The sequence below is a fragment of the Indicator indicator genome, chromosome 31 (assembly GCF_027791375.1).
Source record: "Indicator indicator isolate 239-I01 chromosome 31, UM_Iind_1.1, whole genome shotgun sequence".
In the NCBI taxonomy this organism is placed as follows: Eukaryota; Metazoa; Chordata; class Aves; order Piciformes; family Indicatoridae; genus Indicator; species Indicator indicator.
Window position 1 is genome coordinate 405,134 of NC_072040.1, and position 576,716 is coordinate 981,849.

Here is a 576,716-nt window from a genome sequence, read left to right on the forward strand (position 1 = left end):
AGAGGTCACTCCCAGCTACCCTTGCTTGCTGCTTGCTTTGTACTTCTGTGGGTAGCTCCATACCCATGGATTATATACGGAATGGTTTTGCCTTTGCTTGTCTCTTTGATCCTGTTCACCATTTAGCTGTGCAAGTGTGTCTGCTGTCACAGAGGAAAGAGGAATGCTGAGCTGCTGCTTAGGGCTGCAATGCTGCTTTAAAGTGTTCAGGAAACTAATAGCTGAGTATCACAGCCTTAATGTAAAAATAATAAAGGTTTAAAATACAATCATCTCATTTGATTTGTAGTAGAAATCACAACAGTTGCAGACTTTAGAAAGTCTGAGCTCATAGAAAGAATTATTTGTGTGCAGAGCACAGATAGTATGTCTGTTCCCATGCCCCTTGAAATAGAATTAATTTGTTTGTTTGTTTGGGTTTTGTTGTTGTGGTTTTGTGTTTGGTTTTTAATTTATTTTTTCATTGTCTTTGTTGGGAAACTTTTGAGCACTGAGCAACTTTATCAAGAAATAGGAGGAAATACCAATAATTCAGGAAAATCTTAACATGTAAAAGTTAGTATTAGATTCTGGTATTCTTTTTATTGCATAGTATTAAATTGTGGTATTCCTTTTGTTGCTATGTGTTCATGTCAGCTTTCAGACTTTGTGGTGCCTGCCTTGATCTGCTCTGCAGAAATCACAATAACTGCTTTTCTACTTTTCCCCTTAGAAAAGAGCTATCTCTTAATCTGTCCACATCTTGCTCAGTTGTTTATTTCTCTGAACTCTTATGTTTTGTAGATGCTTATCTCCAAAGTAGTTGGCTAAATGTGTGGTCGATTGTTTTCCAGGAGAGAAGACGTGGCCGTGGAAGATACGGAGGCAAGAAGTGTGGTCGAGGTCACAAAGGACAAAGGCAAAGAGGAAATCGCCCCCGGTTAGGCTTTGAGGGTGGTCAAACTCCATTTTACTTGGTCATACCAAAATACGGGTTTAATGAGGGACACAGGTAAGTTGTGTTGGCTTTACCCAGATATTAGCCATTGTCAGCTTTTTCTTGTTCTGTCTCCTGAAGCCAGAATCTAGTATGCCAAAACAGGCCTAGCTGAAAATAAGATATTCTTCCACATTGCTAGCTTCTTTACTAGCAGGATCTCCCATTTCTTGTGAGATTGGGTTTTTAATGAATTCACTGATAATCTGTTGGTTTACAGTTCTATTGATTTCCCCCCTTTTTTGCATAATTGGTCATACATGGCAGGCTACCCTTTGTCCTAGAGCTGAACACATTTCTCTTCTCAGACTCTTGGCCTGCCTGCACACAGATAACCTGGGAACAGTCCCATTAGCTCAAGTGATGGTGTTAGGCATGGAACTGCAATCCAGACAGTCCCTCTTCTCTGTCTGTCCTCTTTTTTGGCGTTATCTGTCCTGCTTTTGTTCTACCTAGTGTCTTAGCAAACTCCTTAAATATGCTGGATGAAGCCATTAAGTCATCCTTCACCTTAGGCATTCTGCCTTGTTTGACACTTCTGTCCTCTTTTCACATTGAGCTTCTTTGTGCCATGCCCGTCTTCCAGCTTCTTAATGTTTAAAATTACTCTTCTAGCATGTCTTTATGGCAGTGTTTCATTAATTTCCTTCATTTGCAATGCCAATTATTACTTTTGTTTTTTTTTTTTTAACTGTTTATTGCACCCATACACTGCTGTTACAAGCAGTAGTAACAACTACCACACTGAGTAAACAGTTCAAGAATGAAAAGACTAATCTGTATTGGTTTGAAAGCTCTTTGCTTTCTTGTCCCATGTGCTGGTGTAACTTCATCAAGTAGCTGTGCATTTCTACATTTCCATTCTTGATACAGGCAGCACAACTTACAGACCTGGCCTGGTTATTTAAGGTCTTCTCTGTGAGCATTGCTAGTTTTGAAGTGTGATTCAAACTCCACTCCAGGTATTGTCATTTCCTCCTGTTTAAGTTATTGTAAGAGCAACGACAAGCACTTCAGACAGCCGGAGACAGAGTGTAGATCTGCAGCCCTCCAAAGGAAATGCTGCAGACACAGCTTATATTAACAGTGGTCACAAGTTCAATCCAGGTTTCCGAAATGACAAGAAATTAACAGGGGCTTGCTGGCTTTAACCATGTCTGACAGCACATGGAAGCAAAAAGAGTACTTTGCAATTTCTTTTCAGTGTTTGCAGAATGTCTGTGCCAGGCTATTGCAGATGGTTTTTAGTGAACACTGTAAATGCACTTGGGAGGCACTATCATGGCAGAATAGGAGCCTGCTGAGCAATGTCTCTGCCTGTTTATCTTCACTTTGCTCTTCTTTCTGTCTGCTGTGGTCTCTGCCTGTCTCTACTTCATGAGCTTTTGCTCTATTAGGAGCTGTCTGAGCTTGCAAATTCTATTTCTTGTCTTTTTTTCACTTTTGCCAATAACAGAGATAAGCTGCTTCTCAGTTGTTCTGCACCAGTGGCATATTTTCAATATCACTGCTCAGACTGAGGGTATGAGAAAGTTTTGAACATCTGCACTAGTGGGATGCAGTGGGCATAGGCACTGTGATGGGGAAACTGTCATAAAACACAAAAGTAGATTCTGCTGAAGGTGATGGCTATTGACAAAATATTCCAACTTCCTTTGGACATATTGGTTAATATTTTCAGTATTTCTCCTCCTTGGTGTTTTGAGGAAGATTCCGTTTAATACTGAGGAGTTAGGTACAGTAATAATGAACCAAAAATCATGTTGGGTAGAGGCAGGCTTTGCAGGAGCAGGTATGGGGTTGGGCTGATAGTCTGACTAGAGTTGTATGAGAGGGTATATTTGGTTTTGACTGGTGAGGGTGGGGCTGAGGGGGAGTGTGTGTGTATCAGATTTTCTTGAGTGTGTTGCTGAATTCACTCCAAATCCAGTTATTTAGAATCTTGTTAGTTTACCAAGAAGTGTTGATACTTGAATTTCTTTATCTTTTGCTGCTTCCTTAAACCAGTCAGCAAGTAGCTAAATTATTCTAGAGTAAAGTGAGCTCAGCAACAGCAAAATTATTAATATTGTGTTGGGGGTGGCAGTGAGTGAGCAAATCTGAATTCATAATGAAGCCCTGGGCTGTAACTGGGGCTTGTATTTACATTTCTCACTGGTTTGTTTGTTTTGGTTTTCCTCCCCCAGCCGCAGATACCAGTACCAGCCCCTCAGTCTCCAGAGGCTGCAGTACCTGATTGATTTGGGTAGAGTTGACCCCACAGAGCCCATTGACTTAACACAGCTCGTCAATGGCAGAGGTGTCACAGTGCAGCCCCTCAAGAAGGATTATGGTGTCCAGTTGGTGGAGGAGGTATGTGTACAAGACACTGGAAAACCTTGGGGTTTCATTTTTTCCATAGCAGGCTGTCGGATTGTCCTTACATGTTTTGGAAGCATCTTTCCTCTGTAGTTTGCTGTGGAGTTTTTCTGGTAAGGAATCCACCAGAGGGCGCTGTGTGTTAAGGAAAAAACCCAGGCCGGGGTTTGTGAGACCTGAGAGGCAGCAGAAACGATAGTTCAGGAGCACATAAGAGGTCAAACGAGTATTTTACAAAAGAAAACTAGAGTGTACTGAAAGAAATGCATGAATATTTTTGGAAAGGCAAAGTTATTGTGGTTTTTTTTTTTTCATCCAACCCATGTGGCTGAAAGTGTTTTGGTTACCTGTCTTAGTGCAGGGACCAGACAAACCATGGTATTTTGCAGTAGTTAGTTTCATACAACTTTGCAAAGAAGAATAAATGCATATCCTAAAATGCTCATTTTAATGTTTCTCTAATGTGTTTAAATTTACAGGGTGCTGATATTTTTTCAGCAAAAGTCAATATTGAAGTGCAGAGGGCATCTGAATTAGCAATTGCAGCCATAGAAAAAAATGGAGGTGTTGTAACTACGTCGTTCTATGATCCAAGGAGTTTGGGTAAGAATTTGTTTTAATATCTACCCCTTTTCCTTTTTAATGTGCAAAGATTAAATGATCCAAATCAAAGTTTAAAACAATTCTTACTGAAAAATCATCCGCTTGTAAAAGCTTCAGCAGCACATTATTATACAGATGTGAACTGTAATGCAGCCTCAGTTTTGCTCTTTTTTTTTTTTAACTGTAACTAATGAGCCCTGCAAGTGTTTAGTAATCATTCACCAATCAGCCAGTAAAAGAAATCCAGAGGAACTAATCAAAGATTGTTGCTTTGAATTTTTGTCATCTTGGTGTTATTAAACATGTGAGAAAGGTAGAAAATGCAGGAGGAAAAAGAATCAGATTTAAACCCCACTGTGGATGTTTATATTTTTAATTTAAACTTCTTTTTCCATCGAAGTGAGGAAATAACTAAGTTACAGAAGCTCAGAATGGTTCCAGTCAAAATGGCTATTGTTTTCAGAACACTTTCACTGAAGAATGAGGCTTTGCTTTGCTTGAGGCTGCATCCTGCCTGATGTTCATTCAGGCAGTTTTTATTGACAATAATGGAGCTTTCATGCGTGAATGAGGCCGAGAACAAGAGGAATAGACATTTTATTGTGCAAAATATGTATCGTGCCAGGGTAACAAGTTGTTTTGTTGGTGGTGGGTTTTTTTTTTTTGTCAAACCCAGAAAATAGTCAAAAAGGATTTAAAGGATCTGCAATGTAATTTGCCAGATTTAGTAGAACTTGAGTCTCACAAATTATTAAATAAGTGCATCTGCCATTGATTTTTTTTTTTAATTTAAAATCCTTATAGAAACCCTGAATCTGACATTTGTTGGTACACTATATAAATAACCATGCAAATGCTTTGCTTCTAAGAGTCAGTCCTCGAAGTAAATGATGGCATATGGATGGTAGTGACTCATCCATAATATTAATTAAAGCAGTTGTTTTAAGTGAAATTAGTAAACCGCTGTCTCCTTCCGAAGAAGAATATTCTGGAGATTTCTTGTTTCACTTGATGCTTTTTAATGACAGTTTAATAGTTTATTTAGCACAAAATACTAAACAAGAAGGTGTTACTTAATGTCTTTATAAAAAGTGTGGTATCTATTTTTCTCTCTTGCTTGCCCACAGAGATTTTGTGTAAGCCAGTAGTATTTTTCCTGCGTGGCCAGCCCATTCCCAAGCGAATGCTTCCACCTGAAAACCTCGTCCGCTACTACACAGACGCCAGGAGTCGTGGGTACCTGGCAGATCCAGCTAAGGTTGCAGAAGCCAGGCTTGAGCTGGCCAAGAAGTATGGCTACACCTTACCAGACATCACTAAGGATGAACGCTTCAAAATGTTAAGCATGCGCAAGGATCCCAGACAGATCTTTTTTGGGCTTGCTCCAGGGTGGATCGTAAACCTGGCAGACAAAAAAGTTCTAAAGCCCACTGATGAGAGTCTGTTAGAATACTATAGCTCATGAATCCAGGACTGGAGACAACTGCAGGTGTACAGGAAACATCTGGGTAGGAAATAATGGATAGAGGTGGTGTTTGTTTTGTTTTAAGACTCTTGTACTAGACAAAACATAAACTTGTGTTTGTCATCTTCTGGTGTAGCTCTCAACTTTTTTATTGTCGTAATACAGTGTATGAAAAGTCATAATATTTGGGAGCAGTGTAGAGTCTGACACAAAGTTGGTGTTGGGAGACTTTCTCTTGCTATCAGTTGCCAGTTTCTTTTTTTTTTTTTCTCCAGACAAAATGTTTAGATGTTGCATTTATTTCAGAAGATGATTCCAGAGAGTCACTTGACCTAATAATTTGTTTATATTTACCCCCAGAAATATGGCTGTACAAAACTGATAGTAGTTTTGCAATCATCTCTTATCGTTATAATTTATGTTGTGGGAAATGGTATCTTGTTCTACCTTTCAGAGGTATTAATATTTATTTTTTTAATTGGGAACACTAAAAATAACCATAAATAAAGTACATAAGGAATTCATAATGTTTTTAATTCCATAGGACCATTTTGGTTTGCCATTGCCATCAATAGCACCAGAGCCTGGGAGGTCTTGATTTATGTCTTATTCCTTCAGGGAGAATTGAGGTGAACAGTTTAAAAGAACTTCCTATCTAAATTTCAAAGAAAATAAGAGGTAGCTATCTTTAAATCTATAGCTTATATCATCCAAACATAGTGTAAAGCTTGTCCAGACACAAATGCAATGTCACTAATAAGAATGCACAACAGAATCTAGGGTCAGTGAACACTAGTCAGTGACAGTAGGTGGTGAAGGGTAGGGATGTGATGGACAGAGTACACAACAAGGATTCAGTTTTCAGCTTGGTCACAGGTTGCATGTGTGACCATGGAGAAATACATTTGGATGTTGTGAGAAGTTAGGAACAGTCTGGTTTTGTGGAAAACAATGCTTTAATCCCATCAACTTGGTACAGTCTTGAAGAATAATTTCCAACAAATGTTTTTTTCATCAGTCTCTCCTGAGCACTGTTCCTGCTGTGCAAGAGTCATCCAGGTTTCATGTAGAACATTAGGATGGAGCATTTGGGATGGTGAACCAAGCAGTAAATTGAAAGAGAGGGAGAGGAGACTTAAGATAATCTATCGGAAGTTGCTCTGACTCCTCTGAAGTTAATGAGATGCTTCAGAATTAAATCTTTAATGGAAGCTGAATTTGGTTTTTAAATAGGCATAATTTGGTTACTAGAATGCAGGAAAAGGTGTAGAAGACCAGGCCAGAAGTCCTGTTCTCCTATTTTCATGTGCCTTTGGAAATGCTACTTGTAGTTTCCTGTAGCTGCCAAACCAGCTCCTAGGGAAAGCTCACTGAGTGCCAGAACGTCTCATTCCTCCTGTTTCATACCTATATTTCCCTGGTGTGCCACAAGAGTGCAATAAACCTCCAAAACTTTAAATATACCTTCTTTCAGAAACTAACAAGATGTTTGTCATCCAGCCCAGAGTTTTGCTTCATTCAACAAACGACCTTCTCAATGAATATGAACGTCTGTAATCACAAATAAAATAAATCAAGTCTTCTAAAAAATCTGAAAGCCAGAGATTAACCATGGAAAGTCACTCATTTTTGACAACTTGCTCTTCAGCTTCTATTGTTCATTGTTAATATGTTACATGCTATCAGTAATGGTCCTTCTCCTGACTTGTGATCTAAGTGTGGGTGAAACACAACAAAACACCAATATATAACTGGATTGTGAATAGCAGGAATTTGGTCTCAGTGGTGTGAACATTGATATTTTACAAGGTGCACAACACTTTTTTTTTTTTGGCACATTGAGAATAATACCATGTGCCAAAAAAAAAAAACATAGGTGGTGTTAAGTTGAACGTGAAATAAATAACTTTCTCACTTTAGATGTATCCTGTTCTGCATCCTGACGATTGTTGGTTTGGAACCTTAAATGACAAGCAATATTTTTTTATTTTAGTTTTTCTTTTTGTTATTACAATACTACTGCCTCCATTTGGGAAGGAGCTGGAGAGGGGGAAGAGTATTTATTGCCTTCCCTTATTTGTGCCATAATGTTTCTGTTTTTATGAATCAATTCACAATTGTACTTTGTGGAGGTGGTGGTACTCAACAGGAAAGCTACTTAACTGGAAGTGAAGAAGGAAGTTAGTCATATTAGTGAAGACCAGAAGACAAAAGTGTTTATGTATCATTGTGTGTTTTGGGGAGGAGAAGAGGGGGGAAGGCAACTTTTTTTCCACTCCTGCTGCTCTTTGTATGAAAATGAACAAATTTCTCTCAGCGATTTCTTTTTTTTTTCGGACTAAATCGACTTTGATATACACACGCCTGCACGCACTGCCTTCTGCCAGCTTCTAAATGGTTTTCAGGTGAAAGGGTTGCATGGATAAAATGATAACAGTGAAAGAAAGAATGAAAACAGGAAACAGATGTCTGGTGACGTTGAGGGGTTGGATAGCACTTATTCAGTGAACGACGTCTTAGTCACAAGGCAGCTGTATCCTGGCTCTGATCCTCTGCTACAAATACCTTGGAGCCAAAACAGCCACGTTCCACCAAATCCGGTCATTCTGCTTCAGAAAGGTGATCTTTTATCATCTTATAATTGGAGAGGGCAAAAAGGGCTGTAGGTGGCTTGATTTAAAATAAGCAATGCTTGTCCTTTTTTTTTTTTTTTTCTGTTTACAGTAGGTAGTATTTTATAAGGGCTGCTCTGGTTTTTATTTACTAGTGAAAAAAGTGGCAAGGCTATAGAGGATTTCCTGTTCGTTTTATCTCACCAGGAACACAAATCTCCTGGCAACTGACTGCAGAATTATCAACAGCACAAGTTAAGTTATTGACAGGGTTTCTAATAAATATGTAATAAACAGTCTCCTGTTGTTTATAGGAGGATCAGGCTCACTGATGTAGGAACCTAAGCCAGCCCTGGAATCTAAGGCCATTCTCTTTCCTTAGCAATATGCACCACGTTTTCATGTTCATCAGATAAATGATTGCCTTGGATATCCTGTTTTGATAGGGGTCTTTCATATGCAACAATGCATTACACAGCAAGAAGCACCCAGCCTGCTGGAACAGGAAAAGTGCTATCAAGTAGCTGAGGAAAAGAAATGTTCGTTGTGCCCTAAAGCACTGAAAACCATGTCAATTTTCATCAACAACATCATACTTGTGAGTGGTTCCTTGATAAAACCCACAGCATACATGAGATTGAAATCAAAATAAAGGCAACTGAATTGCTACTTTGTTACACCTTGATAATTAGAAATCACCTTTTTTTTTTTTTTTTTTTAAGGGGCTAAACTAAAAGCAGCCAGTTAGCATTCTACTTACAGGTTAAGTGAGTTAAAATACTAAGTGCTTTCACTTGTGTATGCAGCAAAGGTGCACTGCCTTTGCATTTTGTTATACCTCACATAGTATGGGTGTGTTTAATAACCAAAAGTTAACTGTGGCATTCACTGCTTAAAAAAAAGGAGGAATAAATGAATAAATCTGTGGCCCTGATCTGAATCTCTGCTGGCAGTGTGCCAATGTTGTTTTGACATACATACAGAATTGATGGTGGTGCTCCAGGAAGTCATATAAAAGTGATGAGTTATGAAGATAGTTTCCCATTGCTTTTTTTTTTTTGTTTGTTTTGTTTTCTTGCTAAAGTTCAGAATGCTCATGCAAAGCTAAATTTGCCCTGTTGAGCACTCACAGGTTCTGCAAAAATTCATCTCTTAATTGTTGGGCAAGTTCTGTATTTTAAATATCTAAATGTTCTATTTACATATATCTAAAGAAAGCTAAAAATGCAGCTAAAAAGTAAAGATGCTGTGTCTGTCCAAACTGCCCATTTCAATATTCCATTTAGTTTTTTAATTCCCTGGTCAGATAGGAGTAGTTTTAAGTAAATCACAGTCTCTGCTTGGGTTTATTCCTATGGTTTAGGCTGTGCAAAGATACAGTTACAGGTCCAGATGTGACAGAACTTTGTAAGCTCCTTCAGCTCAGGTGCTCATCTTGGTCTTTAATAGCAGAATATATGTCATTGTCTAAAGAATTACTGGTTTCTCAGTGGAAACAAACTACCCTCAGATCTATTCTTTCTCCTTTGGTTAATATTGCCTCTTGCATCTGCATCTTCCCAAGGTCTCTTCTCACTCCTCCTGTTAGTGGTGGGAACTAGAGGGCTCAATCATTCTCACAGAGTCATCCTGTCTGGCCCACTCTGGGTTTGAAAATCTGGTTGTTTTATGTGCCTCTGGAGCAGGAAAAGTGTTGATCATTCCTGCATCTGTTTATACGAGGGGGTTTTTCATGGCTTGAGTTTCCTGAACTGGTGTTGCTTTTGTTGTTAAAAATGTCAACAGCAATGTTGTTTACTTGTTAACCTTGTGGATTCCAAAACACAGGGCCACCAGGTTGGAGGGCCCTTTGAGCAATGGATTTGGAGTTTATTCTGAGTCAAGGAGGGCTTTTGAGAGGGTTGTCTGTGCACTGAACTCAGAATTACACACTGGAGACAGGGCTGCATGGATAGGCAATTTTACATTCATTCTATTAATGCCCAAATCAGTCTGTCCTTGTACTTTAGGCAACTCAACCTCTCTGAGATCCAATCTGTCCCCTGACAGGAGTGTCCTGTCTAAACATACAGGCAGGTTAGATTGAAGGTCTGCATTTGTTAATGTTTTTATTGTTAATCCTTGGGTAAGTAATGACAGCTCAAGGTTTGTGTACTTAGAGCAGGCTATGGGAAATAAATTATTGTGTAAATTTACAGTAAATTAGTTCTCTGATAGTTTGTGGTTTTTTTTTTTTCTGGTGATGCTGCGCTGGCAGAGGGGTTTGGACTAGATGATCTTTCAAGCTCCCCTCCAATCCCTAACATTCTGTGATGCTGCTTAGTTTGCCTCGCTCCTGAGGTGCCTTAAATTAAGAAAATTAATTAATTCTTAATATCTGCCCTGGGAGATGCTTTCTTTACTCTTTTGGATGTAGCTGTGGTTCAGAACTTCAACAGTTTGAATCCAAGTTCCCTACAGATTTAATATAGTTTGATCTTGTCTTCATTCCACAATGCAAGTCTGAATTTACATCACATGTAGCTAATTGTTTAAGCTCATAAATCAGTAGTAATCTGATTGATAGAGGCAGTGGAGCTTGGAGAATCCCTGCATTTATCCTGAAACCTTGCACTCTGGACTCTGCTGTGACAGCACTTTTATAGAACTGTAGAATTGTTTCAGTTGGAAAAGACCTCTAAGATCACCAAGTCCAACTGCCAGCCTAACACCACCATGGCCATTGATCCATGTCCTGAAATGCCATGTCCACAACTTTCTTGAACACCTCCAGGGACAGTGAACACATTTTATACCTCCAAGTTTAAGTGTCTGGAGCTCTATTTTCAGTGATCCAAGATGCTTTAAGTTAATGTCTGGAAGTTCTCCTTAGGGATACACGTATCACCAGTGTAGATTAGGAACTTCTGGAACTTGATATACTGGGTGATATTTGTCTTTGAAAATTAGCATGCTGGTGTAATAAAACAACCAGAGAGAATTTTGGTGCAACCAGAAATGCTGGCAGTCAGATAACCAGTGTTGTTTTACAGCTAAGAAAGACAGCAGCTCTTCCAGGATACAGAAATCAGTGCAATCCCCGTCGGAAGCTTCTGTTTCTTTTGAGTGGATGACTCCCAGTTCCCAGCCCTGCACTGGTATTGCCATTCAAAATTTACATGCCTACATCTGGCCCTTATGCAATATGTTGCAGTTGTTTGTGCTGACTCTGATGTGTTTCCTCTGCAACCCTAACCATAAACCTCCAGCTCCCTAACCCTAAACTTCAGCCTAACCCTCACCCTAACACTAACCCCTAACCTAACCCTAAACCCGCTAACCCCAAAAACTCCTAAATCCTAACCCTAGTCATAAATATTAATCCTAACTATCACCCCTACTCATACCCTTACCCCCTAACCATGCCAGCAAAGCATGGAAATTAAAATCACCTGAATTTTCAGAAGAGGAACATGGGGGAGGAGGATGGTGCCCCTCTGAGGTGTCTACTTCAGTAGGTGGTGCTTGTGATGGTTGGAGGTGACTGGTATTTAAACATAGGTATTGTCTCCCTGCTCTCTGATAACACACAGTCCAGTGTGTTTCTTGGGGTCTTCCCAAGAGCTGTGATGTGTTGTCTGTGTAAAAGACAGATTTAGGACTGATCCTTCTGCAGGTCTGGACTTGCTGTTTCTGCTGTTTTCAGTGATTTCTGGGTCCATGAAACCTCATAGGTGTGTTTGGTTTTTAGTGCCCAGGCAAGAATTTATCCCTTCTTTTTCTTTTTGGCAAGGCAATCACACTAATCACCCCAGCAGGCAGCCTGGGTACAGGCCATGTACTAAGCTTGAGACTGTTCCAGTCAAAATATTATTCTGCTGGGTTTATGTTGGACTTGGCTGGTGTGACCTTGCTGCCGCCCTGACTTCTAGGACTTGTGCAGTGTCTGGACTGATTGTGGCTTTGTTGTTGGGTTTTGTTGTTATTGTTGTTACTGGAAGGCTCCAACCCTTCCAGGTTCATCCTTCCAGACAGGTGTTTGCCGTGGTATGGTCACGAAATGAACTGCCATAGAGGATGGAAGTTGTACCTGGGTCTGTTTTTCTGCACTCCCTTGTACATATCTGAGGGAATCCAAGCACTGAGATGCTGTGATTTTCTTCATCTTTGTTGTGGAAAAGCTTACCTGCCCAGTAAGAGAACTCTAGAAGAAAAGGGAGGGTACAAAGCTATCAAGTCCTTTTTGTGCCCTTTGTGCAAAGTGCATGTTTTGCCAATTCCAGCTGTTGCTCTCTGCTGGGTGGCTTTGCTTGCAGCACATTAGCAAACTGCACTGGGAACAGAGCCATGGCACTGTAGTTGGCCCTAGCAAAAGGAAGGATAACCTGGGCAGGCTTGGGAACATGAGAATCAAGGTATGATGGTCTCCATCTGAAGAGCTTCCAAAATCAGAAGCATACAGGTGTTCCACAGACACTGCTGGAACTCTGCTGGATGTTGGCTTACTCTGTTTTTGCTGACTGCAGTGCTATGAACTGTTCAAGAAATTATTTAAAGAATATATTTTAGGATTTCTTTGTTGTCCTTAGCGTTTTCAGCCCTGCAGGGATCTTGTTTCCAAGCATTGTTCCTGTATCCAGCAAGCCTAGAAGCAAATTTAAGGAGTGAGAGCCAGCATTTTCATGAGATGGCATTATTCCAGGAACTGGTGCTTTGGAATAAACAGCAAATATTGTGAGGCTTGCAAAACAGTTACTGATTCATTGCTTATACCCTGCTGATTTATTCATTGTTTGAGATTATAACTGTCCTGCTGTCTCTGCAGCTCCCATCTCCTTGGCATGGAAGAAGCAGACCATTGTTTGCAGCACCCAAACCTGAGGGTAACCAATGTTATATTATCAGGTACATGAGCACCCCATCCACACAAACAGCAGCCTCCTTCTGCTCCTTTCCTCAAACTACAGGACTGCTGGGATCATTTGGAGTGCTGAGTCTCATCTGCTCACTGGGGTAAGGAGAAGGTCCAATGTCCTTCTGGTACAGGCAAGGCTGACACCTAGTGACCAGACACATTTATTCCTAAGGGAATTCCCTGAATTCTGCTTCAGTCTCTATTGGCTCTTTTATAAATCTAAAACCTCAAAGGGAGTAGTTCCTTCATTTCGCCATCTCTTCTGGCCTTTATTTTCCTTGTTTCTCGTGTACTCTTTCAAAGATAAAAGCTTATTCAAGCTTAATATTAGAGTCATGAAGGTTTTGCATGTGGTCTCCTGGGAGCTGTGCATTGCAGCTGCACTGAGCAGGCTCAGATGGCTGGTGGCAATCAATTGTAAGTTCAGAATATGGTCCCTTCGTGTTTTTCCTTAATCATATCATGGCTGACCTTGGTGTTTGGAATCTCTTTGATCATCCTGTTTTCAAGAATCCAAAATGAAACATTATGAGATTTTTGCAGAATTTTCTGTCTACTGATGTCTGCTTCCCAGGAATTGCACCTTACAATGAAGCTGCCACCTGGAAGGTGCTACTTGGTCTATCATCAGTCCAGGTCCTACTGGAGGTGCTTTGAGTTCTGTGCCTTAGTGAACTGCTTGTTAAGGAAGAGTAGAACTTAGCAAAGAGACTCCTCTAGAATGCTTCTGATTTTTCTTTGGTTATCTAGATTAACATTTTGAGAGTACAAAATCCTTCTGAGAATTGTGTGTGACCTCTGCCAGAAGGATTAGGTATGTAAATGGGGAGGAACAGCCACCTCAGTGTGAACCAAAGTAGTCTTCTCCTTGTAAGAAGAATCCTTGACTCCAAAAGTAGACCTCAGAGGCTCTTAGTGGTTCTCCACATTAACAGGTTCCACATGAAACCTTATTACTGAAGCCCTAAAGAAGCCTTCTTGGAGCAGTCCTTGGCATTGGAGGAGTTTCTTGCCTTTAAAGTATCATTTGTCATTGAAGTGTTTCTTAAAGTATTGGAAATGAATAGTTGATTCAGCATAACTGTTTGCTACTAGCACTGTGTTTGGCTACACAAAGAGTCAGAGCTCAATGTTTTTCTGTGGCTGAAAGGAAACTTTGATTCTTCCTGAATGAAAATAACTAGGAACTTGCAGAAGCCCTGTGTTGTTGAAAGGAAAAGGCAAGCTTTTTTCCTTCTGATAATCTTTTATATCTGACTCAGAACTTTATGCCTGCCTCTGGTTCTGTTATCTGTGGCATGTTTCTAATTAGCCTGTGATAAAAAAATAAAGGTTCTGTCTTTTACAATCCACTGATCTTTCTTCTGCTAACTGCCTCTGATAGGATGTGCCTCTGGAGAGAGGGTTAACAAATTCCTGAGGCAAAAATCTCTGTCCAAGGCAGCAGATTACAGTCCTGAGCAACACAAGCCTCCATCACTGCCATCACCTTTCCTTAAGTCTGGGATTCAGGTGCTCTGACATTGCCTACACAAAACATTTGGTTTTGTGCAGAGTAGTTCACATCATCCTGGCCTATTGTTTTCCATCACCTCAGCTTTCACGGTTTTGTTCCAGGACAGTGAGGGCACCACCAGTTTGACCACCCCTGCCTGACCCACTGTCCAGTGCCCTGTTTCTATCCCCAGGGAGGTGCCTGACTCCCAGGGCTGGGGCTGTCCTGGTGTCCCTCTGGTCGTGGGACAGGATGGACTGCCAGCCCCTGCCATGACAGTAGAAATCAGAATGAGCAGAACCATCATGCTGCCTCATCCTCTCCAGGGCTGTGACCTGCAAGGGGAGCAGCTTGCATGCTGAACTGCTTTGCAGCTGGGCTGGGAGCTGGCTTCTGGTCTAGCAAGGGGGCTTTGCAGGAGGTTTTCTCTCCTCGTACAGAGCTCATCTGCAAGGCTCCTGCTATCAGCTGCCACATGGTAATGTAGGAATAATGATATTCCCTTTCCTTGAATGATGGCAACCAGGCAGGACAATCACTGGCCTAATTGTGCCAGTGACCATCATACTAAAGAGACTGATCTCTTCAGGGTTTGGTGGTGACTTTTGTCAATTACTCAGACATAAAGAACAATGTTTTGTGTAAACTTATGCTGCACATGTGAACCATTTTCAAATTACCTCGAAGAATATCTCTTTCCTTCTTCACTATTGGTTTTCTTTGGGTGGGGAACCAACTCCTGACACCCACCTTTTAAGTATTTGCAAGTATTTATGAGATCCCCTCAGTCTTCTCTTCTCTAGGCTGAAAAGCTCCTAGTGAATGAGGTGGTTGATGTGTTTTTCCTTCTGACACTGAGCAACAAAATCCATCTCTCTGATTTAGAAGTGGCAAGAATAAAAACAAACAAACAAGGGGCAAGTGGAGACAGGCAAAAACATTGGAACAAAGCAGTGTGCAAAAATTCTACTTCCAGGACTGAGTTTGTGTATAATCCACCTGGAATAATGTTGCCTGTTGGAGTGGTGACCTGCAGAGGTGATGACTGCAGCATCATCCGTGGCTATCAGCAGGAAAATGCTTACAGTAAGAAGTACATCCATCATTTCCACCACCTTTCAAGCAATCAGAATTAAGGCTGAAGTGTGTGGGAGGTAGATTTTTTTGCCCAAATTAACACATAAAGCCTTGGGAAAACGGACAGCAGTGCAGTGGTGGCCACTGGGGGGAGATCTTACCCCGGGGACACTTAACTGGTCCCAAGCAGCTGGTCCAGCGGGATGGTCCATTTCTGGGTCAGGCACTGAGATTTCAAGTCTCTAATTTAGGAGTAGAAGTCCCGGGGGTGTTCTGAAGCAGGGAGCTTGCTGCTCACAGAGATGGGAAACGTCTTCAGACAGCTTTTCATAATGAATTGCTCATGGAAGCTTTTAACACTTTCAGCCATGCGTGGAGATTAATGAGGCAACAGCTCTGGGGGGCAGGAAAGGAGAGTCCTGAGAGATAATGGTTGGTAAATGGGGAAGGCTCTACTCTATTACCTTTACATTTCCTGGTGTTAACATCTGCAATCTTTGAGGATATCTGTAAGCCAGAAATGGCAAGATGACTACTCTCATTACTCTGAAATAATGAAGTGATGGGGAGCCCTTTAAGACTGTCAGGAAAAGAATTGCTCACAATGCAACAAGTAAAGGTTCTTCTTTTTCTTAAAGGATTTAAATGGTGATGGAAATAATTCATCAAGCATGATATGTTTGGAGAAGTTTTTAAGGGGTTCAGAATTATGTTGTCCTGTATCATGCAACAAACAGCCCCACTGAGCTACTTAGCAAGTTGTTTGGTGGGAGTGAATTTATTCCTCCAGAGCTCTGCTTACAAATTAAGAAGTGAATTAAGAAGTGAATGTATGCTGAGGTTTAGTCTTCCAGCTGGCAAAGCAGCACCAAACAGACAAATACTGGAACAAACAGCCTTGAGAAAACAGACTCAGTGTTTTCATGTTACTTTCTAGGACCAAAGTTCTAGAAATAAATATTTCTAGTTCTGTGGAAAACCTGCTTTGTGATACGCAGTCCATGGCTCTGTAAGTGTCCTACTGAAAGGGAAAAGGGTATCTATTCTCCTTTTCACCCTAAAAATCAAATAATTAACCACTCTGTGGACCCAAGCACAAGGGTCACCAAAAGTGAGAGCAGCGTATTTCTGCCGTATGGCTGTGTCCCTTCCTGGTTGTCAATAGGCAGTGTTAAGGTAGGACAGGAAGCAAACTATCTTGCTTTTACCATCTAATTCTTCTTCAGCTCACATTCAGGACAGATGTGAATGCATGGTGAGGGAGGATCTTTGGATATCCTAAACTGGGAGAATTTCTAGCATAGTATCTCAGCATAAGGGTATTAGAGAAGGACTGTCTTGGGTTTAGCTCTGCTGAGGACAAGATTCTGTGTTTTGGCAACCTAGTTGTTCTATAAACTCTTCTGCTTTCCTGAAATCCACCACTGGCAGTTACCATGTAGGATGGAAAATATGCTACTGACTTGGGGAAGTTTTCGATGTTCTTCCAGGAAGGGCTTCAAAACTGATTGCTCTCAACTCCTCTGGTTACATCCCTGAGGATATAAGATAAATGTGAAGGAGAAAAGCAGCCTAGGTAAGATCAGAAAACAGTCACCATTGTCATCCCCCCATGACTCAACACAATGCAAAGTGTCACATGTTAGAGACCTCTCAAAAGAGACCTTCCACCCACAACAAAACTAGACTGACTTTACCAAAAATGTTCAAAAGCAAAAGCCAGTTTGTTTGGCTTCAGTCCTTCTCCTTGCACACACTGAGTTGGACCAGGTGATCCCTGAGGTCCCTTCCAACCTGGCATTCTATGATTCTATGAGTGTGGTAGGTGCAAGGATCAAAAGTTTAGGATCATATAATCTAGAGTGCTTTTCTTTTTTCTTCTTCTTTTTTTTTTTTTTTTTTAATCAAAATAATTATTTGACAAAATCAATGGATTTAATTTTCTCCCAAGAGGTAATGCAGCCATAGAGTGGTGAGCCCAGCTCCAAGCCAAGATCTCTTTCCAATATATCCCCTAAGTTTAGCTTACATCTTCTGTGGAAGTTTTGTGGCTGAGTTCTGACAGTAGAAGCAAAGAATTGATATCTGTGTGTTTTCTCTCCTGCATGGCATCAAGAACAGACTCCTTCAAGTTTCTGTCATGTGTAAAGGCAAAACTCACTGCAACTGTTTGTGCCCCATGAATTGCAATGAGCTTCTGGAGACAAGAAGTCATCTTGGAGCATTCTGGAATAAGGTGAACTAAATTGCTCAAGAAGCCCCTTGAGCTGTATGCCTCTTAATTGAGAAACTCAGGTGCATAACTAAGATTGGATGATTTTATTTCTCATGGATGACAGCTCTTACACAACGCAGTCATGAGCAATATCAGCTAGAAAATGGTGTTCAGCACACTCAGAAGATCAGATTCTGCTCAGCTTAAATCCATCCTTACATACTAAAGCCAAAGAGCAAGGGTAGTGTCCACCTTGCAGGGGATTTTCCATTCCTATTTTTCTCAAACGTCTGTGAAAGAGGAGAAAGGGCTCCTGGCATGTGGAATGTATAAGCCACTTCTGCAACATAACAGAAATGGACAGCCACAGGAGGTGTAATGTGCTCTGCCTTTCTGTGATGAGTGATGTATGAGAGGTTTGTGGTAGTGTTCACTAAATGCAATTTATTTTGTTGGAAGGCAGAAGAGATTCCTGAAGTTTCTGTCATCTTCTGAGGTGACTAATAAAGGCCTTCCCAAGCTCTCCCACTACCTGATGAATTTTTTTATGGTTTTGAGGCCAAACTGTGGATCAGCATATGAGATATGGCTCAGGTTAAAAGAGGAGTTCCCAGTTATTGGTGAACCTGGTCCATGAACCAAGCTGAGATCTTTACTGTCCATTGCTCTGTTCAGTTGTGGCCAAGACAATAAGACCCTGATTGCTTCAGAGCTGTCTTCAGCATTTCCACAGGTTTTGTGATACTGCACAGGGGATGGAGGCTTACAACAAAAGCGCAAGGCCAGGTTCATCTACTTCTGAAATGAAACCTTCCTCTGTGCAGGCTCTTATAATATAAAGAAAATCCTTGCTGAGGCAATCTTCTACTTAGTTATTTCAGGATCACATGAACTGGCAGAGAATGTCCTGAGCTTTGTTCCTAGCTCCTAGTTTGACAAGCTGTCCAGAGTCAGAATAACCCTGGCCTCATACTTCTTCCTAGAGTCTCCTGCTGAGTGTAAAATATGGCTGTCTTGCAGTTTGAATAAGGCTTTTAATGTGCCATGGGATGTCACGGTCCACAGAGACGGAATACAGTGTTCTGCTTGCTGAGAAACAGAAAAAAAAGCTAACCAAACTGGTTCCTTCCTCCTGAGTACATAGTGACTGACTGCAAATCCAGTCACTGAGACTAAATAATATCAGCCTCAGTCACACACACACACAAAAGGGAAGTATTTGACAGATGGATTTAGTCTTCCCTCAGCACAAGCATCTGTTTGCCACTAAAAGTCTGCTGAGTGCACTGAAGCCTCATCTCCCAGATTAGCAGACTGTGGGGTAAAGGTGGATGTTGTTTCTTTGAATTCATTTCCCTCCAAGAGTTCAAAGCTCTGGTAGAAGTTATGTGTTCCAAAGGTTGTGCATGGCTGGGGGAGAAAGAGTTTATCTGAGAATATAAGGGGAAACAACTCTTGAAAGCACAACTCTTGAATCCCACTGCTATTGCCTGATGGAGCTGAAGTGTTGATGTCCTGGTCCTCTGACCCACAGGCACAGACTGCCCTGCTCAGCCTACTCTGGTCAGATTTCAGTGTCAGTGAATGTAGGAGCACTTCAGGAACAGCAAACAAGGAGTGCAGCACCAAACATCTCCAGTGTTGCTGGCTATTCCTACTGATTCCTTACCGCCTTTGTCTGCTTTCTTCTTCCTGATGCAGTGGTGTTAGTCACAGAGCAAGGTGAGGTGTGAGACAGGTGTGTTCTGGCCAGCCCTGAGGAAGACTCAGCTATGTAAATGGCCACTAGCTGATGATCAGATTTCAGAAGGAAAATAAATCAGCATTGCTTAGGGTTAAATTTTGTGCAGTGGACAGCAAACCTGCTCAAAAAGTGCATGGTAAAGGCCATGGCTGTAGGCTTTGCAGAGAATTGCTGGAGTTCATGGAGGAGTTAGTGAAATAGCTTAAAGATACCTCCTGGAAATCTTTGCCCTTTCTCACTGCCTCTACCAAGGACCCTGGCACAGCCCAGATTCAGAGGCTAATAGTACTTTTCAGCATTTTTTTACTTCCAAGCCAACACTGAGCTGTATCTTCTCTCAAACTTTACAGCATGCTATTTTTTTTAACCCAGTTGGACTCAACCAAGGCTAGTCTACATATTAATAGATGTATTTTCCACAGGAAATTAATGTATTGTTTCCCCCAAAGCCATTTCAGTCTGTAAACTGCTCTGCAGCCTGCCCAGTTGCACGTTATTTGAGGCAGCCAAGTGTATCTGGTGCCCTCCACAGTCCTCTTAGTAGTTCTAGCCAAGAGAATTGTGTCAGGCTGAGATTTACTGCTTGGATCCTCCAAGTACAGTCCCCTGCATAGAGATCTGAATATCCCTGAGGGCTTTTTGCCAAGGAAACCTGTGTGCAGAGAGAGTATGGTGTTCTCCTAATTGTTGTGTTGATTTTCTGACTGTATGTGTACCATGGTACCTACAGATGCCAGGATATATGGTATATAAGGACTGCATGTTTGTTGTTGTAGTTAGAGATCCAAGGATACAAGGTGTAAATGGGCTGTATGTGCATTGTGGTACCTATAGACACCAGTTTGTATGGTACATATGGACTGTGTGTGTGTTATGGTACCTGTAGATATCAGGATGTTCAGTCTTTGACTGTGGATTTGTATATTTTTAAGTCTTTGCAGCCAATGTTGTTGGGATTTTTTGACATCAGCCTGGGTAGTTTGGATTCTCCCTGTTCTCAGGAGACATTAATAAACTGGCAGTGGGGACACAGCTTCACTTTGAAGGCAGCAAATGCCTGCAGACAATCCCAGTCCCTTCCCTGAGCCACTCTCTGTGGAGATGACAAGTAGCTGGCGGCTGTCAGGTCTGTGTAGGAAATCTCTACAGCAGTGCTGAGAATGTTTATTGTAGGGAGAGAACTTTTGCCCTGTGAAGTCACCTCCTACTAGTCACCAGTAGGTTTCTGATATTCTATCACAGGAAATTCCTGGTGGACCACAAAAGCAATCCCCTGAGTCCAGCTGCTGAGGCGGGGGGGGGGAGGTTGGAGAAGTGGTGCACTGCACCGCCGGGTTGAGCCTCAGCCTCCAGTGTGGGGCAGAGCACCTGTGCCCTGCAAAATGCAAACTCTGTGCTCCTCAAACAATGTTAAAATGAACTATACAGTGGGGCAAAGGTCAAGTGAACCATTATTGTGCTGCATCTTATGCAAACAAAAAAAATGTATTAGAGGATGTGCTTTGTATTGTAACAAGGTACTGTAGGATTATATTTAGGCTTCATGTCTTTGAAGCCCTTGGTAACAAAACTGTATAATCACAGCTCTTGATGTTAATGAGGAAGTTATATTATAAGGTGCTCCATCTAACTGGGAACACTGTAGGAAGAATTACTAACCTTTCGGAGAGTATGTAAAAGCAGCTATCAACACCTCACATGCTAGATGTATCAGGTGAATAAATCCATGTTTCTGCAAAGGAGAAAGAAGGAAGATAGAGACTGGCAATTATTTCCTCACCTTTGAACACAAACCCCTTGCTTGTCAGGTGCCAGTTCTTTTTCTTGTATGCCTTGGAGGGTGCAGCCCTCATTAACTTTCCATTTTCCTCTGCTGCTCTGTCAGGGCTTCAAGTATTCAATCACAGTGTCTGTCTCAGAAAGAGAGTGGATGAACCTCTGTCTGTGTGAGTTAGTGAGTAATGGGAAGCAGCCTTGGAAAGAGTGAACACCATGTATGTGGTTGCATGTCCTTTAATTAAAAGGCATCAAGCTCCACCTTTCTCTCAAAGATAGGGAAGCAAAATGCTGAACCCTGCTAAAAACAGTTGCAGTGCTTCCAGAGAGCTGCTGTTGGTTTCCCACCAATGTCTGCTTTCACCTGTCTGCAACCTCTGGATGAGTAGGTCTTCTGAAAAAGTCTCTCTGGGGCTCATGGGATTTGGTGCCACACTCCTTGTCTGCTGCTCCTGAAGTGCTTCTCTGTTCACTGATCTTTGCATTACCACACCATTGCTGTCCAGCCTCATCAGAGCAATCTGTGCCACTGTGTGTAGGTGCAAGCAGCGAGGAGCCAGCACTTCAGGTGTCAGCTCCTGCTGAGCAATTAGGCTTTAAGATGCTGTGTTTTAGGGGAGTGGTAGTGGGGTTTTTTTGAGATAATGAGTGTGGCTATCTTGTCCTTTTTTAGCACAGGAAGTTTAAGGAGAGGAACATCGCTTGTGGCTGACCATGAGCGCTGTGATAACCTGCAGCAGCTGCAGCAGGTTCTTGCAATTCCAGAGCACACAGTCTCCAGACCTAGGAGGAAGGCATTATGAAAATGTTCTCCAAAGAGGCCTATGTGACTTAGAAGCATATGCAGCACTTTTAAGAAGTGATTTACTGAGAAGTGATGGGCTGGGTAGGGCCTGGAGAGAAGTTGGATGGGCAGTTTGCAATCTGTACCCCTTCTTTTAAAAGAAAGGAAAATGTGAGGCAATCGCAGCTGATTCAGCATCCGGCAGGCTCAGCCAAGTCATATTTTACCTCTTCCCTTCCCTCCCCTCACAAAACTTCCAGGAAAACCTGCAAAGAAAAGGCATATGTGGGTAGGAGGAGACCTGCTTTTAATTTCTGTACCTCCTATTCAACACAATGCCACACAATGCACAGGATGCGAATATCCCAAGGCACCTTACACAATACAAGTACAAAAGCACACACACATGCACCAGTGAAGGGGGAGCAGTGAGCATGGCAGGGTTCTACATCAAACTGCAGGTAGAGCTGTCTCTAAAATGCTTATGTAAAGGAAAATGCTTGTGGAAAAAAATCATCTTTAGCAAGGAGAAAGGTGAAGGCATTTTCAGCTGATCACAAGAATTTGATTTCCGTTTCATGGATTCATAGAATGGTTTAGGTTGGCAGGGAGCTAAATATCATCCAGTTCTAACACCCCTGCCATGGGCAGGGGCACCTTCTACTAGATCAGGTTGCACAAAGCCTCAACCAGCCTGGCCTTGAACACCCGCAGGGAGGGGACATCCACGACATCCCTAAGCAAGCTGCTCCAGTGTCTCACCACACTCACTCTAAAGAATTTCTTCCTAATATACAACCTAAATCTCCCCACCTCAAGCTTCAATCCACTCCCTCTCATCCTATCACTACAAGCCCTTGTAAACAAGTTCCTCCCCAGCTCTTCTGCAGCCCCTTCAGGTACTGGAAGGCCACTATAAGGTCTTCATGGAGCCTTCTTATCTCCAGGCCGCAACTCTGGGAGCCTGTCCCCACAGGGGAGGTTCTCCAGCCCTCTGATCATCTTCTTGGCCCTCCTCTGGACCCACTCCAGCAGTTCAATGTCCCTCTTATGCTGGGGGCACCAGAACTGCATGCAGTGCTCCAAGTATAATCTCACCAGAGCAGAGTAGAGGGAGAGAATAACTTCCCTCATCCTGCTGGTAACACAGCAGGATTTATCTGCTTTTCTCTATCATGTTGAAAGTAGTGGCCAGGTCTTCACTGTCAGCAGAGGAGGAGGTTGGTGCAATGTCTTCAGTGCAACGTCCACTGCTGCTTCTGTGATATCATCTACAGACAAACCTGGAGCCACAGCTGAGCTGTGTAATGCTCAGACGACAGCAAGCAGCAATCGCTGCTGTGGTTAGAAGCACATCGAGGCCATTCCTTGCTTCCCCTTCTTTTGGCTCTGAAGAGGAGAGTGTGTGCAGGAGCTACTCACTCCCATGCACCTGTCACCTCATCTGGATAAAAGATCATTCATGGGACAGGACCAAAACCTCTATTCTGATGAAGTGGTGCAAAGCCTTTAGAGAAACACCCAGCATTCAAGCTGAGTACATCAGAGCCTGATGAAAGTTTTCTCCAAGCCTCTTGCTGATGCATTGCTGCACATTTCCATTAGAAAGAGTGTTGGGGTTGAGGCAACTGGAGCCATGCCTGACCTGCTCCTGCTTGCAGGCTCATGCACAAGCTGCTGCTGAATGAGCTCACAAAATCTGCAGAAAACCCTGATGTAGCCTGGTGCAGAGGTTTGCAGCAAGAATGTGTTCCGTGGTTTTGAACAGAAAGAAAAGAAAAACACTTTAGATAAAAAGAGAGAGAAGGTATTTATGTGCTTGCTTTATTAAAAGGACCTCTTCATGCTGAGGGCTTCATACATAGATGGGAAACACTAGATGGGTTTTAGTCTGTTGACTGGAGCATCCAAACGTGAATATACAAAGGCAGAAAGGAGAAACTTCAGGATATTTAAGTAGGATTTAGCCATGGATGTGGCTGCTGGAGTAACTTTTACACATAACTTCTGTGTTTAAGTTATGTGTTGGTGAGTTTTTATTACATTTTATGGACAAATGTAATGAGGAACAGTTGATAGACAATTGATGGGCAGCTGATGGGCAGTAGATGGGCAGTTGGTGGATAGTTGATGGGAAGTTGCTGTCAGTATAATGTAATTATAATAGGCAAATAGAATTGTTTGCAACATCTTAGCTGCCTAATTCTGAACCTAAAACATGAGCAATACAAAATTCTCTCTTAATAGAGGTTTGGTTACTACATCAAATCCATGCTTGGTGTAATATTATGGTTGGACTCAATGATCTTAAAGTCTTTTCCAACCAGGGAATTCTATGACTCTATAGTGTTACTGCTAAATTCACTAGGAAGGAGGAAGAAGAGCACTAAAAATACCAGAGAATTATTATTATTAGTAGTAGTAGTAGTAGTATTGTTATTGTTATTGTTGTTATTGTTATTATTGTTATTATTATTAACAAAGCAGAGATTTTGTGTAATGGATCTTGAAATCCTGGGCAGTAGAACCAAATGGCCCAGACCCAGCAGCAACAGTCATGGCATGACACCCACACCTTCAGTGGGTTGTAGAGCTGCAGTTGCTATGCTACTTGAAGCTACAGGAAAGGTTTCTTCAAAGGACTTCTTACTATATAATAGTTTGGCACTACTCCTTACATTGCACTTGGCTTTTGGTTTTAGGATTTATTTTCTTAGAAAACAAGAGGAAGAAAAGAAGGAAGGAAGGAGGGAAGGAAGGGAGGAAGGGAGGGAGAAGGGAGGAAGGGAGGGAGGAAGGAAGGAAGGAAGGAAGGAAGGAAGGAAGGAAGGAAGAAAGGAAGGAAGGAAGGAAGGAAGGAAGGAAGGAAGGAAGGAAGGAAGGAAGGAAGGAAGGAAGGAAGGAAGGAAGGAAGGAAGGAAGGAAGGAAGGAAGGAAGGAAGGAAGGAAGGAAGGAAGGAAGGAAGGAAGGAAGGAAGGAAGGAAGGAAGGAAGGAAGGAAGGAAGGAAGGAAGGAAGGAAGGAAGGAAGGAAGGAAGGAAAGAAGGAAGGAAGGAAAGGAAAGAAGGAAGGAAGGAAGGAAAGGAATAAGGAAGGAAGGAATTTGGAAGGAAGGAAGGAATTTGGAAGGAAGGAAGGAAGGAAAAGGAAGGGAGGAAGGAAGGAAGGAAAAGGAAGGGAAGAAGGAAGGAAGGAAGGAAATGGAAGGGAAGGAGGGAGGGAGGAAGGGAGGAAAGGAGGGAGTTATTTAGGGGTTTTGGAAGGTATGTATAAAAGTGATTTTATACTAGAGAAGTACATGCTACTTGAAAATCTTTTTATCTTTTGTGTGTCTGTGCACTGTAACCAAAGTTTTGGAGAAATAAAGAACCCCCTCCTTCAGCAGGGTCCTGCCCACCTCCCCAACAAGATCCTCACCTACTGCTTGTGTCCTGTTCCCACACAGCTTTGCAGAACTTGGCCTTGGCTGGTGCCTCCTGATGCTGACCAGCTCAGGAAAAGGAGTCATTTCTTGCCTGGATGTTGGACTGTGAGGTGAAAGTGACCAACAGTGAATCAATAGGGTAGTTCCAGTAAGTGATTTCATTTTTCTTGTGCTTGAAACATTTCACTTGGCTGAAAGCCAGAGGTTTGCCTAGAAAGATGCTGAACACAAATGATCCCTGCTCTGAAAATCAGCCTGGACTGTGCACCAGTACCCTTCCAGCCTGCTGGAGTGTCTCTGAGTGGGCACTTGCAAATCTACCTTTGGATAGTAAAAGAGCCTCTAAAGCTTATCACACAGATGTTCTGCACATGGGGTGGGTTTGGTCTCTTCTCCCTAGTAGCAGCTGATAACAATGAAGGAAAATGGCCTGAAATTGTGCTAGGGGAGGCTTAGATTGGATGTTAGGAAAAACTTCTTTACCGAAAGGGCTGTCAGGCATTGGAACAGGCTGTTCAGGCAGAGTCACTGTCCCTGGAGGCATTCAAAAGCAACATGGACATGGCACTTTGGGACATAGATTAATGGCCATGGTGGTGCTGGGTTGACAGTTGGACTTGATGATCTTAGAGGTCCTGTTCAACCCAAATGATTTTATGATTCTATAGTTTTCTGGCAGAAGACAAAGCTCTTACCTGTGTGTGAGATATGTTGCTGTATTTTCAGTCATCCAGAATTCAAATTCCTGAGTGGACAAGTGCTTAGATGCAGAGTCAGTTTTTGGAGGGTCCTGGCTCTCAGGTGGAGATTGGGCAGAACCCTGCTTGGAAAGGTGGGATAAGAACACCAAAGTGTCTCTTAGCTGCAGGTGGTGAGCATGAGATACTCTGCTTTTAACTCAGCTTTTGGCCAGGAAGCTTCCAATGGACTTTCTCATATTTGTAGCATTAGAAAAACATCAGAGTGTTTATCTATGAGTTTTTGAACAAGACTTGCACATGATTGTCTGCTTTATGAAGTGACTCAGTGCAGCTGGAATGCCAGCTATGAGGAGAGGAATTCTTTACATCCCACCCAAGGGAGTAAGAGAGAGTGCATCCCACCCTGTGCACAGTCCAGCAGCGAGACAGTTTCCAGCTCTTGGACTTAAGAGGGTGACTTAAAAGTGAACTACAAAGGTGGGGGCAGCCTGGGTGTGTTTTGCTTTGACTGGGCTGTAGTGTACAAAGGACAGCAAGTTTTCCTCCTGATTTTTTTTCCCCGCTCTGCTTGTGTTTCTTTTGTTTGTTTGTTTTCTAATGTCAGGAATTTTGGGTTTGCTTGCCTCTGGAAGACTCTGTGACTAAGCTGAAATAATAATAGTACAGGAGTGAAATCTGAGAAACCAAATGGAAAAGATTTAGTGGTGGACAAGGAAGTGTGAAGTTAATAGAATCATAGAATTATAGAATCACAGAATCATAGAATGGTCTTGGTCAGAAGGGCCCTCCAGAGGTCCTCTAGTTCAACCCCCTTCAGTCAGCAGGGACACTTTCCACTAGACCAGGTTGCTCAAGGCCTCATCCAACCTGGCCACAAACACCTCCAACAACCTCTCTGGGCAACCTATGCCAGTGTCTCACCACCCTGACTGTAAAGAAGGTTGTCTGCTCTGTGTGCTGAAGAAAGTATCATGTCCCCGAATAATCCAAATTGTTACTCTGCCATAGCTCTTTAAATTCAGTTCAGTGCTTTATTTAGTTTGCAGCCATATGACCTCATGGCAAGATGGCAAGGTTGGGCCACCTGGGAAGTCATGGGTGCTCTGGGAAGTAGTGTTGATTTAGTGTGGTAGGTGGCAAGCTGCCCTCTGAGTCACCCTGAGAAGTCCTTCACCTCCTGCTGGAGGAGATGTGTCAGATGAGGCATAACACTGATCCTTGGAAACTCCAGGGTGTTTTGTTGCTGGAGACAGAACAATGTTCTACTTAAGGAATATTTACTGAATATTTCAGTGTTTCTCTTGATCTGTGGAGTCTACACCACCATGCTCCCCAATAGCTTCCCTGCTCTTGTGAAGGCTGAAGGAGTTCACCAATGCATAACACTCCTATGGGTGCATTTACTTGCAGTGTTTGAGGGTTTAGCACTATTCCAGTAAATATCATTGAAGTTGTGAAGATATACAGGGTAAAAAGTATTGTCTTCTTCTGGAGAGAAACATAACTGAGCCAGGTTTAACTAATATACCAATAAAATGTATACATTTGCTCTCTTTTAATCAAAACAGTACCCAAGGGCTCAGATTCTAAAATATGGCTCCTAACTGGGCTGCTGTGAACAAATGTCATTAGTAGGTAAAGAGGCTCCTTCCTGTGTGTATTCAGGAGTGAATGTATGCCAAAAATGTGAATGTCCACAGCATGTCTCAAAGTGACTGTCACAGCTAACCCCCAAGTTAGCTTTTGCAAATGCTGTGAATTTGGGGAAAGCATCTTTTGCCTGCTTTGCTTCCTTCTTTGTTTGCTTTGCTTGCAAGGATTTTGGTTTCTTGACATGCTCTACCAAGAGAAGGACATCTCTGGTCCAGCCCCAGCCCCATGGGCCTCCTCTAGCACTGCTCTCTCCTCTGTCCCCCATGGGCTGGCATGGTTGTGGTGGGGAAGGAGCAGGCAGGGAGGCATGAGCAGCCCAGAGAAGCAGCAGCCCTTATGGCCACCAAATCCTTCCTTTCTGCTAGCCAGAGCTGGGGAGATGAGAAGGGGGAGAAAGGATAGCTGGGGGAATGGCTGAAGTTATTTGGCCTCCTTGGCTCAGCTCCTTTTCCATTGCTGAGTTTATATGTGTTCTGGGGAAAGTTTGTGTGTGGTGGTAGGCACTGAAACATGGAGGGACTGGCTGCTGGAGCAGCCTCTGTAGGAGGAAGCAGTACTCTTTGCATGAGTCAACAGAGAAGAGGGGGAGGGTCCCAGCCTCTGCATCAGAGTGTGCATTATTCAGGGTGTTTCTGAAGTGCACACTTCCAAAAAGTGGCATATTAGAGCTCAAGAGCTAGAACAGAAATCAAAAATTAGATGTGAAATAAAGTCAAACAATGCACAGCAAAGGGGTTTGTGTTTTATTGAAGTTTTTGAAGGGCCATCAGTGAGTAAGGCAAGACATAGAACACCTGAAATGGTAGAAACTATGTGAACACGTGTTTGACACAGGTTCTTCTCTCTTTTATCTCAACTCTCTTTATCTGAGTTTGATGACTCCAGTGGAAATAGTTCTCTGGACATCAACCTAAAGCGGAAGAGAGCTGGTCCTGTTGCCTCTGTGCCAGAGACAGGAGCACAGCTTCTGAGCTGTAGCCTGGCAGTGGTATTGTGGATAACACACCTTTAACCTTACCTTCTCAGAAGGGGTTGGCATTATTCATTACTGCTTGTCTGGATCCAGTTGGAGTTCAGGGTGATAAATCTAGCTTATAAGGCACTTACAAAGATGGGTGTGGTGTGCTGATAGTATTCATGATTAAGTGCTTTCCTGTGTCAAATATAGCCCCTAATATACTACAAACAGGCAGTCGATTTTTATACAAACTGATCTGGCTGCTATCGGCCTCTGACATTTTATACTAATACTTAAAATAAATCTAGAAACAGGAAAGAAAGTACAGAATTATTGTTTTAAGCTGACTGTGAGGGCTTATCTTCAAAGTGGCAGAGTTTCTATTGTATTTAAATAAACTGGTCAGTATACTGGTGTAAAGGTTAGAAGGACGCCCGAAGCTGGAGCTGAGTTCCAGCTTCAGTTTTCACTTTTGATATAGAGCCTCTCAGATGCTTTTTGTTCCAACATGAAGACTTAAAAATACTTTTTTTTTTTTTTTTTGGTCTTTTTCCCAAGCTTGACAACTTTGGCTTAAAAGCTGCTCCTATTGAAATTGCTGTGAGTTTTGCCAGGCATTGCAAAAGGACTGGGATGTGGTAGCTGAACACTGGAGTCTGCTTAGGCAAGAGCTAGGGACATGTGGGCTAACATTAACAGTCTTTTCTTTCCATGTCTTATCACATATAACCTTTGCATGTCCTTTTTTGAGTTCCCTGTTTTAAAGGCCAAGAAAATTCTGAGTTGGGTCCCCTTGAAAATACAGAAGAGAATTTTCTGTCTGCAAGTGTTTACCTCAATACACCTCAGAGAGCAGGCATTTGGCTATGAGAAAATAGCATAAGGAGAAGTGAGGAATTGAACCCAAAATCAAGGTGAAAAAAAAGGAGCAGAAAATATGTTAATCAAGTTCATAAAATGGTTTTCTGCTGAAGAGAGGACACACTTCATAACCATGTTTGAGATTTGGACCAGCTTGAGGCTTCTTCCACTGCCAGTTAGGGCTCTTTGCATGAACCTACCTGAGACTCAGCTTGTCAGGCATCCATGCAATGCATGCCCATATTCACCCTGGGCATAGGCTTGGTTCCAGCTGTGGTGTCCTAAAAGGAAAGGCTGATCACACTTGCACTGTGGTATGGTATTGCAGCCTCAGGAAGAGATCTTTACTGTAAGGGTGACAGAGTGCTGGAGCAGGCTGTCCAGAGAAGTGGTGGAGTCTCCATCTCTGGAGATATTCAAAACCTGCCTTGATGTGTTCCTGTGTGACCACCTCTAGGTGAACCTGCCTTGGCAATGGGGGGGTTGGACTTGATCTCCAGAGGTCCCTCCCAACCCTGCCATTCTGTGATTTGTTACATATATGGCTCTTGATTTATCTTAAATAGAACAGTTTTTAGCTTAAAGAAAGAGAGTAGAATATTTCTAGTGCAAATCCATTAGTTCCTTCTTGCTGACTGGTGTTGTAACACAGGTTAGAAACAAGAATTTGTGTGTGATTGGTACATTTTACATGTGCAACATTTCTGTCATCAAAGCTACAGTTATTTTTCCCAAGAAATGAAAGTTGTATTGAAAAAAGCAATACAGTTTTTCAATACAAACTTTGTGTGGAAGTTTGGTGAGTTCCTTTTGGCAGGCTGGGTTTAACACACAGCGATGACAAGGGGTGAGGCAAAGCTGAAGGGAAAAATGCCTGACTGACAGCACTCCACCCAGATAAGGCCACTGCTTAGAGAACTTGGGAATGGCTCAATGCAAGAGCTGTGCCAGGAACACACGCTCCACTGCATCCAGAAGTGATTTTCAATCATCCAGCCCTTAAGAGGTCAGCAGTAGCAGCAGCCTGCTGCCTTGTTCTCTCCTCTCAACACAGGAAAGGCTCATGCCACTCCTGAATCTGATTTAGGTCCTTTTCCTTGCAACCTCTACCACATTTATAGAATTACAGAATAATTTAGTTTGGAAAGGACCCTGGAGGTCATCCAGTCCAACCCACTGCTCCAGGCAGGGTTAACTTAAAAGCCAAATGAAGGTTATTCATGGCCTTGTCTAGTCAAGTTTTGAAAGTATCTGAGGGTGGAATTTCCCCAACCTCTCTGGCTGGGTTTAACCACTCTTACCTGATTTTTTTTTTCATCTTGTACTTGCTGAGTGTTTCCCTTGATGCAGCTTGTGGCCACTGCCTCTTGTCCTTTGGCTGCACACCTCTGAGAGAAGTCTGACTTCATCTGGGCTGTAGGACTCCTTTAAGCAGGCAGTTGAAGATCACAATCAGATCACCCCTCACCACTACTTTGTTTTTCCCCAGACTAGGCAGACTCGATTTCCACAGCCCTCCTTGAATGTCACATCCCACAGCTTTGGTTGCCCTCCACTGGTCTTGGTCTACTCTGTTAGTGCCTTTTCCTGGGAAACCCAAAACTGGACATGACAAAGTACTCCAAAAGTGGCCCCGCAGGTGGGAACTGGAAGGGAACAGCCACTTCCCTCCAGCTGCTGGCTGCTCTCTTGCTAATGCAGCCTGCAGTGTGCTTAACTTTCACTGCCTCAAGGGCGCACTGCTGACTCATGTTCAACAACTTCTCCACCTGAGGACCTGCTCTGCAGAGCTGCTCCCTCCTCAGTCAGCCTCCAGCTTGCATTGTTGCAGGGGCTTCATCTGTTCCACGTGAAGAACCTCACATCTGTTCTGCTGGACGTTATGAAGTTTCTGTCATCCAGAAAGGATGTACAGTGGGTGTAACATCAGCACAGCCATCATCCCTTCCTCCAGAGGAAGGTCTTTTCTAACTGCCTTCCTGGCTGCCTTTCTGTCTTTTGCCAGAAGCCCATGGATAAGAAGCTAGCCTGCATCCCACAACTTTCGCCCTCTAACAGCTCTGCACTGCAGAATCTCTGTGCTTCATAATCAACCCAAACCATTCCATGATTCTGTGATTTATACAGCTGATGGAAGATCTTCCAGGCTTCTCCCTGGAGAACAGATAATGGTTTGCCTCAGCTGAGTACACAGACCATGGTCTCTGAAAAACTTAGTTTATGTCCTAAACTATTAAACAAATCTTGCATAATTTGTTGAAAAACTGAGCTTTTCACCTGAAATGTCTCTTCCTCTCTGTTCCCATTTAACTTGTGTATATTTTCCATGCAGTACCCTCAAAAATGTGTGGAGATGTTTGATTTTTCTTTTAGAAGACTGTTTAAAAGACTGTTGTGTCACTGCTGTATGATTAGTATCCTAATTAAGAAAGGACAGGTAGTCATAGCTGAATCTGTGAGACTTCTGCTGCTGAATTCAGCTGGGGCAGGTTCAGTGTCTAAATCATAACTGCAAGGTCAGTGAAGAGAGGTGAACAGAGATAAAATGGTTCCCTCCATCCTAATTATATCAGTGGTTGTGTGCTCTTCCTGCAGAATGGGAACACCTTAGAGCAGGAGATGACCATGGGAGGTGTGCCAAATCCTGGTGGCACTGTGAAGAGGAAATTAGGGAAAGCCTCAGGGTCTGACTCTTGGCAGGCCACCAGTGCCTTCAAATTTGGAGTAAAGTGAAAAATGTAGCTACTGATGGCAGTGAAGAGAAATCATGGCCAAAGACACTGAGGGGACAAGCTTCAAGGGTCAGACTTGGAGGTGACAGACTGATCTAATTTCTGGGATTTGACAAAAGCAGCACACCTGGATTAAAAAAAAAAAAAAAACAAAAGAAAACAACACAACAACAACCCTCCCCCCAAAAAAAAATCCAAACCAAACCAACAACAAAGTAAAGGAAAAGAAAGAAACTTATGTGAGGGAAAAAAGCTGAAAGTGTCTGAAGGGCTTTTGCCAGACAGCCTCAGCAGTGCAGTTCTCACTGTTCTGGATCACTTCTTTGCTGTTTATCTTGAGTAAAGCCCTTTGTAATTAAGTTAATACTGATTTAATCATGACAGTCATAGCTGGTAGATATCCAAGGCAATGATAACAAAAATTAAGCAGTGTACAGATTGCATCTATGACAAGAGATTGAAGAATAAAAGAATACTGCAGGGGCAAGGTTGTGTTGCAGCTTTCCTATTGTAACTGCTGCTAAAAACAAACCCAAAGCAAGCAGAAAGCTAGAGCTGCTTTTCCTGCAAGTATTCAGTCATGGTTTGTGTAATGAACTTGGGCTAGTTTGTTAACACAATCCCATGCAGTGGTGAGGATTTGACAGCCACATTATTAAGTCACAGCTTAGCTTGAAGGTGGTGGGAGACACACTTATTGTGTTTTGGGTCATTTGTGTTCATTAGCAAGCACAAAGTCATCAAGGCCATGTTTGCCTTCTGCTGAGTGAAGCTGTAGCTCTCTCACCTGGACTCAGCATCATTCAGATATGCAGCAAGGGTGTCCCATCTGACACCTCATCTCCCAGAGAGAATGAGTTGGGATCATGAGGCATTAGGCAGAGCTCCACCGTTTCTTCACGTTTTTAATTACCTGGCGAGCCCAACGGTAGCAGTGGATTGGAGGGGTCTTGGGGGCAGGTGGTGGAGCCACTACCTGCAGAGCCACCACAATACTTCATCAGGCTTAGGTCTCCATGCTTAGACTAGAGCTTGCTTAGATAAGGTGCCCAGTGCTAGCAGAGGAAAACCCTTTAGCATGATTCATGTGTTACCTGAAACAAAGCCACGGCACCGTTTCAGATTAGAAAATGTAATTACCCTGATCAGTTGTTTACAAAGAAATTGTTTGAAGCTTTCCAAAGACATTGTTTGCAGTCCAGGCAGTATCACTGCCATTGTGTGCTTTGTGTACTGGCCTGACAGATAATGATGGCAGCTCCCACAAAATGACCCTTCCTCAGAGCATCAAAGATTCAAAAGCGTTTGTAAGCCTGATGTAGAATCCCATGCAATATGTGAAATGTAACAGCCTTTAAATCCATGACTATTAAGCTCATCATATTTTAATTTGAAAATTGGACACTCAGCTTTCCCAGGATTTATAGCCTTGTCCTGCACACACTGAAGCCAATGGGAGTTTTGTCCTTGGCTTCATTGGAACAGGACTAGGGCACTGTGATGTAATGTTTGATCTCCAAGCAATGAATTCAAGAAATAACTAGATCTGAGTAGTTATCAAGATCACTTAGAGCTAATCAGATAAAATCCCTACAATTTTGAAAGAAATAAAGAGAGAGCCAGAAATTCAGGGCCACTGAATGTCATGGGAAGACATAGTGGAGAGCATTTCTGTGTTGACAAAGTTTAAATCACAGTCAGAGCCATTCTAAGCTAGCCCAAGCTGGAAAAACCTTGGCTGACTTGCAGAGCTGAGCAGCTCAGAAGGGCTTGCAGAACTGCAGCCCTGGGGTCAGATTAAGAGTCAGATCTCCCACCAGTTGTAATCTGGAAGTAGAATCTGGTCAGAAACATTTGAGTACTGGGGACTGCTGTGTTTGAACACAGACAAGTTCAGACTTTTGTTTTTTCTTTCACTCCAGTGCAAGGCTGCTGGGGGTGGAGAAAGGGGAAACTGGCAGTAGCTCTACTATACTGATTTTCAGGAATGCAACATTTCCCTGGAAGGGAAGAGCTTTGTGAATTAATTATCTTAACATGGTAACAAGAGCACTAGAAAAGGCAGGTGAAGAAATCATCCTTAACCTGGACTGTGCTTTAACATGTCTGATTTCACAGCTGATGTGCCCATGTTCTACACTAACTTCTAGTGCTTTACAGGTGTGCCTGGGGAACTTCTTTGTATCCTTATGTAGACAGACCTGGCTCCTCTTGTTCTCTAAAGATGCTTGAAAATAGTGAATCTAGCACATGATACCTCATTCACTAGTTACAGAGGTAATTCAGCTGTTACAGAGGAGCTTTCAGCATGGGTAGAATGTACAGGTTTTGATTAAAGGGATGCCTTCATTATGGAGGATATGCTGAGTGCAGCATACCCTGCTCACACAGCCAGCTGAGCTCAGTTAGATCCAACTGCCAGCCAGCTGATTTGCTATCCAGTGGCAAAACTGGCTTTAACAGTGGTGTGATGCTGGCACAAAGCTTGACCAGAAATTCACATTTGCACAATCTGGGATACAGACCTGAGAAGAACTATCCCTGGAGACAAGCTCAGGGAAACCTCTCTGTCTGACTTGCTGTTTGGCATCTATTAACTGTTACTTTCCAATGGCAAGGGAGGGACATCTATTGGAAAATGTCCCCTTTCTTTGCCAGCAAAAGGAGCAGTGAATTTAGTTTTCTCTAAACCCCACCACATTCCCTGTGCCTGTGCAGAGGTTTAGAAACCTGCCAGAGCCTGAAAGCATGCCCCTGACATCTCTAAGCAATGGTTTCAAAGATCTCCTCCCCCTTCACTCTGCCTTCCTCCTCCTCCAACCTGCCCCCAAGGAGTCCCTTCTTGCTGGAGGCTATGCTAGAAGGATCCTTGTTTTAATAAACCTTAATGGCTGAGTGAGCTGTTGACACCCCACACACCCCAGACCTGCCCTGTGATCATATCTCCCGTTGGAATGGCTGAGAATTAAACGTTTGCTGCAATTCATTACCCTGCTTTTCCAAATCCAGGGCTGGGTCTCACCTTCTCCGCAGCAGAGGTGTGGAGATCTCTCAGCTGGCCCTTCTGCACCACGCTGCTGCTCTGATGTGGATTCCCTCCTCAGTCTTCCACTCATTTTTGGTAATCAGATGACAGGGTTCTCACATCAGCTGGGTAAGGACGCGGTGGTGGTCTGCCGGCAGCAGGGCACGGAGCCACTTCCCACAGGCAGCACAGTGACCTGGAATCTCTCCTCCTGCAGAAGGCCATATCCTCCCTCCAGCTGCACCCACAGAGCATGGACATGTAGGTGCATGTTCATCCATGGCCTTCACAGTGCTATTTCTCCTGGTCTCCATCTGAAGCAGCCATTCAGGCAGAATCACTCCTGAAATCCAAGTTTCTTTTTTTTTTTTTCACTTGTGCAGTAGTTTTCCAAGATCCCAAAAAGGAGCTTGCTTTGGAATGGCACAGAATAAAATTCTTGAAGAACCAAACCCAGTGATTTCAGCTATTGCTCCCATTCCCAGAGTAGCATAGACACAGCCATAGACTCACATACAGGTGTGAGTGTAGCAAGAATATCCAAGTGTTTTCAGCCCTGGAAGACACTGGAAATGTGAAGGGGTCTGAAAAACTGGTATTTAATGCACTGATCTTTGGAGCCTTCACAATGAGGCATTGTTAGATGTAGGATCTGCTAAACAATGAGTTCTTGATAGGACATAATACCTATTCAGAAGCTCAGCTTTGCACACTTGCTCTTAAAACATCCTTAGCTCAACTTAAATTTACCTTTGTGGCACACAATGCACACGTGACAGACAGTTGCATTCATTCATCTCCTTTATTTAGGTCTCTGACAGGCTTACCTACTGTCTGCTGTAAAGCTGAGATTGGTATGGGTTCTTCAACCAGCGCTGTGGAGAGCTGCTGGCTTTTGAAATGGTCACTGTCAGATGTTTCAGGTGGCACTGAAATAATGTTAAGGTAGAGCTGAAACCTGTGAGCATAACCTGGTTTTACTTGGTTGCCATTTGTGCATACCTCGTATGCCCTGCTCGGGCAGTTTCTCCTTTTGAATAAGAAATGCAGTTTACAGCACATGCTGTACTTCTTCTATCAGCCATTACAGACCTGGAGGTACTGTTTGTTGTCAGCAATCAGGTGAGCACCTCCTATTACAGCAGGCTGCCAGCCAAGCTGGGAGGTCTGGAAAAGGTATGAGAACCCAGGACCCAGTATGCTGACTGTACGTGTTGTACCCTGCCAGCCAAGCAGAGGCTCTCCACAGAGAGCTCCAGCCTTTGGCATTCCTCTAGCAAGATGGCAAATGACAGGGACAAAAAATGGCAAAGGGTTTCACCAGAAACACTTTGTTCTGCTTTGGTTTCTTAACCTGGACCTGCCTTGTAAGCAAAATTGCTTTTGTAAGCTGGCCTGCTCTTCCAGATTTTGCCTGTGCCTCCTACAGGCACCTGAACCAAAGTGACCATTTGAAAAGTTGCAGCTTTTTAAAACCTCATACACTGAGAAATAGAAACCTTAGGGCTCCAAAACCTGTAGAAATGTTTCTATGTTTCTTCATCTGATTTTAGAAGATTTGTTACCTGTTTTCAAAATCTGAAAACAAGATTGAAAATGGTGGTGGTTTTAAAATCATAGAATTGCCTGGTTGGAAAAAACTTTGAGATCACTGAATCCAGCCATAACCTAATGCCTCCTTCTACACAACTGTTAGACCATGTCCTGAGCTCCTCATCCAAACAACTTTTAAACACCCTCAGGCATGGTGACTCTACCACTTTGCTGGGCAGCCTGTTACAGTGCTTGATGATGTGCTTAAGTTATAGATATTTATGGCAGTTTCTGGATGCTCTCAACTGGAAAAATATTTCCTAGCTAGAGGAAGTGGTGAGATGTTGCAGTTCCAAAGAGCAAATCCATAGTGTGGCCAGACAGTCCCTTGTACTAATTAAGGCTTTAATTAGAAGTAAACACTACTCAGCTCATCTGCTACAAATTCTTCCCAGGAGCTAGGAGGTTCAGGATTCAGATTTCTGTCTGCCACTGTGAAGTGCAATGTTAATGGGGGAAAGAGAGAAGAAAAGGGCTGGTAAAAGAACAAGTTCCTGCTTGTCCTTTAGACAAGCCTGTTCTTGCCAGCCTGAGCAGACCATTTGCACAGTGCTTGAAGCAGGAATGCCAGGCTAACCTTTAAAGGAGGAGAGCTTATGCAGGAGGAGAATGAATTTCCAGCGTGATTGGCCAAGTGATCATCAAGATGATCTAAAAGCAGTGATTTTGATCAAGTGCAAGTGTGAGGAGGAAGTAATGCATTTGCTTCTGTGCTCCATTTAACAGCGTGGATGGAAATTAACAGGAGAAGCAGTGGAATCTGCTGGAAGCAACTTTGTTACCTTTAAGCCATAAGAAAATGAAAATGAGAATCTTAGCTCAAACTCTGAGCAGCTTTCACTCACAGCTCTTAGTAGCCTGTTCATTGCTCACATTCACTGCTACTTCAGCTGCTGTGGTTGAGAGAGAAACTGGCCCAAGTTTTACAGCTGTTTCTAGTAGTCTGATAACTGCCACTTATCCCTCCCCTCCTACAGTGCTTTAAAATTACATTGGGGATTTACAGTTTTGATAGTGAAAAATATAGGCCAGCCTTTTAAATGGCCCATCCCTTTCTGTTACCTGGCACCCTGATTATCTGTAGTGGAAGAGGGTGAAAACTGTGTGCATGTAAATAAGGTGCTTGGGGAGGTGGCAGACCACGGGCTGTGGATTGGCACAGGCAGCCACCAAGGTGGGGAGCCAGCACGGGACACATTGACTCATGGGCTTTGCTTGGAAGGCTCAAAGTCCCACTGAAAAGGACTTGTTTCTCTTTGGTCTCTGGCCACCTCTTTTTCTAGGTCTAGGAAATCATTCTTGAAAATTAGGACATCTTTCCTGTGAAACACTCACCTGTCTCAAAGGTCATTCTTCATGATTTGCAGGAAGAACACAATTTCATCTAGCTAAGGATGAGACCAAATGTTAATGTCTGGTGATTTTTAGAGAAGAGGCTAAGTGCATCATCATTTGCCTTTTGATTGCTTTGTTTACATGGTGTTTCCAGGCCTGGTTTATGAAAGGTTGAGGGAGAGAGTCACCAAGGTCCTGAGCATGAATCTTAGCCAGCCTCTGTGCTGGGCTTTGCCAGCTCTGTTGTACCTCCTACCAGGGCTGCCTGGTACAACCACAACCATCTTTGCCTTCCAGTCTCCTGGTGCAAACAGGAAAAGAGGAGCCCAGGTCTCACCATACCCAGATAGTATAATGCTTTCATCCAGAACTGGATATTAAAGGTAACTGGAAAAAAAAAATCTGAATTACCCAAGCACAAGGCCACCTAAACAACAACCTGTCAGATACCTGTGTTGTAAAAGAATCACTTGGTAGGACTAAGGAACGTATTTCAGATGCTTCAGAACTCCCTGGTTTTCAGTTGTCATATCTGAAATGCAAGCATAAGTGGTTTGAATCATTTCTTCACCAAAACTGCAAAAGCAGATCTTTGGTTGAAAAATCTGACACAGCTGTATGGGAGCTGTTAGGGCTATTTAAATCTTGTGCACTGAAGGAAAGAAAATTGGCTGATTCTTGGCCATTGCATCCCCCACAATTCCATCTGAGTGCCTCACAGTCCTCTGTTAACTCTTTCTGTGTTGGAAAATCAAGTTAGTTCTTCTCCATAATTTCAGATATCTGTGTATGTGTAGCATAAGGAAACCTGCACAAGATCACAGAAGGGCTGTTGTGGTTCAGAAGCCCTTTGCTGCTGCCTCCAGCCTTTTCTGGGCTCTGCACACACTGTCTTCTGCTCCAGCTGGTTCCAGCCCCACTTTTTATAGCCCATTAAGCCCAGCCCTGTCAGTGCTGGTTGTTTCAACACCAGTCTGCATCTTATCCACTTCAGGCATCTCTCTTGGTGCCTGCCCTCATCATAGACCTCCAAGTGTTGTGAAACTGAGTGATAAAGTGATCTTTTCATCTCATGTTGTGCCCAGCTGGAACTCTAACTGCAGGGTGAGGTACAGCACAGCAAACTCATATTTTTGCCAGAGCTCAGCAAAAGACATTCACCCTTTTTTAGCTTAATCTTTGTCCTATGCTGTAGCTTTGCATGTCCAGTAATAAACTTAGTTCTGTCCTGGACACAAACTCCAAACCCAAGGGGAGATTGTAGTCTGGTTAAGTTGATAAGGATGATGGCAGGAGTTAGCAGAGCTGTATGCTTTCAGCTGTGCTTTTTGGTAGGGCTAGGAAGAAAGTTCAGTCTGACAGGTGAGAGTATTTTAAAGCACATTTTAAAATATCTTGAGTTCAAATTAGGGCTGGGTAAAGTTTCTCACAAGTAAGTATGGAAGGTGTGTGTTTGTGCTGGGTCCTGCTAGAGTCACAGCTCTTCTGGGCACTGTCAGAGGAAGATTTCTTTCTGTGGATAGAAATCCTTGGGCTACCACTAAATTATGCTTGAAATGTCTGCAAAAGGAGAATGAAGAATCAAGGTTGTTACTGGCTGCTGCATCATTGGTCTTGTTGGGGGAACTGGAGTGAATGACAGACCAAAGAATTTTGTGATAGCCAAGGGTTACGTGGGCTTTGGGTTGGGTTTGGGCTTAGGATGACTCCAACAGAGATAGCTTTATAGTGAGACAGATAAAGGACTCAGAGATGAAGTGAAGCCCAGAAGCATTAATGTATTTAAAGAACCAATAGGTGCTATTTTTATTTGTGCTGTAGGAAGGATTTCTGTGCTGCAGGGAGGCTACTGGGAGGGAGGGGGGAATTAGGGTAAGGATCCTGGACAGCCAGGGCTAGATGTATTTCTGAATCATTCAAATCATTGCAAGCATGTGGGCTTTTGCTGCTCATGAGGAAAGTCTTCTGATGAGCACTGGGGAAGGTACAAGTCACTGGGGTAAGGTTCAAGGTTAGTGAATGCCTAAACACAGCTTTCTTCTCCCTCCACTTGCCCCTGGACAGCAGCATATGAGCTTCCTGTTTGTGACTTTTCTAAAAATGAGCCCAAAGGGGGACAGTTCTGGTCTGAAGGGTCTCCAGGTTTGGAGAAGAGTAGAGTCTCTCTCAGAACTACATGACTCTGCTCCCCTGCACCTGGCATTTGGAAACCTTAAGTGTCGAGTGGGGAAAATACCTCCAAGTCCTTGCCCCTGTGTAAGCGCTTGGGCTTGATTTTTCAGCAGTAAGCGTTGCAGCAGAGCTGTAGCTGTTTTCCTGGTGCCTGCTTAAGCTGTGCTTATTTTGTTAGAAAACAGCTTAATTGCCCAGGGTGAAGAGTTAAAGTTTATTTTTATGCCACTCTGTTTTTAGCCGCAGATCGACAAAACCGACTAGTAGTGGAAGCCCCTTTGTATGAAACATCCCTTATCAGATTTGTCCCTCGAGCATTTTGAGTGCCAAGTGATCACTCCTAACAGGCTGGTTGACTGGCTGGACAGAGGAAACATCTTGAGAAGTTTGCTAAATGTGTTATGGCAGAGAAAGTGTACGGCGGAGCTTTTATCATCGTCGCAAGGGAGGCGGCGGGTTCAGCTCTGAAGTGCCGAGTTCCCTCAGCTCACCTGTTGGGCAGTGTGTTGTTCACAGCCTCTGATTGCCCAACTGTGGACACTTGGCTGCCATTTTTTTCAGAGACACTTACGCAGTGGCGTTGTGCAATGACGTCAATTCTCTTCCTGTCTGACCTAGAAGACCAGGGTGACTCAATGTTGGCCAGGCAGCCTGAAAGATTAAATCGAGGACACTAGCTTAATTGCTTTAACAGGCACTTTAAAGGATTTCCCAAGAATCAGAATCATGACAAATTGTAGCTTAGGGGATTTTAGTAATTCCTGAAACTGCAGCTAATGATGCAGCCCAAGACGTGCTCTGCGTTCCTGTTGATGCACTGTGGACTTCTTAAAAGAAAAGCAGCAGGGTGAAGACTGCTGTGCTACAAATATATTTGGAGCCTACCTCTGATGCACAGCTTTGTGAGATGAGCCCTATTAGCCCAGCTGGAATGCCTTAAGCCGAGTAAAGGTTGCAGGATGTGGCCAGAGTGGCAGGGGGGTTGGAACTAGATGATCCTTGAGGTCCCTTCTAACCCTGACAATTCTGTGATTTATAAAATATATTCAAAACTTTCTTGTATCTAGTTAAAGTAGCTTGTGAAAAACAAAAGGTAGTTAGCAGTGGTGAACGTTCAAACCTTTCAACTAAAACTAGCTGCAGATTTGATTTTCATCTCCACAACTCTGCCATGCAGTTTGGAGAAGCTGTATTTGCAGCTATCACTAGAGTGAGTGCCACCTCTCAATAAGCACAACAAAACAGGTTCTGATTCCAGCTGCTCCTGCAGAAATGTGAAGTAACACCACTGACTTTCACCCTAGTGCTCAAGCAATACTGTGGTGGGGTTTTAAAATGCATTTGCCTTTGCCTTTGCTAGGTCTGAGCAGAAATACCGTGGGATTTGTAGGTTGTTTTTCACATCAAGACGTTCTAAATTGATGTTAGGTCATCAAGAAATAGACTCAAATCTTTGCCTCTGTTACAGAGGTGTATCTCCAGAATAACTTCAGTACAGTTAGTGAATTTACTCTATATTTATATTGGTGGAAGCAAGGCAGATCATTAGCAACCTAGTTGTCATTATGGTTGGGAAGGAGAATCCATCACAAATTTGACATCTGTGGGACACTGGAACAGGTTGCCCATGCAGGTAGTTGGGGACCCATCCCTGGAGATACTCAAAGTGAGGTTTGACAGGGCTCTGGGCAACCTGAGCTAGTTGAGGATGCCCCTGCTTACTGCAGAAAGGGCTGGACTAGATGACCTCTGAAGATCCTTTCCAGCCCAGACCATTCTATGATTCCATGATGATCTGCCAGTTCTGCATGGGTTCTCACCACTTACACCTTGCTCCAGCTTACAGCATCAGATTTGCAGGAGGAAGAGCATCTGCTCTTGGAGAGCTGGAGAGAAAGAAAGCTGAGTAAGTCTGAGGAAATTTGGGGTACTTCTATGCAATGCTTAAGACTTGTCCATCACTTCAGAAAAGCTTTCTCTCTCCATCCTATAGCTCTCCTAACCACAGCTGAATATTCCTTCCTGTAGAGTGTAGAACTCTTGGGGGGAGAGAAAGCTAAGGTAATTTCTCTAAAACTGTTTCACTGAAGCAAATTAGGATTGAGAGTAATTAATGGTGATTAAAATGTTGTATTGCTTGTAAGAATACTGCAAGTAGTAAGTCCTCAAATCCAGAGAACTCAGGGTAAGAAGCATTGAAAGGAGATTCCATATGCTTGAGCTGAAGTACCAAGATTCAGATCCACAAGGGACAAAAAAAAAATATTTGGAAGTTTTTTTTTTTAGATTTTTGTGTTTAGGTTTAACTAAAAATGTGGAGACATTTGGCTTTTTATTTAACGCTAGGTATTATCTGTGCATGGCTTTAAAGCATGGCTCCCTCAGACACGTAGCAACAAACCAAAGCCAGGACACTGGGTGGGAATGCATGGCCATCAGCTCATGATGTGTCCATAAAAAGGCAGAGCAAAACCAGTAGTTTGGTATCACGACTTCACTCTGCCTTTTCCCCCTCCCTTTTGTTAAACTTGCTAATTTGAAAGGATGCAATATTGAATTTATGATAACCAGCCAGATACTGAAATGATTTGCAATGGTTATAAAACCTAGATATGCATATTTTAGCTTAGTATCAACCTACCTCTCAGAACTATCAGAAGAGGAGATACCTTTCACAATGTGAAAGCTTAAAAAGCAGCCCCCCCAGACCTGTAAAGAGAAGATCCTCTCTTCCCTGGGCTGAGACCCTCTGGCTTGACCAGGTCTTTTAAGAACATCCTCAAAAACCTTGGAGTACTATGACATACCCAACCTATTTACCTTTGATAAGAGCAACAAGAAATGCAAAGACAATTGTTTACTCGAGGGGAGAGGCAGAGCTGGATGATCTGAAGGGGTTTATAGCCAGCTGTGTGTATGGTGCATCCTGAATTCCACAGCAGCCTCATTTAGCAAGGCTGGAGATTGCTTCTTCCCCAGTTCTAAGAGCTTACTCTTGCTGCCCACAACTTCTTTCATCCAGAGCAGCTCCATTCAGTCCCTTCAGTAATATTTTTAGGAAGTATAGTACTAAACCAGTGTGGTTATCCATTATCCATTATTCATAGATTCATAGAATGGTTTGGGTTGGAAGAGACCTTAAAGTTCATCCAATTCCAACCCCCATGCCATGGGCAGGCATACCTTCCACTAGATCAGCTATTGCCCAAGGCCCTGTCCAACCTGGCTTCAAACACCTCCAGGGAGGGGGCATCCACAACCTTTCTGGGCAACCTGTGCCAGTGTCTCACCACCCTTGGACTTTTTATTGGCTTTTTAGTTAAATGACTTATTTTGAAAGAAATAAGTATGTGATGGTATAAAATCAGTGCCAAGCCTGGTGCATAAGCATTAGCCTGCTTATGTTCAAGGCAGAAAAAGTTTTCAAAGATACAGTCCTGAGACTCAAAAGAGTTGCCTTGGACTTGTGTGGGAACAGACGCAGAGGAAGAGAGCACTTTTGAACAGTTTAGTGACTTGGGAGCACACTAAAGTATAAAAAGTAGCTTTAAGGAAATAGCCATGTCCTGAAAGGCAGTCAGTATTTGTAAGTAAGATGAAAGAGTCACAAGGAGATGGCTGAGCACTAAGCAGTGAAGGTAACATGCACATGTCCTCTTGGGGGGAAACACCTTCTGCCTGAAAAGGTTTTTGCCTTTCTTTCTGACTTGTCGTACAGATGTGAGGTATTAACAGAGAGCAATTGAAAGGGGCTGAAATCAGGACTAAACTGATATATGGCTCCTCATGAAATATTCCTGGCTTCACAGCTATTGTGCTCTTTATCTGATTTCCCCAGCTATCTGATCACAGCTGTTTATTTCACTCTTGAATTATTGCTGAAGTCTGAGAGGGTGCTGCTTTAAACAATGGAGCTGGTCAGCAGTGTTAGCAATTCATTTCCATAGTATCTAGCCCTGCATGGGTCTGCAAAGTCTGGATCTGCCCTTGGAGCTCTCTCTCATACAACAGAGTTTCTGTAGATATGACCAGAACAGCTTGATGACAGCAAGGCACGTATTATAGTGGGCACTTGATAGCTCTTTGGCAAATACATTTGCTACTGGTGGTTGGTGACTGTTACATTTGAACTATAAGGCTGCTTGGGTCCCAAAGAATAAATCACAGTATCACAGTACATTGGAGGTTGGAAGGGACTTCCAACATCAGATTGCCTCATGTGGTTTTCTAGGCATTTTGTTGAAAAGCTGTCTCCTGGTTTAAGCATCAGGAAGATGACAGCAGGGAGCTCTTGTCTGAAGCATCCTTTGTTATCAAGTTGGCTTCCCTGACTCCATCTCCAAAGCCTGTATTTACTAGATGTGCTCTATTGCCATGGTGGAAGGGAGGAACAGAGCTCCCTTGTCTTGACTTTTCATAGGTAGGACTAAGCAATGTTGCTCTGACCTGGTTTAAATCCTGGACTGTCTGAAGGCTGGGAAATTATTTGGAACATGGCTGTATTTCCTCTTGCAACTTGTACCCTGTTACACCTGAATCAGGATAGAGCCTCCTAATTCACTATAGGGAATATGTCCATGCTGTAATTACAGGAGTGACAGCAAGACTGTTTCAGCTGCATGAGGCAGAATCATAGAATGGCTTGAGTTGGAAGGGACCCTGAAGATCATCTAGTTCCAACCTCCCTGCCATATGCAGGAACACCTCCTACTAGACCAGATTGCTCAGAGCCTGGTCTTTAACACCTTCAGGGATGAGGCGTCTACAGCTTCTCTGGGTAACCCATTCCAGTGTCTCACCACCCTCATAGTAAAGAACTTCTTCCTAATATCCAGTCTAGATCTGCCCTGCTCTTGTTTCACATACACTAGAAAGAAATTGTGCCACATGGTGAAGCAGTGACCCAGCCTTTGCTGTGAGCCATCCACCCTGAACCTGCATCCAGCCTGGGCTGAAACCCAGGCCACTGGGGTGGGACTGCCCTTGGCCTGACAGCTCAATATGTGCTGGTGCAATATGCTCATGTCTGATGGTGAGGCACCAGCACACCAAGGGCATGGAGAGCTGCATCTGCTTGGTTTGCCTGACTGCAGTATTATATGGCATGATGCTCAGGCTGTTTTTTGTTTTAAATCTTGGCAGGTCTGAAGAATATTGTCCATTCTGAAAAAAATACAGACACTACCAGCATGTGATCTGAGGCTTCAACCTGCTGCAGATGAGGCATCCAGCAGATAGTTCCAGGGGCATTCCAGGTTGCTCCCAGTGGTGATAGCTGAGCCAGGAGGTTCTGACTGCCATCAGTTCCCCAGTTTTCTGGTAGTTTGGAACCCTCAAAACATGTCTGTATATGTGCAGGGCTATGTGACACTGCAATTTTATACCTCATTTTATCAAAGGCCAGCCCACTGAGGCTTTCCTGAGGACTTCAAAGGCAGATGGGCCAAGGCAGTTGCTGGATACATGGTTGCTGCATACAGTGAAGCAAGTAGCAGTTGCAATCAACATCTGGAAACACACTACAGGAAAACTGTTGGCCTTAGGCTGCATTCCTGGGCCATAGAGCAAGCTCTCAAACTGCTGTCCCCAGCAAAGGGATGTGTGACACCAGCAGAAAGGTTAACTTTTGGGAGCAGCAAACAAGCTCCCAGAGGGAGGCGAGCTCTGCCAACAAGCTCAGCTCCCTGCCTGGGGTGCCTGGAGAGACCTACTGGGACCTCATCCATTTGTTGTTTTATCTCTGCTGATCTGACACCAGAGCAAGGCTGGGAGGTGCTGTTTCTCAGCTGTTCTTAGGGATTTTGACACCTGCTATAATTATCTGAGTGGTCATTTGTTGGGGGGAGCCTCAAATGCTGTGTCTTTGTGCATTATTCTGGCAGGCAGTTTCGGCTTCTTCCCTGGACACATCCAGGTCTAGTGAAACTAGAGGGGAATTTCCATGAATACCAATGAGGCTGCATCCCAGTTAAGCTGGGACTGGTGTTGATGCTCATTCTTTCTTGAGGAAGCTGTCAGTGATAATCAGTGCTGATCTGCAACCAGCTTCACACCCTACTTTGTGTCATGCCTGCACCTTCTCTGTTTTGGGACAAAAATAAGGCTTTAAATACTATCAGTAAAGGAGTTTAAACACAATTTACTTTTTAGATGGAGAGCTCTAAGTAGGTTTATAATAGCTTGATTTGAAAGTCTGATTCTTCAAAGAAGCCAAAATTCCATGAAGGAGATTTCAGATGTGCTTGAGCTAAACCAAACCAGGCAGCTCCTGGCTCCCGTTTGTGTAAATGCAGAATTATTTTATACACTGAAATCTCAGGGAGGTGGCCACACTGCCTATAAAATTACATCTTTGGGAATTACCAAGTAATATCACTTGTTTTCTACCCTGAACATTATACACTACAAATAGGAAATAAAGTATTATTATTGGCAGGTAGAGATGACAAACCTTGGGGTTCTTGCTTGTACACAAATTGTTTCCACATTTCATTAGCTTCTGGAGGTATTCTGCTTCTTTCCTCTCCTTGGGGACAAAAAGAGGAACTGGAGCACAGAGTGTAACCCTTTCCATGCCATCCTCTCCCTGGCTGTAGAAATCCTTTCAGAAATGTAAAGAACCAGCAGGACTGACCTGCTCGTTGCTTTTTCTTTATATTTGTGCAGGATTTAGGAAAACATCAGGCAGGATGGAGATAATTGCATGTGAATAATTACAAAGAATAGAAAGGGATAGGTGGGTAATTGCAGAGCTCCTCTTAGGGACAATATTACTTGTCATTATATTTGATTGACTGGCTTGCTTTGGGATAAACAGCCAAATGTGCCTTCCTAAACACTTTAAGTTACTTCCTAAGAAACATACATTTTGTTTAGGCATAATTAACCCTTCCTGAATGGAATAAAATGCTGGTAGGGGTAAAATCCTCAACTACATTAAGTCAATCACATACATTTTCAATCTGTCTGTTCTAGAAAGAGGCAAAAGTGAACTGGTTTATTATTCTGGTTTCACAGGAGTGTATCCATTTCCCTCTAGCTCAGTAATATCATTTGGTTTGTAATGATTCTTAAAATGGGCTACACCCCAGCTCTTGAATCTGAGCAGGCACAAAAGTTTGAGGAATCTGAACCCAGAAGGTAGATCTTTGGGACTGAAACAAAACCTGAACACTTCTCTGAACTTTAAAGAAATGTATTTTCAAGACCAGATATGACCCAAACACTGCAGTTCCAGCAGCAGTGGGTACAACATAACACCGAAGGGATATCAACCTTCCAAGGTGCTTATACTTGTTTTTCAGTCAATTCTCTGTTCTCTGCCTCTGAAAATGGTTAAAATCCTATACTAGACAATAGGAAGTACCTGCTCCCACAGGATGGTTTGCTTGGATTGCTAACAAGGGTGGACTGGCCTGTGCTTTAGTGCTGGGCTCCTGGCTCCATCCCTGCAGGAGTTTCCCAGGGGTTTTGGGCACCCCACATCTGAAGTCCTGGCAAGGCCCACATAAAACAGATTCGCTGTGAATCACAGAATCATAGAATGTTTGGGGTTAGAAAGGACCTTTGAAGGTCATTTATTCCAAACCTCTTGCAACGAGAAGGGACAAATGACATTACTCAGAAGAATATTCCAGCAGTAAAGCTCTTACCATGAGGAGGATATTTGAACAGTGGTGCCCTAAAGTGTGAAGACCTTAGTGTTTTCTTGATGCTAGAATTGTTGAGGTGGATATCCTCATCCCCATGAGTACCTAGCCCTTGCAAACCCTGGTCATAGGAAAAGACAGCACCTCAGACCTCTCGTTTACGATAACAACCAAACAAAGGTTAAAAAAAGACCTTGGAAAAAAAAAAAAACACCAAGGCAAAAATATCCTGCAGGGTAAATCTGTTGCCACGATAGAATTCCCACAGCCATTCCCTCAGCAGTAGTGACCAGTGAACACCAGTACACATCCCCAGTGCCTGGCAACACCACAGCCAGGGTACGTGTGTGTGAGCCTGCACCGCCCCACACCACTCCACCACTGTGCACGAAGATATTTTTTTCCCCCTTCAGGGTCATAAAGAGCAACTGTACAAAAGACTTTTCTTTTTTTTTAATAGAATATGTTCTTATCTTGCATAGAACATGGAACCACCCGACACTTGGACTGGTCTGTGGGCCCCACCCTTGCCCTTTTGTTTGGAGCCTGGGATCATACGATGGACTGGGTTAGTAACGTTGCTGTTTGCGTTCTTCAAACCTCAGCTACTTTGTTTCACGAGAGTACATCAGGCTGCTGTGGGCTGACTTGTGTCGTGGTGGGGAGTGTTAGTGGGTAGCAGGGAGTGTGGTCCAGCAAGGGGATGGAGGATGTGACACATCTGTCATGATCTGCTGATGTTTCCAGGCTTGGGGTTGGTGACAGCACAATCCTGGTGATTTAAAAATTAAAGGGCGAGAGGCTGAGCTCACAGTTGTAAAAATCAGGAGCAACTGCACTGCAATCAGTGGCTTCTGTGAAGGACAAAAGTCACATACCTGAAATCAGAATCATGCCTTTGAGCTCCTGGGTTTTCAGAGTCTAAATGTGTTACATTGAGATGGTTTATGGCATTTCAGCAGGCACCCAGGACACACAAAACAGCTGTCTTTGGCCTGCTTCTGATGCTTCCTAGTTTGATCCATTCACTTCACCAGACTGATGCTCAGTTTGCAATGGTGCCTTAAAGCGTTTCTGGTGCCCAAAGCCCAGCATTGAAGCTTTGACACAGACCCTGGAGGTTGTGTGTTATTGATCATGGTCTGGTATTTGCTACTAAGCACTTTTCCCCCAGGACAATGGACTACTAAATCAATATGAGCAGACTTGGTGCCAGACACATGGAGGCTGGTGGCAGGGTCTGCTGGAGCCAGTTGTCAAGGAGGAAGACCCAAGAGGAACCTTGTCTTCAGAGATATAAGCCAGTCTGTCACAGAGGACAAATGAGCCAACCCTGCCACCCTGCAGGAGAGAGCTGTGTCCTCTGGCACACACAGCAGAGGAAGGTCATGAGGTAAGTAATGGCCTTGCTAGGAAGGAAGGACTTTTGCCCAGCTCTGAGAGCAAGGTCCAGCATTATGCCTGACATTTCTGCATGAGGATGCAAAAGCTACAGCAGTTCCTCAGGTGTGTGGAGGAGTCCAGGTGAGGGCCATATTGCACAGGTGTCCTGGTTTGGCTGGGTCAGAAGCCCAGGCCAGCCACAGGCTACAGGCCATTGTTAGCTTCAAGTCATGCAACACAGCTGATGGGAGTTGACTACAGATGTATCCCAGCCCATGAGCATCACACCCACTATAAAGGAGTTTGCTGAGGTAAGGAGGGGTTTCTCCTGCTCCTCGCTCCTGAAGGTATGAGTATAAATTTATATACTTTATGTTTACATTAGTGTTAGGTTGGTTGTTTCATTAAATCCATTTCTACTTCAGCCTGTGGGTTCCTTTTCCTGATCCCTCTCCCTGGCTGGGGGGAGATGTTCTTGACTGATAAAGCAACTGCTGTAGTTTAGCTCCAGATATGGACCAAATGTAGGCAATGAGAAAACCAAGCTTTTGAGTTAGCACTGATGTTTGCTTTGGGCTAGCTTTGCTGCTTTGTGAGCTGCCTTCTCTGCTGTGGTTTCCATCCAAATCACATTTTACATGACATCACAGATGGGCATGAAAAGCTTCCTTATCTTCTCATATCCTTCTTTGGCCCCTCAGCCATGACATTGACCTGAGGATGTATGGGAGGGTGGTTTTACTAAGGTGGGATACCCAGAAACTGTTGGCCTGAGAGTGGATCAGGAGGCAAACAGTGGTTGATGGGGGGAGCCTGGAATCTCAGTCTCTTCACATCATGGAGTGGGACCATGGACCACCATGGAGTAGCCTTGGAAGAGTGTGTTTGGATTCAGGGTTCTGGAGAGTTCCCCTGGGTGCCTGCCTTGGGTTTGGTGAGAGCTTCTTCAAGTCAGGAAACCCACATGTATAGTATCCTACATTTCACAAAATCCTCAGCCAACTCTAGCAGTGGCACACAAAGAAAACCACTTGATATTGTTTTACCAGACACTGGAGTGTAGATGACATCAGACAACCCTGTGAAATCCTAAATCCTAGGCTTAATTTAGGCAAAATTATAGAAATTGATCAAGTTAGTTTAGAAAACAGCAAGATAAGGTACATTGAATGACCTGTTTGCCACGTCTGGTCCTACCATAAAAGGATTTGTAGAGTGAAATGAAATTATTTACTAGAAGGGTATAAACCTGTAACTGAAATATTGCTATGTCAGCCCTCTGGTTACCTGCTCCAGAGGGCATCTGGTCATCTTTTCAACATTTGTTGCAGTTGAGGCCAGGCTTGATTTCAGTCTGGCAGGATAGCCATGGTAACAGTGTGCTTCCAGGTATTCATCTGGGTGGGGTGAAGAGTTGGACACCTTCCAAAATTCTGCTTCATGCTTTATTAACACCCTGAAACCTGACTTGTAAGTGCTACAAAATGGGGGGGGAAATAAGAACTGGAAGGGGGGAGGGGAGAGAGAAAAGCTGCAGTATTTGAATCTTAACCACAGTGACCTCCTGAATGAGGTTTCTGTGTCTTCTGTAAAGCAGCCTGCAGATAATATTACAACTTAAAAAGTTTCCTGCAGTGTTTTTGAATATGGCTCACAGAAGAGGGTGTGATGCTTGCAGATTAAAGACTTTGGGAGGCTTCTGACATGAGTAAAATAGAAGATGATGGAACAAATGTAACTCTGAGAATACAGAGCCTGCCACACGTTGGAGTTAATGCACTTCAAGAAGTCACCATCCCTTAGCAGGAAGTTATTATCCTTCAGCTGAGGAACAGTGGCTGTGTGTGTTCTCCTCTATTGTGGTTATAAGGACAATGGGTTAGTTTAAATGCCCTTAGGGCATGCTGTTTGGATAACTTGCTTCTGAAGGAGGAAGCCCAAATTTTTGCCTCAGTTGTGCAAGGAAATCGAAGCTGTCATGAAGTTTCAGCAGGCCTTTTGTGAGAGGAGAAGCTTCTTTACAGTGAGGGTGACAGAGCACTGGAACAGGTTGCCCAGAGAGGTTGTGGAGTCTCCTTGTCTGGAGAGTTGCAAAACCCACCTGGATGCATTCCTATGGGGAGTACCCTGAGTGATCCTGCTTTGGCAGGGGGGTTGGACTGCATGATCTCTTGAGGTCCCTTACAAATTCTAATGTACTGTGATACCTTTTCTGGCTGTTCTCATCTGAGCACTATGCCCCAAATTCAAGGCTTTCAAGTACAGAGCTGTGAATTAACCTCAGAGGCACCCAGGCAGAATTTTTTTCTTTTAGTGGGACTTCTTAATCCTTGCCTGACCAACAGTTGTCTTCATAAGAACCTACCAAATATGTCAACAATATTCACTTTTGGACAGAATGAAAAAAAATTACCCTGAAAATGGCAAAGCCTTCAAACAAGCATATAAACCAGGGATTTAGAACAGAAAGGTTTGCAGCATCACCATTAACCATAACAGGCAGTGGAGCTGTTATATGAACTAACAATTTATTTTTTCACATTGAGTTTCTGCAAGTTTTAAAGGAGAGGTTTTCTTTATTTCTCATTAATTTATTTTCTTGGGACAAATCATATCCCAACTCCTTTGTTTGTCTGACCTATACAGTGATTTATTTTGGATTTTTTTATCTCTGAGTCATTTGTTGAATGGCATTTTAATATGAACTGCCCTGCTGGCTCTGTCCTCTGTAGGTGTGAAGGGATTAGAAATAAGGTCCTTATAGTGTAAAATATAAAAACCCAAAGCATGAGGCCTCCAAATAACTTACACCCATTTCTCCATCTAATGTGTATACTTCTGTTTGTATTGTCCACAGATAAATTATGAACATCTCACAGACTACAGCAGAGGAAGGTTAGAAATCTGTTTTCTAGGGTTCCTGCTGAGACCTGCAGAATAAAAGCTTTATGTGTAAAGCTATTTTTTGGGTAGACATGAGATCTTGTCTGCATACTTCTCAAGTTGTGGGATCTCTGGTCCTGATTTTGAGAAGAAATAAGACAGCAGATAATATTTTCAAGGCAGGGCTCTACAAATTTTTAAGGCCAATTCTGTGTACATGGGATGGAGTTTTAGAATTTGATCTTTCCATCTTCAAGTGAAGAGCTTGATGGTTGAGAAACACTTGTAGAAATCACCAGTTGGTGAGACTCACTTGTGTGACAGGCAAGACAAGTTTATTAGTCTTTAACAGATCACAAGATGAGTCAGAACTCAGGTTAGAAGGAGAGGGCTGAGGATACAGGTTTTGGGGGTTTTTTCGCTTTCCAATAACTCAAGTACAGGCTGTGATGTGTCTGCAGTTACTGCCATTCCTGGTGACTTCTCCATTGCTGCCTTCTTTCTGTTCTTGATGTGGCATTGAGTTTTGACTGAAAGGGATGTGCTGACCTCTGGAAAGAGCCCTTCTCCCATCCTGCCTTTAATCTCTTTCCCTTCCTTGCTGAGATGATGGAGGGTGAGGGTGGTCGTACTTCTCTCCTGTCTGCAGCTGGAGGAGCAGCAGCACGCTTCCAGTATCAGTCCCATACAAATCTTGTTATTTTTCCTGTCATGTTTGTTGGGGTACAGCTTTTCATTTATTTTCCTTGCAGAAAGGCAGGAAAGCCAAGCTGGAAAAAATACTGCTCACATGTCATCAGTAATGACTTGGCCCTTGTGCCAGGTGTTGGCTTGCTGACAGCTTCAAGGCGGGGAGTGGGTGAGACCCAGCTGCAGCCCAGAAGAAAGAAGGAAAGAGATCTTAATCTGACTTGGGCTTCACTTGCCCTCCCTTCTTTTCCCCTCCATCTTTCTCCTCCTTGGGGAGTCACAGCTATTACTTTGCACAATTACCTCTCCCATTCTTCACAGGACTGCCAATCCCTGGCCTGTGCAGCTTTCTGTCCACTTTCTTCCACTCAGTTCTGTGTAACTTCTAAGGAAACAACTTACCCTTAGGAGGGAAATGCCTTTTGGGAATAGAGACCTTCCCCCAACTCCAGGAAAAAAGATCAGTAGTTAAATTTGTAGAGCATGTGAGAGCAACAAGGCTCCCACTTCTGCAGATGGCTTTCAACATCTAGTTTTAAACCTGGGCTGATTTTTTTAATGTATTTTAGAATTTATTGGAGATCTTAAAAATCATTTAGGTCACTGCCTGTTAGGGATGAAGGGTGTTCAGACAGCTGGTCAGTGTGCCAACCTTGAATAAGAGATTGTATGCAGAAAGGAATATCTAATGTTGGTCAGAGGGAAGGTATAAGGCAACAAACAGGACTCTTCCATGCCTGACAGCATTGGGAGAAATGACTGAGCCAAGGTTTGCAAAGTGATTATGATGTGTGAAAAGAGGCTCAGAGCTGGCACAGGACAGGCCTGCAAACTGACCTTGTGCTGCTGGTTTGGGTAATTGGTGGTCCTCAACATATCAGGGTGTGAGGTTGTCAAGATTTTTCAATTAATACTATTTTTTTTTATGATGACCCTCATTTAGGCTTAAGCCAGAATCCTGGTGCCTTTAACTGTAGGATTGGGTAACTGCTGTGTTCTTTGCTATGGCTCTGAAGTTGTAACACTCTGGTGCTGAGAGCTGCATACAGAAGGTGAATATATAGGTGCTGGGGTAACCCTGCATGGGGTACAAACTGATGTCATGCCCATGTGAGTGGCACTATCTCTAACACAGCACTATACATAAGCACTATCAACTCTATCATCCAGCAAACCTATTCCAGACATCTGTGCAGTACACAGAGAAGCATTTTCCCTGTAGAATTCCTTTAACGACTGCAGGGAGAAATTTGTCCTCATCTTTCCCCTCCTTGCCTTGGTTGGCACAGCTGTGAAAAGAGATACTGAATGTCTGTTCCCATCCTCTTCCTCATCTTCACTCTAATCCTTCACTCAGACTTCTGCGTGGCAGAAATCTTCCCTCACTACCCAAAATTGGTGACAACCTCCTTGCTGGTTATTACAGAGCATGCTCTTGGAGAGGAAAGTAGAAGAAATCTGCCAGGAGCCTGCTTTTTAACACACTGACTTCATGTTCACTTCTTCAGTCAGCTGGATGACATCTTGCTGATTGGCCTCCTACAAATTAAGAAGCTATGTTCCAGCAGAGTCCTCTGAAATCTGTTCCTGCATTGACATTTTTCTCTTCACACAGAAGTTTGTCTGAAAGTCATGATTTATTGATGGAAGGTTTCTTGATGTTACTGTCTTCAATGTGAAAAAAGAATAGATTCTGTTTGGAGCCAAACTCTAAATAATTCAAGGGAATTTTCAAGGAGCTCTGAGAACACCTGAGAGCAGCCGTTCATTGATTTATGTGATGGAAATCAGAGCCTGTTTCTTTGTGGTATTTGCCAAAAACCCAACTCAGGCTGGGAAACCTTTTTCTCCCTGTTTACACCACAACAGAACTGTCTAGCACTTACCATCATGGATTTGGATTGGATTAATCAGCTCAAAGAACAAGAATGTGGTAGGAAGACCCTTTCCACTCTGTGCAAGCTCTGTCTAGACTCAGTAAAGAGGGGATCTGGGAACCAGCATGGTTAACCTGTGAATTCAGTCTGTACAGACATAATCAATAAAGTGAGGAGTTAGGTGCTTTGTTATTGATTGGCAGTGCTTTGCTTTAAGAATCCCACACTAACCAGTGATAAAACATGCTGCACTTTGTGCTTTTAAGATACACTTTTTAAAAACAAACTGATCAAATGTCTTTTTGTGGGTGGCTCGATCTTGATGTGCTCCTTGCAGTGCATTGCTTCAGCTCTGTATGGGGAAAAAAAAATATCACAAGGCTGAGTGAACATTAACATGGGAACAACCTTTAAGGCTTACAGAAAGGGAGGTGTAAATTTGCAGCTGGTGCTTAGCAGCAAGGGGGTTCCCAGCAAATCTCTGTTATCTCTGAAGCAAGTGATACAGCTGATAACGTACATGTGTTGCTATCAAACTGCTATCAGTCTCATGTCAGTACCTATCTGTCTCAGTATTTATAACCTGTTAACAACAGGGAAGTGATGTGCTCTAATGACCTGAGGACAGGACTAGGAGCCAAGAGGAAGTGGGGAAAGGAAGCTGCAGAGAAGAACAACTTCTCTGAACAGGATGTCTGGTCCTGCTGCAGCCCAAATTTTGTTGTATTTTCTTTTGGATTTCAGTACATCTTGGAGGGTCATTCTCCTGGTCCATTAGGCATGTTTACAAACTACAGAACTACATGGCTGACTGTGGTATTAATTGGTAAAAACTGCACTTTGGGTGGTGGATTCATCATGGTCACCTGGCATAATGCTGAGTGTAGTTACCTCCCATAGCAGAGCACTTGGGTCCAAAAGTCATTTTTGTTGCAACTCTTCAAAGTCCAGATTTAGAGAGAGCTTTCCAATGTGAATATGGAAACCTTCTGGTGTGCTTCAGGTTATCCTGAGCTAGGACCTTTGCAAATGAAAACTCCAATGTTTTCCACTTGTCTAACACTTTCAGGAAAGTGTCCTGAGGAGAGAAGACTGAGTCATATCCAAATTAGTAAAACCACCTCCTGGTTTCTCTCCAGGCTTCATTCAAAAAAAGTGGAAAGTCAGAAGCCATCTCCTTCATATGCATGGGGGAAAAGCTTATAGCTAGAGCAAGCTACAGGTAATGCAGAAGAGTGACCATTTAGCAAATATTTTGTTTTCTTGTACTGGATATGAAGTGATTGCTGCTCCTCTACCCAAGAGAGATTATGTCCACAGAGCAAAGAGGGCCTCTTGCAGAAGCAGAACAGCTAATTGAAGTCTTCAGGGCTCCTCTTGCCTCTTCTAGATGTGTCTCTTCCTGCTTCCCAACTTCCTTTAACAGTAATGCTGATGTTGCTTTATGTTTCAGAAGAGAAAAAACAATGCTTCTGAGAAATAGAGTTGGCTCTGTATGCCTGCACCTGATGTGAGAGATGCTACACTTTACTGCTGCTTGCTGATGGCAGCACTTACAAACATGCTATAGAAGTCATGGGATGTGTGGAAGATGATCCTAGCCCCACTTGATGCACACATTGCTCATAAACAGTGAACTGAACAGACAAAGCTGGAGAAAATCAAGTCCCTACTGAGGACAGTTATAATTGCATCCACTCTCAGCAGCAGGTGTCTGTGGGCTTTAAGTTCTTGCCAGGGTACAAATAGAAGAAATAGCCTCAGGAGAAAGAGTCGAGCAGTGAGGATGAGGCTGTGGTATGGAAGTGGGGCTGGGTTTGGCCATCTTAACATATGGGTTGAGTTTCTGTCCTCAGTATACACAGAACTTTAATGGAACTATGTGGTAACAAAGGTGCTTTGGCCAGAGTTTGTGTCAGGTAAGGGTGCAACTGGACAAATAGATGATGGAAGGTCACTCCTGCCTGCTAGGAAGAGCAGCATGGAATAAGGTGTGGATATGTTTGTGAGATAACAAGCAAGGAGTGCTCTGTGAAGGATGATTGATGTCCCACTGAAAACATTTGCAGTGATGTTCTTAACAGATGTGGGAAAATATGAATAATTTTCCTTAATTGTTCTTTAATTCCTGTTTTCTTTACAGTGCCAATAATTTCTTACCCTTCCTTGTCCTTGCATGATGTGAGATCCTCACATAAGAGATGCTTTGTGCTGCACCTCACTTTTATGCTGCAATACCTCTGTTGGTTAAGCTCTGGAATGTGTTGCTGGCAACTTGCCAGGACGAGGTAGAAGAAGGCAAAGAAACTTTCTGGAGGGGTGAGGGTTAGGAGAAGGATTGGAGCTGTCAAATATGGTCATGGAACACTCTTTGCTAAATTTTTTTTTGAGAGTTTGTCAACAAAATGGAGTTCCTAATTAAAGCAACCACTAAACCGTTTAACTTGCATAACTAGAACTGACTCAGGAGATTAGCCCAGGTCTTGCTGACCTGGCAGAGTGACAGGGCTAGTATTTTGTGTGGATGAAATGTTCAATAATTTCTCCAGAGCATTATGTGTAAATAAGCTTTTCTTTAACAGCAGGCATGCATGTCTTCTCCTTCCACCTTCCTGCTTGTTTTATCAGTCGGCAGATCTTGGCTGGACAATGTGAGAAATCATTACTTTCTCTTCATCTTTTTTTTCTTGCTACATGTCCAAAAATAAATCAGATGTTTAAACAAAAAAATATGATCATGTTTTTCTACAAGGGATGCAAACCATGCCATGTACCACCTGTAATTTAGAGGTCTAGGTGGAATGTTTCTGGTGTACGCACTGTGAGGAATTTGGCGTGCACTCGTTTTCAGAGGCAGGATTCTGAGTGGATCTATGACTGAATCCTATGTGACATATTTAAGATACATCTCAGTCCCTAATAGTTAGAATGAAATATCAGTGACCTTAAAATCTAGAAAGAAGCAGCAAAAAATAACATATGACCACCATGTTGATGCTGAGTTTGGCAACTCGGCTTTATCCTCTGTGGGTTCTGGGCTTGAATAGTACCAAGAGTTTACGTAGTATTTGGTGCCCAGTGACAGGATGAGAGGCAACAGGCACAAAGTTGAGTGTAGGAAGTTCCATCTAAACATGAGGAGGAACCTCTTTACATTGAGGGTGGTAGAGCAGTGGAACAGGCTTCCCAGAGAGGCTGTGGAGTCTCCATCTCTGGAGTCATTCAAAACTTGCCTGGGCACCACCCTGTGCAGCCTACTCTAGGTGAACCTGGGTTGGATTAGATGTTCTCCAGGAAGCAATTAATGATATTTTGGTTTGTTCACCCATAAGGTTTTTATGTTATCTTTCTAATGTGAATTCTTGGATACTTTCTGTTTCACAGAATAATTGAATGTGAGGTACTTCAGGTACCTCAAGCTAAACCTCAAGCCTTTAAGACTGATCTCACTGTGATAACAGAATCCCTTCTGGTGTTTAAGATCTTCCCTTGAGGGTAGTGTAGAAGGTGGCTGATGGATATCAAACTTTACCTGTATGTTTAAGACTCATGGTTTAAACTGAGAGGAAGGAAGATTCACTGGCTTAAGGATCTCCTATTCCAAACCCACAGCAGATACCACTGAGCACAGCTCTTGTCCTATTTTCTGCAGTTTACAGTAGTTGAAGGCCTTCAATACATTTGTCAGGTAGCACTGGGGTTATGTGGAGCTAGAAGGCAATAATTGCATAGCTCTTGCTCTCAGCTAGCCTAACCTACAGATCCAACAGATCATGCATTAGACTTCTATCAACATTGTCAGATCACATCTTAAGCTCGAGGCCCCTCAAATGGTCCTGTTTTCTGCAAACAAGGAAATGGGCTATCATCCCTGCCTTTCAATGCAGCATGTCCACTGTCCCCTTGGCAGGTAAATCTCATGAATGTGTTCACCAGGGGTGTGATGTTATTGTTCCTCATTCCTCTTGGAACAGCATGTGATCCTGAGTGAATCTGAGATACTTGGGAGCAGTACAATAAAGCCCCTGTTTGTTTGCTGCTGTACTGTCAGAGAGAATATTTTAGCACCTGATAGCACTGCATAGATTAGGCTAGAGAGGATGTCCCTTCAGAAGTAAGCCAATAGTCATCTGCATCTTTTCTATGGAGGGCTTCTTGTGCTCTGTACCTGATTCACTTCTAATCAAGAAGGCATTGTGTTGGTGCTGCAGGTATCACCAGGAAGGGAGGTGGGCTGTGGATTAGCTTTGCTTTCATCTCCTACATTTTCTTAAAGGACTACCAAGCTAAATTAGGGTGAGGATGTATTCTAAAGGCTTTGAAGTACTTGTTAGTAAACACGAGAGCAGACCCTCACTGGAAAGTGTTGAGACTCTTAATGAGTCTCCTTGAACTAAATCTATTTCTTCCTAACAACCAGCTATTTCTTAAGGTATGGCAAAAAGTAATTTCTTTCAACGACTGAAGCAGTATCAATGCTATGTATCAATGAGTGCTCTGAAATGTCACCTGGAAAGTGTTTTGTCAGCTGTGAAATGTATGTAGTGCCCTATTAAAAAATGAGACTGTAAATTTCTTTGGTTTATTTCTTAAGAACATAAATGTCCCTAACAACGTCTGTTCTAGGTCAGACCAAAGTCTGCTGAGCACAGTATCCCATTTCTGGCAGTGGCCAAGAGCAGATGCCTACAGGGAACTACAAGCACAGGGCAAGTGTATAATCTTATTTTTCTGAATGCTCTCCCAGCCTTCAAATGCCTGAAGCTCTGGGATTTCCTGAGCTAGGCATGGTTTCTCTGTAGCTAGTAACTCTTTATGGGTTTCCTTTCCTCTTGTTTTCTTGGATTCCCCTTGAACTTGTCTAAGTGGCTTCCACCCAAAGAAGCTTTGCAGTTTCAACACTTACAGAGTTTTTTTGGCTAAAAAGTGTGTCACATGACTTAATATAAAGCTATTAAATTTGTCTCATGGACTTATTGCTGTGATGACAGCATTGTCACTGCAAGTTACGCTGTAGAGAAATGTCTTTCCTTATGGTATTTAAAGCTGCTCATGCCATCTGTTCAACAGCAGGAAGAACACTTGCACTACTCAGTTTTAGTCATCTAATGAAGGTTTCTTACTTGCTGTCTGATCTCCCTAGCCTTGCTTTATATTCAGGAAGAGAGAATCTGATGCAGGATTTAAGTCAGTTGGAACTGTAATGCAGGGCTCTGAATTGTCCTTTGGAGCAGCCACTCTACTTCTGCAAAGGGAATTTGTGGCCAGTAGATGAAGGTCTTCAGGTTGTTTGGTGTAAATGCTTCCACACCTGACAAGATACCATGGCTTGACTCAAAATGAACTGGTTTCCAGCCACAAATGGAAAGACAATTTTAGACAAGCAGAAAAATTCCTGAAGGATCTGAACAGAAGCACCCCAAGATCAATATTATTGTGCTTGTCAAACAAAATGAAATTTCTGGAGACCTCAAGCGATCAAAAGCTTGTCTTGAACTGCTGTATTTAGAGCTATTACAAAATACAACACAAGGGAAAAGAAAAGCAAATAAAACACCCAAAAATCCAAACAAAAACAAACAAGAAAAACAATAACAAACCCCAGGAGCATTTTAGACTCGGGTGTTTTCCACTCTCTTCTCTAGAGCATTCACAAATTAAGGGAGTAAGAGGAAAATGTCAGAGAGGGTTGTTTGTTTTTCATTAGAACAACAAAAGCAATTGAAAGACCAGGCAATCTTTCAGACACAACTTCTAAGGCCTATATGTGCCTGAGATCTTCTTAGTTTTCTAGCTACATTAATTGGTCTGGTTATTAGCCTAGTTTTGTAGGAGCACTACTGTAGAACTCTGTAGGGAGTGATTCAGTTTGCCTTTCTCCAGCCCTTTTCTCTCTCTAACTTCTTTTCTACTTACCATGCTCTGGTTAGTGAAGCTCATTCTTTCCAGTACAGTGAACCAAAACATATCCCTAATGCCCAGCTTTTGTCCTGGGCTGGATGTGGAAAAAGGTCTTAAGATTGAGTTGTAAGGGGAAAAATTCCATTTTACCAGATTTATGAAGCTTAATACTCCTTCTATGGCCAAGGATAATTTGTGTCTCAGGCTGAGACTAAGGTAGGTGTCTAAACTAGGAGGGTGAATCTTCCTCTGCTCAAGGATCCTTGGAGTAGGTAACTCTCCTTAACTGACTACATTTTGAGATGAATCTCACCCTTTAAGAGCAGGCACCTCAGTGATCCTAGGGCTCTGTAGTGACCCTGTTTCCTTGTGGTTTATTTAAAAAATAATGAAGCAAAATGCCAGTCTTCTGCCCAAGCAGAATTAGGTCCCCAAGCCTGAACATTAAAGTTTTTATGGGAAGTGTTGAAATTTCATCCAGTAAGAAGACAAGTAATTTTTTTTTATTAGTTACCTGAATCTAGGAATACTTGACAGCTTCCTACTCCTTTTAGAGCATATTTGAGTGCAGTTTTATGATCAGAGATTGTATTAAAAAGACAAAGTACTTCAGTGCTGTTAAAACAGTGTCCTTTAGGGGCAGTCATATACCAGCTTGCTGGTTTAACAGAAATAACGCAAAATGTTTGCCTGTGTTAGCAAAGCTTCAGGAGAAAACAGCTGCACGGAACAGATGCCAACTAATCTTGCTCAAAACAGCGTGGTGCTTTTAATTGCTAATATTTTAGTTGTTAAAATTCTCTTCTTAATTCATCACTGATTAATGGAATTAAACATCTACACAGTAGGCAACCAGCCTTTATTCTTCATTTATTAAAGCCATACTTTTGAAATTAAAAGTGTGAGTTTGGTGACAAGATCATCTTTTACAAGTTGGTGCCTACTCTTCAGAGGTAGTGTCTGTGCACCTTTTGAAACAGAAGCAGCACCTGTATAGGTATTTTAAGCAGAATTTGAAACTTCAGGGTTTGAAAAAAGCAACTAATGTCATGGATCTAGTACTAAAAAAATATTTTCCATTTTCAATTCAACTTGGGGGAGAGTTTTTGCTGACATTTCTCCCTTAGTTGCTCATCCTCTTTGTCTAAATGCACTAATGATTTGAGTTCAGGGATGCTGAAGAGTGATCCTTTTTGTAGGACAGACTTGCTGATCTGGGATGTGTATTAACCCCAAACTTCAAAAGATAGGAACAGCTGGTGGTGATGGACAAAGGGTTAATTTAATGCCAAATGTCCAGTCACACTTGCATGCAAACTATTGTGTTTCTCTCAGCTTGGACAATGGAACATTTTTCTTCAGAAGACTTGAATTTCATTAATAACTTGTGATACATTTTGATAGTCACATTCATTTTTACTCAAAGGAAGCTGTACAGTGATCACTGCTGCTATCACCATTGACACAGGAAGAAGGACTCAGGAGGTTAAAGATATAATTTTGTATAAACACAGTGAGCTGGATTGGGCACTTTCTGAGCCCTTCAGTTTGAAAACTAAGTGCAGGACTCCATACTTGAGGTCAGACTTCTTGCCAAAGCATGAATGTCACCAGCTTTATGCTCTTTTGGAAGCATATGTTCATTTTCCTGTTATTTTGTGGCTGAATTGCCACCTGAGTCAGGAAAGAAATTATTTCTAGGATGGAAATACAGCTGAAGCTGTTGATAATCAAGATGTTCAGCTGTTTTACTGTGGCTGGCAGCCAAGGACAGAAAGACCTCTGCAGGGAAAAAAAAAGTTAGCAATTTACACAGAGATAAGAAAGAAGAAAGTTTCCAAAGACCTTATACAATGCTAAGATTTGGCTATTTCTACAGAATAGTGTCCAGAATTTTCTTCCATAGACTGCAAGGCTTTTTGTGAGGTGGAGACCATAATTGGTTTCTCTAGGAGATATTCATACAATCTACTTTCAGGCATCTGCCCTCTGAAGGGTTCTCAGTGTCTATCTATTGCATAGGCAGCCTAGGGATGCTGTCAAGAACAGAATTCAAGACCAGAAGTAGGCTCCATATATCAATCCCTGTAAACTGGGGCTGGCCAAATAGACCTTGCTAATAAAACATTTAAATAGCGTGAAACATACCTGGCTAGGAACAAAAATTTCTGACTTGGTTCAAGAGAGGAAGCTTGGACACTTATTCTTAATTTCACATTTTTCCCTGTTGCAACAATTTCATGCAGGAAAAACTAAGTCAAAACTAAAGCTTGGCTGGTTAAGACATTGACAGATATTCCACTGAATCAAGCTGAAGAGTTCATGGCTCTGTATTACCCATTCTGACTCTATGGCAAAGTTACCACTTCCCCAGTGTTAAATGGGATATACACGTGCATCATACCTATTTCACTGCAAAAATCAGCCAATTTTGTTTAAAACCCTGTTTTGCCAACAGTTTGGGCTGGATCTTCTCCTGAAATATCTGAGGCACTCACACATGTTTTATTTTACTGATCCTATGGCACTGCCACAAAGGCACAGTCAAACAGCAAATAATGTCTTGCATCAACAGTGAGGAAATCCTACCTGGGAGTGCTGTTAGGAGAGAAGAAATTAGACAGTCCTATATTTGTGCTTTTTACTGCATGTTCACAAAAGTCCTGATTTTCGGACATTTCAGCCCATAAGCAGGGCTTTAAAAATTAGGTACATTTTAGCAGAGAAAAAAATGGAGGAAGTCCCAGGGGAGGTTTCCCAACAACTACAGAGTCTGGAGCCCTCACCCCACTGCTTATAGCAGTGCCTGTTGCTGGTGTGTGAGTAGCTGCTGGTCTGTGCAGTCCATCACTGCAGCCTTTGCCACCCGTGAAGGACCTCACAGCTGCCTAAATAGTTCTGCTCTTAATGATCTGAAAGCCTCAGTTTTCACTTATCTTTTTAATACAGTGTTTGATTAAAATGTGCTCTTTAATGTGATTTTGAAAAAGGAAATGTTTTTTCTCCATCTGATTGCAAGCTCCTCTATAATGTTTCTATTCAATGCTTTCAAATGAATAAAAATGTGTTAGTAGGAGAAACCTTTATGTTTAATGGCAGGGGGTAAGAAAAGGAGAGGGTGGAAATCAATCTTTCCTGAAAGCATAATACAGCAATAAAGGATACCCACTCTAGAGCACTGCTGGCTGCTTTATGATTTTTTTTCTCAGTTCAAACAAAGCTGTATTCAAAACAAGGATAAACATATCAATGCTAATTTTATATAAGACTCTTCCTTGTATAGTAATTTCACCTATTCTATTCTCATAGCAAAGAGCAGGGTTTCTTTGATCTCTTCCTGCCATCTATGTTTTGCCGTTTAGGCTTCGACTTGCTGTCTTTTGTTCTGGTATATATTTGCTAAAAGTGATAGATCATACTGTTTATAATCTACATAGCTGTCTATATTTCTGCCAGATGTCAGCTACTGTTCTTTCCTGTGAAAGTTCTCAGGAATATATCACAGTAAATAACTCAGTACCAAACAACACCAAAGAGAAAAGGATGATGTCTTGGGTTCCCATGTGAAAATCTTGGTATGAATGGGGAATATTTCAGCTTTGCTCATTATTATTATGTACTAAGAAAATAATTAAAAAAAAAAAAGTGAATTCCACAGAGTAGGATTACTCCTAAGATGGTCACAGGGGTAGTTGTTATTTTTATGCTCAGGCTCATGAGATGTGATCCACATGCCTGGTTTTGCTGGCTGGAATGAGGGATGAGTGGCTTGGTTATTTACTTACCTATTGGCTTCAATGTCCCAGGAGGGTGTGAAAGACAGCTGCATTTCTCCAAGAGATTTCAGCTGCAGTCACCTGTCTTCTGCACTCATTATTACCCTACCCTGCAGTACCCAAATCTCTGGGTTTGCACTATCAAGCAAAGGCAATGCAGTGCACTTTTTGTTGGGTTGAGTCTAGAGGATGAATGGCAAAATGTTGTCTGTGACTTCATCAAAAGGATCACAAGAAATGTGCCCAACTCAACTGCCCTCTTACTTAACATTTGGTGCTGTTCACCACAGCATCATTCATTCTATTCTGATTTTTATTTTTAAAATACTAGGAAAAAATAATCCCTTTTTCTATTATGTGTCCAACAACCTTGCACTTCCCAGAATTGTCAGGGTTAGAAGGGACCCCCAGGATCATCTAGTTCCAAACCCCTGCCATGGGCAGGGACAGAATCAACCAGGTTGGCAAAAGACCCCTCTCAAGGTTGGAAAAGACTTCCCTCAAGCACTAAATTTCACTTGGTTTCAAACCATAAAGCAGTCTGATGACAAAAGCATTTAGGAAGGGGTTAAGGACATAGGAGGTGGTGTTATTGCCTCAGGGCATAGTGGGATGGAGAAATGCCTGGAGGAATTTTGTGGCTTCAGATCATTATCTTCGAAGTCTCCTGAAAGCTCCTTAAAATTCCAAACCAAATTCTGATGGCAAACAGCATAGTCACTAAATCTTTCACCATGCAGTTTTATACCCCTCATTCAGCCAACTCCAGTTTTCTAGCAGAAGGAAAGGGAGTTTCATCTTCTCCAGTAAACTAGAGTAGAAGCCACTCTAGGAGTGGAAGACCAGTCAGTGTGTTATACTTTCTGGACAGGCTGTGGCAGTCTGGTGGATTTACACCTGCAAAGGTTAGCACCTGCAGCAGGGCAGCAGAAGGGTTGTGTGCCACCTTCTTAGCCTTTTTAGTTTATAGTACAATACACAATGGTGTGCATCAGCATTCTCAGCTGCTCCAGCTAAGATGCTATAAATTGGAATTGCTACAGAGTGAGTACATGCTCTGGGGATAACAATCTCTGACAGAGAAGCAGGAGAGGCAAGCTGTTGTCGTACCTTAAATTGTCTCCACTGTATCCACTAGAGCAGCGTCTTTATCCACTGTATGCATCTGTACCCCCTTTGGCAGAGTCTGTAAGAGGGGAATGATAAAGTTTAACCCAGCTGTTCAGGGTTTTTTTTTTAAATTACATTTTCAGTTGAGATTTCTTCTGCTTCCAGAAGTGAATTAAGGCATATTTTTCAACCCATTTCTCTAGCAGCACACAAGAGAGAGCAGAAAAATATTTTTATCTGGTCTGATTAATGGTTCTTACAAAAGGAATCAAGTGGCTGTGATTTACAACATGGAAATCAACTTCTGTTTGACTTTTAGGAATAGGTAAGGATGAGAGCATCAGGCAAGAGCCCTGTCATTGGACTAAAGAATTTATGCAGTTAGACCTATTTCTGTTTACATTTATAAAGTATCCTCCAGGCAGTGTGATGGTGTTCCTTTTTTTTTTCTTTTTTTTTCTTTTCACAAGTTCAGCTCATTTGTCCTCCAGCTTTGTCACCTGAATTCCATGTCACTTTACCATTTTTAATCAGGTATTACAGCACATGTTCTAGAGCACCTGTTGCTGGATGTAGTCGTATGGAAAATGCCTCTCAACTGTCTGCTTGGACAGGAAAAAGGATGTGTTTGTGCACCATGATACTGAGAGCTGTCTGCTTAGCAAAGTGGATATTGCCTGGATTTGTACAGAATGTCTCTGACTCTAATCTAGTCTAGGACTCTGCTACCTGTACACAGAGAAGAGTGCTTGCAGAGCGCAGGTGAGCAGTCAGGTTTAATATAAGGAAAGAAAACTTAAAGGAAATTAAAGGCTAAATTTGATACCTTTGAACATATCACTACAAACAGTGTTGTTCTTTTCATGATGTATTAACATTAGCTTTCTGTATATGGAGAGAGCTGTATGCTGGCAGAGTTTTCTAAAAGCCTTGCTAGCTTTGACTTGGAGGATTTGTGGATAAAATTCCAATTCCTTTACTTTGGCCTGCTTTTAAGCTCTACTTCTGTGCTCAAGTTCAACTAAGTGTGAAAAAATTCATTCTGATCTTTAGGTGGACCCAAGCCCGTTTTGCATCAGTTCCGATTTAATACAAATCTGTAGATCGTGCCAGAAATTTAGTTTTGCTCAAAGCCTGATGTAAAATTGGACCAGATTTTGTCAGGCTCCACTAACTCTCCCCTTACACAAGTGCTACACAACATTGCACAAGTTTGCTCTGAAGGCCAGCAACAAAGAACTGCTTTTAGGCAAGTGTCATGCTATGAACCAAATTACACAGGATCACAGGGTGTCAGGGGTTGGAAGGGACCCAAAGAGATCATGGAGTCCAACCCCCCTGCCAGAACAGGCCCATACAATCTAGCTCAGGTCACAGAGGAAGGCATCCAGATGGGCCTTGAAAGTCTCCAGAGAAGGAGACTCCACAACCTCTCTGGGGAGCCTGTTCCAGTGTTCTGTGACCCTTACAGTAAAGAAGTTCTTCCTCATATTGAGGTGGAACCTCCTGTGCTGCAGCTTACATCCATTGCTCCTTGTCCTATCACAGGGAGCAAGTGAGCAGAGCCTGTCCTCTCCCTCCTGACACCCAGCCCTCAGATATTTATAAACATTTATTAAATCCCCTCTAAGTCTTCTCTTTTCCAGACTAAAAAGCCCCAGGTCCCTCAGACTCTCCTCCCCAGGCAGTGCTCCAGTCCCTTCAGCATCCTTATAGCCCTCTGCTGGACCCTCTCCAGCACATCCCTGTCCCTCCTAAACTGGGGAGCCCAAAACTGAGTGCAGTACTCAAGATGAGGTCTCACCAGGGCAGAGTAGAGGGGGAGGAGAACCTCCCTGAATCTGTTGGACACTCTCTTATTCTTCTGTTTCTTCTGTGCAAGCATAGTTAAGGCAATGGAATCACCTGCTTATAAAACACATAGAATTTAGCTCTAGGCATTCAGTCCCTGATGTTTAGCAGCTACAAGTAGTTCATAAGTTGAAGCTACCTCCCAGTCTGGTTCTTTTGCCCCAGTAGTACTTATTCAACCCAGGAGAGGTCTCACTGACCTTGTCAGCTCAGGTAAGTAATTTTTACCGAAGTGAACTTCTTTTCCGCTTTTTCCAGCAGGAATGAGCTTTGACTCTTAAAAGGGATGAAGTTGCAGAGTATTTGAGATGCATTTTCAGCTGTCTCAAGTACTGAACTTTTCTTTATATTCCTACTGAACTGGTCAGGACTTTTTCTGATTAAACATATTTCTGTGTTCTAACTGTGCATAGAAAGGCAGAGTGCTTCAGCCTGACAAAGGACTATGAAAAAAAAATATCTTCTGTGTTTTAACCAGGCATGTAGACAAACATATTCATGAGCATTAAATGAGATCTAGGACAAATCTTAGCACTGTCTGGTTCATCATCATGATTACTGGTCCTACTCTGGTTGTCCTTCCAGGTATCAACAATCCTGAGATGGTGTCTTTCAGCAACAGTTGTTTCTTAGAGAGAACATCTCAAAGCTACCAAGGTCACCTGGTTTCTTCCAGTTTTCTTTCCAACATAGGTGAGCAGCAGAGCAAGAACTTCAACCTCAGTAAGTGAATGACCAGCTGAGCAGACAAGAGTCTCTCCTGCTGCTTGTCTCTCATTTTCAAAGGGAATACATAAAATGTGAAACTGAAAGAAAATGTAAACCCCTTCATTTCAAGGGATGGGAAACCAGCCCAGTTTAGCTGGACTCTCTAACCAACTTTTAAAAGCTTTGGTGCTGTAAGACACAGCAACAACCCAGAGCTTCTCACTGCGTGTGATTCTCTCACAAACCAAGCTGTGCAAGAGCTTTCCTTTTCTCCTTATCTTGCTCTCTGACCTTGTTCCCATCAGGCAGCATATGGGAAGCAGGTGATGTTTGGAAATGTACCAGTGCAAACTAAACCACTCAGGTTCAGCTCTGGATCATGATGGGTCAAAACCAGCATTAAAGCCATTTCCTTTGGTGTGCCCAGGGTCAAGCTGAATTGCTGTAAACAAACAGTCTCCATCCAGAAGAAACGTTTATGTGCAATATTACTTTCCCTGTCGCCTTCCCCTCCTTCCTTCTTCCCCTGAGAAAGCTGCTAGAAGCAAAAGACAGAGCAAAGAAAGGATTTTGATTTCTGTTGCAGTAAGTTTGGAGGGATGGTGCCTGGGGTTTTGCTCTTGTAGCTGTTTATCTTTGGAAAATAGTGCAGTCGTTACATAGCCCAACTGCAAGAGGCTCTGCTGCTCCCTTTGCTGTTTGGTCCTCTCAGGCCTGATAATACTTCCTTCCTGACCTCTCATGGCTTCCTGCCTCTAGCCTTATCGCTGCAAAAAACTTGACACTGTCCTGGCTGTGCCACTTGGAATGCGTTTAAATGGGGTAAATGGAAATATCCTTACCTTTACATTTACAAACAACTCTCATCTGCAGATCACTCACTGATTTCCTTCTGATACTTTATTTTTTCCTTTTAAATATGGTGTTTGAAATAAATAAGGGTGGGTGGTGGGAAGGGGAAAGGAAAACTCTCCTGTTTCGTTTAGGTTCACTTGTCTGCAATCCGAGAATCCTTCTTTCAGGATGCTGAGATCAACACTGCAATAACATTATCAGCCCTGTGTCAGTTTAGATCAGTTGGGGAATACGTCTCCTTGAGCTAAACACTTTAAAAGGAGAGTAATGGAGAAGTTCAGCAGGTAAAAGAAATGAAGGTGATGTGTCAAAATCAGTGTAATTGTACTCCCAGTACAGCAGCCTGTTCCAGTGCTTCACCATCCTCATGGTGAAGAAGTTCATCCTAAGGCACAATCTAAATTCTGCCACTTCCAGTTTGAAGCCATTGCCCCTCACCCTTTACAAAGCCCTCCCTGCTATTGTGAAATGTCCCTCTCCAGCTCTCCTGTAGGTTTTCATTTGTCCAGTTAAAACTTAGCATCAACTTCTCTAACATCATCTAATGAAAGTGTAAATTTTAGGGGCATCTTAGAATGCATCAACATTATTTTGCATTTAAAAAATGACTGGGTTTACTTGGCTGTAGAAAAATTGATTGGTTTGGCATCACTCAGGGAAAAGAATCAGAAAACCAGCAGCCTGTTCTAATCCTTGAGCAACCTGGTCTAGCGGAAGGTGTCCCTGCCAATGCCAGGTGAGTTGGAATTAGATGTTCTTTAAGGTCCCTTCCAACCCAAACCATTCTATGAATTTATGTAAAAGTGTTTATATCACTCTGCTTTTTTTTTTTTTTGTTTCCCCATATCACTTCTTGATAGTTTAAGATAATAAATATCTCTAGGGAAGAATTGTGTTTTCCCACATTTGTAAAGGTGCTATGAGAATTGTGGGTAGTAGTCAAGCACAAGTATATTATGGTTGTAAGAGACAATCAGTGGATTTATTTCACAGCCTAAGCATGGGTGCAATCTACCAATGTCCATGATAAAGCAGCTTGAACTGGCACATCAACCTCCCTTCAGTTGGCAAAAGAAAGAATTCCTGAGGGGGAGTTCCCTGACCCAATCTTTCCTTAGTAGAAAAAGATAACAATAGTTCAGAGTCATAACCTCATGCAGTTTAGGCACAGCCTCCTTCCTGATTAGTCAGTTGGAATATTATAATCAATGATGTCATGGTAATGATGAGAGAAGAGCATCTCTGTCAAAATACCTAGATGAATGGTTAGTGCAGAGAATGGATTCTCTAAAATCAAACTCTTCTCTGAACAATGTTGATTCTCTTCAACCAATTTTGCAAACAAGCTACTGAGATCCTTACACAGCATGTGCCTCACATATCAAACAAAAATGGTATTGAGTGGCTTAAAACCTTCCATGTTCTGCAAAGTAAGCCTATCACTAAAATGTCAAAGCTTGAGGTTTTCCAGGAACTCTTGCAGCAGCTTGAGGGATAAGGTTAGGAAGAACAAGCACCATTTAAATGGAATCCCATTTATTTCCACACTTGGTGAGCATAATTCCTAAATGACCCTCATTAATGCCACACACACTGGCCAGAGTTTCTGGGATTAGATTTTGGGGGGGATAACCTGAATGTGTTGCAAGGTTTGACCTAAAAAAAGTTGAGGGAGACAATATGATAATCATGTAAAGCAGTCTAAAGAATAATATAAAAGAAAATGCATGTGCTGTCTGCTCAGACTGGGTGTTGAACACATCACTGTGTTCTCCTGTAGTTATTGTGACCTCTGCATCCCAAAGTTTGATACAGTGTGAGAAGAGAGATTGTGTGCTTGGTCCTCCTCATGGTTTGTGCTAGATGAACAGAGAGAAAGGGGTGAAAAAGTCTACCCATGTATTGGCCAAGGAAGGTGAACTTGCAATTGGGCAAATATATTGCTCTTACACACACACCAAAAAATAATCAACATAAGCTTAAATGAGTATTTGATGGCCTTTGTGTTTAGCATGTTATGCCCCTGAAAAAGGCAGCCATGGCTTTCAATGAACAGTATAAATGAGTCTCTTTGTTACAGGCAATTTTAATCAGTGAGAAGTCACCATACCCTTCAGAGATTATGCTGACAAATTGCAGTGAGATTCTCTGTTCTTATCCATCCAGCTGGTTATTCAGTACCTGTCACTGAAGTATCTGATACCTGCCTAGTCATTCCTGGTGTTTTTCATTATATTCTCATGAGGCAAGGAAACAATCTCCATTTTAGAGTAAACAGACCATGTTTCACTGACTTTCCGTTGGGGGTTAGTACAGTGAAGTGTTATTTTTTTGAGAAGGTAGTGTCATGAGAGATTGTGAACCCAAACCCAGGGTAGTTGTTAGTAGTTACTGAATTAGACTACACACCTTGTTATGTGGGACTGCTTTTAGAAAATCTTGATCCTGTTATAGCTGCTGAAGAACTCAATGTGACAAATTTATGCTTCAATGTATGCTAGAAAGGTATCTGCTAAAGGAGAGTCTTCTTTGTACAACCTTTCTTCCAAAGCAAGGCTAATGGTTATCATTAAATGACTGGGTTTGTGTACAAATATCTGTTAACTCATCAGACACAACAGAATGCCATAATACACAGCAATCATCACATCTGCAAAAGCTAGATAAGGCAAAAAAGATTTTGAACTGCTCTAAATAGAGCACTTAACGTGGCTGTACTGATTTAGGATAGTTTGTGACAGGGAACAGAACCAAAATTAGTGTGAACTTTTATCATGTCTTACGGTACTTCCCTCTAAACCCTTATAAGCAGTCTTACTCTGTGCCAGAATTCTTTGAGTTTATTAATATTCCCTACACATTGTGTTTGTTTCTGCTTGGGTTTTTTATTTTTTTTTAAGTTATTGCCAGATTATAGCCTGTCTGTGCCTGATAGTGGTTGTGTTTGTATATGAGCACAGGGTCATCTGATAACAAATTGTAGCGCTGTGCGATAAGCAGTGTTTAAAATGGGTACAAGCCAGAAACCTATGGCTCCCAGTATACTTTTAGAAAGTCCCATCAACAAAAGAAAGAGTTCAAGGTATTTCGGAAAAGGTCATTGATTACAACCAACTCCATGATCGTTCTGGATGTGTTCCTTCCTGCACAGACGTAATTACATTTGTTTTACAGTAGGACTTATTTTCAGCTTTGGGCAAGGACAATGGCTTTCGAGGCTGATTTTGACTCACTCGCACCAGTTTAAGCAAGCTGTTAACTCTGAGGCAGTGGAGGAGCAGTAATGGCTTTGGGATCTTGTCTGGATCTCTCAACTTTCAGGTTATAGCTGTTGCCTTGAGAGTTAGCTAAAGAGCAGCTGCCTTGCAGAACGCTGACCTTGGTTTCTTCCAGGAAGTTTATTATACTTGAGCATCATCCAACACAGGGACTTTTCCCTGTCTTTTACTGCAGGAGTTCATGCATCTGTGTCATTTCCCTGCTTCAGCTGAAGTACAACATTTTCTGTGGAAATCACTGCAGATGACATGCTATGTTTGAACCTCACTCACAAAGGAAGATGTTGCCATGGTGTTTCCTAGGTGTTGCAAGTTTATATGAAAGATAAATGTTTTTCTTAAGTGTTTTTTATCTTAAATGCATATTTATCTGTAAGGCAGTGGTCTTAGCAGGTAGTGGGGGCCTCAGGCTTGTAATAGTTTGGGTTACATTCTTGTTTGTGCTTATCCTGCTTTGGCAGGGGGGTTGGACTAGATGATCTCTCGAGATCCCTTTCAGCCCCTAACATTCTGTGATCTGTCATTTGCATGATAATGACTCTTGCACCTAGATATGAGTAGAAGTAGTTTCCAGTGTGAACCAGAGCAATATAAAGAATATTTCAGATGCTTTCAGAGCCTTTATGCTCACTATAAGCCTTCTTTACATTAGCTAAGTCTTCATCTACCCTGTTACCATGCCTGTTCATAGATTATGAAGATTGAAGCAAAGGATATTAATACTTCATTTGCCCTAATTCATCTTGATGGAAGGCCTCAGTTTTTTGTTTCTTCTTCTTTTTTAATCTTGTACATTAGAAGTCAATCTGTTTATTAGCAACTTCACTACTGCACCATTTGAAAGAAGATGTTGACCAATGTTTTCTATAGTCAGTGGGGAAATCCTGTCATGCTGTGGGAAGTTAGTTCACCCAGAATGAAGATATACAACAGAGTTCTTTGCTTTTCTTGTCTAACACTCTTCTGTAGTTCCCTGTTTGGAGATAGACCCTGTCCTGAGTGCCCTGCAGTGTGACAAAAGCTCCAATGATGTTTTTCACTGCTTCAGCTGAGTGATGACCAAAGGAATTGCCCAAATCAGAAGAAACAAAGGGAGCAAGACATATATGTTCCTACAACAACACAACTGGAAAGAGGATGGGAAGTGCCAGCAATGTCCTCAGGTGAGCAGACACAGCTTCTGATCTGAAGGGAATATTCTCCTCTCAAAACAACTAGGAAGACCAACACATATGGTGTAATTCAGGGACTCTTACAATCAAGGGAAGACTCACACTACCTCCAGGACAATAATAATGCACACTCTCATAATCTACTTCTAAAGCATTAAACCACTAGTACTGCACCTTTATTATTTCTTAACATAGAAGTCGTTCCTTTTGCTTGTATGTTTCAGTGTTTAAATTGCTGCATATCAGGACCAGTTGCTAAGAGTTTCCTCTGCAAAGTCTTTTTTTTTCTTCATTCCTTTCAAAATAACGTGCCATCCTTCCAACAAAAACACTGAGGGGAAATAGATGAGCGAGTACGTAATGACAGAACTAGCTCAGGCAGCAGGCTTCTGAAATGTGTTAAAATCCCAATCACAACATGCTTTTGCTCCTGCCAGTGGCTGCTGAATATCCTTGTCATTTATACTTCTCTTCTGGCCACTTCCCTTGGAATACTTGATATATAATTAGCTGCTTTTTTTTTTTTTTTGTAAACATAGTTTCCTATAAAACAGCTGCAGGCAATGTGCAGTTGTCCAAAAATAAGGGGATGCTTTACATGTAATATCCAAAAGGATTTGTGCTATGTTCAGCCTTTGTTAACTGAAAGCCAAGTGTGAAATAAAATAAACTTTATATCCCTTTTTTTTTTTTTAAATTGGGAAAATCTCAGGAATTTCTGTTGTTTTTCCCTTCCACTGAAATACTTATGACCAAAAAAAAAAAAAAAAAAGGGTGTTGGGTGCCAAATTTTTAAGTACCTATCTTAACATGTTTTTATTTTTTAATAAGCAAATTTAGGTAGAAGCTTCTAGCAAGATCTGTTTTGTATTCAAATAACACATTCAGAGGAATGTCAGTGAAAAAGAGGTCAAGTCCCAGATTTTAGCACAAAACTTGGGTACCTACAATCCTTCCTGTGTGTTACTGTTGACTGTACTTAGAATCAGAGAGCCATTAAGGTTAGAAAAGACCACTAGTCTGTCAACCCAACACTAGACACTGAGGTGTCTATACATCTCCAGGGATGGTGACTTCACCATTTTCTAGCAAAGAGATGATGAGGTCTGGTTTGTGATGGCTGAGATACCCAAGGTGAGGTCAGTTAGTGCTGCCTGCTTCCAGCTTGGGCTGTGTTTGAGAGCAGGTGGTAGGGCCCAATTGGGAGAGACCTGAAAGCACCTCAGCTGGCATGGCTGCTCCCTCCTTCCACCCTCTGCTGAAAGGCTTCTCTGAAAAGGTCTGTGTCAGAGGAAAAAGAAGCAAGGAAAGGGAAGAAGCGATGGGATGCTGTTGAGATGAGAGACCCAAGCCCTGCCCAGGAGGTGAAAGGAAACAGTGGTCCTCAGCGTCTCTGTGCTGCCAGGAAAGATTCAGAATGGAAGGCTTTTGCACAGTTATGATGCTTTCCTGATTTTGAACAGAGCTCTCCTGAGAAACATGAGACTGTAAGTCTGGTAAAGCCAGCAAGACCACCAGTTGTGTGGCTGGTGCTTGTGAAGAAGAGCAGGAGAAGGCTCTGGAGAAGCTTCCAGAAGGAGATGTGCCAGGAGGGTGAGTCTGACCAGCATGCTCAGCCGTGCCCCTTCCAGATCCCACAGAGAAAATGTGGATTTTAGGCAAGAGAGGATTTTGTCTCTTTTGTTGTAGCTGGGGAGAGAGGATTAGTAACTTCACTTTTATATGGCTGGACACAGGCTCTCTTTCCAAAGACACCATGAAATCCTCTCTCAGCAGCACATCCAGCTGCTCTCCATAGGTAACAAGATAGAAGTGAGGGCAAATCCACTAAAGCCAGCTCTTAGGCTGCAAAAAATTGGTGTTAAGCAGCTTCCATGTAATTTTGGGAATATAACTGTGGTGATACTAACCTTCTTGTGTAAACAGTGTGCCAGAAGCATCTGGGAAAGAGAGTGGTTATAGGATATGCTCTAGCAAGGAACATCTGATGATGATGTTTTAAATTCTGTGGTTAGATGTGAATTAGTGTCAGATCAACCTCTTTGTGGTGCAGATAAAAGACAACAAAGATGTTGGTACCTTTGTAGATGTTCCACTTCTGCTGTCAGGAAAACTTGAAAAACAGATTTTTAGAACAAAGGTAGTTCCATAGCCTAAATTTTCTCCTGGATTATAAATCTAGAAAGTGTGACACTCTGCTTTGAACACCTATAAAACACATTGTGGATTTTGCTGATTTGTTGGAGGTTTTTTAATTCAATGGATTTGTAAATAAAAATGCTCCTAAGTGATATCCAAATGACTTATTTTCATCCCTTCTTAGCACATAAATTAATAGAATGGCAAAACTGCCTGGGAAATTTTTTAGAAGGTGCAAATTCTGCAGGACCATCTGATTTCCCCCCCCCCCCCTCCTTCCACACTCCTCTGTCACCTTCTCCTGGCTGCTGCAAACTCCTTCCTCCTCTTGACTTTTGTGTTGTCTTTGTAGTTGACCCATAAAAATACTGAGCCAAGACAAACCTTCAGATTTCTTTCTTTTAAAAGCTGAAATTGTAATCCCTGGAACAGCTTTCACTTTCTCCAGACAGATATTGACACTCTTCACTTTTTCTTAATATACTTTTTTTTTTTCTGGGTAAGCTTTGAATAGTACCATTTGCATAGTTTTACAACTGGTTTGCAACACACATATATCTTTACTTTTAATGTATATCAAAGGGAGCTCTGTAAGGCTACAAGCTGATATGTTCCTTGAATTTCTTCTCGGAAAGGCTTTTATCTCTGTCATTTGTAGCACGTAGGCTTTGTAAATAAACTGGAGTTTTCACTTCCCTGCTTTGTTACTGAAAGCTATGATTTGGAACTGGAGCCATTCTGTCCCTCTGTAAAAAGACACTTGTTTATGTGTTGTCTAGAATATTGGGGCCTGCTTGCCAGAGGATGTACGGTAGATGTGTCATCTCAGCACAGCATATTTTGTCTGCCCTTGCCTTGTTTTAAACAGTTGGGTCGAGAAATATTTTTTTTCCCACAGCAGGTTTCTGCTAGTGGGGAAAAAAAAAAAAGATAGCATGACTTGATGCTGCTGTTCCAATCCACTACAATGAACTGTGGGGTTTCAGTTCTGGATGCTTTCCATAGAACTGATTGTCTTATTTGGCATTATGTCTTTCAAGAGTAAAGATATTATCTGACTGAAATTCCTACTTATAAAGTAGAAGCTGCAGCATCAAAAAGAAAAATCTGACTAGGAGTAGGCCTCTATCATTTCAGTGAGCAGCAGCTGATTGCTTCCCTGAGAGCCCAGACTGCTGACAGAAACTTGTGATCATTAGGTATAACCTGCCAAAAATGACTAAAGCAAGATCAGAGGACTCTACAAAGTAGAATCATAGAACCATTAAGATTGGAAAAAAAAAAAACTCTAGAAAGTAAATACAGTATTTTTAAGTCTGACTAAAGAGGTACAACCTGTGAAGCTATTTGTTTAACTGGGGTTTGCTGAGTTTTTAGAGTAATGCTTGGGATTTCATGGAATATGAACTCTAAGTCCAGGGAAATTTGAAATCTTTCAGGGAAATTTGACTTTCAGGGAAATTTGAAATCTTCAGTGCCTAGGATATGGCTGAAAATGGAAGGCAGGTTATGAAAGAACCTGGAGAGTTTTGAAGGTAAGATCACTCAAAGTCTCAAAAGTGAAATTCTTGTGTGGGTCCTCTTGGCAGTGTTGTTTGGGGCTCCAGAATTAGATTCTGACACCAGAGTACCTGCCAGTCAATGGCAGGGTATCTCTGAAGCCTTTCATGGAATCACCCAAGAACCTTTTTCTTCATGTAACACAGGAAGAGAAAACGTGGTTGTGTTGCTCTAGTTTTTGAATGTATGCTGCTCATGGGGTTTTAAAGATTGGAAAGGGCTTTGTATGACTAATTATAAGAAAAAAAATGTATCACAAAAAAAGTTCCTTCTCCTCACTTTTTTTATTAAACAGGAAACTAGAGTGATATGGACTTCTCCATGCTTGCTGCTCTGAAACTGGGAACCTTACAACCCCTTTTAGGAAGGGTTGTAGTCAAGATACTTTTCCAAATGGGCAGTTATTGAAAATTTGCTGCATTTTAGTTTTTTAAACTGCTATTCCTTCTGCATTTGGCTCAGGACCAAGCGTTTTCTAAATATTTTGAAAATTTTATAGAAGTTCTGCTTAATTTGAGAAGATTTTTCTTGCTCAAGGAAGTAAAATTAGTGTATGAGATGTTCCTAAGATCCTGGAATGTAGCTTTAAGAAATTACAGCAGCTACAAACCGTGAGCCAAATCTCTGCCTCACACAAAAAGTACCAGTGATAAATGAAGGTCTTACTGACCTAATAAAATGCTACAGATTGATATTCCTTTTGTTGAGCACCCTGTAATTTCATTAATTTTATTGACAGTAATTATAACAAGGTGAATTTATGGTAGCCATAAAGAAAAGTTAGTCAACCACATGAAAATGTCAGCATGCTCACTTTGCTATGAGCAGGCTGAGGATTTTGGGGTTTTTTTTTTGGTGGGGTGGTGGCTGCTGATCTGTTTTCATCTTCTTGCATTTGTGTTTGATAGCAGTTTAGAAAAGCTGGGGAATGGAGCTTTCAGGATCCCTCTCATGCTTCTGTCTGTAAAATTGAAAACAACTTCTTGTAGCCTTGTCACTTGGAACCTGTGGTCTTATTTTTTATCTTCAGACTGTTGAGGAAGTAGCTGATGGAGGTGTATGACTTGTTCACCTGGATGAAAAAGCTGAGAATGGAAGAACTAAGCTTTGAATGAGTATTTTTTTCAGTTGTTCTTTCTGTAGGTATTAAAGAATGTAATGAAACCATGCATTTTTTTGTTTTAAGCCAGGCAGGTTTCTGGTTCATTGATTTGTTGGAGCCTTGCCTGTGCTGAGAGTACAAGACCAGGCCTGCTTGTGTTAAATGTGTGCCAAAATGACTCTGCAAGCCTCTGCAAAAAATTAGCACAGGTTGCTACTGTTGGAGAACTGTACAAACAAAGGGGGTAATGCTACACTCCCCTTGCCTAGACAGGGCAGCACCTGCTGTAAAGAATAGCTGGGGATATGAAAACAGCATGCAGGGCCACGTGCCTGCTGCTTCAAAATGAGTATCTTCTCTACATAAACTCATGACATTCTTCCAGGCAGCCTCTCTTCACTGCTTCTGCAGTTTTAGGAAGTTCAATTAAATTAGTATTGTCATTAAGGAACAGGTTGTCTTTGATCAGGAGGTTTAGTTCTACATTGTAGAATCATAGAATTGTTTTGGTTGGAAAAGACCTCTAAGATCATCAAGTCCAACTGCAGCACACTTGGAGACTATGAAGATGTAAGCAGGAGAGAAAAGTGGCTTTGTACATGCATTTTTAAATTGTCTAGGAATCCTGAGATCCTTTGTTACTCCTAATGAAATGCTATCTCTACCTCATGCCTTGGAATTCAGACCTCATCTGTTTCTAGAGGAACAGCATCTTCTCTAGGACTGCTCAGTTCCAGGTAGCTGTCACAGAGACACAGACATGACCAAGTGCAATGCAGAACTGTAAATTTTTTCTTCTCTACCTTCATAATATAAACCACCTTTTTTTTTTTTTTTTTTTCTTCCCCCCACCTCCTCTCTTATGTGAGGTCAAAAAGGAGGGGATTCCAGGTCCAGGACTCCAGGATGGGTTTTGCTACTATTGTGACCTCAAGGCTCTGCCTCTTCTTAACTATCTTTGATCTTGTGCAGCTGTAAGATTGCTAATGCTTTGGGTCTATTTCTAAGGCATAAGGTGTTGAGTTCTGAACAAAGAAATTCAAAAACATCTGCATTTTCAATCTGGCCTGCAGTATCGAGGAAAAATTGCCTTGTAGGTCACATTTTTGAATGGGCAGAGAACCTGTAATTTTATTTTGCTGCTGGAATTTTCTTCTGGAATTTCCTTCTTGGATCACATCATAGTGATCATGCTGGCATGGATCAGACTTTGCAGTTTCTCAGGCTTCAGCCCAGGTGTCCATACCTGCCACTTTAAGATCTTCTTGATGTTTCCTTACTTAAATAGTTTGGATGGAAAATTTCCTCTGAGTTTCTGGCTCATGGTAGGGGGTTAAGTGGGGTTTTTGTTTTGGTGGGGTTTTTTTCTTCCTTTTCTTTTTTCTCTCCTTTTATTTTTCCCCCTTCTTTTCCCCCTTCTTTCTTTTCCCCCTTCTTTCTTTTCCCCCTTCTTTCTTTTCCCCCTTCTTTCTTTTCCCCCTTCTTTCTTTTCCCCCTTCTTTCTTTTCCCCCTTCTTTCTTTTCCCCCTTCTTTCTTTTCCCCCTTCTTTCTTTTCCCCCTTCTTTCTTTTCCCCCTTCTTTCTTTTCCCCCTTCTTTCTTTTCCCCCTTCTTTCTTTTCCCCCTTCTTTCTTTTCCCCCTTCTTTCTTTTCCCCCTTCTTTCTTTTCCCCCTTCTTTCTTTTCCCCCTTCTTTCTTTTCCCCCTTCTTTCTTTTCCCCCTTCTTTCTTTTCCCCCTTCTTTCTTTTCCCCCTTCTTTCTTTTCCCCCTTCTTTCTTTTCCCCCTTCTTTCTTTTCCCCCTTCTTTCTTTTCCCCCTTCTTTCTTTTCCCCCTTCTTTCTTTTCCCCCTTCTTTCTTTTCCCCCTTCTTTCTTTTCCCCCTTCTTTCTTTTCCCCCTTCTTTCTTTTCCCCCTTCTTTCTTTTCCCCCTTCTTTCTTTTCCCCCTTCTTTCTTTTCCCCCTTCTTTCTTTTCCCCCTTCTTTCTTTTCCCCCTTCTTTCTTTTCCCCCTTCTTTCTTTTCCCCCTTCTTTCTTTTCCCCCTTCTTTCTTTTCCCCCTTCTTTCTTTTCCCCCTTCTTTCTTTTCCCCCTTCTTTCTTTTCCCCCTTCTTTCTTTTCCCCCTTCTTTCTTTTCCCCCTTCTTTCTTTTCCCCCTTCTTTCTTTTCCCCCTTCTTTCTTTTCCCCCTTCTTTCTTTTCCCCCTTCTTTCTTTTCCCCCTTCTTTCTTTTCCCCCTTCTTTCTTTTCCCCCTTCTTTCTTTTCCCCCTTCTTTCTTTTCCCCCTTCTTTCTTTTCCCCCTTCTTTCTTTTCCCCCTTCTTTCTTTTCCCCCTTCTTTCTTTTCCCCCTTCTTTCTTTTCCCCCTTCTTTCTTTTCCCCCTTCTTTCTTTTCCCCCTTCTTTCTTTTCCCCCTTCTTTCTTTTCCCCCTTCTTTCTTTTCCCCCTTCTTTCTTTTCCCCCTTCTTTCTTTTCCCCCTTCTTTCTTTTCCCCCTTCTTTCTTTTCCCCCTTCTTTCTTTTCCCCCTTCTTTCTTTTCCCCCTTCTTTCTTTTCCCCCTTCTTTCTTTTCCCCCTTCTTTCTTTTCCCCCTTCTTTCTTTTCCCCCTTCTTTCTTTTCCCCCTTCTTTCTTTTCCCCCTTCTTTCTTTTCCCCCTTCTTTCTTTTCCCCCTTCTTTCTTTTCCCCCTTCTTTCTTTTCCCCCTTCTTTCTTTTCCCCCTTCTTTCTTTTCCCCCTTCTTTCTTTTCCCTTCCTCCCATCCTAACAGTCCACAAGAGGGCTTAATAGCTTGGGCTTTCTGCTGGTGTTGCTCAGACTACCAGCGGGCAGATGTGTAAGAGGCAGCAGTAGCGGAGAAATATCTGGAGCAGAGATCACTGCCGAAATGTGTAGGGATAGGTGAGGAGGTGACAGAAAGACCTGGAGGGTGGAGGAGCAGAAAGCAGCACTGACAAGAGGAGGGAAACCCAGGAGAACCTTGGAAACATGCAAAAAAACTCAAGATGCAGTTGTGATGCTGATGTCCAGCTGCCAAGAGTTTGAGAAATACTTTTTTAAATCACTTGATAAACTTTTTCTTGTTTGTGATCGCAAACGACACCAAAGCTTTGGCTCCCGTGTTTGCTCTCATCCCATTCTATCAAGTGCTCTGCAGAGCTTTTGCTCCTGATGGAGGGCCTTGTGATCTCTTTTAGCTGCAGGCCTGAATATTGATTTCTGCTCTGTTGCTTGCTACTTCCTGACAGTCTTGAAGCCACCAAGCACTGCAAGGCATTGATCACAAAATTCCTTGCCAACCACCTTGGTCTAAAACTATCACTCAGTCTGTCATACCTGAACCCTGTAATGCTCTGACTGAGACTTGTGTGGGTGAAAGGGCAGAGATGAAAGAATTCCAACCACATATTCTTGTAATCCTTCTTAAGCTCAAGATAAACATTTATTTTTACACCTGTTCGCTTATTTGCCATGGCTCCTTTTTATTCACTTTGTCCTTTCACCATTCCAGACCTCATCTGTTGGAAAGCTACCTGTTTTATCAAGGGTTTTTTTTTTTTGTTCGGTTTGGTTTTTTCTGCATATTTTGGCCAGCTGCTCTTAATACATTCTGTAGAACTTATAGAACAAAATCTGGTTCCCAAACCTGCCAAAAACTACAAGAGTTTCATTGAAGTTTCACAAACTTGGGCTGTCTTGGCACTCAAGGCTAGGTTGTGGGGTTTGTCAAACCATGAAAATCTCAATTTTAGGTCAATGAAATAGAGTGGGCAAGGAAATGGATATTTTCTGACTAACCTCTGATAGTTCAGTTTCCTTTAAATTTTACTTCAGATATAGACTACTGGTTTTCAAATACTGATGCTAAGATATTTAGCAGTGTAGATCCTTAGTGAAAAGTGAGTAGGTCAAAAAGAAACTGCAGTCCCAAGTGCTTTCTGCAGGAGGCTGCAGAAAGAGTAACAGTAAGGGTACTGCATTAAGTCTTAATTAGTCTTTGTTAAGGAATTTGCAAAGACCTGGGTTTAATTCTTTTTGGTCTCAGATTAGTTAGGTAGTTTACTTTTTCTTGTACAGAGCTACTTCCCCTCAGCAAAGTATTTCTCACTGTTTGAGTCATGTGTAATTTATTGAAACACAAGTTGTTCTGCAGGTGTTCAGAATGGATGGGAGACTGCAAGGCAGACCAGGAGCCTGAGCTCAGTCAGAAAAAAAATATTGCCACTATTGTTTAAATTGGATTCTTCCTGGACTGAAAAATAGGTGCACGTGGTAAAATGCTGTATTCAGGCATTTGACTAAATGTGACTGCATTTTAGTCCGGTCAGTGCCCAAGCTTATAGTGCCCCTTGCTGCCTAATTCCTCTGACTCCTATCACTAGTACATATGCAGCCCTCATGTTTACCCTTGGACTGCAGGCTGAATTTTAGAGCTGGCACATGGTTTTGAGGCCAAGAATTGCATAGATATACCTCATCTTCCATCATGTAAATTCTATTATGTCCACATAAATTGGTACAAGGGATCAGAAAGAAACAGAGAGGAGGATCAATTCCCCTAGGACCAGAGAGCCACCACTGTAGTCTCTGCTTTCACAATGCAGATCAAAGTGAGATAAAGCGTGTAGGTCACGGTCATGAGTTCCTGAGTGTGGGCTGTTGCGTGGAAGTTGATGTTCTCCACTAGCAGCCATCGTTTGTTTTTCACTGTTGACACAGAGCTGAGATGTTGTGTCTTATTACTAGCTCTACATGGAAAGTGCCACCACCTTACTCCATGCATGCAAATATTTACTGGATCTTTGGACAACCAGTTGGATCAGTCCAAAGGAGACTATCAGAGAGGTGCATAGAGCAGGCTTACTACCAGCTGCTGGCAGGTTTTCCATATTGTCACTGCATAGAAACAATAAGTGGGATGAGGAAGAGGTTAACCCATTGGGATATTCCTCTTACAACTTCTAGAGGAATCAAGAAAAACCTGTATACTTCTCTTTTTCTCAATTGTTCAAAAAATAAGCAATGACTTTTTTTTTTTTTTTTTTTTGGTATGAATTGAGCAATCACCTCCAAAGCTCAAACTTTTAAGATGTCTCAGGTTGTCGAGAATTACTCATCATTCTAATTTATTTATACTATTGATTCTAATAAATGTCTGACATGAAATGAAAGGCAAATATTGGTGTTGTCACTAATTAGCTGTAATTACTGTTCCATTTGCTGCCCCTCCCACAGAACACTTAAGGAGATCCTTAAATTCAGCATGATGAGCATTTATGTATGCATGAAAATGTATGTTTAGAAGGCATATGTGAGGTGCTCTTGGGAAAGCTGCCTGTACTCTAAAATTTTACTTCTCTGGAGCAAAGGCAACAGATAGTGGCTGTGCTTGATTATATTTATCTATTTATTTGGTTGGTTTTTTTTTTATACAGCTTTTTGTAAAGGGAATTTTTTAAATTCAGCTTTGAGTATCTTTGATTTCCTCTTGCTGAAACATGTAATTTAAAAACAACTTTTTCACTGGGATTTGGGGGGTTTGGTGGTGGTTTTTTTTTTTTTTTCAGCGTATCTGACACCACCGAAGCAAATGGTGGGTGGGAACACACTGATGCCACATCCTTGAACTCCTTTGTGTGTTAAGAACAATGTCTGGTTTAAACAGAACATACATCTTAACTAAACCTGGTGGAATTAAATGGGCTAAAAATTAAAAAAAGGTTGAAGAAGTTGCCTGCTGAACCACATCTGCATGATGGGTGGTGGTGACAGCGATTTGCCACTGTTTAAAAAAGTGAGAGGAATAAAATGTGCGTTTGGGGGGGGGGTGGGGAAGCAGCTATGACTTTCCCCAATAATCCTGTCATCAGCTCGTTTACTGCTTGTGCCTTTAAACAGTTCCCTGAGAGCTCAGCCTGAATACAACTACCAGAGCGGGGGGGGGAGAAAGAAAAAGAAAGAGGAAAAAAAAAAAAAAAGGCAGGTCCTCGTAAAGAAGAAGTCATAAAGTCTGGAGCCCTGGCCAGATTTCCTCTGAGAGCTGAGGTGTGGCCCGGGCTGTGCGCGGAGCGCCGAGGACTAGCCGCCCTCCCCGCAGCGCCCGGGCCCGGCCTGGCTGGGGGCCAGGCAGCCAGACGCCAGGCCCTGGGCTCCCAGCGCTGGGAGAGGTCGCTCGGCCTCCTCATACAATGGTATTATCTCAGGCCAACCACCGCTGCAGAAACTCTCGATGCTTCCTGTCCTCCCAGCGGCGCGCAGGCTGTCGGCCTTCCAACTGCTCGCTGACACACACTGGCAGCGCTCGGTCGCCGGGCTCGCTGTGTAAATGTCTAAGGCCACTTCTTTCCTGAGATTTACAGGCTCTGCGTGCAGCGACCTGCGGTATTTTTAGTCTCTTCTGTCATGATCGACAGGATCGTGAGTCACACGGGGAAAGAGAGTAAGCTTCTATTTCAGGTTCGAGAACACCAGCAGAGAGCCTTGTAGTAAACCGAGCGTAAATTCTGTGATCAGCTAGCGCTTCTTTGCAATAAATGTTGATTTTTGATTGAGTCTAAAAGGGAGCAAGATATTTAAAATCAATTCTTCTGCTCTTTGGCTTCAATTATTTATAGAAAGGGTTTGGGAACTTACAAAGAACCAGTTAATGTGAACTATCTCAGAGGTAGGAAAGGTAAAAGACGTAAAGCAATGTGTGCTTAAAAGAGCCCTGAGGACAAGCCTGATATGGCCTGTTACATGTGTTTCCAGTTTTTTGTCTTAAGGTAGAAACATAGAATCATAGAACATGAGGGATTGGAAGGGCCCTCTAGAGATTATCCAGTCCAACCCCCTGGCCAACAGAGGATTACCTAGGGCAGGTCCCACAAGAACCTATCCAGGCAGGTTTTGAAAGACTCCACAACCTCTCTGGGCAGCCTGCTCCAGTGCTCTGTCACCCTCACAGTAAAGAAGTTTGTCTTTATGTACCTGCTCATGTGCCTATTGGTGACAAGGGATATGATCTTAATTTCTGTGTATTGGGTATAAGCAAATATTTATAGCAAAGAATTTGTCCATACAAAAATTCCAGGTATTTCTAATTGGGTTCTGTAATGTGTGTAAAATAAGATTTGAGAGTTTGACTGGAAATAAGTTCATAAAGTCACATCCAGGGCTGCATCCAGCTCACCAGAAAACACACAGCATTTGTATGATTCTTTCCTTCTTTATGATTTATAAAGCTGTGCAATGTAAAGGATGCTCAGATGACAATCTTAATGCCACTGTGAAGTGGAGAAGTAGTTTGTGAACATAAGAGCTCTTACATTTTTGTTTCTGTACTTGTACTTTAACCCTGTGCTGGTTTAATGACTGTATGGCTATCTGTCTAAAAAGATAATCTCAGGCATGGATGAATATTTAGTGTGTTCACACATTTACAGGCTTCCTATCATAGCAGGGACCTCACAAGTTGGCCTGTTGGCTTGATGTGCATATATCTGTAATGCTCACATGCAGGAGTGGTGGCAGTGAAATAGCTTAGTGCTTTGCTGAAGCATGCAGACTGCCTGGTCTGCTCAGATGAGTGAAGAGCTCTGGCTCTCACTTTCTAGCTTCACTGTCAGAATGCAAGACAGAGCTTATCTCGTGGCAAGTCACAAGCATTTCTGAAGAAGCAAGTGAAACCTAGACCTTATGATATCATTTTGGTTGGTTGGTTTTTTCCTTCAATCTGAAGACTTTTATAACATTGTGAATGGTGCCACATCCAGCTGGCAGCCTGTCACTAGTGGTGTCCCCCAGGGATCAGTGCTGGGCCCCATCCTGTTCAATATCTTTATTGATGATCTGGATGAGGGGATTAAGTCCATCATCAGTAAATTTGCAGATGACACCAAGCTGGGAGCAGGTGTTGATCTGTTAGAAGGTAGAAGGGCTCTGCAGAGGGACCTTGACAGGCTGGACAGATGGGCAGAGTCCAACAGGATGGCATTCAACAAATCCAAGTGCCGGGTGCTGCACTTTGGCCACAACAACCCCATGCAGAGCTACAGGCTGGGGTCAGAGTGGCTGGAGAGCAGCCAGGCAGAAAGGGACCTGGGGGTACTGGTTGACAGGCACCTGAACATGAGCCAGCAGTGTGCCCAGGTGGCCAAGAGAGCCAATGGCATCCTGGCCTGCATCAGGAATAGTGTGGCCAGCAGGAGCAGGGAGGTCATTGTACCCTTGTACACAGCACTGGTTAGGCCACACCTTGAGTACTGTGTCCAGTTCTGGGCCCCTCAGTTTAGGAAAGATGTTGAATTGCTGGAGCATGTCCAGAGAAGGGCAACGAGGCTGGTGAGAGGCCTTGAGCACAAGCCCTCTGAGGAGAGGCTGAGGGAGCTGGGACTGTTTAGCCTGGAGAAGAGGAGGCTCATTGCTGTCTACAACTACCTGAAGGGAGGTTGTAGCCAGGAGGGGGTTGGTCTCTTCTCCCAGGCAACCAGCACCAGAACAAGAGGACACAGTCTCAAGCTGCGCCAGGGGAGGGTTAGGCTGGAGGTGAGGAGAGAGAGAGTGGTTGGCCATTGGAATGTGCTGCCCAGGGAGGTGGTGGAGTGACCATCCCTGGAGGTGTTCAAGAGGGGATTGGACGTGGCACTTGGTGCCATGGTTTAGATAGTCATGAGGTTTAGGGTGACAGGTTGGACTCGATGATCTTTGAGGTCTCTTCCAGCCTTCTTGATTCTATGATTCTATGATTTTGTTTCTAGAGGCAGAAGGATGGGAGAGATGGAAACATGGACTGCAGCCACCTCTCAGGCCTGTGTTCTGCCTTGCTTACAGCAGCAGCCAGCAAAGGAAAACAGTAGGTGTTTGATTCTGGAAACCATCTCTTTTGGAACAGGTGAACTATTGCACTCTGGCAGCATAAAGCTGCCCTTGTATCAGACAGTGGCTTCTTTTGTCCCTTTGTTTGCAAGTACCACATTTTAACCTTCAAAAAATTGAGCTCTCAGCCTTCTAAAGGAAGAATTTCATTTACTCATACAGCTTCGTGTTTATTGTGGGTCCCAACTGCTGTACTGACATTTTTGAGTTATTATATCTGCATATCACACACTTCAAAAACTGTAAAAGGGGTCAGACTTTGTATCCCATCTTCAAACTGTCCTTGGTACAAATGCACAGATTGTTGTGCTGTCCCATTTTCACAGAGACTTCCACAGATGTATTGAAATCGTTGCTCATTAGGACCAGGACTTCTGGTGTTAAAGGAAAAGCTTGTTATATTCTGCTAGAGTTAGAGACCTTCCCTTGGAATTCAATGTTTTTCCAATAATGATTTCTAATAATAATAATTTCTATTAATTTGTGTGATTATGAAAACCTTTAGAGACCTGAGCATTACTCACCTCCAAATTCAGGAAGGGAGGTGGGTGGATGTTACTATTTTTGGTCAGTTAAGGATTGAAAGGTTTTAAAAAGAAATTCCAGGATTTTCTGGTGGTTGTTGCTGGGTTTTAGGTGTTTGGGTTTTTAAAAAAATTTTCTAAGTATAATAATAAGACAAATGAATGTTTATACAGTGCTTGGGAGGTTTTGTACAGACAAACAGTTTAGGCTGGCAATTTTGTGGATGGTTTGGCATTCATAATGAAACCTCCAGTTTTGGTGTTCCCTCCCATACCTAGGTCAAGGACACTTGCAAAAGACAGTCTGCATCTGACTGATGAAGTCACTTTCAGATGGTTCCTGCTGCTTAACCAGTGTCTGTAGCATTAAGTTGTTATTACAAACACGTCACTAGAAATTAAGATAAGAAAGAATGAGGGGAAAAAGGGAAGAGGAAATGACTGAGCCCTCATATTTCTGAAAAAATGAAACAATTATCTTGAAGCTAGTTTAAAAGCCCTACTCCAAATCTATTTCTAGTGAAAATTTGAAGACAGTAGTGTCACATTATATGTGATTTTGGCCACTAGCTTTAAACAAACCCATTCCATACCTCCACCCTTTCCTCTTAAACATCCCTTCTTAAAATACACTTCTTACCAAAGGCTCATCATGTCCAGTTGCCATGAAGAGATCTGTTTGTCAGTTCAGTCATTGATCACCTAAATGCCATACAGGATCAATTTAAAAATAAACCAACCCAGCACTTAGACATTGGCTACAGTATTTAGTCATTTACAGTCAACATCCCAATAAAGCCCACTTTGTTTTGGGTAATAGTTCTTAAACATTTCTATCTATCCAATGGAAGTGTTTAGAACAATCAGTATTTTTGCTTTCTTACACCCAATAGTGACTTATTTACACTCTTTCTCTGTTTTGAATTTTGCAAGGAAAAAATTAAAAAGACAGTTTCAAACCATCACAATGTCTTTGTTCTTTGCTTCTGCATGTAGATACAATGTGGATTGCAAAATTATTCATAGTTAAAACTTAGGTGATGAGGGTTTGGGACCAACAGTCTTGTTTTCATATAGTAGAGCTTTATAAAGCACTAAATTGAAGTTAATTGAAATTATTTAACAGAATAGTAAAAACTTGTTTTAAAAATATATAAAAGCTTCAACTACAAATAGAGGTCTGTTGTGGGGTTTTTCTTACAAGTTCTGGAACTTGTGAGGCTTTTATGTTTTGAAACAAAGAGAATAATCCAAAGTTCAAAAGAATAAGTGTAAACCAGAGCTATTAATAGTAAGTTTATCTCTTCTTACATTTCAGCTTTAAATAAGAATGTAGTAATAGGAAGCAATGAAAAATCTAACCATCGTCTTTGAAGAGCTTGTAGAATTGAGGTGATGATGAGGCTCAGATAGAGAAGAGAATGCAGCACAAGAACGAGACAGAGATGGACAAATGCCAAAATAAAGAAGCCAGTAACATTATACAGAGATAATATATCTTCCTTTTTTTTTTTTTTTTCATAGGCTTACACTTATTCACCTTGGGATACTCCCAATTATTTTTAGGACCTTACTCATTTCCTAGATGACAGATTAGAGATGTTACGTTGTCAAGTTCTTGTGATTAATGAAAGAAAGTTATGGAAAACCCCTGTGTCCTTCTGCTTGCTTTAATATCCTAGAACATAACAGTGATGTCTTCAGATTTATAGTCTGAGGCCAAGAATTAGCCAGCATTGGATTAGAATTACACAGGTTTCTCCATCTGAGGGCTCATAGTCAAAGCATTAAAGGCCTTGTGTTTAAATACAACTTGGAGAAGCCCATGCAGATATTGTTTGCCATTCTTAGTAAGCAAGGAGAGTTCATCTTTCACCTTTAAACCAGAAATTGTAAGCAAAACAATGTCAGCCCTCATAATATGTTACTGTAACTGCATCTTTATCTTTCATGTTCTTGTTTACAGCTAGATATTAAAATGTAGTTTCACTTTGTGATCAGATTCTGATGTCAGCACCTCATTTCCTCCCCTGGAGCTAAATTAAGTTTAACAAAGGAATTAGAATCTCTTTGTTTGTATTTGGAATGCAGATTGCTGTAAAAATATGAATATCCAAAATCCAAATCCAAAAGTGAAGTAGCTTATTCTATGGATTAGATACTCAGCTGGATATAATGATTTCGGGAGGAGAGTAGTGCTCATTAAGGAATATCTACTGACAATACCAGTGCCTTCTCAAAACAAAATCTCATTCTGAAAACAAGGTTCACAGTTTAAGCTTTTCATATGGAACCTCAGATGCCTGCAGCATTGAGCTGTCTGGCCCATTTTAAGCAGTGTTCATGCAAGAAATTCAGCCAGCTCTTCAGAAGGGTTTTTCTCAGTGACCTACCCTGCAGAGGACAGACACTGTTAGTTTATGTGGTTTTCAAGGTGCTTGGCATTGCACAGAAACTTACAAAGCTGCAGCCCTGCTCACTTCAGATGTAACAAAACAGAAAGCAGTAAACAAAAGCTATTATGAGGAAGGAAAGACAGAGGATGTGCTTGTAAGGTGTAGTAATGCAGGAAAGCTTGACCTTGGCACTGAAGTGATCAAAATGCAAATCAAAACTCATATCTGCAGGAAGATAAACTCATTTTTAAGTTTAAAAGAATCTTAAGATTTAGATGAAGTCATAGTGAGTCTTCAGTTTGATTTTTTTTTTTAATTAAAATCCATATTTTTACTTTTAAATTATTTTTTTCTATGTAAAATGGCAGAAAAAGAAAAAAAGACAAAAGGTACTCAGCAAATGGAAGTTAGGTGTTGTTAGTGAAACAACAGTGTATAAAGGGGGAGAGAGAAATAGCAATATGGAATACAAGCAGGAAAAAGCAGCTCCTACTTCACCATCTCAATAGCCTGCTGTAATTTGTCACCTGAAACAGACAGAGTCATAGAATCATAGAATTATTTCAGTTGGAACAGACCTCTGAGGTCTGAGTCCAACTGTCATCTTACAGCATCTTTCTTCTCCAGAGTCAGGTTGCCATTGTGGGAGTTATTTTGTTTTCCTGGTGGAATTTCTTGTTCCTCAAGAGAGCGTTTGGTTGTCCCCTATGAATGGGGAGTTGAAACAGTAATTTGCCCACTCACTATTCCAAACCAAACAAATTTTTTCTTTTCAAAAGTGATGCAGATGAAAGATAATAATATTTTATTCTTTTAATTTTTATAAACTACTTTTCTTTCACATAAGACAGTGAAAAATGACAAATTAATTTTGCATTTTTCTACTCTACATTCCTGCCAAGACATTGCACAGAGTCAGAATGCTGCAGGCACTTCAGGAAAATGAGAGCTTTTTACTTATTCAGAAATGGTTTTTCTTGGGTTTGTGAAAACTCACTTTTACAGCACGTGCATTTCAGACTGGATTTATGGTCTGGTAAAGGTTAAGGAAAATACAGTTCCTAAAAGGATTATTTTTTTCCTTTTATGGATGAGCACCAAGCTTTAAGACATCAGTGTAAATAGAGTTTCCTGTTCCAGGGAAGTTTGGCTACTGCAGGAGCCCAAAGGTCCTTTGGGAAAAGCTTGATAGGAACTATGAGTTGAATGTGACCTGAGGCTCCAGGAACCAAAGAGCCAAAACTGAGGGAAACACATTTCACAGCCCTTTTGTGCAACCTCAAGTCCCAGAAGCACTTCTGGGAAAGTAAACCCTACATCATACACACAGTATTTATTGGTAAGGGAGAAGTCGTGCTACTGGCTTTCAGAAATCATTTTGTTATCTGTAGATCTGTGACTTCTTTCCTTGAAGCTTGCTGTGACTTTAAAAAATAAATAAATAAATCTGCAGCTTTGAGAAATGCTGAACAGTTCTCCACGGTTGGTAGGCACTATGTAGGATCCAGTCCAAAATGCACTTTTGCTTTCAACATTTTTAGGCATTTTCTGTAGAATGTCTATGTGAATTGCTGCATGAATTCTGTGCCATTAGAAAATATAATTTATCAGATCTGGGTGGTGATTCATTCAGAAATGAATGTTGGTTCTCTTCCTCCTGCCATTCAAAGCTGGGCAAAACTTGTGCATGAAAAGAAGAAAGGAGGAAAGCAAGCAGAGTGAGATGACACTGTGAAGCAAAGCAACCACCACACGTTTATGTTAATGAGTGATATCCTTCTGTGAATATCAGTTGACTGCATTTTTTTCTTCATCTGACCAAGTTTTGTTGTTCTTCTGCCACAGATTTTCCAATGTGACATGAAGTGAATCACCTAACCTCTACTCTATATCATTTTAAAAGGAGTAATAATGGTACATTTCTTTTTTTTTTTTTTCTTTTTTTTTTTCTTTTTTTTTTTTTTTGTTCTGGATGTGTTTTGATAATTAAAAGCCTTATGCCCTCTCTCTGAAGTTACTGCTGCAATGCAAGTAACTGGAATATTAAAATAACTTGGAATTTTTAAAGAACACTCAATTGTTTATTTAAATGTGTCCATTGGCTTTCACGTTTCCATTTGTTTTCACATAGCACTATCAAAAATAAGAGTTCAGAAAGGGTTAACAAGACTGAAAAACTTGAAGTAGATCGAAAAAAATACAGCAGACAGATTATGTTCATTGTAGGGACTGGAATGAAATAATTAATTCCTCCCTTTCTTCTTAACTGATCTTTGTGCTGCACAAAGTTGTCCTTTGGAAGTATGGAGAGTAAGTTTCATAACTAGAAATTGATTCTGTTAGATGAGCTCAGTTTGATAATGCTGGAATTGAACAAGTGTGCTTTAAACATTAACATTTTCCCTTGTTCTCCAAATTTCAGCTATGGTGGGCAGTTTGTCTATAAGGGTTATTCATGTGAAGCAAAATGTAGGGCGTGTGCCTTCTAAAGACCTCTGCAAGTCAACAAAGCTATAGATAGCACAGCCTGATGCAGTTACCAGCTGATATTTCGGCAAAGACACTCCAAACGAGAGAGGAAATTCCAAACTTCCTTATTATTCCAACATGCTGAGCTTGCTAGTCAATAAAAGTTTTCCAAGTTTGATTTAGCATATTGGTGGCATTTGGCTGGTTCTAGTGGCAGGTACGCTTTGTTTCTTACTCTTCATTAGCTATGAATTTTCATTAGTGCTGCTTTTGTGTATGGAATTTGGAGAACTCTACTTTCAGCACCTTGTTTTGTAGAAGAATATTGCCTGTAGAAAGAGGAAAGAAGCCTAAATATTGCACAGCCTTGGCTTTCTCTTTTCAAGCTTTGGTATCATTTGTGTTGTCACAAGTCAGTCAACTTCTGCATTGGAACAGGCTGCCCAGAGAGGTGGTGGAGTCACCATCCCTGGAGGTGTTCAAGAAACACATGGACATGGCATCTTAGGACATGATTTAATGGCCATGGTGGTCTTGTGTTAACCATTGGGCTTGATGACCTTAGAGGTGTTTTCCAACCAAAATAATTCTATGATTCTATGTAACTTCCAGCCAAGAAGGTACCATTTTCTGCAGGTTTGGGTTTTTTTTTTACTTTCTGCTTGGTAGCTCCATTTTTAAAAGTACCTTGCTTTTTGTAGGGCATGAAAATATTAACATCACCTCAAAATCACGTTAAGGAATTGAAATGACAGGGTTAGGAAATATGGGAAGACGTGGAATGGCAGTGAGAGAATTTCCCTTTCAAAAGTGCAGAGACAGTTTAATATTTCAGACACGAAAACATCCTCGAATTGTTGTGGTGGTAAAAATTAGAGGCTCTGTAAGTTAGCTGTTGGATTCTTTTGGTTGACTTATTGTGTGGAGTTACATATGACAGTTCATTTTCATTTCCTTTGATTTTATTCCTTCTCAGGCTTAAAAGCAAAGCATTCCTTTTCAGTTCTGTAAGGCAGATGAGCAGTTAGTACCTTTGTGGTGTGTTTTGCTGTTAGTGGTATCGGTGCTCCAAAATAAACAGCTAACTTCTGAAGCTGGAAGGTTTTCAGGATCCTCTGTGTGTTGCAGACCTGGATAAAAGGCTGTTTGGCTTAGCCTGCTTATCTTTTATACAGAGGGTCTGGTTGGAATTGCTATACAGAGTGGTTGCCAGGTATTTCTCAAGCAAGAATGTACATAGATCCTTCACAAACTCTTTGGATTAAAATTTAGTGATCTCTCTCCTGAAGAGCTTTGAAAGAATCAGAAACTCACACCCATGTCTAAAGTTTGTCATTTGGATGTGGGGGCTGGTTTAAAGGCTGGCTTTCATAACTACATATATGTGAGTACAATATTTATTGAAGCTGGGCTGAAAGACTTCTTTGAAGAGTCTTCGCTTGTCAAGTTCCATGTTACTTGCAGAAAATGTGCACTGCATAACTGTACCATTTCTACTTCAAAGGAAATGTCAATCAATTTTATTAACACTCACAGGAAAATAAATCCTGTGGATTTTTGCTGTTTCACTTTCACAGTGCTTTTCATAAGTCTGTTACCAAACATTCTACATTGTCTTTGGTCACAGACACAGCTTTGGGGCAGGGGTGTTTGAGCATGACAAATCACAGAATAAAACTATCTGGAACAGGCTGCCCAGAAAGTCTCTCTCTCTGGAGATATTCAAGACACACCTGGATGTGTTCCAGTGTGATCTGGTGTAGGTGATCCTGCTCTGGCCGGGGGGGTTGGACTGGATGATCTTTCAAGGTCCCTTCTGGCCCCTAACATTCTGTGATTCTATGATCTGTTATACTACTCCAGTCCACCCACCCCTTTCCCCCACAAGGTACTCCAAGTCCTACAACTTGAGAGGCCGCTGATTAATCATCTAAATCTCATCATCTAGGATACTCCAGAGCTTCCTTCAGTCCTCCACAGATGCTTCCTTATTTCCATACTGACATAAAACAAACAAAATCCGGGAATGTCCTGTTTAAGTATCAATTCCACATCTGTTTCAGTTACTGTGGTCTTTTACATATTCTTCCCAGTTAAACTCCTCACCAACTTGGTTCCAAACACCTGAGGGCAGCGTGCTGAAAGAGAATGAAACACAAAGTCATGGGATTGTGCTGAAAGCATATTTTTATGTGGGATTTGGCATGACTCTCTTCACCAAGTGGGAAAAGCAGTGCTTGATGTTGTGAATGTGCATACCTAAGTAGAGTAGTGAGTTATTACAACTGTGACTCTTACCAGAAACTTTTTGGTTTTTAAGACACCAGTTTTTGGGAGCATTTTTTGTATGCTTAGGGAGAGAAAAAAAATAACTAAAAGTCATTTTAGGGTTTTTTTAGGAGAGCTAGAAATTCTCATTAGAAAGTTCTGCATATCAAATCAAGTTGGTATCCTTTTTCAAACAACCAACAATATCCTGAATGCCAATAAATTCTACCATTGTATTTATTCCTATGCAGGCATCTTCTGAAAAATCTATGACTTTTGCTAATTTACAGTTACATCGTCACGGGCCACTTTTTTCTTTTTTTCTTTGACTCTTCTAATTATGGGAAGCATGAGAAAGCCGACCTTCCCTTTCCTCACCCTCTGCATTGTACATCAGAAGCCAGTATTCTTGTCTGCTAGAGTTCAGACAATGTCAAAGTGGAGGGAAAAAGAAAAAAAAAAAGCCAAGAAAAACAATAACTGAGGCTGTCTGCCCATCCTTCCACTGTGTGAACGAGAAGGGTGTGAGACTTTGCATTTTTCGTGGCACAGGATTGCACCAAACTTTAAGTTCAAAATGGTGTTTAGATACCTCAGTAAAGGGAGTTATTATGGGGGAAACTTTTAGGAGCACATCTCAGTTTTAGGTTACTGCACAAAGAAATGGTACCAATGAAATAAACCCTTTTGGTTCAAGTGAAGTTATGAATGCAATCTTGGCTTTAGCTGCTAGGCTGAGGCTCACAAGCACAGCTTTAGGTTTCTTCTTTAAAAGATTGGCAGATAAATCTGAACATGTTTTTTCATGCTGTGGATCTCTCATGAACTGAGTTTCTGCACTGTCATTTACTTTGATAAAGTTCTGTGTTTAATGTCTGTTGCTGTTGATCTTGGAAAGAGAGAGGCACTACTTGAATGAAAAAATGGTATTTCCCCAAATTCTTCATAAAATGACAAACAGGTTTCCTGTTGTTCTGCCATGTGATGATAATTGGGTCTTGGGGATGTGTGCCTGGCTCAGTGTGGTTTTATCTTGTCATGACTCTGCTGGAAACTTTCTTCACTGGCTTTAAAATGTGTGGCTAAAATGGTAGTTATACATTAAGGTATAAGGTAACTTCAAAGATTGCTTTAAGAAAGAAATACAGGTTTGAATTTTCTTTATCTTTGCCACAAAGTTTATTTGTTGATTCTAAGGAATTAAATTGATAAATGCAGTGCTCAGGTAGCACCCTGTGACATTTTAACCTGGGTTCAAAGCTTCTCTTGTAGTGCAGCTCCCTCAGAGAACCTTTGATGTTCTCACATTCATTCACTCCTCATCTGCTATTGTCTCAAGTATTTACCTTCTGGAGTTTATTTAGGAAAGGCATTCTAGGACGTAGCAGAGTATCTTAAACCAGACTCATGGTAAGATAGAGATGCTTACAGAGATATTAATCACCTAAGATCTATCATTACTTACATATAAATTGCAGGGTCAATATAATCATCTATGAATCTGGATTATTAAAAAGCAAGGAAGAAACTGTGTGCTTCCTTGAAAGACATCTCTGTCATTTTATGATGGTTTTCAAAGGGGAGTATTGATTTTAATTTTTATAACTGCAGCATATGAGTTAGAAAAGAATTCCTTGAAACTTCCTTGAAAAACAGGCTTTCAACACAGTTGCTTTTTGTAAACCTTCTTACTTTCAATATTAGTTTTTGACAGCTTTGTGTGAGCAATTAGGAATATCTGTACACAGTAGATTTGTTCTTGTCCTGTTCATGGGGAATACTAAATAGCTCATGAACCATTTGATATCCAAAATGACTGCAACACCTGCATCCTCTGTGTTGCAAGGCTGAGCTATGGGACCAATGTACTTTATGCATGAAGGTGAAAATTAAACTGTGAAGATTTAGCATAATCTGAGTACACAATGTGAAATCAGGATTGCGTGGTTAGAAATTGTTTTCAGTGGGAGCACTGCTAAGAGATTTGTTTGCATACTTCCTGTGTATAAGAGTTCTGTACTGAACTTTATGTCAAAAGTACTTTTTAAAATTCTGTGGAAAAAAAACCCCAAACACAATATTAAATTCAACTCAGTGAATTCACTGTTTTGTTTTAGGAATCTACAGAGGGGGGATTATTAGATACTGTTGAGGGCTGAATTTAACACAGGACGTGATTTGTCTTCTCTGCAGTTTATGAATAGCAATTCCTAAAGGAACAAAGCCATGCTATGAAACTGAAATGGTAAAACAAGGATTTAAGTATGGAATGGAGACAAATTAGCAAGTTCATTTTAGAGTTAAAGCTAAATATTAGAATAATTATTCATTAAATTTTAGAGAAGTAAGGACAGAAGGAGTTTTAGGGATTGGTTACTCTTGTCTCTTGCCCAGAGAGGTTGTGAAGTCTCCATTGATGGAGACATTCAACAATGATTTGGACATGGCCTTGGACTCTAGGTCTAGACCCTACTTGGACAGGAAGGTTGGACCAGATGCTCTCAAAATCCTGTCCAGCCTCAACCCTTCTGCAATTCAGTGACCGGATGCAAGATCAGTTTTAGATGTGCCATTCTCAACAAATGTTTGTCAGCCTGGTTTTAGTAGCCTTTTGCTGTCCTCCTGCAACTTTGGATTGGTTAGCTATAACACCTGTTTGTCCTGAGTTCCCAAAGGTCACACAACTGTTAGTAATACTAACATGCCCTTGTAAAGCATTTATTGGATGAAAAAATAGCATATAAATGCCCTTTGTGGTGAGATGTACACAAGATGGGTTTGGAAAGAGTATAAATTTTTTCTCTCAGAATGTCCTTTGTTGCAAGGTAAGAGCAGTGGGTAGAGATCTGTTAACTTTCAGTTCATCCTCTAGTCTTGCAGCCATGTGGGAGCTCTCAAGGAGTGCCATATCCCCTTAGTGTCTTGCTTTAGTTCTTGATACAACAGCTGTTCAAATTAATGCCCAGTTTAACTTGTGATAGAAGTATGAAGCTGTGGATACTTTTGTGCTTTTGGTGTGCTCAGTTATAGACTCTTCAGAATCTTCTTGGGTGACAGAACACTGGAACAGGCTGCCCAGAGGGGTTGTGAAGTCTCCCTCTCTGGAGATATTCAAGACCCAACTGGATGCGTTCCTGTGTGACCTGGTATAGGTGATCCTGCTCTGGCAGGGGAGTTGGACCGGATGAGCTTTCCAGGTCCCTTCCAGCCCCTAACATTCTGTGATTCTGCAACTGCTATTCTCAGCTTTTTCCTGGGCCACTCTTGTGTTTAGACATACAGTTACTTCATGGAACTGGGGTCTGGTCAGAGGTCCTCTTCTTAAACTTACCCCAGAAAGGCAGTAAAACACTTCAAATGGAAAACTTTGCTTCTTGTAAATAATTTGTTGCTATGGAATTTATAGAATTGATTCTAAATTTTTTGCTTCCTGGAAAATTATCTTAATTCTCTTAACCTTTTATCCAGCCCCTCTCAGATTCCAGTTGGTTAGCCATTTTGTAATTTTTTGTTTTAGCAGAGCAGAGGATAATAACTGGTTTTTGAAAGAATACTTTCCCTAGTGAACATACTGTGCTTGTACAGTAACCAGGATAGATTTATTGATTCTGGCTAGAAATATAAAACATAACCTTGAATGCTTTGTAATCTTCCTAGTGGTATGTCCAAATTACTTCTGCAGCCATGTACTGGCTTTAGTTCACATTATGATGTAATTTCTTCCTGTAAAAATGTATTTAACTCAGTTATTTACTAAAATATAGCACTGAAATTATGAAAAATCCTTGATTGACAATATTTGCTATCAAATTCTGTCATATGGATATGTCTTGCTACTCACCTCTGATTTCAGTATTGCAGGGTAGTTTTTATCCTACATTTCTATAAACAATGACCTTAAGGTATGGCTGTTTTGTGGGTTCACATTATATGTGAACCTATAAACTCTCCTGATGTGGGTAAAGAGGAATATCCATTTATAAATGCAGCTGATAGTCATAAATCTGTGTCCCTAATCCTTACAATAAAGGGAGGTGTGGGGGGGGGGTGTAATCCTGATTAAGCATACATCTTGGGCAACTCCATACTTCAGTACTGGGTGTTACTTACAGGTTTTATAAGTGGTTCCACTGCACCTCTCCAGTCACTCACTGCTGCAGCACTGTTAGTTTTTGGCTGTAATACTAGAAGGAGAATTAAGTGTCATACACCTCATCACTATGATTTTAATCCAATAAACCCAACATCTGCAAGTACACATGTAGTAAGCTGGGAAAGTACTTCTGTACTGTGGAAGTAATCTGCTTCTGGTTGGGACAGCATCTAGGCACACATCACAAACTACTAGTTTTCAAATACAGATTTCTTACATTTCTGTTGTACTGAAAATCACTAGCAGAGTTAGAAGTATCTTTCAGTACTTTGCATAAGAAAATGGTGATGTGTGTTTACTAACCACTTGCAGGTAACTGAGAAGCAGTGGTTGGTTTTGTTTAAGGAATTTCTGAAACATGAAATTTGCAATTTCAGGCTGAGTCAATAACATAAAAAGCTGTGGTTATAAACACATAAAATCAATAAGCAACCTGTCAAGTGTTCTGTAACTTAACTGTTTGGTGGAAAAAATACCTATTGAATACTTTACCATTTTGTGTGCCTAACAGCAAGAACTAAACATAACCCTGTATATGTCTGTCAGAGGGATTCCCCAGATTCCATACTCATGTCTGGATGTAGTTTAGTGACTGAATAACTTTATCTTATTGTTTCAATTTCAGATTAATTTGGTGCTCCTGTAAAGTGAAGGTAGGCTGGTGTCTAGCCAAGGCTGTGTTAAGGTTCAGGATCTAGTTAGGGAGAGTTGATGCACCAGTGAGTCCCCATTAACATGCAGCCCTTCAAAGATTATACAGCCAGCCTTAGTTCTCTAACCACACACCTAAATAAAAATGAGTGGCTGTAGTTCAGGATATTTCTGAAGCTACACACTGCAAAGAAAATCCTAATAATTAGGTTGAAAGCATTCCTACACCTATGTGGCTAATTATTATCAATTCTATATCACTTATGATATATATATGTGTATATATTATATATCACTTATAACCATTTATTATCACTTACCCAAATCAAGTCTTTCGTGCTTGGATTTTGCTATTGAATTAGTTTGACAAGTGGCAAAAAAAAAAGTGTGGCTGCACTGCTGCAAACCTGAAAAATAGAGATTTGAAACTCTGCCTCCCCGGCAAAACCTGATTGCACCAATAGATTTGCTTATGATAGAAAGTAGATAATCAATGAGACTTGATTTTTAATTATCAGTAGTTCAGGTCTGTGCTGTGGCATCTGCAGACTGCTGCCTAAGAGTGTCTGTGACAAGAAAAACGCTGAGGAAATATGTTAACTGGTAATTAAGAAACAAAAGTGTGAGGAACAAAGAAGAAACTAAAAGCAAAAGTAGCAACTTACTAATGTTGCATGGTATTGCAGGAAAGAAAGGACAGATAGCAGGAGGTATGCAACAAAAGGTAATCTTTTAGGGCCAGAAACAAATGCTTGCTGATGTAACTACATCTTCACTAGCAAGGCTTTCCTGTTTAGATAGGCAGCAGGGTAGTTCTACTGCTGAATGGATCTTGTGTTTAGCTGGCCCAAGATTTAAAAAAACAAAACAAAACCACACAACAGCAGCAAAACAACAAAAAACAACTTTTAGATCTCTGTTGGGTTCTGGAAGCTGCCAAGAAACCTCTGGGTTATGCCTTGTTCCACAGGTTGAATGTGCACACACAATCTGGCTCTGGAAGGAGCTGCAGGTCCTTCCTGAACAGGATGTAGTAGCTGGAAGTTCAGACTTTTTCTCTGTGCTTAGTTGCAATGTAAATTGGATTAGCAAAGTTTTACAGCTGTATTTTAAAGACTGAATAAGGATTGCTAATACACTGGAAGGCTTGTTCTTTCCCTTGAGGATAGGTCAAGTGAGAAGGGTCTTTCTTGGAAAAGTTCTTATTTTTCTGTTGACAAAGTTATATTTTCTTGCAAGAATCAAACTTATGTATTCAATGGCAATATATCACAAATAGAGTCTAACGGACAGTAATGAGAAGGCTACCTAGAACAACATGAAATGTTTACATCTGTCAGTGATTTGATGCAAATATGTGACAGATTCCCCTCATAAATGTCCATTGGAAAGGCAAATGTAGCATCTTCTTCGTTCAAGTCCCTTTAGCACTGCAGAAAGTGTTCATCAAGCAGCTACAAAATCCTCTCCGGCTCTGTGCTTTCCCGTTCCCGGGGTGTCTGTGTGGCTCCCTTGGCTGGCAGCCACTCCTCCCAGCAGCTGTAGAGTTTTTAGAGGGGTGGTTCTGAGGCCCCAGGCAGCGTGGCCGTGCTGCAGATGTTGGCTTTTGGGGAAAATGGGCTCCCTCTGGTGAGTGGTTGGGTGGTTGTAACTGAGCTGCCTGGGTGTTTTGGCTTGTCTTAATTTAGATTTCTTTTAAATGGACTATCACAACACTGGAGCACCCCCAGGCACTGGCGTATGTGTTGTTAGCAACTGTCAGCACTCCTTGTCTTTGTTTCCTGACGTGGCAGAGGGCTTGCAATAGTCAACCTGGCAATTCTTCACTAACTGGGAGGCAAGACTGCGATACAGACTGCTGGAAAGTGGTGCCTATGGAAAGTTTGGTATTTCATCTGTGTGAGATAATTTTGCTGTGCTTCATTTCCAGTTCTGGCCTTTGCCCATCACTCTTGTAGTTGGTTAATATTTATTAGGCATTTTTCAGTTCATCCTGTGCTGAGTGACTTCTGGCCTTCATTTTTTGTAGACCTGAACCAAAAAAGGATGAAACATGCTTTGATTTTGTAGCAAGTGTATCTCTGCACATGGCAACCCAGAAATTAAAGTTCTGTGGTTTTCCACCTTGCTCCACTGATTCAAACTTCCCCAGGCTTTAATGTTAGAGGGCTTTCAGCATGGTACATCTGGGTACTACTTAAACTGTCTCCTAAAGAAGGTTTGACTGAGTTTTTACAAGCTGAAAAATCATTAAATGTCATTGAAACAAAGTTTCTAAACTGGATATTCTCAAGACATCTACATCTAGAGCCCCATTAAACAAGCATTCTGTCTTAATGGAACAGGTGAATTGGAGATAGCTGGACAGAAATCATCTTACATCTTGCAGGTTGTTTGCAGTAGGAGTGAGGATCTCTAGTTCTCGATCTACCTACAGACTAAGTTTATTGAAACTCCTGGGTCAGGGGGGCCTGGGGGGGTTAAGTTTTCAGTTGTGTGATAACTGCTCTCTCATCCTTTCAAGTAAATACCCTTCAAAGGGTGTTGTGAAGATAAAAAGGTGATGTTAAGGGGACAAAGCAGGAGGAAAGGGGACTTTCAGTCTTAGATTTTCTTCAGACAGAAGTAGGCCATGCAAGGTGTGGCTGCTGAACCGCAGCTAGATAATTCTAAACATATCTCAAGCCCAAGAAATGATGACTGGATTAAAAAGCTCACTTTGTTCATCTGAGCTTGGAGGTTTCTACAGCTTAGTTGTCTTATTGTTTAGTTGTCAGCCATGTCAGGCATGATCCCAGGAGGGGCTATTCCATTCTCTCTCACAACTCAGTGGCAGCCAAAGGTGTTCAGAACATTTATTATTAATGGATTCTAGGCAGAAAAATTGTAGATTTCCTTGTTCCCTTTAAAGCAAGCTGAGGAATACAACTGGAAGTGCTGCAGGTTTGGGAAATAGTGTGAGAAACAGACTGACTGCCTTGGGTCTGGAATGTGTGCGGGTGTCTTCCTTTATCATCTAAAACTTTATGTGATGTTTCAATGGGATATAATAGGAATGCTAATTAATATGAAAATTATTACATAATATTATATTAAAATAATGATTATGAAAATCAAAAGTCAGTTTATGCATTAAGAGCGTTCAAGCAAAACAAGTATCAGAAAACTGAAGAGCTGCAGCTGTCAAGAGATGAAACCAAATTCATTTCCCAAACCTCCTAATTTTCTTTTTGTACTTTATTTGTCCAGATAAATGTCAGATGTCAGTAGTGTCCTTAATCACTGAATGGAATTGCAAAGATACAATGAAATCCAAAGCATTTCCACTTGGCAAATTTTACAATTCCAACCTTAAACCCTTTGATATTTTGATGTGCAAAAACATCTGTGTTCATCTCTCTTGCTTATGTAGAATGCCCTTTTCAGTCATACAGTAGAGCAGGTATTTCAAAACAACAAATTGTGTTTCTAGCTTGAGGGGGGAATTTATTTTAAAATACGTGTATCATATTGTCCCTCTTGGAAGAAGGTTTTATTCAGCTTTAGTGTGGTTAGGGGTTTAAATCCATTCTTAATTTCTCTCTGACCTTACCTGTTCATCACTGGTGATTCATCAGAGCTGCATATGGCAAGCTGTAGATATTTGGATGAAGTAACATTTCATAATTTTGTTGGCATCACTAACACCCCTCTGCTAAACTGCTAACACAGGGTTATTTCCACATTGTGAAATCTCAGATAATCTCTTATTGGCATGATGGATCAGCAGCTGCCAGCTCCAGGCCTTGGCTATTGTCTTATTTGTGTAATGTAACAATTTTATTCTGGCTAAAGGAAAAAAAAGTCACACTTCGAAATGCCTGTGAATATTGCTGCCTACTAAAAGCAATATAGAGGTTTATACTCCAAGGCTGCAGTAGCATTCTATATAGTAGCAACCTACCTTCTGGAGAGTATCTCATGGCATTTGTTCTTTTGCCCTTGTTAAGGAGCTGAGTGATGCCAATCAAGACATTTATTTCACTCCAGTGTAACTGGGATCAGCTTTTTAATCATACAGTTACATGACTTTGTAATGGTTGGACTCGATGACCTTAAAGGTCTTTTCCAACCAAAACGATTCTATGCTTCTGTGACTCTATGGCTTCTCCTTCACAAAGCCATCACTTCAGCATCCAGCCTGTCAGAATAAATCCTGCATTAGCACAAGTTTGCAGCAGCTCTGCTGACATCAACCAGCATAAACACAAACAGAGGCTAGGCCAAATTGTTTAGTTCACTTAAGATCCCTGATCTATTGGACTGGCTCCAGTATTGTATAAAGCTTCTGTTCTTCCTTTTTTTTTTTTTTTTTTTAATGCCTTGTATGTACTGAAGTATGAAAACTAACAGGATTTCTGTTCTTGGAAATTCAAGCTTAGGGGGGTATCTGCCTGGCCCCAGCTATTGCACTGCTTTGTGGTGCCCAAGGGCACCAAGACTGAAATGAAGCTGAGAACTCCTTCTGTAATCAGACTCCTGGGATTTCGTTTTACAGAGGGAAACGCAACAGGTCTGTGATCTTAGCCTTCTAAATCAATCTTTATATTAAAGGAGCAAATGAATATAGGAATACAAAGGGTGATGAGCCTTGGATCTAGAGGACAGTAGCAATTTGAGGACAGTGCAATTTCTAGGCTTCCTTTCCATCTCATTTAAACTCGGGATCATTTCCTATTGACTTTATTGGAATTTGTTTGGGTTTGTGTATTATCCCACTGGAAGAGACGTTACAAAAGTACCTGTTGCCTGTGTCAGTTAAACATTCCATTTCCCGTGGATTCCCATGCATGTGATTTATGCCTTCAGACAGGGAAGGCATTATAGCCACTCGACAGCCCAGCCCAAGCAGTCCGGGTTAACCCCTTCCTAGGAGAGGGCACAGCCGGGGCTCCCCCCCGCACCTTAGGACCTCCAGAGCGGGGAAGACAGCGGGAGCACCGGGAGAAGGAGCGAGGAGGTCTGCGGGAGGAGCAGGAAGCAGGGAGGCGACGGGATCGGGAGCTGAGCTGACCCTGCCCGGAGCGGGGGAACCCCACTCGTGTTCTCCGGGAGGCGAAAGCGCTCTTACCTCAGCGTGACAGTCATGTCAGGCATCCTTCAGTCCTAAAGTGCCGGGGTACCGTTGCTTAACAATCCCCTGAAAGCCGTCGCACACAGGCGCAGGCAGCGCCTTGTGCAGGATTCTGATGTCCCCCGGGCCGGTGCTGCCCCTTAGCCCGCTGCCGTCCCCTTAGCCCGCTGCCGTCCCCTTAGCCCGCTGCCGTCCCCTTAGCCCGCTGCCGTCCCCTTAGCCCGCTGCCGTCCCCTTAGCCCGCTGCCGTCCCCTTAGCCCGCTGCCGTCCCCTTAGCCCGCTGCCGTCCCCTTAGCCCGCTGCCGTCCCCGGGACGGGAGTTGGTGTTTCCACCACGGCAGCTCCGCTGTGGCTGCGCCCGCAGTGTTGAGCAGATTTTGTAAGGTTGTGTGCGTTTGCTGGAAAGCAATTTGTGGGTTAAACCGACACAGGCAAGGCAGTAACGCTTTAAGTGATGGTGACTATTATTTTTCTCTGGATATATGCGCTAAGGCTGTTAGATAGAGTTTCTGAAAGGGTTATTTTTCGAGGAGTTTTTAGTTGGGTTTTTTTCTCCTTTTTCCCCCCGTCATTCCTGAGCGGGGTTCCTGCGATTCACATACTTCCCTAACTCAAAGTCCCTGCAAGTCCTCATTTGGGGAGATTTCTTGCACCCGGCAGAGTTATCGGGCTGGGTTGTTTTCATTTAGTGGTTTAGAACTAGTCTAAAGAGGCAAAGTGTGCTGTCTTTAAGTACACGTTTGAAAAAAAAATAAATAAAAAATAGGGCTCTTGTCTTGAGAAACTGCTCGATTTGCAGGAAACCCTCCGGATGTTTGCTGCTTTTCATGTGGCATTTGTGGTCGGCTCTGATAACGCTGGGAGCACCACTTCCAACACCGCGTTCTGTAATGGACCTGAAATAGCAACACATTGCTGCCGGAGGATCCCCGCTCCGCGCCCCCGCGCTCGGCACCGTCGGGTTTAAAAGGTCAATAAATCACAAGGATGAACTCGCGGCGGCATTGTGAGGTTGGGAAAGTTAACGAATGACCCCAGGAGCCGTGCGACCACGGAGATTTCGGGAGTGTCAGGAGAAGCTCTTTCCTAAATCGCTTCAGTAAAGTGAGGTGTAAGCTGAGAGCGCGGCTTGAGTCAGTCAGGGTTGTTTGGGGTGTTTTAAATTTGCAACTCAAAAATACCTAAATTACCAAAACAGAGAGCAAGGGAAGGGGTGAAATAATCTATTTATGACGCCAGGGGCACTGAAAGGGTCACAAACGGCCAACATTTTCTGTACAAACCAGGGAGCTTTTACTTTCTCGGCTTAGATTCAAAACACACCTTTCTTCCTTTGATCCCAGATCAATGAGCTGGAGAAATAGTTTGCACAAATCTTCCCAACAAAGTCAGCGGCAGTTTGTTTAGTTTATTACCTCATGTTCATTCTATAGAAAAACATTTTCTTTTCTGATGGAAGTGACAGCCCCCCAGATCGCTGTAAAGTGTATTTGTCAGCTGATTTTTTTTCAGTACAAGCTCTTGAAAGGTTTGTTCCCTTGGGTCATGAAAATGTTTCTGCGAAACAGGGTAAAAAGGACAGTTTAGCGTTTTTAAAAAGGGTAATGCTCTATCCTACGCATTAACCCCTGGGCAGCCAGTTATGTCCGAGCCAGTAAATCGGTCTGAGCTGGGAACGGGCCCGAGAGTCAGTGGAGGTGGACCCGCTTCGTTCGGGAGCCCCTGGCTCCTGCCTCCGTTTCGTTTTGCTTGCAAGTCATCTTGCCCCTCAAGTGAGCGTTCTGCTCTCTGCAGGAGAAAACACACAAGTTTTCTTCCTGCCTGGGTTTGCTTCGGTTCTCCTAACTCAGAACGTTCCTCGGGTACCGGCCATGCTCCTGACCCGTCCTCGAGCAGCTGGCCTGGGTTGAAAGGGCTGAGCTGGTGAAGGGGATGTCACCGCCTCGGCCGTAAAACTAAAGTCCCTGTTACACCATCATTAGAAAGTTTTGTCCTAAGGTGTCGTCTCAAAGGCGCTGGACTGAAAACGATTTAAAAAGGATCATTTAGTTCCTAACGAGCATTCCTGGTTGTTATCGCCAGGTCTGTATCACGACGGCTTTTGCAAGCGGAGTGTGTCCCGATCGACACCTCTTACAATCAATTTTAAATGCATGATATTCTTGCAAGATTGTCGGTTTTCTATACTAATATGAGATCAGTTGACACAGACACATGGGCAGGAATATTGTTTTCACCTCCGGGGCCATCTGACAAAAGGAAGAACAGAGCCAGAGCTGTTCGAATCTGTGTAGGACCCTCTCTGTGTAGGACCAGTGCCTGGGTTTGAATGGGGGCGGGGGGGGGAAGGGGGAGAATCCGTTCTTCTTGCGTGGGTTTGGGCAGATACTAGCCGTTTGGCGATGGTTTCGGCTCCTCTCAACAGGGCTAAGTACTGTTAGATTGGATATATACCGCCTATTTCTGATCCCTAACGAACAGAGGGAAGCCGAACGGACAAATGCAGGAGCACCTCGGGAATTTCCCTCACGGGGTAGTCCCGGGCAGCTCCCACTCGCCAGCGCCTTTTGCTGCTTTTCAGAATACCCACTGTCTGTCAGGGGTCACGAAAAGGGTTTGACGTTGCACGACACAGGAAATTCAGTGTTAGAGTAAGTTAATGGTGAGGCTGGCTTCATTAATTTAATTTCGGCGAGAATTCTTACAACATGGGTTTATTTGACCCAAGTGGCTGCCCAAACAAAGGTGTCGCTAACCAAATAAACCGCTTTGATCTTCAGCTTAAAGCTCAGTGGCTCCTCAAATAAGCGTCGATGCATTTAATAGCACTGCACAACAAGGTAAATATTAAGCAAAGTACCCGTGAGAACTCCGTGTTATACTGGCGTTAGTATGCCAAAAAAATTAATAGAAGTGTTAGAGAGGAAGAACTTTATGCTTTATGCTGAAGTGACGGGCTTTTAACAGACCTTTTGGATTTAAACTTTATTTATTGAGGCAAATCAGAGAAATCCTGAACAGGGCCATGCAACAAGCCAGGTGTACCACAAAGCTCCATTTAAATCATATCTAAGGCAAATTATGTCACATGCAAGGAATACTTCGGAAAAAAAAATAATTTTATTAGGACACATGGAGAAGTGAGATTGGAAATATTTCATGGGTTTTAGTGTGGATTCAATATCCTAGTGCCTAGATGGAGTTTACACCTTTCTTGAGGTTACAGGGTAGCACAGGTTGAGGGAGCAGCACAGGTTATGTCTCAGCTCGTTCGTCTGAGTTGCGTCCTAAGTTACTGCCCAGAGAAGCAGTCCCGGTGTCTCCACGGGAGTTATGGACGATCTCGGTATGGCTGGGAAAAATCTGTCCCTTCCACCGCCTTCGTGTCCCTGCTGGCCGGAGTTGTCTCTTTCCGGCGGGGCCGGTGACGGACGGGTCTGATGACAGCCCGATAGCGCACGACCTCGGTAGGCCGAGGCTCTGCTGCCGCTGGGGGAGCCGGGCTGCAGTCCGAGGGCTGCAAACGAAAACGCCGTCGGTTCTCCCTGGAGCCCCAGCTCCGCGGTTCCACGGGGGCGGGGGCAGCTCTGCGCATACTGGGCCCCGTAACTGCTCAGGTGCCAGGCCGGGCTGTGCCGGGCCGGGCCGCGCCGGGAGGAGCGCGGGAGACCGCCCCACGCCCCAGCGGGAGCTGCTGCCGCCGCCGCCGTCCGGCACTGTGCCCGCCCCCGCGGCCCCATTGGCCAAGCCCCAGCTCAAATAGGGCCGCGAACCCACAGCAGGACCTAGGCGCCGAGGCCGTCCCGCTGCAGTGCTCGTCCAGGGCAGCAGCGGCGCGGTGTATCCCGTCCCGACATGAGCAGCCCCGATGCGGGCTACGCCAGCAGCGACGACCAGGCGCAGGGGCGGTGCTCGCTGCCCATCATGATGCCGGCCATGGACCCCTGCCCGTGGGCAGAGGCATTGAGCCCCTTGGGCGAGGCGAAGGCCAAGAGCGAATCGGCGCCGTCGGGCGGCCGAAGCAAAAGCGAAGCGCGAATCCGGCGGCCCATGAACGCCTTCATGGTGTGGGCGAAGGACGAGCGCAAGCGGCTGGCGCAGCAGAACCCGGACCTGCACAACGCCGAGCTCAGCAAGATGCTGGGTGAGCGCGAAGGCTGGCGGCGGGCGGGTGCGGGAGAGCAAGGAATCCGGGGGCGGTGTTAAGGTCGGGGCTGCGGGCGGGGGCCAAGGTCCCGATGTGCCCGGTGGTCCCTGAGAGCGGGTGAGAGCCGGGAGCCGGTCTACGGGGAGGTGGGGGGTTGGGCTGCGGCGGAGCGGTTGGGGCCGGGCGTGGGTGTGCGGCCGGTCTGACGGTGTTGTGGGCGCAGGTAAATCGTGGAAGGCGCTGTCGCTGGCGGAGAAGCGGCCGTTCGTGGAGGAGGCGGAGCGGCTGCGGGTGCAGCACATGCAGGACCACCCCAACTACAAGTACCGGCCGCGGCGGCGGAAGCAGGTGAAGCGCCTGAAGCGTGTGGAGAGCGGCTTCCTGCAGCACGGTCTGGCGGAGCCGGCGGGGCCCGGGCTGGCCAGCGAGGCCGGCGGCGGCGGCAGGATGTGCGTGGAGAGCCTGGGTTTGCCTTACGGCGATCAGAGCTACGCGGCGGCGGCGGCGGCGGCGTCGGCGCACTACCGGGACTGTCCGCCGCCGGGCGCCGGCTTCGACGGCTACGGGCTGCCGACACCGGACCCGTCGCCGCTGGACGCGGCGGAGAGCGAGGCGCCGTTCTTCGCGGCGGGGCTGCAGGAGGAGTGCGCGTTAGGGCCCTACGGCTACGCCTCGCATCCGGCGGCCGAGTACCCGCCGGCGGTGGCGGCCGAAAGCTCGGCGGGAGCCGCGCTGCGCCGGCACCTGCCACCCGGAGAGGCGCTGGGGCCAGGGCCCGGCTCACTTCAGGGGCTGCTGGGTTGCCCAACGCCGCTGCACGCCTACTACGGGCAGGCTTACCAGCCGCCTGGCCCGGGGCGCGGCCCGCCGCAGCCGCCGGGCCCGGTGGGTCAGCCGTCGCCGCCGCCGGAGCCGGGGTCGTGCCGGGAGCAGCTGGAGCACTTGCCACAGGAGGAGCTTCTAGGCGAGGTGGACCGCACCGAGTTCGAGCAGTACTTGCGCTTCGCCTGCAAGCCCGAACTGGGGCTGCCCTTCGCGGGTCACGACGGCGCGGGGCTGGCGGCTCCCGAGGGCGCGGGACCCGTCTCCTCGGCCGTGTCGGACGCCAGCAGCGCCGTCTACTACTGCGGCTACCCCGACGTGTGAGGGACTGGTTCGGGGACCTGCCACGGACTGGCGGGGAGCTGCCCGGCTCTGCTCCTATTTATGTAATTTATTGAAATTTTGAGAACTGACGGGTGTCTGCCACCTGCTCGAGGTTTAAGTGGGGACCTGCCCTCTTGCTGTCCTAGTGGTGCATGTCTTCCAATCGCTGTCTGACAGTGACACATAAAACTGTTCCTGCTGTGGAATCATGATGCTGGTTACAGATGTGGAATGCCATTCCTGAGATCTTGTTAGAGATCCCTATGCTTTTGTAACGTTCAGAGGTATGGGTTTTGTATGTTGGGTTTGTACAGAATAATTTTGCACTTTTACAAATAAAGAGGGAATAATAAAACTGGTCACTGATAGCTCTTCAAGGCGCTGATATTGTCCCTTGTTGTTGATTATTATTATTTTTAAAACTACTTTTCGTCATGTACCTTGCAATAAGCAGTAGGACCTGTCATCCTTTCTGTAGAATTCGTCTTTCATCTCTCTTACTCAAATGCTAAACAAATCTTCAAGCATTCACAGCCTCTCTATTCCATGCTCTTTAACTTTTTCGTTTACCTTCATAGTTGGATTCTTAGACCATTGATTAATATGACTGATTTTTTTTTTTTTTTAAATATAACTTATTTTATGTTTGAGTCTAGAAACACAATATCCAACCTCTTACCAACACTGGTTTTGGTGTAGTCATAAACGTACTGGATGCCATTAAAAACTGTACCTTGCTGGAATAGCCAGGTAAGCTCTGGTTAAAGCACCTACCTGGAGAGAATCTTTGGTATCCCAGTAGCTGCCCTCGCTGGCCTAGGGAAGGAGCGCAGTCGGGGCTATCAGACCTCCGCTGTGCAGAACGAGAGCAGTAAATCACGGGCCAAAGTAGGTGAAAAAATCCGACACGAGCCTCTGAAGGGGGAGGCCGGCCAGGAGCAGCCTCTCGGGCACCCAACAACAGATCCTGTCCGTTCCTAAAAGAATCCCCCCTGTTCTACATCTTGGCGACAAGAGATAGAAATGTCTTTGATGGACAAACACGCATCCTGCAGTTAAACTGATTGATAAATTAATTATGTTTATTGCCTAATTGTGAGATGGGAGGACAGTCATATGGGTCGTTTTCTTCCCAAGATAAAGCTGTGGAGGGGAGTCCTGGGGATGAGGGGAGAGGGGCTGAAGTGACAGACTTGCCACTGATAAACTTGTCTTCCATCGGGACGGGAAATTAAATTGGGTGCTTTCCAAATTACATTTAAAGAGGCACTGAAAGATAAAATAAGGCATACAGGCACAGAGGCAAACTGCCACATGAGTGCCCAGCACAGTCTCTCTGGTAAAAACTGACGAGCTAATTGCCTGTTGTTAGTAAGTCTTTAACGACAATGCATTCAAACCCTTAGCACTCTTTAAAATCCCCTCTGTTTCTTAATCTTCCCATTTTACTTTTCACAGTCTTCAGTTCTCAAAATTATGCCTAAAATATCCACCCCACCACTCTCTTCACACCTTTTCCACCTTTACACGGGGAAAATGAGGTATTACTGGATGAGGAATGACCCCAGAACAAGGACATTAGCTATCTCCCTGACATTTTAACTTGAATATATTTATTACGTGTTCCTAAGCACAGACACATAAACCTAGTAAAAAAACACCATTGAGGAATTATGGATTTGTATTGGTTGAGTTTTCCTGTACTACACAGTTTTGACCTACGGGATTAAATTGAACTCTTTTTGCCCTTTCCACACATGTTTGTAGCTTTCTGGAGGAAAATGGCTTTGTTTGGTTTTGGAAATAAATCATTATTATGCTTTTGATAAGTTGGGCCCTCATTTGTTGTCTTTTTGGGGTTTTATTTAGGTGTAGGTTCTACTCCCCTCTCTCTGCCACAATTTGTCAGAGAGACGAAAGCTGAAGTAAACTTGAAACTATAAGAGGGTTCAAAGGGAGGGTTTTAAACCTTCTGCTTAGTTTTATAATAATACTGGAAGTGATTGATAAGAAATCGTCTTAAATTAATATATAGGTTTGGAAAAAGAATTGGACAACATAACAGTCCTGGGTGTCAATCAGTGTGTGGTGATGATGATGTACAGGCAGATCCCCTTTGCACAGAGCTCTTGAAGAATCAGATCTAAGGAGCTTTGTTTTCCTGTGTGTAGCCAGGCATTACCTTTTTAAAAAATTATTTCTCAGTTCTCCTCAGTCCAAACCCTATTTTCCATCTTGACCTTCCAATTCTAAGTGATAGACTCCCAAAAGCAATATATATCCAGTTGAGAACACCAAACCTTCCTCACGGCCCACGAGTGCCTGTGGCAATCAGGAATTAAAAAAAGGCCCCAAAACTGGTTTTCTTTTTCGGATATTTTCCACTGCACAATTCTGGCGATCAGGTGGTGGGAGAAGGTGCTGCCTTTCCCGGGAGGCTCTGAAGAAGGCTGCAAGGATGCGCTGCAAAACGAGCCCCTTCACACTGCCATTGCCACACCCTTTCCACACTGCACCCGGGGCAATTCACTCCCTGGGAATAGCATCTGTGCTTCTCTTTGTGGGTCCGGTATACTCCAGAAAAGTAACCCCAAAAGTTAAGGTGGCACCTCTACAAGCCTCCTTATCCTTGCCAGAACAACCACTCTATTTAACAGCATTAGTAGGGCAGCACCTTCAGGCCCCTTCCCACAGGACAGTGCATCTCTGCATCTCTCGCAGACTACTGGTGCCCTAAACGTATTTAGCTCTTCTCTTTTTTTTGCCCCTCTCTTAGCAACTCATTGTGTTTCAAGAGGTCTGTAGTCAGACGTGATTGTTCCTAACACAACGTCCTTGAGCGGGTCTCACGCTGCCACCAGAGAAGGTTTTTCCTTTTTTTTTTTTTTCCCCGTTTAATTTTGTGTGTGCGCTCTCTATCCCTTAGGTATATCAGTAGAAGGTAAGTAGGGCTGATATAAGCAAAAGAGATTTCAGACAAAGGTGCTGATTTAAAACCAGTTCAAGTTTCGTCTGTGCAACGCAGGTGACAGGGAAAAGGCAGGAGGGGAAAATAAAACCAAACTCAGTAATGGAGAGTAGCTGGGACTGGGAATGTCAGGAAGCAGCCTCATGGTCTGAAAACGTTAACTCTGAGGATTTCTGTCCCATTCTGGCGGTCGCCTGCTTTTCAAACTAGGAATAGATTAATCTGTAGAAGACATAAAAAAGCAGAAACACTGCTTGAGGTTCTGGAGCATGTCCAAAGAAAGGCAACAGAGCCGGTGAAGGGTCTAGAGCACAAATCCTATGAGGAGTGGCTGAAGAGACTGGGGTTATTTAACATGGAGAAAAGGAGTTTCAGGGAAGACCTTCTCGCTCTCTACAACTCTCCGAAAAGAGGTTGGAATGAGGCAGAGGTTGGTCTCCCAAGGAACAGGTGATAAGACAAGAGGAAGCAGCTTCAAGCAGTGCCAGAGGAGGTTTAGGTTGGCTATTAGGAAAAATTTGTTGCCCAAAGGACTGTCAAGCCCTGGAACTGGCCGTCCAGGGCAGTGCTGGAGTCACTGTCCCTGGATGGGTTTAAAAGCCATATAGATGTGGTGTCGAGGGACATGTTTTAGGGGTGGAATTGGTAGTGCTTGGTTAACGGTTGGACTTGACCTCGAAGGTCTGTTTCAACCAAAATGGTTCTATGAAGCTATCCTATTCTTTCTGCTTAGCTTTAAACTAATTAAATGTCTGCAAGACCAGAGCTTTTCTTTGGAAAAATGAGGACAGTTTATTTTACCTTCTGTGTGTTCGAATGGAGGTTCTTTAAATATTGCAACTGTCCCTGCATCTATCAGAGTGTGTGGCTCAGTCAGGGCTTCTTCCAGGTCCCGACTCTTTGACGCTCTAAGTGTATGTATTTTACCCTGAATGATTTACTCGGGACCTCACAGGAGGTCCATGGCATAAAGTGATTGCAGCCAAGGTGTGAATCCTGTCCTGGTGTAAATGCTCTGTAATTCTTGTTCCATTGACAGATGAATGGTTTCTCTCTATCTCGGATACTGCTGAATTTATCCTCGGTTTTATTTATTGGGCTGGAAAAAAAACCTCAAAGTCTATAAAAAATTACAAAATAATAGAATGATTGGTATGGGGAATAAGGAGTTTCTATAGTGTCAAAAGTACTTTATGGACATGTTGGCACTTGTGTTGCAGAAGAGTAAGTTATTTGTGTTCTCTCCCTGCTTTGTGGGGGTGCGGGGTAGAGGATGGGGGTGCAGACCTACTGCTGCCTACACTGATAATATGGTCTCACTCTGGGTTCCGGCATCCCAGGGCTGAAGACTGGGTGGAACGACACTTCTGAAACTCCTCCAAAGCCATCTTTTTGGGAGCAATATGTGATTTTCCCCCCCCTCGTAATGCCCTTTCTTTGCCCTATTGAATCTCTGGTTTTGGGTTTCGGGAGTAACTGGTGCTCAAGGTTGCTGCTGATGGTGATGCTTCGTGGGACAAGCCCTCTAAACTCTCGCTGTCGCGTTTTGTCGTGTTGTGGATGAACTGCGTGACGCAACTACACCGCAATTAACTCCCCAGCAGTCCTCAGGCAGTTACGGCGGGTGCCCATTCCTGGGTTAACCGGGCCGGTACGGCGGGCTCAGCCTCCGGCTGGGGGGATCCCTGGGGCCACCCGCCGCTACTCGCCCGCCCTCGGCAGCCTGCTGGTGGCAGGACCTGCGGTGGCCCCTCGGTTCCCGCGCTAAACAGCACTGACGGAGGGTGAAGCGTCGGTCCCGACTGCACTGGAATACGGAGTACCGGGGGCGAAGCTGTGCCGTGGCTTAGGCAACTCCTACTCGGTCTCTGGAGTGAAAACAGGGAGATCCCCAGGGCAGGGAGATGTTGGGGTGCTCCTGGCCCCGCTCCCCTCCTGCCGAGGCATCATCGCCCAACCCCGCTTAGCCCCCGACACGGAAATTGTGGTTCCTTGGAGGGAAAAAAGGCGTTATCGATAACAGCCGGGGAAATCAATTAATGACGGCACGATTTAATCAGTGTTCTCCCCTTCCTCCAGTAACTGCACATCGGATTTCTTTAAGAAGCCGAGAATGCCGCATTTGTCAGGAGCACGCTCACAACAGTCGAACAGTAATAAAAACAATTCGCAAAATACCCTCAAAGGGCCTTTTAAATTGAATAACAGTGTTGTCTTCACAGTCCTTCTAAACATTCCGATGAGCGGAAGGTCGGCTCGATGTTGAACGCATCGTGATTTCATGAAATCAACTTGCTACAAACGTAGCTCACGGAGGGGAAAGGCAGGAGAGGATCCCACCGAGCAGCGACACCCAAACGGGAACAAATTTGTCCCTCTACCCGGAGCGAAGCCGCCACGGCCGGCGGCACGGATGCCCCGGAGCACCTCCGCGCCCTCACCGCGCGGCAGCGACTGTGAGGGGCAGTGAGAAATCGCCAGGTTAACGAGATGTCGGGGTGCTCCCGGATCCGCTTCCAGGAGAGCCTCGGCGAGGGCGCCCTCGACATGCTCAGGTGCCGGGCCGCGCCGGGAGGAGCCCCTGAGCCTGCCCCACGCCCCAGCGGGAGTCGCCGCCGCCGTCCGGCACTGCGCCCGCCCCCGCGGCCCCATTGGCCAAGCCCCAGCTCAAATAGGGCCATGCGGTTGCAAGCACCAGCAGGATTTGAGTGCCGAGATCGTACATCTGCTGCGCTCGTCCAGGGCAGCAGCGGCGCGGTGCGTCCCGTCCTGTCCCGACATGAGCAGCCCTGATGCGGGCTACGCCAGCAGCGACGACCAGGCGCAGGGCCGGTGCTCGCTGCCCATCATGATGCCGGCCATGGGCCCTTGCCCGTGGGCAGAGGCATTGAGCCCCTTGGGCGAGGCGAAGGCCAAGAGCGAATCGGCGCCGTCGGGGCCGTCGGGCGGCCGAAGCAAAAGCGAAGCGCGAATCCGGCGGCCCATGAACGCCTTCATGGTGTGGGCGAAGGACGAGCGCAAGCGGCTGGCGCAGCAGAACCCGGACCTGCACAACGCCGAGCTCAGCAAGATGCTGGGTAAGCGCGAAGGCTGGCGGCGGGCGGGTGCGGGAGAGCAAGGAATCCGGGGGCGGTGTTAAGGTCGGGGCTGCGGGCGGGGGCCAAGGTCCCGATGTGCCCGGTGGTCCCTGGGAGCGAGTGAGAGCCGGGAGCCGGTCTACGGGGAGGTGGGGGGTTGGGCTGCGGCGGAGCGGTTGGGGCCGGGCGTGGGTGTGCGGCCGGTCTGACGGTGTTGTGGGCGCAGGTAAATCGTGGAAGGCGCTGTCGCTGGCGGAGAAGCGGCCGTTCGTGGAGGAGGCGGAGCGGCTGCGGGTGCAGCACATGCAGGACCACCCCAACTACAAGTACCGGCCGCGGCGGCGGAAGCAGGTGAAGCGCCTGAAGCGTGTGGAGAGCGGCTTCCTGCAGCACGGTCTGGCGGAGCCGGCGGGGCCCGGGCTGGCCAGCGAGGCCGGCGGCGGCGGCAGGATGTGCGTGGAGAGCCTGGGTTTGCCTTACGGCGATCAGAGCTACGCGGCGGCGGCGGCGGCGGCGTCGGCGCACTACCGGGACTGTCCGCCGCCGGGCGCCGGCTTCGACGGCTACGGGCTGCCGACACCGGACCCGTCGCCGCTGGACGCGGCGGAGAGCGAGGCGCCGTTCTTCACGGCGGGGCTGCAGGAGGAGTGCGCGTTAGGGCCCTACGGCTACGCCTCGCATCCGGCGGCCGAGTACCCGCCGGCGGTGGCGGCCGAAAGCTCGGCGGGAGCCGCGCTGCGCCGGCACCTGCCACCCGGAGAGGCGCTGGGGCCAGGGCCCGGCTCACTTCAGGGGCTGCTGGGTTGCCCAACGCCGCTGCACGCCTACTACGGGCAGGCTTACCAGCCGCCTGGCCCGGGGCGCGGCCCGCCGCAGCCGCCGGGCCCGGTGGGTCAGCCGTCGCCGCCGCCGGAGCCGGGGTCGTGCCGGGAGCAGCTGGAGCACTTGCCACAGGAGGAGCTTCTAGGCGAGGTGGACCGCACCGAGTTCGAGCAGTACTTGCGCTTCGCCTGCAAGCCCGAACTGGGACTGCCCTTCGCGGGTCACGACGGCGCGGGGCTGGCGGCTCCCGAGGGCGCGGGACCCGTCTCCTCGGCCGTGTCGGACGCCAGCAGCGCCGTCTACTACTGCGGCTACCCCGACGTGTGAGGGACTGGTTCGGGGACCTGCCACGGACTGGCTGGGAGTTGCTCGGCCCCATTGCTATTTATGTAATTTATTGGAATCCTCTCGGGAGAGTTTTGCAGACCCCGCCTGGGCCTTAGACACACCACTGTCGTGCCGATAAAAAGCATGGTTCAAACTCTTTTTGGACTGCTGTGCCAGCTTTGTTACATCTTCTTTATGTCCATGCCGAAAATCGTTATTTATGTAACATCAGCACTGTTTCTTTTTTGCCCAGAAAATATTTTTAATAACTGTTTTTAACAGTATTTATCCTTTTTTTTTTTTTTTTGTACTACCCGGAAATAAATTTATGTACAGTTGTTTCTGTCAATTCTTCTTGGCCAATTGTCCTTTCAGGGAGGCAAATCTAAGGTTAAACCTGGCATGCTCTAAAGGGGAGTCAAGAGAGTGCTCTAAAATGCTCTCCAGGACCAAAGTAGTGTGGTCCCAGGTGTGGCTGTGTTCCTGTTACAGAGGTGAATGTCTGGACCTGTGCTGCTCTCTCCTTGAGCACAGAATGTGTGACTGTACTCAGCTCTGAGTTTTGCAGGTTTTCTTCCCATTTGTGTGTCCCAAGTGGCATTTTTAGTAGTCATTATGCACTGAGAAAAGCTTCCTTCCTGAACCTATAGTCTCTGTAACAAAAGACCAGGTAAGTTACAGGTACTACATTTAAATTGTGCCAGGAAGCCCACTGGATTTGATTACTTGTAGACATCAAGGTGGTTTTGCTTTGCAAAGTGAATTCTATTTGAACTAATTCATTCCCAAATAGTGGTTTTTTTTTTTTTAATTTTTACTTTCTCCCACTTGCTTTCCAGTAGGTTTACACAGTTTTGTAACGGATTTCAGGCTTGTGTTAGCAAGCAGCAAAAAAACCCCTACACAGCCCAAATGTTCATCTTGAATGCCTTCCATCACCTGCCAGTATCAGCTGTTAAAATAAGATTTTTTTTTTTTAAATCATGTTTAGCTGTACTGCTCTGACATTCTACCAGTGCAAGAGTATAACTGCATCTCATTCCCTTCATAACATTGTCAGGTAAGCATAAAGCTAACAACACTCATGCTGTCTCTTCTGTTTGTAAGACACTGGATAAGGGCAACCTACACTAGTAAAAAATTTCAAACATTTTGATTTGCAAATGGTGGTTCGAAAGTGTTACCAATAACACAAAAATGTTTACTAACACATGTAGTTTATGTTGCACTGGATTTAGTCTGTTCAGTGTGGATGATGAGATCCCACAGAAATTCCATTTATATAATCCATAATGACCATTTTCTCAACCGCTGTCTTGTGCACAGAGCCAGCTGCAGTTTTCCAACAGGTAATCTAGTTCAAGCACAGTTGGACAGAGAATATTTTAGTTATTAATTCAGGAAGTGTAATTTTATTTAAGTTAGAAGAAACTGTGATTATGTCCACTGACTTCAGTGACAATTTTAACTGCACCAAAAGATAGTGGAAAAAGATCTCTTGAAGTCATGGTTGCCTCCTATTGTAGTTTTCTTTTCTCCCTCAACTTTACAATGAGGCAAGTGAAGGCCAGTTTCTAACAGGGAGTTAAGTGCAAGGGAAATAAGACTGTAGCTATCCATGCCAGTGTTTTAAGAACATTATTAACATTCTTATTTTAAAGTGATATATTTGGGAAGAAAGATTGAACATGTTACAATTAGGCTGGTGAAAGTTTTTACCAGTGAAAGCTCTGCATCTTGAAGAGGTTGGATTAGTCCAGCTGTTGATCCCAGATGACCTACTGATGACCATCATGGTAGTTGCAATCTTCAGTTACCTCCTTCAGTTACCAGTTGCTAAAACAAGAAGAGATGCTCTTGCTCATTGCATTATACACATTATCATTAAAAAACAAAACAAACCCCAAAACCCAAACTCCAAAAAAAGTGGCAAAGACAAATATTAGATACTCTGAACATGTTTAGATATATTGACATAATAGGAGCTTTGTTTGTATGGCTTTTTTCTTCATCATAGATGTCCTAAGGCTAACTTTTCCTGTAATGCACTAGTAGTATAGCCACAGTGCCCATCTGAATTGTGTCATAAAACAATAATAAATCCTCCAGCAAAAGAAAAGTAGGGAAAGTAAATATATAGGAAATCCCAAAGTAAGGTTAAACAAAACTTCCAGAATGAAGTTCATCAGCTTCAATTAAACTTTAGTGAGTAATGTTATGATACAGGCATTATTTGTGAATAATAGACACAGCTTCTATGTCTCTCCACCCCAGACATGGTACATGAAGACTGAAACTGCTCCTTGATTACAACACTTCCAGCCTCTTTTCCTTCCAAGTTGAGTTGTCCTTGCTTTCAGATGCAGTTATGAGAGCTCTTCACTTCTGCACATCATCCCAGACTTGTTGCAAGACTTGGTGCAATGCAATCGATCCCAAAGGAAATGTTAGTGCATAGAACTTCTTAGTGTTTACAGAATGCAGCTCTCCAAAGTATTGTTAAATTGCCTTAACCTTGAGGCAGCTATTTTCCTGCCTCATTTGATCTGTCCTCTTGCTGTTCCCTTCTTCATTTGTGCTCTGCCTTCTAATGCTAATTTCCTCCTAGAACTTTGTCCGTCATCTGCATGTACCTGAGGAATGCCTCATCAAATGACAGCATTTACCCTCTCCAGCTATATGAACCTGTGTTTTGGCCTGCTATAAGGTGAAAAACAAGGAATAAACATTGTTTTTGAGATAATAGTATAGGACAAGAGAAAAAAAAAAAGATGCTGTGCAATAATTGGTTCAATTCCTTTTTCTTTCCTTTTCCTAGCTCCCCATTCTCTTTATCCTTTCCCGTGTTCCTCAGACTCTTCTGACTCTGCTGCTGTCCAAACTGTCCCCTTAATGAAATGCCTCTTTTCCCTCTCCTTCCACACTTAGTGCCTGCTGTTTGCCCATGACTTAGCACCATCCTTATGAGCTGTTTCTCCTGCTTTCCTGCATCCCATTTTATGGTCCAGTGCTCCTTACCATACTTTTTGGAGTTTATAGTTTCAATTTTAGAGTTTCAGCTGTAGAACTCTGGCAACTTTTCACAGAGGACAATCTTAGTCACATCTCTGGCAGTGAGACATTGCTTACCCCAGGCTAAATACTAAAACTGTACTGCAAAAGGCTTCTAGGATTGATTGAATATGACTGAAGGAACACATTTTCTCTGGTCTTATTTTCAGAAATATCTGACCAGTTTTAGCTGAAACTACTCTGTTAGAGCCATCTGGGATGAAAATAAGGTTTTAGAAACAAAGTTCTTGTTGAAAATGAAATTTTACCAGGTCCTCTGCATTTTTAATAAGCATCAGTTCAGACAAAATAAATTTCCATCCTTTCCCTTATCAGAGAGAAAACTCATTTCATGGAGTATTCTGTGGCATTATCAGGGGAATATAACTATTGTTCACATGGAGGGTGGCTGCTCCATTTGCCCATAGAGAATATATTTAGGTACCAGAAAGTCTTGGGTTCTTTCCAAGGCATTGTGGAATTACTTTATGGTGTCCGATTTACTTTAAAGCTTCTTGTTATTGCCTTTTAGAAACAAAATTTATCCTGCACACATCCTGTTTGAAACAAAAATTTGTCTCCTGTTGAACAAAGATAAAGCATATTCGGAATATGCTTTTGTGGCTGAAGGTTGTGTTGAGATTAACTGGGAAGGTGAACCAATATTTGTGAACTCATGGATCTGGGTTGATCGATATGATGCAAGTTCTGGTTTCAAGTACAGAGAATAGTGTGACTTACTGGAGAACAGCTAAAATGTAGTCAGGTGCAGTCTTGATTTGGTTTTTTTATGCTTTATTTTAATGGCAGGCATCACTTCTGTAAGTTACTGTGAGCTAGACTGCATGTGTTTCCTTCATGACATGAATATTCTTTCAGGGTAATGCTTGTGTAAAATCAACTGTGAAAACAGTGAATGGTTTCCATGAGCAAGGTGAGGCAGCTTTGGCATCAGATTAATTCAATATCTGTCAATTTTGCATATGTTTGAATTGGGTGGGATATCTGAAAGGATAATAATACAAAAACACTCAGTAGTATTGGTGTGAGAACCTTGATTCACAAAGTCCTAGGCTTGCTTTAAAAAGAATGGATTTAATTCACCATTGGCTTGGAATTACAGCTTAAACTATAGGTGGGGATTGGTCTCTTCTCCCAGGCAACCAGGAGCAGAACGAGGAGACACAGTCTCAGGTTGTGCCAGGGGAGGTATAGGCTGGATATTAGGAGGAAGTTCTTCACAGAGAGGGATTTGCCATTGGAATGTGCTGCCCAAGCAGGTGGTGGAGTCACCATCCCTGGAGATGTTCAAGAAAAGCCTGGATGAGGCACTTAGTGCCATGGTCTAGTTAATTGGATAGGGCTGGGTGATAGGTTGGACTGGATGATCTTGGAGGTCTCTTCCAACCTGGCTGATTCTATGATTCTATGATTAAACCTGTAGGGAGCTATTTAATGCACAGAAAGCTTGCTAGGATTTTTCAAGATAGAAGTGCTGTTGCTTTTGTTCTCAGGTGGGATTTCTTATGTTATTTCACTGCAAATAATCTTGGAAAGCAGAATGAGAAACTTGCATGCAAAACTGAAGCAAAAAAAAAAAAAAAAAAAAGAAAGTAAAAGACCTATTCTGCTATTCATGAATAACTCAGGGCAATATCTCAGGGATCAACCTGCTGGTTTACACCTACTTGTATATAGTCTGGAAGTCTCCACAGATGTGAAAAATAGCAAGGTTGTTATTTTGTTGCCATAAATTGAAGTGTCTGAACAATCATAGAATGTTGACCTTTAAAGGTTGTCTGTGCCAACTCCCCTGCAGCCAGCAAGGGCATCTTCAGCTAGAGCAGGTTGCTCAGAGCCTCAAACAGCCTGGCCTGGAATGTTTTCAGGGATGGGGCATCTACCATTCTTGCATTCTTAACAACCTCAATGCTTCTGCCAGTCAGGATGAGCTTCTTAGATTTGCTCTATATGTAAAATAATTCAGAATGACTACTTAGTCTATCAAAATATGTGTCCTGTTAGTGGTTCTAGTCACTATGGCCTTACTGCTGTGGAGAAGCTGCCTACAGCAGTAACACAGCATGTTCAGGCTTGTTCTGTTGCCTGACAACCTTGACATAATTGTGCTATTTCCTCTATTTGTGTAACAGTCCCTGGCTACAACACATATCCTTGGGCAAGAGTTTTCATTACACTCTTCCCAGATGGCCTTCATGTAATTTGCTGTGCATGCATGACCTGAGTAGTGCAGAGATAGCTGCACAAATCCTAGACCTTCATCAGGGCAGTTAGCTGCCCTTCATAATCCAGAACCAACTAGTTTGTTATACTTCAGTTTGGATTTATGTAGTATCATAGCTTTTCACTTTGTACATCACCATGAGACTGCTGCTAAGAATTTAATTTATATAGGAGAAATATTGGCTGCTTTCAGTCTCCTTTAGTTGTGATCTGCTGATGGCAAGCATGACTGATGGTGCATCTAAGGTTAGAATTTTCCTATTAGTGAAATATTAGAAATTTCCAGGATTCTTCCTTAACCTGCACTGTTCCTCACCTCTGCAACCTGACAACTAAGCAGTCTCTTCTTCCTTGGGGGGAGATTTGTCTTCTGTTGCTCTGTTTCCTTGCATCACTCACTTTTCCCATTCAATACCTTCAGAACATGTTGCCAGTTGCTCTTGGTAGTGACAAACCCCCTGCCTTTCATTTTGGTTTTTAACAGTCGTAACAACATCATTGCTCATCCCTAACAGTGGTGCTGCCGTTAGTGACATTCCTTTTTGAGTTAGATCTTGGAACACAATGATGAGCTGTAACCAGGGTAAATACTTTTCCATGATGTTGTTAGAGAACTTTTTAAACTTATCAGATCATTTTCTGTCGTCTTCTATTTTACTGAAGTTGGAGATCTGAAAGGAAAGCCAAGAGAGTTTTCATTAGGTTCTACCACATGTAAAATCATATTCTTGTTTCATAAAAGCTTAAACTCTTTCAAACAGTCCTTTCAGGCTTCTTTTTTTCATACTTTTGGACTAATCAAGAATGTTGCAACATTCATTTATCTTCATGGTTTAAAGAATCTTTACTTCTGTAAGTGAGAAAGTAACCAAAGATCTCAATCAAACCCAGCTAGGTGACAGTAAGGTTGCCTTTAACTTTATCTTCGCTGATGTAAATTCCATAAGGCCACAGCATAACCTTGAGTTTTGGACAAGTTTGTCACCAGTCTTGTGTGCTATGTTCACATTTACAGCCTGAGAAATAGTCTCAAGATTTCCAATGTATTCTTAATCATTGGATTTTTGTGAACCAAACAGCTTCCAAATAATGCTGTACTTGCCTGAACTCAAGGGACTGACACCATTTGAGGTGTTCTAGGGGTATTCAAGATGGCACAAGACTGGCAGACCTGTTGAACAGGACCTGTTGAAGACTTGCATCCTTGTGGAGCAGCACCTTGGTTGGGAGCAGGGTCTTGACTGGAGTGTGTGGTTGCTCATGCAGCATGAGTAGTTCCTTCTGGAGCTGAGTTTATCATAGACCTGAAGTGTTTAAGCTGACACCTGGGAGTCAATTTCAGTGTCTGAGCTAGATACCGCCCCCCTCCCCTTTCTGATGCTACCTCTTCAGCTGTCTCAAGTGTTCTGTGAAGTTACTCCAGTTTGTAGATTGTCTGGAAATACTCCAAGCTTCCCTTTGTGCCAAGTGATGAATAATGATAAGTGGTGTGACGTCTGCTATAAACAAACCACACTAACTTGACTTTTCATGCTTCCTAAATTAGAATTGCAGTAATATCCAGGAATTATAGATATTTTCCAATATCTGTAACCTCCATGAGTCCTCATGATTTACTTTTAAGCAAGAGAAACTAACTGATTTCCAAAGTTTACCTCTGTTATCCTTGATAACAGGAAGGCAAACAGTGTCAGTTTTAACTGAGTGTCGCGGCTTGGAAAGCTCATTTGTCAAACAAGTTTTCCCTTCTCTATCAACAAGAGCAAGGAGACTATCCTCTGAAGCATTGTGCTGTGTTTATGCTGTCTCAAATACAAAACTGTGAGGAAGGACAGCTAATGGAAAAAAATAACCATAGTCAAGAACTGAGGGTGAAAACAAGATTCAAGTGGGAACGTAATTATTTAGCTTTTTGTCTGCATTAGGCCTTTAAATCAAGAATTGTATATTGCTAGGTGTAGTAAATATTTCTGAAGTGATAGCTATGCAGTCTCCACATTTCTACAAATGATGTTGGAAGTGGTGCAAGGCAATGGTGGCAAACCTGAGAACTGAATACACTGAGAAATTGAGATGGCTTAGGCTAAGTTATTCAGTTTAGTTATATTAGAGGCAGAGACTGCCTTTGTTTAAGAAAAGCCTGGATGAGGCACTTAGTGCCATAGTGTAGGTGATTAGTTAGGGTTAGGTATCGTTTGGACTTGATGATCTTGGAGATCTCTTCCAAGGTTGATTCTGTGATTCTTGTCTGATACACTCTGTCTTATGCTAAGTTACTCAGTTTAGTTATATTAGAGGTAGAGACAATGACCTTTTCTGATACACTCTAGCCATGAATCATCATCACAGCTGTAGGTGAATGTCCAGGTAGCAGTCAGTGGAAATCAGATGGCTGTATAGGTCAGGTTGGCTGAGACCTTGACCATGCTGGATGAGGCCTTGCACAGCTGAGTCTAGTTGTGAGGTGCCTTCTGCCAAGGGCAGGGAGGTTGGAGTAGATGATCTCTAAAGTCTCTTCCAACCTAAGACATTCTATGATTCTGTTTTGTGACATGAGAAGACATGGAAAAGCTGGACCTGGACTGTGCAAACTCTTCCCAGCACCTCAAGGTAATTGTATTGCCCTGAACACTGCTAATCCTGAAAGCACACACACACACACCTGATAACCTACATGCACCTCAGACTGGGAGAGAGGATCTCATTTAATTGGTGAGAAAACAGAGGAAAATGTTATTGGTCTGCCCCAAGTTTTCACAACTAGAAGCTTTGCAGTTGTTGATTTTAACCTTTCACATGGCCAGGTTATTGTGTTATGCTCCTAGCTGCCAGCTCGACTTAAATACCTTGCAGCAGGGAGCAAATCTCTAAATCAAACATGTGGTTGATGCATATTAGAAAAAACCAACAGTGCCAGCAAGGATCTGACATGGCCACTTGTGATGGAATAGTGAAGTCTGCAGGTGACGTAAATCAGAAGCACATGGTCTTAAGAGCAGTACAGACATTTTAGACTGAATGAATGTTTTCATCATAAATGCATTTGCAGAGAAGGTCGTGATATCATGTAAAGATGACTTGATGTAGATTTCTTTGTTTGGAAACCTGACTTGATAATACTTGGCTCATTCTTTCACTGATAAAGTTATTTTCTGGGTGTGGTTTATTTTTCCTTGATAGTTTTATAATTTTCCTGAAGATATTTACTTTTTTTTTTTTTTGGTCATGATTCCTGAATAAGACTTCTTGATTATTCTTATTAGAAAGATTTGCTGAAAACTAACCTTCAAGTTAAACTTCATTAATAAAAAACCTGAAAATAAAGTTCCTATCAATTAAAAAACCCCTTAGCTGCCTTTGTGCCCTATGTGGAAGTTATTTTGTCTAATCTGATTAAAAATGAACTCTTGGTTTCTTGCAAGTAAAACATTTGATTAACAGACTAACAACTGCTAATCAGTTTTGAAATCTTTGGTCTGCATATGGCTGTTCTTGCATAGAATCATAGAATGCAGTCATAGAATGGTTTGGATTAGAAGGGTCTTTCAAAGCTCATCTAGTACAACCCCCACTCTAAGCAGGGACATCTTCAGTTAGAGCAGGTGGCTCAGAGCCCTGTCCAGCCTGACCTGGAATGTTTCCAGGGATGGGGCATCTCCCACCTCTTAGGGCAACTTGGGAGGGGGTTTCACTACCTTCAGTATAAAAATTTTCTTCCCTTTATCTAGTCTAAATCTCCCTCTTACTTTAAAACCATCACCCCTTGTCTTGCAACAACAGGCACTGCTAAAAAGATTGTCCCCATCTTTCTTATAGTTAAAAGGGGCACACAGACACACATGCAGTGTTACAATAGTTGATCTTGAAAAAGCTTTGTAATCCTCATGGGAGAGGAACACTGAATTCAACAGAACTGGTTTTGCATTTTGAGATGCAGTAAATGCCAATGCTGATCTTGTAGCACACACACACACTCCCCTTCATTTATTTTCTTTTATCCTCACAGCCAACTTTCAGTGATGTTTTCCATTTGGAGAGTGGCCACCTCTGGCTGCTGTTTATCCCAATGTGTACACCCATGGGTAGGCAGCTTCAGCCTCTAATCCAAACAGAAGTTTTCATTCAAACAAACCTGAGTCTGCTGATCCTATCTCAGCAGGTGTAAATTAAGGAACTTGTGGAGCTGATAATAGTTTAGGGGCTCACAAGCTCCACAGCTAAAATACTTAGCAAGATTGTACTTAGGGGATGGCTCTAATTAGCAAAGTCCATGCTAATCCAAAAGGGTGTAGCTGCTGACAAATTATATTTAATTGGTTTAAAAACATGTTTCAAGATAACATATAAATTAGGATGCCCCCAAACCAGCAAACAGAAACTCTAGAATCACTGCAGAACCTTTTAATTTGTAGAATTGTTACTTTCACCTTAAAGAAGAGGTGAAGAAATTTGTGTGCAAACTGAGAATAGGCCACTGTGAGGAAGGACAGTCACAACCCCAACTTGTTCAGCATTTATGGATCAGCTATCATGGTTCTGACAGTCCATAAAGTTTGTTTTCTGTCTCTGCCAGACACCCTATTCTTGTATTCAAAATCCTCCTGAGTTGAAAGCAGAAGTTAGCTTAGTGTTGAAAAACTAAGAGACATTTTCAGGCTGTTGCAGCATTTTTGTTAGAAAGAGATATAGAAAACATTTCATTTGCTGTTATTTAGCAGAAGGCCAAAAGGAAAAGTCAAATCATGGAGTCCTACAAATAGAAGATACTCTTGTGAGAACCAGCTGACATGTGGGATAGGGTAGAACAATGCACTGGGGAAAGTATTTTGTTGTTGTTGTTCCATTCTTTATCTCTTCCAGTACATGCAAATTTTGGGACTGTGGGGCTTAAACCATAAGACTGCTGAAGTTAGTATGAAGGGAGATTTGCATCACTTGCTGACTTTCTTTAAATATGTTATTTAAAAGCATGCTGAAAACAGAGGTATTTACAGGGCTAGGTGGGGAAGCCTGAACAAACCTGGGTTCTTCATTTCCTGGTGTAACTTCTCGGGAAAAGATCTGTGGGAAACAGGGATTTTTCTGCCCATTCTGAGGGGAAGAAGTATTTTGCAGGGAACTGTTTATGATCAATATTTGCCTACTCTGTTACAGAGCTGGGGGTTTTTGTTTGTTTGTTTGTTTTGTAGAATCAATAAATATGTCAGAGAAAGAAAATACCCAATTTACTTTATCACAAAATGCCAAAACCTCTTAGGTTTCAGGCTTCTCCTAGACCACCTGTCTTGATTTCCTACCCTTCTGGCCTCTGTCTGCCCTGTAGATGACAGATTAGCTGTGAACATCCTCTATAAAAGGAAATAGTGTTCTATAAAATTCACACCAGGGTTTCCAATTTAGTATCAGAGTCAGGACATCCTAAAATAAAACCTGTTTCAAAAATAGGTTGGGGAGGGGTGGGAGGGGGAGTGTGTGTGTCAGGGTTAAAAGCAAACAATCTCCTGATGTCAGTTTGTTCTGTGAGAAAACATGCATGGAAAAGGGGTTTAGTGTCTGGCTCAGGTGCAGTAGTTTTTTGCTGATGGGGAGCAAAGCAAAACAATAATAGCACGTTTTGTGAATCGAGTGTGATAAAGAAGAGTTCCTATAGAACAAAACAGGAAGTTTAAAAAAAGGCCAAACAATTGATCTTTAAGGACAGGAACGATCTTTTAATTTTAACCTTTTTGTCTTGGCTTTAATTTAGAGTTCAGAGGGTGATGTGAATCTTTGCCAGTAAATAGCTTCTTAGTGCATTCAGTGCACAGATGTTGATATGCTCGGAGATATGAAAATGTTTTAGATATTTTCTTTCTGCACATGAAATCCTGAGAGTTTTGGCTACCTAGGCTGTGTAAATCAGGATGTTTGTCTGCTTACTCTACTCATTATCTTCTCAACATTTTTTTTTGAGTCCTCCAGCAAACCCTTTACATTTTCCTGAGTTTTATTCTAAGACCTTTTTTCTTTCCCTTTGTTAAAATATGTGGAGATATTATTTTCCAGCTCTTGCTCATAGTTGAGGATGGTTTTGTTTTGAGAGTCTGAGCAAAACCAATCAGTTATCTTACTTGGTTAGTAGTCTTTGGTCAAAAATTGGACTGCACTGTATCTAGGCATTTGCATCTTGAATCCCTTTCTTTTTAGAAATGTTATTACTGTTCACCTGCTTTAATAAATTAAGCCAGCTGTATGCAATTGATAATTAAATATGATACAATCTGATACTGCTACTCTAATGGAAATTTTAAACTTGTGTCCTGTAGTGAAAATTATCCTAATACATAAGTGAATAAACACATGGTGCAACATATTAATGCTTTATGTAAGTGCACAGTTTTGTTACTACTTCAATATCCACAATAAGTTTGCAGTCTTAGATAGAATTTCTTCAATACTGGGGAAGAAAATATAGGCTGGGTTTCAGCTTGGGTTTGTTTCCCAAGTTTGGGTTTAACTTCCAGCCATTGGGCCTTTGCAACTAGCTTGAAAAAATCTTGTAGTGCCACTGCTCTCCACCTGGGTACTCAAAGAATGTGATCAAATCATTGTCTCAGCTTTTCTCTGTTAAGCTGAAAACGTTGAGTCTCTGGAGTCTGCCCCATCAAACCTCTGACTCATTCCTGTACTTGCCTTTGATATGGTTGTAGCTGATCAATGCTCTGTTTAACATTAATTTGAAAATGGGTTATGCTTTTCTAGAAAAGGTACAGAACCACCCAACACGGAGATAATGGAACTTCTGCGCTGCTGTTTTCTGCTCCTGCTTCACAGTCTTCTTTTTAAACATCCCAGGATCACAGCAGCACTTCTGGGCACATATTTCTCCAAAAATCCATCTGCATTTGATCATCCTTTTCAGTGCTTCTGATTATCAGAGCAGAAGTCATTGTCTTTTATCCTATGCATGACTTTACATTTGCTTATCTTAAAATGCATTGGGATTGCTTCTGTCCACCTTACCACGTGATGGTGATTGCTCAGTATCAGTGAACTCTACCCTTTCTGTTATTTACCTTTTCCCCAGCCTTCACATCTTTGTTTTCTTCCAGAAGCATTAAGCTGGAGGAGAGAACTGATCCTATGGAATCCCATTAAAAACAGAGCTTATGTGCAGATATGTTGTGGCTATGTTAGTCCAACATTGAGCAGGATCCTGCTTAGAAGCATGTGCCACTGCTGTCAGATGGGGATGACACAGCCAGCCTGGCCTCTGGCTGGCCAGCAAAGGGGTGGGTGGAGCAGGTATGAAAGGGCCTTCATCTGATGATCTGAATATGTTGCACTGACACTATCATCAGCTGGACTTGTAATGCCATCAAAAAATCCCTCAAACCAGTTGCCTTAATCTAGTGTAAAGACACAGAAGTTAACATGCAATTACCATGAGCCCTGCTGCAGGCACTGCTTGATTTTATCCAGGGCTTTTTAAGAGGTTGGCAGGCCCTATAGTGTTAAAGTTATCCCAAAGATACTTGTTTGTAGCGGCAGAGACTGTCTTGCTTGCAGTGTTCTGAACCTTCTGTGGCATTCTCTCACCCGAAAATTGTGAAGCATTCTTCAGAGTTCCTCTGTCACTTGGTGTCCTCATTCATGATCCCAATGTGTTGATCAAAAAATATCCAACTCCAGGAAGCTTTTTAGAGAAGCCTCCTTTGTTACCACTGAAGTAAAATGGAATTTCATCAGCCTTCTTGGATTATCCATGCAGAAAACAGGTTGGTGAACTCTCCACTGTATGTTTTTGCTGTGTCCAAATTATCACTGAAGGTTTATAGTAATATTACACTGCCTTTGATTTTTAAGTGAACTAAGAATATTATTATTTTCCATCACAGTTCTTTTACTGCTGTTTTTTTTCCCCTTGCCATTAGCTTTCTTTGTTTTTATTTTATTTAAAATTATTTGTTTATCAGATGGGGGCTTTTTGAGCAACTGGCTCATTTCCAAATTATTAAAACAGCTTATTGCAAGTAAGTTTCACCAAATTGTTTAGCTTTGTGAGACTGTCCCTTTAAAACAGCTGATGCACACATGCACCACTCCATGCATGGGCATGCACATGTGCACATACTTATGCAGATGACTGTTTTGTGGTGCTTTTGGCAACATAAGATCTGAGGTCTCCTAACAGCTTTGTCTACACCTTTTTTTTTCTTTTTTTTTTTTTTTTAATTTCTGAACATAAAACCTCAAACTTTTGATATCAAGACCTAGAAATGACACAGCCCATATGATGGCCCAGCTCTCATTATGAACACTGCCTGCTAATCCCATTTAACGTTTCTGAACACTCTTGTGAGATTTTTTTTTTTAACCCATCTTTTCCAGACTTTAGCTGCAATTGCACAACCTTTCCCCCTCTTGATGAGGTTATAGAGGGGGAGTGCATAACACCAGAGATCTGCAGCTCCTCCACGTACATCCTTGATTTGCTCAAGGCTTAGGCAGTGCCTCAGGGGAGAATGCTGCTGGGAGTCTCAAAGGAACCTAGGTGATAAAAAAACCTGGTTGGGCTTTGAAAGAACTAACTGAACTTTAGCAAAGATAGTGTTCCTGCTTCTTTCAGTCAGTAGAAAACACCCTGGAGTTTGGTACAGAGCTGTGCACTGCTGAAAGGCTTTTTCTTCTCTCCTTGAGATACAAGTTGAGCAACATGGAGTATTTCCCCAAACATCACCACTCCCTCACCCCCAAAGTCAGAGCAGTATCACTCAGCTCCCCAGGGAGCAACAGGGGAACAACATCCTTCAGTGCTTGCTCCAGCATCTGCTTGAGACATGGGCAATTTCTGGTTTAGGATCACAGAATAGAGGATATTCTGATTTAAGCCATCCACCCAAACTAGGCAAAGAGGGAAATCTCCCTACATGCTTGATTAAGGCAATTATCAACCCAGAGCAGCCCCAGAGACAAGACCTGCAATACTTCCATTTCAAATCATTCAGATCCTTTGTAGAACTCAAGAGACTTTGTAAGAACAGTTTATTAAAAAGAGGATTATTGGAAAAGCAGAACAGGTCCTCCTGGGCAACAAATACTTGACCTTTTTGTATCCTGTTAATCAGATGACTGCATTTTCACCTTTATTTATTTGCTTAGAACAAGGGAACCTTGATGTTGCTCTTTTTTTTTTTTTTTTTGGTCATTGTGTAGCTCACAGCTATTTGTTGCATCTGTTTCCTGTGAAGGAAGCTCCTTGCTGCCTTTCTCCAGCAGGTGGAAGACTTGCTGCAAGCATGTGCGGCTCAGCAGCCCCGGCGCAGATAGTCCCCGCTAAAAGAATCCAGGGGATTAAGCCATCGTGGTAAGCAAATGCTATTAAAAAGGCAGTTTTAAATTAATCTGTTCTTTGCAATGGCTTTGTTAATCAAGGACATAGAATGGTAGAGTGAAAACAAAGGCAATCTCTGCACTAAAATAAAATACTTAAACCTGAATTCAGAAACAGAACGTGGGAGATGCCACCAGGGTAAATCCCAAGGCTATAAATAGCTGTGCAAGCCCTGCTGGGTTTTGTTCTATATTTGTTCTGTCATCACAGCTGTAGAAACTCCCTGTGAGTTCAAGGAATGCACTTCCCCACAACACTGCAGTTGGGAGACCCAGAAAGACATTCTTAAAGTTCAGTGGGACATTAGTATTAACATTTTTCTTTTTCCCCCTCAGGAAAAGTATATTTGAAAAAGAAATAATTAAACTTTAAAATATTAGAGATACCTGTCCAGGGCAACTAACAAGGGAGAGACTGTCTAAAATCGCATAAAAGGTGCCTGGTTTTATGCAACTTAAAATCAAGAATCTATTTTTTTTTTTGGGGGTGCAGTCCTCTTTTGGCAGCAGGTTTCTCTTGCAGTTCTAGAAGTCTGTGCTGTATGAGCCTGCCTTAACTTTTCTGTTCTTTATACTTTCATTGTGGTGTTGCAGAACCTTCAGAGCATAATTAACACATTTATTTTTGGTAGTGTACTTTTACAGAACTGCTAGAAACAGTCTGTCTTGTGAAGCTGCCTACACTGCAGAGTGAGCCAGAAAACTTTTACAGTAAGCAAAACACAACTGCATGGTTTAACAGAATCTGTGGACAGATGAACTCTCATTGTAGTCAAATAGCTTCCCTTCTCATGATGTTCTGCCTTCATCTCTCTCATGTTTGAAATAGTCAGTGACAGGGATTTGAGATATAGCATCTGACAGGCGATGATGTTGCTGTGCCTGTCTACTTCAGTGCTGGCTTTCATGGGAATTGCACAGCCAAGACTATTATGCTGTTCATTCATTTTTAAGTAGATAAATAGTGCCACAGCTAGCTCAGTAGACTGAAGAGGTTGTTTAATTGCTTGTGAATGTCAGGGTGCTGCATGGGCTGGTGGGGGCATGTGAGATATATGGAGGTGTCCCCAGGCTGTTCCTATTCAACAGCTCTGGCCAGGAGCAGGACAGCCAGTGGTACTGTGGCAGCCCTGAGCATTGGACTTCATTGGGATAATATTAAAGGAGGAAAGGTCTGGATGCTGAGATTTCTGTAGCACAGCACAAGCACACGGCCCTGAAATGGAGCTGAGATTTATCCTGCATGCCAGCTACTCAAACTGTGAGATTCTGCCCTACTGTAGCTCTGGAACTCAGATATGTGAAACTGGCTAGAAGTTAGCTCAGTCGAGATTTACACTCCTCCTCCCACCCCCTGGAGAGTGCTCTGAAGGACCATTTCCATTACAGGACTCTAAGAACATTAAGGGATTTTTTTTTTTTTTTGCCTTTACAACATCATTATAGCTGGCATAAAAAGTAGAAGTGAGATCGATGTGCCTTGGTGCCACGGGAGATGAAAAGCTCTCTTCCACCTCCGGGTGGCACTGCTTAAAAACACTTCTGTTTGCTTAGGGCTCTATGTAGAAACTGTCCATCATGCCCTTTCCAGCTACAGCAGCTTGCATCATCGTGCATGACAGACAAACTGTTGTTGTCCTTACTGTGAGTAAGAAAAGCAGAGCCTCCTGAAAGCTTCTGATCACAAACCACAGCTACAGAGCTCCAGGAGTTTGTCAGTTTGTGCCCATTTCCCATATCCTACAATTTCAGCTTGCTGCTGTTCTGAAAACATCATTAGTATTCTGGTGTGGCAATTTTATGTTGGGGGGAATTTCAACCCACCACATCTGGTTATTTTTTTCTGACAGATTTTCCATGTTCTTCTTACCTGGTGATAAATGGGAGAGGGGAAAATCAGAATAGGGAACCCCACTTGGATCATTGCCCTGTACCAGAAAGATACTGTGATGTGTGTTCTTACCTGTAGCAAACACTATTCCCTTCCACCAGCACAAGTTCAAAGCTGCCATCCCCAAGCTTCTTTAAAATCACAATTCAGCATCTGAAAACCATGCCATTAAAAAGAAGAATTTCTGGTTTTAGTCACCATCCCTGGAGGTGTTCAAGAGGGGATTGGACGTGGCACTTGGTGCCATGGTTTAGATAGGCATGAGGTGTAGGGTGACAGGTTGGACTCGATGATCCTTGAGGTCTCTTCCAACCTTCTTGATTCTTGATTCTTGATTTGCATCTGGGCCATGAGTTGTCAGAGCACTTCCAGGTTAGTCTCTTTGGAACTCTCTGTGACTAAGATCAGTGGGATGTAGCTGTCCTTAAAGAGAGTCTCAAGACTCTCACTTATTGTCAGATTTTATGGAAGATACAACAAACTATGAAAGTCAGAAGAAAACAGAGGCAAGTGTTGTACACACTGTCTCCAATTACACCTTGCCTTCCATAATCCCATTTTAACAGCAAGTCCCAGAACAGTCTGGGACAGAGGCAGAGTGATGGTTACCCAGATTCTGCAATTGTTTACTTAGGTTGGGTAGATGCTACTTTATTAATGCATTTCAAATAGTTTGCTGCTGATCCATTAATGGAATGCAGAGGTAAGATGTAGGAAGAGATCTGAATAGGATCAGAGATATAGTGAAGGAAGGAGGAATCCTTGCTCTGTTTAAAAATCCATTCTTATAAGCAGAGCGTGGTAACTATCATCCTGCTTATTTATTTTAATGGTAGATCACTGTTAATTTTGGAACTCTTTAAAAAGAAAAATAATATAATTTTATCTTTCTGCTGCTCTGATTCCCCCCCCTACCCCACCCCCCTACCCTCCCCCCATCTTCTGGTGCTGGGAAGAAAACCTGAAGAGAATATTGACAAGAGAATTACAAATACTTCAGGAGTTGGCCAGGATTTGGTGGTTGGCTCTTCAAAACCAGTACCTGATTTCACACTGAAGTATGAATATATTATGTGGTGTATTTTAGTCACTCAATTATGGTCAGATTCACCAGAGCATTTCTCCATTTTCATGTAACTGCAGCAATTGAAATGAAGCAATATTCTAACCAGCAGTGCTCTCACTAAGGTTCTCAGTACCATCTTATTGCACCTGTCATGCAATTCAAAATGAGCAATATAACATAGCTTTTCATTACATGATTTGATAATTTACACTGCTTCTTTGGCCTAGGGGTAGGGTTTGGAACTGTTCCTAAATTCTCCTAAATCTAGTCTTGGATTTCCACAGTTCCTGAACCTCCAGCAAGTTGTATATTCTTGAAAGGGCAAAACCTGCTGTCTAATTAAAGCAAATAAATTGGTTAGGGAAATACAATGTTTCTTCCAGTCCCCCTATCCTCAAATACTTCACCTTTTTGGTGTGTTAATCTCTCTCTTTTCCACATTTGCTACATCTAATAGTTTCTCATGAAAGTTCTTCAAAGATTCATTAATGTCTGTGCAATTTTTTTTTCACCCTGTCTTTGCCAGTCTAGTTGATCCATCACATCAATAAGTAACATCAGATTCTGAGAGGCGCAATAAGATGCCCACAAGCTGTTATGTAGCAGGGGTGTAGAAGAAGATCTTAAACCATACTTTTAGAAGCCAACATCAAATATTTCTCTAGAGTGTTGACCTCTATTGCGAAAGAAAGTGTTTGCAGGAGGGAAAGTTTACAGAAGAGTCATGTTACAGGCTCAGTCATTTACACACTGCTCAGATTATCAACTGAAAGTATGATAAGGCATCAGTCAAGTCTGTTGCTTGAGTGTTCAATAACCTGTTTGCTGTTGCTATAGGTACTACTGAAAATGATACTGAAGTCACATCAACATTTGTTGTTTTCAGCTGGGGCGAGAGTGGTTGGAACACACTGCAGGGGCAATGTGTGAGCAGAAACAGGCAGGATCCGTCCCTTAAACACTGACTAGGTGACTTGGATTTTTCTCTCACATATTAGAGCACTTCAAAGACCTCACTGGCTATCAAGTTGTTTTCTAGAGGGTCAGGTAATACCTTTTCCACCTCTTTTCCCTGATAACTCTTTCTTTGGAGTAATGATGAGAATGAATTTCTACTCTGCTTACATTGCAGCATATTAGATTTGTGAGGGCATTATGGGGGAAGAGTTTGGGGCAAGATGTTTGTTTGTAAGGTTTTGACCAATGTTAAATTTGTTAATGTATTAATTGTTCTAACTGACATTCTCTGGCAGCCTTTGGAAAGATGTGTAGCAATATTTCTTAGATTTGGCCAGGAAGTTAATCACATTACCTCATACCTGGTTTTCTTATTGATTCATTTTATCTCCATGAGATTAGAGGCCTTGCAACTTTCTTTGGCTTCAGTGACAGCCTCTTTTTTTACAAAAAGAGAAGAGAATGTTTTTATTTAGATGCTTCACCTCAGGTACCTTTATTTGCTGAAACTTGTTTTCTTCTATACAAGCCTACAAAGTGCCAGGCTGGGCAATGTCCAAATGTGGAAGGCCTTTCCCTTCCTTCTAAAGTAGAGATACTTCTGTTTTGTTATCCCTATGTCCAGAGAAAAAAGACAAAAGAGAGTGATCACTGAACTCTTTTTTGGAAGCAGTAAATGAAAATAGAAACAAAAGTACAAATGACCTTAGCTTTTTGTATTGCCTTTGAGTGACAGACCTGACTTGACATTTGTTGAGAGTCAAGCTCCAATTTCTCTTTTATCAGCTAAGAAATTACTTGTGCCAAGTAGGGCAAAATCCAGCAGGAAAAGTCAAAAATCCCTCCAGAATAGAAGTAGTGAATGTCTTTTACTGGGATGTAGGACAGGATGGAGCTGCCTTATAAAAGAAGTGCACTCAGCAGTATATTCTTTTGGATTTTGCTCCAACTGTGTTTTGCGGGCAGATTTGGAGCTGACATAAGTCTCAAAGCTGAGGGTGTAAACACAGCAAGTTTGTGTTTGTCTTTAAAGACAAACCCAACCAAAAAAACCCATGAGATTCCCAAATACCTGACTTGGGACTGCAGATGTGGTGGCTATGTGGATTTAACTCTTACTGATATGTTCAAGAGGAAAATGTCTTCTACTTGTGTTGATTTGTGCCTAGGGAGGATTGCCAGTGCTAGGGGGAATGACATAGCTAAAGCCATTTATCAGGCATTGGCACAGGCTGTTCAGGGATGTGATGGAGTCACCATTCCTGGAGGTATTTAAAAGACGTGGATGTGGTGCTGAGGGACATGGTTTAATAGCTTAGCAGCAGTGGTGGGATTGTGAAATCTAGGTGAGTGTTTGGCTCTCAAAGCTCTCTTTCAACCTCAATGATTCTGTGATTCTACTGCTGAAGATATCTTGACTAACCTTACAGTAGTAAAACTCTCTCCACTTTTATTTTGCACAATGTAAACGTTATTTTGTTTGCACATCAGAACGCAAATGGATTGTCTGTACAGTTAGAAGCCTTTAAAATGTCTTAATGAGCCCCTCCTTGTTGATGTGAGTGTTCAAGGTGTTTAATGTTTGTGCCATGGCAATGGATGCTTTCTGTTCCTTTGTATGTGTTCTACTGCCTTGGTATCACTTGTGGCAGCTGCACAAATGAATAGTGTGCTTGGAAACTGTAAACTAAACACGGGCACACAATCAGTGCCATATAGCTTGTGATTGCATTTTGTATTCTGAAATGTGATCAAGACCACCTGGAATGACTTGCCAAGTCATAATTGCACAATATTCAGTGCCACAAATTGCTATCCATGAGATTTCACTTGAGTGATGAAAATAGCACAGAAAAAAGGTATTTGTTGTGTAAGGAACCAATTGTGTTGTAACAATAGAAGTACACCTGAAAAGAAATCATGCAAGAAATGCAGGGTTGGGCTCTGTGTTCTTCTTTTCATCATCAAATGCCTCAAATAAGTAAATAGTTGTAGAATTTCATTCTCTTCCCCAGAAACTGAAGGTGTGTACTGCAGCTTTATTGTGAACAATTAAATTACAGTGTTTATAAGACTTTTATCCTCCTAATTCCCTTCTCTGTTTGTCCTGCTCTGATAAATTATGCTAGCCATAATTCTCCAGATCTCATGACAATTAGTAAATTTAGTGATCAGGCATTCTTCTCTAGTCCATTTAATGTGTCCATTCTTCATTGTATTGGAGAGCAGTAGGTGGTCTGTGCAACCAGTCTAACTTGGGCTGTATTGTATTGGTTTTGTAGAGGGGAAGGAATGCTCAAAATGAATGAGAGAGAAAATGAAAATCAAGTAAATAAGTCAGTCAGGAATGATGTTGAGGATTATACCTCTTTATCATAACTAGGTCAGTGTAGTTTTCAGGCAGTAAATTTGAATGGACAAGATTGTTTTTACCCACAAAACATAAAACTGTGAAAATCTTTGCCATAACCTGTCATGGATGCTCAGAAGTATAAACAGACAAAGGAAGGAACAGAGAAAAGTTAATGAAGAATATATTCACCAGCAGCTCTTGAACTTGTGGTCTATAAGCAACATCAGATTCAGGATGTCACTTACTTGGCCATGGAATTTGGCAAGCTTGGTGAGCCAGAGGAAGGATCTGTAGATGGTCTTCTTGTTTAATGTCTTCCTACCCAAGACTCTGCTGTGGACATGGTGAGAGCTCCTGGCTAAACTGGTGTTTGGTCTGGCTTAGCCCTGGAGTTAAGTTCAGAGACTTTTGTTTTTTCTCCCCTTCTCCTTTCGAAGATGAAAACCTTGCTTTTTTCCATCCTGGTATACAGTAGGGTATTGTAAGCAGTGAAGATCCACCTCAGCCATGATATTTTATCCCACTGACTTATGGCAGCCTTTCTTTCACTCACCTCCCAGTTTTGTTGCTGACAGATGACCCAACAGGATTGTTTTATTCTATCCACATAACCAACCCCTATGCTGCTGAAGGGTGTCTGAAAACTGCATGTCAAGGTAGAGCTAAGAGATGCCTTCTGCCAGAAATTGTTAGGGTGAGCTCTTTGAAACATAACACTTCAGCAGCAGCCTTTCAGAATAACACTTCATGAGAGCAGCACTTTCTGCATAATTTCAGTGCTGTTTGTGCCTCATCTGCCCCTTCTCTGAAGCACACTCTGCTGTTCCTGTCATCCTTGCTCATTGTGATACATTTCTTCAGTAGATTGCAGGTACTTCTGTGTTGGACCTCACCTTTTTAAATGCCACAGGTGTCATGAGTATCTCTTGTGCTTAAATAACCACATAGTTATCAGGAGCATGAAAATTAATAGGAAACACTATCTGTAAAGACCCAAGACAATGAAAGGACATAAGAAAACATTTTCTTCCTACAGTTTCTTTGCTTACCACCTGCAGCTGCAAACAGCGTGCCTGTTATACAGATTTCCCCAGTGATTTACATTTGTCAAGCAGTAAAAGTGTTGTACTTTCCCTAGCTGTTGGAATATGCAGGCCCACTCATCTCAAAAATAGTTCAGCTTTGAGTCTGTCTCTTTTTTTTTTTTTTTTTTTGTTCCTGTGGCTGCTCTTGTCTTGCAGTGCAGTGCTCCTCTCAAGGAGAGAATGCTTTGGTCCCATTCTAAATCATGGTCTACTGTGCATCTTTTGTTAGTCTCTTCAGTCAGCAGATGTCCTTTTGTTCCATAGTGATCTAGGTCCCCAGATTCATAGAGAATATTTTGACCAAATCAGGACAAAACTTGTGTTTTGTTCTAGCAGAAGAGCCAGCATAATATGGGCACTTTAGTCTGGAATATATTTTGATCTCAGGAAGGTGCTGAGGGCTTTATTCAAACAATACACTTCAGTCTTCAGATCAGGTACCTAAATTAATTTTAAATCTCAACATATAGAAGAACAAAAAAGTTGAAGCAAAAGCTAAGAACTAAAAAAAAAAAAAAAAAAAGGGCAATGTGTTTTCTCATTCTAATCAGCTGAAGTTGCAGTTATTTTGTAACGCCCCAGATGGGATTTCCTAGTACATTGTAAACTTCTAGATAAAAGCATTTTATAGTTTTTGCACTGTTAAAGATATTGCACTTCTAGAGCACCACTCCAGGTATCACTTGAGCAAACAGAATGTAATTTTTGTTACCTGTGTTATTTTCTTCCACTTAACTTCACTTGTCTGGTTTAAGACACTTGCTTAATCAGTTTGTTGTTTATAGTCAGATCAGAAATCTAGATAGCTCTCCTTAGTTTTGTGGTTCTGAATGATATTGGCTCCATTTACCCTTTAGCTAATTTTGATTCTGAATTTTGAAAGTGGTTTTGAATTGCATTTGAATGAAAATCTGCAAGAAAGAAGTGGTGCAGGATTGTCAATTAATTTCTTAATGCTGCTAAATGTTTTACTTACAAATTTACTCTGCAATTAAAAAGCATGCAAATCCTGCTATGGATAAACAGGGTGGAAAGCAGGTTTTATAGGAAGCCTGAACAGAGTAACAGCTGGAACTACTTGGAGAGGAGAGAGAATTTTATAAGGCCACAGTTGAGAGCTGCTCCATTAGATAACTGGTGCTGTCTTACTCAGACGCGGCAAGTTCCAGGCTTTGCGATAATTGGGTTAGAAGTTACTGGAAAGTTTGTCTATGTAATTTTTTTTTTCCACCTACAATGACTGTTAGCAAATCTAATGTTCTGGGACATCTCCACAAGTGCACTTTTGTAGATATCCCAGAACATTAGATTTGCTTTATTACATCCTTTTCTTGATGAATGAGAAATGCAAAGAGTATTTCCAGCTTCACTTTTAGGTAGATGTATGGTTTTGCTTGGGGTAAGTCTTATGTACTGTTAGGCAGACTTCAGGCAAACCAAACTCTATTTTCTGGTCCAGGTTGTGACATTAAACTGTTGGCCTCTCTACCACAGCAAAATTTAAAGAAATAAGACTGTGACCATTTCATCAGATGGGAGGGTGCCTGCTGAGCCAGATGGCTTGCCCATGTCCAGATAAATCTGTCGCCAGGGTTTTTTTTTTTGAAGCAGCCTGACACAGAGCAGCTTGGATGATGCATACTCTTTGCTTCCCAATTGGTCTTTCCAAAACTAACAGAACCAAGATTTGAAAGTTTGTTAGCCTGTGAAAAGATGGTGTTGATAGGTAACTCCAGCAAGCAATGGGGAGGAAGAAACTCTCCTGCTCCCATTCCTAAGGCAGCTCTCACTGTCAGATGACTCTGACACCTTCACCCTCCTCTGATATATTTGCACCAGAAAAAGACATGAAAATGTGATTCCACCTCTAGACTACTACCTGGTAACAGGTGAACAAGTGAATGCCTTAAAGCAGAGCTCTCTGCTGTGCTGGTACAATTGCTTCAAATTTTCCCCCCTCCCAGGTACTTTTTGCAATAAAATCAGCTTGCCAAGAACTTTTCTGTATAGCCTAAGGTGGTGAATTCCCTGGGAACAAAGTTTACACTGCTGTAGTAGATAGATGTTTTGTATGTGAAACATTAAATTACAGATCTGAAGGTAGAAAGCAAAAAAAACCCCAAACCAAACAAACAAAACGAAAAAAACCAAAACAAAACAATTCCCAGTACAAGACAGACATGGATGTCCTCGAGTGAGTCCATCAAAGGGTCACTAAGATGATTAAGAGATTGGAGAATCCTGACTGAGAGAGCTGGAATGGTTTAGCCTTGATAAGAGAAAAGTCAGTCTGTATAAAATGTGAAATAAGTAAAGAGTTGCTTGCATCTACCTGCAGTTTAAGACTCCTGCCACCAGTCACTTCTGAAAACTGCCCTGCAGTTCTAGGTTTGTGTCACACAAATTAATTCTCTGGATGCTGACATTCCTTTACTGATTGAGTCAGAGGAAAAGCCACATGAAAAATGTTGGAGCCTGCAAGTGGATACACTGGGAAGTGATTTATTTCAGAAGGGTGGGAGCTAACCTTTTCCCAGTTTTTGTCTGGAGGCTGATGGGTTTGTTTCACAGATAAGGCTCTGGCACTGAAGGCAAACTGAAATGAAGCACTTGCTGCAGAAGGCTTATGGGTGGGGACATTATTAGTATTAGCACATGAGCAAATTTTGTCATCAGTTATAAATATCTTACTTGATGATTAATGATATCAATAAGATTATATAACATTTCCAAGGTATCCCTTTACAGCTGTTCTGCCAATCTGACATTAAAAATATAAGCAAATATAGACTGGCAAATGATGGTGAAATAAAACTTAGCAGTGTTTCTGAGGTGTGTCTTTGCTAGAGGTGAAGGCTGGGTTCTAAAACATTAATAACACCAATCTGTGTTGGCTGGCATGGGTTAGACTCCCAGTTACTACATTTTTATATGCTAGTTTCAGGTGCTAGGTAAAAGAGCCTTTACTTTTAAAGCTGTGATCATAATGCTGATTGTCTTGTTAAATTCTAAACATGACCTTTTCCCATCATGCAAGCATCTTTAAGATTGGACTTTATTTTCTCTCAAATGAGAGGGGTGGGAGGAAAGGAAGTTGGGAGCCTAGCAAGAAGAATAAGCTCTGATCAGTTTGAAATATTTCATGTAGAAGATATGATATGCTATTTTGGTTGTGATCTTTTCTTATTTTACCATTTAAAACATATGTGAAGTTGCTAACAGAAAAGAGTCCTCAAACCAAAGAACTGAAATTTCATATAGAAAATATCAGAGTAAGGGATTTGATGCCTTCTCTCTCTCTTTTTTTTTTCTTTGAGCATTTCAAGTCCTGAAATGCACTGAACAGTCCATTTCCTCCAAACAGTTTCACTTTAGACAACTTTGAGCTCCAATTATGTGCCCTAAGGTTATAAACCCTTGGTCACATTATTAGCCCCATTTACTTGAATGGGATTACTCAGCTAATGGATACAGTTTGCAGACTGGTTGTCTGAAATCCACCACTATCAAGGGAAATATTACTATGACTAGAGACTTACTATTATAAGAGTGAGGATATTAGCTTTGAATCCTTTGAAGATAACGAAGGTAAATAGTATTTTCAGCCTCATTTGTCTCTTACCCACATCTGCTGCTACCAGGCATTGTGTTTAAAAAAGGAATATTTGTGAGGCAGTAGTTCTCAGGAAATACCTCAGGTTTTGGCTAGATGAATTGCACAAGAGGGAGCTGCAGTTTCTGAATTCAGGGTTCTGTGTTTCTCCTGGAGAGCTGCACTTGATTAGCTTCAGCTAGGGGCCAAACACCCACCCAGTTGCTCACCCACTCCCCTCCTTAGGGGAGCAGGGGCAGAAAATTGGATGAGAAAGCTTGTGGGTTGAGACAGTCAGGGGAACTGCATTCCAATTAGTGTGGTGGGTAAAACAGCCCTGACTTGGGGATAATTAATTTAGTTTATGTCAATGAAAATAGATTCAAATAGCAAGAAACAAAGAAGAACACTAAACCTTTCCTCTCTCTCTTCCAAGCTCAGCTTGATTCCTTGCCTTCAGACTCCTCCACCCACTCCTTAAGCAGTGCAGCAAGGGATGGAGGGTGCAGTCAGTTCATAAGAGATCCTCTCAGCCTTTCCCTTCATCCTATACTTGTGGATCCTTCCACAAGCTGCAGTCCTACAGGAAAAAAAGCCTAAGCTCTGGTGTATTTAAAATTCATAAAGAGCACAACTGTATGGGGAAAGGGAAAATAGTGAAAACATTTTAAGCAGAATTATAGGAATTAAGGGCCAGAGAGCACTGAGAAGACTGGGGAATTTTTAAGATGGAACTGTGACTTCATTTGAAAAACTGGAGGGAAGATCTCCCTCCCTTCTCCCCCCACCCCCAAAGAACTATCAAAAAATTTCTCACTTGATCTTCAAAGCTTATAAATATCCATTCAAAAATATGCTGACCCTGCAGCCCCTCAATTTTCAGAAAGCATGCACTTAGCAAGAGGAATAAACCCTGGGATCTGGCTAGCATACAAATATACCATAGCTGCAGGTATTTCTGACTACTGCATGTAGTGTGCAGATCTGTGTGCAGGTATTTATGCTAAACCTACCTCTAGTTGTTCTTCTGAATAAGAAAGGGCTTAGGCACGTGTTTAATTAGCTAAATTTGCATAATGGCATCTTCATTCCCTTAATGTATGTTTTGTGGTGTTGCAGGATGATTGAAATTTACTTATTGCTGGAATATTCAGTCCATGTCTCAGTGAAAATTCTTCCCTCTTTCAAGGGATGTACTGCTCTCTCTGATTTGTTTGTTTATATGTTTATAAAAAGCATTTTCAAATATAAAAAGCAAAATAAAAACATTTATGATGCAGCAGGTTGTGAGAATGTGGGAGAGTGACTGAGTTATTTTAAAATCAGTTTACAGCTGATGGTTGGAAAGGCAATAAGGAGAAACTTCAGGTGATTATGAGATGGACTTTGTAGCTTAGCTGCTTTCACAAAAGTTTGGTCTGCCAAAGAAAGTGAGGAACCCACTGTTATCTGGATTCTCCAATTACTGTCTGGATTCTCCAATTACTGTCTGGATTCTCCAATTATTACTTGGATTCTCCTGTAGGGAATAATCGTGATGTGACCAAAAGGTCCATCAATCTCAGGAACAATGCTTTTCACTTCTAACTTGCAAGCATATGCTTCCCATTTTACGTTTTTTTTAATGCCATGATATATGTGTGTGTGTTTGTATATGTGGAGGGGGCTTGGGTATGGTTCTTGTTTCACACATTAGTTTGCTAAGCTGGTGGAAATGGTTCTCACAAATAAAACCCAGCAAATTTAGAATCAGTTCCTTTCTTAGAGTGCAAATATCTTGTGATTAATTAGCACTCCCTTGTCTTATCTTCTTGTCTCTGCAGCTATTTTAGGTTGCATCTTGATGGGGAGCTTTCTTTTCAGCTGCAAACAAATTTGTTGTTGTTTATTGTTGCTAAATCCTGGTGTGCTAGAAGTTGTTTCTCAATTTGAATTTTCATTTTGAGATAAGTCTGTCAAGCCTTGTAATTTGAAGAATACCAATGGCAATAAAAAAAAAAAAAAAGAAATAGCTAAATGAAAATTTGCTTTCTAGCCCTGAAATGGGGCCACTCAAAAGTTATTTTTCACCCTCATTCCCTGCAGTGTTTCTGAAGGGAGATAAAAGTTCAGGATTGGTATCCAGAACACATTCTGAACAAAGATTCTCACACTTTCTGTAGCTCAAAAAGGCAAGAGAGTAACTCAGTTCCACTTGAGGTTATATACCTTACGAGAGCCATGCCACGACTGCATGACTTCTGACATCATCATAAGTGGATGGACAACATGGCATAACATAGGCTGGGTTTTTCAAGGAGCAAGTTTAATTCCCCAAAGCAAAAATCAACCTAAAATAGCATTAAACCAATAAGACAGTCTAATTGCTTAGAGACAGTTTGCGTGACCAGATTACAGAGTGTCACTTCTTTTTAGGTCAGTCTCCCTAAGTAAACAGACATCTCAGCATCTGAGTGTCTCCCTGTGGCAGTCTGCTAAGAAAAACATGAGGAGAGCTACCCACCATCACTCCTTCCCCTTGCTGTTCCCTGTGCTTGGTTTGAAGTCCCAAAGATTGTTTAAGCTGCTGAGCTAGAGCAGTAGAGCCCAACCACCTGCCTGCTTGCTCCTTGTGATGGGTCTGGTGTTCTCTCACAGCTCTTGAGGGATTGCCACGGACTCACCTTGGCTGGTGCCCTTCTCAGGTGATTTTGCAAATGCTGCTTGGTTTCAGTAACATTCAAATAACTTTTTGCAAGTTGCTTTTTTGCCTAGGTGTACAAAGTGAAAGCCTTGAGGATTATGATCCCAAGTAGAGGTTGCTCCAGAGGGGGTTTTGTGGGGTATTTTTCTTTTTTGTTCTACTTTTCTGTTCTCTAAGGCCTGTGTCTGAAGACAGAGATGGTTGTGCTTGCAAAAAGAGAGAGCTGACTGCTGCTCTTCAGACTGTGTAACTACATAAATGCCTTTAGAGCCTCAGGGGAGCATGGGCAGCATTGATTGTATTAGCTTCTATAGCTTTGCCAACGCATACAGTCCTTTTTTTTAAAAAAAAAAAAAAAAAGATAAATGTAATAATTTATCTAGTCCCACATAACACAGCCTTAAAGTACTCTTCTTATTATTTTTACTGATAGAACTGCTTGAAGACTGCATTGATATTTTGCACCATTCATCCTGTGGTCATGTGTTTAACTCACTGACTTCCTACTTACAAATATTTTTTTTTAATTGCTCTTGGTAATTTAATTATAAGCTGATTAAAAATGAATAGCATCCACCCCCAAATATTTTTTATTAAACAAACCCAAACAAATCAGCTTGTTATCAAAAGTTTAATTAAAATGAAGTGGCATTGTGTTGCTGATGTGTAATTTTAAATTAATACTACTGTGTGTAGAAAAGTTTGGTGGCAACATCTGAAGCTTCATGTAGTGGAAAAGTTTGATAGATGGAAAATTGGTGGTGATAACACCTGATACGGTTTGATTATTTTTGACAGAGGTGGATATTGCCTTTCTGTTTCATGTCAAGCATATGTCCAAAACCCTATATCCATCCATTGTCACTTTAGTACTATTTGAGATTAGAAATGGGCATTATGCCAAAAGTACAATGCAGAATTAGATGCTGGATGTATCATGGGGAAAAAAATTCATATATCCAATTGGCTCAAAATTCAATATAAGTATAAAATTTTGCTAAATACCAGCCTGGCATGTGAGGGAGTTTAGAAGGATACATTTCCAAATCAGAGTCAACTGGAAGGGAAATAACAGATATGGGAATATAAAAATCAAGATCTTGGAAAATGACAGTTTAAGCCAAAAGATGTAAAAGCAGCTGAGGATATCTGAGCAGAGTTTGTGTATATGTGGCTGTGTGTATCTATATATACTTGGATATAAACTTGCATGTGCAGAAATGTCTACTTAGAGCATTTGTATGGAAGTGTAAGGAAGAATAAATGCAGAAGGGGGGAGATCAGGTATCCTAGAGGGCTACAGTAATAGAGGTGGTGACTGTCTTCAGATTTAAAACTCAGTGTGAAACTGCTGAGTCGATTTTAGGACCAAGCATTCAGCTGTGTTTTTCACACCTAGCACTGCAAGTGCAACAATCAGCTGTAACTCAGTAGTACCTGTGGACTTGCACCTCCAGTTAACACAACTGAGCAAGCTGGATTCATACTGGTGATTCAGGCACAGTGATACAACACTGGATGTGGTTGGTTGTTTCCTCCAGGCATCCTCAGGTTTAAGTTAGACATCTTGGCTCCTGAATCCTGGGCAGATGCAGTGCCTTCAGATTGGGGACCATAATTGATGCTGCTTCCACAGTATCCAAACCCAAGGTTAATGTCAGGTGTGTCTTGCTGTTGGGCATTTGTAGCTCTGAAGCCAGTTGTGCAATCAGAGGTACTCAGAGCAGTCTTCTCTGACAAAACCTAGGTGGGAGGAGCACTCAGCTAGTTCCCTGTCTGGAAGCTGAGACATATGGTCTTAAATCCTTGCTCTAAATCAGGCAGTGAACACCACTCTGGAGTGGTGAGTGAGCTCTTTAAGTACTAGCCAGAGGAATGGAGGACATCAACAGCTTGCTGCCTGGGCTGTAAGAGGGGATGGTCAGGTTTCTTCAGGCAAGATGGGTAGAGCAGTGAGGAGCTGTGTGTTGCACCAAAGCTAAGACATTAAGCAGCTTAGTGCTGTCAGAGCTGGAAGGGTTGTACACGTGCCCAGCAACCAAGCTGTGCTGCTAGCCATGGAGGAGCCTCATGAGCCTGGGTACCTCCAGGAGTTAGCAGCAGATCAGAGCATGTGTTTGAAGATGCAGGTTTTAATCGAAGACTTTTGTAGGAGGCAAAGACAGAGCTTTGTCCCTTCTTGGCCTCAGTTTATGAACTCACTCTGCCTACAAACAGCCTCTGGACTTCATCAAGGAAATAATATCAGGCTCCAGTGAAGAATCATATTGTGTCCTCCAAAAGATCTGTCCTTCACAGTCATTCATGATGCTGCATCTTCATGAGATGTCTTTAGCTTATGCTTCACAGTGTCTCTATGAAGTAGGAGAATTGACAAAATAATTGCACAGAATTTCAGGTAGATACATCAAGGAACATGGGGTTAAATTTCAAGATGAGCTGATAATAGTTTGGCTGGGGAACTCCTGTGCTACCTGCTTAATCCTTTTCTTTGATCATGCTCTTTTGGAGATACAGAGAAATATAGTTATCAATTAACAGGTTGGTAAGAAGTACAAGGAAGTTAAGAATACATAAAAAAAAAAAAAAAGAATGTGTGACAACCTGAGCTGTCTTAATGAATGAAATGTTCTGTAAAACATTAAGGTCCATGTAGAAGTTTTCTAACCAATGCAGGAAGAAGTCAGTCTTTAATAAGCTGGCAGCATCCATTATATCTGCAGAATGTTGTAATACATCTGTTTTCACTGTTAAAGTCAGTACAGGTGGCTGAATCATTAATTTCATGAAAGGACTGGGAGGGTCATGAAAGCAAATAGTCAGGGGAAAAAAGAAATTTTTGAAGTGTAGGAGAAGAAAGCTAGGGGTAGGGAAACTATCTAGTCACTTTTTCCAGATTACAGGATTCACGATGCTCTGTAAGCACTCACACATCGCTGCAGTGGATGAGGTAGATGTAACACGAAGTGTGGTCTAGGATGGCCTTTTTTGGGACGCCTATGCTCAGAAAAAAATGGAAGTATGGCTGAGCTTTCCCTTCAGCTAGCATATCTTAGGGAACAGAGGGGAGATGTAGGTGGGTAAATACCTACGGTACCTACCTGAGACAAGAAAATAAGGAAAACTGAGCTGAGAATGATTATTCATTTAACTCTGGGACAAGCTGTATGCTCCAGAATGAAATTCTAACCCACTTAAAGATGATAGGTCACTTTGTACCTCTGCCAGGCCAGAAAGTTCCCAGAAGAAGCTGTCTTCTGAACACAAACAGGCATTCAGATTGCAGTTAAAGTTTTAGTGGTGTTTAAAAACCAGAGCAGGTCAAACAGGAGTTTTGCAGCCCATCTAGGCATCCAGGCAGAGCTCTCCTAAAAGGAGGCAAAGCAGGGCTCTGGTTTTGCTTTGTTTTTCTCCCCAGGGGCATACTTTTTTCTTTTGTTCGCTTTCTGCATCCCCAGCTCTTGGTTATCAAATCTTGAGAATTTAATGAATAAAAGTCTGTGGGGGATTAACTTGATAAGAAGTTCATGTATATCAAACACTAAAATGCTGTTGTAATGCAAAGGCTCAAAATCTTATCACTAGTCACATATTAATAGTGGCACAATTTTGGAAGGTTTTACTGGAAAGGATGTAAACAGGCTGGGCACACCGAAGGGAACTTGACCCAGGCCCCTGCTTCTAATGTGATAATTTCCTTTTCAGCTTGATAGCAGTTTCCTAGCTCTATACCTTACTGAGCAGTCCAATTAGGAAAAAAAAAAAAAGCAGAGGCATAAGAGGTTGCAGGGACTTGGAAATATAAGGCACATTATCACTGTTTTCTTGGGGCATGAGGTCGAGAGTAATAGTTTAACTGGTGTAGCAGCTGCTTGTTTTAAAGTAGTGACTCACATTTGAATGATAAAAATACTCCTGTTAACTGCTGTTCCATATGGCTCCCACTTAAACAAAGGGTGTCCTTCAAGGGCCAAAGGATTGCCAGGCAGGGAGGGCCTCATCTCACTTGGTTCTGACCCTGCTCTGACTCAGGATAATGCTGCAGAAAGGGCTGCTTGTGTTTCTCAACCTGGGATGCTGGTTATCTGCTAAGGAAAAAAAAAGAAGACGACTATATCAGCAAACATGATAATGTGATCGCTAACTTTTTTTTTTTTCTTTCTTGGGCATTGGTTTCCTTTTCCTGGATGTGTTGCTGATCTTGGGAAACACTGAAGACATACAGAATAAGGTGAAAAATGTTGAGTTATATTTAGGTACTTGTAGCGTTTAGTCAGTTCAGTTATAAAAAGAAGTCCGTAGAAAAGGAGGAGTAACGACTCAAAATCAGAAAAAGTAGTGATAAAAATAGTCTTGAAAATTAGTTTGATGCTGTGCTTTTCTGGGCTGATAGAAAGAATTTTGGTGTCAGTTAGCAGCTTTCTCTTGACTTCAAAAACTTCCACCTGAGCTTTGGATTAGCCCAGGAATTGTGGACCAAGTCTTTGCATAGGATTCTTCGCCTTGACCTTTGGCTGTGAGGAGTGGTGCTGCAGGCTGACTGCAGGCACTGGACCTTTAACTGGCTCTCTCTATGCTGTCTTTCTAGAGGAAACCCTTTGTAAAGGGAAAACTGCCACAGATGCCCTTGGCCATTAGAGTAGATTCTCTGTACTTACCTGTCACTGTGCTCACAAAGAGCCAAACATAAGATTTCTCTTTTTTTCTGCCTTTCACTGAGAGAGACAAGAACTGAAGTTGGTGACTACCTCACAGTGATAGTTTCACTTATTGGCCAGTCAGTAACCCTCATAAAGAGCAGGACCAAAGAAGATATTGAGTACAAGTTAAACTACAGAATTGGAAGGGACTTGTGAAGATCATCTGGTCAGAAACTGAGACCTGAGGGTGTTCTGCAGATAAACAGGCACGTAATTTAAAAGTGAGAATGACAGCAAGCCAGGAAATTGTAATCCTGCTATGCAATTACAATGCTAATCACTGATCTGTTTTCTCATGTGGCCTGATTTTCCCTTCTTAAATTTTCTAGACTAATTTTCTATTTCCTAGTTTTTCTTTCATAATGATTTAGACAAAAAGAACTGCTCTCCAATTATTAAAGCTCAGTTCTTATCACACCAGTTTTAGTAGTTCCATGGATGTCAGTCAATCTGCCAATATCAATGCATGAAGTGTGGTTTTACATCATATTGATAGCTACAGAACTGACACTTTTTTGTGTGTGACTAGTTAGCTTTAAGTCTGAATTAACCAATTATTATTACCGACTCCCAGAATGGTAGTGGCTGGAACAGATCTCTGGAGATCATCCAGTCCAACCCCACTGCTAAAGCAGGGTCACCCACAGCAGGTTGCCCAGATTACAAAGTCCAGAGGGGCTTAGAATCTCTCCAGAGAAGGAGACTCTACAACCTCTCTGGGCAGCTATATTGATGCAACTATTGCTATCAAGTTGACAATTTCTTCTGTCTTTGCAGAATATATGGAGTTTTTTTTAGTATAAGAAGAAAAAGAGTGGAGCTTTCAAGTTACATGTCTGGGCAGAAGTTTTGTAAGCCTTTTGAATTCTTAGAGACTTAAGGAGCATCCATAGTGTCAAAAAGGTGACATTTATGTGTATTCTTCACCAGGTCCCAGAAGCATTATTTGTTTGGTCTCAAATTCTAGTGGCAGAACACACTGAGGGATTAGCTGGTTATTGAAAGTGGCTTTATATACACTGGAAAGCTAATGAGAGTAGCAATGATATTTTAAAATCCTGCACTTAAAAGAAAATCAACTTTATAAAAATCCCTGTATGAAAAGTTAAATTATAAGACATTAGAATAACACAGAACTTGCACTTGTTCATTTTCTGGTTGAGTAAACAACAGAATACTGCCTGGAATGTAAGCAGTACATTAGCTAAGATAATTTAATGCCTAAATATTTATGTTAATATAGCATTTAAGAAAGCAATGTTTAGAGCAAAATATCTGTGCTTAGGCATCTTATGAAGGGGGAGCTGAAGCAGTGTATTCAAACTACAAATGTTGAATTCTCTGTGAAGAAAAGCAGTTAAAAACTCATTATGGCACAGGGTGGTAGTATTCACTGAGCAGTGTTTTTGTTAGTGTTCTACACAGCTAGTTTGGAGAGTTTGCTGTAATCCTGCTTAAGCAAAGAAGCTCCAAATCAGATTATACATCTGGTAGCAATTAGATGGAACAGTTACTATCCAGGGACGTAGTATTTCCACTAGAAAAAGAAAACCCCTACATTCTGTAGTATAATTAAGCTTCAGTTAGACATAATCCTCCTGCCACTTCAAAAAATGTATTCACACACGTTCATAAGCATTCCATTGCCCTTTTCCCAACACAATGAATCCTCATGGATGATAGAACTGCTTCAGCCTGGTATGTTTTATTGAGTGTTGTAAAAGAAAGAGTGGAATTATTTTCATTGTGGTATCTGAATAGAGAAAATAGGGGAGAATCTTTAACATGAAGAGGATCATCTTGACAAAATGGTTGAACAAAAGCAAAGATTAATGCTAGGGCATAGTTAATAAGTAGTCTCAGAGGGTGAGCAGTAGAAGCTTCATTTTTAACATATTTAAAACGTATATCACTAAAGAATTTAGTCTGAAGCATAACCCTACACTGATGAGAAGACAAATTAGATGACCTGCTTTCCCCACTCACATTTTTATTTGATGTGCCTTTGCAAGTCTTTTGAGGAATCCAAGTAAACAGAAAACTATATAAGTGAAATATTTAAAATTTAAATAGAGATTAAAAATAATAGAAGAGGACATGGAATCATAGAATTGTTAGGGTTGGAAGGGACCTCAAGGATCATCCAGTTCCAACCCCACTGCCATGGGGGCCATGCTGAATGAAATGTTAGATGTTCTGCTCTGAACAATGGCTGCCTGAGGTGAACTTGGTCTGGTGATTAACATTAGCTGAGATTAAGCAAAAGGATTATGATGTTTTTTTTCTAGCTGAGCACACTCAGAATAAGACTGAGGATGTTCATTTCATATGGCATAGACCACCACACGTACAATTTATACAGCTCTGGAAACAAGCTAACTATTTTATTTACATAGGATGTGATGGTGGGTGAGTATGCTGAAATTCTATGCAGTGCTTACCAACTCTGTGGCATTAGACATATGCTTCTATATTTCAAAACAAAGTGCTCCACTTTGTCCTTATAAAATTCAGCAGCTTTGTGCATAAACTTTGAATGAGTGGTTTTGTTTGGGAAATGTGGGTGAAGGGATTGCAGTTCTGACTTCTGCTTGATTTTTCTGGCAGAATAAAATTCTTAACAGTGTAATTGCCAAAATCTCTTTACAGGCATCCTGGATCGTGTAATGTCAGCTATTTCTTAGGTTTAGAATAAGATCACTTAAGCATGAAAATCCAGGCTATTTTTAAGAGGAAACGCAACTCTTAAAATGTGATCACCTGTAGTATGAATTATCAAGTTTTACAGTGGTAATTATTCATTTGTTGAAATGTTTGCTCTTTGCAAGATGCAATTACAATCTAGCCTAAAGATGAATGAGCAATGTTCACTATTCAAAGGAATGCTAGAAAATATTGATACCTGGTGTGCTGTGAAACTATCAGTTCTTTTTCATACATGGTGTGCTATGCAACTATCAATTTCTTCCCAAAACTATCTATCATTTGTTTTGTGTTTTGCTAAAGAAAACTCTTTTTCCTACCTTTGTGAATTCAAATGATTTCCTGTTTATCGTGGAAAATGTCCTGTTTCTTTAGATGTGTGTTCTCAGTTTTGTATTTCATCACTTCCACAATGTCAAGACTCCATCTAATAATTATCTCCATGTAAAGTGTACTGCACTTCTCCCTGAAATATTGATGCTTGCATAACTGAATTCTTTACACAAGTACAAATATCCAGAAAACTGAAGGACCAGTTCAAAACCAATTATTATCAGTAGTGTGATGAGAAAATACACCTTTTTATCTCTTGTAAGAGTGAAAAATCATCCAGTCAGCTGAAATTCCACTCTGTTTTCATGAAGGGTTGAAGTTGTAATGCAGAACAGCTGAGGAGCTCTCTGTTCATTTCTGTCTCTGGCCATTACTGATGATGATTCCCCAGAGATCCTGGACAGGACTCTATTAGTGAGATGAAGTCTTCTTGGCCCTTTAAATGGGGCAACATGACATTCAGTTCACTCAGGAACCTTGTTGCTGTCATTGCTGTTTTCACTGGAGTAGAATATTTACTCTGCTAGGAGAGTAGGAAAGTTTGTGTTGCAGCCAGCAATAAAAATAGCCCCATGGATTTCCTCAAGGAATATCAGCATAAGCAGAACGACGCATGAAGCATAAAATGACTGGTTCAAATCTTGTCCCTAGTCTTAAATCATCTCAGTTTAGTAGTGGAATGAAAATGTAGGCAGCTAATGAACAGATGTGTCAAAAAAGATGAGCAAACATAGGTCTCAGTGATTTCAGTGGGAGTGGAGCTCCTCCCTACCATGGAGAGTAGGACAATTCAGTAGCCATCGTGGACTGGGTTGTATAAAGTTGCTGCAGCCAACCTTGAAAATGTCTTCCTGCATGTTCCTTAATTAAATACTTCATTTATTTATTTATTTGTGTTAATGGAATTGTGATTATCTAAATCAATCTTTGTATACATCATTCTGGTGCAGACCTGCTTGGTTATTTTTCAGTTTTAGCACTTAGAATGAGTACAATTTGCAGCATAAATAATGTATTAAGAGGAGAAATTTCTTCCTGTGCTGGGATCACTGTTCAAAATAACTAACATTGAAAATGTTGTTAACCCTTAGTGAAGGCAAACCACCCAATCTGAAAACAGTGCACTGTTGGAGATGCTGTAAGAACACAGATAACATCTTGTCAAGTCTGACTTTATTTGAATCTTGATTGTCTTGAAACACAGCAACATTTTGTCAATCAGTTTCATAACTGATGTGTGTGACAGTAAACCAGTCACAATACTGGTTTCTGTAGCTTCATGAAGAAAACTCTGTAGTAGCCAGCAGAGTTTGTTCCATCAATCAATATGGCAGCTCCATCAAGGTGACATGGTTGATGATTTACATCATTTTGGTGACAGACATGTTCCCTAAGATTTCTACACAGCTTTCCAATAAAGCTCTGCTAGAACTGTTTCCTTGAGGCTGATTAGCTACTAGCCATTTCTACCCTGTGTTCCAGTCAAAGCAAGCCAATGAGATAAAGTGATTTTATTCATTTAAAGGGTTGCCATTGCAGTGTCTGTATGCAGATTGGATTCCAATGCAAAGGGGAGTGCTCTGTTTCCAAACATGAAGACTATCATCAGAAATAATCTGTTGTTTAAAACACTGTCTTTCAAATATTTCAGTTTTCTTCTGAAGAAGAATACCTGAAGTCTTTATAAAGGATTTAAAGGCTTTTCTCTTACTAAAATAAGTTGTATGTGATCAGTTGTTTTTCCATCAGCATAAATGCAAATAGTGTAGTGCTTTATGTATCATGAAATATGAAACTTATAATAGAAAAGCAAATGATCTGTCAGTTTATGATGCAATTTAAATACAAAACAGGTTTGGGGCCTTATGCTGGTATTGTTTACAGTGTGATAAATCAGGAGCTTTTCCTCTGAATCCAATGGATTCACCCTGGTTTAAAACTAGAATATGAGGTCAATATGAATTGGTTGTCTTTCAATTTCATTATTTTGGACTGAATATGGCTCATGCCTAGGCATAAATTACTCCCTCCTAATGAGGATTTTTCTAATATCTGAAATAAGAAATGTTGTCATTAGCTTCATCCTCAGGAAAGAAAACATCTAATTACCATTCTGACCTGATGAAGTACTTTCTTCTAAGGAAAGGTCTCTTGTACCAAAATGATAAGAGATTTGAGATGACATTAGGAGAGTTTTGGGAATATCTGCAAGTAGAGCTGTGCTAACTTAATCTGACAGTACTGGAGTCTTTGTGGAATTTAGAGGTAACAGCTTGCATCCATTTCAACCCAGTGAATTTTGGCACACAACTTGCTGCTGCCAGGTTCTTGTAAATTCTTTCTGCACCTTCCAAAGTGAAGACTGCATTATTGTGAGTCAGAAGGAAAGTTTCACATCTTCCTCCTCCTCTTTCTTCCAGATTGCTGTCAAGATGAGTGAAACACCTTCAACCAGTTACTCTGTGAATCAGCCCAACTCCTCCGAGAGCGAGCAGAGCTTACCTCCGCGCCACCTCAACGTCACTGAGCCTGTCGTGGCCAAACGGATCTGTTTCTATAAGAGTGGAGACCCCCAGTTCAATGGGATCAAAATGGTGGTTAATAACAGGTCCTACAAAACATTTGATGCCTTGCTGGACAGTTTATCCAAACGGGTCCCCTTGCCTTTTGGAGTGAGGAATATTAGCACACCAAAAGGCAGGCACAGCATTACCAACCTGGAGGATCTGGAGGATGGAAAATCTTATATTTGCTCTCACCAGAGGAAAATGAAGCCCATCAACCTGGAAGAGGCTAGCAGAAAGCCACTGCCCTGGCAGATCAGCAGGCCTGTCAGCGCTCGGCGTCGAGCCGTGCAGTTAGCAAGGGGGAACGAGGATGGCTATGGCCACCGAGAAGTCAGGATAACGACTCCCAAGAAGATGCTTGTCTTCAAAAATGGGGATGTAAGACTCAGGAGAACTGTAGTTCTGGGGAAGAAAAACACACAAACCTTTGAGGCCTTTCTGGATTACATGAGTGAATTAATGCAATATCCAGTTGCAAAGCTGTACACCACTGATGGCAGAAAGGTGAGAATAAAGATGAGTGCTGACAGCTTTTCTGTCACAGAATTGTTTGGGTTGGAAGAGACCTTGCATGACTATTTTTAGTTAAAAAAAATGATTTATCAATTATAAACTTGGGACACTGTCCTGGTGTAAGATCTGATGTGTTGAATTTCAGCTGTTTCCTTTCTATGCCTCTTACCTTTCAGAAAGGCTGCTGGGTTGGAGGAAACATACTGGAATCTTGTGAGCAGAGAAAAGGGAGTGGGGACATTTTATTAGAAGCCATTAGAAGCCAAAGAAGAAGGCTTTTTTTTTTTTTTTTCTATTCAGGCCTCTTTCATGCATGCTCTCAATTCTGTATTTTTACTCATTTGCTCAGCAAAGCCCTTTAGTCCTAACTGCTGTTTATTTGTGATTGTTAATCTTTAAACAATACAATAAGTAGCATTCAATAGCCACACATATCATATCATTACACCAATGCAAAGAGATTTGTCATTAATGCCTTTTAGCTGTGACATTTGATTATCTCTTATGGTTTTCAAATCACATACCTTTAAACCCAAAGGATGTAGCACAAAATAATCCTGAGTTTGATCTCATATGCTGTTTTATATAATTCTGTCTCACTTAGTATTTTATTTGTGTGTTGTTTAACAGAAAAGCACTTGTGATGATACCTAACAGGTATATAGAAAGAGAATTCCACGCAGAACTCCAGGTGTTGAGGGGAAGTCTGGTGTTTACTCTTTGCATTTGAAATTCTGCCTTAGGTTGGGAAACTATCCATCCCACCTATAAGTCAGTGAAGTGTAGTTTGCAAACCTTATCTTGCAGTCTACTTTGGAATTTAAATTCAGAACTGTTAGACAAAGCTCTGAGCACCTTGAGTCAGGCAGACCAGCTTTGAGCAGAGGGTTAGACTGCATGACCTTCAGACAGCATTTCCAACACATCTTGTTCAGTGATCCTGTCCTATTCCTCTGTGGCAGTACAGGCCAGAAACTTGTGGTGTGCTCTGAATTTCCTCCTTCTTCCTCCAAATACATACTCATATGCACATCTGCCCAAATGCTTATCCTTATGTCTATGAACAGTCAGTGGGCAGCAATGAAGCAAAATTACATATGCAAACACTTAAATTATAAGAAAATTTTCATCTGGGTTCAAGTTGCTTCCTGAAATCTTTTTCTAATGTATTTATATAACAAGACATACCCTCACAGAGAGAGGAATTGCCTTATAGGAATTGAAAAATTAATTCCATGCTGTGCTACATATTTAATAGCCTGCTTCAAACTAATGCAGAGACTAAGAAGTGAAGATATTAGAGCATGAAAGGGCTACATCTCTTGCTTTTTTTTTTTTATTTTTGGTGGTTACTAAGGCAGAGAATTTAATGTTACTGTTGTGGGGTTTTGTTTGTTTGTTTGTTTTTTCTTTCCAGGTTCCTAATCTTCAGGCCCTGATATTGTGCTCTGGAGCTGTAGTGGCAGCAGGAAGAGAGCCTTTTAAACCGAGCAATTATGATTCTCTTGGGTATTCACGGCCTGCTAAATTGCTTGGAATTGCAAATCGTGTGTACCCAAAAGCAAATGCCAAGTCAGAAAGTGAAAATAGTAAGTTCCTTGAATTAATTTGTATTTTATTAATTGATTTATCTCTCTTTGCACAAGACGTAAACCATGATAATCTTACCGGGATCGAGGCTATTCAAAAAGGCCACTTGAAACTCTTTATATATCTGCTCTGACTCCTCTATAAGCATGAGAAAGATCAAAGTGTTAATGTTCTCTTTAAAACGGAAGTTTCTGCTAAGTAATCAGCTAGTATGCATATTTCTTTTCAAACAATCTTATTTAGAACATGCATGCAAGGCTAGAACTGCATTTTATTTTAGTAGACTTAATTGTCATCGTTATTAATTTTTTTTTTTTGGTTTCACACTTAATACCAGCAGTGGTAAAAGAGAAACCCCAGGCTGCTTCAGGCTCTTAACTGATTGAATTTCTTGAGCAAAGTTTTGGTGTAGTTGTCAGAACTCACCTTAGCTTCAAGCAAAAAGGCTGAGCCTTAGAATGTAGAAGATGTGAGTAGCTGAAAATCTGATAATCCTTAGTTAAGAACAGTTCCAGGCAGAGAGAAGAAAACAATCTTGGGTTTTGTCTTCAACCTAATAAATTCAAAGGTATCCTATGTAGGAGATATTATTGATGATGTGAGACTCTTTGTTCTAATTCCATTCCCTGAAAGAGAAGGTGAGATTTTTACTTTGGGTCCCTGTTTAAGGGGTTAGTACAAACTTTTATTTCTGATTCAGTTCATGGCAAAGCATACACCTGGGAAGCTTGCAGGACACTCTGCCTGAAATTAGAGACACCTATCTAGAGTGGTGATATGTTAACAGGGAAAGTCTTGGTATGAGATGATTTGTGCAAAAAGAAAAGCTTCATTTCAAGCAATGTAGGTTAGTTACTATTGCATCTGTTACAATACCTTTCTGCAAGTGAAAGCTTTCAATTGAATGGTGGCTGCTGCAGAGTCAGGGAACAGTGGCAGTGGAAGTCTTTGTGTGGATATCTGTGCACTGTTTCCCTTGGACAGGCAGAACTTCCTGGAAGACAGTAAAACTTTATTTTTATCCCATGTTCTTTTACCTCTCACCTCTTCAGTGACAACTGCCAGTGAGAGAGGAGATAATTTTTTTTTTTTTTTGAAGAGCTAAGTTATTACAGAGTGATCAAAACATATTTTGGGACTATTTAATGCGTATGCAAATATGTATGGGGCCATACTTGACATTCATTGAAGTCTGGAAGTCTGCTCACTGAATTTACTGAGCTTTGCACCATTGTCTACAGTGTTGTAGCACCAAATTTATCTCAGAATAACATTGTTTGAATGCAGATTTTATAAGAGGTTCAAGACATCAATGTTTACTTCTCTGCAGAAGGTCAGTCTGGGGGCTTGGATCTGAACACTTTATTCATGTGTCAGTGACACTACTCACAGTACTTTTATGCTATAGATTCTTGGATTAAACTCAGGGAGTGAGAGACATTTTAGCACTAGGAAATGATATATTAATCATTGCTAAGGCTTGAAGAAGAAATAAATTTAGTAGTTTGAAGTCCAAACAAGCAAGGACCTGTAAGCCCCTTGAAAGGTTCCAGGCAAACTATCCTTCCAACTAAGTATAAAGTGAGAGCATTGACTACTTTTGTAGGCTCTGGAGCTTCAAACAGAACTATAGCCCTGTCATTAGAATGAAGGTATTACCTAACAGTAAAAGTAGTTAAATGCTTTAATTTTTATTAAAAATTGGTTGTATTACTCTATCAGCTTCTTAAAATGAACACCAAGATTAGCCATGTTTTTTCTCTTTCTGAAACTCTGGTAAAATAAACACACTTCATTAGCTTCTGTTGTACTAATTTTTCTCCTTTCTTCTTTTCCTTTGCTGCCTGTCTGCTATCTCGCCATCTGGATCCTTCTATGTGATATTTATCTGCTCTACTTTCCACCTACCGAATGAATTTGGGTTCTTTCAATGTAATCATTGGTAGCAAGAGCTGAGGTGGGCTCTAGCTCAAGATCTCAGATATTCTCAACCTCTTCTGATAAAGGGTCCAGCAATGACAATAACTCAAATGATAACAACTCAGATTCTTCCTGTGTTCCTGGCAGTCATAATGGTATGGCAGAAAATCATTTAGTTACTGGTCAAGACTTATCTGTGGCACGATATGAAGATGACATTGAGAAATCTGTTCACCTCAATCAAGATGGCAGCATCACAGTGGAAATGAAAGTCAGATTAAAAATTAAAGAGGAAGAAACCATTAAATGGACAACCACTGTGAGCCGTGCTGGCCTCTCCAATGACAAAAATGCCACCATTTGCAGCTCTGAAGTGTGTGCATCCAACGAAAATGTGGCAGAATGTATAAAACCAAAAGACTCTCCATTTTTGAAGAGCTACAAGGAAGAAGAGGGAGACTCTTTACAGCAGTTCAACTCAGAAGCGTCAGACAAAGACTCAGAGCCTGATTTAAAACCTGCTGGTTGTACAAGGGACAATTCTGCAGATCTAGATGTAAGCACTGTAGCTGAGGATAACATCAAGCCTCACTTCTATAGGCCTCCCACCCCTGGGCCAAGGCGTGTCAGACAAAAGAAAGCTGTAGTTGAAAGTGTCACCTTGGTGTCTGAGCAAGAGGTTCAGGAGAAGACAGTAGGACAGTTTTCCTACAGTGAGGAAACACAGAATGGAGAAAATAAATCTGAGTATTGCATGGTAGCTCATTCAAGCAGGAAGAAATCAAGCGTCATTCATCCAAAATTTAGTGAGATGGGTGACAGTGATTTGTTAAAGCTGTCTTCAGATAATATAAAAGAAGAAATGCTTTTTAAACTAAGCCACAGAAGTAGTGATTTAATAGAAACCACAAACAGGAAGACATTAGATGTGCCTGATGAGGATGAATTAGTAGAGAATACAGTAGAGAAGTCGGTTGTGGAACAAGGTACATACAATAATTTAGTGTCAACCTGCAAAGCTAGCATCAGGGGTTTCATCCCATCATCAAAAACTTACCAGGCAGCTAGACCAGTTTCAGCAGACTGCATCCAGGAGTTGTGTGATATTAAACAAATAAAAAGATCACTGAGTTCTTTCATTAGATATTCAGAATTTCGTCAGTCAAAAGAAGAAATAAAATGCAGTGCTGGTGATTTATTACCTGTTTCACAAGATTCAGAGCATTCAGGCTGTGCTGGAAACAACCAGATGAAGATGATGGTATCTCCATGCAGTGAAACTCCTACTGAGAAAACAAATCCAACAGCTGGTTTCTTTCCTGCTGTTACTGAAAGTGAGAACCAAATCAGTGTCAGCAGTGAATCTGTGCTGACAACACATCTCACTGATGACAGCCAATCTGCATCTTCCCTCACTAAAAAGAAGAAAAAGAGAAAACCATCTAGCTTTCATGAGCAAGGTACATATGAAAATCAAAAAGATAAAGACATTTCAGGGACCATGAAAAGTGAGGGAATGCATACAAGTGAAACCACACAGGATTCAACAGGAAAGGCTATGGATAATTCTTCTGAAACTCCTCAGAAAGAAGGAAGAGAAATGTTTGTCAAAAACAACGGTAGGTCTGTCAATTCAGACACAAGAATGTGTCCTGAAGATGACTTCTACCACCAAGATTCAGTGGAACAAAATGGATTATCATCTAATAAAAACACAAGCAGCAATAACAAAAAGTCAGCCAAGGTAAAATCCAAGTCAGGCAAAAAGAAGAGTATTGGTTCATCTGCAAAGAGTGAAGATGGTCTGATGATGGTTGATTCAAACAATGAATCTCAACACAGTCAGGATACTCTGAGTACTGAGAAACCAGGCACATGTCCCACAAACAGGTCTTTTGAGCAGACACTTAACTCATCAGTGACTTCAAAGCCACTGTCAGAAGTGCCAAAGAACCTTAACTCTGAAAAACAAAAGGAAAACAATATTTTGTTATCTAAGAAAGAGAAAAAGCAAAAGAGGATGAAGAAAAACCTAAGCAAAGATGCAAATAAGTTAAATATGCCAGAGAGAGCTGTTACATTAGAGGCTCTAAACCAGAAGGATTTTCAAAATGAGCATTCACTTCAAAACTATGTCCAAAGTTGGCTGAAAAATGTGTTACCAAATTCTGTCTTACCCCCTATAAAAAAAAGACAAGGGAATGTAGAGAACAATGACTGTGATGTTCCTAACAAAAATGCTGATGCTTCTATAAACAAAGAAACGAAGTTGATTACACATGAAGTCCATGTAGTGGAACATAACCAGACCAAAAAAAAGTTAAAGCCTATTTGTGAATTGAGAACTTCAGAAGACTCAGCCAAGGATTTGGGTGAAAACCAAACTGATTCTTTGATTCATGCTAATGCAACTGTAGTAGAAGAAGCAAAGTACACCCTGAAGTCAGAATTTCATCATGATGGTAAGCTACAACTCTTTCATGAGACACAGGACAAGGAGAAAAAGATATCAGAAGCTGATATTCAAGATACCAACCTATGTCAAAATAAAAAATCTGAAGTTGCTGTTCAAGTTGATTACACAGTTGTCAATGAGAAAATGGGGATTGATGTTCAGAATAACTGTGTGTCTAGCACCATGCTCCATGAGCTACAATCAGCTTTGCTTGGTCTCCAGAAAGACCATAATGGATGTATAGGAAAAGCTTGCAGCCTTTCAGAGCTTTCTCCTGCAGCTTTGGCTTGTTCTTCCAATGTCCTCTTAGCTTGGCTACTTGTTCTGAATCTGAGAGAGAATTTGATTGGGACAGTTAAAGATGATCTGCAAAAAACCACCTGTAGCTGTTCTGAAATATTTACACAGTTACAATTTCTGAAACAAACTACAGTCATAGAAAAAGTTGATGAACTGAAGGCTGCCTTCTCACATTTTCAACAATCAACAGAAAATAATTTACTGCACTTTGGGAGGGAACTCAAAAAGCAGAACTGCACACATTGCCGTGAGAATATGCCCATAACTGAAATTCCTAACGGTGTACAGCTGCATGAAAATGAAAAATCAGAGGAGCCTTCTGTTACAAAGGACAATGTAAATTCTGAGGACACTTTGCATTTGACTGGGGAAATAGAAAACTCTTTTGATACAGAGAAGGATCTTTGCAGAGAAACAGAGATTTTAGACTTGAGTGTTCCCAAAACACACCTAGATGATCAAGATGCCAATACTAATTCAAATACCTGTAGCCTTGCATCAGCTGTAGAACCACCTGAAAGAAATGAAGAGATGTCTGATAGCCTGGATAAAAAATCTCAAGATCAAGACACTGATACATCATTTGCTAATGAAGAGTCAGAAACTTCAATAGAACCTAATTCCACAGTTCATAGTGTAATTTCTAATGCTAAAAGTTGTGTTTTAGATCAGGATACATCTGAGTTAGAAGGTGAAAAAAGTATTGTACACATTACCACTGATAAAAGTGAAGATGAGAAAGCTGATCCAAAGTCAGCAGGTAATGCCAACCCCCCAAGTAACCAACTTGAACTAGTCACTGAAACCTCTGCAGAATGTAACGATGAGGATTATTCGGTCCAGGAAGACAAGGAATATGCAGAAACTTGTGAGGAAACATCTGAGAGGTTATCTACAGTCTCTCCACTCTCATTTTGTTATGAATCAAAGCAAATTACAGAATGTGATCTGAGTGAAGGAGAACAGAAATTGCACGTAGAAGAAATTGAGAATAAAGTGCCTTCAGATGCTTCCCAGCTAAAGAAATGCTTAAAAAGTCCTGCTACTTCAGACTGGTCAGATTACAGACCAGATAGTGAGGAGACTGATGATAACGTGAGAGCATCCAGTGATTTAACCAATGAAAGTGAGGATGAGGCAGAAATTGAAAAACATTATAAAACTGGTTATGTCAAAAGAACTATTGAGCAGCTTTATGGCAAGTCGGAAGCTTCATTTAAGCCTGAATTTCACAAAGGATTTCCTTATTTGTCTCAAGTATTTAAAAAAGACACTGAAGAATTCCACTCAGCAGTGATGGAAAAAACCATTTCTTTTTCTCAAGAACCTCATCTTTCTGTAGAGCAATTGTCCTATTCTTCATTACCATCACAAGAATTTCCAGTAAACATAAGCGAAGGTGGCACACGATCGAGAGGAGAAAATACTTCTTTACCCACACCACAACCTACCCCTGACAGAGAAGAGGCAAATTACACTGATGACTGTTCAGGGGTAGCTCCAAAGCAACATTGTCAACCTAATGAAGATGAAGGAATATTGATAGATAAAGGCAAGTGGCTTCTCAAAGAAAATCACTTGATTAGAAGATCACCCCCTGAACAGACTGGAATGTATGGCAATTTAGATACAACCTCAACAGACACAGTCCTTGATGCTAATGGTGATTATGTTCCATACTCCCACTTTGGCAACCTGAATCAGTACCCAGTTTCCAAAGAAATCTCTTCTTCAGAACTGGAAGAGTTGGCTAAACCCTCTGAAAATCTTTGCAACTACTTCAACATACCTCATAACAGTGACTCAGACCCCTTTCAGGATGACTTGAGCACAAAAAGCAAGCCTAGCCGCAGCGATAAGGTCGCTCCCCTTTCTGCAGCAAGCAAAGAGAAGACTAAACCATCAGCCATGGAAGGTTCTACTTCCACACAGGCTGATACCAATTATCCACCCTTCACATCTGTAGAATTTAAATTGCCTGATAACAAGGTACATCCATTGGAACAGCCTTTAGATGATGAACCTGTACAGACTCAGCCAACTGCTGCTAGTAATAGTAACAGAAATGCTCTTCGGGAAGAAGATTCTCTGGATAAACTCCATGCAATATGTGGCCAGCATTGTCCAATACTAATGGTGACAGTAACACCAATTAATGAGGAACAACGAGGATATGCCTACCGAAAGGCATCTGATATTGAGAACCAGCTGGGTCGATGTTTGTTGGGCAAAAAGAGTGGACATTTGCAATGGTCAGGTGAAGATTTCCTAGCAGATGAAAACAACCTCGTGACTCTGAAGAATAACCGTATCAGTAAGATTGCCAATAACATTTTTAATAGGTTTTATGCTAACAACACCTTAGACTTTATTAGTAGCTTTGGAGTCCTTGCATCTTCAACTCTGAAAGACACAAGCAGTTCATGGAAGTTACACGTCGTAAAGGATATGAATGTAAAACCTGGGGAAGTCAGCAACTGTCAAAATACTGCACCTGAACACATACTCAGTGATCTTGTGATAGGCACTAACAGTGAGCTACCCAACAGAAAGCCAAAAATCTGCCAAACTCTAAGAATAAGCTTAATTCATATTGTTGGAGAAAAATTGTCTCCAGTGTTGGAGGATCCAGCAGAAACCTGTCGTTCTAAAACGTTCCTGCAGGGTGCCACTTCTTTAAATAACACTGAACATTATACCTCTGAAAATCTGAAAAATGGAAATGCCTTTCCTAAAGAAGAAGAGGAAGGAGAAGAAATCTTCTTTGGTATAATGGACAATGGAAACAGTAAAGATGAGAAAGACTTGTAATAGACATTTTGGAACTTCTGTAACATTACATTAGTGAAAATACCTGCAGAAAAGAAAATTAAAATAAGAAATTGCAAAACAAACTGCTGAATGCCACAGCCAATAATGTGAATACAGCCCAGACCTAGATAAATTCAACTCACAATTGTATATCACTGCTGAGACACAGATAATTACTTAGATTTTTATAAGGCCTCAAATTGGAAGAAAAACTTCTAAGACAGTATTTTCTTGGTTAAAAGACAGTTTTTCTCTGAAATGTTATATGTTCAGAGATAATAATTTAGGTATCAAACATGTCATTTTCAGAGAAACAATTACTAATTAGAACAGAACTCAAATTCCAAATACCTGCCTGAGTTCTAAGAATTGATTCCTCTCTTTCCTGACATTTAAGAAGGTGTTTGTGAATTGTCTTTCAACAGAAATACTTTTTTCTTCCAGAACAAAATCAAGCAATATGTTTAATTTGAAATGAGAAGTAGCAAACAGATGATCTTTAAGGTCCCTTCCAACCCAAACCATTCTATGATTCTATGAAATGTTATTCCCAAGCTGTAATACAGTCAAAAGTAGGAAACAGAAGTTGTGTTAATTTTATATAGGTTAACATTATCAAGTTAAGATTTTTAAAGCCAGCTTCAGCATATTTATGTGAGTTAAGAGATCCTTCAATCTACATAGGATCTTCCGGACCCCAAATGAAGGTTGCTTCTTTTACCAGAGGGTAAGGAGCCACTGGAAAAGGAGCCACTGGGACATCACAGGAGCAGCTGGGAAGTCAATGGGCTTCCTGACTGCCCTTGCCATATTCCCTTCTGAGGCAGCTCCACTTACTCTGACAATTGTTCTAGATACATTATATGTTTTAATTGTGTGTTCTTTGACCTCTGTACCTGTGTGCTGTTTAGGTTTTTTTGTAAATGTATTCTATGATGGGAATCTAAGGCATATGTCATATGTTTCAGGATCTTTCTATCTGTTATTAGAATGATTTTGGAGACCTGTTTACAGCTTTTTTTTTAATATTCTGTGTGCATAGCAAGCACTTCCATGGTTTACAATTTTCAGGTAATGATTTTCAATATACAGTTGGAAAATATTTGATGTATATTGTGGTTAGGCAGAGTATTTTCAGGTTTGGGGGGTTACATTTTAAACCCTAATAATACCTTGCTTCACTGTCAGTGAAGTCAGAGATATATCTGAAGAAGAAAGGTGTTGGTTTTAGTTAGAGAATGAGAATTTGGCCATTCTGTGCTCTTGGAGTCTGTGTTTAGATAGGTGTATGCTGTGGTAAGTCCTGGATCATGATCTGTTGGTTATCCAGACTGGGATACTTAATTAAAGACTGACACAAATCCCTTCTGGCCCAGAGGCTTTAACTATTTCCATGTGGGACAGAAGGCACATGGAGGGAAAGTAGAAGTTGGATGTGATGCAGAAGGGGCTTGCAGTTTAGGTAGAAACCCAGAGGCACTCATCAATTCTTTTTTTAGGAGTCCAGTGGCAGATGTATTTCCCCATAAATCACTGACGTGTTTCTGTTGTTTCAAGGAGTGTATTCTGTGTAATAAACTAACATTACAACCCTAAAGCAATATATATTGTCTGATATGTTTCATACCAAATAGCTGCTTGATATTTCCTGTGCTGGTCCTGTTTCTGATGTTCTTCCTTCCATCTCCATGGGTTTCTTTGGTTTTCTCCTTCATATGGTTTAGAACTATTTCAAATGAAGGATCTCATTGGTATTTTTTGATCCTTTTACATGTCAATACAGAATTAAAACCTATGTTTAGAAAAGGAAGCTCACAATTACTAAAATCCAGTGAAATGCCATATAGTATTCTGAGTACTTCTGTGCTGTGTATACTGATCAAATGTTAGCTAGGCAAATTAGCAGCTGTTTGTCTCCATCACTTGCAGTCTTTCTGCTGGCTTCACAGCACCCTGTGCTGCACTCTCAGATCTTAGCTGTTTCCAGGTTCAAGAATCTTTAATCAGATCACAGGATGTTAGGGGCTGGAAGGGACCTCTGAAGATCATTGAGTTCAACCCCCCCCTGCTAGAGCAGGACCACAGAATCCAGCACAGGTTGCACAGGAACACATCCAGATGGGTCTTGAAAGTGTCCAGAGAAGGAGACTCCATAACACCTCTGGGGAGCCTGTTCCAGATGCTCACATATATGTCCCAAACCCATCATTGTCATTTTCTTAGATATTACTTTTTCCTCCTTGGTATTTATCATCAAAATCAGACATTCTCTCAACTTTTCCTCCTGCATAAACATTTTCTCCATTTCCTCTAATAACCAAAATTGTTTCTCTTATTTCTGTAAATCTTTTTAAAATGTGGTTACCAGAACTTTATGCAGTATTCAAAGATTGTCTCTCTGAAGTCTGGGACATTGACAGTAAAATTTCTCTACCTAAAAATCTCTCTCCTGATGCATCTTGCTGTCACATTGATGATTCACTCTATTTTTTTTCCCTAGTGATAAATTCTTTCTTGATTATATTAAATGTTGGCAGTATTTTTAAAGTGCATTTCTTTCCACTTTATGCTGTTACAAATTGTCACTTTTCTACCACTCTGGATTTTTTGATCCTTCTTATGCTTTGATAGTTCTTAGCAGCTATGTTACAGAAATTACCTGCTTTATGCAGTATATTGTTGAAATATGAAACTGGGATAAGCTCTAACACTAATTCCTAGAGAAACTTACTAGTATCCTACAAGGGGAGCTACAAGAAGGATGGAGAAAGACTGTGTACAAAAGGCCTATAGTGGTAGGATAAGGGACAATGACTTTGAACTAGAGAAAAGTAGATTTAGATTGGATGTTAGGAACAAGTTTTTTTACCATGAGGGTAGTGGAACACTGGAACAGGTTGCCCAGGGAGGTGGTTGAGGTCCCATCTCTGGAGATATTCAAGGTGAGGCTCAACAGGGCTCTGGGCATCCTGATCCAGCTGAGGAGTCCCTGCTTACTGCAGAGGGGGTTGGACTAGATGACCTCTGGAGGTCCCTTTCAACTCAGACTATTCTATGATTTTATGATCCCTATAAATCAGTACTTCTCATTTCTCCACACATGTCCAACACAGCTAACTCAAACACTGCCTGCTGTAATTTTCTGGAATTCCTATTTCCGTATTCATCGACCTGATGTTATTGAGAATTTTGATAACTGAAGTGCATTTTGCATAAGAATGCTGAGTTTAAGTGATTCAGTGAGTCTTGTTATTTTTTGATAGCTCAGAAATGGAAGGTGTCAGTCCTCACCAGTGATATGCCATCTGCAGGAACAAGCTCAAAGGTTTACATGACACTGTATGGGGATCTCAGCTGTTCAGGACCTATTTTTCTTGATGGAGAGGTGGGAAAATTATTTCAGAGAGGCAATGAAGACATCTTCACAGTAAGTAGTATATATCCATTGTGTTGCCCTCTTGTATCCTGCCAGATTGTATGACACTTAAAAATCTGTGTGATGAAAAGACAGGTTTTTTTCTACTCTACATGTGTCTGGAAACAAGAAACAGGACTTAATGTAGAATTATATTTAGTAACCTTTCTCACTCATCTATCCAAAGCTGATTTGATCAGTATTTCTTGTCTGGTTAAGAACTACTGGTTAATTTACATATTGCACAAGAAGATACCAAAAAATATAGGACAACATTTACAACTAAACAACTAAAACATTTACAACATAAACAACTAAACATTTGTTTAGTTTTGAAATTTGAAACAGGGCTACAATTCTACAAAAGAAACAAAGTGAAGAATTAGGGGATGGAGTAAATTTTTAGTTGCTTTCTTTAAATAATGGCAATTTTTATGCCTGTAAGGAGGTCTGTCTAGCTGAAGCTTCTTAAGCTCCCAGTTCAAAAAGCAAATTTCTCCCCCGTCAGTCTTGTGGTATGGTGATTTTAGTGAGCTAGAAGAGGTCTCTTATCAAAAGCTGCATAGTTTTTGTATATATGAGAAACAGTTGTTTAAATATCAGACTACTTAATTCCACTAAAAAGAAAAAAAAATTATATATTACCTCACAGTTATTAATGAATGTCTGTTGCATGCCTTTTCCTTTAAAGGAAAGTTTTGTGTTTCACCAGCTGCCTGTTTTCCAGGTCAGTACCAGCACCATTGGACATCTCTACAAAATACGTGTAGGACATACCAACACAGGAAACTCCCCTGCCTGGCACTGTGAAGAGGTAGAAGCAGTGAGAAAGAACTTTTGTTTTTCCAAAAGCACTCACTGTGAGAATGGAGTCAAAATAGGAGTCAGTGTGTTCCATGGATTCTTGGCTTATAAATGTGGGGTTTGTTTTCCCCTTACCAAATCTCAGTTGATCAGGCACAGTTCTTAAGCAGTGATTCATCAGGCAGGGTTAGGTTATTCTCTCTTTGAAGCTTTTGGCACAAAGTTAAGGAAAAGAAATACATTTAGCCAAACACCCTCTACAAGTAACCTAGAGTTTTCTGTCATAGAGAGACAAAGGAATACAGCCACTGATTTCTAGATGTCATAGAAGAGAGCAACCTACAGAGAGCTGGCCAGACCCCTAACATCAGTGTTCCTTGGGAAGTCTGCATTTTTCAGGAAGATCTGAAATGAAGATTCAACTGCAGAGCTTTCCTGGTAGTTAGGCATGCTAGTCTCTAACCACTATCCCATGTCTTCTGTGGCTGTCTGCACTGAGATGGTATCAAGCCTCCAAATGACCACAAGGTTCTGCTTTGCTAGCTCCAAGATCAAGATGCCTCAGTAGACATGGACAGGCTAAGATGTGCCAGGTGTTTCAGGCAAGATAAACCTCTTTCTTTAAAGTTTAGCATTCAAGCAGTAAAAGTGATAAACTGTTTCCAGTATTTCTGAATTAGTTAAATATTCTAATTAAGGAAATTAGATTCTGCAAAGCACAGAGCAGGAGTGAAATTACAGGTAAAAGTGTCTTGGCTTCTATCTGCTGGTCCAAAATTGAGTGTAGCTGCTAATATATAATTAGCATAATTAGGGACTATTCTAATGTACAGCAGCCTCTGAGGTGCTAACTAAGGAATACTTTGAAGTATGAAATAACTAAAGCTCCTTCCTTTCTTCAGCTACTGTGCATATGGTCCTTGCTCTGCTACGTGCTAGAAGGTGGGCATGGAAGAAAATGCTGTGGGGCAGACTAGTGTTGGGGCTAGCACTTCCATGGTTTATGTCACAAACAGCACTGAAGAATCAAAACGTGTTCCTCTAATCCCTCTTCTGATAAGAAAAGAAGCTAAAGGAATAGCAACACCAAGCATTGCAGTGAAAAGTTCCATGTTTGGCAAGCCATGCCACCTAGTGCCAGCCCACATGGCTATACCAGCTGGAGCAGCCTGGCTGTGTTTTGTGGGACTGTGCCTGAGCTGATAAACTCTGCTTCTTGGCTGCACTTGAGTTCATCTGCCCTGCACTTTCAAATCTGACTGGGTGAAAAGTCAGATTGAGGGCCATGGTATCTGGAGGGCAGGTGTACCCCAAAGCCATCATGTTCTGCTTTAACTGCACAGATGTCAACAGCATTGCCACACATTTCATGTTCTGCTCTATCTGAACAGAGACCAGTAACTCAGATTGCAATTCTTGGTGCTGTTCAGGTGCAGTTGCTGAACCTTTGCTCAGGGGAGCAGTTTTCTTTCCTTGCACGTCGGTGGCTGGCCTGGGACCACACTGATGGGGAAATATCTATGGAGCTTCCTGTCTTACAGCAGGGTCAGCCTGTTCTTCCAGGTAAGCACAACCACCACATCAGCTAAGCCCAGCCACAAAAACTATGGAACCTCTTTTTTCCAGGATGTTTAGTACCATAGCAATGCTTAGTGGTGTGCTAGTGGCACCTTGTGTTGTTCTGAAATGGTAACAGACATCTCAGTGGCCACAACTGTTGTGGGTGCAGGCTAGAGGCAGAGGATGCAAAGGAAGTTGAGGGGCAGAAGTTCAGAAGATGGCCCATGTGAGGAAACATACTATGGGATAGTCACTCTTGTGATACAGGGCTGGGTGGCCTGGAGTTGTGTTTATGCCTATCTGTGATGACTGAGCACTGAGATTAAGTTTCTGGGAAGAGCAGAAAACCAGAATCACAGAATGTCAGGGAGTAGAAGGGACCTTGAGAGATCATCCAGTCCAACCCCGCTGCCAAAGCAGGATCGCCTAGGGCAGATCACACAGGAACACATCCAGGTGGGGCTTGAATATCTCCAGAGAGGGAGACTCCACAACCTCCCTGGGCAGCCTGTTCCAGTGTTCTGTCACCCTCACAAATAATTCTTCCTCCTTTTTCCATGGAACTTCCTATGCCAGCTTTGTGCCTTTTTAATATGCCTTTAAGAAAAAAAAAAAAAACCAGGAGAGATTTCCGCCAGTGATGTAGTTATCAGCTTTAAATGGCTCATAAAATGCAGTAAAGAGAGGCTGCCAGCCCTAACCACAATTTTGAGTGGTTATGATCTTCACACCCTTGAGGGCATGAAAAGCCTCAGAGGCAGCCAGCCTGCTTCCTCATAAGTTTGGTCTCTTTGGTCAGGAGCTCACTGGTATAAAAAAACCACCACTCTATCCCCCCCACACCCTTAAATAAAAGTTAATTGATGCTCATTAACATGTTATATTGCACATGGTACTGCAGTATAACCTGCTTTCAGTATCTGTTCTTCCCCAAATATTCTCTTGCTTAATATTCTGGGACACTGACCTTCCTTACCCACCCTTCTATTTTTTCAGGCTCTTCTGTCTGAGTAGGTTGTTTTCTTGTTTCTGAGATAGAGACACAAAGAAAGATTTTAATTTCCAGTATCTTTTTGGGGGGGGGGGGAGGTGGGGTGTGCTCCAAGAAAGCTGGGGAAGGACTTTTTAGGGTGTCAGGTAGTGACAGGATTGGGGGGAATGGAGCAAAACTAGAAGTGGGAAGATTCAGATTGGGTGTTAGGAAAAATCTCTTCACCATTAGAGTGGTGAGACACTGGAACAGGTTGCCCAGGGAGGTGGTGGAAGCCTCATGCCTGGAGGTTTATAAGGCCAGGCTGGATGTGGATCTGAGCAGCCTGATCTTGTGTGAGGTGTCCCTGCCCATGGCAGGGGGGTTGGAGCTGGGTAATCCTTGAGGTCCCTTCCACCTTGACAATTCTGTGGTTCATTACAAAGCAGTCTTGACTCATCCTAAAGCACAACAGCACACTTAAACCAGCCTTTCAATCTGCATTTTCTAGTGAATTTCTCCCTCACACAAAAGAGGCAGAAAAGAACTTCTGTGCATTTCTGCCAGCCTCAGTGAAAGAGGGGTCATGCTGAAGCCTTTGGAGAAGGCAGTTTCATCTCTAGCTTGGTAATTGAAAGACAGCCTCTGTGTCTTTTTTTTTGCTGATTTCTGCATGAGACAGTGAAGAGAACACAGCTTTTAACTTCAGAGAAGATAGTTTGATAACAGAACAGTGAAGTGGTCTGGATTCAATCTGAAAGAGAGATGATGAGAGGCACTTTAAAACCAATTTCTGAATAAAAAGAAGCTGAAACACTTTCCAATTTAACAGCCTTTTTTATTTAAAAGAAAAACCTCTGAATTAAACTCAAGAAATACTACATAGAAATTTTATGGTTCTAATGCTGGGGGCCTGAGCACCCTTCATTTGAATTTTTATCTTCAGCCATCCTACTTTTGTCCCCTTCTGCTCATGTTTTATGACACAATCTTGAATTATATGATGATGAACTACTTTCTGGGGATAAATCAGAGTTATGCAGTGTTTGGTGGCTGGTGGACCTTTTTCTTTTTGTCTTAGAGAAGCTGGCAAGTAGATAGTTACTGCAGGAGTGAGTTGTGGGAATAGAGGACTGTGGTGGTCTTAGAGATGAGACTTGGTCTGGAGAAGTGAATACTCTACCCCTGTCTGCTCTGGTCATGGGGTACCTGTTCATGAGGATGAAATAAAGAAAAATCTGGGGAAGTAAGTAGATGAGGTGATGACATGGTAAATTATGTGGGTAAAATACAGTATTAATTAACAGTTCCCAGATGAAAACTATTTTGAGTGTTGAGACAGGTGTGTGCTAAGAAAAAAATGGTGCATGACTGTGCTGCTAACTGAAGACTGTCAAAAGCTTCTGTGCATTCAACATGGCTGGCTTCAGTCCAGATTATAAAAGCTGATCTGAAAAAAAGATTTGTGGTTTACCTCTTTGTTGTATTTGTCATAATTCACAGGCACAGAGGAAAGAATTCAATTATGTAAATAATCTTAACCCTTGTACGTTCTAAGGGGAGGATTTCTCTCCTGCATTCATTCACTCTGTAGCTTTCTTGGTCTAATAAAATATTGTCAGTGTATGTTAGCATGAATTTTGCCTTTTTCATCCTTCTACTGAAGATTATAATTGCATATTTTTATCCTAATTCTGAAGTTTATGGGGTTCTTACCTCTGCACTCTAATCACCACAGTATTCTATTGATACGTATTTTTACATATCACAGAATTTATCTCAGTTTCATTGGATTTTGACTCAAATTTCATTTGCCTCATCCATTTCTGTTCAATAACCAATCTGTTGAACTCAAGGCTAGATTTTTTTTTTCCTTCTAAATTTACAGCCTTTGAAGAATTTCCATATGGAATTTCATGGAAGTCTATACCATCCTATTGCATGAATCAGTAAAATAATAAAACAACAAAGACTTCTGAGTTCTGAGGTCCTAGAAAACCAGAATTGTGGTGTTTGATTTTTGCTGGTTTGGTTAACCCAACATTCAAAATGGCTCCAGTTATAATTTTGATCTTGCCACTTATGGTGAGGCTAATCTTGGATTTATATTGTTTTTCTTCTCAGCTTTGTGATGTTTTCAAAGGATGCTGCAGAACAAAGACATGCTTTTGGCCATTTAAATGTCACTTCTCTTTGCATTCCACATAGTGACAGCCTGGGACAAAAAGCAGAAACTTAACACCAAAGCAAGTTTATACATTATTTTGCTTAATGTTGAAGAGGATTTTTTAATATTTTATACTCTAACTGTTCTTGACAGAGATGTATTTGGACTCTACAGGCACATTCACAGCTCAGTGTTATTGTAGCTCTAATAGTGTTGGTGATATGAAAGGTTGTCATCTTTCATTGTCAGTGACTATCTATGAAGTGCATGTGACAACAGGAGAACTGTGGAATGCTGGAACTGAGGCTGATGTCTTTATTTGTATCTATGGAGAAAGAGGTGATACAGGATCAAGGCAGCTGCTCAGGTCACAGAAACCCAAGAAATTTTTAAAAGGTCAAGTAAGTGGAACCCAGGGAGTTTTCTGGTATGTTTGGCTGGCTTTTCTCTCTTGGGTGGGTGGTTATGCCAGGCAAAGTGCAATTAGAAATGAGAGAATTACTGCTTCCAAATGTTTATGCCAAATTCCATCACTAAGCCAAAATTATTCCTGAAAGCCACACCAGTGCTTTTGGAAGACAGATGTTTCTTTTACAAGCTAGGTAATCTGTGTGCTTTTTAATTCTTCTAAAAATTTTAAAGTGAAGAGAAAGTGAAACTTTACATTTTGTATCTGCATGACTAGTGTTGAAGCCTGCTGTAATTTGTAATTGTTTAGCCAATTAAGCTTTCATCAGGTTTCTCTTTTCTGAGACTGATCCCATTGATTTGAATGGAACTGCTGCTATTAGTGATCAGGCTTAATTCTTTTATTTCAGGTGATACAGTGGTGTGTTCTTACTTTAACATTAGCTGGTATTTCAAAGGATGGTCTTGACAGAAGAGTTCCATGGGTTTAAGGATCTTTGGGATGCCACAGCTGAAGAATGCTCTGCTATTTTTACATTTTACTGATACTTTGATTACAGATGGACACCTTTGCTGTTGAAGCTGTGCACCTCGGACATTTGGGCAAGATTGTTATAGGACACAATGGTCTTGGATCAGGTCAGAAATCTCTCTGTATAGTCACTGAGTACTGCTTGCAAGATTATCAGCTTGTGCTTTGGAATACAGTCTGTATTTCTATATCTGAATGAGTGAAAACCTGCTAGAAGTGAAAGACAAAGGCTTCTAATCAATCTGAGTGACACAGTTACCTTATTGTATCATCACAAATGTCAAATATTTTGTGTTCACTGTCACTATACTCTCAACTACCCTGTTAAGGTCACCATCTGCTACTGTTCTGTCATTTTTGTCTAATTCCCATGGGAAAAACTGAAGAGGGGGAGTGTCTGCATGATAAGGCATTGAGTATGTCTTGTGCAGTCAGTGTCACAGATCAAATGGGCTGTTATAATTTTAGGTTGATTAGCATTATCAGTTACATTGTGAAGATGCAGTTGGAGATTTTGGCTGCACTATCCTGTCATTAGGCACCCAATTAAGGGTGAAACTCAAATTGCTTGCAGTCACAAGGCCTCTTTTTAAAATTCTTGAACCCAAATACTGTAAAGCATGGCAATGTATTTTGAGCCATGCTAAACTGCTCTCTACTCTTGTGGGCATTTTGATTGGCAAATAAATGAATCTCACAAATGACTGTGTTAAATGGGGGGGGGGGGAGGGGGAGGTGTGGATGTGCAGCATGCTGGGACCTAGCAGCTTGCAGGCCCATGAGCAAGATCTACAGTACCTAGAGCAGGGCAGCTGTGAGTCCAGCTCCTGCAAGTGGAGCTGCAGATTCTGCAGTTCCAGTAGTGGAGAGAAAGCTTGGCTTCATTAAATATGTCTCTCATGAACTAATTTTTTTGTTTGTTTTGTTTAATTCTAAGGGAATGGCTGGTTTCTGGATAAAGTTGTGATCAAGGATCCTGTAACAGATTTGGATTACACTTTTCTTTGTCACAGGTTGGTTGCGTTTCAGCTGGGTAAGATTAAAAAAAAATAAATAAACAAACTTGTAATTTCTTGCAATTTTTGTTTTCTTTTGAAATATCCTGTCAAGGGAAATAGGTGGATCCTGAACAGGGAGCTGAAATTTTCTGAATCTCTTTACAGCTCTCTGGGTTGTACCTTCCCCACATCTCTCGCGCATTTGAGCTAATGAGAAAGCAATAGAAAGTTCTGTCTGGGAACTTTCCATTCTTGCATTTGAACTATTCAGGATGTGCTTTTTTGACACATTCCCCATATCCAGCACCTTGCATCTGATGCCAGCAGGTCCATTCTTCCATAGCATGCAATGCAAGGCTTTTCAGAAGAGCAGGTTGCTGTCTCTCTAGCAGACTTTACTGAAGTTAGTATGGAGATAACCTGGGGTTCAGTGACCTCAGGATCAGACTATGAATATCACAGACACAACTACCTGGCCACATCTCTCTTCCTCATTTGCCTTGCAGCCTGTCACTGAGCTGCAACCTAGTTTGAAGCAATCTTAACTCCCTTGCCTTTGCAGATGCTGCTGCTCTGAATCTTCTGTTCTATGGCTCATTTCTAATTTTATCTCTGCCTGATTAATTCCAAACACCTTACAGAAAAAATTATAATTGATAAAGATCAGTGCAAATATTAGGAACGGTAGAGTCCAGTCACGTATGAATCGAGCTGCAGCTTGCCAGTGGCACCTCAATTCTATTTCCTCCTCTCAGTTCTCTGAGTGAATAAATAACTGCCTGAGACAGCTGGGGGTGAGTGATGTGCACACTGAAACTGATTTATGTGTGAGTAAGGGCTTTCTGCCTATCAGATACAGCACCTCTTCTTTGCCTGACCTAATTTTGATTCTGTATTCTACATGAGATGAACTGCTATGAAGAGATCTATAATGCTAGCTCCATACATAATTTAGGGAGAGTTCAAATCCATTTCAGGCAGAAAAATACAGGGTATGTGCTAGTTATTGTTAGAGCCCAATGCTGTGCTTGCTGCTCTTGCCCCCAGTGTGTGAATCCTTTTGACTCAAATGGAGTTAGACTTAACTTATGTAAGTAGATGTGAAGCAGGTACAATGGCATTGTAAAAGTATGGTGCAGACAAGGTAAAATTGTTGCCTGCATTGGATTTGCCTCTCTGTATAGGGATTTTCAGGGCATGGAACAATTTGCATCGTGCTGTAGCCTTCTTGAAGGTTGGAGGTGCACTGCACCTTTGGATATTGATCTGGGATCAATATGAATTCTCTGTTTTGTAATGACTGGCTTAGACTCTTGTACCTCATCCCAGGAAAGAATTTATTTATAAGCTTCACCAAGAACAAACACACAAAATTTTGGTCAAAACCAATCTCTTTTGACTAAAGCTGATTTTTTTGTATTGCTGTTTGTCAGCCTTGAGACTCAAATAGAACAGGAAATATCTGTATGTAAGTGCCATGTGTATGGTACTGTGGAAGTTGGCAGTCAAGGTTGTTTTACTGTAATGGGCTCTGGTTTTCAGGTGGCTGGACCAGGGGCAGGATGATGGCAATATTTCCAGAGAGCTGACTGTGACAGATGCCAGCACATTCCCAGGAAGTAAGTGAAAATTCATGGGGAGGACAATCCTTCCCCTCCATGACTGTGACAAATGGAATGAGGATGCTCTGTAAATTAATTACATGGTTTTTGTCTGTACAGGACAAGAGCTGGAACTCAAGAGAGAAGAAGCTGTAAGAATGTACCTTTTATATTCAAACCATTCAAATGATGCTTTGAGTGAAATCAGGTCGATTGTTCTCATCTATGTCTAACTCCTGTGCATCATTTTCTCATATGTCTTTTCTGCTTGTTGTTTACAAAACTAGTGGGCTGCTGAAAAGTGGAAATTTCAGGAAGGCAACACACTTCAGTTTTACAACAAGCTCACCCGTGGCTTCATTTGCCTCAGTCCAGATAGCAGAGTTGGTGCTCTTGGTGACAAGAAAGATAAATATGGTAAAGTATGTTTCACATGGATGAATGAACAAAAGATACAAGAAAGGAGGGCTTTAGAGATCACTGTCATTTCATACAGTGGTTCTTCTAATGAACAGGAATTGACAATCATAACTGTTTTCCTCACTTGAAAGATTTACTTATATGGATATCTATAAGAACTTTGCTTGGTTAACATATAAAGCACAAAAAAATCTCATATGGTATCTTGCCTCTGGCCTTTGCTTACCTAATAGAAACTTTGTGTCCTTGCAGGTTAATGCTTCCATGGAACTGCCATTTACATGAAATTCATTTTGTTCCATCCTTGTCCCTGATTTTAACGGCATTCTTCTTGTTCCTCCTCTTTATCAGCTTTCATCCTGCTATGTTACTAACACTTAACTGTTTTATGTTAGGCACATATATTTTCACTGTCTTTGTAGTGATGGAGCTGCTCAGTCTTTCAGACATCTTCTCAGGGACTTTATACCCATCTGTTTTGAAGTGGTAGAGCAGAATCTTCTAGGACACACCAAAATGCATGGAGAGCAGTGCAGTCAATGGTCCTTAGCAGAGCCTCTAAAGGCACCTCAGAAAAGCTGCACCAGCAAGCTCAAATGGGAGATTATTAATCTAACACTGAAAGTGGATTTTCCTCTATTTTACTGAAGGCTGCTTTTATTAGTTAGCAATTCTGGTCCCTGAGTTCAAAGTAGTTGAAGAGTCAAACACCAATTAACTCAAAATCTATCTACAGCTTTAGTGTCTTAAATGCCTGAAAGCTGTTGCACAGCATGGTATTGTCCTTCCTCCAAGGAGATCCATTTAGCATCACAAACTATGAATTACTTGCTGACAGACCAAACTACCCTCATGCAAGAATTTGATCTCTAATCTGCACTGATGCAGTAAACACATCTTTGCTGCTTTTTAATGCTGTGGCTTCAGTTGATGGATTTTATCTGATTTGATATCCACAAATTAGATCATTTAGGCACCTCAGAGTTCATAATCTTCCAACATGCAGAATTCGAGGGCAGACTGTTTCCCAATTTTCATCTAGATGCTCTTTCCTCCCTATAAATTAGTGCATTTCTTTTTTTTCCTACATAAACATTTTTATTGCATTTTTAGTACCTTTTTACATGCTAGATATGAAATTCCTATCATAGAATCAGTTTGGTTGGAAGAGACTTTTAAGACCAAGTCCAACCATTAACTAGCACTGCCAAGTCATCACTAGACCATGTCCCTAAGCACCACATCTACAGACCTGCCACTAAACCATGTCCTTAAGCACCACACCTAGAGGTTGACCAAATGACCCTGATCTAGCTTTCATTAGTATTTTGTAGCTAAGTGTGGGAAAATTGGTCAGATGGAAAATTTTAGAAGCCACGAGCAAGATTTGCTTTACAAACTCTAATATGGATGAAGTGAAAATGAATTCTCATTTTGCTGCCTGAGAGCTTTATGTTCCCTAAGTGATCTGTTCTTTATCATTTAAATTCATTGCTATAGCCCAGTTTATGTTGCTGAAGCCCTCAGCTTCTTTTTATGGATTTTTTGTGGTGTATTTTTTTTTTAAACATGTACACTGATCAAAGGAAATTTGTTCCTTATTAGCTCTCTGCATTTTTCTTCTCAAGGCAGTGAAGCAGACGAGTCTCTAGGTGCCCTTTCCCAGAGCAAAGAGAGAATTCATTGATCAGAGAGGTCAAACTGTTGAGTTAAGCACTTGATTGATTCTTTTCCTTTGAAAATGATAAATAATCAATTGTAATTAAATGCAAATATGAATGAATATACGCTCCCACTTCTAACATGCTCTTCATTTATCTCTAAGGTCTTTTTGATGTAAATGTCAAAGGGAGAAAGGCATGGGTATTCAGCAGTCATCAGATGCCAGGTCTTGCTCTTGCTCTTGTCAATGGCCACGTAATTGGCAAGGTAGGAAATGCTGTTATTGGTTTATGCTTCATAGCTGCATTTCATTGTCTTGCTAATACTCTTTCTAATCTGTCTAATAATTGTCCTTCCAGTCAGAAAAAGAACTAAGGATTGCAGAACTGAAGCCAGAAATTTGCCAGTGAAAAGGCAAATTTAGATGCAGGGTTTTATTTGTTTTCTCGCAGTTGGCTTTTTGCTAGGAATTTTTAATAGACTCTATGATTTGATATAGAAATAGGAGGCTGTTCCAAATTGTAATTTTTGATGGTTTGCCACATGTTGACAAGCTACCTGGAATGCCCTCATATCTTATTGACATGCCAAAGTGATGAGATGCCAACCAGCAGGATCTGGACAAAGTCAAGAAGTGAGCCCATCTGAACCTCATCAAGTTTAACAAGGCCAAGTGCAAGGGTCTGCACCTGGGTTGAGGCAGCTCCCTATTTCAGGCTGGGAGATGAAGGAACTAGAAGAGCAGCCAGTTCAAACATCCTTTGTCACATTCTAACTCTTTGACTGAGGTACTCAGATATCTTGCCTGGTTTCCTCAGATCTGTGCCATTTTATGGCAAACTTTGAAATTCCAGAGCCCACGATTTTAGGACTTTAGTATCAAGAAGGCAAATCTGCAAAATGTAAAGAGTGATAGCAATGTGGAAACTTGAACAATAGAGAACTATTGTGGTAGTCTCTGTTCCATGTTTTGCCATGTCTAGTAGTTTATGTAATTTATTACTCCTGCTTTGACTTTGTTAGAGCAAAGATAAGGCTTGCTGTCAGCTCCATGTTCACCTTCAACCAAATGGCTGTGCCATCCTTGAGTCTGCCAGCAACCCAGGTCACACTGTTACATTCAATCTTCAAGGCAAAGCACCTGATGAAACAACAGGATATGCTGGACTTTCCAAAGAATTTGTTGTACATGTCAAGGTAAGGTGGGCAAAGGAACATTATGAAGACTTCTGAAATTTACTGTTATAAAGCAGACGGTATCAAGTCAAATGTCAGAGGATGGCAACCTGTTGTGGAACGTCCTTCTCTGGAGATACTCAAACCTGCCTGGATGCAGTCCTGGCAAACCTGCTCTAGGTGAACCTGCTTTAGTCAAGGGGATTTGGACTAGATGATCTCCAGGTGTCCCTTGGTTCGAAAAGAGCAACCCTGTTCCACCAGGTGGAGCTAAGTCACAGCTTAAAAGGAAGGCAGCTATTAAGAAGCTTTCCTTTACTGCCCTTCTGGAAGGGAGTGATGCTGGTACTGCAGCTGGTATGTGCAAACAGGGTGGGTTGGTGCACAGCAAGGATGCATCTCTAAGCCTTTTAGTAAGCCTCTGAATAGCAGGAAGCTTGGTGCATGCAGGAAAGCAGAACAGCAAATTACTTAATGAAAAGAGAGCAAGTTCCTATCATAGAATTGCAGAGTGGTTGGGGTTGGAAGGGACCTTAAAGATCATCTAGATCCAACCCCCCTGCCACAGACAGGAACACCTTCCACTAGACTTCTCATGCTCTGGGTGTTGTGCTGCACTTAAGAAACAGGGAAGCTGTGGAGTAGGGAAGGATTTCCACTATCCAGGTCAGTGCCTGTGCAGAAAGCAGCAAATATTTGAAGACTGGAGGTACATTTGAATTTTTTGGGACTTAAATTTTATACAGGAAAATGCATTAAGTGCTTAAGATAAATCAGTATGAACAATATAAATGTCAAAATTTAATATGGATGAAAGCTGTGCTATTCATAAAGGGTTTCTTGTCTCTGATCTGAAGGGTGTCTTTCACCATGGTGCCATCATTCTGCTCAACACAAGTCTCTGCCAGGCTCTGTCCCTTAGACCTGATGGGAGCTGCAGTGGAGCAGGTCCGCAGCAGCAGGAGTCTTACTGGAAGGTGCATAAAATCACCTCAGGAGTTTGTATGTTTGAAAGTGTGAGAAACCCAAGAATGTATCTGAAGATCAAAGATGACCAGTGTAATGGAACAGTAAGCAGTTCTTGTTTTGTATTTCCCTCTGTAGATAGTTTGAGACAGCTGTCAGTGGTGGATTTTTTCCTTGTTTAGATAAAGCACTCTGAACGTTTTCCATATCTGTTCCTTCATTTATCCAAGGAGAAACAGAAAAATATAGCAAGAGCAGCTGTTATGGCTGTTTAACACTTGACTGTAAAGTTCTGATTATATTTTTAAACTATTGGAAATGTGGATGGGGTTAAAATTTGTTTATTGCTAGACAGCTGATAACTCTGCCAAGATTCTGCTGTATTAACCTGAATTTTATTGTACAACCACAGTCATACTGGTGTGACTTTGGAAGTTGTTGAAGTGATGTTGACATCCCAGTGCTTGCGAATGATTCTCTTCTGCTGAAATTAAGAACCTGATTGATTTATTTTTTTTTTCTTCATCAGGCAACCACATGGAGTTTATTCTTCATCACCAGTAGCCTATATATTTAGTAAAAAACTAGGTTTGGGAGATGGCTGAAGTATTCTGATGCTTGGCCCTATAGTATTTTCCACCTGCTAGGAGTTAAACTATTGTAAATTTACATTTGAGAGCAAAAATGAGAATGAGACATTAGTATTTGCTCATTAAACTCAATGTTTACTAATCCTATATCTGTTTGCTGACATGAACTGATATAATTGTTTTCAATGTGGCAGAGCACAAACATATTGAGGGGTTTAAAGTGGTATTGAGTCTAAATTGATGATAAAGCCCACTAATGAATAATTAAGATGTAAGCTGACTAAGTGGGGAAACTCTATTGAATATATCCCAGACTTTGACTAAATCCTAACAAATTGGAATGCTTTGCTATGCAGTTTTCCCACTTAATCAAATTTCTGTTCTCAAAGGAATAAGCAAGTCTAAGATGTGTGTGTGTGTGCATTAATCTAGGAGATTGTGAATAAGCTAAAGTTGATCTGAAATGTTATTAGGTGTTAGCAATGTTTAAGTCTTAAGAAACATCCAATTTGCCTAGATACAGCAAGTCAAATGTTGAATTCACTTCTGTTGAACTGATTTCTGTTTTTCCACTTCCTAGGGCACAGGTGATGAGCACTGCCACTTTAAAATCAAGAAGGATTTGGAAACTGGGTCTGTAAGTCTAGAATCAGTGAGAAATGAAGGGATATATGTTGGTCTCCTGCCTGATGGCCAGACTAAGCCACTCATTAACACTGGAGAAAGAAACATATTTTTCTACCCACAGGTCATCAAATGTATGTAAATTCTTAGTATTCTACAGTGTGATTTAGTGATTCTGAATGATAAATCCAAAGTGAATTGCCAGCATTTCTTTCATTGTGTTTCAGGAATTTTAAAGGTGAAAAGTTTATCGTGCCCACGCTTAATTTCTTTTATGTTGCTAGCTAATCTTTCTTAATTTATTTCTTTTTATAAAAAGATGCAGAAGATAATTAATTTTCTTTTCTTCCAAACAATTAAATCTTTGAAAGTAAATTCAAAACAGGTGGCAAATTAGAGATGAAGCTGACTTCCTGGATCTGTTCACCATTCTGGCCATAGATTTTGGAAGCCTGCAAGATGCTTTGCTGTCAGCTATACCACAGTCTTGTCTGATTTTATAGGGATAGCAGCAGACCATAGAGAGGTCCTGCTTGGCAATGTTCAGTTTATTTTTTAATGGTGTGAAATAATGTACTTCCCCCATGAGTATATTGATTCTGTGGTTCTTCTCTCCCATAGTTATTGCAGTCAGAAAGCTCCTTCACTGTGGAGCTGACCTGCTCTAGTTGATGAGCCAGGACACAAAAATTAGCTCTCAGCACTCACTCTGGATCACCATCACTGGATTGCATGCTTGCCTTTTCTCCAGGAGAATGAAATTTTTTATTGGGTGAACAACTGATAGCCAACTGTAGCTTGGATTATAACTGCAGGAAACAGTGACGTTGCAGTACTTGCACTCTTATCTGGTGGATACAGCCACAGAGATAAAAAAAAAAGATACCTTTCATGAACATACTGAACAGACCATCAGGGTAGAAGTGAAAATTTGGTCAGATTTTTGCCAAAGCACAAGTAGAAAAGAGGTCAATCTTGAATGCTTTGTCCAGCGAAGGGCAAGTATCAAAGCATACAACCAGTTCCATGTATATTGTCACCAAGACATACAGAAGCATTGTGCAAGTTACTGTAATGGCATCCCTGACATTCAGGCCCCTCTTGAGAAGAATATTGCACTCACTGTGTCCTTGTAGAAACAAGGGAAGTATTTTCCTTTGTTAGTTTTTGGAAGAGCAGAGTTTTTCAATAGAAATTCTCAATAGAGCAGGGGCTTACCGATGCCTTTAAAATAAAACCTAAATGTTACTTTATTACAGGCTTGAGTTCTCCTGAATCCTGGTTACTCAGTAAAAGGAAGATGAAAGGAGCTAATATTTTTTTATGAAAGCAACCAAGATTGCCTGTTTGCCACTCCATATTATCAGAAATGGCCTCTAGCAGTTTTCATTTCAGCATTCCCACTCTTAAGAAAGGAAACATCGGGGGGGTGGAGAGGCTTATCTTGAGGAAAAAACCTACATTTTAACAAGTCATTTTATTCACACATCAATGCAAAATTGTTACTTAGGTTTTCAGAGCAGTAAATGGACTTTGATTGGTATGCCAGAATTTCTCCACTTTTTGTGGCATGCTGCTAACAATAAAAGCTGACAATAGCTAGTGGCTGTGCAATACAGAGAGAAAAGGTTTTCGTGTCCACTGTGTTGCACAGTTGTGAGATCTGTTATTAGTGTTTGTCACTGAACATATGGGAAGCCTTTGAGGAAGAAAAAGAAAATGCTTTGTGCCTAGTGACACAATTTACATTTCATTGGTTTAGTTGGCCGGGAAGAGCCTATGGGAACATCTGCAGCACCCAATCAAGAGAAGAAAGGCTTCAGAGAATCTCAGCTTCAACCAGCAAAAACCCAGAAGCCAATATCTGAAAATCTTTCAGTTTTCCCACCCTCAAGTAAGCAGCACTTCTCCAATTAAGCTCTATTGGTATGTTTAGGCAGGTAGGAATAGAAAAGCAATGTTCTGGTCATGCTTCTGGAGTGACAGTCTACCAGATGGGTTTTACTGGAATGAAAAACCATTTTCTTTAGCCACAGCTGTTGCATATAAAAGGTCAGGACAACAGTTTCACCAACTCAAAAATTGTACAGGAATCTTCAGCATCTTAGTAACCAAAGAAAGTGTGACAAGGGAACTAAACAAAACAGGTCATGATACATCTCTTAAGGAGAGTGGGATGATCATATTTATTTCCTGCCTCTTTTATTCCCATGCATTCAGGGTGCTGTCTGCACAGCCTGTGTTGTGTCACATCACCTTGAAGAGCAGGATAAATAAGAGTGGATAAATAAAAGCTACTGAGCTCCACACACACACCAAAAAAAAAAAAAAAAAAAAAAAAAAAAAAAAAAAAAAAGTAGGTTATCTTGGGAGAGAAGTAAAGACAAAGTGATAAAGTTATATGAGAATTTCCACTGTGGGAGACACATTCAATTGGCTGGAGGTATCTCAAAGGCATTTGTGTAGCAAGTAATTCCAGTGGGTTACTGGTTTGGTTTTGAGCTTGATCTTCAGACCACTACTTCAATGTGGCAATGTGAAGAAGACATCAGATATTACATATCTGTTCACAGGGTGTAATGTGAAGTCTCAGGAAGGATTTAGAAGAAATTCAGTTGAACCAAAGTATCCTGGTTAATAACAACCCACACTTATGGCTTGAATTTAATTGCTGTTAATAGTTTATGGCAATGTTGGTTCCACTTCTATCTTAAAAAACTCTACGTTTCTAATCTATCAGACTTCATTTTGTATCACAGTGTCACAAAGCCTTCCCAAAATGTAGTGGGCTGTCAGCAACAGGTGGGATATGCTCCATTTGAAACCCAGGGCAACAGGAAGGCATCAATCCTGTTTTCAAAGAAGCTGGATGTTTTTAGGGATGGATACAAAGGATCCTTTTATAGAAGCAATATCTGCCATGAAATTGGTTACACAGAGTCTATAGCACTTTGTAAGATATATTTCTGACATTTCCAAGTGTGGATTCTGCTTATACAAAATAAATAGAAGTATCAAAGTTACACTGCCCTTCAAAGAAAATGCTTATTTTTAGTTATGTGTTTTCACACAGAATATTTTAAAGGTAGCTTACTTTTGACATGTAGAGGTGAGTCTTAATTTTTAAACTGATATTTGTTAAATGCTCTTTTTTTTTTTTTTTGTTTGTACTGAGCATAGAGCACAGCAGTATGCTGAGCATCCAAACCCAGAGTGGATTAACCCTTAGGCTAGCCAGGCCATCCCTTTTCATGTCTGTCTGCTAACCAGTAGCTGCATGGTGGTGGTTGTTTTTACAAATAATAGTTTGTCTAGAATTATTTAAACTGAAAACTAGGCATCAGCAGCTGGACTTTTCCTGTTGCAATGTGAGCTCTCCATTCCTCAAGAAACTTCTTTCACTAGACAAGGGTGATGGCAGGTTCCAGCTTCTGATTAACATCTCACAGAATGGACTGTCAGAGACAAGTCAGCTAAAATGTGTGTAAGACACCACATTATAGATGCAAGAACAGTCAAAGGTGCTGCCCAAAAGTGAAGGGAAATAATACACATGTATTTAGATGACCATAAAGTCTAGGGATACAGGAGATGAAGCAGAAGACATTAAAAACTTACTTGGTTTGGGTTTTATTTATGTTGTGGGTTTGTTGGTTTGGGGGGGGGGGAGGAGGGGGGAGTTGGGGTTGTTTTTTTGGTGTTTTTTTTTTTTCCTTTGAGGCAAAGGCAGTTTAATAAGTGAAGAGAAAAATTTCATTCCAGAGAATCCAGTGTAGTACTTGAATCAAACAAAAAAGCAAAGGTTTCTGATAGTAAGGTATTAAGTGCAGCAGGAACATGCCTAGTGATGCACTGGGAGCTCTTCATAAAATCTGTATCAGTGGCTATTTAGGAATTCTGCAAAACTCTAAGTGAATTCCATTATGTGTTTGGAGCCTCTGGCCTCAAAAGCTTGCTTCATAGAAAGCTGCTTAACAGATGAAGAACGAGCTGGGGCATACTAAAGAGAATTAATCTGCAGCACAGATTATATTCATTATGGTTAGCATCTTAAAACATCTCTTTGCAGTCCTATGAAAAGAGCAGTCTGGCAGCCCCCCACAGGACACAGCACATAGTGTGTTGGTTCATCTTTTCCAATCTAAGGTTTATTTCTGCCTCTTGAATCAGAACTGATTATGAATTCTTGGGGACAAGGACTCCCTCCTTTTGAGAGGACTTATGGGAAGTGGTCTCATGAGTGAGAAGTGATGTTCCTGATGTCTGATGTTTGCAAACTCCACTTCGATTAGAATACTCAAAATTAAATTCCTTCACCTCCCTAAAAAGTCTTTTTTTTTTTTTTCCCATATTTCATGTGAGAAGTGCCATTTGACTTCTTTATATGTATGTCCATATATATTTATATTTTATATATGCTTACATTTTATTTTACATAAATAGTATATTTATATTTTATTTTATATAAATAGTATAGTAGTTATGTAGGTATAGTTTTATATAAATAGTGTAGTTATAGTTTTATATAAATGGTATAGTTTTATTTTATTTTATATAAATAGTATAGTTTTATATAAATAGTATAGTTTTATTTTATACAAATAGTGTAGTTATATTTTATTTTATATAAATAATGTAGTTTTATATAAATAGTATATTTTGATTTTATTTTATATAAATAGTGTAGTTTTATTTTATATAAACAGTGTGGTTGTATTTTATATAAATAGTATATTTTATTTTATATAAGTATAGTTATTTTATTTTACATAAATAGTATATTTTAATTTTTATTTTATTTTATATAAATAGTGTAGTTTTATTTTATATAAGTAGTGCAGTTATATTTTATTTTATATAAATAGTATATTTTTATTTTATATAAATATTATAGTTGTATTTTATTTTATATAAATAGTACAGTTATATTTTATTTTATATAACTATATAACTGTTTTCCTCTTAAGGGTCAATGAAAGATCACTAGGTGCTATTCTAAAGTGAAATTGTTTTCCAAAATTATATTTGTTGGGCCATTAAAGCCGTGAAGCTCGTTCATGAAATGGCATTGTGCTGCTATTGCCTCATTCATGCTGCACCTGCCTTAGCCCAAATGCTGACACTGCATATGTGAGGATGGTTGGGCAAGGATGCATTGTGTTCTCTGAGTATTTCATAGTATTTAATTAATATATATTTTGAGGAAACTTCATTTGCTGTATATTTTTATTTCATTTGAAATGAAAGTTGTCTCTGTTCCCAGATGTGAACGTAAGGAAAAACTTTTTCACTGTGAGGGTGACAAAACACTGGAACAGGCTGCCCAGAGAGGTTGTGGAGTCTCCTTCTCTGGAGACATTCAAAAGCTGCCTGAACGCGTTCCTGTGTGACTTGCTCTCGGTGATTCTGCCCTGGCAGGGGGATTGGACTGGATGATCTTTTGAGATCCCTTCCAGCCCCTGTGATTCTGTGATGTGATTCTGTTAATAACATCCCAACACAAGACGCTGGAGGAATATTTGCAAGTAATTCTCTAACTTTGGATACATCAGGCTGAGTAACCTGAAGTGTTGATTTAAAGGCCACAGTTCTGCATCCTTCCTGTGCACCAGAAATTGTAGGAAGAATAATTTGATGATAGCACATGTGAGAGATACTTGTTCACTTCCTGCTGCCTCTTACAGTTCAACTAATCAGCACATTTTTTGGTCTAGAAAAGATGCATAAATCCATCTTTTCACACTATCTCACTTGCCATGAAAAAACACAATCCCCTCTCTGTTATGGGCTCCTTATGTGCTGCAGTACAACAGCAACTGGCAGTTTCATGTCGATTTTCATCTCCCACTAATGTTCTGTATTTCAGAGGAAATGAGAAATCCCCAAGGTGGTGAGTGTCCCCTTCCTTCAGATGATGAATGGAAAGTGTCAGTGCTGACAGGAGATGCAGGAACTGAAGCAAATGTCATTCTCTGGATATATGGAGACAGAGGAGCAGCCGGACCAATAACTCTTGGCAAGGACAGCAGAAAGCAGCTGTTTCTTCCCAGGCAGGAGGATGAATTTCAGGTAGCTAATGAAGGCTAAGGACATTATTCTAATGTGTACCTTTCCAAAGATTATTCTGTCACCTGAAAAGAAAAAATGTTTTTCTCCTGTGTTTACTGCATGCAATAAATCTTGATTTAATCTCTACAAATTCTGCATTAAATCAGCTTGGTGCATATAGTTAGCAAGAGGAAATGCTCTTTCTGTTAAGCCACTCTCCCTCACAGAGTAGCCCAAATGGGACAACTGCAGGAGTAAATCGATGTCTTTAAGGTGATTGATTTGAAGCTAGGTTTAAAAAGAGAATCACCATGGTTGGAAATGACCTCTAAGATCATCAAATCCAACCATTATCTGAGTCTACCAGGGCCACTGCTATACCATATCCTTGAGCATCCACTCCTAAACAAACTATATCTGAGGTAAAACTTGTCCATCATTTAGTGATCTTTAGTAGGGAAATCTTCAAACAGTTTTGCAAACATGGGAGGCATGCTATGGAACTGGTTCACTTAAGAAATAAACCTCTTTTTTTTTTCAGCTGTCAGGTAACTGAAATACCAGAACCTTTGTTTATGGAATTACAAGGAGCCCAATAACATCTACATGTTATCTTGTCATGAAAACACAAAGAGTTCTGCTATTATTTAAGAATAACCCCCCCCTCTGTTGTAATAAGGAAATTATATCTAGGTGGGATGAGAGGAAATTAACAAAGGGGCTAAAACTTCTCTTTTGCTTGTGTCTTTCTCAGATGCATACAACACATTGTTCACAGAATCACAGCATGCCAGGTTGGAAGGGACCTCAAGGATCATATAGTCCAACCTTTCTAGGTAGTACTATAGTTGAAATGAGATGGTCCAGCACCCTCCCTAGCTGAGTCCATCCAGTGTCTGGGAGTCCACTACTTCCCTTGGGAGGTGATTCCAATAGTTATCCTCAGCTAACTGAAGTTATTTTTCACGTTTGGTGCAATTTTCCTGTTTTCCTGCACTCATCAACTCTTCTAATACAATATTGGCACTCCAAATTGTTAGTGTCAATAACATTAATAATACTACTGTCTTTGAACAGAGCATAGGCAGGAAGATAACTAAATGGACTGTTCACTTCTAAGCATTTAGGCTCCATATTGTGACCCACAGGGAATTCTCCTAATTAGTGAATAATTTATTAGCCACATTGGATAATGGCATGTTTGCAATGTTGATCCATACATTCTTAAGAGATGGGCCAGTTTTGCTTCTCTAAAATGGATATTGTCCATTATGGCTGTGTGCTGTGTATATTGATCTTGTGAGAGCAGAACTTTCTCTTAGCACCTGGGGCTACTGCTGTGATTCTTCACATCGCCCTGACACTGTTGCTTCCAGCCATGAAACAACAAATGTCACCAAAGTACTTTTTACTCTTTAGTCTGCAGTAGATAAAGGAAAAAGCCTATGACTAAGAGCTCTTTTTTCTCCCCACCCCTTAGACTCTATCCTGTCCTTTTCCCCCCTTTTTTTAGCAGCACAAGTCTTGAAATGAAGATAGGAACGCAAGACTTGAAAAATTTTACATCTATTTATCATTTATCAGGTTGTAGCCAGGAGGGGTTTGGTCTCTTCTCCCAGGCAACCAGCACCAGAACAAGAGGACACAGTCTCAAGCTGTGCCAGGGGAGGTTTAGGCTGGAGGTGAGGAGAAAGTTCTTCACAGAGAGAGTGGTTGGCCATTGGAATGTGCTGCCCAGGGAGGTGGTGGAGTCACCATCCCTGGAGGTGTTCAAGAGGGGATTGGACGTGGCACTTGGTGCCATGGTTTAGATAGGCATGAGGTGTAGGGTGACAGGTTGGACTCGATGATCCTTGAGGTCTCTTCCAACCTTCTTGATTCTATTCTATTCTATTCTATTCTATTCTATTCTATTCTATTCTATTCTATTCTATTCTATTCTATTCTATTCTATTCTATTCTATTCTATTCTATTCTAATCTTTGAACTTGATATGGTTTCACTGATATTTTCTAGAACAGAAGATAACACATTTTATTTTGTAAATTAATCATCTGGCTCAGGCCAGGAATATAATACTTGAAGGTGCAAATGAATGCAAATCACAGTCAGAATCAGGATCAGATATTCAAAGTTTTGCAGATGTCTTATGAGGAAAACCTGAGAGACTTGGAGCTCTTCTTCTCTGGAGAAGAGAAGGCTGAGAAGAGATCTTATCAATGTTTACAGAAGAATGAGTGTCAAGATGAAGGGGCCAAGCTCTTTTCAGTGGTGTCCTGTGATAGGATAAGGGTCAAGGGGCACAACCTGGAGCACAGAAAGTTCCAGCTCATCATGAGGCCAAACTTCTTTATGGTGAGGGTGACAGAGCACTGGAACAGACTGGCGAGGCTGTGGAGTCTCCTCCAGACCTGCTGGATGCTTTCCTGTGTGATCTGCCATAGGTGATCCTGCTTTGGTGGGGGAGCTGTACTAAATGATCTCCAGAGGTCCTTTTTAAGCCTTGCCATTCTGTGATTCTATGATGTTCTGCCAGCTTTGCAGATTTTATTCTTCCAGGTCTCCAAAAGTTTTATATCCTTTATTTTGCCATCCTAGATTTTCTGGTCATGTTTGCTGTGCTGAGTTATGGAAGATTTGTGTCTTGTTGTTTAGTGGATTTAATTTTGTATTCCATTTTTCTTTCATGAATGGCTCTCACCAATTTGTTGTTGTTGTTGTTATGGGGTTTTTTTGTTTGTTTTTTTTTTAACTTTTCTGATTATAAGAGAGTTCAAATATCTGCCAAATCATTTCCCTGGCAAGCACCTAGAGATCACTAAGCTATAATCTGATCAAATTGAGGCTCAGGCAGAAATCTGCTTAGACAAAACAGAAGCAGACTCTTTTCTGGATCCTGTAATCCTAAATCTGCTAATCAAATGCTGGATGCTGCTCCTGCATGCTCAGATACTGCAGTGGTTCAGAGGAATCTGGAACCAATTGCAAAGATAAAGATATATTTTTATATATAATTTTTTTTTCCTTCACATGTGATATGGCTCCATTTTTTTCCAGAAATGAATCCCAAACTGAATGGAACAATGTGCATAAAGGAGAACTGGATTTTGAAGTTATTTCACATGTGATTAAAATACAGAAAGGGGAATGTTTGGGGGTTTTGTGAGTTGTGGGAGTTTTATACTGCTGCCCTTGATTCTCTTGGGGTTTTGGTTTTATGTTGCTGTTGTGGGGTGGGGGGGTTTCTGTTGTTTTTGGTTTGGGATTTGTTTTGTTGGTGTTTTTTTTTTGTTGTTGTTGTTGCTTTTTGTTTGGTTTTAATTTTTTATTTGCCTTTTTTTTACCCCCCCACCCACCAAGGTATCCTGAAGGCTGTGACAGTTTAAAGCATGGAACTCACAGACCTGTGCTTGCCATTAGGATGCTGCTCCATCTGTGTGTGTGGGAGACTGAGACTGAAATAAATGTCTTTTAATCATGAATTGAATATAGTGTTAGTTTGCAAGGCATGGCCTTACTTCATCAGCATGCAGCCTCTACTGTTCAAGTTTAAAGTATAAGTTATAAATGTTTTTGTCTGGTTAGATGTTGTATTGTTCTGGCTTTACTCAGGTGAAAATAAAAAGCATTGGGAGCATCTACAAGATAAGAATTGAACTTGATGGATTGCTGAATGAACAATCAGAGTGGAACTTAGAAAGGGTGAGATTTTTGAATGGTGACCTTTTTTCTTCTTCTTTTTTTTTTTTTTTTTTATGAACTAAAAGCCCATCTTCTCATAAAGCCACAACCTCATAAATAACTAACTAGCCAAAGCAAATAAATAAATAAAAGCTGATTGTGGTATGTTCTTATTCCTTTGTCTTCTTAGGTTGCTTTAGAGATGATCAAAGCACACTGACACAGCCCACCTCCTGAGAGCTGTAAATATGGAACTTTATTTTGCAGCTATTCCTAATTCACATGGTTCCTAAATAACAATTTTAGTATATTGATGGGCTTGTATCAATTTTTGCTTTCTGAAAGCTTGCCTGTGGTGCTCTTCAGTGTGTGTTAGAGAGATTCTAGCTATAAATTCCACCTATGAGAAAATGAAAATGAGGGAGCAACAACTATCTCAAGTGAAGAAGCAACACTGTGCTTAAGAGTAGCCTAATCCCAACTGGCCCAAACATAGCTCACAGTCACCATTTTCAGGGAAAAAGAAGCTGCTGGTTTCATGGGTTTGGGTTTTGTTTTTGTTTTGTTTTGTTTTTTGTTTTCCCCAATTTGGTGAATGAATTCTGCTTTTCTGCTTCTGTTTCAATTCTGTTTTTTTTCTTATGCACGAAATAAAATTAATGCTAAATTTTTGCTAATACTGACCCCCCCCCCCCCCCCATAAGATTTATTTCAGAATTGCCATAAGTATTTGTTTTCTGTTTCTGACCTTGAATCTGTAAAACACACAATCTTATCCTTCAGCCTTTGGTATTAAAAAGCCTCATTTAGACAACCAGAATTACACAGTAATAACAGATTTTGATATTAAACTAAAGACCTTAACTGTAAATCTACCAAACTGAATGCAAGTCTAAATATTTCAGTTGCAGGAATCATACTTTCCATCCTGGTGCTTATAAATATATATATATATATATATATATATATATATATATATATATATATATATATATTTTCTTATATATTTTTATATATATATTTTTCCACTATACCGGTGCAAATTTCAGTGGGTAACCCTGGGATTTCAGATCTTTCTTTTCACAAAAAGCAATAAATCAAGTTGAAGGCTGTATTTTTTTTTTCCTGACAAGAGTTAGTATTTGTGATTGTTCCATATCAGCAGGGGGAGCTCTGCTAATAAACATTAGAGACTGAGACTCACTGCTGCAGAAGTGTTATGTGTTTAGGATAAATACATGCTTTGGTGTTCTTTCAAATGAGTGTTTATTTTACTTAAATAATATTTTATTGTAAAAGTGAGATCAAGGCATCTATTGTCCTGATTTCCTAAGTGTTCAGATGTAAATCTGAATACTTATTTTCATCATTTTGCTTGCAAAGCTTGTGCACATTCAAAACAACTGCAGAAAGACAATTTTTTTGGGCTCCATTTTCCTTTTGCTAGTAAAGATTTACAGAAAAAACCCTGTAGTGAGCATTGTTATAATCCAAGACCAAGAAAAATTACTCCCCAGAAAAGAGAGGAAAGACTACACTAGCTGTAGGAAACAAGTAAGACTTGTACATGTGGAAAATAACCTAAGGATTTTAATTCTATCTTCAAAAGAATAAATAGAAGGTGCAGGTATCCAGGATCTCTTTTGTTCTGCTGTAGAAGAACCAAATATAATACAAACTGATTTAATATTTCAGCATATTTTCTCCTTGCCAGAATTGAGAAGGATGTAGATGATGCTTTTCATCCTGTTTTCATTTTAATATAAAAATGTGTCAATCTTTTCACACTTTCCAAAAGCTCAGTCTTAGCTGACCTCACTTACCAGAGAGCTGTCAGTCTAGAGTCCTCCAGACAGTGTCACACACAGGCAGTTCCCTGGCAGAAGTTGGAATTGGTGACTTTCCTTGTGGCAAAAAGTGAAAATTCAATTACAGATGTGTTTGTCCCAAGAATAAGATCATTTTAAAGTTCAAGGCATATTCAAAGAACAGAGGCTTGCAGTTTCAGCTGCAATGTCTTGAGTCTGAATAAAGATCTTCCTTGGTGAGGAGTCAAGTTGCAAAGCAGTGGCTGAAATGAAAATGCATTCACAGTGTGCAGTTCGTTGTATTTACTGATTGTGTCTCCATTTCATGAGACAGAAGATAGAGAAATATGTGTTTGGCTGTTGAGAAGCAAAGCACTGGTGAGAGTGAACTGAGTCATAGCTGGAATTACTTCTTCTCTAGGTGACACTGCAACATCTAAAGAGCAAGAAACCCCTGGATTTTCCAACGAACACATGGCTGTCAAGGCATCGTGATGATAGAGATTTTGTCTGTGAGCTTCCAGTACTGGAAGCTGGAAAACCTGTCTACCCAAGTACGTGTGGGCTTCAGTTATGCATGTGTCAGCTACCTGGTTTTCAGTGTTAATGCCATCTGAGTGGTTGAGGTACTGGAACATGTCCAGAGAAGGGCAACAAAGCTGGTGAGGGGCCATGAACACAAGCCCGATGAGGAGAGGCTGAGGGAGCTGCGGCTGTTTAGCCTGGAGAAGAGGAGGCTCAGGGCTGACCTCATTGCTGTCTACAACTACCTGAAGGGAGGTTGTAGCCAGGTGGGGACTGGTCTCTTCTCCCAGGCAACCAGCAGCAGAATGAAGGGACACAGGTCTCAAGTTGTGCTAGACTGGATATTAGGATGAAGTTATTCACAGAGAGAGTGGTTGGCCATTGGAATGGGCTGCCCAGGGAGGTGGTGGAGTCGCCGTCCCTGGAGGTGTTCGAGAGAAGCCTGGATGAAGCACTTAGTGCCATGGTCTATTTGATTGGATAGGGCTGGATGATAGGTTGGACTGGATGATCTTGGAGGTCTCTTCCAACCTGGCTGATTCTATGATTCTCTACTCTCTGTTCCTAAATGTGGTCTTAGTGATCTTAAAGCAGACAGACTAGTTCGTGGGGAATACCTTCCAGCAAATGAATTGCAAATCAATTTTACTGGCATTGTTCCCATTAAGCTAGAGTGGTGAGCAGAATGATTTTGATTATAGATATGTCTTCTCTTCTCTTCTTTTGGCTGTTTTTGGAAGCTGTTGTATACCATGTTTATGTCTACACGGGTGACACGGAGCAAGCTGGCACAGATTCTGCAGTGTATCTCTGTATCTATGGGGAAAGAGGAGACTCTGGTCTAAGGCTTCTGCATAAATCTGGTACACCAGCAGCATTTCAGAGAGGAATGGTAAGTTTTAAAACCAGTTTGCTCAGCCGTATAAATAAAACTAAGTACTTTACTACTGGTCTTCACAGGTTCCTAATCAAAACAAGCACAGAGATCTAGAGAAGTTATTTTTAAGAACGAAGGAAAATAATTTTCTACTAATCAAGAATGAAAACACTGGTAGGGAAAGGGGAAGGAAAATGATATGGAGAACCTCCCCAGGATGAGAAGAGCTGCCTGTGAATATAAAACAGATTCTGTCAAGGTTTAATGAGTACAGCTGATTCCAAAGGTCTGCACAGAAATCCTTCCACGACTTCAGACCTTAGTAGGGCTCTTCATTATGTATTTCTTTAAATGTAGGATAGTATAATATTGGACTCATGCATGCCAGAATTAATTAAAATTTTCTTTCAATTACCTCTGATCTCCTCCATAAGTAAAATATACACCATCCTAATTTTCTGCAGTACTGTATGGATGAATTTCAGGGACTAGTGAATTTGATCTCAGGTCTGCCAGTAGCCAGCCACCTTATGACCTCCTATTAAGCCTGTTTCTTCCTTTGTGAGCTATTGAGAATTAACCTTTGTGTGTCTAAAACTTGGCATTGAGCTGTTAGTGGAATTACATTACATTATTTAATTACATTTCTTAATTACAAAATTAAAAGTAGTATCTAAAATGTTAAGTATAAAACATAAGTCACTGGGAAACTTTAAAGGTATTTATACTCTAGTTTATATATATAAAATACCATTGCTAATGTATTAGATATAAAGTTCTATTCCAATTGAAATGCAGAATTTAAGTGGTGTATTCTGTGGGGAATTATTCTAGCCAGACTGACAGTAAGTTCAGCATATTTTTTTATACAGGGGCTAAGGGGGCTGCCTCAAAGTGCACTTTGTTATGGAAATGGGTGAACCAGAGAGTGGATTGCATGGAGCAGCAGAGGCAGGGCCTGGGATCTATCATTTTATGACACAGTGCTGGCTTGAACAAGGTCATTTAATCCTGGCACTGATATGCTACATGATATTGGGCAAATCACCTAAAGAAAAGCTGCCCTGAGTGACCACGTTTTGAATGCTTCTGGTTTGCTGCATAACCACTTTAACTTTTCTGAGCAACCACAGCTGTAGCTGAGGTTTGTTCAAAGAGAATCCTGCTCTGCTCACAGTTAGCTCTTTGAAATGCTAAATACACCAATAAATTAACCCCTCTGTTTCTCAGCTGAGCACCCAAACTACTTTCCTGGCAGCTTTTGGCAATGATGTCTGTGCTTCAGCTGTCTAGGTAAAAATGAAATATTACACAGATGGCCTTTGAGGAAATAAATTTCAGCATTTGCAGCAAACTGGGATATTATGGGAAAAGTGCAAAAGTGAAGTCACTGGGGAAATCAGTTATGCTTCACTGAACTGTTTGGGTGGTTGGGGTAAATAATGCAGAGAGTCATCTAGATAATGAAGATAAAAAGAAGTATTTAAAAGCTGCAGTCCTGCCTCTGCATAATTTGAGGCAGGAATGCTTCAGAGAGAATAGCTTATGATCATATATTACAGAAGGATCATATATATAGGCACAAGGGAGAACTAAAGTTACACAGGCAGCCTCAATTCTGCCATTTACTAAGGACTGAGAAATTTACAGATATGAATTTTCCAGTGTAATCTTTTCCTTCATTATTTTCCTTTTTATTTTGAAGTGTGACCTAGACTGTTACATTTACAGAGAGAAAGCTTTGTGCTTTTCACTGTGGCAGAGCATCACCAACCTGAACCTTTCACCTGATCAGCTTCATGCTCCCGTGATGACAAACTTGGCCACTGTAAACTCAAGCCTAAATGAGTATCAAGGGGAAAGCTGCATGTAATGTTTCAGTCTCTTCCAGCAGAACAAAATGTAAATAGAGGAGGTCAGACCAAAGAGAGAAAAAGATGGCAAAGTCTGTATTTTAAATAAATATCAACCAAGGAAAGGATGACTTGAACTTGTGTGTACCTAGATGAATGCATGCAAAAGGCAAGGGATTAAAACAGAAGTAAAGGGTTGTGTTCAGTGTTTGGAGTGATGGTTGAACCCCCAGTTCATTTGGGATTATTATTGCAGTTTGGTTGGCAGTTGTGTTTTCTCCTTTACTCTGATCCATAACCAGAAGACTTCTCGCTTTTCAGATCCAAACCCTTTAAATGCAGTCCAGCTGAACAGGAACCTTTGTATATTGTGACAGTGAATCAGGCTTCTAAAATACTTCATCTTTCAGGACTGACTTGGTGGTGACCCTTGCCGAGTGCAGCCTCCTCTGTCTTCTAGGTCAGTGCTTTTGGAGTGGAAGCTGTGTCTCTTGGAGAGCTGCAGAAGGTGCTGTTGCGCTGCAAGGCTAATGCCAGCTCCCAGCGCTGGTACTGTGACAAAGTCCTTGTCAGAGAAGCTGGGAACAACTCAGAATACGTTTTCAGTTGTGAAAGGTAGTATTTACACCACTGTTCTGAAATGTGTATCACTGGCTCTATTCTACCTAGCAAAGTAGTAAATAGGAATTTTCAAAGTCATTCCTGGCGAGTCCGTGGAAGCGAGCTGTATAATTAGGAAGGGGCAGCCCAGAAGCTTGCTGAAATTTTATTCTTAAATTTTCTGTAGAATGCCAGCTGATTTTTTTTTTTTTTCCCTAACCAGGAGGAAGCTAAAAGAGTTCTGAATGAAGAGGTTTCAAAATTCTCCATAGCCTAGAGTAACAGGGCTAGGAAACCCAGCCAACGTCTGCCTTAACTTGTGCTTTTTCAGCCTCATTTCTCTGTCCTCAATTTGCAGGAGGAATAAGGAAAAGAAGTATCTGGTTCCATCTCTGTTTTTAACACTGAGCTCTGATTTTAAGAAATAGTGCAATAGATAAGTACAAATTATACTGAACTCTCAATCCCTAGTAAGGAGAAGGTTTGTGCCATCTTCTTTAGCTGCACAAATAAGGTCAGTTGTGCCATGGGAGTCTCTGACACCATGATTCCTTTAGTCTGACACAAGTGTATTTTGCACTTACACAGCTCTTATGTTTGCACAGTTCAGTCTTTGTTGAGCCAAATAATTTCTGCTTTAACATCTATCCAACCAAACACTAAATTTGTAGAAGCAGAGATCCCTTGCTGTTGTGTGTATTTAGTATGAAAATAAGATGTGGGTCATTCAGTTCAGTGGTATTGTGGCAGGGGAGAAAAGTTGATTCCTACCTAATGTCTTTTTGTCTTTCTTACTGTTAGGTGGCTTCCATTTATGTCCCAAGGTGAAATTCGTTCAGAAATTGAGCTGTACCCTCAAAGTAAGGCTTAGTGTAACTTTATGATAGTAACATCTGTAATTTGTAAATTATTTCCCTCTGAACAAATCTGTGCTGAATTTACATCTTATATATCAGAGTTAATGCTTTTGTGGCTTCCTTTGCTATATTTCTGAGTGAATACACTTTGTGTTTGCACTGTGTAATGGGTACAGGTGATAGAGGGAGAGTAATAAAGGAACAAATGAGAAGGGAAGTTTGCTTTTATTGACCAGAATCACAGAATATCTGTTTCATTTCTTCTTTCAAACCTTTTCTTTAGCCTTAAAGGACGAATCTTTTCTTAGCTGCCTTATTTTTTTCCCCCCAGAACTTCAAATAAATCAAGAGCTGAAAATGCAAGAAGCAGGAAATGGTAAGTGCTGCACCAGTCTTCTGTCTTTAATGAAAATTCTTTCTCTCTCAGAACTAATTGCTTTACACATTTATTGATGTTTCTATTTATTTTAAAACATTAATTAAAGCACACTATTTGAATATTTTAGTAAGCTCTGAACTTTAATTTTAAGCAATAAAACACTTTGTTTATACTTTCTTTTTTATTCTGTCATTTTTATTTCCATAATGTTAATTTTCTTTCTGATTGAAATTCATCTTTTCTAGTACTTACTGCTAATCTATCTTAATTTCTGGTTTTTAGAGTTAACATTTTAAACCATGATTCTTCCTCCTGGGCTATATGTGGTTTTGCTCTTACCATTAGTTTCTAGTGGTTTTTTTACCTATGATTTCCTATTTGTTCAGCTTTACTTTTCTGTCCTTGTAGAGATCTTTAAAGACCATCTAGTTCCATCCCCCCTGCCATGGCAGGGACAGGTGGCTCACAGCCCCATCCAACCTGGCTTTGAATATTTTAAAGGATAGGGCATCCACAGCTAATCTGGGTGATCCATTTCCATGTCTTACCACACGTACTGTAAAAAAAATTTCTTCTTTCTGTCCTCTTACAGTTCAAACCCATGCAAATTGTCCTGTCACTGCAGGGCTTGATGAAAAGTGCCTTTCATGTAGACCCCCTTCCTATATTGAAAGACTGCAATAAGGTCCTGAAACCTCCTTCTCCAGGCTAAACACATTTTCTTTATGGGAAAGATGTTACATCCCTCTGGTCATTTTCTTGTCCCTCTTCTGGACCCACCCAAGCAGGTCCTTGTCTGTCTCGTGCTGAGTTCTCCACAGAGGGCTACAACACTGCAGATTGAGTCTCACCAGCATGGAATACCAGGGCAGAATTAACTCCCTCAACCTGCTGGCCAGGTTTGATTGCTCAAACCAAATGAGCTGTTGGTGTTTTCTGAATTCCCAGCTTTGTATTTATGTGTGTTTTAAAAACCTCTCACCCTCCAAAACCAGGTGTCAGCCAGACCTCAACAGATCTGGAAAAGAGGAGCTTAAGCTTTCTGCTAGAGCTGCCTCTTTGTGGAGGCAAATTACTGAGGGATATTGGGGCTGGCCCACATGAATACTTCTGTCAGACAACAGGTTTAGTTCATGCAGGTATTACCAGAGAGCTGCCTGTTCATAAAGCTGCAGTGTACACTGTGGCTCTTATTTTCCACTGTGGGCTGCTATTTCATTTGTTGTTTGCCTTGCACAGAATGAATTTAAGTCACTAAGTGGCAGTTGTTTCTTAGAAGCAAAAGCTGCAATCCAAAGAGGGGTGGAGAGTGTGTGATCCCAGCTTTTCAGATGCAGAAATGCATTTTCCAATTATGAATTGTTCTCTCTCTCTCTTATTTTTTTAATAAGATTTATATTCATCCTCTTTCAGATATTTAAATAACTTGGGTGCATTATGTGGCAGCTCAGATGACATTTTATTATCAGGGAAGCTTCATAAAAAATTCTTTTCTAAAGAGTCCTACTGTTAGAATTTCCTCCAAAATATTTATTTTTTTTTCCTCTTTCATGCTAATCTCAATGTCATGCCTCCACCCAGGCAAACAGAGCTCTTGTTGGTGTGTCACATCAACAAAAAGTGAGAGGGAATTGTACTTAATTGATTTTTTTTCCCCTGTTATATATTTATTGGTTATATATATTGGCATAATCCAAACTCTGGAGCTTGGGCTTTTTCTGTGATGACCCACAGAGTTATCATTAGAAAGCTCTCAAGGCATTGTGTTTGTATTTCCAGCTTTAGCACTCTTTCAAGTTACACAACTTGCCTAAGATGAGTGTGGATGATGTGGTATTTAACCAGTCTTCTATTGCCTCTCCCAGCACCTTTACATTTTAGGTGCTTAATAGTCACAGCCCCTGGGCTAAAGTGGGCATTTTTTTCTCTTTCAAGTATATTTCTATCAGTAACAGTTCTAAAAGCATTCTGATTTTGTTTTTCACTTTACAGAAGGAGACTGGAAGATTACTGTAGTCACTGGGGATTTGGGAACAGCTGGCACAACAGCAACAGTATCCCTTTATGCTTATGGAGAAAACAAAGCTTCTGGTCCTATTATTTTGGGATCTGGGAAACACCAGCTGTTTAATCCCAGCAGTGAAGATACATTTAAGGTATAGTATGGCTGTTGTATAAACACTGGAGAATTCAAAACATATGCAAAATAGCTTTTCTCAGAACGGGATGAAAGTGGCAACAGAAAGGCCTTGAAACAAGATGTGAGGATCATGAAGTGTTTCTGAGAAAGCAGCTGACTTTTACCATGGTGAGATTTGAACCAACAAATGTATCCAGAACTGCATCAAGCAGATATGCCTCTCAGAGTCTGCTTCACACATGCATCTGCTTGATGTGCTGGTTTGAACCAGGTGGTGCTCATCTTGCAGAGGCAGAAAAGAATTTCTTTGCCTCTTCTTTGTGTTGATCTAGTAAGATAGTTCTGTTTATGGCTTCTGGTGCATATCTGTCTCTGGAAGTGTCCACTGGAAATTCCTCCAGGGGCTTTCTCAGACTTTCACTGAATCACACCCTCATGCAAACCTTTTCTTGGAGAAAGTAGGAAGGAAATGAGGGTGGTGGTTAGGGACTAGAGTCTCAAATCACACCGAGTAGGTTGGCTCGGGTGATGTACATGAGCAATGTCCTACTTCTCCCAGCAAATGGGAGATTCCTCTTTTATCAGAGAAACTTCTGAGAGGTGCTTCAGAATCAGGACTTTTCTCAGGGCTTCTTAAAGTTCCTGTAATGCCTACAATTTCCTCCAGTTCCTATAGTTCCTCAGGACTGTGTATGTTCCAATCACTAAAACTGCGCTATGCTTCTTAGGTCAAAAAAATATGTGCGTAATAAAAAGATGATGAGGAATCAGTGACAAACAGGACTGGAAGTTTCTCTGATTTTTTTTTTTAAACATTTTTTTTCCAGTTTGAAGTATAAATACATAAAATCTTGCAGAGGCAAGTTAGTGGTGGTCATTCCCCTTCATTGATTTAAATTGACAGTAACATGGCTAAACTTACAGACAGCACTGGTTGAATATTATCTTGGATCAAAGCAGGAAGGTGAAATCAGTGTTTATCTGAAGACTAAATTGAAGTCTTCCTTTTAAAATCATTCTGGACCATCTTGGGTATTTATTCAGATGGTTAATGCTATCTGACAGCAAGTTTATTCAGTTATTGAAGGAAGTGCCAAGAACATTTGTTTGTTTTCTTTCTCTTTGGAAGGAACAGAATGTTTCTCAAGGCATCATTTTTATCCTCCCAGCATCAAGGCAAGATCTGATACCTGTCCCAGGAGCTCTGATAATCTGTTGCTATCCATAATAACACCAGGTTTAGATCTTCCACAGCACACATAGATCTTTGTGCCTGAAGCTTTCCTGTGGTGATAGACCACTGAAAGCCTGTAAGAAGCTTGGAGGCTAGTCACAGCACTTAGGTGCAGCTTAAGTGAGATAAAACTGGACAAAGGAGTAAAACTTAAACCTGTTTTAAAATTCAGTTGTGCAATCGACCTTTTAAATCTGTGTGTAATGAGACCTTTAAACTCCAGAGCTGCTTGAGAAAGCTTCTCCCTGTGTTCTAACCACACCATGGAAGCTTCAAAGGTTGACCACATTAGTGTCTATTGTTTCTCAAAACCACTTACTTAGCTTTCAATCAGTGCTAATCAATGAAGAGAGAAAAGAACAGATAAAACAATTTTGTTTCCTTTTCCTATACTCCCTCCCACCCCTTAAATGTCTCCTTTTAATAACGTAGCTGGATTTTTTTGTTACTCCAAAGGAAAGCTGCATTCTCCAAATGCTTCAGCACTTTGTAACTGCAGTTTTCCACCATTAAGAGCACTGTGGAATAACATCAACACTGCTGAAAAGCTGGGGAGTTGCAGAACAGTTGGATAGCCTCGGTTGCTTTCTGTTAGGCTAGCTTAATCTGTTAAGTACATTGGGGAAAATCTTTACTAAATGGTCTTTGATTTGCAGCTTTTGTGCACATTTCAAGGCTGTTTAAGCTCCAGGTAACCCCCTTTTTTTCTTTTTTAAAAAAAGGTGTTAACTGATGCAGGGAGCTGCAAGAGCTCAACATAACAGAATAGAAAAAATAAAGCACAATCATGTCCCAAAGAAACAATCAAAGCAACACTCCCTTTGAAAATCCCTTTGGCCACAGAAATAATCACAAGAAATGGCAGAGGAATGACCCACAAAAAGAGAATTAGACAAACCTTTTGTTAAAAATCAAGGATAGTAGTCTGATAGGAAGTACAGTTGACTGCATAGTAACTTGGATACCTAAATGTACACAACGAATAATCAGTAATGTTAAAAAGAATGAAAGAAGTTATTAAAACCTGAGTAAATCCAGTGGTGCTTCTCTATAGGCTCCTGAGATGTTGTTGCCCATCTAGATCTTGCTTGCATTGCTGTATACAGCTGGTGTAACTTCATTCACTTTGGCTAGCATTAAGGCTTTAGTAAATCAGATTAAAAATGGGTTGTCCTCCAGTGTAACACAGGTAGAGCACAACAAGGCTTTTTACCCTTGGAGGTCTCCATGTAGCACATGAAATTCACTGTAGGTAATTTGCAGTTGTGTGATGATGGGGAGAGGTCTTGTTCCTGACTGCAGTCTGGGGTTCTAGGTTCTCACAAGGTAGTTGTGAATAACAGCATCATATTGCCCTTATGATATAGCAATTTTTCCTAGCAGATGGGAAAGTCAGGGATGAACAACAAAGGAATGGAAAGAAAGGGAATTTAGATGTGATGGATTTCCCTCTCTGCTCTGTAATTGTTCCTGCATGTTCAAAGAAGCTACTTCCAGGCTATGGTTTACTGCTCTGTTTCTATTCAGGCATAGTTTTTAGGGCATAATTTTTCTGTTGAGAGTCATCCCTCCTCCAATGGAGAGATATCAATCTACTATAACTTACAGCTCTCATCACAACAGTGAGCTGCTTCCTGCATTTTCATCTGGTGTCATCCCAGTCCCTGAGCATTTCTCAGTATTTCAAAAATACTGGTTTTGGCAGCATGTTGAGTTGCCCAAGACACTGAAGATTTAATTGTATTGTAAATTATATTCTCCAGACCCCTATATTCTGTATCATCATTCTTTGAAACATGGCAAATTATCTCTTATGAGTATACACACTGTTTGATAAAGAAATTCTTTTTATAAGTATTCTTTTAATGTTTGGTCATGCCAAATATTCCCTTCTGTGTCAAAGAGAACTAAGCAGAGGACTGTAAGTGTATTATCTTCTGTAACAGCCAGCTACAATCTCTCAATTTTTATTACTTCAATACAAAATAATTCCATACCTTCAGGTACAAATTCTGCTTTTCTAGTAATAAAGAAGACAGTAAAAGCAGTGAGTGGTTCAGTAGATCTGCTTTCAAAATACTGTGTGCTAGCTGCACCTTCTTAACAAGAATTCTTCCACCTTTTGCTTTGTGAGTTTGCTTCATTATCAGCTCTGCAATCTCTTTAGAGCAATGTTGGTCTTACTGATCTCAACATGTTGTCAAGTTTATCTTAAATAGAACTGTATAAAGCTATTAAGAGTGCTGGATTTTATTTCCTAAGAAATCTTTACAGTCCTTACTTTCACTTTAAGTTATATTTTGTAGTTGGTGGATGTTTTTCTAAGGAAGATAGTTCCACACTTGCAAGCAGGGGACATGGAGAATTGGAAGCTGGAATCCATCTCCAGTGTGAGAATTGCTACATGAGTCCTTTTGCCTGTCTTTTAAAGCTGGTGTCCTCTCCAGTTACACCATTTAAATTTCTTCATCTGCCTAAATGCTGCCATACTCTGATAGGACAAAATGCCAGAAAGAAATACAGGTAGCTTTAAAGCAGGTCTCCTGCAAATACCCACAGAGATACTTGACCTTAAAACTAGACAAATAGTGTTCCTCTCATGAGACTGTTCAAGTGTTGAACCCTTTTTCCTTCCAGTTAGATGTCCCTTGTTTGGAAAGAGTTGCCTTCATATGGTACCTTTTGTGCTATGCTGCATGGCATGGAGGCATTAGCAGTTTTATCTGTTGGTTTTCCTTTGTTTTCCTCCCGTTTAAATAAAAATATCAGTCATTTAAAATAATCTATGCATTAAGAATTGACACTTCTTCTTTTAGAATCAGCCCTAAGGACTGTCAGAATCTTCCATGTCTCACCATGTGTCTTTAATTCCTGTACTCTGAATCCATGTTCATTTTCTTTTATCATTCAATGCTGAGATCTCTAACGTAAAACGAGAAGCAGTGGGGGGGGAAACCAAATGTTATAAAAATAGGTTGAAACAAATCCATTTTCACACTTTTCTTACCATTGTTAAAATACCAAAAAGCCTGCAATGAGCTCGGTGAGAATTATTCCTGAGTGGAGAAACTGGAGCAATGACCACAAGCACTAAAAATAACTATTCCCTCTCTTAACCATGTGACTGGCAGTGCCTGAGAACTGGGCATAGCTTGTGTCCTGCTATGTTCCAGCTGCTCCTGTTTGCCATGATGACCATTTAGGACCAGATGCATTTAGTCAGATACACTTAAAGCAGCATAAACCAGTCATACTCTTGGCTTTAACTCCACTTCAAACTGTCCATCACTCAGCAAAATTGATTCGATAACAACATGAACTTCATCCCTTACTCAGATAAAGGCAGAAGTGTGTAAAATAATCTCCATCAGCTACAGGCTCTGCATGAATCAAAATCTGGCTTGTTTCAAGAAAGCAACATTGAAGGATCATAAAGAACTCACAGTGTTGGGGAAAACCACAATTCATCTCGTCTTCAAGAAATAAGAGCAATTGATCATGGTGTTAGCTGTTCAGCCACTCTGCAGGATGGATTCTATGTACATGTTCTGTACGCTTTTCTCTTTTAAGGTGCTTCTGTGAGAGAACTTTGTGCTCAATTTCAGGTTTAGTCTTTCATATCATAACCCCCCCCCCTTTTTTTTTTCCTACCCAATGGCACCACAAGTCCAAGATGAATACATATTAAACCCCCTCACTTGTCTCTCTTGAGTCACTCCTCTCTACCTGGTTCTCCTGTTTGTTTAGCTCCATTGTAGGCTTCAGGTGATTGTTTCTGACATTTTGTGACACTGACTTCCTTTGTTAGGAGTCTCTCTGTTAAGAGCTTCCTATGCCAAGTGCTCAGATTCAGTTTCTGTCTTTACTAATCCTCCTGCCTTGCCTTCCCCTCAGCCATTTTCTAGTCTGTTCACATTCTTCTGCCTCCCATCATCTCAGTGTCTAAGCACTTTTCAGAAGTGAGTGGTGTGATTAATGTGTAGCTTATTCTCTCACTTTTACTCTTACAAATCATTTTTCTGGTCTAGGATTGGAAGAAGTCTGTAAAGAGAATAGACACTTTAGCCAGTACAGGGCTTATGCTAAACAAGATAGATCAATTTAGCTTGCATTGAAACAGGAGATGGTAAAGCAATAAAGTTTTTGATGGCCTTTACTTTACAAGCCCAGCTCTTTGTCAGTCCTTTACCAGTTCTCTCTCCTGCAAACATTGTTTTCATTGTGCATTACAGGGTTTTCGTAGCACTAGCAATGCTGAAACTTCTAAAACATTTTTCCTTTTGTTGTACTTGATGGAGCGGGTCCAGAGGAGGGCCATGACAATGATCAGGGAGCTGGAACGCCTTTCCTGCAAGGACAGGCTGAGGGAGCTGGAGTTGTTCAGCCTGCAGAAAAGAAGGCTCCAGGGAGACCTGATCGCAGCCTACCAGTACTTGAAGGGGGTTACAAGAAAGCTGCAGAGGAACTGTTTACAAAGGCCTGCAGTTTGAAATTAGGCAAGAGGAGATTTAGGTTGGATGTTAGAAACTAATTCTTTAACATGAAGGTGGTAGAACACTGGAACAGGTTGCCCAGGGAGGTAGTTGAGGTCCCATCCCTGGAGGTATTCAAGGTCAGGCTCGACAAGGCTCTGAGCAACCTGATCCAGTGGAGGATGTCCTTGCTCACTGCAGGGGAGTTGGCCTGGATGACCTTTGGAGGTCCCTTCCAACATAAACCATTCTGTAAGTCTACAATTCTGTGAAGGTGAACAAACCCCTAAGCTATCTGTCAACACTATTAGTTTCGTAGGTAACAATACCGTGACATTTCTCTGATTAACCTGGTAACAGATAACTGGCATCTATTTTAATATGTAGTAGCACACTGTTAGTCTGGACAGGAAGGTCAAGTGAGTGAGTATTGACCCTGGACTAGCTGCAGGATGAAAAGAGCTTGAATGGATTGGAAAATCAAGTGTTTAACTGTCACTATGCAATAAGCAGTACTTGTTTACCCAGCTTCTTTCTGTGACCAAAGCAAACATGAAATGGGGGTAAAAATGATGACAATTTTTATTGCTTTTAGTTCTACTCCTTACATACCTGTATCCACCTTGTTCATGAGGCTCTTCTGTTTCTGTGACACCTGAGCACCTGTGACATAGTCTGATTCTTGACTCAGCCTGTAACTGTGCATGCTTGGCCACAATTAACAAATTGGCTGAATTCAGCCATCTAGATAATGCAAGCACCATGGGTGGACACTGAGTACTTTACTGGCACATTAGTTATGATATTCTTGGCAACATTTACCAGCTGCATGCTCGCAATTAAAGAACATCCTATGCTGCTGAAGATTTCTCCATTACAGGCAGAAGTTAAACAAATACAGTCAATGATTTCTCTTCCTTTTGGGAATGCAGCTGCTGCACATGAGTCCTCTGAAATTCTGTTAATGAGATGATCTCACTTGAAATTAATAACTGTCTGTCAAGCATAGCCCCTGGTGATTGTGTTAGACATTGGGATTTTGGCGTATCTGTTGACATATCCAAATTATTTTCATGCTAGCCTGAGTTTATTTCAAAGAGATTGCAGGATATTTTCTGCACAACAGGAATGCAGTGCCATTATTTTGATTATTCCAGTATATAAAAGAGAAATGGAGTCATTTACATGTATTCAGTCCATCTTTTTACTGAAGCATCTTTCCTCTGAACAGTCTCTTCTTAAGCTGAGAATCTCTTACTTCACTATTCACTTAAACATCTCAAGTACCTGAAAATAGGTCGTGCTGTCGTCACTCGAGATATCAGAGGTATGCTTGGGACTGAAAAGAGTATTTGCATAGCTCGTTTAGCAAAGGAAGTAACATTTAGTCTTTGCATCCTTTTAAGGAATAATATCTTGCTGATAAACCTGGATTTCAACTGGTGCTTGGAGACAAGTTGTAAAATGTGAGATTTGTTAAGCTTCAGTTTGAAACAGTAAGGCCAAGTTTTCTAATGCATGGTTTAATGAAAATGTTCCTTTTGCTTGTGCAAACAACAACAAAAAGAGAACAGGTGATTTGCTTCCTGCCATTGATGCTTTTGCCTTCATTTCCACCCAAGAATATATATGTTTGGTTTTTTGGTTTTCGGTTTGGTTTGGTTATCTCCAAGAACACTCATAAGATATAGTTCTATTCAGGCTTTTATACCACCAGATTATGTCATGATAATATCCTATGAGGTGGAGTTGTGCCAGGCTTGCTTCAGGGGTGCAAGGAAGTGTTGACCAGTTAAGGCTTCAAGACTATTCTGTGATGGTCCTCATGACCAGGAAACATCAATGTTATGCTAAACTGTAAGCAAACACCTCAACAAGAGAGTGAGAGGGATATGTCTTCATTGCCTCTGACATTTCTCAGCTCCACAGAGATTGCCTTGCAGACTTTGTTAGCACATAACTTTGAACAGGAAACTCTCACTCTGGGACAGACTTACTAATATTACCTTCCAGAGCAGACACAATGAACCTTCAAAAGCAGACAAATCTTAGTTCATCTTGGTGATTCAGATGACTGAGGCAATGCTGATGCTGTCCATTGATCTGGTTTTTGTTTGTTTGCTTTTTTTGATGTTAAACTGCAAAATTAGTATGATGGTAAAAGAAACAACTACTTTTTATTCTCTTTTTTTTCCTCTGTGGTTGTTTTTATGGATTTTGGGGGGTTTTTTGTTTGTTTGTTTGGGGTTTTTTCCCCCCTCAATATCACAAGCTTCCAAATGCATTACTGAAAAAAAGAAAGTGCTTAACCTTTTTTGGTTTGGTTTGGTTTGGTTTGGTTTTGATTTTTTTTGCTTAGGCCCCTGCTGTTAGAAATGCCCAAAAAAACTTCTGCAGCCCAAAAACCAAAGTGGCTTTTCTTGTCAGGGCTGTGGAATTCAATGTGACATAGTCATGTTTTATTGTTTAAATTTGCTGCAGTGTGGCATTAGCACTTAAAGAAATAGTTAACTCTGACACCAATGCACATAAAAATAGAAGAAAAAGAGAAAAATGAGCCATAGCAGACTGGTAAGTGGTAGGAATAGTTAATAGGGCTGTGCTGATGGTAACTGTATGGACTGCAAAAAAACATTATTTCATGCAGCAATGACTGAAGTTGTTTCTGCTTGTTAAAATATTTGTCTAGAAATAGAGATTTACATTATAACACCACAGATTGGATTTTGTAAAGAGATTTAAAACCAGACTGAGTTGTTTAAGCCCTTTAGTCACTTTAAACAATAGGGTCCTGAAGTCAATAAAACAACACTTGCAGGCTGCTCTGTATGCTTTTGCTTGATTGCTTTGGGACTCATTGTATATCGAGGCTTCATTTTCTAAAACATCCCATTACTCTCAGTTATGTTAGCTGCACATTTAGTTTGCACACCCAACTCAAGAAGGGTTGCTAGAAGACAACATTATAATGTGTTATTAAACCCCAGGATTTTTTATTTTGCCATTACAGATTAATCTCAGAGGTCTTGGGCAGCTATATAAAATCCGCATTGGCCACGACAACACTGGAAATGATCCCAGCTGGTACTTGAAGGAGCTCAGACTGGAAAGAGCAGTCCCTCTTTCTGATGAGATTTGTCTCCTCATAGAGTGTTGGCTTGCAGAAGACAAGGGTGAAGGTGACACGTGGAGAGAAGTGGCGATAAGGAACCCCACAATGGAGCTTTTGCCATGTATGTGCTCGTTATCTTTAGATCATGTGTTCATCTGCCATATCCTGGAATAGAATCATAGAATCATCTCAGTTGCAAAAGATCTCTAAGATCATCAAGTCCAACCATCAACCCAACACCACCATGCCCATTAAACCACATCCCAACATGTCATGTTTTTTGAATACCCCCAGGGATGGTGACTCCACCACTTCCCTGGGCAGCCTGTTCCAGTGCTTAGCCAATGTTTGATCCTGTGAGTAATATGACAGCTTTTCACGTTCCTTCCAGGGCAGCCTGCCTAATAGCCAGCATAACCATGGAAATATCTCCTCCAGATCCTGTCTAGTTCCACAGAAGTGGGAAGCAATCATTTCAGCACTCTTCTTTCCCCAAATCAGAATAATAGCTGTGGCCAGGGCACGTTGCCCCTATAAAATTAGTGGTTTCTCCAAGTGCCCCTAAATCACTGGCAAGTTCTGCTCTTTAGAGCAGTACATCAGAGAGGAAATCAAGGCATTATCAAGGTCTATAACGTGATGTGACACCCGGCTGCTTTCAGCAGCTTTGATACCTGCACAAAATATTCTCCACCAGAAATTCATGATCTGAATCACCACACACGTGTTTTCCAAATCAGACTGAAGTCACAGGCATTCACAGAGAAATTGTTAGCTGCAGGGTGGCACTTTGGTACTTCAAAGTTTACCCCAGCTTTGACGCACTTTGTTCTCTTCAAGCGAAGCGGCAAATAGCCCCTCGGAGAAAGTGATTGTTTAAAACGTCCTGGACCTCTACAAAGGATCAGGGAGCCAGTCCCAGCATTTAGCATGATGGGGTATTTCTTGTAGAGAATTCTTTTTACATTAAGAGAATGACAGTGGTGCAGCTGGTAGACAATGGTGCCTGACAGTGGTAGGTCTTGCAGAGGTAGGTGCAGGCGAAATCTATTCAAAACGAGACGGTGCAGGTTGCATGGAGTCAGTGATTTAGCATTGAAAAGAGGTCGTTATGCACTTAGTGGCAATCAAATCATTTCATAAGACAATATCCAACACGTGAAAAATGATCTCTGACAGAACCATCAAGGCTGGTGGTGTGTGAATGTTTTTGATGTGTTTTAAGGCCAAAGGGGACTACTGATCTCTATGACAAAGGCCAGAAGATGCTGAGAAACACATATGTGCCAGCTCACACTGGCCATCTGCTCTTTATTTATTTTTAAAATCACTCTGCAGAGTACAGTGACTTCAATAAGAGATTTCAAAAACTGGGACTGCTCGGGATGAACCAGGCCCTAATTATAACTTCCTTCCATGTTATGCAGAACCTTCACTTAGTGTACTTTTAGAATATTGCTCCAAATGGCAACAGTGGAGATTGGAAACTGGAAGCTGTGATTCTAATTGAAATGTCTTCAGCTGGTAGCTGGTTCTGTGTTATTGTATCTTCTCAAATAGTAAGTGAGGTACTTCTGAGGAACATAGTCCCTCTCAACCACTATCAGCCTTTAAGGAATCATTCCCTTCTAGCCTTAACACTGCACCGATATGTATCTTTACCCTTCTGCCATGGCAAAAGGCCAAACAACTTTTGTGCAACCTGTGTAGTAAACACCAAATGATAAAGCCATGTGACAGATTGATTTCTGCTGTTTAGCAGATGAAGCCAAAACAACAGTTTCATTCAGGTGGGTATGGCATCTGGAATAAAGGCAGAACCTGGAGCAGCACTGGGTAGTGCTCTTCTAATGTCTCATTGTCAGCATTAAGGGAGGACTGAACAGAAGCAGTTTGCCAGTGTTAATGTTGTGTGTCATTTACCATCTCTCCAGGTTGCCAGTTCTTTGGCCACTGTGTCTGTTTACTCTAGCAGCCTGATGGGGCTGGATTACTGCAGTGAAGCACTTGGTGCTGAAAGTCCAATGAGCTAAAGATCCCACGTCCTCATTATGTGTGCTCAGGGTGAAGCTACCCCAGCCTTGCTCTAGTGTGTTCTCATGGACTGGCTGCCAATGTGTGACGAGATTGTTATTGTGTTCCTGCAACATTTCCTCTGGTTTTATTTCAGCCAAAAATCTTCTATTTTTCTTCTGTTCTAAAATCACTCTGTGCTGCAAACCAGACCGAAGTAAGGAAGGCCAACCAAGGGATTCAGTTTGTGATGGTTTGAAACTGTCTTTTTAATTTTTCCTTGCAAAGTTCAAGCAGATAAAGTGAAAGAATGTAAATAAGCTAATGTGCTGTTGAAGGCACACTAGTGTCGTTAAGCTCAGACAGCTGTAATGCAGAGGAAGCTTATCAGATGCACTTTGACTCATAACTGATAAGCATATTCATGTTGAGTTCATCTACTTTTAGCAAGAATTCTAAAATAATGATTGTACTTCTCTTGTAGTAGAACTACTTCAAAAAGAACTGGCAATGGGACAGTAGTTTATATGAAGTCAGCAGAAAAAGACCAATATTTCTGCAGGAAAAAAAAAATCAGTTTCTTATTCATGGAATCGTTAAGGTTGGAAAAGAGAGCTTCAAGTCCAAGAGATCTTCATGGCCATGTGTTTCTTGAACACCTCCAGGGATGGTGACTTCACCACCTCCTTGGGCAGCCTGTTCCATTGCCTGACCACTCTTTCAGGATAGAAATTTTTCCTAATATCCAACCTAAAGTTCCTCTGGCACAGCTTGAGGCCAATTACTTCTCACCAGTAAGTTCTTATTTAAGTCTATTAGGATTATTTTCTTCTTCTCCTCCCAAAATGTATAAAAATATTAACTTAGTCTTTAATGCAAAGCAACCTACTATGCTTACTGTTTATCTTTTCCAAAGGAAAACGTCAAAAGCCACTGAATTTTGTACAGTGCTTTTTCAAAAGGAAATGAGAATTATGTACTATGCTTGCAGACTGGGGCCAGGCTAGCTCTTACCATTTGTGAATGATTAGGAATATACCAACCCTCTGTATTGGAAACCCTGATTCATGGGTCCAGAATAAGCTGTCTGGAAACAAACAAATAAACAAAAACCCCAACCAAAAAAAAACAACCAAACAAAAAGCCCAACAGATTTTCTGTCTTGCATTCTCTTGCCCTTAGTATTGTGCCTATGAGTTACCTTTACTTTGTGACCAATGAAACAAAACTTCCTTTCTCTCCCCCTTTTATTTGGTAGTTCATGTTCTCATGTTACCAAGCGATGTCAGAAGGTAGAGTTGAGACTAGGAAAAACACCTGAAGGCTCATGAGAGGTTCAAGAGATAGCAGTAGTGGCATAATTATGGCTTAAGCAATTCTAAATTTGCTACTTGGACACTTGACTGCTCTGTGACTCCTATAGTACTTTTGATGTATTTTGATATGTCATTTTTTGATACAGTTATTAGAATGCTTTGATGTCTGTTTTTCATGAAGCCCTTTAGAAACTCCCCACCTCTGCCTGAAAACATTTTACCTCCCTTTTTTTTTTTTTTCAGCTGCTTCATCCATACATCTGTGCCACAGAGTTTTCTGTTTGATTGTAGAGCTTATCTAAAGCCACCCTGGTAGCAATTTGAAGATTTCAATCACTTATTTTATGAAAGGTCATTTTCTCTTTTTACTGAGTGCTAGCTGAGTTCCCCCCACACCCCCTCCCACTATTCTGTATTAATTAATCCTTTTATACCCTTTATCAAAGTTACAGTGTTTTTCAAGATGTTTCCTCTATTACTTTGAAGTGCCCCCACATTAGACAGATGCCTAAATGTGAGGCTAACAGGTCCCTGAAACAGTATTTCCTGGCTTCTCCTAAGTGGGTAGATTTATGATATAATTTTCAACTTTTTCTTTCCCTTTTTTTGCCTATGGGCCAACCTCTCCTCTCTGCTTTGTCACCCCAGTTTTCAGCTGGTGTAGTTTCACTAAATCAGTGTATAGTGAAATGAGATTACACTATAGAACAAAGGACTGAGCCATGGAGTTCTCTCAGAATTTTGGGGTGGCATTTTCTTATTGCAGTGAAGCAGGTCTCAGAGTTTCTCAAAGGAAAGTAAATCAGAATCACAGAGCCTCAACTTATTTTTTTTTAGGGGCTTTTTGTTTTACTCTCTACACAAAGCCTTGTGTTTTGTGAACAACATACAGAGAGCTACAAACAGGCAAATTTTCCATGCACATTGCACTGGTAGGCTCATTCTCCAGATCTGATGTTATCTGTCCCTTGTGCTCTTCAAACTACTGGTGCTTCTTGTCTTACCTGTTATGGAGTGGCATCATCCTTCTCATTCTTGTCTCTCAGCAGTCTGTAGCTCAGGGGCCATTAATACTGCCACCTTTTACAGCTGTTCTGCAATCTACAGGAACTGCTTGTACCAGATTGAAAGCTTTGCATCCCCTCAGGCTGCTCTGTGCTGAGCTACAGAAGAGACCTAACCTCCACAATCTAGTTAGTAGATGTTTATAGGAGTGTCCAATCAGTTCTCCATAATTCCATGTTCCAGGGAGGTATGCACAGTGTGTTTTACAGAATATTTTTGTGGCTTAATTTTTGTAGTTTTACTATAAAACATATCACATCATATGCTGAAGTTAAGGGAAATGAATGTTCCATTTATTACCCTAATGCCATTGGAATAGGCTGCCTAGGGACATGGTAGAATCACCATCCCTTGAAGTGCTTAGAATAAGACTGAATGAGGCACTTAGTGCCATGGTTTAGTTGATTAGGTGGTGTTGGGTGATAGGTTGGCCTGGATGATCTTGAAGGTCTTTTCCAACCTGGTTAATTCTGTGATTCTAATACAGCAGCCCCATATTGTTAATTTGCACAAAGATTTAAAGCGCAAACTCCTCTTTTTTGTTAGGAAGGTTCCTTTCTGAATAATGCACATTTTGTAACTTAAATAAATGCCAGACCTAACAGTTTCCAGATGGTGAGAGATGTACAGACACAAGGAGCTATGGAAAATATTTTCCAGTTCTTTACATTTCAGCATGTGCATGTTTTCTGCTTCAGACTGATTTATTTAGGCTTGTAGCAATAGAAAGCTGTATTTGATTAGATCATTATCATCTCTCTGGTTACCACAGGGATGCACAGTGGTACAAAAGGAACTGTAATTTATTTATCTGTTAATATCCTTGCGTTGTGTTATAATTATCTCTTATTCTGGTCTGGTGTGTCCTTTACTTAATCCATTTGGTTTGGTCTCCCTCCAGAAATGTTAAGAACTTGTTGGTATTTTCTTCTGGTAATCATTTATTATTAAAGGGCTTCTTTAAAGAAAGAAAAAAAAAAAAGGAGGAAGAAGAAAAGCCTTGGACATGCTTTAAAATTGTTCTTATATTTTGCAGTTTTGATCATGGGATATGCTGGTAGGTGTAAGTGGTACAGGTGCCAGTCTTTGTCTGTAAACAGACATAATATAAACAGTCTATACCCTTCCCTTAGCTCCACTGATGTTTTGCTTTATCCAAACTGAGAATGTAAGTAAGAATGTACAAGTATGGATGAGACTTTTCTGTTGATTATAGATTCATAGAATGGTTTGGGTTGGAAGGGACCCTGAAGATCATGTAGGGGCACCAATCCTCATCCAACCTGGCCTTGAACACCTCCAGGGACGGAGCATCCACAGCCTTCCAGGGCAAACCTGTTCCAGTGTCTCCCCACCCTCACCGGCCAGAATTTCTTTCTAACATCCAGTCTAAATCTGCTCTCCTCAAGCTTCAATCCATTCCTTCTTGTCCTGCTTGTATCTTGCCCCATGGATAGTCCAGCATTATTATTCAAGGAGCTGCTCACAGGTTGATACAATTGTTAGGTTTTCTTTTGGAGAGCTTTTGCCCCTTTGTGGTCAGGGTGACTCTCTGCTTTGTTGCATGTTTCCTTTCATGGTTTGCTGTCACCCCTTATCCTCCATCCTTTGGGCAGTTTCTTGTTTGTTTATATTCTCCTGCTGCTCATCTGCACAATTATGATTATGCTAAGAGTTGTGATACAGAATGGCATTTGGATATATAGCTCAGTTATGCTAATTATCAGGTCTGTTTAGCTTTCTTACTTTCCATTCATATATACCCTTTGTTTTAACATGAGAGTTTTATGCTAAAACCCTTGAAATTAGTTTTTATAAGGCTCTGCCATGTTTTTGAAGGGTGTGTGTGTATATTATTAGGATCAATTCTGTGTGCCAGGCTTTTTGGTGCATTAATGTGTGGCTGTGGGAGATGCAATGAATGCTTGGGGCTACAGAACACAACAAAACTGATCAAGGGACACCGCTCCTATTTTAAGTCACAGTTTTAACAGTGACAGAGTTGGAGACATTCTCTTTGCCAATTTAGAATAATTTTATATAGATTAAAAGGAATATCCTAATTTGGTTAAGCATTTAGTCTGTCAACATTTCGTTCTTGTCTTTTAATAGACATGGAACTATTTCTTTCCCTTAATTTGCAGTGTTTTCTACTTGTTTAGCTTCTCCACTGGGAATCAGAAATAGGCTTTTCTTCAGTGCTGATGGATGATGTGATACTTGAGTATTATAAAATGCCTTGGAGTTCACTGAATTAAAAATGCATGGAAATGTCAGATTCTGTTAGCTATTTGGTGGCTTAGGACTAATGGTATTTTAAATAGTTTTTGCAGAATATTGTCCACTTCAAAGCATTTTGTTATTATTTTTTGTTTTCAGTTTAGTTCCTTCTTAAAAGTGATGTTTGGTTGTGTTTGTTAGGGCTCCTACCAGCTTTCTTCTCTCTCAAGAACTATTAAAACTTACCCATTAGTGAAACAACCTCCTCTGTGATCTACTACATAGCAGCAGAAATGGCCAACTGTGATTAGAACAGAAACACTGCATGGAAAAAATTGCTATTAAGATGTAAACAGGAAAATTTTCTTTAAAAGGCATCATAAGGAAATCCAAAATGAAACGCAAGAGTGTGTGATTACTACAAATATTTTTTTATGAAGAAATGTTCATATTTGGCTAAATATTAGTGTGGCACAAAATATGTTAATGCAATAACTCTGCATTAGATTCCAGAATTCTTGGGTGATAAGTGTATAATTTTTTATTGGTGGTCTGGATTAGAAGGAGAGGCATTAAAAAGCTGTAGATAGATTTTCAACTGTGAGCTGTTCAGGCAAGTGTTAGCATCCACTAGTGTTGATTTTGAAACCTTCAAAAGCAAGTGGAGTGCCTGCATTTTATGGATGAGGGAGCCCTTTCATCTGCTTTCCCACCTTTGCATGTGTAGTGAAAATCTAAACCCTCTGGGATTCATGGCTGCTATTAAGATGAAATGAAGGTTAACCACCCAGAAAATTCTGATTTGCACAAATCCAGAGGTTGAAAATGCCTTGGTACCAGTGAAAAAAGAGTTACTTTTGGTTTGAGACCATGAGTAGACACAGTTAGGTGGAGATAGTGTGCCAAGAATGACTTCACAGATTAGGTCCCGGAATTGTGAAAGGTTAGCAGGGAGTGAGAGAAGAAAATGAGCAGTAGGGAGCACTTGCATGATGGGCTGCTTTGTTGAGCAATGCACAGCTAGACTCAGCATCAGGTATTTTTTTAAGCTTGGTGTTTTCATATTTTCATCCAGAGAATTACAAAATTTAACTTTTGGGCTTGATGATCTTAGAGCCAGGCTCTTCTCAGTGATGTCCAATGACAGGACTAGGGGCAAGGGGTGGAAGTTGAGGCATAGGAAGTTCCATGGAAACAGGAGGAAGAATTTCACTGTGGGGGTGACAGAGCACTGGAACAGGCTGCCCAGGGGGGTTGTGGAGTCTCCCTCTCTGGAGATATTCAAGACCTGCCTGGATGAGTTCCTGTGTGATCTGCCCTAGGTAATCCTGCTCTGGCATGGACTAGATGATCTCTCAAGGTCCCTTCCAGCCCCTAACAGTCTGTGATTCTGTGATTAATGATTCTAAGATTTGAACCTTGGTGTGCTGCTTCCAAACTAGAAAGTCATAAAAGCATAGAATCGTTGATTTGTTTCAGTTGGAAAAGACCTCTAAGATCTTCAAGTCTGATGAAGAACTCAACACCACCATGGCCACTAAACCATGTCCTGAAGTGCCATGTCTACATGGTGTCTGAACAATTCCAGGGACAGTGACTCCACCTTCCTAGGCAACCTGTTCCAGTGCCTGACCAGCAGAGTCTTCTGGCAAAATTTGGATGGGAAACCTTTTGAATCATGTGCAAACTACCAAGATAACCTCGGGATTTTTTGTCTTCTAGTGTTGATGTATGAGATCCACGTACACACAGGTGCCAGACTTGGTGCTGAAACAGATTCTAATGTTTATATCAATCTCATTGGGACAAGAGGGGATACTGGCAAAAGGAAGCTCCACAGATCTAAGAGTAATCATGTAAAGTTTCAACGTGGACAGGTGAAGTACAAACAATGCTACTTCTGATCAGTAAATTTTGGCTAGCAAACAACATGTGTAAATATCCCTTTTACAGGTCTTACTCAAAGCACTTTACCATTTTCTCATATATTTTCTTTATTCAAAATTACTTACAGGATCACATCATATTAATAATTTTTATCTACCGGGTCATTCATTTACTGAGAGCTTTGGAGAATAGAACTCAAGTACTCCTGGTTATTTATGTTGTAAATGTAGATAAGGTGGTGACAATAACATTTTGTTCTCCTGAAGAGATCACTGTGATTTTAGAATCAGATTCTAAACCCTTACTCGCTGTCATTTTAGAATCAGGTTCTAAATCCTTACTCCCAAGTATATTTTCCAGTCTTGGTGAGGCAGATAGGGCTAGAAAATGTTATAGGAAGATGACCAGATAAATCTTTGCAGCTGTTCATTGTGTCATGCCAAAAGAATCAAGTGATGTCTCTGTGTGGAGTAATTTTAAGGTGTTTTTCCCCTTAGAAAGCTTTAAAAGATCTTCAGTGAGTGGCCAGGACCAATATATGACACCTGTATTTATTCTGAAAAAAAAAAAAAAAGAGAGAAAAAGATAAAAATCCAACTATTCTCAACTGTTATAGTCAAAGCAATAGCTGTGTTCAAGACCTTTATCATTTTCCTTGTGTGGTTCCACAGATTGATATTTTCTGCATAAAGGCTGTCTCACTGGGAGACCTGGAGAAAGTTCTGATTAGCCATGATGGAGCTGGTCCAGGTAGGATTTAACTTCCTAGAGACCAATCTGTTTTCAAGTCCTTTTTAAGCACAATGCACTTTATTCATATTGCATCCTGCACACAGAATGTGACAGAAGGTCTTGCAGTGATAAAAAAAGTCTTCCCACAGACTGGTCACTGTGATGGGATGGTGAAAAACAGTGGCAACAGGCAGTGAAAAGGACATGAGTTTAATGTCAAACACTCTCATTCCACTCTCTGTTTTCAAGTTTATTTGTAAGGAAGCACTGTTTATTTGCATGCAGAAAACTCATCAAAGCATTGCTCACACAGGTAAAACAATCCTTTATTAGACAAAGCCTGAAGACTGGCCAGAAGAGAATTAAAGACATGCAACACCTGCCTTACTGCCAAAATCTCCTTGCTTCTTTGGGCAGCAGCATAAGATTTGGTTATGTATTTAATCTGTGTAAGTCATTTGTGGAGCTGCTCCAGTGAGTGACATGTCATTCAGCTTGTAGGTTTTTCAGGCCAAAAAAAAAAAAAAGAATGTTGTGATGTGATCATTTTTTGGTAGAGGTCTTTGGTATAGGTTGCCCAGGGAGGTGGTGGAGACCCCATCCCTGGAGGCATTCAAGGTCAGGCTTGACGGGACTCTGAGCAACCTGATCTAGTTGGGGATGTCACTGCTCACTGTGTGGGGGTTGGGCTAGATGACCTCTCCCAACCCAGTGCTTTTTCTATGATTCTAATGTACTCTGGCCCTGAAGTCTTGAAGGGAAAATGCAATACTGCTCCACACACTGCCTGGGCAAGCCCTCCCTATGGGACAGAGACCTCTGCCTTCTAGGGAATTCCAGACTCAGATACAGCCAGGGAGGCAGAGAATAAATAGGATAGTTGTCTGCTTCTGACCAAAACATCCTTCATGCTGTTTTGCTACAATGTGCTGATAAATAATGGTCTGAGTCAGGCAAAACCTGGTAAGCCAAATGACAAGTTGTGACACAGAGAACAGGCTGTTTGAAAAGGGCTGTGCAGGAGAATGGCAGCAGTCACTGTGATGGTTATTGGAGGGGATCTGAGATCAATATGGATGTGGCAGTGGTCACTGCTGTTAGGGAGAGGATATATATTTACAGTATGGATGGATGCGACCTTCAGGAACTGGCCTTAGATATTCACTCTATCCAGCTGCTGGCCCTGGATACTTGGATCCTCAATTTTTACTGGCACCTAGCATAGGCTCTGCAAGGCTGCAGCCCCACTGCATTTGCAAAGGACAGCAGTAGTTATTATGATTTATTATCTTCTTTAACTGAATTGTTTTTAAATTTAGTTGAAGTGTAATTTATTATTAAGTATGAAATACTTCACTTTTATAGGTGCAAAACCAGCTTGGCTCACAGATGACCAAAATGTCCAGTTCTCACACTGATCTCAGTTAGTTGAATGAACGGATTTGTACTAATATCCTGATTACAAAGAATCAAAGAAATTTGGCTGGGATGTGAATGATGTTGGCAGTTCAGAGATGAATACATCTCCAAGAAAAAACTCCACCTCACTTAAAACAGAGCAAGGCAGAGAAGAATTAACATTGTACCTCTTGCAAGAGGCACAGAATAGTATGGCTTTTGTTCTGTAAATATATCTTATCTATTTAGCTGAGCTCTGACTTGTGTTTTTGCTGGAAAAAGATAATCTGGCCTTTTCCCTTTAAATTTATTCTTAAAAAAATGCATTATTTCACATGATAAATGTTTGTCATTTCAACACAGGCAATGGATGGTTCCTGGATAAGATTGTCATCAAATATAAAGAAGGAAAGGAAGCTCAGGAGGTTGTATTTCCTTGTAATAGGTATGTCATTCATGGAGCAAAAAGAATTTCTTACACTGCTGGCAACCTAAGGAAAAAAGAGCAGAAGAGACACTTGCACACCCCCTAGATGTATGAGCGGTGTCCCAGAGTTTTTCAGCATACATAGGATGAAAAGTTTTGCCTTTGAAGGCTGAGAACAACGTTGCTGAATTGATATAGGAGCCATAGCCTAATAACGCAAAGCAGCCCATAACCAGATGCTGCACAGGAGGAAAAGTGCATTGATCTTTTCTTGATCTAAATTATGCAGAGACTATAGGAGAATAAATACCCTTTCAGTTCCCAGTCTTTTAAGAAGTATTAAGTGGAAAGTTCTAGCTGCACAGATCTTTTTCAGGGAGTTTTGTTACATAGAAGTGCAATCTATTATGGATCTCTGGATTTAAACAAGTGCAACATCATCATGGAGATAATAGAAGAGAAGCTGATAGTGAGCACCTATTTGTTTTTCAACAAGTGAGATTGTTAAAGGCTGTAAAGTGTTATGTCAGCAAGAGGGACCAACAGGAAGAGGATGGATGCATGTTTCTAGTGGAATGATGTTGCAGGAAAGATCCTTAAACTCATCAATATACAACAAAAAGAAAGTGAAAAAGAGAAGTTCAGTTAATTGCTGCAGATCTAGAGAAGGTTCAGAACTTCCAGACCTGCAGAGGTTATACATAATTTTAAGCACAATAAATGTTAAGTAATCACTGCAGATTGTATAAGCCCCCCAAAATGAAGAGCTGAGTCTCTGATCCTGAAACTACTTAGTTTTTTAGCTAATGCACTTTATCTAGTACTGTAGGACCTCATACAGCTAGCATGAAAATTCCTACTTGCCTGAAGCAGAGTGAGCCAAGTTCACCTAATATGAACAAGGCCAACTATGATAAATGTGTAAAATACAATTTAATCTATGAAATAGTTTCCAGGTATAATTTGATTAAAAAGCATATTAAAAAAATACTATTGGGGAGAGAAGGCAATTGTCAGATGACATGTAATATGCTGATCATTTTTATTAATCTTGTTATTTTTATTTTTGCAATGAAAGGTGGTTAGATGAATATCAAGATGATGGGAAAACTGAGAGGGAGCTAACTGCCAAAAGTAAGTCTTTTGTTAATGAAAATTTGTATTATAACTACATAATGTATACTCAATGTCTAGTTAGTACTGAAGAACCCTGCTGAATGAGACCATAACTTAAGAGGAGAAGTGATAACAAAGCTTGCTCACATATTTTTTTTCCTCCTGTTCATATTTTAGAAGATGGCAATGCAATGAAGGCATTTCTTGGAGGTAAGAGTTGTTTTCTACACCATTGGTTTTGCTGTTTGAATTTAACCTGCAGATCAGTATTAAGTGACAAATATGTGAGCAAATGACCTTGTTGTGTATGCAAATATCAACTGTGAGAGAAAATGAAGATAAATTGCTGCCAATAGTTAGAGAAAGGGCTACACCCTTATAAGTAATTGAGGTAAACACACTGCTGGGTTTCTTCATATTTTGGATTTCTTTATATTTCTACTATTCTGGCCTGAAATCAGCCAGCACTTCCTCTAAGAAATGATTCAGGTGTTGTTTTGTTTATCCCAGTGTCACTGCCTTTTAGTACATGGGGACAGGTTCCCCAGCAAACATCAGCAAGTTGAAAAATGTGTGGTGAAGTGTCAGTAGAAGTGTTTTCAGGTCAAAATCCATCAGGGTATTCCTAAAGTAGTCAGAAATAGTGCAGGTTTAAACTCCAAATCTGTTAGTGAAGCTAACTGTAGTGTGATCTTGAAGGTCTTTTCCAATCAAAATGACTCTGAGATTCTATTCAGGTGGCTAAATCTGCTTGAATTACTAAAAACAAGTCAGGAAAAAACTACACACCCAGTTTTCTGGCTTTATACCCACAGTGGCCCTCACTGTAATACCCTCCCAAGTATTTAAAATCTGAGATACCATCTCTATGTTTCTCCTGAAATAGAAAAGAGAAACAGACTGACACAAATATCTTAATGAACATTTAACTGTAAAGGTATATTCTGTGCAACTCTGAGTACTCTATGGGAGAGGCCAAAGCAAAACAAACCAACAAACAAAAAAACCAAACAAAACCCAAACAAACAGGAATGTTTAAACTGATCTCTGAAAACAGTGACTTACTTTTGGTATGATGAGTCCTCATCTCTCAATCTAACTCCAGTTTTAGTGAAAATTAAATCATTTGCATTCAATCAAGCAGTTTAGCCAACAGTTGTTGTTCCATGGCAACATAACTTTGACAAGAGGAGACTGATTAACTCTGGTAAGTAAAGGCTTTCCCACAGAGAACTTTGATTTTCACAAGGGTGGCTTGGGATTGCATTCAGCTAAGTGCACAGTTCAGAGATGCAGCCATAATATCTCTTTCACCTTATGTTCAGAAAATAGACTGTATTTTGCTACTCATCAAAGGGCTGTTTTTTCTTTTTTTTTTCTTTTTGCAGTGCAGCTTCATTTTTTTATTGTGCTATACCAAGCAGGCACAGATGCACAAGCAGCTGAGAGCCTGTGAGTGTCAAGAGCAGTTAGACACAGTGTATTGATTATGAAGAGAAAGGAGTGGGCTCATTCTTAGTCAGTCTGTGAAATCTCACACTGTCAGAGTGTCCAGGAGGACCCAAAGCTTGTGTGCTGATTTCTTAGGTTGAGATCAGAGGTTCTGAATAATGATGGTGTAAAGGGGAACATTTTAAGGAAGTACTTAGCCAATTAGCTGTGCATCAGTTCAGCTTGAATTGCTCTTTAGCCATCTTTTCTTCACCCAAGGGCTTGTTCCAGTGAGGAACTGAGATAGGTGAGAGATTGTGCTTCTGTGCCTTATGTAAAAAAGATGATGGGCAAGACTGATCTCAGGATTGTTCAGTTTAATTTGTGGTGTTGTAGTGGTGAGTTCATAGATCTTGAATGTCAGAATACTGTGCTTTATAGGAAGGTAACAATCAAAAGAGATTTGGAAAGGTGTCTTGTACTCAGTTCTGTGTCAGTCCATCATGACACAGTACCAGGGTTAAAGTTGATAAGAGAAAATTCCAGAGATGCAGATTCTTGGAAAAAAAAAAAAAAAAAAAAGAAATGGCCTTAAAATGTCCCAGCCACTGCAGCAGTTGAGATTTCATGAGGGAGAGCAGACAGCAATGATAAGCAGTCCTGCTCACAGTGGAAGGGAAAACTTTCCATAAAGATTTTCCCTGATTCTATTCTATTCTATTCTATTCTATTCTATTCTACTCTATTCTATTCTATTCTATTCTATTCTATTCTATTCTATTCTATTCTATTCTATTCTATTCTATTCTATTCTATTCTATTCTATTCTATTCTATTCTATTCTATTCTATTCTATTCTATTCTATTCTATTCTATTCTATTCTATTCTGTTCTGTTCTGTTCTGTTCTGTTCTATATGTTATATAGAAATATAGTTATATATTAGATTATATATATTATATATTATATAATATGTAGTATATTATATTTATAATATTATATAATATAGTATAATATAATATAATATAATAATTCTGAGATTTTTTTTCCCCACAGAATTCTGTTTTCCCCCTACCATTCACTTTAGCAGTTGTCACATTAATGTCTCAAAGAAAACATCTGAAGCTTTATAGATAAGCTGAAAGTACAAAAATACTTCAGTACAGTAGTCACTCTGAAGGGAAGCTAGCACAGTTCAGTAGACTCAGGGGAAAAGTCTCTTTTTTTTAGTGTGGCCACACATATGAAACATAGAAGATGAGCTACTGATTTCCAGAACTTCAGAACATGCTGAAAAGCGATACAGAAATCACTGAACACAATAGATGTTTGGCATCAGTCTGCTGTCTGGTGTAGCCATCCTTACCAGTTAGCTGTTTGAGTGAATATAATATTGCACGAAAGATTATTTTGCTTTTTCTGGCATGAGCAGGTTAAAGGAATTGGCTGAATTGAGAGAAAATGCAATCAGTCTGGGTTAGCTCAGTAACCAAATTGTAGGAGCATTAAAAATAAATGTAGGAGAACAAACAGTCACAGATGTTAAGAGGCCCTTAAATCTGTTAATCACTGATTTATTTCCTGGAAAACTCCCAACTGGTGTCTTAGCCTTTCTTCTGAAATAATAATTAAAACCACAATCATAGATATTAATTGAAATAAATCACCTTGCCTGAAGTATCTTCTCTAACCCTGCTGCCTCTTTGAGCAGGGAACAAGCAGTTATGAATCTGTGCTTTCTCTTACCTTGGGGCTTGCTCTCTCCTGAAGTAGAGGAATACTAAAAAGTGGGAACCAAAACCCCCACAAAAAGTTCACCTTGGAAATCACAGTAATGCAAAAATTATCTTCATTTCATCTTGGATGTGTTCCTGAGCCAGTCTTCAAAAGAGAGCATAGTTGGAGAGGATAAGAGCTTCAGAGCTATGCTGGGAGTCTCTGTGAAAATTTGAAGCCTCTCAAAACCCCTTGGAGTGCTCAGGAACATCCAAAGCTCAAGCAATGCTTGACTTCACCAAGTGTGACACCCTGAAGGGTACCACATGCCCAGCTGGCACAAGCAGATAAAATTCAAAGCTGGCACATAGAGCAAACAACAAAAGTTCCTCGTTAGTCAAGTTGTGAACCTTCCACATCCTATATCTGACTCATTCCTGGAAATGACCTCAAAAAAGGGGTTCAGATGGAAGGATCCTTTCAGCTAGTGTGTTACTCAGCACTCTGACTGTGAGACCTGTATTTGCCTGCTGTTTTGTAGCTGAGTCCAGAAGAGTCAGGGAACGGTTAGACGGAATGCAGAAAAAGCTTCTACAATAAGGGCAAAAAGCACAATTAGCTGAAAGAAAACAATATGGAAAAACAAAGGGAAATTCTAAATCAGGAAAACCAGATTAGGTCTTCACCTAGTCTCCCTCTGCAAGCAAGTGAAAGTAATCCAAAGGAATGGAAAAAAACCCCACAAAGTACTGTAAGAAAAAGAATCACTTCCAATTCATTTTTGTTCTGAAATATGCTAAAATTTATTTTGTCAGCATGTTGCATTGTAGGCTTACACACAATCATTAAATGAATCCCTTGAGCAAATGACTCATATTATCACACTGCTGGTCACAGCCTAAACACAGGCTTTGGATTTCCTTCCACTCTTAAGTTCCCTTTGCCCTGCAGGGTCAAGTGACTTTTCTACAAGTAGTTCATCTGAATTCAGGGGAATATTTACTTTCAAGGAACTAAGTAACATCCTAATCTATAGGTTCCACCTAAGACACTGTATTTTTCCCACACCTGAAATGGTTCTCTGTAGCTTCTTAGCTGCATTCCAGGCTTCAGACATTGTTATAGATACAGGTCACCTACCAAAACCTAATCTCTAAAAGACCCAAGCCATGAGCTGAGGTCAGTGCAAAGACTTCTCCAGGACTCCCTAAACTTTAGGCTCAACCCTCATGAATGATCTGCTCTGACAAACCAGCAGAATGGAAATGACAAATTAGATTAGAAAAATCAGAGAAAATAGGTTTAAGTCACTTTGTTTAACTACTGGTGTAGCAGGAAGCACATATAAGTGGATCGCATAAAAGAATTTCAGTTGTGAGTTTTCTTTTTTTGTGTCACAAACCCTTTAAGGACTGAAATGTAATCAACTCATTACTGCAATTTAAGCAACTATTTTGTTATCAAGAACAGAAAAATCTAGCCAAATAAGTCCCTCCTTTCTTGATGTTAATTTCTGCTTGCATACCCTTTTCAACAGTTGTATTGTGTTTATCAAGGCTTGTTTAAGTTACAGTTTTCCTCAAGAGAGGGAATTACTATCTATTACTATCTGTTCATGGTTATCTTTAAATTCTCTATAGTAATAATAACCTAACCACCCATTGAGACTGAAAAATACAATGTTTTCATTTTTGTTCAGCACAACAGTGGAGAGTGCAGGTTAAAACAGATGGAGATTCCCCAGAGCCACAGGAGTGTAAAAGGACCCTTGTGATTTATGGCTCAAAGGGCAAAAGTGATGAGCTTCTGCTTTCTGCCCCAAACCCAGGACATGTGTGCTTTCTACCCAGAGCAATGGATGAATTCATTGTAAGTCATAAACAGACTGTACTACACAGAGCTTATCATGCCATTCCTCTCTAGCCAAAAGATAGACAGATCTATGTGGAATGCTAGTTTGACTGGTACAAATGACATCTTTACTTACAAAAATGGAACCATCTAACTTTAGATCCCAGGTCATCTTCTGCTCACAGTCCTGTTCTACTACAGCCATCTGTGCTCTCTTGGAATTTTCAGTGTCTTCAAGGATATGTATCGTGGAGGAAAATGGTCCTTGCTGTGTGATTTATTGCATTCAGCAGCCTGTCTTGCATTTTTCTAATTCTCTAGAGATTCCTGATTTGCAGTTCATACAAAAGGCAAAATACAGTTATTTGAGAATGCAGAAGGTGAGGGATTGGACAGAATTTCCAGAGGACATAAATGGGCTTTTCTTTCCTTTATTTCAGCCTCTGTAAAGCAGTCTCCAATCTCCCCCCACATAGTTCTGCCTCTCAGGCCAGCAGGCAGAGGATTTTTCTGGATAATCATAAATCTCAGGAGAATGCATTCACACCTATCAAAGCATGATGAACCCTGAAGAAACAGCATACACATGGCCAGTGCTAAAACCAGCCCTGATATAGTCCTGTCTACCTGTACAGCTGACACACATCCTGCTGCTTTGAAAGGATTCATGTGAGGCACCTTTTTAATGTTCAAATTCTGCCCTGGCTTTCTAGGCTAAGTCACTGCAAATTCTGTTGCTTGACATGAAGTGCAGCTTCTAAGCAGTTAGAGGAGAGAAATAGCTTGCAATTCAAGGCAGTTTTGTAGAGCTCAGAGATACTCTTCAACAGCTGCAATAAACACTCTGAAAACAATGGTGAAATCGCATTTAGAAAATGTTGTCAGATCTTCACCATAATGACCTGGTCCAGGGAGAATTTTTTATTCAAATAACAAGCTAAAGCAATTTAGGAACTTTGTGGGGAGTAAATGAAAAGATAAGTGGCACTTGTTAAAGACAAGAAAGAAGCTGCTTTGTCAGAAAACATACAGGAAACACACTGAGCAACCAAAGGAGGTTCCTAAGCCATCAACATAAACTGAAGTGGTCAACAGAGGCAGAATCTGTGTGTGGAGCAACCACAGCAGCTGGCTGAATTTTGGCATGCGTGGTTCCACAGAGCAGACCTCTGCTTCATCCAGCTGGTTGGTCTTTTCCCAAATGGCATGTGTTCCTTCTTAGACTAGGTAACTTCACCAACGGGCTATCATGGTAGGATCAGTTAGTATCATTGTGTTAATTGTGACTGCCCCTCATAGTCTGAGGTACCATAACGCCATGCAATCATAGAACTGTTGAGGTAGGAAGAGGACTTTGAGATCAACAAGTCCAACCTCTTGCCTAGAGCTCACAATCCCCCCACTGCTGCTAAGCCACTACCACTAAACCATGTCCCTAAGCACCACATCCATGCTTCTTTTAAATACATCAAGGCATGGTGACTCCAGCACTTCCCTGGGCAGCCAGTTCCAATGATTTATAACCTTGCTGTGAAGAAATTTTTCCAATATCCAACCTAAACCTCCCCTAGCACAACTTGAGGCTATTTGCTCTTGTCCTGTTGCTGGTTGCATATGAGAAGAGACTGATACCCACTTCACTCCACCATCCTTTGAGGTAGTTGTAGAGGGTGGTGAGGTCTCTCCTCAGCCTCCTCTTCTGAAGACCAAGCAGCCCCATACCCATCATACTGGGCTTCCACTCCAACAACTTTCTAAATTCTTGTTTGTACTTTGGATTGGTTTTGGGCTAGTGCCTGTATTTTCTCCTTAGTTATTTGTGTCTTTTTTTTTTTTTTTGTTGCTTTGTATGAAGATGCTAATGCTGTTTGAGTATTGTTTACTGTGCATGAGGTTTTGTCTCTTTGCCAGGTTGCTTACAGTGTCTCACAGTTTTTGTGGCCTTCTGTGGAAAGCAGGATAGCAGGTCTGAGATGAAGAAGCATTTGGGGGATTCATAGCTCTCTCCCTAAATACCTTTATACCTTCTCTAGGTGGTTCAGCTAATTAAACCCAGTTTCTTTTTACTCTCCTGTTCTTTGTTCTTACTCAGGCTATTCAGAAGAATGCAGAAGCTTTGCTCACAGTCTCCCACTGCAGCAGCAGGCTGGAGGCGTGAGCATGATACCACAAGGATGACAAGCTGTGAATTCAGCTTTCCAACAAGCAAGGAGTAAATGAACTTTTAAACCTCCCCAAAGATCCTGGTCCTAAAAAAAAAAAGGTCTTAGTAATACAGTGCAGTAAAAAGAACAACGGGTTATTGCTATAAGCAGCTCAAGTTCATGTGAAGCAGTAAGCTTAATTTTGATCTGAGCTACTTTTATTGCACACAGAGGACAGGAAGGCATGTGAATTCCTGACTTTCCAGGTGCTCTCATGCAGAGACATGCACAGATGTGCACTGTATTCAGAATGATTATTTGATCCCAAATATTTCTAACCAGTTCCTGTGAAAGAACAGGTGTAGTTTAATTGCATGTTGAAAGCAGAAGGAATAAATTGTTAGAAAGGATAAAACAGCAGCATGCTGCCAGGTAGAGTTGTTTGGTTTCAGTGGTCTTAGGCATCAAGAGTACAGTGGGTGAACTGCTTAAATAATAATAGAATTAATTAGCCCGAAGAAGAGGAGGCTGAGAGGAGACCTTATTGTTTTCTACAACTACCTGAAGGGAGGCTGTAGGGATGCCAGTGCTGGCTTCTTTTCCCAAGTAACTAAAGAAAGGACAAGAGACAATAGCCTCAAGCTGTGCCAGGGGAGGTTTAGGTTGGAAATTAGGAAGAATTCGTTTTTTTCCTGAAAGATTCTCTCACCACAGTTACCTCAGCCTCCGATTCAGCTTTTCCATTGGTTAGTGATAACTTTAGGGATTCTACACAGAGATTTGGGGAAATCAAAGAATCACAGAATCAATAAGGTTGGAAAAGACCTCAAAGATGATCAAGTCCAACCTCTCACCCAAGACTCATGACTACTAAACCATGTCACCAAGTGCCACATCCAATTCCCTCTTGAACACCTCCAGGGATGGTGACTCCACCACCTCCCTAGGCAGCACATTCCAGAGTCTAACAACTCTCTCCATGAAGGACTTTCTCCTCACCTCGAGCCTAAACTTCCCCTGGCACAGCTTGAGACTGTGTCCTCTTGTTCTGATGCTGGCTGCCTGGAAGAAGAGACCAACCCCCTCCTGGCTACAACCTCCCTTCAGGTAGTTGTAGACAGCAATTAGGTGACCCAGCCCTGACAGTATGCTCATGATATCTGTTGCAGGTTGAGACAGGAGATCTGGGAGATGTATACAAGATTCGGGTCAGCTGTGATGATGTTCCAGGCTTTGAGGGCTGGCATTTGAAGTCTTTTCACTTAGAAGAACTACACACAACACAAGAAGTGAACTTTGACTGTAACTGCTGGCTTGCTCTTAACAGAGAAGACAAGGAGCTGGTGAAAGAATTCCCTGTAGTTAATGAGGACCAGAAAACTTTACCAGGTGAAAACACTGAGAAGATATAAACAGTGCAAAGTAACCTCCTGAAAAAAAGAATCAGTGCTACAGATGTAATATAGCACTTTGCCCAGATTTGGTGTCTTCAGTGGCTCTGTTGTAACTGTCTCCATATATGCACTGCAAAAATGCTGACCACATAAGAAATTTTAATTTTCCAGTTAAGTCACTTGTCAGGTTTCACAGTTGCTAAATCTTCTCTATGATCCTGTGTGTGCAAAGCTGAACAATATAACTGTGCTTTTTTAAAGATAAAGCACACATTAAAACCCATGGCAATGATTTGTAGTAGATTATTTAATTACTTCACTTATAATCAGTTTAGTTCCTAACACAAGGATCAGAAGTAAGCCTCATTGTGCAAAAGTTTTTAATTTGTTTTTCCCCTAAGGCCTATTTTTTTGACACACTGAGAGTTTCAGAACATATTCAGACATTAACTTGGAATGTGAGGACCTGCAGAAGTACCACATTTGTTCAGAGAAGTTAGCAGTTACACATGAGATAAAAGTAATTAGAGACATGACTGCACTCCTGAAGTTCCACAAGTTGTGGCCCCTGAATATTTCACACCTATTCATGACCTGAAGAGAAACTGCAGTGTTATATTATTTAAATGTTAACTCAGCAGGACTGTACATTAAAAATGACATTTGGAGAAGTTTGCTTCTTCATCTGAGTATTAATATGTATGGAATTTAATGATCTGCCTCAGAAGAAAATCCACCCTCACCATGTAGAAGTGCATTGATACAGGAGCACTATAGAGGCAAAGAGTTTATAGTTCCTGTCATGCACCTTAAATTAATAAGTGCATTTTGGTAAATTTTTATATTTGTGTGTCATGTCATGCATCAGGATGCCATGCCACATCTGTCTCTGCTATTCTAATTTGCATAAATTTTACATAGTGCCTTATTCTTTGACCTGTGATAGTTATTATCTGCTGCAAAGATAATTCAGTTTCTAACAGTGCCTGAACAAACTCATTTAAGTTCTTATTTTCCAGATCTTGCACAGTAAAATGGAATTGGGCAGAATTTGTATGGATTTTTCAGTGGCTTAAAGCTACAGTAGTTTAAATTGTCCAAGCCCAATTCCCTTTGAATTTCTAAGGAAGTTAATGAAAAGCCTTCATTGAGCTTAGCAGGAAGAAATCAGATTCAAGAGCAACCTATTTCAGTCACTGTGTAGCAGATTTTTTTGGCAGCTGCAGAAATAAAACCAAGCAGCAGTCTTACTAAATACTCTGTGTTGCTGTTCTCTTTTAAGTACACCTTGTACTTAATCAGCTTTATTTACTCTTTTTTTTTTTTCCTCTTCTTTTTGGGCAGTCTATAAATACTTTGTCTCTGTTCACATTGGTGACTGCTGGGGAGCAGAAACTTTTGCAAACGTTTACATCAATCTCTATGGCAGAAGAGGGGACACAGGTGTGAGGAAACTCCATACATCTTTAGCAGAAGGAAGAAAATTTCAAAGGAATAAGGTAACAGCACAAAATTGGTGTCTTATGAGTGTAGGGGTTAGCACTGTATTGAGTAGCACTTAATGCCTACCTAGAATACATCTTGCTACAGATGGGTGACAATTTGGAAACAGAATTTATCTTCCAGATATTCACAGCAGACCAATGTGTTATTTCCTTCATGCACAAGAACACCTCCACAAGATGATAAAGGCTCCACATAAGCACAAAGAAAGCAGATTACTGGGGAGAACTGTGATCATGCTTCTTCCATTCCAAAAATAGGAAAGCCCAGGTCCAAAGAATTAAAAATAAGTTATTTGAAATAAGTTACAGAGAGTGTTGTGAGACTTCTGCAATCAGTGATGTTTCTGTAACTACAATCCTACATGAAACACTAAGTATTGCTAAGTATAGACAAGAGAAGAATTTCATTAAAGGAAGAGAATGCACAAGCCCCCACTGTTTCTAGATGACTAAGAGCAGTGAAATTCTTCTCTTTCCTAGGAGAGGTTCAGTCACTGAAAGATTGGAGAAACTCACTACCAAGGCCTGAATTGTCAAGGAGAGTCTTAGATTTTTGTGAATTTCATTAGACAGCATTTCATAGAATCATAGAATCCTAGAGTGGCTTAGGTTGGAAGGGACCATAGAGATCATCTGCTTCAAGCTCCCTGCCATGGGCAAGGATGCCTCTCAACTAGGCTTGGTTGTTCAAGGTCTCATCCAACCTGGCCTTGAACACCTCCAGAGAGGAGGCATCCACAACCTCCCTGGGCAGCCTGTTACAGAGCATCACCACCTTCATACTGAAGAACTTCTTCCTAAGATCCAGTCTTAACAATCTCTGGTTTAGTAAGTTCCTACTGTTGAATTAATGTTTCACTGGGATGACAGCATTAATTACAATCCTAGACCCTTCTGTTTAAACTCCAGTTGTTCATAAACTTGTTGACCCTTGGCAGGTCCCAGCAGGACTGTCTGGCCCTAGGCTGGGCCACATGCACAACACCTGGCTTTCTTACACAAGCAAGCATTTACTGGGGCATATAATTACCTTGTTTGCAGTTCATATTTTTCCTTACCTTATTAATTTTGTTGTCCCTATTCTCATCTGGGGATGCTTGTGTTTACTTCTCTATTGTCTCACTCTGACTTCTCCTTTCTACTTTGCTTCCCAAACCTCATCTTTTCCTCAATTCATTCTTCACCTTATTTTTAATTTCCTTCTTTCTCTTGCTTACTCTTTTCTCTGTTTACTGTTTCCACAATTATTTTAATTTTGTAAGAAAAACAGACAAGCTTTTCTGACTATTGGAGAAGAATTTCAAGGCTACCTTGGACAGAACATGCTCTTTTTGGAATTCTAACACTTCTTTAGGGCTATTAAGACATAATTAGGTTGGTAGGATCACAGAATCACAGAATGTTATGGGTTGGAAGGGACCTCCAGAGATCATCAGCTCCAATCCCCCTACCAAAGCAGGATCACCCAGGACAGGTCACACAAGAATGCATTCTGATGGACCTTAAAAGTCTCCAGGGAGGGAGACTCCACAACCTCTCTGGGCAGCCTGCTCCAGTGCTCTGTCACCCTCATCATACAGAAGTGTCTCCTTGTGTTGAGGTGGAATCTCCTGCGTTCTAGCTTGGTAGAAGTACCTGGAAAGATAGAAATTTGCTCAAAACCAAAATCTTATCATAACACTTTGACTGTCAGAAGGTTGAGGCAAATGCATTTTCATGTCATGTGAAATGACTAATGAAATGATTCATATTGTCCAAAGATGGTGAAGTTACCACACATCACTAATGATGAATGTGGGATTCAATGTTAGGTATAATCAGTGGGTGCCTTCTTAGATTCAGAGAGCAGATGTTATGTTAAATATGACCAAAAAACAGATTTTAAACCCTTAACTGAATCCAGGATAACACTTCCCCCAAAGTCCAAATTCTGCTTTAAGTGTTTCCCTTTTTTTGCAGGTGGATTCCTTTTTGGTGGAAGCTGTTTCTCTGGGTCATTTGCAAAAAGTGGTCATAGGACATGATGGAGAAGGCTATGGGGCTGGGATGTACCTCAAGATGGTAACAGTCAAGGAATCACAAGACTCAGACAAAGAATGGGTCTTCCCTCTGTGGAACTGGCTGGATACTCATTTGGGATTATGTGAGACTGTTTGTGAGATTGTGACAGTTGGTAAGATCTGCTGCATAACTGGAAAGTCTGCTAGATCTGGATCTAGATATGTTTGGTTACAAATCTTTCAGATCCCTATAGTGCCTTTCCTCTGTTGAAAATGTGAATGTAAAAAAAAGTTCCTTCAGGGAAGCAAGCCTGGTCTTTACCTGTGAGATTATTCCACAGCACAAAGCAACAGTTCTGCTATGGGGAGTTTTTGCTTATTTCAAGCCTGCAATGCCACAATTTGTGCATATGTAAAACTGGCTGTGCCTGGCAAAAGGGAAGGACCTTCATTTATTTAGAAGTAGGAGAAAAGATTCCTTCAGTCCTGTGAAAACCACACCATCTAAATACAAAGATTTGTCCAGAGCGAGAAAGTTTGAAAACTTAAGGTGCCCCTGGTAGATATGCAGGTATTCAGCTGTGTGTTGTTTCTGAGTTGTGCAAAGTACATTTTACTGAGCTGTTCCTTTCCATTAAGCTGTTTTCATTTCCCATAGAATGGTTAGAACAGAAGGAAAACAAAGAATAGCAGCAAGTAATGAGGAAAAAGAGAGGGAGGTAGTAATATTGATCTTGTGAGGATCTGGCAAATATTTTTGTGTGTTTATTATAGGCTTACCTGTCACTCCCACACTATCACAGCACACATTACATTGCTAGGTAAAGCCTAGGTACAAGCAGAGTTCATTAGTACTACTCATTTTGCATTAGGTTCCTACATGCTGCAGATGGCTGGTGCTTCTCAATGATAAATTGATTTTAGTAGCATTGATTTTTAAGAACTATTAATTAGCCCTCTGAAAGGTAACTGAATGTTCTCTTAGCAATTACCAAACATGACAAGGAAAATACCTTGGCATGAAGAAAAGATCCCTGAAACTAAATTTGGAAAGAACATTAAGCTGTTAAATTCTTGGCAAAAAACAATATAATAAAGGTATTGATGTGTTGTTCTGAGTGAACTGTTGCTATAGATACCACATAACCTGCAAATAGAGCTTTATTTGTGTACCATAAAGGCTATGGTCTTGATATATCATGCCATTGTCTCATGCTGTCATCTTTCCACTTTCTTTTTCATGATTTGTAAAGGTAGAAGATTAACATCTAGTCCTAAACTGCCTGAAATCAACAGGAAGCCATCAGGAGTCTGGATAATGGACATCACTGGATCTGAGTTGAGCAAAGAAGAGGATCCAATATGCCTTTCTTTTATCTTCTATGACAACCTGAGTCACAAAAAGTTGCCAATTCAAGTTACAGGAAACACAGTTCAGATCAAAGTACTTCAGCCTTTCTCTCTTGAAAGAAAAGCCCAAGAATCCTATAGCTGATAACCTTCTTAGTTCTGAGATAAACTGTTTCTTTAAACTAAACTACCAACTTGATGTTTATGCCCTTTGTGTAGCTTGGTACAGGTCATAATTTTTGGTTTTAGGGAGCAACACTGGCACATGAGCAATGGGGTTTGAATGAGCAGATTCTCCCAGGGTCTCCTACTGAGTATGTTTAAGTGAGCTAATTGGTCCCCTGGTGCATATCACAGTATATACCACACTGATTTACAGGTTCTGTGGATCTCACACAACCAAGTAATTTGGAAACATACAATATGCCATGTGATGCTGTAGAGCTTTTGGGTCTGATGATGGAGAAGGAAGAATCACAAAAGAGAGAGAACTCACAGAAAGTTCATTTTTCTGTTTCCCACAATTTATTCATCCCTGCCACCACATTCCTCTGGGCTGAATGCCTTTTCTTGCCTAGTTTGGCTTTTTTTCCCTTCTTGATCAGATCATTTTTACCCATGAGTTTTCTCCTTCTTCTTCATTTCTTCTGCCTTTCCATCATTTGTCTTTGCTTCCTCCTATTACCTGTTAAGTGAAATATTAACAAGTTGCTGAGGTCCACTTTCACTGAGGTATAACCTGCTACTTTTCACAATGCTCTTACTTCCCTCTTGGAGCTATAATTCCTTCCTGGTGTCAGCACTGTTTTAATACTTTTCTGGTTTTGCTCTCCATGAAAGACCAGTTGAGCAGAGTTTGGAACTGACCTGAAGGTAAGCACTGCAGACATCTCCTCTGGCTCAGGGATTTCCTGAGCCGCAAAGTGCTGCAAGGTAGGAGTTCAAGGGAAGTGTGACTGCTATTTGTCCTGTTCTTCTACTGCTTGTTCCATCCTTCTATTGACCTTTGCAGATTTTGAGATGACTGATCCCTGTGAGAAAATGAGATGGTGGGAATATGGGAATAAAGTGGGCAGACGGGGAAGTGGGAAATGCACAATCCAACATTGCTGGAGAGGCTCAAGTCAGATCTCTGGGTAGTGTTTGAAATGAAAGAGCAGGGCAAAGAATATGAGAAGCAGAGAATGGGAACAGACAACTTCTGTTTCCCACTTCTTTTGCCCTTACAGGGAAAAATTATTGCCTTAAAAACAATAATTAGCTATCTAAAGCCTGCTTTCCCTTACTCAAGCACTGCTAGTTCACAGAGAAGCTGTACTACCCCTACTAGCCCTAGATTTTTTTCCTCAGGCATGAATTCTAGAAAAGGAAGATTTTAATGGGCAGCTTCTATTAATACACAATGTATAGTGAAGTTGAGGCATCTCCTGGACATTTCCTCCAAACAGGATTAATTGCCCTTCAAATTTATAGTTGCAAGTTGTAAGAAATATTTCTAGTAGTGTTCAAATTTTTTTAAATTGACTAAAACTTCTGTGTCTGCAAATAGCCTGCAGTGTAACAGTGCAATATGTAGTGCAGTAGTATCTGAGAACCTGTGTCTTGTTCTCTGTACACATATCAGCAGGGACTGCTGATATCCGACCCCCAAAATTCCATTTCCTCATTCACCCAGTAAATCGATTCTGTATTGATTAAAAAGGGGAGGGGAAACAGTAGCAGTTATAAATCTGTCCCAATTCTTTAACCACCAAAGTTTATCCAACTGTTGCTTACAGCTGTCAGCTGCATTTCATCTGCCATGATCACAAGGAGCTCCACTCATCTTCTTTTCCCTCACACAGGACGACCTGGCAGGTATTGGCTCAATATCCAAAGTTCAGGTCACTGGCCCACACAGCCAGCTGAAGCAGCCATGGCACTTGGATTTACTGCATCTGAAGCACACAGGCACAAAGGAAGAGATGCATTTAGCTTTTGACTGCTGGTTCAACCCTAATGAAGACAAATGTGTAGAACTGCCAGCTCTATATGCAGATCAGGAGCCTTTGCCTGGTAAGCTGTCTTTTTTTGTTTTGTGTTGCTACTGGGGCAGGGATCTGTCACTGGAATACCAGTGTATCTCTTTGGGGCCTGAAATACTGTGTGAGGATTTCCACAACATTTTGACATTAAGGAGTGTGATGGTTTTGCACATGCACTTAGCACAAAAGAAAGCTGCACAGAAAACATTGGGATCAGGATTATGACAGATGCTACAACTGCTGACTTCAAACACAGGATTTGGCTTCTTTCATGTCAGATGAGGTTCCAGTCTCAGCTCTTGATTATTTATTATCTCTTCAGATTAATGTTATTTTAGCTGAATATGTGAACACAATATCATCTGCTGTGTGACATCACCTGCATCTTCCTATTCACAAAGAAAAATGTGTGACCTAGAAGCACAGCCAAATTATTAAGAATGCAAGAATTGCAGAGACCCCCTGCAAACCAGAGAGACTATTTAAGATATGTTACAATTAGTCAGCAAAGAGATATCCAAGAATTTCAATTGCATTGGTATTTTATTGATGTCAATGTGAAATTTATAGCACAGTATGTAACGTTCCACAAAATATCTATATAAAGTTGGCTCTTTCTCTGCTGTTGGTAGCACATGTAAATTGCATGATGCCAGAGACATAATAAAGTGATTTCTCCCAACCCCCCAGGAACAAGGAGAGGAACAACCAATTGCATACTGATAACTTGATCAGTAGCTCTTTATGAACAGACTTCCCATCTATCCTGCTCATTAGAATAAAGAGGATTGATGGGGATAGTAAAGATCATATATTGAGGCTTTTAGTGACAGTTAAGAGGTTTATTGCTAGAGGCTATAGTACAAAGAGTGTTCTGCTTAAAGAGGAACTAATAGAAAAAGAAGCAGCCCAGAAAGAGGAATAAAATATTCCATGTGAACTCTTGCACACAATTCTCTGGGGAGATTTTCCTAAATATTTTATCCCATTTAAAGTTGAAATCTGAACAAATAAAGCACTGAAGACCTTTTAAATCTATGTTTTTGTGTGGGCTTACGTAATGTGAAACAATTAATAGCCTTGTATGCATGGGAAAAAAAAGTGATTTTAGGGGTTTGATCTGTCAGATTCCAAACAACACTGGATGTTGAATATAATATATGCAGGATGTCCAATTATGAATCCAGTAAATCTAGAGCTTGTGGGCTATGGAAGTGATTTTTCACACCCATTAAATCCCATCAGAGTTATCAGCTGTCATTGAATCTAGTCTTAATAATGAAAAACAAACACATGAAAAAAATAAGCAAAATTTAAATGTTAATCACTGAAATATCTTTTAATTTCTATTTTTTTTCCTTCCCCTGTCTGTAGAAATATTTCTTCTTAAAAGTGACTGTAGGTAACTTCCCAGATACAATTCTATCAAGAAAAACAAGGTCAAATGATTCTTATTGCATAATTTCATTGGGTTCTGTAGGATTATCTCAGAGATGAATTTGTATTCTGGGTATTAGCTAGTGTCACAGAAGCAAATCATCTCTGTGAGTTCTTTTCTTTAGTCTGTTCATCCTAGTATTTGTGAGCACATTGTTTTAGTCTAGCTGCATCACAGGCTAAGATGCTTGTCACAGAGATGATAAACCTTTTAGGACTTCGGATTAAGACGATCATGGTTAAAATGTGATAATTCTGTGATAATTCTGTGCAGAACATTGATGTGAATATTGACACTCTGGGACAAAACCATTGCACACAATAGCAATTAACAAGTTAGAGATTCTTGCTGTTAGCCTGTGAAAAAAAAAAAGTCCTTGTCAGCTATACCAAACAGCTCTGCAATAGAGTATCCTAGCCTGCCCTACATGGATTCTCGTCCTCACCATCTTATCTGCCCATGTGGAACCTGACAAGCTGCAGAGGAAAGCAGTAAGTGAAAAGGTCTTGAGAGCTTGAGCAGGAGAAGAGCTCATTTGATAGTTCATTTCCTTCCCCACAGCTTTTCATACTGTTTCCCTCTCTGTTGGAAAAACTACCTGTATTACCTGATTTCATTACAAAGCTAAAATCACAATGGTGTGAAAGGCTTGACTATGGCTCTGACATTCAGAAGTGATGTGTTTGTATCATTTAAAACTGTTCACCCTTGAAAGTCTGTTGAGAGTTTTGTGGATAAATGTTGCTGAATTATCACAATAAATGATGTTAGAATACATAGTAAATTCAGCAACAGAAGAAGGCAAATTCAAAGCACAACCTTTCATCTTTAATTCATGGGGCTGTCCCCCCTTTTTGAGGAGCATTAAGTGATCACTTTAGTTTCTCACTGTGTTGGTTTTATACCTGAAGCAGAGCTTGTGTAAATAGAATTGTGAAGGCACAAAGAATGGCAAGGTTGAATGGAATATCTTATGTTAATAGATTTTTGTTGAGGTGTGTTGTTCATTTGAGAGACAGAATGGTCCCAAACTCACCATAAAAGCTTTTGCCTCATTTCTCAGCATTCCTTTTGTGTTATGCCTTCCCTCATAGAGGTTACTTTGGTGGTTTGGGTTTTTTTGTTTTTATTTCATTGATTTAGTGGAAGACCTTTCTCTGATCCAGAATCTGTGAAAACTAATGGGAAATATTTGCTGTGACTACAGTGAGCTTTAAATTATGCATCAGTAGATTCAGCTGAAAATCCTGACTTGGCAAAAACACCAGAGATGCTTCTAATTTTCAGTGTGTATCTCATCTGAATACTACTTCACAGAATCATAGAATTGTTTTGGTTGGAAGAGACCTTTAAGATCATCAAGTCCAACCATTAACCCAGTACTGCCAGGTCATCACTAAACCATATCCTTCAGCACCACAATAATTTCTGGTAATAGAGGCCAACATCAGGCTTCAGATTCAGATCACATCTGTGGATCACACTCTTCTGATCTTGTTCACATGAGGAATCTTTTGACTTCAATGAATCTGCTTCCATGGCCAAGGTATGCATGTAAGGAAATGCTCTAGATGGATAACACAGAATCTTACCTTCAGGTCTAGCTCCTCTAAAAGCAAAAATGTCTTTGGCCAAATGCCAGAGAGTCACTTGGACAGCTCTTGTCCTTTCAACTACCTTGTGACTTCAGCAGCTGCACTGATTGATTGCAGCTATGCTGCCTTTCACCTGACAGTGTGTGTTTAACTACTTTAAAGAAAAGGATGAGATACATTAGGGCCTCAGTCCAGCAAAACTCTTGGTTTACTTCTTATCATCAAACATGAGAGATGTCATCAATTACAAGTATTTTCCCAGCTTTTGATTTAAATTACTTTTTTAATGCATTTATTTGTATTATTAAAACTGAATCCCGGGGAAGTCCCTGAAGGAAACAGTGCTGTAGTGAAACAAAGGTGATTTTCACAAAGCAGATTTGCTCAGATGCCATCCCCCGTAGTAAAAGATGAAGAGACACAAAGACATCTCAGAAGCTTATTTCAATGAGCACACCTTTATTATCAGACTGATACAGCCCTTATTATTTACTGAATCCTTTTAGATATTAATTTTTCAATCAGTATGCAAACCTACCCTTTAGAACCCTCGTTCCAGCAGCGTGACCTTTTTATTTTAGACATATGAAGAAATAGCTACACAAGATGTCACAATATTTGAATTCAGGTCTTTTGATTATAACACTCAACATGAATAGCACCAACTTGTGAAAAGAGCTGTAAGAAAAGCTTAAAAATAAATATCCTTGGAACACTTCTCTCTTCCCCCCCACCCCCCTGTTTTCCTATCACCTACGCAGGAAAATAAATGACAAGCTTAGCTTTTGGGTCCTAACAATCATTCTCAAACCTACTAGAAATTTCTCATAATTATATCTTTGTAAAGGATGTACAGTTTGGTTAAACGGGACCATTTGAAACTTGGAATAAATTTGTCTCAAGAAGCAAACTGTACTGAAAATATCAGAAGTTTCCAGAATATATACCTAGGTATTTGTGTATCCTGTGATGTATTTTAGCCTGAAATACATGTTTCAGACTTGAATAATTTGTATTTCACTGCTCTCTGGCTTGTAGTGTTGTTGGGGAGATTGAAAGTGCTTCTTAGTTTCTCCTGTCTGTCTAAAGCATCATTTCCCTTTGCACAAATGCAACATCTTTACACACATCTGCTTTTCCTGGGGAAGCAGATGTTATAGAGCCAGCCAGATCCCAGGTTAGGGACAAGAGGGAGAGTGAGGCTGGAAGACTTTCTCTAGCATGTAACTGTCACATAGTCTAGATGTTGTCTGTATCTGCTTTACTGCACCAGTGAGGAAGGTGGTGGGTGTTGGGGCTGAATAGTTTGGAGGAGTCAAAGATAGCTCAGTATTTGTAAAATGCTGGATTTTAAGGGTGCTCAGTCCTTAAAAAAAAAAAAACAACCAACCAACCAAAAAAAATCCAAAACCCAAAACCCCAGCAAAACCAAATCCAGTCTTGAAGCTTGTGACAAGAAATGTTCAAGAGGTAATATATGCATTCTTGAGTACATTCCTGGTATATGTGCAGTGTTTATTATCCACATCCCATATGTGAATTTGTATTTTACAGTGGATAAAAATGTTTTCCTGCTTCTGAAAAACAATATAAAGTTGTGGTTTACAAACCACAAAATAGCTTTGGTTTGGTTTGTTTTTTTTTCCTTAGGTCAAATTAATGATGCTTGTTGGTTGAAAGCAGAAAACCTTCAGACCACTTAAGTTTTAGACTCTTAACTTCTAGTGTCTATCCCTAAAATACATGGCAACCTATCTTAGGTGTTTTCTACAGCACCTACCTTTCCCTGCTGACTACATGAGGATCCTGCTCCTAATATAGCTACCTGAGTTAGATTCCTGAAGTGGCAGCACCTGTGTCATACTAACGAGCAGAGATTTATTATTGTAATCTGAGTAAGGGTAGACTTGCAACACTAGAAGGGAAAAAAAAAAAAAACCCACACCTGATCCCCCTTATTTTTATTCCTGGCTCCTTGGTAAAATGATGCAAATAATCATGAATATTGAGATTGCGACCTGCTCCCATTTAAGCAGTTCCTTATTTCCATGATAAACTTGGGGCTAAAATAGGTCCTTTAAATAATGAACATAGAAGTTTTCCATAAAGTTTCTTTGCAATTAATGCAATCTGGTCCCATCTGCATTACTCCTTTGAGTATTGTGGCAGAAAGAAGCAAGGAAGGAGGAGCTCCACAGGGTGGCCATAGCTGTCTCTTCTCATCTCTCTACTATGACTGCAGCTGAGAAAACCAGGAATGCTTCCCCTTAAACTCCAGTTTCACCTAGCTGATCTGTGTTTGTGGGTTTGTATATAGTACCTGGGAGGTTCTTTGGAGACTGACACAAATGTGAGGTGGTTTTTTGATTTATGTATCAAAACTGATGTTCAACAAGTTTTTTATTCAGTATTTCTGCCACACCTTAACATCTTTTAACTCAACAATATTGTGGCAACATTACTGCAATGAGAAAGCTTGATAGCCCTGGTGTGTTTATTCAGTGAGAGATAATTACATGAGTTCAAAGCTTAAGACAATCAGGTCCCAGCTTTCTTCTAAGCTACTTTATACTTGAAAGGTCTCATTTAATTTCAAGGAGAATATAACAGACAAAGAGGGAAGAAAGAAATAAAGAAATATGAGTGAATAGCTTTAGAAAGGAGAACTTAGACTTTCCAAAGAGCATGTAAACATTAAGTATTTCTTAGAAAGGGATTCCCTACCTTAGAGGGAAGGGGATCAATACATGGGAGATCCTTTGCCCCAAGCTGCAGCCAGTGGTGCTGATTTTCTGGAAGCGGTGTCAGAACAGAAGAAGTCTGGATTGTGCATCAAGAATGTGTTTTGGTTGTGTATATCACCAGCACTGAAAGACACCTCCTTTGTCTTTGCTCTGTGGCACAGTATGGCATTCAGATGAAACATGTAATGGTTTCTGCAAGTGACTGGTACATCGTGCAAGTGTTGGGTGAGAAGACAAGGAGCATTTTCTCCTACTGACTTTTTATTATTATTATTTGTGTTTGTTTTTGTTTTTTTTTTTTTTCTTGAAGTTGTGGAGTATGCAATCCATTTGCACACAGGAGACCTGAAGAAAGCAGATGCCACTGGTGAGGCTTATCTTTGTGTGCAAGGAGAAAGGAATGACACGGGGAAACGATGGCTTAACTCAAGAAACAGCCTGATCACTTTTGCTAGAGGGCAGGTAAAAAAGAAATGAGTTAAATGCAACTCAGTCTGAGAGTTTCTTTTTGTTAAAACTCATGCTAACATAAAGCATTTCATGGACAGAGTATCAAAATGCTAATATTTCATTTTCCATATAGACACAATTTTCTTAGAGGTGGTTGCCTTCGTAAGTAACAGCAGCAGCACTGCATGACAGTGAAAAGGTTAAGTTGATGAAGTAATTTTGAGTTGGACTAAATATACTCTAAATGTTCTACCTTCCAAACTTTTAAGGCCAGGGAGACATCAGTGCTTTGTTAAAACATGCCTGATTGATAGAACTAATAATGTTTCTGTAGGATACCTTGCCTTTTCTACCTACCATGACCTTTTCTTGTTAACTTTCCTGGATGCTAATGTGAGTGTTCCAAGCAGAGCTTTCTTTTTTTTCCGTTATGTTTCCAATTCTTCCACCTACTTACACTTTTAAACATGGTAAACATATTCTTGCTTTTTAAGGTTTAAAGGGTTTTTCCTAGAGGAGTAATTCCTGGAGTAGTTCCTGGCATAAGAACAAAGTAACAAACAAATTTCAGATCAGAAGAAACTATGTATTTCAGATCAAAAGGAAATGTCTAGTTGATACTTTACCAGAACTTACTGTTTACTCTGAGCTGAGATTTGGAAGACTTTTTTTTTCATTTTAGTTTTAAAAGAAGCATTAAAAAAATTATTGCAAAGTACACAAGAATCTTCTTTTGGGGAGGGCAGGAGAAAGTATTTTGTTGTTGCCAGTTAACCCAGACTAGTTTGTCCTAAAATGTAAAGATCTAGAGAGACGTGCTTGCAACATGCTTCATTTCCTCTTTGAATGTGCCTCTGTTGATTTTATTTGCTTTCCTGTTGTAAAGATTCTATAAGACACAACAGGTTTTGTATGAAAACCAAACTAATCCTTTGTTAGTGATTATGTCCTCTGCATTTTCTTTCTCCTTTGTGGAAGAGAATATGCATGCCCAACGTCAAAGAATCATCGAATCACAGAATGTTTGGGGTTAGAAGGAACCTGGGCCAACCTCTACTTCAGATTTCACAAAATAAATGTGAAAATAATAATGACAGTGTAGTAGGAGTCATCTGGCTTTAAAGGAGTAATGTAGGAAATTCTATAGATTAATTACTTAGATGATGCTGATACATCTTAAAGATTAGAGAAATCTGAACAGCAACACTGCTTGCAACAGTACAGGATTCCTGTTTCTTTCAAAAAGACCAAACTGTCCTGAGCTTTTTTATTATTATTATCTTGTAATAGATATTTTTTTTTCAGAATAAAACTTGTAGAGAAAAATCTGTGAACAATACAATTGCCTTCTATGAATTCTCAGTGCAGTGGAAATAGAACTCATCTGCAAATTCACAAGGATTTTTTTCTAGCTAATCCAGATTCTGTCTCAGTTTTTTGAATGGGACTGTTCAGGAGGCTAAATCCTTCATCTGAAACTCTAAAGGGCTTTCCTATATCCTGAGCTATAGCACACTAATCTTATAGGAAAGATTTTGAGTAACAACTGTTTGGCTGTTCATTCTCTGCCAGCTTTCTTTACTCCAACTTGCCCTCAAATCTCTAATTCTCTGTTCTTAGTCTTTGCTCTTTTTTTTTTTTTTAGGATGACTCTTGTGATCAGTATGGTTCTCATAGGCAGCATGAATTTTTTCTGTCATTGTACTTGGCAGCAACAATGGAACAATACATCATTTTTATTGTTTGTTTTCCAACCCTCAAATTGGTCCCCAGCTTTTGTTTTCTAATTGCATTTTCAACTCAACCTTTCCAAGACAACTGCTTCCATCCACAACAGCACAGCTCACAAAGTCACAAGGAATAAAACAATCTTGCTCATGGAGCTTTTATTCCACAACTGGTTTGCCAAAAGAATAGATGACTCCATTCATAAGGAGTATGTTTCCAAACCTCGTTTCTTCAGACCTAGCTCAAAAAAGCCAACAAACACACTTTAATAAATGTGTCCCCCCCCATTACATACTTACATGAGCTGTTTCCTTTATTATGAAGGAAGATGACTGTGAAAAAAGGTGACAAACCTATATGCAAGAGGATTTACTGTAGGGGAAACAGGGAAGACTCCATGAGGTCTACTCATCATGCAAGTCAGTTGTATGTGGAAAAAACAGCCTTTTGTAGAGATGGCTTCAGTGAAAAGTCCTAATCCCAGCAACACAGTAACTGAAACCTTCCAAGACACTCTTCAGTTCATTCCCATTTATCTGCCTAATTCCCACTGAATTAAATGTGAATTTTAGTGAAACAGAAATTACTCCAGATTTGCACAATTCTTAGATGCTTATTGTTTATCAGTTTATTCTCAAGTTAGGTTATGGATCAAAGTAACTTTGAACACAAGTAATAACTGATCTGACTTGATAATCTCAGGGCATGAAGTACTAGGAATGAGCACTTTATTACTAGTATGTGTAGCTGATGTTTCTATGTTTACACAGCAACATTTTGAAATTCATAACATTAACTGGATCAGAAAATACCAGTCAGAGCTTGTAATGTTTAGTTATGAACTCAAAGGCAAGGGAATGGCATAGATAACATTAATTTGTTTCCACTGAGATGCAAAACAGTAGCCAGACACACAAGGCTAAACTGATAAACATTCAAAGCCAAATACAGATTTATTTTAACAAAAATATCATCTTGATTATTTTCATGCTGCAGGTGGATGTCTTCAAAGTCAAAGCAGTACACCTTGGCAAGCTGAAGCAAGTTCTTGTTGGATTTAAGAGTATTAAAAAAGGTCAGCATTTTTTCTCCAATTAATGTGTGGCAATAATAATGTAGATGATCAGATTTAAGAGATCCTAACATTTCAGGAATAAGCTTCTAGAGAATTTGACATTGCTCTCCGTTTTCTGCTCTTCATCGTTTCAGTATTCAGCTTGGGTTTGCTCAAATATGTAAAAGATTTCCTAGGAAATGTTGTGACAATGTAAAATGGTAAAATTCTGTGTGAAACTTTCCTCCACAAAGATTACTGTGTATTTATGAGTACAGCTCACAAAGCTTGTGGGTTATTTTTGGGAAGCAATATGACATCATACTTTTGTCATTTTTGATATTTTTTCTTCCTCTCCATTTTTAGATGATGGACTTTTTTTTTTTCCCTCAAGGGTAAATGTTTCTAGGTAAAGATAACAAAAAATCAGTTCATCATGTTGAGAAGTGGAACATGGAAGAAAGGCTTTTCTGGCCTCTTAGCTTTTTTATCTTCCCTCCCAGGAGAAACAGATTCTTTCTAAAGGGATTCTGTATAAGTGAGGTTGAGTGGCAGATAAAAAGGCTGCACCTCATGCAGCATCTTTTCTTGTCCTCTTTCTGACTCCACAGCAGCTGTTGGAGTTAAAGAATATTGCTTTCTTCAATAGCAACATCAAGGAACATCATGAATTTATATTTTTTCAATGCTTTTGGCTACAATTTTGGCACTTTTTTTTTTTAAGAGAAAAACCAAAATTATCTCAATCAAGAGAAAACCTTCAGCTGAAGTTGTGCTTTGTAGGATAGCACAGAACCCCAGCAGAAAGAAAGTTGTGTGTTGAGTGGATTTTCTGAGGTAGAAATCCTGATCCTTTTCCCTTTAGGACATGGATAATACTTCCTGTGGGGGACTTCTTGTATATAGAGAGCTCATACTTTCTGTTTTGAGACACTAATAGGTCCTTAAATCAAACCTATCATCACATTTAATTTCATAAGGTCTGTAAAAACTTTAGGACTTCACTTGGTACAATATTTTGGAGTATAGGGGAAAGGAGAAGCACATACAGGCAGATAGTATGTTTTCAGAAGTCTTATTTCCTTAAGAAGATCAGAAAAAGGAAATGTGTTATTCTTTAGATCCTTTAGACTGGATGTTAGGAACAAGTCTTTGCCATGAGGTTGGTGGAACACTGGTACAGGTTGTCCGGGGAAATATCCAAGGCTCTGGGCAGCCTGATGTAGTGGAGGGTGTCCCTGCTCACTGCATGGGGCTTGGAATAGATGACCTTAAGAGGTCCCTTCCAGCCCAAACTATTCTATGATTCTCTAAAGATAAGAACTTCTGACTGCATGCACAGAATATTTTGTTATTTAAACAACATGAATGAATAACGTCCTGTTTAATTTCCATCAGATGAGTGGTACTTGGAAAAAATTATTGTAAAAGAAGTCTTCTACCCTTTTTCTGCACATGATTTTGTGCACAATGGCTGGATCAATAAACACTCCAAGAAAGAATTTGCAGAAGTGGCAATTCCACTCAAAGGTAATACCAGCACAAATGTCCTTCCTTTGGATGAATCACTGCTGCATGGCAAAGCAGACCAGAACCAGCACAAGTCTACTTCATAGAGAAGGCAGAAATAATCTTTGGTATCCCAATAGTGAGGGGCAGGTGCCTGGGCCAAGATGAATTGTGGCTTTTATAGATAAGGAGAAAGAAATTATGCCTAGGAGGAAGGAGATGGAAATGAAAGCGATGAAAAAGTCTCCTCTGGCAGCAGGGATCTTGTCCCTGGAACAATACATAGAAGACAGGCATGGCCCCTGACATGGATTCATGAAGCAGCTGCTAAAATGAATAATGAGGGCGTTGTGGTTTTGTTGCCTGACTTGCCTGTGCTAGATCCAGCACTACCAAGTAATGCAATTGTTTGGCTTACACTGCCTTATAACTTAGACACAGGCTCTGAAGGTGTTTGTGTTCACTGCAGAAACCTCTGTGACACCTCTCCTCACCAAAACCACTGATGCTAGAAGCAGAGGACGATGGCAAACATGGATACACTGTACCCAAGTACCAGATGATGTTCCTGATATTGAAGTTGTTGTATTTGGAAGCAAAGGGAAATCACCTGCACAGAAAGTTCAGAACCTGAATGATTATCCATTTTTGGTTGGTTTCATTTTTTATTTCACATGAATCTTACCAAACAGCTTCAGTAAAGTAAGGGTTGTAGCCAGTGAATGTGAAGTTGTGCCAGATGATTTTTTTCTTTTTTTGCCAGAGTTAATGTTTACAGCTCCATGCCTTAAATAAGCAGCACTTGGAGAACTTGTGGGCTAATACATATCACTTAGGAAAGCTCTCTTGAGCAAATGCCAGCTGTGGCATGGAAAGTGTCCCTAACCTTGAATTTAAGCTTGCAGGCCTTAGAAGTAAGGAAATAAGTAATGAAGCTAACCCATACTTCCTTTATGATCTACTTCTCAAACCTCAACTAATCCATTTTCACTACTTAAAATCTGTGTTTCTTTTCTGTGAACTTGGGTCTGGGCCAATATCAGTTCTGTAGTTTGTACACAAGGTTACTGGCAGCTTCTGGACAGCTGTGTGGACCTGGGTCACCCTCAGTAGAGGTTTTTTGCTCTTAAACATGCTGAAAAAAAAGTAATTGCCAATTTTTTGCAAAAAGGCAATATAAGCATTTGCTTAATTGGTGCAAACCAGAAGCAGCAGAGTACACTATGACTTATGGAAACCAGCCATCCTCTCTTTGGAGCATGGGAATAACAGAACAGGAGCAATAACCAGGGCTAAAAATCATCTTGAGCTCAAAATTTCCCTTCAAGTTTGAGAAAAAAGATGTGCTGGAGAGGAGATAAATAGGAAAGTGAAAAGAATAGTAATATGAGTTTGTCAATGTTGAATGAATTCTATCATTGTCAAAATTCTATGAATTTGGCTTGGAAGTATAGCATCAGCCATGGTTAGGAATTTCCTTGCTTTTCATGTTGGCCTAAGCTCTGCAGCCAATTTGCCCAGCTGAAAATAAACATAAATCATGATACAAATGTGAGTCCAAATTAACTCACAATCTCATTGGGACTTCCTCACCTTACCATTGACATCCTTTACTAGTATTTTTATCAATTGTATGTGTCTTTTTCCTGGGCTTAAAGTATGCCATCCAAATTCTTATATACAATGTATAGTTATTTTTTTCCCTTTTATTTTTCTAACAGCTGACTGTTGGCGATATTGGAGACATAACAAAAGTTTCCTTTGTGTTGCCTGGTCCATGCTTGAGAAGAGGAATTAAACTTCACAAGGTATCCCAAATACTCTGCATGCAAACTTGTAATATTCCTCATAATGCCAGTAAATATCTTTTGTTGAGAGACAGATTGTTAGCTTTGCTTTGCACCACACCTATCGAGGCCACACATCCCTCCAGTTGGACTCCAGAAGGAAATTTTTCATCCTGAGAACAGTCAGACATCAGAAGCATCTCCCAAGGGAAGTATTGGATTCCTCTATATTAGACAGTTTTAAGACTCAGCTTGACAGGATGCTGGACCATCTCTTTTAAACTATACTATTACATAGAAAGGTATGGTCCTTGGGGTCCCTTCCAACCTGGCATTCTGTGATCTTTAGGTGCAGTTACCTGGTGTCTACAGATCATTGCCTACAGCTTCCAGAGCTCTCTGTGGGCAGATCTACTCTGCTCATGCCTGCTGAAGTGCATGCAGTTATACCTCCTCACTGCTGTGCAGATCTATCTGCATAGCTCATCATGCCATGGAAGGGCAGGGGTTTCTGCTGATGCTAGGAAATGCTAATCCCTGCATGGAAATATCAACAGTCTCCTGACAGAGAGCAACCTACTTGTGGAAAGCAATTAAGCTGATAGTTTAGTATTTATTCATTACAACACAGTCAGCAGTGGGCCTTAAACTTCTGATTGTAGTTTAATATGCACTTCAGATCTCTCATAAAAAGGGATGGAGAAATGACTTAATGCTGTCAATATTCTAATTCAGCCAGATATTAAATGTATACCTTTCCCCAGGGTGGGTAAGAAGATTGACTTTGTGCCTGACAATACCTGGGCTTTGGGGAAGTGCTTAGCCTTGAAGGTTAATGCAAAGAAAAATCCAATCAATGATCTCTGCCTGGAAGAAAGGGCCCAAAAACATTGTGAACATAGCACTGAATTATTCTGAAGTTAGCAGAGTAATGCTTTTCTGAACTGGGCCACACAGTACCTTAACTCTACTATGAATTTAGGGTGATTCCCTAAATGAATAAACAGTCCAGAAACTGCTCTGGTGGGAAATGCTAGAAACAGCTGTACTCCAAGCTAAAATTTGAATGGGTTTGTGGTACTCAAAGGAACATTAAGTCTGAGTTTATGAGCTCCTCTGAGGATAGAGGAGGAGTTTGTCTTGCTCATATTTTCTCCCCAAATGTGTTCCTTGTCAGCTAATTTTGTAGTCTCAGTTTAGGCTACAAGAATGGAAAGAGTAGGTAAGCAAAACTAATTTCTCATTTTAAATGTGTACCTCCAGGCCATTTGATAAAGCATTCCAAAAAGATGTTGACATTACCCTCACTATGTGCTTTAAGTGATTATCTAATGTAAGACTTCAGCCTCCAGAACTGGTAGCAGAAAAATTCATAACTGTAATAGTTTGCTTTCTGCTTTTCTTTTTCTATTTTTTCCCAAAGACAACCCTCTGCAAATGGCAAGTGACTTTTATTCATACTTTGAAATACTTAAAGAGATATTTAATAATTGGTTTATTAGTAGCTATAAATTGTTGCAATCTGAAAAAGTCAGTAGGTTGCTATAGACCTATGTAGTCTCTTCTATCAATGCACTTAAAACCCACACCCTAAGCCACAGTAATGCACATTGCCTGTGCCAGTAATGTGCTTAGAACATCTGCTACTCACTTATTAGTCTGTTTAGAAATTATTTATACATGGAGGCATAATCTAAAGTATAACAAGTTGATTTTGCTTCAACAGGGCTCTTACAGTGGAGTAAAAAATAGAGATGTTGTGTAGAAATAGAAAGACGCAAGCAGTATGTGTAAGGGACGAGTGGCCAAACCCAGCCCCAGCTGAAAAGAATTCCCTTTCTTGTTGTCTCCTTCAGTGAAAGAAGTAACAGACAAAGTTTCTGAAATTTTGCAGAAACAGAGATTACAGATGAAACAGCAAAGGTTAAAAAAGGGTATAAAATCTCTGTGTTCCTGTTGCTACCCTCTGTTTTCTCTATCTAGTCTTAACAGCGGTGTCAGACTATTTTCTGATGATTTCCTACAGGTTTCAGCACACTTCTGTAGAAAATGTTATGACCTTAGCTAAAATTTATAGAACCATAGAACTGTTTTGATTGGAAAGACCTTTGAGATCATAGAGTCCAGCCACCATCTCAGCCTACCAAGCCTGGTCCTAAACCATGTCCCTCAGCACCACATCTCATATCTTGGCTCATACCGTGGCTTTTGAAGATTTATGTATTAAACAGCACCCAAAAAATAGACTTTCTGGCCCTTTCCAAAATAACATACAAACTCATCTCATTTGTACTTCTGCACAGAATATGATTTGGAGACAAAGCTCACATTTAGGTGAAACCTTACAATTAAAATAATTCATCAGATGCATTATATTTTAAGGCCAAAATCTGCATAAATCCACACATCTCATTTTCAGTTTCTACAGGTCATCTGCCTGAATATGCAGGTAACCTCTGATCCAATTTTAAGACAGATAACACAGGAATTTGTGATGCTCAGTGATAGTCAGTGAGGGGTGTTTATATTGTTACAAGTCAGGGAAGATTTTTTTGTATGAGAAGTTGGACATTTCAATGTGAGTTATTGCAAGTGCTAAAAACTGGATAAACAACTGGCTGCAATTTTAGTGGCATTTCTTCCCGCCCAAAGAAAAACATTGTTTATTCAAGTAATTAATGGTTTAATGCTGGAAATGGTTGTGGGGAATTAAATCAGCCCTATGCCTGATATTGTGAAGCAATGGTCACAAAGCATAAGCAGGAATGGAAAATGTTCAGTAGTTACATTTCTAGGAACTCAAGGGCAAGACAGTGCAGCAAAGATTTTGAGAGTGGGGCTGTCAAATCCCCAGAAATTTCAATTGTATAAATATTTATGCATTGCAAAGCTTGCACTTGGTCTGTGTAAGGAAATCTCTACTCAGAACTCCCAAATAGTGGTGTGTGTATCCTGCACAGAGAGCCACAAACTTCTGCTGCAGGTGTCAGTAGTGCTAAGTCAGCACAGTGATTTTTGGGAATCCCTGCCTAAGAACTTTAATTACTTAATGTCCTGATGAAGTTAATTTGTCTTGTTTTTAGTATCTTGGATATAATATTTACATACAAATTGATTCTAAAGGCTGGAGAAACACTTTCTGCAAACTCGTAGCCATTTGCTATGTATTAAGTTCAGTCCTGCATATGTTACTGGAGATGTTTCTGCATATGCTTGATAGTTTGTCATTCTGTATATTATAACCTAATTTAGGATAAATTCCACAATCTGGGTTGTCCTCCTGTGAATCTGATCTCTACATTGACTCGCTCAGTAACTAGGTCAGGTGGGCTCCCAAGCCTGTGTTTCCTCAGTTGGTTTGGAGGTTCTAAGTTCCCAAATTTGGAACGTATTTTTCCAGTGTCCACTGAATATTTCAAGTCAGGTGGAATGAAGCTGGACCTAAGTTTGCACCTTCTCTTGGAATTCAAATAACTTATTTCCCCAGGGAGCCCTGAAGGCCACTGGACACCAAATTTCTGCCAGCTTTGAAAATCCTAGCTGAGATACAGAAAGCCATATGTAAACAGCAGATTAAAAAAAAATAAATAAAAAGCAGCAAACCACATCTTTTGGTAAAATGGGCATGTGCTGCTAAGATTGATGTAACTCCATTCATTTGACATTCTGAAATTGCAAGTGTATACAGGTCAATTTAATCTGCATCCTTCATTGGATCTTTACAAATGGGTCCTATGCCTGTGTCAATATGTGTGGGAGGCTGCACCCACAAGCATCAGGCTGCACCCACAAGCATCAGGCTGCAGAATCAGTGGCTTGCAGCAGCTGTTGAAGCTCTTATGCAGAATCAGGTTGCTTTCACAAAGTGTGTGCAGATCTTAGCAATAGGAAGAAAGAGTTTCTGTTGGGATGGAAACAAAGAACAAAATAATTCAAATAGATTAATTTCGTCTTTGGTTCTTCCTGCAGCTTCACTTAAAAGACCTGGACACTAAACAAGAGTTGGGCTTTCACACAGAAGCCCAATGTCTGTTTGGAGAAGATGGATCTGAGACTGTGACAGAGCTGGCAGTGGTCAAGCCAGACAAGCCACCACTCAGGGGTATGTTGCTGAACTGGAAAATAATACACAAGCTAATGTACACCCAGAAAATTGTGCCTAATGGGATGAACACAAAGGGCAAGATCATAAAGCAGCTTACATGTATTAAACCCCCCAATTTTTAAAGGTTCATTCAATATACCTGTGTAAATCTTGTGGGGCCTTTAATAAGGTCTGCTCTTAAAGCCCTTTTCTCTGTTTTAAACAACTGATGTGTTTTCATTAGGCTAAATTACCAATCTGGAACTCTGAAAAGTGTTCAAAGTCCATTTAGTGTATTTCCACTGACATTTAAAAACAACCAAACAAACAAACAACTGATTTACACTTGGTGAGGGACTAAATTCCAGATTTAAAAATGGCATCTACAAAATCATAGTGGTCTGAATTACAAAAAGCCAACCCCAGTCTTTTCTGAGGTCCCATTCCTGTTCCAGAAACTATTTCATCTCTGTATTTAAAATATGATCATATCTTCCTTTGTTCTGATTACATTTTATAAAATATTTAGAAAAGAATTCTCATTTCTTATACTCTATGAGCAGAAGGCTCAGTTAAAATATTTAAAACTTTTTGCATTCGATATCTAACTGAAGGCCAGCCTGTGAATGGGAATATATCTTAACAGTGTCTTGCAATATTTAATTCTTCACTTTGCTTACAGAATTCATTAAAAAAAAAGTATCCTTTGCAATGTTGCCTGAAGGAATATGTGCTACAGAGCTCACCAGCCAAAAGTCATTGACAAGCCATCCTTTGTGGTGAAGAAGAATAATAGCAATGCATATCTGTGTAAATAGCTGAGCCATTTCTCCTCAACATGAGATTTGACATTGGCTGTACCTATCAAAATGCCTGATTGAACCAGAATTCAGCTAATCCAGAACAAAAAGTGGATTTCCTCTATTATATCTGTGGGTTTTTTTTCTTTGCTAAAATAGTGTTGGAGTCAATAAATCCTAAATCAGTTTAAGACCTTTAATTCCTTTTCACAAAGCCTAATAAAAGCAGTGTGATTCTTTCAGCTGATTTCAGTGACCACCTGGAATAAGACTCCAGAACTACAATGTTTTCCTTTTTGTGTATAAACATGGGTTTGTGCATTGATTCCTAAAGGATATTGCCTTTCATTTCTAATGTGAAGTAGCCAGCAATCCATGTTGGACTCAGAACATTAATCTCAATTACTATAACTCTGTGCCTTGTTCTTGATCTTGAAATGAATCTTTTACCTAAAATAAATAGGTTTATAATGTTAGGTGATTACATTGTGAAATAGGCTGACTTGGTAATGTCTTCTATCACTGTTTTTTCTTGACAGAAGTTCTCTACTTGGTCAGTGTTCATACAGGAACATTGCCTGCATCAGGGACTGATGCAGATGTGTTTCTCACAGTATTTGGAGAGCAAGGAGATTCCTGCAAAAGGAGACTAAGACACTCAAGGTTTGAAAGAGGACAGGTTAGTACCAAGTTGTTTGCCTTACCTCTTTGCTCAATGTGTCATCCCAAGCAGATCCTCTGGTTTAGATGAGCTGGTTTTGACTGTGGATCTTCAGCTAAGATATTTAGTATATGCATGTTCTTCATTCAGCAAGATATTCTTGGAAAAGGGCTGAGCAGTGAGGTGGAAAAGCATTCTGATGATACTAAGTTATTCAAGGTGATGAATATGAAAGTTGGTGGCAGTGCCTGTGGAAGGACCTCATGCAAAGTGGCTGGGTGATAAAATGGCAGAGGAAAGTCATTGCAGCTAAATGAAAAGCAGTGGTTATGGAGGTAAACCCCTTTAAATGCACGAAAAATGGTGGGTTCTGAAACAGAAGAGTGACCTTAGCATTAGGATAGCTCTGTAATGATGTCAACCCCGTGCTCATTAGAGGAAAAACAAAGGAAAACAGAACAGATCAAATGTTCAGCCATTATTAGTAAAAGGAAACATGGTCATGAACCCAGGTAAGTTGTCTGGTGTAGATGCTTAATAGATGCTTTGTTTGGCTCTGATTCATTTGCATCAAAAAGTGCAAAAAGAATGTTGAGTGCTATGAAATATCTTCCATACAAGGAACAGCTAAGCAAACAAGTACTGTTTGGCCTGGAAAAGGGAGGAGGAGAGGCAGGGAGAGAGAGATAAGGAATATCATATGGCATAGAGAAAATGAGTAATTCTGTTTTCACATGGAATACAAGGGCCCAAGAACATTAACTGAAACTTGCAGGTGGCAGATTGAAAACAAAAGGAGGTGTTTTTTTACACAGTGCATAATTAATACATTTTATTTTCTGGCACAAGATGTTGCAGATGGTAAAACTCATGTTGGTGCAAGAAGCCACTGCACATTGTCATGGAAGTTAGCTCTCCATTCAGAGCTGTTAAGTGCAAAGACAAAATCTCTGGCTCAGGAAATCTCTGAACCACAAATTGCTAAGGCCTGAGAGACTTCATATTCAAGAAGCATCTCTATATTTTCCGTTTTTCAAGTTTTCCCTAGAAACCTGTTATTGGTAGCTGTTGGCAACAGTATGCTGGACTAGATGGATCTGTGGTCTGACATACCAGTCTTACAGTCTTTTTACATGGGAGTAGATTAGTAGAATAGTTGGAACTAGGTTTCAGTGAGGTATCTAAGAATAGAAGGTGAAAGGAAGGGATGTAAAGGGCAAGCTGTCTTGAGAGACAAGATTACATCAGCAATATCCCTGGAAAGCATGGAACGGACAGGCAAAGAAAACAAAGGTAAGGAATCTTGACATATGAAAAAAGGGTCCTCTCCTTGACTGATAAAGGACTGGAATATAAGGGAAAGCCAGGGAAACAGAAAATTGCAACAAAGTAAGAGGAAAGTCAATTTAACTACTGCAGAAAGTGAGGCTGGTTTATGTTTATGTAATTGTAGGTCCACCTTTTTCACCAGAGTAATGGGTTAAAGAAATTTTGCCCAACCGAGACTTTATATAAAGCAAAACAATTTAAATGAAATAGTTTTTAGCTTTCATTAATTACACTTTCAGTAGTGTGTGGAGTGCAGTTCCAAATGTCTCTAAACTGGGGGAGGGGGGAAGAAGAAGCAGAAATGTAATGACATCAATCTAAACTATGCTCTTGCTAATGCTGAGGGAGTAGGCAATTTAATGTATTATTATGGGAATTCATTGATAACAATGGGTGATTATGACCACTGTTGTCTAATGACTGCTAATTAGTATCACAAAGAATGAACCTAATGATAGGTCCCTTTTTCAGACAGAGTTAGCTGTGAAGGAAGATGAATATTAGCAAGGCAGGCCATTTCCTCTAAGTCAAGGGTCATGTAGACTGACAGGAAAATTACATTTGGCTCAGGAGTACAAAGAATGAAATTTAAAAGCAATGAGTGCTCCCTAAAAGTTATTTGCTAAGTGTTCCTCACAGCTAGACCTTATTTTGGGCTACATATGCATTAAAGTGATGGGGTAGAACTTGCCATGGTAACTGTTTGAGGAGATGGTGGATATAACAAGGTAGGAAGTCCTCTGGCTGTGATAGGAATAACAACACTGATGTTTTCTGAGTACATTGTAAGGAATGGTCCAATACAGGCAGGAGAATGGAGCAGATGACATAATTCTTTCTAAAAATCATCTTTTCCTTTGTTACTTTCTGGTCCCCATGCTTTTTCCTGCCTGGTGGCAAAGTGGTTGGCAACAAATAAAAATTATAACGTCTGCTTCTACAATCCATCTGGGTTTTTTTAATGTCACCCACACACATGCCCATGTATCTGCCCACCCACTCATATTATCTCTTGCACAGAACACATTCATTCTCTCACTCACATAAGTTATTCATCCCAAAATGCACTGGTGCAGTTGCCATTTAGCTTTTGTTTACTGGTAGCCGTAGCAATATTTAAACAGATGTCTATTTACATCCAAAGAGCACATCAATTCTTGCCTGCATGCATGCACAGCCTTACTTAGAGTTTCTAATGTCAGGATCTTTGTTTGCATAGTCATCAGCAGTGTCAGTATTGCTGTTCAGAGTTGAATAATGCCACATCTCCCATTTGAAAAATAGGGTGTCTTCAAATATAAAAGGCTTTGAAATGTTTCAAAATAAAATGCCTTATCTAGAGTTCATTTCCCATTTGAAAAATAAGGTGTCTTAGAATATAAAAGGCTTTGAAATGTTTCAAAATAAAATGCTTTATCTGAGCTAAAGTTCAATTTACTAAGCCTGTCCTGATCATTTGAAGCACTCCTTTTGTTTTGGTTATGAGGGGTTGGTTGAACTTCAGTTTTCATGAGATTTCTGCAAGCAAATTAATGATCAGACATTTCTTTCTACCTAAAATAGTGGAAGTTTTCATCATAAAGTCCAGGATCACAATCAGGGAAAAAGTTCCATATTCAGGGATCCACATATTTTCTGAACAGGATCTCCAAATCAGTCTATTATATGTTTCTTTACTATCAGAAAGAAAGAAAAAACCCCAGCACTTCAGTGTTGAATGCAATCTGTCTTTCCAAACAATCTCTTTAAAGATGGACCATAAAATATATGATTTAACCAGTTTACTGTTCATTTTGCCTTTACCTTCTCAGGTTTGTGTCTTTGAAATGAGAGCAGTAGACCTTGGGCAGTTATGCAAAGTGCTTGTTGAGCACCATAATGTGGGTTATGGAGCTGGATGGTACCTGGACCAAATTGTCATCCAAGAATCAGGCAAGCCCAATGGCCAAGATGCATTTCTTTGCCAGCAGTGGTTAGACAGTGGAGTTGGTGATGGACAGATGAAACAAATGCTGAAACTTCTTGGAAAAGTCAGGAGTGGGAAGTTGACAGGAAAGATTTCAGGTAAGGTTCAAAGTCATCAGAGCTCCTTCCAGCTTTGAATTGTAATTCATATTATTCTTGAGGTTATTTTCAAGACCAAACCCAAAACGCAGAAATAAGGTAGCTTAAACGTGAGTTTTATCTCTCACACACATCACCTCTCCAAGAACTTTCTAGAGCTGGTAATACAATTATAATGTTGAGAGAAAAAAAGACTAGAGCAGAAGAGGGATATTAAGTGATGGAGGCAATGAAGGAATTATGTTTTTGGTTGAGACTAGAAAAAAGCTGAAGCAGAAAGAGGTAGGTTGCTCCATATGGCAATCAATGCGGAGCAGAAGGCTCCTGCAGGAGCGATGAAATCACAAGAAGAGATACAAAAACTCTTTTAGCAGAATGAGATTTTCCCTTATGCTCATATATTTGCAGAAAGCAGTTGCTTTTATTTGCAGTTTTCTTTTTTTACTTACATCAATGGCACAAGTTCTTGCAAACAACTAGTTGACCTGAACCTGATATCCCATTCATATTGTTTAATGGAGAAAAAAAAAAAAAGACCAAAATTTGCAAGAAACTTAGACACTGAAAACATGATGTCTTTTTTTTTTGCTCTACCAGGGTACAGGATTTCTTAGCTCTCTCACATGTCTTTTTTTGAAGAGGTGTAAAATGTTGGTTTGGGTCCATTTATGAAATATGAATCAGAACTGATAGACCAAACTATGCAAAGTTTAACTAATCTGAAGGTGTGAATTTGCATTCTGTATCAGCAGGTCTTAAACTGATCTTTATCAATTTCTGTGCTCATGGATATTTCACTTTATACTAAGAGAGTTTTATGTTATACATAGTTGCAGCTACAGGTGGTAGTGTATATCCTCATATTTACCTACCTGTACACAGTCCACTAGTAAATATATCATCTAGAGAAACAGAAAAGTATTGTCACTGAGACAACAGAAGGGCAGAAAACCATTGCAGAGGGGTTGGACAAGATGACCTGTTAAAGGTCCCTTCCAACCCAATGCAATGTGTGATCTAAGCATAAGATAAGCAGGTAGAGAAGTGACAATTTCAGAATAGCAAGAGCTGCATTGCACCACTGCAAGCATCCCAGGTCTGTAAAAAAGTAGATTCCATAGATGCCCTACATAATCCACAGAGCGAGGCAGGCTTCTCCTGAGGGTAATTCAGAGAAGCCCAAGGTTGGTCAGACTCTGTTGCATCTTTCTTCACTGATAAGGAGTGAGAGAAATCTTTCATCCTTGTTTATGCACCTTAATCAGTGTCTGAATGTAGCTATCCAAAAACTGTCTAAAATTTCCTTCCTCTGTTTCCCACACAGAGTCCTCAAAAATCTGAGTGCAGACTTGCTGGTATTTTCCAGCCTATGCTCAGCTCTCTGTCTATTTTCAATAGCAAGGATGTATAGCAGGGTGTATAATAGATGCAGCTGTAGAATAGCTTTAGGAAGGGTGTGCCAACTATACAGAGAGCCTGTGAGGAATGGAGAGGGACTGGATCAGGTTGAATAGCTGTAAAGAAGACATGAGGACTGGGAATATGGCAAGACTTTTGTTGTGAAAAGGTATTTAAAAAGCTCAACATATTCAGACTAGCAAATTAAATGCTCCAAATGGACACAGTTGTGATCTATCAAATTAATGGTGGCTTGCACATCAAAGAGGGAGAGGAGTTATTTCAGATAACAGACAGAGTTGTCAGGAAAATAAATGGCTTTCAGCAGTCCCTTAATGCCATTCTGAGAAAACTAAAAGATTTCTGAGAAAGCAAGAATGAGTTTTCAGCATAGCTCTCTTTAGACTTAACTAAAGAGAAGAGAAGAAGCTTTATGTGGCTGATGTTAAGCTGGATCTTAACAAATATACCAGAGATGATACAATATAATTAACATGTAATATCAGTGTGTGGTACTCTATGATCCAGCAGAGAGAGTTCTTCCATTCAGTCTTCCTAGGTAGCTTTACACTGATAGTTTAAAGGCTTAATAGTTTAGTGCTAAAGAGCTAGAAAAATCTTGGATTATATCACAAGGGTTATGATAAATTTTCATTTGACTTCTATTTTTTTATGGATATCATTGATTTCATCTATATTTAAAGTTCATAGACATGAAAATTGTAGTTATTTATGATTATCCATAAAGTCATAATATATGAAGTTACTTTAGGTTATTGCAAGGATGGTGAGTACTAACTTTTTACCTTTGCTAAGTCCTGAATTTATGGCACAGGTCCTCACCTCATCTAAAGTAATAAAGCTTTATTTGCATTAGTTTATAGTAGGAGACAAAGATGTGCCTGTTGTGGTAAGGGAGCTGGACTTTAGAGGACTATGGACATGAAATCAAAAAGTCCCTGTTTCCATTACTCAGAGAAAAATACCCTGTTTTACCAATTAGCTATTTGAAATGATTCAACCCTTGTTTTGCCTCACTTTGCATGAAGAGAGCTCGATTGGTCATGCTCCAATCTGCACCAGCCCAGGTAGCCAAAGCCTCTCTGTCAGAGTCATGAGATTTTAAAATGGAAAACAGGGGTTTGATAACCTTGAATTTTCCATGTATTCCATTAACATGAATTGAAATGTTACAGCTGGATAAATCAGTGGCATACTTTTTAATTTGTTGGGGGTTTTTTTGTGGGTACAATTTTCTGATCCTGAAAACTGTCTTGCTGATTAGAGGTTTAACTAAACATCCACTCAGTATACAGTTACAGAAGTTACTCAGGAGCATACCTGGCAGCAGCTGTAGTCCTTATGACCATTCAGATGACTGCCAGTTCAACCAGAATGTGGAAGAGACCAAGTGCTTTAGTTTGAACTCAAGCTACTCTTCTTTTACATTGAAAAAAAAAAAAGATTAAAACTGCTGGTTTTGAGTGTTTTCTATGTCTCTAAAGTGGGCAAATCCAAGTGCTGTTATACTGGAGTACTTTTAATCTCTCAGCAAACATCACTTCTTCACAGAAGAAGTGGGTAAAGTTTTGTACTTTGCTGGTATGATGCTTGTGGTGATCTGTGACAAAAATATCACATTTCAAGCTCGGAACCAGTTTATCTCCCCAGCATCTTGTTACAGAATACATGTAGCAAAATCTCACGTCCTTGTTTAAGTAGCTTCTCAAAAAGTCAAGATGAAAAAATGACCTCTCCTGACCAAGGCAGACCTGATATGCAGCTCTACCTAGTAGAAAATATGCTGGTTTCCAGTGGTAACTAGCAAGGAAAAAAAATTAAACTAAACTATCAAAAGTACAAACACTTTTGAGAAGAAAAATTGAACAGATTGACGTGGCTCTTTTATAAGGTCTCCTCGGAGACCTTACTGTGGCTTTTCAGTATCTCAAGGGGGCCTACAGGAAAGGTGGGGAGGGACTTTTTAGGATGTCATGTAGTGATAGGACCTTGGGGGAATGGAGCAAAACTAGAAGTGGATAGATTCAGGAAGTTCTTCACTGTAAGGGTGGTGAGACACTGGAACAGGTTGCCCAGGGAGGTGGTGGAAGCCTCATCCCTGGAGGTTTTTAAGGCCAGGCTGGATGTGGCTGTGAGCAACCTGATCTAGTGTGAGGTGTCCCTGCCCATGGCAGGGTGGTTGGCACTGGATGATCCTTGAGGTCCCTTCCAACCCTAACAATTCTATGACTGTAAGTCTCTAATACGGAGCTGGCAAGCTTATCTGTATGGTGCTGTTGGACTGGTCTGTATCTAAAAAGTCAGATATGGAAAGGCTACTGTCCTGTTTGAAGTCAGTGCAAAGGGTTGCTAATCATTCACTCACTCACACTTAATTATTTTGGATATTTAGCAAGCCCATTCATTTTTTTCCCTACCATTTTGTTTCAACAGGAATTTGGGATGTCCTTGTCACAACTAGTGATGTTACCTGTACATCCACGAATCCTAAAATGTCTCTAACTGTATGTGATGAAAAAGGTGCCTGTACTTCAGTCATTTTCCCCAAAGAATCTCTTAAAAAAAACCAGATTTTTGAGACTTCAATTGCACTAAATAAGAAATTCAATACTATATTCAAAGTTCGCCTGGAAATTGAAGAAGCTGAAGAAGGAGAGACCTGGCATTGTCATGAGGTATAAAATACAAATGAAAGCAAGCACTTATTGTTCTCCTTTTTTTTTCATATTTTGTGGTTATTGCTTTGTCTGAAATGATGTCAGTTGGTGACAGCACTTGTAGAGTGATAACTTCAGTGACTGCTCAAAACACTTCCTGGGATAGCTATGGATAACAAACATCTTGTAAATGGAGGTGGGTTTCTGGAGGGCATACACACAGCTGTGCCATCATCTAGAGCAGATCCAGCAGTGTCTTTTCAGCACTGCAGCCACTGGCATACATTGCAGGATTTACATAACTCCGGACTGGCTGTTACGTGTTGTACACCCAGTGATCCAAGGCAAATAATTAAACCAGACACTAGGAATGCCTTTTGAGGAAAAGATCTGCCTTTTAAGTTGGCATGTGAAGAAAAGAAGTGAATAGCAAAAGTGACAATCTTTCTTCTGATGTCCAAGATGCTGAAGCTAAAATCTGACATCACACTGAAATTGCTGTGGCACTTCACAATACACAAAATATCTTCACCCTCTTATGCTGGCAAAAGAGAAATAAGTCTAAGGTAAAGAATTTTTTTTCCTTCAAATTGCAGACACTTCTGTCCATTAATATTTGCAATCTGCTCTCAATAAAACCTAGTTAAAAAAAACCCAAAACCCAAACTTTCCCTTCTAATACATGATCTTAGTGAGCTGAACCCCCTGACCTTTAAATGGTAAGCAGGTTGTCAATGTTGCCTTTGCAACCAGGCAAAGTAGTCATCTACTAAATCTACTGATAAAATTAAGACTGCTTCTTGAATGTTGCAGGAGACAGTGGATCACAGTAAAAATTTCAGAGTGGAAACTTTGCAGGTGAAAAGAGTGCCAGCTATTTGTCTGGTTTACTTCATTAGCTCAGAACAAGGACTCAGAGCTGAGTTAGGGGGGAAAAAATCAACAGCATTTATATAAGGAAGATGATGCATGTTTACTTAGGGCAGGATTAGAAAGGGAAAGAAAATATAAATTTCCCTGCTTTGGGGTATATTGGGGTTTAAGGGAGACTATTCCTCTGTTATTCAATGGATTCCATAGCAGGACTGACTGAATCCTTGTTTGAAATAACTAGGTTGGTATAAGAGGTTGTAGGTAATGCCTGTTATTAAAGACAGGCTAGCAGTCTATTTACACTGCTGGTTAGAACCAGGAGGTAATTTCTTTGCTATTTTATTTTGATTTTACAAGATTGCACCTCACAGAGAGTCTGAGATTTCCCCCTTCTATCACAAGTAAATGCAGGTGCAGTTGGTTGAATTCCATATTTAGAATCAGAATTCATTTTTGGAACCATAACTACAAAATAATTCTCGTGATTTTTTTTTTTGAGGAAATTGAAATAATTATAAAATAATGGCCAGAACAAAATTAATTAAGACATGCTTTATTTCTGGAGCACATAATAGCTAACATCTTTATTCCTGCTTCTTTCATTTCTTGAAAAAAAAACCCACAGTAAATGAAATCTGATTTCCCAGAAACTGTTCAGGAATGCAGATGCCAGTATGAAAAGGAAATTGTATTAACATTCCACCTTACATTGCATTTTTAGAAAAATCTTTTCTATGTGTCTGTCAGAATGAAAAATAATAGGAGCTTTTTAAAGGCAAAATAATGCTATCATCTCCTAAGTGGCAATTGCAAACCAATAATGGTTGAGCTTCCTGGGTTAAGGGTTTGGTCCTTCTAGTGAGTTACGAAGTCATGAAGAAATGTATGAGAGACTCCTCTGTGCTCTTTTCAAAGCAGAGTTACTTCCTGCAATATATTTTCACGTATGTTGTGTTATCTACTTTTAAATAGTTTAGAAAAGGGTACTTTATGTCTTTGTGTAGGGATAGTACTCACAGGGTACCTCAATATAAAAAGGGAATTTCCTACAGCAAGAAGAAGCTGTTCATCTCAGGATCACCCTTTCAATACATTGCACACACACACACAAAATCCACAGAGATTTAAAATATTTAGTAACATACTCTAAATATTCACACCATACATATGTACAGATAGAGATGCATGCCATAAATTCTTAATTTCTGTTTTGCAGTTTTCCCAGAAACACTTCATTTTCTTTCTCCTGTTACTTAGAAGGAGAAAACATTCTGCACTGAAAAATGTTGTGGCATATTGACATTTCTCACAAGCTGAAATGGGCATATCAACACTTCTTTTACTTCCATATGCTGGATGAATAGGTTGCATAAAGGATTTTTTTTTTAACCATTCTAAATACTTTTTTTTCTCCTACTGCAGTCTCTACAGCAATAACATTAACAACATTTTAATGATTTTTAATTGGGAAAGATATTTACTTCTCTTCTTTTTAAAAGGCTGCTTTCAGTAATGTAGAAAAAATCATTTCCTCTTCTTTTTTTTTTTTCAATATTGAGATGATGTGGCAAAGCTGTTTGATTGTATGGCTTTTGTTAGAGTTCCCATCAGAGCACAACAGACATTGAAGGTATTTCTTTTTGCTCTTTGCTCAGGTAAAGCTTCAACACAGAGAAAGTAAAAATGTCCTAGAATTCCCTTTTTGTCACAGATTTGCAGATGAAGAAGAAGGAAGAGTGGCTGAGCTTCCAGTTCTCACAGCTGGCTGTCCTTTTCCAGCAGGTTTGGCACAAATCAGAAACACTGCAAAAGATTTGGTCAGTGATGACGGCTGATTTTCAGAGGAGTCCAAAGGATTTAGCAGATACTTTCTATTCATTTCAGCTGGTGATGCATGGCTGGGTCCAAGCCACTCTGGTGTTTAAAAAAAAAAAGATAGATCTCAGCCCCTGTAACTGAGCATTGTGCATTCAAGTCTGATTGGTATCACTTGGTGACACATGAAAAAGCAAGTGCACAGCACTGAAAATATTAAAAAAGTTTTGATCTGTGCTCACAGTTCAGCTTTTTCTCACTAATATGATTTGGCTCTCTCCCAGAGGAAACAAAGGAAATCCACAGGAAATAACTCTCCTACTGTAATTTCAGATAAGGAGGAGATCCACAGCCCTTCACTACAGAAGCTCATCTGTTTGTGTTCTTAGAATTTCAGGCATTCTTCTTCTCTGACCTAGCAAACTCCTTCATGCGAGTTCTGCCTTGATCACCTCAAAACTGGATTTGTTTTAGTTAGCTCTGTGTTTCTTAGTAGATTCTATAACCAAAGTTAGTGAAGAATGGAAGAGCTCTAGTCCTAAAAGGATACTTTATCATGAGAATATCCCAGACTCCTCTAAGTGTTCACAGGAGTTATGGGTTTAGAGTAGCAGCCCAAATACTCTGTGTGTTCCTTGCCCTCTCTGTGCTGTGCTTTCAAAAGGTAACCTCAGAAAAAGCATTTGGACATAAGTCCCTGGAATATGAATTTGAGAAGGGTACTGCTGGGTTATTCACTGGAAAAGGCTCTTTTGGTTTGGTTTGGCTTGGGTTTTTGTTGTTTTGGGGTTTTTTGTTTGTTTGTTTTTTGTCTTTTTCTGGAAGAGCACAGATATTTAAATCTTTAGAAATTCTGCTGCTCCTCTTTCCAAGGAGCACTGAAGATGGGGACAGATATTGTTTTCTTGACCTCTCCCTATATTTTTTTGCTCTTTTTTTTTTTTTTTTCCAATTGACTGTTTTGGGTATGTGGCTCTTTTCTTATTTGGAGCTCACTAATGTGCTGTGCATTGCTCTGGGAGTACAAACAGGTGCTTAGCATCAACAGTCATCCATGAAATGCTCAGCTGAAGGGTTGGAAGTAAGATGACATGGCACAGAACACGCAAAGTTTCTGGAAATCCTCTTGATTACCCTGAGTAGGACCAAGACTGAAAATATAAAGCTGGTGATGTATTAAATAACATATTTTTTAACAGATTAAGTGTTGGTAAACCTTTATCTCTCTTTTCCCAACAGTGAAAAGCTATATTCTCTACATTACAACGGGAGCAAGCCCTGGGTCAGGAACAGATGCTGATGTGTATGTCAAGCTGCAAGGTCCTTTGGGAGATACTGGCAGAAGAAAGTTAATTAGAAAAGGAGAGGATAATTTCACTAAAGGAAAGGTATGCTTAATTTTCCTGCATGATATTTTGCTCTTTTAGAATTCAGTCACTTCACTTGGACTTAATAGGAGTAGGACAGAATCTGCAAAGTCCAGTTTGCAGTGCTCTGTGACTCTAAGTGCTTGTGTCTATCAATATCTCTGTCTTATGTGGGAAATATTGATGCCTATAGAGAATGCTAACAGTATTGGCAAGTTAAAAATTGACTGTATCAAGTGCTTTTAAATTGAATTTTGCAAAGATTGAAGGTTTTCAGTGACATGCCAGTGGTTTTCCTGTGTATTTGCATTACAGTAGAACTACAAAGAGCCTCAATTCCCATTCTTCAGCCTAAAGCTCCTGGTTTCTCTCCAGGCAGCCACTACACTCCATAGGTGCTTTCTGTGGTCCCTAGTGCTGAAATTCAGATTATGGTTAATTGATAAGATGTTTTAATTGGGTTTTAGAGCTACAGTCCTTTTGTCCTCACAAAATAAAGTTAGCTCAATGCAAGCTTTACTGGATTTCCACTTTGATCGTAATTCCACAAGCAAGCAATCTGATTTCTGGATTGGTAGTTTATAATGGAAAAGGTCCAGAGATACACATCCAGAAATGTTCCCTGAGAGAACAGAAATTAACTACAATGGCCTTCATAACATGAAGGGTGTTTGTATAGTACCTGCATTTACTTCACTGTGGCACAGAATTTTCCTGTTTATATTACAGAGCAAGAGGGAGAGCTGGCATGTACTCATCTCTTCATTACTTATTTCACATTTTATGGGAGCAGTGTGTGAATGTAACACAGTATCTTTACATTTCTAAAAGTAGATATCAGCCTGGGGATATTTTATGGCCCTGGAAAGAAATTGCTTGTAGATAAGTAACAGAGAAACACAGAAAACTCTTGATTCACTCTGGTCAGTGAAAACAAAGGTGCCTGGTTAATTGACAAAGTGTAAATTGATTCTGCAAGCAAGGCTCCTGCCTTTGGAGCAACATTTTGTTCATTTTCATCATGTTTTGGAAATTTCCCAATGTTTTCTTGCCTTTGTAAGAAATCTCCAAAAAGACTCTCAAGCGTAGAACGTCTCTTTCTGTACCAGCTCAACCACATATTGTGCTGAGCACCCCTGCAGTTAGACAGTCTGGACTTGGTGGTTCAAGGGGGTTTGGAGTATAACAGACAGAATTTGCATTCTGAATCTTAAGAGTTGTTCTGACATTTTAAAAGGTGCTTTTCCTTGCAATAATTTCCCCCCTGACCATACCGTAGCAGCAAGTGAACTGGAACAGTGTTTCTCTTGGAAATCGCATCAAAGCAGTGTTAGCCTCATTGAATGTCAGGGCTGCTACAAACAGTTTAGCAATGCAGAAATACATGGAATTGTTTAAATATTCAGGAGAGTTTGCAGTGGATTGGATATATGTTTCTCTCATTTAACAGGGCTTTTATCTACGTGACCTGAATGACATGATAATAAAAGACTGAATGGCTTCTCGTATCTGAAAAGTTGCTTTGTGTCTTTCCAAAGTCCTTACACCTGTGGAACCATCACAGAACTAGTAAATAATGTGCAGGATATTATTAACTCACCAGTAAACTCTCTCTAGCATACCCTATGTCTGAGGGAGCAGCACTGTCACCAAGAGAGCTGAGACTGTGGTGATCTAATCAAAGGGGTATGAGGATTAGCACTGCAAGAACCATTTTCCTTCAAATTGCTGTGACATTGATGCCTTACTTGGTGTTCTCTTAGAAATTATGAGGCTTCTCTTAGAAATTATGAGGCTAGAGAAAGCAATCTCAGCACACTTCTTCATGCAGCTCAGCTTTCATGAAACCCTAATAGTATTTATTCATACTTCATGACTCAGTTTCAATCTGATAAATCTTACCCACTACGAACGCTTTCTTTGAACTGAGCACACTCAGTGCAGACGTTCGTTTTGTGTCATCCTCACAGGATCTCCATATTGCTTCTGGCACCCTACATTTTTCTGCAAATGAAGTTCTTTGTGCTTCTTTATATGGTCTTTGATAGACTTGCTGTATGCTCTGTCATATGGCTGTGAGTTACCCAGATTTCCTCTTTGAAAATGTGGCTTTTTTTCAGATCAGTTCCATCAAAGCCAGTAAATTACACTGAATATGTTATGGTTGATATTTAAGTATTTTAATCTCAGTCTGATGAAAGTGACCAGTATCTTAAGTATTCTAAGTCACTGGAGCAGTAAAATCTCTGTGAATTCTTTACTTCATTCTATTAGTTGTTAAAAAAGATATATCCTTTATCCTGCCCTATATTTAGACATCAACTGCTCAGGTTGGTACCATGGTAACTGCAGCACATACAAAATTGTCAGTAAGAGGTGACTGTTGGTGCTCAGTTTCAGAACTCACTTACAGATTAAGCATTGGCAATTAAAACAAATTACTTCAGGAAAGAATCCACATGTGCCAGAACACACTAAGAAGGGTCAGAATGTGAGACCAGAAGGCAGAGAATATCCATTTGTAACGTCCATGTCTCATCACATCTAGAATGCTGCTCTTCTGTAACTGCAGAGAAACCTTCTCTTGTGGAAAGCATCTATGACAAAATGTTTAAGTAATTGCAAAATGCCATTGATCCAAATGCATTAACCACAGTGGCAGGCTGTTGGCCAAGTTGTTGTAGTACAGAAGTGAACAGTGAAATGCTCTGGTCATCAAGAAGAAGGATTAATCAGATGGAAACTAGGAAAAGATGGAATACCACCATCACAGTGAAGGAAAGACTTGAGGTTGTCAGAAACTGTGAGAAGAAAAGCAGAAAGAACATAACTAAAGCTTTATAGAAACAAGGAGACAGTGTTTCTACCCCTTAAGTCGGCTGGCACAGTGACATTTACCTTATCACAAACATTTAAGTGTTTATTTAGTTTGAGCAATTAATATTGTTAATAATTAGGGCTTTTTTTCACTGGACGAAATTTGAGTGGGGAGAAGCAAAATGTGCCTCCCAGGGCTAAAACTCTTTTGTTTTCGGTGGAGTTTCTCCAGATTAACAACTGAGATCAAAATAATCAGGCAGTAAATCGATAGGTTTGCTAAGCTTAATAGAAAAGGTCTTTTATCTAGACATTCTAACTCCTTTTCCAATAAAAGCCTATTAAAATGATAGTAACATTAGCAGTATGGGAAATCACTTGTGCATCCAGGTTGATGAAATTAAGCATATGGTGTGTCTTGACTTGCCATTTTCAGTTCTGCTGGGAGTGTCGTCATTAACCAAGCATCAAGTCCCAATACTGAGCCTATAAAATGACTGGCATTTAGAAAGGTAAATATTGCACAGTGACTGTTCAAATGCTGCCTCTGTTACAAGAGCTATTGCAGCTGCTGCAGACAGTGATATGTTGCCAGCACTGACACTGAAGTGTACTGAATAATGTCAGACTGGGTCATAGATTCAAAGGGAATGCTCAAAATGTGGGTCCCAGAATGAAAAAAAACATCTGAAGAAAACATGAAAAGGAGTTAACTAAAATTAAACTTGAAATAGCCTGAAAGGGTTGCTGGAATGGTTGTTTTGAAGGGATTTTTTCAGTGCTAATTCTCTTATCCAAGGAATATGCAAAGTGTCAATTCCAGGTTTGCTAGGACAGCTCTTCTGGGTCACAGAGGATGTGTGGCTCTCACATTGTCAGTCTCAGCTGCTCAGCCTTGGAGAACATCTTTCTTTCTCCAGACAGTGCTAGCTAAAAAAAAAAAAAAAAAAGGCTATGCACAGACACAAATTGTCCTAATACTATTCTGAGAAAATTCAATATAAACTCTACTGAATTAGGCAATCTGTGTTATGACCAATATTTAAGGTGACTTTTCTCCATTCAAATATAATTTGTTAGTAGTAACTAAACAACAATGAATGCTTTTCGCTAAGGTAAAATGAAAAGAGTTTTATCTTCTGTAGGTTTACCTATCTTCTGTGTGTTTTCTCCCTCTCTCTTTCTGCCTTGAGAATTAAGCCTCCAACTAACTTAAAAGGTCCCTGTTTGTAAACCAGTCGGGAGAGAAACTATTGTGTGACATATGAGAGCGGTCAGCACCTCTAATATCTCCTGGTTTATGAATATCCATGGTTTGAAATCAATCCACAAAAAAAATATTAGCAGAATTATTGATTACATTTTTTTTAAAAATCTAATTAAATATATGTTATAATCTGTCTGCAGGCAATATATGTTATAATCTGTCTGCAGGCAGCTTGCAAGGAGAAATGTAGATTCAATTTGGCGAATAAATTAGCTCTAGCAAATTGTTCATCTACCTCTTACAATTATAGTTGATGCTCTTTCCCTACTCTTTTTTGGTCTCTGGACTACAATAAAGCTCATTACACCACATAGATTTTCAAGTGTGCACATAAAGAGAAAATTAAATCTTGTCTGTGTAGTGAGTTTACTCAATTCCTGGTCTAGTTAGGAGTTTTTCACCTTGCAGCGTATCAGATGGCTGAATCCTCTGCAAATCTGGGCATGGATTTTTTACGTGCTCTAAAACAGGCTTGGTAAAATTGCACACTGAGAAATGATGGAGCAGTGTGTCTAATGCAAAGAAAAGTGTTCACAAGTATTTCTTCAGCCCAAATACACTTATTTTCAGAGGAAAAAGGACTAGGGAAACCTTTTGTGCATTACTTACCCATACAAATTCACTGCTACCTGTGGTTGGGTTACGCAGGTCGTGTGGTGCTCCTGGGTTATAAAGTGCTCTCAGAATCACTGCTACCAGAGAGAATAGTGTACAAATACTTCTGCTGAGCTTCTGGGAAGTTTTCCTAGCTTAATAGAGTTTATTAATTGTCAAGCTCAATACAAGTCAGTCCCAACTCTCCTTCGTCTGGAGACAGCACAAGTCTAGAAGTCTGCAAAATACTGTCTGTGTTTCTTTCTTTCTTTCTCACTCTCTCTCCTTTCCAAAGTGGATCACTGACAACAGATTTTTTGGAGACACTGAGGGTAGTGTCACTAAATTAGTCATCCTCTGGCAAACTCTTTTTCTCTTAGAAATCTGCTCTGACAAGTATTCTAATCTGACAAAAGCTTTCTCAGATGTTTCCAATAAAATAAATCATGCTTTAATACCAGCAAAAACATTTGCAAGGTGAGGAAGTGACTTTAAAAACTAATGTTCACATTTGGGGAACTTAAAATATTTATTTACTAACAGAGACAGGGGTCTGTATGTTTCTCACTTGAGTTTATCTGTGTTTTTTTTTACCCCTCTTCTAGTCCTTTATATTTTTAATATGTTTTAATTATTAAGTGTAACAAGCCATTTTATTTTATTCAAGAACGATGCTATTACCAGTTCAATTCAAGTTGTGATCAAGCTCCTATCAGGAAAATTAAGAGTTTAGATTAATGATATTCAATAATCACATTAGTCCAATAAGTAACAAAATATAATTGAAGTGGTGACACTGAGCCTTACCTTTTTTTGACTTAACCATGGAGAATATGAAGAGGAGCCTCTTCCTGTGCAGTCCTGCACTCCAACTAGAATTTCAGCCCTTCCAATGCATTTGCTCTGCTCCCACAGGATGCTATCCTGAGAACCTTCACTTTCATCTTGTGCTTTTGCCAGCCTGTATTCCCTAAGCAGCTGATAACCTTGACTCATCATAAGGAGGCATTCAAGTGTCTCTTTAAGACTTCTTCCTTAAAATCACTGTCAGCTTGCTTTTCTTATTTTCCCCTTTCACAGAATAACTTAAGGATGAGAGTGCAGATGTGATGGTCAGATGAAACACTACAACAGTTTTTGAATAATACCATCTTTAAGTCTAGCAGTCATGGAATAATTCAGTGACAGGCTGGTGATTAATTTCAGGAAACTGTTAAAGCTGTAGTTCACCAACACACACATTCACCTCTGCATAAATTGATACCAAAAAAAAAAAAAGAGAGAGAGAAATGTCAAATAAGAAAGAAATCGAGACTATTGTTTCTGGGGTTTCTTTTTTTTTAAAAGGGTGGCATCATATTATTAGCAAATTTGAGCTTAATATTCTAACTTAAGGTAAGTCTTATTTAGTTGCAAGCTGGTCAGATTGGTCTTGGTGACACAAATCTTTTTCAGTCTTCACCTGGAAAGTGTGTGCAAAGAAGACACATAACTGTGGCTGGTGCAGCAAGAGAACTGCTTCTCTCTGTTTCATCTCTCTGTAATCCTTTGAATAAGGATGGCTGCCACCTTCTCTGGCTGAGCAACTTCAGGCTGAATTAGGTTGAGAAGGTATCTCAGGACTCCAGTGGTTTTGATTGTTTTTGCAATCCAGCCCACTCAAACCCATCTTTATATCTTTAAATCATGCTGGAAGTTCCATCACTAATAACACTAGATTTTACCAGTTATCTACCCTAATGGAATTGAGATGATCATTCCTAAATCCATAAAGTAAAACAGGTGGAAGGCCTCTATGCCAAGGAATTAATCTCTGTTTTCCAGCTGAGGAAGTAGGTGTAAGAGCCAGAAAAAGCCAAAACCACATACTGTGACAATGCTTAATGTCTGACATCTCACCATTTTCTTTAGGGATCTTACTCCAATGTTCTAAACATTTTAAATATCTTGTGGACTTTGCTAACTGGTAGAGAATAGTACAACTTATTTAAACATCATTTCACCTAATATTTTTTTTCCTTAAATTAAGCTGCATCTATTAAAACTAATCCTACAGGTTAACTTAAATCTGGGACCAAGTTTGTCATTCTTGCCTAAGAGAAAAAATACCATTCTGTGATGTTCACTTCTGCCCTTCTCATTCCGTGCATTTCTTCCCTCCAACCATAGCCCTGGGTGTCTGTTGACTGAGAGTAAGAGATGTTTAAAATGGTACCCCTGCAAGTCACTAAGGGTGAAATCTGGGAAGGAAAAATCTCTCAGGAAGTGAGGAAAGCACCTGACCAATCTGTAGTGGGAAACAGGTGGTTTAGGAGTCAGTTGAATGGAATACTGCTTCATGCAGGAGGTTTGCATCTTTAAGTTTCTCATCTATGGTTTCGTTGCTTGTTTTTGAATTAGTGAAAAAAAACCAAAGCAACCCAAAACCCCAGCCAACAAACTGATTTTCCTCTTACTTTAATATTTTAAATTATCCTCTCAAATTAATTCTATGGTTTTGTTTCCACGTGTCTCTTTTTTTGCTTCTGAATTTTTCAGGTGGATGTTTTCCAAGTGGAAGCAGTAGACGTTGGGACTCTGCAAGGGATGGTGGTTGAAAAAGGGAAAGGCTCTGACTGGTTTCTGGAGAAGATTGTTGTGAAGGAGTCAGCAGTGGCCAGGACAGAAACATTGTTTATGGCTCATATATGGCTAAAAGACAGACGTGATGGCAAAAGATCTGCCTCAATAACTCTGAATGCCACAGGTCAATACTGTCTCCAAACTGTCAGTTGCTAAGAAATTAGTTCCAAACTGCAGAATTCAGCTCTGTGATTTCCTCCTATAAACAAGCTATGGTTTAGCATATTCCAGTGGAACATTTTCATTATATAGGGAATTAGTGTGTCTGAACACTGTTGGGTTTTAGTACCATTTAATAACCACTATTTGCCAGAGGAGAATTTCTGCCTTGTTACTCCAGATCTACAGTGACACGGATAGCAATAAATTTAGCCTCTTCTCTTGACAAACTGCTGCTTCCCCAAGTCACTTTCAAACCATTTTTTGGAGTTTTGAACACCTCTGCCAGCTACTTGCAAGGCAGACTGAAGATGAGGTGAATAGTGGGGCAAGCTATCTTTAAGCAGTGGTCAAAATTCCTGCATTATGTTCAAGAAGACCATTTTAGATTATTTATGCCACACTGTTTGGATAGCTTCTACCAGAAACTGGACATACTTTTGACCAACAGCATGTGGGTAATCAGTGTTTCCTATGATCTTACTCCTACAAGTAGTAAATAGATAGTGTAGGTGAGTCCTTAGATTACAGAAAATATTCTTGCTCTTTTTCTCCTCATTCCCAGGGCATATCTGCTCACCACAGTGGCACTGGCATGGTGATGCTTGTCTAGCAGTAGCCTATTCAGACTGAGCAGCATTCCCATGCCATCAAAGCCCTCTGCTTTATCATCTCTAACTTCTGGTCATTTGGAACCCAGAAGGAAAAGGAGGAAGCAAAGCAAATAATTTCACCTTTATTTCAGACTTTGTGTTGGGACCTTTCTGAATCAAATATTGGAATGTTTAGTGCATCTAAGGTTATATAGTATGGTTTTAGTCAAATGTATTAAAAATAAATTGATTTAGTAGAAAGAGAAATTGTTCCTGTGAGGGTTTTTGTACAATTATTGACAAATCCAAACTTGACTGTAGTCTCAAAAGAAGGCTTTCCACCTTTGATTAAAGTCTAATGTTTTCAAGCAGGTTTGGTCTAATCCAAATCCCACTGAAACCAGTTCAAGCTGCTATCAGTGAGAAGAACATTAGCCCCTAAAATGGGCATTAAAACTGTCAAATTAGTTCTAATTCACCCAGAGTGTAAATTGTATAAATAAGAGAGAAACGCTTTGAAATTAAAAATACTTCAATCTTCATGTTACAGTCACTTCAGAGTAAAGTGCCAGCTCTAGAGTCAGTTCATTAAATAGGATGATATGCAGGAGATGATGTTTAAGTACAAAATCATGTTGTATACTTCCTAGGTAAATCTTTAATCTACATAGTCGGTTGCCTCACTAAGGATGAATAGAGACATTTATTACCATTTAGACATTGTTCCACAAAAACATTAATTTGGTCTTCAATCTTTTTTTAATCAGAAATTCAGGAAAGGATAAGCACTTCTGCCTGGCCTTTAGGAGAAGAGCAAATGAATTCAGGTAGAGTTTCTGCCATTACAGTGACTGTTTCATTCATCAGTTCTGAAATAATAGTGGGAGAATATTTTCATCACAATGCACCATTACACTTACTAGGACTGACAATATTTCCCCCCTCACTAATAGTAAGGAATGGCAATACACTTAGAGAGCCGATCAGCACCCATATGAAGTGCTTAGATAATAATGCTTCACATGCAGACTAAGACACATTGTAGGAATTTTATCACAGAATTGTTTTGGTTGGAACAGACCTCTAAGATCATTGATTTCAACCATTGGCTCAGCACTGCCAAGTCCACCACTAAACCACGTCCCTCAGTACCACATCTAAACAGCTTTTAAATTCCTCCAGGGATGGGGACTCTACCACCTCCCTGAGCAGTCTGTTCCAGGGCTTTACAAACCTTTCAGTGAAGAGATGTTTCCTAATATCCAACCAGCCCCTGTGCAACTTGAGGCCATTTCCTCTTGTCCTATCGCTTTTTACTTGGGATCTCAGGTGCCTTGGTGAACATGTGAAAACAGCAACATCTTTCATCTTTCCTTTTTTCCCCCTTTTCATTTTCTTTGTTGTATTTGTTCAGAAGGCAGATGGAGGATTTATTTCACAAAACATCAAGAAGAAACAAAACCAGACTTTGAAGAGTTGTCAGAAAATGTATCCAAGTTGGTTATGGTTTTTTATGGAAGCAACGGCAAGTCAAATCCGGTTTCCATGGAAAACAAAGTGGAACATCAGGCTAAGAACCAAATAACACATGATGTAAAATAATATACAGATTTGTCTATATTTGTCTATAATATACAGTCTATATTTGACTTTTCTTTGAGTTTCCTTTCAAAGAGAAATAATCACATAGTGCTGTAAATATTGCAGATATTACTGTTTAAATATTCCCACTGCCCCCCCCTCCCCCCCCAAAAAAAAAGCAGAAATGAAATTTTCAGTGGCACACCAGATTTCATTTTTAATTTTTGGCTTTCCCAAGCTCATGGTGATTTAAGCATATTCTTTTTGTTGTTCTTTGTCAACAAGTAGTCATAGTTAATAATGCATATCTGTTTAAATGGCATTAATATTAAGTGTTCACATTTAGAAATCAGTGCAGTATGTAATTTGATTTTGATGGCTTAATTACAATGAATGCCCTTAGAGTATAAATCTAATATTTCTGTAAGTGCTCACAGTCAACCTGCTTCTACTGCCTTTGAACTCAGTGGGGCTTCTAGCACCAAGACTGATGCAAATGGTGCTCACCCCTTTAGAGAAAACTTCTCTTCCTGTCTGCTGTGCATGTGTCTATTTGGATGCTAACTCATTGTTTTGTTCCTTCCTAGATACATTTGCCATCTGATTTGGGAACGCTTTACAAAGTGAGACTTGGTCTCCAGAGTTTGGAAAACAGCATCTCCCAGTTGCCTCTTTGTCACTTGAAAATGCAGAACACAACAACTCTGGATACCTTTAGCCTCACCATAAATAAAACTCTTCCTCTTTCTCTTAATGGAGACAGATGGGTTGAATTCCCTGTTGAGTGGCCATTAAAAGAAGCACTTTCTGGTAGGTATAAATCTACTTTAAAGCAGTAGAGTGGTCTAGGAGGTTAACAGGTCCTAATATGACAATAGAAACTTTTATCAAACCAGAAAATTTTATTGCCTTTACTTAATGATTCATAAAACCTAGATAAAACTTTAAAAGGTATGAAGGAAAATACTACCCCCCTAGCTTAATTCCTGTACCATAAAGTGGGAAATGCAGTATCCATTTGAGTGCACAGAATGATTATTATATGCTACAAAGAACAGTTCATGAGAAATATCCCTTTCTTGCAACATTATAATATTTCTACCTTTTTTTGTTTAGTCCTCATCTGCTCATATTACTGACATTAACAACAGGTTTTATTAGGGCTCACTTACTATGAAGCTATTTTTTTTTTTGTTTGCACAGCCCAAAGATTGTCAGTAAATAACAGCTCAACACTGCACACAAGCATCAGCTTTATTTACACAACCCAAACATTTATGCCTGTTGAAATTAGCTCAGCAATTCTCTTACATGTGTCACCTTTGTTAAGCAAAAGGAAAGATATCCTTTCACCTAAAATCCACCACATCTTCCATATCCTCTTAATGTGGTGCTTACTGAACACCACCAAATGACAGAACAATGCTGGGTTTCATAACCAGACCAGCTCATGACACTTCATGTTCAAACCATTTGTGCCTGGGTTTTATGCAGAAAACAGAGGAGTTACCTCTGTTCACCCAAAGTGAGCTGAAGTGGGTGTGGATTTGATTTTATGCCCCAGTTTCAGTGAGGTGTTTGCATTTGGGGTTGTTCAGCCTGCAGAAGAGAAGGTGTCAGGGAGACCTAACTGCAGCCTTCCAGTACTTAAAGGGGCCTCTAAGAAGGATGGGGACAGACTTTTTAGCAGGGCCTGTTGTGACAGGACAATGAATGATGTTTTTAAACTAAAAGAGGGAGATTTAGACTCAAGAAGAATTTTTTTACAATGAAGGTGGTGAGACACTGGCCCAGGTTGCCCAGAGAAGTGGTAGATGCCCCATCCCTGAAACCATTTCAGGTCAGGTTGCCTGGGGCTCTGAGCAATGTACTTGAAGCCGGCCCTCCTCACTGCAGGGGTTTTGTGCTAAGATGACCTTTAAAGGTCACTTCCAACCCAGACCATTCTATGATTCACATGTTTAAATGTAAGCATGCAAGTGATCCCAGTGGAATTAACAGGGATGAAGAAGAGTGGGTTTGCCTATTGTGGCTGCAACTGAAAAAATACATTTTGGACTTCTGCTTTCTATTTTATATTGCTCATAGCTGTTATTTTCACTTGAAAACTTGCACAGTATATGTACAGAAGAGGCTTTAATGGCTTTCATCTCCTGTACACAAGATTTAAACAAAAAAGAGCTTCAGATTAACACAAAGCACATCAGTGTGCCCTTGCAAAGAACTGATTGCTGTCACGTGCAGAATAATTTAGGGTCCATGTACAAGCACAGAGAAATTCTATGATTCTATGAAATGGTGAGAGAAGATGCAGTGTGAGTGATAAATAGGCAATGAGAATGGAAACCTCTTGACCTTGGTTCTGGCTCTGTCACTGACCTCTTAGCTAATATTTTCCTCCTTTGTAAAATGCTTTGAGGTTAAGAACTAACAGAAAAGGAATAGGGATTCTATTGCCAATGTGTTGAGATAAAACAACACACAAATAAAATAGTTGATCTCTGCTGCATTTATTTCTTTCCACACATGCTTTAGAAGTCTTCATGGAAGGATTTGTAACCACAGTGAAGGCAAAAAAACAAAACAAACCAAAAGTAGGACAGTGCAAAAATGTATTCCCCCAAATCTCTGCCACTTTTTGTCTAAAAGAACTTTAAGGAGCCCCACAGCAGGTGGCACACATGAAGTTCAAAGTGATCCTTTACAAACAAACTCACTCACAATTTATTGTGCAAAACAGAGCAGCTTTTCTGTCAGCTTTCTAAATCTAATTTATTTTCTTCTGGGTTTTCTTTTTCTCAGCTAAAAGCAAACCCAGGACTGTGTTAATTGGAATGGAAAGCAGCTGCCCATAATCACCTAAACCAGAAGCTGCATGTTGTTGAATTTCAGTTCTGTCGTTCACAGAGTCCCTCAGCATTTCCTCTCTTAGTTTTCTTTTCCTGGTTTGCACTTTGGACTGTGATGAAGCATATGCTAATGGCTAATTGAAACCATCAACCCCCAGATGATAACATACAGTGCAGACCCTTGAGATCTGGCTGTGCACACATGTGCCTTTGGGTGTATTAACAGGGAGAAGCCTCCAGCTGACTAGATACATAAATAGTTTCTTTCCACTGCACCATCCTCTGAGATGCTTACACCTCAGGGATCCCCAGGGATGGAGTGGTGCTTGCTCTCTCTCACACATACAGGGCTGCACAGAAGGTGAATTTGGCACTGCTGTAGTTTTTAACACAAAGCATTGGGCATGAGGTTGTCAGCATCACCAGTGTTTATAGCTGCAGGAAAATATTAAGGAAAATAATGAACAAAATACCCTTTATAATTTTCCAGTGTCTGAATTTTTAATTTACACCTGATTGCATATTGCTATGTTTTGTCAATCAGCTGTGCAAGGTCTTCACCAGATCTCTCTCTCTGCTTGCTGTTGCAGTGGTTACATATCACCTAACAGTGTTTTCTAGAAATATTTTGAGTGAGAGAAATTTAGTGCACATGACTGCCTGTATCTATGGTGCCCATGGTGACACAGGGGACAGATCCCTCCTCTGGTCTTTGCAGAATGTCCAGCAGGGAGAGGACAATGAGGTACTCTATCTTAAAACTGCTTTAATTTTATCCTTTTATTCTTTAAACCATTTTTCCTATATATCATTTTCATATCTTTCTATCCACTTCAGTAATATAGTTTAAGATTGTAATCCTGAATAATTCTGTTTCAGTCATTTCTAGTTATGGTGGAAGCTGTTGAATTGGGAGAACTGGACAAAGTTGTTCTTTTGATCAGCAGTAAAACAGGTAAAGTGCTTTTGCTGCTCTCTCAAGTCAATGATGTAAATCACACAGGTAGCCTCCTGCTTAAGGCAATGAAATCACTGCCAGAGTTAAATCCTGATTAGTTTCCTTTGGCTATTCTTTGCTAAAAGGTAATATTTTATAAAGCAAAATCCAGACACATTGAAATCCTTCATTCTAAAGGCTGTATCATTGTTGCTTCAGAAAGTAAACGATTCCTTTCCATACAGGAAAGAAAATCAGGATGAATGGTAATGTTCTGTGATTAATGCATGATCTGTTAATAGGTGATCTCAGAGAATCAATCACATAAACTGGTATTGTTTCTTTTTCCTTCTGGGATTCTGTTATTCTCACCATTTTCCCCACCTGTTTTCCTTTTGTGCTGCATGAGAATGGAGCTCCTACCCCCTTATCAAGCACTCCCTGAGGAGGAAGCACCACATAAGCATTTCTTTCTTCCTCCTCAGTTGTGCTTGCCTGAGTAATGCTGTGTCCTTTCTGCAAGCCTGTCAGAGGACAGAGGACCACACTCTTTTGCTTCACTAAGACGAAGGAGATGCTTGTTCCTGAATTTCTGAGTTGAGGTTTCCAATAGAAACAAAATAAGGAATGGTTTTGGAGTCAGTTGGTGGCATTCATAAATGCATACTGATATTTTAATACAGAAGGAATGACACCATTACATCTGCAACATTCTCTACCTAATACTTGGATCTGTAGTACAAAGTTTTTCACTGTGCTTTGTTTCCTCCTTTGCAGACTGCAAGCTGGACATTAAAAAACTGCATTTGAAAGAAGCTGCAAAGGAACATCCTATCTATGTATTTGAAGTGCATGAGTGAGTAAATTATGTAAAAGTAGTCATCTTTTAGTGGTAGTATAACAGTTGAAAACACTGAGTGGGCACTAAATTAAAATGACTGTCACAGAGTAGTTCAGTCAATGGATGTTGTAAAAATAAGTCCTCCTTTAACTGTCCCACATAAATTCATAGGTTTGTTTTGATTTACTATGATTTGCTTACCACAAAAACATATGTGGTTTTGTTTTTCAGAGCATTTTCTGTGGAGGCAAATAAGCCAGAAATACAGAAAGAAATCCCAGTATCTTTTGTTATTAGAGGAGACAAAGAAAAGAATGAGCTAGTTAACAGCTTACATAAGGAAGGAGGTCAAGCAGGAAACCTGACAGAGTATACTATTAAAGTATACACAGGTGACAAAAGGGGAGCAGGGACTGATGCCAATGTGCATATTATTTTGTTTGGGAAAGAGGACAAATCAGAGGTATTTCAGCTCTCTCAATCACTGGAGCATCAAGACCCCTTTGAAAGAGGAAAGGTGAGTACACATATTCTATAGGATGTGTCCATTTCTGGTCTGGGAAAGCAAACTTGAAATTTATGCAAGACCTTTATGGAAGTCAAGGCATTTACCCTGTTTTTTTCACATCACTAGATAAGCTATGGTCTCAGTTTTCTCTGTGTTTTCACCTTTTCACCAGAGGAACCAAGGGACATTTTACCTCTGTTGTAGCTCTTGTTCTTCTATCTCTAGTCTCAAAAACATCTTCACGTTGCATCCACTTGTCACATTTCCTTGCTCTGAAACACACAACCTGCACTGCCTGTGCATGTGCATATACCTGTGAGAGCCCTTGCTGTTGCACAGACTTTGAGTATGGTGCTTGAGAATACATCAGACTCTTACAGTCCTTCATTTTACTTTGCTGTGAGCCTCACTGGATGTATGAGCCTGTAACCAGATAAAATGGAACCACTCACATCAACCTGATCATGCTTTAGGCTATTCAGAGTCCCCTAGCTCAGTGACAGTGTATTTGCATCAGAATGCTCAGTCTCTGCGTGATGTCCTCATACCTGAACAGAAACTTCTGCTATTTTAATAAACACATTACTCTGGCAAAGGAACTGCTCCATTTGCTCACCACCTGTGCAGTGGTGTATAATGACAGTTACCCTTATGTAGCAAGAAACAAATATATACAAATATATTTGCTTTCTCCTGTGGATTTCTTTTGTGGAAAGGTAATGACTGAATAATTAAAACTCTGGCTAAAGTATCTTCCTTTTGAGATCTACCTCATTATCTGCAGCAGTAGTGAACATCTTTTTACTTGCAGTGGGTCCAAGTTTCTTCAGCCACAGTGTCAGTGAATATCTTCTAAAATATCTTTGCCTTTGTATTGTCTTCCATATTGAGGAGGTTAATAAATTTATGGGCATAAGAAGCAAGTGAAAAGGTGTCTTGAGTAGGATTTCACTCTGCCTAGTACTACACAGGAGGTGTCATTGCTATTTAAAGAAGAGTAGATGCATAGAAATCTTGTTGGCTATCCAGCAAAGTCAAGGAGTAGACAAAGATGTCAAACATCTTATGGGAAGAGGATGTAATAAAAGAAAATTTACATCTGTAAATGAAACAGAATAATATTTTAAATTAAAATACAGAGAGAATTGTACATGTGCTTAAAGCCTTAATATTTTATGTTCTCCAATGTATTACACACTGAAAACATTTTAGAAGTCTCTATCAGTTGAGAGTTCATAACAAGGTAAAAATATTTTCTAGGTAGTTGAAATAGGGATTATCCTACCAGGGAATAAAAAGTGAGTCTTTGGTATCTAATCTGTGACCTAGTAGGAGGGGATCTTACACAACAGATCTTCAATAAAGAAATGACATCAGGAGTCAGCCATCTATTTTGAATTAGTAGTAATATATTTTAATTAGTCTCAGAACTGACCTAAACAAATCTGTAAGCTTCCAGACATTGATATATTGTTTTTTAATAACTGTCTTTTAATCTTAAAGGTCGATACATTCAAGGTTAAGACAAAAAAATTGGGCAGCCTACATTCCATTGAGATTGGTCACGATGGAAAAGGATTTGGTGAGTATGCTGCATGCAGTCAACAGCCTTGTAAAAAAATCATCTGCTTAAGGATCTGCCTGACACTTGGAAAGCTTTCTGAAGTCATGCTACTGCTACAGCTTGCTAATACAAATCTGTATACAAATGAGGACACTTGGCTGCTCTTGCTCACACCCCTTCTGCCTCTATCACATTTCCCTTGACTTTCCCTGGATTTTTGTATTTTCTAATAGAGATCTAGTCAATGTAATCATCTGAGTTTTATCCTTCAAACACTGCTCAGCCCAACCTTCTATTAGATGTCTCAACATAGGACTGAGTTTTCAAACTGCAGGCTAAACTTTCTGTGATTTGAACCCTAAGAAATAGGGCAGGTTTAGGACTCTGGCCAAAGCACACTGTCACTCCCTCTGACACATATATGGCTTTTATTCTTCTAGAAGCTAAACACTGAGGAGAACACTGATGTGCAACACCAGGTCTTGCTCTGTGTGGTAGTTTTAGACTATGCCTTTAAAATTTTTCACAGATCTTGAGCAGATAGCAGTAACAGTGTAAATAAATCACTATTGGGTGTACAAAGGAAAATAATGATTATTCTAAACAATTCCATTGGAGAAAGATTTTCCATAAGATTTGGTTCTGTGAAAAATTTTAAAGGCATAGTCTAAAACTGCCACACTCTGATGTTAGGACATGGCTACAGGTCCTATTCACCTGTTCAAGGTGAGGCTCCACAGGGCTCTGAGCAACCTGATCTAGCTGAGGATGTCCCTGCTTGCTGCAAAGGGGTTGGACTGGATGACTTTTGAAGGTCCCTTCTGACCCAGACCATTCTATGATTCTACAGCCCATACTCACACATAATGATGGAAGCTGTTTCTGTGTACAGTTTATTTAAGCTAAGTTTTGAAATCTGAATTTTACAACAACAAACAAAAAAAAAGTTGAGAGATTAGGGCATATAATATTTTGAGCTTACATTTAGTGCTGCTAAAACCCCCTAGAGATACACAAATCTATAAAGGGTTTTCGTGATGTAGAACTTGAGTAAAAAAGGTTTGATTGCACTGAGATATTCTACTCAGGTGAATTTTACTCAATCTATCAAAAAGAAATAGGTTTGGGGTTAACAAAACCTGATTTATCTAAGGGCATGAACCACTATCAGGTAGCAAGGGTTTCTCCTCTCCAGAATAAACCAGGCAAAATTCTGCAAGTAGCAGGTGGTTTTTAACCAACTACCCAGTCATGATGTACGTGTTATGCTATTGAAAACTCAGAAGGAAACACCATCAAGCCTCTTGAAATACCCCTGATAAATAAAATCCTCCTGCTGACTTCCATCTTCTTTGTAGCCACTGCTGCACAGGCACACAATTCAACACAGAACTGATGTGGGAAGGGAACTCAGTGCTGGCAGACTTTTAACACTCAGAGAATTGCACAGAAGTCTGCAGGGGAAATATAGGCAGGACTTCTATTTCCTGAGTCCCAAACTATCAACAACATGATTATCTTGCCTGCCTGTGTCCTGATCAACATCACATAGCTGCTAATGCTGTCTTCCTAGCACAGCTGGGGTGTGTTGACTCATCTTCCAGCCAAGACTACCTTCCTCTACATTTCACTCTGAAATTATCTCCAAGTGTCTTTTGTCACCTCAGCTGTAATCCTCACAAGCATCCTCAAACATAACACCTCTTTGAAATGTTTCATCTGTTTGTTAATCTCTCCTAGCCGTGTCCAGATTTCTCCATACCTGGAGACCTCAGTGAGTTCTGGTGGAGTTTTGTTAATAAAGGGTAAAGCATTGGATTTTCAACATTTCAAGAGAGCAAACATGCCTTTGTGTTCCTTTGCAAAGTGCGGTGTACATTTGAGAGACTCTACATTTTTACTGCTGATAATCTTGGCTCTGAATTACAGAGATTTCATGAAAGGTCATATATTCCAAGTAGAGTCTATGATATATTAAAGCTCTCACAAGATTTCATTAAAGATGGTCCAAAAGTACTTCACAATATCAACAAATAACTCTTGTGAATTGAAGATGAAAGAGGCAAACACCTTTATGGCCTAGTGATCCTAGCTAATTGTTTGAAAATAGCCAGGAAAAGTGAGAAACACTTCAGGTTTTCTCTTTAGCCCCTCATCCTATTGCTAGACACCCTCTCCAGCCTTCCTGTAGGATCTCTGCAGGTGTTGGAAGGTAGCAATAAGGTCCCCCTGGAGTCTTCTCTTCTCTAGGCTGAACTCCAGCTCCCTCAGCCTATCCTCATAGGTGTCCCAGCCCTTTGATCATCTTTGTATGGGGTTCTAAGCAACCAGATCTAGTTGCAGATGTCCCTGCATTAAGAACTAGGTGACCTTTAAAGGTCCCTTCCAACCCAAACCAATCTATGCTTAAATCGGTCCAATTTGCAACTATTTTTGCACTATGTTTTTAGCCTACTTACAAATAAAAATATTTTTATGGGTTTTAACCTAATTAATACTTTGTCCAAATGTTTGAAAACCAAAAGAATTTGTTAGAACATAGTATTTTGGCCCTGGGATGTGCAAAGAATACCAAAAGATTTCCAGCTACTAGCAGTGTGATTCTAATTAGCATTCAAATGTTTTCATTAAGTATTAGCATGGGCAAACTCCACCAAAGAGATCAGCACAGGCATTGTATAACTGGAATAAAGTTTCCTTTTTAAAATCCTCATATTTTAATATTCTATGAAACAAAATTTTGTAGTGCAGGAAGGTATTTTTCACACAGTAAAATAGGAGATTCATAGCAGAATATTAAATACATTCTTAAAGCTAAAGCAGCTATGAGTGTTGACCTAAATGGAGATGCTCTTCTGACTCACAACTGCTAGAGAAAAAATAATTGGAGAGGCATTAAGATTCAGCACTTGGTTTATATAATACAAATGTATTAATCAGGAGCAGTAGAATTTCTGTTGTTTAAGGGCTAAGGTTGTTATTAAATTAATATCTCCTGATAAAGTCTATCTGGTTTCACTGTTTTGTTGAGCACTGAAGACCAAAGCCCACCAGGGGGGTACTCTGGGAGTATTTCAGAGTACTGAAAAGGGTAAAATGGCCTTTCAAGCATGTATTCAATATTACCATGCTCTCTGTTTCATTTGTCTTATTGCCCGTTCTGTTCTATATGGAGAAATGAGTTAAGCTGAAATAAAAATCTTCTTTTATATTTCCTGCCAAAAACATCAAAGACCTTCTTTGTAAGACTGAGAGAAGTTGGTAGTAAGACAAATCATCTACACTTCAGTTTTCTTATTGATATCTGGAAGTCCTGAACCACACAGGGTTTGGAAATTAAACCAGAAAGCTTTCTCACACCTTATGTGTGTTTTGGTTATATTAAATTTGTCCTTGTCTTTTTACTTCTACAGCAAGTGGCTGGTTTCTGGAGAAAGTAGAGATCACAGATGCAGCTAGGAATTCACAGTATTGCTTCATCTGTAACAGGTTGGTACATCAGTTCGCCATCACTCTGTAGGTGCTGTTTTCTTTCCAACCAGACGCAGTAATAATCTTTTTTAGTCTCAGTTAGTAGGTAGTCTTTTTAGTCTCTCTTGTTTCTCTTCTTGTTTCCTAAAACATTAAGATGACCTTTGGAGGTCCCTTCCAACACAAACCATTCTATGAAGCTGCTTCTTACCCATGCAACCAACAAGTAAAATGAATGTGCATTTCATAAATACATTTACAAAGTTAATTACACTTTTACATGATGCAAATGTGGACACTCAAATAAATAAATACACAAATATGAACACATCACTATCCTCTTCAGGTTCCTTGCTGCTTCTGTATAAGCCAACATAAAAGCTCTCCTAGAAATCCAAAGGTGCAGAAGCAGGCTCTCATCATTTGTCTAAGTGTTCCATGTACTGCATCTCTGACAGGTTTTATGTTTTCCCTTTCAGGTGGCTCACTGAGGATGAAAGCGATGGTCGCACCGTAGTGCAGCTTTATCCACAGCTGCCTGGTTTCTGATTCTTTCTGAGTGTTTCACTTTCTCCAAACTGATGCAGATTTGATTTACTTATAGTTTATAATTCTGGAGGTATTGTAATTACTGTGGAGGAATGTCAAAACAGCGCATTAAAAGGATCACAGTAAATTAACCACGTCTAATGTGAACGCCGCATTCCAATCCTATCAGAGATGCTCAAGAACTTTGCATGACTGAAATGCAGAAAGGAGAAATTTCAGTCTGCAACCTGGCTCTGTGGACTTGATCTGAGCATTCATAATAGCAGGCATATGCAGTAACATACTCAAACAGGTTTGTTTCAGTAATAATGTGTGGGTAAGTTAAATTTAGCTCTTTGATCAAATCTGTCTGTATTTATTAATTTCATCAATCGCTTTCAATTTCAACATTTAGTCAAATTTAGATTTTTCTCAAAGTAATTTTCCAAGCAAACTGCACAACTCTTTAGCTTTACCCATTTATTGCTTCTTTTTTCTATAAGACCATAACAGAGAGTAATAAAGAATTTGTTATTCAGGAGTTCACCTTGTGTCAGCAAGCCTCCCACTGTCATTTGATTGTAAAAATCTTGTTGCTGAGCCAGAACTTCAGCTAAGAACATTTAGATCCAAAGAGTCTCTTAAGAGAGGCTGTTATCAGTAACACTGCAATAGCTTACTGGCAGGCTTAGGCAGCTCCCTGCTCAGCTGGATGACTTCTGCAGTGCCCAGTCTTAGCTAACTGCTTTTCAGTGTTCTATGTGTGAATGCCTTCACTTCCAAAAAAAAAAAAAAAAAAAAAAAAAAAAGCCAAATTATTTTGAAATTGCACAATAAACAGATACATATTTAGCTATGATCTTTGTTTGGTAGGCTGTTATTTAGCTATAATGCACAATGTTTGGTTTGGTAGGCTTTGCCATTGCCAGAAGTCAGGAGGGGTTTAGGATACAGATAAGCCTGAAATGAAATCATGACTTGCACATCACCCAAAGTTTCATGTGTGTGATCAGAATACAAATACTGTGTGTTTAATCAAAGGCTCCACATTTAGCACCTCCAAAATCCAAACTCTGTGAGAAGACCTGAATTTTAGGCCTGATTCAAGGCCCTGCCATGTTCTGCAGCAGCAATATATTTTCTATAATTGAAACAATTAAAGGAGTTTCTAATCTGTGCTGATGAAATCTTGTCCAGCTGTCTTTTTAATATGTGTAAAGATTATTTACTCACATTACTCTGCAAATGTTGGCCAAAATCTCTGTGGGGGATGAGATTTCAGTTGTTACTTTGACACAAGAAAATAATAAGCACATACAGTGGGTCCTGACAGGTAATTTTAGTTTTATCCACCTTATACGTCATCAAAGGCAGGACTAATGTTAAGGTGTGGATGTGATCAGTGAGAAATGAAATAGAGTCAAGTTTCTCTAGAAGTGCTCTTCTTGCTCATGCTGGGATGGATTTGAAATGGTATTCCCAAAGCTCACAGTTCACTTATTTAGGATCAGTATTCATTACACTGAAGCACTTTGTGGTGATCTATTATGTGATTTGTTTCATTATTGTGTCTTTCATTAATAGTTTGTAATACTACCTCTCTTTGATGCCATTTCTGATTTATCAAGTGTGAATAATAGCTTCCTAATCTGTTTTTCATTACCAACAGTGAATACCCTCCTTCAGCAGCTGCCTTCCATATTTGAAAACTGCTTTCTCTACCTACAAACTATACAAGTCAGGTTTTGGACTTGCTTCCCTAGATCCAAAGCTGTGTAAACAACTCCACCTTTTCGCTAACAGGACCATTTGAAGCACATCCAAGGGTGTTTGCAGCACATATTTCCAGGATATTGATAAGAAAACCTGAAATACCCTACAACCCCCACATCTTAGGTCTGGCATGGAAAACACACCATTTAACATATTTAGGTTGTGACTTAGTGCCAAACCTCAAACTTGCCTCTTCCACCTGGCATGCAGTGATGTCTGCTGTGTTTGGCATAGAAGTCACTTAATCTCTGTCCCTTGCGAGTGGGGTGGATTTTGGATAGCATTGCTGGCCAATGACAGAGCCATGACAGAGGTGCCACCTCGTGTGCACTCTGCCGTTGCTGCACGCCAAGGCTGCTACCTTGCTGCTTTGCTCCCAGCACCCTGCCCTGCCTGTGGAAAGCCTGGGCAGATACTGACACCACTGATGCCTCCATGGGGAACAGAGATGTAACATGGAAAAGAGACTGCCTGGGACAACGAGAAATGCAGGCATTTGGGAGCCTTGGAAGGAGCAGCAAGATGACAGCTGCAAGATGCAAAGCTGTAAAGGAGAGAAGGGTTTGATGTCTGCTGTCTCTCCCTGCTGTATCCTGTCCTTGAAGATCTGTGTGAGAGGGCAGTGGTTAGAGGATTTTGCTGTGCTCCTGATGCTTTCTTCATTCTCCTTTATTTTTCCTCTTCTGTCTTCTCCTTTTTTATTCTTTATTATTGGTATTATTAAGCAAGAACATCTAATTTTGCACTGCAGAGAAAGCCTGGAGCTGGGGGCTAAAATGCAGACCCTGAAGACTCTAACATAGACTCTTAGACTTAATAGAGTCTGAAAGTGTCCATTAAGGATCCAGAATTAGTTAACTCCATCTTTTTTCCTTATCCACATCTCCTGGTATGCTTTTATATATATTATTATATGTTGATCTAGGTGAAATATTTCTGTCAATTTAAGCCCTTTAGTGTCTCAGTTTCTTTTCCTGATGGTGTTAAGGATTTGAAAAAAAAAAAAAATATATAACCATGTTCTGACTGGCTCCTTGGACCATTTAATATTCTCCCAGCAACTCCCAGGTATTGTTTTGCTGAAACTCATCATACAAACGAAAGAATTCCCTTCTATTAAGTACATATGAGCAAGTTATATTGCAGCTATTCATCCTGTAGCTTGTCAGTTGTGGAAAAGGAATAAGAAAAAAAAGGGCAGACCAAGTGTTCCTTTGAGTTCCTTTAGAAGCCTTGGATGAGCACCATTTAGTCTTGGTGAGTTGTTAGTATTTATAAATGTGTTTGCAATTATATTCTGCTCACACATCAATTTAAAATGGCCCCTTGGTCTTCTTCTTGAAGAAAAGATGTAGTCTGTAAAAGTTCATAAACTCCTCCTGAGCAGTGCAAAGCAGTGCCAGAACTTTCTGTGTTGTGGCTGAATCTTTTCACAGTTCTTTTTCTTGGCTTGAGTTAATTTTAAATGGATGGATTAAAAAGATGAAAGAAAATGGGACTCCTCATTTTCTTCTTCAAATTCTTGAAAATTCTTAATTACACCTTAAATACATTGTTGTGGGGCATGTTAATATCCCCTTAGGCATTCCATTAATGCTTTTCCCATTTATCATAAAATGTGATGTGCTTGGTTGGTTTCTGCATGCACCATGGCAGTGAAAGAGTTGTCAGTGTTGTAGAAAGCCTGGTTGCAAGCTCCCTTCCTGTGATGTCTTCCCACATGTCTATGTCTTCTGCTATCCTTCCTTACATATTTATGTCTATCTTTGATTATGTTTTTAAATACATACTAGGAAGCAACATGAAAGGTAACTGACATCCATTTCTAAATAATAAATGTCAATTTAAGTCAAATCTTTCAAACATTCTGAGAAATCTTTTCTGCTTTCATACATAATCATCTTGAAAATCCATATGCTGGCATCAAAGCAGAGCTGGCCTCAGTCATTCTGGCTGCTTAAACCTGGTTTTTTTTTATTTATCTATGTATTTAGAGCCTATAACTGAACCTATTTACATGTTTCTAATGTTTAGACATTCTGGAACTATAGTAAAAGAAACTACAGCTCTAATTCACCATGAAATATAAATATGTGCCTAAAATCTAAGTGTATGCCTAAACCATCAGTACAGAAGCAGTCTCATTAAGTTTGATTTATAGGCTCCTTCAGGTTTGGTTTTGGTTTTCTTTTCCAGCCCTTCAGTCCCTCTCCCTTAATCCTTTTCTTTTTCCCTTTGGGAAGAGATAGGGATTCATAGGTAGCATCTGTCACTTGTCTAGTGGCCAGCCCAGTCCTGACCCTTGACAGGATATTGTATGTCAAAATAATTTCTGAAACCAGGGGACATTCCAGAGTGTTCTTTGTAATTGTAAAAGTGAGCTCACAGATGGAGATACTTGATTCAAGCTTCTTTTCTCTATTTTAAAGGCAAGTTTACAGTTTGCAAGTGTTTCAAATCTATGTGTAGGCCTATGAATAAAATAATCTCAAGCTAAACCAAGTAAGCCACAGCTGTTTATACCCATGATGTGTTATGAATATATTTTAATATTAATTTTCTAAAGAGTGTACCAATTTACCAATTTATTTTGCTTATATTAACTTGCTGAAATACTGGCTTCATAGATAGGAAATTCCTGCTTCCTTTGCAGTGGAGTATCTTAGTTCAGAGGATAGATTTGTGAATGAAGCTATTTGGGTAAAAAGGCAAGTAAGAATTTGAGTATGTAAACATTAAATGTACAGCCTATGTTACCACTTCCACTGACACCTGAGTCCATAGTTTAAACACAAATCCACTGAAAACATCTAAAACTTGTGAATGTTTTGTAGAATAATTCTCACTTGCTGCATGTGTGCCTGAGGGTACTGTTTTATCATGGAAAACTAGTCAAAGTCAGAAGTATGGAAGAAATAGTACAGAGATTGTGTCAGAGTGGATGAGAAAATGCATGTTCATCAGTCTCCATCAGGTCACCCCAGCTTTAGGTCATGCACATCAAGGCAGAGGAGCCTTGGTGCCGAATACAAACGCAGGAAAAGTACAGAAGGCAGTGAGAAAAAGGAAAGGAAATGGGGAGGGAGAGGAAGGCGTAGGGGGAAAAAAGGAGGGGGGAAGGAAAATAGGAAAAGGAAATCTATTAAGAGGTTTACCAGATCTGGAAGAAGTCATCAGAGAACTCCTTATGATGCAGGACTTCATTTACCTCCAAGGGCAGCTGCTCAGGAGCTCTGCTTGGCAGGAGAGACCAGCCTGTTGCAAACCCAGCCAGGGCAGCAGAGCTCTGCACAGCTCCCCAAAGGACAGACCAGCATAGGAAAGGCATTTTTTGAGCCAAACTACTTCCATAGGGTGACAAATCCAGGTACAACTAACTCATTCTAATACTTCAGGTACTCAGACCTGGAGGAAAATGCAGAAACATGAAGCACCGGACTGTAATTGTCAGAAGTATTGCCAAACAAAAGAAAATAGATTCAGAAATAATTTGGAATGAACCTGTAGAGCATAATGATCTTCTAATGGTGAAAAGAGAGCTACATCACAAGCTTGAGTGTATTTTGATTGGGCAATCTATACAATATCACTGAAGAAGACTAGGGAAAACATCATTGTTAGGAACCTGAAGAAATAGAAAATGGAACTCTGGGTATTTAGATTGGAGTTGATAGTAGTCTACAATAAAAAAAAAATAGAAAGACAAAAAAATATCCCTAAAGTAGACAAAGGTGAGATGATATTGTAAGAGGGGAAAAAAGGAAATAGGAGTTGTAATTCAGAACAAAACAAAAGCAGTATTTGTGGTACCCACTAAAATGTTTTCTTTAAAGGTGAAGGAAAAGAAAGCCAGGAATGAAATTTCCTTCAGAGAAAAAGTAGCTTTACATGAGAAATGAATGTGTCTGTATTCCATTTATGAGATATGTATTGATGTCTTTGATCACAATTTTGCCCTTCAATTATATTTTGTAATGAGTGATTTCTGATGTTTAGCAACAACACTGGCTTGCTGAATGCACCCTGGTTTGTACACTGGGTGTACACAAACTCTTCTGGCCCTGATACAACTCCATAGAAGCTGTCCCAGCCTAACAAAGGGGTCATTTGGTTGGAAGACATTTTTTGGAAGCAATCTGTTCAGCACTCACATATTATTTGGGATCCTTTCCATTCATTATCTTTTAAGTAAGAAAACAATACAGAAGGCATTCCTGAAACAGCTTCAAATTTAAGTTTAAATGTTCATCCGTTGCACTGCCTTCATTGAACTGACAGCTATTGTCTACCTGAAAATCAGTCCCTTCGTGAATGCAACAGTGGCTGAATTCCAAGAAGAGAAAATTAAACCAAAGAAACGGGAGAGAAAAGAGAAGAGAGGGTAAAACTCTCACCATCACAGTATGTCTGGCAAACTGAACACCTTTCAGATTTACAGGTCTGATCTAAAGCCCACTGTGGTGAATTGGAGTCTTTCTGGATGATCTGTTTAGTCAAAGCCTGCCCCTGAGTGAAGAGGCTGAGGGCAAATATACTAGAAAATTTGTCCCACATCTGGGGCAGACAGAGGAGAATGTCAGGACACTTGGCCCCGCAGTTATCTCTTCCAAGCTGGCTAGCAGTGAGGTAGCCTTCAGGATGATCTCTGAAGATGATGTACATCTAGACTGAGACACTATTTATGTTCTTCAGTATCTACTGCATTGCTCAGAGTTGCCTTCTTCCCTGTTAATATATTAGACCTCGATCTCCATTTTATTCCATCATGAATCTGACCTTTGAGTTACTCTCTCAGCCCACCCTCTGCCTAAGGAGTTTAGGATTTCAGTTGTTCCCCCACCATGACTCGTGTGTTGTACTGCAACCTCCATACTACATTTGTAGTAACTCTCAGACCTGTATATGTCACATAGACTCCATTAAAGTAACTTAAGTGCATGCTGAACCATTTTATTAAAGATGTATCTATAAATAGAGTAACCCTGGAAACTTGTTGATATGTATAAACCACCAACTTGCAGCTAAATTAGCTTCATTATTAAGCACCTTCTCTGCTGACAAGGTAATCTGAGGCGAATATATTGTATTAGATATAGGTGCTGACAATTATTAAATGATTCCTCGATAAAGAAGCAATTTTCATTAAAAGTCTAGGGCAATAAAAATCACATGGATTATGTAGAGAGCAAAATTAACACAGGGTTACAGGAGGAACAGGCATAAAAGTACAGCCATGCCACTGAGACATGAGCAAATGTGTGTTCTTTAAGAACCATTATGTGATGATGTAACTGAAGACTCTTGTAATGTGTGGTAACACACCACAGAACAGGCCACATTAGAGTCATGTGTGGTCCTCACCTTTCAAAGCCTGGTTTTGGTATGCTCAGCACTCCTTGAACGATGCAGGAACACATTCCGTAGTCTTTTCCTGAAATCTGGGGCACACATCAGTAAAAGCTCATTTCCAAAAGGCAATTCTATACTTACCATGTACATTTAAGAGGTAGAAGGCATATTTTTAAGCTGTCCATGTGACTTCTCTTTAATTAATGAAATCACAAGGGCTATACTTAGTCACATATCTTAATGTAACAGTGTCCTATCACAGTTTCACTGGCATTCCTGTTAGGATATTCCAGCAACATGGTTGAACTACCTCACGGCTCTATATTAAGCAAGGAGAGGACAGGCATAGAAAATATTCTACAGGCATACAAAGAGAGTCCAAGAGGTCAACTGGTTCCTCACCCCGTGGGTTTGGAGTAGCAGGAGGGCAGAAGGGCCAAGGCTGGGTGGGTAGGCGGGTGGCAAACGCCCATCTCTGCCCGCATCCCGAGCCCTGTGCCCAGCCCTTGGGCATCGCGTCCCGGTAACTCCCAGGGGCAGGAGGGTGCTGGTCTTCGGGGATCGAGCAGCCACCGTACACCCGCATTCGGGGTGTCGGGCTCGTCCTCGGGGTCTAGGCTCCCGGGCGGGGAGCAGCCACCGGCTCGGCCCGGGACGGGTGGGCTTCCCCCGGCCTCAGTCTCTGCTGCCGAAGTTGAGGTCTGCAGCCGGCGACACCCTTGCCATCGACGTTCCCCGGGAGCGCTCCGGGCACAGTCGGAGCTGCGAAAGGGGCGGGGGCGCGGGGCGGGGAAAGGCGTCGTGAGTTCGCCCTGTGAATTTTCTGCATAAAATGAGATTTCTCCCGGTGGCGGAATAAAACGGTGTCTCCTCACCTTCCCCCAAACGCCTCCGAGGGAGCGTGAGTCACGGCATCATCCCAGCACCGCACCGAGCAGCCGCGTGCCGCAAAGTTCGGACAACTACGGCACCGTTTCCTACGGGACGGGTGGGGCTGTGTCCGCACGCCCCGACCGGGACTCGGCATGCCCGCGGGCGCGTGGGCAGGAGTCAGGGCAGCTACACGGGTACCGGACGGTAGCTCCCTCTCTGCGCACTGGGCGATACAGCTGCGGGTACCGCCTTTACCAGCCCCGTCACCGCGCTCCCTCCGCGCTCCCTCCGCTCCAAAGATCCCGGAGGTGTCACCGCCCTCCTGACCCGCATCCACGGGCAGGGCACACTCACCCCAAACCGCGCCGAGGACACCGCGGGAGCGGGGAAAGGCAATGGAGCAGCAGCGCCGCGACCCCTCCCGCGGCCCCAGGGGGCACCGGCCACGCCCCGCCGCTGCCCGCCGTCCTGCTCCCTCGTCCCGCGGAGCTGCCGCCCACCTCCCCATGCCGGGCAGCCGAGCCACCACCTCCCCCCGCCGCTGTCGCCGCAGGACCGCGCTCCGCACCCCCGGGGCAGCGCCGAGCCCCTTCCTCCCGGCGGCCGAGCGCCCCCTTCCCCGCCCCTGCGCCAGTGCCGGTGCTGGTGGCGGGCGGGGGGCGGTGGCAGCGAGGGAAGAGGGATGAGGTCATCCTCTTTCCCGGCGTCAGTCAGCTGGGTGGTGGCAGCGGCGGGTGCGGGCAGGGGCGGGCGCGGAGGCGGGGGCGGGATGCGCTGCTCCGGGCAGCGCTGCCCTGCCTGCTCTCGGCTCGGGCAGATCGCGGCGGCGGCGCCCCCGGCACCGCCGGCCCCCGCGGAGACAACGGTGGCGGCGGCAGGGCGGGCGGGCTGAGCGGGGCTCCCCGCAGGCAGGCGGCGCTGCGGGTGCGGCCGCCGCGGAGGAGCCGCCCGCGGGCGCGCAGCCCGGCGCGGAGCTGGGAGAGAGAGGGGACGCGGGGAGCGGCGGCTCCGCGGCGGCTGCGGCGGCGGAGGGCGGGAGGCAGGAGGCAGGAGGAGGAGGAGCAGGGGGAGGCGCGGGATAAAGGAGCGCTCGCTGCTCCCTCTCGCTCTCCGGCGGGGCTGAGGGAGGCATCATGGCCGCGAAGTCGGACGGGCGGCGGAAGATGAAGAAGGGCGGCGAGGTGGCGTTCACACCGCTACAGAACTCCGAGCACTCGGGCTCCGTGCAGGCTCTGGCCCCGGGACTGCCCGCCGCCGCCGGGCCGGGTGGTGGCAGCGACGACGACGAGGCGCCCGGGGGCGGGTGCTGCAGCGGCGGCGGCGGGGACGGTTCGGGCGGCGGCTCCCGTTGCTGCTGCTGCTGCTGCTGCGGCGGCGGCAGAGGAGGAGACGGCGGCGGGGGCGGCGGCGGGGGCTCCAGGGGCTCGGGCGGGGGCTCGTCCTCCTTGTGCCTGCGGCTGGGCAGGGAGCAGCGGCGTTACTCGCTGTGGGACTGCCTCTGGATCCTGGCCGCCCTGGCCGTGTACTTCGCGGACGTGGGCACTGACATCTGGCTGGCGGTCGACTACTACCTGCGGGGCCAGCGCTGGTGGTTCGGCCTCACGCTCTTCTTCGTGCTGCTGGGCTCCCTTTCCGTACAGGTCTTTAGCTTCCGCTGGTTCGCGCACGACTTCAGCACCGAGGACAGCGCGGCCGCCGCCGCCGCCGCCGCCGCCGGGCACTGCCCGGCCGCCGAGAGTAAGCTGCTGGTGAGCAGCGGCTCGGCGGCCGCGGACATCGACGCCGCTCGCCCCTGCACGCCGCAGCGGCAGGCGTCCACCGCCAGCAAGAGCAACGCCACCAACAGCAGTAGCAACGGCAGCAGCAACGCTGCCGGTACCGGCCCCGCCGGTCCCCAAGCCGGCAGGTCGGCGTCCTGCGCCTTCTGCATCTGGCTCCTGCAGTCGCTGGTCCACGTCCTGCAGCTCGGGCAGGTCTGGAGGTGAGGAGCGGGGACGGGAGGATCGCGGACGGCTCCCCCCCGCTGTGGGGCGGGACTGAGCACTGCGAGCGGCAGCCTGGCTCTCTCCGGCCTCCCTTCTCCTGGCTTGTGAAGGCGGGGGCTCGGGGATGGCCCCGGGACTGGGGTGTCCCGCCCCGTCGAGGGGAGCCCCGCCGGGTCCCGCGCAGCCCGGGTGGCCGCTGTCCGACTGACGAGAAGTGCCTTAAAACTTCCTAGGAAGCCTGTGGCAGGGGCTGAGTGAAAAAAGGGACCAGGCGGGGAAAAGGGGAATACCCCGATAACGTGCATCTCCCAGTCTCCTCTCATGTGGCCAGGACAGCGTGGCCAGCAGCAGGGAACTTCACCGGCAGCACAGCATTTCTTTCCAGGAACTGTTAGTGAGCAGCTCATTGCAGTGCTTGGGTGTCTGTGTGTAAATGTTTTGCGTGCAGCTCGCTCCCAGCTACGTGTGTGCCTTGTCCATACATCTGATGTAGTAAAGGAATTTCTTCTGATTCAAACTTCTGAGCTCCTGCTCTCAAAACCATCCGCAAGTGACGTCACGCGCGTTACGGAAAGGGCGTGCTCAAGTGGGTTGTGAAAGGTGCTCTGTGAAAAGGGAGATGACATCATAGTTTGGGAAAGTAAGATTTTCCTCTCTTCTAAGCACATTTTCAGGAAAGATTTACGTGGAGGTCCATATGCCCTGCACATACATTTAGCACTGCCTGAAAAGTGCAGAGTTCAGACTGCAGAGTGGATAAGGGGTTAAAAGTTCCACGTAAAGTTGTGGAAGAGACATGCTGTGGTGAAGAAGGTCGATCAGTAGGGCAGTGCACCAGAGCAACAGCTGAAAATACTTCTGGGGTTTCTTATCTGATGGGTGGAAAGGAATTCTTGCAGGCTTCTGTTCTAGAAATGCTAGTTTTTCACCATTTTTTCATTAGAGAATTTAATTCAGACTTTTTCTCTGTATTACTGCAGTATCTGCTACAGCTTGGTTCTGCTCGTGGCCTTTAAGCATTTAAGGAAGCCCAGCTGCTGCTACATAATAGACTGAAGATCTTGGGATGCCATATCTAAGTGTCTTTCAGTTTCCAGATTTGCTGGCTTATTATAAAAATACAATTCTCTCAAGTTGTGAAGCTAACTCCAAGTTACAGGTGTGCTTGATATGAACTATGACATAGCTTGAGAGGGAAACAAAACTCTGAACAAAAAACCCTGCTTTGTTCTGGATCTTGTATGCTTGAATGCTCTACCTCCATAGATAAAAATTAAATGCAGGACTTGGTGAATGAGGTGGATTTATGTAAAATTTACTCCTGATCGTGCAGAGACAGAGAGTGGGTGCAATGGCTCAAATTATACACAGAAATTCATGTTGATAGTCATCCACACAGAAAATAAACAGTCATGCTAAGTGACTCAGAAGAGAGTTTTGCAAAGTCTGGTTTCTTGACTCTGGGTTGGAAGACACATGGAGCAGGGCTTTGGGTGGAACAGGGTGTGATCCCAAATTGCACAGCACTTCTGCCAGATAAGGTGTCTGGGATTTAGAGCTCTCCAACTGCTTGCTTTTCAATGAAGCACCTTCTCTTTCAACACAAGAGTAGCTTTTTGTAAGAGCACCTAGTCCTCTATATTTAAATCTGGCTGAGTCTCTTCTGATCACATGTAGCTTTTCTTCCTATTTTATGTGCAGGAGCATAAGATCACTAGAATATTAAATTCACAAGGCATATTAGAGCATTATTTATGTTTTAACTTGTTAGGCTTTTTTAATTTTCAGTGAAACAACCATAAATTGTTTGTATGTCAGTAACTTAGTGGTGCATTTTCCCCCCAAATACACAAATTATAGGGTCACTTGTATGTAGTCTTGCATATCAGCACTTCATAATTGATTAAAGTGACTTCATTTTAATTCCCTAGGTGTATTCCTCATAAGGGAGAGCCCTTGGAGCCATCTAAAACTAATAATCAGCAGCAAAAAGGAGAGGTCACACCAGAAACTCCGTGCATTAAGCATGGCATCACAACTGACATGATCTGTGGACATTTTCTGTAGAGTGGAGCTCCCACACTTAATAGCCCAAAACTTCTGCTCCACAGTATAACATCTGCACTGACCTGAGCAAACGTCTCCTGAGTGCTTAGCCTGGAGAATCATCTGAAGTGTTTTCCAGTTGCACGTGTTTGAATGCAGGAGTCCTGCTCTGACACAGCTAAGCAGACCTGCTGGCTGTGCTTGGCAGTGCTGGAGGCACTGTCCCCATAGCTCACAAAACCTATGTTACCCTTTATCTGTGCCTCTCTCTCTGTGTTTCTTCTCTGCTCTCAGTTTCTCTTTTTCTTTTTCTTTCGGTCCTGGTTAAAGCTCTCCTAGAACTGCTTTTAAGTTTTCTGTTACTTACTATGTTGAATCCCCCACAAGCAAAAATGACAGGAGTATTTCTGCTGGTTTTCTGTCAAGAAGGAGCTCTGGGTGCAAGAAGTGAGGTTTTGCCAAAGGGTAAGGGTATCAGAGAGTAAGAGCTTTGCTTGTGCCAGATTCTCAATACACTGAGACTGATGCTCATTATGCTTTCATTTGATGTTTGCTGTACACTGCCTCCTCTTAAACTGTTGAATTGATTCTTGAGGTCTCAGTTTGCCTTTATTTGTCCTATTGCCAAAGATTTTGGGTTCAGCTGGGTCAACTGCTGATTAAAGGAAGCCATCCTGAGGAACCCTTGAGGAGGTAGAACTGGCTATCCTAGTGTTTTGGAGTGAAAAAAACCAACAACTTGAAAAATGGTGTTTTAGTTTAGTTTTTAGGATGATTTTTAGCAATTCCAAAGCTTTTTCTTGCCTTACTTTCAAGATTAATTTTAGTTTACAAATATACTAAAAGCCATATCATTGAGTGTGATTATGTGTTAATTTTAACTAAAACGTGCTAATGGGAAATGAATGAGGCCTTTAATGTGGCATGGAACAGTGCTGGAAATAGGCAATCTCAAATTACTAAAACTTTTAAATTTTTTTCTTTTCTTCCTGGAGCATAAAGAAAGGGAACTGCAGGAGCAGCTAAGCTGCCAATCAATTCTGAATAAAATATGTGCCTTTTATTTCTTTTAAAATAGCTGTAACTTATTTTTGTTGTTGTTGTTTAGTTGTTTTTCCTTTTTTTTCCCTCACACATTGTAGAAGACTGAATTCTTACATTCTGAAGAATTAGTATATAAATGCTTTTTTTTTTTCTTTTTTTTTTTTTTTCAGGGGGTTGGATGCTCACAGCCTGATAACACTGCCCCTGAGTTAAAAATCTCAGTGAAGTCTCTGAGGAGTTGCTTGCCACAGCTGAGTGCAGATACTAGACCTTTGTTGGTAGCTAATTTCATATTAAAATATGATCACTGATGAGGTTCTGCCTCCAGAGACAGACACATATATGCTTCCTTATCCATACTCTCAGTGTGTCTGCTTTTTACCAATATATAGGCATGGAAGTGGCACTCTGGGGCCCTGTTCTCCCAAGTAGGTGCTGTGAGAGATTTTTATTAGCAGACTTTGGGGAATATAAGGAGGATGTAATGTGCAAGGTCTTTGTATTTCATTGACAGGGAAAAAAAAGAGAATTTATAGTCTGTAAGGACTATGTAGAGACCTATGGGCCAGTAGGGTTCAGATAAACTACTGCTCTGTGAGCCTGGCATGGGAGTATGTAAACACTGTCCTTGAGCATCCCTTTGATTCACTAAGCTTCCCAGGTTTAGCCCTGGCTTTCACAGTGGATAGCAGGACTTGGTGACTGGATGCCAGAGACAATGGTGTTCACTTGGCATCTGTGGAGCTGGACCTTTTCCTTGAAAGTGTTTTCTTTCTTTCTGGTTGTAGGTCCTCTGTGCTGGCAGGGCTGGAAAGCCATGCTTCTGAAGCTGAGTAAAAGAGTCCTGAGACTCCTGAGTGGGTCATGGGCTGTGGGCAAGAGGAGAACACTGAAGGACTCAGTGGTGCCCCTCTTGTAGTGTCTGGAAAGCAAGAAGTAACTGTCCAGGACAAGTGTTGTGCCTTGAAGGGGAGTGGCATGAGCAGGCTGCCTTGGTGCTGGAAGTGCTTGGAGGTTCCCACAGTGGCTGTCATTTTGTCTGAAAGGCTGCAGCCAAAGTGCCTGAAAGGGAACTGTCAAGTTTCTGCAGCCAAGGCCAGAGGAAGGGTGAATCACTGGAAACAAGATGACTGGAAATTACCCTTTAGAATTCTTTCTGGGTAGTTGGGATGATAGTGAGATGATTAAGCATATCCCTCTCAACACATTGAGGGGTTTTGGCTGAGATGTGCTAGCTGTGTGGGGACCCACCTGGACAAGGAGGAGTACACACCAGGTTGATCACTGGCCCTTCTGGGGTAGGTATCTGTTCCCTGTGATGGTCTGGCTTCCTGAGAAATGATGATCTGGTTCCCTGAGAAATGATGCTATGATTTACCTATATCTCTTTATGTGTAATGCTAAGAATTCATTCTCTTCCTTATCCTTCCTGCTTTTTATTTGGAAAAAATCCAAAGAATTGGAGGAGTGTCGTGGAGGTGATGCTGAATTCTGGAAGCAGTGTGAGTTGTAGCCCGTCTGGTGCCTTGTGAAAGCATTTTTCACAGGGCTGGATCATCTGCCAAAGAAATTTCATTGCCCATGCTCATAAGCTTCACCTCTGCCATCAGCTGATGCTCTTAAAATTCCCAAGAAACCAAAGGGAAATAGTGTCTGCACCATGAATGGGAAGTCCTTATGACTTCCACGGGTGCTCACTCTTTAAGCATTGGCTTCTAAGCTGGAACTGTCAGCAAGGTAGCACAAATACAGAAAAACATCATCAGTCTTTAGATCCTCTCAGTTACATCCCTGAACAGCTTAATTTGTTTTCCTCCTTGTGCTCTACATAATAGTTTTGACACTTCTTTTCAGTAGTACTTTAAGAGTTCCAGTGTAGTTAGGTGGTCAATAATTCCAGCTGCCATTGGACTTCACACTGAGATGTGATAATATCTCGAGCTGTCACCAGTTTTTCTCTCTGTTTTGAAATCTGTCAGATAATTTGTGACTTTGAGTCCAAATTTATGAATCATAGCCATTTCCTAGACAAGATTATTGCATATCCTCCCCATCTGTCTCTTGGTGTAGGGAAATGCTACCACTCAGCAATACCATAGTTCTTTTATTGAGTTACTGCAGTGCTGGAGTTAAAGTCCTGCTGGCTAGCTGGTTTGCTTGCTGTGTCTTTAGGACTCAAGAAAGGTGATGTGCTGTCAGAAAGAGGAATTAAAGTTCTTTTTTTCCCCCCTCAGAAAGCAGGATTAGAAGGGGCAGCCCATTTTGTGGGTGACCTAACTACATTTAAACTTTTCAGCAGAATAAATAATCAATGGTTTTTGCATTTTCGTTTTCTAATTTTTTTTCCCCTGAAGACAATGATATGCAGATGAAGGCTGTGCCTTTCACAATTTTTTTTTTTTTTGGAAACACAAAAGTGAAGCTTTACTATGTTCTTAAAAATCTCTCACAAGTCTGCATACAAATCAGATTCGATATTCAGTTTATTCTAATAACCTAAGCTACATGTAAAAGATGCTGATGTGCTTTAGAAGAAAGATACTGTACTTTAATAATTAACAAGGGTTCTCTCTGTAGAGAATATCAGTTATGTAAGTTTTCAGATTTTCAAAGGGCTGCTTAAGCACTAAAATTTCTGACTGCTCATCTGGCTTTAGGAAGAGAACTCCTATTTTATACACAGAATGCTTTCTAGAAACTTATATATGGGAAGAATTTACATTTGGCTGGATGATCTGTATGAGTCCAAGAGGTTTTGTTTCAGAGGATTTCATGTCACCATGTATAGATATCATTTTAGAGTTCTCCAGTGCCATGGGGAGAATGACTATGTGTACATACCATGAATTCAAAGAGATGTTTCATGTTATTGTTTTTCTCCTTGTTGCAAAGTCACAGAAGGTTCTTGCAACCAGATGAGTTTTTTTGTGGTTTTTTTTTTTTTTGGCTAATATTTCTGTTACTTACATCAGGGAAAGTATTTAGTGCTGTAAGATCAGTTTGCATGTCCACATCATGGCTTTAAGCTAGAGGAGGGGAGATTTAGACTTGAGATTAGGAAGAAATTCTTTCCAGTCAGGGTGGTGAGACACTGGAACAGGTTGCCCTGGGAGGTAGTGGATGCCCCCTCCCTGGAGGTGTTCAAGGCCAGGTTGGATGAGGCTTTGACACGCTGGTCTAGTGGAAAGCGTCCTGCCCATGGTGGGGGGAAGCTGGAGCTAAATGATCTCTAAGTTCCCTTCCAACTCAAACCATTTTGTCAATGTATGAATCTCCTGTGGGAGAGCAAGAAAGTGTAACATCAGAGCGTGATTTATAGCTTCAGTTACCCTGCCCCATATCTTCAGGTTATTTTCATCACATTTTACCTTGTTCAGAAGAACACTCTCCTTGTCAGATGGCTTAGTCCTTAATATTTGTCCATATGCACTGCCTTGGCTACAAAGATGCAGAAGTTCTAGTAAATTTAAAATGAAATCAATTCCTATGTCACTTAGCAGAGTGTTAGCTCCTTCTTCCATCTCCCTCTTCCAATTAAGTAGCTTTTAATACACAGCAGATTAATCACAACAGTGACTTACAGTTTCAGTAAAGGGCTTGTTTGGGAATTTATCAGGCACAGACAAAATCAATAGCTCTTTTGCTTGCATTTCAAGGTAGAGTAGAAATTGGTGTGTTTACAAAGCGGGGCCGTTCTTGTCCCTTTCAGCACAGCTGTCAGTTGTATACATTGTGTCAAGTGGACCTATAGGAGGGCAAGTGGCAAACAAGCTATAAAAACCACTGCTTTGGTTTGTTTGGTTTTTAAAATGAAAGGAGACTGGTTTAAAAGGGAGCACGAGGGAGAGCTGAGGGAGCAGAGAAAAGGAGGCAGGTTCTGAAAAGGCACAGGAATATCAGTTAATCCTGGCACACCGTATACCTAACTCCAGTTTATTCTCCTTTAGCCACTGACCAAACAGAAATTGTTTGAATAATTTTCTAAGTGCTGCTTGGAGAAGGAGGCAGTTGGGGAGGGGCGGGGGGGGGCGGGGGGGTGGAAGAATTAAAAAAAAAAAAAGAAGGGGAAAAAAAAGGAAAAGAAAAAAAAATAACTGAATGGCTGAGCAAACTCATAGTAAAGATGCTAGATACCCAGGGAAAATGTTAGATAAATGCTGATTGCAGTGAGTAGTCCTCTGAACAATGATAAATCCAAATATGAGGTGTCAGTTTGGCATCAGTTTACAGTGCAGAGAATACTCTTAAGTATCTTTTCATAAATTTTAGAATTAAAAAATAAGAACTCCTGGGTGTATATCTTTTTCAAGGGGCATTACCTGAATTTTCTGACAACCATAACCTAAATGATCATCTCCCTGTGGTCTCTGATTGCTGAAGTGGTTTCTTATCATGCTCCCTCTCATCCTGTTTCCCTCCCTGAACAGCTAAAATGGATAATATTGTATTTCCCACCACCACCACCTCCCCAAGATAAAATAATTGCTGCACTATGTCATTATTCCCATTCCTTTTCTTTTGACAACATGCTTGTGCTGTTCAGGATGTTCCCAGTGTAAGATTTGTGTGGTGAGCCACATAAATCTTGTTGATTGTCAGGGATAATCAGTGAGGGTGGTTAAGGCTATCAGTTACAAATCATTTGATGCTACGAGTTGCAGCAACTGGAGCAAGACTGTTCTGTGGTGTTGTTTCTCAGAGGAACTTTGGCAGCCAATAATGTGACAACAAAAAGTAAGTTCTTGTTCTTCTGAAGATGGAAGGTGTGACTTAGGCAAGACTAATGTACCAAGGCCCAGTACCAGCTTCTTCAGAGAAAGGTGCAGATGTGGTAGCATGAATACAAAGTGAATTCACCTGCAGATGGAAGGACATTTTTCCTTCTCTCTGTCAGCTCCTATATATCAGATTGATTTCTGCCCTTAAGAATGAGGGTTAGCAGTGGCACAGTTTTCAGCTTCACTTGAAGGGGTTGTTTTCATGTAAATGTTGGATCCATTCTAGAAGGTCTTTAAGTGGAGTTTTCCATGTGTGGTGCATAGAATCAGCAGATTCATTCCAGAAGGTCCAAGGAAAGTACCTTGTAACCAAACACTAAACTTCAGTTCTCTGTAGAGAACACATGCATAGAAAACACAAAAAAGTCACAGTGCTGGTACCTCCATGGTTTAATACTGGTTAGTGTGGAACCATAAGCTTTGTAACCATGAATGTGTGTTCCTTTTTATTTCAAAGAGAGGGGTATGGGTGGAGTTGTGTCTCTTCTTATTTTTCTTCAATCTGAATCTTTATGTGCTACAACTTCTAGGGAAATCTATCTAAAATAGGGCTTAGGTCCACTGAGCAGAATTGAGATGTTCTTCAAGCATATAGATCTAGAAAACTGGGCTCAACAACCATGTTAGGAAGTTTTGTGAAGAACTTAGACATAGCAGGGCATAGTATTCAACCTCAAAGTGCCCTGGAGGCTTGTATTTCTGCACAACCTCCACAGCACACACAGCCTTGAGTTGCTGTTTCTCATTTAAGCCCATGGCAAACCTGGCACCAAAATCCCTTGCTGGATCCAGATGGCAAGCATTTTAAACCTGCCTTATGAGCAATGATAAGCTTAGATCCTGAGAAGTATTACTGACTGTGCCTTGGTTTGCAGTCCTGGAGAAACGTTCCTTGTGGTTAGAGTATTTGCTCAGGTTTTAGGAGATCTGAGTCCATGGCTCTTTCTAGCTGTGATGGCTCAGATCCTGCCTTCCAGAGTGCTTTCTGTCAGGCTGGTTGGGGACATTTATTGTCCTTCCTGCTGGAGCTGTGTTGTTTGTGAGACTGGAGGAAGACCTAATACTTGTGGCCTTCAAATGGGACCAAATACAATTTCCCTCTCCTTCTTCTTGACTGCTTAACTAATTTTTATTTCTTGCCTTTTAACCTTCTCTCTCTCTTGCCCTATAACTATGCTGCTGGTATTCCTGTTTACAAAGATTCATCCTGCATGTACACTATAACCACCAACAGCACCATAACACAGATGGAAATGCCTGGTGAGCTTATGGAAGTAGCTCTAGATGACCTGAATTAGCTGAAGGATTGGTTTATTCATTTTAGCATCAGCCTTTCCCTGTCATATTTAGTCAACCTTAGTAAAAGAGGAAGAGGAGAGGTGCTTTTGATGTGTCACTCAGTAGTTGTTTCACCCTTTAGTTGTTTCACCCTTTTCCTTTGCTGTCTCTTGCAAAAGTGAATTAAAAATCACTTGAGTTCCCAGCTCTTGCTCTGAGTTAATTTCCTGATAACGTTTCTGTAGCTGATTTTTATCAATGTGAGCAGCATAGGTTTGTGGCTGAAATCTTCAGGTCCAGGCTTCTTGTTTCTCAACTCACCACATGCTCCACAGCAAGCGGAACCCAAAGTTTTCAGTATGCAGAATTTTGGTTGCCTTTCTCATTTCTGAGTTTCAGAAATGAAGAACTACATCTCCCTTTTATTTTCTTTGCAGTGGAGCTTAGTACCCTTTTCTTTCTCTTAAAAGAGGAAGGAGATTTAAAATAGCTCAATTTGGGCATGCTTTCATACTTGTGAAAATGTTGTCCTTCAGTTACTTAGTATGTATCTGCAGCCTGGTTGATACAAGGATATTATCAAGCTCAAATTTTGTAACGTGCTTTGACATACTCAGATGGAAAATTACCTAGGTGGAAACAATTCAAAACCAATTATCATTTCAATGTGCCTGTCAAAACATGTTTTAAGTTAAACCTGTTGAAAATGTGAACATCTCTCCATAATGGACATAATTGGGATATTAAGGCAAGACTTCAATATGGGAAGGATTTCTGTCCTTAAGGACTTATGCTTATCATGCCCATAATTCAATATTCAGCTTTGAAAGTTCTGTCCTTCACCTACCCACTTCTGTGGCTTTAAGTTTTCTCATCACCTGCTCTCTTGTGCTGTTTCCCTTATTTATTAGTATGCTTTATGAACTGCATCCAACATGCTATGAAGAAAAATTGTCCTAGGTATAACAGGGATTTTTTGGAACATAGTGGAGGTGCTAGAATCCACTTCATCCCAAAGGTTCCAAGCAGTGGACTTTTGAGCTTCTGAACCAATATTTGGGTGACAGCAGACAAATAAGCTGAGTGTGGAACATTCCCACTAGTAATGGTAGAAACTACATTCAGCACAGGATTATTGGAAAAAGCATAAATGTAAATAGAGTTCATAGTATATAAAATGAAGATGTTCTGTAAGTAAAGACTGGGCAATTAAAGGAGATTTACCCAAGTGAAACCAAACACAGTGCAGAGGATAATTAATGTGGCTGAGACAACTCAATAATAACGGCTCTGAACTTCCACAATGGTGCATTAATGCATGTGTCAAAAGGAGGGATTGCATTTACAGTCAACAGCCATCCATTAGGATTTTTTTACCACCCAGGTTAATTAAGAACTGGTGATAACAGAGCATGGAAATTTCCTTACTGAGCTGAAGGCTGTGTCTGGTCCTTAAGCATGCCATTCATTATCTTTTCTGCACCTAAAAAATAAAACTTTGGAGAAGTGTGTTTATCTATAACCTGCCTTGGTTCTCTTAGCGTCACTTCCATAGCAGAGCTTCTCCACTAATGAGCCAATTGACTTAGAGAATTAATTAATTGTTGGGTGTGTTCCCTGCATGGCTGGATTCAATCAAGACAATCAAGAGGGCTGCTGAGAAAACTAGCGAAGGATTCAAAAAGCCACCTCGCCACCAGTCTGTTTGTTTGTCTCTGAGGAAGCTGAGTGGTAGAGCCTGCACTCTTAATTATAAAGGTGAGATTTCTATACAAACCCTAAAATGGTACATCCATACCTGTCAATTTAATAAATCTTAAGTACTTAGGTTGGGTTTCTTTTAGTAGAGAAGTTACTGGATGGGTGAAACACTGAAAAATGTTGAGTGTCAGCTGGATTAAGTACATTTCAGTAGTGATATAAAAGAAATATTCCTAATGGGTGCTTTAAGTAAGAAATAGAAGTGTATGATGAGAAAAAAAGTATAGTTGTTTTGGTTTTTAATATAATGCTATGTCTCAAAGGTTTTAAAATGTCTGTGAAGTGATTCGTGGAGCTGTGAAATAGTTGAAGTTCAAATTATCAACACAGGATGTTTTCAATACCTCAGCAAAAACCTATATCCCTAATTTTTAATTTGCTACCAGCACCTAAAGAGGACTGATGGCCAGTAGCTTTGTTGGAGCACTAATCTAGGAGTCCAACTTAAAAGGACACTGTTCATAACCATCATCATAAAAAAGCCATCCAAGCCTTCTTTGAAGTTCACTTACAGATTCAGTTTGACTGTGTTAATGACTTGTACTGATTTTTTTGAGCCTGAGCTTTATTAGTGCAAATACTTATGGAAGGTATATTTTAAGCCTGAGTGCCAGAATATTAATCAAAACTTTAATTACATATTCAGTAGCAATATTCACAATTCATAGGGGTCTGTCTTAATTTCATTACTCACCCAATCAAGGATCAGAAGCAATGACATCTGTTTTAAACAGCAAATTGGTTTGGATACTTCTAATCAGTAAACACAAAGGATTGGTTATTAAAGAAATTAACTTTGGCACCTTGAAAACTGAAGAATAACCTTGAAAGAAGAAGAAAATCAACATTCAAATCTGTTCACAGAAAACATACAGGAAGATTTGATCTGTGTCTAGTGTACATAAACTGTTTGCAAATAGTGCAGTATGATAGAAATAGATCTGCTAATGGCAAGCCAGAAATCATTCTTTAGAGCATTCATCATGAACAGCAACCTTTAATAGTTGTGGTGAAGGGGAAAGGAAGACAGAAGGATTATTTACATTCATTTCAAGTAATTGTTTTGGGTTCAAATATTGCAGCTGTCTCTCAAGAGTGCACTTTATTGCGAGTGCTTCTTTGGCCAAACAAATTCTAATCTGGTCATCATGCAGAGTGTGTCACACTGGATTTATCATCTTATCTGGGGGTCTGCTGCTGCTTCATTTGTTTTCACTTCTCCATCCTAAAAACACCTGTGAAGATACCTTCAGGGGGCAAAGGTTTGAAAACTGCCTGAGAACTTCAAGGACTTGAACTGGGTCCTTCTCCCTGTTTCTGCTGCCACTCCATACTCGGTTTAGTGTCCTTCATCTTCATTACAATTCAAAGCTCTCTGATTCCATGTTGTACCACCCCTGATGCCAGAGGAAATCTGCTCTGCAGTTCCCTTGAGGCTGTGCTTCTCTGAGCAGTATTGGATTCTAGAGGCAGGGAAACAGAAAGCCATGGGAATAGTCTAGGACTCTATTGATTGCCATCACTGAACGTGGATGTAGCTGTGATTTGTTGCCAGCAGTTTCCTGACACAGCCTTGTCCCACGTTGCCTTATTTTTCAGGTGAACATAATTTTAGCATACAAACTTCACAAAGGGAAGAAATGCATGAAGGAGTCAGGTAAAATCTGGGAGCTGTCAGTCATGCAAGTGTCCTTTATTTTAATTTTCTTTTTCTCCTGGCAACTATTTTTATCATATTCAAGCATTAGCGCTGAGAGAGAAATAATGTTCACTTCAAAAGCCACTTCCTCCCCAATAAATAATTCAGAGCCATAGATTGTTCATGAGGAAATATCAACACACTGGTAGTAATTTAATACACTGAGCAATCACCCTCACTCTAGCCCACATATGATTGAAATAGAATATGACAGTTTAGGGTCTCTGTTTGCCCCATGGCATGTTGGGATCAAACTTGGCAAGTGATTGCAGTGCTCTCCTATCTTCTTCAGAAGTGAATGAAAGTTGCATAATTCAGAGAGGATTTCTTAATTACATGCTAAATCAGAGTTTGCCAGCTTGTGTGCTGAATCCAAACGGTTACCTAGGACCAGCTTATGGAGCATGTGAATGTTGTGTGTCTTTGCTAGCTAGCATCTCACAAGCCTGCCTCTTAGCTTGTGGAACTGCTCTTTTGAAGCAAGGTTGCAGTGCATTGTCTTTGTCCTGTGGAGGAAAGGCTGTGCCTGCCCTTCCTCTTTTTCCTTCCTTCGCCACTAGTAGGCCAACAACCTACATCAGAGTGTTAGCTGCTGGTCGTGCTGGGAAGGTTTCTGTTTCTTTCTGCCTGAAGTAGTTGTGGTTAAACATAGACAAATTTCTTCTTGCTCCAATTCTCTTGTCCTAGTGGTAGGAAAATGGAGGAGAGCTGGGAGTTCATCTCTGGTGTAGGTATTGTGTGCTAGTAGAGCAAGGCTAGAGATCTATCATACCTGAACTTGAGGTAGGACATCTCTTGTTCTACATCACTTTTCTGAGGAGTGGCTCAGCTGTGTTCAGGCTGGTCTGTACTTGGTGCATCACAAACATGGCATAAACTTCCTCCTGTCTTGGCTCTACACAAACAAAATTAGTGCAGACACTGAATGAGACTAAGCACTCCCATGAAGGATTAGGGCTATAATCAATTGAACTATAGCAATGCATCCTTGATTTGCATCCATGGAAGTGGGTTTGCATTGAAAATGAGGGCTGCCCAACAATCAAAAGACATTCAATGCAGTGTGCAACTTTGTGCCATTGTCCTTTGCATCCTCCAGGGTCTGTACCTTCCAGCAAGCCAATTTTTGGGAACCCTTCTAACCATAGCAGTGTTTATAGCAGAGATATGTAATGAAATCATATGTAGGCACATGTAATTATCTTGGTAATAAAATGTAGCCCAGGGCTGTATTTCTCCAGGAAATGAGCAGATTGAGATTGAGGAGTAATGTAGTTTTCTGTGTTCTTAGGCAATTATTTCCTTCCTTCCTTCTTTGCTTCTAGAACATTCTCTAGTTCATCTGGATGATAAGGGGGAAAGATAGCCAGCACTCCTCACACAATTTGTTTGCCTACAGAGAAGGCTGAAGCTGAGTAATCTTTTCTCTGCACTTCCACTGTAATCTTCATAGATCTAGGAAAGACTCTAGGGGAGTCATCTTTTTCCATATAAATCCATGCTTACCTGAGGAAATGTAATGCCACAAGGTTTGGCTCATTACTGTGAATGTAATGCTGGCCTTGGTATTTAACTTCCCAGCTAGCCTGGTCTTCCAGCAGGACTATGCCAAAGGCTTTCATTTTGGAAACAGCCTGCTGACCATCTGGCATGCCTGTAGAAGCAGGGAGCATTAGGTCAGTGGTAGACGTGCTTCTGCTTTGATTTAAAATGTCTTTAGGATGTCTGGAAACACCCTCAGGGTTCCAATAGGATAAGGAAGTGGATGCACAATGGAGCAGTAGTGATCAGCACATAATACAACAAAGAATGTGTTTTGAAACTACTAGGTCTAAAGGTGCACTCTCCTTGTCTAAATTAGAGACTGGCTTCCAGTTAGTGCTGGCACATCTGAAGGAAGGGCTTTAAACTGAGAAATAAGAGAAGACTGGGGAAACCTATCCTCTATACCTTGTCTATACACATAAAATTAGTGCAAGTGGAGTAAAAGGGGGAGACAGAGGGATCACAGGTATCTCCCTTTTATGTTTCTTGAGGAAATACTTGCTAAGTGATGTGGGTTTGATTTTTGTGAAGAGCAAAGTTTCGTAACTGAGGCAAATGGGTGAAAACTTGCAGGTGTAAAGAAATTCTCTAAGTGTCCTTGAAATTAATAATGCTGTGACACTGCCAAGAATCTGAACTTCAAAAAGAGTGAAGAATTGTGAGGTATGGCTCTAAAAGAAATTAAGTGTGTGTGTGTGTGGATGCAACACCATTAGAAACAGGCAAGAGATGCCTTCCTGCCTTGCACATTTTAATTCCCAGTTGTCTGACCAGCACTGAGTCTTGGGGGTCAAGATGTTTGGAGGTAAGATGAGAATTTCCAAAGCCAAGCCAAGCTGGGCTTTACAGAAGGAATAAAAAAATTAGCAAAACACTCTTCACAGAAGTAATAGGGGCAGAAAAATGAAGAAAGAGAGCTGCTATCTTGTGAAGCTGGATATTAAAGATAATCTAGATATGGCTCAGTGCTTTCCATCATTTTTCAGTAAAGATGCTGATGTCAGCATGGTGGCAAAGGGAAGACAGATAATGTACATGATGGTATTAAAATAGAAATAACCATCAGTGAAGTGAATGCAACAGTAAATGAGTTTATCTTTGTAAAATCAAAGGGAATTAATGATTTCCATTCCAAAAGACTGAAAGGGCTGGTGAGTTACGTCTGTGTTTTGAACCTGTTAAGATATAGTACCAGAGAACAGCAGCATATTGAGGAAACAGAAGTAAAATTATTCAGCAGCTATAGATCTATGAGTAAGTGAAGCTGTAAGTGTCCTGTCCTTTGAAAACTTTTCTAAAGATGTTCAGTTAAAGGAGGGAATGGAATGAAGTGTAACAGGATTTGCTGAAGGTCAGTGCTGCCATGCAACACTACATTGAATTTATAGATGAAGGCAATGTGCTGTGCGAGGGAAAACTTTTGATGCATCCTGGAAACTTTCAGCAGAGCTGGACAAGAAGGGGGTTACCAAAGGGCTGTAGAGCAGGAAAGGCACTAGCTTGCTAGCAGGCCTGTTCAAGTGTGAGGTGTCCCTGCCCATGGCAGGGGGTTAGAACTAGATGATCCTTGTGGTCCCTTCCAGCCCTGACTAATTCTATGATTCTAAATACAACCCACACAGGTGGATTACGAGGGGTACTGTGTGGCTTCAGTGAGTAACTAGAAGCTTGTGGCACACTGAGGGAGAGCTTGCATTCCTCTTAGCCTCATCCTTCTCCTCCTCCCATCCAGGAGAGTTATATTTACATCACTGTGTTGACGTTTTGCCAGAATTCCCAACCTATAGCTCCTTTTGTTTTCAAAATTCTGAATTTTATGTCAGATAGAAGCTTGCATTTCACAGCCTGGTCTGAGCATATTGGGATGTTGTTTATTCTCCAGGCATGATCTGAATAGATTATTTCTACCAGCAGTTGTGTTTTTTTTTTTTACAGTCAAAACAAATTGAGGCTTCCTGTATTTTGATTTTGCTCCACAGAGATGCATTGTCACATGCTATGAAATCAGAGGGCTGAAAAACTTCAGAGTCAATGATTTAAGCTTCGGCTAAATATCTTCTCAAATAGGATCCGAGTTCATATATCTGTGGCATACCCTGAGACCACAGTTAAATTAGAGCTCTCCATATGTTGAATCCAGGACACATGCCAGAAAATTTTGCTTGAACTATGCTGTGATAATATATCTGTGGGATCAGGAGTTTTCCATAGGTACAGCCCTCAGTTCAGATATGTAGCCTCAGTGAGAGTTTAGTGGCTGCTCAGCAGCAATGAGCATTCAGGTGGTTAGTTGGATTTCTGCAAACTGTTAGAGCTGAAGATTGTGATGAACTTTTTATTTATATCCAAAGTGTAGATAAAAGAAAAACTAGGCTTGGGTGTTTTACTAGAGCATGTAAATCTTGAGCAACCTTACTGAGACTGCTTGCTCAGTTTTTAGGCTAAAAAAGGACTTTTATCAGCCCTGCCAAGGGAGGTGGTGGTGGGCTTTGTGTGTAGTGGTTTGTAGTATCCTTAAATCAAAATGTTGCTGTGGGAATGGCTTTATCTTAATTTTTATACTTTCAAATATTTTTTACCTGCTGCTGCAAAATGAGCACAATGAGACTAATTGAGAAAGAGAAGAGTAACAGCTTCACTGAGCCAGATTATTTATTGCTTGTCCAGAAACACAGTGACACAAGTATATGTCAAGTGGTGTTGAAAAGCTTTCTTTAGTGTTTGTTGGTTGGTTCCTACTAGAGTGTTTTCTAACCTCAGGCATGGATGTGTCCCATCTCCCTGCTATTGCCTAAATTTAGGTGCTTCAGAAGTTGAGTTAGTATCAAGAAAACAAAAATGGTGTTTGAGGCTGAGCCTGGAACCTGTTCCCTCTCTTGCAGAATGCCACAGCCCTAACTGGTGCAGTAGTACTAAATTTAGTGTTAAACCAGTTTAAAGTATGAGGTGACAGGTTGGACTTTGATGATCCTTGAGGTCTTTTCCAACCTTATTGATGCTGTGATTCTGTAACTGGGCACATTACAATGCATGCCAGAATGCAGGCAGAGGCATCCCTGCCTCAGCATCCAGATGAAGTCTCCGTAACTCCCTTCATCAGCCTGCAGACTCAGTTCAGGAGTTCACAAAGTAGTACCTTACTCAGCCTGAGCAGAAAAAGAGGACAGAATCAGACCATTAGGGTGTATCATGAATTGGCTAATAGTAGTTGCAAAAGGGATTATTCAGTCTGTGTGACTCAGTGGCACTGGTTTTTGGTTGGGTTTTTTTCTGTTCTGTTTTGGTGATGGTGTTGTGTTCTGGGTTGGTGTGTGTGTTTGTTTTTTTAAAAAGAGTTGAGATTTTTTTTTTTTGTCTCTGGTGCTTTAGCAGCCCTCCTGGTGAGGGAATGTTGCAGAAGCAGAGCTCTGTATGACACTGCACAACCTGTGATAAGGACACACACAAGAAGCTGAAGAATCAGGACTAGATCTTACTAAGCTCAAACAAACACAGTCACATGAGTGAGCCAGAGAAATAAATGATTAAATGAGCATCAAGTGTGAGTCAAAGAGAAATCTCTTTGGGCTTCTCTTCCTGCTTTTACAATAAGGTATCTGCCATTCATTTAGATACAACAAAATATTGTTGGGTCAAAGGGTTGTTCAAGATCAGCTGCAGATTTGGACTCATGAGCAGACATGAGGCACCCTGAATGGCAGGTGCTAAAGCATCCAGAATTATCCAGAGCTGAATAATCTGCTGGTAGTCTGTATTTGCATACTTCTTGAGTTATTTTTTTTTTTTTTTTTGTTCCAGAAGTCAGCAAAAAATTATTCTGGTTCTGCTTTGTGGAAGTGAATTTATTTATTTATTTATTTATTTATTTATTTATTTGCTGAAAAACAGGACACATTTCAGTAGAGAGATTAGCTAGACTGTGAAATATTACCCCTCAGGGAACTCGTAGGAGACCAGTTGCGTGGATCATTTAAATGCAATTAGAAAAAGCAGCAGAGGATGGAGCCAGGCAATTTTTCCCCTCCCCCCACTTTGCTCTCTCCCCAAATAAGTTTGAAAAATGTCATTTGGGGAAATAAACTCAGAATCAGGTTGCGTTTAGCAAGTAGGTTTGGGCTGAAAAGGGGCAAATTTGAAGGTAGCTTATTGCAGTCCATTTTGTGAAACTGCTGCATGTTTGGGAGGGAAGATTCATGCTACACATGTGACTTGGCATTGTAAAATTTCGTTTATGATTTGGCTCATACTTGTTCAAGGTTGATGCAAAAATGTCGTTCTTTTTTTTTTTTTACCTCCTGTGTCTGTCTTTTCCCAACATCAGATTTCAACTGAGCTATTTTTTTTTAATTCTCATTGAACCAAACAAACTTATTGCACCTTTCTAGAAAATAGAAGTCCATTTCAGGCTGATAGAAGGATTGACTTCTTGTCTTCCTGTGAATGGTCTCTCTCATACAGAATCTGTGATTCATAAATTGAGTTGGCTCTCAGTCTGTGATGCCTTCAGTAGCTTTTTCTGGTTTGATTTTGTTTTATTTTTAAATTATTTTTTTCTTTCAAAAAATCTGGTGGTGTGCATCAATGACTTCAGTTTCAGTATGAGGTACACTTTCTCAGCCCCTCTCAAAATTAGGGTCTAAGTAACTCAAATGGGGTGCTGAAAGCTGAAGCAGCTTTAAATGGCAGTATAGGCTAAGAGGGTCTTCAGTGGTTCGTAAATCTTAGATTGCTTTTCTTGAACAAAGGTGGATTTTACCCACTGAGCCCTGGAAGGTGGCCTCCTGGCCTTCCATTGTGTATATGTCAAAGTCTCTGACATGTGGAGAAGAATTGAAACCAGTGAGGCTTTGTAAAAATGAGAGCTGAGGGGCTACTGTGATTAGCACTGGCAATAGTTAGACCTGGCCAGGCTGGAGAGTTAGCAGAGGGGAACCTCAGAAGTTCAACAAGGGCAAGTATGGAATCCTGCACCTGGGTGGGAATAACACCCTGCAGCAGTAGAGGAGAGGTTGACCTGGAAAGCAGCTCTGTGGAGAAGGACCTGTGTGTCCTTGTGGACAAGAAGTTCACCATGAGCCAGACATGTGCCCTTGTGACTGAGAAGGCCAATGGTGCTCTGAGGTGCATTAAGAAAAGTGAGACCAGAAGGGTGAGGAAGGTTTTCCACATGCTCTGCTCTGTCCTAGTGAAACCATACCTGGAGTATTGTGTCCAGTTTTGGATGGCTTCCCAGTTGAAGAGAGACAGGGGACTATGGAAGAGAGTCCAGTGGAGAGTCATGAAGATGCTGAGGGGACTGGAGCGTCGCAGGAAAGACTGAGAGACCTGGGGCTGTTTAGTCTGGAGAAGAGCAGATTGAGAGGGGATCTTATCAATGCTATCAGTAGCCAAAAGACAGGGGTCAAGAGGGTGGGGACAGATTATTTTTTTTTTTTTCAGTACTGCCCACAAATAGGATAAGGGGCAATAGGCACAAACTAAAACAGGAGACTCCACCTAAACATAAGGAGAAACTTTCCTGTGAGGGTGGCAGAGCCTTGGAATGGGCTGTGCAGAGAGGTTGTGGAGACTCCTTCTCTAAAGAGATTCCAAACTCAACTGGACATGGTGACCCTGAGCAGGATCTGGATGACCCTTTAGCAGGAGGGGTCAGACTGGACAATCTCCAGAGGTCCCTTCCAACTCCCACCATGCTGGGATCCTGCACTACTCATCAATCTGTAGTAAAGCACCAAATGGATAATTCAGTCTATATAACTTCATTAATCATTTTTCTTTCTTAAATAGCAATTAAGAAAGTGCACTTAGAAAAGAAAGTTGTTGACAGAAGCTCAGCTTTGCCTAGTTACTTCAGGAAGGTGTATTTTATTTTCTTCCCCCTCTGTTGCTGTCTGTTGTTAATTAGGCAAGTGGAGATGGATGTGTAGAATTAGGTTGCACATAATCTCATCTGAATATTTAATCATAAATGATTAAGATGAAGATTTATAACACAGATTTTGACATTCTGGCTGATACAGCAAGGTTAATAGAGCTATATTCTCTCCCCAGTTACAGATTGTCTGGGAAAGCAGGAAAGACAATAGTGTCTCCAGACATTAGAGGGCAAGAAGATCTCCAAGAATGTTCTTTCACTTCTTTATTTTTAGAAGAACTTGTTACCTCAGACTATCAGCACAGCTGCAATTCCAAGAGAAGAAAATGTAAACAGGAAAAATGAAATTGGGAGGAAAATTTCTTTTCCAGTAAAACATACAGCAGTGGATTCAGATAGATCTGCTTTCATTTTTCTACTTGAGCTGAAGGATGGGAGATGGTAGTAGATGGAATAAAGATCTAATGTCATGTGTGACCAAGGTCAGGAGTGGCCCTGTGCTGCCTGGTTGTACATTTTTAGATTGGAGGCTGTGGAACTGCATGCTGTACCCACTCTGTAGAGTACAGGACCATTGGTATCACCAGGACCATCTGAGTTGGTTATGGTTACATTAGCAATTAGCAGTTGCTAATAATTAGCAATAGAAATAATGGAAAAGTTGGGAATTCCAGTGGTACTCCAGTTGTTAGTAGGTTATTCATGCAATATATTCTCTCATCTCCCAAACAGGAAAGAATGATTGCTTAGTTGCAATGCTGCCCTGGAGGACCTGAACTGTTGTTAGATGATCTTTGATTTGCTGGAAGCAAAACTGAGATACTGAAAAAGATGCCCCCTCTCAAAAAATAAATGATACATGTGATGGAAACTGAGCATCTACACCCAAAATTCAACCTGAATTTCAGTTCAGCCACTTTCTTAGCCTGGAAATGTTCAGACTGTGTAGGCATTGTATTTTAAACTGTGTATTGATGTAGGTGAATAGAGGACTGCTGCTGATGTGTAGAAACATCTCAGTATTAATACAGCTGCTCAAGTCATTGTTTGTGTCAGACCTAATTCTGGCATCCAAAAATTACGAAGTGTTCCACAGATCTGTTGTGAGGATGCACTGAGACAATCTCCAATGTTGTCAATGAGTATTTCTGGGATCAAAGTCTATTAAATTGTTAGCTTAGGTGTTATGCTGTTTTCAGGTCCCATGCTAGCATGCCCACTTGGCTTTGTGCAGATGTAGAACCTGCTACCAGTCACTCTGGGATTGTCTCTCCTCTCTGTTCACAGTAGGGTTTAGGATAGGGCACTCACTAGTACTCAACATTGGCCAAAGTATATTGCCACTCCAGTCAGTGAAAATTTTTACCAGGGCCTTTAAAAAGAGAGTTAGGAGCTTGACATCCTTTAAAATCTATGCTATGGGAATCACAAAGATGGGATTTATCCTAGAAAACCTCATCTTGCATTCAGCTTAAAGGAGGGAGACTCCCCCAGGAGGGGAGTTGACAGCAGAAGACTGGTTATAGCTGCTTGGTGCTTTGAATTATCACCCTGGAAGAGCCTCTGCTGCTTGTAGGAGGAACCAGGGAGCCTGGGAAGAAGTCAGCCACTGTAAACATCTCCCCAAGTGGCTTTCCCTCCTGTACTCCTTGCTTATATCTTTCTAGCCCTGGGCTGTTGTTGCTGCCCCTGTCTTACATCCTCTGACATTCCCCTGCCTTCTGGTACCATTCCTCATCATCATTATTAGGTTTCAGGTTGCAGCACTACCTTTCCTCTCCACAGATGCCTCCCCTATAACGCTGCCTCACTTCTGGTGGTCACATCTATGACCACTGTGAAAAGCTATGAATTTTGTCACATAATTTGTGTTGTGGACAGAAGGACAACAGTTCTGTCCTTTTTGATTTGGCAGGTTGTGAAGGGGATATTTTTCTTTTTACCAGACTTCAGCTTCCAGTTGTAAATGAACTATTTAAGCTTTTTCTTTCTTTTCTGCAAAAGCCATGGTTCTCTTCCTGTAAAGTCAAAAAGAATTGACACATCTCATTAGTCTCTTAAGCACTACAAAGCTAAATACTTGATATATATGAATGTGTATAGATGATGATACCAATTAATTGGTAGGCTTCATAAATACAAACTACAGTCTCTCTGAAAGGCTTTTTCCTTCTAGGTTTGTTAAATGTTGTAGATAATTTAGTGTTTTAAATAGATAAATACTAATATTAGGTGGCCAAAGATGGAAACTGTCAGTCTACAAGACACAGATATTGTCTGTGCTTTGTTAAGCAAAAATGTTTCCACCTCCTGCTTGTGTTTCTGCCTTAAACAGTTGGAGATTTTGATAGAATAGGGTTTGTAAACAAAATATTAGAGGATTGAATTCTTATAGGCAAATGATGAGTTGTGATTGCTGCTTCTTACTGGCTGCAAATGAATTATGAAGTTAATTCATGCTAAAATATTTGAGTTTTCTTTCTGTATTTGTTGTTCAGCTGGGTAGTTATTTACTGGTGCAAAATGAGGCTCGATACACAAACAATCCTGGTAATTCTTACTCTATGTAGTTGTATGTAAGGCAGAATAATGTGCTGTCAGCTCCCACTGTATTTGGAATTCATCCCTTTGCAGCAGATTTTGTTCTCTGATGCATTTGTTTCATTTACCTTCCAAGTCTTGCCTTAGAATATGTTTCTGTGGGCAATTACACTAAGTACCCCCATTTGAAAGCCTGCTGAGCAAGGATGGACCTTTAACCTGTAAACTTTCTCAGGCAGAGACCATAACTGAAGTGCTTATGAAATTCTTCTCTTGGCAAAGATGGCTAATATACCTGGAATTGGAAAATAATAGCAGTAGCTAATGAGGGGATATCAGGGAATTAACAGGACCAAGTGGCCATCTCAGCCCTGATGGGCAAGGTGCCTGCTTGTAGTCAGAGCACCCCTTTGCAGGTGAATTGTGTGAGGTCTGGTGAAGGGAGAGCATGTCCCAATGACTGGCTGCTTTTCCCAGCTCTATCAGCAGGGCTAATAATAGCTATTTCCCCTTCCTACAAGCCTTCTTCCCTTTTCTCCTGAAGCCATGGTGCCTAAAGCAGCACTACCTAATCACAGGCTGAGAGAGATTTGTGATGGGTGCTTGGGAGTGAGTTAACAGCAATGAACTGAGAGTGACCTGTAACACAGCACAGGGTTGAAGGTATCCAAGGTGGGCAGAGGTGAATGGTAAATGGGTTAAGATATGATCCATGCAGCAGTCCTCCCTGTGCAGTTCCTGAAGGGAGGGTATAATCATTCCAGGTGACTGATATGTCTTTCTGTGTGCACACTGCTTCATTCATGAGGGAAAAGGAAACCCTGTTCTTTCTTTCCAAATGAGTTTGCAAAACTTCAGGCAAGTGGCAGTGGTAGTTGAGAAGAAAACAAATAAATTGTTCATCTGTATTGCCAGTATTAGAAGAGCAGGTGAGATAAGTTTGTCCTAAAAGAGCTTTTCCTCCTTATGCTCAGGTCAGGAAGAGCATAATCATAAGCCCACTAAAAATGAGAACAAGTTTTCTTATTGACAGCAGTCAGCAAACATCAGTACAGCACAGAAATATTTGACCATAACCTGTACTTCTAAAATTGCTAACTGCTAGACTTGCTGTGACATATCATCATATTGCTGGGTTTGTTTTTTTTTTTTTTCCCTAAGAAGTGACACTAATGATTCAGTTTCCATTTTGAAGCAATTTTTATTGCAAACTTAGATAATATGAGAAACACTCTGGTACTGTTTGCAGGAAAATCAACTTTTTGAGAGCCAATCTACTAAATGGAGTAGAATTTCCTAATAGCTTTTGATTAAAATAGTCTCTCTCTCTTTTTTTTTTTAATTATTTCTGTGTCCTTTAAATAACTTCTGCCAATGCTTTATTGCACTACTTCAACTTTACTGCTGTCAGTGCAAAATTTCTCTTTAAGGGATGCTTGAATTCTGCCAATAGGCAATAGCTGCTCTGTTCTGAGAGTGATGTAAATATTTCCTCTTTTACAGGATAGTTCTACCCAGAAAAAAAAAAATCTTCCTAACAGAGTTTTGCAGAAAGAATGCTAGAAAATTACTTCTTCATAAGCATATGCAGATGTATTCCTGCACACATACACAGACCTTCCCTTCTGGATACTATCTGACTGGTGTAAGAGATGGCATAAACACAAGGATTTATGCATAGACCTCCAAATAATGATGTCCTCATCCCTCTTTTCCCACTACTTTTGCAGGCAGCTTTCTGGTGTGACTTGATTTCAGGCACCATAACAAATGCCTTCCCTTGATACTTGGACCAATTAACTTCTGTTATGAATTTCCACCTAGTGATAACTTGAGGGCTAGCAGCAGTTTCCCAACAGTAATGGCTGAGAAGGCAAGAATTGCTCAATTGCTCTATATAATTTAATTTTTTTGATATATATATATATATATATAAAAATAATATAAATAATCCTGTCCAGTGTACATGGATGGTACACACCATGACATCTAGGACTGTCAAACTGAGCAACACCTCCCATGGATAACCTGTCTGTCTTCCCTGCTGTTTGGTACTAACCCTCATTGGGACTTGCCTTAAATGAGAACTAAAGATGGCCTTTGCTAGTGAGCTCTCTGGGACCTGCATGTTCTTGGGGCTCTCTGAAATGTTCCATCATTAAACCTTTTTTAGACTGTCTACTTTCAGTCAGTGGGATCACTTCTTTCAGCCTCTGATGGCATCAGTGGTGGTACTGTTGAGCTCTGCCTTGCTGGATCTTTGTAGAAGCAGATGAGAGCCTGAATCTCCAGCAGTGTAATGCAAATGAATAGACAAAAAGCGTGCCAAATGAAGCCAACAGTCAGGAACAGATTGTCCAAGGAGGTGGTGGAAGCCTCATCCCTGCAGGATTTTAAGGCTGGATGAGGCTCTGAGCAACCTGATCTAGTGTGAGGTGTCCCTGGCCATGGCAGGGAGGGGTTGGAACTGGATGATCCTTGAGGTCCTTTCCAACCCTTACAATTCTGTGATTCTATGAATGGAGGTGAGGGGAAAAAAATCAGTTAAATCTCATCTATAGGTGCCAATAATGAAACCAAAAAATACGACTTGAATTTATTTCTATGTGTTAAATAGAATGTTTCAATGGAAATGTTTATCAAACAAACTTTTGTTATAGCTCATCAAGCGTAACACTTCACAAATGGCAGGAGCAAAAAAAAAAATCAAATTAGGATAACTTTTGATCATGATTTTTAATTGTATAACTGGCCCATATTTTATTTTTTCAATGAAAAATTCTCATCTTCTGAAAATTCTGGCCTAAGTCCAGCGTCAGAGCTGTTGTGTAATGGAACCCTCCAGAAAGTTAATCCAAATTAAATAGAAGTGTGAATACACAGTGGATTAATTAAATGACATTAAACTCTCATGTGGATACTCTGAATCAGAATTAAAAGTGTCTTGATTCAATTTAACTTAATTTCCAAAGCAAATTAGTTAATTAAGTGTGCTGTAATTTTGAATGAAAGTGTTTACACAGAGGTTTAATATGTTTTGACTAATCCACTTTAAAAATTAATTCAGATTAACTTTCTTGAGTGACCCTTGTCCTGGCAAACCCTTGGTAACTTGATCCACAGCTGAAGTGGGCAAGTGCTGGAAAAAAGACAGCTGTAATTTTGATGAGCTGAGACAACTTTTAATTGTACTTTGAAATTTTGTCATTTTATTTATCCCCTTTTGTTCCACTCTGTCCATTACAAGAGCCTTGAAGACCAAATATCAGCCTCCCAGCACTTAGAGAAATTACAGCAGCTACTGCTAGTGAAATGGAGAAATAGGTGCATGAGAAAATGAGATTTTTTTTTTTTAAATGCATCTTCCAATTTCACTGCAAGAATAAGCTCTGGATACAAAGCTCTGATTGGAAAAGTGCAGAGAATCCAAAAGAAGTTGCACAAGTGTCTTCACTGCAGCTTCTAATTAGGAGGAAATTTGGCCACATTTTCGTTCTGTATTATTATCAGAGCACAATTTTCATGCCTTTCATACTCTAAAAACTCCAGAATGACACACAGATTTATTTCTAGTACCAAATTGTGCTGCTGAAGCACATTTTGTTTGGCGTGACATCCTCTCAGTTTAATTTCCCCCCCCACTCCTCCCCAAACCCTTTCATCTTTTCAGAATATAAATGGCATACCATTGACCCTTCAACTTCCTGCTATTCCCTCCTGCCTTCAGTACTCAGATGGCTAAGTTGGGAATGTGTTCAAGTGGTGGCACCTGGCTCTTTGGGGAGCTCTGTGAGCGATTACGTTGGCAGTTTTACAGATGGCTCTTCAGCTGTTGTGGGGTGAAGCTGAGCTTCTGTCTTTTAGATGTCTGTGGTTTGGAAGAACTGGCATGCTGGTCAAGAACTGCACTCTCCCCTTCTTCAGCACCCCTTCAAGGCTCAATTAAACTTGCTGCATGCAAAGCTGCTTGCTTTGGGAACCAAACACAAACAATACAAGTGGTCACCTACAAAGTGGGGTTTAGAGGCTTGCATGCGTGAATGGCATCCTCCTCAAAGACTCTGCTCTTTGTCTTCCTGGGTGGGTTGAAAATTTCCCTCCCCCAACATTAACTTTGCCAGCCCATCTCAGGTGGAAGCAAATGAAAGCTGTATTTACAAGCCAAACTACAACCTACAATGAAATGCAGTGAATATATACAAATATAGAGTATTTACAGGTATTTACAATTAACAAACAGCACAAGGACCCCCCTGGCCAAAAGAGCCAAGGAGCTGTAAACAGCTTCTCCCTCCCTGCCTCCCCCTTACCTCCCTTTACAAAGGGAAGAGAGAGCAGTGGAGAAAGTTAATACCAGACAAAACCATGCAGACAAGGTCAGCAATGCCAGTTAGCATCTCCCCAGCAAAAAAAGAAAAGATTGTGTTGGGAACCAGATGTTATTGGAGCTATCCCTCCAATGGAATTGTTTAGAATAAGCATTATTTTCCTTTTTACACCCAGTAATGATTTAGTTACATTTTTACCACTTCCTGCTCGAAATCTGTGAAAAGTTTTAAAGGCATAGTCTAAAACTACCACACTTCCAGATAATGGATGTTGTCCTGTTAGCCAAGGATTTTCCAGTTGGAAATGTAAGTGTAATCCTTGAAAGACACACTGTACTCCTTAAAGTGAATATTTCATTAGTTTATATTCCCCCTTTAAGACTAGTTGTCTTAGATTTTTCTGGAGGATCTTTAAAACCTGGATTTTTCTTTTTTGGTTTGTGTTTGGGGTTTTTTTGGGGGATGGTGTTGGTTGGTGGTTTGTTTGTTGGCTTGGGTTTTTTTGGAGATATTTACTGTTTTAATAAATGTATCTGCTAGATATATTTAGAATAATTAGAGGAAGGACTTATTAAAAGGTTGTATCTTCTCAGAAAACAGTTAAAACTGAAGTAGAACTTAGGGACAGGCTTGGAGACCAAAGAACACTGATGGGTGCAAAAGGGTAAGAGCTTCTCAGCTCTGCAATCTTTAGTTTTTCAAACTGAGATAACTCCAAAAGTCTGGAGACCATTTTGATGTTTTGAGAGCACCTCTGACTTGACCTCAAGCAGTTCACTTAATTTCTTTTTGGGAGATGGAGGCATGTGTCCATAGCTATGATTAAGGCTTGAAAATATCAGTATGGGTTACAGAATTTGCTTGAGGATCTGAAAGACAAAGCCCAAAATGTGATGTCTTTAAGTGAAGATGTCTTACTTCATCCCTTTCCTTGCCCAAGTCTAGAGGACAGCTGATTCACATGTGAAAATGGCATGAGTGCACCTACAACAATGTGTGGAGGGATTTGTCTGTGAAATCAGTGTAGAGAGCAGAGGGAACAATCTGGTCCAGAGTGTCTCACTTAAAGTCTGTGAAGGGAATTGATGGCAGGGTTAGTTTGTTGATCTGTCTGTCTACAGGGGATGCTTTTAAGCAATCAAGAGGATGCAAAGGAAACACAAACATCAATCTTTACCCTAATGATTCCGATTTTTAATGGATAATGTCTTATTTGCATAAAAACCTGTCCTGGGTCACACAAAAATATTTTATAGTTTGATTGCACATTGCCTGTTGGGGTCTGAGCTTGGTGAAATCAGGAGGGTTTCTTTTAAATTAGGAGGGTCTCTTTTGGTTTGGTTTTTTTTTTTGTTGTTGTTGTTGTTTTGTTTTGGTTTTGCAATTTTCATAGTTGCACAGCTCCTCTGGAGCAGAATGAGGTCCTGGGAAAGGGAGAGAGAGGCTCCCAGAAGTGCTGAGGAAATGGTTGGGATGTGTGATGTAACCTGTGAAATCCTGGCAGCAGGATGCTGTGTCATTGGAGAAAGTTCTCTAAAATGCTCATTTGAATCAAATCTGCTTGATTTATAATCTTTGCTTGTAAAACATTCTACAATGAGTTCTCCATGAGGCATTCCAGGAATGAGGGGTTTTACACAGCATTTCCAACAAGATGGATTTTGAGCAAATGCACCGTATCCGAGTCGTTAGGAGTCCATAAGCTTGCTTTAATACTTAGAAATAGCAACTTCTGCCTAATCTTTTTCCAGTTGTAAGACTGTAATGTACTCATTTGAAAGATTAGCTGATGTTTGGTAAGGAATACCTCAAGTAAAATGTGAATCAGCTTAAAGGACTTAGCAGAAAACCAGAATTTTTGTATTTTATAGAGGAGTGAATTGCAGCCCTGAGGATCCTGTGTTCACACTCCCAGTCACAGCCAAGGGACAGGAAAAATTGTTAATGAACTGTGAAGATCTTATGAGTTTCATGTGCCTTGGCTGATTTGATTATCAAACTATATCTGATTTTAAAGAGTTAATTTTGGCCAGAGACAACTGGCACACAGAGGGGCCTTAGACAACCCTTCTGCTGTCATTTAAAAGGAACAAGTAAGGAGCTAGCTAATTTTGAAAATGACTATGGCTCTCCATTCCTTCTCCCTGAGGGAGATGAACAAAACTGGCCAGACTCAGAAGGGCCAGACAGAAGCCTCAGGGAGAACACTGAGCTTAGGGAAGATAGGATGTAACCTGGCTTTTGTGTCAGTGTTTCCTCCAGTTGCTTTTTTCTCCTATGGATTCTAAGGAAGCTGTTCTGAGCTACTGTATTTATCATCCAGTCATGTCTTCAGAGGGGTGTCCCTTGCAGATGTCTGCATTAGAACCTCTCATTAGAACCTGCTGCAAAACAAGGCTGGTACATGGTGAAGACATCTAATTGATGAACACAGGAGTGTTTTCCTCTTTAGGTGCACACCCTTGGAATATTCTTAATAATACTTTGTGGTGAAACGTAGGAATATAACCCTGCTGCCTCTGAAAATAAACCTGCTTGAGTGAGTAAAGAGACCTAGGGTACACACCAGCAGATCATTTGAGAAGAGAACATCAGTGAGTGTGGTGTGCATTAGAAGGAATTTGGTGATCTAGCTCAGTGGCCTCCAGAGTAGGATGTGACACAAGGCTGTCCATTGGGGTGTGGGAAGAAAATGTTTTGTGTCATTAATGCATAATATTGTCAAAATAGTGTTTATTTTATCTTTATCTCATCCTTTTTGGTTTTTTTTATGTGCTTTACAAAATGCATGGAATATTACAACAGTATTCATAAATAAGATGTATTTTGCTGCAGATGTTTTTTTACAGGTAGATGCTCAGGATCCAAAGAAAAAGTTTGGGGACCACTGCTTTATCTTAGTAGTTTTTAGGTGAAGGATTACTCTTCCTTCTGCAAGGCAGGAGAAGGTAACCTCTGCCTGAGAGGGCTGCCTGGGGAAGGTATTCTCTGCAGTCAAATGTGCAGCTTCTCTGCTGTAGACCTGCCAAGAACATGTCAGTCATGTCAAAGGGTAGTGTGTGACTGGGGAAAGGTTTAGAAGAGGGATGACTTCCAACATCATGGAATAGTCTTTGTTTGCAAAATGTTGAACTACTACTTAGTAAGAGGTAGTTAAACTCTCATTATAACATGTTTTAAATGACTGCATTTACTCAGAAACAATGAATTGCTGACTAAAGGAACTGAAATACAATAATTCATCCTCTTAAGCAGATAAGCTTTCTGATGGGAGCTCAATTTGAATTTTCTAGTGATGAAATCCCATGAGAAATGAATGTGAGCTGTTGTTCTGTTGCTGATGCCAAATGTTATTCAAAAGAGTAAGTGTACAGTTCTTTGTTATTCTTAAAAGAATTTCCAAGGCAGATGAATGTATGTAGGAAGTAGGGCAGGAGCCTGACCAGTTTCATACATTTGTATCAGTAGAAGAATAATAGTGTGAAAGACAAATGGGAAACCAAGTAAATATCTACCATTAATCAGTAGGATCAATGTTTCAGGGCATATCCCTGAACTTACTTTAACAAACAGCATGAATGCCATGAAAGCTCTTAAAACTAGAAATAATCTGTTATTGATTTCAGTATTTCAGGTTCTGAATGACTGCTTCTGTGCTGCTCCTTGGTGAGCAATGGAAAATGTCCAATAAAGCCTCTCCATGCCCCCAGGCCTTCTGATCTACCTATAAAAAGCAGAGAAAACCAGTGGAATGTTCATTTCTCATCTCCTTGGGTGCTTTAATCTACATTGTTGACAAATTCAAATAGTTAAAGCTTGTTTATTAAACACAGACTGACAGTAATACACTGAAGTGTACCACAGTGTCTGTGCAGAAAGAAAGACAACCAGGATCAAAGCCTATAAACAATCATTTCTAAGCTCTCACCTCAGATGGCTTGGAGAAGAGATGCTATAGCCTGCAGCATGCCCCAGGTTTGGCAGAACTGGATCTGTTGACCTGACAGAGTGAAAGCCAGGATCACACAGGAGGAAAAATCCTGAGGGCATGGCATGTGGAAGTGGGGTGCTTTCAACTTAGGCCTTTCAGCTGCTTCCAGCTGACAGTCATTTGGAAGAGTCAATTCTCTGGTTGTTCAGGGACAAAACAGTTTTGTATCAATTTTTGACTCTTACTGTTTGCTTGGATGGGTGAAAAACTGTCTGCATGGCTGAACCCAGAGAGTGGTGGTGAATGGAGTTAAATCCAGTTGGAGGGTGGTCAGAAGTGGTGGTCACCAGGGCTCAGTTCTGGGGCCAGTTCTGTTCAGTATCTTTTATCAATGATCAGGATAAGAGGACTGAGTGCTCCCTTGGTGAGTTTGCAGATGACAAAGTTGGATGGAAGTAGATCTGCTGGAGGGTAGGAAGGCTCTGCAGAAGAATCTGGACAAGCTGAATTGGAGGGATGAGGGCAGTGCCAGGTGCTGTGCTTGGGTCACTGCAGCCCTCTGCAGTGCTACAGGCTTGGGGCAGAGCGGCTGCAGAGCTGCCTGGCAGAAAAGGACCTGAGCTTGTTGGGCAGCAGCCAGCTGAATATGAGCCAGTGTGTGCCCAGGTGGCCAAGATGGCCAACAGCATCCTGGCCTGGATCAGCAATGGTGTGGCCAGCAGGAGCAGGGAAGTCATCGTGCTCCTGTACTCAGCAGTGGTGAGGCCACACCTTGAATACTGGACTTGGGGTTGGGCCCTTTCTACAAGAAGGACATTGAGGTGCTGGAGTGTGTCCACAGAAACACAATGAAGCAGGTGAAGGGTCTGGAGAGCAGATCTGGTGAGGAGTAGCTGATGGAACTGGGGTTGTTGAGTCTGGAGAAAAGGAGGCTCAGGGGAGACCTTCTGGCTCTCTACAACCACCTGAAAGGAGGTTGGAATGAGGTAGGGTCAGTCTCTTCTCCTGAGTAACACGTGATAAGATGAGGAAATGACCTCAAGTTGTTCCAGGGAAGGTTTACATTGGATGTTAGGAAAAGTTTCTTCACTGAAAGCATTGTCAAGCCCTGGGACAGGCTGCCCAGGGCAGTGGTGGGGTCCGCATCCCTGGACAGATTTAAAAGCCATGTAGACAAAGTGCTGAGGGATGTGGGTTGATGGTAGACCTGGCAGTGCTGGGTTAATGTTTGGACTTGATGATCCTAAAAGTCTCTTCCAACCAAAACAGTGCTATGGTTCTCTGTGTGTGCTCTAGTACAAAACTCCCATTCCAGCTTGTACTGGCCCCTTATTAGTTTCCAGACATGCATGAGGGTATCTGTGTGATGTACATGAGATAAACTAGTAAGGCATGGACTTGCCTGTATTTCTAAAAGGCTCACAGGTTTAACCTGCAGACTTATGGCATGAGGAGTTAGAATAAGTTACTTGCTGCTGGTTTTTTGTTTTTTAAATTGAATGAGCAGTCATGTTACAAGAGTTGTAGGGAATGAACAGCATCTCTTACTCTGCTTGTTGTGAGAGCAGTGTAATTGTGGAGGGGATGAGGGCAGCAATGTACACATGGTAATGCACTCCACCGTATGCAGTCTGGGGAGGAGCAAGGAAGTCTGTGTAGTAAATGCACAGCACACAGGTAGAATCTGCCACTAGCAATACTTGATGGACTGAAACTGCAAAACACTCTCAGTAGTCACTATCTGCTGTCAGCACTGCTGTGCCCTAGCTCAATTCCTTTGAGAATTGAGATTTGAGTCAATGGTGCTTTCTCCCAGACCCCTCCCAGGCAGGTGAATCCCTGCCTGCCCCTTCTCACACTGTCACTCTTTGCTGACATGGCCCTTTCACTGCCTTCCCAACCTGTTTCACCACAGAGGCAGAGTCCATACAACCCTGTAGTCCTTCACTGGCTTGTCTGCTGTTGCCTGTGTCCATTTAATATTAGAACCAAATAAATCCAATTAAATTATAGGATTTTTTTTTTTTTTGCCTCCAAGACATCTATTGAACTTGTCTTCTGCATTTAGGATTAACAAAAGTTTAATCCAGGGCTAATTCAGATAATACATGATAGAGAGGTAAGCAGAAAATGTGTACAGGAGTTGTGGCTTGGAAGTGGGACTATAAACTCTGCTGATATTTCTGCAGTGTTGTCAACTTCATCTTTAGGTGATCTCCATTGGCTTAAAATTTGTGGAAATTTACCTATAATGAATTTCAGAATTTGCTTCCTTCTGTTTGTTGTCTTTTTAAGATCAAGGAGAACAATTACTTCAAGATAATTTCCCCCCCCCCCCCCCCCCTAAGCATATGGCTCAGAATTGTATTAGTTTTTAAAGATGTATTATTTTTATGTAATCTCATTATAGCAGCCTTAGGGGAAATACCAATTATTGTGTGATTTGCTTGAGTTGGCAACACTGAGACAGCAGCATGGTGTGGTGTGTCTACTATCACAGCATTGAGGTGACTAATCTGCTGTGTTAATTCTTTCTTCTCTGGGGGATAACTTGAGAAACCCCTTCCTTGCAAATGATAATCTGACTGCTGACCCTTTAAGTGTCTTCCATTTTGGTGAAAGCTCACAGAGAATTCCTTCGCACTATTTGTCTGTTCTCTATTGTGGTTGTAATGAGAAGTGAAAAGAGATGCAGCAGACAAAAAGAGAACCTGCAGGTTAATGCCTCTTGGAAATGTTTAATATTTGACACATTACCACTTTTCTCAGAGGTCTTTCTAGCAATCTTTTAAAGCTGACATTCATACCTCTCAAAATAGCACCACACTGTATTACCCATGAGTAATGAGTTAAAAACTCATTTCACATGTTTATTTAATGTTTCAATTGACAAGCTGAAGGTTTCTGTGGTTTTCAGAATATGCTGTGATTTATTGATGTCATGGACCTATTGCCCAAGATTTAGACTGAGTAAAACAATGTATTGCAAGAAATCAAATCCTGATGGCATTTACCCTCTTACCTCAAATTTGGATTTGCTAACTTGAATTAATAATACTCCAGGTTTACACTGAGCTCATGTCCACATTCAGAAAGCTTTCCTGAATAAAGCTAAGCTGAGAGGGCAAATGATGATTTGTTTAATTAATAGTCTGTAGTTCAACAGATTATACACCAGGAAGAGATCTCTAAAACTCATCTTGGAGCTGAATTCCCAGTCCACTCAGTGAAAATATTAATGTCACTGCAAGAGTAGAATTCATGACCTTTGGAAGCCTCTCTTGGGTGTGTGTTTTGCATTAAAACTGTTGAAAGAGAAGCTTCCAATGCCTTGGTGTTTTCAAGGCTCTGTAAGGGCACATGAGACAAGCTGAAGGTTGATGTAATGCAAAGTTGTACCTTGTGAAGATGAGGTTGTTATCATAGAATCAGTTTGGTTGGAGAAGACTTTCAGGATCATCAAGTCTAACCATTAAACCAGCACTGTCATGTCCCTCAGCATCGCATCTACATGGCATTTAGATCCCTGCAGGGATGGGGAGTCCATCACTACCCTGGGCAGCCTGTTCCAGGGCTTAACAACCCTTTTAGGGAATAAATTTTTCCTCATATCCAACTTAAACCTCCCCTGGCACAACTTGAGGCAGTTTCCTCTTGTTACTAGGGAGAAGAGACTGACCTCCCCCTGGCTTCAACCTCCTTTCAGGTAGCTGTAGAGAGTGACAAAGTTTCCCTTGAGCCTCCTTTTCTTGAGGCTAAACAACCCTGAAATAATCAAATTTGCCTGTATTGTGATTTATTAGACATGCTGCTATTGCCTTGTTTAAAATTGCATTTCAATATTTAATTCACAGAAGTACTCAGGGCTCCTGTCAAGGTAAAGGAAAGAGAAGAGCAGTAACTGTCTTCTAAGTGGTGATTCTAAGTAAAAAAATAATTAAAAATCACTTGTTCTTAGTGGCTATGGGGACCAAGAAACCTTTAAATTGGGATGAATACTAGGAAATAATTCCTGTATGGAAGGAAGGGGGGAACCACTGAGCACAGAGGGTCTCCTTGTCTGGTACATCTCCATAGTGGTGTTATTTTGCAGTAGGGAAGGGGAACAGGAGTTAGAAGAAGTTGAGGTGTTTGGTGGTCTTGGAAGATCCTCCCAGTTCTACTGTGAGATGATGACAACATCCTGGCAAGCAGGACTTAGGAAAGAATTTGATTTTGAGCAGCTACTATAGCAAAATATTTATGAAAAAAAATAATCTATGTTCTCTTGTAGTCCCTGTTCAGCTGAAGGAACAGTGATGCTGAATGCATTTAATTTGGAATTAGAATACTAATTATTAAAAAAAAAAAAAGCCTTCTGAATATTGTGATAATGACAGTTCTAGGGGTATATTAATGAACCTGTGTGAAGGAAGATGGGACTGGGAAGTGGGTAATCAAAGCAGGAGCTATTTTAGAATGATTCCAATTTTATCTCATGACCTTCATGAAAAATATGCAATATCTCTATCAGTAAATACTCTGCCTTTTTTTTTTTTTCCCCTTTTTTGTTCTGTTTTGCTTGCTTAGTGCTTCTAAAAATATTTTCTCTTTTTTCTAGGCAGGAAATAGTAAATACATAACACTTTGGACTAAATAGGGGTCAAAATAGATTTCTTAAATTTTTCTGTGTTTGCAGAGCTCTGTCAGCAGCTCAGTCCAGAGCTGGTTGAATCCCCATCCCTGGAAGTGTTTAAAAGATGGGGAGATGGTAGTGCTGAGGGATATGGTTTGGTAGAGCTAGAGAATGGTTAGACTGAATCTTAAAGATCTCTTCCAAACAGAAAAGGTTCAGGTGGAGCTCTCTTGCTTTGTACAGGTCACTGCTCATGGTGCTGGGTAAAGGGAGGCAGATTCTAGGAATGGTGGGAAGATCCTATGTTCTTATTCTTGGCTCACTGACATGCCTAGTGAGTAGTATGAAATCAAATGATTCCAACAAGAAGTGAGTAGGAGAGGATTATTTGATATCAAAGCAGGCTCCAAGGAGATCTGAGTGGCTCCAAGCCACTGAATTATCTTCTGTGCCTTCTCTCCTTTCCTTCCTCCCTTTGCTCAGCTTTCATTTAGCAAATTTTGATTGTGTATAGGTGTGGAATAAATACCATTTTCCAGTTTCAAGGACTTCTGTTTAGCACCTTGTTTTAGATTTGAAGGTGACAACGCAAAGATGCATCTATTCTTGCCTGGTTTTATGGACTCATGATAAAAATAGTCCTAAGCTTATTTCAGAGTTCACACCTTTTACATCTAAACTGGTTTTGCTAAGGCTCACCTCTAAGACCCATTTTATGAGTAATTCTCACACAGTGCTTTATACTTCTATGACACCTGCTGCCTTGAAGGTCTTTATCTAATTCACAGAGAGGAGAAATTTTAGCCTTATCCCTCTGAGGTAAATAATAGCAAATATTTTCTTGTATATCTTCCTTTCCACTGGAAAGCTCAGGGGAAAAGTGTTTCCTTCTCAAATTCTCCACTCTGTTTGATTTCACAGTAGTTTGGTTCCAATGATTTGTTTCTTCCAGGCACTACACAGCAGGGTCTTGGACTTTAGGGTCATAAGCTGGAATAAAATTCAAGATCCTTTTTCAAGAAACCACAGGCACTTATCACTTGAAATCAAATAGAATTTCCATTAATGTGTAATAAAATTTTCTTTTAGGCTGAAGACTAGAGGGCAGCATAGCTGAAGCAAACTCTCAGTCTTATAAACATGGGAATCAAAATGTTCCATAGCTTGTTCTCATGGACAAGGCAGAATAAACATCTGGATCTGCATGTTGGGGGAATAAACAGCAGTCCCCAGTGGATCTGCATGCTGAGGCTTGTTTAAGAGTCCACAATCCCTACCTGATTAGGTCATACACACAGTGGCTGTGCCCCCCTTAGGTCTTGAGTTCCCCACAGTAAGTCACTTGGTTTTCACTGTGTTGCAGCTTGAGGTCACCTATCTCAATTGTCCTCAGCCAACATCCCTAAGCATCCCCCACATCCATCTCCTTGGAGCAGTCTGATCTCCAGGATCTTCCTTGACTTCAGGATTTCTCCTCCAGCCAAGGTCTTTGCTTTCTCCTTTCCAGGCCCCCTTCTTTCTCCTCTGTTCAGCAGTCCTCCTTTCTGGCAGCAGCAGTTTCTTCCACAACCCAAGTCCCAAATTTTCCAATATAAATAGTCCCTGTACAAAAGTACCACAGTGATCAGCCTCCTAGCTGGTGACTCTGTCTTATGTCTCCTAATTAACAGGAGGATTCAGGACATGACACTTCTGTTTAGCCCAGATGTTACTGAAATTTCCTCCTAGCTTGTACCAGTTGCAGCTAACAAGCAGCAGGCTTCAACTTGAGAACTCAGGAGTTCAGTTTTAGGACATTCATGCTACCCCCACACACATGCAGTTATCAGCTGCCTGCTGGTGTTCAGAGTTCAAGTGGTTTTGACTCATTAACAGTGGGTAAAGCAGGAAAAATCTCATAGTACAGGCTTTGGGATCCCCTGTGCTATTTCCATCCTAACTATTCTCCTCACTGTAGTATTCTTAAACCAATTTGAATTTGTATCTATGGAGACTGTTTGCACCAGGATTTCTTGTCTGTAAACAATAAGTTGTTTCTCTTCTTTTTCTGTCCTCATCTCAGCCCTTTAGAGAATCTGACAGGGTTTGAGTTTTCTGTATTCTCCTGGGCATGTTCTCAAGCCAACCTTCACATCCAATTCTTCTCTCTGCTCTGCACACCTTAATCTAATCTCAGAATTTAGCTGTGTTAACCTGAACTACTTTTGCTGGCCTGAGAAATGATTGATACTCTTGGGTGGATTTTAATTGCACTGTACAAGGATGGGATCATGTGATTCCCATTAACATTTATGGCAGTGGTGTAATGAAATCCCTGTGCACCACAATGAAAATTTACCCTTCTATCACCTTCCCTCTGTTGGGCAGTTGGAGCAGTAAGAATCTATTAAAAGAAATACAGCAATACCACTCTCTTCTTTCTTCTTTCCTTTTTCCCTCCTCTAGAATTTGCTCCAGCATGGGAAAACTTTAGGAAATTCTCCCTTGTCAGCATTGAATATGCCAGTGCCAGGATGTGAATTAGAAGAGTGGTAGGCAGTTTCTTGCTGTTTTCTGATGCTGTTGTACTTCCAAGACTTGCATAACTTGGATGTTCTCCCAGCAGCTGCCATGTAGATCCACAGTTAACAGATTTAGCTCAATTTAGTGGCCCTACATAATGGAAGGAGGTCAAGGCTTTCACTTTATTTTGGTTGTTGGTTTGAGGCCACCCAAGCTGACAGCAGCCAGACTCATTAATACATGATGAACTTGCTTATGAGACATGAGCCCAATATCCTTAATAGAGTTCCAAGTGCACAGGTGTCCACACAGCAATTAGCAGTGAAGGAATTATTAGTGCTGTTTCAAAGAAGCTAGAGATGGGGAGAGGGGTAAAAAAAAAAAAAAAAGGCATTGAGGCTAGACAGAGCTGTGACCCAAGGTCCTGATTGCCCATGAGAAATAATGAAAGCAAAATGCCAGTATTGTAAGGAAACTTTTAGTGTCATTACATGTGCTACCCTGATATTATGGCCAAATTAGATTCTTTTGCTGGTGTAATTATGGGCTTTCAGGGACAGTCACCTTGTTATTTGTATGTTGCAAAGAGGAAGAGTAAATAGCATTTATCTCCTTTTCATGCTGAAAATCACTCTGGTCTCACTGTGATTTCTCCACTTATTAGATAATTGCACACTGTACTGTGGCAAAAAGAGAACAGTTTTGGCCCCTAGCAGAGGAATATTTCTATTTCTCATCTGTATATAAACTGTAACTTATCTTCTGATTCAGATGAGCAATGTCTTGGCAATCATCTGCTATTAAATGCTGAGTCATTTGATTGCTGTTTCTGCAGCCTTTTGCTGACTCCAGTGATGCTTCAGCTCTTTGCTTCCTGCTCAAAACAAAGACCTGAATCAGAAGCGGCAGCAGCAAGTTTTAAATACTGTGAATGAATCTTTAATTTAGAAAAACCCCTCACTTTGAACAAGTTTTTACATGTTCCTAAGTCAAAACAAGCTTCAGGGGATTTGGCTGCATCTTTTATTTCCACCTGATTGCTCAGGTGTCTTCCTGGCTTCTCCTATATTTAAGTATAAATGTGTGTGAGCATTTGTGCTCATGCATTCATACAGATGGTGCGTATATATATATATATATATTTGAATATTTTTTTCATCTCAGTGTTGACTGAAGTGGTTGTATAAATTAGGATCCACATTTTAAAGAAAATCAGTGCATACTATTAAAAAGTTAATCTTTAGGATTTAATAAATACTGTAATAAATACTTAACAGCACAGACTGGCTGAGCAGCAGAAGAGGCTCCCTGGGGAAGCTGTGGATATTCCTGCTGGGAACAAACCATTGAGATCCTGCTCTTGGTGTCTGGAACACAGCTCTGATTGATGGGGTGGTGGGATAGACTCTGTGATTTCCAGGGCCTGCTTCAAACCTCTCTTTTTCTGCTCACATCTGCCTGGTTTTCGTCTAGGCAGTAATGACTTTGGTGCTGAGAACACAGACTTTCAGATGTCCTGCCTGAGAAGCCATCTGAGCAATATTTAGCAATAGGCATTTAGCAATGCTCTAGGTGTGCTTTCTTCTTTTTAGAAGAAAGAAAAATTCATTTGCTTTGTCTGACAGATTGAAAATGTACCAGATCTTACCTTCTGCCCTGGACATTGTGCTGGACTTGCTAAAACAAAACCCCTCTCCAGTCCCCAGTTAAAAAAGTATTCCTGCAGTAGCCCCTTCCTGTGGCCCTGGAACTTGAGTTTCCTTTTCCTTTTCACAGGGCACATTGTAGTTGAATTCCTGATATGATAAATCCATTCAGTTGGTGCAAAACCAGTCCAGGTGGCTTCCTTATGATGTTCTGAACTCCTTTCAGAAGCAGAGATCTGCATCATGTCTGAGGCAAAGCCAGAACCATTTTGTTGGAGCATGGCTAGGAGGAGAGCTGGGCTGCAGCTTTGAGAGCTTGCAGAAATCTGTAAGAGCAAACAGTGAAATATTTCAGGTTAATCTGTTTCAGGGTTTGGTCTGTGATGCATGCTGGAATAGAGTGAATAAAACTTACTGTGGAAGAGGAGGAGATAAAAGCAACTATGCCCTCTAAATGGGTTTGATTTATCTTTCCCTGCTAGACAACCACTTAAGCTCTCTGAGTTGATGAAGGTAGTAGATAAAGGAGCAGTTGGGGTCAACATAGCTTCAGGGAAAGCTCAAGACAGATGCTGTGTTTGTGTATACATACATTAAATTTAACAATTACAAAACATCATCATACACAACATTGGCTTAAGTCAAACTAGAAATGCAGAAGCTAGAGATGAACTCCTAAAGCAGTCAAAGAAACTTGGGTTGGATTCCAAATTCTTACACCTGTGTTAAAAACTACTTCACTCTTGCACTGAAAAGAATCAAGATGATCTGAGGCTTTCTGCAGCTGCCTCCTAACTCCGGTGGTGTTTTCTGCCACTGAAGCAGGTCAGCCATAGCTTCAATGACTTTTATTAGCACAAATGAAGTTAAGTGGAAGGTTTGATTTCTGTAAAGCACTGTGTGCATATTTAGTAACAGAAATGATTTAGAGCTATTGTTGGATCCCCCGAAGCATGCAAATTTTGGTTAGGCTTGATTAGTATTTGTTAGCTCCATATGTTCCAAATCTTTCTATTTTAGGCTGTCTGTTGTTCAGGAAGGAATTAATTTCCCATTTAATCTTTCTGTCTGCAGTGTGTCCTTTACAGGTCTAGTCCTACAGCAAGATAGCATCAGTGATTGTTAGAGACAACGAATTATTCCATGCATATTAAAATGCAGCCTCATTTCCAAGATTTGGTGCCCACCAAGCTAATGGACCTGACTTCAACAAGAAGTAGCTCTGCACCATCTGTCTGTATTATTGAAGTAATATTCCTGTGCTTTCACAAACTACATTTGGAGGACTTAATTACTGTTTAAGAGCTCTCAGTGTCTATGAGCAGTGATTTCTCTCACTTAGCAAAAGGCTTTTCTTAAAGCTTCACTTTTGTGAGCTGTACAGCTTAGAAAACTCTTAAATGTAGCCCTTAGAATGGCAGACCTCTCCGAAAGTAATCTTTTAAAGAGTATGGAAGAGATATAAAGCTTAAAACCAGCTTTTCAGATTTCATCTATGTGCACACAGAACTAGGGTCACCGAGCATCTAGAGTCAACCTGATGTGTCAGCAAAATGAGGTGCTAACTTGGAGGACTCAAATCCTGATGAACAAAAGCTTTGTGTCTTGGCTTCTCCATGTGTAGGAACCTTGCTGGAGAATGCAGCTAATCTGATATCTAGTCCTGAAGCCACTGAGCAGAAATGTCTAGTTCAGGAATTTGGGCATTCTCATCTCCCAACTTAGCTAACTGTGATTAGTGGCTTTGGAAGGAAGCTTCTTACCCCATGGTATGAAGATTGAAAGTTAAACTCTCTTTTTGGGGGATGAACCTGCCCATTGATAGCCAGGGTTTGTGCCAGTTCATTCAGTGCAGTAGAATTATTACAGGCTCACAGAGTGTTAGGGGTTGGAAGGGACCTCCAAAGATCATTGAGTCTGACTCCCCTGCTAGAGCAGGGCCATAGAATCTAGAACAGGTCATACCGGAGCACATCCAGATGGGACTTGAAAGTCTCCAGAGAAGGAGACTCCACAACCCCTTTTGGGAGCCTGTTCCAGTGCTCTGTGACCCTGGCCAACATGGAGGACAGATCTAGTTTGGGGTTTTTTTTTCTTTGGGTTTTTTTGTGTTTGGTTTTGGTGTTTTTATTTTTTATACAGGTTTAATAAAAATAACAGAATTAATTGTGGGGTACCATCTTGTTGTTTGCATTTTCCCCTGTCATTAATAACACTGAATAAAGTTTTCTGTGCATTGGACCAACACACTTTGTAATATTTTATTTTTTCTGACAGAAATTTTCCTATTCAGTCCACAGCTGCAAAATAATCTAACTGAAAGGTCAGAACAGCAATTGCCAGATTTGCATGAACTTATAAATGTCAGAGGGAGGTCCAGCTTGGGTTGCTATTTGAAGTTATTTTGTATGGGATTTTTGGTGTTAAATATCTGCATTTTTCACACACAAGGGGTCTTGGGTTGATTGGTTTCCTTGGTAACAGCTCTTTGCTCTGATTGCATAAGCACACTGGAGTGGTGCAGAAGAGATTACTACAGAAACACACTAGAATTAGTCTGATGTAATGGGATGTTGTTTGAGCTGTTACTGAGTCCTTAATTCCATTATCCTTTATGTTATTTCCATTAATACTGCACTGCAGTGAAATAACATGTAGCTTACTGAAGACTAATCAAATTTCCTTTAACAAGTTAGCTGTTGGCTTCTGAAAGGAAAAAAAAAAACAAGAATTAATTTAATGAGAGAAAGTAACCTAACAAAACTCTGAATGCAATGTACTATCATGATGGGTGCAGAAGAACACTTAATTCTTGGTGAGTTAGCTTGCAAGATGAAAATATTTATACAGCTTAAATTTCTGTTGATGGCTTGTCTCAGTTATCCTTTCTTCTTAGTCCAGGGAAGGGTTCTCTTGGGTATTTTTACCTAATTCACCATGTCAGTCTTTGATAATCTTCAGCGTATGTGTGTTTTAATAGGAATTACCTATTTTTTTTTTTTCCCCCTTCCTGGAGATTATGATTAAATCTGAAGTACCAATGAGTTATTTCAATCAAGTGAGAGATAAACATGGCAGTGGGAATTCTGAAATGGGTAAATTTGAAACTAAAGGACATCAGCTGCAGAAAAGAGAAGAAAGTGCATGCATGTGCTGTCAGCTGCCACATGTCAGGTTGCTACCTCACTGCACTGGAGGCTTTTTTAGTTTTCTGGAGTCTAGGGAAGCTCCTCAGGCAGAGTGTCCAGCACTGCCCCTCTGCTCTTGGTTCTTTGGCTGTGGAAATCAGCAAGGCTGTGCTTGCAGTAAGCCAGCATGGCAGTGCAAGAGGAGCCAGTCTCTGGAGTAAAACAGTGCTGAAGTCCTTGTGCCGAAGGAGATTTACGTCAGATATCAGGAAAACATTCTTCCCCAAAAGGTTTGTCAAGCCCTGGAACAGGCTGTCCAGGGAAGTGGTGGAGTCCCCATCCCTGGAAGGATTTAGAAGCTGTGTAGATGTGGTGTTGAGGGATGTTAAATTTCATCATAAAGATGTCTTCCGAGCAAAACATTTCTGTGATTCTTATTCATCTGTGTAGCTGATTTACCTCATCTGCAGTCTGGTAATTACAGTAGCCACTCGTGTTCAGCAGCAGAGCTGTCATCTTCTCCCTGTGACATTCAGAATCTCAGTGGCTTTCAAGTCGTTTGCACTTTGAGGCCTCGGAAACCCAGCAGTGCTCTGGTCTTTGGTTTGCTTTTGAGGGAATTCCACTCCTCCTAAGCCCATTTCCTCCGGAGAAGCTCTCCAAGGGGGATTTTCTGAGCTATTTGTTCTGGGGGGGTTCCATTTAAATAGGTTTTCCTAGCAAGGGACCTTCTTCTATTCATTTTTCCACAGGAGCTTTCTTTTTTGGTAGAGAGCAGACTTCATGCCACACTGGTTCTCCCCTTCTACCTCACTGACTTCATTTTGTTGGTTTAGCTTGAAATTCCTTGAGCAGAGACCCTTCCACTGCATATTATGAGAGGGTCTGCCTTGAGAGACTCTTAGTTTGGGTTGGTATTTCTTGGTGATGATGTGATACAAATAAGTCTTGATGTTGTACCAGACATGACGAAGCGTGGGAAAGGTTGACCTTGAAGAGTACTCCCAAATGATAAACTGTAATTCAGAATTGACAAATGTCCACAAACCTTATAGCTAAGGTTTGTTTTTACGAAGTTTATAGCTAAGGTTTGTTGTTATTGCTCCCATTGACAGTTCGACAGGATTAAGGTTTTTCCTTAAAATGCTTGTTGATAAGTAAAAGCTGACTCTTGATATTAAACAGAGCCCCATTATAGCTGACCAGTGACTTCCAAATGAACTTTGATCATTTTGTAATTAAAAGTTTTACCTGGTGGAGTATGTACAGGCTATTAAACCCAGCGTGGTCTCGCCATCATCAAAGCCATTTCTCACTGAGGAGCTCTTTAAAATGAAGATCCCTCAGCAAACCTTTGCTACTCCTTTTTCATCCACAATGACATAAACCAGCTGTGATAAAGCAAGGAAAGTTCCCCAGTTCTGCTGATGCACATCACCAGTTGGTTTGTGTTGCTGTGGTGGGCTGACCTTGGCTGGCTGCCAGGTGCCCACCAAGGCATTCTCTCACCTCTCTATCCTCTCACCTCTCTATCCTCAGCAGGACAGGGAGAAAATAAGATGGAAAAACTGATGGGTCAGGATAAAGGCAATTTAATGAAGAAAAGCAAAGGCCATGCAGGGGGGCAAAGCAAAAACATTCTCAACTCTCCATCAGCAGGTGATGTCCAGCCAGTTCCTGGGAATTAAGGTCTCAGTATGAGTAGCAGTTGCTTCAGAAGCCAAACACCTTGCTAACAAATGCCCCTCCTGCTTTCTGAATAAAATGTTGATGGAGAATGAGGCATTTTTACAGTTCAATGTTTACATTGACTTTTTCTCACCCTTCTGCCTCATCCCTTTCTCTATCCCCCAGCTTCCTTGGCTAAACTATATTGGTTTCTGGAGGTTTAAATCAATAAACACAGACCAGTGGCAAATGCACCTTTGCAGATACAAGAAATTGTGAGCTGTTTTTTTTTTTTTTTTTTTCCTCTTGTAAGTTTGACATTCAGACTTGCATGCAGGATCAAGCCAACTCATGTTCGCTACAAAAGGAGGGAATTTGGTTTCTGGAAAGGAGCAGATCTATTGTTATTCAGTCTGCTCTCTACAGCTGTTTTAAAGTCCCTTTTTAAATCTTTTATTTCAAAGGCCTAGATACCTGGAAGTTAAAGCATAAACTTCGTTGTCTAGTATCAGTAGAGTTTCTTTAAAGGCTTCCATCCATTAGAAGGAAAGAGACAGCCTTTTTCATAGTAAATATGGCATAAAAGTGATAGGAGTCTCAGGTTAATGTCATGGTTTTGTGGGGCTTTTGGCCTAAGAAAATGAGGAAACTCCAAAATATAAACACTTCTGCATTATTTTTTTCCCCCTTGTTTTTAACAAGGTCTCTTACATTTTTCAAAGAAAATTATTTGAAGGCTGCAGGAGGAATGAAAAAATGTAATCCAGATTTCCAAGCTAGTGTAGTTATAGAACCACATGAGGCATTTGGGTGTTGACAGTAATCAGCAAGAATTGTCTCTAATGCTATTTTCAAAGATATCAGAAAAAAAAAAAAGCAAACACTTCTCTGTGAGGGAAGAACATAATTTGATAAAACATGCTGGTAATACAAATTATTTCCATGAATATTGTTAGAAGCAGATTGCAATACACAGCTGAAAATTAGTGTCTGCCTTGCCTCTAACTTGGCTGAGAGGGACAAGGACAGCTTGAGGCTATTAACCAAACAGGAACACAATTGTGGCTCCCAAACTTGTGAGACTAGAAGTGGAGGCATAGGTTGTGAGGTGCATCAGAGAGGTGTTCCTACCCAAAGAGCCATTTGTTCCTTGCTATGTTCAGCTGTATCTCTCTAAGGAGAAAACACAATTTTTAGACCTATGAAGTTGTTTTTAAGTACTATGTGTAGTTCAGGGATTGTCCACAGAGTGAACTCATACCACCTGTCTCTCCTACTTGTAACCATGGGTTCTAACCAATAATTGTGTCTTGGACAGGAGGCATTGGAAAGAAGAGTGAGCCCTTTCTTCAGGTTGATTTCCTTCTTGCTATGTTTTTTCTCCTTTCTTCACTCAGTGTGCACAAGACCCTCTCTTAAGCGTGCAAAGGTTGCAAAGGAACTGTCCTGTAACAATCTGCAGTGTACCCATTTGAACTGTGGCTAACTATCAGTTCCAGATCCTTCCCTGAGCTGTATCACAACTAATTTTTTTTTCCCCATTTCTTTTGTCTAACATATAGAAGTGGCACATAAAGGATATAAACCTGCTTTTCAGATAAAATCTGATATTTTGTCATATCAAAGTGGACTTTAGGAAAGTATCAACAGATGAGGAAGTTATGCTGAACTTGCAGCTTATTCCTGCTTATGAGTCCTTTTATTTATTTATTTTTAATTTTTTTTTTTTTTTAAATTCAGGAGCTGGATTTAGGTGTGGAATGGATTTCAGGAAGAAAGGTGTAGCAAGGGTGTGAGTACAAATAAATAAGAAGCATTTCTATGCTGTCTGCAGCTCCATTTTTTGACTCTGTATGTTGTTTTCAGAAACTTTACCCAGTTTAACTTTATTATTAAAACAGTTATTGATTGTTCCTTAGATGAAGTGGACATGAAAATTTTTGCCTGTTGGGCCCAGCACAATTTCTTCTTAAATCTGCATGCTAAATAATGCCACAGAAACTTGTCAGTATCTCCTAGTTAGCAGCAAAGGATGATCAGCAGTTCTATGATAATTAGTATAGCTGACAGTCAATTCAAGTGATGAAAATGAAAAGCTCTGATCAAAAGACCTTTTCTTCTGTGCATTGTAAATTAGCATAAATGTTGCCATCCCTTCATAACACCAGCAAAACAGCAAATATTGCTTTGGCATAAAAAGAATTTTTTCCATGGTTAATGAGCAACAAATTTAATCCACTGCAATATTCATCTCTTTGTTCAGGTTCCTTTAATTTACGTAAAACAATGGGGTGGTGATGGGGGAAGCAACACCCAAACCCTGTTAGCTGGGGGGATTGCACTGCTTGTTTTTAAAGGCTGGGAGCAGCAGAACAAGGAGGGTAAAGTGGCTGAATAATCCTGTGGAAACCAACCAAAACAGGCAAGGTCTTGGGAGCTGAATGATTATGCCAAGAGGGAAAGTGCTAACCTGAAAATGCTTGCTCCTTGCTTCTGTCCCCTGATCTCTGGGATGCTGTGGGAGTAGAGCTTTGGCACGTCCCATGGGCAATGCATTTCTACCTTGTCACCATCTGATTCCAGTGTAGTAGCTGTGACTTTCATTTATTTAATTTCCCTGCTATTAGTGGGATGACTCATGATGATTGTACCTACTCACATGATGGAGCCTTACTACCTAACAATAGTTTGTGTGGTGCTGTGTACCAATAAGAAAGAAAAATACCAAAGACAAAACCTTGTTACAAGATTCACCTTGGTGTACATCTTATTTTCAAGAATCAGGGGATGGATCTTTTCTGATCAGCCCTCATTTATACAACATTTATCTCTTGAAAAGCTAGAGCTAGGAACATTAAGCATGGTGAAAGGTTTGTTTTTATTGACCTCTATTAACATTCAGCATGTCCCCAGCCAATAGCTCAAGTGCTGCCATGCACAGATGCTTCAAGTGTAATCCTCTCTTTTGTATAATAAAGTATTTGTTTCCCTTTTTACCATGATACCAATAATTATTTATTATTATTGATGGCTTATTACATGAGCCACCAAACACTGATTAGTTTCACCTTTCTCCCTTCCAGCTCTTCCATCCATTACATTCTGTGGTTTACTTGTTAATGAACTATCTGGTCCTGCTCTTGGTACTTGAAAGCTGAGCTGAACAGCAGTGAAGTCCTGCTCTAAAATCCAAAACCTTAGTTATGAGTGAAGCGAGAAAACAAGACTGTGTCCTGGAAAATTGCCATCCACTAATGCCAGAACTTTGCAGTAGTTTCACTTAGCCACAGTCAGTTTTGCAAATGAAAACTTTGTTCAGTCAGAAGTAATGCAGCCAGGTATGATCTGGTTTAGATTGAATTTCTTTGCTTCTTTTTGCTTATGATCAGTTTACTATGAATGGTTTGAGAGTTTTGTTTGGGTTTTGTTTTGTTTTTTGCTTGGAAACTGATGTGTGACTAAGTGGGTAAAGAACAGGAGACAGGAAAGCTACAAAACCATGAAACAAGTTGGGGTTTGGGTGGGTTTTTTTTTTTTAGGGGGTTTGGGGTTTTGTTTGCTTGGGGTGTTTGTTTGTTTGTTTGTGATTTTTTTGGTCTTAATGAATATGCTCTGTTCTTAGAAATCTTCTTTTAATGGAAATGAATGTGTGGCCAGTGCAGTTTCTATGGCTTCTATAGTTCTAGATTGTAGTCAGTTGGCTTCATGCCTGAGATATGTGGAAATGGTTTACAAAGCAGAGCAGAAACCATTTCATCCTCTGAATATGATTTCAGAAGTGTAATTTAGCAGCAATTAAAACCCCCCAAAATCTAAACTGAATTACTCTTCTCTTGGGATTCCTACCACCATTTAATTTGTGTTTGTTTTATCCTTTTGGCATTTTATCTTCTAATAAGCCTTGAAGGGGGAATGGAGCATTAGCTTTCTATTTAAAGGAAAGGACAAATAGATGCAGAGTAAGTACACTCTAATGGCCAAAATTATTCCAGATTTTTTGGCTTCAGCAGCATGCAAATAAATGCCTGCATTTGCTGGGTTGGAAAGGTTGGTTTGTTTGTTTTCCAAAAGCTTTTGCAAGAGATTTATTCACAGGTAATAATATTTATTTATTATCTCTCCTCCAATTGAGTAGACACAAATTTCCTTAGGTTATTTATGTATGGAACACCAGCTGTGTCACTCTACTTCTGATTCAACCTTCAGCATTTCTCTATTCCCATAAAAGGAATATCTCTTTAATGAAGAGGCTGACATTAAATACTTGTAGTTGTTCCTTTATCAGCTCTCCCATGTGTGGCCCACACAGTTGATTGACTTGGCCAACTGGCAATGGAAAGTGAACAACCAAAATACCACCAAAAAGCACCACTGACAACCCAGATAAAACCAGAATGGTCTTTCTAAGAGTCTCTTTGAAATTAACATCTCTCTGAACTGTTTTTTTATTCTTCTAGCCTAATTTCTGGTTATAAAATCAGACAAAAAAAATGCTTTCAGAAAGGTTATTTTTGTTTTATTATACCTTTTTTATTTTTTTTTTCCACCAGGACACTTCAATGTGTCTAGAAATACACTGGAGGAGAGCAGCCTCAACTTTGAAGTGTTTGCAGTGTGATCAGTTTAGAAGGGTTTGCACTTCTCTTGTGCATTCTAAGTTTTTGTTGTCTACAGGTCTGCTTTTTGTACCTCGAAGTTCAACTCTTTTGTGTTATAAACTGTCTTGTCTTTAGAGACATTTTCTGATGAGCAGACTTGGAAGACTGCAAACAACTCATTAAAGCCCTCAACCTGCAAATATTTGTGGTGCCCACTCATGAGTTGCTTTGTTTGTGTGATGGTTTGAAACTGTCTTTTTAATTTTTCCTTGCAAAGTTCAGAACAGAGAAAGTGAAAGAGTGTAAGTAAGTCACTATTGGGTGTAAGAAAGCAAAATAACGATTGTTCTAAACACTTCCATTGGATAGATAGAAATGTTTAAGAACTATTACCCAAAACAAAGTGGGCACTCTGCACATTCTGCGTTCTGCAGTGGGGGCAGTTGCTGGGCTGTCTGGCTGCTGTTTCTTCTTCTCTTCTGGCTGAAGATAACACACACTGATCTTGGCAGCTAAGTTAACAACTTTCTGCTTAACAAACTCTGCTTCTCTGTCCAGGGGGGCCTGGGGGGGAAGCTCCTGGGAGAGAGAGAGGCCCCTCTGGGAGGGTCCCCTTGGGGGGAAGCAAAGGGAGATCGGTTGTGCTTTTCTGTTGATTGTATATATTTGTAAGTGTTGTGAATTTTGTATATTTGTACATATTCATTGCATTTCATCATAGATTTTAGACTCTGCTTGTAAATACAGCTTTTCATTTGCTTCCAGACTGAGCTGGCCTGGTTATTGTCGGTGGGGGGGAATTTCAGCTCACACCGACACAGTCTGTCTCACAATGGTAGGGTGAAGCATTTCCATAAACCTGTGCTCTGTTGGGATTTCCAGCTTGAACTCCCTTCATTGTGCTCCTTGATGATGAAGTCTGACTTAGGGCTCAGATCATTAAATCTAGCTGGTGATCTAGGGCATGGAGGATGTGTTGAATGAAGGTTGCTGGTAGGGGTCTGTTCTGCAAACAGACATACTTTTAAATGAGCATGTCAATGCTCATATAATATAAATTCCTTCTCCTTTTGTAGAATATGATGTAAGGGCCCTTCCAGCATGTTTCCTGCATGGCCACATGCTGCCCAGAGGCTCAGGATGGAGGCAGTGAAGCTTCAGCCCCACCAATATGGAAACATAGAATCATTTTGGTTGGAAAAGATCTTTAAGATCACCAAGTCCAACCATTCACCCAGCGCTGCCAGGTCACCACTAAACCATGTCCTTCAGCACTACCACATCTACAAAGCTTTTAAATGCTTACAGGGATGGTGATTTCACCACTTCCCTGGGCAGCTTGTTCCAGGGCTTTACAACCCTTTAGGTGCAGGAATTTTTCATAACATCCAACATAAACCCTCCACCTGGCACAACTTGAGCTTGCCCTGAATGTGTAAATGGGAGTAGACTTGTGCTGAGGGATTGTCCAAATTTGAGTTTGAGCTCTTGATTAAATTGTGATCAAAATTCAGGCAGAATCCATTCTGTGCCTATGAGGAAATTTACACAATGTGGTGCCCATTTATTGGCTTGTTTATTATTTTTATCTTGTAAGGGGCTACTATGGCCTTTTAGGGCCTGGAATGAGAAAAAAAAAATCTGCTTATGAAGAAGTGAAGCTGGGATTTGGGTGCATTTGTCCCAGGTTACTACAGGGGCAAATCCAAGGTTTTCCTTCATATTGCTTTAGTGTATTTTCCTCAAAAGAAGAACAAAACCTGCTGAGACCTTTGTGTCCTAGGGGATGTGTCATGGCTGGAGGAAAAAACCTTCTTCACAGCCATTACCTTCTCATAGTTATTTCTTGCCAGACCCTCAAGGATACACTGTCAGTGCCCATATACAACAGATTATATAAGATCATAATTTTCCACTCCATATAAGATGTTACTCTGAAAGCTATATTCTGATATTGAATAAAAATACTTTGGACTATATTAAGTCTTTCATCCAAAGACATAAAAGTGCTCTCCAGTGTTATTATTCATGTTTAATAGAAGATTAAAATGAGCCATGCAAGGGTGAGGTGACTTGCCCAAGGTTACAGGGAATCAGCAGTGGTTATCCTACTCTGAGACCCACCCCCTCATGAAATATAAGCAAAACATGTTGGATGCTTGGGTCATGTAATTTAACGGAGAGCAAAGCTTCCCTTTTGGTGTAGTGCTAACCCAAGCAGGAGGATTCAGAGAGTGCCTACATGTCATTAGCTCAGGTCAGATTACAAGATAAAGCTTTAATAAACAACCATGATGTGAATCCAGCAGTCAGGTTCCAATCTGCTTATTGGACATAAGTACAGGGAGGATTTAGAGGATACCAAGGCACTATGAGATGTAGAGCAAGGCAAAATATTTTCAGTCAGTCATTTCCCAAAACCTGCAAACTGGGGCTAGGTGAAACTCTTTGCCAATCCAAGCTAAAATGCTTTGTGCAATTCACAGTAAATTCCTTTATTTTTGAGTGGTGCTGTCTTCCCCTCAAACACTCATCTGAGGGTTTTCTGTACTGACCCCATGTTTTAGATTGTCAAGCCAAAAATAAAGAACTATTAGAAAAACATCGGGGTGGGGGGAGGGGGGGAGGGGAGAAATGTTAAAAATTATTTGGAAGTGATGAAACCCAAACTTAGTACATTTTTGACAGCTAACTAGTATTACTATGTAGATAAACTATGGTGTAAACAGGCTTATAATGTTTAAGGGTATACTTTGAACCCTCACTGTTGTGGTATTGCTGATGCGCCATACTATCTGTATAAGCCAATTCTCATAGGCACTGGATATCAGGTTGGAAAATTATCACTGTTGGACCTTTCCACACTTCTTTTTTTTCCCTTTCTTCTGAGCGTATCTTCCTTTCCCATTTTATCTTATTGCATGAAATTGAGCAGAGCTGACCCCAAGCTCCTTTCCTTGCTCTTCTTTTGCTGGCAAGGAACGTTGCCTAGCCTGGGCAATGGCCATAGTGCTCAGCAGCTATGACAGCTGGCAGAGCTAGATTACTCCTGTGACCTCCAGGTTTTGGGAAATGAGGCTAGCAAGGAGATCCTCTCAATTTGGCAAGGCCCTGCTCCCTTCTGCTGTGCCTCTTCTCCCCAGTCTGGCATCTTGTGCAGAGGGAGTCATCGACCTCTTACCACATACAGCTGTGTCCCTGTGCATTAACTGACTTACCTCAATAGCTGTCTTGATAATTTACAATGACTTTCTGAGTCTGAGAAATGTATGCCACATAGCACACTAAGTGTTCATGTGAGTGATAAATTAGGGTTTCAGTCTCGCTCTACCAGCTGGAAAAAGACCTTCTGTGTGTGCATTAGGTGCGTTCCCCTACACCCAGCCTTTCAGAGGAGCTCCTTCTACAAGATTCTCACAATTCTGAATATTTTAGGGATGTAAAATTCTAAGCAAGACCTCTGCAAAGCTTTCTCTCTGGCCACCAAAAATATCCCAAATGTCAGGATCATCCATCAGTTTTATTAAGAAGGAGTAATCTCTGGACTGGAATAGCTACAAAACACATAGGAGTACTTCTGCAGAAGAAAATGAACAAGCAAAACCTATTCTAATATTAGAGAGTGGGTCCTGGCATCCACACAAGTATTTTCTGCCACACAGTACATTTAATCATACCAAACAGCAAGGCTAGATCAACAGAGGGACTTGAATGTTTGTTATTGCTTTGGAAACTTTAATTGCACCATTTAGACACCGTTGAGATCAGTCAAAACTTGCTGAGCTGCTGCTTAACTTGCATCAGGTAACTAACATGTTTGCATTTCTACCACAGAGTCTTAACTATTCTCCTTCCTAGGATGCTGGCTGTGACTCATCTGACCTTTTGGAGAATTGTCTGTGTACCTGTCTGCAACTCCTGCTTTTCCTTGTGCTAAAAAGGTGTGAAAATATTTTTTTTTAATGAAGATCCTGAGTACTATGGAAAAAAAATTTGCAAAATAGTTATACCTAGGACACAGAGAGACAACTTTTTAAAACCATGTCATGATATTGTTTAGTAATAACTGGCTTAAGTTATTTTTTTCAATGCTCTAACTACCACTTTAATCTTCATCAGTGTCCTTGGCCTAGCCAAACAATGTAGAAAGTGGTTACAAATCCTGACAAAAGCACAACTGCATGAGCCTTGCAAAATCTGTGCCTGCTGTTATCCTGGTCATTTAATTCCTGTTATTAACCCAGATGGTCTAGCACATGCTGATGTGCTCAGGGCAGGATTCAGAGACTTAAGGAATAGTAGTATTTTGCCCTTCTTCCACTTTTCCATTTATGGGTTTGGACTTTTTCAGATCATGAATTCTTTAAGTCAAGAATTACCATGTAGCATATATAGAGGCTTGCCTGGGTACTAGAAGCAGCACAGCTGTGCCAGCTGTTTGTCAGGCTATTTTAGTGCCATGTCAGTGCAATTAGGGTGCATAGACTCAGCTCAAGTTTAGATTATTTAGCTTTAGTCTGCTCTCTCTGTGTGTTGCTGTGTTGTTTAGCTCTGCCTTTCCACTGACCATTGAAACAGCTTAGTCTGATGTGAGACTGGAACAGATTGCCCAGGGAAGTGGTAGGAGCCCCATCCCTGGAGGTTTTCAAGGCCAGGCTGGATGTGACTCTGAGCAACCTCATCTAGTGTGAGGTGTCCCTGCCCATGGCTGGAGGGGTTGGAACTGGATGATCCTTGAGGACCTTTCCAACCCTAACAATTCTATGATTCTGTGATGTGACCATGGTGCATAGCAAGAAGTTGACCTAGCAAGTATGATTTGGGGGTTTTAAAAACCTGGTGCAAGGCAAGGTGGAAGCAAAACTACCTTCTAAATGAATAGAACTTCAAGCAAACAATAATAGCTATCTTGTTCTGTGTAATACTGTACCTGTGATGAAGTCTGTTGTCAAAGAGACTGCCATATAGTCCTGGAAACTGTGCTGGGTAAGATGTTTAATGGTGGTTATGCATATTAGAACTGGGTTGTGCATAGATAGCACTGAATGATGAAGTGCCAGGTATCATGCCTTTGTGTCTGTCCTTTCTCACTAGTAAGAAAGGACATTGATTAATTGCTTATTGATAAAAGAAGAGTTTACAAGGTGAGAGTTACTCCTATAAGCTGCCCAGCACTAGTAGCGTACAGGAATAAACCAGGAGGCATTTGTCAGTTAGAATATTCCTTGTGTTACAGACTTGAATGCCCTTAACATTCATCTTTAGACATTACCTAAGTGTGCTCCGAAAATCTAATCCCTGAAGGTGAGGTGAAAGAAGTTTTCTGTTAGATGTCACTCAGCCAGGGCTGTGGAATGAAATGTGACAGCATCATGGGGGAGCCGTTCACCCGAGCTGTCGTCTCACATTTCCAGGAGGAAAAAGATTTAAATATTCACTTTATATATACAACTGTTTCCTTATATTTTTTTCCTTTTCTCTCTTGACCTTTCTGGAATATGTTTTCTCTGCTGTTACTTTAGGGCAGAGCCTTAGCACCCTGTAGGGTTTTTGTCAGACACTCTTAGCTTGCACTTGTGACCCAGCTGAGTGGACTGTGGGATGTGTAAGATTGAAAAGTCTGAATCTTCCCTAAATAACAACTGCACAACGCCAGTTACTGCAACAGAATTACTGCAGGTCTGTACTGAAAATTGATCTGAAAATTACCCATGCCAGCTTACCTATTAGAATAAAACAAATGGCACTAAATCTGGTGGCATGTGACTTACACCCTGCCCCTCTCTCTCTTAGCCTGCAGAGAGAACTGCAATTCATACTGCAGAGGGAATGCAAATTCAGAATCTGCTAGAGTTATAATTTTGGTTGATTTCTTCCTACAAAGCACAGTAACTTGGCTGGTGGTGGTGCTGATGCCCCTCTTTTGGGCATTTAATAGTTCATTATATGAAGTAGCAGCACATGAGAGTGACCTAGAGAGTGGGTCTAGAAAATGTGACTCTCATCCCTTTCTAACCTGTGCTACCTCCTCCAGTGTTTAGAGCTCACTACATCTCTTTTATTAGTGAAGTAGTCATCCTATGTCAAGGTTAAATACCTTGGACACTGTATGTCTCCACTGGTACTATTAAGTTGTGATGTACATGGGGCTACAGCTGCTGTGAGCTCCTCTGCACCATAGAGAGGTACTGAGCACACATGATGTGGCAAGGGGCTGATTTAGTGGGGTTTGTATCCAGAAGGCTTAAAAATGTCTTTTAGCATCCACTGCCCAAGTTCTGCACAATTAAAGCACAAAGAAATATACTTGCCAGCAGCAAAGAAAGCAAAGAAAAATGATCATAGCATTCCATCTGTGTAATAGCTTGTAAAATGAAAGCTGCAGATTACCTTTTAGTCACTGGGGGCTTCTAAATTAACTGCTTTGACCAAACTAGGAAATTCAGAGTTAAGTCTGAAAATCTGTTCTAAGAATTAGATTTTATCCTTGACCATTTGCAAAGAGCAGAATTGCAAAGTGAGATTTATCTACAGTGCCTTTCAATTTCATCTTGGAGCCTTTCCTTGTGTGTGATGTTTGCTTCAAAGTAAAGTCTGGGGCTATTAATGTGCAAGTTATGTCTATATGTAAAGATCCTAAGCTGAGTGCTGTGTCCCTTTCTCCTAATTTGAGTTAGGATAAGCACATCAGGAAGTTTAGACTGAAACTTGATGTAGGACCATTTGTTGTTTAACATCACTGCTTGATGGAGCAGACACCAGCTCATTCCACTCTATTACTGGTTGTTTTCTTCCTTTGATTCCAGGAATATTTAGGAAGGAGAAGCAAGATGTTCTGTAGATCAGTTGGAAGTAATTCAGAGAGCTTACCAAAAAGTCTCAGCATCCCCCAGGAGCAAATGCAGTGCCCACATGAGCACAAGTGCTCATAGTGCAGTGTAGCTATATGATGAGAGAAGGACACTTACTACAGTTGGCTTTGCACAGGTGAAACACATTTTCTTATCTTGTACTGTGGATTTAGTTGTATCAGAGGCCAACAAAGTCAGTATTAGAAACAGACTCAGCAGTTATATTCACCTTTTTTAATATGTTTTTTATATTTGAGTGCTGGAGAAAAGAGAGAAGGAACCTAATTTCTGACTTCAGCTGCCCCAGAGTAGAGGACAAACTCAGATGTGTGTGGTGAAAGAGCAAGACACAAAGGAGACAAGTTGCAACCAGGTGTAAGAAACAAGTCCTTTGCCTTAAGGGTGGTCAAACATGAGGGCAGGTTGCACAAAGAGCTTGTGGGGTCTCCATTGTTGTAGACATTCCAAATGTGACTGAATAAAAGCTTGAGCAACTTGATATAGCATCAGCTGGCCCCGTGTAGAAGGCCCTGTGACCAGATGGCCATCATTAGGCCCTTCCTACCGACATTATTCTATAGTTCCATGATTTTTGTTTTTAAAGAGAGTTCTGAATTTCAGCAGGCATCTCCATTTGTCTTTGTTCAATAAGCAAGACCTCGTGCATGTGTAAATGTGCACCTGGCTGTGCTTGTGTTCACTGTGGTTTGTGTGTGCACCATGACTGATGTTTGCAAGGACACCTGATGGAGAGGAGTCACAAAATTAGGCTGTAGCAGAGGAAAATCTGGATTCTCCTGGCATTTCTTCAAGCACAGAGCCCTGTCAGTTCTCACTCTCTTGTACCTCAGCCTGCCACACTTTTCCTCTGGAACAGAGTGGGATCTCCCTGCTAGGTGCATGCAGCTTTGGAAAACACAGGTCATGGAGCATGAACTTCACTGTAGAATTGTGCCTGGCATGTAGGGTCCTTTGATGAGCCAGGGAGAGTTAGGTGTTAGTGCTACACAGTAGGCTTAGGGCAAGGAGTCATACCCAGTGTGCCAGGCTGAGGCAGACACTCCCCTCAGTGGCTGGTGCCATAGTGGGAAGCAAGAGACTGAAGAAGGAGAATTGCTGCATGCAGATTGTGTAAGACTTGGCAGGTTTGCTCTGGCTGTGTTTCACATGGAAATATGCTGCTCTCAGTTGATCCCAAATATTTAGTTGAGTTGCTGAGTTCAGCCTGGAGCAGCTCCATGGTCTCTTTCAATGAGGAGTGACATGCTGCAGAGTAAGTGTTCACCTCCAGTTACCCTGCTTAGGACATTTTGAACAACTGTGCAGGCAAGGAAGAGGAGAAGTTTGTAGAGACCTTCAGCTCCCATTAGCCACAGGAGAAATGCCTTTTTCTTTCCTTTTTTTTTTTTTTCAGAATTTATATTGATGTTTAGTGTCCATCATGGATTTCTTTTCTGCTACAGTCTTTTCTCTTTGTGTCTTCACCTGTTCCCCTCTGGAAAGCTACATTTCATGAGCAATCTGGGAGGTGGAGAGGTTCCACATAGGTATGCTTTATTTCTTTACTCACGTAGCTTCCACTGATTCCTTTTTAAATGCCTTTGGATTTCATTAGGAGTAACAATTGCACATCCAAAAGCAGTGTCCTCTTGCTTTTTTGAAGCTGGAAATAGTGGCAATCTCATCTCAGAATGTACTTGGACTAAAGTCAGATATTAGCCATGCCACTGCATTGTATTTTCAGTATTGTATTTCGAAATAAATTCAATGATCTAACATATCTGAACCTGGCGGGGGGGGGAAGAATAGAATAGCCTTCACATTAGATAAGTTCCTTCAAAGGGATTTAGCATCTATTTGACAGAGAGAACACTATGGTTTTACGAATCCATGTGCAATTCCATTTGTGCAGGCAATCCAATGTTTTAGCAACCCTTTGAACCTTATCTGTTTGCTAAGCATCACACTGGTGTTATACTTTTAGCCCTCTCATGTGTGTCTGAGTATAGATGACCTGAGACATGCACAACTGCTTGTTAGCTTTGCCTTTTAGATTGTATGCCTCTCATGTTTTTTTTTTTTTTTTGGTCACCTCTTGTGATGACAATAAGTATCAAAAAATAAATGTCATTATTTTGCTATGTGCTGCAGTTCCTTTGCACTGTAAAAAAAAATATTTTCCATTATCAATGAATACTCTTAGGAAAAAAAAATGTTTTAACTTGGCTGTTAGGCTTATTTCATTATACATTTAAAACATACTTTGGTGGTTTTGTAGTTAAAACAATAGCTTTTTGTTCATGGGATTCTTTGGTCTGCATTAGACTCTAGACTCCTTGGGATGCAAAGTGCCTTTATTAATGTCACAGGAAAGCTCCAATGGGAGTTTGGGGGTGGTATTGACAGTGGGAACAAGATGAAATAATGTCTGTGTGGTGTAAATGGGGCTCAGGATGGTGATGGTGGCTTTCCTCTGCTTTAATAATGACCTTTTCTTCATCAGTCTGCTCTGTGTGTGTGCATTCAGAATTAAGTTGCAGATCCTTCCTTTTAATAAGAAGAGTCACTCTTCTGGAAATCTTTTAGCCTTTCAGTGATGCTGATACTGATGATGCCTAGCAGGATAACAAGAATGTTGGTCTGTCTTGTGTCTTTGTGTCACCAGCAAAGTTATTTAATGAAGTTGTGAATGTCAAAATCTTGCTGATAAATGATCACAAGGAACACAGCTTGCTTTTCAAACTCCAGACTTTATTTCCAGGGCTAACAATAAAAGCTGTCTCTCTGACTATGATATTCTTCATCTGAGAAACAATAAACATGGGCAGGAGGCATCTTTTGAAATATTACAAGATTCTAAGTATGAGACACATGCTAGAGCTCATTCTCTAACTCCTTCAGGCAGTGAAATACTGTAGATTTCCAATGCAGTTCTCCATGGCTTGCTAGAAACAAACCACGGCCACAAATCCTTCTTAGATTATTGTTGCTCAATTATGAACCCAATATGTCTACTGATAAAAGTTTAGACATTGTCATTCCCCCTATTGTCCAAGTGAGCAAGCTTCCTCTAAAAGGGTTTATGTAGGAGTTTGTCAGGGAGTTCATTGCTACTTCTGGAGGTCTAAGAAGATTTCTGTTGGGTATGAAGGCAGAGTATAATTTTGTCAGTGAAGCTGAAAACCTTGCTCCTTGGATAGTAACTTTAACAGCACCCTCCCTTACTCACTCCTTTTTTTGTTCTTTTCCCCTTGTGTATCTTGGCAGAGAAACCAAAGAAATCACTTTCTCCTGTGCTTCACTGTCTCCATGTTAACCGAGTATCAACACTGGAAAGTGCTTTGAGATTTACCAAAAAAAAAAAAAAAAAAAGGCTCCAGAGCAAGGTTATGTCTTTAAATAAACTGCACTCAAGAATAGGGATGTTGAAGTCACTGGTGAGGAAGCAAAATTGTCTGTAATTTAAATGTAATTGGTCTAGCAATGCCAAGAGGCATCCTATGCCAAGAAGTCTGTGATGAGCTGTCACTTGGATTTGGATCTCACTGGATCTTGCTGTTTCTGCATTAACCCTTTAGAAAAGGGCTGTATTAGGCACTCACTGTAGCCCTTCTCTCAGGTATTTTAACTGATGTATGCCATGATAATGTCATTGCATTGCTTCTGGTCTCCCCCTAAGTTCTTTTAAGATTAGTTTAGACATCTACAGCACTACATTTTCATTTCACCTTGTAGTTTTTGGTCTTGGCTGGTGTTTCTTTAAATAGTGTATTGACTAAATCCTTCCTGAGCTGCTGTAGCTGCTGTTGAAACCACTGGGTTGCTAGCAATAGCTTTTGATTTTAGAGTGCTCTTGCTTCTTAGTTAATAGATGTTCAAGGTGTTGATGATCTTCAAGGTATGCAGCCTCTCAGCTTTGTCCTTTTGTTTTTGAGGAAGGCTTCAGAACAGCCTACAGAAGATAGGAAAGAAGAAAATTATTATTGTGAGTGGGATTTCTTCATGGGCATTGTTCAGAGTGCTAAAGTTATGCTTCTGACATGTTAAAATATGAGTGTTTTGCTGCTTGTAATCCAAGTGCCATGCTTTGTGGTTCTGATTTGTGCTTCTCTCACATACTGAAATCCTAAGAACCTCCCTAAGAATGACTCCAATCAAGCCAGTGGTCTCTGTCTCACTCCAACAATAAAGAATAATAATTATTGTTGGTTGCTCTAAGAATGGATTTTCATCTCAATATTTTGTCTTTAAAGGTAAAACTGTAATGATATACTGGAGATATATATTGATATATATATATTGGTATATTAGCAGCATGGCTAAAGGATTAGATGACAGAATTGAAGTTACTCAGAAACAAAAATCAGGCTAAAATGCAAGATTCTTGCTACCCCAATTAGTGGCTTATCTCCTTCAGTTCTATCAGCAGGGTTGTGTGGCAATCATATTTTATTCCTGGTAGTGTGTTGGTTTAAAATGTGGTCACAATTTCACACTAAAGGGTTTGACCAGTGAGGTTTTCAGAAACCAATGTATCCTTTTTCAGAGAGGGAAACTTAGACCTTGAATGTTTCAGTGGCCAACTAAAGAAGCTTCTATAGACTGTTCCAAAAAGGCTGCTGCTGAGGAAAAACAAACCCCAAACCTTAACAACCCAAACACTAGTTAATTAAACTTCACAGGATGACGTGTGTTCATCTGAGAATTTATTCTGGGAGCTGTAGAATGCATTTCCATATTCAAAGGCAGCATGTATCTGTGATATGACTAAGCTCCCTACTTTGCCCTTGCCATCTCGGGTAGCACCTACCAGAACAGAACAAAGGGGAGAATGAGAATTTCCTGGTGTTCAGTACTGTCTGACACTGCAGAATTTGTTTTGGGTATGTTCAGAGAAGGGTGATAACAGAATTTTGGAAACCCCTTCTCAGCATGTGGTACTGAATATAGATGAGCTTATACACATACTTCTTATTTTATTGGAATATTAATTGCAATTTTCCTGATTCATCTCTAAACTATGAATGTATGAACTGAAGCTGGGCTGCTTTTGGTAGTGAACTGTCCAGCTCTTGAGTGTCTGTTCAGATATCCTTCATCACTCCTGTGTTCCTGTGAGACTTTTTGCCTGAAATCCCACATTTTGCCTTCAGTCTGATGCAATGAATTTTCCATTTCAGCTCTTCATCCACAGGAGATCAGTAGCTCCTTCTAGCTCTTCATCTATAAAATTTAGGAAATATGACATAAATAATCCAGGGATGTAAAATTCTTCCATTGAGGAATGAATCTCATGAAAGCATATGATTGATTTAAAGCAGACATCTACCTGTATTTTAAAAGCTACCTACTCACAAACAGTGGTGGAAGTAAATGCTGTCAATATCAACAATATTAATCTTTTATTGATAGATTTCAGTGTACAAGAGAGAAGGGGGAAAACAGAACACTTTGTATGAGCTATGCTGCTTCCTTCACTTCTGATGGCATCAGAGAGCACTACCTGATTTTAGGAGAACAGTCAGTTTGGGTAGGAAATGTCGTAAGGTCATAGATTGGGTTATTTATTGGCTCTTCTCAAATTCGTCTCAGAGCAGCTGCTTCCTGTGAAGTGTTCTTGTGAATGCTTTAGCTGATGTAGTCTTAAACAAAATGGTAAGCTTCTGAATAGTTCAAGTCCTAGCAGAATTTTTTTCTAAGAAAATCTGTGATTCTGAAGTTCTGTAAAAAGTGAATCAGATTTTGCCATTCATATTGGCTGGCTGTGTTTACTCAGAGCCAACCTTGACTGTGGAGATTCCAACTGGACTCCAAAAGATTTTTCCCCATCAGAACAGTTAGACATTGGAATCATCTCCCAAGGGGAGTAGTGGAGTGTTCTGGGCCATCCTATTTAAACTACACTATCACCTAGAAAGGTTGGACCAGATGAACCTTGAGGTTCCTTGCAACCTTCAATTTTATGAGTCTGTGATTTCCTCTCCTCAGTATTTCAGAGAGCAGTGTTTGATTTTTGAGTAAAGGGCTGATGGTGTTTTCCAAACTGCATTTAACCAATACTGAGGCACAACAGAAAAATGTGCAGTGAAACTTCCCTAAAAAAAAAAAAAAAAATCTTTCAGGTGAAGTTTCTGTCTTACCAAGATTTCATCTGGAAAAATTTCTGTGACATCTATAAACTGAATAAATGTCAGCTGTTGGTTTTCACTCTGTATTGGTTATGCTCTGCTTGCCTAAAATGTTTTGCAGAGCTCTAGCTGAGGGAAAGTGTTCTTTCCTAAATAGTTAATGGGTGCCAGTGAATCATCTCATTATACTGAATGATCTGTTTCTCTGTCAGTTGGCAAAATACACTGTGAGAGAAGCATCATCCAGCTAACTCTTGGGGTCCAACAGATCATTTTGTCACCTGTATTCTACAAGCAGTGCTGCTTTGTAAAGCATGTGTTGCCTGGCTAAAGGAGGATCCTCCTTGGATTCTGTCTAGGTTTCACAAAGGAGAAAATACTTAGGAAGGGCTGAATTTGGCAGCTGTGTTCCACTGTGTGCCTTTTTACTTGAGGTGTTTTAATAGGTGACTTCTGAATGAATCATACTTGTAGGAAGGTAATTTTTAGGAGCAGTACATGTAAAATAGATGTTGTGCGTTATACACAGGGACAAGGAAGGACCAGTTTCCCCTTGTATGGATGATGCTGTTAACAGTCACTGGAGGTACAGCCATGCAGAACCGACCCACCACCACTTGCACCGGCGAATGAAGGTATGAGGCAGAGCAGCCAGCAGATGTCAGTAAACCCAAATCTGAATGAGAGAGGACTGAAAATATTCTGCCTTTTTGGAGTTGGGCTATTCAGTGGTACATGGGTGGTGAAAGACCATCAAATGCCTCCTAAAGGAGCCGTTGTTGTGTGTTGGAAGGATATGTGATAAGTCTTTTGGGGTTTATTTTACTTTTTAAAGCATCTTTCCATGGGTGGAGGGAGGAATATTCAGCATGTGCCTGCAAATTCAATTTAGCAGGTGGGCAAGAGGACTTGATTCCAGTGCTTGACTTGACTTGCAACCCACAGTGAGTGTGACTGGGAATGGGGAAGAGGAACTGCAGCAGTAACTCCAAAGAGCTTACTCCTGCCCAAGCCTGCTCTGCTTTGCTCAGTCCTTGCTGTCCTACAGAGGGAACAAACGTGATAGCCTACAGAACACCATTAGGAGTGATAGGAAGATTTGGCTCTCAAATTCTCTTTTTCACACCAGGCACTGACAGAATCTTAGCTCATTTTTAACACTGGCGCCGTTCAAAGTTGTTGTGTTCACAGAGCCCAGCCTCTAATGCTTTTCTAGCTGCAGAGAGTGAATAGCAGCAGCAGGTCTTCTGCTAATAAGAGCATTTTAATGCCTCTGATTATGGCAAAAGCACTCTTCAAATGGTTTTGAAGAACAGCTGAAGGAAGGTTGCAGTGTGGTAATGCATCTGTAGTACTACCACACACTATTAATACCCTGGGGTAGCTGTTGGATTAATTAATAACAGATTCAGGCCCTTCACAAGAGGAGGCACGGTAAGCATGCTCTTAAATGGACCCATCAGAGGACTTAGTGGTGGCACATGTCTTATATGTAACAGGAACCATGCTGGGAATAAGCAACCCTGGGGTCTTTACCCTTTTTTTTTTTTTTTTTTTTTTTTGTCAAATCTTTGTAGATTCATTCAGGAGTCTCAGCCTCAACAAGAAGAGATTTTTTCAACCTCTTAAGCTGGTTGTAGCACACTTAGCTTTGAAATGCCTCATGCTGGAAGAAGAAAATTGGCACTCTCTCATGTCTGAGTGAGATTCTGATCACAAAGGTGTTACAGACCAGTCCCAGCTGAGTCTAAAACATATCTGTGTTTTAAAATATAACTTGGAATGCTGTCATATTTGAAAAAGGAAGGGTTTCTTGGACTGGTTTTTGGAGGTGGCGCAGTTTTTTAGGCAGAGAATGATGCTTTTGGTGGCCTGAGATGTTTGTCTACAGCACTGAGTCAGCTGCTTTAGCTTGGGAGAGAAATGGGATGTCAGAATCATCTGAGTGCTAAGCATTTCTGGTGAGCAAGCTCAGGGCACTCCATTGCTTAAATGTGTTGGGGTTTTGAATTGCCATACTGAGATGCTTTGCCTTTTATTGGTCACTGTGGGTGAAATCTGGGTGTCTCATCCAGGTTTTTGAATACATTTCTGTGTTGGCTATTGAGTGGAGGGGCTACTGAGCAATGATGTGTGGTGGAGGCCTTTGCACAGTGGACTAGGAGCTATCAACTGTAGATGGATTTCTTCTGTGATCTAATAAAAGCCATCTCTCCCTGGGTGTGTTAAATGGCAGCGTGAAGTTCTGTGAGAAGACCTTGAGGTTTTTTTGTTGTTGTTAGTCCTGGTGCTGCCTTCAAGAAGGATGTTTTAACTGTACTTTAGAAGTGTTTCAGTCACTTCAGGTAAAGGAAGAAAGAGGGGTTTCTATGTCACTTCTGAAGGACTTCACTTCTGGCATATGCCTCTCTCACCTCAGTGCTCCACCTCAACTACCTTGGTCCTGTTTTTCATACCTGCAAGCTAGATGGAATTTATTCAACCCAGAACATTATTCAGCTGCTTGCTTAAGGGTCAGCAAAGTAAATGGTGAAAGGTAAGCAAGCTTTAAGCACATCTTTGCTCTGACATAAATCTTAATCTTTTCTCCCAAGCTTTGGGAAATGCTATTCAGCTCAGCTACTTTCACAACCAATCAACAAGCTGGAGATGTTGTCACTTCTCCCTTTCAGAGCTCTCTCAGGCTTCTGGTGATAGCCCCATTCCTCTTCATTGCCAGCCTTTCTTTTTTCTCTGCCTGCTTCCAAAAGTGAGGAACAGGGGGGAAAAAAAAAAAAAAAAAAAAAGTAGTATTTGTTAGGGTAGATGCAGTCATGGAGCAATATTATTCTCCAATTAATATCTCCAGACCCCATTCAATGAAAAGACTATCTCTGGTTTTGTTGTTTCCTGATACTTTCATCCATGTCAGCCTCCTGTGCTTTAAAGCTATCAGACCACACAGACTGATGCACATGTGATGTATTTTTCATGTATAATGCAAATATTTAAGTGATGCAAGCATTGTTTTCCTTTCTGCACTCTGCATTTTGTCTTCTCCTTGTAGCTCTTACTTGTTGATCTGTTGTGATGGAGCTCATATGCACTTTACATATATTTGAGTTAATATATGGTTCCTAAGATGTAAGCTATATTAGAAAAAGCCTATTTTGGGTCTGTCAAGATTTATCATGAGAGAAAATCCTGGCCTTGGGTTTTCCCACAAGTCTCAGTAGCCATCCTAGAATTGAAATGTAGGTGTGGACTTACTGTTATGTGAATATGAAAACAATTATTTTCTTTTCCTTTGCTTCTAAATTTTGGTTCATCTTATAAGGTAGCAAAACAGGTAAAAAAAAAAAAAACACTTTACTGCCGTTGTGTACATGCATTTGGAGTTTATATTTACACTGTCTTTTACCTGCAATTTTCCAACACTGGTGAGAAAAGGAAGTGTCAGCAAGCTTCCCAACTGATTTTGTAAGGAGAAATCAAACAGAGGCTGCAAATTGAACTCAGGTAAACGAGCACAGTGTCAGGTGGAATTGCGCCGGATCAGCTGCGCTGCTGAGAGCGAGCTGAGCACACCACAGACGTCTGTACTGCTTCTGGGTTGCTTACTGCTCATCAGCTGGAAACAGGTATTATGGGGTGCAATGCCTCGTGAAGTTGCAATGAATGAACTTGGGACAAGGGTCATCCATTAGTGTTGCTGAAGAGGGCGAGGAGCAGATAGTAGTCTGAAGTGATTGAGTGGTGTGTGATTACTCGGCAGTGAGAAAGCATCCAAGGAGATTACATTTCAGCCCAAGGAGGTCTGAACTGATGTTGCTGCATGAAAACATCTACAGTGTGCTAAACACAGCAAATGTTGACTAAGTTCCCAACATTGTTTTATAATTGTATAGGTAATTAAACCAGCAAACTAGCTAGTTGTGTTGGGAAAAGTAGATGTAGCTGAAGATTTGAAAGCAGCAAGCACCTTTATCCATTCCAGGCTTTTTGTTTTAGTCTTTTTTTCATTTCCCCCCAAAGCTGGTATTCTAAATGGCAGTTCTACAAATGGGAAAAAAAATTCTCCACCTTTTACTCATGCATGAGGAAGTCAAAATCATTTCAGTGTTTCAGCAGAATGCAACTTTTCTTCAAATGTGTGCTTGTATCATAAAAGCTTCCCAGTACCTAAAGGGAGCCTGCAGGAAAGCTGGAAGAAGGACTTTTTACAAGGACATGTAGTGACAGGACAAGGGGTAATGGCTTTAAACTGGAAGAGAGTAGATTTAAATTAGACATTAGGAAGAAGCTCCTCATTGTGAGGGTGATGGGACACTGGAACTCATTGCCTAGAGAAGCTGCAGAATTTGATCATAGCCTGCTGTTGCTCCTGGTCCTATTGCAGCCTAGCATGCCATTATTCCTGTATTGATATACTGGATATTTTTTGCCCAAGCATGCTTGTATGTATTGAATTTCATAGGATTGAATTGGGGTTATTACTTGAAATTCCCTTTCTTGCTGAGTTCTGATCCTTCTGATGGAGCCTTCGTGGTTCTTGTCCGTTCTGCTCCGTCATGCATTGGAAAAGGCTGAGATGGGTCTTGGGTGAAACCACACAGAGCTCTTTTTGGAGAACCATTTTTCATTTTGATCAAGTTGCACTTTTAAGAAGTCTCTGAGTGAGGTGTGGTGTTTTGTTTTGTTTTCTAGCAGAGAGGTGTCCTTTTGTGAGGATTACATCCTAGACCATGTCTTTTAAGTCTATAGAGGAATAGCATACAGCTTTCCTTACATTATGGGTTGCTTTATATAAAGCTAACCTTAGTGACCTACTTAAGGGTGGAATTTATGTTTAGGAGATAGAGAATTCAGTCATATTTTGGGGAGTAAGCAAAAAAATGGGCAATTGCTGCAGTGCTAAGCCACAAATTGAATGTTCTATTTAAATCTTCAGCAAATCTCCTGTTACCCAGACACACGTCATTCATATTCCAAACCTTGTCAGAGGCTGATTCAATCACAACTTTTAAAACTTTTTTTTTATTTCATTTTGGAGGTTGAGAGAGGCTTCAGTCATTTTAAATTTATTTTCTTCTCTAAGTATTTTAGGCAGTCAGTGAAGCAAGCACCAGGTTGTTATTGTGGTGCAGGCTATACTCAGACAGGAAAAAAAAAGAAACTAAATGCTGAAAGCTCCAAAAATCTACTTTCTTGAACACACGGGGTGGGGGGGGGGGGAAGGAAACTTCTGTCAACCCAATGTATTGAACAAAAAAAATGAGTGGTCAGAATTTAAAAGTATACCTAAACCCATATGTGCATTGTCTTGTCTTGGTTTGGTTTTCACAAGGCACATTTCATTGATTCTAGTCCAGCATTTTCAGCAAATCCTTCTGTTGGTGAGGTCTGTGTGGCACAACAGAAGAATTTGGATGTAATTTATAAATAAGTTCAGCATTCAGCTGACCAAACCACCAGGTAGGCTAGCAAATTGGCTGGAATTCCTGGATTCAGATCTTATGATGAGGTAATGCTTTTTTTGGTTTGATAATCTCTGTAGGATGTGCTTCCCCTTCCAGGTTTGCAGAACAGGGTTTGGAGTTGTTTTGGGAGTTTTGGGTCAGGTCCTGCTTCAGCCAATTTTACTGGAGCTTGAAACTCAGGTCCTGTTTCAGTGAATTTTTACTGGGGCTTGAAACTTATTCCTTTCAGTGTAGGGTGTGCTTCCCCTTCCATGTTTGCAGAATATCCTTACCCTTGTCTCTTAAAACTGTCCTTTAACAGGGTTTGGAATTGTTTGGGGGGGTTTGGGTCAGGTCCTGTTTCAGCCAATTTTATTGGGGTTTTGAGACTGGAGAAATATTTTCCATCAAAGGACACAGGGATGCATTCAGAAAGTTCATTCATGGTTACATGCATCATTCATGGGGTTTATTCCTATCTAATCTCCTATTTGTTTTGAAAGCTCATTCCCAAAATATTCCATTGTGGAGCCAACTCCCCAGAGCACATTGCTTTTACAAGTACTACAGTCTTTTATAGGTCGCTTCTAATTTGGACACTTCACTGCACACAGCTGCCACAATTAGAGTCAAATTGGTGATTTTCTCCATTGTGTGGTACCAGTGTGAATGATACACAAACACAGCTGGTCTGAATGCAGATTTCTTCACGTGATGATGCCTAGCAGCAGCAGCAGTTCTCCGAGGCACTGACCCACAGAGGCTGAATTAAAAATCAAATTAAGCGTCATAAATGCGACTTCATTGCAATTCACACTTGGAAAATCATGAGCAGATATGATTTATATAAGGAGATTGACCCAGGGTCCCCGACTGAAGAAGGGCACAGGTCATTATTATAAGGCTGCAGCACACAGTATTTCAGTTGGAAAAGACCTTTAAGATTGAGACCAGCCGTTATCTAACTACCAAGTCTGGTGCTTAAACCATCTCCTTCAGCATCACATCTCTGTGTCTTTTAAACTTCCAGGGATAGGGATTCAACCATCTTCCTGGGGAGCTTGTTCCACTGTTAGAGAATCCCTTCAGTGAAGGACTTTCTTCTAATATCCTGCCTAAACCTTACCCTGGGGCAACTCAAAGCCATTTCCTCTCCTACTACCTATTGTTCCTTTGGAGAAGACACTGTCCGCCACCTGGCTTCAAGCCTCCTTTCACGGAGTTATAGAGAGTCAGAGGTTCTCCCTTCATCCTCCTTTTCTTCAGGTTACGTGACCCTAGTTTCTTCAGCTGCTTCTCACCAGACCTGTTCTCCAATGCCCTGAGATATTTAGGCATAAAGCTGTCTCCAGCTTCTGCAGATGGAAGTCTTCTTTCAAAGGAACATTGAACCTAAAAAGATGATGCTGAAAGGCAGTCTCCTTCCCCACACATGAGCTGTTAAGTAAAAGTACCAATTTTGACTAAAATATTATGTTAAAATTGTATTGAAGTTACTTATTTGTGCAGGATACAGACTCTACAAGAATCAGCAGGAACTGCATATTCCTGGAACTTGGTGTTAGTAGAGGTGGTGGCTTTCCAAAATTTTAACAGGATTTTGAGTGTCTTTAGAGCTTAATTATTCTCCCATCAAAAGTAGTGATGTGGGGAGAGATTATGAGGAGGAAGAAGAAGCAGCAATGAAGGTTGAAAAGGGTTTTTGAAGAGCCTGACTGAAAAACAGATTCAGAGAGATGGATTTGGTGAGTGAGGGCTAACTGGGCAAAGGCAGAGAGGGTGGCTTGACAGTCACAGTGCAGGGACTCAGGTGGAAAAAGAAGAGATGGAGGTGAAAGAAGAAAAAGTGCATGGTAACAGGCAAAACCCTCTAGATTCAGGAGAAGTCATTGCAGGAGGAGAGGCTTTGAGTGCTTGAAGTCAGGGCCTCAGTAAGGGCAAGGGAATGAATCCAGACTACACAGTGATGGAGCTTGCTTTTCCATAAAGTGCCTTTTAATCTGGTGTGAAATCTGAAAGCTCAGAGTTTCAGCCTCAAGACAGTTAAATCTTCCTTTGTGAACCTGGGTTCTTTAGGCTTTATGGCAGAATACTAAATAAATCCCCACAAAAGGGTGCTGATACCATGCACGCCTGTTCCTGGCTGCTCAGGTGAATTGAACTCTTGGTTTATCAGTGCTCAAACTGAATGGCAACTTCATATCTGAATTTTCAGCTCCCTGTGTGCCAAGTAGAAGCAGTTAGAAAACTGTTTCTGTGAGAGAAGTATTCAGGAAATAAATCAGTTAATAGATGTGAACCATTTGAGGGTCATGGTGATGAGCACTGTGGGAAAGCCCAGGGGGATGCTGATTCTGCTTCTGGAGCAGGCGTGGGCAGGAGGCAGTAAGTACAGTGGCACTGGACCACATATGGACCCAGGAAGAGGAAAGGAAAGAGAAAGAGAAGCTTGTACCAGCTGATTTTGAGCAGAGCACTCTTCCTTCCTGTGGACTGACTACAGCAGTGGTCCTGAGAAGAAAACCAGTCTGTGAATGTGTAATTACCAGACTGTATTGTAATGTGTATACCCAAAGGGACTGGATTAATTTTGTACAGCCAACCTTCCTTTTGACATTGCCTAGCTCTGAAATGCATGATTAGTGACTGTAACTGGGAGCAGTGGGACTGCTCTTTTGGAGGCTCTCCTGTGTTCAAAAATAGACCCAATGACAGCTCTGAAGCATTAATTGTATTTCATACACAAAGCCATCCCTGGTCACTTTCAGTCCTGGAGTTTTAGGCTACTTTGTTTGACAAAGACTGTAGGATTTGTATTTAGTGTAGGATTGTGTTAATTATTTCAGCCACCTGAACTTCAGGTTCAGTAGATGTTTAGCATGTGAGATGTATGCAGGACAGCTCTGAGGAGTGCAACCATTTGCTTCATAGTCTGCAGGGCCAGGCAGAATAAAATTGCTTGTTTAATATTCAAATCTGCTACAAGATCTTCTTTGCAGTCCTTTCTCAAATGACTCCTTGAGCTTGCTCAGAGACCCAGGCTGCTCAGGAGTAGGAGGAGGTGTTTCTGCTTCTTTCTGTTCTGAGGCTGCAGTGCTCTGTGAGGTGACTGTGTTGAGTGATGGGCCCCCGTTAGGGAAGGTTCTGTTTTTCATCATAGAATAGTTTCAGTTAGAAAAGACCTCTGAGATCAAGTCCAACCATCAGCCTAACACCACCATGAGCATTAAACCTGAAATGCCATATCCACACATTTCTTGAACACCTCTAGGGACAGTAGCCATACCCTGGTTTCTCTTGCCTGCAATTTAAGTTTGGTTCAGTAGATTTTCATGGAAAGTATCATGTAATGTTCTGCTTAAAGAACACTGCTGGCTGAATCTCTTGTTTGAGAAAAATATTTTGTATTTTAAGATCAGTGGCATTTCAGTACTGAAATTTATTGGTGGCAACTCTTCATAAGCTAGGAAAGCTTTGTTATCTCCTCTTAGGGATAGGGAATGAAAAGGAAAATTACATGGTGGCAGTCAGGCTTGGAAACTGAAGCAGAATAAGCTGAGATGTGTAGCAAGCCAAAGCTGTGACTTAAATCTGAATTCACTTCAGTGGTTTAACATTACCAAATAAGATCATATACTTAAGTGAGAAAAGAAAACTTAACTACACTCTCATCTACCCTGTGATGTGCTGACTACAAATCTCTTTCAGGTATTTAATGGCTGGAATAAAGAAGAGGGCTCCTTCTATCGTGACTAAATGTTTCAGTCTCTCCAGGATAAACTTTCCAACATGCTTAGATTCATAGAATTGTTAGGGTTGGAAAGGGACCTCAAGGACCATCTAGTTCCAACCCCCCTGCCATGGGCAGGGACACCTCACACTAGATCAGGTTGCTCAGAGCCACATCCAGCCTGGCCTTAAAATCCTCCAGGAATGAGGCTTCCATCACCTCCCCGGGAAACCTGTTCCACTGTCTCACCACCCTCATGGGGAAGAATTTCTTCTTAATATCCAATCTGAATCTACCCATTTCTATTTTTATTCCATTCCCCCCAGTCCTATCACTCCCTGACACCCTAAAAAGTCCCTCACCAGCTTTCTTGTAGCCCCCTTCAGATACTGGAAGGCCACAAGAAGGTCTCCTTGGAGCCTTCCCTTCTTGCACTTTCCCAGGAGATTCTCCTGAAAGTTGTAGACTCTTCCTAATGGTCATACCTTCTTTGGTCTTTGTTAGGTTTTTTGGGTTTGTTTTGCTTTGGTTTTATGGGAGGGTTGTGGGCTTGTGGAGTGTTTGTTGTTGTTTTATTGTTGCTGTTGTGGGGGTTTATAATAAAAAATGATCATGAAACAGAACTTGGCTCCAAAATAAAGCAGGGCTGTGGTTCTAGTTTGGCTGCTTGTACAAGGTAGCCAAAATGTAGACTTGAAAGAATTTGGCCTTTTAAAATGGGCCAGAGGTTGTTTATCATGACTTTGACAACAACATCTTATGGAAATCTGGACATAGTAATTTTACATCAAACTCCATGGTAAGAAATTAGTTATTCTCAGACACTATCTGGGGCAATTTTTTTTTTTCCCCCAGAAAAAGGATGTGAAAATCCAATGAAGACTATTTCTGGTTTCCTTCTGATTGATAAGAATTTGGCTTAAATCTGGGAATTTGAAAGTCAATACTATTGCCAAAAATTATAGGTCAGATTCTGTTTGCTATATGAACTTTTTTTTTTCTTTAGCTCTTGTATTCCTGACCTCAAGAATTCATAGGGGAAATTAATTCTATAGTTTCATTGCACAGCATGCCTGAAAAAGAAAAGCGTTTTCATGTAACTGTTTGGATATTCAGTGATACTATTCTGTTATACTGGGTACCCTTTCACTTTGTGTTTATGATTCGTAGCTCCTTTTCTTCCACCTGAAATATTTTGTGTATTTCTACCCTGCTCTGATGAATATTAATGGAGAAAAACTAGAAAATGGATCATTCCAAAACTATTTGGCTTCATTCATACAAAGCAGTGTTTCTTTATTTGTACAGTAACTGAGAACAATTGGTTTGAAGCCCCATTCCTGGAGGTGTTTAAGGCCAGGCTGGATGAGGCTCTGGCCAGCCTGATCTAGTGTGAGGTGTCCCTGCCCATGGCAGGGGGGTTGGAACTAGATGATCCTTGTGGTCCCTTCCAACCCTGATTCTATGATTCTAACAATAATTACCAAAGCACTGAAGGCCTTGGGCTTAAATCCCTCCTCTTGTGGGAGGATTTCATCCCATATCTTTTCCCCTTTGGAAGAGAACACCTTAACCACCAGGCTGCACAACATGCTGGGAAGAGCTTATCTCAGTCTCTCATCCTGGAAATAGTTCCCTAGCTCAACCTGATATGCACTGAAAGGGAAGGAAGAGTGTAAGACCTGAATTCTTTAGTTTGTATCAACAGCAGAAAGCGAGGAATAAACTGAGATTTTCTTTACATGCCTCAAATCTTACAACTGCAGCCCTTTGTTCTGCCGGCAAAGCCAAACATCAATGACATATTCTGCACTGGTATCATTCCCATTTCTTTCACTGAGCTGCCAGCATCTGTATTTTCCAACTGTACTCATGGGCAGACTTTTTTTTGTTTGTGGTTGTTTTCTGGAAAGTGTTCTCATTTCCTTGAGTATCTCCATTAGTTCAACAATATTGTCTTTGAAAGGAGTCACAAGCTCTGTGTGTGATACTGCAGGTGAGAATAACAGAGTTATAGGGCAAACTGTCCCTTAAAAGTGCACACCACTTGCGTATGAAGCTGGTGGTTGTTTCCTGGGGGTGAGTTCACAGGCTGAATGATGCTGAAGCTCAGATCTTGAGTGGTTTGTGTAGTGAAATGAGTGGTTTGTGTAGCAAGGATGTTTAAATTAGCAGGTCTGTCACTTGATTTTGTGCTTGAGTCTTCTGGGTGGGATCAAGAGTAAATGCAGTACACCTTTGTGAAGGAAAGCAGCATTTGGTTAGATGAATGTGAGCAGGGCATGATATCACAGATCTTTGCAAAAACAGCAGACCTTAACGTGTAGACTTGATATATTCCCTTGTCCTACACTATAGAAGCTTAACTGCTCAAGAGCTTTGTATCAGGTAGGGATGACCAGTGTCTGGCCTTTGGAAAGAGAATTTTTCATTCATTTTTATCCTTTTGATACACAAGCTTCTAACCATGGCAGACGTGCTCTGTAGCATAACTAGGAGAGTGGGGACAAGTTTCTCATCTTTGATAGCTCTGGAGTCTCTTAACCCTTGAATATTTGTCAGCTTGTATAGGGTTTACAACAGATCTCAGCTGACTACTGTTAATTTAAGCAAACGTACATATGGACTCAGAAACTTGACTTCTGGTGAAGTTTGTCACTGTGAGCTGTTATATAATACCTTTATGGACTGTAATTTAGAGCATTTGTTGCTACTTCTTGTTTTAAGGACGTGAAAAAGTGAGGCTATGATCCAGTCTGCCTAAATCCTGCCTACAATGGGATTAGAATGCTTTAAACCCTACTGAATCCTATACACTGATCCAGCCTGCTTACTTGGTAAGGCTATTAAATCCATCAGGCATTGAAATTCATTAGATGCCTCCCATGTAGTCTGAGTGTTCCCTAGGCACTCACATTTCATCAGGCTGTAGACACAGAAGAGCCTTTCTGTCTGGGGAATTGAGTGCCCAAAGGTATATTGCAATCTAAGAGGAGGCAGAAAGGTATCTGAGCCAAGCCCCAAATATTGGATCATACAATTATCTGTGTCTGCCTTCATCTTATGAGGGCAGTACAGGGTGAGAAATGAATGGGACCTAAGTTTCTGTCTCTGGTGATAAGGAATGTGGCAAGGACATGGTTTAAGGGGCAATGTGTAAATAAGTGAGTCCTTTTATCATGGAACATTTTAACTAATAAACTGGACTTGAGCTCTTGCAGCACTTGCTCAGCTTCAACGTGCTGGACATATTGACGTGGTGTCTAAGCAGCTCTTGGTAGAGCATTGACTTGGTCACTCTTGTGAGACATGACCTCAGCCTGGCATCCAGATCTTCCTCTTCTTTCACACATTTTTATTGCCAATGCAGTTCTGTCAAGTGCCACCACTCTGTGGACTAAGTGAATGGAGCCGTCCAAAATTTTCCTTTGCCTTCCTGTGATCTCAGTGAAAAAGAGGAACTCTTACATAAGCAGACTGAATTGATTTTTTTGCCTGGGAATGCCTGAATTCTATATGTTGGCAGGAAAAAAAGAGAGCTGCATAAGCCAGGAAGACTGGATGCACTTTTACAAGTCTTTAAAGGTAGCTGAATCTCTCCATTGACTTGTAGAGGAGCTGGACAGACTGAACTGCCTTCCCTCGCCAAACACATCAAAGTGAGGTGATGCAATATCTAAATTGGAGCAGGCTGGATAATACCCTGAAACACAATGCTCTGTGGCCAGATGGTTGAATGAAAATGACATCAGTCTCCTGCTGTATGAATATTGCAAATGGCAACATTCCACATGCCCCTTGCCAAGGAGAAATGTTGTCTAATGAACCCTGTTGCTGGAAGGAGGAGTCACCTGTACAACCTTCTCTCAGGCTCTACATGAACTCCTCTGTCCAGAAGGTGCAGCAGCCTTACTCTTTCTTCTGCCCTGTTGTTGAGGTGCTGTTCTGCCTGAGCAATGCAGCTTGAGAGCAAATTGTTTGGATGGATCCAGATCCATTTCCTGTATTTCACCACCACGAGTTCATCGTTGACATTCAGGGACAAAAGAGCAACAGATCTGTATCTGACATGCTTTGATTTATCACACCACCCCCACAAGCCAATGGGTTTGGGTTGAGTAGCATTCCTAAATAACTGCTAAGCTTTTAAACTATAGAGAAGTGCTTGCTTTGAAAGCACAGGCAGCTAACAAGTGAGGGGGGCTCTGTGTTTTGGAAGGGTTGAGGAAGGAGGAGGAGTTGTGTGTGTTTGGGAGGTGGGGAGAGTGTTTTGGTTTTGCCCATTAAGCACTAAATCTGTGCCTCCTGTTCCAAGGAACTAGACAAGTTCCATCTGACCTATTGGAAAACTCCCACGTGGACTTCACAAAATGCTTTTGCACAGCAGAGGGTCTGGAGAAAGCATATCATAACCTACTGAACAGAGCCTGTTCAGTTCCTTTGGAGTCCTTGGGTGTTTGCCAGGGTCACCAAATGCGTTGTCACTGTCTTGAGCTGAGCTCACTGATGCTGCTTTGCTTGTGTGTGAATCATAGTTCAGTTATTAAATCTGGTGATCCTTCATATACTGAGGAGAAGCTTGGTTCTTCTTGTTCCCAGGTCCCTGGGATATAAGTGAAAAGTGTTTTTTTTTTTTGTTTTTTTCCTGTGAATTATGTGCTGCTAAAAATGTACCTTTTGTCCAGAGTTATCCGAATAGCCATTGCCCTTCTGCAAAAGCACTTTATAGAATTGTTTGGGTTGGAGAAGACCTCCAAGATCAAGTCCAACTATCAACCTAAGGCCATTAAACTATGTCCCAGAGTGCCATGCTCACACATGGACACCTCCAGAGATGGGGACTCCACCACCTCCCTGGGCAGCCTGTTCCAATGCCTGCCCAAATATATAACCTAAGTTAATACTGCTTCTTCAAACCTAATCCCTGAGCACCTTTACAAAATATCTTTTTATTCTAGCTCCATTAAAAAAAAAATTCCTAAGAAGGGAGATGAAATTAATTATAATTTACAATACATAATAAACTCTAACACTTGGGGGAAAAATCATTATACTGAGAATCTTTTTCAGTCAGAAAAAAAAATTATCAATCTACTACTAATCTGTATATTCCTTTCATTTTGGGGGCTGATTCCTCTAACCTTTAACATGGACTTCCTGTATCTTCTTTGAGGTGTAGCCCTGACATGGCATTATGGAGATACCATACAAAAATTCTAACTTTTAGGACATCAGTCCTATTTTTCCACCTTTTAATGGTGGCTATTAACTCAAAGGTTTTACCTCTGCATTTTCAAGGCACTTAATGGCTCTGGTATAAAACATTTGATGTCCCTGTTTGCTCCTGACTCTTCATTAATGTAAGATTTGGCAGGTTCTGTAGCCCAAGACTGAACTTTACATCTCTTAAAGATTTTTTTTCCTGGCTTTTTATGGGGGTGGAATTCACTTCTGATTACTGGTTAAAATAATTGTCTAGACACTTAAAAAGAATGTCTTGCTGCTTTTTTTGACTTCTACAAAGTACTGATGATGTTCCTCTGAGCCTTGCAGTAATTCTCTGTGTGATTTCATTTGATCCTTAACCTTTTGATTTATTTTTTAAAACAAATTGAGAGTCAGGGAGTGATTATGTAAAAAGTTCATTGAATAGCCAAGTCACTTATTCTCTGCAGACTTCTCAGATCTGGTCTATAGCATTTCCAGCAAAAAAATAAATACAAATCTCATTGGGCTGTGGAAGGTGAGGAGGGACAAGAAAAGATGTTTGCTGAAACCCAGTGTTTTGAGGAATTGAGTCTTGATGCTCATCTAACCAGCTGGGGCTGGTTTCTTTCTCAGGCTTTGCCCAGCAGAAATCCTCCCCATCATTTCTCAAGCCTTCTGCTCCAAATCTGGGAGACACTTGAGGGAAAGCAGGGTTTGACAGCCCCACCAATACCTTGAGACGTCAGAGGATTAGGGCTGTGTGAAGCCCCTAGGACTGGGTCCTGCCCAACCAGGCTGCCTGATGCTGGGTCAAGAGCTGTATGAATGTGCCATGTAATTCAGAGCTGTGGAATTGAGGTTAGCTTCATAGCCTTGGCTCAACTTCATGCTGACTGCAGGAGGCCAGGTGATATTAGCCTGCTAAAATATTGATTTCTGTATCATTTTTGACCAAGATAATTGCTTGCTTAAAGAAATATACAGAAATGCTTCATGTACCTTCTCTTCTTTAATCTGAAAGGATCAGGAGCTGTAATGTCAAAACTGTAGAGGCTGTTGTTTAAAGCATTTTGTAACTGGGCTCTCTATTTTTAACTTAATTTGGGGAAAAAAAATCTGATGAGATGTTTAGTTCTCTCTCCTTTTCCCTGATATGCATTCTGAGAAATATTCCCTACCCAGAAGGATTTCTCTTTCCAGTGTGAAATGAGCCTCTTCTTAAATATTGACTTTCCCAACAGTAGGGGAATTGTGAGCTCTAACATCTCCATCGATGATGTTGATAAAATTATTTCAGGGATGCCATGTCACAGTTTGGAGATGACTAAGTGACTCCTTGGAAGAAGCAGCAGTTTCTGTTCTGTGATAGTCTGAGAAATTCAGGGTGTTTTCTGGTTTTTTTTTTGTTTTGTTTTGTTTTGTTTTTTTTCCTTTTCTTTATTTAGTACAGTAAGGCCATCCTGTGGGAGAATTACAGAGACATGGCTCCAGCTGTGCTAGGCAGCTTCTGTAAGCAGAATTAAAATTGCATATAAATGGTTTAATTGCCCTTCACTTTGTAATATTGCAAACTCAAGCTGTGCCTAAATTTTGGTGGTGTTTTTTTTTTTTTTATCTATAAATATAGGACCAGCATATGTTAATGTTTTATGCATAGCCATTCTTACTTGTGCTGTGGGTTGTGGGCAGTAAGATAAGATATGTACCTCAAAAGACCTACTTTTGGTATATGCAGCTCTCCAAATCTGGTACTTGACATTATTTTCATACCTAGGGTGACTCACTAGATTTTTTTTTTTTTTGGTGTTTTAAAAGAAGCCAACACTCATTAAATACAGAGTAGCTGTTATCAACAGCTACTATAAATGAACTCTAATGGGGGTTATTGAATTTCATTTTACAGATCAGCAACAGCTGGTCCATTCAGAGACTTCCCATTCAGCCTCTTACAGTCACAGGAACTCAATTTTTTTTATCTATTTATTTATATATATTTTTTTACAACAGGAGGCCAATCTCAAATTGCTGGTGGCTTCCTGGGGCCACTGGGAAAGCTGTAAGAGGCACTTAAAATCAAGGGTGATAAAATATGACAACATCTTGGACTGTTTTTATTTTGTATTCACAGAAAGCCTCTCTGGTGAGATGAAATGATACAATCAAGCTTATCCTTTATAGAGAGAGGGTTTTGACCCTCCTCTGGAGCAATACACCCTAGATCAAACAGATCTAGTATTTTTCTAGTCTCAGGTGGGAAAGCATTTGGGTTATTGTTAGGAAGGAAGACTGTGTGCATGGCCATGTTTATTTTGGCAGGAAATTATTTTGACTGCTGCTCTAATTTAATTTCCTGCTGAAGGGAAAGGAGGAGGAGACAGACATTTCCAGTTTTTTCCTCTTTTAGTGTTCACTTAAGGTTGAATGTGTATTCAACCGTGGTGCTTCATATTGCTGTATCTGCAAAAACCTGTTCAAAGTCTATGAAACTATGAATTTCTGTCATTCCAGAGCCCAGAAGATATTATTATTCATTTAGCATAATGGCTAAATTGTGATTGCTTATGCTAAATAACCTAGACATCAGCCAGATACTATCACAGAGTTACCAAAATGGTGTAGCAAGCATAATATACTGCTCCTGTAATGGAAAAGCATATGTTTTTCACTTTTATAGCTGAATGAGAAAAGCACATTTAGTTTATCCTATTCTCTTTAGGGGCTGAGATAAAAGCCTATGCATTTTTCATGGGAAGAGGCAAACACCTGAGCAAATCATGGCAACCTAGCAGCTGGGGGGTTTCTATCTGCAGTTCAACAGCGACCCTAAGGACTCAAACTCCTCCAAGGAATCATACATTTTGCATACAACACTGTTCTGTTTTTCACCTGCACACCTGCAATAGCATATTTCAACAGCAGTATGCTCCTACTCTGTGAGTCAGCTGTTAAAATAAAGGACTCTTCAACAGGAATATAGCTGCTGGTATTGGTAATGATATGCAATTGCAGGCTATGGTTCGTGCATGTCATGGTCATAGAGTCATGGAACCATTTTGATTGGTAAAGTCCTTTAAGATCATCAAGTCCAACCATTGTCTAACTCTGTCAAGTCTGGTGCTAAACTATGTCTCTTAGCTATGACTAAAGAGTGACAGCAGAATGGGAATTCAGTTTAATCAGTCTTTCAGTCTCTTTTCAGTGAGTCTATGTTGATTTTGCTTACTGTTCTCCTTTCTTCTTTTTTGAGTAATTGTTAATTCCTCTCTTTGTTGCACTTCAGAAACAAGACGTTCCAGGTGAGGGTTTTGTTAAAAGCTCAGACTGCTAACAAGGTTCCCCTGCTAGCCCCATGTGTAATTCAGCAGCTGCTGTAAAGTATGTGCAGCTTCATTTCACTTCTTATTCTAAATCACCACTCAGAATGGACAGGCTTCTTACCCTTAAAGCTGTATCTGTCTGCAGAAGTGTAAGATCATAAAAGGAATAAAGCCATGAGAAACAGATCATGCTTGAGAGGGGGCCATCATTCTACATTCTGGTTGGTAGTTTTAAAACCTCCATCACACTGCAAGAGGCAAACTTGAGCTCTGCTTCTCCCATTTGTTGTATTTATGCAAAAACATAGCTATGAGAATCATCTCCAGTGCTTTCAGTGAGGAGACTAACTACCAGTGATTCCCTGCAAAAACCACTGCTACAGTAGGCTGGTCAGATGGTTTTTACTCTTAATATTGAGAGCTCTTTAGATATTGTCCAGTTGGAGAGTGTACATCATCCTCATTTTGCACTCCAGATGCTCATAGAATGATAGAACAGATCAGGTTAGAAAAGATCTTAGCAGTCATCTATTCCATCCTCCAAGGATGCCTCAGCTGGACTGAGCTGCTCAAGACCTTGTTCAACCTGGCCTTGAACACCCCCAGGGAGGAGGCATCCACAGCCTCCTTGGGCAACCTATTCCAGAGTCTCCCTGTCCTTATGTTGAAGAACTTCTTCCTAAGATTCAGTCTAAACCTACTCTCCCTCAGCTTAAAACCATTCTCCCTTGTGCTATTGCTGGACACCCCTGTGAGAAGTCCCTCTCCAGTCTTCCTGTAGGAAGGCATTTGTGTTTATGATGGAAGATAACAGGTGAACCCAAAGATCATCTTTGCAAACTCCTATTTGAAGCTGACTACCCTCTCCTTCCACACGATATGTGTAACATCCTGCATTTCTTTCCAGAAAAGGTAGTATTTCAGGATCAAATTAACCGGTAAATCTAGCACATAATTATACTGTAAGAGTAGTCTTTATTAAAAAGTGACCAGATGAGGTTAAAAAACTCTCTAGTGAAGGAAACAGCAGGAGACCACAATTATAAAGGCAGAAAAGAATGGATGTTTCAGTTCAATTTGCCTTTGCATGCAAATACTGAGTCTGGATCCTGACTGAGGAATAAAGCTTCTTCCTACTCCTATGATACAGCAGCTGTTGAGAGCCTCTGAGTACCATGTGCAGGAAATGTCTGATAACACAGAGTTTCAACCTGAAGTGCTCATTCCTGAGGGCAGAATTCTCTGATTCAGAACATGCTGTGTTTGATGAAATCTTCCACAAAACCAAAGCAGAGTTCAAAAGAGGAGCATCTATTTCCCTGACAGCATCAGCAGTGAGTCTGATGGAAAAGTCACTTTTACCAAGTAGCTACAAGGCTCAGGGGGATTTTGGTTCTCTGGAAATAGTGAAACATTTGCATTTAGTCCCATTTCGACCAAAATATGAGACTCAATAACAACAGAGGAAAAAAAATGTAAAAATCCTTTTTCTGCCATCAGGGAGCCCTGCTTGTCAACCAGCTCTGTCTGCATCTCATGTGCTGGAGGTGACACTCTTCTGATGATGTACAAAGGTTTGGCTGCAGGGAGTTTGCAAAGAGGAGCTGGCCTCAGCATTAGGCTTGCCTTTGAGGTCTACCTGTGACCTCTCCTGCTACTTGTGAAAGACTTTTTTTTTTAAGGCTTTTTCTTGCAGAGGGAGCAGCTGCTAGCAAATGGAATGCTTTGACTGACCCAGTAACAGAAACCAGGGTTGGTAGGGAACTGATATTTCTAATCTCTGTGTAATTCCAACATTTGGAGAGGAGGTTAGTGGCAGATTTGTGCTAATGTGAAATGGAAAGAAGCCCCAAATTTCAGCTTCTCATGAAACAGCCATTCCTTTCTCCACTCATTGACTGTCTCCAACATAAACCCAGAGGCTTTTCATTTACCTCCCCTTTGAACTGATGTCTAATAACAGCTGTCCTGCTTCCTGTGTTTTGGGGTTTTGTTTGCTGAATGAGTGATCAGGCATTGGAACAGGCTGCCCAGGGGAGGTGGTGGAGTCGCCATCCCTGGAGGTGTTCAGAAAAGATGTAGACATGGCACTTGGGGACATGGTTCAGTGGTGGACTTGGCAGCATTGGGATTATAGTTGGACTTGATCTTGGAAGTCTTTTCCAACCCTAATGACTATGATTTTGTAAAGAGTAACTGGAGGAAATAAATTCTTGATGACACAGCAGTAGAGTAGGGACACTTCCTTCCTGAGGACCAAACAGACTGCAGTTGGAGAGGATGCATAAGAGACAGTGGAAGACAGTATGTACCCTGAAAGGGAAAGCAGTCTCCTACAGTGTTGAATGCTTAGCCTACAGCATGGCATTGAGTACCTCTTAAATTACCTTCCTCTGACAAGGCAGGTTACCCATTTCTCTCTGGCAGAGGGTGAGGAATAGAATCCATAGTGATAGAAGTGTGTCCTAGAAATTCTTTGGTCCTTGAGCACATATGGTGCCCTGCCCTTCAGTGCACAGGTTGTGTTTGGTGCCAGCTCTGTGTGAGCAAGTGCTCTCTCTGGCTCCAGGGGCAGATGGAACAATGTAGAATGGTAGAATCATAGAATGGCTTGAGTGGGAAGGAACCTTAAAGATCATCCAGTTCCAATCCCCCTGCCATGGGCAGAGACACCACCCGTGAGTGGTGTCTCCCCCCCCTCCTTTCGCCCCCCCCTTCCCTGATTCTCTGATTTAACTAGATGACTGCCAAGTATTCTAGAGTATTAATGACTTTTTAGTCCAGCTAGCTGGACAAAATTTCTTCCAAGTTCCAAATGGCTGTGACTTGTCCAGGGTTTAACTTCAGTGAAGGCCAAAGCAGGGTGATAATTTAGCCTTGCATAGTAATGCTTCCCTGGCTGGGGTCCTCTGCTGCTGTGATTTGCTGTGACCTTTCTGCTGTTCCCATCCGTGGAGAAGATGGTGCATCCATGCCCCAGCTGGTGCATAATCACCTTCAGATCCATTTCTGTGAGGTCTCTGATCACTTAGTGCAAGCCCAGGCAGCTGCCTGCTCTGGTTTTGCAGGCAGTGTGGTGGCAGTGTACATGCACCAGTTGATAAGCCCTTGCCCTCAGCCAGATTCATTACCTTAGAGACACAGCCACAGAGCAAGATCTCTTGGTACTGTTCTTCCCTTGTGCCCATCTCCCCAGGAGAGCAGTGCAGAAAGAAGTGCCACAGAGGAGGAAAATTCAGCCTGCTGGGAGCCTGCCAGCCTGAAAACAACCTCTCAAAACAAGCAAACAAACAAACAAACAGAAAAATCACACAAAGAAAAAAAAATAACGCAGTGAAGTGTGGGCTTGATCTGCTGGAGGTAGCTTGAATGCTGTAGATGACTGTTCCTGAGTCACGTAGCCAGACCTAGAGGCATCTAGGACTTGTGTGTGCTCAGGTGCAGATCTGTTGTCCCCCAAGGGAGGTCTTTGACCTGCAAGTGCCCAGGGAACATTAACATTGCCATGTTAGAAGGCAGCTGTGCTGGAGCCTTCACAAACACTTGGACTAAGGTCTCTAAATGGCACTTTTTTAAGCCTACTTCATGAGTATTTCACTAAATATTTGTTCCAGCTTTTCAGGAAGAGTGTCAGTCTTATGGTCATAGAATCAGAGAATCATTTTGGCTGGAAGAGACCATTACCATGATCAGCCACTAACCCAGCACTGCCAGGTCACCACTGAACCATGTCCCTCAGCACTACATCTACACAGCTTCTAAATCCTTCCAGGGATGAGACTCCACCATTGCCCTGGACAGCCTGTCGCAGGGCTTGGCAATGATTTCAGTGAAGTTTTCCTTCTCCCCTGGTACAACTGGATGCTGTTTTCTCTTGTCCTGTCATTTATTACCTGGGAGGAGAGACTGACCCCCACATCACTCCAGCCTCCTTTCAGGGAGTTGTAGAGAGTGAGGTGGTCTCCCCTCAGCTGCTTTTTCTCCAGGCTAAACATACCCAGTTCTTTCAGCTGCTCCTCACAAGACTTGTGCTTCAAACCTTTCAAAAATCCATCCAATACCTTTGAGTTCTCAATTGAAGGGAATTATAATCTGCTTGCAGATCTTTTGCAAAGTAAACATGGGGCTAAAATTCTTCCCTAAAATGATGCACTGGTAATCACAGTCAAGAAAAAGGCTTTCCTTGAGAGGAATAAGTGCAAGAATAGCATTAATCTTAAGGAAGGGCTAAATTACTAAACCTGTTAAGCAGATCAGTAGATGTGGGTGATGGAAGGCAGCCACTGTTCTTGGCACTGAACTGCTTCCAGATTGCCTCAAATTATCAAAATTCTGCAGAGGGCTTGGGGGATGGCAGTGACCCTGCATACAAAGTTCCAAAGCTTCTGGTATTTCTTCTTGGTTTGGGTTTGGGGGTTTTTTTGGACTGATTTTTCTCTGTCACAACATAGGAGGATAAAATACAAGGTGGAGGGAGGAGGAGGAATAAGTCATAATAGGTTTTTTGCTTTTCTTTTATTCTAAAGTCAGTTTTGTATTCCTCCTTCCTTACAGCTCCTGGTTATCAGTGTTTACTGCTCATCACTCATTTTTCATTAACTATCTTTTATGCTAAAACTGGGTTGGTGGTGGGGCCAAAGCACTGCCATGTCCTTACCATTAACCTCATCCCTGGCATGCAGTTTTGGCATGGGCCAGCTATTGCTGCCATAGCAAATGGGAGATAGACATGGCCATGACTGGTCACTAGTGCATTCTCAAAGGACAGCTGGCATGCAGGGTGCCAGACCAGATGATTAGCTCCAGTTGCAACCACAGGTTCTTTCAAATGAAGCAGGGAAATGTTTCTAGACCTCCCAGTCCTTCAGCTTGATGGCTCAGCCATGCTCTCACACTGTGCAGAGATGATAGAGAGCTGACTGTAAGGAGATGACTGTGCAGGGCTTTGATTTTTCTCCTCTGAATAACTTTTTCTGTATTATTGGCCTGGCCAAAGCCTCTAACAGAGTGGAAACACATGAGTCACTGTGTTGTTTAGCTGGGTCAATATATAATGGGTTCCCCTGATTAGCAATTGTATTATTGAAGAGGCTTTTGGTTATAGATTTTTTTTTCCTCCTCAGTCCTGTGATTTCTGTGAAAATAAAGTCCTGGAAAACAGTTTCTTCAAAAGAAAGTATTTTTCCATGTCACACTATAATGAACAGGTCAAAAGGCAAATTTTAAATACCTGAATTTTTGCTGAAATCTACCATTTTTCTCCCAGACTTAAGTAGCTTTGGCTTAGCTTTGATCCTCTGCACCTTTTCAAGATCTCCTGGTCCTGACCTTTTAGCTGGTTCCTGCTTATTGGACTTGTATTTGAGGAGTGTCTACCCAAAAACCTGTCAGAGTTTCAATTAGCAAGATCCTCATGTCACCAATCTAGCTGCACAATACTGAAAACCTTTTCTGAGAAGTCATCATCTTGGTTTTGTGAGAATTAGCTGTTCAGGCTTGCTGAAGACATGAACTTTCTGATTGTACAGACAAAAGCTGCATTTAATTCTCAAGTTCTTTATGTTCTTTAAATGTCAACACAGTAACTCCCAACCATGTATTTTTTCTGTGTCATGTACACTAAAACACAAACTCCAAAGGTATTTGTATGCTCCATCATCACTTTTGTCTCTCAAGAGGGTTTGCTTTATTTTATTTTATTTTCCTTTGGTTATTACTCTGCATGCAACCTTTTGTAATTCTCAGCCCTTCATTAGAACTCTTGTTCTGCAGCTGAAGTTAGTCTGAAGTTAGAGGTTCATACCCAGCTGAAGTTAGAAGTTCATACCCAGTGCCATTTTCAGCAACAGTTTTCCTAGCTCTTCAGAGGTTTCACAGGATTGTTTTCATTGGAAAAGGACCCCTAAGATCATCAAGTCCAATCACTGCTCTGACACCACCACGTCCTGAAGCTCCATGTCCACACTTTTTTCGAACAGCTCCAGAGATGGTGACTCCACCACCTCCCTAGGTGACCTATTCAGTGTCTGACCACTCAGGAAATAATTTTTTCCTGATTTCCAATCTAAACCTCACAATTTCAGGCCATTTCCTCTTGTTCTATCACCTGACACTGCAGAGATGAGACTGAACCCCAGAGGGCAGATGCAGGAATGATGAGAAGCAGTCTGTGCTGCTTCCCATAAGAGTGTCCCAGGAGTGTTGTGCTGGTCTCCAAAGGTAGACTGGTCTGCAGTCTTGTGCTGCAGCAATAAAACATTAGCTAATTATTAACCCACAGGCTGTCTCTCCCAAACTGGAGCCACACTGGAGCTATTTTCAAGCCACCTGTGGCTCAGCAGTTTCAGCTTGGTGATTCTGGAGTAGGTGAGACTCATTGTGCAAGCCACTTGCACCAGCATGTGAGGGGGGAATGGTGATGTGGTGCACGCATTCAGTGTTGTTGTGTTAGGGTGGAGCTTGTGAGGAAACCTTGCCTGAGAATTTCTGACACTACAGGGTCTCCCAAATCTAGGTTTTGGGTGCTAGATAGAGCTTCAGCCTGGCAGTTCAGAGTTCATCTGATTTATAAACTTACAGCAGTGTTTGTGTGTTCAGAGGATGGCAGGTTGGAAGGGACCCCAAGGATCACCTGGTCCAACCTTTCTAGGTGATGGTGGAGTTGAAATGAGATGGCCCAGCACCCTGTCTTGTCTATAGAATGGTTTTCCAGTCAGACAATTTCTTTTTTACCCAAACTGTGATCAAGATTTCAGTGCCTGAAATGATGGCAAAGCTTCCCAGAAATGGATTTGTCTGTTTAAGATTCAGATTTTGGTCTATAAATAGAATAAAGACTGACATTGAACATAATGAAGAGTGCACATAATGCCACATATTTAATATGATAATGGAGCTGCAAATGGATAATTGAGGACTGGCAACATGAATCATTTAGAAATATGCTCTCAATTCCATGAATATTCTTGTGGGCTCTTATGAAGTCAGTTCCAATTAACAGGGGCACCTGGGCTCCAGGATAAATGTGTTTGTAGGTATCTAGGGCAAGAGCATTCTTCAAGTTTAATCTTCCTCCTTTAATGACTCCCTAAGTGAGTCCCAGATTAGGAGATAAGCTGCTCCTTGTGGATAGCTACACTGGGAAAATATTTACTGTGTTCTCCAATAGTAAATCTGACTGACCAGCCATAGGAGTCTGATTTACTTGCTTATTTATTTATGAAGGTTGGACCCTTTGGCTCTAGATGCAGCTGAGAGAACTCAGCCACTGTGAACATCAAGATAAAATTAACATTAGATGGTGTGAGCCTCAATGAGGAAGTTGAGTCTTAGCCTGATAATACCTGACTCATTCAGGTCTCCTTACCCTATGTGTAGTGAAGTATGTGTGCACTTGGGATGGAAATTTTAGGGTTTTGTTTTTTTTTTTTTGGACTCAGGAAATATTTATATGTCAGCCTGGGAGTCTAAGCCCAAAATTCCTCTATGATTAAATAGTTAGAGTTCCTGTTGGCAGACTTGTCAGCTGTGTGTTAATATATGGTGCTCTGGTGAAGTTATTTAGGCTTTGCTACTTACTAAACTGTAAAGGATTTGTTTCTCAGTGGTCAGATGTCATCTTTGATCCATAAGATTTAGCTTAAAGACCTTTTCCTCTGTTCTTTGGCAAGCAATCAAATCCAGCTTTCTTCCATAGTCTTCTGAGAAACATATCAAGATTATCAGGATTTCTCCTACCTCACATTTTTTCACTGCATTTATTGAACCCCACAGATTCCAACTTGCTCTGCACAAGTGTATGAGCTGGAAATTCGTGTTGCAAGTAAGAGAAAAATCAAATCAATTTCAACTAATGTACATGTATTTTGGCATTTAAGCTCTATTCCTTGCTAACACGTTGTGATGGTTTGAAACTGTCTTTTTAATTTTTCCTTGCAAAGTTCAGAACAGAGAAAGTGAAAGAATGTAAATAAGTCACTATTGGGTGTAAGAAAGCAAAATAACGATTGTTCTAAACACTTCCATTGGATAGATAGAAATGTTTAAGAACTATTACCCAAAACAAAGTAGGCATTCGGCACATTCTGTGTTCGGCAGTGGGGGCAGTTGCTGGGCTGTCTGGCTGCTGTTTCTTCTTCTCTTCTGGCTGAAGATAACACACTGACCTTGGCAGCTAAGTTAACGACTCTCTGCTTAACTAACTGTGCTTCTCTGTCCAGGGGGGTCTGGGGGGGAAGCTCCTGGGAGAGGGAGGCCCCTTTGGGAGGGTCCTCTTGGGGGGAAGCAAAGGGAGATCGATTGTGCTTTTTCTGTTGATTGTATATATTTGTGAATGTTGTGAATTTTGTATATTTGTACATATTCATTGCATTTCATTGTAGATTTTAGGCTCTGCTTGTAAATACAGCTTTTCATTTGCTTCCAGACTGGGCTAGCCTGGTTATTGTCGGTGGGGGGGGAATTTCAGCTCACACCGACACACACGTCTGTGGAAATTTTCCAAGGATCTGCTTCTTGATCAAGAGAGCTGAATGTATTGCCCAGGGAGGTGATAGAAGCCTCATTCCTGGAGGGTTTCAAGGCCAGGCTGAATGTGGCTCTGATCAACCTGATCTAGTGTGAGGTGTCCCTGCCCATGGCAGGGGGGTTGGAACTGGATGATCCTTGAGGTCCTTTCTACCCCTAACAATTCTATGTTTCTGTTAAATGGGATGGGATATGGTGTAGAATGCTGTAGAGATTTGGAAGACGACCTCAAAATGCTGTGCCTTTCCTCTCTCATCTGGTCTCTTGATGTATTCCTGCACTGCCCATGGTGTGTTTTGATTTTTTTTTAAGGCAGAATAGAAAGCAGTGCATTGTGTGGCAAATTATTTGACCTCATTAGGTCTACAGGACTTGAGTCACCACCTCCCTAGGAGTATCCCAGCATGATTGTCAAATTCCCCTTTTGCTCACTGCCCTTCTGAATGGGTTCCAATTCAAGGCCTCCATTTTAGCACATTTTAAGCAGCAGTTTTAGTTGTCAAATGCCTTTTCCCTTTGGGGAAGGCTTGTCCTTTCACACGCTGATGTTTCACCTCCTGGTCTTAGAGGTATAAACTATACATGGCCTGAATGTTTTAACTGTCCTTCCACAGGGCAAAATGTGATTGAAATGTATCAAAATGTCTTATTTTCTGCTTGGAGGCCTTTGGAAAACCTGGTTGGGAGTTTGGGAAAGGGATGTAATCCAAAAGGGAGAAACAGAAGTCTCTCTGGATGTATGGAAACACACTGATTATCCCTCTGACTGTTCAGCAAGCTCATTACATTGTGCCACAGAAGCAATGTATTGCTTGCTTCTCCAACGTCCACTTTTCTTCTGTAAGTAGAAGGTGATGGGTCCAACTATAGGGGATGTGTAGAAACTAGTATAGAAAGTGTATTTCTTTGGCTGGCACTGTGTGTTTCTAGCTAATGAATGACTTAAAATTGTTAGGAGCTGTAACCAAGCTTATTTACAGCTCAATTGATTTTTTGTTATCATGAGTGCCATTATTGCCTTCTCTAGCCTTAGATGAATGATCACTAGCTTAGGAAATGAAAGCAGTGTGCATTCATATTCAGAAAAGGAAACAAGCTAGTGGATGATGTATGGCCACTGACAATTAAAATGAAGATTTTAAACATTTCTTATTAAAAAGATATATCCAGTTTGTAAGCCCCAGCTGTTCCTGTGGAGTCTGGAATTCACTTAAGCAGCAGACAATAAAAACTGGTACAAATAAATTGTGGAATCACAGAATTGTTTTGCTTGGAAGAGACCTTTAAGATTACCAAGTTCAACCATCAACCCAGGACTGCCAGGCCACCACCAAACCATGTCCCTCAGCACCACATCTACTCAACTTCTAAACACTTCTAGGGGTGAGGACTCCATCACTTCCCTGGGCAGCCTGTTCCAGGGCTTAACAACCCTTTCAGTTAAGAACTTTTTCCTAATGTCCAAGCTAAACCTTCCCTGGCACAACTTGAGGCAGTTTCTCTTGCTTTATTGCTTGTTACTTGAGAGAACAAATCAATACCCATCTGGGTAGGAACCTTCTTTCAGGTAGTTGTAGAGAGCCAGAAGGTCTCCCCTGAGCCTCCTTTTTTCCAGATGAAACAACTTCAGTTTGCTCAGCTGCTCCTAGTAAGACTTGTGCTCCAGGCAAGGAGGCAGGAGAGATCAGATGATACAAGCATGGACTGGGATGTCAGAGGCGTGGGGTCTGTTTCTAACTCTGGGAGCAGCCTGAGCTGATCCCAGGCTGTTTGAGTCTTTTTCTCTTTGTGCTTTTTGTCTGCCATGTGCAAGCCCTTTTGGAGCATAGTTTTCTCATTGCAGTTTTGAAGTGACGAAATGGATCAGTTTCTGTCAGCAGCAGTGGATGTTAGAACAATACAAAACTTAAACCCCACACCTATTATGCAAATTTACCTTACAACACCAGATCAAGACTTGAAAGATAGAGTTCTACTACAGTTAAATATTAATTATTTCATATGGCAACTGCTCTAATTGAAGTGGCACAATGCTCTTTAAATGCTTCCATTGAATCACTTACAAAAGGACTTGTCAGGAAGCTGATTCTCCCATCTGCAAGATGTTTCAGGGCTGCAGTAGCTCTTTCATTTAGTGTAAGCATTGCACTGTTTAATTCAAATACATCTCTCCCACAATGTTATCTGAATGTGTGTATCCTGCTTCCCTTCTGAGATGAGCCAATAGTGCCCTGATTAGAGAGAGAGCTTCTTGTGGGCAAGTTAACTTCTCACCTTTTATCTCCCTATTTTCTCATTCCCACTGTGGAACACTTTATCTCCAGGTCTGCACTGGACCATGCACATTTTGGGGCTAGCTGTGGTTGTGGAGCACAGAAGCACAGTCACAGACTCTCCTTTTCCAGGCAGCTCTGTCTGTTTCATTCTAGGTGCCTCCAGCTGGTCATGAAATCTTAAAAGGATATTGAGATGGTGCATTACCTTGGATGCTTTCCAAAATGATTTTAAAGTGTGCATCCACACATGAAAAAGATTGATAGACATAGGCACCCAAAAATACTTACTGTATCTTTGAGAAACACACTTGGGATAGACTTCTGGGATTCACAGTTGAATTTGGCAGCAGTTCAGGTTTTATTTCAATTAGTGAAGCCTTTTTTTTTTCTCCTCCTGCCCTCATGAAAGTGTAGTAGTTATCCTTACACTCTTCCTGTGTGAGAAGCCAGAGCCAGGGGAGCAGTCTTGCCCACGATGAAGCAGCAAATGCAAGTCTGAGGCTCAACCCCATGCCATAGATGGTTTTTAACTATTAAAATATGGCTTAACTAGTGTTGCTGAAACAGCAGTGTTATCCATGACTAAGCAGCAGAGTAGGAGTGTGGAAAATTAAGGTCCAGCATAGCTGTGCCATGAAAGGCAGTAAGTCCCCACGCGGATGATGTCGGGGGTTTAATCCGAGTTGTAGGCAGGAATTGTGGCAGTAAATTTAGCACATGCTTAGGGAGATGTGGTGCAGTATGTTTGGGTGCTTGTCACCCTCAGAAATGGCTTTTGGCTTCTTCCACAAAGTGCAGTGATCTGAGTGATCCCAGCACACCCAGTACCATCAGGACATAACATGGAGGCTGTTTAGGGCCCAAGTACACAGCCTCAAAAATGGCAGATAAACAGGCAAGGCTTGATCACAAAATGATGTCAGCAATTAAGACAGGTATTTGGCCTCTTTTCTTCCTTCCAAGCTCATTGAAAGGGAAAAAATGAAAACCATTTGGAATCCAGCATCAAACTGAGCCTGCCTGGTGTAACCACTTTGGGGCTATGTTTGTTCAGGTGAAACCATTGAATGCAACTTGACAGAAGAGCTCTGGGAGCAAAAGGAAAAGAAAAAAAAGAATTTAAAAAAAATTAAAAAAAATAAATAAACTAAGCCAGGAAAAAGCCTGAGTAGATCAATGCTTTAGTTCTCCAAAAGGCTTCATTTGGTATTTTGCTGAGGAAGACAAGGCTTCAGTTTGGTCTCTCCTTTGCATGTTGCAATTTATGTATGGCTCATAAATGTTTTGTCACCAAGCCAGAGCTCTAGGAAATATGTCCATCACTAAGTTATTGCTGTCTAGGCTGTTTTACTAAAAAAAAAAAAAAAAAAAACATGCACAAAAATCTGCCCTGGGTGCTAGGATGTGATAAAACCAATTCCCAGCTATGGATAACAGATAGTATGGGAGGATGGCTGTAGCACTTTTGTAATAGAAACCATTAAATCAAGTATTTACTCAGTTTCTTTTAGGAGGCTATTTAGAATTTCACTGACTCACAAATGGATCATGCAGTAAAATATGAGATAACATAAAAGCCACAAAGCAGTAGATTTGAACTGAGGCAAAACTATACCTTGGTTCTTTTGGGGAGGAGCAAGGGCTTGGGGTTTTGAGGTCTTTTGCGTCTGTTTCTTCTTGGAATTTGAAAAAGGTTTAGGGTGGGTCTAGGAAAAACTGCAAAGTTGTTACAGTCAGCTTAACAAAAAAAAAAAAAAAAGAACTGGTGCATCTGTCAATGAATGCCTCGAATGGTCTCTGTAATTAGCTACTGCTTGCTGAGGGCAGTGGCTCTTGAGGTTATTGATTTCTGAGCTCCCTGGAGAAAGGCTGTGCCCAAAGCACTGTTGCTTGCAGTAAGAGATGCTCTGGGAGCTTGTGGGCTGTCTGGGAATCTGCTCTGACCTGCTGCTTCAGAAAATCACTGACTGCCTCTTACTTCCTCCTCTTGGCTCCTTATCTTGCCTTCTGCAGGCCTTAAGATAGATCCTGTTGCTGCCTACTCTTCCTAATCCTGGCTTTGCTCCTTTTTGGGGATCTTTTTTTCCCATTTGAACTTCTGTAAAGAGCAGGGTTTGGCCTGATTCCTGACTGTGTTCCTCATCTTGATTTATATACTGTCCTTATGGAACCCCAACAGTCTCATTCTTACTGAGATAGTCACTTTTTCCCCAGATCCACCTAAAGCAGGGTCACCCAGAGCAGGTTGCCCAGGATTGAGTCCAAACAGGTTTGGAAAGTCTCTATAGGAGACTCCACAATCTTTCTGGGCAACTCTGGCACCCTCACAGGAAAGAAGTCTTTCCTAATGTTTAAATGGAATGTCCTGGGTTCCAGTTTGTGCCTCCCTTGTCTTATCACTGGGCACCACTGAAAAGACTCTGGTCCCATCCTCTGGACCTCTACCATTTAGCTACAGAGCCGCACTGATAAGATCTCCTCTGTGTTCTCTTCTCCAGGCTAAACAGCTCCAGGTCACTCAGCCTCTCCTCCTCAAAAAAAATGCTCCAGTTAACCTCCAAACCAGAAGCAGGCAAAGTCCCAGGGAAATACACACACTGTGGTTGCACTGAAGTAACTTGCATACCCTTTAGGGCTTCCTCAATGTATGAAACCTAAATGGCTACCAGAGATGGTAGGGAAGGGCAGGTCTGCTAATATAATGCAAGGCTGTGTTTTAAATAAAGTAATTAACAAGCAAAACCTGGAAATTAAAAATGAGATGTAAGGAGTATGTATTTCTTCTGTGCCTGAGAAGGAACCTTATAGACACTTGGGAGAAGCTGCCTGAGGATATTTTATATTCTAACTTTTAAAAAAGGCTTTACTTGGTAGTATCTGTTAAAAGCCAATGTTATTCTTACCTCGTTTACAAGGAGATAATCTGCTCTGCACTCTGCGCATGGATTCTGGTCCCCATGGGTGTTTGAAAAACCCAACCTGAGGGAAATGCCTGGACTTCATTTGTGATTATCCTTCTTTCTTGCTGGCTTTAGAAGCACCAGAAGCATGTTTACTTTGAACAGGTTGATGATGATAAGAGTTAATTGGTCAAACAGTTGTAATGGAGACTTGTCTCCAGGTGAGCACTTAACAGCTTCACAGTGCCCTGCTGTTGCACAAACTGGGAACTCTTCTCAAGTAATTGCTTTTGGCTGTATTCTCCTTTCCTGGCTCATGATGGAGGGGCAACACCCACACCTGTCTGCTCCTCCTCCTGCCTCTGCCTCCCAGTTCCTTGCTGTGGCTGTTGGGTTTGGGGAACCTGGACCATGGGCTTCATTTTTGTGACCTGCACCCCAGCCCTCTTTGGACCACAGCAGGGCAGGGATGCTGTGAGGAACTGGACATCTCACCCTGCCCTAGAGAGTACTAAAGAGGAAACCAGCTTTTACCAGCAGAACCAACACTGCTGCCAAATAGCTGTTTATGGATACTAGGGCAGAAAGCCTCCCTCTGTGTGAGCAGGTAAGACCAGGCTCTAATTAAATAACTGCAGGGGAATCATTGCAGTAGTCGATGTGCAGCCCCCATGGGAGGAAAAATCAAGTTAGGATGGAAAGGTTTTATTGAGGGAACTGAGAGCATATCTGACATGCTGCTTAGAGTGATCCTGCTATGCAGGAGCCTGCTAAATTAGAATGAAGATGAGAAGCATTGTGGGATAAGGTGCAGGGCTGGCTGAATCTTGTGCCTCCTCTTTTCTGGTTGTGTGTGAGACAATCCACTCAGAGCAGCCTTAGCAATGATCAGATCTCAACCTGTATTGCCCTGTAGCTGGGACAATGCAGGAGGAAGCCTGGTTTGTTTCTACAGATGCTCATGGTCCATGCCATGCAGCCTTTCTATCAGAGGAGCTGCTGGACTCACATTGAATCTCTCCAATAAATCAGTGAATGATGAAAATGTGTGCACCATTATCTGTTCAACTGATCTCATTTAGTTTTCTCCTAGACTTCTAAATGAAATGTTATTAAGATTAATGCAATTAATTTATCTTCCAGCTATTTAAAATTAGCTGCTTACCTAAAGAGTATAGGAATATAAGTGCTTTTTAATGAGAGCATGGCTCTGGGTTTCATTTGGACTTAAATCAAATCAAGAGTGTAATTAGAGCACGGGTAACAAAGTGTGTGTTCCTCAAACTAAGAGGAGGATTTTGTTGTCCATCCTCTGTTCATATGGTGGTGACATGGCAGTGGTGAATTGACTGGACTTGATCTTAGAAGGTCTCTTCCTAACAAAAGGAATTTCTGATTGTGTATCAACAGCTCTCTTAAAGTTCCCTTTCTGTCTTCTCAGGTCATATCCACCCAAGTGTGGGTATCGTGGATTTATTAAGGTTAGGAAAGACGTTTAAGATCATCACAGTCCAATTAAACTATATCCTGAAGCACCACACCTACAGCTTCTTGAACACCTCCAGGGATGGTGACTCCACCACCTCCCTGGGCAGCCTGTTCCAACACCTCACCACTCTTTTAGTCAAGAAATTGTTCCTAATATCTAATCCAAACCTCCCCTGGTACAACTTAAGCTCTTTTCCTATTGTCATCCTGTGCTCCCTTTGATGCTGCTGCTGTGCTGAACTGGCTCCTGAGGCTATTATTGAGGATCTGTAGTTTCAGGATGTAGTTTCATGGATGATACATGTGCATTTCAGGTTCTTGCACTTTTTGCTGTTGTGTGGCCTCACACTGGACAAGCTGTGTTCCTGTGTCACTCACATGTTAGTGATGAAGCACTGTGGCACCTGCTGCTTGTAAAAATCATAGGAGACCCAAGTTCAGTGTGAGTTCAGTGTCTATAGTTAGGTGCTAGGAGAAACAATTCCCAGAGGAGAACGTGAAGGCTTCTTGCCTAATTGCTGGGTGAACTGCTCTTTAGTCTGTGTTATTCAGGAGAACAAAGACGTGGAGAGTGGTGTCTCCAGGTCATTAAGTATATGTCTGTGGTAAGGCTAACAAGCAATCAGCGGCTTTTATGAACGGCAAATTCTAAGTTTTATTTTTAAATTGTTACAGCAGTAGGTTTAAGGTGTGATGGGAGGAGGGCCATGAAATATATGAGTGAAGGTGCATACAGAAAGGGTGCTAGAGGTATCACCATAAGCAGAAGTCCTCCTGCCCCCAGTTGGTGTGAGCGCTAGCTGACTGCTGCACATTCCACCTGGGTCATAGAAATCCTGCAGTGTATAAGAGAAAAGAGAGGTTGGTTCTGGTGACTCTTGACAAGGGCAAAGAGGTCCTTGTTGTGTCTGGAGGTAGAGGACAGAACAAGGGCACAATCTGAATGCTCCTGAAGAGAGCCAACCCTGGAGGAATGGTGAGAATGGGTGAGCTTGCTGATGCCACCCTGTCACTACAGCCATCCCTTTGTGCTCAGACAGCGCATGGTGTGTGAGGGTCTACACTCTGTATGTACCCCAAGTCCTCTTGCCTTCCTGGGAGCTGTGCAAAGAGAAAGCCAGCAAGTTCCATCCTCTGTAGACACTGTAATGATTTGTTCTTTGAAGCTCATATGTAAATGCTGAGTGACTTCAATTATTTCAAAGATGGGCATTACTATGCATGACTCAGTTTTGCAGTGCTTCAGAGAGGAAGTTTTCCTTTGTCTTCAAGATACTATCAGTTCCTGTTCTGCTGCCAGCCAGGTGCTGTAACTTAAGTAGAAATAGAATATGATTAAGCTATGGTGAGGTGAGGCAGAGCAGGGAGAAATCAGCCTTCATCCACAGCAATTCCTGAGCTTCCATGAGCAGCCTCCTGGTTATGCAATGATTGAATTGTCTGAGATTTCATCTGTAAAGTGCAGCCTCGTCATTATGTATTAAGAAATCTCTTGCATCCACTTTATTTATTCTTTGATATTTATTCTTCAATCACTGGAACAGTCAGCAGTAGGGAATAGACAATTAAAGGGAGATTTGTACTGCTCAATCACTGTGTAGTGATTACTCATGCCAGCACAGAGAGTCTTTTTTTTTTCCTCTGATATATTTGTATTAGACAGTACAAATACATTTAACTTTTAGAGAGTATCACAGCTGAACAGTGTATTTCCAAGATGCTCTGTGAAATTCATCTTTCTCTCAAAACTGTGTACAGTTTTATCGGTGAACTGTGAACCATCATCTCTGAATCTGTTCCTAAACTGCTGTAGGCACTTACTCCAATACCTCTCAAATGCCTCATATTTTGAGGGTTGTTGCTCATTTTGTCTCTAAAATTGCCTGTGTTCCACCAAACTGGCTATCCCTCTAGTATCCCAAGTATCTTCTCTTATTATAAACTTTGCAGCGTGTTCAGAAGATGTCAAAGTTCTCACAGAGAAAGCTGTTTGTACAGAAGGTGTGAATTCTCCAGCTTTTACTATTTCCTGCACCCTGTTTTATGCCACACAGTGCCCGCATCACAGGAGAGGTGTGTTCAGTGCTGTGTCGTGCAGCATCTAACTCCCCAGTCATACAGACCTGCTGGGACACAGGGTGACTGCCCCCATCCCACCCACATCTTCAGCCTTGGGCTGACTTGTAGCCAAGGTGCACAGCCAGAGCTGGGAGATGGAAAGTGCTCCTGGGTTCACAGTTCAGCTGGACCTATGATCTCCTAGATTAAATTTTTTGACATGAGATTTTAATACTTGTCACCACAGATTTCTGTCTGAAGTTAAGTGCTTTTTCCAGTTGTCTACTGCTGTCTTTTTATTTTTAGTGTGTGTACAACTGGCCAACCCAAACCATGACAATCTTGGCAATGTTCAGCGTGTTTAGAGCCTCCCTGACCAATAGATCCTCCCCTGTGCAGTTAATCATAATGTGCACCTGGCCATGTGGCCAACACAGATTGTACTGAAGCCCAGCTGTGGGTGCTGGCTACTCATTGATTGTGGCCAGCAGCAATTTAGCAGGGACCAGATTTAATGCAGCCTATCTGAATGATAGGCTTTTGACACAGAAGCAGATTGGGACCCCTTCTGTCTGCTGGCAAGATGCTACTGTGCCACTAAGATGTTGGCACTTGAGAGAAAGTGGAAGGAGAGAGGAAGAGGAGAAAGCTACAGTAGGAAGTTGGGGGTTTGTTTGTCCTCAAGATGAAAGAGCTTCACAGTGAATGCAGATCAGAATGATGCTGCTCAGTGGTGACACCATGGAGCTGGGGTTTGGGTCACATAGGACAAGAGCAACAGGGTGACACACACCTGGAGCACAGCAGAGTCAACCTTGACTCGTGTTGTGGTGGCAAATAGCAGAGGAGGCAAATAGCAGAAGGGTGTGAGTGTTAGATCCTGTTTACAGCAGATGAGTAAGCTGGTTAACTGAAGTATTCCTCATCTTGTTTCTCAGCTGGTTTGGTCAGGCGGTCATAGAAAGTCAGCCTTGTCAAGGCAAATGCTGAGATGCACAGTCTGTTTATTGTGAACCAGCTGTTGGCCTGACAGGAAGCAGTCCTGTACACCACGTGGGAGTGGGAAGCTGATTAGAAAGTGAAAAGCACACAGAACCAATTTCAAAGCATTCAGCAGAGCAAGCACCATTTGTGGTTCTGTGGGATATAGCTGCTAAGTCAGCCTCAAAGAGGCAAAATGTTCTCAAAAGCTGAGAACAGGGACATAAAATTGAGTGCCTGAGCAGAGATTACCAGCTTGAAAAAAAAAAAAAAAGACTAGAGAGGAGTTTGAGGTGGCTCAGGAGGTAAAAGCTACAAACAGCAGGTGCTGGAGAAAATGACTGAGCTGAAATGAGGAAGAAAGAGCTTTGTGAGCTGCTGCACTGGAAAGCAGCAGTGTGTCAGACTTTCCACAGTGCAGTCAGCAACGTGGGGAATGTTCTAGACTTCCCTGAGCAGATGGCTCAGGCCTCACCAGCTTTCTTGACATGGGCATTTACCATCCAAAGTTGGATTGTTCCTACCCTCAAGAGGGAAATTGCAGGAATGTAGATTCAGTGCTTACACATCCAGCACTCGCAGTGAAGGTGGAAAGGAGAGCACGTAAACAAACTTGTGCCCAGCCTCTCTTAGCAATCATTGAAGTGTCAGTTCTCACTACTTTTTTTTCTTTTTTTCTTTCCTAGCTGCAGGCAGGAACGTTACTGCTAATTTTCAGCTCCCTGCTAACACTTAAATTAAGACTCTAGAGAGACTTGGTTGGGGTTTTTTTAGCGCCTGAGTAGTCATTTGACAACCTGCAAAGCAGTAGATGAATGCTGGTGAGGTTGAAAACTTGGTGTTGTCCAAGGGTAAATATGTGTGGTTGGGAGGGAGGGGGCAGGGAAAATTCACAACAAAAATAGGCTGTACTGACCTGGGAATGAGGATACTTGAAATAGAATTGCTGCAGGCAAGCTTGTTTACAAAGACCAAAACAAGCTCCTTTGCCTTGCTGATGTGCTTGAAAGACCTTAATATGACCTTGGAAGAGTTGTGAGCTTAAAAAGCAAGGATCAAGAGACAGGGGTGTAGGCTGGGGAGTTAAAAAGAAGCCAGGACAGGGTTCAAACCCTGGATTTTGACCTGGCCTGATGTACAGCATGAATATCACCATGACATGTCAGAACCAGACAGAGGAAAGCAGGTCTGTAGATGTTCCAAAGAGCAGTTTTGAGCATGAATTACCAGTGTGAGGAGATCACAGATGCTTGTGCCCATGCTGAAAGCTGTCCTGTTACACTGTTAAAACATTCAGGGAAGAAAGATTTCTTTAACCTGATGTTCTAGAAGCCAGCAACAAGGACAAACAGAGATTGGTGGTAGCAGGATGCTAGCTAATTTGAAAGTCTTCCACTGATACTGCAGCTTTGCACACACAAACATCAGTGAATTTTGGCCCAAGTCATAAATGAGGTGATCAGAACTGTGCAAGCTGGGTGAAAGAATGTGTTAAAATTCCAGGAGTTTGATAAAATTGCATGTGGTTTTGCACTGCCATGTGGTAGTTTACTCTTCTTTAAAATTGATGCTCACAGACACACATCTTGAAAGCCACAATGAGAATCCAAAGTCATTAAATAAAAGTTGATCGAAAGCAGTGATACTAACAGCTCTGTACATAACTGCATGAACCAGAAGCCAAACAACAATAAAAAAGTGATCTCTGCATCCATCCAGAGATTTCCTCTACTTGTCTAAAAAATTGACATTGAAAAAGAAATCATCCAAGTGAAGGAATCCACAGAAAAGCAGCACTTGGTGTTTCCGTAATCTAGAATTTCTGAATTTATCCAGTAGATACCTGGAGAACTCTTGGGCAGAGGGGAACATCATGTCATGTCCTGTATACAGCCATTGGAACATGGTCAAACATTGCAATAGGGCAGTGGTGGAGTCACCATCCCTGGAGGAGTTCAAGAAACACATAGATGTGGCAGTTTGGGACATGGTTTAGTGCACATGGTGGTGTTGGGTGGATGGTTGTACTTGATGATCTCAGAGATCTTTTCCAAGCTTAGTGGTTCCATGATCAGTTGAGTAGTCTCTTATGATGTTTGCAGAATGCAAAATGTGAAACACCAAGCTAAAGGACTTGGCTTGTTTTATTTAAGTGGAGACCTAGCTCATTGAATCATTGCTGCCTGCCAAAACAGTTTATGAATTACTAAGCAGTCACTGACAGGGAGTGATACTTCTGTTTAAAAAAAAAGAAAGAAAAGCCCTTGTTTTGAAGTCTTGTAAACAATTTCCATGTTATCCCTTTTCTAAGTGAAGCTGCACTTACCCCAAGGCTGAAGATAGGCTCCAAGCTCAGATATTTAAGAGCACTAGGGAGGAACTTAGGGCAATACCCTATCTTTCTGCAATGCATTATTTCAGGGTTTCTTGGCTCATTGATGCCTGTTAAAAATAGAAACACTGTTCTAAAGAGAGTTGGTTTATAAATTTGACTCAAATATCCACTTGGCACTCTGTTTTCCTGGTGGTGATTGTGTGGAATATAGTCTCCTTTGGCCTCTTTTGCAGCTCTAAATGCTCCCTTGCAGGGCTGGTGTGACAGCTGCAGAAGCAGATGCTGGGCTCTGTATGATACCGTATTTTCCTCTGTATAGTCCTCAAGCAGTTTGTGTTAAACAAAGTGACTCTGCCATGGCATGGACAGGCCATTTCCTCTGGGATTCAGCAGTAGAAAAAAATTATTTCATGTGTGTGGGTTTACCTCTTTGCTCTTAAAACCTCTGTTTCTAGTATTGCAGCAGGTGCTCTCTCTTCCTCAGTAAGCTCCTGTCTCTGCTTCTCACTTTGTTTGGATTATAAAATTATGTCCTAGTACTTCACTGGTACTTAGCTGGAAGCACAGGTGATGCACACAAAACATTACCTGTGTTACAACCTCCAGCTGGTTCCCTGAAGATCTGTCTGTAAGCATCATTGGCCTCCAAGTTGCACCACAGGGACGCTTAGGTTGGATATTAGGAAAAATTCCTTCACTGAAAGGGTCATCAAGCACTGGAACAGGCCGCCTGGAGAAGTGGCAGAATCACCATCCCTGGAAATGTTTAAAGGATATTTGGATGAGGAGCTTAGGGACAGTTTCAAGGCCCAGCTTGACAGGGTGCTGGGTCATCTCATTTAAACTATATTCTTACCCTGGAAGATTGGACCAGATGATCCTTGAGCTCCCTTCCAACCTGGTATTCTATGAATCTATTGGACTGAATGATCCTTGAGCTCCCTTCCAACCTGGTATTCTATGAATCTATTGGACTGAATGATCCTTGAGCTCCCTTCCAACCTGGTATTCTATGAATCTATTGGACTGAATGATCCTTGAGCTCCCTTCCAACCTGGTATTCTATGAATCTATTGGACTGAATGATCCTTGAGCTCCCTTCCAACCTGGTATTCTATGAATCTATTGGACTGAATGATCCTTGAGCTCCCTTCCAACCTGGTATTCTATGAATCTATTGGACTGAATGATCCTTGAGTTCCCTTCCAACCTGGTATTCTATGAATCTATGTTCTGACAGTTGTGTACGGTGAGATGTTATGTTATAGTTTGACTTAATCTTAAGGTCTTTCCAACTAGGTGATTCCATGATTCTATGATCCTTTCCCAGTGATTATTCTATCATCCTGCAGCATCCTTTACCATAAAGCCATGGAGCAAACTCCAATGCTCAAAAGCAGCTGTGCAGATCTCTGGGTCTGAAGTCAGGAATCTCTTTTAACTCAAGTTTATAGTGTGGCTGCTGGGACATGCTGTGCTTTGACTGTCACAGTTTAATCCAGGGATCTCCATGAATGCAGTGTAGCCACCCAGACCTTTTCTGCATAACCTGTGTGTCAGAATTCTTGGCATGTATGTTTCGTGACATGGTAGCCTCCTGATGTGCCTTTTCAATCCTCAGGTTCCCCCTTTGAAAAACAGTATTAATGATATGTACCCACATCAGAGGCCAAAGTACCAAGTCCTAATGCTACATTTATGCAAAGTATTATTAAGGTGACCATCTGCCAAAGGACAGATTCTGGCTTGCAGCCCTTTGTTCTTTTATCTAGCCAATCTGTTACTATTTTTTTAGTATCTCTGAGTTCCAGACAGGTCTGCAAGCCCAGCAAACCTTTTAACACCTCTGAAAGCTTGGGATAAGCTAAAGAATTCACAGCAGCTCTTGCTGCACACAGGGGAAAAGGGGAACAAGAATCCCAAATTCTCTAAAATAGGAAAGATTTTGTTCCTGTTATCCCTGATTATTTCCCACAGGAGTAGATGACTGTTCATGGTTCATTAAGCCTAGTTCCTGCAAAAACAGCCAACCATGTAATAGAGGTAATAGTCCAGAAGAGACCAGCGGAAAAGCCAACCTGTGTCTGCTACACCAGCCTCCACAAAATGCTTTCCCTTCCCAGTATTCCTCTATGTAAAGTTAGCTGCAGCCCTGGAGTGTAAGAAACACTGCCTTTCTCTTAAAGAATAATAAACATTATGGATGGCTTGAGGAACATAAACACTGCCCTCAAATTAAGATCAGGAGCATCAGCTGAAAAAGCCAAGCATAGCCTATCAAACATAAAACTAGGCATGATATAATAGATGCAAATCAGTGTGAAGAAAAAAAAATCTAATCTTACTGATCTCATAGAATTTAGATCTGTTATTAACATAGCAGAAAGTGTTTTGTCAGCCAGTTCTTTATCTAGGCTGCTGAAAAGGCTTTGTCAAAAGTCTCTACTAGGATGTGGTGTCTGGCCTTTGTCATAGTAGGAGGCTCTCTAGGGCTGTTGGTTTTGACTGGGATTAGGAGTTAATTTTCTGTACAGTAGCTGGTGTGGGCTGTTTGGGATTTGTCCTGGAAACAGTGCGGATAGCACAGGGATGTTTTGTTGCTGAGCAATGCTTGCACAGAGTCAAGGCTGTTCCTCACACCACCTTACCAGTGAGTGGGCTGAGGGTTCACATAAAATTGGGAAGAAACACAGCTGGGACATCTGATCTGAGCTGACCAAAGGTGTATTCTGTGCCATTTGAGGTCATACTCATTGCATAAAGCTGGAGGAAGGTTGGTGGGAAGGCTGAGCATCCTTTAGTTGGTTTGTTTCCAAACAAAGACCTTCACGTATCTGTGTGAAACTTCATTGATCTTTTCTATTATCCATGTGTCCTGAGATGCCGATTAGCCTTTTATTGATTTCTTCCTCTCTACAGACCTTCAAAACCCCAATGACTCTTTCAAGGTTTCTCAAGGACCTTCACAGTGCTACTGCCCCAAGAAAGAGGACAAATTTAGCAGTGCCCTGGGATCTTTCTATGGCTTTGTCAGAGGTAGATAAAGTATCCAGGGTAGGCAGGCTCAAAACAAAGCAGTGTTATAGACTATAAACTGACTGAGGGAAACAAAGAGGAGCTGTAGATGGCTTATGGTCAGTATGGAAGTAGGTTAATTGCCAGCTTTCTCCAGGGCATTGTACAAGGGTTGATGATCCATATGTGCATTAATGACCTAAGAGTGAAATGAGATGTGGTAAAATTTGAGATTAACTAAGTATTAGATGAATCCCAAACAAAAAACGACTCTGAAACGCTGTCTTCTCTTTCAACTTAACTACAGTCAATGCCAAATGTAAGAAAGATGTCAGTAAGACGAAGCATTAGGATTTATCTCCAGCAAGAATTTATTACTCTGTCTTAAATCCATATCAAATATCACAATGGTTTCTCAAATGAGATCATCTTGGTATACATTGCAAAGACAGAGGAAGCAACTGTCAGCTTAAAAGACCCTGTTCCTCATTTTCAAGCTGGTGAAAATCCTGCTTTACCAATGGAGAGTTCGAGTTGAAAGGAAATCTGCAAAGCTGTAAGAGGTCAGCTTGTTTGAGCAGCTGCCTGGAGAGACAAGCTGGCATTGGAAGCCAGCAGAAATGGGCTTCTTTTGTCCCAGAAATGTGAAAAATCAGATATGCAGACACTGTGGTTTTGATACTCTCCCTCTGAAAAGCTTGCTTCTGAAGGTTTTGTAAATAACCTCACAGAAGAGACGATCAGTCTTTGCCTCCCACTCTCATAGCTCCAGAGTCAGGAGGGAAAAAAAGACATCTTGAGCCTATTGCACTCCAGTATGTGTCAAGATGATCAAAACTGCTCTACAGAAGACTACTGGCTGGGTCTGAGTGGCTTTACTTTGGGTATAGGCACAACAACATGAAGATTAAAACCATGGCAAGGTGCACTCTGAGGCAGGGTACAGTGACTGGGTAAATGCATCACTGCATCAGGAGCTTTGTGTCAGCTGAAATTCACAGAATCACAGCATCAATAAGGTTGGAAAAGACCTCAAGGATCATCAAGTCCAACCTGTCACCCAAGACCTCATGTCACAGATCTGTACAAAATAATATCATTTGGCAGGGAAAAAAAGTTGTACCAGCTCACTCAAGAGAGTTCTTCACTGTTTAAACCAAATGATGTCATCATTAGCTGCCACAGAAGTTTATTTTCAAAGTAACTTCAACCTGCAAGATTTATCACAAGTCAAGGAAACTGACTTGTCTGGATGCAGGGATTTTTGCCCTGGAGAAGGAAGATTTTGTCACTAGATTCTGGTCAGAACAGACAGATTAAACAGTCTAAGCAGCATGACAGTCCTGGGTGTCTGCTCTGTGTGTAACAGCTGGCTACTCCAGCAGATTAAATATTTGTATCATGCCAAAAAAAGAAACAAGAAACCAAAATGTGAGCCAGTGAAATGAAATACCCATGCTCATAATTCTAGACCAAACAAGAGTTTAATGAATTTTTGTGCAGTCACAGTTATTCTCACACCGGCTTTGTATCTGACAGGATGAGGGAGCTGGGGTTGTTCAGCCTAACAAGAGGAGACTCCAGGGGACTTGAAGGTTGCCTTCCAGTACCTGAAGGGATCCTGCAGGAAGGCTGGAGAGGGACTTTATGTAAGGGTGTCTGGCAGTAGGACAAGGGGGAATGGTTTTAAGCTGAGGGAGAGTAGGTTTAGACTGGATTTTAGGAAGAAGTTCTTCAGTATAAGGGTGTAAGAATGTGGAATAGGCTGCCCAGGGAGGTTGTGGATTATCCTTCCCTGGGGGTGTTCAAGACCAAACCTGGATGAGACTTTGAGCAGCTGAGATTAGTTGAGAGGCATCTCTGCCCACGGGGTAGATGATCTCTAAGGTCCTTTCCAACCTAAGCCATTCTGTGATCTGTCTGGAACGTGCAGAGCAAATGAAACTCCTGCCAAAAAAAGATGAAATACCCAGAAAGCTAATAAAATTATCTGGACATCTTTAAAAAAAAAAAAATCTGAGGAAAAGCACCTCAAAAGTATAGTCTAGAAAGAATTGAAGGACTTGCTGAATAAATTACTGCCTAATTGCTGGTGCCACCAAATCTGAACACACAGAAAAACATGTGTGACATAGACATATGTAAAACCCAGCAGGGGTTCTCATGCTCTTCCTGTAAATCAAACATGGAAAACTGACCCTGGAACATTTTCCTTTTCCACCCCACAAGCTAGAACACTTTAACCATTGTAGAATTGAAGGCAATAGTTGAAAATAAGAACTTGACATTTAAATAGAAAAGGCAGCTGCCAAACACATCCCTTTACTGTGTTTTCTTGCTTGCGGGTGAAGTGTGTAAGCTCCAGGGTTGTAACAGAACAAAACAGAGGTACAATTCAATGTTTTTATTACTGCTGCCTGAATTCCCAGTCTGACTCTGTAGGGCTTGGAGGAGGTTGTGAGGAGTGCAAGGGAGCACTGTTCCAGGAACGCCCTCAATCCACTGTCTTTATAGCTGGAATATTCCAGTTATAAGTTGAAAAATATAAAATTGAAGTTGGTTCTTTGAATGATCCATTTAGATCCTTTATGTCCCCCTGACTTATTGGCATTGATGTGGACTGGAAGACTGATCAGATGCATTAGGAGGAAGTCATGTCGTTGTAATTGTATTTAAAGGTAAATTCAGGATATTCATTGTGGTTACAAACCAGGAATACATACATTGAAAGGTCACAGATTGATTTCCCATTGAGAGATAAAGATCCTGGATATACGCTGATAGTCACCAGGATAGAACATTTGTGGGCTTAGTAATGTCATTTTAGGACCTGGCAATACAGAAAGGAAGGAGAAGGCAAGCTTACAGTCATGAGAAATAATTCACTAGTATCTAATGAGTGTAAAATAGGAGATAAATTCTGGGTCTGGGATGTAATTCTCCTTTCATCCTGCTTTATGCAAGGGTAGGTCAAATATTGGTGTAATTGCATTGATCTGGGTGAAACTGCTGCTGATCTATCTGTGCACAGTGAGGTAGGAGAGGGAGATTTTTGACTTATTACTTTGTGTTTAGATACCTGTATCTGGATTCTTCAAGTAATAACACTTGAGCAGAAATTATTTAAAGGAGATACTGAACTTCTATAGTTCCTGATGATTTCACTTGCAAGCTACTCTAACTCTGAAAGGCAGCAGCCATACAGGGCATTAACACGTCTTAACTGTAGGTTGCAGCCCTAGTTTGGGGCTGTAAGGTTTCTCCATGTAATGAGGAAGAGAAAGGGCTGTGGGGATTCAGCTCATTCAACCCCCTGACAAATCTACTCTGTCTGCAGTTGAATTCTCTTAATTTTCCATGGCTGAGAGCATTTTAGGAAAGCCTTGCTCGTTTTGGTTCTGTACCTTCACTGCATGTGATTTTAAGACAGATTTTAATAAAAACAGTCATTAAAGAGGAGGAAAAGTACTGAGTTCAGGGAGAAGGGTAGGGATTTGCTTATTCAGAATAATGAATCAGTTTTAAATCAGCCTTTTTAATATACAGGGAAACCTATGTATTTTCTGCGTCTGTTTAGTCCAAAATTGGACTATCAAGCTATCAAAGAATTCTAAATTACTGCAATAATTTCTTTCAGTGGTTCTGTTAATGCACAGTCATTCTTGAAGTGTATACAAGCAGAGATATGTTTTTGTATCCTTTAAAATGGAAGGCTGGGGAGTTTCTGTATATAGTTGTGCTGCTATAATTATACTGTATGTAGCTACAAACCTTATGGGGGAAAAAGCTGTAAAAGGAAAAGCCATTTTTCAAGATTCCATTGTGTTGAAGGCCTGCAGTGACAAATTATTTAGCTCGCACATGCTGCAGAGCTCAAGTCAGTCTGCTCTTGTCTGCTTCTCACTTTGAGCTTTGCAAGACTAATTTTTCAGACCCTTTCCTATTTGTTGGGACCTCAAAGAGGATGTCGTTGATTACAAGTCTGCAAGACTTTTAAAGGGCATGATATTAATTTTGCTCCCTGTTTTGGTTGGTCGTGTTACAGCATCAAGTACTTACACAAAATTGCTGAAAACAGAGGGAATGTTTGTGTGCCTGTACCTGTGTATAGATATGTGGATTGAGTGTTGTTTCCTCTGTTTTATGGTCGGACTTGATGAGCTTCACAGAATGGTTTGGGTTGGAAGGGACCTCCAAAGGTCATCTAGTCCGATTCCCCTGCAGTGAGCACTGGATCAGGTTGCTCAGAGCCCTGTCAAGCCTGACCTGGAATATCTCCAGGGATGGGGCCTCAACTACCTCCCTGGGCAACCTGTTCCAATGTTCCACCACCTCACGATGCAAAACTTGTTCCTAACATTCAATCTAAGTCTGTTCCCTAAGTTCAAACCATTGCTTCTTGTCCTGTCACTGCAGGCCTCTGTAAACAGTCCCTCTTCAGCCTTCTTTTAGATCCCCTTCAGGTACTAGAAGGCTTCTATTAGGTCTTCCTGGAGCTTTGTGTTCTCCAGGCTGAAAAACCCCAGCTCCTTCAGCCTGTCCTCAGAGCAGAGGTGTTGCAGCTCCCTGATCATCTTCATGGCCCTCCTCTGGACCTGCTATACCAGGTCCATGTCCTTCCTATGGAAGGCTCCAGAGCTGGACACAGTACTCCAGGTAAGGTCTTAACAGAGTGGAATGGCAGAATCTTGAAGGTCTTTTCCAACCATAGTGATTTTGTGATTCTCTGGTGGGGTGGAGGGGGTATGTGCACGTACATATAGATATATATACACACACACACATATATATAATATATATATATCTCCACAGCTTGAATATTCAAATTGTTGCTGGAGCGAGGAACACTTACACATTTGAAATCTGTCCAGTATCTACATGGCTCAGATCTTAGAACCGTAGCTTCTAATCCTCTCTAAAACTATTATGTCAGTTCCATGTCATATTCCCAGATTTTACTAAGAGTATAAGTGGGATGAGTATTGTGATTATGCACACAACAAACAGATTATTTTTTGTTTTTTTTTTAACCTGTAAGTCATTGCCAAAGCATAAAGAGATATTCATCAGGATATACTCTGGGTGTAAGCTCTAACTTATCCTTTTTGAATACAGAGGATTTTTTTTCCCAGTATATGTGAGGTTAAGGATTTTACTAGGAAGAGGCCAAATTTGTTTGCTGCAGCCAAAGGACTGTGGTGGGTTTGGGTGAATGAAGTGACAGCACAAAGAAAGGAAACCTTACACTGTTCATAGGTAATGAGTTTCTCAAATTCAATATTAATTGCAGATCACGACTGCAGTGGTTCTTGGGGGAATTCAGGAGGATGCTGCATCTCATGGGGGGGTTGCTAATTTAAAAAGAATGAGCAGCCAGGATGCATTTAATAACCACTGGAAAGTGGAATGTACAAGAGAAAATAGTGCTTGATGTGGTACAGATGGAGGGTGGCAGTCCTCATCAGAACACAGCTGAGATTGACATGGCTTTTTTGGAATGGGTACAGTACTGTCATTTCCTCAAACGTGAGAGGAATTGTGCAGTTTTGATTTCCAAGCAGTATCTGCTGTGAAGCAACTCTTGTCCTGGTCACAGCTGGATTGGTAGGGTCCTTACTTGCATGTTAGAACTAGAACCAGGGCTCTACTGACTCATTAACTTAAAAAGTAAAAAAAAACTAGGCTTAAAAAGGAGAAGCAAGGTGGGTGAAAGTCCCCAGTCATTATTTCCTTGCTGCTGAGATAATATTTTGTTTAATTTAACCTGTAATTGTGTTTGCTTGTATGAATGTAGCTGTCAAACATGCACACACAGGAGTGTGTTCCCATATGTGTTTATGCATAAGGTTAACTTTGCATGTGTGAGACAGAGAAGCATTTTTAGCCCTAAAAAAGAAATAAACTTTTCCTGTTGCTTACTTTGCTGCTTACCCTCCTTAAAACATGCCAGGCTTTCCTTTACCATTCTTTGAGGTGCTTTGAGATGATGTTATGGGGAAGGAGTGGGAGGGAAAAGAGAGGAGTTTGGGAGAAGGGGCTGGTGTTGACAACTTGTTAATGACATTTCAATTTTAAAGCACATTGAGGATTTCTGTGAGATAATGTTCTGAAGGAAAAAAAAAAATCCCTTAACATGACATTTAAAATAGAATCTTTCACTTATATAGCACCTGCCATCCCAGGGAGCTAGTAGTTTGCAGATCCTAATTTAATTAGCCTTTGCATAGACCTGCAATGTTACTGAACAGGACCATTCCCATACAGAGATGATGAGAAATGTGCAAGAAGGTAAAGCTATTGCATTGCTGTGAGTGGCCAGGGGAAAAGTTTGCAGTATGAGCATGTTCTGCTTTTGAGCACTCAATGCATTCAGGCTGCAAAAAGAGAAGGGAGGACCAAGGGATATTTTGTGTGCAGGAGCGGGTCTCTATCAGAGTGGCAGCATGTCAGTTTTGGTACATCATTTATGGACAAGAGTAAGGAGGAGGTACTGAGCTATTCAGCAGGGCCAGTGTGGTAGCACCTCTGGGCATTGCTATAATTCTGGTGGTCTGTGTGAATAAAGCTGGAGATACCACCAGTTGTTTGTTCCTCAGAGGAGCAGTCAAGATTTTTATCAGTCCCTGGGCTGTAGGTGCTTAAATTGAGTTGCATTCAACTCCATGAGCACAGCTGCTTTTTGTGGATCTCTGTCTTTATCTTCTGTGAGTATGTCGTTAGCCTATCTCCACTTAAGCGATTCCACAGCCTTATGAGAGATGTAGGGAAGGAGAATTAGGACTGAATTTTCCTCACTCCTGATGTTAATCATTTAGAGCATTTCCTCCCTCCTGCTTGAAGTGTTTCCCCTTGTCACCAGGATACAATTCAAATCAAGCCAAGAAGACAGAGATGGATGAAACCCCACAGGTTTGCCTTGAAAAGGCAGTTTCAAACGTGAAAAGCTTAGCAGAAGCTTAGTCAAATTCCTCAGTTCATTAAAATTAATTTGGAGGTTTCTAGAGGATCCATCTTCTTTATGACTTCTGGCACTCACTGTGTCTAGTTAAGGTCCACCCATTGCAAACATAGGCCAGATTCCCAGAGTGATGAAATTCGTTTCATCAGCTTCCAGGCTTGTTTGATATACTGAGGTCCAAGAGTGTGGAAAAAACAATGCTGAAAGCCAGCTAAAGGAAGGGATTTGGACTGGCTCATTCAGAGAATTTTTGTTTGCTTATTAGCTTGGTCTTAATTTTGAATGGCAAAGATCAGGTTTGCTTCTTTTTAATCCACTCTTCTTTGAGACAGAGTTGTCTGATTCTAGCTATGGCAATTTGATGCTAAATGCCAGATTCAGCCCTGTGGGGAAATGAGGTGCAGCAGACACATTTATAGCCAGACAGATTGCAGCAGGAGGAAGGTACCACAGAATTCATTCAGTCCAAGGAAGTGGCACACAAGCCTGGGGACTTTAGAGGCAGCTACACCCCACAAGGTGGGCAGGTGTGAGAAGAAGCCTGCGGCTTGTTCTTTGCCTTTAGTTGAATTTTCTGGATTTACTGTTGTGGGGGATTTAGCTGAGAGGGCTTCTGCTGACATTGCCTTGATTCCTTGCCTTCATTTCCCTCAGATGGTTTTCTTGAATCTTGGTCTGCTTCTGGGGGAAAAAAAAAAAAAAAAAACAAAAAAAAAAAAAAACACCACCTTGGGTCATAAGCATGCAGACTGCTGGAGAGCATCCAGCAGGTGTATAACAGTGTGGTATGGTGTGTGAGTGTGTGTGTGTATGGGGCATGTGTCCATGGGTTCCAGTGCATGCCTGGGTATGTGATGCTCAGCCTGTCCCATTTTATTGATCAGAGCCAGTATTTAGAGGAAGCTGCAGGTTCTCAATCCCTGTGATTTCAGCAAGAGCTGGGTCTCTGCCAACACTTTCTGGGAAGTGGGATGTTTTAGTGTTCTGTGAAGATGTAGCTATAATGTGCTTCTAACTTAAGGTAATCTGGAGCCAAGTTTAATCAGATACACATTAGTGAATGGAATGCACTTTCCAAATAATGAAATCCTGCTTGGGCCACTTGGTGCCAAGATAAGGAAAATCACAGCAGATGCTACTAAAGCAAAGGTGGGAGTTGAGGGCAGAAGCTGCCAAGAAACAGCAAATGTATTTTGCAGAAAACCCACTGATTTTTCATCAGTGCCTCTTTCTTTGAGTGCTGCCTTTCTGCTACTAATTTTCCCCCAGGAAGTTATAAGGTCACATTGACCTGTATGTTCAAACTATGAGCAGGAAAGGGGGAGAAAATAGAGATAAAAAAGCATTTGTGGAAATATTTAACTAGTCAGTACAGAAGGAAACTCTTGGCAGAGGAATAGGTTTTCTGCAGACTTTTAAAAACTTAATTCCAAAGGCAAATTAAAAGAGTGAATGATGATCTTTGTCTTGACCTAGGGTTTCAGTGCTCCAACAGTGGATTGTGCCAGTCTGCAGTTTGGTGTAGAACATTGACAAAAATCAGGGAGAAAGAATCCCAGGTCCTTAGAGACAGAGTTGATCACTAATGTGTTTTGCAAGGAAAATAAATATTCTTCTGTAGAGATTTTTTTGGTCTTTTCAGTTTCATATCCATCTTGACAAGGACAACATGGGGAAACAAAATACATGAAGACAACCATCCAGAAATATAGCTCAATACCAGAGTGGGTTTTATCTTCTTTTCAAGTAACTTATAATACAAAACAAATGCCTTCAATCTTCATTTCTTTTAAAAAAGGATAAAAACTAAAATTGGAGTGCATCGAATTAATGCACTGAGAGATCTTTATTACTGTTCTGTGCCTGGTTTAAGTTAGTTAAGAAGCAGAGAGGATTCTCTGGAGTACAGTTAGCCACATTTGACTAGTGTGCAAGTTCAAATGCATTTAGGTACCTGCATTGCAAATGTCAGTAAAAATGGCTTCTAATTAGGAAAAGAATCAAAATATTCCCTGGGATAAACAGGACAAGGCACAACTGTGTCCTTGGAGCCACTGAGGTCTTTACATTAAATGAAGCTGCCCTGCCATGGCAGTGAGTTCCTCCAAGGCAGCTTCCTCCTGCTTTTGCCTGTCCATGGCTTACTGTTTTCTTGCCTCTCCCTGAGGTTCTGGTACTCTGTGATCCTCACAGAGCCATTTCAGGATGCTAAGATGACTAAACTAACCGAAAGTAAATGAGAAAAACGAGTAGTTGTTGACCTGCATGACTTGTTGATACAGCTCAGCACAGGTTCAGCTGTGTGCAGGAGCTGACAGGATGGAGTAGGTGTGCACAGGATTTGTGGAGGGTGGACATGACCAAATAGATCCATACAGCCATGACTTTAATTGCCTTTTTTTTTTTCCCCTGGGAAGTGACCTTCATAGCAAAGGGTCAAATTTGTCATGTAACTCTGTAGGTGCAAATTGCAGACACAAGTAAATGAGACCACAGAACTGGAGGACAGTAGTAGCAGGAAACCTTTCAGATGATTGTAATTGTCTTCTTGCATGAAGAGATGCTTTGAGAGTGCAAAGAAATGCTGCCAGAAGCAAACATGTCAAAGCCCTTGGAAAAACAATAGCATCGAACATCCTTGGAACTGAGACAATCATCTTAAAAAGGTTCTTCACTTCCTTCAAGTGTTTTGTTTTTTTTTTTTTTTCAAAGACCAGTTCTCAAACTTAATTAGCATTCCTGAGACATAAAAGACCTTCTCTGACATGGAAAATGGTAAAAGACATGTAGAAAGCAAATGCGTTACCCTAGCTACCTCTTTGGGGTGACATTTTAAATAGGGAAAATAAAGCTGGCAGAGTTATAGTGACCTTTCAGCCTGAACAAATAAAATAACATCTGCCAAATCTAAATAGCTCTCTCTAGCTGTAGGAAATGATATGCATCTTTGAACACTAATACATAGATCTTTGGTGGAGCTACCTTCAGTAATCCCTGCTGGATCTAAACAATTTCTTTCCCAGCAGAGCGTGGAAGGCTGAAAATTCCAGGATGCAGGTGCCAAGGAACCAGAGGGCCAGCCATGGCTGTGGGTGTAGGGAAGCCATCTATGTAGTCTTCCACCTTCTTAACTTATCACAAGTCTCTTGTTTTCTTTGGAGCACCCAGGAGGAGCTGTATCCTTGAATGTTTTCCTTACCCCTCCTATACACATTTCACAGAATTTATAGAATCATACAGTGGTTTGGATTGGAAAGGACCTTAAAGATCATCTAGTTCCAACCCCCTTGCCAGGGGCAGGGACTCCTTCCAGTACACAAGGTTGCTCAAAGTCTCATCCAGCCTGGCCTTGAACACCTCCAGGGAGGAGGAGCCATCCACAGCCTCCCTGGGCAACCTGTTCCAGTGTCTCCCTACCCTCACTGTAAAGAATGTCTTTCTTATATCCAGTCTAAATCTCCCCTCCTCAAGCTTTAATCCATCCCCTCTTAACCTATCACTACAAGCCCTTGGAAAAAGTCCCTTCCCAGTTTTCTTGTAGGCCCCCTTCAAGTACTGGAAGGCTGCTCTAAGGTCTCCCCAGAGCCTTCTCCTCTGCAGGCTGAACAGCTCCAACTCTGGCAGCCTGTCCCCATAGGGGAGATTTCTTTATATGGAAGCAGTCTTCTGAGTTACTCTCTCTTCTTGAATTTCCTCTGGAGACAGGGCTTATGTGTGGCCTGGGAGCCAACAGTGATTGGGCAGATTGCTAGGTCTAAAAGCGGAGAGCTTCTCTTTGTTATATACTCCATAGGGAAAAAACAAAAAACAAACCCAAACCAATAAACCCCCAACACCCAACCCTGCAAAAGTCACTTTTTTTTCTTGCTTTCCAAGCTCTTTTAGCTTCTGGTCTCTGTTCTACCCTGAGACAGAGCAAGTTCTTCATTGTGCTCTTGAAAAGCTGAGAAGAGCAGTTCATAGTTTTTATTAGCTCCTTTATCAGGCACACTTACAGCCCTGTCCACCTTCACCTCAAATACTCCTGAAAGCTTTTGCACTTAGATGGTTGGGATGCAAGGAGGAAGGGAATGTCATGAGGACAATGGTGTTTTACCTAGCCAGCACAGAAGGCGTGCAGGCTTATGAATTGCAACCACAATTAGCCAAAAACTACTGAATTTCTTAATTATTTCCAAAGGTTAAAGGAAGTTCATGCAGTTTGCTGTTGGGATTAATATAAATGGTTTTCAATTTAAGCAAGTAATGGCAAACAGCCTTAGAATAGTTATTATGAACAGTAGCATCATTAGCACTGCATAACTTCAGCTGCATTTGGGATTTCAAGAGCATTTTGATTCACTGTGCAAAGAGCTATAAGGTTGTGTATTGTATATCCCTCAAAATCATCATCTGCAAAGCCAAAGCCAAGAATCAGACTTGCAGCAGCTGGCATTTTGGAGATGGGGTGCCAGTCTGAGCAAGGAATTCTAGCTCTGGCATCTGCCATAAGTCTGAGGGATTTTTGGTGGCAGGCACAGGTAGCTGAAGATCTGTCTTCTTGCTATACAGATGCTAGAATTTGCATTTTTAAAATATTTATATTTTTAATATTTAATTTACTTGTAGGTTTTCATTTTCTTTCACTGACACTGTACCTATAAACATAAGTTCTGCCATACTGATCTCTTCTTAGCAGTAACTTTTCACAACAAAATGACTGCCCTGGAAGGTGAATGGAGAGCAGTGGATCTTGTCTACCCAGATTTCAGCAGGGCTTTTGATGCTCTCTCCCATAAGACCCTCATATAGAAGGTGATGAAGTATGGCCTGGAGAAACAATTAGTGAGGTGGTTTGCAAACTGGCTGAACAGCTGAGCTCAAAGTGTTGTGACAGTGGCATGAAATCTAGCTGGAGACCTGTAACTAGCAGTGTACCCCAGGGATCAGTGCTGGCTCTGCTCCTGTTTAACATCTTGAGAGGTGTTACATCCATGATTTGGATAATGGAGCAGACTGTACCTTCAGCAAGTTTACTCATGTCCCAAGTCTCAGAGGAATGGCTGCTATGCCAGAGGGTCATGCTGCCATCCAGAGTGACCTTGACAGGCTGGAGAAATGGGCCAACAGGAACCTCTTTAGGCTCAACAAGGAGAGTGCAAAGTCCTGCACCTGGAGAGGAGCAACCCCATGCACCAGGATATGCTGAGGGCTGCCCAGCTGGAAAGCAGCAGAAGAGGACTTAGTGGTCCTGGTGGGCACCAAGTTGAACATCAGCCAGCAATGCACCGAGTTTGCTTTCAAGACCTAAATGTAGTTGCCATCTTGCCAGCTCATGTTGTTTTCTCCTTTGGTTTTTGTGTGGCTGCCAGCATGTCACCTCTTAGCTGCCTTCATCTTTTCTATGCTACATTGATAAGGGGGAGGTCTGTAAGCTGGCACCATTCCCATCAAATTCCTCAGGGTCTTTTTCTCACTGTCATCCTCTGGATTTTGGCCTATGGGAATTGATGAAAGGCTGGAAAGCAAACACTGCCGTTTGCCCTGGTGCTTTTCCCCTAGGCAAAACCCAAGCTAGGAACTTCATGACAAGGATTTCTGAGTGCTACCTGTGCAGAGCACTCAGATCTAGTGCATGGCACAGTGTTCAGCTTGGTATTCAGGACCATTTCTTTGTGAGATGCTGTTCAGGACTGCTAATACTGTTAACTGGCAAATTTGTGGAATTAAATCTGGTAGAAAAGTCTTCAAGCAGGTAACATTTGAAGCACTTTCTCCATTAGTCAAGACCACTTCTAAGCACCAATAGGAAGCTAGCCTGCATTGCTGTTAAATAACACTGGCAGCCATTTGAATATCACAGAAAGATCACACAGGCACTGGCTGTCCATATCTTAATGAGTGACTAATCCTACATTGCTTCCTGAATGCTTACAGATTGCTCCATCCAAACAATAAGCATTCAACTTATTAGGAGTTTTCTAGAAATCAGGGGATTAGCTAACAGCTTTGCCCAAGTACTTCCAAAGAAAAAAAGCTGAAGCATAGGCTGCTATATAATTAGGATGAATAAAAAGTTATTTACAGCAGAGATATTTCCAAACAGAATTCTCAGTTGTGTGTTTACTGTGAGCCAGAAAGAGCAGGCAGGTCCTATAAAAGCTCTTATAAGCAATTTGGAAGGTTTTCTGGAGGAAAGAAGGGAAAGGTTGGCAATAGTTCATTTTTACTGGTTAGTGGAGGCAGCTACCTCCTGCTGTTTCACAGTGTGAGATTACTTGTGAGGCCCCCAGAGTGACACAACCCAGATTCATCCTGGCACACACCGATGGTCACAAAAGAAGGGCGTGTATGTGGAAGGAAACACATTAAAGTTTGTCTGTGGGGATAAAATACAGCCTCTACCCTCACCCTTCCAGGTCTTGAGTATTTGGGCTGCTGTTTCTTCTCTTGACTTTTGTAAAAGATGCTGCAGGCATCTCCTCTGCTTTAAAATCTTTTTTTTTTCCCCTTTCTTGGAGCAGGGAAAGCACAGCTGCCTGCTCTTGTTCTGTGGAAGCTGCTTGTTCTGCAGGCAGATTCATCTACTTAGTCTTAAAACATCAGAGAAAACAACAAACAGCATGAGCTCTTGTGAATGATGGCATGAAGGTATTCCCTCTGCCAGATGGTGAAGCTGACCATGAGCTGGAGAGCTCACCACTGAAGGGTCCCCTAACAAAGCTAGCCATGAAGTGGTGCAGGAATGCTCAAGGGTTTTTACCCCATGAGCTGCTCTGCTGCTCCACCTCAATGTTGAACCTTCCCCTGTGGACTGTTCAGAACAATAAATAGCCCATGTCCCTCTGGAAATGGCCTGGGAGATGGATGCTGGGAGAGATTTGTCTCCCCCAGAGGGACCTGAGCATCTCCCTGCGTGCACTGTGAATAATAAACACTGGTGCCCAGGAGAACAGCCTGTCTCCAGACTGCAAGGTCTCCAGCCATGGGACACTGATATTCAGTGTGCCATTGTGTCCTGTTGAAACTAAGATGTGATAAAGTAGGAAAAGGGTTCTTGATGCCTTAGCCTGCTCTTATCCTTATGTGGTGATGGGATGCTGCCCAGCTGCATCTTCAGAGAGCTGGGAAATAAACCTGGTACCCCAAGCTGAGAAGATGGCAGAGGCACTCTTCTCCAGCTGTGCCCACTTCTTAAGTCTGTAAGTGGTCCTTTCTTCAAGAGCAGTCAAATAGGTGGTTGGGAGACAGGTCCATCTTCCTTGCCAGTCACACAAGAGGGATCTCAGGACTATTTCCAAAGGCTCTCATAATTCTGTCATAGCTGGGAAGGAACAGGGAAACCATTCAGCTCCTGCTGCAACCCCAGGGGCTGGTGAAGTGAGGATGCCCATGATAATGATTCTATTCCTGTGACAGCTGCATGGTACAGATCCTTGGCCATGACTAATTGTCTTTCCAGGGAATGCCTGAAGCTCTCTAGGGGAATCTGCTTTTCTGTTCCCTGATGCTTTTTGGTATCTCCAGACTGGGACATGGAAGCAGACCAGGATTTAGCTCCCAGGGTACTCTGGGATGAGTAACAGGCAGAGAGGCTTGGAAAGAAATGAAAATATGGCATGGGGAGGAAGGGAGAAGAGGAGAAAGATGGTCAGTGTAAAACATTGTTGGTTGGGGATGTCAACTCCTGTTCACAGGACAGAGAGCCTTTGACTGGGGTACCCCCAAAGGATACCCCTGGAAGCTACAGAGAGGGAAGCTGATAGGAGAACAAACATCACAAACATGGCAGGGGCAGCCTGGCACTACGGGGAGTCACAGGCCACCCAGGATGCTGCAGAGCCACCAGGCTGCTGGGGAGCCCTGGGAGGCCAGCATGTACTGCAGAAACCCTGGAGCTGGAAAGAGAAAGAGAGAAATCTATCAACTAAATGGCAAACTTCCAGGGATTATAAACTAAATGGCAGACTTCCAAGGGTACTTCTGGCTGATGTGACAGCATATGGTGTTGGGGGTATGACCTCACTGTGTGCATAGGCAGGGGGTTTGCTGCCCACCTCACCTGAATCTGCAGGATTCAGAGAGAAGGAGGGAACAGCAAACTGTGGAGGGATGTTGGCATGGGACAGCCCAGCAACCATACTCTTCAGTGCTCCTCCCATACAAGGAGATTTGCATCCTGGTGGGGGCCTTTGCCTCTGATAAGGTGTAATCCACCATAGCCTGGGCAATGGGAACAAGCTGCTGTATCCCACAGGTGAGGGAGTGGGTCAGCAGGGGAGCAGGGGGCACCAGGATTTCCTTAGCTCACCTTCTCCTTGTTCAACCTGTACCTAGTCCTACCAGGTCCAACCCTCTCCTTGCACCAGTGGCTTACATACTGGAGGTGTGCAGTTTGGCAACCTGAGGAAAGGAAGGGGGACAACCAGTTCTGTTTGGGGAATTCAGAGAGTAGTTAAATTCAGCTGGCCATAAAAATGTAGATGACCATAAACTGCTGCTGTAATACGACTCCTGGCTATTTGGGAAGGATCACCCAGTCGTGAAAGATGCTGGGGAATGCTTTATAGGTCATAATGAAACAGATGTAAGCATTTTGTTTATGCTCATAAAGTGTCTTGCTTTGTATTAAAGGAAGTAGTGGAGATATTTCTCTGGTATCTTAAATACTGCATGGGAAAATTAAATACAAGAAGTTGTTTGGGCTTTAAAAATCTTTTTGATGGCAATATAGTCTGGAAATAAGCCTTTTAACATCTCTTATGATGAAATATTCCCCAGTGGGATCTGTCCTCACATGGATCTCATCTCAGTGACACAGATGAGGATGCTGCGCTCATAATTTAAAGGAAATTAAGCCCAGACTTTTGACTGTTGGTAAATTGCCAGTACTGTGCTTGGTTGGACAAGCTTTGGTCGCTGCTGTGCTACAGAATGGAATTCAGTTTCCTTTTGCACATTAAACCTTAATGCTCCCATCATTGGAGCATCATTTTGATCGGAAAATTAAAAGCTGGCTGCTTGTTCCTTCCTGGAAAAAAAATGAATTAAAACTGAAAGGATTTATTTGTCCATTTCTTCAGAACAGAAAGAATAAACACTAGCATGTTCTGATGAAGAAATATTCCTGCTGAAGAAACTTCTTGGCTTTTTTTTTTTAAGTGTTCAGGTACACCTAATAAAAAGGCACATAAGAAGCAAAATAGAACAATCTGTTGTTATTTAACAAGGCAAACACTGTTGAGATACAAATACAGTTAAGTTTTCTCTGGTAACTAAGCAACAGAAGAAAATATCACTTATCTGGATTGCTGTTTATTCTACTGTTCTTTAGCTCTGCAGTAGTGGGTTTTATTCTCTACACCTCAAACACAGAAAGAACAACTGTTTATGGTATGGCTAAATTGTTTAATGTACTGCTTGATGCAGGGACACATTAGGCATCAGAACAAATGCCTGGGACTGCTGCAACTAGCCATTAATGCCTTCTGATCTTCTCCCCAATGTTTCAGTGGATATGTGACATGAGCAAATGTCCTCTACTGACTTAGGCAATTGTAATAAATATGGACTACATGAGGCATGGAATCAGAATGTTTCCATGTTTCCGAAGAATGATCTCCTATTTGTGTGGATCATCCTAAGGACTTCTTCTATTAAGCACATGTAGGCAACTGAGCCTTTGACACTTCTAAGCCAAAGACTTTTTGCTAGAGCTGTGTCTATTTACCATCAGAGAGGTGAAAATCTGTAGCTAGAAGGGCTCAGAGCCATAATCAGGCTGGACTTGCATATGGCTCTGCACTTGGGTGTGCACTTGCTTGTGCACACTGTCTACATGGAGAGCAGTTGAACATAACTCTTCCTACTCTCCCAAGGAGCAACTTTTAGCTTCAGATTTGCAATAAATTAGGGGCTGCAAGAAAGGAGGTAAGGGGAAAATGCAGACTTTGAGATGAGATGCTCAGAATGCTGAAAATCATAGAATTGTCAGGGTTGGAAGGGACCTCAAGGATCATCTAGTTCCAACCTCCCTGCCATGGGCAGGGACACTTACCACTAGCCAAGGTTGCTCAAGGCCTCGTCCAACCACCCCTTAAACACCTTCAGGGAGGGGGCAACCACCACCTCCCTGGGCAACCTGTTCCAGTGTCTCACCTCCCTCACAGTAAAGAATTTCTTCCTAATGTCCAGTCTCAATCTCCTTTCCTCAAGCTTCAATCCATTCCCTCTCACCCTGTCACTAGAAGCCCTTGTTAAAAGTCCCTCCCCAGCTTTCCTTTAGCCCCTTTCAGGTGCTGGAAGGATGCAATAAGTTTCCCCTGGGGCATACTCTTCTCCAGACCCAGCTCTCTCAGCCTATCCCTACAGGGTAAGTTGCTCTGATTCTGATGAGTTAAAGCTATGCCTTGTTTCTGCAGGAAGGTGTTAGGTTGGTCAGCTGCCAACTCCTGGGGAATGAACCCTGTGAGATTATTTACATTCATCCCAATTAATCAATGAATGTTTGTAAAGCACTTTAAAATTGGAAAGCACTGCTATAAATATTTGGTATTGTCATGTAATTGCCCTACCACATCTCAATTAAAGGCACAATTGGGCAGGCTTCCATTACCTACTCGATGGGTCACCAGAGGTATTTCAAATGTAAGTACCTCAGTCTCTGCTGGCTGGCAGGTAAACTTGGAGCATCACAAAGATGATCAGAGGGCTGGAGCACCTCTCCTGTGAAGACAGGCTGAGAGAGTTGGGGCTATTCAGCCTGGAGAAGAAAAGACTCTGGGGAAACCTTAGAGCTACATTTCACTATCTGGAGGGGACCTACTGGAAGGTTGGAGAGGGATTGTTTAGCAGAGCTTGTAGTGATAGGATTGAGGGGCAATGGTTTGAAACTGGAGCAGGGCAGATTTAGGTTGGACATTAGGAGGAAATTCTGTACTATGAGAGTGGTAAAATATTGGCACAGGTTGCTTAGGGATGTGGTTAAGGCCCTGTCCCAGGAGACATTCAAGATCAGATATGATGTGCTCCTGGGCAGCCTGATCTAGTTGGAGGTGTCCCTGCTGACTGCAGGGGGGTTGGACAAGATGGTCTTTGAAGGTCCCTTCCAACCTGATGCAATCTGTAAATCTGTGAACCTATGGTGTGTTTTTGGAGGCTGGAGTTTTTTCCTTTTTATTTACTTTTCTACGGAAATCAGAACCTTTAATGAACTATCCTGATTTCTTTGGAGGAAGTAGTCAGTTTATGAGATAGCAGTATTGGTGCTGTGCTTCCCATTCCTTTTGCTTTTTCCTTCCTTCCTCTGGTGCTTTAACTCTCATTTCTCCACTCCTTGTCATTTCTTTTCTCATGTCAGTTAAATACTCTTTGGGGAAACGGGTGGGCAATTTTTGTGCCTTTGTACAGCACCTGCACAAAACTGTAGCTGAGCCCTCTGGATGCAATCACAACCAAAATAATAACTTGCACATCTGCTCTTTCAGGTTCATTGGCATCAGTTTACCCTACCATGAACCTAAGACATTTTCTAGTGCAGAGCTGTTATTACTCCTTCCTATATCTTTCTGGAATAACTGTATAGAAGAGCCATGACCTGGACTCAGAAAAATCTGACTTGCCACCAAAAATGATACAAGACGACCAAAATATTAAAAAACATCTTCAGCGCAGGAACTACTTCTGAGTGTCTGTCTAACATTTGCTGACAGTAGAGCTCCAGTGAGGGGTGTCTAAGATGCAATTACATAATGCATATATATGTAAAAGATGGAACGTGTCATTACTGCAGTGTTAAGCTATATTTGGAAGCCACAAAAAGAAAAGCTCTTTCTCCCTTTTTTTTTTCCCTTCATTCTATTTCACTAGGGGGGGTGGGGGGGGGAAGGGAAAAGAAAAAAGTTTCTTTGATATATGAAGCATTTTATGAGAACATATTTTTATTTTAATAACTCCTAATTTGCACACCTAACATCAACTGCTGGTGCAATTAATTGTGGATGCAAATGAGAATGTTTGGCTGTCTAATCACCTGATTGTGCCTATAAATCAGTGACAGTAATTATGTGTGTAAATGCTCGTTTCAGCCTGCAATTAATTTGGCCCAAATTGATAGGACAGAAAAGAAAGTACCACCCTAGGCTGAAATTTGGTCCCCAGTGTGTCAGAAGAGAAAGTATCTTCCTCCTCAGCCTCTTGTGTCTAAATTGCAGGGAGCTAAGTAGACAGAGAGCAATGATTCCCCAGCCTCCAATAACTCACTGCCAGTGTTTCACAATAAAGTGCAATGGGAGAGGAAATATTTCCATAAGGGTTCATTAATCACAACATATTTGCCATGCACAACCACTCTGCAGAGCAGGTAAAGAACCCTGGGGGACACTGCCAGGCACAGCATGTCATTTTTATAATAGGAAAAGGATTTTTTTTTTTTTTTTTGCACAAATGCTGCTGAACTGAAGTTGCAGATGGCTCTGCTGGCAGAGCTAGAGCCTCCTGGCACAACCTAGAGCTGCTTTAAGTATTTACAGTGAGGTCTCAAAAGAAGGATGCTGCCTACCCTTTCTATGTGCCATGTTCCCAGGTGTGCCCCTTGGGAGGACATGAGAGGCAAGCCAAACAAACCTCATCCAAAAAGCAAACTGCAGAAGGAAATCCAACTTTACCTGCCCCTGTTGTGCTGCAGGACACTAATGAGAAGTCTAGGAACCATTAAACTGATTGTGACTGAGAACCTGGGGGTCTGAGGGACCCCATTAGCTGAACTCTGCAGCAAAAGCTGACTTTTCCAACTCAGTGGCTTCTTTCATGTCTGGGCTGCAGGCCATTTCCACTTTACCTGACCCTGAGGACACCAGAGAGCCCCTGTTATCCCATCTTCCTCTGACCCATGCAGACTTGCTCAGTGTTCTGCACAAGGAGTACTGTTGGTGTTTTGCTTACTGTACCTTTGTGGTCTCAATCTCTGAGCAGCTCATTGCTGCTTCACTCCCACACGGGACTTTGATAAAATTCAAAGCCACCTGGTGTGATTTTAATTTAAATGTGAATTTAATGTGGTTTTTCTTTTATATTGCTGTGATGTGGGTTGTCAAGAGAAATGCTGCAGGCTCAGATCTGGCCTCTCAGCTCTTTCTCTGTGCTACTCCCTGGTTTTGTTTAGTGCATAAAGCTGCTGCTGTGTGGTGGTGGTATGTGTTGGGTACAAGGGTCCATTTGGTACAAGAGTCCATTGGGTACAAATACAGTGGATGTTCTTCAAAGGAGCAGCTGAGTCTTGGGTTGTTTGCCAGTCAGAGGCCAAAAAAAAAAAACTTCTCATCAGCAAAAGATACCTCCAAAGTCACAGGTGAACAGAAGAGGGATGGTGGGTTGCATGCAGTCTGTGTAAAAAGAGGTTCCCCAATTCACCATGCCCCATCAGTTGTGGGGAAAAGGGTTTAAGACAAGAAGTTGTGAAAAGGAGAAGAGTAATACTGAGGTGGTTTACCTTAGCCAGTTGGGACTACTTTTACTGGAAAAGATAATCTCACCAAAAAAAAAATAAAAAAAGGCTGTGAAAACATATGAAAAGATCATAAGGGAATGCTTTGAAGACCAGGATGTGAAAGATGTGTTTGGAAAAATGAGAAATAGAGATCCACGTGAGTTAGCAACCCAACAGAGCACTACAGTAGGATACAGGGCACCCTGATGCAAAACAATATCTTAATTGTCAGAATTTTTCATTAAATCAAGACTGTTTGGGGTTTTTTCAGCCAGACTTAATTAGTTTTGAACTAAAATTGTAGGAGCAAGGTGGGAGCTGAGGCTTTCTGACACAATAACAGAAAGCAGATCAAAGGCTACCCAGAGGGATCCCTGTGCTGTGACACAGGTGTGTCATAGGAGCCCACTACAAGCTCTGTGAGGATCAGCAACAGCATCACAGCAGCCAGGTGGCTTGGTCATCAGAAGTCTTCTTTAGTCTGGAGAAGAGAAGACTGAGAGGGGATCTGATCAATGTTTATAAACACCTGAGGTATCAAGAAGGAGGGGACAGGCTCTGCTCTGTTGCACCCTGTGATAGGACAAGGGGCAATGGAAGTAAACTGCAGCACAGGAGGTTCCACCTCAACATGAGGAGGAACTTCTTCACTGTGAGGGTCACAGAGCACTGGAACAGGCTCCCCAGAGGGGTTGTGGAGTCTCCTCTGGGGACTTTCAAGACCCATCTGGATGCATTCCTGTGCAACCTGTGCTAGATTCTATGGTCCTGCTGTGGCAGGGGACTTGACCTCGATGATCTCCAGAGGTGCCTTCCAACCCTGAACCTCCTGTGATCCTGTGACCCTTGCTTTATGAAACCACTCATTTCTCCTGCACCCACTGAAATCTGTTTAACTGGCTGGTCTCCAGGTGTTTTCCTGCTGCTTGTACAGGCCATCAGAGCTCACATGTGCTTTCTGACTGTCCCTGCTCTTATCTTAGTGGTTCCTACTGTGAGCAACAGCAGCCTGTTGGGCTCTTGCCTTCTGCTGCTTCCCAATGCTGCTGCTGCATGGGAGCTACCGTAGTGACTCATTTCTAATCACCAAGGGAACCCACAGCCAGATTTCTGTTCCTCCTAAAATAGGAACTCACAGCTACACCTTCTCTCTTCCTAAAATAATCAAATTATGAGAAAAAGCAGCATATATTTGGCAGTATCTGAAATATGATATGTAGTGTGCTAAATGGGTGGAAAAGCAAGACAAATGAGCTCAGCTATATCAGGGCTCCAGGCTAAGACCACCTCAGCCTTGCAGTACAGTTGGTCTTCCAAGTCCACATAGAGCCATGCAGAAAGGAGAGCAGCTCCTTGCAGGTTCTGGGTAGAAACCCTTGCAGAATCAGCTTTTTTTTCCCTCCATATAACTTGAGGGAAGCCATATAATCACCACCTCCCCTTTACAGTTCATTTCAGAAAACTAAGGCTTTGAATGCTGTTTAACAAGACAATGCTAAGCTTTTACAGAATCACAGAATGGTAGAGGTTGGAAGGGACCTCAAAAGATTATCCAGTCCAACCCCCCCTGCCAGAGCAGGATCACCTAGGAATGCATTCAGGTGGGTTTTGAATGTCTCCAGAGAAGGAGACTCCACAACCTCTCTGGGCAGCCAGTGTTCTGTGACTTTCACAGTGAAGAAGTTCACATGGAATTGCCTGTGCTCCAGCTTGCACCCTTTGCCCCTCATCCTATCATTGAACATCCCTGAGGAGAGCCTGGCTTTGTCCTCCTGACACTGCCTTTCACATCTCCTCCTTCTTCAAGCTAAAGAGAAGCTCCCTCAGCACTGAATAAAAAAAACAATTGTTGGTTATTTCCAAGGAGATGTGTTAGCTGCAAGTTATCACCCCCTGCAATCCTGTAACCCCTCTCTCTCTCTCTTTTATTTCTAGGTATTTCCACACGATCTATTTGGGCATCCGGAGTCGACAGAGTGGAGAGAATGACAGATGGAGGTTTTATTGGAAAATGGTGTATGAGTATGCAGATGTGAGTATGCTGCATTTGCTAGCCACCTTCCTGGAAAGTGCACCACAGCTGGTCCTGCAACTCTGTATTGTCGTCCAGACTCGGACACTCCAGGCTCTCCAAGGTAGGAGTTCATTGAGTCTGTTTGTGTTTTATCATTTTGTGCAGACGTAATTTCTGTGCCTTTGTATTTAGCTTTCCTTCAGGCTGTTGTGTGCCTCGTGCTCCTGGTATAAGAGCTGATCTTGCCTGCTATGGAGCCAGGGGAGGTATAAGCTGGATATTAGGAGGAAGTTCTTCACAGAGAGGGAGATTGCCCATTGGAATGGGCTGCCCAGGGAGGTGCTGGAGTCACCATCACTGGAGATGTTCAAGAGAAGCCTGGATGAGGCACTTTGTGCCATGGTCTGGTTGATTGGATAATGCTGGGTGATCAGTTGGACTGGATGATCTTGGAGGTCTCTTCCAACCTGGTTGATTCAATGATTCCATGAAGCTGTTAACAATGACTCTCTCAAGAAAGGCTGTGTTGCTGGGGTTTTAGCCTTTCTGACTGGCCTTGGCTTCTGGGTAGGATTTATAACGTTTTGCTTTCTGCACGTCCTTGTGATAACGGAGCTCTTTTGATTATCCACTGGGCCAATAGACTATTGCTCTTCTTCCTCTGGGTGTTCAAACCCCTCCAAACTGCAGTAATGAGGTTCATGTGGTATGATGCAAAACCAGAAAACAGCTGTCCTGCAAAGAGGATGTCAGTGTCTGTGGAGCCCATAGCCTTCAGTTCTTGGTTGTGTTCATCTCAAATAACAAAAGTTAGCTCCTGAGCACTACAACAATGCACATTCCTTTAGGCCCTGGGTTTCCTTCTAAGGTTGGTGCTTTCAGCAAGTGTGATTGCTTCTTTAAAATGGTGAAGGCATGTGTATGTCCTGCCATAGGGGTTGTAAGTCAGTGATAGAGGTGTAAGACTATCCTCCCTGTTGCTTTTGTGCCGCTGCCTTTGGTTACCTGACAGCTTTCCTTTGGTATTGCACCACTGTTCTGCCTTATGGCTGCACCTGGGCAGAAATTATTGGCAAGGGAAAGAGGTGAATAAGAACTTGGGATCCAGAAGGTGATACAAATGTCATGAGGCAGGGAGGGGGAGCAAAGAGACAGAAGGAGGAAGGAACTGCAACAGTTTTGCCATTTGTTTGTAAGAAATGATTCATGTGCCTTGCACACTGCACATAAAACTGTGGCAGCACCTTGCTCCAAGAAGCTCTGGGTCTAGTTAGCTGCTTATGAGTTACATGCAGTGAGACTGATGGGGTGAAAAAGGACTGGGAATAAAGCAGGCTGCTGTGTGAAGACCTTGATCCTGGGCAGTTTCCTGTGGATAAATCAGAGGCTTTTCATTTACCTCCCCTTTGAACTGATGTCTAATAACAGCTGTCCTGCTTCCTGTGTTTTTGGGTTTTGTTTCTTTAGATCTAAAACTCTGCCACCCTAAGGGGAAAAGAAAGCCAAAGTTTCTGTTTTAATTAGTTGGTGCTCTGTACAAGGAAGGTTGCCTGAGCAGTTCCTACAGCTATTTCTCAAAATGAAGCTGCCCCACACCAACCAGTCCAAACTATTATCAGTCAGGAGAAGATATTATCACTTCAAGAAGCATTGTCCCTCCAGAAAAATAGACTCCAGAGAGAGAGAGAGGCTTAGGAGAAGATGATAGCCAGAATATTGTATGGTCAGCTGTAATTCAGCTGTCTTCATAAACTATTAATACAGAAGGCCTCTTGCCCTCATTTTAGTGCAGTAACAGAGCTGTCTATGAGAAATGGGGCTGGTGAGTAGGCACTCAGTCTGTGAAGTACTCTGCAAGTGGTAGTTAATTCAAGAAAACCCCAAAATGCTTCCATTTAAAAGGCAAAAACGGTTCCTGGAGCCAGCAATCAGCTTGGTGAAATCTCTGTATCAGAAAGCAGAAAGGAATAAAACTATAATTATGGATTTCAGCTGAGAAGGCTGAAAATATTTACTTATCCTCTCTTCCTCTCTTTTTTTCCCCCATCTTCCAAGGAGAAAAGGCTTCATTGAAAAGAACTAAGAAAATTAAACAAGGTTGTAGCATTTCTTAAACAGTAGTACCATTATATTCCCCTGATGAAAGCTGGTATGTTTTAGTACATTGCCAGCTGTGAAAATCTCTTCTGTTTTCTCTCCTTTTTTAATGAAATGTTAGGAATAATGTGTTGCACTATAGGATGGTAGAGCTGCTGGGAGCTGCATAAGGAGAGCATAATTTCTCTCAGTGTTGCTGTGCTACATCTGGGTGTTTTAAAGGACCTAGCCATAAGGTCTGTGCTTCAGCCAGCTGTCCATCCACTGAGCCTGTTACAGAGACTGCCAACACAGATCAATAAACAGAGTGTTGGATTGGGTTTATTTGTTTAGAGAATGCTGCTTGGGTTTTATTATTGTTCTTTTAGTTCTCTGTTTCCCAGGACCAAGTTATCATGACAATTGATAAGTGCCATCACTAGTCCACCTTCTTGAAGTATGCTTCTGTCACAAACCACAGGAAATGAATGATACTGGAAATGTCTTGGTCTGTAAGCAGGTATTTCTAGTATCAAGCCATTAATGACTAGAAAGAAGAGCTGTTAAATGTTTTCTTCATGCAATGGTATATTTTCCATTCCAAATGCACCAGAATGGCAGCATTCCCACCAGGAGAATGCTGTTGGTGTGACTGAAGGTTCCCTGCTCTGTAGTGTTAGCTAGGTGTGGATTATTTCTTGTTTCAGCCCTCAAGCCCTGCAAATCAGGTAAGAAACGTATACAGGGAGGTACATGCAATCCTATGAAGAGCAAGAAAAATACTACTCAGTGTATGCAAACCTTTCTCTCTGTGTCCCATGCACCACCACTTGAGAGCCTCTTCAAAAGCCCAGAGAAATCACCACAAGGATTCTTTAGTGCTTGCCTGAGCTCCCCAAGCTTGAATTAAAATCTAGAGCATGAACTCCTAGCAAGGATTGTGTACCAATGTGCACCAACTCAGCACCCATAGCCTGGCAGTCATCCCTTGCACTCTCCTTTCACATCCTTCTATTTCCCCACTTAACCGTTTGATTTTAGAAAGAAATCCCATCTTAAAGTTAGTAAAAACCAGCAAGCAAAGGATCCTGCTGATCTTCTGCTTGGAGATAGACTCCTATGTGTTAGCATGCAGTGACTCTCATCTTACTCAAGGGCGTGATGTTCTAGCTGCTCCTGGATGAGCAGATAGATAAGATTGCTCCTTGGATTTACCACAGATTTCATTATTTATGCTGTATTAATTAACACATTGTTTAAATTATAGATCAGCTTCTTATTCCTGTTTACTGCATGTTGTGCTGGCTAGTCAGCACTTGACAGTTTTCTTCATCAGCCCCTGGAGGGTTTGTTCTGGCTTCTCCATACAGTAGTGTTAATCCAAGTCTCTATCAAAGCCTAATCAAAGTTTATATCAGTTCTTAACATAGACTGACAGTAGTGCAGAAGCAAAATGGGTCAGCAAATTGAGAAAGGTGACTCTGCTACTCCATTCTGCTCTTGTGAGACCTTGTGTCCCAGCCCTGGTGCCCCCAACACAAGAGAGACATGGACCTGATGGAGAGCAAGTCCAGAGAAGGACCACAAAGATGATCACAGGACTGGAGCACCTCTCCTGTGAAGGCAAGCTGAAAAAAATTAGGCTGTTCTGCCTGAAGAGAATGCTCCAGGGAGACCTTCTAAGTGTGTTATAATAGACAGAAGAGAGCCAACAGGAAGGCTGGGGAGGGACTGTTTACAAGGGCTTGCAGTGACAGGATGAGGGGCAATGGCTTGGAACTGGAGCAGGATAGATTTAGCTTGGACATAAGAAGGAAGCTCTGTACTATGAGGGTGGTAAAATGCTGGAACAGGCTGACAAGGAATGTGGTTGAGGCCCCATCTCTGGAGACATCTGACTTGATATGGCCCTAGGCAGCCTGATCTAGTCGGAGGTGTCCCTGATGACTGCAGGGGGTTTGGACAAGATGAGCTTCGAGGGTCTCTTCCATCCCAACACAGTCTGTGAATCTGTGAATTTATAAATTCATCAGGTTCCACTGAAGTCACCACACTGCCATAGAGCTGCTGAGTACTGCTGAAACTGCATTCCATTGAAATCTCTCTGGCCAACCATCTTCCCATTTTCTCTCAGCTCTGTTGGCAACTCCTGCACTGCTCATCTGCTGACACGGCAGCCAGCAGTTCACAGTGACACCAACCTCCGCTCTCTCTACTCCAAACAAATTGCTGTTTCTCCCTGGGCTGAACAAGAAGTTGCTTGCACTTATGGCATGGCTGATAGGTCCTAACTTTATCTGGCAAAAGGAAATTGTGTTAGCTAGTTCATTAAAAAATCCTCTGGCAAAGCTGATCCTCTTGCATCAGGAATTCAAACTCATTTCATATCAGCAGTAAACTGAAATTCATTTAGGGCTTTAAAATTCGTGAGGACAAAGTTATGCATTTACCTGGCTTTTCTTTTTTTCTTTTTCTTCTTTTTTTTTTTTTTTTTTTTAACCTTCACAGCAATTTTGGGTTGCTCTGTAAACTGCTGCCTATATTTGCAGTACCCTTGAAATAATGCATTAAAAAAAAAAAAAAAAGAAAAACAATTCTGATGTAAAATCTTACACACTTCAGTGTATATTTGTATGGAAATAAGGAGCTGCATTTGAGTTCTGGGCAAGCTGCCACTGGTTTGCTCTGTGCTGTCAAAGTTCTGCACTACTGCAGTCCAATGCTCAGGCTTCCAGAGGGAAGGAACAGCAGAGCAAACAGTGGTCACAGGGCAAGGAATAGTCACAGATTCTGCCTGCAACTTGGCAAAACAAGGTTTGTCAGTGCTGATGAACAAATATGATATACTATGGAGTAATTGTGTCTTCTGTAAATGGCATTTAAACTGCTCTGTAGGTCCTTTTGCATATCTTCAATTGTTATCTTTTATTTGTTAGGACAGAGCCCTCACATCAGCACACTCTTGTTTGTGGTAGGACAGGAGAGCATTTCCTGAAGGCAATCACGTCATATAATCCATTCCATAACTTGATTATGATCTTAAAAGTAGTTATACCTTTTCTATCTAATACACCAGTTGGAAGTTTAATTCTCTGATTGATAGAGACCTGCTGCTGCTGCTGTCCTGCCTTTTTAATTTCATTAGTAGCCTGTCCCTATTTACTCTGGTACCACCCCTGTTTTACTGCTTGTTCCCTAAGGAAACAAGGTTCACAGCATTATAAAGTCCATTTCTGTCCTTCAGTCCTGACTTGTAGGAACTTCAGATCCATTGCATTGCTCCAATCAAATACAAAAGGACAGCCAACATCTTAAAGATAATTGTGGGGGTTTTAAATGCTGTGGAAAAAAACAGTCAAGTCAGAGGGAAAAAAATACAAATGAGAAGGGAAAAAGCAGGCAGGCTTCAACCATGAGATTTTTTCTTAGGGAGCAGCAGCCAGACACCCCAAATAGGCATCCTTCCGGACAAGGCACTCCACTGCTCTCCCCTGCCCAGTGGGACTGTTGTGATAGACAGATGGGATTAGGGAATAAGAGACACGTTGATGGGAAAGTAAGAGTCATTCCTCCTGCTGCACGTTCTTTCGTCTCACCAGAGGTTCTGCATTCTCTTGATTCTCTTCATAGACTTTCCCTTCAGCAGTTCCATTCTGAATTCAGCTGTGGTGATTATGGCTGACCATGGCTGTACAGAGTACTCCACATTACAGGCTGCCCAGGGCAGGTGTGGAGTCTCCCTCTCTGGAGATATTCAAAACCCACCTGGACGTGTTGCTGTGTGACCTGGTATAGGTGATCCTGCTCTGGCAGGGGGGTTGGACTGGATGATCTTTGGAGGTCCCTTCCAACCCTTACCATTTCTGTGATATCTCACTAGGTGTGATCTAGGATTGTAATTCTTTGTTGACTCAAGCATTGCACTGGTTAATCCTGGCTATTTTATGATCTTTTAAAACACACAGACTCTTCAGGTGTTGTGTCTCTGATAAAGCTTCAATTACATGAAAAAGAAAACCCAACAAATTCTTAGCAGTTTAATGCATGTAATGAAGTTTCATCTCATTTCTATTTTTCAAGCCTGCAGGGTGTTCCTGATGTTTTCCACACATCACTCTCCTTTCCTACACCGATAATGTCCCACAAAACCTTATTAGTAGATTACCTTTTGAAACCAAGGTCATTAAGACAAGACTGGTTTCAAGGATAATCAGTACTGAAAAAGGTAAGAGTAATCCTCCATCCCAAGAGTTTTTCAGTATAATCCTGCAGAATCTTTCTTTAACTGCTTCCTTTATCTGCCTTAGCTACCTTCTACTAATCTCCACCTCCTCAAGCCTCACCAGGTCTTTCCTCTTAGTGTGGTAATCACCATTCTGCCAAAGGCTTCAAAGATTAGATCTGCCACATTTGGGTTTTTTCTTCAGCAAGGGGTTGTAAAAAGAAAAAATCCAAGTTAGCTGAGACTCTGTGGCTCTTATGATCTGTTATTTTTCATCTTTTAATGTTTACCTTCATTTTCAATTCCCTTTTGCTTTAAGAGCTGCTCTAAAGCTTTGTATTGTATAGAAGCCTAAGCTGTGGTCCTGGTTTAGCCACTTGCATGTGAAATACCCCAGACTGCCTCTTTTCCAGAGTCATAGAAACAGTTCTGAGTGGAGAGAGTCACTTGAGATGCTTCTCACCAGCAGCAGGATTTGATGCACCAGCCTTTTTATGAATCCTGACAGAGGTTTTCTGGTTACACTGTGTGAAAACAAGGAGCTTAGAGTTTTGTTTCCATCTAGAGTACTGCAGATTTCCTTTCTGTTCTCATTTACTGTCAGCTGACTCTGCATCAAGATTCCTCATTGGTAATAGGCACAGCTTCTATTGCTGATCATCCTTTTTCTATTTCCATCTAGGCACCATTTCTGAGGTGGGCTTGCATGCAGCTAGGTTTTGAGGCATTTTGCAGAAGTTTTCTGCTTTGCAGGGTTTAAAAGCTCCAAAAATTCTTCTGTATTCCACCTTAAAGAAAATCCAAGTCTCCTCCACAGAGAAGTCCCCCAACTAACTACTTCTACCTTCACTCACTTCATTAAAAATCTGATAGACAAACTTACCAACACCTCTATTTTTGTTTATGCCTCCATGTTATTTAAATTAACCCAACATGATGTGATCCAATGCTATTTTTTACCATTAGATGTCCTGCAACAACCTCAGTAGTTTCTGTAACTAAGTTTAGAAAGAAGCCTCTCTGCTTTCTGTCAAAAAAATCTGTCAGTTGACACACTCCAGAATATCTGGAGTAGCATTTGCCTTCTCTGGTCTGTATCTGAGGAGACAATTCTCTCCAGAATGCCTCCCTGTAATAAGGGCTTGAACGTCTCTATCCATCTCCAAATTTAAGTTTGGAATTCTCCCACAGACTTTAACAGCTACCCACGATCTTTCCCCAAGGTAATTCTGTATGCAAACAGAATCTCTTTTATCAGGGATCCCTTTCTGAAACATCAGCCTGTCATTCCAGTCACACACACACCACTTGCACCATTATCTGCATCTTCTCTGAATAGCAGCTCAGTTGGTATGGCAGCAAGTCTGAGATGTTTCTGTAACCCTATAGTGCTTTATGTCCTTCACCCGTGGCTTTATCTCACACATTTCCAGATGTCCTGTCCCTATCCATTCATCCATCATTGGTCAGACATTGGAATAGGCTGCCCAGGGGAGGTGATTGAGTCACCATCACTGGGTATGTTTAAAGGTCAGATGGATATGGAAAATTCCACCCCCATCTCGCCCCAACATTAGCTTTGACAGACCAGCTCAGTTTGGAAGCAAATGAAAGCTGTATTTACAAGTCAAACTACAATCTACAATGAAATGCAGTAAATATATACAAATATATACAAATATACAGTATTGACAATATTTACAGGTATTTACAATTAACAAACAGCACAAGGACCCCCCCTGGCCAAAGATCAGGGAAGCTGTAACAGCTTCTCTCTCCTTGCCTACCCCTTATCCCCCTGTACACAAGGGAAAAGAGAGAGAAGCAGAGACTTAGCCAAAATAAAAGTGATGCAGGCAAGGTCAGCAAAAGCCAGTTAGCATCTCCCCAGCGAAGAAGCAAGAAGAGAGAAAAATAGTTTTGGGAACCAAATCTTATGGGAGATATTCCTCCAGTGGAATTGTTTAGAATAATCATTATTTTCCTTTTTACACACAATTGTGATTTATTTACATTTTTACTACTGTCTGCTCAAGATCTGTGAAAAATTTTCAAGGCCACCTATGGTTTAGTGGTGAACTTTGTAGGTTAGGATCAATGGTTGGACATGATGATCACATGGGTCTTTTCCAACCTGAGTGATTCTATGACCTCTCTGTAGGTGGGACACCTCAACACAACTTGTAAATGCAGAAGGCAATGTATGCAGTGTGGCAGGTATTGGCAGGAAGAAAAGGAGTTGGCAAAGGCATGACGGTCCCTTCCATCCCCTACCATCCTATCATTCTCTAATTCTATGATGTTTCTTAACACACCCATGACAAACCCAGTATGCAGGACCTCAACCTCTGAAAGTCAACCAGAGAAGATACTAGTGAGCATTTTTCTTCTTTCTAAGTGTGTTGAACTTTCTTTATTCCAGGCTAACAACCTCAACTCGAGTTAATGTTAGGGACATGTGAGAGTTCTTCTTTGCAGGTCTTTTTTTGCAGCTCCTCTCAGCCTGCTGAGACCCCTCTGCAGGGCAGCCCTGCCCTCCAGCACATCAGCTGCTCCCTTCTGATGGGAGCAGGCTTTCAGATCATGATGAGCCTGGAGGTATTGTGAAGAGCAATTCCTCACTGTTAGAGGGAATGGCAAAATAAAAATAAAAAATTAAAAAAAAAAACACAAACCAGCAACCTAAAATTACTTTCAAGTTATCTACAGGTTTTTAAACTTAACAGTGGCTCCCCAAAGCTGCTAATACATATACAGTGGCAAAGCCAGCCCAGACACAAGTTTCTGTGAGTGTGATACGTTGCCTACACATCGAATTTGATCTGTTAGGGAACGTCAGAAAGTCAGTGGCATATCCTTCTGCTCCCTTTTTGTTGTGCTAAAAGCACATTTGCCAACAACCACACCCCACATTTCATTTTGGGGTACTGTGTTTTCTATGACTGCTACCTTTGTTGAGGGGTGGGGAAGAGGTGATGCATGCTTGGCACAGAAAAAGCTTTCTTGCATCTCATATAGCCATGAGAAATTTCATCCATGGCTGCACCTCACCCAAAGACTGCACAGCACTGCAAAGATGAGAATTAGTGATGGGGATTCTTCAGCAGGCAGCAGACCTTAAAGCTTCATTTTGGGGAGCCAATGCAAAAGTTCAGATTTAGTCCAAATGCATAACTGACATTTTCTCAGCCATTTTCTGTCTTGCTGTGTGATGCAGCCCTTCCTTTATTCTTCTTTTGGCCTACCTGCAAAATTACTTTTTGTGGCCAATTTAATCTGTTGGGGAATGTCAGAAAGTCAGTGGCATATCCTTCTATTCCCTTTTTGTTGTGCTAAAAGCACATTTGCCAAAGACCACACCCCACATTTCATTTTTGGGTTTTTGGGTGTTTTCTATGACTGCTACCTTTGTTGAGGGGTGGGGAAGAAGTGATGCATGCTTGGCACAGAAAAAGAGGGTAATCTTAGATGGAAGTTGCAAGTCAGAGTAGGACTGTATGTTTTAAAATGTGGCTTGCATGGTGTTCAGGATTAGTTGTATGCAGGATATGCTATAAATGATGACATCATCTACAGAAATCAGTATCCATCAATTATTTCATAAGGATTTTCATGTTTTCCTGTTATGCACATATTAGGTGAGCATCAAACTGCAAGTAGACACAAACCCCATGGCTTTCTTGCTTTATGCTCTGAGTTTGCAAGTAGAAATGCCTAGGCAGTGCTTCAACAAGACTCAAATGAAAGTCACAGTCCAGCATAGGAGGGTCAACCCTGTGGGCACCTTCTCACTGGAGTAAGTGGAACCACTTCCATGGATAAAGACTATTCACTGGGCTGGGTTTTAAAGAGTCACAGATTGCATAGGGTTGGAAGGGACCCTCAAGAGCCATCTGGTCCAACTCCCTCTGCAGTGAGCAAGGACACCTCTAACTAGATCAGGCAGCTCAGGGGCACATTAGGTCTGATCTTGGCTGTCCAGAGGGTCAACTCCATCCCTAAGCAACCTGTTCCAGCATTTCATCACTCTTGTTCTAAAGAGCTTCCTCCTGATGTCTAACCTAAATCTGCCCTGCTCCAATTTCAAACCATTGCCCCTTGTCCTATGACCTCAGGCCCTTCTAAACAATCTCTCCCCAGCCTTCCAGTAGATCTCCTTTAGACAGTGAAATTTAGCTCTAAGGTCTACCCAGAGCCTTCTCTTCTTCAGGCTGAACAGCCCCAACTCTCCCAGCCTGTCCCCTCAGGAGAGGTGTTCCAGCCCTCTGATCATCTTGGTGACCCTCCTCAGAATCCAGTCCAGCAGGTCCATGTCTCTCTTGTGTTGTGGGCCCCAAAGCTGGGCACAGCATTCCATGTGAGCTCTCAGCAGAGCAGGTGACAGGACCATTACAGGTCCATTGCTTTAGACAAAGTTATTAAATAGCTTGCTTTGGTGTTAGGCTTGAAATTCCACCTAACCTAATGGGGATAGAACCCTATAAAATCTACTTGATTAGTTTGCAGTTTCCTTAGCTAAATTATACTGACATTTCACATTATTTTGGTTTTTTCTTTCCCTGGGGTGTTATTTCTCGTGGCATGTCACTTCATAAAGTGGTAAAATAGATCCTGTTCTTCAGAATTCAAGTTCAAAACAAATCAGTAATGGCTGTTGTGTTATAGTTGGGAGAGAATTTCTAGTTTTAGTTTGGATTAGGACATTTAGTCTATCGTTTGTGCATGGGTGGCCACTGTGCTCTGGGGAGTTAAATAGCCTGGCCAGGAGCAATATCATGTTATGAGGCTACTGAATCATTATTGATCCCAGTCTGTTACATTTAACAGACACTGCTTCTGCATGCCCTTGCTCTTCCCCACCCTGTGGGCATTCCAAGGTACATTGTTCCATTCTCACATAATTGAGTCAAAAGCATGAACTGAATCCTCTGTCAGTGTGGTTTTCTTGTCAGAGCCACAAATAGTCCTTCCCTGTCACCCTCTAGCAGCCATCTGGGACTGTCACAGGATTTAGCAGGAGCTCTGACAGCATCACCCTCTGGCAGCACCCACCCAGTGTGACCAGGAGGACCCAACACCCCCATGGCAGGATCAGAGAGTGGCCGAGGGACTGATTGGGAGCATACTGCAGGTGGTGGGCTCTGGGGCCCTGGGGCTTTTGGGACTCACATGTAACAGAGAGCAGCAGCAGCAAGCCCCTTCTGCCAGCGGCAGCATTACTCTGAGCAAGGCTGCTGCCGTGTCCCCGGTGGTGGGGACGTTCGAATGACTCACAGAAAACCTCCTGACTCGCTGCAGTTTTCAATCTGTGAAATTAAACAAACTAACTCCACCACTCCCAGCCTACTGTTTTCAGCTGTGCTAAAAAAATGTGGTAGCTCAGGGGCTGCTTCGTGAGCCCTGCTGTCGTGCCCATCACAGGGGCAAGCGAGCGATGGGGTGTGCCCCTCCTTCAGCCATCTGCTGCCACCCCTGCCTCAAAGCCCTCGCAAAGCTTATGCAACTTCAGGCTGTTTGCAGGTTTTGAGAGTGCCTTTGGTGCTTTCAGATTCCCTTTCCTGCTCTGTGGAAAAATGTCTTGAGTGGTTCATTATTGCTGGAAAGGTAGAGAGATAGGAAAGAGATGTTCCTGTAGCCATCTAGTTGAATTGGATCTCTCTCGGGTCTCTTGTGCCACAGAAAGGCATTCAGAGCTCATCTGGAACTCCTAGGTTAGTCACTCTTGGTAGTGAAGCTTAATGAGTAAGATGCCCCAAAGCCATAAAAAAAAAAAAAATCAAAAATGGAGCTCTGGTGATCTTCTTGATCCTGACCCTAAGTGGCGTGGTAGTGTTTACTCCCCGAGTACTCGCAGCAGCTTGTCATCTCTGTTACTTATATATAGCGCAAACCAGAACTGCTTTCCTAGGCAACTGGGCTCTTTGCTGGTTTTGCTCAGCAGAAGGCAGAAGACATACAGTGTGAGTCCAAGGCAACAGTAAACTGCAAATGTCTTCCTGTGGCTTTTCTTCAGACCCACGGAAGCTCTGGCAGATCTCACCGGCATGCTGTGAGATCATAACTCTCATCCAGAGGGTTTTAATTGTGCTTGCAGTAGAGACTGAAAAGTAAAAAGTGATTCTTCTAGGTGATGAAATATTTTATCCTTTTTCTTGGCATTTCCTTTCAAAAGCAGGAGTTTACTTTCCACTCCTATGGAGTCAGTTTTGTTTTAAAGAGCTGTCTCAAATGCCTGCAAGTGTCTTGAATGGTGATTGAGGAGGCAAGAAATGGAGTTACAATCATCTCCTCAAGAAAAAAAGTATCAAAGGCATTTCCTACTTTTGATGGGTTTGGGGTTCTTTTGTAGACTTTCAATTTCAATTCCTTGATAATGATGGTAGGGGAACAAATGGGAAAACAAGTTGGAAAGAGTGCATGATGGAGCCTCACACCTGCCTGACTCACCCCAACACCTGCTCTGGGGTGATTCACTTCCAGCTACTTCAATGTCATTCCTGGAGATATAGAGCAGTGCAAGCAAAGGAAGAATCAATCCTTTGGCTTCACAGCAGCAGCAGCAGCCGCACATCCCGTGGCAGCAGCCTTTGGAGCCAGATGGATTTTCTGAGCAGAGCATAATGGATTGCAATTGAATTGGTATTTTAAGCTAACAAATGTTTAGATCAGAGATGCTCACAACACAGACACTTACAATACAGTGCTGATTGCGGCGTGACAGAAGCAGCTAAATGCTGTAATAGGGAAGGTGGTGTCAGCATTTCACTTCTAAATTTCAAATCTCAATGACTTCAAGCAGCTGTAAAAATTCACTTTTAGCTGAGGCTTGAACAAGGACATGGGGCAAGACCCAGAGCAATCTAAAAAGGGGTCCCAGTTCATCACTGTATTAAAGGCTTCCCAATGTAAAAAAAGCTTAAATGTAAGGCAGCAGCAAAATCTTCTTCCCCACAGAGAGGATCTTCTGTTTTTCCGAAGCTGAGATGGCAGTGACACAATGAGAATGAGCAGAGCTTTGAAAAAAGCTCTCAGACTCATAGAATCATTTTGGTTGGAAAAGACCTTTAAGATCGAGTCCAACAATCACCCCGACACCACCAGGACCATTACACCACGTCCTGAAGTGCCACATCTACTTGGTTTTTTAACATCTCCAGGGATGGTGATTCCACCACTTCCTAGGGCAGCCTGTTCCAACACCTGAGCACTCATTCAGTAGTTTTTCCTAATATCCAGTCTAAATCAGCTATATAAAATGTACAGAGCTGCAAGTGACCTCTAGGAGAGCATGTCAGCCAAGCTTCACCTAACGTGAAGGCTAGGGGACTATTAAATTGGCAAAGTCAAGATTGTGTGTTGAGAAAATGCTGTCTTGCAAACATGAGTTTGTATAAGGTATCACAGACAGGTAGGGGTTGGAAGGGACCTCTGAAGATCATCTAGTCCAACCCCTTTGTTACAAAGTATCACTGAGAACAAGGAACCAGTAAGGGTGACCAAGGATTGAAGGACCTCCTCATTATTCATAACCAGAATTCCAACAGCAGATGCTTACAATCCTGCCATTCTGGAGGTATTTACATGCTGTGTCTTTCAGAGGTCTGTTTCCTGAGGTAGAAAAAGCCCTTTTCTTTATGGCAGGATATTCCTGAACTGCTTATTTGGGGGATGGTTATCAGCCACACACTAACTGTCCTGCAAGTCCAGAGCAGCTGTCCTGTCTTAAGTTCATCTGTGACTACACTTGGGCAACTCTTCTGCATTGTGGATTTTTCTTCTCCTACTTGAGGTTTCATCAATAAGGAACAGTCTCTGAGATTATACATTCAGAAGTACCTAAAGTGGCTCTGCAGAGCAAATCTGGAAGATCAGACTCTTAAAAATATCTCCTGTTTTGACAGTCTTGATATCCATACACACTGTGAACTGATTTCCAGATCTGATGCTAAGTAGAGAGTTTTTTATGCAGCCTTAGAACAGAAGTGGCAGATCACTGCACTCTTAACAGAAGAGTAAAATCGAAAGGTGTTGTAGGAGATGGTTACACAAATCTCCTAAACATGAGTAATTTGTAGGACAAAGCCCTCAACTAAGAGACATTTCCAGTTAGAGACTTTTTCTACACATGAGCTCTACCTGCCATGAAATAAAATAGCCCTGCTGGCAAGACTTGGAAAGATGGTTCTCAGGTACCACATTCCTCATCCCAAGAGCTGTCTAGAAAACTTTGCCAAATGTCTCTATTGCCAAGTCTGGAAGGAGAGAAGATAAAGATCTGAAGTCTGAGGAAAGTTGGGATATCATGAAGAGAACACCAGACTTTTAGCTCAAGTCTTTGGGATGCTATTTTGGTTTCTTCCTGTAACTTTGACAAACACCTTCAAAACTGAGTATCTGAAGTTAGGAAAAGGGATCCATGGTGAAGCTCAGGAATAGGTCACCTGCTTTTCAAATGGAGAAGCGTCTCTAACTTTAAGTTTGCAGTTCTGTGTTTGTAAACATGTCATGGCTACAGAGGAATCATTTAAGTACCCACTGGCCCAAATGACTACTTGCCCCTTTAAAAAACTGAAATCACATTAAGTCATTAAACTATTTCTCTTTTTATGATACCTTGTGAAATCATAGAGTGGGTTGGGTTGGAAGTGACCTTAGAGATTATCTAGTTCCAACCCTTCTGCCATGGGCAGGGACACCTCCTGCTAGACCACATCGCTCAAGGTTCTATTCAACCTGGATAATCATTAATTAATCATTAATGGACTAGCTGACCCTTAAAAGCCCCTTCCAACTGAAAACATTCTATGATTAATTAATACTTATTAATATCTTATAGCCTTGTGACAGGTAATAATCCAGTCACAAGATATTTTGTAACTTGTAATGTTTTCTTGACTCCATTAATAAGCACCCTAAAACCATTCCTGGATTTTTAACATCTATTTAAAACAGTACAATTGTCTGGAACAGCCTCTCTTTCATGTTTGCTCTTTTATTGCAGTATCTCATGCTTAGCAGACTATGAACTTACTTGTAAGTAGGTCTCAGTTTTTGCTGCCAATGAGATGGCCAAGAGGAACAAAACCTTTCCTTAAGGACAGTATTAATTAACTAACTAATAGTTCAGTTTTGATTGCTTCCCCCATATGGACACAAAAACATAGACACAAATTCATTAGCACCTCACCAGTGAGTGCTAAAATGTTTATTAGTTTCTCACAGTGACTGTTTGATGCTGGTTCCAGTTTAGCACTGCTGCCCAAACTTTCATTCTGTGTCTTATTAATCCACAGTGACAAATCCTATTCCTCCTCCTTCCTGTCCTCCCTTCCATTCCCCCTCCTAAATACATTTTTCCCTCCTTGTCACTTGCAGATTGTGGAGGGACTCAGGGCTGAGGTTAGGGATTTCCAGGCAAGCAGATACCAAATTCACATTTTTCTCCATCTGGGGCATGAGAAAGGTGCCCACCTCCCCTCACTCAGGACTGAGAATTCACCTTGCATATGGACGTCCTAAAAGCTGTATAGGTTTGGTAGAAGTCTACATCTCTGCTAACATTTCCTTTAAACAGCTGCAAGGAAGAAGTTACAAAAGCAGTAGTTATGTGCATGATCATAAATTGCTCTATCCTGTGTGTTTCCATGTCCCAGTAAGCTTCAGGGTTTCATCAGGGAATGCAAATTAAAACTGACTGCAACAGTTGGCTCTAGATTTTGTTGTCAGGGAGCAGTATTCATTTTCCTCAGTGCTTGGTTTCTGTTGCCTTTCTGCTTAAGAGGAAAGGAACAAAAGGAGGTATGGAGGCAGATCGAGACAGCATGGCACAAAAGTTAAATATGCTAAAATTATACCTTCTTGCTGCCATGATGTGCTATAGCCCAAGGATACTGGAAAGCTAGGTCTAAAATAGGAGAAATGTGCTACTCTCTTTGGGGAAGAAAGAGGCAGATAAAGGTAGTGGCCAGCAGAGTGTGAGCACATAACTGACCCAGCAAACTTTCACTTAAGGGTTTAATTCTCATCCTTGCACAAGCTTCACTCAAAGCCCTTGTGAGATGTTGTGGGACTGAGTGTCTTCTGTAGCATTACACTGAAGAAAAGCACATGGCCCTTATCTTTTCTTCCAGACAAGATGGCTTTCTGGAACAATTGTGATAGCATAACCTTCACTCCTGCTTGACTGCGTGCCCATGGGGATCCCATCCATGCAGGTCACCTCCAGCTGACCCCCCAGGTGTAACTCATGTTGTAAGACCTGCAGGTAGGGCAGGCAGTCTCTCCTAACCAGTCTGTCAGTGGCAAAGATCCTGTGGATCTTTGGTGAGGAAGCCAAAAGGCTCTGTGTCCTGCAGGACAGCAGCTCAGCTGCTGCCCCTCCATGCTGGGGCTGTTTGAGCAAGCCCAGGGGACTGGGCCCCCAGCACAAGCACCTGACACTGGGAAGGGCACAAGGGGTGGTTTGAGTTCAGCTTTGGCTCTTGACAAGCAGTGGTTTGCCCTGGTTTTGGCTCAGGTTTCAGCTCAGTTTGGCTCAGTGATTTTGAGTTCTGCTTCTCAGATATCTTCTGCTGCCACAGGGTTACTGTGAGTGATTCTTTTAGATGGATTCTGGTGGAATATGCCAACTCTCTCAAACATCATTGATCATCTGGCTCAGGTTCTTCATCTGACTTGTATATTAAATGAGCTGACATTTGTTTTGGCTTGTTTTGTTTTCTGCCAGGATTCAAGCTACCTCCAATGAGCTTGTTTTAGCAGTGTTCTCCTTTCTGCTGTCTGCTTGGATGGGGGCTTGGTTTTCCACTTGGTTCAGTGAGCTTTTGAGCCCCACCTTCTTATAATGCTGCTCTGAATATTATAGAATCACAGAATGGTTTGAGTTGGAAGGCACCTTAAGGATCATCTAGTTCCAATTCCCCTGCCATGGTCAGGGACACCTCCCACTAGACCAGGCTCCAATTCTTCCTGTCATCAGTGTGAGTTTTATGCAAGAGCATGTCAAGTTAAGTCAACAAGAGAAGAAAAACTGTTTAAAACTAAGTATTTCTTAGCTACTTGTGGAGGAAATGTTTGCTTGAGATCAACATTACACCAAACTGAGAGCTTTTAACTGTCTGCTTAATGCTCCCTAGAGCCCCATGTGAAGAAGTAGTGGAAGATGCTCCAAAAAATAAGAATTTTTGTTTTTAATTGGGAAGATCAAGTGTCAGCACTGTCCTGCTTACACAATACTGATACAATTTATGGCCCAGTACTGTAATCTCTACCATCAACTACCACGGGAGCTGCCTGAACAATGAGTCTTTATTGTATGTGGAGCGTTTCAGACCATCTGCCTCCCAGAACACTTAACAGAGTTAGATAAAATAGTCTCAGTAAATAACAGCAGAGAATAAATAAATTTAAAAGATTCAGGCTAAAGAAAGTAGAAATAATTCAAACTCCTCATCAGGTGTGCAGCACAGAGCATGGCAGTAAATGATGCAGTGTATTTCTTTAGAAAATATCAAGAAATTAGAACAGGGTTGGGTTTTTTTTTTCCCCTTTTGCCCTCTGAAATATTGAGGCTCCTGCTCAAGAAAGCTGAAGGGAATTAGTGTCATAAACAAACAGCCTGGAGCCTAAGAGAGGCAGCCAGGCAGAGCGTTAAGCGGTCCATTCAAGAAACCATCAAGTCCTGGTTTAACAAGATATTTAAACCAGTCCATGGGATTGGAGTTACTCAGCTGTGGAAAACTTGGGCATGTCTTTAAACGCCTTGCTGAATGGTCAGGATGGTGCTAAGGAAACTGCCTGTTAAGGGTGGAATTAATCTCATCAACTGCAGTTCTGTTTAAAGGTGAGATTTCCTGTTTAAGGTACTTCTAGAGGCACCTGAAGGACATTCTTCCTTGAGTGGCATCCAGTGTAGATGAAATGATTTACCCTTCAGATATGGTCATTTCTCTGTGGTGTAGAAATGCAGCCCAGGTAATTAAATTGAGTTTCAGTGCCTGACTTCAGGGTGGCTAAAATCAAGGGAGATGGTCACACGTTCACTTTTTCTATGCCTTCCACTGTAGGATGGCTGCTTAATAAAAGATTTGTGGAGAGAGCTTTCATGTGGCTCCATGCACACATGCCAGGAGTTTGCATTGCTTTAGTATCTCAGCCAGTTTGAATTCTTCCACCATGAAAAGTTTTCCTACATTATCACCCAGGACTAAGCTAAAAGTTAGATTGACTGGAAACAGGATGCTATTTTATGTTTGAACTCATGGCAGCCGTGTGTGAGGGACTCTGGAGAAGAGAAGGCTCCAAGGAGACCTTCTTGTGGCCTTCCAGTATCTGAAGGGGGCTACAAGAAAGCTGGGGAGGGCCTTTTTAGGGTGTCAGGGAGTGATAGGACTGGGGGGAATGGAACAAAAACAGAAATGGGTACATTCAGATTGGGTGTTAGGAAGAAGTTCTTCACTGTGAGGGTGGTGAAACACTGGAACGGGTTGCCCAGGGAGGTGGTGGAAGCCTCATCCCTGGAAAGTTTTAAGGCCAGGACGTGGCTCTGATCAGCTTGATCTGGTGTGAGGTGTCCCTGCCCGTGGCAGGGGTTTTGGAACCAGATGATCCCTTAGGTCCCTTCCAACCCCAACAATTCTACGATTCTATGAAATGTTTGTGACTTAATACTGCTACAGGTCATGCAGTGAGTTCCAGTGTGTAGGTTGCCTTCAAAATGAGAGAGTGCTGATCTCCGAGGAAGGAGCAGCATGTTCCACCTGCTACAGGATCAGCCTTCCAGCCTTGTACAGAAAAAGCTTCCATATGATACCTTAGGAGTATCCTTGTGCAACTGGTTTGTCTAATTCATCCTGGCAGGCACAATCTGAATTAAATGAGTCAGAAAATCCTTGAGATCTCATCAGCAAGATCATTTCAGTAAACCAACTGCCGGCACCATGAGCGTCCGGCAGCTGCCTCGGAGCACTGGTGGGGCAAAGGAGATCAGACTGCTGGAGTGGGTCCAGAGGAGGGCCATGAAGATTATCAGAAGGCTGGAGTGCCTCCCCTGTGGGGACAGGATGAGAGAGGTGGAGCTGTTCAGCCTGCAGAAGAGAAAGCTCTGGGGAAACCTTATTACAGCTCTCTAGTTCCTGGAGGGGGCCTACGAGAAAGCTAGGGAGGGACTTTTTACAAGGGCTTGTAGTGATAGGGTGAGAGGGAATGGATTGAAGATTGAGGAGGGCAGATTTAGACTGGAGATTAGGAAGAAACTCTTTACAGTGAGGGTGGGAAGACACTGGAACAGGTTGCCCAGGGAGGTGTTGGGTGCCCCCTCCCTAGAGGTGTTCAGTGCCAGTTTTGATGAGACCTTGAGCAACCTGGGCTGGTGGAAGGTGTCCCTGCCCATGGCAGGGTGGTTTGGCACTAGATGATCTTCAAATTCCCTTCCAACCCAAACCAGTCTGTGAATCTCTGAAAGGAGATGAGAACACTTGGTTGCAAGTTGCCTGTATTGCAAGCACTGCCAATGGGGCATGCATAAGGAAAGTGGTTTTCTAGGGATGGAAGATGAAATATCTGTCCTCTGGCTTCACTGGTTCTCACAGGCAGACCTGGTGGTGCAGATCTTGCACTACATTTGGCGTTGTTCTAGTAATTCTAAGTGCCTCTTGTATACTGAAGACTTATCCTCACTGTCTCAAAGATCTTAATAACATCTGAATAACAAAATGCAAGCATTACACTTTGTCAGCATAAACAAACCCAGCAATTATATCAAAGGTCCTGCAGGCATTGCTCATTTGTACTAATAATTTGTGCTTTGCAATCAAGATGCCAAGCTAATTATTTTAAACACTTTTCACCACTTGGCACTTCTTTTGGGCTGCAAGGGGGGATGTGAGGAGAGGAACAAAGGGCAGGCAAATAGAAATGCCTCCACCATCAAGCAATTGAGGCATGTGACAGAAGAGGATTTAGGAGGGAAAAGCCCTGAGGAGATGTTTTTGGAGGTTTCACTAGTTTGTTTAATGGTGAACCATGAAATGCCTGAAAAGCTGGAGGCTGAACAGCCTAGGATTGACTGTGCACACAGAAACATTGCAATGTTAACTGCTGGAAGAAGCATAAATTATGCATTTCTGATGTGTCTCTATAGGCCTTGTAACCTTCTTTTCACCCCTTAGGGTGCTCGTTATCTGCAGGAGCAATTAACAGATAGTATCTAGCAGCTAGCATGATTTCTTACCTTTAGAGTGATTTCAAATCAAATAAAAAGGAGGCTAATAGAGCCAAGGAGGCCTGAGCTGTGAAGTTGTCTCTGAAGTATATTGGATGGAAATAATCAGTAAATTGAAGGTACATGGTGCCAGGGAGCCTGGATTATGTCTAGCTAGTTTTGCTTGCTGACTCTTTTATGTTTTGGGTAGATATTGTTTTTCCTGTGAGAGATTATGCAAGTGATAGAAATAATGGGAAAACTCTTCATTAAGTAATTCTTCCCTTGCTTCAGCAACTTTAAGTTGATTAATCAAAAGATCTGATCTTTCAACTACCAAGAATAGATTAAAGACAAAGGAGGAGAAAAAAACTTAAGTCCTAGAATTTTAAGTCTTGGTAGCAATGTATTATATTCCTTCAAAATAAGACTCATAATTAGGTGGAACGCCCTCAAAAATTACCCTAATGGCAGCTCAATTTCCTGGGCAGTATGGATTATAAGCATCTTTTCATAGTCTTTGCCAAATAGGTCAATAGAAGTGAAATCTTAGCCAAAATATGATCCATCTCTTACTATTGAACTGTTTACTCATCCTACACACAGAGTGCTTCTTAGTAAAGGCTTATCCAGGAATTTCATTAAGCTGAGGACTGCTTCTGGGCCAAGGAGCTCAGGTCACCTTTGCAATTAATCCTGTATATTTTTCTAATGCTTCACCAGTGTATTAATTTATAATTCATCCAAGGGATTAATGCCACTTTCAGATCTCCAGGCTCAAAGCCTCACTAATGCAGCCTGTTTATTTCTTCACTTCTGAGTGGTGCAATGTGAATAGGCTGCTATTGCCTCCAGCACAACATGTTGTTTACTCAGCATCCCCATGCCCCATATTAGCCAAAGGTGATTCCTCTGCAATTAAAATGGAATTTCATCTATTTCCAGTCTGTCTTTCATGCAGCTTCTCTGACATGGTCTGTAATGAGCAGTTTATGTCCATCTGGCTGAGTTGTGTGTGGAATCAAAAAATTCCAGCCTCTTCCCGTTGGATCAGGGATGCTGCTGTTTGGCAGCTGCTGCATGTGGATGTTCAGGCTGGGAGGGAAATTTCTGCAGAGGCTAAACAAGGTCTCTGTGACAGGTCAGCTTTATTTTGAGGAATTTGCACAGATTTTGGTTTGGAAGGGACCTTTAAAGTCGTCCAGTCCAACTCCCCTGCAGTGAGCAAGGACATCTTTAACCAGATTGCTCAGAACCCTGAACAGTCTAACCTGGAATGGTTCTGGGGGCAGGGCATCTACCACATCTCTAGGCAACCTCAGCCAGTGTCTCACCACCCTCAGTGTGAAAAATTTCTTTTTGTATATCTAGCCTAATCTTCCTCTTTTAGTTGGAAACCATCACCCCTTGTCCTGTCACAACAGGCCCTGCTCAAAAGACTGTCCCCATCGGTTTTTTGAAAGGTGCAAAGAATTTGTGAGCACAAGGATCTCCTAAAACACTTGGGTGTAACTGCTGTATAATTCAAAGTTCAGGCAAGTGAGCTGTGAAGCAGGATTTGCCACTCCTGCAAGCCACAGAGACTTCTATGTGAGAGAAAACACCATCTCCACATGCCTGCCTGCAGGAACCAGCCCAGAAAAGCCTTCTCGATGCTTTACTCGCAGCGGAGGGAGGGAGCAGGACTATTCAGCTGGCAGATCCTATTTTCCCTTGGCTGTCAAAACGCACGGGAAGCCCTCCCTAGCCGGCTTAGCCTTCATTCAGACAAAGCTGAGGAGCGGCAGGAGGGAGCGGTCCCGGAGCTGGGCAGCCCCGCAGCGCCATCTAGTGGTGGTCCGGCTGGGAGCCACCGGTGCTGACGTCCTTACTGCGACCGCAGTTTGTCATCCTTGACCGGGGCTGACCCTGCGCCGCTTGTGCAGCCTCGGCTCGGCGTTCCGCAGCTGGAAGCATCCTGCATATGCGGGTTTTAGGGAGCCTCCCCTCAGAGGGAACGGTATTTTGATTGAACATCCTGCAGGATGGTGCAGGTCCTCGCTGAGAAGTTCTCCACTAGAATAAGCTGTTTGCTTTGGAGAGCATGAAAGAGAGAGTGATGGGACAGCTCTAGCAGTTCGATGTAGACTTTGGCGTTTTAAACACCTCCTGGGGAACTTTAGGCTTGTTCTTCCAGGGAAGACTTGGAAGTGCTCTGGTGGCTGTTATCAGAATGGCTGGCAGTTAAACAAGTGCTGCTGGGTATAATTTAGAGTTTGTGAAGCTGAAAAAAACTAATGGGAATTCAGTTCAAACTTTGTCCTTCATATCTCTGATAATACATACACTGCCAGAAACCCACACTGAATAAATCACAGAATCACAGAGTGGTGGGGGGTGGAAAGGACCTCTGGAGATCATCTAGTTCAATGCCCCTGCTAGAGCAGGCATATCAAGATCAGGTTGCACAGGTTCACATTCAGGCAGGTGTGGAATCTCTCCAGAGAAGGAGACTCTACCACCTCTCTGGGCAGTCTGCTCCAGGGCTCTAGCACTCTCACAGCAAAAAAATTTTTCCTTATACCTGCTGTGCTGCATACAACACAGTTCCAAAGTGCTAAAAGAGAGGCAGACAAAGCAGGTTTGTTATATTGCTTGGAAAATAACCAGCTCCAGACATAGTAAGTAGTAGGTGCATGAAAATTCAGGGCTCTTTTTTTTTTTTTTTTTAGGTGCAGATATGCACATGTTTATTTCCAGGTTTAAATACTTTATAATATCAAATGTAGCTACATCAAACCCCAGAGGGACTCTCCTGCAGAAAAAGGGAAATATATTGCATCAGTGTTTCATTACACAGTCCACTGATCACAAAACACATCCACTCTAGGTTTACCCCAGAGTCCCTGCACAACATGCTGCTCACTCAGAACAAACGCAAGTCTCAGGAAAGGGAATTTAAACCACAGTCTTCCTTTGTAGCATCTTCTCTCCTGTAGATAATCAGCACACTTCACAAAGCTCTGATTAAGGTCCTCTTTTTGGCTTATTCTTTCAATCTTGCCCTGTCACCTAATGGTCCAGATACTGCAAAAATGAAAATGTGTTCCACAAGCTACTGTTTGGTGGGCTGAGATTCAATATCTCCTACATTTTCTGTCTTCCCTAGTAACTGCCTCAGGAGCTAGCTGGTGTCTGCCATGTTGACATGTTTTGGGATACAGGAACCTTCCATATAGCAAGCTGAGAGTAAGTGGTCCAGAAACATGCTGGCAGAGTATTCCCTCAGCCTCAGAGGTGCCATCTGCCTTACTTGAACTTCCTTATATTCCTTTTGTGATGTTAATGCAGGAAGGAGATGGGGATGCAAGGTGACTTTGAAAATGCCCATCAAGGCATTGATTCCTGAAATGGGCATGAGGAAGACAAAGGGAAAAAAAACAACAAAAGGTTTTATGCTTCCAAATATGACAGATTTAGTAAGTTAAGAGGTCGTGATGTCTATGGTAATGGACAGCTGGACATGCAAAGTCTCTTCTCTGCATCCTATGCAAAGTAGGTATGAAATAGGACTAAAGCAAAATGTTATCTTTAAAATACTCAATTCATACAGCCATAAAACACTTCAGGAGGTGCAAAGTAATGAGAAAAGTTTCCAGTGATGAAGAGAGCAATAGTGTGCAAGATCACTACACTATCCAGCAACAAAGTGGTTACAGTACAATGCAAATCATTCACTTTACAATGCAAGTTGCTTGCTCTTACTCATGGTTGCGTAACAAACTCAAATACTGATTGCTTTCCAGACTCAAACACTGTTCAGCTAAAAGATCACTATTGTTCAGACTTCTCCAGGAAATCTGGAGTGTATGCTATTAAATCAAAATTCTAGTTTCCTGGTTTGATTCAAACTGTATGAATTCAGAGCAGAGCATTTTTGTCAGATAAGTTAATACATAAAAGCATCCTGTTTTCCTTCTCACAAATGGTCTACCACACTTAGAATTTCCACAGTGTCTCTTTCATGATATCTTATCTTTTGAAGCTGAAATTCAAAGTATGACTTGGAGAACATAAAGATGAGAAAATGGAATCAGAGGATGTACCATAGCAGCCTTTAGAGGAAAGTACCAGAAAGCTGATGTGCATTTAAGCAAGCAGGGTTCTGTCAAGGGACACTTAGAAACATACAGAAAGTATTGTAAGAATTTCTTTGTTTCTCTTTAATTAGTATTTTACTCTGAGGTGGTGTTGAGTTGTACTTGTCAAGCTTGCCAAATTGTGCTACATGCCATCCCTACATGTCCTGAAAGCACTAACTCATAGTGAGTTAAAACACATGGAGGGCAAAGTAGGAACATAAAAATGGAAGGGACAGATAAATAGCCACTGAAAATAATAAACAGCTTTGTAGGTTGGCAGCTGCCCTACCTGCTGCATGGAGGTGAGATTTGAGGAAGAATGAAGGAGAGGATACTTTTGTTCTGAATTCAGGTATTTTATTGGAGTTCTTGATGTGAGTGAGAGAGCAAAGAGACTACAAAAGAGCACCAGAAGAGGTGGACAGTGAGGAGGTGTAATTTGGGGAAAGCAGAGGCAAGGAGAGGAATGGAAGGCAGTAGATGAGATAATTGTCATGACAGCTACGAGGAGGACAGGTCTTGTCCTCAGCAAGGTGATAGATTCATTGGGGTAGGGAGCAGAGTACTTTGGGGTTGTGGTCAGGGCAAACAATAATTACACTGGCTTTCCTGAAGAGGGCTCCAAGCCATATGACTGTCTGCTCTGGTTTCTGGTGCCTAGAGCTGGCTAGCACTGCAGACCCCTTGACCACAGCTTGATAAACTCTGGATAAAGGAACACAAGTGAAGAGCCACTTAGAGACTCAATGCTGTGAGAGCTGAAGAGCTCAGTGTGAGGTGAAGTGCTCTGGAGTGCTTCCTCCTGTGACATGAGCACTGGCTCAAAGGCAGCTTTCCCAGATTTACATCTATTTATCCAATCTCAACAGCCTCAGATTCCCTTTCATCATACCTTGGTAACACAGATGCTTTTGTGAGCAAAGCTTAAGATGTTATCCCTATCCAGACAGCTGTGAGCCAGGAGCTGTTTGTTGCTACACTATAGCTGGGTCACAAAGTGAAGGTACTTCTGTTCTATTCATCCAACTGGCACCATGGCTTTGCAGGGAGCATCCATCCTTCTCTCTTTGCACTTTTTTTTCCATGCAATTTTTCCTGAAATGAAAAATTGGTGATGGGTTCCTAAGCCACTATAGCTTTTTTAAGATAAATAATAATCACAGCTCCTGACTTTCTTGCTTTGCAGTAATGGAGGAAACTAATTTCCTGTTCCAGAGGTGTTTTAGATTTTCTAATCTGCTCTCTAGGGCATTGTTTGCAGATGATGCCTGTTTGTCCTACATGTATCCTACATGTGTCCTACCACATCATGGGCAATCTTACTCCTGGATTGGGGCAGCACTCCAGTTTGGTTCCAGAAATTATTACCAGAACAGGACTTTAGAAGCTGAAAATAAGAGTAAGAGAATTGCTATAGATTAAAGACATAACAGAGGAAAAGTTGTAGTACCTACAAACTTAATTTCACCCAGATTATTAAAAGATAAAAATACCATGTCCAGTTCAATAAATATACTCATTCTGAGAAAGAAAATTGTCAGATTAGGAAGGACATTCATTTTCTCTGGTTTATGCCTGAGTCTTTGTAGCACATTAAGTGAAAATTTATCTCTGCCTTTAGACATCCCAAGTTTTAAATCTCTGTTGGAAAAAAAAATATTTCAGATGGGTCACTGCAAGATTTTGCTGTGTGGTTGTGGAACTAAGTTGGCTGTGCTCATTAGTGTTACCATCATAGGGGTAAAAGGCTGGTCAGGAAATGTTCCTTTGCTGTGGTGTATGCTTGTTTTACATTTTGGGGGCTAATTGAAGGCAGCTTTGGTTAAAGGCATGTTGCAATATTAAAATTTCCAGTCAAGCTGGCCATTAAATCCTCTCTCTATGTATTTTTCCCTTCCATTAACAAAGGAACATGTTAAAGAGGTATTTTATATGTTTCCATGCATGACAAGAAAACATGCATAGCAAATTTCTTCCACTGTGGTAAAAGTTTTACAAGGCTGGAATCAAATCCTGGTGTAGTGAGTTGCCCCTGGCCAGCAGCCAAGCACCCACACAACTTCTTGCTCACTCCTCTTCCAGGAGGACAGGGGAGAGAGTAGGAAGAGCAAAAGCTCCTGAGGTAAAGAAAGATAAAAACAGCTTAATAAGTAGGGGGGAGGGGGGAAAGACTAGAAAAATATGTATTAGTGGTGCAAAGGCAACCACTCAACAGCTTCCCCAAGCAGATCCACATCCAGCCAGTTTCTGAGCAGGGGCCACCTTGGAAACCAAAGTTCCCAACTTCTTCTCTGATTGTCATTGCAACTCCAGACTGACTATGTGGGGTGGAAAAGTTAGTTAGCCTTCACTTCTGATCTTGTCCATGACCTCAGTGAAAAGAGGGAGACCAGCAGAGGTAGGCAGGAGCACAGGCATAGATTCACAGAATGGTGTAGGTTGGAAGGGACCTTGAAGATCATTGAGTGCCAACCACCCTGCCATGGGCAGGGACACCTTCCACTAGCCCACATTGCTCAAAGCCTCATGCAAAGTGGCCTTGAACACCTCCAGGGAAGGAACATCCACAACTTCCTGGGCAACCTGTTCCAGGGTCTTCCCACCCTCACTGGAAAGAATTTCTTCCCAGTCTCCAGTCTAAATCTGCCCTCCTCAAGCTTCAGTCCATTCCCTCTTGTCCTATCACTACAAGCCCTTGGGAAAAGTCCCTTCTCAGGCCCCCTTCAGGGACTGTAAGGCTGCCATAAGGTCACTCCAGTCTTTTTTATTAAGGCTGAACAGCCCCAGCTCTCTCTGCCTGTCCCCACAGGGGAGGTTCTCCAGCCCTCTAATCATCTTCATGGCCCTCTTCTGGACCAATTGCAGCAGCTCCATGTCCCTCCATGTGCACAGAGAGCACAAAGGCATTTTTCGTGGACTTTAAATACTTCACAGCATGTAAAGTGTGGTTTTGTGATCTGATAACTATGTCAGTCATTGATGAGTGATGGGTTTGGACCATGCCACAGTCACCCACACTGCTCACTCATAGTAGCAGGTTACTGAGATGAGTGATTTGATCTTCCTTGCTGCTTCCACCAGTGCCAGGGAGAGGTGTTAAAGAAGAGTGTGTGACTTCAAACAAACCCATGAGACTGGCATACAAATCATGAAGGTTTTCTAATGGCCCTGATTTCACTTGTGTTGTTATAATTTCACTTCTAGATTGAGGCTGATGACTCCAGATTTGTTTGTGGTTATCTCAAACCTCAACCTTGAGGTTCAAATCTCTATGCGTGTGACATCCTTCAGGACACCATGGTGGGAGCTGTCACCTTGGTCTGGTGACACCTCTGTTGGAAAGCTGTGTGCTAGAAGGCAAATATGGGAAAATGGTGACAGGCAGGTCCATGGAGACCTGCTGTGGTGGAGTTCTGGGAAGCTGTCTCTAGGTTTCTTCTGGGAGCAGTGACACTGAAGGGACATTCAATTCCTAGGACTGGCTAAGAGGGAGGGAGATAAAGACACAGTGGTGCCAGAGGCCAGGAGAGGGAGTCTGAGCCCAGGAAAAGGAAAGGGATCTGGGAAAAAATCCTCCTCACCTGTTTTCTTGGTGGTGGTGGTGGAAGTGATGTGGCACATGGTGGGGGGATGGCAGCACAAGGATCAGGTGGATGCAACTCCTGTCTTTTGGTAGTATCTGACCCCCTGTGGCAGGCTTATGCTGGGTGACCTTTGAAAAGCAGTGACAGCAAAGTTTCTAGAGACACTGATGCACTTCAGATTTCTTTTTTAACATCGGTTTTGTTTAATCTCTGTTTCCTTCTGCCACGTTCCTCTAGGGCAAACCTCAAAGAATCCCAAATTTGCCATTTGCCCAGAAGGAGCATTCCCAGTTGAAAACACCTATTAAGTGTTCTGAAAGTGTGATGAATCATGGAGCTGAGAGCAGACAAGTGTGCACATAATGCTGCCATTATATTGTCCTCTTTAAATTAAAGCTTGAGCAGAATCAGTGTCAGCGTCCTTGCCCTTGCAAGAAGAAAGGCAGTACTTCCCCCACCAGTGTGAAGGTAGGCAGCACTTCTAGATGGGCAAAGCATGTCAGAAATAACAAACACAAGGCACAGGCAGGAAGTGCCATCCCCCTGATGGTCTGAAGGTGGATAAAGGTGGGAATTTCCACCCCTGTTACTTTATTGGAAGGATCTAAGAGGCTTTCATGGGAAGGCAGCCTGAGCTGGCTTTCCTCTCCAAAAACGAGAGAGAATGAGCAAAGTCTATCCTGCAGCAGAAAGGAAAGCCAAGGAAGAGATTATTACATCAAGTTATCTTTCTCCATTAAATTAAACTTCCATTTTTTTTTCCTCCTGATTGGCTAATATCTGCACTTTCCCAGATTTGGAGCTGGTACTTTTTTAATACCGCAGCATAATGGTTTCTTGTACTTCTCAATATGTCCATTTCAAAAATTGCTTCCAAATAGATTTGAATCTTATTTTAAAGCAAATGCTTTGCTTCCAGCTGGGTGCAGAATTATCTCTGTGTGGTGCATTCAGCTGAAAATATATTCCCTCTCCATGAAATATACATTCTCTATATATTCTGACATTCCAGTTGGAAATATATTCTCTAAATTCATTTGCTTAGGCTTAGAGACTGTGTAGAAAAGTAAATCTCAGATTTATTTCTTTCTTGTTACTAATGTTCCAATTGTTCTATTAAGTTGAAGAAAAAAAAATCAAGTTAAAAATGTCTTAAATTCCCAGGGAGTAATGGCACCTTAGAAAGAAGTTCTGACAGTTTAAATTCATTACATAAAACCAGTAATAGCTGTTCCTGTGGTGGTGCACAAGGTAAAAGTTGATGTTATCTATTCTGGAAGGAGGTTCAAAGGCATTTTGCAAGAGCCTGGAAAAATGCATCATAAAGCTGCTCCCTGATGCACTTTCCATCCCATTGTGCAATGCAGACTTTTGAGTACATGTTTTGATGGATTTGCTTTAGGAGATGGTAGTGAACCACTCAGTGAACTTCCTGCATGTTGTTGCACCAAGCACAAGTTTGTCTCCAGTGAGGATACCATACACATCAGGCTGGGATTTGCAGGGTCTGGTATCACTGGCCCTGGAACCATTCCATCCCCATCCCTGCAAACATTCCAGGTCAGGTTGGATGGGGCTCTGAGCAACCTGATCTAGTTGAAGGTGTCCCTGCTTACTGCAGGAGAGTAGATGACCTTCAAAGGTCCCTTCCAACCCAAACCATTCTAGGATTTTCTGACTTTGCTTTTAATGTTTTATTTGTTTGAATACAACTTGAAAATACAGACAATCAATCAGATACCAGGTTCTGGTACTCCTCTTGCTATGCTTTCTTTTCTATTTAATTTGTCTGATTTCCTTCTCTTCTTCCTTCTTTGCAATATTTTACTTCTGCATTCAGTGTCTCTTCTCTCCCTTCCTATATTCCATCCTCTTTCCTCCTTTGTATTTTTTCTCTTTCCATATTCCATCTCTATCATTTTCATTGTCCTGCTGGGTTCTCTGTGGTGTTCCTTTGCTTTCCCTTCTTTCTCTTTTCTCTCCCTTTCCAAAGTTCACTTCTTTTTTACAAATTACAAGGAGAGCAGCCCTTAGGGTGGATGTCAGCATCTTTCACGGTGGCTCCATCCCAGCACAGATGCTGCCTAGGAGACTGACCTCTGATACTCACCTCTGTCCACAGAGACCATGTTAGGACTGCCAGTGGTGCTAAGTTCTGTTGTCACTGGTGGTTCACAGGCAGATAAGAGCACAGCTTCTCTGACCCAGCAACCTTCTCATTTAGCAGTAAATGATGATGAAAGATAAGCTTGGAAAGGCACAGGACAGGCTGCCCTCAACATGTGGGCTTTCTTTGTGATTCCATCACAGACTTAACCTGTGGTCCAGGGCAAGCCACTCAGTCTCAGTGCATCTCTTTCTTCATCTGAAAAGGTGAGGATCATGTGTGCCTGCCTTACAAAATAATGTGGAAGGAACACAAGTGTTATGGGAGGGTCTATTAGAATTGTGAAGTATTGATGTTTATTTTTCTCTTCAATTCAGCTTTTTAGCCATCTCTTTAAGTACAGCACACATAAGCACAAGAGGCCAATTATTTCCTGGTACATCCAAGATAATCTTATTCTTGTGTGGTACTTCAACCCCTAAAGACCAGTGTGGCTGTAGAGATCAGCTTCATTGTCTGATTTCTGATAATCAGTGCTGCATAATCTGAACCTCTCCACACTCTTAGAGAACTAGGGCTGCCCCTCTAAGACCTTCCTAAAGGTTTAACTCTCTGCACAGCTGAGAGCTAAGAAATGTTTGCAGTCCAGTAATAAACACTCTGTGCAGAGGCATTTTTGCTTGAGGTGAACCTCTCAAACAATGATACCTTTGCATACACACAGACATAAATATAGAATCATAGAATTGTTAGGGTTGGAAGGGACCTCAAGGACCATCCAGTTCCAAACCCCCTGCTGTGAGCAGGGACACCTCACACCAGATCAGGTTGCTCAGAGCCACATCCAGACAGGCCTTAAAACCCTCCAGGGATGAGGCTTCTACCACCACCCTGGTCAACCTGTTCCAGTGTCTCACCACCCTCATGGGGAAGAACTTCTTCCTAACATACATTATATAGAGACAAGGATAAGCAGCAGCTCTGGCAGTGAAGTTCTTTGTGTTGTTTATCCAGTAGCTGTGACTGTATAGAGTGTGACAGCACAGAATCCCTTTCTCCTGTGTTTTTAAGGGGTGAAAGCATTGTGTTGCATTTGGTGACATAATACCTGTCCCAACTGCTTGATCCTGGGGATAAATAACACACCCTCAGAGATGTTTGGCCCATAGCAGAGCCAATTCAAGCATTCCCTGACTTGTGTGAATCACTGGGGCTGGAAAGGACCCTGCTCGACGTCTTTTGCCTGTGTAGTGCATGCAGTTACAGTAAACACAGTAGGATTTGCATTTTCATAGATTCAGACAATGGCTTGGGTTGGAAGAGCCTTTGAAGATCATCTAGTTCCAACCCCCTGCCATGAGCAGGGACACCTTCCACTAGCCCAGGTTGCTCAAAGCCTCATCCAGCCTGGCCTTGAGCACCGCCAGGGAGGGGACATCCATGACCTCCCTGGGCAACCTGACTCTCTTGGGCCATGCTGCACTCTGTTTTCATTTGGTAAGTTATAGTCTCTCTCCTCAAATGCAGATGGTGTGTGAGCAGGCAGAGTTTGGAGGAAAAGGGTCTTGGTGAAATCTGTGCTAATTTCCCATATCCTAGTTGCACTGCCTTAATGATTACACTTTTCCAGAACTATAAAAACATATGTTCTGCCATGTGCTACCTCAAGAAAAGCCAAACCAGACAAACAAACAAACAAAACCCCACCACCCTTCCTTTTATAAACCCAATTAATATTTAAAAGTTAAGGAATTTTAAAAGAGCAAAATATCTGGCACGTTTACTTTGTGTTTGAACAGCTGACTTTCTGTTTATTAGAAAGCATGACTTAGGGGTGCAGGTGGGTTGGTTTTAATTTGACTAAATGTTTCAGCTACTTTTTTCTTGTTGGTTGGTTGGTTGGTTTGTTTTCTTGGGGTTTTTTTGGGTTGGTGGAATCTTTTTTGGGTTGGTGGAGGGGTTTTTTGTGTTGAAAGTGCCAAGTGAATACTGCTAGTGTATGGGTTGGCAGAGTTGAAGGGGATCCCAGTTCCAAGAATGCCATGCAATCCATTTTTTTTCTTTTAAGGAAATGATAATTAATAATGTAGCCATGATGCTCTAAGGAGGGCTGCCCAGGGATGTGGTTGAGGCCCTGTTCCTGGAGACATTCAAGATCAGACTTGCTGTTGCCCTGGGCAGCCTGATCTAGTTGGAGGTGTCCCTGCTGACTGCAGGGCAGTTGGACAAGATGACCTTTAAGGGTCCTTTCCAACCTGTGAATAAGTGAAGTTGTTGTAATAAATGGTGTTTTTCTCCCTACAGACTTAGCCTAAAGTAGCAGCAAAAGCCGAACATCCCAACTCTAAAGGAGTTGCATACAGAGGTTACAGAAGAGTGGACAAAAGGCAGTGCAGCCCTTGCTCTTCAAGCTGTAATAGAGAAACCCCAGTGCCTCCCTGTGCAACATAAACTCCAAAATGAATCTGACATATTTCAGTGGCACATCAGAATCACTCTGCTGGCCTATCTGAACTCTGTGTGAAGAAATCAAGAGTGTGCTCAGATCATCATCTCAATAGCAGCCCACATTAATCCCTGATAAGGATTCTGTTTGAGTCAGTCCCACTGAAGCAGTCGTCCTGTTATGTGATAGTTCTCTGTTGCATTACCCAAACCCTCTACAGCACACATGCTTCCAGCTCAGCTGTTAACAAACCAGTCAAGTCACTAGTTTCATCAGCACTGGCATCACCTCCAAGCTGCACTCCTACAGCTCTGAACCTGTTGTTTCTTTCAGCAATGCCTGGGTGCCTCCCAGAGTGGGGGTGGCTGTAATCACGCATCCCCACCTCCACTGTACCATTTGCAGTTTCTTCTTCTTGCAGGTTTATGTAAGAGCAGAGGTGCAACAGTGCTCAAGCAGTGGGGAGACAGCAGTTTCCAGTTCAGTCATACTGACACATTTACCAACAAATGCACATATGCCACCTGCACTTTTTTTTTTTGCATGCTTCTCCTCCATGCTGTTTTCTATTCCTGATCCCTGCACCATAACTCACTAAGTTTTTCCTTCAATTATGTTTCTCAATTCCAACAGGCAAGGCATTTAATGCTTTAAACAACTTTTGCTATCTCTCTGTTTGTAGAGCAGACCCTTTTTTGCTGCACGTTTCTTTATGTCACTCAGTGATGAGAAGTGGTGTTGAAAAAAAAAGAAGTTAGGAATTACTATTCAGTGATCTGTATAGAAAAGTAGTGGAGGTTCTGTCATAGGAGCATGAGGCACTGCACTTGATGGAACTAAAAGTTCTGCTAGACCAGTAATTTGTTTCTGACAGTGGCCAGTAGGAGAGATGCTTAGGGAAAATGTGTAGGAAATATCACTGCCTCCTCTTGGCAGGTTCTTCTCTGTGTTGCACAAGAGGAATAGGAGAACCAGTGATCATAAAGTGAAACAGGAGATGTTCTGGCTGTGTATAAGTGTGTGGAGGGGGAAATCAACAAGAGAGAATTAGGGATGAAACAGGTTGTCCAGAGAAATTGTGAACTCTACCTCCTTGGAGATTTTCAGAAACCTTGAGCAGCCCGTGTTCAGTCTTGATCCTACCTTTGAGAAGGATTTTGGCTAAGTGACCCAGGTCCCTCCAACCTCAGTAATTCAATGATTCTAGAAACCACATAGCAGTAATTGTCCTTTCTGCAATCAGAGCTATCACATCTCTGAGCAGTTCTCACCCTGATTACTTGTCTCTAAATCTGTTCTTCATTAAATGAACAGCTGCAGTTTTGTCTGTTCTAAAGGCAACAGCATTTAGACTATAATTTCATAGACTTTTATTCTCTCTGAAGCCATGATTATTTTTATTCAAACACTGACTTAAATGCCCCCCTTAGATGCAAGGACTGGCAGCTGTAGCTATCAAAAAGAAATCAGTGACATTTGCAATACACCTTTTGCTGTGGAAATGAGTCTTCTTGATTAAAAAAGTTTTCATCTGGCCCCATGGGTGAATTGTTTTGAATATATCTGGGATGTCTTTTATAAGGTGCATCTGCTATAGGTATCTGCCCTGCTTTCTACAATAATAATGCAACATCCCTCTGTTGATGAGATGAACAGTAATTGCATCCTGTTTATCTCTTATCCACGTGTTCATGGACTTTAGGAGTGATAAGAAGTGCTTAAGTATTATTAAGCTCATTGCACATTCAAAAGAATCTCCAAACAGTCTGATCTTTTGTTTTGTTTTGTTTTGGTGATGTGGTGTTTTGAATTTCTAGAGCAAACTAGAAATTAACCATGTAGATTGGTGTCTTGGCAGTTACAGTTAGGACCAATCTGAGGGGGAAAAAAAAAAGAAGAAAAAAAAAACTGTGCTCCCCATCTTGTTCTGGCAAGGCTAAAGCAGAGCACAATTAATTAGTATGCAAGCAGGGGATCTTCTAAATCTCCATTCCAGTGGAGAGCACTTGTAAACAGTTTTATATTGTGAAGGGACTCATTTAACAGAAGGGTTCTGTTAATATATTGATTTCAGTCAAGTTCACAGAGTCTGTGAGTGGAGAGGTACATTTTTGCCTATTGCTTCTGAAGGTAATCCATGAAGTTCAGGGCATACAGTGCCTGTCAGATCTCAGGAGATAGAGCCCACTGCCAACCCACACATACAGACAGAGGTTTTTTGTAGACCTTGACTTGAGACAACTAAACAAAAAAAGATTTCCTGTCATGTCTGATGAACAGGATGCAAAAATCATTTGTCCTTTACAATGTTCTAGGAGGCAAAGAAAAAATTTCAGAGACTGTCCAACATGGCTTTGATGAGAAAGTAATTAAAGTCACTGACTGAGCTGTCCACGTGTTTGAGTCAGATAACACAGTAATTGACTGCAGTGGTCCCTGTGCTGAAGGACAGCAACCAGAAGATAGATGTGGCTGAAACCACATTTGCTAAGGGAAATTCTATTGACATTCCTAGCTAGCAGTAATAAGTAAAAATATACATTCTACTATATGCAAGAGTTAAGTAGGCTATGCTGTGCTGTCTTGTGAAGAGAAAAAGAGAATAATTCAGTGTCTAGATTATTTTCTTTCTTTTTTTTTCCTGCTCATAACTTGCTATTCATAGTTTACAGTTACTATTATCTTCCCCTTTGTCTTGCAGTGGTTATCACATGTGCACCACACATGCACCTCAGCAGCTCCACCAACAGCAACTGCTGATGGGCTCAGCCTACATCACAGCCTCATCACAGCTTACAGTAGTTTTAGGAGCTTGTCTCCTCCCTCTCCAGCATGGTTAGAAACTAATTTTAACTACAGATAATTTTGTAATTTGCAGGCAAAGAAGTCACTTTGACATATTCCTTTTAGCTTGATTGAATTAATTTTAAATGCTTTGGCAGCTTTTCTCTGTGCTGCTGTTAAAAGAATTGTAGATAATGACACAACTCACAGCTGATCTCAATCGTGCTTCTAAAAGGAGAAAAAAAAGCAATCCCTACAAAAAACACCTAATACTTTTTGGTCATCATGCAGCTGGAATTGCTTCTGTCCTCCCTCAAATCTTTTGTCAAGCTCACATGGTTATTTTGGGATGTAGAGCAACCATGATTACATATTCTGATTTTGAAACTGGATTGGGCTTTCTGGGTATGTTCAGAAACAACTGACATTTTCCACTTCTTATGTCAATTTTTCCAAGATTTGACACTCTAAGTTACATTGTGAAGTTCCTTCACTCTACTCCATGAAGAGTCCCATTTGCTTCTGAAAAAAAAATTCTTCCAGATGATCCAGGGTGGCACAGTTTTAAGTCTAACTAAAAACCATTAGTTTTGTTTCCCTCTATTGCAACCAACCAGTGGCCAACCAGTTTAACCTATGCAAAGCTGAACACAACATCTAAGCAACATCAGAAGTGTTTGCAGTACCTATAAGATCTCTAAGGCCCTAAGTTTTTAATTTTATTCCACTCAAATACCATGAGCTGGAATCCCAGTGAAATGCAGGCAGAATTGGAAGTGGCCCAGGGGTGGAGTATTTTGTTACTGAGGTAGTCATGAAGAAAGGGGAGGGAAACCTTTGGAAGCATTAAAGAGGTGTATTTTGAGAGATGCCTGAGCACTTTGGGCCATATAGTCTGGTACAACCCAGACCCAGATTTACTGAAGCCCTACTGAAATCCCTAAAGCTACAAAATTGGAACTGCTTTATTTAAAAGGTGTCTTTAGAGATAGCCTGGGATTTCATTCCTTAGATTGCTCCCTCCTTCTGCTTCAGTTTTACCAGCAATGAAAATCCATCTTCAACAAGCTTGAAGTTCAGATTTGGAGTGTCTCTTTTTCTGTTCACACTTCCTTTCCATCCTACATTAAGTGTGAGCCTTCTACTGTCTTTTGGGGGCTCTCATCATTTCTGTGAAAGGCTTTTGAATACCTGGGAGTATCAATAAGCTCCTTGTTCACTCTTAAAGGTGGTATTTTTAAGAAGAGTGTAAGACAGGAAAGAACTTTTTCACATCAGGAGGCCAGCAGTCACCTTTCTAAAGCTGTAGCCTGATCACAGTGAGCAAAAAATAAGAATTTCTCAGGCTGTGGAGAGTATCAAGGATCAACATTTAAAATGCATTTAGGTGTGCACATGACTGTTACCCTAAAACAAATGTAAATGATGTAGCCTTAGATGAGAAACTTGTTGGCATAAATTAATTCCTCACTGAGGCTTTCATCAGAAACTCTCAATATCTGTGGTGACCCTTATGTGACTGCAAACTGTTGAGTCCGCCTGTAAAGAGCCTGCTTCATCACAGTATTATCAGCACTATCAGAGAAGCTCTTGGAAATGAGTCCAACATTCCTTTAAAAAATGCACAAGAGAGATTGAGTGATGTAACTTTTGTTTAGCAATTCCAAGCATTCCACATGGTTGTATAAGACCTCTTAACAGCTGCCAGGGCAGCAATGAATCAATTCATGACGTGTTTATCAGATCCACTCTCAACAGGCACACTGGAACTGTTTCACGTCCATCCAGCACATAGGTAATGTGCTACCTAACTGTGTTTACATCACCAGGGTCGGAGAAAATCAAGGCAGCTTCTCCTGTTACCTCTCCAGAGACAGGAAGAGGCTTTAACTGTGCAGTGGCATCGCTAAGCCCCAGTGGGCAAAGGACAGAGGAAACAATTACTCAGTGCAGACACACACATGTGGCAAACCAGCTCATCTTGCTCAAGTGCAGTACCCATTTGTACCAATTCAATACCTGACATGACCTGAATACAAAGCATTACCATTAAAGGGGCTTCCTGGTGCTGGATGAAGGCTCAGAGGCTTACATCAGCCACTCAGCATCTTGCCTCAGTGTAGCAGTGGCCTGCAGGAAACTGGACAAGGATGTGAGCAGGATGAGAGAAGACAATGTTGTGCTGCCTTCTGGTACTGGCAAGTGGGAGATGGTTAGTTGCCACAGTTGCTGATCATTTATTCATCACATTTATGAGCCAAAACCATGCTGTGTGCCCACTGTATCCCCAACTACTTCCACAAATCCATGGTAGTTATAGCTGGGCTGTCTAGGGGAGCCTGAAATCATTTGTTTGAAGTTACACTGAATAATATTATGACCACAGAATGGTAGCAGAACCTTTTAATATGTATGGAGAAATATCATGCTTACATTGCAAATATTTTTTCTACTAGAATTCCATAAGTTAGGAAAAGCCTTTTTGAAGTCTCCTTACATAGTCATATTTCAGTGTAATTGAAATACTTGGGTAAAAGTGAGACCAAAACTTCAGCACTGAGACAGTAGAGTATCTTATTTTTTCAAAGTACCTTTAAATTGCTTCTAGATCTGACCTAGTTCAGCCCTCCATAGCTTATAAAACTCTCAGAGGCAAGGAAGAGAAAGGTCTAACCTCTAAGCAGGCTGTGAATGAATCATTTCAAGTAAGATTTCTTTATGGGGTCAGCTTACACTGGCAAAGAGAAGTAGTGTTCTGAATATTTGTATTTCTTGTTTGACTGGAAAATATAAGAATTCTTATATATGGACCAGAGGGGCTGAAAGCCTTTGTGATAGAGATATATCAGCTTCAGGTATTAACTAGTTTTGGTTAAGACTTGGATCATTTATTATGTTGCGTATCCCATGGTCTGGTCAGACCTCAGCTGGAGCGCTGCATCCAGCTCTGGAGCACTCAACACAGAGAGGACATGGACCTGATGGCATGGCTCCAGAAGAGGGCCATGAAAATGGTCAGGCTGCTATCAGTTCAGGCTGAGGGAGATGGAGCTGTTCAGCCTGGAGAACAGAAGGCTCCAGGGAGACCTAATAGCAGCCTTCCAGTACCTGAAGGGGCAACAAGAAGGATGCAGAGGGACTGTTTACAAAGGCCTTTTATTTTTTCTCAGACTTGCAGATGAATAGTTACAAAAGAGGTCACAAACAAACTGCCTTGGAAGGCTGCTTGGAATGGTCATTAGCTGGGTCATTGCTCACTGAGTTGTTTTGAAGGTTAGATAGCTCAGGTCTATACTGCCCCAAAAACAGTACCAGAAAGACACCAGTCACTGACTCAACTCCTCTCAATGCATGTTCTACAATCTCTTTCACCTGCCAGACTGGGCAGGTCATGTAGTTTGTTGGAGAGAGTAAGTAGTTCTCCTGAAATGAAGCAGATTAAGCTATTAGGCTTTGCACAAAACCTCTTGACATTTGATGGTGAACGTCTTGACTATTTTCTGAATTGCTTTTCTTCCACTTTTTAATGGAGGTCTTTCAAGAGGAGTTGCCAGGGTAATTTTGGCTTTTGGTTTTCATCAGCTTGTCTGATTGGGCTCTGAATGTGGAAAATAAGTTGCATGAACCCATTCACCCCTTCCTGGCAATGGAAGGAACAAGTTATAGACTCTAATTCCTCTAGATGTGTGAGAAGCTGTGAGCTATTATTATGAAAGAGATGTTGCAGGTCCTACCAGGGTGGGTAATATGGTCCTTACATTGCTCTGGTTTTGTCCTCTGGCAGGACCTAATGAGTAGCTGTGGGTAATTGCTCTCCTGTCTGTTTAATATGGGCTGTGAGGAGATGTGATGTACTGCCAGCTGTGTGGTGTTCTGTAGGAGGGATGTATGAATCAATCCAGACTGAAAGGTGATAAATGGAGAAAAGCTGGCAGAGATAGCAAGGGATCATAAGGATATTAGCCAACAAGGATGACATGATTTGTATCACAGGGCTGTGTGTATATGGGCCTCCTTCTGCTCTGCCTACCTAGAACCAAATGCAATTTCTTTCACTTGTAAGTGGCCACTTCAGTGCAACCTCTTGCTGTCATTGCACAGAGTTCAGTCTCTCACCTTCTTACCCACACACAGCAAAATGGATACCAATATAATTCAGGCAACAAGACCTTCCCATCTTCTCCCTTTCAAGTAACATGCCAGAACAACAGCTGTTGTCACTTCTAAACTGATTAATTTGGTGCAACCCATTTCTCACTGTTACAGCTGGGATTGCTGAAGCACTGCAGCTCCATTGACATGAGTAGGTGCACTGAGCCAAATACTCTTCATGATGAACTTCTGAGCCCTAGACTGTCTCCTACAAGATCCATTAAGGCCTTTTTTAGTTATCTTGCAAACTTTGGAAAGTTCATCTTGAGCATAAGGTATTTATAGAGGGAGCTTGGTGTAGTGCCTAGGATTTTATTTAATTTCACATTTGTCAGAGCACTTATTGTTGGGAAGGGAGGAAACATGACAGGATTGTCTGTGAAATTAAATGACATGAAAATACCTAGACCATGGGGTAGAACCTTTTATGTGCTAAGAATCTAAATTCTTTTAATAACTCTTTTATATATATATATAATAACTCTTAACCACATTTAATAATTCTTTATAAGAAAACTATGAATCCTACATGTGGTTTTGATATCAGCTGACTGAAAGATATGTTTATGACCCCTGGATTAGATGCAAGAAAGACACAAGCTGGCAATCATTTCCAGAAAAAAAAAAAAATAGGAACAGTTTCATTCCCTAGAACATAGAATCACAGAATGGTTTGGGTTGGAAGGGACCTCCAAAGGCCATCTACTCCAACCCCCCTGCTGTGAGCACTGGATCAGGTTGCTCAGAGCCCTGTCCAGCCTGACCTTGAGTATCTCCTGGGATGGAGCTTCAACTGCCTCCCTGAGCAACCTGTTGCAATGTTCCACCAGCCTCATGGTAAAGAGAAACTAAGAATAAAGAAAAATCTCAAATCTTCCTGCTGCTTCTACCAGAAGCTTACTTCAGATGAATTGGAAGGTGACTTGCTCATGTTTGAGGCTGAGAAAGTTCCTAATCCCTGTAGTTATGAATTAAGAAAACTCCAGATCAAGAAAGTTCAGGGTGCTTGTGTTTGTGGAAAGCCTAAACAAATGATGCTGAGCACAGTGAAAGATCAATGTGCTGTCTGGTGTTAGTAGCAGTTGTTGAGCTGACACCCGTCTGTTAACTATTTCACTGCTGATTATAGTGTAGAGAAATGAAGATTAGTAAATGGAATCATAGAATGATTGGGTTGGAAGTGACTTCCAAAGGTCAGCTGCTCCAACCCCCTTCAGTAAGCAGGGACACCTTTAACCAGGTCAAGTTTCTCAGAGCCGCAGCCTCCCCAAGCAACCTGTTCCAGCATTTCACCACCCTCATGGTGAAGAACACGTATTATACATGCAGAAATTTTGTTTTGTTCTCATCCTAAGGGGGTTTACTGAGAAGTTGTATCATTTTCTCCCTCAGCTTTCTGACTGGAACAACCCACTGTGCAGCAGAAAAAACCCTAGCGTTGGCTTTTGTCCACCCTCCACCAGGGATGAGTCAATCTTACAGTGCCTGATTCAGCTCTGCAGTCTCTTCTTTGTCCTACTGGCAGCTCCTCTTCTCTTTTCTGGAGGCCAAAAGTTAGATGTGTTATTACACTAAAGACATTGGACACACATGGGGCATGTTTACAGCCTCCTCTGACAACTGAAAACTAAAATCACATGTATCAGCTAGGAACTTGTGAGTGCGGTGAGGAGTGCCTAGTGGCTTGCACTTGGTACAAGAGCTGATGACTAAGAAGGGAAGTTAGCAGATGGTAGGGTCCAATGTGGCTTTTCATAGAGGGTGTACCTAAAGAGTGGGGCTCCTGGCTATGTTCTGGGTGGTAAATGTTACCCAAGTCTGAAGAGAATGTGGGAGCAGGCATGGAAGAGAAAGAGAATTGAAGGTAGCTAAAACATGAATCCACTTCTGGGGAAAGAGGAGAGCCTGGCTGTCCTGTTGGTGTGACTGATCTGGGCCATTGTCAGCTGCAAGGCTCCATGCACCTTTCCCTGTGGCAGCTCCTACCTTCTTAACCTTTCTTCTTTGGTATTTATGCACAAGAGAGGCTTTTCTTTTGCTTTGCTATTAAAAATAATGAGTCACCACCACTGTTCTTTGGAGGTAATCAGGTACTTAAAAAAGACTCTAACAAATTGAGAAATTAGCACAAAAGGGTGCCTGTGGCTGGTGATTCAGACACCTCAGTATTACACAGTTTCCAATACTTATAGCAACCAAATAAGCAAGCATCCACTCCTGCAGGACTCATCAATGCTTATCACCACTCAACAGCAAGAACTAAGTCTCCATCACCCTAATTCTCCTGCCTGAGGGATGCTATGGACTCCTGCAGAGATTTCATCAGCCATATGAAAGCTTAAGAGGTCCTGTCAGGACCATTATCTTTGAGGATGCTCCCTCAACCATCATTAAGCCAGTCACTCTCATGTAAAGCCCAGTGAGCCAGCAGAGACTGCCAGAAGGATTAGGCAAAGGGTGGGGGAACAGCACTACACAAGGAAATGGTTCTGCAGACATTTTCTGCAATACAGAACCACACACCATACTGGCTGGTCTGAAAAGAAGGCACTAGAGATGGATTAGCTTCATTGGTAAGCCTAAATCTGCCTGAATGCAATTAGCTTGCTCTTCTGTTTTGGCCTGCACAAGGCAGAACATCTTCCTTTTGACTTGACTTTCTCTTTTAGTAACGCTTAAGGGCAACATTTTCTTTCAAGGCTTCTTTTAGACAAGACTTGTTTTATTTTCAGGCTGTTTACACCAACACTCTCCAAGGGAGAAGAAGCTGTAGATGTGAACATGAGTGGATGGCTTTTCCTTGGCTTCCTTTGTTTTTTTTACCAGTGTCTTTCATGTTCAGATACTGTTCCTATTACATTTCTATGGAGAAGCCTGGTTCTGCAGAGTTAACATGCCATGGACAGATGGTTTGCCCCTCTGAGCTGTACTTTTGTGACCACGGAGTCATAGAACGGTTTGGGTTGGAGAAGACCTTAAAGATCATCTAGCACCAATCCCCCTGCCATGGGCAGGGACACCTTCCACCACACCAGGCTGCTCCAAGCCCCATCCAGCTTGGCTTTGAACACTTCCAGGGAGGGAAATATCAGGGCACTGCATGCATTCCAAGATTTATTGATGGGCTTAAGGGAAAAGGCTTGATGCTTTCTGTAAAGAATTCTTGACTCTGGGGTGATTTCTTCTTGTCAAGAGAAAAGAGAGCCTTGTAGAAAAGAAAGGACCAGAGGCATGGGAAAATGGATTCACCTTGCAACTTTTCCCAGAGGCCATTCTGTTGGTTTGGACAGTTGTAGTTTCACAGAAGTTAAGGTCCAGCTGTCTGTATATCCTTGTCCATTAAGTTTTACCCAGATGTCTTCCACCAAGCATAGAAACTTGAGTCAGGCTGCCTTTGATTTCTAAAGACACCTAACCTGGCCACATGGAGAGAATGGGATGAGCTGATGGTTCATCAGTGCCCAAAGAAACTGATCAACTAACCAACATTTCTTAAAGGAGTCTGTGTAAGTCTCCATTTTTAATTAACAAACTACAAATAGAGACATAATCATACTTCACAAGGTTCCACCATAGATACTGAGAAGGCTTTAACTCAGAGGGTTGTTTGATAGTGTAGGCTCTGTTAGCTGGAAGAGGAGTACGTCACAAACTGGATTTACTGACTCTCAGCTCATATTTGCTTAGGAGATTGTCTCAGGACAGATGAGGGTGAGACATGTTTATTTTAAGTCTGCAATAAATTAGACCTTGAAAGTCTTTTGGAGAATTTTTGCCTGCTTGTCTAGGCTGACTGTGCTAGATGCCTGGTGTTTTTTAACTGATACTGTATATTACACTGTATACATACTGATATAAATAATTGATTACTTGGAATAAATATTCATCATCTCAGGCATAAAACTCACTCAGGAGTCAGTCAGTTGTGAGCCTGTTCCCAGTCTTAACATCCACATCATCGACCTTCCTACAATACCCTGCAGATTTCCCATCCCAGCATTGCAAGCTGTAAATTTTCATCCAAATATGCAGCTGCCTCCTTTCCTGACATCCCCACAGCTCTTCCTCTCTGGTGCTGTCTGCAGCCAGTTGGCATCCACAGGATGTCAGAGCACATCATGGCTGAGGAGGGTTAACCTTTCACAACTGTTTGCCTCCATGTGTGACCAGTTTCTGCAGCACTGTGGCACAATCTCTAAGAATAGCCTTTAGATGCGTTTCTAGGAACACTGACTTACAAATAAATACTGATCAAAAGCCTAAATTTACCACAGAGAAGTTGACATGGTGTCACGTAGCATTTGGTAATTAACCTTGAAGGTTTCTGAACTGTGTTGAGTGGTTGTTAGGGTTTTTTTTTTTTTTATCCTGAGCAAAACACAAATTCTTTGCAAAAAAATGAATTCTGGGATATTGTTCCTTTGGGTTGGAGATGATAATCACAAACAGCAAGGGGACAATAGGAATTTCCTCTCTGTCAGAATCAAGGGTAGGGTTTTTGAGTGTTTTCTGGGTTGGGTGTTTGATGTTTGAGCCCGATGTATGTTTGTGAAGCAGTTCGTGTTGATGCTTCTGCTGTTCCTCTGTATTCAGGTAATTCAGAGAAGAAAAGTTGGCCATGTCTGCTTCCTTTTCTTTTTCTGTGCTCTATGACTGCCAGTAACATATCTGGTCCAATGGGGGATGGTGCTGTGTTTTGGGCAAAATGACCCTGGGAGGCTATGCCAGAATGTTGCCTGCTTCCTGCTTTGAGTACCTGGTGAATGAGTGCCTCTATGAATTGGGCTGGATTTCATGGAAGGTAGTTCCACCTACCTACACTTGTGGCTGGTTAGCATGCAGCTCTTGTGCACTTCATGGCAAAGAAAAGGTCAATTTTTGTGTGGCTGCTCATGTCTTCAGTAGTTGGAAAGGGTCCTTCCACCCTTCCATGCTCACTTTGCAGGGTTTAGTGACAGCTATGGGCTGCTGCAAAGGATTAGCAATTTGTCAAAGAACTTTTGCTCTATAAATATATTGACCTCTGAAAGATGATGTGTTTTCCCTCCTGGGAGGTTGTTCTAATGGTGCTTTTACCTCGTCTTGGATGTTTTATTGATTTCTATTGTTGTTTAAGGAGGAGCTTTAGCACAGAGAGAAAAAAAAAAGCAAGTTAATGGGTGCATGACTGACCAAAAGCAGAAAAACATATACAAGTTTCTTAGCTAGATAAAGCCTCTTTGTCTGCCCCTGGAAACAGCAGGGAAAGGCTGAAAATTAAAAAGTTTGCAGAAGAAAACTGCCATTGAAAACATAGTTCCAGTCTTGGAGAAAGTGTAATTTTCCCAGGCAGGCAGTGAATATGTCCTCAGCAAGGGACCAGGTCAATGCGCCCTCAGGTTACATTTCCAAAGCTGTAAGTGAATGGGAACTGGCCCTGAGGGTTCAACATAATGTGGGGTTTTGAGCTGGAGTAGAGATCTCACAGCAAAACTTCATGTCAATGCTATTTTTAAATCTGGAGATCTTAGCCTATAGGATTTCATCTGAAGGGCTTTAATGTCTTATTCCCACTGACTTCAGGGGGCTTAAACACCTAAATACTGCCAGAGAGCCAAGTTCAAGTTCCTTTTGAAAGTGAAGCCAGAACTTTTCACAAATTTCAAATAAAATCTTTCTTATGATGGAATTAGCATGACTGCAGTCCTGCTGGCTGTGTGTTGCCTTTGTACCTCGTTGTGCAATGGGGTCACTGTTCTGCAAGCAGCAGCACAAAGTGTTACCCCTAAGATGAAACCCTGGCTAGTGCAGTCAGCAGCACACAAAAGTGAGGTTTGTTAACAAACAGCTCTTTGTGTTCCTTCCTTCACTTGTGACTATGTGCCTGTACTGAAAGCAGTTCTGGGGAGCCTTATGTTTCCTCTTGGAAAGGATCACAGGGGTTTTCTAGTCACAACCATTAAACCTTTGCTCCTCTTTCTTTCCTCCCACCCTCTTTCACCACCTTCTTTCTCAACCATTTAGCCTAGGTGGTTTTCTGGGGCTTTGATGCTGTGTAATTGAGGGAAGAGGCTTGCACTGCTTGGCAGGATGTGACCTGTTTCACAAACACAGGCAATAATTCCCACCCCCCAGCAGCCCTTAACTCACAGACAGGGACTGCAGGAGAGCTTTCCAGTGTACAGCTATCCCTTGATGGCTCTAGAAGGCGAGTAGCTGTTCCCTCCTGTGCAAAGAGCATGGCCCTGGGAAAGGCAGTGTGGCCACACTCCTCCAGAGCTCATCAGCTGAATCAATAGTCCTTTAAAACTGTTAGCAGCAAAGGCCAATGACAGCCACCTTCAAGCTGCTTTAATTTATACCAGCCTCATGTATTGGCAAAATCTGTCACTCCAGCTGCTTTGAGGGCTGAGGACCTACATTTCCTGTGATAGATGTGTGATTAATTATGCATTTGTCTTCAAAGGTACAAATTTCATATCCAAAACACCCCCCCCCCCCCAAAAAAAAAATCAACCCAAATCAGCAAACTAATTATATTAACAATTTCCTTAATTAATTGTCATTTCAGCCATTTTAGTGTGCAGTGTTTGCCTTTCAGGGTGCAAAGGCATCCTGGGGATGCCTGCTGTAGGCAGCCCACCTGGATTGGCATCCCATATTTTTTTTCCTCAGTTCTTTTATCCTGCATGCCTTCTAAAGTCATTTATTATACAAATTGGCTACTTCAATTCCTTTTCCTGGGTGGTGTTTGCATATTTTTTAAAATGCAGTGTGGGGAGCTCTCTTATTAATCAGTTTTCTTTCACTGTCACTCAAAGTGACTGCACGACTTGATTCCCTGCTGGGGGAGAAAAAAAATAATTAGCAGAGAAGCTGCCAATCAAGTTTACCAAACAGTCCAACAATAGGGAAACTGCAAGCCCAGAATATTCTCCAGTTTCTGTAATTATACCCTGTGCAGAGGAATAATTGTGTGATAGCCTGGCATTCATTATGTGAGCTTAAGTGCTCACGTTGTAGGCTTCTACTCTGAGGACATTATTCCCATGCAGTAATTATTCTGTTCAGGTTGGTGATACCTACTGTACACCAGCTTCTGGGGACTCAGGGAAATTTGCTGGCATCCTGCTTACAAATCTGACAATAAAATTGCTGCTCCGTTCCTGCTCTAAACAGATAAAAGAATTATTTTAAGTGGCAAATCTTTGCCTCCATTCATCCTGATTATTTCAGAAAATATGGATTTAAGGCAATGTCCTTGCTTAGCTACTGCTGCTATTCAGCTGCTATTTAAACAGCAGAATATACACACTGCAGCAACAAGTACAGGAGCACCAGATGTGACTGTGCTGGAACGTGCCATTGGCCAGAAATAATAAATGCAAGTCAAAGTGTTTGATGGAATAATTGTACTAAGCACATCAGAGAAGGCATTTTCAAAAGGCCTGTGAGGATTTAGTGAACAAAGTCCTGGAATCTGTGCTCACAGATACCCACTCTTCATTAGATGAGGAAAACTGCTGAAATTTTACACTTCTGTAAAAGTAATCTAAGAAGAATTTACTCATCTAAGAGGTTCTGCCAGTGGATTTGCATAAATCCCATTAGATGATTGTTTGCACAAACATGAAGTCTTGAACAGATCTGTCACTGCTGTGATGATCTTGTGAACAGCATCTGAAGTTGGGAAAACTTCTTTCTCTTGTCTTCACCCAAAGATGTGCCAATACTTGTGGCAGGTGTTGGCAGCACGCCTGGAAGTAAGGCAGTGGTTAGGTGCTGCCTTGGGTGAGCACAGGCACAGGCACAGATCTTCACCTGCAGCTGCAAGAAGGTAGATTAGACACTTCTTGATCTAGGATGTAGAAAGCTGGCAACTTGATAAGATGGTTTCATTTATATAGCTCTGGAAAAAAAAACTAATTATGGTCATTCTGAAGTGTGTTTATTCTAGCCATGTGCTGGTAAGGATGAAATCCCTGTCACTGCCCAGAACTGTTGAAGGATAATTTGAAAACGTTTTCTCCTTGTTGCTTTGACTCCTTTTCAAAGCCCAGTTGCTCTTGCTAGATTGGATGGAACTCAACAGGCTTCCCAAACAAACAAGTTGTTTGTCTTTTTGGTAACCTGATCACAGAGCAAACAACTTTCCGCAGACCCAACCCTACGCTGATAAGCTCTCGCTGGCAGTGCAGGCAGGGACTGCAGTGCTGGCTCCTGGACAATGGTGCTCCAGTCCCCTGATAAGCACAGCACGAAGGCAGACAGCTCATCTGTTGTTTGAAAGCTTGGCCAAGGAGGCTGCTGTGAAGTGGTACTGAGGTGCTACTGATGGCTTGTACCTTGTGGCTAGGGTAACAGACTCTGCTTTCAAACTCCAGGGTTCCTTCTCTTCGGCAGGCTTTGCCCGCTGGTATTTCAGGCAAACCATTCAGCTCCTCTTGCCATGCTTCATCCAGCAGGAAAATGGATATCATACTGACATGCTTCATGAGCTATTTTAAGAATAATGTAATGACTAAAGAGAATACTGAAATATTTTAAGAAAAGGTGTTAGATCTGCAAAGCATTGTTAAAATATCCCATTCACAGGAACAGGCACCTTCGGGGAGCTAATACCTTGCTCAGCTTGAATAATGGAATACAATGGAGCTGTAGGGGGGAAATTTTGTCACCTTTTCAGCACAGATAAAGGAGAGGGAATCTTATACTGGGGACAGAAATAATGTGTTTTACTAACTGAATATTGGCAGACACATCCTTTGCATGAACATCACTCACATTTCCTGTAGGCTTCCGAGATAGGCAGTTTGTGAACTCTTCATGTGGTTGTACTGCAAATAGGATGTGTAGAGGTTACAGCTATTACTTGATCCATTTTCCTGTTAAATTGGGAATATCTGGATACTCTGTGAATAGCACAAATTATTTTCATGCAGAGAGAAATACCATGTGACAGCAAACAATTATATTCCTGTGTTCTCTAGAACTTCACCTTGGTTATTTGACTATTGTAGTCAGGTTTTTTTTCTCAGCTCATTGTGAGAAAGAGAGGTAATGAAAATGAGGTGAGGCATAGCGCAGGGGTTGTTCTGATGACATAATTCAGCAAGGAGGAGAATTAATCAGAATGGAAGGAAGTGAATTGAAATGTCCTAGGTAATGAGGGTTGCTTTGGAAGAAGGAAGCAGTGAATACTTTTGCTCACTTGGTAGTTATTCCCACAAGATGACTTTTGTCCTCAGTGTGACATCTCATATTAAAATATAAGGCAGAACCAACACTTCCTTTACAATTAACAGGAATATTAGTTTCCTGTGGAATTCATTGCTGTAGGAGGATCTTTTTGGAAACCCAACCACCACAGGATTTAGAAAGAATTGGCTTTTAAAAGGAGAAGTGACCTAGGGGAGAAAGTCTGAGAACAACAGAGAGGTGGAACCTGTCTGTAGCTATGAGAAATAGTTGCTTGAAAACCTTGCAGATGCAGTGCTAAAGAGAGATGTCCTGAGGAACACTTGGGAGTCAGGTGAGGCTGGAGACTTTAAGGGACAGAAACACTGGAAGGAAAAGCAAAATGAATGAGGTGCTGAAGCTCTCACCTATGGCACTTATTTTGCAAGAGGAGAAGGAAGCTTTGAGTGTCTGAGGAAGCATAAACTGGCTCACGTTCCTGCTCCTCAATAAACCTCACTTTTCAGGAACAGTGTAGGGGAAAAAGTGGTCCTAGGGGATATCAATCAACCACTTGGAGATAAGAATTTAAGGGACTGATCAGCCCAAAGTATTGGGAAAAGGTTGCAGAAGTAATTTGATCATCTGCATAGGTACTTGTGCATGAAAAAAAAATGTTTGGTGGCAGGAGCCAGGGAAGCTTTTTCAATCCTCTAGACAAGCACTAAGAATTTAAATTAGATTAATTAAATCTTGCAATGAGGTGCAAAATTTTGGCACAAACCACATATAAATATTGAAAAAGCTTTTCAGAGGAAATGTTGAGTCATTATTTTTCTTGGAGTCTTCAAACTGTGCCAGTTTATCTGCTTGCACGCAGTATATCAATCTAAATACAAAGCAGAGACAGATCCAAGATAGTTACCTATGTTCACCATGTGGACATGTTCCAGATATATCAAAGACAGGGAAAGATGCAGTTGTAGAGCTTCCTTACTGATAATGAATGGCTTTAGAACTAATATTGAAACCAAAGATATAAACCTGAAATCTAAAGTCATCCAAAGCTGAGCACTTTCATGGATGAGGTTGAAGCAGAATTAATCTTCTGCTTTCCAGAATATGCTGAATGTTTTTCAGATGGTGAGCTTAGACTTTGCTTCAATTTACATTATGTGCACAGCAGGTGAAAATATGGATTTTCTTTTGGGAGGGAAGAGAAGAGGTGAGTGATCACTCTCCCACTAACAGGGAAATAAGTCTGTGCAATAAATTATTGTGGAAACGTATTTGAAGTTTTCCAAAGCCAAAGAAACACACCAAAGAGTGAGAACCCTAATATTTCAGCTTGATCCAGAGGAAACTGAAATAGCACCATGTAGCAGACAAAGCTAACAGCCTCACTTCTCCCTCTGCTAAGAGGGATTGCACAAATGCTGAATTGATTTCCTTTCCAGAGTGATACTAATTGCCTTGTGTCCCTGGGCACTGTATCAGGCATTACCCTCAGATCTCTTCAGAGCTGCAAAGCTTAGAGAAGCTTAAAAGGCAAACACAGAAACATGCTCTATAGGTAGATAGATATAAAATATCTCTTGGACAAATTGTGGCAAATAAGGCACTAACTTCAGGATGACTTTAATGTGCAAGTGGGAAAAATATCACTTGGTTAATGAGGCTGAAATTCATCCCCTTTCAGAAAGCCAGTGTGAGCCTATGAAGCACTGAAAGCCAATCCGAAACTTATGGCTTAAGGAAATTTAAGGGGAGTCATGGCTCTGTGCTCTCTTTCTGCATGAAGTCAGTGTTTCATTGCCAGTGACCTGGTCCTGTGCTATTGATTTGTAACAAGGCTTGATACGAGGTACGTGGAATATTTTTCATGCCAAAACATGTCATGGCTTCTAATCTTCTCTTTGTCAGTCACTGCTTAGTGCAACATCTAAAAATAAATAAATAAACTCTGCTGTATTCAGAATAGAGTTACCCCTTCCTCTTCCATATCCTCAACAGACATTTCTAGAGCCAGTGTGAATCTGTGATGTGTATTTTATGATAGTATCTCTTGAAAACAAAACAAAAAAAATATTTAGAGGAGAGAGTTTGGATCCACCAACTACTACTTCTGATATATTTCAACGTATTGCAGCCAGCGTAGTCATTTCAAGCTGGTGGGATGCTGCTGGAAAACAAGTCAGAAAACTCAATTAGTAGTAATTATTTGCATATTCCTGATGAAAAAAAAATATGTTTTCAAAATACAAGAGCTACTGCATCTTGTTTGGGGTTCTGAGCAACCTGCTGTAGTTGCAGATGTCCCTGCTGACTGCAGGGGATTGGACTAGATGACCTTTAAAGGTCTCTTCCAACTCAAACCATTCTCTGATTCTCTCTGCTGTTGACTCCATGGAAGGTGTCCCTGTGTGCAGTGAGCAGTGCAGGTGGAGCCTTCTCCCATAGATGGTGCCCTCTCTTTAGCTTAGCACTACGTTCTCTTTCTCCTCAGAGGCAATGGCCGGGGTTTTGATCTGCTTGGGCTTGCTGCAGCCTCCAGATAATCCCTTGATTGCTCTGAGCTACTTGCAGCAACCTCAAGACCTCAAAAGCACTTTTTGCTCCAAAGAAAAGTAGGAATCATGGAAATGAGCCTGGAGTCAGTGGGTATGTTTGTGCTGCACATACTTCACTGGAATATAAAGATACCAAATTACCTAACAGGCGAGGAGTCTCACTGTGAAAGTACAGAAGCCTAAGTTTAGCCTCCTAACAAGCAAAATGGTCTCCTGCTGTCTTGCCAAGCTTGGCAGGATACAGACTGCCTGGCTACATGAGTACCTGATGGCTGTCACTGCCTGTGAAGGACTGGACTTGATTAGTGGCTAATAAGGACTCCTGAGTTGTACCTTATAAAGATAATGTGTCTTTAATAGAACAAGCACCTAAAAAATATTTGGAGAAGGTACTTGTGAGGGAGGAGAAGGGATCTCCCAGGATGCTCACTCAGCTAGTAACTGGCCTCAGCTAGCATATTCTGGCAGTGTGACTTCAGTTCAAGTATCTTTAGAAGTGGATGTAGAAGGTGGTTTAATGGTAGTAACTCAGCAGGAGCTAAGTTGGGCTTGTTTAGCCTGAAGAAGAGGAGGCTAAGGGGAGACCTTATTGCTCTCTACCACTACCAGAAAGGAGGTTGTAGACAAGTGGGGGTTGGTCTCTTCTCCCAGGCAACCAGTGGCAGAACAAGAGGACACAGTCTCAAGCTGTGCCAGGGGAAGTTTAGGCTGGAGGTGAGGAGAAAGTTCTTCACAGACAATGTCATTGGCCCTTGGAATGTGCTGCCCAGGGAGGTGGTGGAGTCACCGTCCCTGGAGGTGCTCAAAAAAAGCTTGGATGTGGCACTTGGAGCCATGGTTTAGTTGTCAGGAGGTGTTAGGGATTAGTAATAGGTTGGACTTGGTGTTCTCTGGGGTCTTTTCCAGCCTGGTTGATTCTGTGATTCTGAGACTGTGAGCCCTAGATGAGTGGTTGGACTTGATGATCTCAAAGTCTCTTGCAATCTCAGCAGTTCTATGATTCTCAGACTGTCAATGTGCAGGCTGGTTCTTGTTCTTCATGAAGAGTGGCTCCACAGGTCACAGTCCAGTCTCCTCTCTTTGTTTCTGGATGGCAAACAAGCCTCCCCTCCTGTGGCTGTTAAACCACCTGCATGGTTATACGTTATTTGTTTGCCATAAGGTCTATCTGACATCCTTTTTTTTCTGGTGCCATGATAGGGCTTTTAAAGTTTTGGGTTGATACTGAAAAAAGAAAAAAAGAAAGTAGTTCTTCTTTAGAAATAGGGATAAAGAGGCTTATATGAGCACATAGTCAGCAAATGTTCTAATAAATGAATTCTCCTGATGCAATAATTCACTTTATCTCCAAGTATTCCCAGTGAATGATTTACACAGTGACATTTATTGGCAAACTGCTATTTGCATCACTTTTACATCGTTGTTCTCATTATTAATTACACTTCTAATAATTCTTTAGTGCCTGGTCTCATCAATAAAGAAAATTGAATGGTGCCCTTGAAGCATTTAGCCTTATCTTAATTCTGTAGCCCTAACAGCATTGCCAATAGCACAAGGGTAAGATCCATGATACTTTAACTGGCAGCTCTTCTTTTTGTACATTCCCCTGTCTTCTTTTCTGCCCTGCATGCCAGTAACTCTGAGATTGTTCTGTAAAAGCCAAGGATGTTTCCCTATTAATGACTATTTAAATAACAAAATTACCTTGCTATTGTACTTGCTTCTTTCTGTCCCAGACAATGCCTATGAATTAATTGGCATTAGAACACTGGAAATTCCTATGAATTTTAACATTTGATTTGGACCATTCTGTGTGCATTACTGAATGATTTTACACCTCCTAATGCAAAACTGATGATATCTCTACAAACCTCTGAGGGAGCATGTGAGGTCACTGAAGCTGGATTTGCAAAGCAAATGCATGGCTTTCTCTCTCACACTCTTCTTTCCTTTGCTGAGATTACTATTTTTGAGCTCTCATTCAGAGTGGCTCATTTGTATTGAAAGATTCTCTTATCCTCTATCCTATCCACCTGCCTTTCCAAACCTTTCATTCCATAAGGGAAATTAACTGTATCTTTTCAATACTTCAAACATTCCCACAGGAAATAGTGACGTTGTGTCTTTAGCTGTTGGTGGTGTCCCCAGAGAGAGTGGTCACTGAAAGGCAGCCCAGTGTGAAAAGCAAACACCTCTGCCAGAAATGAAAATAACAATTTACACCACCTCTCCTTCCTGTCCCCATTGCTCAGAGTTGATGCTCTCCATGAAGGAGGACCCCAGAACTAACATTGGTGTTTTGGCATCTGGGCATCTGCATGGGAAGAAGCATGATGAAGTTTTATTAAAAATCCTCCCTAGAGTCTTAAGTTTGTTCTGCTGATTATTTTTTTAAATTGTTATTATTATGATCATCATCATCATTATTATTATTATTATCATTATTATTGTTATTGTTGTAGTAGTTGTTATAGTTGTAGTTGTTTTTATTATTATTATTGTTGTTGTAGCGGTTTTGTTGTTGTTGTTATTATTATTATTATTATTATTATTATTATTATTATTATTATTATTATTATTATTATTATTACAAAGGGGCTTTTAAATTCATGGATTCAGGGGAACTGAAAACATCAAAACATAATTAGCACCCTGCCAATGACTGAAGGAGGAGCAGTGGCAAACACAATCCCTCCTGAAAGCAGCGAATCCTCTGTGCTACTTGCTGAGCAAACCCCTAGTGTGCTAAGCCAGACAGGATTGCTGCAATAGATTATTTTCCTTCAGAATCAGGGTTTTTTTTTCCCCCCATAATTTAGACACTGGAATGGGCTGCCCAGGGAGGTGGTGGAGTCACCATCCCTGGAGGTGTTTAAGGAAAGATTGGATGTGGCACTTAGTGGCACAGTCTGGTTGATGTGATGGTGTTAGCTCATGGGCTGGACTGGATGATCTCAGAGGTCTAATCCAGCCTCAATAATTTCTGTTTTAAAATAAACTTTCTTTTTCAACAGTGAATAGCAAGAAGTATTTGGGCTTAAGATTTACCACTCCATATTAGCAAAATGTGCATATCATTTATTTAATATTTAAGTGGCATGTTCTTGATGGTGAAATTCTAAAGGAAGCTATTGGAACAGAGAAGAAAAATACTGTCTGTGCTTCCAGAATCAAAAGGGTGGTGGAATGATTAAGCAGCTCTCTATGGCAGACAAAAGGAATGTTTTCTTCATTTTAGTTTGATTTACTTCAATAACAAATTCAAAGGTAAGGAGCAGCATAGAAATAGAGCACGCTGAAGCATTATTATCTTTCTGTGAATTCTAAGTCTGGGATGCTGAGACTTCTGAATTCATCCATTAGCTGTATATAACCATTTGCTCTGGTAATAAACCAATTTGAAGTGTAAAATGTTTGATAACTTTTTTTTTCCTCCTGTATACAACATATTTATTGGAATTCTATTTCAATAATAAATACACCTGGAAGCTGGGCTTTTCCATTTTAATTGGATCCCTATTTCCATCCAAAGCAGCTTGATACAAGTCATAAGTAAATGAAAATTTATCTTCTAGTAAAGAAAAATTATTGCTCCTTTCTAGCAGAAAACTGTGTATGTGTTAAGCATTTTAATAATTATGCTGAACTATATAACTCTTTAAATGGGAATGCAAGGTATTTTTCTCATAGTTTATGGAAATAAATGAATTTAAAAGTTAGACTCAGCTGCAAAGCAACTTTTTTGTTTAACTACCAACAACAATCAAACTGAATCAAGGAAAAAAAAACAGTAATACAGATTCAAAGCAAGCATAGAAAGGGATTTTTTTTTAATTTAATGTACAGGCTTTTGTATTTTCAACTGAACAGGAGTTATTTTCACAAAAATAATATTTGAGAACCTCATGAGAATAAAATGTTAAGTGAAATATATTTGGAATTTGGCTGGTTCCCCAGAAATGTTATAGTTCAGGGCCTTGCTAAATAAGCAATTCTCTGGTATATGGAAGATACCACCTAATGCTATGGCTGTGTGAACATTAACTCCTACCTTCCTCCTTTAGGAGCATCTATACTCAAAATTTCAATTCAGTAGAAAATTCCAGCATGTCAAAAATCAATTTGGTATCCAGCTGAAAGAAGATAAAGTTTTGACATTTCTGACTTACTGGAATTCTGTTTAAAAGTGGTGGAAAGATCGAAATGGGCAACATTCTTTCATCCAAAGCAAGGCAGTTTAGTTTAAAATTTGATGTCACAAAGAGTTTTATTAATTTAATTTAAAATGTAGATTCATGCCCACATTGCTATTGATTTATTTTAGATGTATGTGATGCTGGAACTCTAATTCTTGGCTGCTCTATATTAGGTTTCTTGGATGACTTACAAAATCAGAACATTCCTATTCTTCCTTTAAAACAAAACCCCACAGGGGGTCCTGTTCCATCAGACAGCTGACAGACACCTATTCCCTACTTGTTCAAGCTGGGAATGAATTCATTTGTTTCAGACATAAAATCACTAGAGGAGAAGCATTTCAGAGCACGGTTTGATAGCCACTCTTGTCTGTGTGTATCCAGTGTTGTCAGGGCAATGAGGTCTCAGCAAGTCCATTTCTCGACGCTGCCTGAGCTAAAGGAGAAAGAAGAGATTTAGTTTTGGCAGTGGTGGAGGACACACTTAAAGCAGCAGGCATCTCGCTAGTGTCAACCAAGTGCTGATGTGCTAATTATGCATTAACTGCATCTCCTGTTTACTCCTAGGTCTAACTGCTGCTGCATCTCTCGTGTCCCTGGCTTGGGCTTTGGCTTCCTACCAGAAGGCTCTCCGTGACTCCCGCGATGACAAGAAGCCCATCAGTTACATGGCTGTTATCATCCAGTTCTGTTGGCATTTCTTCACCATTGCAGCCAGGGTCATTACTTTTGCTCTGTTTGCCTCGGTTTTTCAGCTGTACTTTGGGATCTTCATCGTGCTGCACTGGTGCATCATGACCTTCTGGATCGTCCACTGCGAGACGGAGTTTTGCATCACCAAATGGGAGGAGATCGTTTTCGACATGGTGGTTGGGATAATCTATATCTTCAGCTGGTTCAACGTGAAGGAAGGCAGGACACGCTGCAGGCTTTTCATTTATTATTTTGTGATCCTTCTAGAGAACACTGCCTTGAGTGCTCTCTGGTACCTGTACAAGGCCCCCCCGATCTCCGACGCGTTTGCCATACCAGCACTGTGTGTAGTGTTCAGCAGCTTTTTAACAGGCATTGTTTTTATGCTGATGTACTATGCCTTCTTCCACCCCAACGGACCAAGGTTCGGGCAGTCGCCAAGCTGTGCTTGTGAGGACCCTGCAGCTGCCTTCACCCTGCCCCCCGAGGTGGCCACAAACACTCTGAGGTCCATCTCCAACAACCGGAGTGTGACGAGCGAGCGGGAGCAGAAATTCGCAGAGAGGGATGGGTGCGTGCCGGTGTTCCAGGTGAGACCCACGGCGCCATCCACGCCTTCCTCCCGCCCGCCAAGGATTGAGGAGTCTGTCATTAAAATCGATCTGTTCAGGAACAGGTACCCAGCTTGGGAGAGGCACGTGCTGGACAGGAGCCTGAGGAAGGCCATCTTAGCGTTTGAATGTTCCCCTGCTCCTCCACGGCTACAGTATAAAGACGATGCCCTGATCCAGGAGCGCTTGGAGTACGAAACCACCTTGTAAACAAAACAGAAACCGCAGCTTGAAGAGGCTCCAAGCTTACAGTCCACGTTAAGTGTTGACCAGGGGCTGTAGGAACAACTAAACTGTGTACTACCAGTAGAGCAGCAAGCTGTAGTGTTCTTAGTCTGGCTATCATCATGATTATCATTTGATCCACTGTGTGCAGTCTGTCTGCAGGACACTGATACAGCAGCATCCCCTCAAAGCCTCCAAACCCCCCAAACCCTGACCCCCACAGTTTCTTCAGCTGGGGAAACTCACCCACGACTCCTTGCTGCTATGAAACTCTGAGTGCACAGTACCTAAAATCAGAGCTATAGGGAGGCTCTGAGCAGAGCTTTCCACTTTAGCCAGTAGTGCATTTTATTTTAGAAATGAATGATTGATATTTCCATAATCAATGGCAAAAAAACCCAACCCAAACAAACAGCCCCCCCCCACTTCTTCAAAAATAACAAAACTGTTGCTGTTATGAAAACTGTTTTCTGAGGTCAAAAAAGGAGCATTGTCATCTTCAATACTCCCATAAATCAACCAGTCAGACTAGAATAGGTTTGCAAAAATAGTTCTTAATTAAAACAATACATTATCATGTTTGTAAGGCTGTCAATGGAAAAGAAACTAAATTCTGATTAATTAGGTGATAAACATTAATGCTGCCAGAACTGTTTGGGTTTTGGTTTTGTTTGTTGTTTTTTTGTTTGGTTGTGGGTTTTGTTTTGTTTTTTTTTCCTTCTGGGATTTTAAAATCTTTTCAAATGCAGTTTTAAGTTCTTTACTTTCAACAGAAATCCTATGCAGCTCACTTCTGGTTTTCAGGAGAAGTTAAGGAGCTCTAGCACGTAGTGATGTAAATTAAATGATAATCATGATTCAGTGTTCAATTTGCAAAAAAAAAACCAAAACAAAACAAAAAAAAGAAAATAAAAGAAAAAATAATTCAATATATATGTAAAAGAACAGGGAAGTATAGTTTTCATATTCTAAACTCTTTTTTTTTTTTTGGAGGACCCCATTCAGATACTTCAGAAGAAACTACCAGGAGATGAACACACTGAAACATCTCTGTTTCAGGGCCGAGAACTCACAATTCAGTGTGTGAATGTATGCAGGGGTGACAAGAGACTGTGCCATGCCATACCCTTCTAGTGCCAAACATTGTAGAACTGCAAGGTGGATGTTGCCTGAGGGACAGCTAACAAGAGTGGCACGAGCCCTGCCAGAACAAGAAGCAGGGAAGACCAAGCGAGTCCTCAAGGTGTAGAGACAGCTGTGATTTTTCCCAGCCGAGGGGAAAGTGATGTCTTTCAAAGGCTTTCAGCCACCTCTTAGTAAGTATCCTCACTGAAGTATAATCTAAGCAAGCTGTGTGGAAGACTCTCTTCTGCCTGTCCAAGACTTGTGTCCAGATAATGTCTCCAAATTGCGTCGAATCCCCTGTAACAGAGCGCTTTTGCTGCAAGCTTTTGGGTTCAAAATACCTCCCTAAATCTAGTCAATGGTATCCTCCTTTATGTTAAAAGTATCCCCTGATGGTGCTTTCAGATGCATTCAAGGTGCAAGTCAAAATTTGATAGTATTTTTTTTAAAGCTGGTGCAGAGTGGAAAAAAAAAAACACTCACAAATTATTTCAATATTTTTGTAAAGTAAAAAAAAAAAAAAACACAAACAAAAAAATGGGATGAAAAGGTTACTTTTTATAAACCTCAAATCTTTTAATACATTTCATTCTCTTTCTAGCTTAGATTTTGAGAATTGGTCCATGAATTTTATCAGCTGGCTTTTGTGCAGGTCGCTAGGAACCTGTTTTTCACACCCCATGGCTTTGTTTTGCAGTGTAATGCCATGTGAAAGCCTACACGGGTACTTTTAGAATTGCTCTAGAAACCATGGATCCTGCTTCAGATGTCAGTGGCCTGTAAAGACACCAAGTGATGATTCCATAAGCGACACTTGGATTCCATAAGTGACAATTTGATTCCATAAGCGAGGATTTGCTGTAACTATTTCCGTCCGTTTTAGGAGAGCGAAGCAGAACTGAAGAGTTTTTACTCTTGTAAGAGGCACTGTCAGGATGGAGAAGACCTGATGGTTGGTGTTGTAATCTTCCCTGTCAGGTACCTCCAGTGTAGTCACTGCTGTACATGCTGCTGGGTATATTTCAGTCTTTCCTTTTCTTACTCTTTGTACTATGGGATGGCCGAGGTTGCACAGCCTGTGTTTGTTTGTATCTCTTCAAATAGCCATTTTTAATGTCGACCTTTTCTTACCAATGAAACCTTCTAGACTTGGGGAGAGTTCCTCCCAGCAAAACATCTGTGGAAGTGCAGGAATCTGCAAGGCAGAGGGAACTTTACACAGATCAGCAAACACCTTTGAGGGTTTCTTAAGTATTTTCAAGTTCAGCAGTGGCCAACTGCCTCTATAAAAATGTTTTTAATAAAATAATTCTTTGATAGTCCAAACTTGAAGCTTTGTACAAAGTGATTGCTCTTCCCTCCATGGAGATACAGCTGCTTATTCCAGGAAAAGCACTCACATTCTGTCAGAAAATATACCACTGGGGAAAAAAAAAAATTGGGGAGCGAGTCCCTTGTCCTGTCAAATTGTGCAGAGCCTTCACTCCAGAATCAAACACCAGCTCACACAAGGAAATTGCTGCTTTTCTTTCCAAACAAGGCAGGGGGTAACCTCTGTCATCCAAGAGCTGAGGGTTCCTGTTGGAAGCAGTTTCTGTTTGCTGCTGATGGAGCAGCTGTGAGATTTTAGCCTGAGTGAGGCACAGCAGCTCACAAGCTCTTGCTCTCCTGGGGAGAAGGGCAGCATCACAGACCCTGTGAGCCTTGGCCTCCCCTGCTGTCTCTCTCATCCTGCCTTGATCTTCCTCAACCCTTATGATTAGAAAAGGTTATGGCCTGGACCACTGTGTCTGAGGAAGGCTTGGCGTGAGTTCATTTCATTAACTTTTGTTTGGTTTTGGAGGGAAGGACACAGAGGTGTGATGTATCCATGGGGATTTTAATGTCTTAACACACTTTGCCCTCCCAGCAGTTCTCATTTGTTTGGTTGTTTGGTTTTGGGGTTTTTTTTGTAATGCTGCCTATAGAAATATTCATCTTAAGCAAACTGCTGGAGGGTCAGAGTGCACCACACCAGCTGTGGCAGGACATCTTGTCTTCAGGATTCAAATCTGGTTCTTTGAGGATGGGGGAGGAATCATTTTACACCGAGTCAAAATTTGCTCTCCAAAATCTTGCTCTGTTACATTCATCACATCAGTGAGGCTTGCACTGAGAACAGGGTGACCATTTTAACCACTCAGATGACCACAGGGAGAGTTTCTAAAACTGTTCAGAATTTTTTTTACAGAAATTGTCAAGATTCAACATAGTCCACGTTGAAATTCCATGATGGCCTTATGGACAGTTAATAATCTATATGCACTATTCTTTTTACCACAGACAGTTGGAAAATCAATAACCTTCAGTGAAGACAGCAATAGCAAAAAAAAAAAAAATTATATCATTGTAAAAATAATTAACTTCTGCTTTTGAAATAATGACAAAAATCAGGTCCTTGAAATTTCATTCCAGAATACAGGAAAAGAGAAGGGTTGGTAATTACATTCTGATAAGGAGAAGCAATCCCACCTCTTTGTTAGGACCAAGGGAGAGATGCCTCTGGGTCAACTTGTAAACAAGTGTAGGCATTGTTCTAATGAAGCCAGTTTGCCAGCAGATTTGATGGTAACTTACCTGGTGAAAAACTTGGTCCTAAAATGTGGAGAGTTTGGGGTTTGTGTGTTACAGGAAAGACAATTTCCCCCAGTAGCCAGTTAGCTAAAGGACAGGTAGTGGCTACCCATCTTCAGTCAGAAAACAAATGTGAGATAAACCTTTGGTCTTATTTTGAAAGTTACTTGCTCATATAGTAGGAGAATTGTTTTGTAAAACTTAATTCTTTGAAAATACATGCAATACTTTTTTTTCCTGCGGATTTAATCATGAAGGCAAAGAAAAAAAGAGAGAATCATTTCCACTTTTATTTAGTCAATTTAAATACGCCTCTTGTGCTAGAACAATGTTTCTCTGCTTGGGTTATATGGGCTTGATAGCATATGAACAAGATCCTCATTGACAAAACAACAAATTTTCTATTTGCTACACCATTAGAGATAGTTTTCCTTCCAAAAATAAATGCTGCCTGATTTTGTAGGCTTTTAAGCAGAGGAGGTAAACGAAAATTGTGTTGGAGCTGCAGTTTTTAGTATGTGGTGAATAGATATTAAAACCCAGTCCCTTTAAAGGGAGTCTGGAGAAGAGAAGGCTCTGAGGAGACTTTATTGTGGCCTTCCAGTATCTGAAGGGGGCTACAAGAAAGCTGGGGAGGGACATTTTAGGGTGTCAGGGAGTGATAGGACTATGGGGAATGGAACAAAAATAGAAATGGGTAGGTTCGGATTGGATATTAGGAAGAAGTCCTTCCCCATGAGGGTGGTGAGACACTGGAACAGGCTGCCCAGGGAGGTGATGGAAGCCTCATCCCTGGAGAGTTTTAAGGCCAGGCTGGATGTGGCTGTGAGCAACCTGATCTAGTGTGAGGTGTCCCTGCCCATGGCTGGGGGTTGAAACTGGATGATCCTTGAGGTCCTTCCCAACCCTGACAATTCTATGATTCTGTGTGACAGTCTAGCCAATGCATCTCATCTGCCCAGGAGAGCACTTCATGCGTGGTTCTAAGAGTGTGAGTGCTGCTTTATTTGGAAAGGGACAAACCCCCCCTCCCCATCACATTTACTTCTTATTGGCCAGCAAATATTGGCTTGTTGCTTATTGGACTAAACAATTTTGGAGTTGTGATTTGATCAAACTGAGCCTTAAAAGTGGAGGTGCAGTGAGTTTTAGTTGGCTGTGCCTGTGCTTCAGCTGCCAAAGCCTCTGCCCTTTCTCTACAGTGGGACTGGGATGCTGTGATTTACTCTGCACCCCCTGCACTGCCTGCACAATGCCAAGGAAAAGACTTCAGCAGACTGCTGGGGTCCTAGTGCTGCCTCTCCTGCTCCTGTGCAGGGTGAGAAGCAGAGTAAATTACATCTGTGCATCCATCTAAATGAGCTCTTGAGGCTGTGTCCCAGCCAGAGGTGTGTGGTGGAAATAATCACGACACGTGGCTGTGGCTTTACAAGCCCAGCGCTGTAATTACTAACTCTGTAGTGTAACAATGCAGAATGTGGGAAGAATGGTCTAAATATACAGTAAGCCATTTAAGTTTGCTAATTGTAGCAATTAGACTAGCTTGGATGAAGCCCATGCTCTCAGCACAAAGCCAGTGGTGAAGAGCCCTCACGTTATGAAATCTTCCCTTGAGCACCTAGAGAATGATGTCTGTTCCTGGCAGCAGTGAATCCAGCCCTCTTTATTCTGACAAAACAGGTCAAATGCAAAATGAGAACAGGTTATTTCAAGCCTGGAAATTCAAAAAAGCCCACAGGAGATTCCTGCAGTGTACCCAGAGTGGGTTTTTTTTGGAAACACATTCCATCATCATCCTCACCTGGCTGCAGATTGCTGAGTGATCTGCTTCCAAGGTGGTTTCTCACATCTGGTGTGAGCAGATTTCAGTGCAGGAGAGGTGGAGATGACCTTGTAAAGCCTTGCTCACCCAAGGTTAATGTCACTGATCTACAGACCATTTACAAAGCTTTTTTGAGCATGTGAGGCATCCCCTGGGGGCATTTGTTTCACCATTGTGCCCTCCCTGCAGGCATCTGGTGGGATTTCTTCCCATTTACACTGGTAGGAATATGAGATAGGCAGGCTCCTGGCTGTGGGTGAATTCAGACCATGGCAAAAGAAGTCTTCTCCTCCTAGCTCCTGACTAAAGTCAGCTGGAGATCTGCTTCATACCAAAGAGCCTGAGTGTCACTTGGCTCAGCCAGAAATGCATACTCTAAACTTAGTGCTAACCCAGCATGAATCAAAGCATCTCCTCTTCTTTCCTTGTCACTTCAGACCTTGCAGAACAAACCCATTTTGACCCAGTTGCCATTTTGTGATCCTTTTGAGGAGACTTTGCAAAATGCCTTTGAAACCAACCATTTCCAGTCATCCTTACAAGAGCCACATTCATGAAAGGGAACTCTTCTGACCATGTAAGCTTGGCTCCTGTACTTACATTTTGTTCTGAATGCTAAGCATTTGATTCTTATGCACAGGATCTTGGATACCCATTAGTAAGCCATGTGCCTGAATCCTGGAGCTAAGAGGACAGATATGCAAGATACAGGGTGGGGAAAGTCCTCTTCAGCACATTTATGGGGTGATTTGCATAAGCTAGAGAGGTAGGAATGAAGCTTGTGTGTAGTTACAACAGGGTTATAGATGCTGGATTCCCTGATTTTACCAGGAATTGTGAGATAAGAGCCCAACTGATAGAAAGGTCAAGTCTAAACTTCTGCATGCAAGTCACTGTAAAAGAAAAACAGCCAAGAAACTTTAAAATGCAACCAAAATCTCATTTCCAGGAATTGGTGGGATAAACTTTAAAAAATACATATATAATGGACCTCTTGATGTAACTTGGTGAAAGCAAGGCATGAGTGCTGTGGATGCAAACATTTTCTCTATTTAGATTTCAGCTTTTAGAAGCAACTGCTGCTGGATCCTACTTCTGGGCATACTGTAGCCCCAGGCATGCTAGCAGCTTTTCTCCATGAGCTCTGTTCTCCTGTAGGAAAATCCACATCCTTTGAACAAAAGCATGGTTTGGATGGTTGGTTGTTGGGTTTTTGGTGGGGTTTTGGTTTTTTGCACTTAACTAAACCTTACAAAAGCATTTCAAGTGTGAAATAAGTGTGTCCACTCAGGCACCTGGTGGTGCAAAACAGAATATCATGGGTAAGTGATCTCCTCAAGGTGGAAAAGCTGCCAGTTGAGTGTCTAGAAGAGCCTTCAGAGACATAACATAGTGCCAAGGCAAGGTGTAGGCTGTTTGGGTGCTAGGAGTCTGCTCAGGGCACAGTCCAGCACTGTCTCCCCCCACCTCATGCACCAAAGAGCCCACAGAGAGGAGAACCACCTGCATGTGCTGGGTGACAGCCACAACACATGGGGACCAGCACAGTGGCAGAAGTCAGTGCAGGCACATCAAGGGCCTCAGGCTGATACTGTGATCCTCCAAAGTGCACCCTCCAGGAGCTCCTGAACCTCTCAATCACCTAAAAGGTGGTTTCTGGACTTGGTCAGAAAGACCTCAGTCCTCACAGCACAGAGTAGCTCAGCTCCTGTCTCTCACCTAAGCCTGCCAAGATCCTCCTGCTTCTGTCCATCTCACCTGAAGAACTTGGGTCCTCTGGTGTGCTGTTAGGTGGAGCTCTGCACAGAAATGCTCGTGATTGCTTTTCCAGCAGTAGATTTGTGGTGAGCAGGGACTGAGGGGAGAGGCCAGGCTCAGTCTTCTCTTCAGCTAGCAATGATTCCTATCTCCAGCTACTATCTCTCAGGGGAAGACTGTAGGGCTGCATGCTGCTGAGGAGAAGGGCATGCTCCCTCCCTCTTACTTTGGCCTGTTCTCCCTCTTGGTGGATAACATGAAGGTTATCCTGTGCAACAAGACATACATCAGTATTCTGATGTATTTGGTCTCTGTAAGCATTGAGGACTCTGAAGCTGTGCAGGTCCAGTGCCATTGTGCATATCCAGCCAGAATAATGTCCACAGGAAAAATCAGGGGCAGATGCAAAATCCCTCTGCTCACCTTGCAGCTTGACCACAAGCTGCATGAACAGGGTTAGCACTGTGACAAAGCTCTACACGCTGCCTTCAATCAGGTCTGCTCTGGCCACCCTCCCCTGCTTTCTTCTTGTAGCTCAGGCAAACTTTGTGAGTGCACCACAGCTATCCCACAGAGCTTATCCCTAGTTCCCTGTGCCCATGGTGCACTCCCTTTGCTATCCCAGTTTGGGCTCAAAGATCAGCTTGGGCCAAGCAAAGGGCAGACAGGCTGTGTGCTGTCTGTGGAGCAGAAGTGGTTTCTCTGGGCAGTGCTTTTAAACCACAGTGGTGTGCAGATTGCCCAGATTCCAGCAAATGAAGAAGTCATTTCGGTGCCCACAGTTTGGGGCATGCTAGAAAGAGTACACTTGGTGGAAGTGTTTGGCTTCTCTCATAACAAAAATAATAGGATCATGTCTCATACTTGGGAGAAAATCTACAGTATAAAATGCATTTTTAGATATAAACATGTATATATATATGTGTGTGTGTGTGTGTTTGTGGACAAATGAGTCCTGAGATTCTATTAGGATTCAGTCTTTTAATTTATTTAGAGTCTTAAGCCTAAAAAAACAAAAAAACAAGAGAGAGTACCAGGAGCACCATCATTAAAGGTGAATGAATGAGAGTGAATGAATGAGGGTGAATGAAGACTGCAAAAAGAAAATAACATCTTTGGAAAGCACATTCACTAGAGGCAGCTTTGCAGTAGAGGAAATATGTTCAATGCAGTATTTCATCATCCTAACTATTTTGGTAAAAGAATAGTGGTGGGGGAGAGAAGAGAGGTAAAGGGAAAAAAAAAAAGATTTGACCAAAGTAAATAAGGAATTGTCACATTTAGCTAATCAAGTGAAAAAATAGAGAGCCAAATGGCAAAGGGATGAATTGGCTCTTTGGCTCATTTAGTGTTGGTTGTATTTGTTTCACTCAGCTATCAGTGGCAGTAGTTTATGAAGGAACTAGGATGGTTTATTGGAATTTTGGCTGAAGAGGGCTTGTTGCCCAACACATAGGCAGTTGCCTGATAGATGCTGTCAGAAGGAGAGGTTAGCTAGGATGGATGCTACATGGATTATGTAGTGAAGGTAAGTTTCAAATGCATGTATCTGGAAACAACCCCCCTGTCAGTTTCCATGTGCCATGCATGCACTGTAGCTGTGTCTGAAGTTTTCATTACTGCTGCTTTTTCCAGCATGTGTTTGGCACTAATTATCTGTTTATCCCAGATTGTTTCTTAGATAATATTTGCTAAGAGTTCATTTTAGGTTTTATGGAGCTGAGGAAAAGATTACAAGCCACTCAAGGCACTTCCTGCACTAGGGTATATGTCATAGAATGGTAGAATGGATGAGGTTGGAAGGGATCTTTAAAGAGCATCTTGTCCAACCACCTTTAACTAGAGCAGGTTGCTCAGGGCCCCATCCAACCTGAGTGCAGGACACATACAATCATAGATACACATAGAGTGGTTTGGGTTGGAAGGGACCTTGAAGATCATCTAGTTCCACACCCCTGCCATGGGCAGGGACATCTTCCACTAGCTCAGGTTGCTCAAGACCTCATCCAACCTGGCTTTGGACACTTCCAGGGAGGGGGCATCCACAACCTCCCTAGACAACCTCTTCCAGTGTCTCACCACCTCACTGTAAAGAATTTCTTCCTAATCTCCAGTCTGAATCTCCCCTCTTCCAGCTCAAAGCCATTCCCTCTTGTGCTCTCACCACAAGTCCTTGTAAAAAGTCTTTCCCCAGCTTTCTTGTAGCCCCCTTCAGGTACATGTAACCTTCCTCTGTGCCAGCATCCATACATCCATGATAAGTCCCAGTGGTGGCACTGCAGGTGTACACTCTTGCTGAAGGGGAAGACAGAGCAGGCAGCTCTTATCCAGCCCCAGTTCCCCCTAGATTGTGAGGCTGACCCACAGGAGATCCTTCACCAGGAACAGTGCAGCCATCAACAAGACTGCCACATGGGCAGGATTTAGCCAGCACTGTATGGACAAGGAAAGGTCTTCCTTTGTCAGCAAGAGAGGGCAGCTGCCACTAGTCACAGTCACAAAGTGCCACCATGTTGTCATGCAGTTGTGCCCACTGTTGATTCCCCCCTGTTATTTCTTGGAACAGCTCAGAACTTGTCAAGCGTAGCTGGGGTTGATTTGCAGCTAATTAATTCAGCAGACATGGGGAATCTGGCAAATTTGTGACTTGTAACAGGGTAATCAAGCTCCCATGAGCAAGCATTAATCAGCTGGGGGGGGAAGAAAGCTGATGTTAGCTGTGTTCAGCATGGTGCCCACACTGCAAAGAGAGATCTGGAGGAAATGTAGCATTAGTAAATTCACCCTAGCTAGGCTTTCCTCCTTCATCTTATGAATCATTCATCCATTTGATTTGTTATGTGCATGCAAGGAGTTGTATTTAAAAAAGGATTGAGACAGCTCTTGTTACTGTCAGTGGGGAACTGGCCAAACTTCCTTCTGGTCATCTAGTTCATTACCAGCCAAAGAAGACATTCTACCCAGCAGCAGTGCAATTTCATTTCTGAGATGACTCTGCTGGCTGTGGAAGAATCTGTCCTGGAGAAATGGCTGTAACAAAACACATACCACCTTTAGCAACAGCACTAAGAATGGGGTAAATGAGTGGAGAAAATCTTTTATTCATTGGTTTTAACAGGCAGGTGGATTTGAGCTACTTTGACATTGAAGCAGAAGGGGGGGGGAAAGGAATTATAATTCTGCCTATGCCAAACATGAGCTCTGAATAATGAAAGGCTTGTGATGAGCAAAGCATTTATGTCCTTCCATGAGCAGGAAGGATGTGGGTTAGTACACCTGCAGTTTATAAACATCACAAGGAGCAAGGTTTAATATTTAACTTGACTCTGGTGCTTGGAGGAACAGAGTGACAATAACACAGGAGTCAGCAAGAGCTCAGAGCTTGGCTGTCCCACCTCCTGCTGCAGAGTTTTGAAGCAGGGTGTTGTCACAGCCCCCTCCAGTCCATCTGCACAGGGTGCATGTGGATGTACATCAGTGAGGAGTCTGTACTCACACATTATGTTGTGGAAACGTCACTGTAACCTTAGCAGGGAGGCCAGAGATCAAAAAGGCATGAAAGCAAAGAAGTTGTCCCTCCAGTCAAGATTAGGAGATGTTTGTGAAACACTATGGAAAAGCTGTCCCTGTGGTTTCAGTGGATAAAGAGAGGAGCAGAGTCTTTTAACAGCAAAAACAAAACAAAAACCCACCCCAACCCAACAAACCTTAATGCCAAAATTCTACTTATGGTGCAATTACTCTCTCCTCTAGGAAAGATATTGAGTGAGAAAATTCTAAGTGTGGTGCAAACTGAACCACAAAGGGAGGCAGTGAAAGATACTTCTTAGACATAACTTTGTTGCTATTGACAAGGAGTTGTTTATTAGCAATAAGATTTAGAAGTGTCTCCAACTAAGGCCTGAGAGACAAAGGGTTTGTATGGCTGTAATGCCAGTGATTGTTAAATGTAGAAAGCACAGAACTTTATAATAGATTATAGATCAAATAATTTTTTTTAAATTTATTTATTGTTATTTTCTTTAGAGAGGATAAATCTCAGATGGCTTCCAGAAAAAAAAAAAAACAAAACAAAACAAAACAAACCACAAGGTCTAAAAGAGGCTCAGAAGATGGACTTTTCTCTGGATGGATTATTACAGGCTTGGTGGTGTTCAAGTGATTGTGCTTGCTCTCAGTTTCTCAGGCAGTACATCCATAAGCAAGTAGTGGATTTGCAGGTGCATGTTCCTTTAGTTCTAAAAACCCTCACATCAACTTGTCCAGGCACAGCTGAGGAGCACACACACAGGGAGGTGTGCACTTGTGAAGGTGCAGAGCAGGTTAAAAACCAGAGAGGATGGAGATTAGTAGATGGTGTAGTAGAAGCCTTGTTATAATAAGGGAAGAGCTGTGAATCTCTAGAGCAGGTGAGCCCTCACAGTATTTGTTCATACTCAGGTATTCTGTCACTCAGCTCCTCATGGAAATCCCTGCTGCAGGACTTCCATCCAGGCTTGCTTGCTCAGGAGCAGGAGCAGCAGCATCTGATCTCAGCAGAAATCACTCTGGAGGCACCCACAGCACCATGCATGATCTATAAGTGTCACATGTCATGGCAGGTCTGTTTTCTTCAAAGAGTCACACAGACAGGTTTGTAAAGTTTCCTAGACACTGGTCTGATCTTTTGCCTTGCTTCCATTTTCCTCCTGTGCTCAGGAGTCTCATATGCAAACCCCACCAAGCAGAGAAGGCAGTGCTCAGGTTACCTAACAGACTTTCTTCTCTCATGTTGTAGTGCAGAACTCAACAATTCCTTTGTGTAACACCTGGGTAGTGAGATAACCTCTACAGTGAGGGAAGAAAAAGCAAGTGAAGGATGCAGATACTGAAGGAATTCTATCAAGGGCAAAGCAGGAGCATTTTTGAAGCTAGCCATTCTCTTTTGCTGCTCAGCTCTCTCACCTCATCATTCCAAAGCTCTGCTATGTGTCCACAGCAAACTAGAAGTAAATCTCTTTTGTTTCTGTGATCACTTTTGGCTGACAGAACAGCCACTGACTGGGGGTCCTGTTGGATTGGCAAGCAAAGATCTGCCATCCACTACACTTCTGTAAGAGGACTGCAGTTCCTCTGACTCAATTCCCATTGATTCTCAAGGGCAGAAGCCAGGCAGAGTTTGTTCTCCTTGAAAGGCCAGCTGGTCTGGTGCCTGCTCTTTGAGGTGTGTGTCATTAACAGGCTAATGTTTATTTTAGCAAATGAGCATCACCATGTGCTCCTGCAGGTGCCATGCCCTGTGTAAGGCTGGCTCAGCAGTGGAGGCTGGCTCTGTTCCTCTGCCCATCCTTGCTTACCTGCCTCTTTACTCAAATGCCAGCTTGGTAATTGTCATTTCTCATGCTGCAGAGCTCAGTCTGACTTCTGTATTTGACCTGTGGCATTAGCAAGGGGGAGAGTCATCTTCTGTCTGCAAGCCAAGTGCACTGAAATTGGTACTTAATGGGATGTAAATAAGCAGAGCTCCTTACCAGGCTGATTTGATGGATTTCCAGAGTGCAGCTGTGCTTTAAAACTTGGTACAGCTCTCTGTAACCCTCTTGTATTAAAAATAAATAAATATATACCATTAAAAAGGAAAGAAAGAAAGAAAAGAAAAGGGAAGGAAGGAAGAGGAATGAAGGGAAGAAGAGAAGGGAAGGAAGGAAGGAAGGAAGGAAGGAAATGGAAGGAAGGAAGGAAATGGAAGGGAAGAAAAAACCAAACCCAACTCTAATTGTTCTTCCTCAGTATACCTTGTTCCCTAGGCACTGGTGATGTGCAAGGAGCACACCTATTCATTCACACTGGGCAACCCAAATGGGCTCCCACAATAACTATTAGTACAGTCAGCAGTAATTACAAAGAGCCCATTCTGCAGTCATCACAACATGTATACTCAGATAAAGCTCAGCTGTTTGTGCTTCCACCCTTCATCTCTTAAGACATGGAACTCAAGGGTAGTTTTCAGGTGGACTGGAGGATTTGATTTGTTTTGGAGAAATATGGGTTGCAGAAGTCTTTCCAGGTTGTTAGTAAAGAGGCTGAGCCTTCCAAAGCAATTTCATGGGAGGCTTGAGAACAGTTATGCCTACAAAACCTTCTTGAATTATCTACAGCTAAGCAAAAAAACCCAAGCAAACAAAAAAACCTCAAACCCAGACAAAACCCCAAACCAAAATACACTCTTAAAGGACTGACAGAGAAATTCTGCCTGGCAAAACACATCAATAACTCACACTTACACCAACACTTGGACAGGAACATTTATTACACTGGGATTTGCTTTGATTACAGGCAGTTTATAATCATAAAGGGCTTCCCTGAAGGTCCACCCCAGCAAATGGATTGCTTGCTTTTGACTTTAATGAAGTCCAATAAGCCCCAGGAGTAAGCACGTGGGCATTTTGCTTTGCAATTCCTCAATGCCTCTCTAAGTGAAATTTATTTTGAAGCAATCCCTTTAATAACTGTTTTATAGCTCACTTGAACTTTGCTATCAAGTGAAACTGTTGCTGTGCACCCACTACTGATTAGGCAAAGACAATGAAAATGTCTGAAGAAGGCTTTGTATTAAAATCCAGCCCACTGGAAGTAACCCTAAAGCATTTCTAGGTCTTCCAATTCTCTTAGTCACTGGATGAGGCCAACATATCTGGCTGGATTCCAGGATAAATTAAAAGAGCTGTTTACATTTTCAGACAGCTGATTAATTGTATTTTGATATTTTCTATTTTTAAAAATTTAAAAGTATCCTTTCACCTAGAAATTTCAATCCACTTCTCTCCATAAAGCCCAAGTTACTGGGCTCCAGGGCAGCAGCCAAAAAAATTGGAACAAGTTGGGGAGGTGAAATTTTGTCCTAAGTTCAGGTAAAAGTCCTTCTGCTTTCCCCACCAGCCTGCCAGCCCAGCCCTCCATGAAATTCACCTCCCCTTGAAAATGGATCTAGGGTTTGGATCCTACAAACCTCATCTCAGTTCTCACTGCAGGAAGGGGATGGAGGCACCTGGATGGCATTGAGGGTAGGACCAAGCAGGTGCAGGTAGAGCCTCTGTTCTTCTCTGATGGCTACCACTGACAGCTGAACTGCTGATGGGGAGAGGGACTGCTTCTTCTTGGGGCAGATGTTGTCTGTGAGTACAGGGCCTTGAGGACATCTATAGCATGCCTCTGAAGAGCAAAGGTGGTGAATAAAAGCTGTAAGGCAGCAAGGAGGATGCCTCTGTACATCAGATACCCACCATGCCAAGACCAAACAGCAAGCTGGACGTCACTGCTAAGACAAAGAAGGTCACGAGCTGGTGCAACCCTGCCCTCAAAGGTGCAGGTTGTGGTTTTCTGTCCTTTGCAAACTGGTACACATAGGGAAAGCTGAGGGATTGCCTCTGCTGTTGTTTCACAGAGAGAAACAGGTTTTGTTCATCCATTTCATAGGTGTGCCTTTAACATCTTTGTGGTTTATGAAACAAAGCTTGAAAAGTACTTCTTCCCCTTTCAAAAATCAGAATATCTTTTTCTGCTGAGGTTTACATAAAGCTTCAAAGCTTTGAGTCCTCTGAGAAACTGAGATTCTTACAGCCCAATTCCCTCTTCCCCTCAAAAAAAACCCCAAACAAACAAACAAACAAGAAACAAAAAACAAAAGCCAATCTGAGGAACTGAGCAGGAATTCCAGACACATTCTGGGAACAGCTGCAGCACCACACTGAGCCAAGAAATCTCACACTACAATTCTCTAGTTTTCCATTTAGTTCTGGGGTAAGAGCAGGAAAAATGAAAGGCCAGAATGTGCAGGATGTGCAAGTGTTAACTGCCAATTGCCAGTGGCTCTGCCACCCTGCTGGGTAGGTTCAGCTCTCTGAGAACATCAGTGGCCTCATTTGGGGCTGCTCAAGATGGAATTGGCCAAAATCACATCACTCCTGAAATTCATAGTCAAAAGACAGGGAAAGGTAAAATACATAGATTAGAGAGAGAGAGATAAATAAATGGAGTTTCAGGATTTCCTTGCTTAATTGAAGACAAAAATGAAAGAAGGCACAAATAGTTTTTTCTCTTTCAGAACTTCAGTGTAAACCATCTGCTCACACTTCAGAAGTACAAAGCCTACATTTTCACAGGCCAAGCAAGACAATAAGCCCAACCCATCAAAAACTATTTCAGGCTGGGATGCTCCCTGCTGTGACTTCTTCAAGGCAGGTGCCTAGTGCAGGCTTTGTGATGCCAAACTGGGCATACCCACGTTGTGACCATCAGCAGTGGGGTCCAACAGCAAGGCTGAGGAGAGGCAGTGCACACTCAGCAATGGGTTGCATTAGGCTGCTGAAGACAGGACCACATCTCCAGATTTCTCTGTCTCCTAGAAGTAGGCTTTTTGTTTTGGGTGAAATGCAGCCCCAGAGCCTGAAGTCCTTTCTCGCACCTGCACACTCAGGTTGTGCACTTTGGTAGAGAAAGCTGTCTGCTCCTCTTCCTAGGCAGGAAAGGAAAGGAAAGAGGAAAGGAAAGAGGAAAAGAAAGGAAAGGAAAGAGGAAAAGAGAGGAAAAGAAAGGAAAGGAAAGAGGAAAAGAAAGGAAAGAGGAAAAGAAAGGAAAGGAAAGGAAAGGAAAGGAAAGGAAAGGAAAGGAAAGGAAAGGAAAGGAAAGGAAAGGAAAGGAAAAGGAAAGGAAAGGAAAGGAAAGGAAAAAGGAAAGGAAAGGAAAGGAAAGGAAAGGAAAGAGGAAAGGAAAGGAAAGAGGAAAGGAAAGGAAAGAGGAAAGGAAAGGAAAGAGGAAAGGAAAGGAAAAGAGGAAAGGAAAGGAAAGAGGAAAGGAAAGGAAAGAGGAAAGGAAAGGAAAGAGGAAAGGAAAGGAAAGAGGAAAGGAAAGGAAAAGAGGAAAGGAAAGGAAAGAGGAAAGGAAAGGAAAGAGGAAAGGAAAGGAAAGAGGAAAGGAAAGGAAAGAGGAAAGGAAAGGAAAGAGGAAAGGAAAGGAAAGAGGAAAGGAAAGGAAAGAGGAAAGGAAAGGAAAGAGGAAAGGAAAGGAAAGAGGAAAGGAAAGGAAAGAGGAAAGGAAAGGAAAGAGGAAAGGAAAGGAAAGAGGAAAGGAAAGGAAAGAGGAAAGGAAAGGAAAGAGGAAAGGAAAGGAAAGAGGAAAGGAAAGGAAAGAGGAAAGGAAAGGAAAGAGGAAAGGAAAGGAAAGAGGAAAGGAAAGGAAAGAGGAAAGGAAAGGAAAGAGGAAAGGAAAGGAAAGAGGAAAGGAAAGAGGAAAGGAAAGGAAAGAGGAAAGGAAAGGAAAGAGGAAAGGAAAGGAAAGAGGAAAGGAAAGGAAAGAGGAAAGGAAAGGAAAGAGGAAAGGAAAGGAAAGAGGAAAGGAAAGGAAAAAGAGGAAAGGAAAGGAAAGAGGAAAGGAAAGGAAAGGAAAGGAAAGAGGAAAGGAAAGGAAAGGAAAGGAAAGGAAAGGAAAGGAAAGGAAAGGAAAGGAAAGGAAAGGAAAGGAAAGGAAAGGAAGGAAAGGAAAGGAAAGGAAAGGAAAGGAAAGGAAAGGAAAGGAAAGGAAAGGAAAGGAAAGGAAAGGAAAGGAAAGGAAAGAGGAAAGGAAAGAAAAGGAAAGGAAAGGGGAAAGGAAAGAGGAAAGGAAAGAGGAAAGGAAAGAGGAAAGGAAAGAGGAGCTGGGGCTGTGCCAGGGATTGTTAGCTGGAGCTCTGGGACCATGGTATGAGCTCAAATTCCTGCTCAAGCAGATCCAAGCCACAGTTTCTTGGAGACTGTCCTGTCTACAAGAGGGGGAACATTGTCCCTCAGTCCAGATGAGGGCTGAAATGCAATGCTGCTGGACATGACCAGGAAGGTCTAAGAGTATTTGTGACTCTCTAGTCTAAGATGGAGGTTGATTTTCTCTTTGGTGACTGCTGGGTGTGCAGCCTGGGTGTGCACACAGGCTCTGCAGGAGCATCAGTGAGGGATTCCCCTCACGTGGGCAGATGGCAGAAACCTGGGTATGTCCCAGGACATCTGTCTGACCAGCCCCCAGGAGACACAGGCACAGGGACCCTGGCCTTATGACACTCAGGAGGGCTTGATGGAGGATGTGAGTAGAAGTTCACCCAAAGTGAGCTGGTGGTGGCTCTGGGCACACATGGTGGCACATCTTCAGGCACTGGCAGTGTATTTCTCCCTTCTAGGAGCTGCAGTCCCAGAGGCAGACCAGATCTCATGTGATGCCTGATGAAAAAGTAAATTCCCTCCTAATCCTGTAAAAATCCTGCTAAAAATGCACATGCAAATAGACTCAGATACTTGAAACTCAAATTCTAGCAGTGTACTCTGCATTCATTCCATTAGTAAAATCATTTTTCTGTCCTTCTTTTTGGTTTTTTATTTTTAAATCATAAAGTCTTCTGCTCTGAGTTGTTGCATGCTGTAACAATTAATCCCAAATGACTGAATTTCTGCCATATATATCCTGAGGTTTAGTTTTTCAGGTGTTGGGGGGGGGGGGGGGGGGTGGTGTTTGTTTTTCCCATAAATGCATTTTACATCTAACTACCTCAGCTGCCTTTTGTTTTGGTTTGGCACATCTGGAGTCATGCACTTTCTATATCTGGGGATTTAGCGGGGTGGGGAGCTGGGGAGGGGAGTGGGGAGAGGTTTGCTTTCCATGTTGAATAGCCAGGTTCAAAGCCATGTTGATCAATTTGTAGAGGAGATCAATTTAACAGGACATCATTGCTGACAGTTGCAGGACATACATTGGTTTGGTTTGGTTTGGTTTTTTTAGTTCTTTTAGGCTATAGTTCAAGAAAAAATAAGCAAAACACCATAAGCTGCTTATTAATTTGCCTTAAAAAAAAAGAAATAATTAAATGTGTGCTCTTTTCCTATTCCAGTTGTGTCATTTGAACTCCTCTCTTGTAGACAATTTATGTCAGGCAGACAGTTGGCAGACAAACAGCAAACTGAACAGAAATGGACCAAGAGTTTCTCAGTTCTCTGTTGTGAACTGTTGCATTCTACACTGATTGTGCTAAAAAGAAATAATTGTTACTGTGCTTCTACTCCTTAGTCACCACTGCAGAAATAAAGAAGTGATGGAAGGTCACAGTTGTGTTTATGGAACAGTGTAGATATCTCCCCTCCCTCCCAGCACCTCCTCCTTCTCCTCCCAGTACAAGCACAGTGACTCAAGATGAATGATAATCATTGCAGAACTTGTGCTTTGACTTGTAAACATTGTATAAAAAAAAAGAATAATAATAATAATAAAATAAAAAGATCAAATGTATTTGGTATTTTATTTGAAATGAAGAAGCAAAATAGTTATTAAAAAAGAAAAAGGAAAAAAAAAAAGAAGAAGAAGAAGAAGACAAAAAAAATCTTCCTGTAAATATATATATTCTGAATCCATGTATACAAACATTCCTTTAGAGTTGAGATTGTGAAGAGTGTCTTTATTGGCTAGAGACCCCCTGCCTGCTGGGGCAGAGGTTACCATGTGCTATAGTAAAGAACACAGTGTGTGAAGTATTTGATGTGCTGCAGTACCATAGTTCTTTTGGTCTGTTCAAAGTAAAGTTGCAATTTGTGATGAAATGAAGTTGAAAGTAGTGCTTCATACTGACAAATTTCCTTTGGTTACAACTTGATTTTATTTTTTTCTGATTTTGTTTTTTTGTTTTTTTTTTTTTTTTCTTGGTGGTGTTGGTTTTGGTTTGGGTTGTTTTTTTCTTTTCTTGTAAAACTTCAAAGGAAAACTTGAAAATTTTATATATTTGGATTTTGTAGATTTTTTTTATTTTATTGCAACACAAGGTACCAAAATCATTAAATAAAGTACACTGTGGTCATTTTACCATGGCTCTGGAGTCTTATTTTAAAACTCTTTTTTAGCCAGGTAGAGTGGCAGAGGATGCTAACTTCTGGGCTTCTGATACTCATCACAGAATGGCTCAGGCTGGAAGGGACCTCAGAGCTCATCTACTCCAATTGCCCCACCATGGGCAGGGACACCTCTCAACTAGACTCAGCTGCTCAAGGCCTCATCCAACCTGCCCTTGAATACCCTCAGGGAGGAGGCATCCACAGCTTCCCTGGGCAGCCTATTCCAGAGTCTCACCATCCTCTTGCTGAAGAATTTCTTCCTCAGATCCAGTCTAAACCTACTCTCCCTCAGTTTCAAACCATTTCCCCCTTGTCCTGTCTCTAGCCACCCTCATGAAAAGTCCCTCTGCAGTCTTCCTGTGGGATCCCTTCAGGGTTTGGAAGGTGAGACTTTAATATACAGGCTGGGAAGCAGGGAACCAAACCCACCATTTGTGCTCTTACCATTACTCAGCCTCCCACCTGTGGCTTCTGCCCATTTACAAGGTCCTTGTGCTGAGGTGTTCAGAGGAACAACCTCTGTATCAGCAAGGTGGTTTTCCACTGGTGCCAGTGTTCTTAAATTCACCCTGCACTGACTGTTTCTGGTATCAGGAGCCCTGGCTGCAAACCTCCAGCCAACGTGCCTGCAGGAAAAAGATGAAAAACCATGGGCCAAAATGTTAGCAAATCCTCCCTCTTCAAGCTGTGAACTTCCCCAAGCAAAGATCCTTCCTCCACCTGCCCTCAGACACCAGCAGAGGCGATGCAATGTTTGGAGCTTTCCACTCTTTGTGTTGTAAAGCCTGCAATGAGCAGACTGAGCTCCCAGAGGCGGCCATAAAGATCAGGTCCTTGGGGATCAGGCAGGTCCACAGGTTGTGGACTCTCCTTCTCTGGAGCCTTTCAAAGCCTGCTTGGACACAACCCTTTGCAACCTGCTTTGGACTAGAAGATCTCCAAAGGTCCCTTCCAACTTCCAGCGGTCTGGGATTCTGTGGGAACAAAAAGGTTTCCTTTCATCCTAAAAAGGTGAATTACTGCACTGCCTGAGCCCCACTGAGCCATCCTGCATTTTGACAGCTTTTCCAACTGAAGACAGCCTGCCTTGCCAAATATGAACCCATCTCTGCGCTGGCAGCTGCTGAACCTGGTGGTTTCTTTATTCAGATGGCTGTAACAGGTCACGACTGCTCTCTAAACAAAAGGGTAAAATGTATGCAATAAAAAGGTGGGGGGGGGGGGAAACACCAACATCCCAGCAGCCTGTGAAGGATCAAACAATCAAACATTCCCATTCCAGATGGGCTGTTCTAAAAAAAAAAGAAGAAAAAGTGGATTCTTGGGAGAAATAAAACCTTCAGCTTTTCTGCTGGGCTATAAGGTAAATTCAGCACATGCACAGATGCCAAGACGGGGAACTTGGGTCATGGGCATATGAATTACCTAGAGCCAGTCATGTTGTCTTCATCCATTTAGTTCATGCAGCTGCCAACACTTCCTCACCTCTTAAAATTGTCTCTGCCCCACCCCAGCAGTGGCACATTTAGGCTGGGATGAATCACCACCACCTTCTCCCTATGCAGCTTGCCTGTGCTCAGCCAAATGTCTTCTCCTCTTCCCAGCTGCAAAATATGAGCTGTTACCAGCAGCTGAGTATTAAACCTGATTAAATGTCATGGAAGCAGGCCCTCATTTTGTCCCAAAAGAGTCAGTACTCCAGGCTCACATGCTTTCCTTCAGCTGCATGTCTCCTCTGTGATCTCTTACCTGGCATACATACTGCCTGGAAAGGAGTAAATCTCCTTCTGAAGGACAGTCCCAACACAATTTCAGTCTTTTTCAGGTGGTCCTCCATCTGCAGGTGAAATTGCACCTTTATGTCTGAGTGTATCAGCTTCCCTCGTTGGCAAACCTGCTAGCCCCCCACACTTTCCTCTGGAGCTCAGGGACATCAGGATTGCACATATTTGTTGAGGTGGCAACTGTGTTCTGGAACCTGAGTGCTTCTGGGTTTACTTGCTGCTAACATAGATGCTGCCGCCTATTTTAGACATTGGAAATGGGGCCCAGATCCTCAGAGGTTGGGCAGGTTCTGGATTTGATTTCTGGAGTCTCCTGACTGTAATACAGGTTTCTGTAAGTGTAGGAAAAGTTTATAGGAACATTTTCATCCATTACACAGAATCAGAGACTTGAGTGATTCCCTATTTCTATGACTCAATGATTCCATGATCCCATAATTCCATGATTCTATGACTCTATGATTCCTTAATTCTGTGACTCCAGGACTCTGTAATTCTACAGTTCCCTGACTCTATGATTCTGTGATTCTATTGTTCCCTAATTCTATGAATCTATAACTCCATAATTCTGTGAATCTATAATGGACTCCATAATTCTACAGTTCTGTGAAATTCCCCATTGATGAAAATGTTCCTATAGACTTAGTTCCTACACCTACAGCCATCTGTATTAAAATCAGGAGCCTGGGCTCCAGAAATCATTATTTACTTGCTCTCAATGTTTTGCTGCATGATTTGAAGAGACAATCTCTTAGCAATCAGCACATCCCCACAAACTACTTGGTCCACCAGCTAATAAAAAGTGATTAAGCAGAACAATGACAAAGGAAACATGAATGATACCATCTTGACACTTGCAAAGCTCAGGTGGATTGAATGCTAATGGTGTCTGCTCCCTGCCTTGCAACAGCAGCTGAAGTATGTTCCATGCTCCTGTTTATGCCCAAGAACCAGGGCATCTCACACACACAGACCTGTGCTGCTGGGTGAATAATGAAGTCAACCTCTACCTGCTCCTGTAGCCACCAACAGTCAGAAGATGTTAAGAAGAAACTAAGCAAAGACAGGTTCATGCATCCCAACAGCTGAGATTTTCTAGCTGCCTTTTTAGGTCAGCTCTCTACTCCCATTGCTCTTTGGAGTGTGTTTTTGGGCACTGGTGGGTGCTTAGCTGCCCATGTGCCAAGTTTTCCAGACTCACCTTGCTGGAGATGGCAACAAAAGTCATCCTGAAATGGTTGTCAAATGCTAAGTCCACTGACTCACAAGGAGAGCTTTGCCATGAGGCATGGACTAAGCAAAGCAGCTTGAAAGTGGTGTTCAGCACCACTGCAGCTCCATGTATGGCCCTGTTGCTGAACCAGAAGGTGAAATAAATGGCATAGTACAAGAGCATCAGGTGGCTCATTCCTTACAGCTGCTATGCAGACAGCTTATTGCCTCTCAGAAGTGGGGTCTGTGGACAGTGCATGAATGACAGAATGATACTAGGGACTCCTCACTAAAGCTTTCTCACCTGTTAGGAGTCTTCCCTTATAAGCTTTGATCTCTACAGGGATCTTAAAGGTAGCAGTGGGATGTACACAAAGACCAGAACTTACCCAGGTTAGCTCCTCAGCTTTAGCTTCTAGTGTCTGGTCACACCTAAGCCAGCCCTAAGGCTGGATAAAATATTTCAGTGGACAGGAGGCACTGAAATCAGGGGGGCTGGACCAGCTTGGCTGCTGCCCCTTCCCCTGCTGCTCTGCAGAGGACAAGCCCTGCTGCAAGGAAAACATCAGTATGGTGTCTGCAAGTGCTGGAGCTTGCTTCATTCCCCTGCAGAAGCAAAGCTGTAGAGGGATTCAAGCCTTGTCCTGAATGATTCCAAGTATCATCATAGGGAGCCCAGGAGTGTGCAGGGAAGAACATAGACAAAGACTAGTGACAGAGAGAGGAACTGGGCAGCAAAGCACCACTGCTGGTTTGCTTTTGAGGGGAAACAGCAGCCCTTGATGCGCTGCTGCCTGCTGAGCAAGCCTAATACAGGCTTGACTGCTAAATACCTTCCACTAGTCTACTGCCTTACAGTTTGCTCCAGACAGGCCCTGAGGGCTGCTGAAGCCTCCTCCTGAGGCTGCCCCTCCCAAGCACTGCTCAGCTCAGATGGCAGCTATGGTGCTGAAAAAAACATCAGAGCTGCCTCTGAGCTAGTGCCAGGTTTTGCAAGAAGGAAAGGCAGCCAGGATTTGTTCCTACAAATGGAACTCAAGATTGTCCAGAATTAGGATTCCAGAACTATTCTGGGGTCTGAGTGTGTTTGCTTCAGTTGTGGGACTTGGCTTTTATTTTCATTAATGTCTTTAGGGACTGAGCCAAGTTGCAGTCAGACTTTTCTCCCAAGCTCGTTCCTGCAAAGCAAGATCAAAATACCAAAAAGGTCTGGAAGCTGGAAATCCATAGCAAAAAAAAAAAAGAAAAAAAAAAGAACAACCATCAAGCAAGCATGCCTGCAACTATGCCTCTGCTAGGTAAGAGAATTAACCCACTGCCTGGTGAGCAAAAGAAAATTCCTCTATTTCTGAAGGGACAGGAGACTTCCAAAGCTTTGGTGGATGGCAGGAGTGGGTTTTTTATATGGTAAGGAGAAATTTTCATCAAAAGACTGTCTGCAGACCTGGCTCTGCCTCAGCCAACTCAGCTCCATGGTGGGGAAAGAAAAAAAACAAAACCAAAAGCCTGGTCAGCCTTGTGTACGCAGCCTGATGTTAATTCCAAATGGCATCCTACCTTCCTGTAACGTTCCAGATGCACACACACTCCCAAGCGAGAAGTGCTTCTGGTTCAAAAAGAATAAAAACTTCTCCCTAGAGCTCCAAAGTTTATTACACATTGGTGACCAAATTTCTGACATGAAGAGATCATTGTAACAACTTCCAAGCACTTCAGGAGGCAACATATGGTGTGCACTCAGTCTGTGCTGAGACAGAACTCAAGGCAGTTAAGTGGTAGATTTGCAACCGTCTGTGCAAAACAAAATTACTCAAAATAAGGAGGGGAAAAAAAGAAAAAGAGCAAACAAGCAGATACTGCAAAGAACCCAGGATGAGACATTTGTGGGGAAACTGCTGTTTGGTTTGGCTAGTTCTGAATTTAAATATATGTATCTATGAAAAAAAAAAAAAGCATTAACACTATTGATTTGTTGTAGAACTACATTCTGGTGTCAGGAAGATGGAGCCAGACTCTTCTTGGTGCTGCCTGGTGACAAGGGGCAAAGGGCACAAACTGGAGCACAGGAGGTTCCACGTAAACATAAGGGAAAAAAAAAAAATTCCTTACTTTGAGGGTGGTAGAGCACTGGAGTAGGTTGTGGAGTCTCCTTCTCTGGAGACATTTCAAAACCCACCTGGATGTGTTCCTGGGTGATTCCTTCCAGATCATCCTGCTCAAACAGGGGAGCCTGATGAGATGATCTTCAGAGCTGTCCCTTCCAACCCCCAGCACTCTGTGATTACCTTTGCTGCTGGCAAGGACCTTCACAGACATGAAGTGACATGAACTAAGCCATTGAGTGACATCAGATTGCCTCATGAAGTTTCAGCAGAAATGTTTTGGAGGATTATCTTACTTAACACCAATTTCTGCACTACCACACTGATGGAGCAATTTTCATGCACTTCCAGGCTTACTTTCTGGTCCTATTAACTTTCAGGTGCAAAAAAATAACAGCAGGAAAGCAGCCTAGCATCTCTGATGGGCTTAACAGGGATTAACCACTGTGGAGCTAACACAGTGTGTCCCCACAGCTGTATCCTTCTCCAGAGTAATTGGATGAAGCAATGTAATGGTACAGCAAACCCAACACCGGATGAGCCACACCATTGTGTTGACAATGCTGATTAACTGCTCTGCCTTGCACTTGCAGTGATTAATTTCATATGAAAGCATCCTAATAATAGCTGTTCAAACTCAGCTCTGCTATTACACAACAGGACAGCAAATTGGTCAGCAGGAGATCTGGGTCTTGCAGAGAGATAAGGACAAAGAGCTGTCAGTACAGCAGTCAGTCTGTTTCCACTTCCAAACAACTTTTAACACCTGGATCCTGGCTATGCTGCTTGCATGGAGACACATGGAATGCCTTTAGTTATCCAGAGGTTAACCAGGTCTTGTCTAATTTCCTTTAAATACCCAACACCCAGTAAAATGAAGCCTGCTTTATAACCTTGTCTCTCTCCAGGCCTGTCCCATTTGTCCAGCAGATCAAGCACACAACCATCCACACCCCAAGTGTGTACAAACAAACCTTCCCAGTCAGTGCCTGTGACACTTTCTGTTGTGGAACATTAAAAGCCACTGAAGCTGGTACTGCAGCTCCTGCTGAGGCCTCCTGCAGCACTGATTCCAACTACTGAACCTCAGGTCTTGCTGTTTATGTGATTTTTGTCCTTTACTCCACTGTTGTCCAAGTTACTTTCCTTCAACTCGTTCCTTCTGGGGCTTTGATCTTTCCATCCCTCTACAGCCACCAGGCAAGATCATCCTGGGTCCCAGCATCTTCTTTACCATGAGGGTGTGGAACACTGGAACAGGTTGCCCAGGGAGGTAGTTGAGGCTCCATCCCTGGAGATATTCAAGGTCAGGCTTGACAGGGCTGATCTTGTTGAGGATGCCCCTGCTTACTGCAGAGAGGGTTGGACTGGAGGACCTTTGGAGGTCCCTTCCAACCCAGACCATTCTATGTTTCTCCATGTCATACTTCTCAAGGGTATGCTCAACAGCACTGAGGGCAGGCCATGGATCACCTCAGGTAGCCCAACCCCAGCACAAAACCTCAGAAGCCTGTTCCCTGTTGTCAATTTTATTCGAAAGTTGTCTTCCTTACATTGTTTTAATATATATAGAAATAAATATGAAAGGCCTATACAAATATGAACACTTGGAGAGTACCAATACTGCCCTTCAGTTTCTAGAATCATCATTCAATACTTAAAGGGACAAAACTGCATCAAACAGACCATACAGTTAGAAAAATAAATTCTACAAAATCCCAGATCCCAGATGTCTCTGCTTGTGCCTTACAGAACCCCAGAGTCTGCCTTCTTTTACATATCTGGAATATGTGCAGCTGCCTTGGAGAATTTCACACTGATGTACTGATGAAGCTGATGTACACTTTCCTCAGGATGGACAGCAAAACCAAAGTCAAACTCAAGTTCTGCTCTGATACAGGAATGTAGGAATTAGGCATTATCACTTCTACTGCCAAACTTCGTTAACATCATAGCTCTTTAAAACATCCTGATGAATTAGAAGAACACAAGCAGGCCTTCAAAGAACCCTCAAGCCATTTCTGTAACTTCAGAAATGGGCTTTTTTGTAACATGATTCTTCCTCAACCTTCAAGAAATTCAATCCAATGCCACACAAAATGCCTTTGATAGAAAATAACATCACAAAAGCAATCTTGGTCCTTCTGCAAGCTGCAATTTCTAGCCTCTTGCCCAGAAAGTGATGCTTTTCTAACTGAGGGCATCACCCACAATGCACTTTTATCATCACTAATTTACACATTTAAAAGGGGGTAAAGCAAAGCTTGAATGGTGGGAGGGATGGATGCTAAATGGAATACAAAGCTGGGTTGTTGAGGTTTTTTGTGTGGTTGGCTTTTTTATTTGGGTTATTTTTTAAGGTCAACCACCAACAACACTGAAAGAAGATTGTGCAATAGAGCAAAGACTTCTTTCGTCTTTCCTTAAGGAATCTGTCCTCATCCCAAAACTAAAGAGTTCCCAGATGTTAATTTATGAACTGTAGATCAAACTTGCTGGCAATCAGAAGAAATATTTCAGATATTTCCTATTGGGATTAGGGGGAAAAAAGAAAAAAAAAAAAAGGACAGGCTTTGGTTCAGAAAAAGCAGAAAACTATCATTTACTGGGAGTGCACAAAAGCCCAAGCCTGCAGCAATTTTCTGTTCATTCCTTTGTTTTCACTTAGAAAAAGCATAAAGGAATTCCCTCTCACCCCTGATTTAATAACTTAGATAAATAACTGTTTGAAGGCCATGGGTGTTGAACAGTTCACAGACAGTTTCAGGCTATTTGGGAATGGCTCTCCACGTTTTCTGCTACTACTGCTCTGTTGTACCAATTTTTGTCTTTCCTTCACAACAAAGCTTTATGACTCATGTTACTAAGCAGTGCTCTTGCTGCCACTACTTCAGGTTTAACTGCTTGGCTCACTCTTTCCAAGGAGAATTTGTAGGTTCACTGAGAACACCACAGGACAGCTCTCTGCTGAAGGGCAGATCTCCAACAAGGGTCAGCTTGGAAGAGCAGCTCTGCTGTTGGGTTCTCATTCACCAGGGCTGCTTCCATAACAAACTTCCTGGGCTCACAGCAATTCCCTGATCAATTTTCACTCCTCCAAGCTCCTTCTGAGCTCCCCCAATAAAACTAAACTCCATAACTAGGTTTTGCTGGTGTATCTAGAGGTTCTGCAGGCCACAGAACCAGTTTCCCAGTAGCACAAGACCTAAAGAAGGTTTTTATAAATGCTGGGCAGCATTTGTGTGGTCTGCAAAACCTGGGTACAGTGATGCTGATCACAACAGGAAGATTCTAGCTCTGCAGCGGGTCTGACATTCAGACTAAAGAGGAAGCACAGGTGGGGAAAAAAAAAAAAACAAAAGACAAGTGACCAAGGAGATAAGGACTTGCAGTGTCACTTCTGAAAAACAGACTTGCAAGGTAGGAATGCACTTATCAAAAACTAAGCTCTCGAATGATTCAAAGTTTGGGTTCCTGAGCTTGATATTGGAGAGGGGGAAGGGCAAGGGCAAGTGTTTTGGATCTTCAGTTATACAGCAGTATCACAAGGACAGTATTTCAAACCTAGTATTAGAAGAATGAATAAGTTACAAATATGACTTTAAGAACATTATAGCTAAAGAGTAGTTTGCTCAGAAGACCTTAATCATCTTTCTTTTGTGTCTGAAATCGTTCCATTAAAGCCCTAAATATATTTCCTGGTATTTTCTGGTGTTTTTCTATTAGAGCTTGGAGAGCTGCTTTTGTCTGTAGGGAAAGAGAAAAGTTTTGGGGTCAGATGAAGTCATCTCTGTACTGCTCATACATTAAGACAATTTCTCTATAGACATGCAGACCCAGCTTACTTTTGCAGTTAGTTCCTCAGCAGTTACATTTGGCTCATATGGGATGGGCTCTCCAATAAATGTACGAAGCTTGACTGGAAAGCCACCATACAGAGGGACTATGGGCAGTCTGATGCGTTCATAGAGTGTCCTCAGGATTTCTAATGCCAAAAAAAATAAGGGGAAAGCAGGAAAAGGAAAGTGGAGAGGAGGAAGGGGAGAGACAGACAAAAAAAAAAAAAAAAAAAAAAAAAAGAAAGGAGAGAGATTGAGATTATTCTGTAAAGCTTTTTCCCAGTATGTCTTAAAACTGAAACCGACTTCTCGGGTAATGCAGCCCCTGCCCCAGGGTCTCAAAGAACATCTCATCTCAAGTGCTATTCTACCCTTGACTGTCATTTCCTGAAAGCTGTGTTAAGCACAGATGCATAGAATGGTTTGAGTTGGAAAGAACCTTAAAGGTCATCCAGTTCCAAATCCCCTGCCATGGGCAGGGACACCTCCCACCAGCCCAGGTTGCTCAAGGCCTCATCCAACCTGGCCTTGAACACCTCCAGGGAGGGGACATCCACAACCTCCCTGGGCAACCTGTGCCAGTGTCTCACCACCCTCAGTATAAACAATTTTTTCCTAATCTCCAGTCTAAATCTCCCCTTCACAAGCTTCAATCCCTCTCATCCTATCACAACAAGCCCTTGTAAAAAACCTCGCTTCTAGGCTTTCTTGCAGGCCCCCCTGAAGCTAGCAGCAGACTTGTTTCCACCCTAACTTGGTATGAAATCTCTCCTCCAAACAACAGATGTAAAGAGAAGAAAGAAGAGGAGAAAAACCCAGTAGCTGCCTCTCTAGAGAGGAAGGGAATGCTGTGCAGTACAGGTTACAGTTCAGCTGATTTTACAGCTTAGCTTAAGAAACTAGTGCTGGAAGAGTGCTCTGTTCAGTCTCTGAGGTCTAGGGGATCAGAAATAGCCTTGATATTAGGTTTTGTCATGTTTGGGTGATGAAGGGAACAGCAGATTTCCCCCTGAATCTTATAAAGCTAAGAAAAAGTGTTACTCTGGGGCTGCAGAAAGCCTAAGGAGGGGAGACTTAGGCTGGATATTACAAAGAAATTCTTTACAGTGAGGGTGGGGAGACACTGGAACAAGTTGCCAAGGAAGGTCATGAATGTCCCCTGCCTGGAGGTGTCCAAGGCCAGGCTGGATGAGGCCTTGAGCAACCTGGGCAAGTGGGAGCTAGCAGGACATGTGGCATGGAGGAGACTGGTGAGGCCCTTTCTGCTAGTAGTAAGTTGGGGAATACAAGAGCAGAGGGTAGTAGATCAGCAAGATATGGGCATCCAATCAGCCCAGAGGTGACCCCCTCAGACATACACCCATCTACTTCTGTGCTGGCTGGAAGTCCCAAAGAGTTGAGGAAAGAGAGCAGGCAAATGCAATGCTCTGTGAGGAACCACAGGTTCGGTGCTGAATAGTAAACCAAGTACAGATCAAATACATTTCAAACCATTCAACATTTAAGTGCAGGCAGAGGTGCAAGCACAGAACTCTAGGAGGACATTTAAAGAGATTAAATGTCAGCTGCAAACTCCTGCTTGCCTCTTAGCAGTGCAGAAAACCTAAAGCTGGCTTAGCAGATAGAGGCAGAGAACAAAAGTGGTCTAAACCTCTTTGCCTTTTCCTGGCTCCTTTTTATCTCTCTTTAGAGCTTCTGTGAAGGCAGACTGCTATGTGGAGAATAGCTGAGATCAGCTCTAATGCTGATGTTAAATCCTAATAACATCTCTGAACACTACCAGAGAGCAAACCTCTAGAAACAAGGCTGTGTCAAATCTCAAATTAATGTGGGGATTATTCCTACAGAGATAAACTAAATACATAGGGAAAGATAAAACTACAGAAAACAAATAAAATAGAAAATATCTTACTTATTCCTCCTAATGTCCTGACTCCTTCTCGGACATTTTGTGTAAACATAGGAATGATGGGCTAGGAGGGGAAAAAAAATGATTAAGAATTTAACAAAGATAGCACCAGAAACTTCTCTCACTTAAACCCAGCAAGCAAATTAATTTCAGAAGTGTTTCTCAGACAAGGACATCTAGAGAGCAAAATATTCTTAAGTTCTTCTGCAAGCTTCTGCTGTGAGGTTTCAAACTGGAGAACAGGATGAGATTTCAGTGAGTCAGTGTTTCAGCAAGTCCATCATCCCAAAGCAGTCCAGGATTTTAGAAGCTTTGTCTAGCAGTGTTTGCAGAGTTGTGATTTAAGTGGTTAAAGTCTTCCCTGATTTGTAGATGTGCTCCAAGGGAAGAACTGACAGGATAGGGGCCCTAAACCTGTCTGACTCATCTCTGCCATGCTGACTGTATTGCATCACACAGGATGTGTCACAGTCAATGCATGTCCCATGACTGACTTCTGCTGATGAATATTTGGAGTGGTGCTGAACATTTCAAGCTTTTATTGATGGTTTTGAACTTGCAAACAACTGTTAAGGCTTAAAAGAACCAGGAGGGGAGCAACTGCTGCAGGAAGGTTTTTAGTGTCGTGTCACAGACAGACTGCACATCAGAAAGACAGAATTCTTTGTGGAGTTTTCAAACACTTGGTTTCCTTCCAACTTTTTAAAGCAGGGAGATGAGCCAGTGAATGAAACTTTTCAGACAGGTATCAAGTTGGCTTTTGGAGGGAGGTAAGGGGCAGGGGGGAAGTCTGTAAATGATGCAATGCAACCACAGAGAATAAAAATTGCAGTTGCCTGAAGTGAATGGTAACAAACTTCTTTATTCTAGACCCATCTTACTTAGATCATCTCACTTTTGACACTGTGACAGAGAGTTTTGTATGTACAAAACCACCACACTAACACAAACGTTTTGGCAAATTGCTGAAATGAGACAACTTTAAGAAGTTGAAGGCCCTGGTTTTAGATACATTTCTCTAATGTTTTAGACACATTTTTCTTTCCATGGGGAGTTATGCTCAGGATTAAAGGTCAGTTGAAGTTAATCTTTAATCTAAAGAAAGATATTTTCCTCACTTCCAGCCTGCCTTTGACACTGCTGCTATTCTACTGCATCTCTCAGCAGCTTTTCAGGGGCAGATGAAGCAGTAAGGCCTTTGTGAATGCAAAAAGGGAACTGAAAAATACATTAAAATACATAAACATGACTAGTCCAGCCCCAGCTGAATATCAGGTATGGCCTTTCATGTGCTATTATAAGACACAAGGAAAATCTAGATCTGTTAAAAACATCCTGCTTTAAACAGTCTTATTTTCCTCCTGAACAAAAGTGACACACACTTAAAACTGGGTCTTAAAAGTATTCTGCTTCTGTATAAAATTCAGAGATTTAACTACTCTCTGGCAGTACTCAAACGGAAAACTCTTGGTGTGAGACTTACTTCCCAATTAGGTACATGCAGATCTATGGAAACATGCAGACATCTTTCAAGTACAAATACAGAAAGAGAGGGACCCTGACATGGTTACTAAAATAGTTTCCATTTAAATATATCAGGCACTTCTGTGCCTTCCATGGCTGGTTCCATATGAATAAGGATCTGCCTGCTGACCAAGCACAGTGTTATATATTGGAAACGAAGAGACACCTCACACTAGTGACCAGCATCTCCTGCTCTTATTAAATAAGACAACACTTAGCACCACAAAATGCCAAGACACAGTGCCAGGGAGTCTGTGCTATGCTGGGTTGCTGTACTTCAGCAGTAGGGGAAGCAGAAATGTTGATGTCTGGTTTCCTCCCAACCATTCAGGTACAGGGGTTGAGGCAACACAATCTTTACCATGTGTAAAACAGCACAAGATTCTAAGGTATCATAGAATGGCTTAGGTTGGAAGGGATATCAGAGATCATCTACTCCAACCCCTCAGCTAGGCTTGGGTGCCAAGGCCTCATCCAATCTGGCCTCAAACACCTCCAGGGAGGGGTCTGAAGGGTAAGAAGTGTCTCCTGGCTGTAAAATGGAAGAGTTCTTTTTAGAATGAACTGAAGCTGAAACAATATAAAAGAGCAAGGATCTTATAAGGCTTTCAAGCACTGAGTCCTGTTTTACCTCTCATTCTTTTAAACTCTGCATCTCCTGACCACATTATTCTGAGCTGACTCTGAAGCAGCAATAACAGTCTTGAAAAGTAGTTGTGAGAGCAAGCAGAGCATATTCATGCCATTCAGCAATGCAACACCAAATGTATGACAAACAAAACAGCTTTCCCTGGGAGAAACTCTCTGCTTGTATCCCTTGATCTGTCCCACTCACCACTTTTGCATCAATGGCCACCTGAGCAAAGCCCTTCCGATTGCCCCAGATGATTGTGTACATCTCATCACTGAAGAGTGCTTCCCGAACTCCTCCTGGGGCAATGGCCAGCAGGGAGCCCTTCTTCAGAGCACTCACACACTCTTCTTTTGGTCCATGCATAACTCCATGTGCATCAAGTAGTATTTTAAAACCTGGAGGGTAAGATAATAAATAAGGAGAGGTTAATTCACACTACCACTGAGTGCAGATTCCCATCTCAGAACACAACAAACCTACTTGTCTGGGAAGGGGGTTGGGACCAGATGACCTTTGGAGATCCCTTCCAACCCAGACCATTCCATGGTTCTATGACTTCTCTTTCTTGAAAACTCCCACTGAAGCATACAACCTTATCAGCCACAGAGACACAGAACTGATTTAGCTGAGCTTGCCCTTCCATAACATCATTTCATTCTTTAACCTCAGGTTAAAGATGGTTTGTTAACCCAGTAGTCACATCTTTGTCACACACACATCTACTGAAGAAAAATCCAAATTATAGTTAAAAAGATAGAAATCTGTCTTCTCTTACATACCTGCATAAACTAAAGGCTTGGGAAGGCGAGCATGAGGCAGCATACCATTAGATTATTCTCAACTAAATTCTGATCTCTAACTAGTCTTTGTAGCTGGTGTGGGTATAATTACTCCTGATTTGTATCCATACACAATTAAGACCTGTTCATAAACATGAGGGCAGAGCACAAGCTGCTTTACACCTGTCTGACACTGTCAGCTACCTGGGGATGACAAGGATGTCATCAGTTTTCTTTGGTGGGCCTTTAGGACCACAGACAGAGAGGAATCACTTAGGGCACTGAATCCAGCCTTCCACAACTGTAGGTAACCACATTTCTGCAGAACACCTAGTCCACATGACACACTGCAACACCTTGTGTATGTAACAGACAAGAAGCCACAGCTCCTTTCCTCTGGGAAACTGCAGGAGAAGGATTGGGAAGTTGGGAAGTGACCCCCTAAAGAGGCCTCCCAGAGAGCCCTAGGAAGCAGGCACAGTCCATACCCAAGCGCAGCCTCGGTCCTCATTGCACTCCTTGGGGAAAGAGATTCTCTTACTTCAGCCTCAGAGAATTCCATGAATCCCTGAGCAGTACACAGCTACAGAACTAGAAAGCATGGGAATGTGGGGCTTCTTTCTGTGACTAAACTCCAGTATTTAAAAGGAAAAGGAAAAAAAGGCCACAGGACCATATCTCATATCCCTCTGTCCCACAATGCAAGCAACAGAAGCCCACATCATATTGAGAAAGCATAAATTGAGACACAAAAGGAAGAAAATGCTCAGCAGGAATCTGCAGTTTTCTACAGGAGGTCTCCTCTTAGGTTAGATTCCCTTCCATTAGTTCTTAAGCTGTGTCTTTCAAGACTAAGCACTAGACAGAAGATATTTGACCCCTTGCAGGCTCACCCACACCTCCCCTCCCATTTCTCCTGCACTGAGCATAATAACTGAAACACCTTCTGGAAAGACATCCAGTTTAATCTGAAGACTTGATCAAGACCAGGCAGTCTTATTTCTAGGACAAACTTTAGGCAGTCTTTCTGATCTGATCACAAGAGAAGCAGTGACCCAAGAAGAGAGACCTAAGCCTGGGTTGCCAGTCATAGATTACTCAGCAGATTACCTGAGCTCTTTGTGTCTGTCTTCCCTCAATAGACTAAATTCATCCACAGAACCAGAGAATTATGTAGGTTGGAAAGGACCTCTGAAGGTCACCTAGTCCAACCTCCCACTCAAAGCGGGTCCAACTAGGCTGCTCAGGGCCTCACCCAGCAGAGTTTTGAAAGTCTCCAGTGATGGAGATTCCCCAACTTGACTAGCCAAGCTGCTCGCAGGTGTCTGATCACCCTCATGCTAAAAGAGCTTTCCACACATCTAGTAAATGTTGCCTGTGTTGCAACTTTTCTGGTGCTTCTCATTCTATTGCTGTGTACCTGTGAAAAGAGCCTCTCTCTCCTCTCCATCCTCCCATCAGGTGGCCAAAGACACCAGTAACACCTTTCCCCAGCCTCATCTGGTACAGACCAAACAAATGCAGTCTCTCATGCATTGTGTGCTCCAGCCCTCCATCATCCATTGAACACACCCTGGTGTGCCAAGGTCTGTCTTGTGCTGGGGAGTCCAAAACTGAACCCCACACTGTGAGATGTGCTTGCACAGGTGCCAAGCCAAGGGAAAAAAACCTTTTCACTCCATTTGCTGGTTGCACTCATGCTAAAAAAAGCTCAACTTGAGAGATCAGCTTCTCTGCTGCAAGGGCAAGCTGCCTACTCACCCTCAACTTGTTCTAGACTGCCAAAGTCCTTTCCTGCAAAGCCACCTTCTGCTCAGGTGTCTGTCCAGGGATCATTCCACTCCAGCTGCACACTTGCTTTTGCTGAAGTTTGGGACACTTGTGCCAGTTCATTTCTGTGAAGGCACTCTGAACAGCATCTCTAACCCTCAGCACATCAACTGCTCTCCCAATTTAGTATCATCAGTGAATTTCCCCTCATCCAGGTGTGCAGTGAAAGCATCAAGCAGCTCTGGTCCCACCAAAAGCATCAGCACACTACAGAAGACTCCTGTAAACTCACAAAATTCATTACAAGGCCTTTGGTCACAAACTGGGAAAAAATTGGGTACTACTGTGTCTCACAGAGACACAACCCAAACCCCTCAGGTAATTAATTTCTCCAATCAGCAGTGTTTTTCACGGGGTTGTCCAGCCAAAAGTTTTCACACAAACTGGGGACACTTCCACAGCTTTCCTCCAAAGAAGATTCTACTTGAAACAGTCTTCTTGGGAACAGTCTTCTTGGGTTCCACTGCCCACCATACTCAGCTGGGTGGGATATAAAAAAAAGCATCATCTCTCCAGGCTAATACTTTAAGGGCATTGCTTCAAAAAAAATTATTTTTCAATCAGTTTACACTGCCTGTAATAATAAAAAAAGAAACATCTCTCCAGTACGTGAAGGAGGCCTACAGGAAAGCTGGGGAGGGACCTTTTATAAGGACTTGTGACACTGGAACAGGTTGCCCAGGGAGGTGGTGGATGTCCCCTCCCTGGAGGTGTTCAAGGCCATGGTGGATAAGGCCTTGAGCAACCTGAGCTAGTGGGAGGTGTCCCTGCCCATGGCAGAGGGGTTGGAACTGGATGAGCTTGAAAGTCCCTTCCAATCCAAACCATTCTGTGATTCTATGATCTTACTGAAGTCTTTGCTACTAATTAACACAGAGAGAACTGTTTCTCCTGTGATCTTCTCTGTTTCCAAACAAGGAAGGTTCTGCTCAGCCAGAAGCATCCTTGCATGGTCCAGTCTATGTAAACTCTTTGTTTACAAAGGGCAAGTTAGAAACAGCTTTACTCCAACACTTCCACTGCATTTGGTTGAATGTCTACTCTGAGAGCTGTGTTCCTGTGGCACAGCTTTTATTAATTACACTGTAAAAATAAATAAGCAGAGTTCCCAAACTGACTGTTCATGCTGAAGTAGGTTACCTGGTAATCTAAAGACGAAATGATCAGCTACTGCATAGCAGTATCTCTTCTTCTCTATCAGAAGTCTAGCCATGAAATAGATACAGTCAGCAGGAGTAGCTCCATGATAGAACACAATAAGCCCTGGTCCTTCAGGAATATTTTCGGTCCCATGAAGCTCATAACCTGTTAGGAGTTAAAGTATAAAGGATGTCAAGTTGGGTACAGTTCTATCCCACAGAAACTAAATCATGGCAAGCTGGCAGAGTGACCATGACAGCAATTGATAGTAAGAGCAAAGCCACCACTAAAAAGTCAAGAGGTGACTCGTGGCATTTACTGAGTTGCTGTCACAGGAAATTCAAGTTTTGTTTAAAGCAGAAGAGTCACATTTAAAGAAAGAACAAAAACCCCATCTCACTGTCTTAAACTGTATCATTTCTGCTGAAGTTTCCTGTCTTCAAGGCTGCAGAATGCTCTGGATCAATCACTCCAGAGACATCAAAATAAAGACTGGAGTGGTGAAACACAGCATTTCCAGCTAGCATTTACTGACAGTTCATTGCCACCAGGAACTGGTTAAGATCTGACATGCCAGCATCCATTTATGTGGCTCCTTATACTCAGAGGTGTGAAGCTCACCTTTGTTATTTCTCTCAGAGTTACACTTGCTCCATTTTCCCAGCACAAAGCACTAAAAGCTACTTGGGGCTTTACATGTTTAATTACAACATAAAAAAACCCCACACAGGAGTTTCTCACTGAACTTACATTTCTAATGTAGTTAAAGTGCAGAATACATTCAGTTAACACAAAATAGCCAAGTACATCAGTACCAAATGGATTCAGTTAATACTCAGCAGTATTCTTGCAGCACCTTGCTTGGGGGGGAGGGGAGTAATATGAAAAACAAAACAAAAACAAAAACACAACCCCCAAAGCCTGTCACTTCCTCCAAAGTTAATCAGGTCTGCAATTCCCATTCCATTGTTACTTTTTTTTTAATTACAAAGCTCTTCTCCCTCTTGAGACTGGATATCAGGAAGAAATTCTTTCCAGTGAGGGTGGGGAGACACTGGAACAGGTTGCCCAGAGAGTTGGTGGATGCCCTCTCCCTGGAGCTCTTCAAGGCCAAGTTGGATGAGACCTTGAGCAACCTGGGCTAGTGGGAAGTGTCCCCACCTATGGCAGAGGGGTTGGAACTGGATGATCTTTTACGACCCTTCCAACCCAAACCATTCTATGAATCTATTTTACTTTCTATACCTGTGGTGGTGCAATACATTGCAAGGATATCATCTGTACATTCCCAGGAGACCCCTAATGGTGCTTCATAAGTAGAATGGTACCTATCTAGCACTTGTATGTGAAGTCAATGGTATCACACACCAGTCTGGGGCTCTCGAGTGTGGGCTTATTTTTAGTTGGGTTTACTTTTTCCAGTGCTCTGAGGTTCAAGATAGAAAGTTCTTCTTAGGATATATTGATTAACAAAGTGTGGGGAAGGAAAAAATAATCACAAAACATTTCATTCTTTAGGAAGAGAAGTGTATACAGAATGTGGAAGCAGATGGCAGGGCAGAAGAAAGTCAATGAGAGACTGGACAAGAATTTTTCCTGTGTAAATAAAAAGCTAAACCTTATAAAAAGAAAAAGTTATTAAGAATGAAAAGAGCCAAGGCCTTAAAAAATCCTTTTCTTATGAAAAAAAAAAAAAGTAAATAGCTTTTTCTTGTGAAGGGAGCATCTGAAGCTCTTTGATGTAGCTGTTGATTTTGGTCTAGTGTACTTTGCTAGATTTGAAAGTTACATCTCAGTCTTACAAAGCCTATGTCATACAGCCCCTGCACCATCTGGTTATCAAAGCCTTGAAAACCTGCTTCCCTTTGACTGGAGAACAAATAGAGATGATTTTCAAGAAGGATTTGCTCTTTATGTAAATTGCTCTTAAACATCTCTTTCTCCTTTAGCTGCATCGAGCCTGAATGTTTCTGAAAGAGGCTTATGATTTCCTCAGAAAGGAGAAGGCAAATCATTTATTAAGTCTGTCTTTATATAAGAAATAATAGCAGGAGGACAAGGAGCAGAGCCCTTAGTTTTGATAGAAAGTAGTTGTCAAAAATACATAGAAAGAAAAGAAAAAAGGAGGGATCTGTAACAGCTCTGGGCTCTAAGTAGCAACTAGTGCATGAACTAAGTGCTCCTTTTAGCCATCACTTGGCATTGTATGGTAAAAGACTGCTTAAGTGCAATCAAAGGATGCTGACATGCTGGCTGCCAGGGAACTGACATTAACCTCCAGTGTTCATATATTGACTCTGAAATAATGGATCCAATTTTTAACAGAGCATAAATTGCAGGTCTTTTTGAAATGAGGAAATCCAGGAGCAGTGATAAAAAGGAAAACAAAAATAAATTGAGCAATTAAAAAAAAAAAAAGCATAAATATATCTATATGCAATTGGATGAAAGACCTCATCTTGTAGCAGCAAAGGAATAAATGCCTCAGACAAAACATTTGACATCCTGTGCTGGGCTTGGCTGGGGTGAAGGTGATTTTTTCTTCACAGTGGCAGGTATGAGGTGATGGTTAGGGTTTGTGCTGGAAACAGTGCTGATAGCACAGGGGTGTTTTAGCTATTACTGAGCAGATCTTGCACAGAGTCAAGGCCTTTGCTGCTCCTCACACCACCCCACCAGTGTGTAGGGCTGGGGGTGCAAAAGAAGCTAGGAGGGGATACAGCTGAGACAGGTGATCCCAACTGACCAAAGGGATATTCCAGACCATATGACATCATGTTCAGCATACCAGACTGGGGGGAGGATGAAGGAAAGGGAGGAACATTACAAGTGATGGCATTTGTCTTCCCAAGTATATGCCATGCATGATGGAGGCCTGCCTTCCTGGAGCTGGCTGAACTGCCTGCTGATGGGAAGTGGTGAATGAATTCCTTGTTTTGCACTCCTGCTGTGCATGGCTTTTGCTTTACCTATTCATCTGTCCTTATCTCAACCCACAAGTCTTCTCACTTTTACCCTTCTGATTCTCTCTCCTATCCCATCAGGAGGGAGTGAGCAGCTGTGAGCAGCTGAGCTGGCAAGCCAGGGTTAAAGCACATCCAAAAGAGTCTCAGTGGCTTTTTTGCTCCAAAGCACCACTGGCAGTCATTGAGAAAATGAATGAAAAAAAGAAATGGCCTGGATTTTCACCTTCCTGCAACAGCAGCAACAATCAGGTAGATATTGATAACTCTGAAAGGTAAACCAGGAATAGGAGCTTCAGCAGCTTGTAATGTCAGATCTTGCTTACCATGCCATATTCTTCCATGTCCATCCCATAAGGTAGCCAGCATTTGTTTTCCACCAGCCCAAAAGTCGTGGGAATAAGCTTCCTTTAGTTCATTCTTCCTTTTATAAATATGAAGGAGGAGAATGGAAGTATAAAAGAGGATGATGATACTTCCTGGAAGTATAAAAACCACTGCCAGTGGCAAAAGCACCCATAAAAGGTAGACTGCATAACTCAGATAATCTTCAATATGCTCCACGCCAGTCCATTCTCCCAGGATGTAAGTCAGGCAGGTCAAGTAGGACATAGGCATCGGTCCTGCAGTACAGGATTCATTTCCACCTATCATCTCCTGGTTAATTAAAAAAAAAAACAGCAGATTAATAAATCCTCAAAACACACAGACCTGCCTGTACTGTTTAATCATGGAAAATCCCTCTCTGATGCATTTTCTCCACATCCCCTTCAACCCACATCCCAGCAGCACCTCCTAGAAATGGAATGGTTCACACAGCAAAACTTTCACTTCATTTTCTTCAGTCCTTTTCTTTTGTGCAATGGAAACGCTGACAATTCTAATTGAGAAAGGGACTGCAATTGTTTCATCTCAGACTAAGATTTTGTCTCATTACAAACTGCTCAATTTATGCAGATTCAGAAGACGTGTGATGTCACCAACACCCATTTCCACTTCATTTTCTATCTTCAGAGACCTGTATTGATTAGGTTCATTGCTGGTTTACACAGCATGCTCCAAACCTTCTCCCAAGCACTTTCTACAATCTCAAATCCAGTGCTATAAAGTATCTACTGGACACTTTCACTATCCACAAGCACAGGATGACCCAGGAGGAAGATGGTCAAGTAGAGACCTTTACCTGTACCTGGAATCTCACAGAGCGTGAAACACCAAGTCACAGAGCACAATACAGAGAGGTAACAGAAAGGACAAGGAAAAGGATCACAGAAAACCCTCCAGAAGTTTTAACAGCTCTGGCTTTACCTTGTCTGTGTTAAGGAATCTCCTTCTCCAGCACCAGCTCCCACAAAGTTTCAGGGCTAGACTTCCCTGAGCTGCTATTTCACACACTTATAGAATAGATTCATAGAATGGTTTGGGTTGGAAAGGACCTTAAAGCTCATTTAGTTCCAGCCCCCCCACCAAGGGCAGGGACACCTCCCACCAGCCCAGGTTGCTCAAGGCCTCATCCAACCTGGCCTTGCACACCTCCAGAGAGGGGGCATCCACCACCTCCCCAGCCGACCTGTTCCAGTGTCTCACCACCCTCACTGTAAAGAATTTCTTCGTAATATTCAGCCTAAATCTTCCCTCCTCAGGCCTTCTGCAGCTCTGGAGTAACACTTTTCTCTTAGCTTTATGAGATTCAGGGGGAAATCTGCTGTTCCCTTCATCATCCAAGCATGGCAAAACCTGTACACTTAGCTATCTGCAGTTCTAAACCAACATAAATAGTATCTTAAAGGGGAAAAAACCCCTCCTAGACTAGAAAAAAAGTGATCCTAGTCTAGAATAATCTTTTGGTCAAGATTTGAAGTCGCTCTTCGTTAGGTCTTGGAAGAAAAACATGTTCCAACTACAATAATGTAGGCTTGTAGAGAGAAATGGAATAAGAACTGCAATTTCTGGAAGAATCCAAGCTTGCACTTGTTGGGGTTTGGGTTTTGAGTAAAAGATGATTTATAGCACAAATGATTGCAGAGTTCCTATGCCTAGATAGACACAAGTCTACTCCTCCTTTACTCTTGCCCTGTTCTTGTGAGCAGCCAAGTGACTGAAATTCAGGAGATCATTTTGCTAACACTATCAGAACCCCAATGACAACAAAAACTAGGAAGGAGAGCAGCTGTACTCCACATTTGCTATGACATATTGAAACATGCACTAGAGCAGAACTCATTCACTTATCTCTCCATTTTTCCTTCCATCTGACAGAGCAAGGATGTTCCTTTTCCTTATGTTTGAAACTGGCCTCTACCCACGTTGTCCAAGGTGTCTCTTGTTAGGAAGAAAGCTGATGCTGTGACAAGGACTTTGCTCTCACAATCCATGCCTGTTCCACTAATTCAGGCTTACAACATTTTGCTCCTCAACATGTTCCTGGGGCCAATGTGAGGAGCAGCTAATTATCTTCAGTGCTGTCCAAGCATGCAGCATTACTGACATGCACTTCACTGATTTCATGCATGTGTGTTTGGGGGTGTGAATTAGGGGGGAAGGACAGGAGACAGAGACCTGTGGGAGAGCAAGAGAAAGCTCTTTCTCATTCCAGTTGCCAGAGCAGAACTCCAGAACCTGTCAGGCAGCAAACACCCACAGCAAGGACCAGAAACACAGCTCATGAGACCAAGCAGGATTTAGGAGTAGCACCCAACACTACAACATTTATCATAGTTACATCTGGACTTCTCCAGTGGATCCACCTACTACCTGGAGAACAATATGGAGCAGGGGTTATGGCACAGAAATATTTTTCCAAACTCAGATGATTATCCAGCTTTAGAGATTACTCACAATTACATACCTTTAAAGATTACTTACAATTACAATCTCCTGCCTATTGCCTTTTAAATTGTTTATGGCTTTCTCCAAACACAAAATCCTCACCAAGTACATTTAAAGTCCTGTCCACACATGTCAGCCTTGCAAAATATTACTTGTCCTTTGTCTCTAATGGTAGATGCAATACCTCAAATGCAATCATCAGTTTTATAACTTCACCTGCACATCTATGCACTAACCTGTAATAGAAATTAAAATCTGACACCTTTTTTGCTGCCAAACACAGACAGCTCTACCCTGAACATAGTTTCCTCAGCTTGAAGAGAATCATAGAATACATATTGGAAGGGCTCACTGCACAGCACTTGTCTAATCTCTTGCTAACTAGGAAATCAGATCAGGTTGCTCAGGGACAGGGCCAGTCCAGTTTGTAATACCATCAAATGATAGAGATCCCACTGCTTGCCTGGGGCCCGAATCCAGTGCTTGACCACTCTCAGGGTGAAAATGCTTTTCATAGACTCATAGAATGGCTTGGATTGAAACGGACCTTCAAGACCACTTACTTCCAAAACCCCTGCCATGGGAAGGGACACCTTCCACTAGACCAGGTTGATCAAGGCCTCATCCAGCCTGGCCTTGAACACCTTCAGGGAGGGGGAATCCACCACCTCTCCAGCCAACCTGTTCCAGTGTCTCCCCACCCTCACTGTAAAGAATTTCTTCCTAATCTCCAGTCTAAATTGTCCCTCCTCAAGCTTCAATCTATTCCCTCTCATCCTATCACTACAAGCCCTTGTAAAAAGTCCCTCCCCAGCTTTCTTGTAAGAACCTTTCAGGAGCTGGAGGGCTGTAAGAAGGTCTTTCAGGAGCTGTCATTTCTCCAGGCTGAACAGCCTCAACTCTCTTTATTCTGTTTTCCTTATTCTAGCTAGAATTCTTCTCACTGCAGTTTGTGCCTGTTGCCTGCCTTTGTTGAGACCCTTAAAGGACTTCTTATGTTAACAGCCATCACTGACACATTTCCTGTTGTGCAGTTCTTATTAAATATTTTTACTTTAAGCTCAACTTCCTAACAGAGCAGCTTGTATTTATTTTCCTTAGAAAAAAAAAAGATGCAGTTTCTCATTTGACTAATTACAGCACATGCTGACTTATGCTGAAGGCTCTACCCTGACAGTGAAGTGCAAACAAAGCTATCAGATAACTCCCTTCACTGACTTCTAGCAGATCATAGAATCATAGAATCAGTCAGGGTTGGAAGGGACCACAAGGATCAACCAGTTCCAACCCCCCTGCCATGGGCAGGGACACCTCACACTAGATCACGCTGGCCTGATGACCCAGATGACCCAGAAAAATCCTGAACTAAATTACAACAGTGGTCTGCACCCGCAGCCAGCAGACCCTGGGACAGCTGACCCCCTACTGATCATGTTAGGAGCACCAGTTATGGAAAACAGCATCTAATGCTGTAAACCACATAATTTCAGCACAAGAAATGTGTAAGTGGAACCTCCGGAGAACGTTCCAGTATCTCCGAACTAGAAAAGCACTGCAAAGCACCAGAATTAGCAATACCACCAAAAGCACACACACACACACAAAAAGAACAACAGTAGACCCTGACAATCCTGCTAATGGCATCTGCAACTGGAGCGATCCTCGAAGGCAGAGGGTGGTTGTGTCCTTGTTTTGAAGCAAGCCGTGGCCTGCTCCTTGCTTCTGGGACAGCAAGAGCGTGGCTCCTTCTGCAGGAGGCTAAAAAAGGATCGAGTTTCTTCTGACAAGGAAGACATGACCCCAGCCCGGCTGCCCCAGTTAAGCCCCGGCCGGTCTCCCCGGCTCCCGCCGCTGTCCTCCCGCATCGCGCTCCGGCCGCGGTTCCTGTACCGACGCTAACTACAGCAGGGCCTCAAGCTCGGCGACGGCCAAGGCAAAGCCACCTCCCGCTCGGGGACCGGCCCGGCAGCGCACGCTCACCTTCCTGTGGCGGTGGCGGCTCCGGCTCCAGCTCCAGTCCCTGCCGGGGCCTGGTTTTACTTCTCCTCCCGCCGCCCCCGCGGAGGCCGGGTGCCCGCGGGGCGGCCAGGCTAGGGCGGCTCCCCGCGGTGGGGCGGAGGCGGGAGAGCACCGTGCCGCCGGCAGGCGGCACGGAACAGGCCGGGGGCGGCGCGGGGGACACAGAAAAACCGAGGGCGGCAGAGGCGGCGGAAAGGAGAAGGGGGGAACTTCGCGGCTGCAGGGGCGCGGGAGCCGCCCGGACTGTGTCCGCCACGCACCGCCCGGCACTTCCGGCAGCAGAGGAGCGAGCGCCGCTAGGGGGCGTGCGGGCCCCGTGAGGTGTCGCGCCCCCGCACGGCGCGGCCGGGCAGCGGCAGCCGGCCAGGAGAAGCGGGGAGGGCTGGGGAGTTCTGGCGTGTCCGTTCTGCTGGTGCTGCAGGACTGAGGTGCTCTGGCGTGTCCCTTGTGTCCCGTCCTAAACCTTCTGGTGTTCTTGCAGCAGCATGCTCCAAGACCAGGTTCCCGCTGTGCAGCCGTTCCACTTGGAAGAAAAGGCTTCCGCGCATCCCCCACACTGCTTCTATCCCCAGGGTGGTTCTAAACCATCTCTCCGGGCTGCAGGCATGGCATTCCGGCTGTAATCCCACTCGCCCAGCTCCCCCAGTAAGCACCACCACGGCTCCTGCCCGCAGTTGGTATTCCAGGGACTTTGCAGTTGATGTGAGTTTCTGAGGCTGTTCAGGTATCTCTGGCTGGCTGTCAGCCTTGGGGAATTCCTGGATCTGTGTACAAAGGAAAAAGAAAAACGCATCTAAGAAAGGAGGGGCGTTCCAGCTACACCAGACACACCAGTTCACATAGCTAATCTGCCAGCTGGACTGGAATGTAACTGCCAGGAGCTGTGTCCTTAACACCAAGTGAGATCAGCTGTGCCAGAAGTGGCTGCCAGCTCTTTCAGATCCTTGCCTGTTGCCCTTCCAGACTGTCTCTGCCATTTACATCATCTGCCTGTTCAGCTCCTGTGCTTGCTCAGTTGTCCATCTAACTGCATTTGCATTCTTGTCCAATTCTTTTTCCAGAGTTACCAATAGGGTATTTTCCCCCAATGCAAAATCTTCCAGTTTGAGCTGGATAAATCTTACATACAAAAAAGTTGAGAAAGGGGATTTCTTTACTCTGTTCACTGGGCAAACAACCCAAAAAATTCTTAAGTGCTGCTTATGTTTTGACAGAAATTACAGGTGAGTAATTTCTTTTTTGTTGTATGATGGAGGGGCTAGAAAATGTGTAGAAGGGGAGTTGCAATTACAGTTCTATTTGTATGAAAAAAAACCAATTTCTCTAATACCAGTTTCTAGTTCCTCTAATACTGCTCTGGAAAGAGTTACAAATTTAGAGAGGGCTTCTAATATAATATTACAATAAGTTCTCTTTATTAGAATGGTTCTGGGAAAAATATTTACCTTTTTATTAGAAAATAATAATAATCCAAAACCACTCACATTTCACAGTCATAGTTTTGTCTATCACTTTGAGACCCCAGAAAATACTTTTAAGACAACTGTGACAGAAGACAGTTAATAGAAATTCCTTTTTATTCCAGCTGCAGATAATAGAGGGGTGCTGCTGCAAGATGGAATAGTCCAGGAAAAAACTTAGGAGCAAATTGTCAGCACATGTCTGAGGTCTGCAAGATGTTGGCTGAGATTCTTGCTTTGAAAGACAATCAGGACTCTGTGATCACCCAGCCCCTACCCAGGGCCAGTGCTCTGAGCTGCAGCACAGCCTCTTGCACTGGGTCTTGGAGAGGACTTTGAAAGGTTGTGCAAATTTAGATGATTAAAGTGGTTTAACTGATCATAGAATGGTTTCAGTTGGAAAAGACCTTTAAGATCATCATAAGTGTTAAGCCAGCACTGCCAGGTCACCACTGCACCATGTCCCTCAGCTCCACATCTACATGGCTGGGAAATCCCTTCAGGGATGAGGACTCCACCACTTCCCCAGGCAGCCTGTTCCAGAGCTTGACAACCCTTTTGGGGAAAAAATTGTTCCTCATGTGCCCTGGCACAACTTGAGGCCATTTCCATTCTTGTCATATCACTCATTACTTGGGAAAAGAGACCATCACCCACCTCGTTCCAACCTCCTTTCAGGCAAGTTGTAGAGAGTGAGGTCTTCCCTCAGCCTCCTTTTCTCCAGGTTGAACCACCCCAGTTTCCTCAGCTGCTCCTCACAAGGCTTGTGCTCCAGATCCTTCACCAGCTTTGCCGTTCTTCCAGTGTGCTTGAAAAATAGGATAGTCAGAGAGTGCTGTCTAGTCCTTCTGCACAGCTTCTCAAAAGAAAAAGGAACACTTGCAGATCCTGGTTGCTCTCAATTCCTCTTGCTGCTTCATCTGTATCCATTTCAGTAGCTGATAGCCCTTTCTCCTGTTTTTTTTCACTTGACTTGAAGGCCAGGCTCTGAATTTTAGCTGATATTGTTGGAGTGTGCTAGCTAAGACTTCATGGCTTGAATTCCTGTTCCTCTCCAGGCATATCAGTCAGCATCCTGGTTTGTTTCAGTTTATCATCTCCTAAGCATGGTGAGTCTGCTGGAATGCCTATTTACTTGTAATTATGATGTTCAAAATAAACATTCCTGTGTCTTGGGACAGATTTGAGCTATTTCTTTTTTTCCAGGACAGGATTCTTGTCTTTTTGCTCCAGAGAAAAAAGTCAATTGACTATCTTGCTCCCTTCTTCAGACGTTCAAGAAATGTTTGTAGAGAAACAGAATGAGAAGACAAAGTATTTATTTTCATAAACCTCCCTAGATTTAGGTTTCAAGTGAAAAAAAGGATATTATCTGTTTCTTTAAAATGGTACAAAAAGGTTTAGGATATTGAGGGCAAAGATGATCTAGGCATTAAAAGTACAAGAAGGAAAAATGAGGCACAAAAGTTACTTTTCTTGGTGTTTGAAGTTAACAGACTTGATGCATTTAATGGCATATTGGGTATGTTACACACAGTTCTCCCACTCCCACCAGTAACAACAGCTTGTACAAACACATTCTGCTCTGTGGCAAGTTCTGCAGGCTCTCTTAGGAAGACAACACTGCCTGTGTCCACCTTTCCTTACAGGCACTTAGGTTCAGTCCATACTGGGACAGCAGTATTGCAGTACTGCATTTTCAAGCAAACCACCAGTGATGCCAAGCCCCAGGGCTGCATTACAGAAGTAAGCTCTTCCCAGCCCGCTCCGAGAGATCAGGGTGAGCACATCACATCCTGCTGCAGACACAGGGATTGCCAGCCTGGGGGCAGCCTCAGCCACTAAACCAGTGCTGATGCTACAATAGTGCCTGGATGGACCAGCCTGCACTTGAAACTACTTTCCAAGTGTGTGTGCTTAGTGCTACACTTACACTTTTTTTTTTTTCCCCTCTCATGGAAAGCCTTTTTTCTGTCAGGGCAAAGTCCTGGATGCAGCATTCCTACTTTCCAGCATATCAAACCACAAAGCTGATGTGTTTGTAAGAGTCTAATACCTGGTTTCATGGGATGCTTTCCCTCTAGAACAATGGCCTGAGCAGCAGATCCTTAGCTAAAGGGAGACAGTTTCTCTTCTGACACTGTCTTGCATGGGATCAAAGAAGTGGCTTCTGGTGGGACAACACCAGCTCTGAGATTCTTCTCAGAGACTGGACCGTGAAGTGCTCAAAACATAAACCCACAGATTTAAACCAAACTGAGGCTGTCAGCTGTATGTACATACTTATTTGGGGAACCAGGAAAATCCTGGCTACATGATTTCTTTGGGGAAATTTAGCTGCTGCATTGCTATTACACATCAATTTTCTTCATCAATCTTTCTGTATCAGAATATCCTCAAAGTCACAGGGAACCTTCAAGAGGTTGATTGTTTTCTTCAGATATGTAGAAACTTGTAAATTAAACTGGGTGAACACCAATTGGTAGCTAGCAGTGCTGTAGGACATTGTTTTTCACTGCATGCTGTAAAAACAATGAAGTAACAGAAGCATTCTAATCGCTTTTACGACGCTTATCAAATCGGTCCAGTAAAGCCTTCCACATGCTCCCTGGGATTGTTTGGTGCTTGCTTATGAGAGCCTGAACAGCAGCCTTGGTCTGAAAAGAGAGGAGAAAGTTGCCTTCACAGACCTGCTTATGCAAGGAAGAACAGTAGAATTTCTTCTCAAAGGTTCAAGAACTATTGGGAAATTCACATGTGAGACCTAATTTAAGGGAAAAAGTTCTCTTTTCTATTGGCTAGTTGTCCTGAGTAATAAAAACCAGTGTTTGCAGTTTGGATAGGCTCAAATGATTCAGACTTATCAAACCTGGACATTACTAAATCAAAGTAACCTTTAACTTCTGCAGACACTAAGTTCATGTGATCTCCATCCCTGAAGGTTTTAATCACAAGTGCTGGATACAGCCTGACTACCCTGGTCTGGTCTCATAGCTGACCTTGCTGGGACCAGGGATTTGGAGTAGGGACCTCCATCTGTCCATCTCAGTGTGATTTGTTCTGTAATTGTATCATATATAGCATGTAAGTGTCCATACATTAAATAATCCTAGAGCTCAACTGCTTGGTGCTTCAAGAAGGTATTAGAAGTCTTGTTTGTCTTTTTCTAACCACACCACAACTAGTTTCAAGTGCATTTATAATAAAGGGCAAAGTATGTAGCTCAATATTTTAAGGAGAGCTGACTTACCTTCTCCACCAGTTCCTCTGTAGTTACATTGGGATCATATGGGATTGGTTCCCCAATGTATGTGCGAAATTTAACAGGGAGCCCCCCATATGGAGGCATGAGGGGCAGCCGAGTGCTTTCATACAGCTGCCTAAAAACCCCTGAAATAGATTAAGGGAGGAAGAAGTGAGATTCTAGTCACAGGAAACACAACCCAAACTTAGTATCTGATTAGGAGAGAAGACTTCTTAGAAATGTATGCTTTACCTGACAGGCAGGAAGAAAGTACAGGACTTAAGTAAGTGGCCACCAGATCAAAGCTCAACAGATTTAATAAATCACTGCAATAAGGCTGCATTAAAGAAGCCAAATCACAAACCAGTTACACACATCCATATCCAAGACACCTCTGACCCACAGCAAGTGTGTTAGAGAATCCAAAGCAAGCACAAGTTTGGAAAGCAAAATCTAAGACAAAAGAGAGAGAAATCTGAGAGAAAAGTAGGGGGGGAAACATCTTTCAAATACTTAAAAAATGCTTTAAAGGTCTTACTTCGTTCTTTAAACATCCTATATCCTTCCCGGACATTTTGAGTATACATTGGAATGATGGGCTAAGGAATCACAAAAAACCAAAAAGGTGGAAATGTTATACCAGGTTTGAATCCATCTTCTAGTTAAGGCAGCTAAGAAAATCACTTGAATACAGAGGATGATGATCAGTCAGTTAAGTTGCTGCCTATGGATTAAGGTACTTGAGGGAAGTGGTGGGGAAAGGAAAACAAATCTTTACTCCCTAACCTCTTCTGTCTGGAAGATTTTCCAACAAACATTCCTAAGCTGCATTTTATGGTGAAGCATGTATGAAATAAGCACAAACTAGGGACTGGTAACATAAAACACTCACCACTTTTGCTTCTAAAGCAACCTGAGCAAAGCCTTTTCGATTTCCCCACATGAGCTGATAGCTTTCATCACTGAACAGTGCTTCTCTAACTCCACCTGGTGAGATGGACACCAAGTATCCATTCTTCAGTGCAGCAAGGCACTCCTCCCTTGTACCTGGCATGACACCTGTCACTTCCAATAACAACTTAAGTCCTGCAATACACAACAAATACATATCATAATGATACATCACAAATACTGCTTGCATGTAGGAACAAGGATACATCTAAGGAAATCTAATAGCTATATATTTAATTAAGGCACATTTATAGAAAGGAAGTAAAACACTGGCAAAATGGCAAATATAGGACAGTGGTTTTGTCCAAACTTTATGAAGATGACCCAGCTTATCACGAGCACCTCAATAAATAATGCTGTTTTCCATGATTCTCAAAACACCAGCCATGCAAACTATTTGTAGTAAAAATCTCTACTAGGGACACTTCAATTTGAAACAGAACCTTCTCATTTGCCCCTTAAAAAGAAGTTTCTGTAGCAACTTTCTGCTAAGCTTTATCTTCCTCCTCATAAAAGCCAGTATGTTCTTACCTGGCAAACGGAAGACAAAATGATCAGCTACTGACAGACAAAGTCTTTTCTTCCAGAGAAACAGCCTAGACAAGAAGTAAAGGTAGTCTATAGGAATAGCTCCATGGTAATACACCAAAATTCCTGGTCCTTCTGGTAGGTTTTCCACACCATGAAGTTCATAACCTGTTTGGGATGAAAAGCAATACACTGACAATAATAGCTGCAATTCATCTGTAAATCAGAAAACTGTTGACTGTCCTTTGTTAAGTGACTTTCAGAGAGTTGTGAAATCCTCTGCAGCAGCCTTTAAAAGAACTAAGTTTGGATGGAACTTTTGGTCAATAGCAGAGAGAAAGCCCTTCAAACACCACAGGTGGACTAATCTGTGGTCACTTGGATCACTAGATCAAATTTTTCCCAGTCCTCAGTGCAATAATTAAAAAATAAATCAAATTACTATACTGGTATGAAACCCCTTCATCAGCAGAGTGAGAGGCAAACAAGCAGTCAGGATGCTTTCCTGAAATATGGAAATGTGATTTTCATTCAGTGTCAGGCAGAATGAAAAGTTTGGGATGCTACATAATACAATCCCTCTGGTCAAGATTTTCAAGTCCAAGACAGAATCCGTAAGAATCCCAAAGAGAGTTTCTCTCCACAGGAGTTAAATGCGTTCACTTCACAGTGGAAGGAAATTTCCTCACAGACATGGTCTTCTGTAAATCCCTCTCCTGGCTCTTACTGTGTTTGGTTTAGAGTTTAAGTAGAGCCTAATGTATACAAAGGCTTTGGAAAGCCAGAGCTGCCAGCTAAGAACTCTATTCTACCTCATCTCTATCCCTGCTACAGTTCCTACTATGAGCTGTTCAGGGAGAAGGATGGAGGGAGTAACCAGAGCTCTAGGAAGAAGTGGAGAAAGTTTTGTACTGCAGGATGTTCCAAGATCAACAGAGAAACCTGTCAGGGAGGACAGCAACATAGATAGCCACCTGTTCTTCATCCTTAGGGCAGCAAAGTCTTACTAGCAGCCTTAAACTACATCTGTGCAAAAAGCAAGAGCCTAGCACGTGGCTGAGGATGTTCCTAGGGGACAAGGTGTTGACAGAAATTAATCTGAAAAATCAGGTTACTTTTAAATTCTGCCACAGTACAAACTTCAGTGTGATGCCTAATTATTTCTTACCCATACAGCTCTTAAAACTTTCAGGTTAGATGCCACACAAGAGCATAGTAAATGTCATTTATTTCCATCCATTTTGTAGAAATAATTTTAAAAAAAATTAAAACCTAGGTCTATTTACTATTTATTGTCATTCAAAGCTTCAGACATGTCATACTTACCATGCCATACTCTTGCATATATATCCCAAAAGCTTGCTATAGTTTTCCTTGCACTATCCCAAACATCACTCAAGGGATCGGCTTTTAGCTCACCGTTCCTCTGATAGATTAAAAGCAAAATGTTAGAAAGGTAAATGAAAAAGACAATTGTTAAAGGAACTATAAAAATTACTAATATCGCAGTAATTGTCAGTGAGACGATGACCAGATGAAAAAAGTATTTCTTCAAGTACTCCACAACAGCCCATTCTTCCAGCACGTAGGCAAGGCAGCTTAGGTCAGTCATCAGGATCTGTCCTGAAGAGCAGGATTCTCTTCTGCCTATCATGTCCTGCATGGAGGATAAGAAAACAACACCAAAAAAAGCTCTAATTTCTCTAATCATGGAAGTTTCTCAATGTAGGAAAAAGGTTTTCTGTGGATATACCTGATGCCTATTTTGGTATAGCCCTGAGTGAAACGTTTTGTCTCCACCATGCTAAGACAGCTGCTGGCAATTGCCATACAGTGCTACCTGAAAAGGGTGAGGAGATTACCTCTGTATCTATGGATCCTTTTAGACAGCCAGATGATAGAGGCTGAAAGGACAAGTGCTGGAGTCCAAGGAAGCCTCAGGATCTGTGCAACAGGGCTGATCAGATGAATCCTCTGCTCATGTATGGCTGACTTTTTAGAACTGCAAAAAAGGATCAGTGATAGGTATTTTCAGCAGCATTAGCCAAAAAGACTGCTACCAGAGGCCTGGGCTCTCCCAGTCCTCTGCAGAGAGTCAAGCCTGGGCTTCTGGTCGCTCTCAGCTTGGCACTGAGAGGAACAAACGGCAGAGTGAGAAGCTGAAGAGCCAGCAAGCAAAATTGCATTAGCTGTGGCTCCTTCCTGAGGCCTGCAGGTGCCTGGGACACTGTTTGGTACTGCTGGTAGGTCTGGGAAAAGCAGCTCTGTGCCCCTCATCCACACAACCATGCAACACACCCTTCTGTCAGATTTTCCAGATGTAGCAAAGGCCATCTGGGCTGCCCGGCCCTAGTGATCTGTTTGGCATGTGCAGCTCCCTAATTAGTCTGTTCTACAGCTGAGCCTGACTGCAGGTAGTGGTTTCTCTAGAATGCAAGAGCACTCCAGCGTCAATGGCTGACTTTAAGATTCTTGAGCTTTAACCAGATTTAAACATTGCAACACGTTCACTAATCCATAACTGAATACAACTTTTATTTGTCTGGATCAGGTTAGGACATGATAAGAGTCAATTCTCCTCCTCCAACACGAGAACAAGTACCTACAGGAAACAAACCCTACCTGCCAAGATCACAAAGCACAGCAAGTCCAGACCTTTCTGACTTTGCCTTCAGCTGCAAGCTTACATGAGCAAACCTCTCATACACTATCCACTCCTCTTTTTTCTTCTCTGAAGCCCTGTGTACAGGTGGACTGGTGGAAAGCACAGCCCTGTCCAGAAATAGGGATAAGGAACACAGCAGAAACAAAAAGCAGCCATGAACAAGCACTAGGCTCCAACATGCAGGAAGGGAAGCAAGCCCCCAGGCAAGCCCTGCCAATGAGTAGCTTAAGAGCCGTACATTTGGTCTTGCACACTCCAGTCAAGTCTGTCCTTGTCTCAAACCCTTTGAACTCCACACTGGGCACCAAAAAGGGCTGTCCTGGCATAAATCAAGTACACAACAGAGCCCCACCCAGCCGTTCACTCACCCCCTCTTCAGTGGCATAGGGAGAGAAATGGGAGGGCAGAAGTTCAAAAACTCATGGGTTTAGATAAAGAGTTTAATAGGCAGAGCACAAGCTGGACAGAGAGTAAACCAGGTGCTCAAAGGAGGCAGGCATTGTATTAAATGATGCCCAGCATGACACAAACAAAAACCAATGTGATGAAGAACGTGACAATCATGAATACAGAATTATTTATACCCTGATGATTGGTCCCTGACAGGTGCCAGACACAGGAAGACCTGGAGACTGTCACTGAAAAAAGTTTATTGATAGCATGGAAGAAATAAAAAGAATAGTCTGCAGAATTCAGATATTAACATCTCTAGTTAGAAGGTGTTTAAGAAGGACCAAGACAACAATGTGGGGCTGCTCTATAGTAAGGAAGTTATTAATTGTTCTAAGTTGCTGATAAGAGCAAAGACTACAAATCCTCAGTGTCTACAAAGCATGCTGTGCTGACACAGCCCAGGAGAAGGCCACATTAAGGGCTACCCTTAGGCTATTGAATTAAATACACTGAGCAGTACTTGGACTAAGTTGGTCAGCCTGCAAGATGGGGTGAAGGAAGTGAGTGGATTTTGCATTGTCATGGGGACTTCAGACTGGGGACACCAAATACTACAGCCAGTAGCAAAACTGGCTTAAAATTGCAGATCGAAATGCCCATGCCCACAGTAAATGTACCAATAATAAACCCTGTATTATATGGGGTTAAATTTGGCTGTCTTGGTCACTGACAGGAACCTGGTGATCTAGAGATTTTATGATCTACCAGCAATTTAAGATTACTCATGAAACGAATGATGTAATCAATTGACATGACAAAAAAGTATCCAGCAGTGGTGCAATCTCCATCAAATGAGACTATGCTCGTCAGCATTTTCAGAATTTTCTCCAAACAGGTTGTTCTCACTGATCAATATAAACAATCTAACATCCCACTGATCCCTCTTCTTTCTCCTCCATCCCAAATTTTATGCAACAGAAAATGATTTGCTGGCTGGAAGACCAGCAGCAAATTTAACCTCATTTACTCTGAGACTAAAGTATCAATGAGTAACTTAACTCATTTCTGGTTTTAAATTCAATGAAGACAGAAAAAAAAAAAAAGCTTCAGAAATAAATAAAAACACTTAAATGTTCAAAAGTATTTTGTTTAAAAGCACCAAAATAGGTATTCTTAGTAAAGATTTGACAAAGGAAATGTGAAAGCAGTTGGGTACACATGGAATGAGTTCACTTTATACCGTAATTCCAATTGACTCCAAGCCAGAATAGGGAAAGAATAAATGATGTGCATCCAACGTGGTAAATGCATCCTTCTGTACTGCCAGTACAATGTCAAAGGACTACGACAGGGCAGAACTTATATTTTTGCCATGTTCAACTGGCTATCTCTCACCACTCCCTTGTTGAGACCACCAACACACTTTTGAAGCATCCCTTCCATTAAACACCATGTAGGAAATTACTGCATAACTATTTGAGTGACTGTTGCAAGGCTATTACTAAAGATCTCCTTCATCACGCACTGGAAGACCAGGGAAGTTTAAATTGGATATTAACAAAAATTTCTTCACTGCAAGGATTGTCAAGCCCTGGAACAGGCTGCCCACAGAAGTGGTGGAGTCACCATCCCTGGAGGGATTTAAAAGCCATGTAGATGTGGTGTTGAGGGACATGGCTTAGTGCTGACCTGGCAGTGCTGGGTTAACAGTTGGATTTGAAGATTTAAAGGTCTCTTCCAACCAAAATGATTCTATGTTTTTTTTTAATTGCCTGTATTTTCTTCATCTCATCTAGTGATGGATTTGAAGCATTACTGTTCCGAGTGTTGTCATTCTTCTAGAGAACAACATCTGTGTTGACAACCAAGATGTTTGTTTGGGCTCCACCTATGAAACACATCAAATTCCAGAGTAATAGCTCTATCTACAATGTAAAATTACAGCTGATGTCAGACAGAACTAATGTATCTCCACTTCAACAGAAGCTACCCCTCCGATAAAAGCCTCCTGTATTACCAGTCACTCAATCCCGAGCTCTTGTTGAAGCATCATTTGTTCATGAGGATAATCTTATCAACACTATAATCCCAGTGGACGGAAGCAAAAGCTATCACCACAGACCCACAGCATCAGCATCAAAACCTTGTAGCTGGCTTTCAACCATGACTAAAGAGCGGACAGTTGTGGTCTTGCTGGTCACCAGCTTGTTCTTGGCAGAAGGCTTCATAGAGCATGGTGGGAAGGTGAGGGTCAAGTAGCTGAAGACTGTTCTACAGAGATTTTTTTTACACCTGCCTTCTTGTGGCAGGCTCCTGCTTTCTCTTCTGTCAAACTCAACTGCTGGTTCACAGGCGGAGCAATCTCTCAGGTACAGCTCTGCATATCTTGCCTTTCAATGCTGAAACTCCAATTTCACACTTCCCAGGTTTTTTTGTAGCAATTCCACAGAAAACAACTCTCTTGCTGGTCTCACACTGTCACCTCCCACTTTTACTTCTCCATAAATCCATTCACATCGTACACTGCCTTGTTTCTACAGCTTTCCCTGCCTTCATAGATTATTACCATCTTGGAAAAGTCATTAACGTTTTCAAACTCGGGGGATTTTTACCTCAGTTCCAGCTTCTATGTGGCCCTGGAGCAAGAGCCGTGGCTCCAGCACACGACTACCCTTGCCCGGTGCGCGTCAAAGAGCCCTGGCCGCCCTGCCCGCAGCACCGGCTCCCCACAGCCGCCCTCCGCCTCACCCCCGCCCGGTGTCCTCTCTCGCCCCCAACCCACTCCGCTCCGCGCCCCCGGGCTCCGCTCACCTGCCCACAGCGGCCGTCCCAAGGTCCCCGCGGATGGGGCCCGTCCCGGGATAAGCGCAGCAGACGCCCCCGCGCCCAGGCGCCAGGAGGCGGAGCTGGGACTGGCAGCCCCGACTGCGTTCCGCACCCAAATCTCCATTTCTAATTCTCCAGCGGTTAAAAAAAAACATAAATAAAAAAAAAATCCCGGGAAGGGCCCCGGACAGAGGCGCCGACAGGGGCAGGAGAGGTTCCGGACCTTGGCGGCACCGCGTCCTCAGCTGGCTTCTGCCCTCTCCTCTGCCCCGCCGCGGGGGTGCGAGGGTGAGCGGCCGCTCCCCACCGAAGTCTCCCCGCCGTGGCGGAGGCTGGGACGCGGCTTCCCTCTCGCCCGTGGGTACCGTGGGAGCACTGCCCACGAACAGGGCTGCAAGAAAGAGGCTCGGGCTGAGCAGCAGCGGGAAGGGCGCTGCCTGCTTCAGTTGTGGCGGCGGCTCAGCCTGGAGGGGTGAAGCCGTCCCTCCTACCCAGCTAGGAGATGGGAGCCGCTCAAGCAGTGGATCCGGCAGGGAGATGGGACTTGTGGCAGGTGGTGCGCTTCGGGACGTGGCTACGCTTAGCCCGCAGCCGGGGCTAAGCTACAGCAGTTGTTCTATCACCCGACAGGAGAGCAGGGGGATCAGGGAGAAGAGAGGAGTTGAAGTGAAAATGGATTTAATGAAACAGACAAATTAATACTAATGCCAATATATAGAAAATTATACTCAGCCCAGTGAATGTATAGTGGCCACAATAGACAGGAAAGAAGTCCTCATGAGCAGGATAAGGAGCAAGCCCCTCGCAAGGATGGGGAGGAGGAATGGAGAGGAGAGGGAACCTCCATCCTCAGCAAACTTCTCCTTTTATCCTAAGCATGACATTCATGATCTGAGACCAGCTCCACTCAGCTGCCCTGGCTGAGTCCAAACTACTAATGGCCTTCAGATCATGGCTGGCCTAGAATTCTGTCCCAATAAAACCAGGACAGCACAACTTCCCACACAGACTATCACTGCTCATAAGGCAGGAGAGACCTGCTCTCTGCTAGGAAGACATATGCCTGTCCAGGACATGCCTCCAGTCAGTTTCTGTGTACATTGATTAAGGAAACTTTCAGACAGCAGCACTGACTTCTGCAAATGTGCAGTGGCTTTGCGAAGGAGAGAATCTCTTCAGAGAGCTCAGGAGGCCTGGGTGTCACATGCACTTAAGGCATAATTAAACAGAAGGCAGCTAGACCATGCTATTATGTCTAAATTAAGCAGAGGAAACCTGAAACATAACATCCTTCTGTTGTACTGTTGTTCATCCAAAGGCTAGTAGGACAGAGGTCATGTCTAGACTCATAAGACCAATAGATACTGATTTTGAGCTTCAGAAAATGATTTGTCTGATCTAAAATAGGCAATAGAATTTCATTGATTTGATACAGAACAATAAAGATCTTGAGAAGCACCCAAACTTCAATGTGCTCACAGGACTAAGTGAGCATATTCCGTAACACTGTAAAAGGGGATGTGCAAGGAATGTCCAGGTAAATTTATTCCAAAGACAATTCTTCAAGAGCCTGACTCCCTCCAGAGTTTTGAGAGGTCTCACACAACTTTGCCACCTGCTCTTCAAAAGATGAAGAGGATAACAAGCAGTGCTCCAGTTTAAGCATCTCATTCATCCCAGTTACAGCACTTGCATGGCTCCCAGGAAATAAAATGCATGTCTGTGGTACACTTCTTCCCACACAACTTTCTTCCCACACATAAGTTGTGCTGTAGCTGGAGTTCAGAGGAAGAAGTCACCAACCTGCAAAGAAGCATCCACCAGTGATGCTTTTATGACTTAGGTCATCCTTGTTCAATAACAGCTTTTCTTGTAAGGGAAGGCATTCAGGAAAAACTGGATTTTCCTCGCCCAGCATGAAGCATCAAAATAATTGGAAAAGTGTTTTTGCTAGTAGAGAGATCAATAGGATGCAGATATAAAGTCTCTGAGTGGCAAAAGCACCTTTAGATGATCAGTGTGGTTAGGAAAAGGGTTGTACATAACAGTGTCCAATAAAGAATTTTGGTTTGTTTGCATGTGTTTTGTTTCCTTGTATTTGCATGATGATGTACTGTGGTATAAAGAATCTGGATAGAGATGAAAGAACTAAAACTGCAGCTGAAAAACAGGACTAGGATGAAATAACATTCGTGATAATTCCTATCATTGGAATACAGAGTATTGAGTAGCATCCTGTGATGAAAAAGAATCACATTGCTGTCTTTGCATTGCCTTCTCATTTCTTTCTGTAATCTTGAAGAAGTGTAATATGAAGTTTTTTCAGAGTATTTTTAGGAATGTGGTATGAGCTTCCAGCAGCAGATTTGGTTATTGAGGGAGCTTTCTAATGAAGGATAAAACTACCATGAAGAATTCATGTCATTGCATGAAATTGGAGTTGAGGCATTTGAATCTCAGAGAGTAGGAAAAAGACATTAAGGAGATGCAAAGCTTCAGAAGTCTGGAATTTTTAGATGAAATAGATGAAGAAATTTTAGGAAAGAGGTTCCAAAATAATTTTACAAATATGTGTTGTACAATTTGTATGATCATCAGTGTAAAGCTTCTGTGAGAAATAGAGCCAGAGGCACTGATTGGTATAATAAACTATGTACCTTCTGAATCAGGACCATATGTTAAATGGGGTAAAAATAGCAGATACCCAAAAGTAGCAAACAAGTAAAGTGAGACAGAAATAACAAATTGATAGGGCAGAAAAAGTATTTTCCTTTAATTTTTAATAAAGGAAATGAGACAGAGCATTGGCAGATTGCTAATGAAGATGAAGGAGCAGAAATGACAAAGCTGGAATGACAAATGCAGGTTCAGCAACTGTAAGGGCAGAAGAGGTGATTTTTCTCAATCTGTGCAAGAGCAAAGTCTGACAGATGTAATGGCAGGCCCAGGAGTAAGGACTTCTTGGTACTTTTTGAAGTTAAGACTGTCAGATAAATAGAAACCCAGCAAATTTAGCACCTGTCTTTGATAAAGTAAAAGCAATCAGGAGTCTCCCACATCCTGCACTGCACAATGTGTTCCAGACCAGTATGTGTGAAGAAAATAGTGGTTCAAGGTGTGGAGAAATGGTAAACTCGTTTCATTTTGTTATTGTAAATCCTGCCACTGGGATGAAGCTGTGGAAGGGCTAAGTATAACCTTAGGGTTTATCTGATGAGAATTCCTGGCAGGGTTAGTGAAGTGTTACAGCCAGCGTGGAAGGCATTGCTGAGATCTGCTTTGAAATATTGTAGTTAATTGTGTTTCCTTCTTGTTTATACAGATTCATTCAGACTGAAACAAGAACAGGAGAGTCCAAAGGATGACAGAGATGCAGAAGCTTGGTTTTGGAGGATTAGGAGGATGAGAGAGGGGCTTGTGGCTTTTTTTTTTTTTTTTTAGCTCCACCTTGGCACTTCTCTCTCCTTCTAGTCTCCTGGAATTCAGCAGTTCCCATAAAATCCCATTGCCTGCACTGATACCCTTGAGCTATTTTTGTGCCTAGAGGTAGAGAAAATAGGATAAGCTGTTCTGCTTAGTAGATTACAGCTTTTTGTAAAGGGAAAAAAGAAACTCAACCCAAAACCTTAACCCTATCCTAGCCAAACCCAGGACACCTATGCATTGTGAGACTAACTGACCTTCGGAGGTCCCTTCCAACCCAAACCATCCTATGATTCTATGATTATAGTGTATACTTAGATATTAAAAGAAGACACTCTTTTTGAACATCCGCATATGTTTTACATTTCATAGTAGGTCAGCCTAGATGTGGATCAGAAATCTATCTGGTGATTCCCCTCCATTTACTCCATGTTCTCAGTGGTCTGTTTTGCCAATCTATCAATGGCTGAAAGCTCCCCAAGCAGCTGGTGGAGCCAACCAAGAGCTGTGTATGGCTCAAAGGGTACAAACAGTTACATTTTGCTTCTAAACTGTGATGATCATGTCACAACATGCTATCAGAAAGCTCAAAATAAAGGGATGAAATAAAAAACAATTCCAAATAGAGAGTTTTGAAAACATTTAGAGCAGTTACACACTGTTTTGTGGCTGGGAACCCTTGTGTGATACCCCACCAAAACCACACAGTTTCTCTGATAACTCAGCACCACTGTGAGCAAGCCCAGTGCTGGTGGGAGTCAGGATACTAGTGATGACCACAAGTGTACATCTAGAAGGACTGTATTATATTTCATCTACCTGCCCTGTGCTGCTGTTACTGACAGACACATACAAATTACATGGCTATTAACTGTCCTGTGTGCCTGAATACATGGTTATTTTCTAAACTCATCCACCCATAGACACAGTAAAATATGACCTTATCTCATCAGACACTTTCCTTTACACACTCTTGTACAGCTCATAGCATGCCTGAGCTACAGTCAGGACTGAGGTCTCCACTTCAGAGCAATCTAATTGATGGTCCTGAATGATTTTGCACCACTTCAAGTGTTAGAAACCAAACTCACCATCGAATCTCAAATTAAGCATTGCAATATAATTCCGGTCCTGATTATCAAGAGATTAGACAGCCTTGTTCTAGTTATTACTTCAGTTAAATACTGTAATAACAACATTCTTTCTCCTGCAAGCAGTTGAGTGGGTGTCTATGGAGCAACTGCCTAAGTGGGTAGAATTTGCACAGATGAAAATGAAGTAGATGAGCTGTAATATCAAGTGTGGATGACATGCCTCCTTTATACACCCTTTCAGCTTGCCCACACAGGATGTACACACCAAAGAAGGCAGCCCTCTGAAGGGTCATCAAGCCTTACAGGAGCATGTGTTCTGCTGAATGAATCTGTCCAAGATGTTTCATGCTTCAGGGATTTAACAGTGCTGAACAAGACCCTCTTTGGATTTGTCAAGGTCTTTTTTTCCTAACATCTTCTTGTGTACTACCAATTAATTTTCATCTGGGCATTTAGGAAAGTGTCATTTCAAATGCTCTGCCTAAAGTCAACATTTTGTAAGTATTTTTTTCTGAATCATTAAGAAAAAACTACATGAATTATAATCTTGAGTAAACCACAGCAGACAGAAAAGCTAAAGCCTGTTGGAGCTTTTTGAGAATCTAAATGTTGGAGAGCACATTTCTTTTCATCAGGGAATTGATTTAAAGAGACATAAAAAAGGAGTGTCACTTCATTTCAGATTGTAGGAATGTTTCACTTTTATTTAAAGCCAGAAATGTGACAAACCTCACTTGCAGGTTGATGAGAAGTCAGAAGCTGTAGTCAGGTTTCTTATTCAGTCAGTTGTTTTGTATGATATTAAAGTACAACAGATTAATGCCTGCATCATGTGCTTGATCCAGTGTCAGTAAGACATTTGAACCATTTGTTCAGTAAGCCAGCCTTTCACACAGATAACCAGAGATGTTAGGGTTTGGAAGGGGCCTCCAGAGATTATTGAGTCCAACTTCCCTGCCAAAGCAGGATCACCTAGGGCAGGCAGCACAGGAATGCATCCAGGCATGTTTTGAAAGTCTCCAAACAATGGCAAACCATTTTACATTTTCATGTACTTGAGATCAGGTTTTACCATCACTGGTAGGTCAAACCTTTCTTTCTCTAGTCCTCATAACCATGCCTGATGGAATTAATCATAGAAGGGCAGTGACAATGATCTCTGGTGTCACTCCGCAGAGATAACAAGTAGTGGCCAGAGATGTTCTCATTATTGATTGCCTGCTTTGCCTTGAGAAAATGATGGAACCTTAATCAATCTGATATATTCTTGCATGTCATTGATATTTCTTCAGGTGGCCTGAGAAGCTGATGACTGTGTAAGGTAAGAAATCCAGAGGTCATCTCCACACCAAGAAACTGCAGCTACAGAGCAGATTGCATTGAGGCTTGTTATGATGCTAAGGTGGATGGAAGTGTCCTCTGTCATCACAGCCCACACCAACAGAATTCAAGCTGTATGTGTGGCCTCAGTGTACTGAGGATGTGTACTGCCATTCTCACAGTGCCCACATCCCATCTGTAATTGCATCCACACTGCTCTGACCACCCTGCCACTACTCAGCCCTCCAGAAGGGCTTCCAATGGTAAATACTTCCTCCTTTCTTCTTTGCCACACGGATTATGAAACTCATTGCTTAGTAACAGTGACCAACAAGCTCCTGAAGGTCTCCCACGAAATTAACATGCATACAAACATGAAAGCAAAAAAGAAAGTGCCTTCCCCCAGCTGCAGACCTTTCAAGCCTATTGCCTTTGTGGACATTGCCATCCTTCTTTTCACTTCTAGAATATCAAAGAACGTGGATTCTGGGATTTTGGCATCAGGAGAGAGTCTGGTTGATGCCTGACTTTTTTCATCCCATGTACTCATGTGGTGGACATGAAGGGAGAGGAAGGATCATGATCTACATATTCACTGTAAGAATGAAAACTCTTCAAGCAATGAGGACCAGACACATCAGCATGCAGACCTGCACATGGATAGCAGACCTTCATGACTCCAGTTACTTTGCTGCTGAGAACACCTAACAGCTTAATCCAGCTAGGTTTTAACACAGTAGCAGATTTGATGCAGAATATAGGCTCAGGAAAGTCTCATGTCACAAACAGCCCTAGCTTACTGACCTTGGATGGACAAGGAGAGGTTTGTTAATCCCTAAGGAGGTAAATAATTCTGGTGGAAGATTGTAAAAATATTTATATGTTTTTAAGTGGTCTGTTATTACCTGTAATTGTCAGGTAAAAGGGTGCACACCCTGATGATCTGGTCATGGTATTACAGATTTCATCTTGAATTAATGTCCCCTTTCAGCTGCTGCTCAAGGCCATGACTCAGACAATTCTTGTTTCCAGCCATCAATGCTACCGGTTGTCCACATAACTCCAAACCTAACAGCTGAAATTGCACATAAAATACCATTGCTCCTGGCAGGATGTCATTACTCCTGTCATCCTAAGGTAGGAAGCTGCTGACATTTTTAAGATTCATATTTGAGAACATGTAGTTGAATTAATGAATCAAAGAGTACCTAAAAAAAAATACAAGTCCTTTTCAACTTCCTGAATCAGAGTAAATGCACTAAAAATACATTTTCTTATGTATTTTTAATTTTCTTTTAGTCTTATTCATTTTCCTTGTATTCTTAACATACATTTCTTAATGTACTCTTAGAAATAGAGGTTATTTGTTGAGAAGTGTCTACAGTTCAGGGCATGATGTTTTCTACAACATCATGGGCTATGTAGGTAGACTGCTGGATAGTATGCTCAGCCAATAAGAGTTTCAGGAGTTCTGCTTTATAGTAATATAATCCAAAACCCCAAAACAAAGCATTGTCTCCTATATCCTGTAGGGTTGTCAGAACAGTGTCTTTGTTCTGCTAAATGTGCAGGTAAAAGTAGTCAATAAGAAAGGGGAAAAAAAAAGAAAGGTAAATATTGGAGTAGAGGGTTTTTTTCTTAGTTTTCTTGCCCCAGTGGTGTGCTTCCTGCAATGATACCTCGGTGAAAAAGCATCTCCTGACCACCACAGATGTGACCAGTATGAGAATCTGTTTAAAGTCAGGGACTTCTTCAAGATTCAAGCTCCTTTTGTTTCCTGGTGTGGTGGTTTGAAACTGTCTTTTTAATTTTTCCTTGCAAAGTTCAGAACAGAGAAAGTGAAAGAATGTAAATAAGTCACTATTGGGTGTAAGAAAGCAAAATAACGATTGTTCTAAAGACTTCCATTGGATAGATAGAAATGTTTAAGAACTATTACCCAAAACAAAGTAGGCATTCGGCACATTCTGCGTTCGGCAGTGGGGGTAGTTGCTGGGCTGTCTGGCTGCTGTTTCTTCTTCTCTTCTGGCTGAAGATAACACACTGACCTTGGCAGCTAAGTCAACAACTTTCTGCTTAACTAACTCTGCTTCTCTGTCCAGGGGGGTCTGGGGGGGAAGCTCCTGGGAGAGGGAGGCCCCTTTGGGAGGGTCCCCTTGGGGGGAAGCAAAGGGAGATCGGTTGTGCTTTTTCTGTTGATTGTATATATTTGTGAATGTTGTGAATTTTGTATATTTGTACATATTCATTGCATTTCATTGTAGATTTTAGACTCTGCTTGTAAATACAGCTTTTCATTTGCTTCCAGACTGGGCTAGCCTGGTTATTGTCGGTGGGGGGGGAGTTTCAGCTCACACCGACACACTTTTTATTTTTGGCGCCCAACGTGGGGCTCGATTGCTTGTTTGATTTATTTCTGCTCAGATTAGGAAGCAAAATGAAGCTGTTTTGGATTTTGAGTAATTTTATTTCCTCTGTTATCAGTGTGATTGTCTACAGATGGGCTGTTTCCTGCATGATAGACAAGATTGTGAGATACGTGGCATATAAGTCATTTCTTTGGGTTAAGAACAAGTTACTGAATGTTGGTGAATTCTGTTATGGTCTTATTGGGCTAAGAAGCTATGGTAACTCAACTATGGATCTGCTAGCAGACACATATGACTTTGTTACTCCTCTTACAACTACAGAGGGTCTTTGTAACCAGTGGTACCCTAGATATCTTGTACTAGCCTTAATCTTAATTTTGTTGCTTCTTGGAATAATCATATGGCTACTGATAGCACTGTGTCAAGAAAGACATAAGGCTACTTGCTCTTCCAACTCTGCTGTGAATGTGAAAACCAAGCCAGTAAATTTGGTGGCCACTGTAACCAGAAAGCGTAAAGGAGATGCAGATGCTGCAGGAGATGGTGCAGATGGAGATGAGGGTCCTTCTACTCAGGGTCCCTCTCTTAAGAAAGATCCTTCTGATGAGGAAGAGAGGGTTAGCCTTAAAACTCTGGTAGACCTCTTGAGACACATCGATGCTCACATTCCTAAGAGCAAAGCTACTGAAGAACAACAACACAACCATCAGGCCCAAGAAGCAACAAAATTAAGATTAAGGCTAGTACAAGATATCTAGGGTACCACTGGTTACAAAGACCCTCTGTAGTTGTAAGAGGAGTAACAAACTCATATGTGTCTGCTAGCAGATCCATAGTTGAGTTACCATAGCTTCTTAGCCCAATAAGACCATAACAGAATTCACCAACATTCAGTAACTTGTTCTTAACCCAAAGAAACGACTTATATGCCACGTATCTCACAATCTTGTCTATCATGCAGGAAACAGCCCATCTGTAGACAATCACACTGATAACACCTGGTTAGAACTTACCAGGATCATTAAAAGTAAAAGTGAGAGAACAAATTATTAATTGAGTTCACATCTGTGGGTCTAGGCCATCTCTGAAACCAATAGGAGTGTCATTTACCTAGCCACTGTTAAGTCAAAGAGTTGATATTAAAGTCATACTTGGTAAACAGTTTAATCAAAGTTATAACAAATAATTAACTCTTCCATTAGCACCACCCAGATGTGGAAATAATATTATTAATCATCTTGGGTAGAGCACTGCCTGTAAATAATGTTGCATAACAGTTGACATACAGAGCCTTTCTGCATCAGTATTTTTCTTTATCTGTACTATACATGTCTAGATATAGGCTGAGCTTTTGGGTTTGGTTCTTTTTCTAAAAAGAAATTTGTAAAATCCCCTATTTAAGAATAAATTTCTAGAATAACAGCAGTGATATTAAAAAGGAAAGGATTTTTAGCACCTTGATTGTTTTGATGCATGCACACCCACTTGCATGACTGTGCATCCTGTGAGAGGAAAATGAAGCCATGTTCATCTGCAACAGAGATCAGCTTATGTGGCACTAGTGAGTCTATGATTGGCCATTTGTCACTTTATAGTAGTACATCTCAATGTCCTTTCTATTTAATTCTTGTTTGTATAAATTACTTGCAAATGATACCAAATTAAAAGGCCCCAGGTGGTTTACTTTCATACTTCTCTGTGTAACAGTGGGAATTGTACTCTCTGTTGAATAACCTGTCACAGTTCCACAGGACAGATGTATTTTAATACAAGGTTATCACTTCATATTCCACTCCTGTTTGTAAATGGAGATTCGCTTTTCCTCATCTTACATGAAATTATTCCTAATCACTTTAATTGCTTAAAGACCTGGCACCCGATTCAGAAAAGGTTACCTGCTCAACTTTTAAAGCTGGAGAAAGATAGTAAGATGGTTACTCCCAGCATAAATAGAATTTTCTGACAAAATTCACTAGACTACAACAACAGGACATCTGATAGCTTAGAAACTCTTGTTCTACTGACACATTACTATCACTGCAGAAAGTTTAAAGAAGTCCCTCAGGCATTTCTAAAGATTACACATGGCAACTGCCACTCTTCCCAGCTGGTTATGAAAAGAAATCCTGGGTTTGGAGGGTAAAATATCTTTTCCATCTCTGATGTTGTATGCCATATGGCCACAAAAGGATCATCAAAATTTGGAAGAAAAGAGCCAGGCATCACAGCAGCAGTCTGAAAGGTGCAGAAGCATTGGCTGCTGAGACTCTGACCTCAGACTATTTATCCTGTTAGTGTCCTCCAGAATTACCACACCGTGTCCAAACTCTAAGCAAGTTCACATAAAATTCAGTGGAATTCTTGTAGAAAAAAAAAAAAAGAGTTATACTGTAAAATTGTAAAGATACAGTGCAGAGACTTCATGGTCATCTTGTCCATCTATGCTCTAAAGGAACTTCAGCCATCTCTGATTATATCTGACATTCACATTTTAAATGAGAAAGCAGGCAGCTCTGCAGTCCAGAGGGATCAGGATTCAATCCCATGACTTCCCCCTCAGGAGGGGGGTCTTAAAGTAGAACTCACTAACTAGAAGTGTTTCGTGAGCTCTGTGTTTTCTTACCTGAAAGGAGGCTGGAGTGAGGCTGGTGTTAGCCACTTCTCCTAAGTAAGTAGCAACAGGATATGGGAGCAAATGGGCTTAAGTTCTGCCAGGGGAGGTTTAGGTTGGAGATTAGAAAAAGTTCCTTTCCTGAAAGAGTGGTGAGGCATTCGAACAGACTGCCCAGGGAGGTGGTGGTGTCACCATCCCTGGAGGTGTTCAATAATCTGTAGATGTACTTCAGGATGTAGGTTAGGGGTCATGGTACTTGAGTTATGATTGGACTCCATGATCTTAAAGGTCTTTTCCAGCCTTAGTGATTCTACGATGCTATTCTACTCTAACTGAATGGTCAAAACCAGTATCCAGAAAACTCAGGTACAGGCAAACGGCTACTGAAGAAGCACACAGAGCATCCACTCCACTTGCAATAACACATGATGCTTCCACATCAACTTAAGAATTTTAATAAGAGGTCGAGCCATAGCAATTAAATGTCACAGGATGAGAACAGGAGAGATTAAGGGAGTTGTCAGTGACAAAGTTATGTGCAACAAGAAGAAATTTGTTGAACAAAAATCTCCCAGATGGTGGGAAAAACCTGTTGTCCCTGCAAAACTGACTTAGGGGAAAATTCTCTGTTGATTGTAATTCTAGCAAAACTAATTAATGCTGAGCACACACCTTGGTAGCTTTAGTGTTGATAGAAACACAAATATTGCCTTGCAAGCCAGGGTTAGGAAAGAGGAGGAAGGGTTAAGAAAGAGGAAGGAAGAGCCTCTTGCCTTGCTTCAAAGATAAGCAGTAGAAGCTGACTCGTGAGATCAATATAATGTTAGTGTTCTCTTACAGAAATGCAGTGTAGAAGAATGGATAAAGAAGGGATAAAGGCTCAAATACAAACAGGTCCTAGGGCAGAACTGTAGAAATGATGGACATAGCAGTTCTAATAACCCCAGATTAAGATGCATACAAAATTAGCACTGTGTTATCTATGCCTCATCCTGAAACAGCAATACAATCACAGATCTGATAAGCAAACTGACGGGAGGATCAGACGTATAAAATACATGCAGATTAACAGCACTGTACCAAATATGTGCAATGTGAACTTGGTTCACCTGCAAAAAATATAATGAAAACAGAAATCCTACAGAAAAGTAGGATCACAGGATCTCAAACCCAGAGGTTATTTCATGGAGAAGCATGTGATGGTTCTGAGGTGGCATCTGTTTGAAAGGGCTGATATATTTGCCACACAGATGTTCATGCTATTAAAGAGAAGTCCTACTTTGCTCTCTCAAGGAATACAAGGCAGAAGGCAGAACCCACACAGCTTCCTAACTGATCCAGCCACTTGGGTGGATGACAGACTGTCTCATATACCTACAACAGATTACAGAGACCCTCAGTAACTCTCACTCTACAGGTTTGGTCATATTTCATCATTCACAGAGGGGTTTTATGAGCAGTATATACACAGCTCAAGAGCACTCAGCAATTATTAATTGGCTAACACAAAGCATAAATAGCTGGGACTAACATGCAACTAAACTAAGCATTAATATGCTCACCATTGTTTCCCAGTTCTATATTTTCTTTCTTGCTATTTTCTCTTTCTCAGTTACTATCAATTACTCCCTCAAGAATTATGCTTTGACTGTACTATTACTTTTCTTATCCTGTATGGCTATAGCTCAAGTACTGTCTCACAGCTCAGAAACTATCTCCTCAAAGCTCTTAGCCACAGATACGATGCACCAAACTGGACTCTAGGTCACAAAGTCCTGAATCTGAGTGCTTGAGCTGAATTGCATCTCCTCTCTGGGTCATTTTTTGAGGAAGTTGGCTCTGGACTTCTCTTGCTTCTGCCAAAACTGTTCTGTCCACTTTCCTAAAACCTGTATTTGCCTTTTCTACTTGTACACAGCAGTGTGGCACAATGTAATTACTCTCTATAAAATCCATTTGTTATGCCGATATGAAAGGTTATTTAAAAGGGTTCATACTTTTGCTTGCAACTCTGACATCAAATGATTGTAAAAGTAATTAGGTAATTAATTCTTCCAGCTGCCAGTAGCTGTGCCTGAGCCAAGCATACATGAAATACTGAACAGTAAAATAGAAAATCCATTCTGTGCATTGTGGTATGGAGACTGGTGTCTGCATTTAGATTACAAATTTAGGCTCTAAACCTCTTATTTACCACAGAAGTATTTACCTGGTATCCTGCTGATAAAGTGATTAGTTGCTGAGTGGCAGAGCTAGCCTGTGTTAATGCAGAAATCAGCTGTAATCCATAAGAACAGCATCATGATAATAAGCAATAAGCAAAGGTCCTTCCAGTGTGGCTTCTTCATCACGCTGCTCATAACCGATCAGGTGCTCAGGATGGAACACTTCCAATAACAGCTCCAGGCAAGGCATCCTGTGGTATAACTCCTTACAACACGCTGAGGACACAGTGAATGAAAGCACACACTAGTCAATATTCAGTGAGCAGAATATTCAAGAATTAAATATTTCAGCAATTATCATTGAATCTTGGCAGTCAAACACTTCAGAATGCCAGTATGGTCAAAATGCTGCGAGACAAACCAAGAGCAGAACATATGGCATGTTTTGCTTTGTAGAGTGTTCGTTTGATTGCAGAGGTCTAAAATTCATGGTGATTATATGGCTTCTGTGACACTTGAGTAGCTATTACCAGCCAATTCAATAACAGCTTTTTTAGCACCAGTCTGTATAAGTTAGGAACACATGACTACATGTACCGTGCTAGCTTTTGCAATTTAAATTCACACATAAAAATAACACCAGAATAAATGAGTACATGAAGGAAGTAAGAGTAATTCTCAAGTTCGAAAAGCAACAAGATGAATATGAAATCACCCCATGGCTAAGCATGAGAGAGGGTCCTAATGCTAAAAAGTCACCCATTTGTGTGATCACACTTTTCATTTGGCCTGGTGTGAGTTAGAAAAGAACTAATTCTCTTCCTTGATTTTACCTTTCAGCTCAGTGTCTCTTAAGTAATGGCACTTTCTGAAGCTAACAGTGTATTTTCTCTGGCAGTGGCTGCTTCTAGCAGGAAGAAGGTGATGGATAGAGTTCCTACCAAGGACTGGGCTGCAGAAAGACTGTGGCTTAGACTTGCTCCTGTGCAGACCAAGGGCACTGCCACAGCTTGTGCCCCACCTTGAGGTGCAGGAAGTCAGAAGTGGCACCTGCGGAAAGGAGTGGACAGGATAGGTGGCCCTCAGCTCCCCAGGGCATTGCATCCCATGGACAGCATCTTCAGGATCAAACTGACGGATAACCAGGGCCAAGCCTTTTCTTCCATGGCTGGCATCCCAGGAGGACTCTGTCCATTCGTCTGTTGATCCTGATCCATGAGTTCCTGAATCCAGTTCCAGAATCCAGCTCCTGAATCTGGTTCCCATATGCTGTCAAATCCAGTCTGTGCCTGCCCCCAGCTTCAATGGTGCTGGTGATATCATTTCCTTCAAGGCCTGGGTTCTGTATTGGGTTTGGGTTTATATCTATTTGTATATTATTATTATTGTTATTATTATTATCATCATCATCTCCACTAAATCTATTTTCTTTCCCAACACATCCAGAAGGTGAAGTTCATTGACTGATGGCTAATTATATGTCGGTAATGAATCAGTAAAGCACTTTGATACTGATTTGAATTAAACCACGTATGTAGAGCAGGTCTGCCTGCCACACTCCCTTGTGTGAAAAGACAACCAACCAACCACTTGTATGCTATTGAAACAACAGTAAGCAATTAGCCTAAGCACCCCTCAGTCACAATGAAGTTAAAACAACTCTTTGACTCTGGTGATTGATCATTTCATTTCCTTGCATGAATGTAGTTGGACATTAAGAAGCTTCTTCTAATTCACTAAACCACTCTGCGGCTGGGGAGCTTGGGACAGGCCAAAGCAGGATGCTCAAAGCGCAGCCGACAGTTGAAGTGCAGAGGCCGCTCCTTGAGGGAATATCCGCAGCCACCACCATGGCCGGCGCTACTCTGAGGCACTTGCGCTCGGCTCGGCTCCGCTCGGTACGTCTCGGCTCGGCTCGGTACGTCTCGGCTCGGCTCGGTACGTCTCGGCTGGAGCCACCCCTTCGGCCGCAGCCGGGCGGGCTCGGAGGCGGGCTCGGCGCTCCCGGCAGTTCCGGCGGAAGGAAGCGGCGGAGTGGTTCCGCGGCGTGGGTCACCCCACAGCGATGGTGCAGGACTCGGGGGGACAGCTGGTGGCGGAGCTGCTGCTGCGGGCGGGGGAGGCCCGCGGCATCCTCTGCCTATGCTCCCGCGCCTTCGTCGAGTGAGTAGCGGCCTCGCCGCCGGCACCGGGCGGGAGGGCTCGGCGTGGCCGGGAGCGGTGCGGGAAGGGCCGTGGCGGCGGTGAGCAGGAGGAGATGCACTAACGGGTGTCTTGTAGGTTGCTTTACCAAGCGATGCCTTTTATAAGGGGAAGGGAGCCCAAACGTCGGTTCCTGCCGGTGCCCGGCTGGAGCAGCGGCTATGCGGAGCTCATGCCGCAGCGCTCCTCTCTTCCGCGGCCAGAACACCCCCGTCCTGTTCTCCCTTCTCCTAAGGGGCATGGAGGGAGCTGGGGCCTCCCCGGGCCGGCAAGGAGGAGTGGGTTTCTCAACGAGGAATGGGCAGGCGGAGAGATGCTGCTCACGGGCTGTCGGATGAGTGATTTAGGAGAAGAGGTAGTGGCCGGCACCGGAGCTTTGGGTGTTCAACACAGTCGGTGTTTAGCCGAGGTGCTTGCAGAGGTGAGGTCCCTTCAGCCTTGGGTGGTAGCTGGAATATTTGCACTTTTAGACTGAAGACGCTAAATTCCACCCACACACATCGGTGCCACCTTTTTTGTATTCTTTGTTCTGGGTGTTTAGAATCACTCAGCAACCTTCCCAGGCTGGAAAGAACCTCAAGACATCATCTGGGAAAGGGAGCCTAGATGAGGTTATCTAGCATCCTGTCCAGTTGCACCTTGAAACCTCCAATGATGAAACCTCTACCATGTTCCTGGGGCTTTGTTCCACTGCATGATTGCATTTACTGTTTAAAAAAAAAATCATTTTAATGGAAATTTGTGTCAATGTGTCTCTTCATTTTTACAGAGATCGAAAATTATATAAACTGGGATTAAAAGGATTTTATGTCAAAGATGACAATTACAGTACAGGTAAGGTAATAAAATGCACTGTGCAATACGATGTTGTAGTTAAAGTGAGGTCTGTGTGGTTATTTAAGGTACAGTCGTGGTATTAGTGCTAACACATAGCTTTGTTCTTATTTCTGCCTTGTTTTTCAGCTCTTTTGTTATGGGGATGGATGTGAATAATAATGACACCTCCCTAACTTTGAAGTTACTATAGTCCTGATGTGGAAGTTTGTGTCAAACCAGGTGTGATGTTTATTGTTGTCCAGATAGACTTACCATAGACTTACCAACTCACATAATCACCTCCTGGTGCACAGAGCAGCTTCCCCAGCTCAAAAACATATAACAGAAGGTTTGCAAGTCCTAGATGTTTGCCTGGCAATAATGATGTCCTCCTGCCTCTTGTATGTTGCTTGTTCTGAAAGAAAGGAGTCTGAAGAGAAGGGAATGTCTCTAGAAGCTGAGAATGAAAAGCACAGATGAGATGGACAGAGTATAAATGGAGAAGTAGAATATGAAACATGTTTTCGTGTCTATATGACCAAATTGTGGTGAGAGTAATCAGTTAAACAGAAGAATCTTGTGCTGTGTGATAATCTGGCAATAAGTATATCCTGACCACAAAAAGTCTCAAATTTTTCAGTCTTACCAACTGTATCAAAAGCTTCTGTATTTCAGAAGGTTCATCATTGTACAGTTCCTGCTTTCTGAGTGGTATTTGTCATTTGGTATACATATGATATTGCTGAAAAAATTGCTAGCTGTGCAAACAGGTTTTCAGTAGTTGCTCAATTATTTCTGAGAGAATTATGTTCTCTAGTTCATGAGTTACCACCTCTGTAAAATTGTGCTTTTTTTGTTACTGTGGTTTTGAAAGATTTGTAACAAAGCAGCAATTCCTTGTAATTTAAGGCCAAAGAACTCCTGTGAAGACTTTTCCCTAATACTAATTTTTCTGATGTTTGCTGGGTGTTACTGTAGTTTGCTCTGCAAGTTGAGTGAATATTTGTGTCTCCAGTCTGTATTGCTGAGCATCACACAGAGTATTGACTCTCTCTTCAGTTAGTTTGGGTCAGAAGTCCCATCTGTGACCCCTCTTACTCTCTTGCCCACTCCAGCCTACTTGCTGGAGAGGAGGGGAAACCAGCAAGTTGAGGCTGTGCAGGCACTGCTCAGCAATAGCCAAAATATCAGTATGTTATCCACTCTGTTTTAGTCCTAGATCCAAAACACAGCACCATATGGGTTGATATGAGGCAATTTAACTCCATGCCAGCCACATCCCCTGCAGTGTTTTGCCTGTTGAAGTTACATTTTTGGGTTCTGCTGATAGTTATGTGGAAAATAAGATGCTTGTGATGCAAAATACAAACGAGAAAGGAAGCTTAAGAAACACTGCTGCTGAATTTTGTAGGCCATGCTGTTGCCCTGAGGTATCAGGACCAGATTATATTGACTCAATGTAATTTGTTGATAGGGGAGGATCAAGGATCCGAGGATGAGAACCATCGTCCCGGTGTGACATTGAAAGTGGATGCTAATTGCGCTCTTGACTTGGAAGAAGTTGAACTAGACTCAGAGGCTGAGCTTATGAAGAGTATGGGATTGCCTCTTCAGTTTGGTGGGCAATCAGCCCACAGGGACTTTGTGGTAAAACTTCATTTCTTTTATTTGTTGTGTTTATTTGTGGTTCCAGATGTAGCACCATGTCTGCTCCTCGGTTCTTGTTGAGACTGCAGCTGATGGAAATGTATCTGAGCTGCTTCCTCGTGTGCTTATAACCACATACAGCACATTTCCTCAGAAATGTCAGCCAAGGTTATGCAGCAGGGCTCTGACAAACTCATAAATCCTACAGCCTTTTGTGGGGTAAAAGCTAACAGCATGGTTGAAGTGGGAGAGAGGTTACAATGGAAACAGGAATGTGCTTGAAGACAGGACAAGAAAAGGCTACTTCTATGTGGTGGACTTACAAAGTGTCTTTTTCCATTATATTTTAGGCAACAGAAACCTATAGAAAGAGAAGTAACATGAAGATTATGAAAAAGAAAAAGAAGAAGAAGAAAGAGTTAGAGCAAAAACATGAGGGTAAAATGCAGCAGGAGTGCCAGGATCAGGCTTGTGGTGGACATATCCAATCCATCTCTGGTGAGAAGAGCAACAAAGCTCAGGTTGTAAGTGAAGGGAACTGTGAAGGTTCAGAAAGTCTTGGAAGTGAGACTTTACCCAGTGAACTTAAAGAAAAATGGGAGAAATACTGGAGTGAGTATGGAGAGGGCCTTCTTTGGCAAAGCTGGCTGGAGAAGCATCAAGAGCTCTCATTGTCTGAGGCCACTACAGCCTCTGAGCTTTGGAATAGTCCAGACACCAAGGAAGAGTGGGAGCAGCATTATAGTGAACTGTACTGGTATTACTGGGAACAGTTTCGGTACTGGACAAGTCAGGGATGGACTACTGAGAGCTCACACGGTGACAGCATGGAAGCAAATGGGATTACCCAGGAGATGGGCCTTTGGGGAAAAACTGACTTGGTTATTTGTCCAGGGGCTGAACACAGTGAAGTGCTGGGCTTGGAGCTGTCCCCTTCTAACAGCAGAAGTGAGGAAACAGTCCCTTCAAGTGCTGAGCCCAACAGTGAAATCATCTCTGGGATTTGTAATATAAATCTGAATTTGGAGGCAACAGAGCAGAGCAGTACAGCTCTAACAGTAGCCCACCAAGGTCCTCAGGAGCATGGTGCATCTGACTGTGAAAGCCAGAAGGAGCCTTGTGATGGAGGAACCAGGAAAAGGAATGCATCTTGTGAAAACAAAAGTATTAATCAGTCAGGTAATACAAAACCCAGCTAAAACTGCTTCTACCAGATATTCTTTAGGTGGTTTTGTATAAGAAACAAGGACATAGCATTGTGCTATTTTACAAAAGTCAATCAAGGATTTTGAGGAATGACTGCATCCTTCATGCCTTTTTCTTCCCTCTGCTTCTCTGGGTGATTTCTCTCCTCCCTAACCTACATATTGAATGTGTTCTTCCCATGATATATTAACTGCAGTGTGCCTACTACTGGTATTGATATGTTGCCTTTCAAACAGACAGGTAGAGATAGGTGTGTTTGGCACTTGTGCCTTATTTGTCAGGTTCAGTATGTATGACAGCCTGACTGTAGCTGCAGATGTATTTTGGGGACAGGAAGATGAAGAATTATTTAAAGCAAAAGGAAAATGAGATCTCGTCTACCTTTTCTAGGTTCACAGGGGTCATGTGGCTTGAATTCACATGGCAAAGAACAACTGCTGCATTGTGACCGAGATGAAGATGAGGATGAAGAGCCTCCTGAATACAGACAGGTCAAAGTCAAGAGAAGGCAAGTCATGAAATGTAGCTGAGCTTTTTTTTCTGAAGGTCTAGAAGCCTCCTCTTCGATTGAGATTGAGTTGAAACTTCAGTACAAAACCACATAGTCTGTCATCACTGCTTATCACTCCACCTGGCAACAAGCTGTGGATATTTCTTATCTTTTTTCACTTTGTGAAAACAATGCATAGTCTCCATGACTCTCCAAGGGGATGGTATTGCTCTGAAGTACACAAGATTGTTAACCTGGATAGGACAACTAGCTCACCTAGGTCTAATTGGTCTAGATGACACAAGAATGATAGTAAATAATGTGAATTGTTCAGCTGAGTTGTATGCTGCTAGTAAAGTGCTCAGTGCTATGGCAGCTATAAGGCAGCTCATCTCTGTCTTGTCACAGTCTTTTTCTTTTTTCTCTCAACATTTACAGCCTCAAAGATGAGAAGATGACCCTTTCTGATAAATTTAAGAATTCAGTGTTGAAGGGATGGATGGAATTATTATCTGCTAATCCTGTAGCTTTGATTTTGTTCTAATATTTTGCTGCTGCCATGGCATTAATGATAGATACTAATACAGATGACATGATAGGTGATGAAGGTAATTTGGAAATAGGATGAGCCAAATCTTCCATCAGCTCCATGGAGGACTTTGATATTAAATGTTTTAAGAGGTCCTTCTGCCTTGTTTGGTTTCAGCAGTGTGTGGAAGAACTTACTGAAGCCCACAATGAAATGTTTTCAGTGCATGAGTTTCTTAGTGCTATATCTGTAAAATAAGAGTGGTTTATACAGTGAGTAACTTTGTCATCTGCATTTTTTTCCCAGCCATGAACTGGATGTGGATGAGAACCCGGTGGAAGATCCTGAAGAAACCTGCTCTATTTTGGGTTTCAAGTGTGGCACAGGACAAAAGTAATTGCTTACAAGGAATTTGGGTTTTCTTTGTAGCAAGTCAGCTCTTTTGTTACTTTTCAAATAAGCCGTTCATCTCCATTCCCATTTTGTTAAAACTTTGGCAGATGATTCCCAAATTTCCTCTCTGAGTGAAACTGTCATCCTTGGCTAGAGGGAGATGCAAAGTTACAGAGAGTGATTAACAAGAAAAGTGCTTTGAATGAGAAGCTTAGCTCCTAAGGGACATATGGCTGGGTAAATGTGAAATGCCTGGTCAGCTACTTCAGTTAGGGTGCAGAGGCTCTGGCAATGAATAGTCCTCTCAGCTTGGAGTCCTGTGGGCTTAGATCATAATTATTTCATGTTGGAATGAGGTTGCTTTATGCTTGTAAAATGTTGCTATATTAATGAAGTGTTGTCAGGGTGCTGACCAGTGAGATTTCATTTTTGGTTGCATGGCCTAAAGATATGGTGGCCAGGGCTGTAGAATTAACATCACCGGGCACGAGGATGAGCAGAGGGCTGGAGCTTCCTTCCTATGAGGACAGACAGAGAGTTGGGGCTGTTCAGTCTGGAGAGGAGAAGGCTCCAAGGAGATCTTCTTGTGGCCTTCCAGTATCTGAAGGGGGCCTACAAGAAAGCTGGGGAGGAACTTTTTAGGATATCAGGTAGTGACAGGACTGCGGGGAATGGAACAAAACTGCAAGTGGGTAGATTCAGACTGGACATAAGGAAGAAGTTCTTCACCATGAGAGTGGGGAGACCCTGGAATGGGTTGCCCAGGGAGGTGGTTGAGGCCCCATCCCTGGAGGTGTTAAAGGCCAGGCTGGATGAGGCTCTGGCCAGCCTGATGTAGTGTGAGGTGTCCCTGCCCATGGCAAGGGGGTTGGAACTGGATGATCCTTGTGGTCCCTTCCAACCCTGACTGATTCTATGATTCCATGACTACAGCTTAGGTCTAGTGCTTCAGCAAGATGCAAGTTGTTATATATATATATATGTTTTACAGAGGACAGTGTTTTGTAGTTGACAATCTCTATTCTACTTTATAAAAATTATTTAAGTGAATTGCCAATATTTCCTTTTTTTGTTAATTCCATTTACCAGGAGACAGAAATAGCTGGTTTGGAGGTTCCTTATAGCCACCAAAATTTCTTTTTATTCTACTAATCAAGATTTTTTTTTTTCATTTCCTATTTTTCAGGGAAATTATTTCCACCTGAAGTAATACACTTATTAGGAAAAAAAAATTAAAAACCTAAATATTTTCAAATAAAAAAATATTTCAAAGATTTCAGCTATGCCCAGTGACACATTTTAAGAGTGGAGCAGGTGTTTCATGAAGAAATAACATTGTCTAAATAGTTTTCTCTAAACATGAGCCTGCTTGTTAAAGTAGAAATTAATCAACCAGGTACTTTTCATTATTTATTTATTTACTTTGTTTCAGGTATGGTGGAATTCCAGATTTCACTCACCGAAGTGTGCAGTACTTGGAAAAAAAGGCAAAACTCAAGTCCAGATTCTTGGATATGCGTAAACCAAGGAAGAGCAAAAACACACACATCTTCTTTACAGAGGAATCTGAAATGTCCTGCAAGAAACCTAAGACTTTGAAGAAGGTAGGGCTAAATGTTAGTGTTTGCTGTAATTCGTAGATTTGATGGCTCCCTTATTGTTGGACTTCAGTGGATCTATCAAGAGGAATGTGAGCTTAATGGTGATGCGGTGTGAAAGTCATTCCCAACATCATTCTTTTCAGAGGGGTGTGTGTGGGTTTCTAAAGTTACTAAAAGTATCCTGATTTTAAATTGCATGTGCTGGTGTTTCAGCAGTGAGAGGAAAAGGTGGAGGTTAATCTATTTCAAGTAACTTCGTGTTCTTAGGAATTTCATAGAATATGTAGAATGGCCTAGATTGGAAGGGACATTAGACATCATCTAATCCAACCCTCCCTACCATGTCCCCTGTCATGGGCAGGGACGCCTCTCAGCTAGACTCAGCTGCTCAAGGCCTCATCCAGCCTGGCCTTGAACATCCCCAGGAAGGAGGCATCCACAGCCTCCCTGGGCAACCTGTTTCAGAGTCTCACCACCGTCATATTGAAGAACTTCTTCCTAAGATCCATATATAAGGTACCCTGGAAATTTGCTGGTTAACAGCACCATCTAATCACCTGTGATATTTGACAACTGCAGGTGGAAGACTTCCTAAAGCTGGTTAATAAACCCACATCCCAGACAGCATCTCCAGAGAGTAAAGCAAAGGCGTCGTCTTCCAGCAGTGACTCAGAGGACCAGGAAAGTGTTACTGCTGCCCAGACTGTGACACTGAACACTCAAAACCAAAAGCCACCTTCTTCCAGTGCAGTCTTCACAGAAGCTGGAGGCAGTCACCTTGAGGAGGAAGCACAGGACATGGCAGCAAGCGGCTCTGGTGATGAGCAGGGTGTGGGGAAGCAGAAGGGCTGTGGGAGACAGCTGCTCTCTCTGGATATTCCTGATTACCTCCAGGCAGACACAGAGGATGTCAGCCAAGGTACATCAGTTTCCTACAAACTGGGAATTCATTTGCAACAGATTTAATGCTGCCTTCCCAAAGTACAGCATTGTGTGTGGTATTTAGTTATTCCGGTTATTCAAAGAGAGTTGTTAGCTCCAAGGGGTAATAAGGCTGGTTGAGAGCTGAGCTCATGAAAGTAACTTGTTCTTGAAGCACCAGAATCCCAGGTCTTTAATATTTTAAGTATTTCTCTATAGATAAACAGACATTGTTGATCATAGATGGGATCATACAGGTCTCAGATTCACACCTGTTTTGCCCTGCAAGGATGAGGATGATTAACTTCAGGTAGGTGCAGATTTGGAGTTCCAGGATGCACATTGCTGAGCTTGGGGAAGCATGTGGTGCTGAAATTTTCTAGGGGGTATATGAACTTTTATATTTAATACTGTAAACAAACCAGAATTATTCAGGTTTCTACATACTCCTTCCAACAGCAATTAATTTGTTAGATTTCTGCTGTAAAGCTCTTGCCTAAATTGGTTCTTACTCCTTACTTATATAAGGCCACTAAATTGGTCTCCAACACTCTTGCTCACTATGTAGATTTTACTACTGTTGGTTGAAGATGATGGTTTGGCTTCTAAGACTCTTAAATAATAGCTGAAGTGTTAGGATTTTTAGGAGTGTGCCTGACACCTGTCAGGTAACACACTTCCCTTGAAATGTAGAATGCTCTTTTTTATCTTAACCCACTATTCTGCATGATATAACAAACAGTAATAAAGGACATTTAGCTGTGTGGGTGAACATGAGCCTCTTACATCTTAATTCTCACTGTTCCTAACCTGCAAGAACAGTGATTGTGAACTTTTGCAGTGTCTTTCAGCTGTAGATGAAAAAGTTACTGCAAAGAAGAAGGAGAAAAGAAGGAGAAGAAAGAAAAAAAATGGGCTGGGAGCTATCCCTGCTGAGATTGCTGCTGATCCAGAGCTGGCCAAGTACTGGGCACAACGCTACCGACTGTTCTCTCGCTTCGATGAGGGGATTAAACTGGACAGAGGTGTGTTTAGTGCAAAGTGTGCTGGCTTGGAAGTATAAGATTTATCCAAACCATGGCCCTTTTCACAGTTTGTTACTGGTTTCCTTATAAAAGGAGCATTAGTGAGTGTGTGTTTGCACCTCTGGATAAATTCCATTCCCTAGCAGGCAGGCAAACAGGAGTCTTGGATTTCAGTAATGGCTCTCGTCTGGGATGCCCTTGTCTGCATGAATCCTGATGTTTGTTGAAGGTACTTTACCCACATCATGCTTGGTCAGGACTTTTTCAGAAACTCAAAGACATTTTCTAGATCTTACTAAATAATTTTGTGAAATTTCCAAATATGCTGATGGATCTAGAATCACAGAATGGCTCAGGTTGGAAGGGACCTTAGAGGTCATTTACACCAACCTCCCCACCATGGGCAGGGACACCTCTCATCTAGACTCTGGCTGCACAAGGCCCCATCCAACCTGGCCTTGAACTCCCCCAGGGAGGAGGTATCCACAAATTCCCTGAGCCAACATATTCCAGAGTCTCACCACCCTTGTACTGAAGAACTTCTTCCTAAGATCCAGTCTAAATCTACTCTCCCTCAGTTTTGTTCCCTTTTGTTCTGACTTGCAGCAGTCATGTTTGCATGGAAACCATTTCCAAATCACACATTTGGAGGAATTAGAATTACTAATTCTTCTTAGTATCTTGGGTTTGTTTGTTTTGTAAGCCTTTCACTTCTAATCCTCTCCCACACAAATACAGAAGATTATTTGTCAGACCAGCCATCACTGCAAAGAAAATAACCTGTTGGGCATATTTCTGCTTTTATTTGTTAAAGAGCATAATCCTGATGCATGGAGCTTTTCAGGGCTGTCTCAGTGTCCTTGATAAGCCAGAATCCTCAGCACCAAGTTCAACAAAGCATTTACTGAGATTCAGGCATATCTGTTTGCTTCAGTGAGACTTTGTTTGCTTAGCAAATCACTGGACTGACCAGAGTTTATCATCTTCAAAGCCTGTGCTTCCTGCTCAAATGCATAAGCCAAAATTGCTGCGGTGAGCACTAAACGAGCGAGCTGGTTGTTTGGTTTTAATTTCAGTGACTTTGAAATGAGAGAGGTGAAAAAAAACTTCTTTTGCCTTTGCAGAGGGTTGGTTTTCTGTAACTCCTGAGAAAATAGCTGAGCACATTGCTGTCCGTGTCAGCCACTCGTTCAACTGCGATGTCATAGTGGATGCCTTCTGTGGGGTTGGAGGAAATGCCATTCAGTTTGCCTTGACTTCCAAAAGAGGTAAGCAGGTGGTGTATGCAGCACAGTATTTTGTTTCTTAAGTATTTTTTTTTTCTCCTTAAAAATTTTGGTCAGGCGCTGGAATAGGTTGCCCAGGAAAGTGGTGGAGTCACTGTCCCTGGAGGTGTTCAAGAAATGCATGGCCATGGCACTTGGGAACATGGTTTAATGGCCATGGTGGTGTTGGGTTGGTGGTTGGTGTGTCAGTGTGAGCTGAAATTCTGCCCCCCATGGACAATAACCAGGCTAGCCCAGTCTGGAAGCGAATGAAAGCTGTATTTACAAGCAGAGTCTACAATCTATGATGAAATGCAATGAATATGTACAAATATACAAAATTCACAACATTTACAAATACATACAATCAACAGAAAAGCACAACCGATCTCCCTTTGCTTCCCCCCAAAGGGGACCCTTCCCAAAGGGGCCTCCCTCTCCCAGGAGCTTCCCCCCCAGACCTCCCTTGGACAGAAAGCAGAGTTAGTTAAAGCAGAAAGTTGTTAACTTAGCTGCCAAGGTCAGTGTGTTATCTTCAGCTAGAAGAGAAGAAGAAGAAAACAGCAGCCAGACAGCCCAGCAACTGCCCTGACTGCAGAACGCAGAATGTGCAGAGTGCCCACTTTGTTTTGGGTAATAGTTCTTAAACATTTCTATCCATCCAATGGAAGTGTTTAGAACAATCGTTATTTTGCTTTCTTACACCCAATAGTGACTTACTTACACTCTTTCACTTTCTCTGTTATGAACTTTGCAAGGAAAAATTAAAAAGACAGTTTCAAACCATCACAGTTGGACTTGATCTTAGAGATCTTGTCCAAGCAAAACAATTCTGTGATTTTAGCAGCTAACCCTTCCCAGGCTTGACTGCATGGCTTCCCTTGATGATTTGTAAATGCAGTGGTTCTGCTCATGGTGGAACCTCTGCTCTTGCAGCTCCTTCCCATCTGAGGAGCTGTACCTTCATGTCTACCATGACCCACAAAACTGAAGTAGTCACCACACAAAAAAGATCTGACTCTGATCTAGTGGCTGCAGAAGAACACCCTCCTGAAACATCCCTGTGGTGGTGGGGTGGCACTCTCAGCTCCCATCACCCTGCAGTTTGCTCTCTCTGCCCTGCAGTGATCGCCATTGACATCGATCCCGAGAAGCTCAGCCTGGCGCGCAACAACGCGGAGGTGTACGGCGTGGCAGACCAGATAGAATTCGTGTGTGGAGACTTCATGGTGCTGGCTGCTGACCTGCAGGCAGATGTTGTGTTCCTCAGCCCTCCGTGGGGAGGGCCTGACTATGCCACTGCTGAAATCTTCGATATCCAGACCATGATTTGCCCAGATGGATATCCTTTCAAAGTAGCACCTTGCCGGTTTTGCTCAGGTGTTTTCCTCTCTTTCTTCTTCTCTTGACATGGGCTTTGCATGTCCAGTTGGCTGATGGGATGATAACAACCAGCAGCTGAAGTCTCAGATGTGTGCCACATTTATTAGTCCTCTTCCCCTAACTTCAGGCTTTGACCACTTAAAATTAAATATTTGTATTAGAATAAATTAAAAAAAAGGTCATAAAGACTTATTCTTCAAAGTAACAAATTCTTTAGAGAATTGTAATAGCTTCTTAATTTAAATAATCGGTTCAGCAGTTTTAACACCTTTTATTATATTAAAATACTTCAAAGAATTAAATAGCCAAGGGGTGTGTATTTATGGGTAACAATTAATTACGTGGTTTAGTTAAATTTGATTTAAAAGTGAAGGCTTGGCTTTTTTGGTTTTTTTTCTGATTTCTAGGGCAATAATGGTGAAATAGAGTTTCTGCATTTAGACAATAGCAATTTCTGCATTTCAGGAGAGAAGTGGGCTACAAGAAAGCTGGGGAGGGACAGGTTGTAAGGGCTTGTAGTGATAGGGTGAGAGGGGGCTTGAGGAGGGGAGATTCAGACTGGAGATTAGGAAGAAATCCTTTACAGTGAGGGTGGGCAGACACTGGAACAGGGTTGCCCAGGGAGGCTCTGGATGTCCCCTCCCTGGAGGCGTTCAAGATCAGTTTGGATGAGGCCTTGAGCAAGCTGGGCTGGTGGAAGGTGTCCCTGCCTGGGGCAGAGTGGGTTAAAACTGAATGATCTTCAAGGTCCTTTCCAACCCAAACCATTCTATGATCATAATTTAATTGCATGATAACTGAATTCAGGACATACTTTCAAAATGAATCAATATAAATCTACTTCTTCCCCATTCTCGTTTTTTCCTTTACTGGCTTCTACATTTGAAATTTTCAGGCTCTCCAAGAAGATCACCAACAATATTGTGTATTTTCTACCTCGGAATGCTGACATTGATCAGGTGTGTTACTGGATAAGGGTTTGGTAACTACAAGGAGCTCAGCTGCCTGTTATGGGCACAAACTTAAGATAATTATTTCTGTGTATCAGTGCAGGTTTGCTTGTCTGACAGTAGATCTCAAGCAGAAATGGATCTAAATGCCCAACAGTGAGAAGCAACCTTACAATAAAAATAGGGTTTGATTTTTAGTTAAGGTGGTGCAAATTTAGTGGAAAATAGGTGCTTCATTTTTACAGCTGTATACCTCATACAGAATATCCACCCTGCTGCTGGACTGGAAGTAGTTGGTAGCTGGCCGTGACCCAGCTGTGTCAGAGGACTCAGTGTTTATTGCCTTACTGATAGACAAGACATCCAACCTTGTTCCACAGGATTTTTTTTCAAAACCAGTTCTTACTATGTCTGCAGACAGAGTCTGTTCTGTGCAGAGTTAGTCTTGTAGAGAGACAGATGAAGTTGACTTCCCTTACAAAATGTGCTGAGTTTAGTTGAAAAAGAAACTGCTGTACTTCTGCCTCAAGAGGGAGCAGCAAGCCAGTTACAAGAAATGTGAAACATTTCTCTTAATTACATCAATTTTCCTTGTTTATCAGCCTGTACTTGTTACAGAGTTTGTAATGGGTACAGGTTGAATCAGTCTTTCCAAATATTTTTTTTTTTCTAGTTGTGGAATAATCAGGAGTTATTGTATATATGCATGCACATAGATTAAAAAAAAAATATATATATTGTTTTATTGATAGAATCATTGAATTGTTGAGTCTGGAAAAGACCTTAAGATTATGAAGGACAACCATTAACCTAACACTGCCAGGTCACCACTAAACCACGTCCCTCAGCATCACATCTACATGACTTTTAAATCCCTTCAGGGATGATGTTTCAGCCACTTCCCTGGGCAGCCTGTTCCAGGGCTTGACAACCCTTTCAGGGAATACTTTTTTCCTAATACCCAATCTAAACCTTCCCTGCACAACTTGAGTGCCATTTCCTCTTCTCCTATCACTTGTTCCTTGAGAGAAGGGACTGACCCCACCTCGCTCAAATCCATTTTCTGGGAGTTGTAGAGAGCCAGAAGATGTCTCCTCAGGCTCCTGAGAGCTTTTTGCTTTTTGACATCGTGTAAAGAATGCCATTGATTTTTTTTTTAAAGTGGGGTGCTTTTTGATTTCCTCTTGCCTTTAGGTTAGTTGAGGGGGGAGGGTTCCTCCTTTTGCTAGGATTCTATAAAGCAAAATGAGTCACAGTGTCCTTGTATGATGCCTCCTAAGCCAAACAGCTCACATTTCTCATAACCTAGGACAGTGTCTTGGAGGAGAGAAAAAGTGGTGATAGAACTTTTTATCCACAGTAACCTCAGTTGGTGGCTGGGACAGATAGGAAGTTACTTTACAAAAGAAATTTCAGTGTGATAAAGGAGCCCCTGCAAGGCCAGCAGAAAAACCTTCCAGTCTAAAAATACACCTGAAAGGTAACAAAGCAAGATGGCATCTTAAGCAGCTCATGCTCCTGAAGTAACCTTCCATGTTTGTTTCCCTTCAGTTGTGGACACCTCATTCCTGGAAGTGTTTAAAACCAGGCTGGATGAGGCTCTGAGCAACCTGGTCTAGTGGGAGGTGTCCCTGCCCATGGCAGGGGGGCTGGAACTGGATGATTTTCAAGGTCCCTTTCAACTCAAGCCATTCTGTGGTTTATTTTCTGATGTCTCCTATTTAAACTTGAGACCAAACTTGCTGGCTACTTTTTTGATGCTTTGTGGCTGTCGCTGTGGGCATCAGCAGTTGCTGAAATGAAGGCTGAAGGATCAGGTGAGAGGGATGCAGGGAGGTGTTAGCTGAACCTGCATCCTTCGCCTCTGTCCGGGGAGGCATTTGGCACATGCAGAGCTACCAGCACAGCAAAGGCAGCGTTCTCTGCCACCCTCAGTTGGGACTAAAGAGCAAACTGGGTTAAGGAGAGTTGCCAGCAGAGAAGCTTTGTATTTGCACAGTCAAATGCAAAACAAACAGCTTTTGGACTGGTCCAGTTAAAAAAAATGAAGCAGCCTTTCATCCTCAGCCTTGCAGCAGGAGGTGGTGTTGGTATTTCTGAAAATAGGTGAGCACTTTTTTTTTTCTCAAAAGCATCATTCCTCAATCTGCTGTTATTTTTAGAGGGTGTCCCTCTGCCAAGCTGGCACCTTTCTGCAGCTTGGTGTGTGGCAGTTTCCCTCCTTACTCTGTCAGGGTTGACAGAGCCCTTCTGAGGAAAACTTGGCAGCTCCTCCGTCATCAAATTTGCAGCCTCCAGCAGTTTACAAATAAGCATCGTCACAGACGGTTTGTGTTCCCCTTCTCTGTGTGTTGGGGAAGTTGAGGAGCTTGTGGGGCTGGGTTTGTCCTTGCAGAGCACGCATCCTCATGCTCAGCAGGTTTTTGTCACTGCTGGGTTTATCAAATACTTTTAGTAGCCATTAAAAATTAGTCCTGATTATCCCAGAGGCCACACTTAGAGGCTTAACACAGAGCATGATGGCTTTGGTGTCATCACCTCTCAACAGAGGTGCAGCATTTGCCTGTGTTACTGATGAAGCACTTTGCTTTCCTTGGTCTTGGAAGAGAAATATTTAGTAAACACTTGTTTTTAATCATCCTTAGATATGCTGGTGACAGAAATGTGCCCTGAAAGTGGAGGGCACAACTCCAAGACAGTAATTTCAATATTCTTCTATTAAGCTGACTAATCCAATTAATACTCCAACAGTTCACTAGCTAAAAAGTGCAAAGCCTTTAACACTTTTTTTTTTGTGGGGGCATTCCAGCTTTTATTCATAAAATTAGAAGGACAAACTTAATGTCTGCCTAGAGAAAAAAACACTACAATAAAAATGGATCTCCCCACAATGTCAACTGCTTTGGGGATTTCAAGTAAGAAAAGATAAGTTGTAAAATTAAAAATCTTGATCACTTGCCAATTTCAGAGTCCCTTGCTATTTATAAGTCAGCCAGCTTCTGCTTTTTACTTAAGTGGCAGGTTCCTCTTTGACAAGAACATGGAGATTTTTTTTTTCTTGTTACCATTAAACTGAAGGGTGAAGAAACCACTCACCCTTTTGTTTTTCTCTGTAGAAAATAAAACTAAAAAGGAGGGGAGAAAAAAAAGAAAATGAAATGCTTGATTTAGATGAGTGTGGCAATTTTCTGGGCAAGTCAATAGAGGTTCAAAGTATAATTTAGATTAATCTGTTATTTCCTCTTGATAGCAGCCTGGGTTTTTACTTACAGTAAAATAGAGGAAGTTCAGCAAGTTTATATTTAAACCTGCTCTACAGACACAAGTCTCAGAGGAGTTCAGAGCAGTAAATAATGCAGTTTGAACTTTTAAGTTTTAGCTGCTAACATCACAGATTTAAAGATCAGTTCAAATCTACAGCAGGTTTGTAGACATTGATCACTTTGCCTGGGAAGTTTCCCTTCATAGAGAATGGGGTTTTGCAGCAGGCAGGAAAACAACAGAATGGAGCAAAACTGGCTGTGAGCAGGCACCACCATTGCAGCACAGGTCCTCAGGGTGCATGATAAGGGTGGGAAAAGCAGTCAGTACTCAATTTTGGTGATGCTCTGTCCCTTCTGTCTGATGAGAAATCAGTTGCTTGTATGGCTGCTGTCCCTCAGAGGGAATCCTGCTAGGAACAGGAGAGGAAAGAGTATTGCATGCTGCAGTCCAAATTGCAAAGTCCACTGCAAAAGGCTGTCTGTCTGTAATCATTAAGCATTAAAGGTGTGCACTTGGCTCACCAGCAGAGCATGAACAGTGAGGTTCTCACCCCAGTGACTGTAAACACAAGAGCTGTGCCCAGCACTGCCTGACAAGCTCTGCCTGCCCACAGCCCCACTGTCAGCACAGCCCAACTCCTGTGCACACAAGGGCTGCTGCTTTTAGTTTAGCAACAACAAAACACTGTACCTGTGTTTTGTGAGAGTCCTGCCTGCCTGTTGGAGGTTTGGGGCTTGTTTCTGTTGGGGTTAGAATGGTTTTGGTTAGAGGAGACCTTTCCGATCAAGTCCCACCATTAACCTAGCACTGCCAGGTCACTACTAAACCATGTCCGTCAGCACCACATCTACACAGCTTTTGAATTCCTCCAGGGAGGGGAACTCCATCACCTCTCTGGGCACCTGTTCCAGGGCTTGACAACCTTTTCAGGGAAGAAATTTTTCCTCATGTCCGACCTAAACCTCCCCTGGCACAGCTTGAGGCTGTTTTCTCTTGTCTTGTCACTTGTTGCTTGAGAGACCAACCCCAACCTGATTTCAGCTTGCTTTCAGGGAGCTGTAGAGAGCAATGAAATCTCCTCTCAGCCTCCTTTTCTCCAGGGTAAACACACCCACTTCTCTCAGCCTCTTCTCATTAGACTTGTGCTCCAGACCCTTGACCTCTTTGAGTAAAAGGAGATACTCCAAGAGGAGCTGCCACATTAGGTGACAAGGGATATTGTCACTAGTATTAAGTGCCAAAGATGTGTTTAGGTGATGTTTTATGTGTATAAAAGGTTTGGGGTTTGCCTCTTCTCCTGCACGTTGATTGATTTGCTTTTTGTTCTTTGTTTTTCAGGTGGCTTCCTTAGCAGGGCCAGGAGGGAAAGTTGAAATAGAACAAAATTTTCTCAATAACAAACTGAAGACAATAACAGCTTATTTTGGTGATCTAATAAGGCATGATACCTCCTGAACTCAGTGTGGATTCTTCCAAACTCAACCTTCCTGAATGCTGCTTTGTTTAAGCTCCTGTACAGCTGGCTGGTCAAAAATGACTTAAAGACATTTTCCACTTTTAATTTCTGGGGTTTTACAAACAAACAAAAAAAATTCAGTTTGTTGTTGCTGTCAATAAATGTTTTATACTCATTTTGACAAAATTCTAAATGTAGAATTTTGTCAGTGTAGGGAAAACGATCTTTATAAAATGCAGACTTGCAAGGTTCAAGTCCAACCAGTTTGAAGGAGAGTTCAGGGTTTCTTTGTAACTCTCCTGTGGGCTGCTTCTGTACTTACTCTGGTTTAGAGTATTCAGAGGGTCAAAAAGAATAGCTTGAAAGCTGCTGTGTGTCAAGAACTGCTTTCTGCTTGAGAAACAAAAGCATATGAACATCAGGTGGAACTAGAAGGTCAGGTACACTACCAGAGGTCAACTGCAGTTCGTCTCTTTGGCTCCACTCTCACTGGGAAGCCTTTGCAGCTTTTCTTTGTGTGATGTAGTGAGGTGAGAGTTGGTCTCTTCTCCTGAGTAACAAGTGGTAGGACAAGAGGAAATGGCCTCAAGTTGCACCAGCGGAGGTTTAGGTTGGATATTAGGAAAAATTTCTTTGTGGAAGGGGTTGTCAAACCCTGGAACAGGCTGCCTGGGGCAGTGGTGGACCCCCATTCCTGGATGGATTTAAAAGCCATGGAGATGTGGAGCTGAGGGACATGGTTTAGTGGTGGATTTGGCAGCGCTGGGTTAACAGTTGGACTTGATCTCTAAAGTCTCTTCCAATTTGATCTCAAAGGTCTCTTCCAACTGAAACAATTCTGATTCTATGAAGGTCCACACCTTTCTCAACAATGAGTACTCTGGCTTCTTGCAGCTGGACAGCCAGCTCTTCATGGTAGGATGGTTGCCATCGTGCCCCTCAGCCCTGTTAGTGTTATGGTAAAAAATCATCCTTCCGTGAAGCTTTCATGTGTAGGTTTTAGAAAATCTTCCCCAAGTGTAGTGGTTCTGAAATAACATCTGGGTCTGCTTGTGCAGCTCAGGGGTTATATAAACAAATTCATGTTACACCACAGTGACTGTGGTAACATTTAGAAGAGGGGAAAGCCCATAAATAGCAGAAGGAAAAAATGACTTGCTGTAACTCATTGACCAAATCAGTAGAAAATTGGGTCATTTGCACTTGGTTTACTCTCTCTCTGCTTTCATTTGCTTCATACTTACTGTTTGCTGTAACTGTCCTTTCACTTGCAGAGCTTCCCACCTCCAAATACCAGGGAAGGAGGGTAATCCTAACACATAGTGTGAACTAATCCAGTGTTGCTAGTACAGGCTTTCCAACATAGATACCTCAGTAGTCCTGCACTGGAGTACCTTGGTGCAGTCCAGAGGACTGTAAAAAAGTTGGTTTTCAGTGACAGGGAAGTTCTAGATTTCTGTATTAAAAGAGAGCAGACATAGTTTTGGAAGTGTGGTGCAGTGGTGAAGGACTGAATGTGCTAGAACCAGACATGAAATTCATAGAATCATAGAATGGTCTGGGTTGGAAGGGTCCTCCAAAAGTCATCTGCAGTAAGCAGGGGAATCCTCCACTAGATCAGGTAGGTTGATTCAGAGTCTCTCCTGTTTCAGCTTCCAGCCCTCAGATCTATTTTGTGGCCACCTCTGTACCTGCGCCAGCAGGTTCATATTCTGTTGTTCTGGGTTTCTGTTTTCTCAGACTGCTGAGGTAAAAACCCCTGCTGGTAGAGGCAGCCTGGGTGTGATGGCAGCACAGAGATCCTTCCTGGATCTCTCTGTGGCTCAACTCATCCCCAGAGCTTTAGCACTGCATAAACATGAGTAAAGAGGCTCTCAGCGTGCCTTTGGTGTGTTGGCAGAAATAAAATGCATTTCCCTTGTCTTTTATCCTGAAAATGTGGCCAAAGAAACACAGAAATACAGAATGGTGGAGGTTGGAAAGGATCTCTGGAGGTCTTCTAGTCCAACCCACCTGCTAAAGCAGGGTCACCTAGAGCAGGCTGCAAGAGAATAGGCATCAGAGAGGATGTTCCTCTGCATAGTTACTGCAGATCAATGCAAGTTGAATGAACACATTAATCATATCAGTGCAGCACTACCTGGAGCTTTGGGGGTTCTTCACACTGTCACAGTGTCAGACACAGTGATGGTGACAGTGTCAAGAGCTTTTGTGAAAGGTGGTATTATGATCTGACAGCAAAGCCCATCCTAAGGTACTCATTAAATTGTTCCAGTCACTGGGACAGCCTGTGATTATGTCAAACGGGAGCAGAGGATGCTCTGCTTTCCCAGCCTGAAAGTCTGCCTGAGAAGGTTAAACACAGACAGGTTTGCCCAAGAAAACCCCAAACTGGCTGAGAATCACCCCTGGTGGGGCACTGCCCATGCCAAACATCTGTGCCAGTGCAAGAATGACTTCCAGTGGGGGCAAGTTGCAGCTGGGCTTACCCAAGGGGTTCCGTTGGACCTCACAACGTTCGAATGCTCCCAGCAGATGCAATGTTCTCTGCAGCTCAGACTCAGACCTGTTCTTCTGGAAAGTGTCTGTCCCCAAAAGCAGAAGTTGGAGTTCCCCAGGAAACAGCTGTGTGGGGAACCCTAGGTGGCAGCTCCTGCTGCGGGAGAAACCGCACTCCAGGAAGTGGTTTTAGTGCTGGGTTTGACACTGGAAAGCTCACTTCTCCCAAGAGAAGTTAGTCTCGTGGAGGTTGTTCATCTAACACAGAAATTACCAGCCAGGGTATTCATTAACCCTGCTTAGAACTGCTAGAAGAGCTGCTCTCTCAGGTCTGAGGACAACGTTACTGATGATGCAGTGTAGAGAAGGATGTTCTATGAGCATGAGCTCCTGACAGCCCAGGAATGAGCTGAATACAGGGGGCAGGAGCAAGCTGAGGGCCAACAGAGTCATGTTCAAGCTGCAGAGCTGAATGCCATGATGCCTGCATTGCAGCTTCTGCAGGAGGTGCTGCTCCTGTCCACTCTTGCTTTTTCTTGCCAAATTTTGTGACTTTACTGGCAGTCTTTCGATTATTTTTTTCCCCTGCAGCTTGTAAAGGGCATTGTCTGAAAAAACCCTTTGCTTTCATCTAAAAATAAATCTGTAGCTCTTGCAGTTGTTAAAAAAAATAATAAAAAACATCAAACCAAAACAGCTGACAAGACCTGGATGCATGATAATAGTTCAGAAATCAGATAAGAATGTCCAAAATGTCCCTATTTTGCAATTGCTTCCTAGGCAGGCCCACCTCATGTTATGGCCTGGGGCACAGAGTTGGAGAGAGGCTGATACAGGATTTTTCAGCACTTGGGACTGACCGTGCTGCTGCTCTGATTTTGTCAGCTGTGTTTAATGAACTGGGGCATTCATTATAAATATATTAAAGTAGGAAGCAGTCTGACTGCTCCTGTTTATTTTTCTCTGTTAGTGAGAAGAAAGGCCTCATCCAAAAATGATCATTGCTTGTTAGAAAAATTCAAAGTGGAGAAATCATTTCCTCTCTTTGCTAGCAGAGAACCAGTTCACAACTGGATGTGGAGGGTGCAGAATCAAGGTCTGCCGAGAAGGAATTCAATTTGGCTGAACAGGCAGCAGAAGGATACCAGGTATGGTCCTCACAACATCTGAAACACTTCAAGCTCCTGAAGGGTCTTTAAAGAAAGCCAGGGGAAGGAGGCAGTATCAGTGGCCAGCTCCTGTCCCTGTGGCCTAGCACCTGCCCTGCCCTGCCCTTTCCTCATTAGTTTTTCATTAAAAAAAAAAAGGTCAGAATGAGTCAGTGGCCTGAGGTGGTGACATTTAACTGCTGAGGTGTGATAACTTTTGTTTTCTGGTGGTAAAAGAACAGTGCTGCAGTCTGCTGCTTGCACTACATTTGTCATTTGTACTTGATAAGGCCACTGGGGTTAACACAAAGAGCTGTGAACACTCAGCCTAGTAAGGGTATGCAGCAGGAGTTTTGAAGTCAGGACCTCTTGCTGCTGCCTGGTTATTCCAGCTGAATGCCTACCTGGTACCATGGTCCCTGCTACAAGCAGAGGGGACATTCCCAGTTTTCTTTCTGTTATATCATCTTCCTGCCAGGGCAGCCTAGATTCCAATCCCAGAATCAGCGTCCAGCCATGCAGGAGGAGTTACTAAAGCTTGGTCTGCGTAAGCAAGTCCTGTAGCAGCCTGGGAAGGCAGCTACAGGGGAAAACCTGCTGGTGCAGTGGCCACATGCAGCACACATCACTGGGGTTTTATCTCAGACCAGCTCTGATCAGTTCTGTTGGTGGTGGAAATGATCTCCTGGCTAAGGTTCCCCAGGCAGGAATCCAGCTTGCACACTCCAGGACTGCAGTGCAATGTGAGCCACAGTAAACGTTAATTTAAAAAAAAAAACCTGTCCTGGATCTAAATTAAACTGGAGATACCAGGAGATAATGGGTGCCTTACCCAGGGACTGAACCCCAGCTCAGCATCCTGATTCTCTCTAGCTGGAAGAACTGGAGGGCCAACTGGACCTAAAAAAGAGTCAAAATCTCTGCCAGCCATATGTGCTGCTTCTCCTTATTTCCATGTCTGTCTGTCTCTGCAGACAGCAAGCTGAGTGCTTCTACTTTGCATGCCAGTATAATTTCACTTTGCCTTCACTTAAAATTCATTTCAGTTTGCTCTGAGTGGTTTCAGGCTGGCTGGCAAACTACCAGTGTCTCGTTCTGTGGGGAACAGAGTCCCAGCTGGGACTGTGAGAGCAGGGCAAGGTCTCTGTCAGTGTGGGGCACACAGGGCTGATTTGAAGCAGCAAAAGGCAGCAGGAAACTGGTGTGGACAGGGACACATAGCACAGGACAGGGAACACCCAAATCCTGCCTGCCTCTCCACAATGATCATTCTTTCCCTTCCATGGCATTTTCTGTGGGACTAAACCTGTGTCGCCTCACGTGAGAGCTGCAGACGTGCATCACCCTTACAGGTGTCAGTTGAGAGATTCATCTAGCAATCAACATTCTGTTAATTATATCTCTACCTTGGGGCTTTCTAAAATGTCAGATGCTGCTGTGTAAACACCACAGCTATCTAGAGAGGTTATCTCACACCCTGCCTCCATCTCTTTCCAGTTCTTCTCTGTCCTGTGAGCCAGGGAGTGAACAGGGATGCTCTCCATCCTTACACCCACAGCAGCTGGGGACAGTGCAGCTCTGGAGCTAGGATGCTGGGTGTAGCTCAGGAAAGAAATGATACAACTCAGTCAGAGAAATTAATGAAGTGGTAGCAAGTAGGGCAAGGCTGTTTTGAAGTCAGCATGAATTCTTGTTGTATACCAAGCTGGCTGGTAATGCATCCAGGTTGAGCTGTACAGAACGGGTGGGCAACGCTAGAGCTGGGAGAAGCCAGGCACGCAGCCAGCCCCACACAGTATGTGTGTTTGTGTGGCTGGTGGCAAGCACAACCCTCACCCTCTTCAGAGAGTGCTGTACATGTGAGCAGGGCCTGCCAGATGGCAAACATCCGGAGAGGCAGGAGGAGAGAGCCAGGCGCTGTGCACGGCAGTGACCTGCGGGGTCTGGCCACAGATGGACACGTATGGCTCACAGCCCTGGTGGGAGCCCAGGAGACAGTGCTGGCAGAGGCAGGACCCAGCTCCACAGCCTCCTCTGCCCAGCTAGAAAATCAGGATGAGGATCCAGATCAATCCCATCAGAGCGGTCAGGCACTGGAACAGGCTGCTCAGGGAAGTGGTGACCACCATTCCTGGAGGTTCAAAACACGTGTGGAGATGGCACTTTGGGGCATGGTTTAGTGGCCATGGTGGTGTTGGGCTGGTGGTTGGACCTCTGGTGATCTCAGAGGTCTTTTCCAACCTGAATGATTCTATGGTTCTCAGGTTGCAGCAATCTAGAGGGAATGGCACGCCTGGATGTAGCTGAGCTGCTCTTGGTGCAGGGCACACAAGAAGGGCTGTTGGAAATCAAGCTGACTGACAGTGCTCTCACAGCTCATTAGCTCTGGGGCTAGTTAGAGACTGGATCATCCTGTAGATTATATCAGAAAAAAATTCCAAACCCAGACAACACAAGGAATGCAAATATGTTCCTGCTCCTCCTCCCATTTCCTCTGCTTGTCAGTCTCCATGGGCAGCCACAGGATAAGGTATCCCAGAGCTGCTGAATGCCAGCGTGGAACAGGGAGGGGGAACTTTTATGGAGCTGTTTTCTCAGTTGCTACTACTTCCAAAAATTGAATTCCATCAATCTAAGACAAGAATGGCTGGCAGAAAAGAAAACTTCCCCCTACACTGCAATACATCCAGTCTGTATTTCACTAAGTTTCTTGCATCTTTGCAAAACTTTTTGTCTTTTTTTCCCTTTCAGGGCGAGCTGAGGAAAGAGACAGCAACATGGGACTTGTGTCTGTGTCCTTCTCCCTATCCTCTTTTGCCTAGGCTCAGGAGACATGTGGGCAAGGGTGAGCTGCAGCTTGGTACTTACCTGACACTTTAGGCTCAAGCCAGAAGTGTCTGTGCAACGTGCTTTCTGAATGGCTTCTCTGTGTGATAAATAGGGCCAATATTTTAGCTTTTCATATCTTTAAGTTTTATTTTTACTGATATGAACCCAAATAAGAGAAGCCTGAAACCTGCTGGGGCATCTTGAGGAGCTCATGTCAGTGTATAGGCTCACCTCAACCTTTGATGATCAGGTGTGGATTTCAGCAGAGGACAGGCTGAGGTGCATGCTTTAATTGAATATGGAGTCTCCTTCCCAGGAGACATTCCAAACCCACATGGATGCAGTCCTGGGCAACCTGCTCTTGGTGACCCTGCTTTAGCAGTAGGGTTGGACCAGATGATCTCCAGAGGTCCCTTTCCAACCCCTGCCAGTCTGCAATGATGATTCCAAACCCTTGTCTGGATCCACGTGAAAACAGGTAGCTCAGAAAAGTTACTTTGGTTTACACCAATGGACAAACCTGTCTGGACAAACTGATGTGTGCTTCTGATGCCAATTATTGATACAGTTGTGGAGTTCCACCTTACTCCAGGAACAGACCTAACAGAAACACCACAATCTTGGGTCTGGGCTGTGGCATGTTTTAAGATCTTCTGTGCAGCAGCTCTTTAGCCCATGCTGGGGTGTGTATATTTGTCAAGGATTGGCAGAAGGGTGCTTTGTAAAGACAGGAGGTTCTACCAGCCTGGTGTGATATAATGGGTGGTTAAGGACTTGTCAGTTCATGTTTCCAATTACTGTTATTACTATTATTTTAAAACTGTGGGTGTTTCTAAAATTGCTTTCTATCAGATAATAAGTGTACTCATTCTTCAGTTACAGTAATTAGCATTCGGAGCTTGATTCTGCCACCTCGATGGCTCCAGGAGCTGGGGCTGCTTACCACATACACAAAGCTCTTAGCTCTCTCCCATAAATAGATTACAACCTCCCAGTTTTAACTCTTGATGTGCCATCAACCATCCTTCCTGCCTCTGGCTTTTCTGTGGCTCATTTCTGTTGTTTCTTCAGAGTCCCTCTTATTGCTCAAAATGAAAATACAGTCACCTAGGGGACACTTCTGAGCATCGTCAGGAGAGATCAAATGGCCAAATTTGAGCTCAGGGCAGAACCAGGTCTGTTGATGGCTGCCTGGGTGTGTTGGCACCACAGGACATCTTGCTCTGACTGC

General features: G+C 41.7%; 8 protein-coding genes across 10 annotated transcripts in view; 6 read left to right on the forward strand and 2 right to left on the reverse strand.

Moving 5' to 3' along the window:
* Positions 1-5,671, forward strand: part of MRPL15 (mitochondrial ribosomal protein L15) — a 6,878-nt gene extending 1,207 nt beyond the window's left edge. The window contains exons 2-5 of one of the 2 annotated variants that reach the window (XM_054394697.1): positions 834-991; positions 3,163-3,328; positions 3,814-3,937; positions 5,065-5,671. In XM_054394697.1, the coding sequence (XP_054250672.1) occupies positions 834-991; positions 3,163-3,328; positions 3,814-3,937; positions 5,065-5,402 (786 nt within the window). In that variant the 3' untranslated portion in view covers positions 5,403-5,671. The remainder of the gene's footprint in view (positions 1-833; positions 992-3,162; positions 3,329-3,813; positions 3,938-5,064) is intronic. The other variant, XM_054394698.1, reaches the window with a different exon arrangement.
* Positions 5,672-108,663: 102,992 nt separating this feature from the next.
* On the forward strand, positions 108,664-110,101 carry LOC128977228 (transcription factor SOX-17-like). The gene is made up of 2 exons (XM_054394723.1): positions 108,664-108,952; positions 109,179-110,101. Exons 1-2 carry the CDS (start codon positions 108,664-108,666, stop codon positions 110,099-110,101), a joined length of 1,212 nt encoding a protein of 403 aa, XP_054250698.1.
* A 5,747-nt stretch (positions 110,102-115,848) lies between these two features.
* Positions 115,849-117,295, forward strand: LOC128977236 (transcription factor SOX-17-like). Its single transcript, XM_054394730.1, has 2 exons — positions 115,849-116,146; positions 116,373-117,295. The coding sequence occupies exons 1-2, from the start codon at positions 115,849-115,851 to the stop codon at positions 117,293-117,295; spliced, it is 1,221 nt and encodes a 406-aa protein (XP_054250705.1).
* Positions 117,296-155,757: 38,462 nt separating this feature from the next.
* Positions 155,758-288,275, forward strand: RP1 (RP1 axonemal microtubule associated). Its single transcript, XM_054394648.1, has 57 exons — positions 155,758-156,396; positions 157,823-157,994; positions 168,745-168,908; positions 169,624-169,710; positions 171,131-171,263; positions 174,647-174,798; positions 175,366-175,444; positions 176,275-176,350; positions 177,878-177,954; positions 178,057-178,088; positions 178,224-178,353; positions 180,182-180,297; positions 181,054-181,215; positions 182,052-182,264; positions 183,331-183,508; positions 185,137-185,268; positions 189,241-189,443; positions 193,035-193,124; positions 195,333-195,465; positions 196,177-196,328; positions 198,627-198,781; positions 199,568-199,626; positions 201,995-202,158; positions 210,859-211,081; positions 219,297-219,451; positions 220,133-220,211; positions 221,955-222,036; positions 223,097-223,152; positions 223,312-223,344; positions 227,981-228,150; positions 231,446-231,665; positions 233,015-233,169; positions 235,135-235,348; positions 236,429-236,619; positions 238,370-238,580; positions 244,637-244,788; positions 247,501-247,579; positions 248,957-249,088; positions 249,537-249,718; positions 250,789-250,875; positions 254,824-254,956; positions 256,278-256,417; positions 259,540-259,792; positions 263,645-263,886; positions 266,397-266,523; positions 267,796-267,944; positions 275,140-275,347; positions 276,743-276,802; positions 277,390-277,568; positions 278,144-278,366; positions 280,996-281,150; positions 281,285-281,360; positions 282,120-282,198; positions 282,415-282,700; positions 284,195-284,273; positions 287,669-287,744; positions 288,206-288,275. The coding sequence occupies exons 1-57, from the start codon at positions 155,758-155,760 to the stop codon at positions 288,273-288,275; spliced, it is 8,454 nt and encodes a 2,817-aa protein (XP_054250623.1).
* Positions 288,276-297,382: 9,107 nt separating this feature from the next.
* XKR4 (XK related 4) lies at positions 297,383-481,033 on the forward strand. Its single transcript, XM_054394615.1, has 3 exons — positions 297,383-298,230; positions 423,827-424,026; positions 480,087-481,033. The coding sequence occupies exons 1-3, from the start codon at positions 297,383-297,385 to the stop codon at positions 481,031-481,033; spliced, it is 1,995 nt and encodes a 664-aa protein (XP_054250590.1).
* Positions 481,034-508,985: 27,952 nt separating this feature from the next.
* TMEM68 (transmembrane protein 68) lies at positions 508,986-520,615 on the reverse strand. The gene is made up of 6 exons (XM_054394630.1): positions 520,288-520,615; positions 516,999-517,163; positions 513,451-513,644; positions 511,095-511,155; positions 509,189-509,328; positions 508,986-509,090 (listed from the first exon to the last, which is right to left on the reverse strand). Exons 1-6 carry the CDS (start codon positions 520,613-520,615, stop codon positions 508,986-508,988), a joined length of 993 nt encoding a protein of 330 aa, XP_054250605.1.
* Positions 520,616-528,821: 8,206 nt separating this feature from the next.
* Positions 528,822-532,646, reverse strand: LOC128977158 (transmembrane protein 68-like). 2 transcript variants are annotated; one of them, XM_054394627.1, is made up of 7 exons: positions 532,319-532,646; positions 530,996-531,160; positions 530,406-530,599; positions 530,052-530,112; positions 529,913-529,966; positions 529,520-529,659; positions 528,822-528,926 (listed from the first exon to the last, which is right to left on the reverse strand). In XM_054394627.1, the coding sequence occupies exons 1-7, from the start codon at positions 532,644-532,646 to the stop codon at positions 528,822-528,824; spliced, it is 1,047 nt and encodes a 348-aa protein (XP_054250602.1). The 2 variants fall into 2 exon arrangements, with proteins under 2 accessions (XP_054250602.1, XP_054250604.1); XM_054394629.1 differs by lacking the exon at positions 529,913-529,966.
* A 21,805-nt stretch (positions 532,647-554,451) lies between these two features.
* On the forward strand, positions 554,452-569,008 carry TGS1 (trimethylguanosine synthase 1). Its single transcript, XM_054394614.1, has 11 exons — positions 554,452-554,526; positions 554,877-555,705; positions 556,123-556,240; positions 557,058-557,144; positions 558,577-558,748; positions 559,325-559,664; positions 560,518-560,691; positions 561,816-561,959; positions 563,082-563,298; positions 564,220-564,298; positions 568,892-569,008. Exons 1-11 carry the CDS (start codon positions 554,467-554,469, stop codon positions 569,006-569,008), a joined length of 2,337 nt encoding a protein of 778 aa, XP_054250589.1. The 5' UTR covers positions 554,452-554,466.
* The last annotated feature ends 7,708 nt before the right edge of the window (positions 569,009-576,716 follow it).

Bases quoted from the DNA above. Each gene is read 5' to 3' on its own strand.
- TMEM68 (XM_054394630.1), bottom strand. From the start codon at position 520,615: ATGATAGGTGGAAATGAATCCTGTACTGCAGGACCGATGCCTATGTCC. The intron at 517,164-520,287 runs GTAAGCAAGATC...AACTCCTAACAG, and splicing joins ACATGGAAGAATATGGCATG to GTTATGAGCTTCATGGGACC. The intron at 509,329-511,094 runs GTAAGATATTTT...TTTTGGCATTAG, and splicing joins CAGGACATTAGGAGGAATAA to AAATCCTGAGGACACTCTAT.
- LOC128977236 (XM_054394730.1), top strand. From the start codon at position 115,849: ATGAGCAGCCCTGATGCGGGCTACGCCAGCAGCGACGACCAGGCGCAG. The intron at 116,147-116,372 runs GTAAGCGCGAAG...TTGTGGGCGCAG, and splicing joins CGAGCTCAGCAAGATGCTGG to GTAAATCGTGGAAGGCGCTG.
- RP1 (XM_054394648.1), top strand. From the start codon at position 155,758: ATGAGTGAAACACCTTCAACCAGTTACTCTGTGAATCAGCCCAACTCC. The intron at 178,089-178,223 runs GTAAGAATGTAC...TTACAAAACTAG, and splicing joins AACTCAAGAGAGAAGAAGCT to TGGGCTGCTGAAAAGTGGAA. The intron at 220,212-221,954 runs GTAGGATTTAAC...ATTTCAACACAG, and splicing joins CCATGATGGAGCTGGTCCAG to GCAATGGATGGTTCCTGGAT.
- LOC128977228 (XM_054394723.1), top strand. From the start codon at position 108,664: ATGAGCAGCCCCGATGCGGGCTACGCCAGCAGCGACGACCAGGCGCAG. The intron at 108,953-109,178 runs GTGAGCGCGAAG...TTGTGGGCGCAG, and splicing joins CGAGCTCAGCAAGATGCTGG to GTAAATCGTGGAAGGCGCTG.
- LOC128977158 (XM_054394627.1), bottom strand. From the start codon at position 532,646: ATGATAGGCAGAAGAGAATCCTGCTCTTCAGGACAGATCCTGATGACT. The intron at 529,967-530,051 runs GTAAGACCTTTA...CTTTTGTCTTAG, and splicing joins TAGGATGTTTAAAGAACGAA to ATTTTGCTTTCCAAACTTGT. The intron at 528,927-529,519 runs GTAAGTCAGCTC...CTCTCTTTTCAG, and splicing joins CAGAGGAACTGGTGGAGAAG to ACCAAGGCTGCTGTTCAGGC.
- XKR4 (XM_054394615.1), top strand. From the start codon at position 297,383: ATGGCCGCGAAGTCGGACGGGCGGCGGAAGATGAAGAAGGGCGGCGAG. The intron at 298,231-423,826 runs GTGAGGAGCGGG...TTTTATTTCTAG, and splicing joins CAGCTCGGGCAGGTCTGGAG to GTATTTCCACACGATCTATT. The intron at 424,027-480,086 runs GTAGGAGTTCAT...GTTTACTCCTAG, and splicing joins GACACTCCAGGCTCTCCAAG to GTCTAACTGCTGCTGCATCT.
- TGS1 (XM_054394614.1), top strand. From the start codon at position 554,467: ATGAAGAGTATGGGATTGCCTCTTCAGTTTGGTGGGCAATCAGCCCAC. The intron at 556,241-557,057 runs GCAAGTCATGAA...TTTTTTTCCCAG, and splicing joins CAGGTCAAAGTCAAGAGAAG to CCATGAACTGGATGTGGATG. The intron at 560,692-561,815 runs GTGTGTTTAGTG...TTGCCTTTGCAG, and splicing joins GGGGATTAAACTGGACAGAG to AGGGTTGGTTTTCTGTAACT.